Source organism: Sordaria macrospora, chromosome 4 (genome assembly GCF_033870435.1).
Source record: "Sordaria macrospora chromosome 4, complete sequence".
Taxonomy (NCBI): Eukaryota; Fungi; Ascomycota; class Sordariomycetes; order Sordariales; family Sordariaceae; genus Sordaria; species Sordaria macrospora.
In genome coordinates, this window is record NC_089374.1 from 168,325 (window position 1) to 633,321 (window position 464,997).

The 464,997-nt window shown below is 52.2% G+C and overlaps 109 protein-coding genes and 3 non-coding genes across 112 annotated transcripts; 53 read left to right on the forward strand and 59 right to left on the reverse strand.

The window, feature by feature from the left end:
• Positions 1-35,456: 35,456 nt before the first annotated feature.
• SMAC4_04544 (uncharacterized protein) lies at positions 35,457-36,329 on the reverse strand (the record flags this gene model as incomplete). The annotated part of the gene is made up of 1 exon (XM_003345263.1): positions 35,457-36,329. One exon carries the CDS (start codon positions 36,327-36,329, stop codon positions 35,457-35,459), a length of 873 nt encoding a protein of 290 aa, XP_003345311.1.
• A 989-nt stretch (positions 36,330-37,318) lies between these two features.
• SMAC4_04545 (uncharacterized protein) lies at positions 37,319-39,291 on the reverse strand. The gene is made up of 2 exons (XM_066090129.1): positions 37,856-39,291; positions 37,319-37,766 (listed from the first exon to the last, which is right to left on the reverse strand). The coding sequence occupies exons 1-2, from the start codon at positions 39,203-39,205 to the stop codon at positions 37,692-37,694; spliced, it is 1,425 nt and encodes a 474-aa protein (XP_065946702.1). The 5' UTR covers positions 39,206-39,291; the 3' UTR covers positions 37,319-37,691.
• Positions 39,292-40,074: 783 nt separating this feature from the next.
• SMAC4_04546 (uncharacterized protein) lies at positions 40,075-41,643 on the reverse strand. Its single transcript, XM_003345265.2, has 3 exons — positions 41,364-41,643; positions 40,574-41,289; positions 40,075-40,493 (listed from the first exon to the last, which is right to left on the reverse strand). The coding sequence occupies exons 2-3, from the start codon at positions 41,247-41,249 to the stop codon at positions 40,393-40,395; spliced, it is 777 nt and encodes a 258-aa protein (XP_003345313.1). The 5' UTR covers positions 41,250-41,289; positions 41,364-41,643; the 3' UTR covers positions 40,075-40,392.
• A 753-nt stretch (positions 41,644-42,396) lies between these two features.
• Positions 42,397-43,301, reverse strand: SMAC4_04547 (uncharacterized protein; the record flags this gene model as incomplete). The annotated part of the gene is made up of 3 exons (XM_003345266.1): positions 42,397-42,539; positions 42,632-42,941; positions 43,218-43,301. The coding sequence occupies 3 exons, from the start codon at positions 43,299-43,301 to the stop codon at positions 42,397-42,399; spliced, it is 537 nt and encodes a 178-aa protein (XP_003345314.1).
• Positions 43,302-52,328: 9,027 nt separating this feature from the next.
• SMAC4_04548 (uncharacterized protein) lies at positions 52,329-53,801 on the forward strand (the record flags this gene model as incomplete). The annotated part of the gene is made up of 2 exons (XM_003345267.2): positions 52,329-52,762; positions 52,824-53,801. Exons 1-2 carry the CDS (start codon positions 52,685-52,687, stop codon positions 53,799-53,801), a joined length of 1,056 nt encoding a protein of 351 aa, XP_003345315.1. The 5' UTR covers positions 52,329-52,684.
• A 4,685-nt stretch (positions 53,802-58,486) lies between these two features.
• On the forward strand, positions 58,487-60,396 carry SMAC4_04550 (uncharacterized protein). The gene has a single exon (XM_024655652.2). The coding sequence runs from the start codon at positions 58,957-58,959 to the stop codon at positions 60,262-60,264; it is 1,308 nt and encodes a 435-aa protein (XP_024511504.2). The 5' UTR covers positions 58,487-58,956; the 3' UTR covers positions 60,265-60,396.
• Positions 60,397-64,218: 3,822 nt separating this feature from the next.
• On the forward strand, positions 64,219-65,731 carry SMAC4_04551 (uncharacterized protein). The gene is made up of 3 exons (XM_003345270.2): positions 64,219-64,858; positions 64,921-65,161; positions 65,231-65,731. The coding sequence occupies exons 1-3, from the start codon at positions 64,262-64,264 to the stop codon at positions 65,422-65,424; spliced, it is 1,032 nt and encodes a 343-aa protein (XP_003345318.1). The 5' UTR covers positions 64,219-64,261; the 3' UTR covers positions 65,425-65,731.
• A 474-nt stretch (positions 65,732-66,205) lies between these two features.
• Positions 66,206-67,152, forward strand: SMAC4_04552 (uncharacterized protein). Its single transcript, XM_066090130.1, has 2 exons — positions 66,206-66,643; positions 66,728-67,152. Exons 1-2 carry the CDS (start codon positions 66,441-66,443, stop codon positions 67,104-67,106), a joined length of 582 nt encoding a protein of 193 aa, XP_065946703.1. The 5' UTR covers positions 66,206-66,440; the 3' UTR covers positions 67,107-67,152.
• A 968-nt stretch (positions 67,153-68,120) lies between these two features.
• SMAC4_12924 (uncharacterized protein) lies at positions 68,121-68,411 on the forward strand (the record flags this gene model as incomplete). Its single annotated transcript, XM_066091161.1, has 1 exon — positions 68,121-68,411. The coding sequence occupies one exon, from the start codon at positions 68,121-68,123 to the stop codon at positions 68,409-68,411; it is 291 nt and encodes a 96-aa protein (XP_065946704.1).
• A 297-nt stretch (positions 68,412-68,708) lies between these two features.
• SMAC4_13596 lies at positions 68,709-68,790 on the reverse strand. The gene has a single exon. It is a non-coding gene; the product is annotated as a tRNA-Ser (tRNA).
• Positions 68,791-70,478: 1,688 nt separating this feature from the next.
• SMAC4_04553 (uncharacterized protein) lies at positions 70,479-71,741 on the reverse strand. Its single transcript, XM_003345272.2, has 2 exons — positions 70,995-71,741; positions 70,479-70,916 (listed from the first exon to the last, which is right to left on the reverse strand). Exon 1 carries the CDS (start codon positions 71,589-71,591, stop codon positions 70,995-70,997), a length of 597 nt encoding a protein of 198 aa, XP_003345320.1. The 5' UTR covers positions 71,592-71,741; the 3' UTR covers positions 70,479-70,916.
• A 1,287-nt stretch (positions 71,742-73,028) lies between these two features.
• Positions 73,029-75,389, reverse strand: SMAC4_04554 (uncharacterized protein; the record flags this gene model as incomplete). Its single annotated transcript, XM_003345273.2, has 1 exon — positions 73,029-75,389. Exon 1 carries the CDS (start codon positions 75,171-75,173, stop codon positions 73,029-73,031), a length of 2,145 nt encoding a protein of 714 aa, XP_003345321.1. The 5' UTR covers positions 75,174-75,389.
• Positions 75,390-76,436: 1,047 nt separating this feature from the next.
• SMAC4_12606 (uncharacterized protein) lies at positions 76,437-77,455 on the reverse strand (the record flags this gene model as incomplete). Its single annotated transcript, XM_003345274.2, has 2 exons — positions 76,437-77,300; positions 77,380-77,455. The coding sequence occupies 2 exons, from the start codon at positions 77,453-77,455 to the stop codon at positions 76,528-76,530; spliced, it is 849 nt and encodes a 282-aa protein (XP_003345322.2). The 3' UTR covers positions 76,437-76,527.
• Positions 77,456-79,438: 1,983 nt separating this feature from the next.
• On the forward strand, positions 79,439-79,645 carry SMAC4_04555 (uncharacterized protein; the record flags this gene model as incomplete). The annotated part of the gene is made up of 1 exon (XM_003345275.1): positions 79,439-79,645. The coding sequence occupies one exon, from the start codon at positions 79,439-79,441 to the stop codon at positions 79,643-79,645; it is 207 nt and encodes a 68-aa protein (XP_003345323.1).
• Positions 79,646-80,274: 629 nt separating this feature from the next.
• Positions 80,275-84,575, reverse strand: SMAC4_04556 (uncharacterized protein; the record flags this gene model as incomplete). The annotated part of the gene is made up of 4 exons (XM_066090131.1): positions 84,070-84,575; positions 83,178-84,001; positions 82,475-83,116; positions 80,275-81,875 (listed from the first exon to the last, which is right to left on the reverse strand). The coding sequence occupies exons 1-4, from the start codon at positions 84,090-84,092 to the stop codon at positions 80,275-80,277; spliced, it is 3,090 nt and encodes a 1,029-aa protein (XP_065946705.1). The 5' UTR covers positions 84,093-84,575.
• A 566-nt stretch (positions 84,576-85,141) lies between these two features.
• SMAC4_04557 (uncharacterized protein) lies at positions 85,142-88,367 on the reverse strand. The gene is made up of 2 exons (XM_003345277.3): positions 87,573-88,367; positions 85,142-87,511 (listed from the first exon to the last, which is right to left on the reverse strand). The coding sequence occupies exons 1-2, from the start codon at positions 87,888-87,890 to the stop codon at positions 85,532-85,534; spliced, it is 2,298 nt and encodes a 765-aa protein (XP_003345325.2). The 5' UTR covers positions 87,891-88,367; the 3' UTR covers positions 85,142-85,531.
• Positions 88,368-90,377: 2,010 nt separating this feature from the next.
• SMAC4_04558 (uncharacterized protein) lies at positions 90,378-93,541 on the forward strand. The gene is made up of 4 exons (XM_024655653.2): positions 90,378-91,002; positions 91,066-91,149; positions 91,208-91,762; positions 91,816-93,541. Exons 1-4 carry the CDS (start codon positions 90,825-90,827, stop codon positions 93,321-93,323), a joined length of 2,325 nt encoding a protein of 774 aa, XP_024511505.2. The 5' UTR covers positions 90,378-90,824; the 3' UTR covers positions 93,324-93,541.
• Positions 93,542-95,852: 2,311 nt separating this feature from the next.
• Positions 95,853-97,093, reverse strand: SMAC4_04559 (uncharacterized protein; the record flags this gene model as incomplete). Its single annotated transcript, XM_003345279.2, has 1 exon — positions 95,853-97,093. One exon carries the CDS (start codon positions 97,091-97,093, stop codon positions 95,909-95,911), a length of 1,185 nt encoding a protein of 394 aa, XP_003345327.1. The 3' UTR covers positions 95,853-95,908.
• A 5,288-nt stretch (positions 97,094-102,381) lies between these two features.
• Positions 102,382-103,875, forward strand: SMAC4_04561 (uncharacterized protein; the record flags this gene model as incomplete). The annotated part of the gene is made up of 2 exons (XM_024655654.1): positions 102,382-103,618; positions 103,706-103,875. 2 exons carry the CDS (start codon positions 102,382-102,384, stop codon positions 103,873-103,875), a joined length of 1,407 nt encoding a protein of 468 aa, XP_024511506.1.
• A 795-nt stretch (positions 103,876-104,670) lies between these two features.
• On the reverse strand, positions 104,671-105,155 carry SMAC4_04562 (uncharacterized protein; the record flags this gene model as incomplete). The annotated part of the gene is made up of 2 exons (XM_003345282.1): positions 104,671-104,993; positions 105,065-105,155. The coding sequence occupies 2 exons, from the start codon at positions 105,153-105,155 to the stop codon at positions 104,671-104,673; spliced, it is 414 nt and encodes a 137-aa protein (XP_003345330.1).
• Positions 105,156-107,888: 2,733 nt separating this feature from the next.
• SMAC4_04563 (uncharacterized protein) lies at positions 107,889-109,134 on the reverse strand. Its single transcript, XM_003345283.2, has 2 exons — positions 108,606-109,134; positions 107,889-108,538 (listed from the first exon to the last, which is right to left on the reverse strand). The coding sequence occupies exons 1-2, from the start codon at positions 109,050-109,052 to the stop codon at positions 108,200-108,202; spliced, it is 786 nt and encodes a 261-aa protein (XP_003345331.1). The 5' UTR covers positions 109,053-109,134; the 3' UTR covers positions 107,889-108,199.
• Positions 109,135-112,379: 3,245 nt separating this feature from the next.
• Positions 112,380-113,510, forward strand: SMAC4_12607 (uncharacterized protein; the record flags this gene model as incomplete). Its single annotated transcript, XM_066091073.1, has 1 exon — positions 112,380-113,510. The coding sequence occupies one exon, from the start codon at positions 112,380-112,382 to the stop codon at positions 113,211-113,213; it is 834 nt and encodes a 277-aa protein (XP_065946706.1). The 3' UTR covers positions 113,214-113,510.
• A 435-nt stretch (positions 113,511-113,945) lies between these two features.
• Positions 113,946-114,656, reverse strand: SMAC4_09996 (uncharacterized protein; the record flags this gene model as incomplete). The annotated part of the gene is made up of 2 exons (XM_003342703.1): positions 113,946-114,131; positions 114,204-114,656. 2 exons carry the CDS (start codon positions 114,654-114,656, stop codon positions 113,946-113,948), a joined length of 639 nt encoding a protein of 212 aa, XP_003342751.1.
• Positions 114,657-115,832: 1,176 nt separating this feature from the next.
• On the forward strand, positions 115,833-116,393 carry SMAC4_13597 (uncharacterized protein). The gene has a single exon (XM_066091494.1). It carries the CDS (start codon positions 115,837-115,839, stop codon positions 116,362-116,364), a length of 528 nt encoding a protein of 175 aa, XP_065946707.1. The 5' UTR covers positions 115,833-115,836; the 3' UTR covers positions 116,365-116,393.
• Positions 116,394-120,082: 3,689 nt separating this feature from the next.
• On the reverse strand, positions 120,083-123,444 carry SMAC4_09326 (uncharacterized protein). Its single transcript, XM_066090932.1, has 6 exons — positions 122,325-123,444; positions 122,177-122,252; positions 122,088-122,117; positions 121,977-122,028; positions 121,787-121,924; positions 120,083-121,734 (listed from the first exon to the last, which is right to left on the reverse strand). Exons 1-6 carry the CDS (start codon positions 122,652-122,654, stop codon positions 120,393-120,395), a joined length of 1,968 nt encoding a protein of 655 aa, XP_065946708.1. The 5' UTR covers positions 122,655-123,444; the 3' UTR covers positions 120,083-120,392.
• Positions 123,445-125,995: 2,551 nt separating this feature from the next.
• Positions 125,996-129,690, reverse strand: SMAC4_09325 (uncharacterized protein). Its single transcript, XM_003343841.2, has one exon. The coding sequence runs from the start codon at positions 128,885-128,887 to the stop codon at positions 126,800-126,802; it is 2,088 nt and encodes a 695-aa protein (XP_003343889.2). The 5' UTR covers positions 128,888-129,690; the 3' UTR covers positions 125,996-126,799.
• A 418-nt stretch (positions 129,691-130,108) lies between these two features.
• Positions 130,109-131,091, reverse strand: SMAC4_12868 (uncharacterized protein). The gene is made up of 2 exons (XM_066091122.1): positions 130,498-131,091; positions 130,109-130,419 (listed from the first exon to the last, which is right to left on the reverse strand). The coding sequence occupies exons 1-2, from the start codon at positions 131,060-131,062 to the stop codon at positions 130,391-130,393; spliced, it is 594 nt and encodes a 197-aa protein (XP_065946709.1). The 5' UTR covers positions 131,063-131,091; the 3' UTR covers positions 130,109-130,390.
• A 2,563-nt stretch (positions 131,092-133,654) lies between these two features.
• SMAC4_09323 (uncharacterized protein) lies at positions 133,655-135,760 on the forward strand. Its single transcript, XM_003343840.2, has 3 exons — positions 133,655-134,044; positions 134,109-134,473; positions 134,528-135,760. Exons 1-3 carry the CDS (start codon positions 133,861-133,863, stop codon positions 135,608-135,610), a joined length of 1,632 nt encoding a protein of 543 aa, XP_003343888.1. The 5' UTR covers positions 133,655-133,860; the 3' UTR covers positions 135,611-135,760.
• A 995-nt stretch (positions 135,761-136,755) lies between these two features.
• SMAC4_09322 (uncharacterized protein) lies at positions 136,756-138,165 on the forward strand (the record flags this gene model as incomplete). Its single annotated transcript, XM_003343839.2, has 1 exon — positions 136,756-138,165. The coding sequence occupies one exon, from the start codon at positions 136,756-136,758 to the stop codon at positions 138,163-138,165; it is 1,410 nt and encodes a 469-aa protein (XP_003343887.2).
• Positions 138,166-138,302: 137 nt separating this feature from the next.
• Positions 138,303-139,974, reverse strand: SMAC4_09321 (uncharacterized protein; the record flags this gene model as incomplete). Its single annotated transcript, XM_003343838.2, has 1 exon — positions 138,303-139,974. The coding sequence occupies exon 1, from the start codon at positions 139,971-139,973 to the stop codon at positions 138,303-138,305; it is 1,671 nt and encodes a 556-aa protein (XP_003343886.1). The 5' UTR covers position 139,974.
• A 927-nt stretch (positions 139,975-140,901) lies between these two features.
• Positions 140,902-143,097, forward strand: SMAC4_09320 (uncharacterized protein). The gene has a single exon (XM_003343837.2). It carries the CDS (start codon positions 140,928-140,930, stop codon positions 142,977-142,979), a length of 2,052 nt encoding a protein of 683 aa, XP_003343885.1. The 5' UTR covers positions 140,902-140,927; the 3' UTR covers positions 142,980-143,097.
• A 1,384-nt stretch (positions 143,098-144,481) lies between these two features.
• On the forward strand, positions 144,482-146,464 carry SMAC4_13598 (uncharacterized protein; the record flags this gene model as incomplete). Its single annotated transcript, XM_066091495.1, has 1 exon — positions 144,482-146,464. One exon carries the CDS (start codon positions 144,482-144,484, stop codon positions 146,462-146,464), a length of 1,983 nt encoding a protein of 660 aa, XP_065946710.1.
• A 1,605-nt stretch (positions 146,465-148,069) lies between these two features.
• On the forward strand, positions 148,070-150,416 carry SMAC4_09318 (uncharacterized protein). Its single transcript, XM_003343835.2, has 3 exons — positions 148,070-149,078; positions 149,136-149,559; positions 149,615-150,416. Exons 1-3 carry the CDS (start codon positions 148,209-148,211, stop codon positions 150,031-150,033), a joined length of 1,713 nt encoding a protein of 570 aa, XP_003343883.1. The 5' UTR covers positions 148,070-148,208; the 3' UTR covers positions 150,034-150,416.
• A 650-nt stretch (positions 150,417-151,066) lies between these two features.
• SMAC4_09317 (uncharacterized protein) lies at positions 151,067-152,673 on the reverse strand. Its single transcript, XM_003343834.2, has one exon. The coding sequence runs from the start codon at positions 152,309-152,311 to the stop codon at positions 151,355-151,357; it is 957 nt and encodes a 318-aa protein (XP_003343882.1). The 5' UTR covers positions 152,312-152,673; the 3' UTR covers positions 151,067-151,354.
• Positions 152,674-153,388: 715 nt separating this feature from the next.
• SMAC4_09316 (uncharacterized protein) lies at positions 153,389-154,486 on the forward strand (the record flags this gene model as incomplete). The annotated part of the gene is made up of 1 exon (XM_003343833.1): positions 153,389-154,486. One exon carries the CDS (start codon positions 153,389-153,391, stop codon positions 154,484-154,486), a length of 1,098 nt encoding a protein of 365 aa, XP_003343881.1.
• Positions 154,487-159,167: 4,681 nt separating this feature from the next.
• Positions 159,168-162,126, forward strand: SMAC4_09315 (uncharacterized protein; the record flags this gene model as incomplete). Its single annotated transcript, XM_003343832.1, has 4 exons — positions 159,168-159,257; positions 159,528-160,385; positions 160,433-160,905; positions 161,217-162,126. 4 exons carry the CDS (start codon positions 159,168-159,170, stop codon positions 162,124-162,126), a joined length of 2,331 nt encoding a protein of 776 aa, XP_003343880.1.
• A 2,215-nt stretch (positions 162,127-164,341) lies between these two features.
• Positions 164,342-165,497, forward strand: SMAC4_09314 (uncharacterized protein; the record flags this gene model as incomplete). The annotated part of the gene is made up of 2 exons (XM_003343831.1): positions 164,342-164,797; positions 165,075-165,497. The coding sequence occupies 2 exons, from the start codon at positions 164,342-164,344 to the stop codon at positions 165,495-165,497; spliced, it is 879 nt and encodes a 292-aa protein (XP_003343879.1).
• Positions 165,498-166,395: 898 nt separating this feature from the next.
• Positions 166,396-167,997, forward strand: SMAC4_09313 (uncharacterized protein; the record flags this gene model as incomplete). Its single annotated transcript, XM_024656004.1, has 1 exon — positions 166,396-167,997. One exon carries the CDS (start codon positions 166,396-166,398, stop codon positions 167,995-167,997), a length of 1,602 nt encoding a protein of 533 aa, XP_024511777.1.
• Positions 167,998-169,896: 1,899 nt separating this feature from the next.
• SMAC4_09736 (uncharacterized protein) lies at positions 169,897-171,869 on the forward strand (the record flags this gene model as incomplete). The annotated part of the gene is made up of 3 exons (XM_003342910.1): positions 169,897-170,706; positions 170,766-170,933; positions 170,988-171,869. 3 exons carry the CDS (start codon positions 169,897-169,899, stop codon positions 171,867-171,869), a joined length of 1,860 nt encoding a protein of 619 aa, XP_003342958.1.
• A 5,981-nt stretch (positions 171,870-177,850) lies between these two features.
• SMAC4_09568 (uncharacterized protein) lies at positions 177,851-179,658 on the forward strand. Its single transcript, XM_003343974.2, has 3 exons — positions 177,851-178,124; positions 178,346-178,820; positions 178,919-179,658. Exons 1-3 carry the CDS (start codon positions 178,101-178,103, stop codon positions 178,978-178,980), a joined length of 561 nt encoding a protein of 186 aa, XP_003344022.2. The 5' UTR covers positions 177,851-178,100; the 3' UTR covers positions 178,981-179,658.
• A 1,769-nt stretch (positions 179,659-181,427) lies between these two features.
• SMAC4_09567 (uncharacterized protein) lies at positions 181,428-188,764 on the reverse strand (the record flags this gene model as incomplete). Its single annotated transcript, XM_066090975.1, has 3 exons — positions 188,214-188,764; positions 187,885-188,150; positions 181,428-187,827 (listed from the first exon to the last, which is right to left on the reverse strand). Exons 1-3 carry the CDS (start codon positions 188,373-188,375, stop codon positions 181,428-181,430), a joined length of 6,828 nt encoding a protein of 2,275 aa, XP_065946711.1. The 5' UTR covers positions 188,376-188,764.
• A 6,998-nt stretch (positions 188,765-195,762) lies between these two features.
• Positions 195,763-198,961, forward strand: SMAC4_13599 (uncharacterized protein; the record flags this gene model as incomplete). Its single annotated transcript, XM_066091496.1, has 2 exons — positions 195,763-196,869; positions 196,922-198,961. The coding sequence occupies 2 exons, from the start codon at positions 195,763-195,765 to the stop codon at positions 198,959-198,961; spliced, it is 3,147 nt and encodes a 1,048-aa protein (XP_065946712.1).
• Positions 198,962-203,111: 4,150 nt separating this feature from the next.
• SMAC4_13600 (uncharacterized protein) lies at positions 203,112-203,873 on the reverse strand (the record flags this gene model as incomplete). The annotated part of the gene is made up of 1 exon (XM_066091497.1): positions 203,112-203,873. The coding sequence occupies one exon, from the start codon at positions 203,871-203,873 to the stop codon at positions 203,112-203,114; it is 762 nt and encodes a 253-aa protein (XP_065946713.1).
• Positions 203,874-209,260: 5,387 nt separating this feature from the next.
• SMAC4_09576 (uncharacterized protein) lies at positions 209,261-210,886 on the forward strand. Its single transcript, XM_066090977.1, has 2 exons — positions 209,261-210,405; positions 210,464-210,886. The coding sequence occupies exons 1-2, from the start codon at positions 209,907-209,909 to the stop codon at positions 210,751-210,753; spliced, it is 789 nt and encodes a 262-aa protein (XP_065946714.1). The 5' UTR covers positions 209,261-209,906; the 3' UTR covers positions 210,754-210,886.
• Positions 210,887-211,122: 236 nt separating this feature from the next.
• Positions 211,123-213,135, reverse strand: SMAC4_09577 (uncharacterized protein). The gene is made up of 3 exons (XM_003343658.2): positions 212,334-213,135; positions 212,132-212,252; positions 211,123-212,059 (listed from the first exon to the last, which is right to left on the reverse strand). Exons 1-3 carry the CDS (start codon positions 212,734-212,736, stop codon positions 211,198-211,200), a joined length of 1,386 nt encoding a protein of 461 aa, XP_003343706.2. The 5' UTR covers positions 212,737-213,135; the 3' UTR covers positions 211,123-211,197.
• A 1,975-nt stretch (positions 213,136-215,110) lies between these two features.
• SMAC4_09578 (uncharacterized protein) lies at positions 215,111-217,086 on the forward strand (the record flags this gene model as incomplete). The annotated part of the gene is made up of 7 exons (XM_066090978.1): positions 215,111-215,358; positions 215,484-215,578; positions 215,664-216,034; positions 216,105-216,568; positions 216,651-216,696; positions 216,749-216,799; positions 216,999-217,086. 7 exons carry the CDS (start codon positions 215,111-215,113, stop codon positions 217,035-217,037), a joined length of 1,314 nt encoding a protein of 437 aa, XP_065946715.1. The 3' UTR covers positions 217,038-217,086.
• A 1,777-nt stretch (positions 217,087-218,863) lies between these two features.
• Positions 218,864-220,794, forward strand: SMAC4_09830 (uncharacterized protein; the record flags this gene model as incomplete). The annotated part of the gene is made up of 4 exons (XM_003343404.1): positions 218,864-218,895; positions 218,968-219,060; positions 219,137-219,278; positions 219,490-220,794. The coding sequence occupies 4 exons, from the start codon at positions 218,864-218,866 to the stop codon at positions 220,792-220,794; spliced, it is 1,572 nt and encodes a 523-aa protein (XP_003343452.1).
• A 1,788-nt stretch (positions 220,795-222,582) lies between these two features.
• Positions 222,583-224,616, forward strand: SMAC4_08805 (uncharacterized protein; the record flags this gene model as incomplete). Its single annotated transcript, XM_003344105.2, has 2 exons — positions 222,583-223,538; positions 223,964-224,616. The coding sequence occupies 2 exons, from the start codon at positions 222,583-222,585 to the stop codon at positions 224,322-224,324; spliced, it is 1,317 nt and encodes a 438-aa protein (XP_003344153.1). The 3' UTR covers positions 224,325-224,616.
• Positions 224,617-224,921: 305 nt separating this feature from the next.
• SMAC4_08806 (uncharacterized protein) lies at positions 224,922-226,043 on the forward strand (the record flags this gene model as incomplete). Its single annotated transcript, XM_066090855.1, has 1 exon — positions 224,922-226,043. The coding sequence occupies one exon, from the start codon at positions 224,922-224,924 to the stop codon at positions 225,687-225,689; it is 768 nt and encodes a 255-aa protein (XP_065946716.1). The 3' UTR covers positions 225,690-226,043.
• Positions 226,044-228,577: 2,534 nt separating this feature from the next.
• On the forward strand, positions 228,578-229,642 carry SMAC4_08807 (uncharacterized protein; the record flags this gene model as incomplete). The annotated part of the gene is made up of 3 exons (XM_003344107.1): positions 228,578-228,692; positions 228,872-229,189; positions 229,386-229,642. The coding sequence occupies 3 exons, from the start codon at positions 228,578-228,580 to the stop codon at positions 229,640-229,642; spliced, it is 690 nt and encodes a 229-aa protein (XP_003344155.1).
• A 916-nt stretch (positions 229,643-230,558) lies between these two features.
• On the reverse strand, positions 230,559-232,153 carry SMAC4_08808 (uncharacterized protein; the record flags this gene model as incomplete). The annotated part of the gene is made up of 3 exons (XM_003344108.1): positions 230,559-230,780; positions 230,846-231,542; positions 231,603-232,153. 3 exons carry the CDS (start codon positions 232,151-232,153, stop codon positions 230,559-230,561), a joined length of 1,470 nt encoding a protein of 489 aa, XP_003344156.1.
• Positions 232,154-233,803: 1,650 nt separating this feature from the next.
• Positions 233,804-235,287, reverse strand: SMAC4_08809 (uncharacterized protein; the record flags this gene model as incomplete). Its single annotated transcript, XM_003344109.1, has 3 exons — positions 233,804-234,727; positions 234,782-234,844; positions 234,907-235,287. The coding sequence occupies 3 exons, from the start codon at positions 235,285-235,287 to the stop codon at positions 233,804-233,806; spliced, it is 1,368 nt and encodes a 455-aa protein (XP_003344157.1).
• Positions 235,288-235,900: 613 nt separating this feature from the next.
• Positions 235,901-238,498, forward strand: SMAC4_08810 (uncharacterized protein; the record flags this gene model as incomplete). The annotated part of the gene is made up of 4 exons (XM_003344110.1): positions 235,901-236,185; positions 236,376-236,743; positions 236,784-237,231; positions 238,037-238,498. 4 exons carry the CDS (start codon positions 235,901-235,903, stop codon positions 238,496-238,498), a joined length of 1,563 nt encoding a protein of 520 aa, XP_003344158.1.
• Positions 238,499-239,121: 623 nt separating this feature from the next.
• Positions 239,122-240,634, forward strand: SMAC4_08811 (uncharacterized protein; the record flags this gene model as incomplete). Its single annotated transcript, XM_003344111.2, has 2 exons — positions 239,122-239,475; positions 239,663-240,634. The coding sequence occupies 2 exons, from the start codon at positions 239,122-239,124 to the stop codon at positions 239,870-239,872; spliced, it is 564 nt and encodes a 187-aa protein (XP_003344159.2). The 3' UTR covers positions 239,873-240,634.
• A 457-nt stretch (positions 240,635-241,091) lies between these two features.
• SMAC4_08812 (uncharacterized protein) lies at positions 241,092-241,493 on the reverse strand (the record flags this gene model as incomplete). Its single annotated transcript, XM_003344112.1, has 1 exon — positions 241,092-241,493. The coding sequence occupies one exon, from the start codon at positions 241,491-241,493 to the stop codon at positions 241,092-241,094; it is 402 nt and encodes a 133-aa protein (XP_003344160.1).
• A 992-nt stretch (positions 241,494-242,485) lies between these two features.
• On the forward strand, positions 242,486-243,578 carry SMAC4_08813 (uncharacterized protein). The gene has a single exon (XM_003344113.2). The coding sequence runs from the start codon at positions 242,567-242,569 to the stop codon at positions 243,422-243,424; it is 858 nt and encodes a 285-aa protein (XP_003344161.1). The 5' UTR covers positions 242,486-242,566; the 3' UTR covers positions 243,425-243,578.
• A 1,824-nt stretch (positions 243,579-245,402) lies between these two features.
• On the reverse strand, positions 245,403-245,476 carry SMAC4_13602. Its single transcript has one exon. It is a non-coding gene; the product is annotated as a tRNA-Asn (tRNA).
• Positions 245,477-246,189: 713 nt separating this feature from the next.
• Positions 246,190-247,772, reverse strand: SMAC4_08814 (uncharacterized protein). The gene is made up of 3 exons (XM_003344114.2): positions 247,158-247,772; positions 246,656-247,091; positions 246,190-246,587 (listed from the first exon to the last, which is right to left on the reverse strand). The coding sequence occupies exons 1-3, from the start codon at positions 247,485-247,487 to the stop codon at positions 246,487-246,489; spliced, it is 867 nt and encodes a 288-aa protein (XP_003344162.1). The 5' UTR covers positions 247,488-247,772; the 3' UTR covers positions 246,190-246,486.
• A 43-nt stretch (positions 247,773-247,815) lies between these two features.
• SMAC4_08815 (uncharacterized protein) lies at positions 247,816-252,018 on the reverse strand. Its single transcript, XM_003344115.2, has 2 exons — positions 250,792-252,018; positions 247,816-250,705 (listed from the first exon to the last, which is right to left on the reverse strand). Exons 1-2 carry the CDS (start codon positions 250,891-250,893, stop codon positions 248,417-248,419), a joined length of 2,391 nt encoding a protein of 796 aa, XP_003344163.1. The 5' UTR covers positions 250,894-252,018; the 3' UTR covers positions 247,816-248,416.
• Positions 252,019-252,632: 614 nt separating this feature from the next.
• On the forward strand, positions 252,633-253,938 carry SMAC4_08816 (mitochondrial 54S ribosomal protein uL14m). Its single transcript, XM_024655968.2, has 3 exons — positions 252,633-252,893; positions 252,985-253,069; positions 253,518-253,938. Exons 1-3 carry the CDS (start codon positions 252,879-252,881, stop codon positions 253,811-253,813), a joined length of 396 nt encoding a protein of 131 aa, XP_024511750.1. The 5' UTR covers positions 252,633-252,878; the 3' UTR covers positions 253,814-253,938.
• A 623-nt stretch (positions 253,939-254,561) lies between these two features.
• On the reverse strand, positions 254,562-256,712 carry SMAC4_08817 (uncharacterized protein). Its single transcript, XM_024655969.2, has 3 exons — positions 255,852-256,712; positions 254,970-255,059; positions 254,562-254,905 (listed from the first exon to the last, which is right to left on the reverse strand). Exons 1-3 carry the CDS (start codon positions 256,107-256,109, stop codon positions 254,861-254,863), a joined length of 393 nt encoding a protein of 130 aa, XP_024511751.1. The 5' UTR covers positions 256,110-256,712; the 3' UTR covers positions 254,562-254,860.
• A 1,746-nt stretch (positions 256,713-258,458) lies between these two features.
• On the forward strand, positions 258,459-260,024 carry SMAC4_08818 (uncharacterized protein; the record flags this gene model as incomplete). Its single annotated transcript, XM_024655970.2, has 4 exons — positions 258,459-258,494; positions 258,686-258,946; positions 259,106-259,374; positions 259,641-260,024. 4 exons carry the CDS (start codon positions 258,459-258,461, stop codon positions 259,648-259,650), a joined length of 576 nt encoding a protein of 191 aa, XP_024511752.1. The 3' UTR covers positions 259,651-260,024.
• Positions 260,025-261,839: 1,815 nt separating this feature from the next.
• Positions 261,840-265,482, reverse strand: SMAC4_08819 (uncharacterized protein; the record flags this gene model as incomplete). Its single annotated transcript, XM_066090856.1, has 3 exons — positions 263,585-265,482; positions 263,396-263,507; positions 261,840-263,059 (listed from the first exon to the last, which is right to left on the reverse strand). Exons 1-3 carry the CDS (start codon positions 263,924-263,926, stop codon positions 261,840-261,842), a joined length of 1,674 nt encoding a protein of 557 aa, XP_065946717.1. The 5' UTR covers positions 263,927-265,482.
• Positions 265,483-270,817: 5,335 nt separating this feature from the next.
• Positions 270,818-273,567, forward strand: SMAC4_08820 (uncharacterized protein; the record flags this gene model as incomplete). Its single annotated transcript, XM_003344120.2, has 5 exons — positions 270,818-271,662; positions 271,729-272,059; positions 272,239-272,474; positions 272,586-272,871; positions 272,920-273,567. The coding sequence occupies exons 1-5, from the start codon at positions 271,295-271,297 to the stop codon at positions 273,565-273,567; spliced, it is 1,869 nt and encodes a 622-aa protein (XP_003344168.1). The 5' UTR covers positions 270,818-271,294.
• Positions 273,568-274,267: 700 nt separating this feature from the next.
• On the forward strand, positions 274,268-275,152 carry SMAC4_08821 (uncharacterized protein). Its single transcript, XM_003344121.2, has 2 exons — positions 274,268-274,441; positions 274,737-275,152. The coding sequence occupies exons 1-2, from the start codon at positions 274,378-274,380 to the stop codon at positions 274,916-274,918; spliced, it is 246 nt and encodes an 81-aa protein (XP_003344169.1). The 5' UTR covers positions 274,268-274,377; the 3' UTR covers positions 274,919-275,152.
• A 2,213-nt stretch (positions 275,153-277,365) lies between these two features.
• SMAC4_08822 (uncharacterized protein) lies at positions 277,366-279,126 on the forward strand (the record flags this gene model as incomplete). The annotated part of the gene is made up of 1 exon (XM_003344122.1): positions 277,366-279,126. One exon carries the CDS (start codon positions 277,366-277,368, stop codon positions 279,124-279,126), a length of 1,761 nt encoding a protein of 586 aa, XP_003344170.1.
• A 2,153-nt stretch (positions 279,127-281,279) lies between these two features.
• On the reverse strand, positions 281,280-282,926 carry SMAC4_08823 (uncharacterized protein; the record flags this gene model as incomplete). Its single annotated transcript, XM_003344123.1, has 1 exon — positions 281,280-282,926. One exon carries the CDS (start codon positions 282,924-282,926, stop codon positions 281,280-281,282), a length of 1,647 nt encoding a protein of 548 aa, XP_003344171.1.
• Positions 282,927-283,984: 1,058 nt separating this feature from the next.
• SMAC4_08824 (uncharacterized protein) lies at positions 283,985-284,528 on the reverse strand (the record flags this gene model as incomplete). The annotated part of the gene is made up of 2 exons (XM_003344124.1): positions 283,985-284,046; positions 284,102-284,528. The coding sequence occupies 2 exons, from the start codon at positions 284,526-284,528 to the stop codon at positions 283,985-283,987; spliced, it is 489 nt and encodes a 162-aa protein (XP_003344172.1).
• A 1,013-nt stretch (positions 284,529-285,541) lies between these two features.
• Positions 285,542-286,762, forward strand: SMAC4_08825 (uncharacterized protein). Its single transcript, XM_003344125.2, has one exon. It carries the CDS (start codon positions 285,690-285,692, stop codon positions 286,548-286,550), a length of 861 nt encoding a protein of 286 aa, XP_003344173.1. The 5' UTR covers positions 285,542-285,689; the 3' UTR covers positions 286,551-286,762.
• A 2,068-nt stretch (positions 286,763-288,830) lies between these two features.
• SMAC4_08826 (uncharacterized protein) lies at positions 288,831-293,001 on the forward strand. Its single transcript, XM_003344126.2, has 2 exons — positions 288,831-290,006; positions 290,201-293,001. The coding sequence occupies exons 1-2, from the start codon at positions 289,779-289,781 to the stop codon at positions 292,076-292,078; spliced, it is 2,106 nt and encodes a 701-aa protein (XP_003344174.1). The 5' UTR covers positions 288,831-289,778; the 3' UTR covers positions 292,079-293,001.
• A 2,510-nt stretch (positions 293,002-295,511) lies between these two features.
• SMAC4_08827 (uncharacterized protein) lies at positions 295,512-302,026 on the reverse strand. Its single transcript, XM_066090857.1, has 2 exons — positions 301,308-302,026; positions 295,512-301,234 (listed from the first exon to the last, which is right to left on the reverse strand). Exons 1-2 carry the CDS (start codon positions 301,557-301,559, stop codon positions 296,552-296,554), a joined length of 4,935 nt encoding a protein of 1,644 aa, XP_065946718.1. The 5' UTR covers positions 301,560-302,026; the 3' UTR covers positions 295,512-296,551.
• A 4,077-nt stretch (positions 302,027-306,103) lies between these two features.
• Positions 306,104-310,636, forward strand: SMAC4_08828 (uncharacterized protein). The gene is made up of 4 exons (XM_066090858.1): positions 306,104-308,116; positions 308,189-308,909; positions 308,966-309,070; positions 309,127-310,636. The coding sequence occupies exons 1-4, from the start codon at positions 307,616-307,618 to the stop codon at positions 310,017-310,019; spliced, it is 2,220 nt and encodes a 739-aa protein (XP_065946719.1). The 5' UTR covers positions 306,104-307,615; the 3' UTR covers positions 310,020-310,636.
• Positions 310,637-316,084: 5,448 nt separating this feature from the next.
• Positions 316,085-317,459, forward strand: SMAC4_08829 (uncharacterized protein; the record flags this gene model as incomplete). The annotated part of the gene is made up of 4 exons (XM_003344129.2): positions 316,085-316,285; positions 316,403-316,450; positions 316,525-317,233; positions 317,303-317,459. Exons 1-4 carry the CDS (start codon positions 316,225-316,227, stop codon positions 317,457-317,459), a joined length of 975 nt encoding a protein of 324 aa, XP_003344177.1. The 5' UTR covers positions 316,085-316,224.
• A 4,966-nt stretch (positions 317,460-322,425) lies between these two features.
• SMAC4_00066 (uncharacterized protein) lies at positions 322,426-325,297 on the reverse strand. The gene is made up of 3 exons (XM_003351476.2): positions 325,065-325,297; positions 323,983-324,981; positions 322,426-323,952 (listed from the first exon to the last, which is right to left on the reverse strand). Exons 1-3 carry the CDS (start codon positions 325,101-325,103, stop codon positions 323,506-323,508), a joined length of 1,485 nt encoding a protein of 494 aa, XP_003351524.1. The 5' UTR covers positions 325,104-325,297; the 3' UTR covers positions 322,426-323,505.
• A 6,920-nt stretch (positions 325,298-332,217) lies between these two features.
• Positions 332,218-334,086, reverse strand: SMAC4_00065 (uncharacterized protein; the record flags this gene model as incomplete). Its single annotated transcript, XM_003351475.1, has 1 exon — positions 332,218-334,086. One exon carries the CDS (start codon positions 334,084-334,086, stop codon positions 332,218-332,220), a length of 1,869 nt encoding a protein of 622 aa, XP_003351523.1.
• Positions 334,087-335,495: 1,409 nt separating this feature from the next.
• Positions 335,496-337,324, reverse strand: SMAC4_00064 (uncharacterized protein; the record flags this gene model as incomplete). The annotated part of the gene is made up of 2 exons (XM_024655700.2): positions 335,496-336,506; positions 336,533-337,324. 2 exons carry the CDS (start codon positions 337,322-337,324, stop codon positions 336,348-336,350), a joined length of 951 nt encoding a protein of 316 aa, XP_024510973.2. The 3' UTR covers positions 335,496-336,347.
• A 2,026-nt stretch (positions 337,325-339,350) lies between these two features.
• Positions 339,351-341,035, reverse strand: SMAC4_00063 (uncharacterized protein). Its single transcript, XM_003351473.2, has one exon. It carries the CDS (start codon positions 340,820-340,822, stop codon positions 339,686-339,688), a length of 1,137 nt encoding a protein of 378 aa, XP_003351521.1. The 5' UTR covers positions 340,823-341,035; the 3' UTR covers positions 339,351-339,685.
• A 2,229-nt stretch (positions 341,036-343,264) lies between these two features.
• On the reverse strand, positions 343,265-344,136 carry SMAC4_12715 (uncharacterized protein). Its single transcript, XM_024655688.2, has 3 exons — positions 344,038-344,136; positions 343,824-343,981; positions 343,265-343,736 (listed from the first exon to the last, which is right to left on the reverse strand). Exons 1-3 carry the CDS (start codon positions 344,133-344,135, stop codon positions 343,585-343,587), a joined length of 408 nt encoding a protein of 135 aa, XP_024510972.1. The 5' UTR covers position 344,136; the 3' UTR covers positions 343,265-343,584.
• A 748-nt stretch (positions 344,137-344,884) lies between these two features.
• Positions 344,885-345,868, forward strand: SMAC4_00061 (uncharacterized protein; the record flags this gene model as incomplete). The annotated part of the gene is made up of 1 exon (XM_003351472.1): positions 344,885-345,868. The coding sequence occupies one exon, from the start codon at positions 344,885-344,887 to the stop codon at positions 345,866-345,868; it is 984 nt and encodes a 327-aa protein (XP_003351520.1).
• A 5,731-nt stretch (positions 345,869-351,599) lies between these two features.
• On the reverse strand, positions 351,600-352,274 carry SMAC4_00060 (uncharacterized protein; the record flags this gene model as incomplete). The annotated part of the gene is made up of 2 exons (XM_003351471.1): positions 351,600-351,806; positions 351,885-352,274. The coding sequence occupies 2 exons, from the start codon at positions 352,272-352,274 to the stop codon at positions 351,600-351,602; spliced, it is 597 nt and encodes a 198-aa protein (XP_003351519.1).
• Positions 352,275-355,383: 3,109 nt separating this feature from the next.
• Positions 355,384-355,992, reverse strand: SMAC4_00059 (uncharacterized protein; the record flags this gene model as incomplete). Its single annotated transcript, XM_003351470.1, has 1 exon — positions 355,384-355,992. The coding sequence occupies one exon, from the start codon at positions 355,990-355,992 to the stop codon at positions 355,384-355,386; it is 609 nt and encodes a 202-aa protein (XP_003351518.1).
• A 1,393-nt stretch (positions 355,993-357,385) lies between these two features.
• On the forward strand, positions 357,386-358,523 carry SMAC4_00058 (uncharacterized protein; the record flags this gene model as incomplete). The annotated part of the gene is made up of 2 exons (XM_003351469.2): positions 357,386-357,671; positions 358,173-358,523. The coding sequence occupies 2 exons, from the start codon at positions 357,386-357,388 to the stop codon at positions 358,490-358,492; spliced, it is 606 nt and encodes a 201-aa protein (XP_003351517.1). The 3' UTR covers positions 358,493-358,523.
• A 4,085-nt stretch (positions 358,524-362,608) lies between these two features.
• Positions 362,609-363,841, reverse strand: SMAC4_00057 (uncharacterized protein; the record flags this gene model as incomplete). The annotated part of the gene is made up of 3 exons (XM_003351468.2): positions 363,280-363,841; positions 362,996-363,190; positions 362,609-362,938 (listed from the first exon to the last, which is right to left on the reverse strand). The coding sequence occupies exons 1-3, from the start codon at positions 363,505-363,507 to the stop codon at positions 362,609-362,611; spliced, it is 753 nt and encodes a 250-aa protein (XP_003351516.2). The 5' UTR covers positions 363,508-363,841.
• Positions 363,842-364,807: 966 nt separating this feature from the next.
• On the reverse strand, positions 364,808-365,723 carry SMAC4_00056 (uncharacterized protein; the record flags this gene model as incomplete). Its single annotated transcript, XM_003351467.2, has 1 exon — positions 364,808-365,723. The coding sequence occupies one exon, from the start codon at positions 365,721-365,723 to the stop codon at positions 364,830-364,832; it is 894 nt and encodes a 297-aa protein (XP_003351515.1). The 3' UTR covers positions 364,808-364,829.
• Positions 365,724-366,915: 1,192 nt separating this feature from the next.
• Positions 366,916-368,191, forward strand: SMAC4_00055 (uncharacterized protein; the record flags this gene model as incomplete). The annotated part of the gene is made up of 2 exons (XM_003351466.1): positions 366,916-366,999; positions 367,079-368,191. The coding sequence occupies 2 exons, from the start codon at positions 366,916-366,918 to the stop codon at positions 368,189-368,191; spliced, it is 1,197 nt and encodes a 398-aa protein (XP_003351514.1).
• Positions 368,192-368,720: 529 nt separating this feature from the next.
• Positions 368,721-369,411, forward strand: SMAC4_00054 (uncharacterized protein; the record flags this gene model as incomplete). Its single annotated transcript, XM_003351465.1, has 2 exons — positions 368,721-368,789; positions 368,857-369,411. The coding sequence occupies 2 exons, from the start codon at positions 368,721-368,723 to the stop codon at positions 369,409-369,411; spliced, it is 624 nt and encodes a 207-aa protein (XP_003351513.1).
• Positions 369,412-374,123: 4,712 nt separating this feature from the next.
• SMAC4_00053 (uncharacterized protein) lies at positions 374,124-376,622 on the reverse strand (the record flags this gene model as incomplete). The annotated part of the gene is made up of 1 exon (XM_003351464.1): positions 374,124-376,622. The coding sequence occupies one exon, from the start codon at positions 376,620-376,622 to the stop codon at positions 374,124-374,126; it is 2,499 nt and encodes an 832-aa protein (XP_003351512.1).
• Positions 376,623-382,306: 5,684 nt separating this feature from the next.
• On the reverse strand, positions 382,307-383,215 carry SMAC4_13603 (uncharacterized protein; the record flags this gene model as incomplete). The annotated part of the gene is made up of 2 exons (XM_066091498.1): positions 382,307-382,946; positions 383,136-383,215. 2 exons carry the CDS (start codon positions 383,213-383,215, stop codon positions 382,307-382,309), a joined length of 720 nt encoding a protein of 239 aa, XP_065946720.1.
• Positions 383,216-386,212: 2,997 nt separating this feature from the next.
• Positions 386,213-387,034, reverse strand: SMAC4_13604 (uncharacterized protein; the record flags this gene model as incomplete). The annotated part of the gene is made up of 1 exon (XM_066091499.1): positions 386,213-387,034. One exon carries the CDS (start codon positions 387,032-387,034, stop codon positions 386,213-386,215), a length of 822 nt encoding a protein of 273 aa, XP_065946721.1.
• Positions 387,035-387,962: 928 nt separating this feature from the next.
• Positions 387,963-389,402, reverse strand: SMAC4_09653 (uncharacterized protein). Its single transcript, XM_066090993.1, has one exon. The coding sequence runs from the start codon at positions 388,942-388,944 to the stop codon at positions 387,973-387,975; it is 972 nt and encodes a 323-aa protein (XP_065946722.1). The 5' UTR covers positions 388,945-389,402; the 3' UTR covers positions 387,963-387,972.
• Positions 389,403-397,877: 8,475 nt separating this feature from the next.
• On the forward strand, positions 397,878-398,694 carry SMAC4_09458 (uncharacterized protein; the record flags this gene model as incomplete). The annotated part of the gene is made up of 2 exons (XM_003349058.1): positions 397,878-397,935; positions 398,024-398,694. The coding sequence occupies 2 exons, from the start codon at positions 397,878-397,880 to the stop codon at positions 398,692-398,694; spliced, it is 729 nt and encodes a 242-aa protein (XP_003349106.1).
• Positions 398,695-399,673: 979 nt separating this feature from the next.
• Positions 399,674-400,116, forward strand: SMAC4_09457 (uncharacterized protein; the record flags this gene model as incomplete). Its single annotated transcript, XM_003349057.1, has 3 exons — positions 399,674-399,779; positions 399,873-399,979; positions 400,090-400,116. The coding sequence occupies 3 exons, from the start codon at positions 399,674-399,676 to the stop codon at positions 400,114-400,116; spliced, it is 240 nt and encodes a 79-aa protein (XP_003349105.1).
• A 2,227-nt stretch (positions 400,117-402,343) lies between these two features.
• Positions 402,344-402,811, forward strand: SMAC4_09456 (uncharacterized protein; the record flags this gene model as incomplete). The annotated part of the gene is made up of 1 exon (XM_003349056.1): positions 402,344-402,811. The coding sequence occupies one exon, from the start codon at positions 402,344-402,346 to the stop codon at positions 402,809-402,811; it is 468 nt and encodes a 155-aa protein (XP_003349104.1).
• A 1,376-nt stretch (positions 402,812-404,187) lies between these two features.
• On the reverse strand, positions 404,188-404,400 carry SMAC4_09455 (uncharacterized protein; the record flags this gene model as incomplete). Its single annotated transcript, XM_003349055.1, has 1 exon — positions 404,188-404,400. The coding sequence occupies one exon, from the start codon at positions 404,398-404,400 to the stop codon at positions 404,188-404,190; it is 213 nt and encodes a 70-aa protein (XP_003349103.1).
• A 48-nt stretch (positions 404,401-404,448) lies between these two features.
• On the reverse strand, positions 404,449-405,461 carry SMAC4_09454 (uncharacterized protein; the record flags this gene model as incomplete). The annotated part of the gene is made up of 2 exons (XM_003349054.1): positions 404,449-405,294; positions 405,354-405,461. 2 exons carry the CDS (start codon positions 405,459-405,461, stop codon positions 404,449-404,451), a joined length of 954 nt encoding a protein of 317 aa, XP_003349102.1.
• A 1,412-nt stretch (positions 405,462-406,873) lies between these two features.
• SMAC4_09453 (uncharacterized protein) lies at positions 406,874-407,623 on the reverse strand (the record flags this gene model as incomplete). Its single annotated transcript, XM_003349053.1, has 2 exons — positions 406,874-407,122; positions 407,171-407,623. 2 exons carry the CDS (start codon positions 407,621-407,623, stop codon positions 406,874-406,876), a joined length of 702 nt encoding a protein of 233 aa, XP_003349101.1.
• A 4,575-nt stretch (positions 407,624-412,198) lies between these two features.
• On the forward strand, positions 412,199-413,467 carry SMAC4_13605 (uncharacterized protein; the record flags this gene model as incomplete). Its single annotated transcript, XM_066091500.1, has 1 exon — positions 412,199-413,467. One exon carries the CDS (start codon positions 412,199-412,201, stop codon positions 413,465-413,467), a length of 1,269 nt encoding a protein of 422 aa, XP_065946723.1.
• Positions 413,468-416,206: 2,739 nt separating this feature from the next.
• SMAC4_09682 (uncharacterized protein) lies at positions 416,207-417,748 on the reverse strand (the record flags this gene model as incomplete). Its single annotated transcript, XM_003343581.1, has 2 exons — positions 416,207-416,980; positions 417,035-417,748. 2 exons carry the CDS (start codon positions 417,746-417,748, stop codon positions 416,207-416,209), a joined length of 1,488 nt encoding a protein of 495 aa, XP_003343629.1.
• A 1,237-nt stretch (positions 417,749-418,985) lies between these two features.
• Positions 418,986-419,395, reverse strand: SMAC4_09681 (uncharacterized protein; the record flags this gene model as incomplete). The annotated part of the gene is made up of 2 exons (XM_003343580.1): positions 418,986-419,150; positions 419,207-419,395. 2 exons carry the CDS (start codon positions 419,393-419,395, stop codon positions 418,986-418,988), a joined length of 354 nt encoding a protein of 117 aa, XP_003343628.1.
• Positions 419,396-426,078: 6,683 nt separating this feature from the next.
• SMAC4_09452 (uncharacterized protein) lies at positions 426,079-427,204 on the forward strand (the record flags this gene model as incomplete). The annotated part of the gene is made up of 2 exons (XM_003349052.1): positions 426,079-426,324; positions 426,647-427,204. The coding sequence occupies 2 exons, from the start codon at positions 426,079-426,081 to the stop codon at positions 427,202-427,204; spliced, it is 804 nt and encodes a 267-aa protein (XP_003349100.1).
• A 2,594-nt stretch (positions 427,205-429,798) lies between these two features.
• Positions 429,799-430,864, forward strand: SMAC4_09451 (uncharacterized protein; the record flags this gene model as incomplete). Its single annotated transcript, XM_003349051.1, has 3 exons — positions 429,799-429,879; positions 429,942-430,434; positions 430,782-430,864. The coding sequence occupies 3 exons, from the start codon at positions 429,799-429,801 to the stop codon at positions 430,862-430,864; spliced, it is 657 nt and encodes a 218-aa protein (XP_003349099.1).
• An 811-nt stretch (positions 430,865-431,675) lies between these two features.
• Positions 431,676-432,077, forward strand: SMAC4_09450 (uncharacterized protein; the record flags this gene model as incomplete). Its single annotated transcript, XM_003349050.1, has 1 exon — positions 431,676-432,077. The coding sequence occupies one exon, from the start codon at positions 431,676-431,678 to the stop codon at positions 432,075-432,077; it is 402 nt and encodes a 133-aa protein (XP_003349098.1).
• Positions 432,078-432,572: 495 nt separating this feature from the next.
• On the reverse strand, positions 432,573-434,450 carry SMAC4_09449 (uncharacterized protein; the record flags this gene model as incomplete). The annotated part of the gene is made up of 2 exons (XM_003349049.1): positions 432,573-433,262; positions 433,632-434,450. The coding sequence occupies 2 exons, from the start codon at positions 434,448-434,450 to the stop codon at positions 432,573-432,575; spliced, it is 1,509 nt and encodes a 502-aa protein (XP_003349097.1).
• Positions 434,451-435,489: 1,039 nt separating this feature from the next.
• SMAC4_09448 (uncharacterized protein) lies at positions 435,490-436,113 on the reverse strand (the record flags this gene model as incomplete). The annotated part of the gene is made up of 1 exon (XM_003349048.2): positions 435,490-436,113. The coding sequence occupies exon 1, from the start codon at positions 435,940-435,942 to the stop codon at positions 435,490-435,492; it is 453 nt and encodes a 150-aa protein (XP_003349096.1). The 5' UTR covers positions 435,943-436,113.
• Positions 436,114-437,860: 1,747 nt separating this feature from the next.
• Positions 437,861-438,298, reverse strand: SMAC4_09447 (uncharacterized protein; the record flags this gene model as incomplete). Its single annotated transcript, XM_003349047.1, has 1 exon — positions 437,861-438,298. One exon carries the CDS (start codon positions 438,296-438,298, stop codon positions 437,861-437,863), a length of 438 nt encoding a protein of 145 aa, XP_003349095.1.
• Positions 438,299-439,456: 1,158 nt separating this feature from the next.
• Positions 439,457-440,206, reverse strand: SMAC4_09446 (uncharacterized protein; the record flags this gene model as incomplete). Its single annotated transcript, XM_003349046.2, has 1 exon — positions 439,457-440,206. The coding sequence occupies exon 1, from the start codon at positions 440,117-440,119 to the stop codon at positions 439,457-439,459; it is 663 nt and encodes a 220-aa protein (XP_003349094.1). The 5' UTR covers positions 440,120-440,206.
• Positions 440,207-443,466: 3,260 nt separating this feature from the next.
• SMAC4_13606 lies at positions 443,467-443,540 on the reverse strand. Its single transcript has one exon. It is a non-coding gene; the product is annotated as a tRNA-Val (tRNA).
• A 4,704-nt stretch (positions 443,541-448,244) lies between these two features.
• On the forward strand, positions 448,245-449,316 carry SMAC4_09444 (uncharacterized protein; the record flags this gene model as incomplete). Its single annotated transcript, XM_003349045.2, has 2 exons — positions 448,245-448,721; positions 448,822-449,316. Exons 1-2 carry the CDS (start codon positions 448,305-448,307, stop codon positions 449,314-449,316), a joined length of 912 nt encoding a protein of 303 aa, XP_003349093.2. The 5' UTR covers positions 448,245-448,304.
• Positions 449,317-451,040: 1,724 nt separating this feature from the next.
• SMAC4_09812 (uncharacterized protein) lies at positions 451,041-452,935 on the reverse strand. Its single transcript, XM_066091015.1, has 4 exons — positions 452,163-452,935; positions 451,692-452,072; positions 451,573-451,627; positions 451,041-451,464 (listed from the first exon to the last, which is right to left on the reverse strand). Exons 1-4 carry the CDS (start codon positions 452,818-452,820, stop codon positions 451,449-451,451), a joined length of 1,110 nt encoding a protein of 369 aa, XP_065946724.1. The 5' UTR covers positions 452,821-452,935; the 3' UTR covers positions 451,041-451,448.
• Positions 452,936-455,161: 2,226 nt separating this feature from the next.
• Positions 455,162-458,526, reverse strand: SMAC4_09604 (uncharacterized protein). The gene is made up of 4 exons (XM_003343656.2): positions 457,587-458,526; positions 456,372-457,528; positions 456,207-456,319; positions 455,162-456,157 (listed from the first exon to the last, which is right to left on the reverse strand). The coding sequence occupies exons 1-4, from the start codon at positions 457,824-457,826 to the stop codon at positions 455,448-455,450; spliced, it is 2,220 nt and encodes a 739-aa protein (XP_003343704.1). The 5' UTR covers positions 457,827-458,526; the 3' UTR covers positions 455,162-455,447.
• A 618-nt stretch (positions 458,527-459,144) lies between these two features.
• On the forward strand, positions 459,145-460,212 carry SMAC4_09603 (uncharacterized protein; the record flags this gene model as incomplete). Its single annotated transcript, XM_003343655.1, has 1 exon — positions 459,145-460,212. The coding sequence occupies one exon, from the start codon at positions 459,145-459,147 to the stop codon at positions 460,210-460,212; it is 1,068 nt and encodes a 355-aa protein (XP_003343703.1).
• A 788-nt stretch (positions 460,213-461,000) lies between these two features.
• On the reverse strand, positions 461,001-463,159 carry SMAC4_09602 (uncharacterized protein). Its single transcript, XM_003343654.2, has 2 exons — positions 462,671-463,159; positions 461,001-462,601 (listed from the first exon to the last, which is right to left on the reverse strand). Exons 1-2 carry the CDS (start codon positions 462,937-462,939, stop codon positions 461,287-461,289), a joined length of 1,584 nt encoding a protein of 527 aa, XP_003343702.1. The 5' UTR covers positions 462,940-463,159; the 3' UTR covers positions 461,001-461,286.
• Between the last annotated feature and the right edge of the window lie 1,838 nt (positions 463,160-464,997).

The window sequence follows — 464,997 nt, forward strand, 5'->3', positions numbered from 1 at the left end:
GCTGAATGCAACCGAACAATGCACTGCTGAGTGCTGTCTTGTCTGTGTCTGACTGAGACTTGCTGCGGTGCCGGCGCTAACGAATTGATTGACTGGTTGCGTGGATTGGACTGGGCGAAAAAAAACTGGAATGGCGAAAGGGCCGCCCGCTCATTGCCCGATTGACCTGATCTCCAGCGTGGAAACTGCCCAGTGCCCAGAGATGGGGACTCCAGCAACCACGATCCAGGCGGACTGTAGCGCAGAGGTACACTGCAGGGGGAGGTGGGGAATGAGAATTGATGGCGGGTCGTGACTGTCCACACTGGTGAGCCCAGCAACAGGGCACCACCCACAGCAACAGCAGGGCTGGGCGTTGCTGGGACCGCTGGGCTGTGACACAATCATGGCCACACCAGAAGCCAGTATGGGCGGGAAGAGATAACGGAGTGGAGCCCGTCGTCTTGTCTTGGTGTGCAGTGACTGTGGTGCTTGTGGCAAATCCATCCGATGTGCAGTGTGGAAGGAAAAGACGGAGATAGGCGAGAGCGGCGTAGCTAGTAAGGTAGGCGTGGGTGCGTTGTGCTGTGGTGGTTGGCTACTTTTTTTTTCCTTGTTCCCCAGCGGGCAACGACCAGAAACGAGTCCAATCCAGGCAGGGCAGGACAGAGAGGCAGGCCAGTGTGTTAGGAGTTTGGGAGTGCGGTGGTGAAGTGGTCCATGCATTCCGACGCGACCATGGGGCAGCGGTGCAGTCAGTGGTGTCGGGTTGAGGTCTTCCAGGCCCTTTCAGTGGTGCCAGTGGTGCTGGTGCTGGTTGGGAGTGGACAATCGGGTGCAAGTGCAGTGGCAGAGCGGGCAGGGTTAAGCGATTGGGTGCAGAAGGGGGCAAGAGAGAAGGGACTGGAAAAGACTGTTCCTGATTTGCTGAAACTGAACTTGAGAGCGTCGCATCGCACCCGCCCACTTTTGTCGTGTCGCTCGCTCTCTTCTTTTTTTCCCTCTGTTCCATGTTCCATTTCTGTCTTGGTGTCTTGGTGCTTGGTTTGAATGGATGACTAGAGTGTCCACTTACTTGAATGTAGCCGCACGGCTTGGCGGTAAAGCCGGTCGTATTGAGATGTGAAGATCCAACGGGTGGGATTCAAAAAGAAGACAAGGGACAAGAATTGCAAAAGAGAGCAATGACAAACCACGGCAATGTTCCAGCAACGAGGTTTGTAATTGGCTTTTTGCAAAAAAGTGTCAAAGTCTTTTTGTTTTCGAAATCGCACTCGGTTCTACCAGAGAGTCGAATGTTGTCGTCGTCGGCGTCGTTGTCGATCGATGGAGGCGGTGGTGGTGGTGGTGTTGGTGGTTATATCAGTCGATCGGAACCGGCGGATGGCGGGTGGCGGATGACGGCGGACAAAGGAGGAATGATGAAGTGATTGATGGTTGATTGATTGACTGACGGGATGGATGGCGACTGTGACGGGAGGAACGACACTAAAAAGACTGCCGTGGCCGGGGACCCAAGATGGTAGGCGGTGAAGAGGTCGGTGTCCTGTCGGGAGGGGGTATGTCGCTGAGATGGGGGTATGTCGATTTCGAGATATCGCTTATTCGCCCACTTCCTGATGTTTCTCACTTATCGGCGGCTCCTTTTCCAAGCTCTTTCTGTAACTTTTCCAAATGCAATGATGACTCTTTTTTTGCTCTTTTTTCAAAAATGCCTTCCAGTGAAATGCGGAATGATATGCTGATATGCTGATGATGATGTCGATGGAATGTCGAGAGAGGGGGGTATCCCAAATGTATCTCTTTCCTTGAAGCTATGAGTCGGATGCTTCTCTTTCGTGTCAATGGCCAACCTCGGGGACGGGAGGAGGAGGATTTAGGAGAGGGAAGGAACCAGATAAAGATCAATGGTCCTGTAGAGTGAAAAATAGAAAGAAGTAAACACAACTGAGGTGTTGGTTTACAAGACAAAAGAGAGGGAGAGCGAGAGGCACTTTGGTGCTAGAGGAAGCGGAGCGGCTGCTGGTTTTGAATCATGAGCCCCGTCACTTTTCCCACCGTCGAGCAGACCAGAGTGCGAGCCTGGGTGTCCCCGTTCCAGGTCCATGTCCGTTCCTCACTCCAACAAGGAATGCGACAAGCTTGTCTGCGTCCGTTCCTTGGGAGGAGAACGGTTGGACGACGGGACCAGGACCAGGGTACCAGGCCAGGGGGTGGGGAGGGGGGTGAGTTCCAGTAACGAGGGCGTGTGTCTTGTCTTTGGTTCCTTTCTCTCTCTCTGCTTGGAGAGATGCTTGGTGCTGCACCCACACAGAGGGGAGGACCACCGTCTTCGCACCCATCCTTGTGGTTTTCTAAACTAGAACTGAGAAAAAAGGTACCGGCGTCCTTGGATGTTCCCAAGTTCCTGTACAGTCAGACACGGTTCTGATCTGGACGGTGTACAGTAACCGCAGTCACTCGGTCCGTATGGGACCATGAACAGACAGTGACCATCGTGACGGAGACAAGAGAACTCCAAGCAAATGGGGTCATTGGAACACTAGCGTAGTTGTGAGAATGAGCGTTGGGTACCTCTACCTTACCTCCGTCTTCCGTCTTTCTCAGGATCCGTCCAGTTGGAGTTGATGTGCATCTCTTGTCATTTTTGCCGATGTCCGCTGTGCTTCCTCTCCCAACGGGCAGCAACGCTCTGCTCAGACTTGCTCATACCCACAGCTTGCTTTCTCTTCGGTCCTGTAGCAGTTGGGCTTGACGCGACGCGGCAGGTCCAAGGGATGAGAAAAACGTGCCGGACTGAGATCTCTCCTGTCTGCCTGGCAGTTACAGCACGCCGGAAGCATTGAGCGGGCGGGTAAGTCGCAAGTCAAAAGTACGGTAGACAGTGAAAACAAAACGTAAAAATGACTTTCCTCTGTTCCTCTCTCTCCGTTCCGTCTTGCTGTTGAAAAGAATTGTGAGGGCTTGTAGCGAACCAGACCAGACAACATGGCATGCAACTGCGTACAGGTACTTCCCCTGCCTTGCAACTGCTGCTGCTGCATTTTCCTTCAGAATTTCTTGGCTGCATGGCCCTCGCTTGTATCCACATCGGGTTTAGCACCATTGCAAAGTCCGCAGTGGAGCCATACAATAACGAGTGGAGAATCAAGATGCAGAGATGGCTTTGGGGAATTCCATTGGTTGATGAGCACACTCGCCTTCAGTTTTTGACTTTTTGTGAGTGAGAAACGGAACCAACTTCAAGTTCATTCTTGGTGGCTGGGTACTTTCTGTCAGGTACTCCGTGTCAATATGAAAACGGCTGACAGGGCACCAAGGGCGTGTGTAAGCCTCCGTTTTATTTCAAGTAACTGTTGACATGTCTCGGTTCTTGTGTCTCCCACCCTCCAACCTTTTTTTTTTTTCTTACGGTCTCACCATCCATCCATCCATCCATCCACCCACCGTGTACCGTCCGACGGTTCGGGTAGGGTCTCAGGTTCTCTGTGCCCTGGTGTCCCTGGTGTCCCTGGTGGAAGGTTGTGAACGCTTTTTTTTTTTTTTTTTTTTTTTTTTTTTTTTTTTCGGGTGGTTGACCCTCGAAACACCTCCGATATTTGCTCCGGAGGCGGCGCTGTGGTTCGAGGTTGAGGTTGAGGTGGCTGTGAATCTTTTCCAGTTTCCATCTGCCCCCTTTTTGCTTCTTTCGCTGTGATGTGATGCCGCGTGATGTGATGGCCACCACGGGCTGTGGAAGGAGCCAGGAATGCGCAGAAAAGTTAATAACCTTCACGGCGGACACCACGCACGCTTTCATCGAAGCTTGTCTTGTCTTATCTTTTCTTTCTTCTTGATCAGATCTCACTATTAACGTTGATTTTATCCTTTCGATCGCTGCTTAGGGGCAGCCATCCTTCTAGAAAATGCGACGGGAGATGAGTCGTTGCTCTCCCTAACCGCTCAACAAAGAGTTTTCAATCCCTTCCCGAGGCGACACGCATAAGTGTGTGTTTTATCACGACCGATTGTTTTCCCGGGACGACAAAGACTTTTGGGGTTTCGGGTTTCTCATCGATAATGGCACTTCTTCATCGACTTCCATCCCGAGTTTTTCTTACGCGATGACCGACGTGAGACCATGTCTGCACGCGGAGGACTTTCGAACGAAGGATGTGAGATTCAAGCATTGACCATGGAACCTTGCGCCGCCGCCGAGAAAAGTCGAACGTGAGATCTGAGACATTCCGGATTGACTGTTTGCGATAATCTCTCAACGGTTGACTTGAATCTGTGAGTATGAGAAGCAAGTCAGACATCCGGTGAGAAACAGGTTGCGATGTTGTGCTACCATGGCGTCTTTGGGCGTCCATCAATTCATCAGTTCATCATCCGTTCTAGAATTTGCTCGCGTCGCAGTGTCGCAGTCGCAGTGTTGAAATTGATAGTCATTGATGAAGACTACACCAGCTGCTCAGCATCACAGCACAACATATCGTATTTCTTGGCAAAATCTGATCGATATCCTAAACTCACATTTTTCAAACTTTTTATGCTCACCATGTAAATTTGATAATGGGGGGTCAGCGCGGGAGGATTTGTTCGCTGATGGTGGTGGTGGTGAGAAACTGCAAAGTTCAAAGTTCTCGACCTTCTTGCCCCATGTCCGCCAATCCTTTCACCACAAAAACGGTCAATCCTGCAAAATGATTGGTCGCAGCAACTCAGAAAGTGAGAAAGAGCCGCGCACGGTAAGTACACTATCAATAAGCCTCCACCGCATACCGCATGGATGCTCCGGATCAGGGAGCTGGGACCAGGCCTTCCTTGGTGCTGGGAAGTTGTTTTTGATAAGAATGACGTCGGCAGGGAAATTGGCTGTTGTCACCGCAGCGGAACCAGGCATCCCAGACACAAACAAAGACCAGACCTGGAACTCTCAAGCCTCCTCAAGGTGAACACCCACCGAGAACGGAAAGACGTTCAACAACAACAACACCACCACCACCAAAAGCAAAACATTTGAGATTTGGAACAAACCACTTGTGTCTCAGACCAGACCAGCACCACCAGCCCATGAACAATTTCATGCCCAGGGCCATGGAATGTTTCCATTTCTTCTTCTTTCAGGCCCTCTTTTTTTCTGGATTTCCTTCCCCCCAAACCTTCAATTTTAGACGCGGCCGCAGTGCTGCTTTCGTCATTTCGACGCTGGATAGATGCGTCGTTTTTCGAGTTTCATTGGTATGCGCCTTTGATGCTTCAAGACTCCCGCGAAATGCAGCACGCGAGACGAGCGTCAAGCAGCCCCAGCGTCAAGCAGCGTCAAGCAGCGTCAAGCAGCGTCAAGCAGCGTCAAGCGTCAAGCGGCAGCGCTTATTACGAGCCATGACATCCATCCACCTTTCCATTTCATCCCTTGTCTTTTTACCTTGTCTTGTCTCCGTCTTTCCACTGCCATCCCACAATCAACTCACGCGGTTTTCCCCTGTCCCGAAACGTTGGAAAGGGCAAAAGTCTAATTTTTTGACGACTTTGGCGAGAGGCCTTGTCATCCACGTCAGGTCAGGTCAGGTCAGGTCAGATCCGGCTAGGGACTCCCATGTCATTATTGTCTTTCAGCTCTCTCCATCCCCGACGACATGGAACCTTGTACGCGAGACATCAGCCCAGTGGACGTCCGACCCTAGATAAAAGACCGGAATCGGATATAAAAATGAAAGCACGCACCAACCCATCACAGGGATGAGGCTCTTCTGACGAACATCACATCATGCACTGCCGGCTAGAACACTCACCGGGATGCCGAATGGCGGAATGCAATACCGGCATTGGGCCCGATGAAGGTAATCAGTCTACCTTATCTCTACAACCGTACCTCAACGTATGCCTCGCCTTGCCTCACCTTACCTTACCTTACCTTACCTTACCTCCGAAGTTCGAGCAATGCAAATGTCCTCGCTCGCTTCCGAGAATGATGGTTGACTGGTATGAGCAATGCATAAGCTCCGGGCTTATGTACCACTACCCATCTTCCATTCCATCCCAATGCGCAACGCGTGGTTGTCGTGGGAACGTCGTCAATATCGTCAATGTCAGCCGTATGTTGTTGAACTAGGGCACTGTAGAATACCTACAGTGAATGCCCAGCATCCCGTTACGTTTCTACAACGCCAGGCGCAACTCTTGTCGGTCCACCCGACTGGTTCTAGATTTCCGTTTTGTCAAGATCATTGCTCGATATGCAAGCGAGAACAGCAGAGCTTCGGTTCGCTTCGCGGTTTCCCTAATGTTAGCGTGCCGATTGGCGTCGATGAAAGTTCGATTCGAGCCGATTGATGAATTCCCTTCTTTTTTTCCGTCAGCACACGCAAGCGGGACCTGTGTTGTCCCAGCTGTGGAACGTCAACGCAGAAATGCCCGACTGCAACTCTTCAATCCTCATTGTCGAATCGTTAGTAGGAATTGTTCAAAGTTTTTCCTTTTCTCACTGATGAATAATCCCAACATCATGGCATGGCTGCCAACGAAGTCAGCATTGGTGTCAAATTAATGCTGACATCCGCCCGCCAAGCCCAAGCATTCAAATGATGCCCGTAATGCTTACGATAAGCCTAATAGATCCTGCTGGTCCCATCACTATCCTCGGGTCTCTTTTTCGAGATCGATAATCGCTGCATTCGATCTAGAAATTATTGTCAAGATTTCATTTTCTTTCCCCAGATAACCACGGAGATTATTGTTATGATTCGAGTTGCTTGTGTTCCTGTTACCAGCAGGCATCTCGACAATCAATCGTTCAATCAAATCGATAACGGTCGATAGCTACGAAGAAGTTCGGCGATTTTCAGGGGCGTTCACACCACCATGACCAAACTGTTAGTCAAAGAAACCCCCAACGACCAGCAAGATCGAGGTTCGAGGTGTGAGGTGGCGGCAGATCGTCAGGTCAGGTCTCTGGTCTCAACACACCAGGACCTGGAATATGGAGCCCCGGATCTAACGGACAAGCATTCAGTGAGAGATAGATTGTTCCAAGGTTTCCATTTTTGGAGCATTTCCCCTCACCAAGAAGATCGAACAGGGCCGGGCCTCTTTGCGGGGACGGAGACTGAGGCTAGAAGTTGCCTTGTGAAACGGTCGCCGGTTAACGCCGTCAAGAACCGTCGAACAGAGTTGCAACGAAGCAGCAACAGCAACACCGTGGCGGATCCAGTTAAAACTCTGCAAAGTTCCGCTGTTGTTGGTAAGAAATGGCTTTGATGGTGTTGACCAACCACAAACGCTCATTCTGTCCCCAACGTTCGAAGGCTTCGAGGCCGCATCTTGAAGGCCTGGGTGTTTTTGGACCTTCCACTTCCCCTCACCAAGTCTTGTACCGAGTGAGACGATATGAGGGGCACATCCGGACTGCGTACCCTTTCCGCACTCTGAAGGACAGGCCTCCCCGCTATGGCCATGAGGAGCCGTGAGGAGTAAAGAACGGCACTGCGAATATGAAACGGTCCCAAGTTAGACTCCCCGTTCCAAGTTTGAAACTTCGGAACTCGAAATCCGGCTTTTGGTGTTTTTGTTCGTTCTTGGTATTCCGTTGTCTCGTTGATTGTTGATTGTAATGCATTGCATTGTCCATCAATCCATCGTCTCTTTTCTCCGACTTCTGGTTGTCAAATCAACTGGTCCACGTCAGTAAAACATCACACGAGGGACACTGTATGTTCATGCTCAGCCGGGCCGTTTATCCTTTTTGTCCTCTTGTTGTGGGTGATCCAGTTATCCAGTGAGGGGTCCTTGTGGTTCACTTGTGTCTAGTCGTCCAGTTGATACTGCACTGCCCGAGTCTATTATCCTCCGGTGTATGGTCCGCTCGTTATCGTCCAGTTATTCTTCACCAAGAGATTGTCAATCCCTTTTCCTTCCCGTGCCCCTACGGATCTACACACGTACAACGCGGGCAGGACGGGACCGCATACCTTACCCCGTATGTTTACCCCGTACTTTTACCCCAGGAAATTGTGTGCTGCGCTGTGTCGCCGCGTTGACTTACATATTCCTTACGCATACATATCCGCTGGCGCTTCTCGTGGAGATGGGGGGTTTGAAAACATCTGTATCGTCAGTTTTGCTTTCGGTCAGCAGAGACGTAGCTGAACAGCACCTCGCTGTACTTGCTCGTTCGACACGGTGGTTGGCGAGGTTGGTATACCGTACCTATGCCTTGCAGCAACCACCGTGAGATTTGCTCAAGGCCCGTCGTCCAGTGGAGATTCCGGTTTGTCAAAGTCCTTCGTCAACTCGTCAGAGAAACAACAACCAAAGAGCTCGAAAGCTCCAGCAGCTCTACACGTGTTCGTCAGTGCCTCACTGGTACCTACACTGCCTTGAGTGTCTCGAGATGTGGAGATGGCACAGATTCCCGAGCCCATTCAACCTATAGCAAGGGCAGGTCAGTTTTTCTCTGTTGCTAACCTTTTTTGACGAGAGTGTCGTCGTCTCTGCAACTGGTTGCTTGGTGCCCCGGTGACCATTTGGACTTGCGTTGCGGCTGCATGGTGCAGTTTGTTTGAGCCGGAGCGGCTTATTTTTCCCCAGTCGCCGTTGGTGAGAATGTTTCACGCTGGTCCGTGGTTTGCTGGGGCTTACAATCCCTCCCTGCCGTTACAACTGCGACGGTGATCCACTAGCCACCTCATCAGCTCTGGTTGATGCCCAAGGTGCAAAGACACTGCAATGCGACCTCTGACAGATACAAGCTTTGCGCCAGATAGATCGTCGTTATCATTGTTTTTTGGTGCCATGCTGAGAAGGGGCGTGTCGTTTAGTCAATGCCGAGAAATGCGTGATCTTGAAAGCGAACCGTGGTTCTTGATCACAGACGGTGGTCTGGCAGTTGAGGAGAGAAACGGGCATAGGAATGAAACAGTCAGACCCTTTGGGACCTGTTGGGCCTGACAATCCTTTGGATGCGACGATCCATCCGTCCACCGAATAGCGGCTGAACAGAGCCGCCTGCCACAACACCACCCTCCAATTCATTGGTGTGGGCGTTCATCTCAACTTCGTTTGTCTCCACTTTTATTTCCCTGCCACAAATACGAAGAAAGGGGTCGACGACGACGAGGCCGACGATGATGAGAAGGAGTACTAGAGGTTGCGTAAGAAAGGCGGAGTTTTGGCAAAGCATAAAGTTGAGCAGGGAATATCAAGTTGACGTGGAGTTAAAGTCTTGTCGATCTTCCGTTTCAGTTCCACTCCCCTTTTTGTTCCGTGAGAGACTTTTGCCAGAAATAGCCAAAGTGCAGGTCCAACGGCTCCGCAAAACGGCCGCGGCCGCGCGAGAGCAACAACAGTCGGACAAGATATCGAGACTGGGAAAGTGCACAAAACAAAACATGGAAAAGAGACATGTTGAGAGATGGCAGAGTCGTAGAGATTCCCATGTTGGACGTTCGTATTGCCCAACAAAAAGTCTCTGTGTCGCCCTTCTTCGGCCCTATCCTCATCCTTATCACCCATTTCATGGCACCCAGGCAATATCCCAGCTGCCCGTCCTAGGCTGGCGGCATTTCGCCTTGAGCTCCACTGGCTGTAGTCTGTATCACGGAGTGGATCTGTGAATGGAGTCTTCTTTTTCAAGGTGCGGTGTTGATGGGGTTTGTATGGATCCTTTGGAACGTCGAGCCAGTCTCGAAGTGGTGATGACCTCCTTGTTGGATGGATGGGTATCATGGCATTGTTGGAAGTTGGATGGGCGTCGCTGTCGGGCTACACTGCAGTTCAAGGCAACTCTGTGCAAGGTGCGCCTAACAGAATCGTCTACCTCCGTCCACCACCACCTGTTATCTCTTCGCCTGCTGTTTTTCATCGTCGTGATTCGCTACGGAGGGGGAGTGGCTTTGCTCGAGAGATGGCGTCCGTCTATCTTGGCGACTCGCTTCGACGGTCTCGTCCTCGTCCGGTCCGCTCGGCCAGCCGGTGGGGGCTGCAATGGGATGGGTTTGTGGGCTTGGGCTCTGATATCGTGGGATCGGTCATGGTGAAGTCGTTACTTTTTCCTTGGAAGATGCAAGAAATGCCTGCGGTCGCGGGATTCGGGAAGATAACGCCATCGCCGCCGCCGTCAGCATCTGTCAGTCAGACATAGCATTGATGCCCGAAGTGCGACGGGAGCTACTAGGTACGGAACCCGATCGATCGTGCTGGTTTTCTTCTGGACTTTTGCTCGAGTTGTTCTGGATGATATGGAGCTCAGAGAGAGGGGCTTGTTGACGTTGTAGGGTACATCAGTGGTGGGGGTTTGGTGTCTTGTCGCCGGCGCTGGCGTTCGGCTTGGTGCCTCCGTTTTGGATACCATCTTGTTGGCAAACAATTTTGAGATCATAAAGATTCAGGAAGTTGGACCCTCAGACACTGAGAATAATCAAGGTCAGCGAGCCCTGCATGGGATTTGCAAGATGCTGCAACACAAGGTTGCAAACAAGATGAAAATCAACGGCATTGAGAGAGGCGGGAGCTTGGACCAGGAAGGTGAGCTGCCCCGCCATTAATGTTTTGCCGGCCGGAATCCATTCCTCAGGGTTATGAGCTGGTGGGGTAATCGTCAGGGTTAACGGTGGTTCCTCCCTTTGCGTGTGCAGAAAATGCGGGGTTCTTTCCTTCTCTCAGTTCAAGGTTGTGGCCTGTGCGGACCTTGTCGGCAATCGCTACCGTGAACTCCTCCGAAAGCGGAAGTTGTGAACTTTGAGACGGAAAGTGAACTTGTCACCGCCAAGCAGCAAGGGAGATTTCTTACTGCGAACACCACCAAGGAAGATGCATCATGTCTCTTCATCTGGCATTGCAGACCGCATTAGTTTCGACATCAATGCAAGATGCAAGAAGCAACGCCATTTATTTTCGAGTTATTGAGGTCATCCCAACCTCTTGGAACTGTCACAATGTCTTTCTTGTTGTAACCGTGACCAGAAGTTGAGCACACGTTTCTCGTCGCCAACGACAGGATGATGGGAGTGTGCAGTTCATGCATTGTAAAGCACACACCTCATTGCCGTTCACATCAGCAGCCCAGCGAACATCCGTTGCCGTGGGATCATGCCTTCATGCAAAACAACCATCTCCGGGCAACCTGGCACTTTCATGAACTTCCGTTGTTGTGGCTTCCGGGCTGGGTGCTCCTTTCCGTCTCTCACCGTCGGATTCGCTCACCGTGCGCCGTGTTCACCGTTTCTCGCGATGGTACAGGGCTACATGCGAATACGATTTGTTGGGACGTTTTCAGCAGCAAACATTGGCCTCCGGGCCTCACATCGCCGACCTCAAATTACCAAAGAGACGGGACCAATAAGTTTGACAGGTCAACGCCACCAATGTACGACCAAGCATTCGTCTTGCTCAGCCATGATCCCTGCCAGCTATTGATATCAATCCTTTATCAATCAGTATCTGTCTCCTCTACTTCAAACGACAGGAAACTCGTGACTGCTCTTACGTTGCGCCTATAGATATAGTTGACTGTGGATGATCACTCGATTACTCTCAAGACGGCGGTGGCATCTTCTCTTTCGGTGGCCATGTTATGTTTGCAATCCAATACTGGACACTGGGCGCACTAGGACACGAGAGGACTCATCACACGGCCAGCCACGGACGGCCGCGGACACGGCACGGGCGGTGAGGTTTCCAGTTGGTCGAAACGAACAACTCAAAGACATGGAACATCTTGGAACATCGTCATCATGTCAATGCAGTGTTCGATTTCCCCATGGGGAGGGAGATGCTGTGGTAACACGTTGGTCCCGAGATTCGAAATCCCCCTGGCGGCGTGTCCCCCCGAGTTATCGAATCGTTCTTTGATCACTTGATGCGATTCTTGATGTACCTGTTTCAAAAGCGCATCATCGGTGCAAACGTTGACCGTCTTCGTCTGTGAAGGGAAAAGGTAATGAACCAACCAACCACCCGAAATGGGATGCAATCGTCATCGATCACCGGCCGGGTTATTGTCTTCCTCCCTGGGATTTGTATGGAATGCTGGAATGTGGAAAGCTGACCTACTAAATCCAGGAACCAGGCACAAATCATGGTTTACTGGGGTATTGCCGTGCTGTGCCTGGTTGAAACGCGGGAGACACGGGGTCAACACCACAAAAAGGCATCACGAGACCATTTTAATTACGTGCTTGACTTCACTTCCTTGAGTGTCGGTCTCTGCCTAGGTAGCTCCCGCTCCGTAGCCTTTTGTCCATACCGCGCCGTCCCTTCCTTCCCTTCCAACCTTCCCTTCTCGTCTCCGTCCGTATCGTCATCCCCGCTCCCTCCTTTCCAACTTAAGCCTTGTGCTTAAAACAAGCCCTGTCATTATGAAGCCCTGTCACAGTGGAGGTTTAATTGCGGTTACAGGCGAGCTGCTCCTTCCACTTCTCGTCAACTGAAGCTTTTTTGAAAGTGGGGGTCAAGAATGGGGGCCCACCCCGCGTAAGGCGTGCTGAGAGGAGTTTTTGTCACTGCGTCACTGCAATCTTGCTGCATCCGCGCGCGCGTCTCCATCTCGAATTCCATTCCTCTCCGGGTCAACATCTCGGTCTGGAGTCTTGACACCACACTGTCTCCGTCCATGCCGCCGTCTTCACACAATTCCGCGCCCTCCGTTCCAAAGATCACAGACCAAGACCGACTAAATCCGCTCGTACTGTGTACAACCACACACTGTCTGTGCCGTTTTCCCATATTCCCACTTGTCGAGCTCCATTTCGAATTCCACTTTGTTTTCAATACTGTCTCCTCTTCTTGGTGGACTTCCACTTGGGAATCCACACCAACGGCAGATCAGCATCCAGCATTTCGCAACTGGAAACAGTGTCTTTTTCCTTTCGAATTGCAATTCCACTCTCATCGACGATTCGTTCGAGACTCCGGTCCGTCGAGTGCAAATCCGTTATCAGTTGAGCCGCTTCAGTCCACTATTCACCACCTCTATGCGCTGATCTCTTCCTCCCTGGTTTGTTGTCGCTTGCTGCTTTTCTCTATTTTCCCGAAAGGTTTCTGTGTGCCCTACGCTAGAAATTCAGAAACAAGCACCATGCTAACAGAAGAGCGTTCCTCTTTCAAGGTCTCTCGTTGGACAGAAGAAAAAGTCAGAAACATCCCACTATCCCACCATGCTTCTAAGCGACCAAGGCGACCAACAAGCGAGGGGCTGACTGGTTGACCAATGTACCTATACATGTTTGCGAATCCCAGAAATCCTGTCGCTCGGCCTGCAACCCTAGACATTCTGGCCTCCCTGCCCTGGCGCCTCCTTCTCTTGGCGCCGCGATGCCTGCCTTGTCGCGGGCTTGCGGCGGAGTTCGCAGGAGGAGTCCTCCACGCACAAAAGCAGACAAGCGATCTCGAAACCTCAGAAGACAAAGAAGTGACCAAGAGAAGGAAAAGACATCCCAGTCGCACAACCCAGAAGCTGGAAGATTACAAATCACAGTACTCTAGGAGGCACAGATGGGAGTTGCGCAGCGAAAGAAGAACACCAACACCTCGTAACTGGTCACTCTTCTGGCTTTCCTGGCCCCCGCTGGCAGAATTATAATGATGGGCGCATCGAGTCGGAACCGTGCAGCTCACAGCAGATTCGAGGTTGCCTGCCGCCGAGCAGCGAAAACGGACGGCAGGAGAAGCTCAACAACGGCAGCTTGCGCCTTGCCCCTCATGTCTCACCTCTCTGTGGTTGTCAAGAAGAAGGAATTGTCCAATCAGCTCGTCTGGCTGCCTTCTTTCTCAGTTCCTATACTCCGGCATGCAATGATGGTGAAAAGAGTAGAGTTGGCAGATAATTCCTGGGGATGGTAGAGCCTGTCGTACAACTTCGACTCAGCCCACCGTCGACTGCGGTCACCCTATCGGCAAGGCAGTGGTGGCTCATCAACCATGGACCATGCTTTTGCAGTGTCGCCGCAAAGTTATGCGTGCACGATCCGATCCTCCTTGCTCGTTGGGGGGGGGGTGAATTATCCGCCTGTATAAGGTGAGAAGAATATCATCCACATGCTGTTCCACTTTGTTGAAAGTTTGGATTCGAGACGCCGTCTGGCGTTCCCCCTCTTTGATGCTGTTTTCGGTGGGGTGAAAAGACAGATTGTGCAGGCGAGAATCCATCATTCACATTCTGAAAATTATCGTCACTACTACATAATCGACAGCAGGCTCATGAATAGCGCGGATATGCAATGCCGAATGCAGAGTGAGGCTGTGTTCACAGTCATCACCACGTCCTTTAATATAAAGTGGAGTGGACACTCTGCTCAACACCTTTCCTCCCCGCTCGACGACTGCAGTAATCGTGAGTATCAGGAAGGCGCATGATATTGACTCCATACCGCGGGTAAACAATGAGCAGCGATACCACCCAACACCTTGTCAACATGCCCATTACGTCTGATATCATCAACATGCACCAACACCAACACCATGATCCCCTGGGCGCAGTAAGGATTGTGCCCCATTATCATCAAATTATGGGTATGAAACGGAGGGTGGAAATGAGTGATGCAGAAGAACCAGGATGATAAACACCAGGCCCTACCTGGCTCGCACTAGCAGAGCTATCTCCGTCTAGCCTTGAAGGTGGATGGATGGAAGGAGGAAACTCTCCTCCACTCCTCTTCTTTGTAATCACTGCAAATTCGATGCGAGCAATGTGCCCATCAGCCCATCGAAAAGCACGACTGACCAAAAAGGGCAAGTTTTATCACCTTGGCTTTCCTCCTTTTCCTTGGGCCGATAACAGCATCCGTGTCCGATAAGGAATAACACGATAAGAAACGATGCGATAAGACACCGATCAGGAATCCGACCACGAAAAACGATCACAAAAGACAACAAAATCAGGGACTTCAGGGACTCTTCAAATAAGTCCCTCGGGGACCTCATAAACGATAAACGAAAAGCAGGGTCTTGTTTTTTGTCAGATTAAGTTCAGTTGTCTTGCTTCCTCGGCTCGATTGCCGGGTGTCGTTGGTAGGAGCGAGGGGGACGCTGAATCTTGAAAATCTTGGAATGTCGAGATCGCAACCTGGAAGAGCGGGACCGCCCTGGAACGGCGGCAGGAACGAGGAACGGGTGAGGTGTGTGGGAAGGAGCGTTTGGAAGGGGGGGATGGGGGGATGAACTGTCTGCAGTGGTCTCCGACACTGCCAGTGCCCAGGTGCCCAGTGCCTTCCATACCGGAAAAAAGACCAGAAGAGGGAGAAGATTGGCGATGATATCGATAAGACTTCCTCACTTCCTTCCTTTCTCCCATCCTATTGGAGGATGACCTTTGCACAATGCACACACACACACCATCTTTCTGCTCTGCCCCTTTTCCAGCACCAGACCTGCGGACTCTTGAAGGAGGGTCGCGAACAACAATGGTGAGCCAACCAGTTGACAGAGTTCGTCGACGACAAGGCTTGGGATTGGAAGTTGCGTGCCATTGAGAATTGAGAGGAGGTTGTGGATTGCCCCACTCACGATGGATGGACGGTCTTCAAATGTGCAGCCGCATGCCATGAGGAGTGCGCTAACAATGGAATCCTGGCCTGGTGAGACTGGGTCGGCAGGCAGAGTGTTATTCTTCCCTCCTGACAAAAGGCGGTTATTCAACTTGTAATCCTGGTGGGGGGGAACGATGCCAAGCTTACAACTTGTGTGCGAACAACAGTGGTTTTGCAATTGGATTAACCGATGCTCAACACAGTGACGATCCCATCCTCACCATCAGCAACGGAGACCGTCACGACGGAGACTCGACGCCGACAAGGTCGCGACAAAGTCGACAAAGTTTCGTACAGCCAATAGTTTCGTTTTCTTGATCCGTTTTCATGCAAGTTGCAGGAGCTTTCTGTCAAAACTGTGCAAAAATTTTGGTGCTGGCCGTAATGATGGAAGCAGGGGGGTTGGCCAACTTTTTTCTTTGGTCGCGGCCGTGGTCGTAGTCGTGGTGTTGCTATTATTTGCTGGGCTAGCTGGGGCGGGAGAGGGGGCCGAATTGGTGTTAGTGCGGCGACGGAACGCTTGCTAGGACTTTAACGGCTGGTCAATGATATGCCCCAGGAGGTGGGGATTTTGGTTCCGGGGGTTTGGATGCCTTCTTGTCAGACTTTCAACAATTGAGTTCTCGTGGGACGTATCGATGGGATGTTCATCGACGAGCTCGATGCCGATGATGAGAAGAAACCTAGTTCTTGGGCCACTATCTACGGCGCTGGTCAATATCAAGAAAAGAAAGGATCACGCATCAAACAACGATCAAGCAGACTTTGACTCTCAAGCCGTGCCGCCAGTGAGCTCGAAATCAATGGTACCGAAAAAAGATATTGCATGAACCCATCCATCCCATGCCATCCCATCCATCACCTGCGCACAACTCCCCTTGCGCTTTGGATCCGAACAAGGAGAATAATATCCGATATGCCCACACACATCTCACCCACGAGTCCACGATCTTCAGGCCCATCCCACCTAACATTCAAACATCCCACGCTCCTCCCACGTCCCACGTCCATCACGTTAGCTAGAGTTATGTAGGGCCCCGCACTGAAGACTGGAGCTCGGTGTGAGCTGAGTGGCCGGTGAAGACTGGACTGGACTGGCACTGAGAAAGTGAAGGAGCCGCCCGACAGCCGCTGGCCGGACTTTTCACCGGAGATATATGAAGTACCGGTACATATTGACGGGGTTGAAGATAGCTCCGGATTTCACACTACAGGTGAGAGTGGACTGGACTGGGCTGTCTGGCCGTTAGAAACTGCGAACTACTGCATGAAATACCTAGATAGTGGAATCAGAACAGAATTGAGAAGGAGGAGAAGCAGATTACGTTGAACCTGGAAGAGGAGATTGACTACCCTCCGTTTTGACGGCGGTCGCCGTTGCTCACGGTTTGTCATTGTTTCGGTGCTTATGCTGGTACCTCTGCTAACTGTGATTTACTGTGACCGACGCGCCCACAAAGTTCACGATGGTACCGGCGAACGGCCTCAATATCGGCGGGAATACGGATACCGCCAGGCCTTTTTTCTTTTTTTCTTTTTTGTCTTGTTCAACGCGCCGGTGAAAATGTGATTATGCTTGCATATATACACTACTTGCGCACGATGGAGTTCGGTTCTGGATGTTGGTATGTAAGGGGAACGTGAACCGCTTACCGGAATCGTAACCTAACCCCGCCCCGTCCCCCGCCTGGCCGGTCTTACCCCGGACCCCGTAAAACTTCCCCGGAGAGTGGCCCCGTACGGCCCCGCGCTTCCCCGGTCTGCCTCCGGCGTTGTTGGTGGTCTTGGTGCCGGCCTCAAGTCGGCGCAATGATGGATACTGGGTGTGTGCTGAAGAAAGGCCAGAAGTCTGGGGATATCGGAGCAGATATACGTATGCGGTATGGTAGACGGTATTCTCGCCAAATGCATGTCTTGCTATCTCCAGTTGGGTGGCTAACAAAAACCAACAGCCGTGTCCACAGTCTGGCCGACTTGTGGCCGGCGCCAGCATCGCCAACGAGGCCGGGGAGGAGCAGACCGGGGAAGCGCGGGGTCAAACGGGGTAAAAATTCCAAGATCCGGCGGCCTGGCCAAACATAGGACGGGGAAGTGGAGAAATGCAGAAGCCGTGCGCGGGACTACGGGGAAGGGGAGTGCACGGGAAACGGACACCCCCGGCCCCACAAAAACGCCGTGAACAGCTCCGACCCCGCGATTCTACCTAACACCCGGTGTAAAAGGGTCGGGGAAAGGGTACTTGAAAGACAGAAGAAAGATTTCCCCGCAAAATGCAATGCAGTGTCGTTTGACAATGATGCGATGAAGGGTTTTCTTTCTCAGCCATTTTGGTTGGTTCGAGATTCCGGGGTTGAAAATGCGAGCGGCAAAAAGAGTGAGATAACCACCGATCTCAGCACCGATTTGATGATGTTGGCGATTGGTGTTTTTGGTAGGTGGTTCGGGTAAGTTATACGCAGTACTGTGCACGACATCGGATGGAATGGACCGACCGCGTTAGCTTGACTGCATTATCCGCTGCACTGCACTCAGCTCAGCTGCATTTGCGGGACACCCAACAGCTAACATGTAAAATCATCATACGCGAGGACGCTGGAGAGAAGATTCCAAGGGCTTGGAAAGTGGCTGTGTCTACCAATCTTCAGCTCGTTGTTTGCTTTTCCTCTTTCGCTTGGCTTTTTATTTTGAACTTCTTTTCGTAACGGAAGTGGTGCCGTCACAAATGGTCTGATAAATCGGCTGTTTCTTTCAATTGTGGTTGTCTACGATGGATGTGGTGATTCTCAGCCTCGGTTCACATTCCATAAATTCCACCGAGCTGAGAATGAAGGCATATCCACATTAACAAGACGCCAATCTCTTGATCGCCCGTTGTCGATTCAGATTGTACCTGAGAAGACTATGAGCTGAGCTCGGTATTTCCTGTTCCTAGCCTTTTCCACGTCTTCTTTTGCCGGCGTTGGCGCCGGCACTGGGCTCGTTCCTGACGTTCGCGTTCCTGGATTTAGGAACACGTCGTGATCACGAGTTTAGCCAGAATAGGACTTTATGGAGTCGATCTCATAATGGAGTTCTTTGGGCGGTCTTGGAGAAGAGGAGAAGTTCGTTCCCTCCGGTCCCTCCGGTCATCTCTCCGTTGGAGCGTATTGGAGATGTCTCCGAGCCGCTCTTTCCCATCCACTATTTCAGTGGTTTGTTGTCTTTCCGCACTGGTGAGAATCCGATATTGGCAGTCGCTACGAGGCAAAAGCCATTCATCCCCGCTTCGCGTCTCCAACTTTTTTTTTAAGAGGTCGCATTTGGAGTCAATGACGTAGACTGTGTTTCAAAGAAGACCGTTGCAATCGGCGTTTTTGGTGAGAAATCGTGGCACGTCCGGGATGGCTGGTCTTGACCCCTGTTGGTGGGCCACGGGTCAGCCGCTAGCATGGACCGGGATAAGGAAGGAGCGAAAGGGACGAAAGAAGGCTAGCGCAAGGCGGCGGAGATAAGAATGCCTTGACCTGTTATCGGTTGGTTGACGCGAAGGGCAGGTGGGGCTTAAAGAAATGGAGAAAGTGAAAGACCGCTAAGAGCTACCTACCCCACTTTGTCCGCTAGTGCCAAGCAAGCCAAGCGGCCTGGCCCAAGCTCGCAAAAGTGACTGCAGGAAAGCGTTGCTGCCAAAGAGGTTCCCCTCAGACCCGGGTCCCTGCTGTGCATCCTCCTTCAAGATGATTACCTAATGGCGGTGGAGTGTTCAAAGTGGTTGTTCGAACTCCAGCTGTTGAAGCTGCTGATTCTCTCGTGATATTCATCCTGATATTGAACACCGTTAGACGCTTGGCTGTCGGTCAAATCTGACATTCTCTTTCATCTTCAGCTTATTCGGGCTGTCAACCCGTGCCAAGCCCCACGTTCGGGCCGGAGACAAAGTCCCAAAGAGTCGGAAAGGGAACACATGGCCGGGAGAGCAGAGACTGAGAGCAGCAGAGCTTTCTTCCACTTGATTGAGCCTTCGGTTTTTCCTCAACACACCAGATTTCTTTGTGCTGATCGACAGTCAGACAACCAAAATTTTGTGTGGCTTCGACGCTTCGACAGCCAATGAGAAGAAGAGAAGACGCCGGCTGTCCAATCACGTTTTCCTCGCTTGCAATTCCTCCTTTTCTCCTCTTTTTCCATGCATGCTTGGTGCTTGCTGGTTGCTGGTGTCGCAGGGCGAACATCCCCCGTCTTCAACAACTGAACGTCAAAGAATGGAAAGGTCGGCACGGCATGGATTTGGACGAATCCACTCTCATGGTTATCAAGGTGAGAAGAACGGACAGTGTGTTCATGACGAAGGAGGGTGGAATGGTTGTTACGGTGACATGTCGGAGTCGATGATACGTACAGTTTGTGAACACTGTCTCTCTCAGTCTCTCACCGTCTTGAGAATGCGATGGTGAGCGGGAGGGTGTCTGACAGCCGCCAAGCTCTCGGGTCACAGAGGATTGACAGCTGCCGACACTACTGCGGTCTTGGAGGTCTCACACCAGTTGATCTCCCGCTTTTGGATCAACCGACTGCCAAACCTTATCTCAAGGTCAGCGCTTATCACTTATCAGTCTGGATATCGGATGTTGACTCCAAGCAGAGGCATTCAGAACATCGACTGATACCGACGGAATAACCTCCGGGATGAGGGAGATGTCCGATTGATAGTCAAGATTCTCATCTGATGGACAAATTATTCCCCGCGTCGGTTAACAAAAGAGCGTGGGGTCACCCCGCTGTTTGTGATCGCAAATCTTGATCGAGTGCGCATATCAAAAGTTGGAGAAGCGATGGTGATAGTGGTGGCATGGTATAGTGGTCGTGCGGTGTGCCTACGCTGCCGTCCACAGCGCCCACACGCACAGGGCTCGCAGACGTTCGAGACCAGGTGATCTTCACGGAAATGGCAGAAAGGAGAATGCAGCTGGCAGTACGACGAAGCATCTCATCGGAAGACGGAAGGCGGCAACCACCACGGCTATGAACTTCTCCAATTTTCCTCCTCCATCGTTGAATGGTTCGTCGGCGTGGGATTTCTCCAATTTCAAGAAAGCGATCGTCAGGGCGATTGGATGGAAAGCATGTTCCCCCAAGTTTTATTGCCGGAGAGGTCGGAACTGGCCAACAATGCCATGCCCCGTACCAACATTCGAACGAAATGCCAATGTTGGAAATATCGTCAAAGTTCCAAGTTTCAGCAAATTGCCCTGGTCAGATGGTCACGCTTCCAATCCTTCGCCCACGGATTGAGACATTTGGTCGCGGAAGTCTTGTCACCCCACGCCTGTCCTCCCACGCTCTCAAGCTCTCATCCACGTTGTCGCCGTTTTCGAAGACGGCACAGGCACAGCGTCTGTTGGACAACATCGGTCAAGGTCAAGGGAGGTCAGCACTGCCGCAGACTGTGTTACGGCAAGGTGAGCAATTGTTGGCCGAAGTCGCATTGCATCATCCAGCGAATCCTAGCAAGCACACCTTGCAACCGGAAAATACAGTCCAATTGGGAATGGCACAGTTTCGGCTCCTGGCTGGCTGGTTAACTGGCTAGCGTGTCCTGGCCCTGGTCTCTCTTTCGCTACCAGCCGCTCGCTCTTCGACTGTCTCTGGGCTGTTCAACAAACCTTCCACCCCAGCATCCAATGGGACACGGCAGGCCATGCAGAAATCAAGCTGGGCTGGCTGGGCGTCTTCCAACTCGCAAGCTCCCCAAAAAGCCCCTGTAAATACAGGGAGGAAGCTACCCCTACCTCCAGTCAAGCCAGCCTTTCTTTACGACGCATGCCGGACACGGACACTGGTGTTGATGCCGGTAGGTGAGGTAGGTGAGAGGGTGTGAAGCAGGTAGGAAAGCAAAAGGCGGTGAATTACCGTGGTGAAGGTGACGGCATCACATCAAGTTCAGAGGCTGGAAACTCACTCACTCATCACCTGCTCCCTTGAAGAGCAAGTTCATGCGGTCGCCAGCTTCAGTTGGAGCCTCAGGTCAATAGGGAAACGGGCGAACGAAGCGATGGCATGCGAGTCACTTATTCCCCCTCTTTGCCTAACTGGAGGTCTTGGGTTTGACTGGCACGACTGGACTGGGTATACCTACTCAATGCATACGCGCCCATTTTACTGCGACTCGTAATCCTGTGTTTTCTACCAGAAAGAAGCCCATGAGAGAACGACAGAAATGCTATTGATGGACCACCTGCTGACTACCGTTAGATACCATCATGTATTCTCTTGCGAAAGACTCAAAACGGTCATGTTGGCCAGCATACTGTGTTGTGAAGTAGAGGAACTTGATGAACTCTCTGGTAAAATCACACTGTATACATTGAGGTTTGGTTCCGTTTGATGGTGCCGGTGGTACGACATCTCACCTTACCTCTCCCTACCAACGATCTTCAAGCGGCGACTTTTGCCTTCGCCGTATTCTCCCAAAGAGGAAGGAACTGGCTTCGTATATCACCACATCATGCCTCATGGGCAGTGTAACGAGTTGATGAGCGTTTAATGCCTTCGTCAAGAGGTGTTTATCGCCGTCGATTACCACTGAGCCATGTTGGGAACTTGCGATTATCTCTAACATCTCCGACGTCTTCTTCAGTCACAGAAGTGCGCAACATGACTTGTTACTACGTTCCAGCCAAAGTCAAGTCGCCTCCTCCAACATCTTCTATTCTCCGCCTCCGGTTACGTCGGTCGGTCGGCCTCTCATTTCTTACCGGCCTTCAGCGAGTCGGTTCCACGGCATCATGGACACGACACTTCAGTCTTGCTTCAATCTCGCGTGTTTCGAGAAAATTCTCGCCTGGCCTTAGGGAAAACACTCTAAGCATAGGCAGTGTTCTCCCGGCCGGCTATGGACCTGACTATGCATCTCACAGAAACGGATCATGGCAGACGCATCGATGAGATATTATGGGTTTATTGGATCACGACATTCTCGTGGGACGTCAGAGGGCTTTCTCGACAGGAAAGGGGGGCGTATCGCTGATGAGCAGGTGGCGGCTACGACACTGGACGGTGGACATGCTGGCGGGCGAAACGAAACCCAACCATTGAACCGTGGGGTTGAGTGGCCTCGAAGAATTTGAAGCCAGTCCAGTGGACTGAGGCAGTGATCGAGAACGAATCATCAACATTTCAGGTTTCCAGATATTACCTACACTCCAGGCCAGTCAGTCCGAGCCTGGATGCTGGAAGGCGGGAGATTTGCATGTTGATAATGACGACGAGGCGAGCATGAACACCCTGGGGAAGAGTCTGGGGTATGCGGATGATGATGAGGAGAAGGCGGCTGGACTGGAGAGCAACTGCTCAAATGGTCGTCGTGCATGAATACTGAGGCTCCAATGGTCCTACGAAGGCATTGCTGATGTTGTGATGGTGATATTTGGTGGTGGTGGTGGTAGTAGTGGTGGTTGTGGTGTCATCATACGGCGTCGCAGCTGCAGCGACACGCTTTCGTCAAGAACTCTCACACTGACTGAAATTACAGTGAATCTCGTTCCTTCCCCGCGATGAATGCAGATCAGTGGCATCGTCCGCCCATCGGATCGCGGCGTCGGTGTTGTGGTGCTTGCTTGGTCAGTAAAAGAAGGGTAGTCACGATGGTGCCTCTGGTGGTGGTAATGCCCAGACGCGGAAAACACGACCGACCGGTCGGCAACCGATGCGCAGCGGAATAACTGGAAGTAACAGCTCCTGGAGGGCTCAACCCTTTCACCGGTCGCTGCGCAGGACGCAATCCCCCTCACGCACAAATGTGAGAAGCTCAGTTTCTCGGAAGATCTCCCTCCAGATTCAATCAGTTCCCACAACGATAAACCTCAAATATTGATGAGATTGAGGAAACCGCACCACACCCCGCGCACACCAAGTGGAAGAACGCCGCACCCCGACCGACCGACTGACCGATTATGTGACGCGACACCCGACACCCGACACCAGACCCGACCGACACCCTCCTTTTCAACTGAGGCCTAGACAAAAGACCGAGCCGTTACCTCTACCACCAGCCAAGCATCTGGAGTGTCTCGCGAAGCATGTCGAGAACCACAGCGACAGTGACAGAGCAGAAAGAGAAGGTTGTGTCAACACCCGGCGAAGCTCTTTGGGTGGAAATGGGCAGGGAACCACCACCACCTCAAGGGACAATCCACAGTCCACAACAGCCAACGGCCAGCCAATTTCCCCCCAGACAGAGACCGAGACGCCCGAGACAAGAAGCGAAGGGAGCGTTATCCGTCACTATTTGACAGACTGGATAGGTAACGGTCCAGTCCTCGCGACCACCGAAGCGACGCGAATGCTGCCCCGCAAAGTGGCTTTTCACTGCGACTCGTTCATTGCTGCCACTCTGCTGCTCCCCTCGCTTCCTGCTGCACGACGTTACACGGCGCCTGGCTGATATGAGGTCCTGCCAGACAAAAGATGACCCTCAACCTTGGCGAAGCCTGAGGAGTCCGGAGTCTGGAGCAGTGGACAGAGTTGGTTGACACTCGGCATCTGTGTCTGTCTGGTCTGCGCCGTGAACCGAGTCGCTCAACACACACAAAACACACACGACACCACAACACACGACGCCAGTCTTACGTCGGGCGGGACGATCGGTCAACAACGACAGGAGTTACAAGTTTGTGGGGAAAAGCGGAGGGGATAGCTAAACTCAGCCCAACCTTACTCATCTCGACGAACGGGAAACACAAGAGATGGATGGATGGATGGCACAGGGAACACTGCTTGCTCGACATGGATGGATGATGCGGGACCCTCTGTGCATCAGGTCGCCCAGAAAAAACATCAGGGTCAAGGATGGAAACAGGTTTCTCTTGCCGCCAGTCCACCTCCTGTTGCTATGCAAAGGGTCAGCAAGCAGCAGCAGAAATCTGGGGAAGATACGCGGATGGATATGTTCCCACCCCCTTTGTTGGTTGAGTGGAGGAGGGTGAGCTGCTGCTGACTGGTGTTTACCTGACCCATCTCATCTGGTCCCCCGCTTTCTTTTCTTTCAGGTTATCCTGCAGCGGCTGCTTGCGATCTACGGTCCTGCCTGCCCCTTTTCGTCGATGGGTCGACCGTGAGTTTCAAGAATCCCGACTCTGGCCATCTCGGTTGACAATGATGTGATTCGGGTTTGTTGATGAAAACGCCCACCGCGCAGCGCCTCTCTGCATCTCGACCCGCTTATTCTCACATTCCTCAGGGGGCCCTGGGTCGAGGGTTCCAAAGATGATGGCTGTCTGCCTTATCTCAAACTCAAGACCGTTATCGTTCTTTCCGACGGAGGCGGCGGGCGTCGACGGCACACCGCTTGCCGCTATCGCTAGGTCAGGGGTCGTTTTCAGCTTTCAGGATACGGTATCCGATGCTGTTCTTCATCTTGTGCTGAGCGTCATTGTCGCCGCCGTTTCCCTTCTTTTTCTCGTCATTGTCACACACTGACTGTCCGTTCATCAGTGATATCTCAAAGATACCGGTCAATTTCGCAATGCTTGCAATACGGGTGTCGGACCCGTACGCGGCGTTGCAACCAGCATTGCAACATTGCGCGCCCCACTATAAACATCACCACCATCACCAAAAAGACGGACGCTACTAATTGCCCGCGACATGTCAAAAATCGCCCGTCAACAACCCATCCTCCTTCAGCGAATGGCAATGGAGGATGCCACCCACTCACTCGTTGGGGGTCACTTACCAGGGCAGTACAGCGACCCCCTATTTCCGTCAGCGCTTGTCGAAAGATTGCGAGTGAAGAATTTTCTTAACGAGTGCTGCACGTCAGTCTTTTGGGTAAGAGGTAAGGGTCGTTGGCGGCATCGGTGGCGATTTGGGTCAACAAAAGTGACTCGACCATCCACTCATTTTTCTGAATGAATGGTTGCCTTCTTTTTGCCCTTTCCCAACGCAACGTTTTGAGGCCGTGTCTCGCCAAGAGGAAATAGTTTCTACTCGAGAGTCCGGCGTTGCGCCGGTCAACGGAGGCAAGCCCGGTCTCCGTATGTCGCAAGCCGTCTGGACTTTGAGACCACCATCTCCATCACCATTATCACAAGGACCAGAGATTGGGACCTTTTCGTTACCAGCAACGGAGAACGGATCGTTTAGCGACAAGAAGCTATTTTGGGCTGACTTGCAGGTCCACACTGGACGTAACTCCGGCCGCGTAAGGACTTAATAGTGGCCGGTCTGGAAGACCCAGAGAGAACCCCGCACGGCCCGATGCTAAGTCTCCGTCTGGAGCCCCGGTGAATCCATGGAGCTTGCCGCTCGGACGCTTTGTCTGTTTCGAGCGGCTCTGGCATTTTGGTGTCTCCTTCTTCTTTTTTCCCTTCAGACCCAGCAGTTGGGCGCCAACCCACTTCGTAAGAACAACGCTCCCAATGGCCAATCGTTGATAACAGAAGGCCATGCTTGGTGGATGTTATGAGACACGTCAACTGGTCGTTTATTGACTACCAGAACCGCCTACAAGGACATGGCATGTTCGAGAAGTCGAGATGTTCTTGGTGGTGGAGGAGTGAACCCAACAATGACCGTTTCGAAATCCGTTCGAGATGTCTGTATCCCGTCTCATCTCACCATCTGCAACAGAGGCAGGCATGTGCACTGCGAAGAGATTGCCCTGCCTGCCGTATTCTTCTTGGCCTCCCACTACCGTCTAGATGCCGCTGATAATACTGTAGCAGTACATCCGTCAAGGTCTTCAAAACTCAAGCCCAAGCTTCTAAGGCGACACTATCACGCCACTTTCGATCCGCTATTACGAACATCGCTTCCGTCGCTTCCAGCGTCTTGGGTGTGTGCCATGCTCCTGGAGTTGATGAACTTACAGGGCAGTGACGGCCGCTAAGCAGGGCTTGGTGTAGGCTTTGTAGGCGCTATCGCACGCCATGGCATCCCACTGCACGTCAATCGCCGGCTTGGCATCGAATCTGTCTTGATATCGACTTGTCTTTTTTTTTTTCCACTTCGGCAAGTTTCTTGACTCACAGTCACGAACATGACAAACAGTCACGATTTCTAGAACCTTGTACGGCGCGCAGAGCTCGGCTCACCAAAAGCGTTATGACTTGCAGTTGGTATCACAGGTATCAATCATGTCTCACACATGGAGCTGAACGAACCCCTCCCTCTCGCTAGAGGTCGTGGTAGGTAGGTAGGCAGGTAGGTAGCAGGTAGCTACCCCTCCCTGTCCTCCCTTCTTGCTCGCGCGAGAGAGAGCCTCTGTTTCTGATTCTGATCAATCACACAGCTTCCTTTCACTGACAACATGACAGTGGATGGAGGGGTAGCAATCTCGCATCTCACATTGCGAAACGCCATGCCATGCCATGCCCATGCCCATGCTCATGGCCCAAGACGCCCAGCAGCAGCAGCAGCAGCAGCCCAGGATGTCCATCAGGCCCATCACAGAACCCAGAACCCAGTAAGTCCGGAGGGAGTGGGAACTGATAACGACCTGAACATTTGAAGAAAATCCCTTCCTTTCTCGAGACAGACAAGAGATGAGCTAACCAATCACTACTTGGACTTGGAGCTTGGAGAGATAGCCAGTTGATCACATTGAAACTCGAGAAACACCATTCCCGGTCATCTTGGGCAAGCTCAAAAGCCAGCCAGGCATTGATGGCTGACGCCGGTGCTGGTGCTGGTGCTGATGCTGATGCTGATGCTGGGGCTTCTGCATCAACTGCATGGCCAGGCATGGCGTGTTGACATGCCTAACCGCGAACATGGGTGTGGTCATGAGCATGGCTTTTGCAATAGCGAAGAGGAGAAACACCAACAACTGCAGGCAGTGGCCTCCGGGACTCCGCGATGGAAACGCATGGTGATCATGACGATGACCGGGAAGGCTTGTCCTGCGCCATGCGCTATGGTAGACGCCTTTGGTGGAAGAATGCAAGTGTAAGCGAGTCCGGAACGGACGGCGCCAGACAACTGATGAGCTGCATCTTGAGCAAAGCTGGGGGTGAAGCCATTCCGGCTCGTGGACCGGACTGGCCAGCGACTCTCTCCACCATCGATCCGAACTGATATGACATGACATCCACGTAGATCCGAGCGAGTGCTCGCTCTTCGTTGTTCACTTCACCTGTAGAGTGCAGCGGTTCGAGATGAATTCGAATATCATTATCGACATCGACCTCAGCCGCCTTGGCTTGGCTTAGCCTCCTCAACTCGAAGAATCAGTTCATTGGATTCGACAAATCACCAACCAAGCTGCGTTCTACATCTCCGTTTCGTCCCTTCCCCTTTATCTGGTAGTAGATGGTCTGGGCCATATGTATGTCCATGTACGAAGAAGGCGCAAGCAAATTCGGTATGCAGTACTCATATTCGCCTACATGTCGCCCAGGTCTTGGGAGATGGGGAAATCCCATAGCTTTTGGGTTGTTCTGCTACATTGCCGGCGTTTATGGCACTCTGAAGCGCTGACCGGTCGCTGCCAAGTGGATGAAGGTGGTTTACACAGGGTTGCGGTCGTCAGGTCGTGTAACCCCCTTCGAGATGGGTCGGTCAGGGTTCTGTCAGGACCGCTGGCGGCTGGATGCGTGGATGCGTGGATGGAGAGGCAAGTAGGGTGAAAATAGCCAGAACCTCTTGGGGAAACGGGATGGGATGGATTGTGGAGGGTTCGTGCTTTCAACAACACCAAAATATCATCTCTTTCTTGGCTTTGTTTAACATTTCCCTTGCCTTTTCTTGCGCGGACACGGAAGGCCAAACGCTGAACGGCCGGCCATCAAGGTCCATGCTTTTGGTCTCCGTCAGTCGGTAGCACTCGCCTCTTTGCGCTAGACAGCAAAGGGTCCGTCCGGGTCCATCCAACTCTTTAGTCGCATCTCATCTCGTTCATTCCATCCCGTGTTTTCCCCGTGTCCCGTATCCGAGATGCCATGGCAGATACGGCAGCAGCACTAAGTACGAGTGTCCATTTCGGCTCACACCATGCCATCCATCACTCCCGCCGTCACTTGCTGGTCTAGTCAAGCGAGAGGCATAGTGAACGGAGAATAAGTTCAATAAGAGCGTCCTTATCTAGATACCTTGATGGCTCATATTTCACCTTTCATCTACCTAGATAAACGGACACATACACCTTCCATGGTTTCTCACCGTAGCCTGTCGTCCGTCTTTCGTCTTCCGGATACTACCAATATCCCGTATCCCGGGCCTGTATCATATCATATCATCCAAGCGGATATCCTTTGCCAGACTGCCAAACTGCCCCGCTCACACCGTTCCGTTGCACATGTTATTGTCCACGTCCAGCATCCATCTTGCCTGCTCTATAAGAAATCTTTTATATCAAGGATGTTTAGGCAACATAGATCAGCAGCCACAGCAGCAACCCAAAAAAGCCACGGCAGCCGCCACAGCACCATCTTACAGGCCTCTAGACTAGAACTGAAAATCTCTGTTATCTCCGTGTAACACACCCTCTTTCTGTGTCCGGAAGGCGCTAATGCGGGGTGTGCCACACCTAAACATTCCTAAGCACACCTAAACACTGACAGCCCAGAACGCGGCAACCACACAGCAACTGCACGTTCGAGGCACACGTTTCGATGCACGAGCGTATGGGTGGATGTGTGGATATGTGTGGAAGGCGCATCTTGGTCGGGCTGGTCGGTATATCGGAGGAGGGCAGCAGGGCTTGGTGGTGGGTGGGTGGGTGGGTGTTACCCTACGATACTTTGGGTGTGTTTGGTTTTAGTGCGGCAAGTGCTACTTTGCGGTGGAAGAGTTCTTGTCCAGTTGTTCAGTTTGTCTTCACAGATGGTGCATACGCCGGAAGGTGCAGAATTTGGAGGTCGAAACTAATTACTGAGGTAGGTATGATGGAGGGTTCGATATTGGGATGGACCTTGAAAGTGACAGTAGATTGGGAGTGAGAGTGTGAGAGGGAAGGTGAGACTTTGCGATCCGTGCCGGTGCCGTTCCTCGTCCAACACCCAAGTTGATGAAAGAGAGTATTACAATCACGTAAAAAGACCAGCGGCTTAAAGCGGACAAACGGTTTCGAAGCGGCAACAACCATCAATCCCCAAAGACCGAAACGGAGAAAGCGAGCTTTACCATCATCAACCGCCTCACTTCCGCCATTAACAACCATCCACCATCCCATCCGCCCGCCTGACTTACCATCCACACACCCACATCTTTCATGGCCCATATATCAGGGCTTCAGATCATGCACCTCATCACCAAAGCGTATTCCCGCAGAACGCAGGACGCAGGGCAGCGGACGAGATCTTAGACCCTCGAACCACGTTTGTCAGATGAGGTCAGCAGTCTAGACTCGTGACTTTCCCCTCATCGAGACACACCAAAACCATCATGCCGTTGGGGTCAGGTAAAGACAGGGAATGTGCGGTAGTGGTTATCCGGAGGGCTGGTCCCTTGGACCCAGTCCGCGGTCCCTTAGGTGCGGAGGTTTCTCTGGTGAACATTCAACATTATCATCTTCAGACAAGACCCGTGCTGAGACTCGTGATGGATCACTTGACTTTCCCGACATCCCAAGGTCCTTTAACGTGAGAAGAAGGAGGGGAGAGGAGAAGGGAGTTCATGCGGGTTGGAGAGAATCAGGGTCTTGACTCTTGGAGTTGGATGACGGAGGCTGCTTACGCCCCGAAAAGAGAAGATGATAATGAATGCGTGATTTGAGCTTGGCGTCGAGTGGCTTCAGACTCTGGGGTGAGGCCGTTGGTTACGAATTCGTTGAGTGGTGGGGAGAGTCTGGGGAAGATTTGCTTGGCTGAGGGTCATCGAGTGATGACTGTAGCCTTCAATTGGGAGTCTGGGGAAGCAGTGACGGTAGGTTGTGAGGTATAGTCTGGAGGCTCTGAGTTTGACACTGATGCTAATGGATGGTTCAAGCGAAGCAACGAGAGGCTTCCAGTCCTTTACGGACCCTTGTCGTGAGATATCCCCCCTCTTGGCTTGTTTACATCCTATCAAAGCTGTGTTACCCATCATCAACTGAAGTTGGGTGGGAGTTTCGCTATATCATGGTGTTGTGGCGAATTTGACACATCAAGCCCCCAACTGTCAAGACCAACATGGGCGGAAGTACCGTCTGTATGCGGTAGTTATATTGCTCGGGCTTTAAGGGGTTGGATACGATAGACGTGGTGTACCTTCCGGGCAACGATCGACAGTCGTGATAACAGATTGAGGGTCTTTGGGTTGCACGGAACTCTGAACTATCAAAGTTGATAGCCGGCAGATGTTTGTGGTGTATGGGCTGAACCACCTTCACATACCTGATGTTGAGCTTTGTCTCCCAGCACTGAATGTCTCTACAAGATGAGCAGCAGGGCTTTGAGTCGGGAGTCTGACGCTAGATCCATCGATCTAGACGGTTGTAGAGCATTCAATGCTGGTTGACCTGCGCTGAACATGGACGGAAAACTTCCATTCACAGCAGTGAACTTAGTCACCGGGTCTTGGAACTGTGACTCTGTAGGTCAAGATGGCCTCTAGTAGAGATTCCATCGAAGCATTCTAGTTGAGGTCTTGAGTCGATACAGGTCCCGGGAGTCCTATTCCGTTTCCAGCTCCTGTCTCTTGCAACAACTGCACAAAACGGATGTCCTGAAGATCGATCATCAACTTGCGGAAGTAAATCCACTCATGTACACAGTCTTTCACAGTTTGAACTGATACCTGAGGGTCTTTCGGTTGCGATGTATACAGTTTTCCATGCTGGACTATGTTCAATATTGTCCGTAGTATCGAGGTTATGTCTACACCATCTCGAATCATCAAAACTGATGTCAGAACCCTCTGCCGCCTTTGAAAGTCTCTACCATCTTCATCATACCGAACATGATTCTGACGAAGGCCGAACTGTCGTCCGACGTGAGTGGATGCGAGCGAACGTCAACAAGCGAAAATCATCGAATACTTCTTCGCAAAATAGCAGCCATTATGCAAATTACGGACACACCCTCCATGTCCATCCCCAAAACGAAGACAACAGATGGTTTAGAAAGAATTCAAGATCTTGCGGCTCAAACCCACCTCGATGAGAGCCTCAACGTCAACCGGTGTAAAAAGGGATCGTCATTCGCTGAAATCATAGCACGTTAGCCGCAACCCATTCACTGCACTACATGCGTTTGGTTCTGGGACCCCTAGAAGAGCCCTAAAGAGCTTTCTGTGCAACCGAGAGACGATCCGGCGACCGGCAGTGCCGATCGCCCAAAGGCCAAGATATCAGCAACCCACAGAGAACACTTCAATGGTGATTCTAGCCCCTATGATGCAACTATCTGCTTGTTGGGCGACCAATATGCATACCCCCCTTGCCAACACGAGCCGCACTACAGCACTGCTACAGCAACGAGGACGCAGAACGACGCCAGCGAAAAGCCCAGAAGATGCACACCTATCCAATTGCAGAGAATGATAGACGGGATGGGCGCGGCTTAGAAGAGGAGATGGGTTAGTATCATGCAAAAAGGGTTCAATCTTTCTTTGCCTGGGCTTACTTGGCTGCTTGGCTATCTGTCCGGATATCAAATCGGGTTACACAATCCCAGGTTGCCAGACGTTGGCGGGTATGGCAAGCGTGGTGATGATATGAGGGTGTGCAACTGTGAACATCTTCAACAGGGTAGAATGGAAGATGTTCAAGATGAGCATCACGGCTTTCCTCCCCGTCTCGGCCCCCGTCGTGGCCCCGTCGCTATTCCTTTCTCTTTGGTCTTTCTATCCCACCATTCCGGCCACGACGGGGAAGGCATGCATGAGCTGTGCTGCATGCAATTTGGCAATTGACTGCCAGTCCATTGGCATGCGCTTCTATCGTTATCTCTGTACCTTCTTGTTGCTCGCTGCACACCCATCCCCATTGCACAATTCCTCACAGCCACAATACCGGTCTGCCACACAGCAGATGTTCAACAGGATTCCAGACCGGGACAAAAGCACAGTGACGGACCCTGTCAATTATTCCATCACAAATAACACGCAAAGGGTTCTTCCCTGCTTCCCTGTTCTTTCCCGCCGTCTTCCACTTGTCGTTGACGATCTGATCTACAGGTGGGACCGAGACCAAAGATCGACAAAGACCCTGACGACGCCCAGCGGGTGCATTGGTGCAGTGGTGCACAATGATATCAAAAGGATCATCGAATCTTATCTCGACAAGCGGGTGTTTACAGATACAGATCCTACCTGTACAGAGCGGTTTCGGAGATGCACACACGGGATAACGGTGAGAGATGCAGCAGCGTTGGAGCACAGTGTCTTTGCACGTTCCAGCGTTTTATTCTCTAGTCCTTGAAGACTGGAAGGTTGAGAGACGTGACACGTTACTTAACGCCGCAGAGGTAGCTTCGCTCATCGGTAACCGTCTAGGCCTACACCACGAAGGTCCAGGGGAATGAGGGTTATATGCGATCAGCCGTCGGATAACACCTAGCTCGAAAGCTAAAGTGCTATTGCGTACCAATTGCGCAATAAGAGTCCTAGGGGTTTGAGTTCGTCTATCTCACAGTTTGCGGAGTGCACTCCGGTTGTGTAGCTGCTTGTGGTTTGTTCGGTGAGTTCTTTCTGGCTCTGTGCTATGATGTCGGTCTGTTCTTGGGTGACGGAGGTATGGTGAGCAAGTACAGGCAGTAAAGCCAGGTGGACGTGCAAGCAATGAGCCAGTAATGGTTTGCAAGCTTGGAGAAGACTTTATTTCGCATCTAGTCTCGGTGCAAGGGTCTGTCATCCATGCTTCAACCTCAAGACTGGAAGACGAGACGCCATCTGTCTTCTATTGAGGGTTCAATGTTGAAGCTTTGAACACAGGATTATGAAAATATGAACAAGTGTTCCAACCATCCAGGAACCAGATAGAAACAATGAAAGATCTAGACACCATACGTCTGAGATCCAACAATCTTGACAATTAGACTCGCAAAATACCCCGATGCCTTCCAACTCATAAGCCTAAGCTCTCCAAACAAACTTCCAGTCCTCTATTCCTCCTAAGTACAAGTCCCAAAAGGCGGGAATTGCATCGTTCCACACTTATACGGTCCACCACACCACTTGTCGAATCCAACTTGACCCTGCTTGAAGCAAACGTAGAGAGAATCGTAGATATGCGTTGGATCCGTTGGCTGTTTGTATGATTGGAGGACCTTGATCAAGTCTTGTTCGGTTGTACCTGAAAGCCAAAAGACTCGATGTCAGCATCAGAAGAAAGAAAATAGGATTGAACTCCGACATACCGCTTTTGATGAGATCCCAACCGCAGACGCTGTAGCTGTAAGGGCAACCTTTGATTTCAGCCTGGGCAAGCTCAGCGGTTGACAAGAGGATGGCTGAGCTGGCGAGAATGGTTGCTCACCTAAACCCCGTAAGTCTTCAGCGGCTCTGAGAGAATGAGACTACATCGAATCCAGTATCGGCAACGATGATGGTCTGTCCTGCACCGGAAAAGGTATCAGTGGTGGGCTTGTCCGACCTGCCTGGTGCTGGTTGATCTAGGACAGATATATTGTGCCGAGCAATGTTGTTGGCTAGAAGAGTTGATGAGGGCGGATCTCCTCGATCGCTCTAATAGCATCGATATAACTTATACGGACCACCGCGTCAGCGGTAGCACATAGCGTTAAACGGTTCGCACAAACTTCAATCGAGTTTTGTTCAATGCCCGGGATAGCTGCCAACTAATCCAGGATTGAATCCACCATCTTGTCTTCATCTTTGTGTACACCCATATGAAGATGAAGATGTCTTTTGGCACCAGCTTCTTGCATGCCATAGCGTAAGAACAGGTCTATTTTGGCACATGCCGGAAACACATTGACCGTTATGACGAAGTTGAAATTAAGAAGGAGCAAAAGGTCGGTGGGCAAGTATCGGCATAGGTGTATATCCTGAATATAAACGATGTTGTAAGCATTACACTACCGCTACCTTCAAAGGAATGGGCTTGTTACCGTTGCCAAAGCCTCCAAGAAAGTTAGGCCAATGTTGCAAAGTTGATTTTCTTGATCAGTGCTGAGAAGGCCTGTTGTACGGATGTAGATGTAATTGGTGTGTTGAGCATCTAGGGAAGATGGCTGTGACAAAGACATCTTGTTCCCGTTCAGGTAAAAACAGGCCTCCTCGCTAACTAGTCATTGTCTGAACACCTCTAGGGGGAAGAATGCGTCGTATTAAGTTGACAAGTGGTCGGGTTACGCATTAGTAGCATCTAGACATGAGTTCATGGGCTCCTTGGCGTCCTGGGCGGAGTGGGAGCGGCATGGTTCCAAAAGGTGATTGTTGAGGTGTCAAATGCGATCGGAGCGAGACTTGCGATGGCGACCAACTGGAGGTTTGACAGAACGATTGAAGTCAAGGTGAGAGGATGAAAAACAAGCCCAAGTTTAAATTAACATTGAGACACAGAAGCTTGGTTTGAGCAACGTACTAGAAGACACATAAAAAGTGCTGATGAGTTATGTTACAACGGTGAAAGGGAAGGGAAATATCAGATGTAGCAGAACAACCGGGAAGTCCGCTCATATATGTCCACCAGGAAAGGATAACCGTGCCTGTTGCTGTGTCATGGAAAGTTCTACCCAAGTTCCTGCACATTGACGAAATCAGAGGTTGCCGGTGCTTCCTGCAATGTCTTGTATTGTTCTGCAGAAGGCTCTCTCCGACATGCAAGAAAATGAATTACAAATGCTACATGCGTACGGTATGTAGGTATTTCCGCAAGCCGTCCCCAGCCCAGCTAAAATCGCGGAAAAACAATGGCAGATCGGCTGAGGCGCTCCCGCTCGAGAGGGGGAGGGACCGCTTCTTTGCAGAGCTGAGGTGGCCGGAAAGGTTCTCATTGTTTTCAACCCTATCTCCATCTCCAACCCACAACTCCATATCACCACCCCTTTACTCCTTCCGCCTTCCATTCCAGAGCTTCCCCTTTGACCCTTCCCCAAAGATTGAATCTCTACCTCAGTTGAACCTGCTAAAGAACTCCCAAGTGTTCCTCGGCGCAAATGGCGTGTTCGATCCCGGATCCGTCTGGCTAGGATTATGATCACCACCATGAATAACCCACACAACCTCCTTGCCCTGCTGACAGCCCTGATAATCAACCCTAGTCGACTTTCCTCCCTGGCCGGGGTTCGGCTCGCTGACCGCCCTGCAGCCATTATTCCTCACGAACCGATCCCTCAGCTGTCTTCCTCCTGACACATTAAGCACCGAGTCGCTCGTCCCATGCTGCGCGTAGTACGCCACGGGATCATTCCCGCCCGCGCAGCCGCTCAGCAAACTACCCGATAAAACGGCCACAGCGCGGATTTTGTTCGGCCTTGAGCAAGCGAGCGAGTAACTCATTGCGCCGCCGTAGGAGAATCCCGTGCTGAAGACGAGGTTGGTATCAATGCAGAGACCATCGCTGACGCTCTGCAGCATGCTATCAAAGAAGGTGACGTCCTCGCCGTTCTGGTTTCCCCAGCCGGCATTCAACCCCTGCGGGACGACGTAGATGGCGGACTTGTTGGTGTCCAAGGGCGGCAAGCCGTAGTATGGCAAGACGCCGCCCTGGTTCGGGTTTTCGCCCTGGATGATCTTTTGCGCGGAGCCGCCGAGCTGGTGCCAGAGGAAGATCAGCCGGTACGGGTTGGATTGGTTGTAGTTGTCGGGGAGGCGGAGGGTGTATTGTCGGGATTTGCCGTTGACGTTGGTGTTGACTGTTTGGCCGTTGCGGAGGGTTGGGCCTTTGCCGCAGCCGGCGGAGGAGGCGGCGGCGGTGAGGAGGGGGAGGCCAAAGGAGAGGAGGAGGAGGAAGGTGGCCAAGAGGCGGGAGTGGACGCCGGCCATGATGGAGAGTGTCACTGGCTGGAGGATGAGAAGAGGAGGTGAGGTGAGGTGGTTTGATGAGATGTGATGGTTGGATTATGAGTTGAGTAATGGAAGAGAAGAAGGGGCTTTATACCTCTGTGGTCCGCAAGCTCTTGGTCCACATTGTCTTGCCTTTGTTCATGTGTTTGAACTTGATCTCCTCAACAGACAACAAACCCAACACCTTCCTTCGTTTCCACACATCAACGCTCCCATCCCCTTCATTCACGAAAACACAACTGCCGAACTCTCGTCGTCTGACCATGAAACAGCACCAACCGACCATCAACCCTCAACCTCCAATCGAGCCATCAAGCGCACCTATGAGTTTTGGTATCGAGAGGACCTAAGTCACAGGCTCACAGCCAAGAGTCCCTTCCAGCGTGAAACCTGTCGGAATCTGTCGAAATCTGTCGACGGAGGTTGAGGTAGTTGCACATTGCGCGATTGCCGAATCCGGATCACGGAGCCGTTGCCGTCGATCAACACGGCAAAGTGTAGCAGGTTGCCAAGTCCTGAAGACCCGGTAGCAGGTCGTACCAGGAACCGGCAAAAGAGTTGGGTGCAACTTTCCCCAGTTTTCAAGAACAAAAGATCGTCGATGGTACCTTGGAGTCATGATGCGCGCCAATCGGAATGGTGAAGGTGAGAGAGGTTTGGACTTGTGGGAGGTGTTCGGGTTAACTGTTGCTGTTTGAGGTCAACTTGTAGGCGGACAAATGATCGAGCGGATATGTGTTCCGCAGGAGTTATGCTCATATGCTGGGGATGGGCGCCACACTTTCCACTTACAATTGAACTTTGGGCTGCCGTTCTTTCTCTTTTTTCCTCCCTCCTGCCCTCTTGGGCACAATACCTTTTCACATCATACCTATTCTCACATCTCTTTGAAGAAATGATCAATGCTTGTCAATCTCCTCCTTCAGCCTTCCACCCAATTGCGCAAGAAAGACATGCTTTAGCTCATCTCCAAAGACAGGTGCGCAGATCAAGTATCCCAATGCATGTAAACGTCAAATATGTATTGCGGTTTTCTTGGCCAAGCTGATGTACAGGGCAGATAAAGGTAAAAAACCCCGATGAAGTCCCAGGTGGTCGACAACATCTCACAGCTTCCAGCCCTATCAAACTGTTGCACCTGCACGCGATAAATGGGAAGAAAGAAGAAAGAAGAAAGAAGAAAGAAGAGAAGAAATAAACTTTTGATTGTCGAAGGAAGCATGAAGGCATAAAGGGAAGCAAGACCGCCTTGACACGACAGTCAAGACCAAGTGGTCAATATACCTCGTGCAAGCGGTGGCAAAGATGCAACCCAGAGTGGTGGGATCTCCAACACAAACGCTAGAGCTGAGCAGCCCCAATGTTCTTCCAGCCCTGGATCTCGTCCAGAGTGAGGACATAGTCGTGGTGATAGATCTGTAGCGTAAAAAGCCGGTCAGCAAACATCCAACACTTTTCCTTGCCATCTTCTCCATCTTCTTCTTCTTCAGAGAAGCTGTACTCACCTCATTCAAAACAGCCGGACTATTCCAGTCAGCATTATCAATAAAGCTGTCCCCCCAGGTACAAAACCACAACCAGTGCGCCCCATAAGCCACCAACAAATCCGGCCTCGGCGCCGCTCCGACCTCCGCCGCCGCAACCATCTTCCTATCCTTCCCCAGCGCCACCAGCTCATTGTACTGCGCCGACATCGGCCCGTTGCCCTGGGCATACACATCCGTGCTAACAATATCCACCACCTCGTCGCCGGGGTACCAGTCCTGTGCTACCGAGTTCCACACCCAAATGAGGTTATTCAGTCCATGCACCTTGGTCAACCGCTCGTACATGATGTGGTAGAGCTGCTTGGCGGGCGCAGAACCTTTCGCTCCCCACCAGAACCAACCCCCCTCGGCCTCGTGCAAGGGACGCCAAAGGACGGGCACGCCCGCGGACTGCAGACGCTTGAGTTGGTACGCGATGGCGTCGATGTCGCGGATCAGCAAGTTGTAGTTGGTTCCTTGGGGGTTGGCTAACGTGGCGGCGATGTCGAAGTTCGTGGCGCGCGTGTAGAACCCGCTCCACCAGGGGTTTTCGCTCGTGTCGTAGAGACCGGTGGGCGCGTTCCAGTGCCAGAGAATGGAGACGATGCCGCCGCGCTGGTGGTGAGTGATCGCTTCCTCGACGGCGTGGGAGACATCCCCTTGGTGGGCGACGCGGGAGGGGGAGTAATCCATTAGATCGGAAGATACCAAGGCGGGGGTCTTGCCGGTGGTGGAAGAGACGTAGTTGGCGTAGGACAGGTCCTGTTGGCCCGAGAGGATCTTCTTGCCGTAGATGGAGCGGAGGTAAGCGTACAGCTGCTTGGCTTCCGTAGAGGCGGAGGGGTTGACGAGATTGGTGTTGATGTTGTGCGCTCCGCCCTTCGTAGCGGGGGTAATGAGGATGTAATCGATCAGGTACCAGCCCCAGTTGCTGACAATCTCGAGGGTGTTGGTGCCTTCGTTCAGCAAGATCTGGCCGCCGGAGACGGTGGCGAAGGAGTCGGTGGCCGGGAGAGACACTTCGGTGGAGGCGCCGTTGAGGACCACGTTGGTGCGCTTGTCGCCGTAGATGCCCGCGTAGCGGATCGAGAGGTCGTACAGCTTGGCGGAGGAGGAGGGAATCGTGAAGGTGATCTTGTCGGTGCCGGTGTCGAAGCCGCCGACGTATCCCGAGCCGGAAAAGCCGGATTGGGCAGTCAGGATCTGGGTGCCGGAGAGGACGGCGTCTTCGGCTTCGTACTTGGTTGATTCATCGCGGCAGACGGGTTTCGCGGTGGTCAAGTTGGCCAAAGCGGCCAGGCCGTAGAGGAGGCCGATGAGTCTGGCCATTGTTGATGTGCAGCTGGTGATGAGCTGGCTGGTTGATGAGGAGTGTCTGTCCAAAACATGTTCGAGATGAGTGATGGGACAATGATGTTGTTATAGTTCTCCAAGAATTAGAGAGAGAGAAGGTTCCATTCTCAGTTCTCGCGGATCTCAGATCTCCAGGTACCCAGATTCGGTTCCATGGAGCATCACGAGCCGATCTTACCAATTGTTGATGGCGGACATTCGTCACCCTGTTTGCGACTGTTCGCGAAGGCGGAGCGTCGTCCTCCGTGAGTACAGATGTCCGAAAAGGGGATGTAATTGTCACGGGTATTTGTGGGGATTTGCATTCGGGGGTACCTTGGCCGTTGTCTCAGGGGTGTCAGGGGTGTCAACACGACTGTTAGGGGCTGTAAACACGAGAGAACCGCCCGATGGGGAGTTTGACGACAACGGAGGGAGGGGTTCCGTGAGCTGGATTCGGAAGTTTGTTTTGACTGATGGTGTTAACTGAGGTCAGTTATGGTAGATGCTGGAAGCATGTGAATTGGCGGCTTGGAAAGGGGTACATACATTGGCTGTTGTCCTAGGTATGCCAGGGGTGTCAACACGAGAGAGCGGCCTAATGTGGACTCGACGACGATGGGGGGAGGGGTTCCGTGAGCTGAAATGGGAATTCTGTTTTGATGGCATCAGGTGAGTTGTGTTAGATGCTGCAAGCACGTGAAATAGCAAGCTTGGAAGGAAGGATCTGCTATTTGATGCTTCAAATCCAATGTCTCACAAAAGAAGGGTGAGAATAATGCTGCTCAAGCGGACAACTTGGAGGAGCCCCTCAAGCCATCCAAGCCGGCCTCGCGCACGAAATTAGGAGTGTCCGTTGATGAAACCGTTGATAGTACACTGCTATCGAAGGACTAACGTGGCTAAGATAGCCGCAGCGATTAACAGCATGAGTCAAACAACAAGAAATGCTGTTCTTACAAGTTCATAACCATCCATTCTCCGTCTGACCCGGGCTTCTCGAGTAACCAGTACACATATCTGTTTCCATCCAGGCCCGTGTGGTTATCTGTCGACCACTCGTTGGTTTCCCGTTGATCCAAATGCGAAATTCAGAGGAGCTCTGCAAGCATTCTTCGCCGTCCACTCACGTTTGCCACGAATAACATGGACCAGTAGGTAGATTTCTTGGCCTACATGTATTGTTAAGTGTTGGACAAGCCCGCTGCCTGCGACATCTCCCATTCCTCTTGCTGTTCATTGCTTCGCTGCATAGCCGTGTCTATGAAGCTCAGATATAGAGGATCTTTATCAGTGTGGGCAAAGGTCAGTATGTGTCTAGGGCCTAAAAGGCAAGCAGTCATAATGAGATCTCTAGTTACTTACCATGACGCACTGTGTCAATGAGGGCTTGCGCGTCCGGCGCATTCGTAGATATGACCCGGACACCATTGAATCCCGAAGCCAGGCTGTGGTCCTTAAGGAGGACCACTCCAGTAGGTAGGTGCGTCACGTCAACCTTACAGTCAAAATAAACTCCCGCTTGTGTGACCTGGGCGGGTAGAGCGAAAGTGTCCAGCAGGTGAGGAGCAGGGATGCCAAATGGAAGAAGCGCGATTACGGTCTGTTCATGGATCCGTGGGATTGCCTCAAGTCCCACCAAGCTCAAAGCATCGCCCTCCGCAAAAAGTAGGCGGAACTTTGATGTGGGCATTTCTATCCGTGTGTTCATGGTGGTCAACGAATTCCAGATTGAATCCCGAAAGTTGACGTCCGTTCGCCACATGAGCTCATTGATACCAGGGTTGAGCGTCCAGATAATCTCGATCTTGTAGGCTTTTCTGTCCTTGTAAGCAGGGGCCAAACGGGATCCGAGGTGGTCGAAAGCGAAGGCCACAGCCCCTCCCGAGAGGAAAGTACCATAGGCGCCAAAAGGGGAGAAGAAATCTTGCCCCGAAATTATTAAGGGTAAGGGACCGGGAAGAGATGCGTTGATGAGAGAAGCTTGCACAGATGAGTTGACCACAGAAGCTGCCACAGAAGCTTGCACAGAGGTAGACATGGAGCCTGTTCTGATTGCTGTTGTTAAGATGGTTAGGTATCTAGGGCAGGGGCCTGCAGTTAGAGGTAGAGAACCGAAAGTAGATCAGCTGAGATTGGCAGTGTCGGCACTTACGACGTGCGTTGAAGAATGCTGTATTGTATCCAACAAGGATGAATGCCACGTGCGTTGTAGTGATGGAGATGTCAAAATGGGCTTGGGTATGCAACAGAACAGGCCAAAAAAATCGTGTCGAGTTATCGGTGCTGGACAGAACAGGAACACAAAAACAATGCATCTGACCATGGAAGTGCGCCATAAGGGCAATGGCCTTGATTTCAGACTTGGGTCGGGTCCGAAATACGGAACTTTCTTATGATCCCAGGTCCTGCCTTCCCCCAGCATTATACAGCCCCTTTGTCAAGGGAAGGAAGTAAAATCACTGTGAACGATAATTCGGCTCAGGATACATGTCTTTCTGACCTTGGAGCCTTCGTTCTTTCCAGTGACGACTAGTCGTATTATCCGTCATGTGGGATGGCGAAGGCGGAAGAAGGCGCAAATGCCGTCAACTTCACATGTGGTTGGTTCAGACACTCCGAACTCCACGAGACAGGAGCATTCCAGATGTCTGGTACTACCTAGAATTTCACAAAGTATGAACATGTGCAACATTTTACGGATTTCAGTTTCGCTAGGAGCCATGACTACCCCGCGATGAACATCCAGGTAGGTACCTCTACTCATGATGACTGGGTCATCATCCGTACACCAATGAGAACTCTGCTCTTGCCAAAAAAAGTGAGAGATTTGATGGCTCAACTACCTCTATCGAAGGATAGTAGCTACCTACCTAGGTAGCGTACTCAGCACAAAACCAACATAAAGAAACCATTATTCTGACTCCATGTCTTCCATGGTTCTAATCCCCTGGCCCGGGGCCCTCGGGCCATCAATACCATCGGAACCTGCCGACAGTGTACCCGTATCCATGCTCTGGTCCATTTAGGCCTCAATCCGTGCCCAAATGCTTACCGAAGTCTTGTAGCTTACCCCACCAATCAAGCTGAGAAATGACGGGTAAGGTACCTATAGTCCTCAATGATCCTATCTCTCGAGTTGAGAAACACCACGAGTACATGGGATACCTAGAGGTAGGGTGAAGGGGTTACTCCGCGACCTCCTCGACCTCATCATCTCTCGGAGCGTTCAAGTTCGCCTCGTGCTGGGCCAGTGCCTGGGCCAGGCGCTCCGTCCTCTGCGTTCTAGCGACCCTGACCCATATAACCATATTTCCTTGCACAATTTTCGCTGTAGATGGGGAGTCAGTACAAAATATCCGTGAAATAAACTATGATAGAGAACGAAATCAACATGAGTTTCAACTTGGGTAGTAGACTCACTGTGTTCCTCGTTAGCGTTCCCGGCAAGGGGCGAATCCTGCGACACCACCTTGACGCCCCTCTCGGCCTCGACATCTCCCAGTTCCTTGTCATCTGTACCCACCGGTCTCATCTTGACAGTGACTTCGTGGCCGTTGATCCTGTTGCGGATCTTGACGCTGCAATGGAAATAGATTCCGTCCTTCTTGGTCTTGTCGGATAGACCTCTGGGAAGGACCGGGGCAGGAGGTCCAAGTGGCACCACCACCACCACCACAATCGCGACGTGGTTCGCATCTGCAGGAGGATGTAATTGAAGGTTTACCAGTTCCTGGGTTAGGGTGAAGCTTTGGTCTCAGCAGATGAAATTGCCCGTCTTTGAGTTGGAATGCTTGTTCTTTCTCATGGTCGGCCCAGGCATAAGTGCTGCCGTCAGGACAAACGGCCTTTGTCAAAATTCCGATGCATGTCCTCGTTGAATGAATACGTGACAAAAATCCGGTAGTTGGCCTTATCGTGGGGATTAGGGTCCGTCGTTTTGTTTGCCTCATAGGTAAAGGCAAATCCCCCATTTTTTTTGAGTATTTTCGCCGTCGGCTCTGTCGACGGGTTGTTGTCCCGCAACCATGACCTTCCTGGGGCCTGGAAAGGACAGGTCAATCGGTTTGCTCTGCTGGGCAATTGTAGACATGTCTGCTTCTTGCGTTGGAGATGGTGTCCGGAGCAAAGTCTTGTGGGTGGCTGGAGGTGGATTAGGAGACGTGAAAAGTGATGATGTTTGACTGGAAGGATGGAGGTTGAAAGATGCTGTATCGTATTCCACCAGGGGCTGAACGTTTCAGTGAAGATAGAATAAGTCAAACAGGTCGATGATGATGCTATTGGGATAATAAGGAGGAGAATGGTAAAGCCTCCCGTATTTATCTCTCCAAGCCAGCCATATTCACGAGTGTCCATGGAGTATGTCGATGATTCAAAAGGATGCCGTGTCCCAACACCAACCAACTGAACCGAACATGATGGTGAGATGCTGAGATTCATTGTTCTCAAGTTGTGTTTGAACTCCTTGATCGGCTCTATTGGCCCTTTAGGCCATGAATCCAGTGTCTTCAGTCTGTTGGTGTTGGATCCAGGTACATTGCGCAATGGCTTGGAGACGATATCGTTGCGGTAACACTAAAGATTCTTTCGGGATCAGCTCGCACATGTCATTCGTAGTGTCAACAGCAAGGAAACCAAGATTGCTTTAGTGTTGGGTTGGAGGACGTCTGACGAATGTCGTTGAGGGTGACATGACGGTTGGTGCTTCTGCCATGGTTTGTTGAGAATCATTCTGACAAGTTCTTTGAAGTTTCGAGAGTGTGAGCGGTTCGTGCTCCAGCAGGCGTCTTTTGTTGAGTCGCGAATATGTTCTCGCTCAAAGGCGTGAGCTCCAAATAGCCACGGGTCAATACCGTACAAATGAAGGTCTGTTGGCTCATCGTGATACCTTCCATTGCCGTCAAGTAGAAATTCGCAACGGAATCTGAAGGAATGAGACAAAGAACCGAGCGTAGGATATAGCCTAGAAGGTAGTATAAGTATGAATGTTTGTGGCAAGAAGAGTGCAGGCGGCCTGACGGCAGGGAGGATACCAGTGATTGCGGGACCGGTCAAGAGCAGCAAATGTATCATGTTGACCACGGCAGACGGCATGTACCTGGAGGTACCGATCAAGCAGAGCGACGGGGAAAAAACCTGGGATATACGAATAAAGACCACCAAGCATTTGAAAAGGAAGTATGATCCACCAAAGGCGAGAGTCGGTTTCAGAAACGCAGAGCGGGTTCGTCTCCTAGCAGGTCCAACGACGGAATGGTCCAAATGCACCATCAACTGTCGGGTACGTATTCAAACACGCCCCCGAGTTTCATCATATTTCTCCGCGGTTTCAACGGTCAATAAGGAGCCGCCTTCATCACTTCTTTGCCTGGTCCAGGTTACGACACGGGTTTAGTTGGTGGTGATGACCCCCGAGTCCGGACCAACACCGTTACATCAACCAGGGAAAACTTTCGAACGCGAGCGCCAATAAAGGTCCTTGAGATCCCGTCATCACACCCCACGAACCCCACAAGTAGCGGCCGCCGCTGGAAACGCACTTTCTACTTTCCACGGCATGTTCAGAATGTTGAAGCCATCACATTCTTTGGCGTTTCTGTCTAAGTGGATACGATCCACACATAGCTACCCTGTATATAAACCATGTCGGACTCCGTCCTCCTTGTTCTGTTCTCTCTCTCTCTTTTAACCAAAATCAATACACGAAATTCACTCCCACACTCAATGCCACTTGTGGTGTATCATTACGTTACCTCCAACAGGTTATGAGCCCGGATATCGCATATATACAACAAAGCTAAGTCCCTCACCTCTCCTGTATCAACACTTCTACCAAGACTTCAAAATGTTGTTAGATATAAAAGACTTGCGCTTTTCACAAAGCGACAAGAGCCGCTGCCTGCAGCAAACACCACTACTGCCCATCTGCCTTGCCAAGCCGCCCTAGCTAGGTTCACGATCCCTTCATCAGCGCTCAGCCAAGGCCTCTCGTACCCAAAGAAACTCGATGCACGCTCCTCCCATCAACATTCAGCTCTGCTAAGCTGTCTAGCTTGATGCACGCTCCTCCCATCAGCATTCAGCTCTGCTGAGCTGTCTAGCTCGACGCACGCTCCTCCCATCAGCATTCAGCCTTCCTAAGCTGTCTAGCTTGATGCACGCTCCTCCCATCAGCATTCAGCCCTCCTCAGCTGTCTAGCTTGATGCACGCTCCTCCCATCAGCATTCAGCTCTGCTAAGCTGTCTAGCTCGATGCACGCTCCTCCCATCAGCATTCAGCCCTCCTCAGCTGTCTAGCTCGATGCACGCTCCTCCCATCAGCATTCAGCCTTCCTAAGCTGTCTAGCTTGATGCACGCTCCTCCCATCAGAATTCAGCCCTCCTCAGCTGTCTAGCTCGATGCACGCTCCTCCCATCAGCATTCAGCCTTCCTAAGCTGTCTAGCTCGATGCACGCTCCTCCCATCAGCATTCAGCCTTCCTCAGCTGTCTTGCTTGATGCACGCTCCGCCCGTTGACCGCTCGGTCGGCTGTAGTTTAATCATCAGCCATATCCACCCGTATCTTTGGGAGTACTTCCAAGATACACCGCTCCACCGCTCTACCGCCTACAAACTCCTCTCAACCCTCTTCCACTTCCTTCTTAGGCCAAACTCAGAAGTCCGAGACCTCTGTTACCACCAAGTTCCACCGCATCTGGGATTTCCTCATTATCGCTACACCCTCCAATCTTACTCCTTCTCACCAAAGTCCCTACCACTACACATCAGCGTCCAAACTTCTCGGACAGCCAACTCGCAGCCTCTAGAAACTTCCACACCTCGCCAGGCTGCCTCCAGCACGACACCATGGTCAACAAAGACCTCGAAGCTCAAGTTGTCATCCCAATCCTCACTGGGCCCAGCAACTGGACCACCTGGTTTAACCGCATCCGAGACTACATTGATGCCCGTAGCTCTTTTGATCTTCTCAGCACGAATGAATCACCTGAGAAATATGACGGTGAGGAAGACCGCGACCACGCCAAACGCACCCGAGAATGGTCTACGGAACAGCGAAACCTGATGGCTGTCCTCCGCACTCGCCTATCCCCTGGACCTCGGGCTAAGCTCGTCTCTGAAGGGCATAGCACCGTCAAAGCCGCCCTCGAATTTCTCTTCATCCACTCTCGCCCCAAAGGATCCTCCGGCTTCCAAGACCTCATGAAGAGATGGGACAACCTTACACTCGCCAAATGTAAGGACTTTAACGACTTCGCCACCCAGCTCCGCACCATCCATGATGAACTTTACAAGATGGACAAGTCGTGCAAGATGAGGGAACCCTACCTCGTATTGAAGCTCCTCCAAGGCCTTGGACCAGCTTTAACCAGAGCCACCTCCTTGTCCCAGAAAGAGATGTGAACGGGAGAGTAACTCGGAGGGCCATTACCCTAGATGAAGTTCAAGCCGAGGCAGAGACCGGAGAACAGCACCTCAGGAGACATGGCAAACGCTCCGACGAGATTTTGGCTCTCAAGGCTCTCATCGCCAAACCTCGCACCTTCAAAGGAACTAACACCAACAACAAACGCCCCCGCGATAACAGCAAGTCTCCGACTTGGCTTCCCTGCTCGGTGTGCCACACACCAAACCACAGTGACTCTCGTTGCTGGAAGCAACACCCCGACAAATACCACAGCAAGGACAGTGCCTCTGACACCAGAGCCAATGCCGCCTCGGCGGCAGCATTTCTCGCCGCAGGTCTTGAAGACAGCGACACTGACTCCAAAATAGAGGAGCAGCGCCCCAATAGAAGGTCCCGTACTCACTAGGAAAGGGCCGGCCTACAGGTTCCTTCTGCAACAACAATGGAATCTATAGGCGCCACAACACTGGACTTACCATCGCTGGCTCTCACTACCGTCAGCCCTCCAAACCACACAACCGCATCACCAGCTACACACTTATCCTTGTCCTCCACATCCATCTCTACTACTCCCATACCCGCTCCACTGGCCTCTGTCCAAATTGCCGCTGCTTCACTTCCGCCCATTCATCCTCCATCCAACTCCAAACTCGCCGAGCACATCTCCGCCCTCTCTGCCTCCGAATCTAATAGAGGCTTCCTTGCGAATCTCAAACACGTTGTGGTCGTCGATTCCGGCGCCACTAGCCACATTTTCTGCAAACAATCCGGTTTCGTGAACTTGCATCCCTACACCGGTCCACCCATCATTGGCATAGGCAACGTTGAAATAACCCCCAAGGCCACCGGAACCTACAAGCTTCACGTTAGTAGCACTTCTAAAGAAGGGAAGGATTCTTTCATGCTTCTAGAAGGGGCTCACTACTCTCCTCGCACCGCCTGCAATCTCCTTTCTGTATCACAACTCGACCATCGTGGTTACGTCGTTACGTTCGGAAACAGCGCAGTAGTGGGAGTCCACGGTCGACGCCTCCGCTTCAGAGGTTTCAGCGTCAACGGGATATACTTAGTTCGCCAGCCTACCAAAACCAACCCAGTTCATCGCCTTGCCCTCGCCGCTTACGCCCTCGAAAAGAAATCCCTCAAAATCTGGCATGATCGCCTAGCTCATCTCGGCGAAGATAACATCCGTCTGCTGCAGACGATGGCCACCGGCATAGGCCCTGTCCCCGACACCTGTTTTTGCGACAAGTGCGCACTTGGCCGCCTGAAACAGGTACCCCATAAGGGTACCTTGCGCAAAGGGAGTCGGCCCCTTGAGCACGTCCATATGGACATTTGCGGGCCTTTCCGCTTCGAGGGTCTCGGGGGAATCGTACTGGGTCACCATTACAGATGACTTCACGCAGTACGTATGGGTCTATGCCATTAAGATCAGAGACGAGTTTCCTCGTGTAGTCGCCGAATGGCATGCGACAGTTGATAAGCCAGAACATCCCATACGCCACATTCACCTTGATAGGGCTGGTGAAAACACCAGCAAGCGCTTCAAACTCTGGTGCCGGAACCGCCTTATTACGCTAAGCTACTCAGCGGTCAACCAACACGAACAAAATGGGATCTCAGAGCGCCTGAATCGGATCCTTCAGGAGCGCATCACAACCGTCCTAGTGGATAGCCAATTTCCCCGCCGTCTCTGGCCCATCCTACTTCAGACAATTGTCTACCTCAAAAACCGGTGTCCAAGCCGAGTCATTGGGAAGACGCCCTTTGAAGCATGGGAAGGCCGTCAACCTGATCTGTCGCACCTCAGGGTTATTGGTGCCACCGGCTACTACAAATTATCCGACTCAGACTTTCCAGGGAAGCTCACCCCACCGCTGGCAAGTGTCGACTGCTAGGATACGAAGGCGGACGGAATTACATCGTCCTCACAGACAACAACAAGATTATATCTACCAATAACGTGGTGTTCGACGAGGCCTTCACCTGCATCTCACCCAGCCCGCCTGACCTTGCTACGCAAGAAATTACGACCGCACAAATTCTGTCTTCGCCGCCCGCTCCTGAATCAGACACCGCCTTTGACCTCGGTACCTCTGATACAGACTCTATCACCGACTCCGCTGAGTTCACCGCCCATTACCGTCCCGGCCCTCACTCCAAACCCATAAGCCGGGGTAGCTCCCGCGCAGCATCGCCCTCTGATTCAGGGGGAGTTCCCATAGCACAGCCAGGGGGAGACTCTGATACGACTGCACAATCCGAACTCACCACCTCACCAGAATCACAGTCAGAATTATCAGACCTCTCATCCGACTTCACACCGTCACCACCACTGGGTATGCCCCAATATCCACCGTCCTCACCCATACTTGACACCATCGTTGTCGGCGGTGATCCAAGCCTCTACGACTCAGGTCACCAGCACACCGTCACAAGCCACCATCCCGAACTACTGCTTCAAGCTATCAAAAACCCTGACAAGGCCATTCTCGCCCTTATGGGGCTTGCCACACCTCTTGCCCCTGAGCCCGCCAACCTCAACCAAGCCCAAAAACAGCCTAACTGGCTACGATGGAAAGAAGCCATGCAACAAGAGTACCAATCGCTTTTACAAAACAAAACCTGGACATTGGTGCCAAAAATATTGGGCAGAAAGGTATTGTCTGGGAAATGGGTATACAAGCTCAAGACAGGTGCCAACGGCGAGGTCCTACGATACAAGGCGCGATGGGTTGTCCGTGGTTTCGAGCAACAGGAAGGGGTAGACTACAACGAGACCTTTGCCTCGGTGGTCAAACCGATGAGTTACAAGCTCATATTTGCTCTCGCTGCCGCCCTGGATCTCGAGCTGGAACAGATGGACGTACAAACCGCATTCCTGTATGGTGAAGTAGACGAAGAAATCTACGTCGAGCAACCACCTGGTATCCCTAACAGCAACCCCAACCTCGTCTGCCGCCTCAACCGAGCCCTCTATGGCCTCAAACAGAGTCCACGAGTGTGGTACCAAACCCTAGCTACCTTCTTGAATGGCCTGGGCTTCTCACCACTACCATCCGACGCTGCCATCTTCAGCAAAGGAAACACCTATATCGCCATCTACGTTGATGATCTACTAATTGCCGGCCCCAACAAACCCGACGTTCAAGCACTAAAGCACGCACTCAGTCAGCGTTTCAAAATGACAGACCTTGGCCCTTGTTCTTACTACTTGGGCATGGCTGTTACCCGCGATAGATCACGGCACATCATCCGACTCAACCAAAGAGCCTACATCGAAAAGATACTTAAGGGGTTTGGGATGCTCGATTGCAAGCCAGTATCTACCCCAATGGACACCAGCAAGATCCCAGAACCGACCAGCGACCACATCGCCTCCAACTACCTCCGGCACTGGTACGCCAGCGCCATCGGTTCCCTTATGTACGCTATGCTCGGCACTCGTCCAGATACAGCCTTTGCCGTATCCTTCTGCAGCCGGTATCTCGCCAACCCAACGCTCGCCCACGTTACAGCCGTGAAACGCATCTTCAGATACCTCAAGGGAACCATCAACCTCGAACTCACTTATACCGGTGAGCTCAAGGACCTCACTGGTTTTTCAGACGCCGACTGGGCGGGTGACACCTCAACAAGACGCTCCACCGGAGGCTTTGTGTTCCACATCGGTAGCGCAGCTATCAGTTGGCAATCAAAACGCCAGCCCACTGTGTCCTTGTCATCCTGCGAAGCTGAACTTATGGCACAGACCCAGGCCACCAAGGAAGCTATCTGGCTCCGCCGACTGCTCTCGGACTTGCACATCAAGCAAACCCGAGGGGCCACAAGGGTCTACGGGGACAACCAAGATGCACTGGCCCTTGCGAGGAACCCGCAACACCATTCCCGCACTAAACACATTCACGTACAAGAACTCTGGTGCAGAGAACGCCAAGCAGCTGGAGACGTCAATTTCCAGTACATTCCCACAAACGAACAAGTGGCAGACGTCTTCACGAAGCCACTACCCCGCGACGCCTTCCAACGCCACCGACGAGCCCTTGGACTCTTGGAAGCCCCAGAAGGGTCTAATTAGTGTCCTTTCAACACTATAATCACTGGCACCTCTGTACTACACCCACAACGCTCATACAACTCTTCAGGCGGCTGACCCGCCGACACACCTATTTCCATGCTTCAATCCAAATTCCACTCCCGGGCTTGGTCCCGGGATCACAAATCTGTTTTTCAACTTACTTTCACTTTACGATCCACACACGGCAGCAATCCTTTTCCCACTGGGTTTTTACTGGTGCTGACCAACGTGTGTGAGAGAGAGAATCACTGTAAATAACCACTTGTAACCTATGCTTGGATCGAGGGGGAGTGTTGAAGCCATCACATTCTTTGGCGTTTCTGTCTAAGTGGATACGATCCACACATAGCTACCCTGTATATAAACCATGTCGGACTCCGTCCTCCTTGTTCTGTTCTCTCTCTCTCTTTTAACCAAAATCAATACACGAAATTCACTCCCACACTCAATGCCACTTGTGGTGTATCATTCCGTTACCTCCAACACAGAACTGCAGCCTCCAAGCCACAGAAGCAAGAAATACCAGCCGTGGAAAGTTGCGCGCACCCATTGAGAAAGTCCAACGTCTCTCCTCCTCTGCCCTCTCACCTTGTCACCCCTTCCATCAAATCTTTTCTATCCACTCCGACTTCCGCATCTTTCTTCTCACTTTTCTTCTTCCTCCCCGGTCTCCTCCAAAACACACGAAAGGGTCGGTCATGCAGGCATGATGGCATGATGGCATACATATATGGACCCCTTTCCCTCGCTTGACCCCAGTGTCCTTACATCTCTATCTCCTAAATCAACAACCGACCACCCCTTCCTCCCCTCAAACCTCCACCATCTCCCTTCCTAATTGAATTCTCTCTCACCCACTTTACCCAACCCGCAACTTGCTCATACTGCCGACTCCGATATACGCGACCAAGAACCGGGACCCTATTAAAAACCGGCTCACCACTGTCTACTACGTTTCAACCTCTCCACCTGTTCTACGACTGTAAAGAGGGTCATAGAGAGGAGGGCGAAGGCGACACCGGTGTACCCCGCTGTTGTGAAGAAGATACGCGTGAAGGGACGGTGGAGGATTCTGAGGAGTGATATTGTCGGTCGTTGCTTGGAATTTAAGTGATTGATTTATAAAGGTTATGGTATAAAATGTGGTGAGGTTTGGCCTTTGTTGAGTGGTCATCGCGTTGGGTCGGCGTAAGAGGAAGATGGATGACGGCGGCGCGGTGGTTGCTAACCTCGCGTAATGGGTATGGGAGTAGAAAGGATGGATGAGGTGGCTTTGCTGGAGATTGACAATGCCGTGGAAGAAGATTTAAAGAAGGACTTGACTTGGTTCAGGTGACGTTAAGCGAAGTAAGAACACGTCGTGTGTAGCCGAGATACATACGACTAACGTGTTTGGGTGTGATCAAAGGCGCGAAACAGTTAGTGCAATCGTGTGAGTGAACTCATGAAAATAAGCGGTGGGATGTGATTGGCCGGAATCAGGACCGGCGCTTCTTGGTTGTGCTGATACATATTCTGCGTAGAGGTATTCCAGTCTCGGGAAGAGTGTCTGATCGGATTTCGGAATGCTGTTTCTGAAAAAGCATACAGCAATGGAGATTGCGAGACAAGTCGGGGGGGGGAGGGTGACTTGACGACTCGGAAGCTTGTCAGCGCTTGAAGGCAACTAACCAGAGCAAAACTGCCTAAACGGGAAACAGTCAAAGGCATGATTGGTCCAAAGGACGACCCGTATGTTCCAAGGATTAGGGGCAACAACGATCCCAGGACAGAGTCTCAGCCGTCATAGTTTGTTGACATCAGGGTCATGGAGGTGACAGTACCACCCAGTGCTATAAGACCCTTTATAACGCCCATTCGAGAGCATCACCACGGTACTTAAGGTACCTTGGCTACCTCTTGTCACTGACAGTCATCACCACCACAAGACCTACCAAGGGAACAACCGATATCACCTATCATAAGAATACCAAAAACACCGCCACCATGGACAAGATCCTCCAAACCGGCCTCTCGCTAGGCATGTCCACAACCTCGGGTTTCCACACGGGCAAGCCCAAACCCGTCCCGCGCGAATTCGACGGGCAAAACATCCTGCCTCCCACCTTCTGCCCCACTGCCCGAGACTGAATCTCCTTCCCCGCCCTCAACGGCAAGGTCGACGCGTCCTACATCTGCATTGGCGGCTGGCCCTGGGGCGACAAGGGCACGTGGGGCTACAGGGAGGAAGAGTGGCCGGCCGTGCAAGCCGCCTGACGCGAGCTCTACGACGCCGGCATCAACTTTATCGACACGGCCCAGGCCTACGGCAACGGCGAATCCGAACGGCGAATCCGAACGGCGAATCGGCAAGCTGGTCAAGGGTCTGCCTCGAGACAGCTACGTGATCCAGACCAAGTGGCTCGGCAGGGCCATGGACGTCAAGAACTATGTGCATCCCAGCGACGCGCCCTACAAGACGCTCAAGTCCAGCTTGGAGAGACTCGAGCTCGATTACGTCGACATCTACCTCGTGCACGGCCCGACACACCCGCAGAGCATCAAGGCAGTCGCCGAAGGGCTAGCCAAGTGCGCCAAGGAGGGACTGACGCGCACCGTCGGCGTGGCCAACTACCCCAACGAAAAGGTGCTGGAGATGAAGGCGGCGCTGGCCGAGCACGGCATCCCGCTGGCGACGAACCAGGTCGAGTTCAGCATCCTGCGCCGGTGGCCCGAGGTGCAGGGCGAGATCAAGGCGTGCACCGTCAACGGCATGGACTTCCAGGGATACTCGGCCATCGCCAACGGCCGGCTGACGGGCAAGTACACGGTGGAAAACCCGCCGCCCAAGACGTACCGGTTCTCGAGCTACCCCATGGAGGACATCCAGGAGACGTTGGCCGTGCTGGAGAAGATTGCAAAGGCCAGGGGCAAGGCCAGGGCTAGCGTGGCGCTGAACTATAATATTAGCAAGGGAGCGTTGCCTGTTGTGGGCATTCGCAATCCGGAGCAGGCCAGGCAGGCGATTGATGCGCTGGGGTGGAGGTTGTCTGAGGAGGAGATGATTGAGCTGGATCGTGTGAGTGTGGAGGACACCAAGACTGTGTTTTGGCAGCAGGGTTAAATGGACTTGGGAGAGTCATGGTTTTGTTGATGTCGTCGTCGTAATGTTTGGAGGGGACGAATGGTTGGATACCCAGTTGCGAATGTTTTGCTCGTTAGTATATAGTCCGGTAGCAGGATGCAATATCCAGTTTGTTGTTTTTGTTTTGTTTGACACATTCGTTGCTGGAGGGAAATTGAAGAGTGGACCAGGCTGTGCCGAGATCCGTCTCGTGCCGCTGCATGCCGTGACAGATGTGGGGTTGGCGCATCAGTTGCCAATCAGGGACTAGCTTGGCGATAAGAGATTGATAACGACCCCGCCAAGAAGCTGTCATTGCCCCGCATTGTCCGCGTGGGAGCGGGAAGGAGCATTGGCAGAAAGAAGCTTCAATCCCGAAGCAAGGCGCCTTCTGCCTTCTGCCTTCCCGTTTTTTGCTTCTCCCTTCTGTTACTGCCCCTCTTTCAACAAGATTACAGTAACTTTTGTCAGTATCAGACAGTTCCCGTTGTCTGTGCTGTAATTCTTTGGTTTTCCTTCCCTATGCGAAGTCTTTTCTCTTCCCTCAACACCATCTTCCCAAGGATCACCACCACCATCGCGAGATCCTCAACAATCCAGTATCGAACGATGACCACCACCACCAGAATGGATTACGAGACCACCCTCAAGGGCAAATACCCGGCCAAGCGCCATGCCCAGCGCGTCGCCGACTACATCCGCAACAAGGTCCCCGGCGCATCGGGAGTCCTCTATCTCGAGGGCCGCGCCACCAAGCTGCTCGAAGACAACGACGAGGCCGAGCCCTTCCGCCAGCGCCGCTACTTCTACTACCTGACCGGCTGCCCGCTCGCCGACTGCCACTACATGTACGACATTGACGCCGACAAGTCCACCCTCTTCATCCCTCCCATCGACCCCGAGTCGGTCATCTGGTCCGGCCTGCCCGTCTCCGCCGACGAGGCCAAGCAGAACTGGGATGTCGATGAGGTCAAGTACACCAGCGATGTCAACGCCACCCTCGCCCACGTCGGCAGCGAGAAGCCCAAGGGCGCGTCCGTCTTCGCCATCCCCAACCAGGTCTCGGACAAGATCACCTTCCTCGAGTTCGACAACAAGAACTTCTCCATCCTCAAAGAGGCCATCGAAGTCACCCGCGTTGTCAAGGACGAATACGAGCTGGCCATCATGGCCAAGGCCAACGAGATCAGCTCCGACGGACACAAGGCCGTCATGCAAAAAGTCAAGCACGTCCAGAACGAGCGCGAGTTGGAGGCCGTCTTCCTCGGACACTGCATCGCCAAGGGCTCCCGCAACCAGGCCTACCACAGCATCGTGGCCAGCGGTAGGGCGGCTGCCACGCTCCACTACGTTCCCAACAACGCCGACATGGCTGGCAAGCTCAACCTTCTGCTTGACGCCGGAGGCGAGTGGGATTGCTATGCTTCGGATATCACCCGTACCTTCCCCATCAATGGCAAGTTCACCAAGGAGAGCAGGGAGGTTTACGATATCGTCTTGAAGATGCAGAACGACTGTATCGCTGCGCTCAAGGAGGGTGTCCTCTGGGATGACGTCCATCTCCTCGCTCACAAGATCGCCATTGATGGCCTTCTCCAGATCGGCATTCTCCAGGGCGACAAGGACGAGATTCTCGAGAGCAGGACGAGCGTTGCTTTCTTCCCTCACGGTCTTGGCCATTACCTCGGTATGGACACCCACGACACCGGCGGCAACCCCAACTACGCCGATAAGGACACCATGTTCCGCTACCTTCGCGTTCGCGGCCGTCTTCCCGCCGGCAGCGTCATTACCGTTGAGCCTGGTATCTACTTCTGCAACTTCATCATCGAGCCGTTCCTGAAGGATCCCAAGCACAGCAAGTACATCAACGCCGATGTGCTAGAGAAGTACTGGGATGTTGGAGGTGTTAGGTATGTCGACTGTGGTAGTCCGTCTGTATGGAAAGGTCGAATGCTAATCTGTTGTCGCTTCGCAGAATCGAAGACAACCTCGTCATCACCAAGGACGGCACCTACAACCTCACGACAGCGCCCAAGGACCCCGAAGAGATGGAGAAGATCATCCAGCAGAGCTAAACAGGTGGCTGGCTGGACATGAACATACTATTTACACACATCATATACCCAATACATACGCGCCGTTGAACTGTTTACCAGTCTCCATCGTCCACGGGTTGACTAGTAGTTCCCGCCTATGGTAGGGTGTTTGATCCCGGAGACAACGCCGCCCTTTACACTAGGATGATCCCCTTGCTATCGCCGAGACTGCCCCGACAGGTGAAAAGATCGAGGGTCCTGTTGTCCCTTTGCCGTAGCTAGCTCTTGCTACCCGTGGGTGCCGTAGATCTAGGGCCTGTTGGTCTCCGGAACTAGCGCCGGTTTTGGTAACCTTCTCGGCGCCCCCCCTTCCCACAAGCTTGTCCGATTATAGCGATTAGGAGAAGAATCAGGGTCGTTTTTCCCGTTCTGCCTGTTGCCGCTAAGTCGACCTACAGAATGGCTTTGCCAACGACGGCGCCCTTGTCCACGTCTCCCGTAGTACATACCTACTACCCCACTCAACTCCGCTTCCGCGTTGGCCGCTCTAACTCGCCAATGCTTGTCAATCCAACACGATGGGGACGATCCGAAGGGCTCCATGGCGGAATTCCAGCGCGCGCCGTTGAGTTGAGCGGTATGCGGTTGCTGCCGCACTCTCAGACCGCAATTGAAGCTACCATGGGCCGACGTCGATGTGCAAAGCAAGGTTTTGCGGTATCCGATTTGGCGTATGCACATTTTGTCAACCTGAGCATGTCATATCGGCCGACGGTATTCACAATATCGGTTACGCCTCACGCATTGGATTTGTAACACTTTGACCTTTTATTGGATATCCAGCGGTCTTCAACGCCTTTGAATCGCAACTGCTACAAGGGACGCAAAGGTTGCGCGGCAGTCGAGAGAATACAACTGTTACTGTTACACAACAAAAGAGCGACAATCAATTGTCGGCGCTTATTGGCTCATAAAGGCTTGTTGGTAGTTGGTTGGTCCGGCGGAAGTGCCGGTTTTGATGTTACACTACACTACAACACAGCTTGACCGTTGAAACGATGACATGACAGGCCAATCATTACCATTTTTCATTCACTAGACTCTTAGCAGTCAGGAGAAATGAATCCGACGTCATGCTTCCAAAACCACTGTGCCTAGTGTACACTACAGCCGCAGCAGCCAGCAGCCAACAGTCAGCAGCCAGCTCACCGAACCCGCCCCTTCGCACACTTCTCGCACTTTCTCGCACAGCTGTAACTGCGGCTTCGACTGAATGCGCTCAAGGCAAGTGAAGCGAGCTGCACACTTGGCAGTTGGCACCTGACCTCGTGTTTTGACATTTGACACGCGCAGGCTACTGGTAGGTACTGTTCCCTTATCATCATGGGACCCGACATATGATCCTTTATCCTTTGTTGGGATTGACAACGGGGGTAATGGCATGCCATGCGTAGTCGCTTGTGCTGGGCAATCATCTGCTCTGGCCCACTTCAAACGCATCTAAGACCCAAGTATCCTATATCACTCACCACTATTGTTTTTTTTTTGTTTTTTTTTAAAAAAAAAAAAAAGCTTCTTAGCATGCCATGGTTGGAGGGTTCGAGTCTTTCAAGTGACACGTCATCTCTGTCCCTTTTTTGATGGTACGGTATCGAGTGTAGACCGTACATAGACTGCGGACTTGTGAAGGATCGACAATCCCGCCTTGTCCGCCATCCGCTCGTCGTCTCAAAAGATAGGTAGTCTGTCTTATCGACCGCCTTTTCGTCGACTCGACTGGATGGCACACACACACACACTCAATACCAATTGTCCAATCTCTGTTCTTCGGAAGGCGCGGAATCTCACGTCGGGATTAACTCCGGTCTTGCGGTCCATTGGAATATCATGGCAGCAGAGGGCAGCAACAAAAAAAAAAGATTCTCGGTTCTCGTTGTATTGGAGTATCTCTGGTACTTGCCTATATCCTGCAGACCCACGAGCGAGTGAATGACAAATAGAGTTCCACGACCCAACGGCAACGGCAGTTGGGAACTTGGGAACTTGCTTGGGTCCATGCAGCTAGGGTCTCCATTCCTATGAGCCTTCCTTGTCGACGGTCCCGTGAGTTCACTAAGTTGAGGTTTTGGCTGGGAACTGAGGTGGGCCTATCTTATAAGTCTACACTTACAACAACGGGTCGGGTCGGGTTGGTAGGCGTAGTAGGATAGGGTAGGGGCAGGCATTCAGGACGAGCCAGTGAGAGGAAAAGATTGGTGAGAGTCAGAGAGCCGACTGCGCGCACAAAAAGCGGATGGTGGAAGCGGTACTTCTACACTATCCAGAAGGATGGAAGCTATCAATCCTTTGTGGTTTGACCGGCGTCGTCGCCGAGTGGTAATATCCACCAAAAGGGACTGGGCCAAAGGCAACCAATGCGAGTTCATGGTGGCAAACGTGGGGAACGAACCAAAAAAATATGGATCGACCATTTGTCCACTTACACTATCCACTGTCCACCGCGCGCATATCTCCACCCCTACACACCTTTTGAACAACCATGCGTTCTGGTCGAAGTCGGGGATCTGAATGGTCCGGCATACAACCCCAAGACCCCAACAAGACATGGGGGTATCGTGCGGACACCATGATCCATGGCGACGAGCAGACACACCACACCTCTTTCCAGACACAAGAAGTGATGGACATGGACAGGACAATCACCTCCGGAGATGGATCCCCCCCTCGTGGACCTCCGGTGATAGCATTAAACTCGAAAAGTCAAAACCCACTCCTTCTTCTCACCCCATCGACGCTGCACCTTTTTCGGAGAGAGCCACTGAGCGGGATTCATAAGCTTTTCCAGTTCTCCATTATAGAGACGTTTATCCACAAGGGAAACTAGTCTCTCCCGGTCTCTATCTCCACCATCGGGAGCGGAAACTACGATATAAACGACATCAGACACTTTTTTTTCCACTGCTTTTTATCGGTTCCTTCGTTCGTCCCTGGATTATCCCAGCTTTCTGTCAGTCATCACTCATCGGCATCAACGACATACCGTCGTCTTACAGCAACACCACACCTCTGTTTACTTTCTCCCACTTCGGGTAATCAACAACTCACATAATACAACAATGGGCTCAGTCTCCCACATCTTCTCCACCCTGCCCTCAGGCGTCAAGGTGCCCCCAACCCCCTTCCGCATCGACGTCTCCGACTCGGACCTCTCCCAGCTCCGCTCCCTGATCCAGCACGCCGTAATCCCCCCCGAGCAATTCTACAACAAGCACGCAAATGCCGAAACAGGCAAGTTCGGCATCACGCGCGAGTGGCTCGTCAACGCCCGCGACTACTGGCTCAACAAGTACGACTGGCGCGTCCAAGAAGCCTTCATCAACTCGTTCCCGCAATACAAGCAAACCGTCGTCGGCCCCACCTCCAACCAAACCTTCGACCTGCACTTCGCCGCCCTCTTTTCTCGCAGGGAAGATGCCATCCCCGTGATCTTCATGCACGGCTGGCCCGGCTCCTTTTTGGAATTCATCCCCATGCTCGACATTTTGCGGTCTCGCTACACCCCCGAAACGCTTCCTTACCACGTCATCGTCCCTTCCATCCCGGACTACGGCTTCTCCACGCGCCCGCACGACTCCAGCCTGGAAGAACTCACAACCGAGTTCGCAGCCGAGGCCATGAACGAACTCATGCTCTCCCTCGGCTTCGACGAAAACACAGGTTACGTCGCTCAGGGAGGCGACGTAGGCTACGCCCTTGCCCGCACAATGGCTAATAACTTTCCGGCGTGCAAGACTTCGCATCTGAACATGTTCATGTTCACACCGGAGCAGTTCGCTGCGTGTCAGGAGGAACCGCTTTCCGAGCGCGAGGAACGCCTGATGGCGGGCACGACTGCGTGGATTAAGCAGGGCAGCGCATATGCTTACGAGCATGGAACTCGGCCTTCGACTATTGCTCTTACTCTCATGAGTAATCCAGTGTCAATGCTAGCGTGGATGGGAGAGAAGTTCATCGAGTGGAGCGATAACCGCCCTCAAGGCTCCGAGCCGCTGTCACTGGATAAAATCCTCAATGGCGTGTCGCTGTATTGGTTTTCGGGGTGTTTCGGTAGGACAATGTGGTCTTATCGCAGCTTGGTGCCGGAGATTGGCGCCACGGCTGTTGTACAGGAGGATCCGGCCGCTCAAAAGCCGTTTGGGTATGCGGCTTTCCCGGTGGAGATTGGCACGTTGCCCAGGACGTGGGGGAAGAAGTTGTTTGGGGAGAGAATGGTGTGGTATAAGGAACATGAGGTTGGTGGACACTTTGCTGCGATGCAGGAGCCGAGGGCGTTTTTGGATGATTTGGAGGGGTTTTTGGAGTTTGTTGCGGGCAAGGTGGGGATTGCTGGGCGTGGAAAGGGAAGTGGTGAGAAGGGTAACTGAGTTTGGGATAGAGGGAAGGTGGTGCGTGATGAGGTGAGCGGTGGATGATGTGGATGTTCTGAGGGACAGAATTGGGAATGGAACGGATGGGAATGGATGTAATTGCTAATTCGCAATGGGCAGTGCACAGGAAAGAGATGGGTTGATGGGGTTTTTCTTCTACGGTTGTGCTTGGATATACCTCTCATTATTGCGATGTTTTTACACTCCTTTTTGTTTTGCTGCACTTTGCACCTGTGTTTTGGTGTTTTGGCCTTTGTTATGCTTCCCCCTTTTTCTCCCGTCGCAACTCGCAACAGCAGCAAACCTGAAGAGATGGAGACTTCCGCGGGGGGCTTTGGGCTCTAAGTGATGGGCATGCGTTGTTTATCGAAGATTCCAAATCCCTGCCAGCCACTGTCATTTCGTCCGCAGTGAAAGCTCCAAGCCCTCAAAACATGATCGATCATGAAATATGTCGTCGTCTTGGTTGTCGTTAAGCCCCATGCGGCAGTTTGTCCTCGTTCACACATGCCCTCTCACATTCTCTACAGTGCACCCGCCCAGTGTATCGCTGCCGAGCCCGGGTGCAACCCCCAGGGCTCCTCAAAATCCTACCACAGGGCAGGCAATCCCGTTAAAAACAACGGCCTTCACCAAACAAAAACGCCCAGAACACCGAACCCCCAAAAAGGGTAGCAGATCACCACAAGTCCACAAGGTCGCATTAGCGCGTTCAACTATCAAAAAGTTTGTGTGACGGTAGCGATAATCTCATGCGGAAATCGAACGGTGCATTCAGGTGCATCAAGGGCCAAGCCAGGGTAAATCGTGCGGGGAACAACATTGGATTTGATTAAGTTCATGATGTCCACCGTTCTTGGGTTGCCCATGTTCTGAGAAGGCGCCGACTGACCTGTCACCGGTCACCGGTCGCCGGTGATTGAGATGAGGTGACGAACTCTGACGAGAGAGTGACGAGAGAAGTTCTTATGGGAGTCATGGGGAAGGGATGCGCAGCTAGAAGTTTGGACCTTGGGAGCGGTACACTACACTAGAAAAAAGAACGTGTGTGAACGGGTGATGCCGTCCCGGTCCCGAACCGATGGGGGAGAGGGGACATCTCTTATTCAGGATTTTAGCGGGCTGTTTCCACTTTCCTCCAATGGACTTCAATGGAGCTTCTTTCGCCACGACGCAATACTGGAAATGGCGATGATCATTCGGGATTCAACTCAATCAACAACACCGAACATACAGCTCGAGGTGATGTGAAAAGGAAAACATGAAGATCGCCAAATTGGGTGAAAAACATGAGACTCGAAGACGAAAGAAAGGATGTGATTTATATCACGATGGCAGGATGGGTTTACTCAAAGCCCGTTGGCGTCCGACAAGAAAAGAAAATGACAATCCCCAACTCCGGAGCCAAGTATAACTCCGAAAAAGCCAAGCAACATCCATTCAGTCTCTGCTCAAGCCTTAACATCCCCGTCGCTCGTCGTCCCGCTCCAAAAGTATACCAAGTGGAGTTTCGGGCATCTCGCGACTAGCGGCGGATAGTTCCTTTACCCCGAACGGAACGGCACCGGCACGCGCGCATATCGGAATCTCAAGCGGGAACGGGAACAACCCGGTCCAGGTCGGTTGGTCGGTCGGCAATCGCAATTTGCGATGAGCTTGAGGGTCCTCGATACCTCATGGATTTGGATCTGTTGCTTCTTGCTGGCTTGGCTCTTTCAAGCCTGTCCATTGCCTTGTTGACAAACGGAGATGGGAATATCGCAGGCCGGGATGTGAAGAGTTCAACCTAGGATCTTGTATGTAAAGTCCAGTCATTGAACAAAACCGAATCTGACATCTATACAGATGTGACAAGGGCAGAGTTCTGGGCTTGGAACAGTAGTTCAATTCCGCTGATAAACTACTTTGGTCTCGAAGGCCTTGTTGGTCCTTTCAACCTCTAGAGGAAGGCTGGGCTTCAAGGCCTTCTTATGCCAAAGGGAAACGGTACCTATCTAGTACGTACGGGTCCTTGTCACCTGAGGCTCCAAGGCATCTAGCGATCTGCATACATGTAGGTCTTTCTCGTATGACACCAGGAGTGTGGCATATGTCCGTGTGACAACAGATCCAATGGGACAAATACTCCCCCATATCATCCGGAACGAACGCATCCTCCTCTTTCTCCGGACAATTTCATCCCTGGCGCCTCCTTAGCCCCGGACTATGGCTCAACGTCTTCCAATGCATCAAAGCCATGGGCTTCAACGCCGTTTCCTTCTACGTTACTAGGGTCCAGTGAAAGGCAAAAGGGGTGAAGTCCGCCTCGATGGTGTCTTTTTGCCTAGACGAGTTATTCCGCGCCGCCTCCGCAGCCGGCCTCGCATCTACCTCATTGCCCAGCCGCGTCCGGATTGACGTCAACCCCGAAGTAACAGCCAGAGGACTTCCGGGGTGGACATCGAGACCCAAAGACCCTCCTCGAGGAAATGGGAGGGAATGGTCGGAGTCTATCGAGACTTAGACACACAAAGTAGGCAAGATCATCCGCCCACGCACAAATCACACGCGGCGGTCGGCGGACCGGTGGTCATGGTCCAGGTCGAGGACGAGTACGACACCTGGCCGGGCACCAACGGCACGGATTCCCCGCGCAGCTCAACCGCTACACCACCTGGGCGCCGTACCGGCTCTGGAGTCCGGACCGGGCTTGGTTCGATCTCAATATCCCCTCCGCTAGGAGCCTACATCTACGACTGCGGACATCCCAATTTCTGGCTTACTACCTTAGGTATGGGGTTCCGCGCAACTACAGGGCACAAGATGCATGCCGAACACAGTCCGCGTCCGGAGACGAGGGATTCAAAGGTCATCGTCAGGGCACGAATTATGGTGTCGGCAATATCAACCTCCTTTACTGCGCGGCTGATAGCTTTACCTGGCATAAGATAACGAAGGGGGAGCCGGTTAGGTATGAATGGCGGTGCCGGGGAGTCGGATGTCCTTGCTCTCGGGCTTCCGGGAGAAAGAACCCGTGGAGCATTACCGGGCATTCCAAACGCCTTACGCACACGACAGATCGTCCAGATCGATTCGACAACATTAACGTCCTCACTTCTCTGGTGCAACGATGCCTACAACTACCTCTACCTACTAGGTCCTGAAGCTGCCTGCCCCGGAACCAATAGGCAACCACTACACTCCTCCCCTTCGAATTCCTCCGGGATCATCTCAGGCGGATACATGTACCTCCTCTGCACTTCCATGTCATCCTCCGGTTACACCCTCCACGTGACCAACTGACGGGAGATATCAACGGGCCACGCCCCTACCATGCTTGGACTCTTACGATCCTACCAGCGGCCGTCTCACGGTCTCACTCGATTGACACTCAAGTTTTCAACAACCGTCCTTTTCCCAACTTTGGACCGCAACATGAAGCAAATTTCCTGTTCCCGACTGTAGGGGATCCACAAGCATACGGTAGTGGGCTCAATACCGCTGCCAGCATGCAATGGTTCTTTGGACGAGAGGAGAGCTAAGTTAGCGAACTTTACACTAGAGCCGAAGATATCCTTGTGGCCGGAGTAGCGGAAGCCATGGATGGTTGTGCAAAAGGGTTGGGAGGCAAGGGAGGAAGTTTACTGATGTTTGCACTGGTATACGCAAGTTGGATCTAGGTCCTTCCGACGTGGGCATTGGAGACCAAGCGAACTCAGGTTATGGCGTTGGAGTGGGTGTTGATGAAGATCTCGTTGGAGCGATGAAACCGCAATCCACAATCGGAGCTTCCAGGCGGGCCTTGCACAGTAGGGAAGTTTTATTGAGAACTCTAGTACGATGAGTTGGCAACTAGGCCCCTTCCTACCGGCAGCTACGTAACGACGTCAGGTGTTGCGCATGTGTCCGGTACCGTACTCGAGCATGAAATCATTTATTAAGGCAGTATTTCCCCCGCGACCAAACCACTTTCACTCGCATTAACTACATTATTACCACCCGAGGAACCGCGGCCATGTCCTTTTCAACCACTAACGGCTCCGCCAATACCGGCGAGATCCCCCTCATCCTCGGCCTCCCATGGAACACTCCCAATTCCGACTTTACCGTCTCCAATGTCACTCCCACCATGCACACCTCCTCCTACCCAGCCATCAACCCCACCCTGAACCCCCGGATCTCCCAGGCGGGAAGGACTGTTCTCATCACGGGCTCCACAGCAGGCATCGGTTTTGCAATGGCCAAGTCCTTCGTCACCGCTTCTGCTTCGAAGGTTATCATCACAGGTCGGAGGCAAGAAAGGATTGACAAAGCGGTTGATGATCTCCGTCAGCACGCCAAAGAGATTAACAACGAACAGACGGAAGTGGTGGGCGAGAAGTTTGACGCGACCAAGATGGAGGAGATTGATGCCTTCTGGAAGAAGCTGGCAGACGAAGGAGTGGTGGTGGATGTGCTCGTTTTGAACGCTGTGGGGGAGATGGCAATGGGGGGCTTGTGTGAGGAGGGCGGGAGGACGACAATGGAAATTTGGGAAAAGCTTGAAGCGAACCTCCGGGCGCCGATGAGGCATACGGAGATTTATATGAAGCAGGGGAAGGACAGACAGAAGGTCAGTTTGTTTGTGTGACTGAGATGTGTTCTGGGCAAGAGGCTAACAAAAGAAACAAACAGTTCCTCCTCAACATCTCCACCGCGTCTTGCAACATGAGCCACCCCGAGTACTCGCCCGCCCTGGCCGCCGCGGCAGAGTACGGCTTCACCAAGGCCACTGCCGGTCTTTTCTTTGGGTACATCGCCCAGCAGTCCGACCCGGAGAAGTTCCAGGTGGTCAACTTCCACCCCGGAACGATCTACTCGGAATTGTGGGAGTACGGTCTCGGTGTGGAGAAGAGTGCCCTGGCGTTTGATGATAGTGAGTCCCTTTTACAATCATCCCCTGGCTTTGCGTAGAGAAAACTGTTCTGACAAACGACGAATACAGTCTCGTTGCCAGCTGACTTCGCCGTCTGGGCGACCACCAAGGAAGCGAGGTTCATCCATGGCCGCTTTGTTTGGGCTCATTGGGATGTTGATGAGATGAAGGCCGCTTATGCGGAGCGGTTCGTGAAGGATAAGGATCTGTTCAGGTTTGGGGTGTGTGGCTTGGCTGGGAGCAACCTCCATGTCATCCCGTGATGACGCTCTCCGTCGGCAAGGCCAAGCAGCGTTCATACCTAGGCAGGAACGCCCTAAAGGATGTAGAGAGGACTCAAAAAATTGGTGGGGATGGAAGTTGCAAGGATCCATAGCGGAGTCCGCAGTTGGCTCTTATAACGGAAATATCAAGGAATCTGTTCCATCAAATACTACCTCTACGGATAGAGGTACATCTACTCCGGTACCTTTGCCATGGTTCTTCTGTGTGTGTCTGGTGTAAGACATCGGTCACCCTACCACATACCCATACAAGGGCCGATAACCACCAACGGTCTGGGCCCGAGTCAACCGTTCCAGCCGTTCCCGCTCTCGGCCGCATCATTCCGCCATCATCACACCAGCTCCCGATCTTGTGCAACACCAACGTAAAGACGGGAAGAAGTACCAGGCTCAGAGCAACCACAGGTCCCAAGTGGCTTCAGTTACACGTATCCCAAAAGGACGGTTCACTTTTCATCCCCATAGGGCAACGCGAACCAAATTTCAGTTGGTAAGGGAGATGGTGTTGCGAAAATGTTGTCGTCAACTGTGTGAGAGTTGCGACGCAAACCTCAAATCCATGGCACTGGGATCACCGAGGTAGCACTCTCTTTTGAGGCTCAAGCGGTAGCTGTGCCAGACATTCGCAGACATGAAGTACCGTTGATTCATGCTTTGTGACAGAAGTGCATCGTGCAACTATGGTTCATGGAGTTTGCCTCAGTTGGGAACATCCAGTCCGACTCGTCCGACTTGGAAGTTGGAAGTTGGAAGGCTCTTTCCTGCTATAAGATTTGGATTGAACCCCCCACTTCGGGTTGCACAACCCGTCTTTATCATTCCTTCCTTTCTTCCCGTTTTTGCTGTCCTTCTATCTTCCATTCTTCCTATGCCACGCAGCCATTTGGATGATCAAACATCGGATAATACGGCCATAAATCCCATCAAGCCTCACTACATCAGCCCACAGTTGACTATCACCATCTTCCCGCTTTACAGCAAAAGTCCAGCTCATCATGAAGTACAGAACGCTCTTCTCCCTTTTCGTGGCTACTCTCTCGGCCGCGATCGTCTCAGCGGCCCCTTCCCACTTTGGCCTTGGCCTCAAAAGCGGCAACGCTGCTTCCGCGAAAAGGACAACCGCAGAGTTGAACACTCACGATGCAGCAGATAATTCCAACTGCGTGACATGGACCGACGGTCACGGTGATCTGAAATGGTACGTCAATATCAACCCTCTCCCACCCAGTCTCCCCTTCCCATCTCTGGTCATCCTCATTAACCCCTCCCCTTTGGACAACAGCAACCAATTCTCCATAATCCTAGGCCACGCCAACCTCGTCTCTATAATAACAAAAAACTACCTGACCATCTCCATGCTCAACGTTACAAACAAGTACATGTACCTCACGCCCACCATCGTCTTGGTCAACACCACGGACATCCTAGTGATCAAGTCCGCATTGAAGTGCAGCGGCGATCAATGGAAGTCCTTTGCGTCAGTGCTGCCGTGGACGATCGACACGCATGGGGGAAATGCGTGTAATGAGAATGCGTATAATGGCCCGTATGATAATACGTGGGTTAATTATGCTGGTAAACATCTGAATGTGCCGGATGATGAGAGGTGTAAGTGGGATAAGAGGTTGGGGTTTAGGTGTGTTGTTGGGAGGGAGCCGTAGGGTTAGGACTTGTGGGCCACAAGGGGGGGAGGGGTAAGGGGAGTGGGGGGTGGAGGGAATGGAGGGAAAGACAGAGAGGGAGAGCATAAGATGCCCAGGAAACCAGGGACTAGAAGAAATGGGGTAATGGGGGGAAGGAAGTCAAAGAGAGGAACATGTGAACTGGTGGAAGGAATTGCAAAATGTGCTGCTGTGTTAAAGTTTGACAGGAACCAAAGGGTTCAACCGCTATGTGAGACTAGAGACAGTGAGACCCCGTGGGGGGCGCGGAGATGAGGCTCGGAGTTTAAGTGCTGGACGGGGTTCAATGTTTGGGCTTTGAGACATGTTTCTGCTTGGTACTTCTTCTCCACCGAGAGACTGAACAGAAGGAAGAAGTTGAGTTGCGTTGTGAGAGGGAAACTCACGGGTACCACCAGAGGGGGAACACTTTCTGGGTAGGACATAAGGAAGAATGTACAAAGATGCTATGGCCACGATTGCTTCGAGTGATGTTGAACTACAAAAGCAGATGTCGTTCCCGTCTGGTCGGCACATGTTGAAACTCTAGTGATGAATAAGGTAGGTGCCAAGCCACTATAAACCTGTCTCAGCCGGCGAGACAGTTTCTGTCTTCAATCCTCTGAACAGTAACTTGGATCAACCTCGACTTTCAAACCATTGTGCAGTCGTTCGTTCATTTATAATGATTCTCTTCAACGCTTGGGTTTGCCTCCTCTTCATAAAAGCCGCTATAGCAACCCCTCTACTCCAGAGCAATGCCCCCGTATCCAAACTCAACGCCCGCGACGATTCCTGTCAATGGGAAGACCCCTGGGGCGTCTACTCATGGTAAACCTCCTTTCCTTCTTCCGCCGTACACCACTTCCCTATACCACAAACTCCAGTCACCATCTCACACTTCCCTCAATTGCAAACAGCGACACCTACCTCATAACCCTCGGCGCCTACCGGCAAAAACCCGGCACCGACCCATCAGACTGGGACGCCATCGACTGGGTAAAATCGCACGTCATGATTTCGGGCGGCAAGACCAAAAGCTTCCTCCTCTCCAAGAACCTAGACTGCGGCCCTCACCACAAAAAAGGATGGGACGACCACTGGACCGACTTTGAGCACGCCGACATGCCTGCGAAAGTCAGGATTCATGGTGGACATGCGTGCACGACGGGCGGGCGCGATGATAATTGGGATAATGTGTGGATTGAGTGGAATGATCAGCATGTGGACGTGCCGAGTGATAAGAGATGTGGAAGTCTGGGTATGGGTGGGGGGGAGTTTGTTAATTGTTATATTAAGATGTAGTAGCATAGGCCCTGGAGAGGGGGGAAAAGGGGGGAGGGGGCTGATGCGGGAAGCATGGTACCTCTGACAGCATGAGCTGCAGGGTAAAGGGGCAAGTAAACAAGAGCATAGTAGAAAGACAGCACGCCAACAATTGGAGCTGGGGCTTAACTGATGGACCCACTACTCGAAACCTAACCCTTTCCCTTCTGCTCAACGCTTCATGCTCAAAAACAAGTGCAAAAAAGGGAAGATAGCAGAAGAAGGATCGCGATCAAAAAGAAACAAGAAAAAAAGAAGTTATTGGTGCTCATCATGCGACGTGGGCCTGATTCGAACAGACGCTCCCGAAAGAACAAGATTTCTAGTCTTGCGCATTAGACCACTCTGCCACCACGCCATTTCATTGGTTGATATGTTTTTGTTTGCATTCCGCACTTATCAATGGCAGTCATAACGACAGCAAAGAGCACTTGCTCTCATGCGCTGTCTACCGCGGACGGCTTGGTTGACCACCTTCTTTTTTTTCTTTCATGAATGCAATGGATTGTTTTTCTCGAGCTAATATGTAGAACAGCATTCGGAAAATAAGGGGGCTCTGTCAAGGCAAACTCAGATGTGCATCCCGGCTCATACTCCCCGAGTGGCAGCACTGAATTGGGCGCAAATCCGGGGAAGACGGGTAGGTACCGTGACTTCGACTCCGGCTGAATTGACAGCAACAATGGCACTTCATCCTTGGTACGGCATGAAGTGGAGAGAGGATCACTCGGAAGTACTCCATTCCCCCAATGGCATGCCAAGGTCCATTTTACTTTGCTGCCATTCAATCGATTGGACCTATTGCATGCATCATGCCCCAAGCTACCTCCAACGACTCCTTGGACGGTTTTGATCAACATAAGGCTCAACCTATCGCTTGAACGTTTTTTTTTTTTTTCATGAATGCTGAGGTAAAAGCTGAATGTTTCCTACCGAACCGCTTGAAATCACTACAATGCGCCCCCTCTCCCCTCGCCCTTTCTGCCTTCAACTTCACCACCCCCCACCCCGCCGCCGTGCAATGGATAGCCTCCAACCTCCAAAAACCCCATAGACTGCCACGGCAGCTCCATCCTCCTTTTGAACTCAACATTCTACTGAGTAGGCCAATCCGCCTCCCGCGCCGAGACTCCCATGCTCTACTCCTCTGCAGACTTGCTAAACTGGAAGTTTGAGGGGGCCGTGGCTCCTTCTGTGCAGTATTACTGGCGGCCCAAATGAGCACTACCAACAACCTCCGGAGGCTTCGATTGGGCAAAGGAGTTTCGGGTATATGGACAACAAGATCGATATATCTTGTCATTGAAGTCGGGACAAGTGACTGGAGGAAAAGGGGGGGAATGGGACGCAAAGAAAGATCCACTTGCTGCCTAGTATTTAACTACAGTTACTCTTGATACAGGGATTTTCTTCGATAAGAACGCCGATGGAAACGGAGGAGGAGGAGGAGGGGACTTGGTATCCAATCTCTTGACGAGGCGCGGCCGGGGATCATAACACCATACAAATCAACCGTCCCAAAACACAGACAAAGTATTTTGGTCGACATCCAGCAACGGGCCATGGCAAAGATGGAGCAACATTGCGCCGGAAGCGGGGAAGACGTATGGGTCGCAGTATGACAGGCTAGGGTGCACATGCCCAGACGGCCAAACCTACAAAAGATAGGACGATGCTCTGCTTGCAAGGCAGAACTCGGAATGCACACTATATAGCCAATGTCAACCTGTGACACGCAGAATACGTTTGAGCTTACGATTAAGGGGACAAAGACGACTACACATATCTATATGGGGGATGCGTGGGATTCGAAGGGGGAATCGGGGAGTAGGTATGTGTGGTTGCCGATGAAGGTTGATACGAGGTAAGTCGATGATGGGAATTTGGAAAGGAATGTTGGAACTGGGGAAGGTGGATGTGAAGACAGGGGAAGTTACGTATAGGTCATGAGGAGGGGGCAAGGACCGGAGGTGAGGAAGTGACGATTCGAGAAATGAACATCGACTACGACAAAAGAATGCACAGGAAAACCAGGACGAGAAACGACATTGAAACACCAACTGAAGAATTAAATTAACCGCGCATACTGTTCTTGCTCTACCCGTCCTTTTTTGCAGAAACGAGGAGCTAATTAGCAGGCATTAACCTTTAAAGATGCCATGGGGTATCGAAACGGAAGAAAGCGTAAACCAGTAGGTACCTTAGTGGTGGTGCAAAAAAACGACAACAAAATGCAAACTCCGCACCCCCCTTCCGTGCCGCCGTGCGTTGCACGTCCGACGTCGTCCCTCCCGCGGTTAACGAGAGGGGAGGTCCTTCTTTCCAAATCGTACGGTGTATCTTCCACACGCCCACCTCCACCAATGCGAATGTATGTGTAACAACCGAAAGTCCGAAACACCGTCCATGCATCTGTGTCTTTGTATTTCCGAGTATCAACGTCTGACTGGTTCAAATACGTCTATCCTTGAAGCTTTTCAGCATCTGCCTTACATCTCTCGTTAGCATCCCTTCAACCTCTCATACCACACCGTTCCACAAGGATTGAAAAAAAAAACATACCTAAAGAGTAGGAGGCGTAGCACTAATAGTAGTAGTCGTCAACGGCGCATCAACCGGGCTCTTCTCTCCACTGTGATGCTCCTCCTTCTTCTCATCCTCTCCATCCTTATCCCCCTTGCTGCCATCATGATGATGATCCTCCACCGAAGGCGAAACCTCAATCTGTGGCGCGTTCTTCTCCGTAACGACCTTCTTGCTCTCCAACGAGCTCTGGCTCACGGGCCTAGCGTTGGGGGTGTTCTCATCGTCGTCCTCATCGTTCTTCTCGCCGCCATCCTTGTTGCCCTTCTTGTCAAAGTTGGCGGGCTTGCCGGCGCAGTTGAGCGACTTGAGCGAGGCGATGAATTTCTTGAGGGGGTTCTCCTTCTTGGGCTTGTCGGCCTTTTGCTCGCCGTTCTCAGAAGAGGTCTCGGGCTGGTCGTCGGAGAGTTGCTGGTAGGCATCGGCGTTACCACCGGCGGCACCGGCACCTGGGGCAACGGGGCCGTCGTCGGAAAGTTGGTGCCCCCGTTGCTGGTTGTCCTCGGACTTGCGGGTGACGGACTTCTTGGAGGAAGCGGAGGACTTGGGCCTCTGGTCTTGTTGTTCGGCAGACATTCTGGCTGATTTGGTGGGTATTATGGTATTATATGGGTGGTGGTATTAGGTAGGTTGGTAAAGAAGGACCTGATGGAGGAGGGAGAAGCGAATGGCTGGTAGTTTGGTAAAACGAACGGACTGGTTCAAAAGGGACGAAGAGAACAAGAGAGGAAAGAAGAGAAGGAAGGATGAGCTGGGAACCGAAGTAATAAAATAAAACTTGAATATCTGAAAAAGGGGGCTCAAGGGGGGCTCCCGGACTCATCTGAGATTACAGGTCATTTCAGACAAACGACGCCGGCCCAGTTGCGCGGTGTGCTAATTCCAGCAATCGAATTTCCCTTGACTCCATCGAGAGACGCGTGAGACCGTCACAAAAAAAAAAAGCGAGCGCCAAAACAGATGTCGACAGGCGTCAGGCACAAGTCCAGTCCAGGTCCAGGGCAAATAAATCCAGGTACCATGCAGGAGTTGAATAGCGTGTGAGGCGTGGAAAAAAGGGCGCCAAGAGCTGATCAAGTTGATGGTTCGGTGGGCCACCGTGGGCCATCGTGGACATCCGTCAACAAAAACAAGGGGCGGGCCGGGGGTGCATTGCAGCGTGCCTGGCACTAAAAAGTGGAAGTTGTCACCTGAGCGGCCCCAGTGGGAGGGCGGCGAGGGCGAAATGGTGGAATCGAATCCATTCAGAACCCGAAGGGGGAGATCCAATGTTCTAGCGGATAAACCGCCTGCCAAGAACCAAACACCAGCCAGCAAGGGGGAGAAATCATCACCAGGCCAGGGGGAGACAAGCGAATCCAGCACATCCAGGGGGGAACGGGAAATTAGATCCACCACTAGATTAAGATCCGAATGAAGGCTTGTTTGCTAGTGTGTAGAAGAGCCAGTTTCCAGCAAATTGAGCCTCTCCTAATTCCTAGATGGTTTCCCAAAACCATGGTTGATGGAAGGCGCGGATCTGTGATCATTGCGATCTTGTCGGGATCTTCATAATGAATATGTAGCGGTTCGTTTCGCTGTTGCGACGGTCCTTGCGAATCGTTGGCTGCTGATCATGGACGGGAATCAACGTTTGGGTCAATTGCTATTCGTTATCTCATGTTCAAAGTTTCCAAGACCCATGGTATGCGATCTCGCGATCTGGTTAAAAGCGGCTCGCTGCGACTGCCGTGCTCGTCGCCCACTGGCAGTCGCTCCTTTGCTTGGTGTGCGGGCAAGGTACTCATCCCTTGCTTCATTTCATCCAGTCGTTCGTTGTACGATGCGCGGACATCCCAGATGAGGTGTGTCGAGTTTAGTACTTGCTTTTGCTTCCATTCCAGACAAGGGCCGCATATGCCAGGGCCTGATGCTTGCGACTCAGACGGACGGGAGAGGAAGTCCCGATTCCATCATCCATCGCCATCGCCAGCACCACCATCAGATAACCAACCACACCAGACCGCATCGACATCACGACTGCTCCTCTTCCTCATCCATATCCTGCTGCTCCCCTTCGCCATCCTCAGTACCCTTCCTCCCAGGATTCCTCTGTCCCCTCTCCTCCCTCGTCTGCAGTTTCCTTCCAAAACTCTGCTTATCCGCATGCCCAATCCCCTCCCAAGTCTTTGTGTCCGGCAGCCCATAAGTGCTGATTCCTCTTCCCCACGTCGTCCAAGGGCTCGTCCACTTTATCACCTCATCCTGTATCTTCCCGTCCTTGCATTCATCGAACTCAGCAATTAACGCTCTCCAGTCCCTTGGCTTGTCTCTGTGAATCAAATAACCTCCTAGGTGACGGTGCCAGATATCTGGAGGGATGTCGTTGTTGTTTCTGTTGGCGTTGGTGTCGTTGCGATGAGAGTGGGAGTTGTCGTCATCGGCGGGCGCTGTCCAATGGGTGGCTAGCGAGAGGCGGATCTGACGCTCGATGCCGCGATGGCCGGTGATTGTCGTTAGACGCTTCGCCCATCCGTAGAGATAGACGGAGCGGTTCAGCCTTGACAAGTCGTTGGCGACGCCGAGGGCCATGGGCGGCAGTTTGCCCTCTGCTATGAGCGGGGAGACTTGTTCCAGTTCGATGTCGTCGACGATTTCAATCGGGAGGTGGAGATCATCGGGGACAGGAACGGCCGACCACCGCTGCAGTTCTGCTCGGCGTTGTTCGGGGGTCCAAGTGGCTGTCGCGAGCGGTTCCGAGCTACCTTCGGGACTGAGGAGAGCGGGCGGCGCGTCAGGAGGCAAGATAAACGAAGCGCGCACTTCTTCCGAGTGTGTAGATATCGACGCGATCAGTTGCCTGAAGTACCGAGCACCCAGGCGAGTTGTCACCAGCTTCTTTCCCCTCAGCGCCGGGTACCACACCTTGGCAAGAATATCCTCACGCGGCACCAGCTCATTACTGTCCGTCGTGTGGTCCGATACCGACCTGGCAATCACCTTTTGAAGGTAAGTCGGCTGCAAATCGACGAGGCCGTGATGCAAGTCTGACACCAGCGAGACAAGCACACTCGGGTCGAGGTTCGCGGTGGGTGTGATTCGGCCGCAGTCATCGGCTACGAGGGGATCGCGTTCGTCGACGAGGGCGGACAAAGCGATGTCGAGGGGTGGCGGCGCATCGGAGAGAAGAGGGCTGTCGGCGCAACTGACGGTCACAGAAACGTCATCGCCGCCAATTCTTTCGCGAATGTAGCGTAGCATCCTGTCCACGGGCTCGGACTCGCCATTGCGCAGGCCGGGTAACAGAAGGTGTATATGATGGCAATGGTTCCACCTCGCCGCGAGAACGACCTTTTTGATGGACTCGGCAAACTCGGTGTTGCCCAGTGCTTCCGAGACGCCGCTCCTACCCGCGATCCCGTTCCCATTTCCGTTCCCATTTCCGTTCCCATTGTGTTGATCGTCGTTATCGCTGTATGCCGTATCATCATCCTCCTCTTCATCATCGCTCTCCCATCCATCCACCGCGATTTGGTAAGCCAGCGTCTTGGGCGAGATGGAAACAAACTTCAACCACGTCGCTCCGCTATCAATCACACCGTCAACAGCAATCGGCCGTTCCAGCAGGGGTTTATCTTTGTAGGACAACCACCCATGTCCATTAGGCACGGGCTGCTTGGGGCTCCTCGCGAACTCCTTGTTAATAGCCACGAGGCCGCGACACTTTTTGATGACGGACCACCGGTCGTTCCAGCAGCAACTGCGCATGCCGAAATACTGGGCGGGGGTGAAGAGCGGTTTCGGTTCTTCGGTGTCGTCATCTTTGTTCGATTCGCTCGAGGGACGGGAAGGGGGTGAAGGAGGTTGCGACGCTTTCTTTGCTTTGAGCTTGTCGAGGGTTCTTTGCTGGACTTTGAGGAGGGTGTAGAGGCCGCGGATCGGCTTCGAGGCTGACTCGGCCTTTGTATGGAGCTGGGAGAGCTCATCGACGCATGTCGTCCATTCTTCTATGAGGGCTTCGATGCATTCTTCGAGAGCGGGGCCTTCGAGGGGTTCGCCGCGGTGTTCGTGATACGACTTGGTGTTGGTAGGTGACTTGTGGCCGTTGCTGGGGGATTGCGATTGCGATGGCGATACTTGGGTTCGCGCCCCTCCCTCGCTGTCGTTGTGCGCCGTCATGTCCGATCTCGTGCGCCGTAGTCCTGCCGCTACTGGCGGTGTAATGATGCGTAAGTTATGCCCGCAAAAGATGCAATTGAGTCGGGGTAAAGATGGAACGTGGTGCGAGAATGTTTGCCGGAAAATGGAAGACGGAAAATGAACTCAAAGAATCAAAAGCTCCAGCACTGGCAAGCGTAGTGACACATTCGCGACAGCGCGACAGACTGGCGCTGTCTGAGGGGCATTTGGCGGCGGGGTAACAGTCGTTCCCGTGGGGCCAGCTGCGGACAGCTGCAGTCTGCCAGTCGCGAAGCCCGGACCTGGCGGTCCCAAGCATCGTTCGCGCAGGGGTTAGGGTATATTGAAAGGGGCAGGTGTAAATGCTGCCCCTTCGGATAGCATGTTGAAACAAACCTGTAAAAGTCAGCAATGACGAACGTGAAAAAGCAAGAAAGCGGTGGAAGGCAAAGGTCGTGAATGTATTGAATTTGAGTTTACTTGAGATTGTATAGCTGGCTTTGAACCTATGCCTGCGCAGTGTCCCAGCAGTGTTTGAGCTCATGAACGATGTAATCGTTCGGGCTTGGCCTACCCGGAACTGTGATACCTTTCCTCTATTCTGCCCCCCAAAGTCCTCCACGTTCCCACCAGAGCCATCTATTTGCTTCGAAGCACCTCAAGATTCAGTTGCCGGCCCGAGACATTTCACATTGACATATTGCATATCACAGTCAGTGAACACTGTGGCGGTGCATTTCACTTGGTCACTTTAGGTTGGTATGTCACGAACTCGTAATTTAACCCCATTTAAGCAAACCTCTTTCTGTATCTTTAACCGCTGTCTACCTAACCATAGAATTCCATGCTGCCAGCTGCCAATGCCTTGTCACTCGGGAATATCTGAATGCCTTTTTCTCTCACTGAACCGGTACGCCTCGCAATGCTTAGCCCATCATGCCAGTTGACGATAGTATCTCGAAACCCGTTGTTCCCTTCCGTGTTAATGACTTGTCGAATCCGAATCCCAATGCCCATGCTATGCGATGCAATGCCTTCCGTTGCTCCTGAGTCCCATAGCCAGGGGCAGATAATATCTCGTCGTAATCCATCCTCCATCCTCCATTCCTCCATCCTCCATCCTCCATCCTCCATCCTCCATCCTCCATCCTCCATCCTCCATCCTCCATCCTCCATTCCAGACCCGCCAGAATAGTTGATGCCTGTGCCCCAAACCCATTTCATTTCATTTCATTTCATGTCCCTCCCTGTTCCCCTGTTCCTCTATCGCTCAACACCTGCCTGGCATGCACCCATCTGTTTTACCTCCAGACCTCCAGACCTCCAGTCTGATCCCCAAAGCCTCTGCCTCCCGTCAGAAAAAACAACTCTTCCTCCTCATCCTCTTCATATTCATATTCCCACCCTTTTGACCCTCAACATTCTCAACCTTCCTCAACTCCCTAACCTCCCTCTCCCTCTCCACCTGTCCCAAGTTCAGACTCAGCACAAAAACCATGTAGTCCGTCATCACTTCCATGAAATTCTCCAGGCTCATCTCGGGCCACAAGGTTTCCATGTCTTTCAGGGTTTTCTCAACGGCCATGAAGGCGAGCATGTCTTGCCAGCGGGTATCGTGCTTTTTGGCGCGGGCGCGGGCGCGGGTTGCTGCTTTGATGGCTTTGTTGATGTTGAGGTTGGAGTTGTTGGTGGTGGTGAGGATGCTGGGGAAGTTGTTGCTTGGGAGAGTGGGGAGGGTGTTGCTGGATGGGACGGTTGGCACGGTCGGGAGGTTGTTGTCGTTGGTCAAGAAGTTGTTGGGTGGGAAGGTTCGAATGGTCGGGAAGTCCCTGTTGGTCGGGGCTAGATGTCCGCACATTTCGATCTCAATGGCTTCCTCCATAAAGATATCCTCCAAGGACTGGAATGCCTGGCGGAGTTTTAAGATTGCGATACGATGTTCGCTGGCTGGGGAGATGAAGAAATGCGCAAGGAGACGGCGGATGTAATGGCTTTGGACGAGGTCGAGGCTGTTGCGGAGGGCGACTCCTATTTCTCCGGGCGGGAAACCGTAACGCGGGCCGTTGTAGAGGGAATGGAGACTTTCGAAGAAGGGGGTGATGATGGAAGTGAGAGTTGCTTTGGTTCCTGGTTTGAGAAAGAGTATTAGACAGTTGTAACTCGAAGCTTGAGGGCAAGGTGAGAAAAGGGGGGAATAGTGACTTACTCTCTTTAGACCTATGAACCTCCGGCGCGTAGATAAATCTACTCTGACGAGCAGGTTGAGGCAGAGTCGTCGCCATCTTGTCCAGCTTCTTTTTCCTCCTCTTCGTCTTCGTCTTCTTGTTGTTGTTTCTGTTCCTTGGAAAGAACCCGCGACGACACTTTGATCGCAACCACCAAGAACGCAAGCACAAAACCCGCCAGCAAAATGCGCAAGACTTTCTCTCCGTGAAGTCGCCAGAAGCGGCGCAAGAAGAGCGCAGAAGGTCGCCAGCGCCAGGGGATCGTGCAGTTGAGGATGTCTCTGATCCAAGACAAGGCGGCTGGGTTGCTGAAGGAGCCCAGGTTGAGGAGGAGAATAAAAGGTCGAGTTCGAGGTCGGAAGGTGTACTGGAAGGAGGAAGTGGCTGTGAATGCTGAGGGGAATAGTTGATGTGTCGAGGTCGCGAGAGGTGATGGGGAAGATCGCAAGAGGGATTGCAGGGAGGTCGTTGCCAGCCTCGAAAAGGGTGTTGAGGGGGAAAGAAATCTTAGCATGAGGGGGAATTGTCGAGGTTTTTATGTGTTGAATATATTTGAGACGATTATTTGTCGAGGGGTTGAGGCTTCTTGAAATAGAATTGTCGCATTCAGATTGTGTGCGGAGTTTGATGGGATGGGGGAAAGTTGAGGAACGACGGGATGAATGTCAATAGGATTTAAATATGCACAATAGAATGGCAGTGAAGCGACAGGATGAACTGTGAATTGATAGGATGAACAGCCGAACAGTTCTGAACCTGAAACCGCAGTGCGGTGAAGGTTGGGACTGCCATGATGTTGAACCTGTGTTCAGGATCAGATAACAGAGGTTGTGATTTCCGAACAGCATGGCTGACCGAGGTTCTTGTTGTGCATGTTCAATATAAAGTGTATTCCAAGTGAAGGGATTCGGATCTTGGGATGGGGAAGACACAACTTGAAGTCTGACTGTCGCTGACATTTGAACCAAGCTCATGGATATCGTCAAAAGAGAGCCTGATATGTGGGTGTAAACCTCATATTAGTACCCAATAAGTCCAGCTACGACTTTCCCTCTTCTCGCTATTGGTGATACCACAAACTACTCCTCGCTTCCGGTTGTTTTGATTCAGTAGCAGAATGACGAGGAACTGCGTGAGGGTGCCCCTACAAGAGAGACTGAGAAATATGATAACGGATCTGAGCTTTGTAGATCTTGACTGGTACATTACTGTTCACCAACATATCCTGGACACTTGTTCGTTTGCGTCTAGAGACCGAACACGCTGAGACGACTTCGGACGGTACTTGACCATTGGGAAGCCAAAGAAGAGACTGATGAAAGATTGAGCAATGAGCGCGTAGGAGCAGGAGAAGCAAATGAATGATACGCCATGCAATACAATCTAATCAAGAGTGCAGTTGTTGAGAAACCCCGGCGTCCCACCGCAAAATACGGTAATCAAGCGCTTCTTCCTCCTACCCAGTCTCTCCCTCTCTCGAACATGGCGTGCACCACGAGTCCGCAACACTTGTGAGCAAGAGAAAAAAAAACAGAAGAACCCGCAAGGACGGCAATCGCAACGGACCAACTGAGCAAGCGTGTGACTACATGTACCTCAAAAGCGATCAATCAGAAGAACGACCAAGAAAAGCGCGAAAAAGGTAATAAGAGAAAAAAGGCCAAAAAAAGTGTGTGGACTTACAGCTACCGGGTTCAAACGTACGACGTCTATGAGAGCTGGGGGTACATGCGATTGGACGAGGGGAGGGCGGTTTCTGCCATTGTCGCACCTACGCCATCCAACCAGCCTGTCACACAGGAATTGGGGATGGGAGTAAGCGCTCGGGGACTAGTACATATACCCACATCCTCCAACAAAACCCCAAACGATCACCTCGCAAACAACACGGCCATCGATATCTGGTGCTAGGGGTTATCGCTCTAGAACTTGCTACGGAACATGGGCCTGTCGACCACGAAACTACAGTGGGTGAGCAGTGTCCGATGCTGATCAAGAGTCAACAATTCACCAACGGTCTCCTCAACACGCAGAGGCGAGATGGCCAAGCCCCCGGTCGCTGTCGTCACCATCAGCCGGAGCAACTCGAACAAGACTCTCTTCGACGACGACATTGAAGCTGGCCGTGACTGTTGCGACGAGGACGGTTCCGATATGGAATCCGACGACGACCGTTCCACCGGAGAGAAGTTCCTGAAGCGTGTGCATGCTGAGGGGGAGGCTCAAGTTCCAATAGACACCGAGTAACGGACAAGCATCTTCTATTTGTGGGGAATCGTTCTCTTAGCTGCCTCTGAGCCGTGTAGTGCGCCTCTTCCTCGGCTTGGGTGCAAGTTTGCAAGAAAACTGTTAGAGTGAATGATCTAATCAGGGATGAGGTGGAAAAGACACTTCATGTTGGTAAATAGTAGCAGCTGATGATGTATCAAGACAAGTTAGTCGGACGAAAACAAACAAAATGGCGGAACTCTGCAACAACGCATCCACATTATTACACTTTGTCATTGCGACAGAAAGGGTTGAGCCCTAACGCCTCTAGTCTTCATCGCTCGAAGAAAGTCGCGAGGATGTGAAGGTGCGTCCAAGGTTCCCGTCGAGGGGGAATGCCATGGCGTTCAAGTGAGGAGGGTGCAAAGTCTGGATTATTCCCCGCCAAGACCATGATCGCAACAAAACATCAAAACCGACAATTCCATACAAATACGCTAATCTCCCCATCGAGGCCGGAAATATTCTTGATACTTCCCGTCCTCCTCCCAGGCCTTCTTCCTTCCTTCTATCAACACAACCACTCATTTCCCCCCCTTTCCCCCCTTTCCCCCTCTTTCACCCCTTACCCCCATCCCCTTAACCCATCCCCTTCGCCCCTACGCCTTTTAACCCCTCCCCTTACCCTTACTCCTAAACCCAAAACTCCAATGCCCCCTCACATCCCCCGCCATGATTCTCATAGCCACCACATCGTTCGCGTCGCGTCCATATTCGATTCTCGCAGCTTGCACCGCCTTATCCGCATACCTCTTCGCCATCCTGTCCTTGCCCAAATAATTATAGTTTGTAGCCGCCAGCTCGTACGCTTCCGCCAATTTGCTTTCTAGCCCTTCTTCCACCAGCAAGTTCAGGAAGTTTTCGATCATTTCGGGAGTGACCTTGCTGTGAGATTCATGGCCGTTGCGGAGCTCCGATCGGAGATTTTCGAGTTGGCTGAGCCGCGCGTCGGATTTGGATAGCTCGGTGGCGGGCGAGGAGGTATGTGGGTGCCCATGTTGTTTGGATAGGACGCGGGGGGAATGGCCGGTGCAGGCTGGGCAGGGACACCCTGATCCTTCTTTGGAATCGGAGGACGGGGAGGAAGAAGTAGAAGAAGAAGAAGGCCGGGGGCGGTATTTCCCAACCCACTCCTGTCGTTCCTTGCGCGGTTTAATCGGGTCGATATAAGCGATGGTTAACTCCTCGCCGGGACTAACCTTGCGGGCAACAGTCGTCCGCAAAGCCATGTTCCCATCAATGTGGAACGCGACATTCGGTCGACACGAGTGCGTGAAAAGGGCCATGGAAGGGTAGTTGACGTAGTGCTTTGAGTGATCGGCTTGTGAGTTTGCTTGACCTTGGCCTTGGCCTTGGCCGACTGGTTGGTAGGAGTTGCTGCCCAGGTCGATTTCGAAGGGAGATGCTAGCAGGATCTGCTCGATCGACCTTTTTGTCCCTGTCCCTGTCTCCTTTGCTTCATTTCCAGCCTTCCGATCCTTCCCAGAGGCATCCTTCCCATCCTTCCCTTCCTCTCCCTTCTTGCCACCCGGACCGAGCCCAAGACTCCGCTGCCTCTCAACCTCCCCCCTCGTCTTTTCCGGCAAGAACCCAACCGCAACTTCCAACATCTTCTCTCTCTCTTTCCTCCGCCACACATCCGCAAAAAAATCCTTATGAACCATCAACACCGGCGCCGCTTGCATCAGCGGCTTACCCCTCCTTAGCTGCGTCGTGGCCGTAAGACCAGGGCCTTTATCGAGGATATAACTCTCCTCGAACGGCGGTCCACCGTTTTCGGTTGTGGCTTCGATACGGTCCTCGGCTTTGTCGAGGTGTTGATCTAGCCGCTCAATTTTCTGGAATTCGGCGAATTTGGTGAGGAGCACTATGCCGTGACCACGGCCTAGGGCGAGGTTGGTGTAGATGCAGTAGGTTTTTTGGGCGCAGATTTGGGAGGACCACCACCCCGTGGTTGGGGGAACGTTACCACTGTCTGGGGAAGTGGCGTTAGAGGTGTAGATGGTTGATTGGGAGATGGGTTCGTAGGCGAGGTTGTCTTTGGAGCCAGCGACCGGGGCTTCGTCTTTGCTGGGGGTTTTGGCGAGAGTGAGTTGGGCGGATAACCCAAAGAGCAGGGCGCGGGTGAGCCAGATCATCGTGATTGTCTGGTGCACGGCACTGGTAGAAACAGGAGAGGCGAGGAAAGCCTGTAAGGAGAGATCAGACTCTGTGGTCGGGATAGCTCAGGGCAAAGTCAACAGCGGAACGCCAGTTGGGTTGATGATGTTTTTGAGTCTTTTCACATGCTGACATGCCGCCAGAAGGAAACGTGTCCAAGACTCTTCATCACGTCACAGCCACTCAGTCTGCAACATCATAAGCTTCTTGAGGCTATAATGGATCAGAGATACTATAGAACGTGGGAGCTGATTGGTGTTGTGGCACTGCCTAAATGGGGGTTGTGGTGTGCACTTTATCCACGAGTGTCATTGAGGTGTTTGGTTCCGGCACTGGAACAGGGCGGCCGGCCGGCAGGGGAGTGACGGCTAAAGTCCGCTAAAACAGCAGTTGGTTCTGTATGGGAAGATAACAGATGGATCGGGTGTTCTTGTCAAGTCCACCCCTAAAAGTCTTACGCAGTGAGCTTCAATATGGTAGTGTACTGGTGTTCTTGGACAAGATATCGCAATGGTCGTCTCGGTGTCTTGTTCATAACCTCAAGCCAGTCTTGATGATGGATCAATCCTCAGACTTGAACCTTCTTCGCTTCAGCCCCGGAAGACTGCCCCTTTGAATAAACTTTCCGAGGTCTCACCAAAGACTCACTCGCCTTCTCCCGATTATAATCCTCCCTCCAAATCTCCCTATCGAACCTCAACACACTCTCCAACAACACCTGTGCGCCCCTCACACAATCCTCCTCGCTCGTAAACTCTTCCGGGTGATGGCTCAGTCCGCCCTTACTCGGTACAAAGATCATGCTCGTCGGACACCTCTTGGCCGTGTGGACCGAATCATGACCGGCACCACTGACCATATTGTACTTGACCAGTTCCATGGCCTTGACCATATCCCCACCGGCGTCTGCCGCGAGAACGGAAAGAGCTGACTCCCTGACCGCCTTGCAACACCCGTCATCGAACATCTGGGCGGGCGAATCGGTATCCTCCTGCCAGGTGACGGCACAGGGCTGGCTGTTGGCGCCCAAGTTCTGGGCGATGCTGCCGAACTTGCGGCGAAAGTGCTCCGCAAACTGGGCAAGTTTGTCGGTCGACGACGAGCGGATGTCGAGGGAGAACTTGACCCGGCCCGGAATGGTATTGACGCTGCCCGGGAAAACTTGGAAGACACCGACCGAGACGAGGATGTCCTCCTGTTCGCCCCTGGAGCGGGCGTAATGGATCATGGAGTTGGCCGCCATGAAAGCGTCGGCGCGCTGAGGATAAGGGGTGGTTCCTGTGTGAGCCTCTGTTATGGTGCGAGTCAGTTACCTTCATACATCAACGAACAAAACCATCCATCGACTTACCCTTGCCGACAACCTCTACCGTAAACCACTTATACGCCTGACTCCCCTTCACGACACCGACCTTCTTCCCTTTCTCCTCCAATATCGGTCCCTGCTCAATATGCAGCTCAAAGTGCGCCGCCATGGGCATCTCCTCATAGCCACACTTTTTGTCTCCCAGATACCCAGTCCTTTCCAACTCCTCTCTCATCGTCTTTCCTTCTCCAGCAACCTCCTTCAACGTATGCGCTTTCTCCAACGGTATCTCCCCCGCCCACACCCCGCTGCTCACCATACTGATGGGAAACCGCGCGCCCTCCTCGTTCGTCCAGTTCACTACGCCCACGGGTCTCCACGTGCTCACATTCTTCTCCTTCAACACCCTCAAGGCCTCCAGTCCCGCCATCACACCCAGCACGCCATCATACCGCCCTCCCCGCGGCTGGGTATCAAGATGACTACCCATCATCACGGGCGGCAGTCTCTTTCTCTTTCCGCCGTCTTCAATAGGCTTGCAGTCGGAAAGACCTTTCCTCACGGCCCAAATATTCCCCATCTCATCCACCGTGACTTCACACCCCAACCCTTTCGCTTCTTCCACGAACCAGTCCCTGGCAGCTTTATCCGCGTCCGTCAGCGCCAAGCGGTTCATGCCCGTGTCATTTTCGCCGGAACCCCAGCGGTGAGCGGCGCCGAACTGGGAGCATGTCTCGTGGATGTTTTTCGCTAGCTGCTGGTGGTTGTGAGACTTCAAGTAGGTAGAGAGAAAGGAGATGTCCGAGTTGGAAAGAGGCGAATGTGAAGATGCGGATCCTGGGACGGCGTCCGGGGGTGGGATGTGATTGCTAACGGTTGGTTTCGACTTTTGGTGTTTTCGGGGGGCCGCTAGTTTTATGTGTGGTGGGATGATTACTTGTGGTGATTGTTTTGGTCCATCTTGACCGGCGGCGGAGGTGTTGTTGCGCTTGGCGTGATGGCGGGAGGAAAGCGACATGAACCGGTGATGTGGTGGACGGCTTGTCAGTACTAGGTCTAGTGCAGCGCGTGTACCGAGTCCCCGGCTGGTCGACAGGCGCATTGTCTGTGGTATCATGACAGGCTTGCGGCGTTACTGACGTCCAACCCTTTGTACTTGGAGACGCGATGATGTGTTTCTGTGAGGTGTGTTTGGAAAGACTGGACGTCGGTTTGTGTTGGCGACAATCGGCGCCAGCATCTGGCAAACAGCGGGAGCGCGTCTTACCCCGCAGCGGATGTCGGATCGTAGGGTATGCCGACCCTAGGGTGACAATCCAGTCGAGGACGAACTACATCCATTGTGACCAAAATGAGAGGTTAGCTAACTGACAAAATGTTATATGAACATCTCGAGCCACGGATGAGGAAATGCATCAATGAGGAAAATGTAGAGAGTATGTTGAGCAGAGGCGGCAGAAGCACGGGCCAGGAATGAGATATGTCACTATCTTTCCTCCATTCAATCTGGTGGACAGCTGATAGTGCACTAACATAAGCTTGCAACTGCAGCAACTGCAGCGTACCGGTATGTATGCTCATGGCATGAGATAATGGGGGAGAAGGGACGTAGAAGAAAAGCAAATTGACGAACCACAAGTACTTATGAGCGAAGGAAGAAGATGAAGGGCGGTTCTCAATCCATCTAGCTGGTAACCATGGATAGATGAGATGTCGCTGAATCATCTTAGTGTCCAACAGTCCCGTTACGGGTGAGGTCGTGCCCGAGACCCCGTAGACCGGGAATTGACACCACCACGGCTCGGTCGCCGAAATGAGAGCGTGATTGCAAGCTTGTTGAACTCGAGGTCAAACATGTGTAAGCCAAAGGTTTGGATCGTTAGGGTAAGGGAGAGTTACCAACAAACGTGGTACAATCGCTTTGAAAGATGTCGACTTGGGTCTGCGTCGAAGGAAGAAAAGGGGTGCGAAATCCAACCCGCTCCGACAAAACGTGAAGACGAAGACGGCAATTTGGAGAATTAAATAAATCTTGCGGAGCAGCAGGCAACGCAGATGACTTCCTGATTTTTCTTTCCCAAGAAACGCTCCTTGCCAACACGATTCGAGGTGGGAAATTACAGCAGGCGTTGCTTCCTTGCTCCCTTTCTTCCTCCAGTCCGCATGACCAGCGACAGGTCCTGACAGCATGTCCGTTTCGGAGTGGTTGTCGTAGCCGGATAATGCAACTAACAGCAACACTCCAATAGCTCACCGATTCACGCTAATCACACATCACTTAAAGCATCTCAAGCGACAACCTCTTAAAAAAGAACATGAATCATAAACATTAGGTATCATAACTATCGTGAGAAGAAAACACCATAAACTTCCACCACTTCCACCACTTCCCCCATAATTTAGTACGCAATCATGGTGTTAAGACCATCCAACTCTCTATCCCAGTTCCTGTGCTGGGCAATGGCAAAGAAGAACTCGCCCAAGAAGCCAGCAGCACCCTTGGCAATCTTGACCGTATCCGTGAAGCTCTCAGGCTTGACCTGCTTGAGGGTGACAACACCGTAGCTCTCGTTAACCTCGGTCTCGTTGCTGACGGTGACTTGAGGCAGGGCAATCGCCTTGGCCACGAGGTCAACCGCCTCGCCAGTAGCGCCGATGGCCTTCAGGTGACCGAAAGCCTCACGGATCCAGTGCAGAGCACGACCGTTCTTGGAGAGCGCCTCGACGGCCTTGGCGCCGCCGGGAATGAAGATTGCGTCGACCATGGTCGAGCGGAAGCCCTCGAGGTGGTGGTGGGGCTGGACGGTAGAGCCGTTGGCGGCAGTGACCTTGGAGCGGCGAGTGCCGATAACGAGGGGGATGGCCAAGTTGGCGGAGATGGCGGCATAGGCAGCGTCGTAGGCGACGTTGTCGTAGCCATCGGCGATGATGATGGCAACACGGCGAGACTTGATGGTAGGGGCCGCAGGAGGAAACTCGGTCTGGCTGAGCTTGATGGTCTTCTTGCCGTGGTTGGGGTGGTCAGTGGTAGTGGGAGCCTCACCGCCAACCATCTCGGCGACGGTCTGAGCAAGACCGAGATCGATGTCGGCGAGACGCTGGACCATGCGGCCATAGACAACAGGGTCCTCACAGTGGTCGAGCTCGAAGCCCAAGGCGTTGATGATGTGGTTCTTCTCGATCTGCGACATCGAGTTCCAGAAGAGCTGGGCCTGGCTGTAGTGCTCCTTGAACTTGGAGCTGCGGGCACGGGCCTTGATGCCAGCTACCTTCTCGGCGTACTCGAGGTAACCGCCCTCCTTGTGGGAGGCGGGAGGGCAGGCGTCGAAACGGTTGGGGTAGTAGTTGACGGTGCCGCGGGAGATGGTGTGGCGCATGGCACCGTCACGGTTGAAGTTCATGACGGGGCACACAGGGCGGTTGATGGGAAGCTCCTGGAAGTTGACGCCAAGACGGGAGAGCTGGGTGTCGAAGTAGGAGAAGTTGCGGCCCTGGAGAAGAGGGTCGTCGGAGAAGCCAATGCCGGGAACGACGTGGCTGGTGCAGAAAGCGATCTGCTCGGTCTGGGGAAAGAACTCGTCGGGGTTGCGGTTAAGCTCCATCTCACCAATGTAGCGGACGGGGACGAGGTCCTCGGGCCAGATCTTGGTGGCATCGAGAATATCAAAGTCGAACTTGTGCTCGTCCTCCTCGGCAATGGCCTGGATACCAAACTTCCACTTGGGGTAGGCGCCGTTCTCAATGGCCTCCCAGAGATCCTTGCGATGGAAATCAGGGTCCTGACCAGCCAGCTTCAAGGCCTCATCCCAGACGAGGGAGTGGACACCGAGCTCGGGAGTCCAGATGAACTTGACAAAGTGACGCTTGCCCTGGGCGTTGATGAGAGTAAAGGTGTTGACACCGAATCCTTGCATCATGCGGTAGGAACGGGGAATGGCGCGATCACTCATGGCCCAGGTGAACATGTGAGTGGCCTCGGTGTGGTTGAACTGGAAATCCCAGAAGTTGTTGTGAGCGGACTGGGCCTGGGGGACCTCGTTGTGAGGCTCGGGCTTGCCAGCGTGGATGACATCAGGGAACTTGATGGCGTCCTGGATGAAGAAGACGGGGATGTTGTTGCCAACGAGATCCCAGTTACCCTCCTCTGTGTAGAACTTGGTGGCGAAACCACGGACATCACGAACAGTGTCGGCACTGCCCCTGCTGCCGAGGACGGTAGAGAAGCGCACAAAGACGGGGGTCTCGCGCGAGGTATCGGTAAGGACCTTGGCCATTGTGAGGTCTTCGGCGCTCTCGTAGACTCTGAACTTGCCAAAGGCACCGCTGCCACGGGCGTGGACTACTCGCTCGGGGATTCTCTCGTGATCGAAGCGCATGATCTAATGACACAAGGTTAGCAGGCGCATATGGAAGGATAGAATGTGACTAGTAGAGACGTACCCTCTCACGAGCAAAGGGGTCCTCGAGGAGGGAAGGACCAATCTTGTCATCGCTGACGATCCTAAGCCAGTCGTCGGCCGAGGTCTGCTTGACACCATAGTCGGTGGTGAGGCGGGCATCCTTGCCAGTCTCCTTGAACTCGTTCTTGAGATCCTCAATCTTCTTGCTGTCGGGGGCGCTGGTGAGAGCCTCCTTTGCCGACTGGGCGGCCTGGCTGATGATGTTGGACATTGTGGGATTAGACTGCTGGAGAATGTGTTCTGTTGGTGGTTCTGCTGCAGGATCTAGAGTAGGATAATGCAACGCCAGCCGTTGCATAAATTAGGTATGAGGAGGAAGAAAGATGGATGGATGGAATGGAGAATTAGGAATAGAGAGAGTGTCTCTGTTTCTGTAAGATGAAAGAGCGGCTGCTTTTCGGGTGTTATGTATACACATTTACAGACATGACGTCAGAGCATGATGGTGTCAGTGCATCTCCCTTTACCTAACCTCCCACTTCCCGCAAAACCACAAACTAGACAGACATAGGAAGAGACGCGTGTATCAAACAGCTTGGATTCACTACAAATTCCTGGCTTCGAGGCCTGGAACGGGGGAGATCTTGGGCGATCAGGGCAGCCATTGCGGGGTTCGTCCATTCTGTCCATTCCTAGGAGAGAACATTTGGCCAGGAACGGACATGTGTCGGAGACCTCGGTGGTAGCTTGACTTGTTTTCTTGCTGTTGATTCAGTTTGGGAAAGTGTCCGAGATGATCGAGATCTGGAGGAAGAGGAAACATGGGAAAGGGAGAAAGACGAGGCGGGGCGAAGTTGATCGAAAGGGGAATGGCACGAGTTGAAGCTGTGATGTCATTGCTAGGGGATCAAAGTGGGGTCGAGTGTCCAAACATCTGCCATTGGATTTCCAATCACAGCTTTTGTCATTGTTGAAACCGGCATTTGCCAGGGACGAACCGGACATCTGGAGATTGTACCTTGCAAACATAGTTCTTCAAGAACACTGGACGTCGCGGTCCGTGGAGGTGATGATTTTCCGGAGGTTTTGTCCGTCTTCAACGGCGGCGCCATGTTGTGAGGTGGGATGTTAGAGAGCTATGCGGCTGTTAACGCATAAGGTGAAAAGATGCGCACAAATCTGTTAGCGCACTCCTCTTATCCTATCGTGTCTTGTCCATACCAGCTGAGCCCGGGTGGTCATAGCTCGGGTGGTCATAGCTCCTTGCTAGCTTCAGGCAGGCAACGCGAATTCGAACTTTGTGATTGCAGCAATGGCCCCAAGTCCATATATCGAACAATGGCTTTCTCAACCTGTCATTGCTCCTCCTAACGACTTTGTTCCTTTCCGAAAAGTCAACCGATATTCGACCGAGTCGCGGACACTTGTGCAATCAATGGCTCTTACCACGGCACCTTCATTTCAGAGAAACCGACCTCCGGAGCGGCCCGTGTCACAGCCCCGCCAGCACAGCCGACACGGAAGACAATCGAGTACTGACAGCACAGTCCGATTCTGATGTGATGACTTTCTTCACTTCCTTTTGGATTCCGCCACTTCTATCATGAGTGTTTCCATTCGTTGAACGGCCTCTTTCAAATACAGCATGCCACTATTGCCTGGGTTTGCCTGGTGGTTATCGACTGCGCAAACCGTCAGATCGCTTGCTGTGTTTGGCCGTCTTGTTAGCAAGAGAACCTCAAGGGCACAAGGTTGGTGCGCGCCCTGTCAAGGTTTGTATCAGAACTCGGCCTCAAGCTCGCTCAAGCTGCGATATCTCTTCATTCAGTCCCAAAATCATTTACACTTTTAGTCCTGTCCGCATTTCCCTGTTGGTGTGATGCAGTTGGGCCTTTTGTCTTTGAGCTAAGCGAGCTCCGCCTCAAAGCTGCCCTGAGGCTCATCGAGTGCTGTAGCTACAGTGCAGCAGGCTTCCGTCGTCAACGCCAAGCTTCAGCTCCACAACATGACAGTCTAGAACATCAACACCATGCTTCCCTCCCCTTCTACATACACCTTTTCATTCAGCTGGCCGATGAGACAGCCACACTCGAACTTCTGTACTCCATGGCATACCAGAGGGCGTTTTTGGAACTCTTCGATGTCAATATCTCGAGTCATCAGACGACAGCCATCAGAGGCTCACCAACATGGCCATCCCTGTAGCCTTAACAGCGCCAAGCTGACGACCCTTTGAAGTCACCTTACCCTGCGACCAACGACTCCTTCATCTTATTTTCCCTTTCTTCGACCTTACTCGGTTTCAGGCGTTGGCCTTGGGAGTATCTAGAAGTCTAGGACCTCATGTCGTCCCATGTCTTCCGACTTCCTTACCCGCGCGTCTACCCATACCGTGGCTTTGATCCTTCGACCCGGCCGCAGAAGAGTCCCCGCCCGAAGGTGCATCTCAACCGCTTTGGACGGGAAGGCATCTAATTTGCTCGAGGCGGTCCAGCAACTACATGTCCACTCGACAAAGAGTGTTAAAGCCACATCTGCCTGCGGGTGGCTTGATATCATGGGCAGGCTAGATGTGAGGTTGCGGCACAGAAAAAATACTTGATGTCGCAACCCGCATCCGGAGGAGCAAGTGTGCCTCTTTTTCATGTTAGTGTCTCTTGGTTGCCTCTCTGAACGGTGGTCTTCAAGCGCCTTTTGATGTTCCAGAGTTGAGGCCAAGAAGAGGCTCAAATATGGCATCAAAAAAGTCGACTCAAGTGCATCTCTTCACACATCCAAGACATAAATGTCATCACATTTCCCAGACATAAATGGCACAAGGCAACCATTTTTCCCTTTAATGCAAGTCGACCCGCTATCGAGGTTTGCCCGTTCCTGTCCGACACCTATCATTCGCAGACACATGGACGCTACTGCATGGTGGCTCACTGGTTGATGTCCTGCATGTTATCGTCCACTTCCCTGTCGCCAATCCGCCACTCCGCGACCTTATAGAGGCAACAATACGCCATACCCTACCCTCACTGCCCTGTTATACGTTCTGTTGGTATCCAGACCAATAGGATAGCCTTCGCAAACAACCAGCACGCATTTTATAACAAGCTGGACCCCCGACCTCTCTTGCTCTCTGGCCCTGGATCCAAGGCTTGGCCGGATCAACCCCACTCCGCTTGTCCCGCATCACTCCCTTTCTTCAAAGAGTCAACGCCCAACTCCGGCACATCATCCCGGTCAGACACCGAGCCCAAAGGCATCGATCTCTGAGCGCCAGCACTCGCACTACAATTGCATCATGCCTACGGACTCCTTCGATACGAATCGGCGACCCCGAACTAACAGGCAGTCGACGACTGAGAGTCTACGCCGCGGTAGAGGCCCTCCAGTATGCAATGTGCCTCATTGCAATGGCGCAGCACTATTCTTTACCGGGCCTGATGATAAGATTATTCTCTCACGGCACTGTAAACGACGTACGTGAGGTCTTGGACAGCATCTCGAATTGAATCCCTCGACTAACGTGTGAGGATCTATAGACACATGCCAATGGGCACATCCACCCTACGATATGAGCTTCTGCGACAACGCTGTAGAAATAGGAGATGAGTTCTGTGATCAGCGTAGGACTATCACCACACTCGTTCCGTTCCCACCTTCATGTTGACTGACTCTTCCCAGACCGAAAACTTCTAACATGCGCATCCACAACGCAACCGTGTCTGCGGCAGAGGGAATATGACCATGTTGCCGATAGTGTGGATCCAACGGCCTCTTGGTTTTGTTCTACTCATCGATGCGGCCATGACAGGTGCGAAAATGAGGGTAAAGGCAGTGACCAAGATAATCGGCGATGCGACAAACACAAACAATGCAGTGTGCAAGACTGCATGTCACCACCAGACGTTCAAAACTACAGTTTTTACTGCAAGCAACACACTTGCAGAAGCGCCCACTGTGCCGGCGTCGCCAAGAAAAACAACCTGTGCACGGAGCATCAGCTATGTAGTCGCCGATCATGCGACAAGCCTCGATATATACCCGATGAAGGACTCGACGACATGGATGAAGACCCATTATGCGAAGCACACTACAAGCAGAACGTTCGGTGTGCGAACCCAGATTGCAGACGACCAAAGGAGAAGGGAAAGGGCCAATACTGTTCCGAGCATGAGTGCAAAGCTGGAGAGTGTGCAGAGGAGAGAGGCAGCTCTGGAAGTCCTTACTGCCATAAGCGTGAGATATGCTAACAACCACCTCTCATGATCGTGAACTAACCAACTTGATAGATCGCTGCAGGAAAGATGGATGCCCTAACCCTCTCCTAAACACCGGCAACAGCCCTTTCTGCCCGAAACATACCTGCAAAGTCCCATCATGTCAACGAAGTACCGCATCGGCCAGCTCTCCTCACTGTGAGACTCACACCTGCAGCAAGCCAGACTGCAATAATCCCGTCGACAACGCCGCCAGCTCGATAACCCCCGGGAAACCATTGCCTCCCCTCTGCAAGGTACACAAATGCAAGTTTGCTTCCTGCTCCGAAGAAGCGACTCCCATATCCGAAACCACTGCAGGTTACTGCCTCACCAAGCACGGGTGTGTCGAGGCCGACTGTCCGAAAGGCCGACTATACGATGATCAAGGGACTCCCTTCGAACGATGCGCTGATCATGAACGGCAGCGATGGAAAGACGCGGGAAGGAAAGATGCTGAAGAGGCGCAAGAGGCGAAGGAAGATGTCAGGAAGAGAAATGAGTTGAAGAAGGAAAGACAGCACAATGACGAGAAAGAGGGATTGAAGAAGGAGATCAAGGAGTTGAGGGATATAATCAACGGGCCACACGGGTTCGAGGCCTTCAGGGAAGAGCTGGAGGACTTGAGAAAGAGAAACGCAGAGCTGGAGGACATTAGGCTAGAGAACGCAGATCTACGAGCCGAGCTCGAAGGTCTACGGGCAGCTCATGAGACACACCAAGCGAGGTTACGAAAAGGAAGAAGACCCTCGATGGCAGCTCCCGGACCGGGGGGATACGCTGCGTTCGGGCTACCGGGGGGTCACCAATTCCCAGGGCCCGGTCCCATGCTGATCCCCACCATGAATGGCAGTAAAATCGGCAGAGAATCTCCCACTGGCCGGAGCTTCCGTGGCAGTAGTGCTTGGGACACATCCCGCGACTCCCTCCTTTCACAACAGTACGATGATCACGACCATCCTTACTACTCCGAAGAAGACCGCGGCGGAACACCAACAGACATCTCGTTCGACCACAGCAGCGAGCATGACCCTTCCCAACCCCAACGGGGTCGCATCCGTGACGTATCCAGGGACTGGCGAGAGCCACCTACGCCCGGGCGTGAAGCGCGTGGTAGAGATGCCAGAGAGCTAAGGGATAAGTCAAGAGGAAGAGTCGGAGGCGGGACCACCGAGACAATCAAGGATGCAGGAGCGGTAGCACGAAGTCCAAGGGATAAGAGCAAGCCAAGGCGAACGAAGAGTAAACATCGGGGCACAGCAACCGGGGGATACGGGGCTTTTGATACTATGAGGAGACGGAACGGTGCGGGATTGAGCCAGTGGCAAGGGGATGCTGCCGCGCAAGCACAGGCACCGCCATTGTCGTCGAGGAGGTCAAAGACTTTTGGAACTGGGACGGCAGGGAAGCCGAGACCGGTTAGTATGATGGCGGGGAGTGTTCCTGATGCGTATGCTGGAGGCTATGGACATCCGATACCTGGGCATACGGGGTATTGGGGGCAACGGGGGCACGGGGAGTTTTATGAGAGTGAGGAATGAGCTGGGGGATGAGACCAACGGTTGGTATTGGATATCTGACACGCCTGTAAGACTGGCTTTCGTCCCCAATATTGTGCTTTATTTGAAGTCCTGTTCCGTCGCCAGTCGTTCATTCCCCATGATCATGATGGGTTCTATGGTAGCCACTTTCAGTCCTGCAGTACCAACCGCCCTTTCCTCGTTGGGATGCAGTCAATTCTGATTTCGGATGCTGAACACACCTTCCATGCTCTGGCAACGATTGTGACAAGGGCAGTGTTCTGGGCTTGGAACAGTAGTTCAATTCAGCTAATAAACTACTTTGGTCTCGAAGGCCTTGTTGACCCTTTGAACCTTCAACCAAAGGCTGGGTTTCAAGGCCTTCTTATGCCAAAGAGGTGTGGTACGTACTGAGGTGCGTACCGAGCCTTGTTGCCTAATGCCTCGAGGTATCTATCTAGCGGTCTTCATGTGGATCTTCCTGAGTGCTTTTCACCCATTCTCCTTTTTTCCTCTAGCCTAGGCCTCTGTCCGGTCGTCATTATGGCCCAGCAGTCACTGGAGCTGCACGTACGCATGCACGGGCTGACCTGTCTTTCATGCACATTGTATAATAGTGCATATCCCACCATGCCCCTAACGGTGCCCTCTCGTCCCGTGATGAAAGGGGAACCTCAGGATGATGCTCAGCGCCATCGGCAGTCAAGGCTAATGCAAAGTGTTGAGGTTCTGTTAAGCCTCGGGAACATCTAACCCAGAACTGTGGGCAAATGTCCGTGTGACAACGATCAGGAATCAAGCCCTCTGAGAACCGGTTGGCCAGTGGATGTTTGCACGGTAAGTTTCATACCACATTGACACGTTTCTCCCAAAACATCACGCAACTGTTTTCGCGACATCCTACTGGTACATTCAACCTCACGCATCTTGGCCGAAAGGCCTAGCTCCGCGACTGGAGGACCTACCACAACCCAGCCTCGACCGGATCACGAGCTACGTCTTTGCCGATGACCTTCCGCATGTTGCCGACACGAGCGAATATAACCAGACTCGCACCAAGCTGTCCCACTTCGCCACGGTCTCGAAGACATGGTAACTGGCCGTCGAACGCCTGCTATGGACAGAGGCAATGCTGGCGATGCCAAAGCTGGACGTGATCGAGATCTATCTGGGCCGCCGAGGGCCAGAGTCCGGCGCAAAGCCCTTTATCCGGTTCAACAACAAGGAGATGCTTGCGCAAAGAAGGTTCTCCTTGCTCGGTGAGGGATTCGAGCGCACGAACCCCTGACCATAAGGGTCTGACGGTGGGAAGCAGGTTTACGGCACGGGGAGTGGCGCCGCTTATCGACTTTGGGTGCCAGTATCCAGAGCGTTCTGTTTACCGCATTTCGTTGGCCGGGTCTGGTCGTGCACAAGCCGTGGTATTGAAATGGGCCAAGTTCCTGTGGCAGAATGTTGGGGAAGTTTGGATGGAGGAGGAGAGGAAGGCCAGGAAGAATGGCGAAGGCAAAGAGATCTCGGATATTGGAACATGGGTCGTCGACGAACCCAGGATTCCGTGCTGGCTGATCACGTTCCTCACCGCGGACCTCAACCCAGAGCTCATCAAAGATCCTTGGTCTGATGAGTGTGAGTTCAGACAGGAGGTTGTTTGGTGCGGAATGGACTGGGAGAAGTCCGTGTGTGGAACTTTGAGTCGGGATAAGGATCTGTAAAAGGGGGGCAAGAAGGCTTATCATGACGATTGGAGCATGGATGATGAGCAGCTTTTAGGCGAGTTAGAGAGGAAGTATGTTGTGACGAACCGTTACAAGCACAGGAGTATTATCGCTGGGATAGAACAATAGAGTAACGGAGTAGTAGCCGAAAGGTACTGGTAGATTGTGATAGCTATTGCTTGCTGAAGAACCGGTAACAAGAGGCCGGGGAAGGCCTTCTTTTATACCGGTCTTCAGGGACCCGATATACTGGACCCGTGGACCCGAGCCTTCGTCTCGGGTCCCCGGGACTTCGGGTCCGATCTGATTGGTCGGCTAGTCTAGTCTCCATGATTGGATCGTAACATATGTTCCGAGATTGAAGAGCCGGTTGTTGGAGTATGAGCAGAAGAAGGGGGAGAAGAGAGCAAGGGAGATGGATGAGGGGGTGGATGAGGAGGAAGACCGGGGTTCGAAGAAGCGCTTGCTGTGAGGGAGTCGTAGATGAATTGGAAGGCGGACGAGATAATCATAGGTTGAGAGTGAGGGGAAAGTGGTTGAGGGAGAAGACGATTATCACTCGGAGCTGGGGAGGACCTGAAGGAAGCCACGTAAATCTGTTGACGAATTGGCGTTTAAACGGAACATTTGTTACCCTGGTGGGATGGAGTGGAAGATAGTTATATTTGAGACCGGTTGTTTTGGTTCTTCTGAAGAGGCGGAGAAAGAAGACGGTTGATGGAGTAAACGAGGGTGGTGATGAAGAGTGGCAGATGACGCTGGAGCTGAGGCCGGTGAAGAGGAAGCAGTTGGGATAGGCAGTAAAGCTGTAAGGGAAACTGATGTATGACGAATGACATTAATCTCTAGTGTATGAATTGAAGCCCATCGTTTCGCTGGTAATGTTCGTCACTGACCGTAACTGACATCCAGCTGTTGCAAGTTTGTGGCCGAATACTCTCGAGACCGTCCATTCGAGTCCCCATTCCCTTCTTCCGCCATTGTACTCCCCCTATTCGTATCTCCATCACTCCTCGGAAGCTCAACTTCCACTAACCAAGGCACCAACCCCGGAGCATACGGAACCGCCGCATTCACAAACAGTGTCTGCTCAGCACCCCCCTCCTTTTCCGGGTACTCCAAAGGATAATACCCATCCCGAACAATCTTTTCCACCTTATCCTGCTTCCGCTTCCTCTCCTCTTTCGAATCCTTCCACCCCTCTTCCACATCCCTCCGATCCACCAACACGGTCATCTCCGCTTCTTCCTTCCCCTTCTTTTCCTTCCCGTCCTTCCCATTAAGACCTTGCCCTTCGTCTGACAGGGGCCACCTAACAACAGCAGCCCCCCACGCCTCATGAATATGTCCAAAAACATGCAATTTCGGCGTCACCTCCCTAACCCGCTCCCACAACTCGACACTCCCGCACGACTGTCTCGTCAACCGACTAACATCCAACACCCCCCTCGGTGGTCCATGACTAACCACCAGATCCGCCTCCTCCGGAATCTCAAAAACGTGTCCTTCCTCAGCAGTGTACTGAAACCCCTGACTTCCAAACGCTGGTGTAGCCGGACTTGCATATACCACTAATCGTGCCCCGTTGGCGAGGTCAAAGGTGTGGGTTCCCTCCTCAAGATAAAAGATGCCGTCTTTTCTAGCTTCCTCAAGCAATCGTTTCGCTTCACCTACTTCTCCCAATCCCTTTCTCCTGGTCAAATTCCCCAGCGCAGAGTTTGATCGGGTGGCGACGTATTGGCTGTAAACAGACAAGTCCAAAGTAAAATCGTGGTTGCCGGCTATTATTAGTTTCAGTTGGGCGGGGAGTTGGCGCAGGTAGGAGAGGCAGAGACTGAATTCGGAAAGGGCCGAGGAGTTGGTTATGTCGCCTGCGTGGATTACTATGTCTGCGCCGCCAGGGATGGAAGGGACCGGGAAGGGAAGGGGGGTTTTGGAACGGGAGCGGATGTGCGTGTCGGAGAGGAGGAGGAGGCGGGTTGGGATTGTTGATGGTGGTTTTGTCATTGACGATGAGGTTGAAACTGACGTCGATGCCGTTGGGTCGGGTAGGCTGGTGGTTGATGTGGTCATGTTCGTCGTTGATTGGTTGTGGCTTCTGTATGAGGGCGTCTTGTGAAGGATCAGGTCGGGCTCGTGGCCTCTCCTGAAATGGTATACTGGATGGACGTGGGAATCTATAGTTGAGTGCTGATGGTGAACTGACAGTTTGAAGGGGTGTTGTTGACGTCGTGACACAGATGGTCGTTGTCGTGTGAATCGGTCACACCCGGGACGTGCTGGATGACGTAAGGTTCCACTGTTTTTGGTGCTTGTGGTCCACTGTAACTGTTGTATTTGGACCCCTGAGATGTGCCTGAAGCCCCTGAAGCGTTGTTAGGACAACGGACAGTTTGATAAACAATGTTGCTGTAACCGGTCGATTTCTGAAATCCAATGGTGCTCATGGTGAAAATTTGACAAACTTTTGAGCTTTCAGCTGAGCTAAGCTCTGCGTCGCTTTCAGTTGTTTCAGGCACGTTGGGGCTGACACCTTCAGGGGCAGTGGCGAGGGTTGAGAACGTTGTCAATGTCGGAACGTCCCCATGTGAGTCCGGGACTAAGGGTTAGGGTCTGTGATGCTGTACAACCCTTGAATGCTTGCAGATGGTCGTGCATTGCAGTCGCTGTGCCCGTCTGACCACGCGGCGTTGCGGCTCAACAATGGAAATCCGCCGAGTTGGAGGATTGTTTCCATTGAACAATTGACACTTGTTCCATTCCTCTCAGCTTTCGTGGATGTTTGTTTCACTGGGCGAGCAAACACATTGCTTGAGCGAAACAGCCCCATCACGCGGCTGACCGGGCCGCCAAAAGACCCGTCAAGGATGATGGCTGACAGTCTATGGCGGCTGGCAAGCTCGCACGGAAAATCCCCCAACAAAACCAAGCTGGGACCCCACAATTGACATCTCGAATCTCCAACTCTTGGTGCCCGCAGAACAAGGACAGCAGCCAAAGCACAGCTCCGAATTCAGGCCCCGACACCGTCAGCGCAGTTCACCGACCAACCGACCACCACCCGTCACCCTCACCTTCCCAATACCGTCAAAATGGCTGCCGTCGTCAAGGCCCTCAACGCCAAGATCAGGAGCAATCCTGTGGCCAACTACTTCTGCTCGACCCGTACGTTGTTGACTCTCCTTTGGTCGCATGCCCTGTGTTTACCCGCAAGTTGGGCGAGTCCCGTTGCCCATGGTTTCCCCGGCAAAAATTGGCCCGATGCCCGATCATCGGACGAACTCTTTTTCTGTCCACCACCACCACCAGACCGCACCGCTCACTCACCTGCATTTCACCCACTCATTCCCTACATCCTCACCATATTACTCGAATATCATGAAGCCTTGAATGGGATCAGACTTCATATCTCTTCACCGGTCTCATTTGCTTTCATATCAGTTGGTCTCGGAAAATAAACAAATCCCACTGGCGATCCATGGTCCGCAGCCATGACGTACAGACATATGGGGGCCGTCACATCACATCTCCTCCAACTGCTCTACCAACCGCGGTGCTATGCCACTGCTATCTTGCATTCGGGATCATATGCAGGACCCATAAACTTTGTGTCACCATTCATTCAACCACTGACTGACTGATGTTTCTTTCCTAGACTTCTGGGGTCCTGCCTCCAACTTCGGCATCCCCATTGCCGCCGTTCTCGATACCCAGAAGAGCCCTGAGCTGTAAGCAATCATCTTCTAACAAGCTCATCGGCCATGGACACTAACTAACCACTGCCCAACAGCATCTCTGGCCAAATGACCGGTGCCCTCACCATCTATGCCTTCACCTTCATGCGCTACTCCCTCGCCGTCACCCCCCGCAACTACCTCCTGTTCGCCTGCCACTTCGTCAACGCCGGCGCCCAGCTCACCCAGGGTTACCGCTACCTCGACTGGCACTACTGGGGTGGCAAGGACAAGGCTGTCGAGAAGGCCCTCACTGCCCCGGTTGCCGCCGCTGCCGTTGCCAAGTAATGCAGGCCGCCTGCATATTGGACGGATGCTGCCAACAGTGGTCAGTGAACCGGGATCATGAAGGCTAGGACGAACTGGAGATTAGCCGTTGGTGGTTGGTCTGTCTGTTGGGTGAGCATTTACCTTGCGCGTGTCCTTTGACGACGACAGCCAGCCAGCGTGTAATCTAGAACTTTCCCCTGCTCCTTCTCGTTCTTCTTTCGATCTATATCCATGATGAGGTGATAGACAACGCACTTGACGAGACTTGACAAATACCTCTACAGACACACCACCTTCACTGCCAAGCCCCCTTTCATCAACTGCTTCTGATATTGATCCAAGACTGGACCAAAAGAACCAACAAGATGAGCCACACTCGGCATATGATACAAATATTGGCGCATGTACGAGATATCACGCGCTTCCACTCTCGAACCAGACCAGACACATGCTTTTTTCCGTCTTCTCACATTTGATCTTCACACTCATTCCTTGGCCAGAGCCAGAGCTTGACACCTCCAAAAAGCACGATCTGTTCTTTTTCTTCCCTTCCTCATCCCCAACTGCTCCCAGCTCTCTCGTACTCCACGACACGACAAGGGTTACATCGGTTGGACCCACATGTTTCGCTCCTTCGACTCTTGACGAATGTCAAATCATCCAGTCAACTGTTGATTTTGCCCAATTTCCCAATGTCCGGTGTCCGGTGTGTCTCACCTGCGCTATCCGCCAGGAACCAACAGCTCCAGCCTCCAGAAGCCCCAGTGGCCCAGCCGCCCAGCCGCCCCAGCGCTACTCATTCCCGTGTCCTGTCCATCTCACGACCTCCCTAAAATGCCCCAACCGGTCGATGCAGTGAGCGGTGGTGCGGATACCATCCATCCACACATCCACCGTTGTTCCGCCATTCCCCTGTTCCGCCGTTGGAGATATACTAGCAAACTCTACCTATTTGGTACTAACCATGGCACTAACTACTGCCGAGGCAATGCGGTACGGGCAATAACGCACAACACGATATGCACGGGCGATGAACGTCAACCGTCAACCGTGAACGGAGTGGGTGAGTTGAGATGTTGGCCGGCGTATCTCCGTGCACCTCCGACCCTTACTAGCTGCCCATCAATTCGTTCAAGGGGTGCTTGGGTCGGGCCATTCCGTCCGCTTCCGCGGACCCGCGAGAGGCGCGCGATTAGGGTAAAGGGGGGCCACCGGCCGTGGACCGTGGAGCGCCCGGCCGCCCCCATGCAATGCATGCAAGCCCTGACGACTGGACTCCAGTCTGGGGTTTTGTGTAACTTCAGGAGGGCTGGCCTGTTCCACCTGTCAGGAAGTATGGAAAGCCGGCGGTTCTATCGACGGTGGTTGTGGATGTGGATTGAGCGTTCCTTCCCGGTTTCAACACGAACAGTGAAATGCACAGACTCGACATTGACAAGGAAATGGAGAATACCGAGAAATACCAGCAGCCCCATCGCTCCAGTCGGAAGTGTGAACTGTCAGATTCAAGGAGACAAAAGTGGAGGTGGATGGAGGATTGCTGAATTCTGGAGACGAGGAGCCGGCGGCGTAGTGGGCTCATATGGGGTCTGACCGGTTAGCGGATCAAGAAGGTGATAAACCCCTACAGTCACTTTCACTGTCACCGTACTCTGGCCATTGTGCAGTTTCTAACGGTAAACGTGGATAGGCGAAATAGGCGAGCCAGGCCGAGAAACGCATATGCCCGGGAGCACTGACGTTCACTGGATGGACCGCCCAGAACGAACTTTCAGATGCCAAAAAAGCCAGGGAAATTAAAAAGCCAGCTGTCGAGCCTCGCAGTCATGCAGTTGGCTTCCTTCCCTGGCGTAGCATCCGCCATTCACATATCCACACTGCTGCACACCAGACAGACTATCATCCGCAGCCACCGTACCGTTCGTTCATCTCACTTGCGCAAGTGTGCAGGTATCTTCTAACACCACACTAGTTCGGTTCTCCATTCCATGTCACCGGGGGTTTCATCCCGGCGGCCCTTGCATCGAATCAGAACATCCAAACGGACCCGACAGTTTGGAGACGAATCCAACGAGTGGAACACCGTACACGGAGCTAACACGGGCTAATACGGGTGACGGGGACTCCTCCTTTTCTTTCCCTTTTCTTTCCACTTCTCTGTTTTGCTGAAGAACGAACGAAACGGCTCGACACCACACTGGAAGACAAAAAAAGGACCCGCACCGCAGAACGGCGTTGGTTACGAATTTGGCGCCTTTCCGACCGGCCCGCTGCTTTTCATGTCTCCACTGTTATGAGCGCTACAAATGTCGACCGGTTCGTCTCCATGCACATCGACCATCCACCCATCAACGGAAGTTCCATGTGATGTGACGTTAACCGGTTGACCCGTTCTCGAGCCGTTAAATGGGGCATATCCGAGCTTTTGGCAGGTCTTTGACAGGGCTTAACAGGGCTTGTTAAGAACTAAGATGTCGGGCTGAAACCCTACAACCAGATGGACCAGGGCCCAGGGGGACAAGGCAAAGAAGGCAAAAAAAGGAAAAGGAGAATATCGGCGTTTGGGATGCCTCCTCAATCGTGCCTTACGCAAGATTGACTGGGGTCCATCTCCACGTCCCGGCCCCATTTCGATAACCCCGAGATGAACTAATCCTTCCCGGCTTGCGGGCTTGCGGGCTCGGTGGGCTTGAGGCAAAGCAACATGGATGGGGACTGGGACTGGACCGCATCGACATGGATGATGAACCGGACCCGAGATGTCTGTGAGCCGGCCCCCAAGTTGCATCTTTAATCTGCATTCTGCATGTTCTCCATGGATGGGAAGGGCCATGTTGAATGACTAATGCTGGACGGGTAGAGGTAGGCTCTCTCTCCCGTGATCCAGGATTGCGATCAATGTTGCTTGTTGTAACCGTGTTTTTTTCCTTTCCCTGCTTTTTGTGGACCTGGACTTGATGCAACTAGGGGTAAATTCTCCAAGGCTTGAGAAAGGGAAGGGAAGATCCGGTTCTTAATATCCTTTTATCCCGGCCTACTTACGGGTCTTCATTGATGGCGCACTTGTCAAGGTACTCAAACTGCATCGAAGTTTCTCAGAAACACATTCTAGTTCTGAGTTGTCATTACCTTCAACTGCATAGAACACAAGAAATCAGGCAAATTCCCATCTGCTTCCATATCACCCTCATGACCTGAAACTAACATTTCGTCCTTCAGTCTTCCAACCACATCACTCGATTCACAACTCCACCAAACAACAACCACAACCACATCATCGACCTCGAAACCACATCATCGACCTCGAAACCACATCATCGACCTCGAAACCACATCATCGACCTCGAAACCACAACAATGTCCCGCCACCCACAAGGCCACGGCCACGGCGACCCCAACCACCCAAACTACCCGCACCCGGGCTACCCCGATCCCAACGCGTCCAACTCCAGCCCCGGTACTCCTTCGGGCGGCCTACCCTCACCCTCCTTTCCGCCTCCGAACATGACCACAAACCAGAACCAGTCCAACACAGCCACCGCCGGCCCCTCCAACGCAAATCACCCCATCAACCAAGCCCAACAACAACAGTCACAACAATCCTCCGACCGCACAGCAACAGCCCAAGCAGCCTCAACCCTCCTCTCCACCTTCCCCCCTTACGCCCACACCACCTCCGCCATAACCTCTTTATCGGCAAAACTCGACTCGCTCAAAGCGCGCCAGCGCATCTTCCGCCGTCTTGCGCACGCCGCCGTGTTATTCAGCTCCGACCACGAACTGCGCTATTCTCTGCTAGACAAATGCAACGACCTAGCGGAATGCATGAAGACGAATCGAAGACTGAGAAAGGAGGTGGCAAAGATGAATGAAGTTGAGCTGCAGCTTTTTAGTATTTCCAGTACTGTGAAGCAATTGGTTCAGGACATGGAGTGGGTTAGGGCGGAGGATGTGCGGGGGTTTGTGGAGGGTGTTAGGGCTCAGATGGTGCCTCAGCGGGGTATAATACTGAATGGGAATAGGAATGGGAATGGGAATGAGGAGGGGACGCAAACGCAGATACAGACACAAGGAGGGCAAGCGGCGGGAACGGTGCAGATCCGCTTGGACAGAGGGAGGGGGGATGTCGGGAGGAGGTTGAATTATTTGATGGTTACTACTTGTCAGAGCCATACTCAACAGACGCAAGGAGGTGGACAGGCGGTGGGAGGAGGAGGACAAGCTGGGCAAGCTGGGCAAGGAGAGACATCAATGACTGAGGTAAGTTCAAGACGAAGTTCAACGACAGCAACTGCAAGAACAACAAGAGGACAAGCATACCCCCAACACCAACACCAACAACAACAACAACAACACCAAACACAACAACAACAAAGTCAACAGGCACAAAGTTACATCGCCGCGCAAGTAGCAGCAATGGGCGCTGCACATGGTCAGCCAATACAGCCACAAGGCCAAACGGAAGACACAACAACAACAACAACAACAACAACAACATCAACAACATCAACAACATCAACAACATCAGCATGGAGTCCAGCAAACGCCAGTGCAGCATCAAGTGCCGGGCGAGCGAGTCCAGGGCCAAGTGAGGGTAAGTTTCAGTTCGACGCCTCTCTTAGATTCTTCTTTCCAATGTCTACCGCTTTATAGGCACGGTACTAATGACGTCTGAAAACAGGTAGTTCAACAGGCCTCGGAGGACATGGCCCAAACCGAGCGAGATGGTGGGACACAGTCATCATGGACTCGGATACTGATCAACGGAGGACGTCAAGGTCGGAAAGCAGTAGGAATGTTCGAGGGCGAGGTGACGCAGGGACAGGGTCAGATTGTGAGATGGAGATGTAGTGTCGCTGTATTATAAGAGTGTAGGTTGCTTTTGATTGTGTTGCGGCCTGTTATTCACTTCGATTCTTGTATTCTCTACGCATTCTCTGTTAAGGCAGTGTTCGGCTTGCTGTTGATGGTGTTTCCTTGGCGACGAAGGACATGGAAATTTCCAATATGTGTTGCAACTTTTCGCTTCATCACCCATGGGTACCCATTGAGTGGGCTTCTACCCCAAACTTCTCTATCGCCTGCTTCACTCTTTGCTCTACCATTTCATCGGACAAAGGCTTCATCCCCCTTCTCCATCTCTCTCTTCCTCCACGATGTCCTCCTGCTCCTGCTCCTGCTTCCCTTCACCCTCTGCTCAACCGTGTTATAATCATTCCTCCATCTTCCTCAAACTGCGGTTCCAGGCTCTTCGCAATTCAGTCAGATTCTTTGCTAGTTCTTCCCCATGCCAGGGGGCCGGAGAGGCCCGGGATCTGATCACAAAGGTTACCTCAAGATCCGAGCAGTTTCCAACTGAATGGCCTAATGTGTGTCTGATAACCGGAGTCGTCTTCCTGATTACATGTTTTGTCTCTTTTTCGATATATTCTATAGTGGTGTTAGCTCTAGAGCCATGCTCCCGCGGCCGATAAAACGCCAATTTGGCCGGGTCCGCAGGAAGCCGAGTTCCAATCTTGCCAATTTCGTCATCCTTAACATGCCTCGCGAGAGGCAAGTCACCAAGTCGTTAAAGGCCGGTGTGGCCGGGTTGATGATGTTATTCACATCGAGAGGTCGATTGGCAAGGTTGCCCTGCTGAAAGTACTACTTCCCAGATAGTGAGAAGAGGGCGGAGTCAATCCACAACTTCTCCAAGTAGGGCCAGCTATGCTGGTCGTCATTCTCCAGGTTAAAACAATACCGGTCGAGAGAATAGACCCGGGAAATGGTGAGGGCTTGGAGGTTTCTGGAAACAGCCCGCAGGCGCGCGCACAAGCCATCTCCAGAGCCTTCCGCTACCCCCTCCAACAGGTAGCCGTGGATACGGGCTTCCAGGTCGAGCGACCGGGGGGTTGTGCGGAACGCTCTCAGCCCGTTTGGAACGTAGTGCAGGTTGAGAACCTGCAAGTTTCCTACCTCCATGAATGCTAAAACCTCTTGTTAGTACATATCCGTCTACCTCAACTTCTGCTGTAGCTAAACAGGGTAAGGCACATACCAGTCGGGGAGGTGTTGACGATGGTGTTGCCAATCATCGTCGGAGAGAACTCGAACCCGCAGCTTGTTGCCGATGGGAAGTACATGACCATGCTCGGTAACCATCCTGATGGTGTCCAAAATATACCCGAAACGGGTCTTGTCATAGCCCTGGGTGGATCTCAATCCAGGGGCCACTTGGTGGATGTGCACTCACGGACAGGGTCGTCGGTGAGCATTGAACCTCGCTCCCAGCAAAACATTGAATCCAAGGTGATTTCCACCTCGGTTACTCGTTTACACCGTGGTATATACAAAGGGGTCGGCGGTGTAGTGTACGCTGATTTTACACTCTGTACAATCACGTGCAATGACAACGGCCTGCCTCTTCTTTCAGTGGGAGGCTATGCAAGTACGTTCGCGTTAGCTCATCGGTGGGCCGAGTTGAGAAGGCCGGAAGGCTACCTCTAGCTACCTGGAGTACCAACATCCGATGCATATATCGAAGGGATGCCCGATGACTTTTCCATCTCGGCCGAGGATGGAGGGTAGGAGGTGAAGCTGGAAATAAACGCGGATGTCAATGTCGTAACAGGTGATGTCGGTCTGTAAGACGTGTCTGTCGGATGTTTGAGAGGTGATATCGAGGCCGTTGGTAGAGACGCTGGTGGAGAGGTTGGTAGGAGAACAGAAGTGCAAAGTGGAAGAAAGCGGTGCAAGGAAGAAGATCCATATTTGGGGGATTGACTCAAGCCTGGGACTCAACGGCCTCTGGAGGATGGAGTCGGCGAGGGAAGCAACGCTGACTTTTCTCTTGGAGGGCAAGGAGGAAGAAATGACTTCTCAGCACTTTCCCCCCACAATCACATTATCAGGTGCATATCGCGATCTGGGCCACAGTGATTCGTTTCTTCCGAAGTAGCTTATCAGTTGTAACTCTTCCTTGGGCGGAGAATAAATGAGAAGCAGCGACAGTGGCCCTTGTTTATCACCCCAATCCCAACAGGAAACCGCAACTATTGCTTTTATTGTCAACTCATCGCAAGTTTGCAAGACCAACCCAACTCGCATTCTCCATTCCAGGACACTTTGTGAACAAACAATCATGTCGTGGTAAGAACAGTCGAGTTGCTCCGTACCTGGCTGGATCTTCGTACGCCAATAACTGTACAACGTTTTCATTCCCTTCATATATGCGAAATCCGTTTCCGCTTATCTCCCAGTACCCTTCAGGTGAGAGCCCCATAGCCTTTTGTGTGTCCGACTTTCAGCCAACATCTCACAAGCTCGCCCGGCCCGAGCTGATGCCCCTGTGAGCAAGTTGACTTCCTTCCTCCAAAAGTCATTGTCAGGAGTCACCGATGGAACCACCCCTCGAAGAATGGCAAGATGCGGCATGGAGAGAGCATTCTTGACTTTCGGGAAAGTGTTGATGCATAAGAACTGCAAGTGCGGACGCCGGTTGCCGCGAGTCTGAGCGGTGATTTCCATATGGCCATATTCAGGGGCGCTCGATGCCGTACTTGAGCCCCTTGCCCCATACCCCCAGTCGCACCTTTTCACTGCAAAGTCCTGCATGATCATTTGCGTTCCGGCTGCAGGAGAGTCCCAGGTTCAGCACCAAGAGTCGCGGTCAACTTCATGAAGAAGGACAAAGCTCCGCACATCCCCTTGGCGCTTTTCAAGACTCTCTGGTGTCGAAAGTCCTGTCGACAAGCATCGGCGACACAGCAAGTCAAGAATCGGTCATCGTTCTTGTAATTCCTTGAGCTCCGGCCAGCACTGCCCCAGACACAGTCCTTTAGAGGTACCGCCTGGGGTTCGGATTTCTCCTTCTTCCACTCTTGTCTCTCCTTGACCTCGTCCTCTTTTGTCTCATCGCCTCGATTCTCCTTTGTCTGTCGCAATTGTCTCCAGGTCTTCTCTTCTTCATGTGGCGCAAGTGCCCTGTTGTTCGATAACATCGCCTCCATGTCGGTCGCTACGTAGTCGTCGGTATTCTTCTAGGCAAAAACTGTCTCTTGTGTCTCTTTCATTTAAAGATGATGCCCTCGACCTTTGGCGTCATCCATGTTTCCGATTCCAACGTTTGGTGCTAGCCTCGGTTTGGCAACGAAGCCAGCTTTGTCTATGGACATCTCAACACCATTGTCGTCCCCCCTTAAGCTCCTTCTTGCGTTGGCGTGACGGCGTCCGACTCGGAGTCAGGAATGCGGTCGATTTTTGCAGCTGTGTATTCAATGATTGCTTTCCCTTCTCAGTGCGCCCCTTCTCGTTTCCGTGGCTCGTGGCTTCGTCTTCTGGCCATCATCGACACTCGCCAGGAGCAAGTCATCCGCCGTGCGGTTCGTAGCTCTTTGAAGCGGTCGGACGGGCTCGTGTTAGACGGGCTTCTGGCCCGAGCTTCTGGTGTCCGAATAAAAGCCTCGTATCAGGCTTCGGAAGGGGTTGCCGACGAGATTATTGGATGGTTTCCTGGGTCAATTGTCCATCTGTTAGCAACTTTCCTGACGAGAACGGAGACGGCGGGGATAAGACATGGTGAACATGACGTAGGGGACTGCTTGCAAGTGCTGGAACGATGAGGGAAACCGAAGTCGGTGGTAGAACCTGGGAAAGATATTGCTTAGTTGAAGTTTCGAACAGCTGGACCGGTATGTACCGGCAAAGGCTTTCTAGGTTTGGCGGGCAATGGGAACCGACCCTCAGCCGTGCCATATCACGAAACCTTGTTCCCGCGGGTGGGGGCAGATATGGTCGAGTGAATGCCCGCTCCAATCTGCAGGTACCAGCATGCTTCTGCACAGCAATCATGTATCTGCTAGTGTGGACATAACACATGCACTCAGAGAGTGACAGATCAAGCATGGCATATGCGTCAGGAAACATGTGATTTGCGGATAACTGTGGCTTTATGCAACCTGATGTGAATCAATAGCAAGCTTCCTGAGTCACCATTGTAATTCTCCTCGCAAGAATTCCTTCAAATATCGCTATGCGCCCCCTTACACCTTCTGATCTTCATACCGTCACCACTTTCTCACTGTCTCTGAAAACGCCCATTTTTCTTCAGTTGCGTCTTTCTCGTTCCATCACCACGAATGTCCTCACCATATCCCCCCTCATGTCTGTTCTCGTCCTGTCCTGTGAACCTTCTTCAGGTCTGAGTGTCCGACAACCCGCCTTTCTTGTGGACAGAAGGGAACTTGGCTCCAAACTCCAGGAGCCACGTAGGCCGAACGCGCGTTGAGGTTGAGCATGGCGGACTACAAACACATGGGCTCCACAGCCCTACGGTGTTTGCATTTTGGGGGTACCAAATTTCGAGAGCCGTCACTGCCGGGCACACGGGCAGCTCCCTCAAGTTGGATGGTGCTTCCGTGGGACAGTGTTCCAGGTTTCTATCCCAGCTGGTTTGGATATCGACGAAGTAGATGAGTAAGCTCAGAGGACGGGCTGGGACTGACGACATAGAGTCGGTGCCGGTGGTAGGTGGCTGATGTGTGTTAGCCACCCCGAGCCTGGTCTCAAAAGCGCAGGCTCTATGATGGACCGGAACTTACCCAAAAGAGGTTGATGAACTCAACCATCCTGCGAAGCTCATGAACAATCTGCTGGTCTCTCCAGGTATACAGCTTCCCGCGGATAGTTTCCGCCGTGTAGCTCACCCACAGGGCCTCGCGCTCCACGATTGTCGACCGGTCGATGTTGATGTCGACTCTGAGATGGAACACGCAGTTCCTGCGATGGTCGTTGCGCCTCAGATGCTGCTCAGCGTCGGAGACGTCTTGGTGGTTGAAGAGCGTCAGCGAGTGAAAGGTCAGGGCCTCAACCGCGCGCTGCCACGGCGCCGAGATGGTGGCGTAGGGTGCTGCGCTGAGCACATTGTGGCCTGTCTGGTTGTCGTCGTCGTTGGAGAAGAACCAGTGCCTGTGGGGTTCACGGTTCACCAGCGGGGGGAACAGGTGAGCCGCGATGGCGTCGACTACCTCTTGTGGGAGTTTATCCATCTTTGGGTTGAGAGGAAGGTTCGAAAGGCGGCAAGGTGTGGTGACGCCACAAGTGAGAGATGTTTGCTGGTTGTGGCTGCCTTTGGTGAGCGAGAAGGTTGTGAGTGGTGGTTGGAGGAGGCATGAGGCAGCACCTAGTGAAGGAGGAGTGAGGGAAGGAGCATGGGCGAGGAGAACGGTGACGGTTGGGTGGGGCAGCCTGGTGGCACCGTGACCCCGTGCCTTGTGGCAGGTGGTGGCCTGGAGATGAAGTGGTAGAGCAAATAGCGTGAATGGGACTTAAGATCACCCGCCACACGATGCCGCCACTGCGCTCGGGGCAGAACCTTCCGCACCCTACTACTTACCTTAATCCTCTTCGTACTGTGGCCTAGAATACGGTTTTCTATAACTTAGTACTAGTACTCTGATTTCCTTGCTTTTATCCGATCATTGCCTTCCCAAAAGCCCATATCCTCTCCCCAACAGGCCTGCCTAAACTCCCAAAAGCTCATATTTATCCCCCAGAAGGCTATTTCGAGCTCCCAAAAAGCCTTTGGGCCTGACTTTTGGAGTTTCTGAATAAATCATCTTGAGAGAAAGAAACTAGGTTCAGAATGGTGAAAATGAAGAATGGGTTTGAAATACAGCCTTTGGGAATTTTGAAGCCTTCTTCTTAATTGGGTTCTTACTCAAAGGGGATAAGAAGGAAAAAAGAAAAAAGCTGACGAGATTAAAAAGTATTGTTTTCAACATCTTTAAAGAGTTGTGCATTTTTTTGCTTCTGGTGTCTTAAATTACTTGGCCTTCTGTATCCAGCGCTTGGATACCTATTCCGCTTGCTGCCGTTTGAGGAAATCGGCTTTGCGCTTGGCTTCTGCTCGAAGCTTGGATTCCTATTCCGCTTGCTACTTTTTGAGAAGGTTGGCTTTACGCTTAGCTTTGCTTGGGCTTTGGCTTCTGCTAGGGTTTTAGCTTCCTACTTGGGAGTGTCACGACGTAACCAGAGGGCACGTTGTGTACGATTTGATTAACTTGGACTAAGAATAAGAAGCTGAAGAGGGAAGAAATCTCAAAAGGGAAGGCTCGATGCCAGAGCTGGGTTTTATACCCAGACCACAGGCGACAACTAGTGACAGCTGTGACGGCTGGTACCATCTGGGCTGTCACATGCCTGCCATCAAGGCTCCCATTGACATGTGTGATGGCAGCCTTGCAGTTGTGCCTCTCGACTGCTATCACAACTATATAAGACCACTTGAGCGACCGAATTGCCAGCTTCGGTTACTTGTATCCTTTCGGAACATAGCCTAGTGATGTAGTGGTCCGCCAGCGACCCACATGTGGGTCCCGCTGTCGCTGGTGCGACCAGGGTATTTATTTGGGTTTGAACGCTTGTACCTAGTTCTCTTCCTTTTTTCTTCTCCCCATCTGAAATCTTCTGTCATAGATGGAATCTTAGCTTTGCCTTCGACTCCTCCATACTGTGCCCTTGAAATTAGCCTGTGATGGGTGCAGCATGTGATCACAGTCAGACCATGTTTGACTGGCGTACGCACGTGACCACGTGCCACGTACGTTGTGCGTGCCCAGCCATGCCCTCTATATAAGGCTTGGCTGGCACACCACTTCCTTCCTCCTCTCCTCGTACAACTACACATATCCATATCCATACCCAACGTCGAGTCCACCCGTGATACTGGGAGGTCAGGAAGGCCTTTTGGGGAGAAGATATGGGCTTTTGGGAGAGCCTAGATCGGACGGACTGAACGGAGAAATAAGACGAAATTGGAAAGTATTATTATTTATATACTGATAATAAAATTAGGGAGGCAAAAGGCATGACCCATGAAGGTGAGCAAGGGTGGCGGTGTGCGAAGTTCTGCGCTCTACCTCCCTCTTGAGAGCACGAGGCGCCACACGGCTGTGGCCCCACCTTCAGGTTCTCTCCCTCCTTTTGGTCTCAAGTCCTGGCTAGGCTCACTTCTCGTTTGCTCTCCCAAGCCGCTCTTTCAACCCTGTGGCTGTGTCTCGCAGTCCCACCCACCCTCCCAAGGCACCCACCCAGTCTCATCTCCCAGCCTTACTCTCTCAACCTTCACCACCACCACAGCCTAGCGCCTTGTCACAGGATTACCTGTGACTAGCACATCACGTGCATGGGCACGTGCGCTGGTCCCAGCTCTGGGCATGCCTTCGTGCCTTGCCCCATATCGCCAGACCGGCGCACACCTCTCTCTTTCCGTCCTCGTACAACTACGCATATCCAATCTACCCCCTAACCTTGGCCTTGCCCCGTGATACCCCTTTGACTATCTCCCTGCCATCACCCAGGCCGCCATCGAGAACACTCTTCATTTGGAGGGTCCTTCTAATCAGCCATTTCACCACCAGCCACCACCAAGGCCGCCATCGAGAACACCCTGCATTGCGAAAAAGTTGAGTTGTTAGCCGAGCCGTTTGAAATTGCAAGTGCAACAATACTTGAAGATACTTCCTGGGGTTGGTCCCCGTACCTGCCAAGGTTGCAGAGGCTGTAGGCCCGCTTGGGAGCCGGGCGTTTTGCTGCAGGGGCAGATTTCAATGGTTGCGGAGCCCTGGGATGAACCATCCCGCCTCCACCGCAAAGTTGTGGGATACGTACATTAAGGGTCTACCCGGGTTTCTTGACGACCACTGCACTGACTGCAGACTTGCCTTTCAAGTTTCAACTAGGCGTCATAAGGCAGGTACCCTCACTCCACTGCGACAGTGCCCGCAAACTACAACTCCGGCTAGGACCGGCGGCGCGCTAGAAGAATGGAAGGCAACAGTCGGGTGGGCGACCAATCCTTCACCGATATCTTGCTACGTATCTCGACAGAAAATCCTTCACGTTTTGCTTGTAGGCCAGACCTAGACTGTGGTAGTTAACGTCACATCGGACTTCGAAGGGGTTGTCGCCTCGGCTACACGACATACCTCTAACTATGTAAAAAGATACTAGGGAACCCTAGGGACTTACTAGACCAGGACACCAGGCAGGTAGACCTTCCCGACTCTGGCGACCTCGACTATTTAATCTGCCTGCCTGCTTCACCTTTAAATCCTGCCCCGCTGGCCTCATCACCATCACACTCCGTTACCACCGGGGTAAACCCAAACCAGAAGACAGAACCAACCATCTCAGAACCCTTCATCGTTTCAGTCGTCGCTACCAAACGGCAAATTCCTTTTCTACTATTCACCTTCTCGATTCAGCAGCAGAGTCCGTCTGTGTCGCCAACCATCCTCATCCTTTGGCTCACCTTTTTGACGGCAAGCCTACCACGGACTCCGGCAGCTACACCCGAGGCCTCAGCACAAGCCATGACAGCGTTCCATCCTTTTCCCCGTCTCCCATGGGAAGTCCGAGCGCGGATATGGGAGCTGACTATCGAGCCTCGAACGGTCGAGGTCAATATCGAATACGAACGCACGGCAATCACCGATGATATGAGAGCTAGATTCAACTTGGCTCTAGATACGCCTACGTGCATTTCCGTCCTCCGTTTGCGGTCATCCACCGCAGTGCCAGCCCCTCTCCAAACCTGTCGAGAAGCGCGGATTCACCTTACGGAAATTGTGGGTAGCTTTGGGTTCTACAGGAAGGCCTTCCACCAACTGCCAGCTACACCGAATAACGGGAAAGAGATGCCGCCACAGCGCGGATTGCGGTTGGAGATCGGCCTTGGCCTAGAGCCGCGCTACGTTTGGGTGAATTTCGAGATTGATATGATCTCCATCGACCAGAGTATGTTCACGTTTTTTGAGCCGTATTACCAGGACATCAAGCGGCTCAAATTTGCGCGCGAATGTGACGAGTGGTTTGTCCGCTGCGAGTCCAGGGATTTGCGGAACTTTGCCAATGTCCGAGAAGTCCACGTGGTCTGTCTAGACGATTTAGATTGCTGGCAAGGAGCGGAGGAGTACTGTTTCCCTTCGAGTTGCAGTATGGAAAATGTCTTGCTAATCGATGGGAAAACTGGCAAGACGGAGACGCACTCCAAGAACAATGCCAGATGGGACGAGATACGAGGTGTGAGCTATAGACAAGACGGAGCACGCATCCACTTTGACACTGGTGTGCCTTTCGTACCATGGCTTCCACCAGGCTGGTTTGAGGGACAGGAGGAGTGGGATGATTACTACGGCGATTGGTGAGGGTGTGAAGAATCCGCACTCTACGCCCAGGCGGTTTATGTTGACGAGGAATTGGGAGCAAGGGCTGGCAGCTAAATTTGGATTTGAACGGTCCTCCCTTTTCTCTACTACCACTAGATACCTACCCAAAAGCTCCTTCCAACAGACCTTAACCTTCTACCCCATATAGTCCAAAACCACCAAGTCCGTTACCTATAGTAGAATTGTGTTGTGGTGGGGTCTGTCCCACCTCCATTTACTGACATTGTCATGTGGGCCCACCAGCCCGCACCACCATGTATTTAGCCCTCCACATTTTCTTTTCCTTTCTTGTCTTCCTAGTTTAACACAATCAACACACTTCTTGTGCCCACAAACCCCAAGAAATTGTGAAGTTGGATGATGGTTAGATATCGCACTTTAGGCTTTGAATTGAAGCTCACATTTCATTTCGCCCTCCCTTTCTCTCTCTTTTCGCTTTTTGCATTAGTTGTCCCATTCTAAACCACGACCTATGGTACTGCTCTCGAGTCAAGTGTTTGTTTGTACCCCATTGGCCTCAAACAATTATGCTGAATTGAATAGGTAGTCATTCTCTTTGCCGCGGTTCAGAGTTGTGTATTGCCATCAGTCAACTATTTTCCCGCGATATAAACAGGTGCTGCCAGCCCCATCAACGTATTCGATACCGTTATAAATACAAACACTCCTTTAAACTGAGCACTAACGTCTTCGTACATGGCCTAACTACCCCTAAGTACATGTGGAAAGCTTGGCCTGCACCTGCTTGTACGAATTGATAACATCGTTATGATCTTTAGCCTTTTTCTCATTCTTCGGATCCTTACTCACTTCGCCTGTGCCGTACATCCTGTTATAATATCTCGATATCTTACCGTAGAGATCATCGTTACCGATGGCTCGGAGTTTGGTCTCCGGCTAATCTACCGCAAACTAGTGCTCAGGTGGAACTTTCGTACTCAGCGGATCAACACTTAAGTCCTTCTTTACCACATTGTGGGCTTGAAAGTCCGCTTCCGCCAACGGTATGGCATACTTGCCATGATCTCCGGCACGGGCAGTAAGGATGTTCTCCGGGGTGGCGTCAAAGTGTTCGAATAGCTTTTTGTTCGCGTCGGTCTTTTTCGACTGCGCGGTCTTGGCGACTGCATCTCCGAGCTTCTTGACGAAGTCGTTCCATTCTCCGCTTGAGCCCTTAAGGGCAGTGTAGCCCGGAAAGTTAAAGACGGTGCCGTAACAGTTATGATACTTTGTTTTATCCGTATACCTGGAAACGCATTCCTTTGCAGTTTCTTCGACATTGATCGAGCAATCGGCGTGTTTGACTTCCCGGTCCGGATTTTTGCCTTGAAGTTTCCCAGTGTTGAAGATGAGGTCAATAAACCGGCAACGTTTATCCGTTTTGTCTTGCTTGCACGCCTCCCAGTTGTTACTTGTAGCCATGGATGTCAAAGGCGCCTTTGATGCCGTCCTAGTGAATAGGCTGGTCTTACGTTTGCGGGAGCAAGGGTGGCCGGACTGCGTGGTCCGCTGGGTCGAGTCTTTTATGACAGACCGCATGGCCTGCGTTCGATACCCAGAGGTGACCACTCCTATGCGCCGTCTCAGATGCGGGCTCCCTCAGGGCTCACCTGCATCGCCAATCATCTACCTGCTCTACACAGAGCCGGTCCACCGCCTCGGGGAGAGCGAAGCGCAGCATTTTGGATATGCAGACGACTGTGCAGTCCTTGTCACTGGCTCCTCAAACAAAGAGGTTGCTGAGAAGGCTCAACGAGAGCTGGACACCATGGTCCGGTGGGGAGTAGACAACGCTGTTGACTTCTCCCCGGACAAGACCGAAATTCAGCTTTTCTCCAGGAAGAGACAAACTGCGCCTTTCCCGACCATTACGCACAGAGGAGTCGAGGTGGCTGCACAGCCGGCAATGCGTTGGCTGGGGATTTGGCTCCACAGCAAGCTGAACTGGAAGCACCACATTGAGAACAGGCTCGCCTCCGCCAAGCAGGTAGTCCGCCACATACGCGGTCTCAACAGAGTCTACCACGGCGCCCCTCCAGGTTACATGGTGAAGGCTATGAAGGCTGTCGTCCTGCCAAAGGCCCTATTTGGCTCTAAAATCTGGTGGCCAGGCCATAAGAAGCACGCCCTTCATCGTAAACAAGGAGAGTTTCCGCTTGTTAGCAATGGACTGGCGGACCTCGTCCATAAAGTCCAGACTGCGGTTAACATTGCCATCCGCGACAGCTTACCGGTGTGGAGAACGACGTGCCTTGCCATTCTCTACCGCGAAGCTAGCCTGCCTCCCGTCCCACTTCTTCTAGAAGCGGCCCGGCGGCGGCACGCTGTGCGCCTCCTGACCTAAGATCCCGCCCACCCGCTCGTCCCGCGTCTTTCGGAACCCCGAAGGACGCCGCACGGCCTGCCTCGCCGCCCTACAACGCTACAGACGGCTGCACAGCTCGCCTTGCCTTTTCCGCGGCCGGTTCTACAGCCGCCCATCTATAACGGAGACACTCACAAAGATCCAGCGCCCACGTCTAAGGACAGGGCTGCCAAGGATTTCAAAGAATGGCTTCTCCAACTAGATCCCTCGGAGATCATCGTTTACACCGACGGCTCTATGATAACTAAGCAGATGGGCCCCCCAGTGCACGCGGAGGACCCCGACGCCGAAGAAAGACCAGAGGGCGAGTGCGTAGGCTTTGGCTACGTAGTCTTCCAAGGACAAACAGAACTCGGCCGCGGATGCGGTCAGTTAGAACAAGCGGAAGTTTTCGATGCGGAGGCGGAAGGGGCGCGGCATGGTCTTAAGGCCGCTGTGGCGCTCTTCCCGGAGACACAAGCCCGTCCACGCATTACGATATGCCTTGATAACACGTCCGTCATTAGAGGACTCCGAGGAACCCCAGTTGCGTCGTCACAAGCGGCTTTCCTCAATTTCCACGCTATCCGAAAGGGCTATGGCCCCCGTCTGGTGGACGTCCGCTGGGTTCCTGGCCACAAGGGCATCACGGGCAACGAGATTGCTGACGAGCTCGCTAAGGGGGGCGCCGAAGGAGGAGAGGTAGTCAATGAAAGCTTGGCTACCCTTGCGCACTCAAGGCGGCTTGCTAAGAGGGCGGCGCGTACGGATTTCAAGGCATGGTGAGCCATGAACAAGCCAGAGTCTTATGCAGACAGGCTAGTTCACCGTGCAAGGAGACGGGAGGAGACCTTGCGGGAGGAGGAGAGCGAGAGCGAGAGCGGAGAGGAGTGATTTTGTCATTTCTTTTATCTTTTCCTTTGTGCTACAGGTTCCGTCATATACTGGCGGGTCGCTCACTGGGCGATTCGATTATACGTGTTGGGCCGCGTTTACGCTATGGGCAACACATGATTTACACTGGCAATAGGCCTCGGTTTGCCCTCGGATTAATGGTTTTGGTGGACAGTTAGGGCATTGCTCTTAATTTTGTATGTTAGACTCACCGGTGCGGCACGTCTCATGCCCTACGGGAGGCGGAAGTAGACGTTAAAAATAACAACAACAAAAAAAAAAAGGACCAAAAGGCGGGAAGGTTACCGAGAGTACAAGCCAGCCCCCCCCCCCCCCCGTTTCAACCTTTCCCACCGCGCTTCAAAGTAAGAGTCCCCTAATTATCGACCTAAAATGCTACTAGCCCGGGATAAAGTAAATCCTAGCCTGATCTTCCCAAATTATATCATGTCCTAAATGTCACAGGTTGGCATTGGCTATATAGTGTGCATATCGAGTTCTGCCTTGCTAGCAGAACATCGTCCTATCTTTTGTAGGTTTTTTTTTTGAGGACAGATTCACCGCCCTTATCGACCCCTGCGACCTCAATGACTCCAGAATAACCTGTGCAAGCGCTGCGCTAAACTAGGCCACTGGGCGATCGATTGCCGCAACAGCATCAACACCGGTATCCCCAAAGCCGAGAGGGACCGTAACCGCCGCAACAACCGCCGCGGTGGCGGCAACGGAGGTGGCAGGCCCGCCATGGGTCAGTCCGGCTACGGCAACGGCGCTCGCGTCAACGCCATAGGCATTGGTAACGCCGCTCCTGCCGTTCCGCCCGCTCCCCCAGCTCCGCCCGCCGCTGGCGAGTACGGCGCAGGAAATGCGCAGCCTCCCCACTAAGTCGTGTGGAGAGGCCATCGTCTATAACAATCATGACGGAAAAGGAGGATTTGGATTTGGCAGAATTCGGAATGCACACTATATAGGCAATGCCAACCTCTGACACGAAAACCTCTTCCCTGCTTCCCAAAAGCCCATATCGAGCCTCCAAAAGGCCATATCAATCCCCCAACAGGCCTCTCGTTTCTCCCAAAAGGCCATATTTCAGTCGAAATAGCTAGTACCTGGTTATGCTAGGTAGTTCAAGGTTTTTGGAACTATCTCTAGGCTTTACTTCGAGATTCTTCCAAATAATAAAATGCTTGGAAATATTGAAGTTCAAGTAGCGAAATCGAGTTTTCAAGACTCAAAGCCTAAAGCCCAAAGCCCAAAGCCCCAAATGCTAAAAGCCTACCTTAAGAAAAGCCTCTCCAGCGCTATCGTAGATGGAGCTAGCACTATAGAAGAAATGCTTTATTCATTAGCTTTCGTTCTTCGCCTCTTCAAACTTGAATCTGGCTTCTTAGGACCTATTGTCACAGGGTTAGACCTCTGTGACTGTCGCACGCTGTTGCAGGCTGCAGCCGCTTCTGAGACTGCTGCAGCGTGATTGGCCAAGTTTTCCCAGCACCACGCGGCTGGGACCCTACTTAAGCCAGTCCTCTGCGCACAGCTTGCGACTGTTCTCTTTTCTCCTTCGTGCAATTACGCATATTTACATCTACACTCTACCCTTTGCCCATGATAGTTAATTGCACCTTTTAAACTACTGCGTTCACAGCGCAAACCCCAAGATCCGTGGAGTCGTCGCGCGCTCAGTCAGCTGCGCAATCCACCCGTGCAGGAATCGCCTCGTCGAGTCGCAGATTCCAGCACCACCAGTCAAGCTAGGTCGCGCCCTCGTGTCGCAGCGATCTAGTCCTCACACCTCCGCGCGTGTCAAGCCGCAGTGGTCGTGCCCGTCTCTTCATTCAGTGAATAAGAGACTGTTTTCTTCATCCAGTGGATAAGAGACCTCCCCTTTGTTCTACGTCGACAAGTTGTCGCCGTTTCCCTATAACATTCGTCAACTTCAACGCCGACGACGATAGCGATCATGCCTCTCACTCCGGCAGCAACGACAACGACACCGACAACGGTCTGTCCGACTCCACCACGGCACCTGAGCTGCTCGAGTTTGACGACGAGCTTCACGATCCCTTCGATCTCGGCGACCTTTTCGACGTTTTCACCGAAGACTACGTCGCTGACTCTGACGTTAGTCGTGCTGCTCTGGTCGAGGTCGACCTCACTCGCGGCATCGAGCAGCTTCTGAGTAGTCTCAACAACGACGAGAAACCTCGTTTCGTTCCCCGCGACTACCTTGTCACCGTTGGCGAGATCGCTGGCGAGCCCGCCTTCAAATCCATCGTCGACCCTCTCGGTCGTATCTTTCTCTCCGTCATCGAGGACAACGACGATCTCGCAACTGACCTTAAGCGCTCCGAACACAATCTTGGGGTCGCCCGCCGTATCGCCGACGACCGCCAAGCCGATTTCGATATTCTCAACCTCGAACACATTGCGCTCAAGCAGGAACTCGAGGACCTCAAAGTAACTATGTTCGCGGCCCCTACCGGCATTGTGGCTTGCGCCCCTCTGGCCAGACGTGTCATCGAGGACCCTCCCGCGTTCGATGGCAAGGAGAAGGACCCCGCTCGCCGCTGCGAGGCTTTCCGTGCTTGGAAGTTCCGCATTGTCACCGCCTGGCGCGTCGACGCCCCCCATTATCAGGCCGAGAATGTCAAGATCCTTCGTGCCGCCATGCTGCTGGGCCCGGAATTTCTCTCCAGCATCCAGGCGGACCTCGACGCCATGATGATGGAACCCGACAAGGACAAATGGCGCTGGAAGACCGGCGTCGACTTCATGAAGCACCTTAGCGATCGCTTCGACAACGTCGATCTCAAGCTCAACGCCTCTCGTCGCCTGGCGGATCTTTTTTGTTGTTGTTGTTGTTGTTGTTGTTGTTGTTGTTGTTGTTGTTGTTGTTGTTGTTGTTGTTGTTGTTGTTGTTGTTGTTGTTGTTGTTGTTGTTGTTGTTGTTGTTGTTGTTGTTGTTGTTGTTATTATTTTTAACGTCTACTTCCGCCTCCCGTAGGGCATGAGACGTGCCGCACCGGTGAGTCGAGCATTCAAAATTAAGAGCAATCCCCTAACTGTCCACCAAACCCATTAATCCGAGGGCAAACCGAGGCCTATTGCCAGTATAAATCATGTGTTGCCCATAGCGTAAACGCGGCCCAACACGTATGATCGAATCGCCCAGTGAGCGGGGGAAACTGCATATGCTTTCCTGCAGAAGAAGGGACGGAAGGAATTCTTCCAGCTTCCACAGGAGCATATTAGCAGGGCGTCCTCGTGCTCGAAGCGCTCGTGGTAGTCCTTGAAATCACCGTGGTCAGACCTGGCCGGGGGTAAAACAGGCACTCAGGTGAAGACCGTGACGGCAGCAAGACACGTAACGGGGGGGAAACATTGAGTAAGGCACTAGAAAGTCAACGTGCAAAGCCTGTGAACCCGCACCGGCAACATTCATCCCAGGTTTGACGGCTGGCAGCAAGTGCCATGTGCTGTTACAGCTCACACGAACGGCTGGCTCGGGTCCTGGTTCCGTGAGAGGCACCTCATCCACGTCAAGGTCTTCATAGAGGAGAACGCAGGCAAACACGTATATAGAGGGGTATAACAACCAGCAGAGTGGCTTGACGGACACTCAAGGATGGAGGTGATGAGTGGTTGACGAAGGCAATGGTTCCGTGGCGGAAGGAACAGTCATGATAAAGTAAAGGATGATCAGGCGTAAATGCATAACTCTGTTGTGCAACTTTTCTTTGCCCGGCCGACTCGTCACTTCAATATGCGAAACCACTTCCCACCTCCGATTAGGGGTATGAAGTCGTAAACAAAAAGAAAGAAAGACACACCAAGCCAAAACGAAACAACAACACTTAAACGCAAACTCGAATCCCCCACCATCCTCTCACAGGCTCCCGTGGTCCAACCTACCTAAGCGACTACCAAAGCCTCCTAACAGCAGGCTCCCTAGCCTCCAAATCCACCTCCCGGAAGTTAAACCCATCCCTCACCAGCCGCACCCCCTCACCATCTCCCAAACCTCTCTTAAGCCCCGAATCAACCTTGGGCAAATAAGGACTCTTAGGCTGATAAGTTCTCCAAGCCTTACAATTAGGCACCATCTGATCGAGCTTCATCAACTGCTTAATCTCATTCTTCCTCTCCAAGAACTGGATCCCCAGTCCCATAGCGACATGCCACCCAATATGGCAATGCATCAACCACACGCCCGGGTTATCCGTCTTATACGCCATGACGAGCCATCCGCCGCCGGGGATCTGCACGACGTCGCGACGGATAGGGTTGTTGAAGTTGAGTTGGTTCATCATTGTGCTTGCGGAGAAGGTGCCGGTGCCGATGCCGAGGGTGAGGAAGTCGTGTCCGTGCAGATGGATGGGGTGGGGGAGGGCAAAGTCATTTTGCAAGACCCAGAAGGTCCATGTGTCGGCAGCGGGGACTTCGACGAGATTTATGGCTGCTGGGAAGGAGTTGTTGCCCTCGAGGATGTACTCGAGTACAGGGTGGTCCCACTCGACAACGATTGGGGTGTTACGGATACGCCACTCGAAGACTTGGCCTTGGGGCTTGGTGGGGGTGTTAAGTGAGATGGGAAGGGTGGAAGGGGCAAAGAGGGAGGAGGAGATGGTTCGCTTGACGATGGGAGCGAAACCGGATTCGCCCGCGCAGCCGGCGGTGACGGGTGTGCCTTTGTTGGTGGGTAGAGCGGTGCTGCTGGCGCCTGAGTACTGGATGATGGCCGCGGGGAACTTGTTCAGGGTTGTGCCGCAGTTGCCGTTGGTCTCGAGCGTGGCGTTGAGCCAGTAGTTGCCTACAGCTTGATTGGCTTCAACGATAACATCGTAACGCTGCCCAACGGCCATGAAGAGCTTGCTGCGGACCACGGGGGTGACAGGGACAAGATCAGTGGCGATGACAGTGAAGTTGTGGCCGACGAGAGAAATGGTAAAGGAGTTGTCCACGCTGGCGTTGATGAGACGCAGTAGATGCTTCTTTCCCGGGGTGAGAACTAGGCGGTCGTACGAACCGCCAGAGCCGGTTGGGTTGATGCTCTTTCCGCGGAAGGTTATAGTGCTGCTGTCGGGGGGAGGACCGTTCTGGACAAGCTCGGCAACATAATGAAGACGATCCGCAGTCTGCCGGTAGTAATCCTGAATCATGTAAGGGCCGAGGTCAATATCATAGTTGGCCGAAGCAGGGCCTTTAACGATGAGTGCTCCTACAACTCCATTACCGTACTGGTTGGAGTAGTGGCTATGGTACCTGTTGGGATGTCAGAAAGCTGGTCGTCATTTGTAGAAGAACGTTGGCTTACCAGGAAGTGCCATATTGTGTGACATGGAAAGTGTAGCTCTTCATGGAGCCCGGTGGAATGGGACATTCTGTGACTCCATTTGCTCCGTCCTGGTTGCTCTCTCCAAACTGTCTGATACCGTGCCAGTGGATCGATGTTCTGGGTGATTATTAGCCAAGTTCCTGCAACTGACTCAAGTGGACAAACTTACCCGTTGTGTTGCAGATCGTTATACACGTTCACTTGGACATAGTCTCCCCAATCTTTCAAAACTCGTCAGTCTCCCTTCCCCATAGGCCGTTACCATTGTCTCATTACTCACCCGCTGTAATTGTTGGTCCAGGGAATGTGTCTGCAGAAAGTTGTTAGTCTACGCCTGTCTGGCTAACATTCCAACAGCGTGCGACTCACTGTTGATGAGCATAGCAGGCTTGACAACCCCATCTGGGCCAACCCAGTTGGTAATGTTTGTAATACGGAGAGTAACCTAGGGAGAGACGGGAGTCATGATAGTTAGAGGACAGCTTGCGGGGCAGAATATCTTGAAAGCCAGACTCACGTTGACTGTGTTGAAGGCAGGCGGATTTGTGACTTCATAGTCAGTGCTGATGTTCCAGCTATTCTTCCAACACGCCCTGTTGGTCGCATTGTTCTGTCCGCACGGTGCCCCTCCAGGTGTAATCACCTGCCTTGGCAACAGGTTTGGTACACTCCGTTGATGAGGTTGAGCGTCAAGGGGCTTGGCCGAGACTAACTGGGATACTCCCAAGAGCAAAACAGCACAAGCGGCTGTGAACAATGAGAGTTGAGGGCGAAGGTCGCGCATCTTAATCTGCTGGCTACAGGTATGATCTGCTGGAGCTCGCCAGTCCTGCTTGGTGGCCTCCATCACTCACATTGTCGACGAGGTGGGTGATACTTATACTTCTACCGCTCCGATAGAGGCGACAGTCCCAAGGCCCCTCACATGGCCGGCTTGCCATCAGGATGAGTCGGAAAAGTCCTCGCACACTGCAGCTCTCTCATCTCCATGAGACGGAATGTGGGTATCGTGGTATGTATCTCGGCATGTGCGTCTGGGTTTCCTGGAAATCTGAAGAGTGGTTGCCGTCTTCGTGCTCGCTGCTGACATCCTCTTCTGGTGAAGCCTGATATTGGGTCCGGGATGCAAAGACGGGATAACAGTATAGGCCGGCCGCAGATCCTTGCCTACATGGCCAACATACATGAGAACCAATATTTCGGAAACCTGGATGATGATTTGCTCGCTCTTCTAGAAGATTTGTGTGTAACTTGGCTAGAGTCTGCAAGTCAGAGGTTAGCATGCGCCGCAGCAAGGTGAAGTTAGGTTAAGGGCAATAGACGCCTGGGCTCACCTCATTTGAGCCTATGAGAGTGCTGGGCAGCCGAATACCAGCCGTGTCTTAAGCCACGATCCAGACTTTGACTCCTCGCTAACGTTCAGAGCTGAGGCTGACTTGATCCTGGTTACGCAACGACGTGCCATTTGAGGCTTGCAGTTGCTCACGCGGGGTGCGCCTTCTCTTGCATAAGTTTCTCGTCAGGACCATGGTTTGTTGTAAATAGCAGCACAGGATACAAGACTCGACGGTTCAAACCGGTGTTGGGAAGATATCAGGTCAAAGGACATTGGCACCCATGACCGAGTCGTGAGATGTCTTGCGGTGACACTAACACGTAGAATGGTTGGGTGTCGGGATACTCTGGACGCGGGACGGGCCCGAAGCAAGTGATATATTGCCCGTTCTATTTTTGAACGTCGTCGTTCAACCTGTCAGAGTTAGCACTTGAAGCAGAACTGCGCTGGACGAGAAGGACCTACTGTCAGCCCATTGAGATGTGGGATGGTGGTGACTACTACTGTTTCAGTGTTCGCTAACGCCCGTCTGGAGCTAAGGGACGGCACGTATATTAACTCGACATCTGCTCACCCAATTCAAGCAGGTCAGTACAACCCTAGAATGTGAGAATACAACCATGTTGCCTCGCACTAGTCGCGCGGTCTCGTTGCCGGCATACTAGCGTGAGATGACTTGGAGAATACGTCGTGTTGAGCTGTACGTTCGGAACCGACGACATTGGCCCTCTTTTCTCGTAAAGCAAAGTTGGTGTTGACGAAGTTGTCAAGCTTGTTCATGAAGAATACTTGCCATTGCAAGCTGATGAGCGGGAAGGTTCTGGATGCAGCGCTGAGGAGCCAAATGCGACTCTGACCGCTGCGAATCGGAGGCCATTCCCGATTTAACCGGGGACCAAAGACTGGTTGATCATTGGATTGGTTCACAGAAAGGCCTTGATGCCTGCTGGTCTGAATATGTGCTTTTGCGGACGGAAGGCGCGGTTGGTCTACCCGTATTATGGTTCTGCTTTGCTAGATGGAAAGGTGAGGGTGTTCACACCGAGGACCTCACCTGAAGGTGTTTTGCGATGCCCGAGGATAGCGATCCGTAACATAAACGCTACCGTGTCTCTGTCCCGCAAAGCGCGTGGTCGTGCATATTCTCATCTATCCACCCAAGGCCTTGGGTTCGATTCGATGTTCCTTAATAACACTTCATTTGCAATAAAGTGGTAAGCAGCAGAAAACGGTATCATGACGTCGGAGGCGCCCACTTACCCTGATGTCGGGTGGAGTTCACCTTTGGCCTGAGGTGAAGCGGCCACGAGCGACATCGGCCAGACAACTAGCTTTATTTCGGCGAGTTTCCTTTCGTCCATAGATTCGGAGACGACATGTTCCCGTTGTGACGTTACACACACACCAGTGCAGGAACATGTTGGTGACGAAGAGCGGCAAAGCATGGTGCTAGCCTAGTACTCCGCAACAGCCGTCGTCAAAGGTGCTAGTCAAGGTTTTGATGTGGTTCATTGCACCCCTAGTTGGTCCTGGCTCTCATGTTGAATGGCAGTTGTGCTGGCTCGTCTGGTGATGACAGGGGAGGTGGTGTGTTAATAAGTCCATGTCGGTATACATGTTTGGAACGATTCTTCCTGAGCAGTAAGAGAAGAGTCTGCTTTGTGATTGAAGGACTTAGTGGTCTTTATAATTCTCATCGCCCCGCTGATCTCATCAGTCCTGCCTAACTTCTGTTGTGCCATCTTGGCATCATTCCCCTGGCATTGATGGGTAAGTATAAGCTGCGCATCGTCTTACCTGGAGGAGGTGGTCGAGTCTTCAATAGTGGCTACGGCAAGGAGAATTGGGGTGCCTTAGAGACAATTGAACCGAAGAAGGAGATGAAATTGTGGCGCAAGCGTGCCCTGGTCTTCAGCACTTTCCCTTCTACCCTTTTGCGCCGGTATGGAGGTTGAACATACCTGCCCGCATGACAAATACAGCGTCGTTATCTGCATGCCCACCTCGATCCTCGACCGTGCAAGCCCGGGCAGCTTCTTCTTTCTCAACCCCGCTTTTAGATTCTAGCATCAGCTTATGGATGCTCCTTCCTTCCTCTTTGCACGCCATGTGAATTGGAAGGACTTTAATTCCAAGAAACGCTCCTCTTCTTTCGTCAATATCTCTTCTTTCCCCACTTACCTCAGCTGTTCCGCCAAGGTTCGATTGCGCCATGATCGCCATGGGTACCAACTAGAACAAGAGTCTCCATATTCAGCAAGCTCACAATATTACCTACTCATTCCATAACTCTTTCGATATTACAATTGTATAAAGAAGGAAAAGGACAAGAAACAAGAAATCGGGAAGAACAGAAGAGCCAAGTCCAGGGTGGGGAATATATTGTCGGTGCCTAGGCAATCAAAATTCGTCGACTTCGTCCCCGACATCTCTCTTCCTCGCTATATCTAGCATCAAGGCTGTAAACAAATGCAAACTTAATAATGGCGCGTTAAGAATAACAGAACGGAAGATCCGAGGCCGCGTATAAGAGGTAGTGCAAATGAAACGGCACCGTCGATGCGGCTATTTGAGTCTAGGCCTCCGGTGTCGATATCCCCAGAAGCACGGAGGAACCGGCCTGTCAAGACGGCGGTGGTTGCGGGTCTTGGAATCGGTCTTTCTGCCTGATTTCGCTTTTCGGTCCCGACATGTCTCCGCGATATAAACATGGAAGTCAGTCGTGTACAAAACATTGGTTCTCGAAAAATAAGAATGGGCAATAACATCCTAGCTTCAGTATAGGTGTACACGTAACTAGGTATCAGGGACATGGGATATTTCCCAGAAGAATCAATTGATAAAGTGTGTTTCGGCGAGACTGGATGACGAAATCAACGATGGGCAACTGGCATATATAGATCCGCGCCAGGCGGGTGGTTTCTGTTGTTGTCTTCTTGTTATTGATAAGTCTACCTATCTGCAAAGGTGCATCCCTAGCTAGAACGCTGGAAAACCAGGCATCATAACACAATCAGTTGTTTGTCGCGAGTATACCTACTCGTAACATCGTCAGACCATGGCCAGCGCCTTCACCTTTCCCATGTTCATTCGTTGCTCCTGTTTTCTTGCCCGGAGACAGGACCTTCCTCTCGCTCCTTCCTCTCGCTCCTCTTGCCTTTATTCCATTCTATCGTGACCGCTGGATACCCAAAACCCGGACAACCAAACGCCAGCCCCTAATTGTGTAAGAGAAAAAAAAGACAATCAGGTTCGTAATGTCGTGAGAACTGAAAACCGGACGACACCAGTATTAGCCTGAGCAAAAAAGAGAAAAAAGAACAAGGAAGAAAAGAGAACAAGGAAGAAAAAAAGAACAAGGAAGAAAAAAAGAACAAGGAAGAAAAAAAGAAAAAGGGCATTCACGATCGTGAGTTCGTGAAAAAAGGTGGTAGAACCATGAAAAGGAGAAGAGCAGGCAGCAAAACGCCAATTCTGGAATGGAACGAAATCGTGGAAAATACGGTGCCACCATTTCCCGTTTGGTACAGTGCTTTTCTCGTGACGATATTACTAGGGCGTCTAGGGTTCCGTTCTATCCTTTCCCATACTCTCAGCAAAGGCCTCTTTCGACGCGCGATGACTCGCCGTAGCAATGAACGGATTCCCTAACTAGATCATGAAAAGCTCGGCAGGAACCGGGTCCAGCTGGTGACCTCGTAAACGCCCTTTGGCACCTCGCGGAGACTGGAGAACATGATGCCAATAAGAATGAGACGAGAGATTGCATAGACGATGCCGAAGAAGATGTTGGTAGGTTTCGCATATCTGCGTATTCTCGACTGTAGCTGCTCTTTGGAGCCCACGTATTGCCAGCGGTGAGTCCATCTGGGAGCAGACAGGCAACAATCGTGGAGCGTCTTGAGAAGTCTAGGTTCGTAGTAGTTCTCCAGGCCTACCACGGTCCCCACACTCCGGGCAACGAGTGTAACCTCTTCTTCGTATCTGTCCCATTTTTCACCAAGCAGGTTGTGCAGCTCCCAGTACATGTCCTTCTGTTGCGCTAGACCTTTCCATATGTTTTCTAGAACATTTGCCTGGCGGCCCCTCTCGAGCTTTCCTGCTAAGGCTGACCGGTGGCCTTTGAGCTCAAGCAAGCACTTCGAATATGCAACAATCTTGTTCCGAGCGATTTCGTAACGCCCCTCTCCGAACTCACGTCCCCAGGTCTGCTGGTCGTCCACACTGGTCTTCAAAAGCTGTACCCAAGCTTCGGGCAGCCTTCGGAGCAGCCGGAGCTTGGTCAAAGCTTCTTTCGCGGCTTCGCTTTGATGATGGACAAGAGCGTGAGTCCCACGGAGAATGAGAAAGTAGGTGAAGGCGAGTGGAACGAGGGGTGACACTGTTGACACCACCGAAGAGATTTGCCACAGGAGCTGCTCAAGATGGGTCGGAAACTGCCATCCCCAGGCAATGCAGTGGAAAGCTCCAAATACCACACAGGATGCTGCCATCAAAGGCCAGACTACTGGGTAATCTCCATCCATCCATAGCTCATCGTTCCTAATTCGGTAATACTGAGAGGCGATCTTGCGGTAATGAAATGTGCGTGGCATAGGCGATAATAATCGGTTGAAGAAGGGTTCGGCAGACCGTTCAATGGCCTCATCCGGCCGCCTTTCATCCACCACCTCATGTAGCGATGTCGGATGTGAAATGTCCTTTGGCTTCCACCAGTTGACCAGATACGTGATTATGGCGAAAACAGCGAACGCTGCAGTCCCAAGCTCGAACTGTGTTATAGGTCGGTGAATCGCAGCTCGATTGATAAGATCCAGAATAAGTCGGCTGATTTGGACCATGGAGAATAATTTCACCAACCAATCGGCTTTACTTTTGTCGTCAATATCGGCTGCTGAGAGCTGGAGCTTCTTGAGAGGATGTCCGAACCGCCATTCTTCCAATTCCCAGCCGGCAAGATGATCGCCGCGTAATACCGAATACTGCAACGCATCAGTATTACAGTCGGTTTCGCACTTAAGCGCAACCAGGCCCCCCATGTTGGCGTAGTAAGCATGAGAAATAGTCCAGACTTGCGAAACTTGGGACTCCTGTCTTCCGGTCCGCTCAGACATGGGGATGCCGGCATCCAGAGGGGCGTTTCCGAGTTCTGGATCTTCTACCCTGGTCACACTCGAGGTCGAGGATCTTCTCGCGGGCGGATCGTTACTCTCTTCGTCGCCGAGTTGGTTGGCCATGATGTGTTGAGGCCAAAGCGGTAGAACAATCCACCTGTGAAGCAGTTGCATCCACGGGCCGTAGGCGGCCTCCCACTTCCTTGTAACTGTGAACGGTGGCGACGTCGATGGTTTATGGATTGAATCGGACTGGAAGGCGGCCGGACTTTTGTTCATTTTCTCTGCCATCAAATGAAGTGTATGAAGCGCGAATCGAAGCTCGCATACACCTTTGGCGAAGATGAACTCCGGGAAGAGGATAGTAATGGACATCCACTTGACTTTCCTCAATACCCGAGCCGTCTTTGAGTCCGTAAGGGCAGGGACATTGAGATGTAGGACCGTCCATGTGCAAGCAAAAATAGTGGTTGCACACTCAAGGAGCAGCATCAATGTGCCTCTTTGTGACGGATTGTTCACCCAGCCGACTGCTTCCTGTAACCCAGTGGAAACAGTACTGTTTTGGGACACGACAGCTATTGCGCTCGTGATCACAGAAAGCCTAACGGTAAACTTGATCGGACGCATGGTTGCCCTATTAGAATGCTTTGAAAGATTTGTTGTGACCGTTATCGACTACAACCAGGGCGTGGCTCTGGTATGGAATCGGCCTGATGACGGAGCACACGGTATGTTGAACTCGATTGGTGATGGGGCCCGGTCGTACTGCCGAGTATACTGGTGTTGTGAACGTATGGAATAGTAGCAATTAGAATGGGTATAGATCAACAAACATAACGATGGAAGGGGTGAACAAGTAGCAGTACGCACAAATTGAGTGTAATGCTGAGGTCCCGTTGACTTGCTTGACGAAGGCTATGACGAGCGAGAAAGGAGAAAAGACGGGAGAGCGAGGACCAATGACATGAAGAGTGGCTGGACTGAGATTGTTGGCAAGGCTCTATTATCGACCCCACTTATGTGCTGTCAATGAGCTTCAGCACCACCAAAACGGATGCCCCTATTGCAGAGCCCTTTATGAAGGGTACCGGAATCAACAACCCTTTGTCTCCGTGCGTCGTGCTTGGTGGTACCAGTATCCTATCAAATCACGAGCTTGAGGTGAAAGCTAAAAGCCTGCGCGATTTCGTAGAGGCAAAGGGGATGCTTTCGCTTGAAGCCTCAAGCCATCCACTGCACCCGGGAATAGAATGCGGTGAATGTGAAATGGTGGAGGGCACCAAGACCGCCCGACAGCTTGGGTGAAGGTACTGTGGCGCGGGAAGATGGGCAGAGGAGCCCCGTTCAGTTATGGACACATTGCGCACAGGAGATGCAGTTCGGTGAGTCAGGTAACTCTCCCCAAAACCCAACAAAAATCCACGATGGTGTGGTGGGAAGTTTCACCAACTAGCATGACAGCGGACTTGTAGGAGTGAAACAAGTTGAAGCAGAGGAAGTCGGCAACTTTTCACCTCGCACCTGATCGAGGCGGCTACTAGAAGGAAAGAGCATCTGCAAAGTCGTCAAATATCAACTTGTGTTTAGTTGTGCTTCTGGCTTTGTATGCCACAAGGTTGACGGTTAGGCGTAGGTGATGTCTGGTCCAGCACACGGCCGATGGAAGACAGCAAGAGGGGCACCGTTGACGATTCCCAACAAACGTGAAAGAAGGCAACGAGTGTCACAGTGGGGTAGACGTGCAAAGTGGCGGGAGGGTGTTGACGGGGACGAAGCGGAAGGGCATTGGAAGAGACAAATGTGGCGTCGGAGCCAGCTGAACAGAGCCCGCATAAGGTGGAAGGGGAGGCAGAATTGTGACAACAATGTCAGCTGAAACGAGGTGTATATTATTGTTTTCATTGCGCCAGAAAGCCCAACTAACCTTGGCACACTCAGATCCCCCTTATTCCACCATGTGTCGTGCCTGTGGGAAATGCCACGTTTTTGCTCCGGTACAGGATCGTGGCTGAACTGTTCGAGTACAAATGGGCCCTGATCACGCCGGGCGAGGAGTCTGCCGGACCTGCAACTCTTAGGGTACTTCTCCAAACGTCGCTCTTCGGGCCTCGAAGCTTCCTTTCTTTGCACTTAATAGGCACGACGTCCTCGGCATCTACCTGTAACCAAGACCGTCTAGTTAGCTGTCTGCTTCATCCATTCAGAACCAAGCGTTTACAGTACGCGGGGGAACCTACCACGAGAAGCAAGTTGAAGGACCTGAACAGGACGGAAGTCCGCTTGCCCATTTACCAGACGGGCTCTGTACGAAACGGTGGGGGTTTGTCGGACATACTGGTCGATCTGGATGTCGGTCGGCCAATCTTGCGGGAGGCCAGCAGGGGAAGGGTTGAAAAGGAGCATGTCGATCTTGATGGTGAGCGATGGAAGGCCCGATGTGGCTCGACCCATCTCGCGGTCCCAAATATCTTGCGGGACGAAGTCGGGGCGCTGAGGGGGAGCGTACATAGTGGAGGACGATGGTTGATGGTTGAGGGTTTGGTGAGCGGGTTTGTTGTTGCCCGTGTAGGGGAGATGAGAAGTGGATGATGAAAGGAAGAGAAGGAAGGATGAAGATGGAAAGGACACTTTGTCGGCGGAACGAGGATACACCACTGCACTCAGCGTTTGGTTGAGAGCAAAAGCCCCGAAAGGAAGGCGCTGATAAACAGCAAGTGCCCTGATGCTGTCAGTTGGCAACTGCGACTTCCTGTCCCTTCCGTCCTTGGGAGAGGAGGCTGCACCTGCTGCATCAACATGCATATATTTGCAGAGACACTCTTTCCTTCCAACATCCTTTTCCACTTTTGGTCTCCTTCCTTCCCCTTTTTCCTTCTCTCTGACTCTTTCTTGCCTCAGTCGGTCCCGAACCTCTCCTCGCGCTTTGCATCCGTCACAGAATGTTCACACAACTGAGATGTTCAGACCCTACGGTCCCCGCCCTGCGCGATCCCTCTCTCCCGTCGCCATACCGCGATCGAGATATTTAAGCACGAACATCATATCTCCACGAAGCTGACTCACCTGTGTGTTTATTCGATCCGCCCATCTCCGTTCACCGGTTCCCTGTCGCCATTCTACCGCAACGCCCTCGACCATACGGACTGTTGCACTCTTCCTCTCGACACAGACTCGTGAAGTCGAGTAGTATGACCGCGAGGGCTGCTAGAAACCCGTCGACTCGGGTGAACCACGTCTGTCCCAACAAGCAAGCAAGTTTGCGGCGTGTCAACAAACCGTCGAGTCTTCGACACTCCATCCCACTGTCATCTTGCTCGAGGCAACAGTTAGCGCTGAGCACGAATGATCCTCCGACCGACACTTCTCCGGGTCAACCGACGCTCGAAGACCACTCGAGTTCAATACCTGAAAGAAACCGCAAACGTTGAGCGTGTGAGATGAACATTGGCGGATTCTCACGGCACAATAGAGTGTCGGAGTGGCCTGCCGGGCTGACAATGTCGTCAAAATAGACTCTGGTGTCGAACTCGAGCCAAAATGGGTCCCGTCGGCGCCAAGGCCTGTAATTGGGCAAGCGGAGCTTTGTCTCCCCAGGACTCCCCCGCATTCTCAATCCTGAATCCATTACAGCGCCCAACTTCAATCGACACCGACACCCACATGCTGACCACAAAACACAAAGAACATGCGACTCCGAGAATGACAAGTTGAAAGATTTCTCAAGTTTAACGCTAAGCCCTCAACATGAACGTCGATCAACAACTCGTGTCGCATTCTTGTTACCAATGTTTTCCAGGTTCACAGCGGCTTCCGTCGGTGCGGCGAAACCCCGATTGTGCCTGTGGATGCTTCAGGGTGTCCAGGTCAAAATATCTGCACCTTCCTCATTCTGCAATGTTGGTCCTACACTAGCAGGCTTGGCACTTCCACGGGCGGGCATTGACGGCGGCTGGGCGTTGGCGCCTGTTCACACCCGCCAAGAAGACGACAAGAGCTGGGCGTTTCTTATTCTCCTGCCTTATCTTGAAATCAAGCCGTCTGGGCAAGCCACGGGCTGGCTGGGCACATGTCAATCCCGTCTTGACTTTTGCCTTCCACGGCCCTGCCCGGCTTGGGGCTTGTTTGTTCAAGTTCCTGGTTTTGGTCGTTGGTTGTTGTGATGTTTGTTGCGGTGTTTTTGGTGTTGGTATTTGAGTGAGGAACCGAGTTTGGGGCTCGGTCCAATCTGGCATGTCATTCAGGGCCAGGGCTGTGCCAGTATTTATGGCTGTCAAATCTGCCTTGGACACAACATGAACCGAGCCATGCTTGTGGTGACCGATCTTGCGAGACATTGTTCGTCGCTGTGTTGCGCTGTCTCGCCTTGCTCAGCCTTTCACTTCAGTTTTCGAACACCGAGAGATTTCTCAAGCTGGATGATTCTGTGTCGCTGATCCCGTTCCTTCTCCGCACTCCCCAGTATGCCCCGTCTTTGGCCCATGTCGTGCCCCTGGTGTAAAACATTAGCGGCCTCTGTCAATCCCTCAATCCCGATTTTAGTGTCGGGTCTGCTTATGACATCCACAGATAACCGCAAGAATCCACAGCCAGGCCCGATTGATGTCGAAGAATAAGTTATCAGGATATATATCGCTATCGTTATCAGTCAACATCTCGGTGTTATTCCTACGGAGCCACGATAAGAACAACAAAGATACGATATCCCCAAGCTCGTTGGAATGGATGAACATTCACACGCAGACACACAGTGGCAAGTTGAGGTTACAGTGGCTGGCTACCCTTTCACTGCCTTCGGTCGCTGGAAGAAGCTAGTGGGGCCGCCGTTATGCATGATGGCATTCCAGCTTTTGGTCATTCTGACCACTCAGTATCGAGCAGTGCCAATCCCTCGCGTGCTCACGGTTGGTGTTCTTCCCTTTCCAGCTGTTTGGCCCATGATTTGGGGTCCAGGGTTGGGGTTGGCTATGTGAAGGGAGTTCGTCCCTTGTTCATCTCCCCCGCACGGGACTTGGGACGATGCAACGTTCTTCTCGCAAGGAATTGGAGATTCCGCATGTCAGCCACCCGCACTCGTGTCTCCCATTCGTTCACCGAGTTGGTCTCTCTTTTCTCACCCTTTCGAATCCGGTGCAGTGTAACCAGTGCAACACAAACCGGGACAGGAAAAGAGAGCCGCCTTCAGCTAACCCACTCCATCACCCCAGTTCCCCCCATCTTCCATGCTACGATATGGACAAATGGAGGTCGTCTTATCTGCCTGGATAACGCTCAGCGGCGGCCCAGGTCGGTACATGGATTGGGACACAGGGACCCGGGCTTCGTTCCTTCCCCATGTGAGCTTCTCGGCCGAAGATTATAAGTTCCAATCTCCTGCGTTCCCTTGGTCGTCATTTCCTCGGTCTAGACTTGCGTCTCATATTTTTCTGTCACACGCTTCTGTTTCCTGACCGTCCCGTCTCTTGTTCTTCCCGGTTCCTTCAACGGACGGACCTGAACTTGGTCGGATCCCCTCTTACTTGACATATACTCCCTCATTTCCAAACTACCTAGATCAACTGTCACGACAACGTCAGGAACAGCACCGATAGAGTTGGCCCATCATGGCCTCCAAATTCAACTTCCTCAAAGGGAGGAGCGACGAAAAGACTACACCAGCCTACGGCCAAGACGAGGGTATTGAACGCGACATTAGTTACAGTAGCGATAACAATGGTCGAGTCGACGAGGATGGCGAGAGCGAGGGTCCCGATGATCTCCATCGTGGCATGAAGCCGCGCCAGTTGAGTAAGTCTTTTCGTTCCCCAGTTCCAACTGGTCACAACCAATGGCTAACATGGGTCTTGTCCAGACATGATGGCTATCGCTGGCGCCATTGGCACCGGTCTCATCATCGGCACCGGCACTTCGCTCAAATTCGGACCCGCCTCGTTGCTCATCGGCTACATCATCATGGGATTCATCGTTTACATCGTCATGGTTGCGCTCGGCGAGATGGGCGCATGGCTGCCGCACAAAAAGTCCTTCTCCGGTTACGCTTCGCGCTTCGTCGATCCTGCCTTCGGTTTCGCTACGGGCTGGAACTACTTTTTTAAATACGTGATTGTGCTGCCCAATAACCTGACGGCTACGGGCATCATTCTGCAATACTGGAAACCGGACATCAATGTCTCAGTATGGATTACAGTGTTTGGTGTGGCAATCATCGCTGTCAACGTACGTTTCCCTTCCCCGGTGTTGGTTGGTGGGCGCAAAGCTAACAAGTAACAGCTCATCCATGTCGCATTCTTCGGCGAAGCAGAATTCTGGATGTCCCTCATCAAGGCCCTCGTCATCGTCATGCTCATCCTCCTCTGCTTCATCATCGCCCTCGGCGGCGGTCCTAACCACGTGCGCACCGGCTTCAAATACTGGCGTGACCCTGGCGCCATTGCCCAGTATTCGGCTTCGGCAGGCGACGACAAGGTTGTCATCCAGGGCGCCACCGGCCGTTTCTTGAGCGTCTGGGCTTGCATGGTCCAGGCCACCTTTGCCTACCTCGGCACCGAGCTCGTCGGCGTCGCTTTCGGCGAGACCCCCAACCCCCGCAAGAACGTTCCCCGCGCCGTCAACCAGACGCTCATGCGTATCGTGTTCTTTTACATTGGCGGTATCATCGTACTGGGCATGGCCGTCAAGTACACCGACCCCTTGCTCGGCGCTGTTAAGAAAACCAGTGGTCTGGCTTCCCCCTTTGTCGTGGCGGCCAAGAACGCTGGTATCAACAAGCTCGACGACGCCGTCAATGGAATGTTGCTCATCTTCACCGTGTCGGCCGCCAACTCGGATATCTACCTCGCTTCCCGAACCGTTTGGGCTCTGGCCAAGGACAGACAAGCGCCAGCGATCATGATGAAGACCAATAAGCGCGGTGTGCCCATCCCAGCCGTCATCCTTTCATCGCTGTTTATTCTTCTGGGCTACATGAACGCCACCAAGGGATCCGCGCAGGTCTTTGGCTACTTCGTGTCTCTTGTCACCGTCTTTGGTGCCCTGAACTGGGTCGCCATTCTCGTCTCGTACCTCTTCATGATCAAGGCCATGAAGGTGCAGGGCGTTCCTCGCGAAGCCATGCCGTACAGGAATATTTTGTTGCCATGGGGTGCTCCGATTGCGCTGTTCCTGACGATCTTGATCATCGTTTTTAACGGATATGGCGCCTTCTTCCCGCATTTCCAGGTGGACAAGTTCGTGACGAGCTATATTGGCATTCCCGTGTTTTTGATCAATATCTTGTGGTGGAAGCTGTTTAAGAAGACTAAGAGGGTCAGGCCTGAGGATGCGGATTTGGTGAGCGGGAGGAGGTCGTTTTAAGATCCGATAGGAAGAGTTGATGGGATAGAGGGGAGGAGAAGGATACGCTATGGATGCATTGAGCGTTGCGATGTTTTTTTTCGCGAAGGGAAACCTGGAAGAGAGGAGACGTTGTAGATACCCCTGAATGAAGATGTGATGATCGCTATTCCAAACTCAAATCGTGCCAATTGCGTATACTGTATAAGCATCTTGGTCCCAAGATCTCCACGACTTGTATCCTGCCGTGAAAGTTGGCTTGCATTCTCAACAAAGTGGCAAACGTTGCTGCGAGCCTGCCCCCTAACATTTGATTGCTTTCAAGCTGATGCTGCGTAAGGAAAATCTGTGTTTTCAAATGAATCACACATGAGTCGGAATGAGACTCTCAATGATCTTCACCTGCTGATGTTGCTGCTTGGTGTTCAAACGAGTTCATGTTGAATGCCAAAATTGGGGTGTCAATCCGAGTTCCACAAACCACAGCACCGAAAATCATTGAGGGATTTTCCCTGCTATAACCCTGACCCTTATCCACCTTCCCCGCATGAGCTCCAGTCTTGGGAATGGAGTCGCAACTTTTTTTCGACGTCGTGCAACACTTCCTCGCACCTCTTATGATTTTGTCAAGCCCGACCTCTCTTGAATCCAACTCACCTCTCATTTCAACGACTCATTGAGCTGGAAGAATCAAACAGTTTTGCATGAGCAACTCACCTCACCGGTCCTCGAACAATCAGCGTATCTGGGCGTTATCTTATCTCCCGCATCCCGCATCCCACATTGCGTCATCCGTCTTTTTTGAGCTTCCGTTCGGCGCTGCCCAATTGACCGGTCACGCCCGATCACGATCTCATCCCCGCACCCGCTCCCGCTCCAGGCTCAACATTGCCGCCCCTTTTAAGCCCCCGTTACTTCCTAGCTATCCACGACTCGGTCTTTCGTAACCTACCTTAGCCTTCAATAAGGTAATCGTTACTCAAATTCAACTTCATCAAAGCCAGCACCAGCTAAGCACCTTAGCACCTCGTCAGCTCATCAACTTACAACCTCACCATCTCACGAGCTCACCAACCGGAACGCATCAACCCCGTCGCCCACCAAACACCTTTACAAACTCATACCCTAGAAAGAAAGCGAATAACCCCCAAACCAAACCCCTCAAAATGCCTCGTCCTCACTATACGACCTTTTCCGCCTCCGACGGCGCCCTCCTAACCTTCATATCCTCCCTCCCCATCACCTCCCCAGATCCAAACTTCATCCCTACTTCCCCCATCCTGACCTTTTCCGGTCCGACGGGTACCAAGACTAGCGGCGCAGCTCCAACGGGCACCGTCGACAACAGCGCGAGCGGCAAAGCAGGTAATCGTGCACGCAGCGCATCCAAAGCCTCAGTCATTGCCGGGGAGGGACCGAATTATTCGCGCTTGATTTTGCTGTTGCATGGGTTCTCTGGGTCAAGTGAGTACTTTGATCGCAACTGGGAGGAGTTGAGTAAGAATCATTGGGTGGTGGCTTGGGATATGAGAGGGCATGGGAGGAGTGGGTTGAGGAAGAGGAGACCCGGGGTTGAGTATGACGCTGAGGAGGGGGGTGATGATGGGGAGGAGGAGGGTGATGAGGAGGGGGATGCTGAGAAGGCCAATGAAAGAGAAAGAGATCTAAACGCCGAACGAAATGCGGGCAAGAGAGATGAAGGAACTGAAGGCCAACCTAAAACAACGAAGGGTTCGGAAGGAGTCAAAGGAGGGAAGACTGGCCGCAACAACAACGACAAAAGATACGACACTTACTCAGGCGGGTATCACGTCGCCCGCCTTGCCACAGACCTTCACAACCTCCTCTCCTTCCTCAAAACCTCCCGCCTCTCCTCCTCGCCCTACAACCCCAACAACTCCATCACCTCCCCGCAACCCCCCCTCGAAACCGTCGCCATTGGGTGTTCCATAGGCGCCGCAATCCTCCAAAGCTACATCGAACTCTTCACTGATTCCGCCTTCAGCGGTCTAATCTTCGTCGACCAAGCCCCCCTCCAAGACCGTTCCCCCTTCGGTCTCGACGGTCCCTGGGACGCTAGCAAAGCTCATAAAGGCTGCTATGACGAGCGCACAATGCTGGGCGCGCAGGCGGCATGGAACCACCTCCCTTACTCAAAGGAACGGCACGATACCCATCTTGCGCTTGTCGACGAGTGCTTGGGTTACAGATACCGCCCTCTCCCTACCGACAGAATCACCGACGAACAAAAACAGCAGGACGAAGACTTTTTTACAAGAATCTCAGCGCAGTGTCCCTCGGGGGAATGGCTAGCTAAGCTGATAGCTGATCACACGCGTTATGACCATAGGGAGGCATGTGAGGGGATTAAAGTGCCGGTGCTTGTAATGGGTGGACGGAGGAGCGGATGTTTTAGTTTGGAGGGGATGGAGGAGGTTGTGAAAAGGGTCAGAAAGGGGGGGAATAAAAAGGCAGAGGTGAGCTGGTTTGAGAGTGGGCATTGGTTGTTTTGGGAGGAAGCGGTGAGGTTTAATGGCGAGGTTTTGGATTTTGTTAGGAGGTGTTGGAGTGAGTAGGAAGGGGAGTTGGTTGGGAAGGCGGGAGAAGAGAGAGTGAGGGCAGGATGGATATATAAGCGATGAGTTGATACAACTGGCCGTCATAAGCCAGAGAAGAGATTTGTTAGTATTACAATCCCTTCAACCCCTTCAGTTCAATAACACTCCCCATCCCAATCCCCCGCACAAGTAGCAGCACCCTCAATAGCCAACCTCTTAGCCTCCCCAATCACCTTCCCCATCTCACTCGAAATCGACGAAGCACCACCACCAGTCCTCAACTCCAAAACCCCCTGTCTCGTCTCCTCCATGCCCATGCCTGGAAACGACATGACAATCTGCCTAATACCCACAATCTCCATGGTCACATCCCTCGCCTTTTTCCGTATCGCCTCCTTCGCTTCCCTCCCAAAGGCCGGATACTGCAGATCATCCACCTCCACCCCACCAAGTTCGTCATGTCTCCATAACCCCAGAACCTCCTGCAACTGATCAAACAGATTACTAGCCATCATCATCACCATGAACATGTGCAACGTAACAGCCTTGTCTGTTGGCGGCGCATACACCCCCGCTACTCTGAATGGTGGCAGTCTCACTGGCTTCAGCCCCTCGTCAAAGTGCGGAAGGGAGTTCCTCTTCATGCACTTGCGCATGTGACTGAGCATCAGGTCGTAGACGTCACATACCCTTTGCGCGCAAGACAGCAGTAAGAGGACAGTGGCTTGGTCTTGCGCCAAGGGCACTCCTGTTCCGGTGCGATGAACGGTTGGGGCGTTACCTGAGAGGGGAGCGGAGCGTGGGTAGAGTTTTCCGACGATATCGATCAGTTCTTGGGTTAACTGGAAGGTGCGGTCGATTGCTAGCAGCCGCTTCTCTAGCACGTCGATGCGCAAGACTGGCGTGAGGGTTGGCAGGCCGCGGTTGCTGTAGAGTTGTGGAACCAGGCAGAGGTGTTCGTACAAGGAGACGTTGAGGTTGGCTAGTTGGCGGACGGGGGAGTAGGGCGTCAGGGCTTGAGGGCTGGAGAAGTCGACCGAAAGGTTGGAGGAGGGAAGGAAGCGGACGGGGTCGATGTCGTTGTTATTCGATGAGTTGGTCGTGAGGTCGAAGGAAAGCTGAGGACCATGTGGAGGGAAGAGTGGGTCGGGAGCGGGACCTGGAAGGAGAGATTTGTCGAAGTCTAGAAGAGACCAGCCCTGGGATGGCGGAGGAAGAGGGTCTGGGAGGAGGAGGAGGCTGTCCCAGTCTATGCTTGTGGTGGTGTCAAGCGAGAGAGGGCAAATGTCGGTACAGGTGGTTGATGGATCGGAGGATGAATCCGTCGAGGACTGTTGCAACTGGAGGTTGCTGCCATCAAAGTATGAGGAGCCATAGAAGTCCTGGCGTAGATCGGTGGCATCAAAGGGTTGTTGGGTATCTGTTGGTGTGGCAGTTGTGCTGGGTGCCTCTAGGGGGTTGTCCAGTCTACACGACGAAATCTCCCCCTCCACGAAGGAACCAAAGTTGACTTCCGAATTCTCCGGCACCGTTTGAGCTGTCCTCGTTAACGCCGGGCCAGTGGAGGCAGGCGTAGCATCGGCACTATCGACAATGTCGCGATTTGGAGGTGTATGCTTTTTGGGAACCTTGGCGGACTTTGGAATCACGGTTCGGCGCTGGCGTGGGCTAAAGACGCAGGGCACCTTGGCGCGCTCGCAGCGGACACATGGCTTCGATGATCCATCTGTATCTTTTGTGGTCTTGTCTTGTCGTGGACATCGCAGTTTCTGGGAATGACATCGATCGCATGCCAGTCGACTTTGGAGGACTGTTTTGCGAGGCATCGTCAATAATGTGCTTGATGCTGACAACGATAGAATCATAAAGGCGAAGACGATGGGACAGAAGCTGGGGCCTTGTGTGTCGGAGTTAGCTGTACTTCTGTACCTGTCTTTCACTGTGGCCGTATCAGGCAACCGTCAGTGGAGTTGCAGTGCTGTCAGCATTAGCGATCGAGGCGCTGGCGATTAGCGAGTATTGGTGAGCAGGGGACAAAACGCCGAATGGTCGTTAACGCCGAACGTGGTCAACCAATTGTGAGGTGGAGAAAAGCCATTGCGAGCCAACGCGGAAAGTCAGCTTATAAATGAGGAATCTTGGCTGGGGAATTGTCACACAAACGGCGCATTGCAAAGAGAAGGAAGGAAGAGGCCGTCTGCATTGCGATTGACAGAAAGAGGAAGGAATGGAAAGAGAGAAGGACGAATTGTGACCATCAAGGTACCCGTACCCCGCCGTTATCGTTATCGTCTGGGGAAAGTGGAGCCCTTTGTACTGCTCAAGGCGCTGAAGCTCGGACCGTCCTTTCGCTGCTTTCCATGCATCTGCCCCTCATCCGACAGGAACACTTCGGAGCTTCCTTCTGAACTTCAACTTTTCGCAACATCTCCATCATCACCAATGGCTTCAGGAAATCCCTCGAATCACAAGCAACCGCAAACATAGCTCACCGCTGAGCTGGAAACAACACCAAAGGCGATATTCCCACGAAACGATGGCCGATATGAGATACGCGACGCGATGAGCTAGCCAATCCCATCTGCTGGAGGCGCAGCTACAGACGCCAGACGCGGCCGCCCTCGGCGCTACCAATGATCAAGACCTGCCCCACGACGCCGTCAGCTTCACGTGCATATCAACAACCATCATGATTGCAGAAGCCAAATTATGGATTTATCCATGATCCCAAGACATCCCATCTCCCTTGCCGGTCATCGACATCCATCAACGACAACACAATGGCGCCCGCCCTTTGCTCCAAGTGCTCGACCCTGCGCTTCTACGACGTCTTCAACGACGATGTGGTCTTCCACCCGGACCTAAACTCCCTCGTCCAATCGGCCAAAAAGTGCGAGAGCTGTAACTTGTGGTGGACTCAGCTTCAACGGGACTGCAGCACAGAGGACATCGCAGCTTGTCTCGCCCGCAAACTTCCCACCCATGTTGCAAAATCAAGCAACAACGGCGACTTCAAGATCTACCTTCGCGGCGAATGGCACCCTGCAGGCACGGCCAGTGTTCCCGACCAGATCTGGCTCTCCTGCGGCGTCCTTGTGTCAGCCGCTGGCCACGATGCGCCAACCAAATTGCAAACCCATCTGGCCGTTTTTGCTGACCCTGCTACCCCCGCCGGCGCCTTGTTTGCGGGAAGATACAGCACTAATGCTCACAACCGTGAATACTACGCGACGTTTGCCAAGGGGACGTTGAACGCTTGTCGCAAAACACACGGAGTTTGCAACCAGGCTTCCCCTCCTACACCAAGACAGATGCCTACGAGGGTTATCGACGTTGGAGATCAGACCTTGCCTGCCGCCAAAAGGGTGACTCGAATCGTCTTGACCAAGGATCTGAAGCAGCCGCAGCCTTATACGGCCCTGTCTTATTGCTGGGGCAGAGGCACTCAAGCGATGCTCAACGCCAAGAACTTTGCCGACTTCACCAAGCTCCTCCCCGAATCCAAGCTCAGCAAGACCCATATCGAAGCCATCGATCTCACTCGCCTCCTTGGTATCCGATATCTCTGGATCGACGCCCTCTGCATTATTCAGCGAAACCAAGAAGATTGGGAGTTCGAGTCCAAGCGCATGGCGTCGGTCTATGGCAATGCCGAACTGACTATCATCGCCGGCCGGTCTGCCGATAGCGGTCTCGGCTTTGTGACAAACGATTACCTGACCAGCAAGAATCTTCCAAAACCGGTTCCAATGAAAACCGGTCCTCATCCACATACTGGCGAGGGCCCAGATCTTGGAACTGTCTACCTGACAATCCAACGCTCCAAGACTGTCGGTCCGGTAGATATGAGAGGCTGGTGCTTCCAAGAAGCCCTTCTTTCCAACCGCTCCCTCATTTTCGGGAAAGATCAGGTATCCTACCAATGTCGCCTCCACACGCGATACGAAGACGGATGTGTAGATACTGATGTCTCCAAGCGAGAACAATCTCTCACCTCTCTCAATCCCGGCACCAAACCCGAAGTTTTGAGGAGATGGTATCAGATGCTTGGGAGCTTTACACCCCGAGCCTTGACAGAGCCGCATGATATCTTTGCTTGTATTGTTTCTGTAGCCATGATTACGCACGGCATCCTGAAGGCGAGATACTTGGCTGGATTGTGGGAGTGTGACATGCCGAGGGCGCTGCTCTGGAAATCACGCTGGAGTTATGTCAGTCGCAGACACTTTTTACCCATTGAGAAGCCGCTTGCATCTCCGTTCACCGAGCGCAAAGGCGAGATCCCAGGCAAGCCCGTCATCCGCGCTCCTTCCTGGAGCTGGGCCAATGTTGCTGGTGAGGTATTCTGGGATACCAACCCTCGCATCGAGTCCAAATGGATGGATCCCAAGAACATCCACATTAAACCGCGCGATCCAAAGGGGTCGTGGACCAACCAGCGGGGGGCAGGGAGTCCGGATGTGCTGTACATGCCCTCACTGGAATTGCAACTATTCGTTAAAGCCGTCGAAGTTCGCTGCACCAATGTCCTCAAGAAAAAGACGCCGTTGACGCCAGAGGGAATCATGATGGAGTCGATCAAATCTGCACCGAGCGCAAAACCTGCAACGGCACCAAGTGGACCGGCAAAACCTAGTTACCTCGCCCTTGGCTACTTTGACTTTCCCAGCGATCCAAGACCGGCCAACATCTGGTGCTCACTCGTTGTCGCGCATGAGGGTCTGTTGCTTACCCGCGATGGAAAGGGCAAGTTTCAACGTGTTGGGTGGTTTGTGGTGCAGGATGGGAAGCAGTTCGATGGCGTCAAGGAGATGGCCGTGGACTTGGTGTAGAGTGCCGACTTCAGGGTCTGTTGGCCGATTGTCGCCCACTCCGGCGCCCTTGCCGTGGTGGATGGCCGAATCAACCATGGCCCCAGTCTGTATTTAGTCGAATTTCACGTGTGTTTTCATCTGCTTTGCCAGTCAATCCGTGTTCACCGTCGATGACCTTGATCATGTGTTCTTTCCCTTCCAGAGTCGGCATCCCGAAAAATCTCAAAGTCGAGTGTCAAGTGTCGATGGCGCCGTGATGCTTGGCTGTTAGTGATTGCCCGCAGTACCCATCTCTCCACTAACATCAGTACATGCAGATCAGGGTATCATCGCTTCCTCCACTGCTGCAGAGTAAAATTACCCTTGGGATGCCAACTGTCATGCTGCCACGGTGCGGTGCATGTCACAAATCTCACGATGCAGTAGCGTTATTGATCGAGTTGATTAGCTCCAGTTCCGGGGTCGTTGTCGTTGCTACGAACGAAACACTTTCCATCAACATCACAGGCTGATATCTTCTCAAATTGGGAACATGTACAACAAATGCAACCCCTTATGCCACCTGTATGCGGTGTACCCACCCGAGCCAGAGGACCCTGGGGTTGCTCGCATGTGCGTGGGAGGTGCATCTGCGTCCACATTGCAGTGCAGTCCACATGGCGGTTGCCTCACAGGGTCTTTTGGGGACGGACCAATCTTGACCTCGATCGAGTTTGGGATATCGTAGCTTGTCCCAAGCAGAATCCCGGGACCGACCTGTAGATTTTGGGTTGCGGCTTATTTTCTGAAACACTTTGCAATTTCCCTTGGCGTGTTTTGGGGGTCCATTTCCTTTGCCGCCAAGCGGTGGACATTGGACCATGGAGTCGGGTCGGCATGGTGTTGTTGTCTGGTTGCCTCACCATGTCCATGACATCTGCTGACGCTTTCTTTTATCTGATGAGAGTAAGAGTAAACAACCCCTGTGCTTTTCCCGTCTTCTTCCTCCCCGGATCTTCGGGGTTCTACCTCTTGACCCAAGCTTATATCGTTTCCTTCAACATCGACCGGGAACATCCTCAAACCTCAAAGGGTCTCAACCCTGGCCGCCGTTGACCCGTACGAAAGTGTTTGATCCTCCAGTCGCCAAGTTGGTCGCATATCTCAGGACCCTTCTTGAAGGACACAACAGTCAAACTCAAAAGTCTGGACAGAAAGGTCACAGCAGGGATGCTTCCATCCCAGACAAACGTTTATTATCCGACTGGCGAATCGGAATATTGAGACGGCTTGGAAACTCATCACCATCCATCACAGTCCCACCCCGTTGTGTTGTGCTTGCACCACCTGGACCTGGAACCACCCTTCTCGCACTGCTGCCGATGTGATCATCACACTGCACTACACTACAGCAAGCATCAGCACCAAGCACACCGGCATAGCGCAGCATAGCATAGCATCACCATACAGCAGTCCATCCAGATTCAGCATACAGCATCCCGACACAGACAGACTCGAAACAGGAAAGAACAACCAGTGCTATGCCAAAGCCACAATCACACCCTCGATACCAAGCCGTGGTGAGGTCGGAACCATATCCGAGCAATACTAGCAGGACCCGTGGCGGTAGTAACCATGGCGGAGGTCGTGGGAGTATGGGTACGGGGAGCATGTACCAACCCGCGGGGCCCGGGTCAGTGAGCACAGCTGCGGGAGTGACACCCGGGGTTTCACCGGCGCAACAACAATCAGCGGCCCCACAGCCGAATTTCGGGTACGGCCCGAACACCGGGATTGGGATCGGCGCCGGGTCTGGGATCGGACCTTCGGGAATGATAAATCTTCAATATAGGTCCGAGTTTCCTGCGATGACAACAACATCCTCGCCACAAACAATACCTCGGAATTTTGGTCAACAATCGTCACCGTTGTCGGCGTCGTCGACTTACTCGTTGCAGGGGCCGAATCAGAACAACAGCAGCCCCTCTTCAGCGCCAAACTTTCAGCTTACAGGGTATCAGCACCACCAGCCGCTGCAACAACCGCTACAACAACCGCTGCAGCATGAATCCTTACAGCATCATCCTCAACACCAACGACACCAACAACAACCTCAACACCAAAACCCCACTATCGCGAACCAAAACGTCGCCCACCACCAACCAAACCATTTCCGACCGCAATCGCAACAACACCAAAATCAACCACCACAACAAAATCAACAACACCAAGTCCATCAACCACCAAACCAACCGCACCCACACCACCCACACCACTCACAGCCCTCAAACCCCCATCCCCACTCCCCTTCCCTCCAAGTACACAACATAAACCCCACAACGCCCTGGACCCCGCAAGAAGACGCCCTCCTCCTCTCCTCCCGCTCTTCCCACCTCCCCTGGTCCGAGCTCCAAAGACTGCATTTTCCCGGCAAGACAGCCAACGCGTGCCGCAAGCGCCACGAACGTTTGATAGAAAAACAGCAAGCAGAGGAGGAAGTCGATGAGGATCGACTGGCGAGGATTGCGGGCGAGTATGTAGCTATGAGAGAGGAGATGTGGAGGGGACTTGCGGAACGGATGCGTCTGGCTGGGGTGGATATGGGGATTAAAGAGGTGGAGGAAAATTGTTTGGGGTTGGGGGTGGGGAGGTTGAGGGTTGGTAGTAGACAGGGGGGACGGAGGAGGGAGGGGAGGAGGCAGAGCTCTTACCCTATTGCGGCTGGGTTGGGGATGGGAACTGCATCGGGGATGGGAGCTGCGGCGGGAATGACTGGGACGGGGGCGGTGTCGACGACGATGCCGATGATGCTGGGAGCAGGCCAAGGACAAGGACGTGGTGAGGGACCAAGTCAGGGACAGAGTCAGGGTAATGCAGAAGAAGGGAGGAATTATACGCATAGTCCTGTGCAGATGGGTTCTACAGGGACGGGAACGGGGCAGTCGCCGACTGGACCAGGACCGGCATCGGCACCAGCTCCGGGAATGATGGGGATGGGACACGGCATGACAGTCGGAATGGGAATGCTACCACCGCAAACTGCACCACCACTTACGACACTAGTGCCGATATCTTCTTCCACAACCGGACATGGATTTACATCTACTTTACCCACGCCATCAGCGCCGGGGATGGCTGCGGGTATTCCACCGCCACCGCTTTCTCTGATGCAACAGCAACACCAACCCAGGGTGGCTTTTGGAGGGTATCTTAACGGGCGATCAAGTTCGACTGCGAGGAGACAGACTGCACAGTCAATGGGCGGGTCATCTACTTCTGCGTCACCGACCAATATCATCAACCCAGCCGGGGCAAATGCGAGCTATCCCCAAGTTAATGTCCAATGGCACCAGCACCACGCCACGAATCAGGATCAAGGGGTAACAGGTTCACGAACAGGGACGGGGGCGGGGATAGGAGGTTTTGGGCATGGGCAAGGTTATGCCCAGGCAGCGCCGGTGACGGGAGCAACGAGAGCGTCGTGGTCTAATGTTGGGACGTATCCTCCTTCATCGTTTGGCTAAGATGGAACGAGAGGGTCCATGGGTTCGGTTGGATAGTTTTGATGCGAAGGGATAATGACTGATTAGGTATCATCATGATACTGCATGACATATAACTAGAAGTTCTGTACACGACGTTGAACAAAATCCAGAAGGAACGCTTGAATATAATCTGGGTATCTGCTATCCGCAGTAAGGAATGTCCGAATGCTCTTCAAATTATCATCACATACCGTTCCATCCCGCTAAGCAGGGGCTCAAAAATGATAATATGATGGGATGAATTGAGTGCACGGATGGGTTGGGGGGGGGGGGGGGGTGTCAATTGGGCTGGAACTACATGAAACGATTTGAGGTATGTATCACAGAACGCTGACAGGAGCGATCTCTGGCTTTTTGGAGTGGTGGTTATTGTTGAATCACCTCAAAACGTGTGCCGAGATCTCTTAAAGGCTTGGTCTGGAGTCAATCGCGTGTCAAAACTGTCAGCTTTTAGCTTTGTGATGATCGAGTCCCAATCGAGTGGTTGAGAGAGCGCAATCGGAAGTCTGAACTTAACTGGCTTTTGGGAAGCCATCATGAAAAGTTAAGCAGGTTAAGAATGGAACAAAAGAAGGCTAGGGAGGGACGGGGGAGGTCGACTCCGGGGAAGGAGTCCGCGGACGGCGGTAAGCTAACTGGATGTTCACTGGCAGCCCAGGGATTAGCAATGGCTAATTTAGTTGGTTGGTTGGGGGATCGTTGTGGTGAGGTGGGATAGAGGTCAACGATCTCGCTGTTTGTTGCGAAGTCTACTAGAATCAGGTAAGCTCTTGGGGTTCTCTTGCGTTCATTGAATTTCTTTTTTAGATCGAAACATTGAGACATGATGCGCGTCGGACAAGCTTGAAGTTTTTTATTGTTGTTTATTACGACTTCAACCGTTGGTGTGTGGTGAAGGATGAAGGTGACCTACAAAAGCTGGCTGATGTCAGTGGGGACGAGTTACAGCGCACGGATGGAGATTACAGGGAACATATCGGCGGCTAACAGGCCTGAAAGGGCTGAGCTTATTATTTTCCACTCTCCATGGAACACCGTGATATTTCGGGGTTTTTGAGTATCAATCCAGTTGTTGTTCTTGTCAAGATCCGTTTGTTCTGCTGTCTACTCAGCGGCTGGCGGTTCACCTGGCCGCCACCTGTGCCGCAACGCACAGCCCCTACATGACACCTGCCCAGGAACCGTCTTACCGTCCTTCCCGTCGCTCCAATGTCTTGCCGATTTCATCCCCTTTTCTCCCAATTCCTGTCCAAACATCCCCCTTGACATGACGGAACCAACAACCTCCATTCCAGACGGCGCCTCGGCTCTGCACTCCTGCGGCACACACATCAACGACAACAACCAAGATCTGCCATCATATCGACCGACTGGTCGTCAATTGGGACAAGTGCTTACGGGGGCCGGCCGCCCAAAAGACGCTAACATAAAGCTAATCTGGCGAACCCCAGTCCCAACACCACCATAACATAACACCCATTGGATTGGAAAGTCCCGGTGTGCCTGGCTGGCGTAGACTTGAACAAATGTCACCCCCAGTACCCCCGTCTCCGAGACCGCGGTAGCAACCCTTAAGATGGCGTCTATCCTTAAGATGGCGTCTCCCCACAAGACCTTCGCGCGCGCTCCTGTTACCAGATGATCTCTTTTTTCCTCGGTTCTCCATTTTGACAGTTTCACCGTGCTCTGGCCTAAGACACTGGCCTCTAGTCGGCCCATCACCATGGCCCATCAAATACCACCTCCTGGCGAGGGCTACTACGTCCCGAATTATGCTACCGATCATCAGGCGTACCAATACGGTCAGGGGCAACAATATCAGCAGGGACAACAATATCAGCAGGGACAACAATATCACCAGCAGCAACAACAACAACAGTCATACCCCGATGGACAACAACCACATGCGCAGGAGCAGCCCGAGGCAGATCAGCGCCCAAACTGGGCCGAGGGTCTAGAGGTCGTACCACAGGAACACCTCAAGAACACACAACACTGGCCGGAAGTTCGACAAGAGGAAATTGGCAAGGAACTGAGTCCGATGACTGCTGCGGTTAATGAGTGGAAATGGAAAGATGAACGCGATCAGTACAATGCCGGCCAAGCACCCGAAGTCGTCGGCGGTCCTACGACCGTTAAGCGGAACCGAAAGCGATTATGGATTATCCTGGGGAGTGTACTTGCGGTTATCATCATAGTCGCGGCTGTGGTCGGCGGTGTGGTTGGGAGCAAGGCGGCTCGGGACTCGAAAGCAAGCACGGCTCCGGTTCTTGATAGCGGTGGTGATGGTGGCTCTTCAAGCACGATACCGAGTCCATCACAGACAACGACGGGAGGAGGGGCTGCTTCAACATCTTCTGCTGCTGTTGCTGGTGCTATAAAGTCAGGTTCACCGTTGACCGTTACCAGTTGGAGGAACGACAAGGGTAAAGTCGGGCTTTATCTCTTCTACCAGGACAAAACCAACGACGTCTACTACGTCAAGTACGACGGATCTTCATGGGGAAAGCCTGTTAGCACCATTACCGGTCTCAGGAGAGATACCAAGCTCACGGCTACTATCATTCTCAATGGTCTTGGGAATAACGTCAGGGTATGTTAAGCACCACAAACGGGACAATACCCAGTCCAGTCGCTAACGAGTTATCAGCCCCATATCATCCTGACCTACATCGGTCCCGGCCCGACAGTCCTAGCCAAAGACATCAACGAGAACAACATCCCCGCCATCAGCAACGACGATGAATTCAGCGAAAACATGGGGCCACTGGATGCCCTCGCTAATTCTAGCACAGCCAGCTACTTTCCCGCCATGGTCTACCAGACCCCGAGCGGCGAGCTGGGCCAGGCGCGCATCATCATGCTGAGATGGTTCGCCAAGCTGACGGGGATAACGGCGCTTCCCGGTACGAACCTTGCAATGGTGCCTATTTCTTCTCGCTGGGCGAATTATTCAGCATCGGGGGGATACGGCCTGATTTACCAGAATCCAGACGGTCGTCTTGCAGCTGCTGTCCCGCATCTTGGTCCTGACGAGAGAGTTGACGCCACTGCTCCGTGGTTTAATAGCTCCAGTACGTTTCCTTCTTCTTCTCCCCCATTTCAGGTGTACTAACAAACCTTACGTAGTTTTCCCCTCCGACATCACCCCTCCCGACGGCGCCCCCTTATCCGCATGGGTCACCGCCCGCTCCTCATCTTCTAAGCACTCACCAAACACGTACATCCTTTACCTCGACTCGAACTCCAACATCCAGATGGTCTACACCTCCTTCTCCGGATCTGGTGATAACTCCGTAACATGGAAGACGTCCGAGTCAAAAGCTCTAAAGGGGCTAGACAAGGATACGCAAATCGGGTGTGTGTTGATGGCGAGTATCGACGCAGACAATGATAAGAATGAAGTCCCGATTGAGGAAGATTCGGAGGAGGTTAATAGGTGTTTCTTCCAGAAGGGAGGAAAACTTGTTGAGGCGAGGATGAGTGGAGGTGCAGAAAATGGGGATTTGGAGTGGAAGGTTGTGGGTGAGGTTCCGTTGCCGACGTGATGAGACTGGCAGACGTGGGGTGATGAGATGGGGAGAGTGCGAGAGGAGAAGAGTGGGAGGATGGGAGAGGGAGAGGAGGCAGAGGAGGGATGAACTTATGATACCATTAGAATCTTGGCGTGCTTAATATTGATGAATTCTACCTTGGCCGGATGCCTTCGTGTGTCTTGCGTCTCAGACCTCCAGTACAACGAAACCGAGGTCGGGCAGAACTCGAGCGAAGTCTTCCCAGGGAGCAATGCGCTCAAAGCCCGCATCAAAGACATGTCACCAGTCAAAGTTGTCGCCCACCGAAGTTACCGTCATTAAGTCATTCAGCGGAGGGTTTATGGCGCTCCTCTTCCTATTCCTTTTCTTTTACCAAGCCAATCATTATCTACCACATCAAAAATACGAACGGCATCTGGCATAGAGGAGGTCGGCTGTTTGGTGCAGATGAATCGGCAAGCCCGTGTCGAAAGTCAGGGCCAGAGGATTGATGGTGACGTCTGACGGGTCGCTAAATTCCGCTGCGGTCGGGTAAGTTACCTAGTACCTACCATCAGCTCTCCCGGTTGGTGTTCACTTCTCAGACACCCCCGACCGACAGGCTCTCTTTATGCGGTCAGCACCGGCCCCTTACTTCTCTCCGTAACTAAGGGGAAGTACGGGTAGATTAGTATGGAATGAGCTCACGGGAGGCTGTCGTTGATGGGTAAGAGCAAGGGTCTTTGGGAAGAGACCGGCCTTCTTACCCAGGCTTTGGGAGCTGTGTTCTTTTCTACATGGACATCACATTCTTCCATCAGTTCTGTCCTTTCACTCGGTCCCGAGCAGCCAGATTGCGCTTGGTAGTTCCTGGCTTCGTGATCGCTGTCGGCCTGATCATGATCTTGCCAAATATCGTTTTCCTCTTGCCCAGTCTCCTTTTCTGTTATCAACAATTGTCAGTCAGTCCTGTCCGTAATCGCCGACACCCGCCCCATCCTCAGTTTTATTGCACTCACCGCGCTCTCAACCTGCTCCCATTGCATCAACCCATCGACCTCAGCTCAGTCCCAATCCTTTTCGCAAGAGGACATCAATTTCCAATTGTCAACAGCCGTTTCCTCGGTCTACAACCACCCCATCTAGGATGCCGGTCTCCTCCGACAGATTTCGCCAGGAGGAGGGAAGGAGACGCTGGAGCCAAAGAAGGCGAGATACAATCACATCAGCTTCACAAGATAGAGAAGACTGATTCTCAAGGTGATAAGCCTGACGCTCCACATCCATGTCGTCAACTTGGCCATCCATCAAATTATTTCTCCGATGCTCTACCACTAAATCCTCTCCTAACATTTCAAGCAGTCGAAGTAGCCGCCACACTAGTCGCCGTCGTGGAGCTCGCCGGCTTCGTGCTCGTCGGCGCCGCCGTTCCTGAGCTAGTCGAGCTTCCACCTCCTCCCCCGCCACCGCCAGCACCAACAACAACAGCCTGCACCACCTGTCCCAATGCATTCGTAACCACATTAACCAGACTCCCCAACGCATCATACTTGTACGTCTTCTGCGTCAACCCATTTCCCAAATCCTTGATCGTTCCCGTAAACGTCATGTTCTTCAGATAACTGCCGACAATGGTGCTTGTCGCTTCACCAGCAACACCCACTACCTCTTGAACGATGTTGCCCAAGTTGTCAATTAGAAAGTTGACCTTGTTCCCGTCTGAGCCTAGCACAGTCCCCAAAAGACCGTCAACGGCGCCGATCACTCCATCGACGGCATCAACCACGCCATCGAGGAGGTTAACCAGGGCGGGGTTCAAGTCCAAGGTTGAGAGGGTGCGGTTGACGACTTTAACAAGATTGCCAAGCCGGATGACGAGGTCCAGCTGGGCATCAACGTCAGCAATGGTGATATTCACCTTGTCAATTCCGACTTGAACGCCCGCATTGAGCGTCACGAGACTAGCGACTTCGGCGGCCAAGTTGATTTCCGCACGGAGGTTATCGACGTCTAGCTCAATGCGGCCGACGTGTAACTCGGGGACGCGGAGCAAAACATCGGGAGGGCCTTTGGGCCCATAGTTGGTTCCTGAAGGGCCGGGGACGGTGGCTGTTGCTGAGGGCTTGGAGGAGGATGTGCCCGACGGGGGTACAGAGCGGGAGGTGGGTGGTGAGGAAGAGGTGGGTGGGATAGAGGCCGAGGTGGCGGCTGCTGTTGAGGTTGGTTCGGCGGCGCTGGCAGCACTGGACTCTTGGGCTGCTGAGAGGGTGACGAGCAGCCCTAGAGGGAGGAAGAGAGAGGTGAGTCTCATGGTGTTCGAATGTCGAACGTCGGATGCCCGCAACGGGTGTGGGACTGTGGGCTTGAGAGAGAGAGAGAGTTGAGCGAGTCGAATGAGGTTTGTTGTTTTAGGAGCGGAGGGAGTTAGTCTCGTGATGATCAACTCAGCGAGCACGAGGATTGAGGTTATTCAAGGAAGAGTAAGCCAACCTCTCCAACCGAGTGTCCCACTTGAGAAAAAGAGAGAGCTGACGAGCTGGGGAAAGGGTTCGTCAATGATCGAGGACTCAAAGGAGCTGACGCGAGATTTTCACAGGACGGATAACATATAGCACGGACCCACGAACGCCATGCTCCCAAATCACCAAGAAGGTGATGGAACACGATCAACCTTGAAGAAATCATCTTCGCGTCTTGACGTTTGGTACTATGATGCAGGGATCAGCTATATCCGCCCCTGGTTTCCACTGGCCGAGAACTGGTTGCATGATCGTCAACCCCGGTCACTTCCCGATTAGGCAGATCATCTAGTGGACCAATGCTACTATGACGGCTTGATTCCAAGGCATTCAGGGCATTTCGGCATTTTGGTGTGGCCTGTGGAGCACCGACTCTACCGACGTTAGCGGATTAGTGGAACGACCATGCTGTAACTGCCTTGGAAGTGACCTCGTCGATATTGAAGCAGTGATATCGATCGAAAAATGGTTCGCGTTGTTTATGCGTTTTTCCCGCAGGTAAGGGGACGCGGTACTGACTGGTGGAACTGGAGAGATCGGTGCGAATCATGATGTGCGTGTGGGATTGGTGCTGGGGTTGAAGAGTGATTGATGCAAGTGATCTCCCATCTTCCTTTCTCTCTGTTTTGACGACTTCAACTCCATCGCTTCTTCCTGTCTTTGCTTTGGGCCTGGAAGTTCTTGGATCCTTTTCCCTTTCACCTCCATCACTTCCGGTCAACTGAAGTCCACCTACAACGCACCTGGCATCACTTAATGCCGGAGCTCTGTCTTCCACTTGGTTTTGACCTTCTTCTCTTGTCCACGACCTTAATCATCCATCAACGCCAGCCACAGGGACCGCATTGCGGCCCCAAACCCCATACACCATGCCTATTTCCCTCCTCCGAGCCGCCACCCTCCTCCTTTCTCTTTCCCGTCTCCCTGCCCTCTCCTTCGCCCAAGACACGGAGGACGACAAGGAAACAGACGACGGTTACATAGGATACCGCCTCACCCACCGCGGTGACCCCGAATCAGCCGTCTATGAGACTGCCAACACTGACAACGACCTCATCCTCCCCGAAGACCCAGACGTCTACCTCAACGCTTCGGTGTCTGTCGGCTTGATCGACATCGAGGTGGACAATATCACTGCCAAAGTCAACCTGGACGCCAAGGTCCTTTCTCTCTTGCACTTCAGCGCGGGCGTGGACGCGAGCATCGATCGCGTCAAGCTCAGGATTGAGAATGTCTCTGCTAAAGTGGAGCTAGAGGCGAGACTGGAGAATGTGGTGGCCATGGTTGATAGTGTTTTGCAGAGTATCGATGTGAATCCGCTTCTTGCTACCCTCGGTCAAGGGGTGGGCAAGGTTTTGGATGGGGTGGGGGATATTGTTGGTGATACCGTCAACGACGTGGTGGACACGGTGGGGAAGGTGGTCAGGGATGTGCCGCTTGGTGATGCCCTCAACAACGTCGCCGACGCGGCCGGGAATGTGCTCAAGGACGTCCCCCTCAATGACCTCGGTTCTGAGCCCCTCGAAGTAGCAGCCAACCTAGCCAAGCGCGTCCCCTCCGCCGTCGGCCACGGGTCCGGAGCAGACAAGGACCCGTTTAACTACAACATCCAGCACAACATCCTGTACTCCGTCAACGACTACCAGGGCAACAGACACCGCAACCGCCGATTGGATCAGAATGGCGATATTTTTGATGAGTTTCTTGACAACGACGGAAACGAGCAATCGAGGCAGGTGGTTGGATACTACAAGGATGATATGACGTTTACGGGCCATAATAGGACTGTGGAGGTGGATGGCAAGACGGAGTTCGAGTTGCAATATGAGTATAAGCCGTTCCCGGGAATTGAGGCAATTAGCTGGATTTATGTGGATGCTGAGGAGGGCGAGGTGGTTAGGACAAAGGTCATTTCGGAAGCACAGGGGGGTGGGACGAGTACTGTTAGTAATGACTCGGAGGAGTAGACGGGGTTGATAAGGTAGAGATGTTTATGTCTTGGATGGTGATTGTCTGGAACTGAAGCTGTTCTGTCGAGGAATGATGAGTGCATGTATTTTAGGGAAAAGGGAAGAGTTGTTCGTCTTTGCAAGGCAGACATACATAAAGGCTGTCATATCACAAACTCTGATTTCCTCCGCCACTGGCTCCTGTGCACATTCACTTTTTCGTCCAAAATTTAAAAGACAAGCTTCAATAATTCAATCCTGCAGCCATCCTTCGCTCCCCCAGCCTGCCTCCTGCCTCTTTCCTGAACGCAAACCCAACCCCTGCTGGCAGCCTGGCCCGCTTCACGAGAAACTCGACACAAAGCGGGTCCAGTCAGGAGTGTCATATATCCCATCTGGGGCTGCCCAGAGACTGGAGAACATGATCGCAAGGAGCAAAGCCCGAGCAATTGTGTAGAAAAACGCGCTTATGGTGTTGAGGAGTCGTGAGAGTACCTGCGCCAGATGGTCATGTTTCCTCCTCTTTTCCCGGTAAAACCATTCCGCCTCGGATGACTTGAGCTTATAACAACGTGCGAACACCCAATCGAACAGCCCTTCATCGCCTTGATACTCATAATAAGGTTGCACGGCGAATTTCAATTTCTTTTCCCTCAACGTGTCTGTCAGTCTCCCGTTACGAAATGCGTCCTGGCTCTTGATCCATATTTCGTAACGAGATCTAAGGTCAAAGTCTGTACCCCGGAAGGACACCACGTTGTTTCCAATCCTCCAGATGGTGTTGATCAGCCTTTCCTCGTCCCTTTTTCTACCTCGAAGTCGACTTTGCCATAGGCTTCGTAGCGAACTTCGGAGCTTGCCCATCGTTTGAAGTTCCGTCTTTAGTCTCTCCTCGTCATCTTTGTTGACTCCGGAAAGGGTTTTCACCAACTCTTCCCAGACCGGTGAGCTCACTTCAGTTGTGAAAATGTTCCACCAATCCTCTTCAGCTTCCAACAACTTGACATCATAAAACTCAAGTATGGCGTTGACTGCTTCCGTTACCGCCTGTACGAATCCTGGAGGTCGAAGGCGCGTGATTGCAGAGCTTCCCGCCAACGACAGAACGGGTAAAGCTGTTGAGACCAAGGCAGCCGTGCGCCAGGCAAGTTGCTCTGCCCGCGTGGGAAACTGGAACCTCCAAGCTGCACAATGAACGCCTCCGAAGACAACATAAGATGCGGATAGAAGTAACCAGGCTAGATTTGTACGTTTGCTTGTGCCCATCCACAACTCGTCATTTCTTATCCGAATGCGTAGGGACATGGTATCCGCATAGGCATCCTGAGGAAGCCGATGGGGTGTAGTTCTAGGAAACCACAAATCTTTGAAGAATGAATGAGTTGTGCGCTCGGCCCGCTCTGTCACCTTCTCAGTGCCCTGATCTATGACAGTATGGAGTTTTGTCGGCTGTGAAACGTCTTTGGGTTTCCACCAGTTGGCAAAATGGGTGAATATGGCAAACCCCGAAAAGGACACTGTCGCGATTTCAAGTTGCGTGACTGATTGACCTCCTATACCGCGTGTGATAAGGTCAAAGATAAGGCGTGTAATCTGGATCACAGCAATAGTCTTGACGATCCAGTCCGCTTTACTCTTATCCTTGATGTCGTTGGCAGACAGCCGAAGTACCTGGAGGGGATGACCCATGTTTTTAACTTCGGATCTGCAAGATGGTCGCCTCGTACAATTGAGTACGAGTGGGCGACAGATCGATGGCTGTGTATAGATGAAGAGGAATTCCATTGTTCGATCCGCTTCCGTGCGACTAGTCCACCCATATTAACGTAATAAGCGTGTGTGAGCGTCCATGTTTGAACTCTCGCAATTGCACCCGCGCTTTCGGAAAGGACCATGTCTGGGTCTGAGAAGCTCTTTCCATGGAACCTTTTCGAAGTTGTCGTCTTCTGCCCATTTTTGACCAGTTCAACCGTTCTTGACAATGATGCATAGCGCTGTTGCTGTGTCACTGAAGACACCAGGTGTTGGCTGGAATTACCGCAACTGAAAATGAGTGACGGCATCTTCGAAAGCCAGGATTTGATCATCGATCCCGGCGAGGGTGCAAGAATTCCGCGAAGGGTGGGCGCCTCAGTAATAATAGGTGAAGCATTCTCTGGGTCCACCCAAACTCAACTGTCCATGTCCAAAGAACCCAAGAGGAAGGGCCATCCGATGTTTCGATGTGGTCGATCATTTCGAACTCCTTGTGGGAGTGAAAAATGGCTCAGTAAATTTGATCAAGTGTGTACAAAGCAAGCCGTAGCTCACATACAGCTTTGGTGAATACGAACTCAGAGAAAATGATTGTAAAGACCATTCATCTGGCCTTGCGTCTAAATCGTGCCATAGGAGAATCCGTTATGGCTGGTACATTGAGGTGTAAGACGGTACAGGTGCAGGCGAAGATTGTCGTCAAACAATCGATAAGGATGGTTAGAGTGCCTCTCCTCCTGGAATTATTCACCCACCCCACGATAACCTGTTTCTGGTCAGCAGGTTTGGGGGTTGATGTCGGCGGTGGCTCGGCCGTTTCTTAGGCTGCGATGAGGACACAGGACCAAAGAATGAGATAAAGTGTGAAAGAGAACGTTGACGGCCGGGACGCCATTGCTGCCACTCAACTTAACTTGCGTTATACTTATACTTACTTATAATTACTTACCGTACTTGAGTTATTTCTAACGCTAGTCATCCACTTGATCTTCCGAAGAACTCAAGTTTTGATAGTATAATTGGGAAAGGGCAAGTTCAGGTGTAAGACCGTCCAAGTGCAGGCAAAGATGGTTGTCAGGCACTCGATGAGAAGCGCTAGGGTTCTCCTCTGCTTAGGGTTACCAACCCGTCCAATGAGCTCTTGCGATTTATCCTTGCTGGTATTTGACTGAGCGAAGACAGTTGGCAGAGTATCGGAGGCATTTCGGCCCGCAGCGACGCGAGGGGAAGCCAAGAAGCACAAGACAAAGAATGCGAAGAAGACCATGGTGGGCCACAAGTCATCGAGTGCTGGGGGAACAATAATGCCCCTGTCACGCGAGGTGACCTGATCCTCGAGAAAATGGAGACCAGAGGCTGTTGGGGGATAGATCGAATGGCAGCTTGGACGTCGAACGTATGATATTAATCTTGGTGGGAAGAAGGTATGCGGAAGAAATTGAATACCAGCAGGTGACAACGAAGGAGAAAAGGAAGATGGGGGGATGGCTGGATGGGTCAAGAGGGTACTCATTGGCATTACCCCATGGGCGATTTGTTGGGCATCAGCGACATGTGTCTGCGTTAATGCTTGCCATCACTGTATGCTTCCAGGTAATGGAGCCGGTTCGACATCAGGCAGCCAAGGCCGTGGTAAAATCGTCCATTGAATGATGTTCTTCCTGTCCCCCAATCCCACTGACATTGAGAGAGGGAGGATCCAGACCTCGACAGAGAGTCCTTGAGATCTTATCGTCTGATTATTGTTGATCTACTCCACATCCATGTCTTGGCACTTTTCTTTTTCCCGATTTCTTTCATCTGCTTCAATCGTGCATGGTTGTGGTTCCAGAAAGGGGGTTGAGGGACAAAAAATCTCGTTAAAACAAACTACCCTATCATCAAGCCCATCAGCTCACCTTAGAGTATGTGTGTCTAACACTGAATCAAGCGATGAAAAAAATCAATCCCTATTCCCTTCACTGATTTGGTGGCAAATGGAACAATGCTCTCTCCTGACCCGCACTAAACAAGCGCCAGAACTTCCTATCACCTTGGTACATGAACTCTCTTTGGAGCCCTCTCAAAACCCTGCCTCGCCTACACTAGAATTGAGTGTCTTACATGATTAATGAGGCGAGAAAGTGGGACAGAAATTCGTGCATCATAGGTTTTATTATACATCATCTTTCCCCGGGCGCCTTCGGCCCCCTAGCCCGGCATCGATTGAGGAAGGGCTCAGGTTCAGTGTTCATTATATTTCAATTTCCATAGCTGTGATCTCCAATAGATCGCCTTATGCATAGGACCCCCTTACTGTCTCCAGCGTATTTCCACAGTCGCACTGCTCATGGTATCCAACCTGGTTCTGTTGCTTGAACACCACGCGGACCGGCAACCTAGTACGAACAACACCGCTATCCATAGTACAGAGTGACGATATCTTGGATGGTAATGGCGGCAATGGAAACAACAGACCAAGCAGGTGTGCCACACAGGTGACTGTTGATATAGTACCTCTATATCCCTTGAGCTTGCGGTAAACTTGGAACTGTCTTCCTCTTCCGACATCATCACTGTTGAAGCCATCACATTCTTTGGCGTTTCTGTCTAAGTGGATACGATCCACACATAGCTACCCTGTATAGAAACCACGTCGGACTCCGTCCTCCCTGTTCTGCTCTCTCTCTCTCTTTTAACCTAATTAATACACGAAATTCACTCCCACACTCAATGCCACTTGTGGTGTATCATTCCGTTACCTCCAACAATCACAACGACAAACCCACCGAATCAAACCTGTTGATCGCTGACCGTTTGACACAAAGTTGTACACACATTGTGACAACCACATTGAGACAACGATACTGGTTGTAAAAAACTCTCCGATCCCCCTAACCACCTCATACCTCACCAGGCATGCGCTAATCTCATCGCAGCAGAAATCGTCACCAACACCGGCGCCATGTGCCATAAACTGCAGCAGCTGCACTCAGTATGCGGCCATGTCACGAAGCGAGAACTCCCCTGCGATATCGCCGCTTACACTCCTAAGGTACGCCCACAGCCATGGCCTCCCGCCATCGAGACAGGGAGCAGAGTCAAAGACGCCTTTTTGACCTGGTGTCTTAAATCCCTGAAGCCTGTCGGCAACAAAAACCGCCCATTCTCGACAAATTGCCGCCCACCTCTCACTCTTATTCACAAGGTCGAGTACGGCTTTTGCCCCAAGTGTAGAGAGTATTACGAGGAGTACGCCAGCAAAGAGCTCGGAAAGGACTTGAAAGATGCGACTAGATCCACCAATGCTGTTCTCTCGTACTAGAGGTACAAGAACAGACTGCGGTGGAGTCTCCCCGTTCAGGCGGGCAGAGTGCCGGCGGATTATGTGTTCCGCCATCGCGATTCGAAGGACGACCGAGCGGCAGGATCTGGGCTTCCAAGACAAGAGTTGGCCGTGCTTCAACAAGTTATGAAGATTGCTGGCATAGACATGGGCAGCAGTGGTGCTGCCTCCAGACTAGGGAATGCTAAAGAGATGAGGCGGAAAACGCTGGAGTGGGCGGAGGAAGGGGACAGCGCGAGACGGAGGAACGAGATGGAGCAGGAAGTCGAGGCAAGGAAGAGGACAGAGGAGGAGAAACAGCGGCAGAAGGGAAGACTCGAACAGGAGAGAATCCGACAAGAGAGGCGGCAACAAGGGAGAGTCCAGCAGCAGATGCAGGAGAGGCTCGAGAAACAAAGACTCAAAGAGCAAAAGGTTGAGAGCCAAAGAAAAAGACTTGAGGAGCAAAGATTCGACGAGGAAGAATTTGAGGAGAGGAGAGCCAGGAAGGAGAGAAGGCTCAAAGTCAAGAGGTGGCTTGAGCAACAGAGAAGCCTCGAGGAGAATAACGCCTTCAAAAAGAACATCATCAAGGAGGAGACAAGGGAGAAGATACGGAAGAGCGGTAAGAACAAAAAGAACACCACCGTCGAGATCAAAGGCATAGAAGGCAAGACGCTGATCAAATGCGAACATGGGAAAAGCAAGATGGGTGTGAAAGTTAGCATAACCCCTCGCAGCACACAACACCACGGTTCTCACTCGAGCGCCAGACATCGTCGCGAGGAAGACTCTGGTGATGTGGACTCCCTGGAGGGCAAGCCAGATGTATATAGATCACGCGCCTTTTCGGACCTCGTACGTTTCTATGAGTCCCGAGCTCGAGAGACGATGGCCAAGAAAAGCCAGTCCACCCACCGGCTTCCACGCCCATTTCGAAGAAGAGAAAGACTGAGAAGCAAGAGGCGGGGAAGGTCGAAGAAAAAGAGCCTGAAGAAAAGTCAACATTTCAACGCAGATACCAACAACCACACATCCAAGACATTAGTTTCCCCGATTTCTCTGAACCTGCTATCCGACAGCAGTCCAACCCTGTCGCACACAGATATCCCAAGCTCTTATCAAGCAAGCTTGGCCCAAATCTTGAGATACCACCGTCCGGATCCGAAGCCAAGGCGCCCACACCACTCGGTACATCCGCTGACGTGACCTCGAAGCGCAGCTTGGGGCGCCCAGAAGATTCGACAAGAGAAGCGAATGTCGTTTACCAGTCGGACACTGACAAGAAAGCACCAACCACAGACACCAAGAGGCAAGAAACGCCTTCAAAGCCCAATCACAACCAAGATCTAGTACAGGTCCAAAACAACAACCAGAAGTAGCAGTTGGATAAACCTGTGACGAACCGTTACAAGCACAGGAGTATTATTGCTGGAATGGAACAATAGAGTAACGGAGTAGTAGCCGAAAGGTACTGGTAGGTTGTGATGGCTATTGCTTGCTGAAGATCCGGTAACAAGAGGCCTGGGGAGGCCTTCTTTTATACCGGCCTTCCTGGACCCAATATACTGGACCCGTGGACCCGATCCTCCGTCTCGGGTTCTCCCTTTGGGTCCTACCTAATTGGTCATCTAGTCTAGCCTACATAGGATTCTCTGGTTGGATCATAACAAAACCAAAGATTATCAGCATCAGCACTGTTCAAGCTAAAAGAAACAGCACACAGAAGCTGTCGGCTCCCAAGCCTTTGAAGGAGGTCTTCCCAACTCAGCCACCTACGGCCCCTCCCGTCCATCCAACCGTCGTGAAGAATGGCAATAGTGCTAGTACACCAGATCACAGCATCAAGGCGCCACTCCCGGATCCCCATCCGAGAAATAATATCCCAAAGGCGACAAATCCCGAGCGCAACCCTGCTCCTCAACAGACTTCCCATTTGCCTCGATCCCCTCAGGCATTGAGGTTGAACCCCTCTCCGTTCGTTCCCAATGCGGCCAAACATAGCGAAACGTTGGTAGGAAGGCCCTTTCTGTCGATTCCCAGCTTGCCGGTCCAGGCACCGAGACCAAAGCCCTTTCAGCCAACACCGGATCCGCCCGGAAGTGACAAGAAGCCGACACAAGGCCCCTCTCGACAAGACTCCAGCTTGCTGATTCAGGTGCGGAGATTGAAACCCACTCGATCGATCCTCAGTCTGTCCGGTGATAAGGCTCGGGACAGCAACCGCCCCCAAAGACGCAAGAGCGTAACCTGGGCGGAGTCCCCGGTATTAAACATCATCAAATGGATCGAGCCGAGAGAGGACTTGAGGAAGGCTGAAGAGCAGGCCAAGAGAGTGTACAGGTCCCCGTTCATATCTGAAGATGATACTTCAGAGAGCGGCGTGGGCTGTACCCGTTCCCAAGGGACTAAAGAGGAGCCATCCAAACCAGTCCCGGAAACGTCAAGCCTCCAAGTACCTCAGTGTCCGCCAACTTCACCGGTACAGACGCCGGCTTGCTTGGAAAAGCCCGGTTCTGGTTCGACCATTGTTGAGTCCAGCTCGTCAATCTCTAGCAACAAACCCGAGCACTCCTGCAGCAGCAACTCGGACATATGAGAGCAGTTTCTGGAGACTGGCAAACCGGATCTTGCCTTGGCGTCCGCAGCTCCAGGGAGTGGACACCAGTATTGCGCGTGCTCAAACTGCGTTTGGGCGTCGACAACCCGTGTCGGTGGTAGTAGATGAGCGGAGAGTGAATAGGTCGTCGCAAGGAATCGAATGTCTTGTCCTTTGTCGCGTGCCGGTCATTTTACGGCGATGGGCTAGAGCCGCGAGTTTGACAAGTTCACCAAACGAGTTTGGTCATCTGTCTGTAGTTGGTCAGCTTGAGTTCATGGTGATGTGAATGGAGGAGGTAAGCTGGGTTCGGTTTGGGGAGGAGGAGTTGGGAAGTGTTGTGGAGATGGTGCCTGGACCAGTACTGGTAGACTGGCAGAAGCGAAGGAGACGGGATCACGGGAGAGTTTGGGGTGCGGTTGGAACAGAGAGGAAAGTCTGACTAGTAGTAGGAGATTGTGCGCCTGAAATGGAGGAGATTCATCGTCAACCAAAAAGAACCGAATCGGTGTGTGCAAAGTAACCTGAAACCATGAAGTGATTTCTCTTGAGGTGCCAGTGACGGTGTTGTTTGGGTTCAAGGCGAGGGCCGGCGGGTTGCGATAGCGGGGTGTGATAGCGACAGCCCTGCGAGTTAGTGTACTAACAGACTACGCACAGAATTGGCTACGTTTCTGATATGATACGATAGCGTTATGCAGCCACTGAATTCCTAGTTGGAAGGCCCGAGTTCTGGCTAGCACGATGGGGCACGATAAGGTAATTTCGATCTTAAATGCATTCGTTCTCCGTCATTTACTTTGCATTTCCTGCTATTGCGCTTTTGGGAAGGTACGAGATGATGATGGCGGCGTTATGCAGCTCATTGTAAGGTATGCCCATGGGTCGATGGGACGGGCAAGGTACAGTTTCGACTCTGGGACAGCTACTCCACTAACAGGGTGCTCCTATGATTTGCATTGCTTGTGATAGCTTCGCATCTGTATCAGCAATTTCGATGGTAAGGACCCGCAATCTCACAGTTGTTGTTTATGTCCTCCCAATTTACAACGCTCTCTTGTTATTATTTTCTTCATTGAATGTATGATTGTCTACAGGGACATACACTACCTCCTGGGCAGATATCAGGTATTTGTGAATCGTGGTTTAGACCTCGCTTGCCATATGGCACGCATTCACATGTATGCTTGTTTGGACAAATGCTTTGTTATCACTGCCCGCGCCAAATGCACATTTTGACGTCTTCACGTTGTCCATCCACAGAAGCTACAAACAAATAAATATTGGAAGCAAACACAATGGCCTGCGCATAACATATCCAGAGGTCTTATAACCTACACCGGTATCTCCGTCATGTTCTTCGTCGAGTGTCTCCAGTGGCTTCCCTTAACTGCATATTCATCCGTAACACCCTCCTTCCCTGGAGTCAGGCTATACGGTATGAGATACTTTATAGGCAACTACTCTCCTCGCTACCACAAATAAAACCTGAAATCTTGTCGTTGAGTGTCTCGCTTGACTGTCTCGCTTGAGTTCAACATGGAAACATGATCACCGCGTCGTCCGTCATGTTCTGCCTTTTACAAATCGGCTACCTCTCCCTTCGTAGCCTTATATACTTAATGCTAAGAGCTGGTTACATAATTCGCTCTCATTCTGTTTACTCTACTTGGTGGTTAATCGGTTCCTATGAAGCAGTGATTCTATGATCGCTCATGTTCTCAACCCGCACGGGAAATATCATGATCCATGTTATATGGCCTATACACCTATAAGACCCATAAGCCAGGCGGTTACATTTCCCTCTTCGTTGAACATATCACTTTATCCATTATGTTTGACCATAACCCGAGAAGGTACCGAACTGTGAACATCCCGAAACCCATCTCCTGCCTCGCTGCCTACAGCCATTATGTCCGTGAACAATGAACTTGTTCCAAACCTAAGCAGTGATACTGTTCGGTGTTCACGAAGATTCTCATGCAAATACCAGCACCATGGCCATAGCAACAACTCATGGCGACCATCGACCTTGGGCAGTATATCCCATAGATTTCGTGGTGGGAGGGGTGGTGAGAATTCTCTTCTTGCATCACCGTCACGAAACGACAGAACTCAAATTGTGCCAAACTGGAACACCGCAGTACATCACCACGGCCAACCCATATTTCCCCATATTGTTTAACTCAAATTTAATTGATATCAAGATTCGAACATGTCCCACTACGTGGCACTTTCCCAGACTCGGGCAGAGGTCAACTTCGTTCTCCAACCGAACACCGAGAAGACAATGAAGGAAACAAAGGAACCACAAGGTAGCAAGTCTCGACACCGCAAACTATCTCCACATACCATCGAGCGCTACCGCTGTGAGGGAGTGATCAACTCAACAGACGACAAGCGGCTGCCCGAGCAGGCTCCGAGAGGAAGAAGGCATCGATCTTCTCTTCCCTCTCTAGCTCGGCCGCAAACCCCGTACCGCCCACATGTCGACGAAAGGGTGGACGGAAAGAAGGGGGTTCGTTTCACCGATCCTTTGGAGCAACCGGCCACGGAGAACCGACATCCGTCATTGCGCAAGATGAAATCGGCCTTGAAGAAGCCAGATCCAGACAGGCAGAACAGAAAGCAAGTTAAGGACGAGGAAGAAGAGAAGGAAAAACCACTGGTCGTACGTCGGTCCGACATCCTCAGACCGAAGGTCGTTCCCAATTCAGAGTCATCGTCCGAGTTAAGTCTTCTCCGGACACGTCCCACTCCCATTCCCATCGCTTCCACTCCCCGTCTCCCGAGTCCTCCCACCTCCACCTCTCAAGACGCAGCCGAGAAGTGCTCCCGTCGGCATCAAAGTTGAACCATTTCCTCATCCCTGTCGGCACCTAAAGTTGCCGTAAGTTATTGATCCTCGGACCTTATAACCCATGAACCAAGCTAACTCCTAACATTAGCAGAACAACGCGGTGATTAGTCCATCAAAGAAGAGTGATAGTAAGGGTGTTGCTCATGATCCTGGATTCAAATCCATGTCCGCCTCTCCGAACTATGAGCGCACAACCAAACTTACAACTGCCGTTGCATCTTCCCTCGCCTCAAATGGCAGCAATGTAAACGTACAAAACAGCCGCAGCCGCACCCGCACCAGTAGCAGCCTCCCCAGTGCCGAGCTCAAGCCCAAGCTCAAGCCCAAGCCCAAGCCCAAGATCAATCCAAACGTGACCTCCGAATGTAGTACCGCCACATTTGGATCCAACAACAGCTCAGCATCCTTCCAAACCGCCAAGTCCCATCTCAGCGAAGCCAGGTTTGGCTCATCAGGGACGTCGTCGTCATTTTCGTGCCCTCGGTTTTGCGATTGGGCCGATTGTGCTTGAGGCGAGCTACTTGATGAGGTCGGTTGGGGTCCCGTGGCGCGTGTCGGAGGTGGAAATTGTTCGGCTCGGAAGAAGTAGACCGTAAGAGAAGGTTAAGAACCCAGAGCGCATGGAGAAGAACGGTTGAAGGAGGAGGAATAAGAAGATTTTGAGGAGGGTCGGGTGGATTGCTGGGGGAATTGGGCCGTGGTTCGTCCCGTCCTGATACGGCCGTGCAGGAGGGGAAGGAGCGGACGATGGATGCAGTATCAGGCCTTTCTTTTTTTTTGTTGTTGTTGTTATTTTTAACGTCTACTTCCGCCTCCCGTAGGGCATGAGACGTGCCGCACCGGTGAGTCTAGCATACAAAATTATGAGCAGTGCCCTAGTTGTCCACCAAAACCATTAATCCGAGGGCAAACCGAGGCCTACTGCCAATGTAAATCATGTGTTGCCCATAGCGTAAACGCGGCCCAACACTTATAATCGAATCGCCTAGTGGGCGAGCCGCCAGTATATGACGGATATTCATCAAAGTGATTGTCAATGGGACAATGGCATTGTTCAGAGAACCTTGGATCTATACCCATCTTCCATTTTGTTCGAATGGTATCTGACCATGGACAGTAATGTTGTTCACGGTTTTACCGGTGTTCTGGCCTTAAGACCAACAAAACAACAGTCACCACGGCGACGACCATAGTGACCGTCAGCGACCGTGGACCTTGAGTGCCGAGTATATCTCATGGAATCTGGAGGCGTACACTCTTGCACACATTCTCCTCTGCATCATCATCCCGAAACCTCATCATACGAGGAAGTCGTCTTACGGAACCACGCTGTCACAACAACCCCCAACCCACCAACAGCCTTTTCACCATCACCACTTGCACGCTAGCCTTGAAAGCGAAGCGACAAAATGCCCGCTCACAAGGGTAAGAAGCACTCCCTACGGGGAGCCATAGTCGGGCTACTCAAGAGGACTCCGATTCGAAAGCGGCAAGTCGAAGTCGAAGAACCCACGTCAAGCGCCCAAGCCACATGCCCGCCACTTGATGAAGCCCACGGCCTGGAGCAATCTCCTCGCCCTAAGAACGACGAGCTTAAGCACGACGACCCTCAATCCAACAGCGATGAACAGCCCCCTTGCCCTAAAGACGACGAGGTGGAAGACGACAGCTCGAGAGGAAGACCCAGCTCATTCACGCCTACCAGAGAACGGGCACCAACCCCTCACCCAAGTGCCTCCAAGCCTCAAAGCCCTACTGAGAAGACAGTCCAGTGGGCGAGCCAGCTGGAGGAGTCGACACCTCGGAAGAAAGCGTCGCCGATCCTGAAGAGAGAAAAGACCGCGAAAGGAGGAGAAGATTGTGACACGGAGGAGAAGAATGAAGAAGGTGAGAATTTCCAAGAGGAGGAGGCAATCCCGAAGGAAGTCCCGACAACCGACGCGCGTCAACAACAACACTCAAACATTCCCCGACCAAAGCCCAGGGGTTTGGAGTCGAGCACCTCGACATCGTATCTCTCTAGGCTACGCTCTCAAACCATGATCAGGGCAAGAGCATCGACGAATCCAATCCGACAGGCTCCCGAACGTCCGCTCAGCTCGTTGCGCATCCCAAAGGACAAGGACTCCCTCTTCCTTGACAAGACCACAACCATCCCTTCATCAGTGAGTGTTCCTCATAGACTTCCAACATGTAATCAGAACATAACTAACCACGATCAGGTATCAGGTGACGACAAGGATCAAACCAAAGCAGACCAACAGGTCAAGGCCAACATTTCCCGTAGGAGAGAGACCGCTCAGACCGAGTCTGCCCAGCAAAAGCCCCAACCAAGCCGCGGTAAAACATCACAGAAGTATTCGCGCAACTTTTCATACCCCACGTGCATCACAACAGGCCCGCGTAGCGCTGCTCGCCAACACGACCAGTCCAACATCACCAATGAAAAGCCTTTGCCACCCCCAACAACATCATTCCTGAAAGCTAAACCGAGACGCTTTGCGTCCTCCTCTTCCGCTAAATCCAAGCCAGCTTCAACTGACGACAATTCGGCTTCTACCAAGGCATCGGCTCCCTCCTCCCTCACAGCAACCTCAACTCCGCCACAAGCCGAGCCTGGTACTTCCGAGGCCAGATCAGCTCCCGCCAACCCGTCAACCACCCCTTCAGCCTCAATTCCTTCTTTTGAAAGTGCAAAGACCTTTTGGAACAAAATCGACAGCGGTAACAGCGGTAGTAAAAAGCGCATTGCTCCTGTATCCGTCCCCAAACCTGACGTGGCCTCCATTTCCTCCAAGGGCACCACGGCTCCCAAAGCCCCAAAGACGTCTCAGATTCCAAAAGCTTCATTCAACGCAATCAAGACCTTTTGGGCTCAATTGGAGATGAGTGATGACGGTAGCTGTGCAGCTCAGACACCAAAGAGGCAGAGCCAGAAAAGCTGCCACCTTGTCGATATCGACAGTAGTCCTTTTATCTCGACCCCGGCCTCCAACCTCGGAAGAGAGTGAGATTGAGCGATACGTCGCTATTGCTTGCGCTAATCCAGGGAACGTTGGAGCGAATAGGTGAGCTACCGAGGGCGGGAGGATGGGTTTGAGATGACGTGGGAAGGTGGATCGAGGAGCGCATGATGAAGGAAGAAATGGATTTGCTCTGTCGGAAATTGGGAGAGAGCTGAAGTGGAAGGAAGGGAGTGTACGAGTAAAAGGAGAAGGAGCAGATTGAAGCATGGGACTGTATGCAAGCCGGATAGAAGCCGAGAACGGCGGGGAAATGTGGAGTGGCTATCATGGAGGAAGGGAGCATGTTCGGCGGGTGTCACACGGACATATGCCACACTCCTGGTAACATACGGGCATACGCTACATTCCTGGTGGCATACGGGCATATGCCACACTTTCAAACGGGCATATGCCACACTCCTGGTGTCACACGGACATATGCTACACTCCTGGTAGCATACGGGCATATGCTACACTCTTGGTGGCATACGGGCATATGCCACACTGTCAAACGGGCATATGCCACACTCCTGGTGTCATACGAGAAAGACCTACATGTATGCAGATCGCTAGATGCCTTGGAGCCTCAGGTGACAAGGACCCGTACGTACTAGATAGGTACCGTTTCCCTTTGGCATAAGAAGGCCTTGAAGCCCAGCCTTCCTCTAGAGGTTGAAAGGACCAACAAGGCCTTCGAGACCAAAGTAGTTTATCAGCGGAATTGAACTACTGTTCCAAGCCCAGAACACTGCCCTTGTCACAGCGGGAATATCCGAAGGAGATCTCAGGCAGCGCAGTTAATAAAGTTTGGGATCAAATAGCACTTCGCGCCTGATTATGATTTCATGTGTGACTTCAGTGATGATGCTATTCGTGAAACTACACACTTCTGTGAGCCCAGCAGTTGTCTCAACGAATGAGCAAACTTCCTTGAAGCGCAGTGTAAGCGTTGCAGCAGGTGGATGGAGGTGAACTTCCCACTAACACGGGCCATTGACACCTGATATGACACTAACAGAACTTGGCCAAGTGAAAACGAGATTCAGTTAGCACCGTATCTCATTCCAAGCATACAGACTGGTGCTTGACACGAACGAGATAGCCTCACTCGTTGCTGTCGATGAATACGAATCATGAAAGCCAGGTGTATTAAAACGCTTCTCGGCCATCATTTATTCTACGATGCCGTCGTGCTGTCCTCAAAAGCAAATACTTCCTTGCTGCGACAAATGCTTTATTCTCGACCAACCCTCCATACCATCTTGCAGGTCCTCTCTCCGTCAAGATCACGTTGACAGTGTCCTTTATTATTGCGCAAAGAAGCCCCGTCATGATGTATCAGAAGACATCTCCAGCGTATTATGTTATCACATCTTCAGCTGCAATACGTTTGCAGTGACCATATAATCGACCTCTCTCAGAGACTCATCTGGAGTTATCTGTAGCCCGGTCTCGCAATCGGCTGTGCCCCGTGTGCTGGAACAGCTGCCTATCTAGTGATCATATATGAACTTGGACCATGAACACCACTTCTATTCTTCTGAGTTTCCCCAGGCTGTGGTGGGTACCACAGGTAACCCCCAAAAACTCGACCACAGCACCATGAACAGGCATGCTGTTCCAGGTTATTAGGCCCTCACGCGAACAATACCACCAGTCGCCACGGCGACGACGATGGTGACCGTCGACTACCATGGACCTTGAGCACCGAGTATATCTCGTCGTTTTGGGTCGCTGTGCAGGCTTCTCACTTCCTCTTTCTACATCATCATTACAACTTCGAATGGTCAAGCTGATCAACCACATCGCTCACTAACCTCACCCTACCACCCCAACACCGCAACCAGCCTCCTTGCTTATTGCATCACCAACATCGCTCAATATCGGCGGAGTTGATCCGACAAGATGTTCAACCGTTTGCTGAGGGCCTTCAGCCCACGCAACAAGAAGTCAAAGAGCCAACCTCTACTTCGGTTCGCCGTGCGGAAAAGCCATGAAGACAACCGTACCGCCAGGAATCGGCTAAGAAAGCGACAAGGGCCGGCACCTACCCCGGCCCCAAGCCCTGCACTCGAAAGAAGCCAAGATGACAGCATTCTCGCCAGCTATCAAACCAGACCTTGGCCTTCAGTCGACATCGACCGCCATGGCGAGGAGCGTTACCCCAGGAGAGACAGCCCACTAGTCGACGCCCTCAGAGGACGGTCGAAATTCTCTCCGCCTCCCAGGACACGAGCACCGACGCCTTACCCGAGTGCTTCAAAGTCACAAAATCTGAAGAGGGAGAAGACGGTACGCTGGGGATCACCTCTCGAAACCCGCCTCGGAACACCGGCTGAAGAGGAGGGAAAGACAAAGACAGAGAGGGACGACTTGACCACTCCAACAAAAGAGCCGGCCACCCGGACAACTCCAAGCAATGGGGATGCGCCGAACGGTCATTCAGCCATGAAAGAGGAGGATGTGAGAGTATCAGCCAACGAAGCCCGACCGTTGCAACCATTGCGCCGAAACAGGCGCTCAAGCATCCCGAGACCAAAGCGTCAAGTCTCGACCCAGGACTCATCAAAGCCCACTGCTTTTGTTGCCGACATGCAAGAGCGTCCATTCAGTTCCTTAATACCACAGGCCATGCCGGCGCCCTTGCGCATCCCGACCAAGCGCCATAGCCTGGCTCAGTCCATGGCCTCATCGGCTACTGTTCCCGTCATCGCTGTAAGTAATCACCGATGATATATCTTGAAAGATCAACCACACTAACATCTTACCTCCAGGCAAAGCCTAAAGACAAGTCTTCCACCACAGATTCCTCCAGGAAGAAGAGGTCGACGACCACAGCACCCAACTACAGCCGTCCGACTAGATCATCTCGGGATTATTCCTTCGAGAATAAGCCCGAGGTGCTCGCCATCAGCTCTCGTTCTTCCCACCAACGCGACATTGTCAGCAAGACCGACGGAAACTCGGTGATGCCAAGGCCAACTTCACATCTGAAGTGCGAGCCAAGACGTCCTGATTTTGCCAATGCCGTAAGGACCCAGACTGCCACCGTTGCATTGGCAAAGTCTTGCACAACTCTGCCATCCGAAGAAGCCGAAGATCTGTGGAATGAGGTTGGTAGCATGGGCAATGGCAACAGTGATGCTCCCAAATCCATGCCCAAATCAAGTACTACTCCGGTTATGAAGACTTACCAGCATGATGTCCCATCTAAGCCTCCAGCGTCCGCAATCCCAGTGTCGCCTTCCAGATCGTCATTCCAGGCGGTCAAGAGCTTTTGGGACGAGCTTAGCACCACTAGCAGTTGCCATGCTGTTGTATCGGGTTCCGGCGGTGGATCTCCAGTTGTTCTTGGTACTTGTAAGACTTCGAAGGTCGCGGAGTTGTCGACGTACACTGTAAACAGTCAGCCCAAGGGACTTGTTGTAGATGTTGGCGGTAGTCGTGGTGTTGCTGGTGCTCCTCCAACCGGCCGTTCTAGAACTCTTGTTGTTCCCGATCACCGTTTCTCCAGGATTACCAAGCCCAGCTCAGCAACCGTCGCTTCCTGCAAGACAGAGAGTGATCTCTCCAAGGCCTCTTCCAGTTCCGGGGCATCGTACCACACAGCCAAAACCCATCTTACTCCCAGCAACGCCGGCAGTTTGGCCCCCAGCGCTACCGGTTCCGTCGCCACTTCCAGCTCGAGGCAAGCTCAGTACACTCCTTCGATCCAGTCCCAGTTATGGAACGACCTCATGGAGTTCTGCACCCCAAACCGAGATCACAAGTCAAAGTCGTCTTTCTCTGCGCCATACTGCGCTTGCGACGACTGCCTCTGGCGAAACGAGAGCGAGATTGATTTGTCCAGCAACGTTGCTCGTATTGGCAGATGCTAGAAGCCAGCTCGAAGGTGGAAGATTGGAGGCCCGAGAAGATGGAATCGTGGGAGCTCGACTCAATCGACCGATGGAACAGAAGAAAGAAGTTGGTCAATAGGGACAGAATTGTTTTGCGCATCGATGCTCGTTGGGGCGGGTAAACGGTTGGAACTTGGGACAATGGTTGGGTCGCTCGGGAAAAGGAAAGCTCCGCTTGTTGATGGATGGGAAGTCGGAAGAAGCCATGGTTTGGTCGAACTGTCTGTATGGAAGAAAAAAAGAAACTGAATGCGACGGACCGAGCGAGTACGAGAGATTGAAGGAAAGAAGGAAGAGATCAGGGAAGGGATCAGTGCATGCGTGCCGGATGGTGGATAACGCAGGTGGGGCAGGGGCAGTCATTCTACAGGAACGGGACATCGGTGGGAAGGACATTAGACCGAAGGAGCTGTAGATAGTACTGAGGCAGCTGCAGTTGAAACAATGCCTTTGCGGTGATGCCCTGCAATCTGTGTCAGTAAGGTACCAAAGTAATTTGAGACGTGATATCCCTTGTCGAATCTCAACAGTCAGTGATTTGGTGACCTTGCTGTGCTGCTTACCCCTAGACATGAATGTCACTCTTTGTGGGAGAAATGGTGTTCACGATGGAGTGAAGCGGCAACTCGCTGACGACTGACTTTGAGAGTGATATGCACTAGACGACGAGTGCTTTTTTCCGTAGTTCTCGGACTACTGTTCCTCTTTGCGTCGCTGCCTTTCTCCAGCTTTCAATGTTATTAGGTCCGTTCCTGATGAGTTCAGGTTGTTGACTGTCTTGTCGAGTCCCTAACCGGTAACAAAAAGTCACAAAAGGTACGGAAGCAAAAAAAAAGAGGAATGGACATGATTCGAACGCAGGACGTGCCTAAAAAACTGGAAAGGAGCAGAAGAGCCTTATTTGCGTAACAGGAAGACGCCAGCTGTCAATCACTAGCTGTCAGACAAACTCTCAGGCCCACTCGCGTCTGGTCCAGGCATACTCGTTACTCTGGATGGCTGGCTGCTGTCACCTCGCAGGTGCCAACAGCTTACTCCCAAGGGGAAGGGGTAGGCCTTTGTCTGACAGACCCCTCGATTCGAGTTGAGCGACGCAGTGCACCACGCCGCTCGACCACAAGCCGACTGAATTTGGTGACAGTCTGGTCCCAACTCTCTACTTATCAACCGAACACCTCAACCTCGGGGATGAAGATCAGATGAGCAGGGCGTCAATGATGCTCCCCAGGAACATGTTTGTACCAGGGATCGTAATTTCTCGATGGTTCTTGGAACTGGTTATCTCACAGCTCAGTGAGACGTGCCTTCTACATGAAGATGCATCTCTGCAACCCCATCTGCAGCTGCTCCTACTTCTCGATAACAGTCCCTGCTTTCCGTCCAAGACCGACACGCAGTTGCACCTTCTCGTGCATCACGTCATGCCTTCGCAATCTTTGGCGAGGGAGGAACGCTGCGGGGTGCTTAACCCATTCACCTCAATCTAAACACGTCCGTACCTAGCTTTTCCACTTTCTGCCTCTTTCAACCATCGCATCTTCCCCCTTCGCCTTCCCCCGATCAGAAATGTTAGCATCTTATCTGAACTCCACATTGAAAAGGCACCTTCAAGATGGATTTCCATCTCATTCAACCTGATTCTCTCCACGACATGGTACTCTCCGACGCTAACCACTTTGTCCATCGGCTTGGCGGCTTGCTAAGAGGGAGGCGCGTACGGATTTCAAGGCATGGTGGGCCACGAACAAGCCAGAGTCATATGCAGACTACCGGTTGGGGGTCTCTATCAAGCCTAACGACGAACTAAAAGAGCTGGACAGACGCTCTTTACACCACCTCCTCGCGGCCAGGTCTGGCCACAGGGATTTCAAGGACTACCACGAGCGCTTCGAGCACGAGGACGCCCTGCTGACATGTTTCTGTGGAAGCTGGAAGAATCCCTTCCATCCCTTTTTCTGCAGGAAGGCATATGCAGTTTCCCCCGTCACGGGCGAAGCGGCTACGCGGGAGAATCTCTCCCTTGCTATTGGAATTTACTGGCAGCGCTTCATCGCTAGGATCCAGACCTCGCACTTCTTTTCGTGGACTTGCACGAGAAAGGCATGGCGCCAGACCCTCTGGCAACAGCACACTGACGGCGGTGGCGCCGCTGACAACCTTACGGGGTTTTTACGGAGTAGAGGGGTGGAGGTTGGCCATGGCCACGACATTGAGAGGGTTACGGTGGACTTGGACAGGCTGGTTCACCGTGCAAGGAGACGGGAGGAGGCCTTGCGGGAGGAGGAGAGCGAGAGTGAGAGCGGAGAGGAGTGATTTTGTCATTTCTTTTATCTTTTCCTTTGTGCTACAGGTTCCGTCATGCACTGGCGGCTCGCCCACTGGGCGATTCGATTACAAGTGTTGGGCCGCGTTTACGCTATGGGCAACACATGATTTACACTGGCAATAGGCCTCGGTTTGCCCTCGGATTAATGGTTTTGGTGGACAGTTAGGGCATTGCTCATAATTTTGTATGCTAGACTCACCGGTGCGGCACGTCTCATGCCCTACGGGAGGCGGAAGTAGACGTTAAAAATAACAACAACAACAACAACAACAACTTTGTCCATCGCCGACATCACCAAGACTACGGCATACATCATCACCGCTTCCACCTGCTGCGTTATCAACCGTTCAGATTGGCATGGTCCATGTGACCTTTTACTAATTGCCGGGTTTGCAAACAGTGTCACAACCTCACCACCTGACGGTAGCCCGACACGCCACACGATAACCGCTCTCGACGGCATCCTACTCGCATCATCGCATTCCCACTCTGTGCAGCCAAGAACCACGATGCATCGGCTTGACGGCTCGATCGGCCGAAAAATTAGGTCTGCCGTAATGGACGAACGGGGCCCAGGTGCGGAGGAGTACACGGCTACAATACAGTACGAGGTCGGCCATGGTTGCGCAAGAAAGCAGCATCCATATGAGCCAGTGGCTAGGAGATGGGCCAGATCCGAGACGGACATCCGAAAATCAGGAACACCTTTGGAAGCACGATCGCAGCGGTCATGGATCAAGCCAAGCAACACACCCATCGGGATGCAACTCTATCAACGAGTGGAATCCCATGTCTGATACATCCAAATACCATCGACCAATCTGCGAGATGATGGCAATGTCGCAATGGGGTTCTCAGTCTTCGTTTCCTTTATTCGCATGCTTGCCCGTTGCCCATCCTCGTAGACCCGGTTACGATGTCTGCGATACTGCTGCGTCCGATGGTGGGAGTCAACACCGAGTGTGGATGGGCTATCTAATTTATCTTCTTTTCTTTTTCTGTGTGGTGTTTCTCCATATCTCCTCAGAACCAAGCGGTTCCGCCCTCGTCGGCTTCAGCAAGATGGATTAGACAGGGGTTTACCGAAACAAGGCGATGAGTGCTGACGGCCCGGGGAAGGCTGATGGAGACTTTTGATCCTCGGCATGATTATTCTGTGGAGGCCGCCTTTCAGAGGGACAATGAGCTCGAAACATGGTTGCAATGGCAAGAGTGAAGAGGTAGATGTCTTCCTTCCGAAGAGTTTTGGACTGGAGATAGACTGTCTTGCCGTGGTTTGACTGGGAAACATGTTTCAACATCCCATGGAACGATGGTGCCATCACGATGCGAACAGGTAACACCCGACGGATGATAACAGCGGATTTGTTAGTGTCATTGGAGGCTATTGACTCAACTGAGACGAACGACCCGATCGAAAATCCGAGACAGCCAATGTACGCTGCAGTGTTACGGGAAGACACTAGATATAAGCAGCTTCGAATTCGATGACATATGAGGGAGCTTCCAACCACTTGACATCTTTCCGCTTGCTGGGCCGATGCACTTTCTCCTCCTGGTACAGTGATTGGTGATCGGAGGGTGTGCTTGAGATGAGCACGTGGGGATGTCGGGGGTGTCGACAGGGGTGGCCCGAAAGGGCAATCAAACCCTTGACTTCGATTTCCATGTGGCAAACAACTTCTGGAAATCCTCGATTTAAGGGTCCAGTGCCCCCTTCCTCCTCATACCTCGCGATCATAATCTCTGGACACCCGTCGGAAGTCAAGCGATTGGTCGGGGGAGAATTATTCTTATACTTAACCCCAATCTTGGAGTGTGAGCTCTAGAGAGGTCCCTTTCGGGCTTCAGTCACATTTTGCGATCTGAGGTGGTAGCGCCTTGGATCTGGATCGATTTTGCCGCCAAACCCAAAAGTATGGAAGCAAGATCGGATATCTTGCTTGCGGTTCCGGTGTTGTGGTGCTAACGTACATGATTAGCTCGTGGCGCCGAGAAGGTGTGCATCGTGCTCGTCGAATCAGATGCGTGAACGCATTCCTGTCAGCTGGTGAAACGGCATCTCGTGGATCTAGAACACTGCGTCGCACGAGTAGAAGCAAGCCAGTAACCATAGTATTACGCTCTCCATGGTGCACTACATGAGTGAGGATTTCTTCGAATGCACATAGCTTTTCACGGATGACCTACAAGGAGTTCGGCCCATTTTGCCCACTGGGCGATTCGATTACAAGTGTTGGGCCGCGTTTACGCTATGGGCAACACATGATCTACACTGGCAATAGGCCTCGGTTTGCCCTCGGATCAATGGTTTTGGTGGACAGTTAGGGCATTGCTCTTAATTTGTATGCTAGACTCACCGGTGCGGCACGTCTCATGCCCTACGGGAGGCGGAAGTAGACGTTAAAAATAACAACAACAACAACAACAACAACAACCTACAAGGAGTTCGACAACCGGCGAGCAGACAGGCAGATCATTACCACTTTGTTGTTAGTTCTCGCCCACCCTGGACACAAAGCACAAGGGTTGTGAGTACCGGCAGGTTGGATCCCAAGCAGATTCGACAACAGCATTATCACTGCACCACTGCATGTGACGCGGCATTTTTCGACCCTTTCCGAGTAGGCAGAAACACCGTGCTCTTCGTTTGATCCACGTGGCTCAGAATGCCCCCTCTAATCGCAGGACGCAGAACGTTAACGACTCGGAAACAAATGTGATGAGCATCTCAAGCCGCCTCACCCTTGTATCCCAGCGCGAAGCAGATGGGTGTTGGCGATGGTATCTGGTTTCAGCGTATCCGTTTGATGCTGTTGGCAGAAGTTTTCCACGAAAACGTCTAGAAAATCAAAGACATCCAAGTTCATGATGGCCTTCTGCCTATTATAAAGAGCGTGGCTTTTGTGAGCGCATCCAACTTGGAGTGCTCATCTCGGACCTCATTGGTCCCTGCATCATAACCGAGCGCCACAAACGATCTGTCACGTTCCTTCCCATCTGGCAGCGAACGGGTGGGATTTTGCTAACACACAACCGGATCTTGGTCCGAGACTTCCCAGAAAGAGCCCTGTCGACGATCAGCACCAACTGTTTCATAGGGACGTGGATCGAGCTTGGACATCCACGCCAACAATCGAATTGCATCACGAGTCGAGGAACCCTGAGGCTAACGACTCGGGCCCGGATGAAGATGACGCCAAGGGGACCAACGAGACAAGTCGAAATCAAGGAGCTCACAAAGGCCATTTGATACTGTTGGATCATTTCTTCAATGATGGAAGCCGACCCCCTGGTTCTGATGGACGACTGAATATTTCCGGTGTACTGTAGGCAAACCTTTTACCCGAGAGACCTAACCTGAATCCGAATCCTACAAAACGTTGGTTGGGGTTGATTTTGCTTAGCCCCATCCATTTCGGTCCTGCCGGATATGACAGTCACTCAAATTTGGCTCATGAAGGCAGTCCATACCACATCAGTGCAGGATCTCCCATGAGCCCGGTACCATGATTTACGGAACGATCTCCGGCTCCAGATATGGTGGAGAAAGCCTCAGCCCGATTAATCTCAAGTGGATCAAAAAGAATGAAAAGTCCAAAAGCTCATAAGTATTGTCATCAAGCCCCCCCCCCCCCGGACCGATAACCTCTCCCCGGACAGCTCTGTTATTGGTATCACCAACATCGGAAAAACAGTTCTTTGTCAACTTGATATCCCTTCATCAACTTGGACTTCCAACATCCAGTCACAAACTAGAATCATCTGACGGCTCAGGGCTACCTCTTGTCAGGCCCCAGCCTTAGACGCCCATCCTCGTCATTATTAGACAAAGAGCACTGTATCGTCGGAACCAACCCGGACCAAACGATTGGGTTGAAACGATGTGGTCGTCAGTATCAAGCAAGGTACCGCACCCATCTGCTACCATCTGCTACCAACTCCAATTTCCCCTTCCCCGTTCTTTATCACCATTGCATCGTGAACCAACATGATGTTGGTGTGATGGCATAGTCAACTCGGGCTTCTTGTTGAGGTATAAATCCAAGGACGAAGCTCTAGATTCGATACTCCCGTTCTACATCAGTCACCAGGACATTCACTGACTCATTATATCCGATATCAACAGTATTCAGCAGCCCATCACATCTTCAAAATGTCGGCCTCTACCGGTTCCACCTTGAACAACGTCCCTCTCTCGGTCATTGTTAAGCCTCCTCCCCACATCCTGGCTGGGAACAGCGTCAAGATTCCAGCCGTGGTTCAATACGGGCCTATGCCCGCCAGCCAGGCTCCCCCCGAGGTCCACGGTCTGCTGCAACTCGTGGACGCAGCTACAGACGCACCCATCAACGATGATCGGTCGCCGATCGCGAAGCAGCAAGGCCATCTCAAAACAGCCGTAACCGTACATGGGGACGGAAATACCTCTTTCTTGATACTCTTCCATGATATCACCTTCCCGAAGTCCGGCACATACAAAATTGCCATTTCTGTTTTGTCGTCCACTGAGGATGAAAATGGAATTCCACAGGCGATTAAGCTAGGCGATGTCAAGACGGGCGTGGTCAATGTTGGGCAAGTGGGTGGCAACGAGACTCATAGTAAGTTTTCACGATCCACATCAGTTCCACTTTCCCATGGAAGAATAGGTACCATCTAGAGTGAAAGAAGGACACTAACACAACAGTTTTTTCTCCAGCGGCCGAGGAGCAAGGCGTTATCAACATGTTGGCAAGCATGGGAGTCAAGGGCGCTAGATAAGGCCGGTTAACGGATGCCTGACCTCCGCTCATAGCGGAGGAGCAATCTCGGTCCTGACAGGACTGGATGCTCACTACCTTCTTTGGGGTGGCTTGGTTTTTTTTCTCCGTCTCGAGCTAGCGTTTGTGTTTTCGGTTGCGAGGGCTGAGGATTTTAGACCAATGGCTTTCACAGGCATGCTTTTGGACTTGGACTTGGATGGCATCCACTGGGGTTTGGAACTTGGGATTTATTTTGTTCTGGGCAATGCCGGCTGGCCGGCTGGATTGACTTTGCGGGGGCAATGGGTATGGGATTCTCTCGTCGTTTTTCTCGGTAGCGTCGTAGACACTCGGTCTCGATGGGATAATAAATCGAAGGTTCAGCACCGTTTGCTTCTTAATCTTACCTGCTGGCCTCATATAAATACTTTCCAAGATCGTGTGTTTGTCTTCCCTTGAAGGTGAGTTGTGCGATACTGGTCGGAGAAGGAAGAAAGAAAAGGAAATCGGGAAAAAGGAAAGTGCCAAGCCTGTAATGTGGAGTAACAGCAGCGCTGCCCAACCAATCAAAATTCGGAAATGGATCCCGACCTCCGGAGGAGCAACAATCACTCAGTACATCACTTTTTCCCACGTAAGGTAATTACACAACATACCCAATGATTTGAAACAACACTCATCTCATCGACGTTTGAAGGTGCCTAGGAATACGTTATATAAAAGTGCCTTCCCTTCGCCAATACAATCAATCCTTAGTCCTGCCGCAAGTGCCAACGCCAACTTCATACATCCGATCTATTCTCCCACCTTGAGTGCGTTTCGTCCACGCGCTTGCAGCTCACATTCCTCCCTCTCTGCCTGAATTCACCTAACGTACCAACCAGTTTTAGTTTCTCCTTCCTTCCTTTTTTCTTAGGTACCTCCCCTTCCGTCCAGCCCCGAAAATGGCTTCCTCCGTCTTCCGTCCTCCGTCCTCGCACCGGAACCGGCCGTCTTCTGTAGGTACACTACCAGACAGAGCGCGCATCTGTGTATGTCCCTGCCCTAAATCTCCGGCTGGCAGGATGGTTTCTTCTCATCACACTGGAACTCCCTCTCCAGGCAACCATCGTCCCGCGCTCGGTTCCAATCCCACCTTTCACCCCCAAACGTCTGTCTGCCAGCCGCCCTTCCTCCTGCGCACTTTCATAGCACTGGGACGCGGAGTTGCGGGTTGACTTCGGGTCGGCGTGAAAGACGATGATCGTGGCCGTCCCATCTGCGAGCCAACGGGAACATCGTCGCTGTCGGGGTCAGGTTGGGACACTCCCTCGTGACGAAAACACTTCATGTCGAAGGCATAGGGTGTCGGTTGACGGCATCGAGACTGGTTGGCTTGTGACTGCATTGCATGATTGTTGTCTTTGTTCTCCTGGGGTTTGGAGATGTGAAGTGGGCCATCCAGCTTCTCACCGAAGTCGAGGATGACACATTCGCTTTCTGTGAGGGAACAAACGGACATGTTGGAGAGCTTGATGAAGGTTAGGTTAGCTTACACGCCATTAGAACGATTTGGAGGTTGATGATGATGGACAACTTACGGGCTTGCGTGGGTTGGTTCTTGATGATGGTTCAGTGATTCACGTCTTGTAGTCACTGTTGCGATAATGATGATAATGGAAAAAGAGAACCCTTACCACCCTTCCCATTGTTACGATCCAATCGTTGAGCCTCATGTATCTAGATAGAATTGACCAATCAGATAGGACCCGTGGTCCCGTAAACTCGGGACCACGGGACGGGGCTGAAGACCAGTATATAAGAAGGCCTCCCGGCCTTTGTTAGTATGGTTCTTCAGTGTCACAGGTTGACATTGGCTATATAGTGTGCATTCCGAGTTCTGCCTTGCAAGCAGAACATCGTCCTATCTTTTGTAGGTTTGGCCGTCTGGACATATGCACCCCAATTTATCACTCAGGTATGCCCTTGGCGTGATACTTGACTACCTCAATCACCGCAAAGTGCTATGCAGGCTTGTTAGCAGAGCAATACTGCTGGATCGTCTTCTGCTTCACCCGACGCATCCCCATCGTAGCGCTTAGCATTCTGATTTCTAGCACCGGATGAGATCACGATAAAACAAGATGTAAAGTTGGTTAAGCGATATATGTTGATAGCAATAACTACACAAGTACCGATATGCAAATAACAATAACTATTGCCGTCCTATTCCATCCGCTTGTTCGCCCAAGTGAGATACCAGGTAAGATTGGGCGCCCTCCAACGCTCAACCCACCGTGACATCTACCATAATCGTATTCTCGTAACTCCTTTTATATCCGCTCGATAACAAAAATGCCCATAAGAAATATCAAAGTGTATAAAATAATAAAAGGTCTCTTCCACAACTCCGACCATGCTCTCGACAAAAAGATGCCACCTTTGATCTTGTACAGACCTGCTCACTTCCTCCATTCTTCAACATACTTAGAGAGTAGTAAGATACTTGATAACCTTCTCCCTTTCCTCAACAGGCATAACGCTCAGCACATCACGGACACCCTTCCAGGCGGCGTCATCGGATCCCCTAGAAGCGGTGCGGATAAGGTCGCGCATCTCCGAGGTGATCTGCTCAGCCTTGAGGGCATCAATCTTGGTGCCGACCTCGTGGCGGTTCTCCTCGTACCAGACGGCAACCTCACGGTCAGCAGTATCGAACTGCTCAATGCCGCTCCAGGCCTGAAGAAGCTGCAAGTGGCGAGCGCGCTCCTTGGTCGAGTTAGCAGTGAGAGCCTTGCTGAGGGCACCGCCGGGGGTAGTGGCGGAGATGATACGACGGAGGATGTACTCCTCGTTGAGTCTTCTGCGCACACGCCAGTAAAAGAAGCGGCGGGCGTTCTTCCACTCAAGGATCTCGCGAATGACACCCTTGGCCTTCATGCGACCAGCACGATCGTGGAGATCAGCGAACTGCAAGCTGATCTGAGCATAAACGGGCAGAAGCTGCTGCTCGCGCTCAGTCATCTTCTTCTTGATCGCATCAGACTCCTCCTTGGGGAGGTTAGCGTCGGTGCTCTGCCTCTTGAGTTCGGCATAAACGGGGTCGAGACGGGCCATGGTCTCAAGCTGCTTGTCCTTGCGATACTTGATACCAATGATACCTTCAGGCTCGAGAACACCACCGCGAGCATCAACATCAGCATACATCTCCATGGCGACAGGGTTGATGGTGGGATCGACGACGACCCACGAACCACCACGAAGCTCGCCGAAGGGAGGAATGTAGATGAAGACGGGCTGCTCGAACTTGACGAGGGCGTCGACGATGAAGGAGCCGTACTTGAGAACCTCGTTGTACATGTCGCGCTGACCACCAGAGAAACCACGCCAGTTGGCGAGGATCATGAGCGGAAGCTGCTCGCCGTTGTTGAAATCGTTAATGGCCTGGGCCGTCTTGAAGGCAGAGTTGGGGTACCAGACACCACCAGCCTCGTTAGCAACCTGCTCGATCGAGTCAGGGTTAGCGGGGTCGGCAGGAGTGATGTTCTCAACAGAGCGGGTCTCGACAGCGATAACACCCATGGGAATACCGCCGAGGCGAGCGCGACCGACGACGACAGTGCGGGCCCATCCGCCGAGAGTCTCGACGAAGGAGTCCTTGTCAAAAAGACCAGGCTGGAAGCCATTCTCGTCCTCCCTGCCGCCAATCATCCACCTGACGTCGTAAGGCTGCTTCTGGGGCGGGGTGTAGACAATGTCACGATCCCAAGTGTCAACGCTGATGCTGATAGGCACGGGGTTGTTGCGCTTGTCAGGAACGAACGACATCCACTCGACGATCTTGGAGACACCAGCGAAGTCATCGTTGGCAGTCAAGTGAGAGACACCGTTGCGGTACATGATCTGAGTGCCACCAAGCTGCAGGTTGGAGGTGTAGACCTCGCGACCCAAGAGGTTGTTGAGGGCAGGGGCACCAGTGAGAATGATGGGCTGGCCCTCAATCTGGACAGCACGCTGACCAAGACGCACAAGGTAAGCACCGATACCAACGGAGCGGCAGGTGACGAGCGTGCAAGTGAAGATGTCGTTGTAGGCCCTGCTGGTAGCACCGGCAATGAGACCAGAGCCACGCAAGCACTCAACACCAAGACCATCCTCAGCACCGACGATCGTGACAATCCTGTGGCGCTTCTCATCGCCTTCAGTGATCTCCTCGGTGATAACGCTGTTCTCGAAGCGCTTCTTGGCCGCATCGTCAAGGTAGAGGTACTCGAAGCCAGCCTCAGGCTTGCTGGCGTCCTTCCAGGCAACGTTGAAGTGAGGCATAAGCTCGGTGGCAAGACCCAAGCGGGCACCCGAGTTGGCGGACAGGTAGATGCGAGGAATGCCCAGCTTACGGGCAAGCTCAGTGCACTTGTAGAAGAAGTTGTCCTCCTTGGGACCGAAAGAGCCAATGTTGAAGGTGATGTCGTTGGCAACAACAATGAACTTGCGACCGCTAGGGTACTCGGGGGTTCTAGCACGGATGAGCCAGCCGACCATGCCGCAAGTGTTGGTACCAGGCTCACGGGAGACCTCGGTCAAGTTGTCGTGGTCATCGAGCACAAGCTCGCCGAATTCGATACACTCGCCAACAGGGGGCTGCTTCTCGGCAAGAGCGGGGTTCTTTTGGACAGCCTTGGCCCAGCTGTTCTGGATGGCCTGACGGAAGAGCTCAGGGAAGTCATAGACGTACTGAGTGCCCATGAGATGAGCCTTGTAACGCTTAGGCTGGAGCCAGTTCTTGGTGGGGTAAGGAGTGTTGACCGGCAGCAAGTGCATGGAGCCAATCTTGGTGGTGCCACCGATGGAGTGGAACACCCACTCGCCCTTCTCGGACTTGCGCTCGGCGTAAAGCTCGACCTGGATGACATATCCGGAGGTGTTGGTGATGATGACACGCAGGGGATAAGGCATGCCAGTGTTAGGGTCGGTGCAGATGATGCGAATCTCGACCTGGGCAACACGGAGGCGCCAGCCACGAGGGCCGAAGCGGTCAAGGAAGCCCTGGAGAGAGTGCTCAACCTCCTCAGGCTGAAGCTGGAAGACCGGGGTGAAGTTCAAGAACATGTGGTTGAGATCGGAGTTGTTATTACCGATGATCTCAAGAGCATCGAAAATGTCGTTGATGACACGATCGGCCTCAGAGATGAGGTACTCGGCAGTAGGAATCTCATCCCTCAGACGGCCGGGACGAATGACAGCGCGAGTGAAGTAGCGCTTGTCAGTCTCGACACCCTTGCCAATCGCCTCGTACACATGAATGTTCTTGTTCTCAGTGAAGACAGGCTTGATCTTGAACTTGGAGAGACGTCCGAGCTCGAGCTGGAACGCAAGAGCTGGCTCGCTGTGACGGATGCTATCGTCCTCAACGTACTCGGGGCCACGGAAGGTGAAGTAACCAGGGTATGAGCCATCGTTGCGACCACAGACAAACGTGATGCGACGGACCCGACGGGCAACCAAATCTTCCCTGTGCTGTTGGACAAGAGGAAGAATCTCCTTAAGAATCTCCTCATCGCTGCGACCCTCGGCGTCGCGAACGGCAACATTGACGACGGCGGAAAGCTCGTCAAAGGTCTCCAGGCGCTGGAGAGCAGGTCTGCGCTTCTCGTTGAGATCAGGGATCACGCTGCTCTTCTTGCGGGCACCGAGAACAGGGAGCTTCTCAAGAGCCCTGCTGAGGAGCTCATCCGCATCATCCAAGAATTTGCAGGGAATGATCACGCCCTTGCGGGTTGGCTCATCCTGAGTCTTGTGGGAGAGGTAAGACATATCGCTGATGGAGCTGATGCGCTTGAAGGAACTCTCCACAGGGGTGCCCGGGGTGGAGGGAGCGGCGGACAGGATAGGCAGGCCAAACTCAGAGTGGCCAAGCTTGCGCAGGGAGAAGTCCCAGGACAAGAACGAAGGAGAATCAGTATCGTCGGCGTGGTACTCAATCTTCTTGAGGACGTAAGCACGGTAAGCGCGGCGAACATAGACCTCAAGGGCAGCGAGGGACACCCAAGGATCCTCATGGGCGAAGAAGAGGGTCAGGACATCGAAGACGGTGTACTTGGAGTCCACAACCTCCTTGATGATGTCCAAGCTGGGCTCACGGTGATCCCAGCCAGTCTCACCGTAGCGAGACTCGACAACAGAGGAGCGAAGAATGTGCTCCATCTGAGCGGTTCTCTCCTCGAGAGAGGGCAGGGCGCACTGGATCAAGATCTCGCGGGCCTTGAGGGAGACCTTGGCAGTCTGACGAGACTCGAGCTCGGCAAGCTTGCGAAGGACGGGGCGAAGGTACTTGCTGACATTGCCGACATTAGGCTTGTTGGGGCGGTACTCGTCCAGAATGGCGAGAATGAGCGAGTTCTTGGCGGCAACTCTGCTATGGGAGAGAACGGTCTGGGTGACCTTCTTGATGTCCTCCTTGTTCTCGTCACGCAGCTTGAGGATGACCTCCTCGTCCTGCAGACGACGGCCGGAGAAGAGGCGCTCGACCTCGACGTAAGAAGTAAGGAGATCACGGATGACATTGAGCTCATGGACCTTCTGGCCCTCGGAGTACTGGTCGATGACAGTAGTGAGAGGCGCGAGAGTGGTCTTCAGCAACTCAGCGTCAGACTTGGAGACGAGGTTCTCGTCCAGGAACTTCTGGAAGACCTTGCTGAGATTGCGGGCAGGGAACTCGGCGGAGCGCGAAGAAGCCTTCTCGAGGACCTGAGTGAGCTGGGCATCGAGCTTCTGGGGCATGCGAGCATGAAGGGCCGAGAACTGAGCGGTGAACTCGCTGTAGGGGAGCTTGGGATCACGAAGAACCTCAACCAGGTCCTTCAGTGTCTGCTGCATGATGATCTGGTTATCGTAACCCATGAGGATGTTCTGGAGAGTGTCATAGAGAAGACGGAACTTCTGAGCGGGCTTCTGACCCACGATAACAGGAGCACCGAACTCGGGAAGCTGGCCGAGGAAAGGCTGAGCCTGCTTGACACGGCTAGGATCATCGAGAGCAAGGATACCGAGGATGTCACCGGCCTCGAGGGTAGCTCCGGGCTGCTTGATGAGCTGAACGATACCGTCCTCCTGGGCAATCAGAGGCATATACATCTTCATGACCTCAACCTCAGCGAAGGTCTGACCGGCGCTGACGTGCTCGCCGTTCTCGACGGTGTACTTGACGAGCTTACCGGGAGAGGGGGTGCGCAACTGAGTGGGATCGTTCTCCTGCTCGAGCAGACAGGTCTTGCTATCGACCGACATGCGGGTAGCAGCAACCTCTTCCTTCCAGTAGACGTTGTGACTGCGACCGTTGAGAAGGATGAGGAGTCCACCGTCGCTCAGAGCACGGACGCCGACGGTGCACTTGGAGCCGTTGATGAAGAGATGGTAGCTATCAGCGCTCGACCTGGTGACAGTGAACTTGTAGCGGTAACCCTCGTAAATGAAGTCAACGGGGAAGACAGTCCTGAGAATATCCTTGGAGGGGACCTGACCCTTCTCGAGACCGGCACGGTACTCGGCCATGCAGGCTTCACTGGCAATGTGGGCCTTGGTGACGGCACCGCAAACGACGGCCAGGATGGGATCGGGACGCTCAGCAGTGAGCTTGTTGGAGATGAGCTCATCGAGCCAGCCGGTAGTGATGGTGTTGTCCTCGAAAGCCTCAGTCTCCAAAAGCTTGATGAGGTATTCGACGGTGGTACGGAAGTCACCGCGAATGCTCAATTCCTTGAGGGCGACAACCATGTGCTTGCGCGAAGCGGCACGGTTCTCACCATAAGCGAAAATGTGACCGAACTGGGAGTCGGAGAAACTGTGAATACCACCGGCGGAACCGACGGAGAAGTAACCCCAGACGTTGGAGCTCGAACGGAAGTTGAGATCGTGCAACACACCGTTGGAGGGCTTGAAGCCCTCACCAGGATCCTCAGAGGTGATACGGCAGGCAGTGGTATGGCCCTTGGGGGTGGGCCTGCGCTGGGTCTTTTCAGACTCGGGGTTCTTGAACTCGAAGTCGATCTCGGTGGCGGTCTTGGGGTCGACTCCGTAGAGAAGTCTGATGTCGCGGATGCGGTGGAGGGGAATACCCATGGCAACCTGGAGCTGAGCAGCCGGAAGGTTGACACCACTGACCATTTCCGTGGTAGGATGCTCGACCTGCAGACGGGGGTTCAACTCAAGGAAGTAGAACTTGTCATCGGCGTGAGAGTAGAGGTACTCGACGGTACCGGCCGAGACGTAACCGACGAGACGACCAAGACGGACAGCAGCATCCTCCATGGCCTTAAAGGTAGTGGGCTTGGCGATGGTTACGGGGGCCTCTTCGATAATCTTCTGGTGTCTGCGCTGAACAGAGCAATCTCTGCCGAAGAGCGAGATGTTGTTGCCATACTGATCGGCAAGAAGCTGGACCTCCAAATGCCTGGCGCTGTCGGCGAGCTTCATGATGAAGATGGGCGAGCCGGGAATTTCGCTAGCGGCAGCATTGTAAAGCGACTCGAAGTTGTCCTCGCTGAGGACCTTGCGGATACCCTTGCCACCACCACCCTCGGAGGCCTTGATCATTACTGGGAAACCAATCTCCCTGGCCTTCTCGAGACCCTCCTGCCACGAGTTGACACAGCCCTTGAGGTAAATGTCATCGGGAACCGTAACAATGCCGTTGTCGTCGACCGTGACCTCGTTGACACCGGTACCAGACCAAGGGATACAAGGAACGTCGGCGTGCTGGGCGACAATCGTCGAGGAAATCTTGTCACCGAGAGAGCGCATGGCAGAACCCGGGGGACCGATGAAGACGATCTTCTTGGGGGAAGCCGCAAGGGACTCGGGAAGCTTGGGGTTCTCGGAGGCGTGGCCCCTATTCGCAGTCAGTATCATCCCATCAACGCCAGAAGCACGACTCTCTTCTACTCACCAACCAGCCCACACAGCGTGGACATCCATACGCTCGGCAATATCAACGATAAGCTCGACATTGGCGTAGTTGTGGTTATTTGTGCCGCCGGGGACTTCGACGTAGTGATCAGCCATCCTGATGTAGTCGGCATTGGCCTGCAAATCTTCGGGGGTGGCCATAACGGTGAACTTGATGGCGCGCTCGTCGCCGAATGTCTCGTAGGCCCATTTCCTTACTGAGCGGATCTCCTTGACGGCAGCAATACCGTTGTTGGCAATAAGGACCTAGAGAACAGATAGACGTCAGCAAATTGTGTGTTGGACTGCCGGAAGAGCAAAGAAACGTACGTTGGTAATGACAGTGTGGCCGTCGTGGGAAGCCACAAAATCCTTGACCTTGGAGGGAGGGGCATTTTCAAGCCTGTTACCGCCAATGAAATGGGGGGCCAGGTTGTGCTTCGCGGCGTACGAAGCCTTGACGACGGCGTCGCTGCTGGTCGTGTCCGCCATTTTGTCTGTAAATATGTGGCGTTTCGTCGAGTCGAAGGAGTCGTCGATGCGGATCGAATGCGGTGTGGAGGAAGCCGCTCTCGATTTTACACTCGGTCGCCGTAAATTTCCCGAAACAGCCGAATTCAAGTATCGGTCAGTGGATTGTCTCGGTTCTTCAGCTCAGTTCAGCTAGCAAATTGCCTGCAAAAGAGTGTGCTGCTGTCAGTTTCCAGCTCCTCGGAAAAACAATGGTCGTCAGGTATGCTGGTTGGATGTCGTGAGGGAAGGGAGGGAAGCTGGTGGTGATTAAAGTTTATGGTAGTGGAAAGAAGAAGATGGAGGGTTGGTGGGTGCGATGGTCGCATCAACTTTTGTTGGTTTTGGGTTTGGGATTGGGGTAGGGCGAGTCGAATTGTGACGAGACCAGGCACGAGCAGGAGGGGAGACACTGGGAACCGGGGCAGTGATGGGCCATGTACCAAGTGAAGGGGCGCCGCTTGCAGGTCTGCAGTGGATTGGGGTGGAGGGCATGCAAACTCACCGAGTCAAGTTGTCGTGGAGAAGTGGAAAGTGGTTGGAAAATTACGAAACAAGTCGCACGGGATATCTCTGCAGGGATGTAGGGGGAAGTGCGTGTCGTGCGATTGCTCGATCAATTTCGACGTCAACAATAAACAATGAAAGTCGACTTTGCGCAAGCTCTGTTTTTCGACTTTTCGGTCTTAGCGAGCAAGGTGCAGCAAGAAAAGATCTTGAGCTAGGATGGAGGGATGCTGGCTGGAGGAGGGAGGATTGCCGCAAACGCGATTGCCTTGGTCAGAAGGTCTTGGTGGGAGATACGGTGGGAGGAAGGAGGAGGAAGACGACGCGGAGGGACGGCGAGATTCCTGAAGCAATAATGGACGAGGACGGCAAGACCAGACCACAAGACCAGAAGGATGATTGAGGGAAGGAACGAAGACGGGAGGGCAGCAACCTGGAAGGAAGGAGGGGACCGGAAGAGGGCACGGGAACCTTAAGATACTCGGAGGTGAAGGGGCAAGAGCGAGCGGACGCCGTGAAAGATTCGTCGTAATGCCGGGGTATTGCATCCGAACTTTCGAAACGAGACCGCAAGGTTCTAGGAAGACGATACATTGGGCGACATCGAGACACAACTTTACGGGTTTGATGGGAAATCGGAGCCACAAGTGGGGCAGTCGGGTACAGGTACTTCCCACTCGAACCTCAACTCCAAAACAATAAAATGGCCCCCCCACAACGGAAGACAACGATGAACTCGGACAACAAGTTAGCCCGTCTCGTTCAAAAATGCATAAATACCTGAAAGCGACGCCATGTTCATTGATTAAGTGCACGTGAGATGTCAGTTCATACTTTATCTTTTTTGTTCCTTTGATGCTTAAGCTTTCTGATGTCCTGTCCAATGTGACATCTCAACCCCGCCAAATGGTATCGCTATGGAGGTCAATCTTGCCATCCGCTCCCGCCTATCGAAGGCGGTGAAAGGCATCAAGGTGGGATTCGCCCTTCAAATTCGGCAAGATCTGGGAACCTTTGGGGTTCGTCAATTGGAGAAGCCAGGGGCAAGTGCCAAGCCCTGTCACCAAAAAGGGCGGAAGTGAGGGGTGGATTTAGCCAAGCAATGCCATTTGTGGGTCCCCTTTGAGAACTGTTGGCCACGATCCAATCACAGAAGGAGATTCTCATTGAGACGGGATCGTTGGGGAAGGTCCATTGCTCCAATCACAATGCCAGGAACCGAACCGACTGCCCAACCACACTCTTGACAATCGTCAGCTTCGTACACCGAATACACGACGTTCTTACAGCGATATGCTGTGTCCACAAGTCCTCATGGCAATTCATTCAATCGACATCTTCTCCCATATTGGACCAAAGACATTTTGTTGCTCAAACTGTTCCAAGAATCCCCGTTGTCTCACGAGCCACGGCCCAAGTCCGGATGCAGTCATTACCACGCCGCATACGGACGTGTTTTGGAGCAACCATGACATATGTGGCCCGTCTTCTTTTTTACATCATTAAATCCCCTTCTTCTGTCGTCCTTTCTTCTAGTTTCAGTCTTCGATCATAGCGGCATGATTTCCCGCCTGTTTGTTATCTCGCACCTCATCGCAGCTCGGATGGTATCTCCGTCACAACCATTACGTTGAAGCTATCTCAGGCTTCCCAGCCCGGCCTCTAGCCAACATTTAGTTCCCTTTCTCAGGTCTCATTCCAACCACGGATTCAGTAACAACAACCGAATCTGGGGTCAGTGGATCTTTGACTTCCCAGCTCATCTTTACCATCTACACTAGCTTGTCCGCGGGGTTCCGGCATCCGAATGGCCGGCCGGCGCTGGGAGCTGACGTCTGGTGCGACATGGACGCATGTAACCTCCGTCCAATACCCTGGTGGAACGTGGGGCAACTGGAAAGACAATGACTTGAAGATGCCAACACAAGGACAACATCGGCGATGGCAGCCATCCAAAACGAACATTGGCGGCTGACTGAACGATAAGCTCGTCATCCCCATGAGGCTGACCGAGGCTCTTACATACGGCTCACAAAGGTCAAATGTCCGATGATGAAAAGGCACCGAAAGTCACATAGTGTAGACTTCACAGCGCGGCGCCGCATCAAAGCACCGATGGCACTAACAGCCGGGCCGTCAGGGTGCACCACCACCACTTCCAAAGTGGCGTCGGGTGGGTCACACCGTAACGGCATGTATGAAAATTACGATGAGATCTCCGGTACGTACCCCCAGATTTGTTGGGTTCGCAAAACCTCCTACGGAAACCCCCCGACAAGGCCGAACCTCCGTCCGTGAGAAGGAGGGTTGAACACGGCATTGAATCGAGCCTTGCCCTGAAAAGTGAAAACAACCCAAACATCATCAATGGAGGGGTTGAACCGGCCAAGGATGTCCGCTGCCGGGTTTCAGCGCCTTTTCAGGGGATCGGCACAGCAGCAAACGAAAATGTTAGTGCTGGTGCTGGGCCCCGCAGATCCCCAACATGTTGTCCGCGCCCGCGGGAACAGCACCCTTAATTCGCCCTAACAAGTCTGCTTTTGCTGCCTTAAAATCAACCCTTTGGCCCGAGCGCATTTTTGCTTCTTTTGTTGACGGCGAAGAGATCAATTTTTCCTTGATATCGAAACGGTTCTGACTCGCCAAAATTAGGACTTGACAACTCACTATATTGGACCCCCACAGCCATGCGAAGCTCCTCCGCAAAAGGGGGCGGCTTTTGCTCGATTTGCGGCTTTCTTTCTGATCGGTGAACCGTGCGCAATGCCAAAAATGCCATGCGCCAGGGGCTTTCAGGCGCGATATCCTCGTCGACTGTGCAGCATAGCCGACGGTTTCCTGATCCGGGGATATCATTAAACCCCGCAGAATCCGAGCAGGAGACGAGCAGTGTTTTCACAAGGCCTCGAGACGTGAGCAAAATGCTCATTATCCTCCGAGGTCGATGTTCACTTGACGGTTGTGCTTCGGTACTTGCCAAATTGCCTCAACAACCAGGCTGCTGGCAACATCCGAAGAAGATAACATATCCGTGCAACAACTACATCGGCGGCTTTTCTGAGATTCGTGCACCTAACAAAATGCCCAAACACACTGTGCATGGAAGACCCCATGTCGGGCCGCCCCGTCATTCCATCCCTTGCATATTTGTATCTTTTGCTGCCATCGTGCTCTCTTACACGGGGCAACGAGAATCTCTCATTATGACCCGCTGAGGTCTCGGTAAGCTTGGAGCTTCTCGTCAATCTTCGTCACAGACAACGAATGCTCCAAAACAACGATCATCAACCAAGAACTGGAAGACATCAATCAAAGCCCCCAAAGAGTAAAAGTTCCAGATCTTCCCACGCAAAGGCCCGTCCCGACTTTGATGTCGTTCATCCCCTGCCTGGTTCCCCGGATTTTAGGTTCGTGGTGACCCACTTTGCGCCTCTCAGTTTGACATCAAAATCGTACGATTTTCTCCCTCTGGTCCAGCCCTACCAACTACCGTCTCTACCGCCCTCCCGGAACGGGACAATCACATGCTGTTGATTGACTGTGCAACACGCGCGGGTCGCGGGATGATGAGCGACCGAATGACAAAATCACGGTGAGAGTGTGGTTAGTTCAGCCCTATGAAGCTTAAAGGTCGGATGATTCGGAGTCGTCTTGTAACGGGCAATAACGGCGATTGAAGGCCACAAAGCCATGGGCCTGGACAGTGGACTTGAGCATTGTCGTGGAATGTGATAGAGGAAACGTTGGTCGCTCTCGACCTTCTACCGGCGCCTACGGACCATGGCATTGTCAACGCTTGATGCAATGGTCCCAAGCCCTTTGCTCGTGAATTCATTTGTTTACGGTTATGATTCGTTCTGCCTGTTCTTCTATGGGCAAATCATTGACTACATTCATGCCATACAAAACATCTACGTATCTGGAATATTGCCATGTGTGCCAACTGTGGATTGAATTGATAAAAATAATCACAATTGAGTATCCTGTTTCCGAGTGTAAAACTCCTGAAAACGTGTGGACCTTTGCCATCATCGGATTGTTCTGGGATCGTGTGGTAACTAGACACATTTATTATGATATTGGACAAACTTCACTTCAAACCGCTTGCGTTGATCAATTTGTTTGTGTGTGTAATATAAGCAGCAAATTGTCTGTTTACAATCACATACGACCATACCCACTGGAAATCTCGGGATCCCGTCCGCTCTCCCATAGATAAGCCAGTGAGGGGCAGCTTATGTATGGGAGTTGGAAGGATATGGACCGGGTCTTTTAATCACGTGGTAGGGTCAAAAACTGAACAACCACCTCCCATATCCATATCGCTCGGACGGAGGCAAGACAGTGAGTGGGGAGCCGGCGCTAGAATGATTGATATAATTGGGCGGATTATGAGCAAAGTAGACCGTCCTGACACTGCGGCTAGATCTTTTACACGGGTAACATCAAGATTGCATTCGGTCAGAAGACCATTCCTGATTGGTTCTTTGTACTCCTCGGCCCAGTTATGTGTATGCAGATGAGAGCGTGGCAAGGGAATCTCTCGCTCTTATCTTGTTGGATCATGGTTCAGTAATCCACTACGACAAACTAATCACAATAACCTCCTTCATATACCTGCCTTAACCTACCTTCTTCATCTGCTTTCATTAGCCTACCTCTTCCCTTCCATCCTGACATATCATAACCATAGCGGTTGGCTTGCAACACACTGCCGGCGCAGCCGCCAACACCTTTGTAGACGAATCGATTGGCTGAGAGAGCTGCATGCCAGGGCTGCGAAACAAGGTGACGGCGGTGCTCGCCGGTAACCCTAATCCGCTGTGTTAATATTGAGATTTCATTTTGAGGCTTCAAATTCGGAAAGTTCGTCTACGCTCACACCTTCCTTTCCTCACCTTACCGTTCCTGAATGTACCTTCTTCCCTGAAGCTCACCGTGACTTTCAACCACGTGATGTGGAGGGCATCAGAGCGAGCAAGCATCCAATCAAGACCATCTTCCCAGAGCAGGTCTCCATTACAGTAAAGGCTGACCAACGCCTTTCCTTTCCGGGATTGGCGCCCTGGGCCTCTCAATCATCTATGCCCAACCATGTACCTAACGCGATATTGGCGAGTCTTCTGCTTACAAGACAGCTGTGTCGAAGAGGTTGTGCTGAAGAGGCTGTGCCCGATACCTCTACTCAGTTCGCGTCGGGTATGTGCAAGGGCACAGTATGGGAGAGTCGAAGGCAAAGCTAAGATTCCATCTATGACAGAAGATTTCAGATGGGGAGAAGAAGAAAAGGAAGAGAACTAGATACAAGCGTGCAAACCCAAATAAAAATACCCTGGTCGCACAAGCGATGGCGGGACCCATATGTGGGTCGCTGGCTGCCAGCGCCGTCACAGTATAGTGGAAGTCTGAGTCCTGCGGGATTGGTGAGCCAAGCAAAGGCAGCGCCTTGAAACAAAGACAACAACAGCAAACACCTTCAAGGCTCCCAATCAAACCCACCGAGATATATGCTACGAATTTTGCCAGTTATTTATAGTAAGTAGTTCTCGTCTGTCGAGCAAATCCCATAGTTTCAACTGCTGATTTACTGTACCTACAGTCCCGCCAACATAAGCCATCCGCTCGCAAAGCCTGCGAGCCTTTTCCCATCATCGAACATTTGTATGATTAGCTGCTGAGGGAGCTGAGGCTGGCGAACTCTGCAATGCGACTCCTGGAGCGTGACGATACCGGCGGGGTCCGTCTGACGGAGGACCTCCCCAACAACAAGATTCCACCGTATGCGATACTTTCCCACACATGGGGTCCCGAAGAGGTCCTCTTCAAAGACATGACGGACGGTACAGGCAAGAACAAAGCAGGCTACGCTAAGATTCGTTTTTGCGGAGACCAAGCCTGGCGCGATGGGCTGAAATTCTTCTGGGTCGACACATGCTGCATCGACAAGTCTGACAGCGCCGAGCTTCAGCACGCTCTCAACTCCATGTTCTATTGGTACCGCAGCGCGGTGAAATGTTACGTGTACTTGGCAGACGTCTCAACCCATCAACACGGTGACGGCCCCGGTTGGCAACCGGCCTTTCGAAAGAGTAGATGGTTTTCCCGAGGATGGACCCTCCAAGAGCTCATTGCCCCAACAATCGTCGAATTCTTCTCTAAAGAGGGCGAGCGCCTGGGAGATAAAAAGTCTCTGGAACAAGAAATCCACAGTATAACCGGAATTCCGCGAAAAGCCTTCCAAGGTGTCCCTCTATCTGATTTCAGCGTCGCCGAACGGATGCGATGGATCGAGAAGCGTGACACAACACGCGAGGAAGACAAGGTGTACTCTCTGTTCGGCATCTTCGATATGCATATACCGATCATCTACGGCGAAGGAAGGCAGAAAGCATTGAAGCGGCTGCAGGGCAAGGTTCACGAGGATTACCTCTGTCTGGCAAAATTGTGGCCTACAGACCCGCGTGACCCGCACGTCGAAAAGGAGCGGATCGAGCTAGCGAAGGGTGGTCTGCTGGCTGATGCTTACCGCTGGGTCTTCGACAACCCCGACTTCAACCGATGGCGCCAGCTGGGGGAGAGTCGCCTACTCTGGGTCAAGGGAGATCCAGGTAAGGGCAAGACCATGTTGCTATGCGGTATCATTGACGAGCTAGAGCGGCGTGTTATCGCTGACGGCGGCAATTTGGCGTATTTCTTCTGCCAAGCTACCGACTTGCGCATTAATAACGCAATTGCCGTATTACGAGGCTTAATCTACCTACTTGCCCACCAGCAACCACGCCTGCTTTCATATCTACCGGAGAACACATACCCCTCCGATGATACAATGGCATGGATCGTCCTATCTAAGGTTTTATGCGAGATGCTAAAAGACCCAAACTTGAAGATCACCTATCTGGTAATTGATGCTCTGGACGAATGTGTGACAGACCAACCGCAGCTTCTCAAGTTGATCGTCCAGATATCATCTATGTCTGCTCGTGTCAAGTGCCTTGTATCTAGTCGCAACGAGGTGCAGATTGAAGAACAGTTGGCGATCATCGCGCAGCAGTCCAGACTCAGCCTTGAGCTAAACGCCGAATCTGTCAACACTGCCGTCAGTGCATATATCCGCCACAAAGTCCTTCACTTGTCGCGGCGGAAACGGTACAACAGCATAATGCAGACGGAGGTACATGACTATCTCTCTTCTAACGCGAATGGGACTTTTCTCTGGGTGGCCTTGGTCTGCCAAGGACTTGGGGATCCGAGCGTTCGGAAGTGGGAGACACTAAAGAAGTTACGGGCATTCCCCCCCGGGTTGGATTCCCTATATGCGCGGATGATGGAGCAGATTATTCAGTCCAATCATGCGGATCTGTGCAGGCAAATTCTTGCCGTTTCCTCTATCGTTCGCCGACCCATCAGCCTTCAAGAACTGACCACTCTCGTGGAGATGTCAGGCGATATTTCAGACGATCCGCAGTCCCTGGAAGAGCTTATAGGGCTTTGCGGCTCGTTTTTGACTCTTCGAGACCAGATTGTTTATTTTGTCCACCAATCAGCCAAGGACTTTCTATTGGGCAATGCTTCTGATAAAGCTAGTAACCAAGCTTCTCAGGAGAACTGGATCTTTCCTTCTGGGAAAGAAGAGGTAAACTATACCATCTTCTCAAGGTCACTTGATGCCATGTCTGCAATACTGCGACGCGACATATACGGCTTAAGGGCAGCGGGATTTCCGAGCGACAAGGTCCAAGTACCGGATCTGGACCCGCTAGCGACGGTGCGGTACTCGTGCGTCTACTGGGTTGATCACTTGTGTGACTCAGTTTCTGACATGAACACAAAACGGCACGATCGTTTACAGGATAACGAGGTTGTCTATACATTCCTCAAGACTAAGTACCTTTACTGGCTGGAAGCTCTAAGTCTACTTCAAGTTATGGCTGTGGGCGTTGTTGCCATTAGAAAGCTCGAGGGCCTGCTAGTAAGTACAAGTTTAACTCCGCATTAGGAACTTGGTCTAACTAAAGACATAGGGAGGTAATGACCAGTCGCAGTTATCAAAGCTTGTTTGGGATGCTTACCGGTTTGCTCTGTCTTATAAGTCAATAATAGAGCAAGCTCCACTTCAAGCATACATCTCAGCGCTTGTATTTGCTCCAAGCGGTAGCTTGATAAAGAGGAATTTCAGGACAGAAGAACCTGAATGGATTCGAACTAAGCCGGCTGTAGAATTGGATTGGAGTGCATGCCTCCAGACCCTAGAAGGCCATAGCCAGTACGTTCACTCAGTAGCATTCTCGCCTGATGGCCAGCGGCTTGCATCCGGTTCGTGGGACAAGACCATCAAGATCTGGGATCCGGCGTCGGGGAGCTGCCTCCAGACCCTAGAAGGCCATAGCAAGTACGTTGACTCCGTGGCATTCTCGCCTGATGGCCAGCGGCTTGCGTCCAGTTCGGTGGACCAAACGATCAAGATCTGGGATCCGGCGTCGGGGAGCTGCCTCCAGACCCTAGAAGGCCATAGCGACTCCGTTGGTTCCGTGGCATTCTCGCCTGATGGCCAGCGGCTTGCGTCCGGTTCGTGGGACAAAACCATCAAGATCTGGGATCCGGCGTCGGGGAGCTGCCTCCAGACCCTAGAAGGTCATAGCGGCTCCGTTTGCTCCGTGGCATTCTCGCCTGATGGCCAGCGGCTTGCGTCTAGTTCAGTGGACCAAACGATCAAGATCTGGAATCCGGCGTCGGGGAGCTGCCTCCAGACCCTAGAAGGCCACAGCGAGTCCGTTGGTTCCGTGGCATTCTCGCCTGATGGCCAGCGGCTTGCGTCCGGTTCGGGAGACAAGACCATCAAGATCTGGGATCCGGTGTCGGGGAGCTGCCTCCAGACCCTAGAAGGCCATAGCCGCTCCATTGGCTCCGTGGCATTTTCGCCTGATGGTCAGCGGCTTGCGTCCGGTTCGGTGGACGAAATGATCAAGATCTGGGATCCGGCGTCGGGGAGCTGCCTCCAGACCCTAAAAGGCCATAACCAGTACGTTGACTCCGTGGCATTCTCGCCTGATGGCCAGCGGCTTGCGTCCGGTTCGTGGGACAAGACCATCAAGATCTGGGATCCGGCGTCGGGGAGCTGCCTCCAGACCCTAGAAGGCCATAGCGACTCCGTTGACTCAGTGGCATTTTCGCCTGATGGCCAGCGGCTTGCGTCCGGTTCGTGGGACAAAACCATCAAGATCTGGGATCCGGCGTCGGGGAGCTGCCTCCAGACCCTAGAAGGCCATAGCAGCTCCGTTTACTCCGTGGCATTCTCGCCTGATGGCCAGCGGCTTGCGTCCAGTTCGGTGGACCAAACGATCAAGATCTGGGATCCGGCATCGGGGAGCTGCCTCCAGACCCTAGAAGGCCATAGCCGCTCCGTTGACTCAGTGGCATTCTCGCCTGATGGCCAGCGGCTTGCGTCCGGTTCGTGGGACAAGACCATCAAGATCTGGGATCCGGCGTCGGGGAGCTGCCTCCAGACCCTAGAAGGCCATAGCGGCTCCGTTTACTCAGTGGTATTCTCGCCTGATGGCCAGCGGCTTGCGTCCGGTTCGGTGGACCAAATGATCAAGATCTGGAATCCGGCGTCGGGGAGCTGCCTCCAGACCCTAGAAGGCCATAGCCAGTACGTTGTCTCTGTAGCATTCTCGCCTGATAGTCAGCGGCTTGCGTCCAGTTCGGTGGACCAAACGCTCAAGATCTGGAATCTGGCGTCGGGGAGCTGCCTCCAGACGATTCCTACTAGTACTATGATCACCGATATCTCGTTTGACCCTACCAATCGATACTTACATACCAACGTTGGACGTATGAAAATAGTTACAGAAACTACCGAAAGCCAAGTTGTACTAGATAATTCAGAGAGCCATGGCTATGGCTTGGGACAGAATTGGTCTTGGATTACTTGCAACGGCCAGAACGTACTTTGGCTACCACCGAATTACCGATCGTTTAGTTGTAATGTCCAGGGACGGATGATATCCATCGGCTGCGCATCGGGACTGGTTTGGGTTATTGGCTTCTCGCAAGACATATAATGTATTCCATGTCGTCCTCAATTCCTTTCTCTTTATTTCTTTTTTCTAGCGTGCTGTCACGGCGGTGGCAGACCACTACACTGTTACGATCCAATCAGAGAATCCTATGTAGGCTAGACTAGACGACCAATCAGGTAGAACCCGAAGGGAGGACTCGAAGGGAGGACTCGAAGGGAGGACCTGAAGGGAGGGCCCGAGACGAAGGATCGGGTCCACGGGTCCAGTATATCGGGTCCAGGAAGGCCGGTATAAAAGAAGCCTTCCCAGGCCTCTTGTTACCGGATCTTCAGCAAGCAATAGCTATCACAACCTACCAGTACCTTTTGGCTACTACTCCGTTACTCTATTGTTCTATCCCAGCGATAATACTCCTGTGCTTGTAACGGTTCGTCACTGTGACAAGGGCAGTGTTCTGGGCTTGGAACAGTAGTTCAATTCCGCTGATAAACTACTTTGGTCTCGAAGGCTTTGTTGGTCCTTTCAACCTCTAGGTCTAGAGGAAGGCTGGGCTTCAAGGCCTTCTTATGCCAAAGGGAAACGGTACCTATCTAGTACGTACGGGTCCTTGTCACCTGAGGCTCCAAGGCATCTAGCGATCTGCATACATGTAGGTCTTTCTCGTATGACACCAGGAGTGTGGCATATGCCCGTTTGACAATGTGGCATATGCCCGTATGCCACCAGGAGTGTAGCATATGCCCGTGTGTTACCAGGAGTGTGGCATATGTCCGTGTGACAGTCACAAACACTAACCAGACCATGTCCTTGCAAAAGGATACAAGTAACCAAAGCTGGCAGTTCGGTCGCTCAAGTGGTCTTATATGGTTGCGACGGATGACCAGGCCGTCACACGTGCCACCAGAAGGGTCTGGGAGGACAGGCAAATTTATAGGAATTTTGTAAATTCTGGTACCTTCTACTGTTGTCAAGATGACCTATTAATTTGGGGCATTTTCCCCAAGTTTTTGTTGTAGAAAAGGGGTTATTAGAAGCAGGGTGGTCCAGTTAGACAGGGGCAGATCGGCCGGACTTGTCTCCGGGATCCGATGAAGGTGGCCAGGACAAGGACATTCGGAGGATAAAAGGAAGGCACTTCTTCCTCGTTGGAGAGGAAGGAGGGCAGGCAACCTAGACCAGACATTCTTTGCTAGCTGGAACACACTTGAGCTTTGCCCCAGAAAGAAATGGTTAAGTTCCCCTCGTGAATCCCTTTGTCTTGTGAACTAACCAGCAGATCTGCTCCTCGCTGTGAGGAAAACTAACTTAGAGGGCGAAGCTTCGCTTCCTCTTTCCCTTGGTGGTTGAATGGCTGTTGTTTGGTGACGAAGTCTCTCCTTCATTGGAAGTCTTAACAAACTACCACGAACAGTTCTGCTCCTCACTACAAGTTTTATGGTGGGCTGCACTGATGTGTTTTTGTGGTGTTATTTTGCTACATTTCATCGGCTTCAGAAGCGAACGTTCGAGTTGTTGAAGTTGGATTTGTTCTAATAGAAGGCGACCACAACCAAGTATATCTTGGGTATTTTTTCGTTACGCGATTCCATAGATCAATTGCGTTCACAATGGTGTTTATGACACCTATCGTACAAGATTCGCAGTGCTGATTTGCGTGTTCGGGATCCGAGTCCCGCTATCTGTACCACGGGAGACTTGATTAAGAACAAAAATCGGCAGAAAATAATAATAATACAGCTACGGTTAATACTGCTTATTTTGAACGCAATGTCCAGCCTTATGAGACTACCCTATATACCATCCCCGTGCTGAATGGGTGTCAGAAAGTTAATGAGGTCTTCGTTGGGCAGGCTTTGCAGTTAGCCAAGCTGTCTCCTTTGGAACAATCTTTGAATGAACTCTCCTTCACTCCAAACAATGAGTAGAAACTGATTGCCCACCTCACCCACCCTGTTTCTGTGACAAGGGTAGAGTCCTGGGCTTAGAACAAAGAGTTCAATTCAACTAATAGACTTTCTTGGTCTGAAAGGCCTTGTTGATCTTCTCAACCTCCAAGAGAAGTTTGGGCTTCAAGGCCTTCTTATGCCAAAGGGAATCGGTACGTACTTGAGGTACGTTTCAAGCCTTGTCACCTGAGTCTTCAAGGCATCTATCTAGCTGTCTGTATACGTGTGTCACACGGACATCTGCCTACACTCCTGGGTTTGAAGTTCAATAGAGCCTCAATGCTTGACATCAACCCAACCTCGCCATACAATGCCAGCCTTGCCTCGGCCAGACTATTCGGCCAATAGGCACGGCTTACCCGAACCCCTCAACGCCACCAGGCTAAACGAGCCAACCCCAGAACTGCTGACGGCGCTAAACATCATCACAAAGCCACCTTATCATCACAGGAGCAATCACGGCCAACCAAGCAGAATCAGAGCGCCCGGGCAAAGGCCGGCGCCAGAAGGAAGAAGGAGAATAGATGAAGGCATTCAGAAAGATCCACATGTATACAGGTCGCTAGATAAATGCCTTGGAGCCTCAGGCGACAAGGACCGGTACGTACCCCAGTACGTACCGTTTCTCTTTGGCATAAGAAGACCTTGAAGCCCAGCCTTCCCCTGGAGGTTGAGAGGATCAACAAGGCCTTCGAGACCAAAGTAGTTTATCAGCTGAATTGAACTACTGTTCCAAGCCCAGAATACTGCCCTTGTCACAACGTGTAGATCTTTTTGAATGTCTTCATCCATTCTCCATCTTCCTTCTGGCGTTGTCCTTCATCTGGGCGCAAAACCAGGATGTGTTATTAGCCGTCTGTTTTCCTCTAGAGCCTGAACAGGGCATTGAACAGGGCATCTGGACGCCTCATCGCGCTTCTCCAGGAGGAGCGTCGGGAGAGACATGAAGTCGGCTGAACAAGTTGCATTGGCGTCAACACAACTTGGGATAGGGATCTGATGACAAGCATCTTGCTGCCTTCTCTACGTAATCTGGGTTTCTCTCTCCTTTCTTTTTATTTGAAAACATCTTCTCTGGCGACTTACCATCCTCGACAATCACCCGTAACCATCTTGGGGAAGGCTCCGAAATTTCCATACTTCGCTAAGCACACGTTCACATCACCACTGGTGGCTGTTACTGTGACAAGGGCAGTGTTCTGGGCTTGGAACAGTAGTTCAATTCAGCTATTAAACTACTTTGGTCTCGAAGGCCTGGTTGAATCCTTTTAAGCCTTTCATCCAGGCTGGGCTTCCTGGCCTTCTTATGCCAAAGCCTTCCTTCCTTCAGATAGGTACGTACATCTTCCTATCGGCCTAATCTGGCCGCAAGGCCACAAGGCATCTATCTAGTGCACACTATTGTGCTTACATGTGGATCTTCCTAAATAGTTTCCTCCAACGCTCTTCCTTCCTAGTCTGGCTAGCGCGGCCTAGCGTGGAGGCAGTGCAGGCGGCAGTTGTGTAGTTGGCTGGAATACGCCGAAGGCGCTGAGGGTGCTGAGGGGATTCCGGGTAAGTGTGACGAACCGTTACAAGCACAGGAGTATTATCGCTGGGATAGAACAATTGAGTAACGGAGTAGTAGCCGAAAGGTACTGGTAGATTGTGATAGCTATTGCTTGCTGAAGAACCGGTAACAAGAGGCCGGGGAAGGCCTTCTTTTATACCTGTCTTCATGGACCCGATATACTGGACCCGTGGACCCGAGCCTTCATCTCGGGTCCCCGGGACTTCGGGTCCGATGTGATTGGTCGGCCAGTCTAGTCTCCATGATTGGATCGTAACAGTAAGTCATGCCGTTGGGAGAATAGACTTCCCGAAGGTGAGTGTGGCTTGGTTGCCCAGACATCCAGCCGTGTAGCAAGGCTTGGGGTTCAGCCGTGCGGCTCTTGGGGAGATTAGTGGTGTTGTCGGATGTCCGTTGTTGTTGTTGTTGTTGTTATTTTTAACGTCTACTTCCGCCTCCCGTAGGGCATGAGACGTGCCGCACCGGTGAGTCTAGCATACAAAATTAAGAGCAATGCCCTAACTGTCCACCAAAACCATTGATCCGAGGGCAAACCGAGGCCTACTGCCAGTGTAAATCATGTGTTGCCCATAGCGTAAACGCGGCCCAACACTTATAATCGAATCGCCCAGTGGGCGAGCCGCCAGTATATGACGGAACCTGTAGCACAAAGGAAAAGATAAAAGAAATGACAAAATCACTCCTCTCCACTCTCACTCCCGCTCTCCTCCTCCCGCAAGGCCTCCTCCCGTCTCCTTGCACGGTGAACCAGCCTGTCCAAGTCCACCGTAACCCTCTCAATATCGTGGCCATGGCCAACCTCCACCCCTCTACTCCGTAAGAACCCCGTAAGGTTGTCAGCGGCGCCACCGCCGTCAGTGTGCTGTTGCCAGAGGGTCTGGCGCCATGCCTTTCTCGTGCAAGTCCACGAAAAGAAGTGCGAGGTCTGGATCCTAGCGATGAAGCGCTGCCAGTAAACTCCAATAGCAAGGGAGAGATTCTCCCGCGTAGCCGCTTCGCCCGTGACCGGGGAAACTGCATATGCCTTCCTGCAGAAAAAGGGATGGAAGGGCTTCTTCCAGCTTCCACAGAAGCATGTCAGCAGGGCGTCCTCGTGCTCGAAGCGCTCGTGGTAGTCCTTGAAATCCCCGTGGCCAGACCTGGCCGCGAGGAGGTGGTGTAAAGAGCGTCTGTCCAGCTCTTTTAGTTCGTCGTTAGGCTTGATAGAGACCCCCAACCGGTAGTCTGCATAAGACTCTTTGTGCGGACAGGTGTGTAAAGAGCGTAAAGGGAGTGCCCGGGAATACCAAAGCGGCCCTCGTGGAACCACACTCGTGGCCTCACTAGCAGCATGGAGGGTAATTTCGTGCGTGTCGCGTGCTCGTGCTATAATAGCCTGAAGGACACGTAGTCTGGAATTGTTCAGGCTATCACGAGAGGGGGTTGAGTGTCTACTCATTGGCCATCGGCCCTCTTGGAGGGCGTTTTGTGGCGGCTAGAACGACGGACTGCGTTATCCGAGGACGCGTACTCGCTCAACTGGACTACTATCATGTCCTCATCAGCTGGGGGCTGGCTTTGGTCAGAGCTGTTGGATTTAGACAGCTCGTTGGGAGACGTGGGGGTATTTTCCTGGTTGTTGGAGGGGGCGGCGCGGTTGTATTTCTCGGTGAAGAGAATGCCACCTTTCTGGCGAATCTCTCGCTGCTGATGAGGTGTTGGGCGGATGATGGTATCTCTTTGGCGTCTCGGGCGCATAGGACACTCGACGTGGGTGGACTCAAAAGGGCCACAGCAGTTGGCGCATTGAGTGTGACGGTCACATTCTCCGTGAGCAGTACGTCCGCATTGTGGGCATTTAGCAGCGCGAGCGCACCCTCTACGTCCATGCCACCCAAAGCATTCGGTGCATTGGTCCAGTGGGCGGCGTTTCTGGACGAGGCGGCTGACGTTGCTAACGTCGAAAAGGCGGAAGGGAGAGACAGGCCTATCAAAGGAGATAAGCCAGGTAGCATAGGCCTCGCCAGGGTGGTAGGACTGGGAGGGACGGAGGGCGACAGGCTCTTGGCCGGTTTGGACGAGAACCTCGTCCTTAATGGCGATGGTTGTGTCTACAGGGACCATACCGAATCGCATGGTCATAGGCACATTCTGGACGGCATAGGTGACCCATTTCTTGGGCACTTCGACTTGGACGCAACCAAAACGGGCACTAATCTCGTCCTTATGGGCCATGAGGGTCTGTCGGACAGCGTCATCCTTGGGCACGTGGGCAAAACCAGTAGGGACCTTATGGCAGCCAGGGATGTCGGCGGGGGCGAGGCGGAGGGATGTTTGCACTTCTTTGCGAATAGCAAAGGCATCTGTGTTGACGAAAGGGGAGTCCCTATCAAGTCGAAGAAAGACGCGGCCGTCACTTTGGGGTACGGCAGCCTTACGGGTGAGGCTGGATTGGGAGTTCAAAGCGGAGCGGGAGGCGGAGGTGGAATCTGTGCCGCGGGCGGCAGCTTCTGCGTAGGAGATGGGTCCCTTTCCCTTGCTGGCAGAGGGAGTGGAGGCCTTTTTGCCGGCTGGGGCAGACGTAACCGGGGTGGGCGAGGGAGGTGAGGCAGAGGTTTTCTCCGCTTTGGCGAGAGCTTCAGAGATGAGGGTCTCCGCGAAAGACGTGATGGGGCCGGAAGCAGCAGAGGTGGCGGTGGTGGCGTGGGCAGGACGGGCTTCCTCGTCCGCAGTTCGGGCTCTCTTGGCCGACTGCGCCGTCGTGGAGGGCGGGGGCAGGACGAAAATGGAGTCCGGCAGAGGTGTAACCGGTATTATAGGCGGCAGCGGTGGTTAGAGGACCCCAGAGGGCGAAGGCATAGACATTTTGATGTTGTGAATGTTTGGATATCGACCGTGAAAACGGCGATTTAGGTGGTGTTAGTGATTTTGCGGGCAACCAAGAGTTAGCACTAACACTTGGCGCCAAGGGTTTTTGTTGTAGGAGGAAAATGAAAATACCAAAGAGAGTCCAGTCCTAACATGTCCTAACATGTCCCAACACATTGTCTCCAGGCCCCACCTCCATTCGTCACTATTAGAAGACATTTAGATAATCCAGGTCAACTTCCCCCATATGTCCGTCACATTGGCGTTGGGTCCTCGCCTTAACCCTCGAATGTCCAGTCCTCAGAGCCGTTCATATTAGCTCCCGTATTATCGATGACTTGGATAGATGGGCAGGAGGGAACAGTGCGGAGGTTCGTCAAGGTTGCATGATATCTCGACCCAAGTCCTGTCACGACCATAACCGTACCTCTCTGGTGCTGTCACATCTTCCAAACTAAATCTGTACCAAGCCTTAACACTTAGTGACTTAATAAATTAACAAGTCGTCATCCCCGGGCCGATCCCGTCGTCTGTACATACTATATACTCTGTCCCTACATTTCATAATCACAGTCCTTATCTTATCACTGTTATCGATATTCTCACGTGATACCCTTCAGCATCACCACCTAATATCGTTCTGACGGAGGCATTAAAATTATTTAGTAAATTTTACCTTTTTAAGCAACTTCTTCGTAGAGTTATTATGAATCTGGATTTTTAAATATTTCTATACTTTTTCTTATAGAACTAGAAGAAACAACTATATATATATAATTTTTAAGAGCGCTTAGCAGGATAAATTATATAGTTTTCGCTTTTGCATCCTTATTATTAGGTTTATTTTAATCTTGGTGAAATAGAGTATTAAAATTAACAGCATGCGACGGTGCCGGTCCGGCCATGCCCAGAAAGGGTGTCGAAATGAGCGACGTGGAGGTCTGGCGCACGGTCTTTGCTAAGGCGGGAACCAAGCCTATTGAGGTTGTTTACCTAGGTTTATCATGCAGGTGAATGGGATATAGGTGAATGGGATGCAGGTGAATGGGATGCAGGTGAAGGGATTGGCGGACAGCGACCAGAGTATTTATTCGGGTCTACACGCATGTATCTAGTTCTCTTCCTCTTTTTTCCTCCTCACCTTAAATCTTCTGTCATAGATAATATCTTAGCTTTGCCTTCGACTTATCTATACTAGCGCCTTTGCAGCAAATATTGTCACAGGTTGACATTGGCTATAAAGTGTGCATTCCGAGTTCTGCCTTGCAAGCAGAACATTGTCCTATCTTTTGTAGGTTTGGCCGTCTGGGCATATGCACCCTAGCCTGTCATAGTATGTTCTGCTTGTAAGGCAGAACTCGGAATGCACACTATATAGCCAATGTCAACCTGTGACACTACTATCACGGGACAAGGCGAAGGGTTGGGGGTAGATTGGATATGCGTAGTTGTACGAGGAGAGGAGAAGAGAAGTGTACGCAGGTCTGGCGATATAGGGCAAGGCACGAAGGCCATGCCCAGAGCCGGGACCAGCGCACGTGCACTTGCACGTGATGTGCCAGGCATAGTCACAGGTAATCCTGTGACACTTGTAGGCAGATGAACTAGATAGACTCATGCCAATGCCTGGCACATGTGACGGCGCTGGCAGGCAGCGACCCACATGTGGGTCCCGCTGTCGCTTGTACGACCATAGGATTTATTTGGGTTTGCACGCTTATATCTAGTTTTCTCCCTCTTTTCTTCTCCCTGTCTGAAATCTTCTGTCATAGATGGAATCTTAGCTTTGCCTTCGACTCTCCCATACTGTGCCCTTGCATCACACAAGGCTCGGTACGTACCAACCTTTTTTGGTATAAGGCCTTTAAAGCCTGACCTTCTCATAGAGGTTGAAGGGATTAACAAGGCCTTCGAGACCAAAGTAGTTTATTAGCTGAAATGAACTACTGTTCCAAGCCTTGAACACAGCTCTTGTTACAAATATATTTTTATGATATATTTTTATAATTTAATTAGTTTATATAACTAGAAAATATTTATACGACGCTATTAAAAGGAAAAATACTTTTAAATATGAATAAATTCTTTACTACACATATTTATAATTGTAAAATACTTTCTTAGCAGTATTATAAAGAAAAGGGTTTAAAAAGTAAGTAGTGCAGTAGGAGAAAACTTTTACGGCCGGAAAACAGTTTTACAAAACTTTTATATGATTAAAAATTTTCCGCTAATATATTTTTATTCTATTGTTAACGTGTGGCTAGTACTGTGCCTTGTAACTGCCTTGTACTACCTTGTAGTATAGAAGGCTGATTGCTGAGAACACTATTCCTTCTACGGAATCAGTTGACTCAGTCTCCACAGAATGTACTAGAATACAAGAGGCTTTGCTACTTTATTCTGGGTTCTTATGGATTAGTCAGCATTTCTTCCAGACTGATTTGTCATCACAGGATTCCACAGAAGCTTCTAGACGCTTAACATTCATAAACTGATTTGTTATCACAGGATTCAATAGAAGCTTCTAGATGCTTAACTAGAGACCTCTCCTCTTCTTCAGTTAGTCACTCCTTAAGCAAGCAAGGATAAGTCAAGCAATACAATACAGTCTTTTCTTATAGTGTAGAGTTCACTATAACCTTCTGTCTTGAGAGCAGAGTCCTCTTTAAGACCTCTTTTACAACATCCCTTTTCTATTGTATTTGCGTCTACGCTGCTTCCTTTAGCACTGCTGTCGTACATTCTACTACTTCCGCTCCGCTCTGCTATAAGTGCAAAGTTCACTGTAGCAACCCTGTACTGGTACTATCATTATAGGCTAGTCAGGGAATTGCAGCAAACATCTATATAATATTGTTTTACCCAACTATGCAGCTTTTATGTGACGAACGGCAGTCTGATCTGCCTAAATGAGATAGCTGAAGGTAGTAACTATCAGAATCGTGTTACGATTCAACCAGAGTTATGTAAGCTAGCTAGATAGACGGACCAATCAGATTGGACCCGAAAGGCTCGGGTCCACGGGTCCAGTATATCGGGTCCATGAAGACTGGTATAAAAGAAGGCCTTCCCCGGCCTCTTGTTACCGGTTCTTCAGCAAGCAATAGCTATCACAATCTACCAGTACCTTTCGGCTACTACTCCGTTACTCTATTGTTCTATCCCAGTGATATTACTCCTGTGCTTGTAACGGTTCGTCACAAGTCGTTCGGTGAAGCCAATGGGTTCACAACAAGTATGCTCGTAATACTGGTCTCGGTGATAATGATCTATTGACTACTGTCGAACTATCTGACAATCTGAGTTCTCCCGTAGTCCCTTTATACCTGCTCGCCCTCTGCGAGATATCTGTCTCCGGATGCTCTTGTTGAGCTCCATAGGTCTGTCTAATGCGTGCCTGCTCACTGGTGATGCTTCACTCACTTGCTCACTTGCTCACTTCGTGAGCACCTGCTCACCCCGTGAGCGTCTGCTCGCCGTAAGCACTTCGTTCACCGTGAGCGTTCTACATGCGTTCTCTGGTCCGTCCTGGCTTGGTGTGTGACACGGCCTGGCACGGCCTAACCCGTTTAGGCCGGTTGTGTTACCAAAGCCATGGTTGGTCCGTGTATCCTCATAAGTTCGTAACAGAAAGCGTGATCCTACAAGTGATAAGACAACAAGACTAGAAGCCACAAATCAGAGTAATATTAAGTGTAAGGAGGAAAAGGAAGCTGTCAAACGAAGGTATCACGGTTCTGGACATATAAGTCAGAACTGCCACTCGTTCCCGCCTTCCCTTTTCGTACGGTCTCCTCGATAAGAACATGAGCCTCATTCCATCCGATGTGTCGTGGTGCTGTCATGGGGCTGGCGCCCAGTACTGGCATCTGGCACATTGTTAGCCAGACGACTAGCGCTGAGACCTCTGGCATCCCAATGACCATGGCTCGCCCAGACTGGGTGACTGCCCCAGGCAGCCAGGCACCCATGGAGTCACGTGCACACGCGCAACCTCTTAAGGATAGGTGGCTGGGTCTGCCCTGCGGGCCTCTCTCTTTCTCCCTTTTTCTCTTCGTAGAACCTTAATAGATTCCTATGGCCAGCACCCGCGTACAGCCCTGCTGTCCCCTTACAGGTGCCCTGTACCCGGCACCCCATTGCCCAGTGGCCAGTGCTCTGGTAACCTGTCCAGCCATGCCATGACACCCTGCCCGGCGCTCAATGAGGAGATTAGCTATAGCGAATTTCGCAAGTTTCTACGGTATTCATTCGGGAATCATTTTTGCGATATTCGAGCGCGCCTTCGGGTAATAGTATTTGGTGCTAATTGTACGGCACGCGCAATCTGGTGTCTTGATTCGTCTTGGCTCCCTATTGATATAGCCCCACACAGTCGGATGGGAATGGGGGTCGGCGCTAACAACTTTCAAGGGTTTGTTAATGTACACTGCATGTGTACTATGCAGCCTGCGTCACCTACTACTACCTTGCCGTACAGGCCACAATTCTAGCCTTGACATTGACACCTCTCAAGTATTTAATTACCTATCCGCTCTGTCTTACCTTGCACACAAAGTTTTTCCATTCCAAATCCGCTTGCACACCAAACCAATCGCAACCTCAATCATCCTACATCACAATGGGGCTCTCCAAATTATTGGAAGAGCCTCCCTTCCTCTCTTTCAAAGAACTTAAAAACGCAGGAGTTCGACGTGTCATTTACACTCCCGCCGCCGAGCGACTCTATTGGGAGTTCGATGGTGTCTTCCCTACCTCTACCGCCATTTCCGTCATGAAGAACGAGAAGGGTGCAAAAGACGATTTGGAACCATTCTTCAATCCAGACACTGGCACGTGGCACGAGATCTCGCAGCTGCCCCTCACCGAACCAAAGACCTCGTCTTTTGAGGTTTCGGTTTTTGACCTCGAAGGACGACGATGGGAACGCGATTGGGACGAGTGGCATAAATATCATCAAGATAGCCAAAGATATGAGTCCACGGAGGACTCGGGCGCGGAGGTTCTCATCAAGTGCTGTGGAGAGGATAGACCGTTTCGGAAGCCACTACCTGTAGACGTGAAATTGGTGGTTACGGCTGGCAGCGAAGGTTTTATCACAGTGCGTGACTTTGTTAGCGGTAAGCAGTTCGTATCTCTTCCAATTGTTGGCTTTAACTTTGCTAACTCGGACTTCAGCCGTTCATCCCTGGCTTATGAGCTTGCGCGGTGATCTTTTCAAAGCAAAAGATGTCTCACGTGAGAGGCCGTATTATGGTAGTTCGCCGGAGCAAGATAAATGGATGGTGGGCTTGCCCATAAACGGCCATTGTTCGCAGCCACTCGAGATAGAGGAAAAGAGGGAGTGGGTTCGGCGCCATAGCCCGTACGAGCGTCGTCCTGGTGATCCGCCTATGAAACCCGCACTGAGGGCGCACCTCGAGCGAAAACGTGCAATGAGGGAGGCGGGCCTTGATACTACTTGGTAACTTGGGGGTCCATATCACCTCTATCGAGTGCGTTCAGTGCTATGAGACGGGTTTCAATTAGAGAGTATGTAATCATGGAGATACTTGAGGGTTCATTACTTGGAACATTCTAACAAGAAATTCACGTTGTTTGACCCCCTCAACACCATAAGAGTATCACCAGATTGTGACTGTCAAATTTGCTTGCCCGCTGACCAAGATTTACAAGGCATTTACAGGGGAAGAATTACTGGGCTAGCCATGTTCAGAATATTGAAAATCACGACTTTTACGGACAAAACGAGACATTTCATTTAACAACTGCCAAATGTGGGGAGGTGCGTACCTACCTAGGTACCTTACGTGGATGGTTTTGGTGCGCGCGGGTTAGGTAAGCTCTTTCAAAAAGAGCGCAATCCTCCATTCTCCTTGGCTACACTACACTATCTACCGAGCACAAGTGAACTAATGAGCCGCCGTGGCAGACGCACAATACGAGCTTCCATAAGCCATAACACTGGAAGCAGCAGCCGTCCCACAAGCGCCATTCGAGCAATCCCTCAAACCGTATCCAAAGTTGGCATTCTTGCAGAGACAAGACGGCTCCGGGCTAGCGCAACCCAGAGCCGAATACTGAGCCACCATGTTGTTGAAGCACGTCTGACCGCAAGAGGGCAGAGCAGCCACGCCCGTGGTGGCCGTGGCGGTGTGCGTAGCAAAAGCCGTGGAGCAGTATGCATCTCCGAAAGCGATCACAGTACTGCCCACAGCAGTTCCACAGGCCCCGTTTGAACAATCGCGAATGCCATTCTTAAAGTCGACGTTGTTGCATAGACAGTATCCGTCTCGAGCGGCACATCCCAGGGCGGAATACTGAGCAAGCATGTTGTTGAAGCACGTCTGGCCACATGAGGGCAAAGCAGCTAGACCGGGGATTGTAGTGCTAGGAGGTTTCGTGCTCGTAGTGATTGCCGCGGTGCTCGATTTGGATGTCGTGGAGGAACTCGTTTTGGTAGCGGGCGCGGAGGTGGTGGTTTTAGGGCTGCTGGTGGTCGTGGTGGTTGAGGTCGAGGTTGAGGGTTTTGACGTGGTGGTGGTGGTGGTTGTCGAAGAAGAAGATGGATCAAGGGAACAATTTCCCAGTTGGCATTGGCCGTATCCGCAAAATGAAGGGCCTGTACCACATCTTCCGGCTGCGTTGCAGCAATCACCCCATACACCAGCACACTGCTTGTAGCCATGCTGCTTGCCGCAATTGCCGTCTGTGGTGTAGACAGAATCTCCTGCACATGCGCCTTCGTAGCAGGTCCCGGGTGCACAGTCTTCTCTAAATTTCGAGTTTGGCATTAGTTTGGGACCAACAAAATCGACCCTTTATGACCAGGGACATAGGACTTACTCAGAGTCGCCGCATTTCCAAGTGTTTGCGTTACAGCACTGGCCGAATTTCACGCCGAGACAGGTAGCATTGTTGTTTGGGGGGCCGCAGAGACCGTCATAAGCTCTTAGAGGCTCGATGACTATGCAACGGGTGGTGGTCATTAGTCTATTATCAAAAAAAAAAAAAAAAAGCACTCGTCCAACATGTGTGGGTGTCTTACAGCCTCTCACGCAATACTCGGTATCGGCTTCAATGTTCCCGCAGTCAGAATGCACTGTCGGATTCAACTTGAAGAAGGCTTCGACAGAGATGCCGTATCTGTTGGCTAGATAGGTACAAGTATAGTAGTTGATGTCCATATCTTCCGTCGAGGCGGTATACCGACAGTTAACTTGACCGGGGGGGACATATCCGCTGCTGGTGAGGTTGCTGATGGGGACCGGCACGGGGACAGCAGTAGACGTTGCGGCCGGGGAGCCGGAGATGGTGGTGTTGTCCAAGGTCCGTTTCTCAAATTGACCGGGGTTCCAGTATATAGGTTGGCACTCATTCTTTGCACGAACTGTGCTTGCAAGGTGAAAGAGGGCAAGAGCATACCATGCTGTTCCCTGGCGTAGATGCATGGCAGGCAGTGGTTGGATGAACGAGATGCGAGGAGAATCAAGTCCGAGAATTGGTGGCAATGACAGAGCAGTTATTGATGCCAACAGCTGAGAGATTGCCTCCAGTCTCTGCCTTCAGGATATTTCCCAAAGGGCAAGAGCGTGGTTGTTTCGGGCAATTCCATCCAAGTCCCTGGTGGCGATCGTTCATTCCTTTGTTCCCGTGAAGTGGTCTGATTAACCCTTGTATTGCAATGCTACCTAGCTTTGCGACCTTGAACCAACTGACGGACGAGCATGAGGTTTACAAGCTCAAGGAGGCAGGCTTTGCGAGTTTTCAACCAACAGACAGACTAGCATGCGGTTTACAAGCCCAAGTAAGCAGGAGTTCTGGCTTTGCGGGTTCTAGCCTTGTCGGGACACCTACCTTAGCTTGCCGCCAAGCTTTCGGTACCTGATAATGCTCCGAGCCCGGAGTTCCCGTGCTGGCCTGCCGGCAACCTAGTTCTAGCCCAGCAAATTGTAGTGTAGTGTTTTAGTGACATCTCGGTGGAGTAGCGGCTGAGCGGCAAGCTTTGTACACTAAGGTATCTACTAGTGGATCCTTCAGTCGCCTCTGGCCAACGGCGGCGCACCCTATGTGAATTAAGGTACATGTAAGCGCTCGCGAGCCGCAGAATGTTCTCGGATCCAAACTGTCGGATCTGGCTAATGGTTTGGTTCCTTCGTTCTTCGTGCTTCGCTTCCCGATGGAACACTCCAAGTTCTTACATGTAGGTACGTACATCCTTCTCATCATCGACATATTCATTGCCATCCCAAAGGTACCTCTACATCACCCCCATTACTCACTCCATCCTTGTAGTGTATCGTCCCCAATCTAGGTAACATTCGTCATTCCACTTCCCATATTGTAGTGTAGCCAAATGAACAACGATGAACCATGAACCATGACCAAAAACGACAACGGTAAACAAAAAAACAGCCTTGTAACCAAGGAAGCGATGTGAAAAGTTGTGTAGTCCGGACACGCTTAAACCAAACCAGACCCGGTGAGTGTCCGGACTTTTTTTCACACCACCTGCCAAGTAGTGATGGATCTAATAGAATTGCATTTGGTACGTATCTAATTCAAGTGTATCAAGCTCTCTTCTTCGTATCCATTCCTTGGTTCTTTTCTCATCCATGGCTCCTTCGTGGTAGGATAATTCTGCCATGTCATCCTGAACACTTATCCTTTTAAAGTCCGTATGGGATATTAACAAACGGCGGCTACTCGGAGTGAATGTTTCTTCAGATGGGCAAACGTAGTATTGTCTATTCTACCTAAAGAAAGCGGTGGCGAGTAAGCTCGGCCTTCTCCAGCAGCATTCCCATAGTCAACAAGCATCCATCTGCACTTTAGGATATGTCCTCTTCCCGACCAGGGCTTGATATGCGTCCAAGCCCGCAAATTTCAGTCATGGGCACCAGAGACGATCCAGGCTTTCCTCCGTCCGCAGGTTAATGCCGTTCTTCCGTATTTTCGAGTCTGAACACCATGAGAAGGATGGCAACCAATCTCCGCGCGCGCTCCGAGTCCTACCTCGCCTGTTGGACGGAGTGTACACCTTCCCAGTGAAAAAACGACTCAAGCTGTTTTCCGTCTCCAATACGAGGTGTCTGGAAGTATGATTCCCTGTCACGCATGGATTCTAATCCAATCTTAGCTCTATGGGAGGAATGATACCCTCCTATCGCACAGCGGTCAATTCCACGCGCCGGTTCTGGATTCTACTTCACCGTTGTCCGTTTCTAGCTGCTTTGGAGGATCCTTGGTGGATCTGGTAAAGTCAATGAGACTTGATACATGAGATATTGTATGAGTATAAACCATCACTTGGTGCCGTTCCTCCAGAACCTCTTGCTCTTTGCATGTTCTCTACCTGCCTTGTTGCTGACTGTGCCGCACTCGCGAGATGGGAGTCTTGCGGTTTCTTGCGCTTTTTGCGCAACTCTTCTATCTATTCTTTTCTCAAGTGGCAGAGGCTCAGTACCTCCAAGACTACATTAAGGATACTACTACAACCGGAAAATACACTTTGTCAGTCACCCCGTTTCCCTTTGCCCCCCACAATCTTCTCTATCGCCAAGGCAAAGCTGCCTGCTCAAACCCCCTATCTTATTGGTTGGGAAGTTACCATTCAAGTTGCTGATTTTGTACGGTTAAAGCAAGTCTAAGACAGCAGAAACTCCATGGGCTGTTATCAACCTCCATCCCACAACTGTGCACCTGCAATACAACTGTCACTACATGAGGGAAATATGCAAGAATGCCGAGAAATTTTTGAAGACCGACCGAGGGAAGAAGCCACATCCAGCCAGCGGTCTTCCAAATTGGATATTCGGCTATGATATGAATACAGGCGACCACTCTCGCCAGGAGGCTCGTCGCAGTTCATCATGTCCGAGTAGCTGGCGAAATAGACACCCCTGTCCGGAACCTGATCAGCAGAAGCCTATGCGGAATGATGGCGAGTGGTTCACGACCGCAAAAGAGCAACCAGGGGACAATCTCATTAAGCACGAGCGGGATGCAAACGGAAATGTGATCCGTCGCAGCAATATCCGATACAGTTGTGATGAGTTTCCACCGGCCACATGGTAAGTAGATTTTTGCCCTTTCCAAACCGGATTTTAAATGTCTGGTCTTGGTCCTTTGGTTGCCGAGAGCAGAGATCGAGAAAGTACCTTCTTAAATGTCGATACTGACTGGACATGTTCATTAGGGTTGAGGGTGGAAGCGGCGAGACGTTCCTTAACGCGTCCGAAACCCGGTGTGCCGCGATTCGCTGTGGAAAAGGGGTCAAAGCAGAACAAGATTGTAGGGCCCATCGCGAACCGTTTAAGGTTCCGTCATACCTTAAATTCGATGAGTTCCATTTTTCGCTGACCCTTACGTCCGATAGGGCAAGCAACCGCTCACGGACGTCTTCGTGTTGAGCTTGACGCTGCAGCCAAAGCCGATCCGGCGTATATCCCCAACCAATCGATCGTTCTTTTCACTCTGCTGCGCGAAGACAATGGAGCTGATCACACAGCTGCTACCATCACTGTTTTGAAGGAGAGTGCAGATGGGAAGACTGCAGACCCGGAGAAAGAGGTATACGTCTACAACGACGAGCCGGACCTGAAAAAGCGCTCAGCAGGAGAAAACCGTACAACATTTGCTGGCAGGCTCCGGGGGCCCATCACGGCCGCAGAGCTTAGGGCCCGCGTCGAGGCGGGCGAAGGGTATGCACATCGGGTACACGCTAATCTGACTGAGACTCTACACCAGGTAAGTTGAACGAGCTCCAACGTTCCATTTTATAGCTACATGATCCAGGAACTGACGCACGTACGTCCAGGTTCTCCAGTCAGACCTGTTGGGTGAAACGATTCCTATGCTTCGCAGTAACGCGACGCTTCCCAGGACCCTACCAGATAACGTCGTTCCTCAGCCACGGAGCATGCCCGAGCATAATGTTACGCCGCTGCTCAAAAGATCGACAGCCAAAGACCTTGAAGCCGCACGGAATATCGTGAAGAAAGCGCTTGCCGACTCGGCAAGACTGAACAAGGCCCGAGTGGCTCGGCCCCTCCGCAACAAATACAGCCTGAAGCCCGGGACTATTGTCGGCGGAAGTGGCGTTGCAGGTAAGCAAAACATGGCAGCTAGAGGTATTGACCAGGATGTACCGCCGCTTCTGGATATCACGGATGAAATCGCGGCAGCTGCAGCCCTGGTAGCCGAGGCCGACTCGCAGGGCGGATGGAAGAATGTCACGAAGCGTGCGGCTACGGCAAGCGCGGGGACGTATTGGATGCAAAGGTAAGTCACGGTCTTCTTGTTTGAATCATTCCTTCCCGTCGTTTAATGCAAATTGCCTGCTCACATCGTCGCCGTGTCACAGTCTTGCTCGTAAAGGCACTGTGCCTTGGGGAGATGAACCCGACTATGTGAGTTGTTCTCAGGACTGCACGGCATGCTTTATCTGTTAACCAAATGCAGGCTATCTTCAGAAATGTGCTCGATTATGGAGCGGTGGGAGACGGTATCACGGTGAGTTCGATGCGCAGAAAGAGAAGCCCAACCCATAAAATCCCACACACTCCAACTCCCCACGATCACATACACACCCAGCTTTGTTGTGTTACCTGCCCCTGGTTTGTCTGTGCTTATACTGACTTACGACGGGACTCTCCCTCCTCGGTGCACAGGATGACACAAAAGCTATCAACATGGCCATGGGGACAAACAGCACCCGATGTGGCAAAGGATGCAACGGGTCTACGACTAAGAACGCCATCGTGTATTTCCCCCCCGGGACTTACCTAGTATCCTCGACCATAGCCTTGCCCTTCGGAACACAGGTCATTGGTGATACTAACAACCGGCCGGCCATTATTGCTGCTCCAAGCTTTGTTGGTCTAGGTGTCTTATCCACGGATGAGTATACCGGGGACGGAGGCCAAGGTGTTGATGGCGGGGACCCTGAGTACGTAATAAATTCGGACCCCAACACCTGCAGGACATTGATACCTACATTATGCATCCGTCTCAACCCTTATAACCACATTGTCTAGGCAGAAGTATTCCAGGACATGCGAGACTGACTCCCCACCTACTTATCTTCTAGGTACTACGTCAATACGGCCAATTTCTACCGTCAAATTCGAAACATTGTCATTGACATCCGAAAGGTCACTTCCGGAACCACGGTCACCTGTCTCCACTACCAAGTCGCTCAAGCCACAAGCCTTCAAAACGTCGAGTTGATAGCAGCAGCTGGCTCGTCCCAGATAGGCTTGTTCGCAGAGAATGGCTCCGGCGGAGGCATTTCCGACGTCACGTTTACCGGGGGTGGAATCGGGCTCAAAGGTGGCGAGCAGCAGTTCACTGCGCAACGCCTCAAGTTCAACGGATGCACAGTGGGAATCCAGGTTATCTGGGACTGGGGATGGGTATGGAAGTCCATCACCATGAACAACGTCAAGACGGGATTTCAGCTTGTCGGTGATGGTGGCGTTGGCAACAGTGAGTGTCCTCCCAGCAGCTCTTTTTCTCCCGCCTCTTGTCCATACAGCATCAAAGGCTCTGCGAGACGCTTCCCACTTCTCTCTACCTACCTACCTACCTTCCATCTGTTGCAGCTCAGAGGTATCATGCTAACCCCTCATTTCCTACAGTCGGCTCCGTCTCAATCATGGACTCTTCCTTTACCAACGTCGGCACTGTCGTCATTGTCAATCCTATAACAGCAACTCCTGGAAATGGCAGCACCGGGATTTCCCTTGATAACATTGTCATGTCAGGCGTCTCGGTTGCTGTAGCCGATACCACTGGCGCCACCCTTCTGGCTTCGTCGCCTGTAATAGACCAATGGGTCGTTGGACCTGTCTATGAAGGATCGACGACGGCTCGTACTTTCTCTATGGGTGGGAAGATCGGAAACTATCGAAGGCATTCGACACTTCTGGACCCCCAAGGAAACTACTTTGAACGCCCCAGGCCTCAGTACGAAGATCAAGCTACTTCCATGTTTGTGCATACAAAGGATTTCGGGTGTAAAGGAGACGGGTCGACCGACGACACAAAAGCGTTCCAGGCGGCGCTATACGCAAGTTTGGGCAAAATTCTCTTCGTCGACGCCGGATCATACATTCTCACCTCGACCGTCACTATCCCCTCTGGGGCCAAGATTGTGGGCGAAGCATGGTCCCAGTTGGTTGCGTCAGGCTCGTATTTCTCGGATGCCAGGTTCGTTACAGCTCTTTGTCTCTTTATCTACCCACTGTCCCAACGCTAATTCATATCTACTGTAGCAACCCCAAGGTCATGATCAAGGTTGGAAATGCCGGGGACGTTGGTAATGTGGAGATGCAGGACCTCCTTTTCACGACACGCGGTGCGACAGCCGGTCTGATTGTCATCGAATGGAATATCCAAGCTGAGACACAAGGCTCCGCCGGGCTTTGGGATTGCCACGTACGCATAGGAGGCGCGACGGGAACAAAGTTGACACCTGCAGAGTGCCCTCCCGTCACTAGCGGTATCAATTCCGGCTGCTCTGCTGCTAGTCTGATGATGCACCTTACTCCATCGGCGTCGGGTTACTTCGAAAACATGTGGCTTTGGGGAGCCGACCACATGCTTGAGTAAGTTGTGCTCTACTGTTCCCTACCACCTCTTGTGACTGGCTGAACTAACCACTCCCTACCTGCCACCAGTGACCCTGATCTGGTCAGCGGAAACAATCCCATGGTGCAGACCTCCATCTATGTTGCTCGTGGCTTTTTGATTGAAAGCACGAAACCCACTTGGTAAGCTTCCACATCTTCAATGTCTTCCTCCCATCACAGCTCTAGAGTCCAAGAGACTAACCTCATGACTACAAAGGCTTTACGGCACTGCGTCGGAGCACGCCGTGTTCTACCAGTACAACTTCCACAGGGCAGCAAACATATACGCTGGCATGTTGCAAACCGAATCGCCCTACTTCCAACCGACTCCGCCACCACCAGCTCCTTTTGCTGCCGTCGTTGGCCTTTTGCCGGGGGACCCCGATTATACATGTGCTGCTGGAAATGAATTCAGTGGCTGTGACCAATCCTGGTCTGTGGTCATAACAGGTTCGGCAAACATATTTGTCGCTGGTGCAGGCATCTACACTGTAAGTGATGACCCACACAGACACAGCCATTGCATCCATATCTACTTCCAAGGTACTAATGACCATCCGATTTACCCAGTGGTTCTCAACATATGCGCAGACGTGCATCGATAAGCAGTTATGTCAAAAGGCGCTGATGCTTCTCCAAAACAACCTCGCCAACGTCCGCTTCCAGAATCTTGTCACCATCGGGGCCAAGTATATGGCTGTTATGGACGGCAAAGGCATCCCGGCCATCGATAACCTCAACGTCGACACGCACCCCAGCTGGTCCCAAATCAGCATTCTCGACGTGGGTAGTAACGGCAAGACCAACTTTAATGAAGCTATTTGGATCAACCCCGCGATCTGGGAGATGGATCAACCCAAGTTCACTTGCTCTCCTCCTTGCAATATCCAGCTACCACCGTGGAAAGGTGCAACCAGTACGGTCAACTACCCGCTGATCACTGTCAGCCAAGGAACCTGGACGAGTACCATCACGCAGGCGCCATTGACCGTCACCGAATGGGTGTTTCAGCCAGTAACTATAACCCAGGGTGGCGCGGCCAAGAACAAACGTGCAGACGCCGCCGTTACTATATGGCCCGTTCCAGCAACGACTCCTGTCTGGCCTGCTGTTGTCTACACCGGCAACGACGGAAGGGCAACAACCACATCTCCCACTGATGCCTTCCCCAAGCCTCCGGCATCCATCGATCCCAACGCGCCTGCGCCCCCCTCCGGAAGCTGGCCCAAGCAACCTGTCCGGGCATATTTCGGCTACCCTGAAAACCCATTGGTTGATGAATGTTCTTTCCTCGACTTCAACAATCCATGGTGTTACACTCAGCCATGGTTTGGGAATATGACCAGGCCAGGAGTTCCAGACAGTGGTGATTATTTCAATGAGAACAGTGCGGAACTGCGGACGACGTGCCCTCCCGACTCTTCTACAACAACATCAACCACCGTCCAGCCCAAACCTACCCAAACCGTGAAGGAGCCGGTGCCCGAGCCCTCGCCCTATGAGCAAGGCGACGCGCGGACCAACACCCTGAAATGTTATAACGGCGGAGAAGACACCGAGAGGGTGCGGATGGTAGACGCCATGAACAGATTTTGTGACCTGGTCGAGCACTCGGACCTTGGGCCTGGGTTCTTTAGGTCCGAAAAATGGGACTATCCGTATAACCGTGGCGTTGGTTTTGTTTCCATCCACGTCGCGCTTGAGATCAAGGCCAACTCCAAGTGTGGCTTCAAATACGACAAAAACCTATGCCTCCACTACCTGTCCGTGCCAACGGACAGCTGTGATTGCCATGGAGTCAATGGCAAGCACGGAGGCATAGTGAAGAACAATTGCTATAAATGGACCATTGACCCTAATCGTCATTTTTCATGAGGGCAAGGACAAGTAAGGTAGACTTAACTTGCCCACACCTGTGACAAGGGCAGTGTTCTGGGCTTGGAACAGTAGTTCAATTCCGCTGATAATTTACTTTGGTCTCGAAGGCCTTGTTGAACTCTTTCAACCCTCATAAGAGGGCTGAGCTCCCTGGCCTTCTTATACCGCGTCTGCCTAGGTCTTATGGTACGTACCAGGTCTTGTAGCCTGAGGCCGCAGGGCTTCCTTCTGTTGATCTACATACATGTGGGTTTCTTGTGAATAGCTTCATCCAGTCTCTTTCATCCTCCTAGCGCTAGCCAGGTGTCACACGGACATTCGACCTCGACCCTAACCCAGCAGCACGAGGCTCGCAGAGCCGCACGGCTGAGCCTCTCGAACCCTTCAAAATGCTTCAGGCAACCAGGCCAACTCGGTCGGAGAGTCTATTCGACCGATAGCACAACCTACCCGAATCCCCTCAATAATCCCTGGCGTATTCCAGCCAACAATACGTACGCCGGCTGCACTGCCCCTCATATCGGGCTGTGCTAGCCAGGCCAAGAAGGGAACCCTGCTGTCACAAGAACGATCCCTAACCAACCAAGGCACTCCGGCGGCGATAGGGCGGTACCCGTGACGACGCCGGCGTCATAGGAAGGAAGGATATTGGAGGAAGATACTCGGGAAGGATCATATGTAAGCGCAGCGGTACACACCGCTAGATAGATGCCTTATGGCCTCATGACCCAGATCAGGCCAGCAGAAGGAAGGAAGGCTTTGGCATAAGAAGGTCGGGAACCCCAGCCTGGATGGAAAGGCTTGAAAGGATTCAACAAGGCCTTCGAGACCAAAGTAGTTTATCAGCTGAATTGAACTACTGTTCCAAGCCCAGAATACTGCCCTTGTCACACCAGGGTCCTGAGGCCTCCTTCTGATCGGCTGGCCATGAATGCTCCCTTTCCTGCCAGGGTTCTCCTCACGAGAGGGCCTGGCCTCTTCGGTAGATGCGTGGTTGTTTGGCAACGGCTCGGATATCCGGGTGACAAGACCCACCAAAAACTCCTGTTGCACCTACCTCATTTTTCATTCTACTAGATAGTATGTATTTTAGGTCGTTTATCTAAAACAAAAAAAAAAAAGAAACCCGTGATTTTCTATATTCTGCACAGAGCAACATTAGCCTAGTAAAGCACTGTGACAGCGACAATCTGGTGATACTTTCTTAGTGTTGAGGGGTTCATGGCAGCGTATATTGGGTACTTTATTTTGAATCCTAACATCTGACAGCTTTTCCGACAGCTCTTTCGACAGCTCTGTGAATTCAAAGTGTTCGTCAGAGAACTTGAAAAGAAGGGTGGAAGTTAACGATATCTCGATAGGTAGATAGGTACCTAGAAAACGAAAGCGACTGAGACGGTGTCTCACTCCCCGTGCTGTCAATGTTCACTTTTTCTTGATCTTACAAAATCGGCGGCAGTGGCTGTGAACATTCTTTGTTTGACCGCGTTGAGCACTTGAGCCAGATATCGATGTGATGCGCGGAACAAAGCCAGCGAGATGCCGAAACGGCTCTAGCGCAAGAAGGTCCATGTAGAAACAAAGAAGCTAACCCTCTTACAAATGATTTACCGAGACGGATTCAATTTTCCCAGGGAAAACACCAGCGAAATATTTTTCATGGTCGGTATCTTTCACCGTCTCATCAATTCCAGTCTCTTTGCAATTTCCTTCACCTTATTAAAGCCCTTGTTGGCCATGGAAATTAACATGCAAACCACCACTTGAAAGCCCCCGATCACCATCATGTCCAGATCCAGATCCAACAGTAACGGTGACTTTGCCTCCTCCCTCTTCCCCGGCGGCATTCCACCACCGCCACCGCCGCCGATTCCACACCCGACAGGACGACTTCGCCGCCACAGAAAGGGAAAGAAGAAACTCGTAGCGGATAAACGGTTCGGGCACACGAATCCACCCAAGCCAACGACCACGACCCACGCGCTTAACGCTGCTCCCAGTCCCAAGCCCACAACCACTTGGAGCGCGGCCAGGCGCACTGCCAAAGCGCCCCTAATCCATGACCAAGCAGCGGAAGCGCCTAAAGACGAGCGATTTGACCTTGACCGGAAAGACCTTGAAGCCAGACTACGCAAACTGCTAGTCGCGGATGATGATGAAGATGAAGAAGTGGAAGAAGATCTCCCGCCTCGGCTGAATGCATTCGCCGTGGTGAAGAAGACAGCAGGCAGCAAGGCCGCGAACAAACAAAGAACACAAGATACCTCGTATCGTCCGCCATCCAAATTGGACGAACCCGAGTCCGAGTCCGAGGAGGGTGGTTCAGAATGGGACGTTGTGCCGGGTGATTTACCCGCGTTCAGTCATAGTCAAATCTCACCTGTTACGAAAGTACTACCACCACGACCACCACTACAACCCCTACATGTACCACAGCCGCCGCCTCCGCCTCCAATTCCCAACAAGCCCAACCCCAAGTCCAAGCTCAAACGCAAACGCACAGAAGATCCCACTTATTGGCCTTCCAAGGATAACCAGGAGGAATCAAGTTTCGACGACTCCGACTCCGACGACGAGTCAGACAAAAAAGGCGTAAAAGAAGCGCTAAAACAAAAAGAAATCAAACTGGGCAATATTAAGACCGATAAAAACGTCGGCAAGAGGGTGCTGGCGGAAAGACAACAGCCACAGCCACAGGAAAAGTCACCGGAGCACGATACGAGGACATGGAAGAACATGATGTTATTATTGACTCCAAAAGAAGGACATAGTAGTGGGGAGGACGAAAAGAAGCGAAAGAAGCGAGAAAAAAAGCCCCTCCTCAATAAAAAAAGGGGGAAGGGGAGGAATGTCTGGACTTCTTTACGGATGGCGAAGGCGTCTGTATTGGCGAAAGGGGAGTCCCTATCAAGTCGTAGGAAGACACGGCCGTCACTTTGAAGCGTTGTAGGAGGCGGAGCAGCCTTGCGGGTAGGTCCGAAGGTATGGATGGTAGAGCTGGAGCGGGAGCGGGAGGAGCGGGAGGTAGAGGCCGAGCTTGCGTCTTCGGCGGCTATTTCCGCGAACGTGACATATCCTTTTCCCTTGCCTGCTGGGACGGTTTTGTCCAGGGCAGGCAATGGTGAGTCCAGGGTAGGCGGTGAGGATGCAGAACTTATCTTTAGAGCGGCGGTGATGGTCCGTGCGAGGCTGTCAGCTTCACGTGCGTGAGCGGGCGAGACGGTGGAGCAACGGGGGAGTTCGGTGTCGAGGAAGGCGGCGAAGGAGCGGTAGACCTCCGCTTTGGCGTGGGCTTCAGAAATGAGGGTCTCAGCGTAGGACTTAATGGGGTCGGAAGCAGCAGGGGTGGCGGTGGTTGCGTGGGCGGGACGGGCTTCCTCGTCCGCAGTCCGGGCTCTCTTGGCCGACTGCGAAGGGTGTCCGGCAGAGGGATAACCGGTATTATGGCCGGCGGCGGTGGTTTGGGGGCCCCAGAGGGCAAAGGCGTAGACATTTCGTCGCTGCGGTTGTTGGGGTATCGACCGTGAAAACGGCGATTTTGGTGATGTTAAGGGTTTTGCAGGCAGCCTAGCGTTAACACTAGCACTTGGCGCCAGGACTTTTCGTTGTAGGAGGAAGATGCTGAAGCAAGAAGCAAGGCGCCCGGATGAAGGACGGTGCCAAAAGGAAGATGGGGAATGGATGAAGGAATTCAGGAAGTTCCACATGCATAATAGATGCCTTGAAGCCTCAGGCGACAAGGCTCGATACGTATCTCAAGTACGTACCGATTACCTTTGGCACAAGAAGGTCTTGGAGCCCGACCTTCTCCTGGAGGTTGAGAGGATCAACAAGGCCTTTGAGACCAAAGAAGATTATTAGCTGAATTGAACTCCTTTGTTCCAAGCACAGGAAACACTGCCCTTGTCACAGATAATCTTCTTCCCTCTCGAACCACCCTTTCTACCCCCTCTTTGCCAACCATGGCCTCCGACCCAGACAACCCCATCCCCTCAGTCGAGGCTTCCACCAATATGACCCTAGCGCTCTATCAACCCGCCGGATTCGACGTCGTTGTGAGTAACAGCGACGATATCCCTACTGGATCTGTCACGGTCAACGACCCCCCGTCCTGGCTCATCGCTATGCATGAACAGATTGCTAGAGCCCACAACCAGATCCGGGAGATTCCCTCGTCTATCGACCAGGAGCGGACCCAAGAGCTCGCAACCCTCCGAGAGCAATATGAGAACCTGCGGGACAACTACACCCTCGTTACCAGCATGTTCCGAAGAGGCATTGAGGCCTCTCAGAACCAAATCACCCAGTTCCAACAGCAAGTCCAACAGGCCAGCGACAGATTCGCCTCTGAAGTCTGGACTGTTATCGCGCAATACGGCAAACAGGATGCTGAGCACCAGAAGGCAATTGACCACCTCCACGAGATTTCCCTACGCCATCAGAAGGCCCTCGAGACTCTCGATGAAAGAGGCGTCCGTCAGCAATCCGTCCTGGGCCGAATCGACACTTGGGCATCCACCAAAGAATCCCAGATCAACGATATCCTCACCAAATTCGTGGACCAAGACAGTTTGAGGAAATTCGAGGAACAAATCACAATCATCCAACAGAGCACCCAGGAGGCCATTCAGAAAGCTCTTGAACAAAGTGGCCAACCCGGTCAAGCTCCCGACATCGCCTCAGTAATGAGGGTCCTGGAACAACGCGCCGCCACGAAGGCTCCCAGCACCGTTCCACGCTCCTCGCTCTATGGGCCACCTGCCAGCCCAAGCCTAATCGACGACAACGTACTCCAGGCGGCCCAGGCAAAAAGACAGGCCAGCCAGGCCAGGATGCAACACAAGGCCACGTACGCCGGCACCTATGGCGCTGGATCCCTACGCTTTGGTTAGTCCGCAGGAGGAGGCCAAGAACCTCCTGGGCCGCCACAGCTACCCCGGCACGTCCCCGGCCCTGCCGACGACAACAGTCGTAACCAGGCCAACAACTTCCTTCAAGCCCTAGGTTACCCCATGATCCAGACTACGCCCATCCACCTCAACAAGCCTGCTACCTACGATGGTAAGAGGCTCGATGCCTTTAGGCCTTGGTGGGCTAGGATCAACGCCTACCTCCACGCCTATGCCGCCAGCTTCCCGACAGACAGCCCGGAACCCTTTGCGCCCCCTACAAATGCCCCTCATACACTTCGAAAACCTTTGGATGCTACCTGTGACAAGGGCAGTGTTCTGGGCTTGGAACAGTAGTTCAATTCAGCTAATAAACTACTTTGGTCTCAAAGGCCTTGTTGATCCTTTCAACCTCCATGAGAAGGTCGGGCCTTAAGGCCTTCTTATACCAAAGAAGGTTGGTACGTACCGAGCCCTGTGTGCCAGGCATCGGCGCGAGTCTATCTAGTTCATCTGCCTGCAAGTAGATCTTTTGAATGCCAGCCTTCGTCCAGTTGCCCGTCGGTAATTCCGGTCGGTGGTTTAATTGATGAAAGTCGCCGGTGAATGTCCGTGTGGCATTCTGTCGGTAATTGCGGTCGGCAGTTTGACTGATGAATGTCACCGGCGAATGTCCGTGTGACACTGGCCGAGGCAAGGCTGGCATTGTATGGCGAGGTTGGGTTGATGTCAAGCATTGAGGCTCTATTGAACTTCAAATCCAGGAGTGTGGGCAATGTCCGTGTGACATCAGGAAACACCCAAAGTTCTCATTCATTCCTGTCGAACCTCCCACGAGCCCGCGTAGTCCTCTGCCTCCCGGAGGAGTTGAATACCCCCGAAGTTCTCATTCATTCCCGTCGAACCTCCCATGAGCCCGCGAAGCCCTGTAATCGTCCAGCGAGAGCCCTCGAAGTTTCCTTCAGTAACTGTCGAACCCCCTTTGACTCGGCGGGGCACTCCTTTGTTAGTATGGGGTCTTTCTCGCCGTTTTTGGCTTCTTCCGCCCCAAAGGACGGTCCAAATCACCATCGTACGCAGAACCACGCCATCGGAGGAGACCCTTCGCCGTCGTTAAAGCGTCAAGGGGCAATCAAGGCTCGGACCACGCCTTACGGGAAGATCTCTATTCCCAGAAAGGATCAAACATTTGGCCGCGAGACCCTCAAGCATAACTCGCAACCAAACCCCCTGACAGATTCGCCTGAACTGGCCCAGCCTAAACCTGTTCGGCCGCGGACGAACTTTTTCAAGGAGCGACTGGCATTCTTCGACGGTAAGTTGGCTCCGGAAGGCCCGTTGTCGCACAGCATGTCGGGTACTCCGAACTCAGCAGCCTCTTCCTTAGCCAGCACGAAAGCGCAGTACGCGCGGAGTGCAGGCTCTGAAAGGTGGGACGAGTATCTCGCGCGCCGTTCCTTGGGGTTGCCTGCCAAGTACAACGCTCCGGGAATGAGCTATCGTTTTTGCGGATGCTCGGACTGCGTATGGGCTAAGACAAGCGAATGTAGCAGCGTTCGTTAGGCGGTACCAGGATGCCGAGCTCGTTCGACTGGAGAATGAGGGTCGGTTGTTTGGAAAATTGAGCACCGACTGAGAAAGAGGCTGCTCTTGATAATGGGCCGAGTTCGACTCGGCTGCGAAGTCAATCAGCCCTGCGCGACAACAAAGGAAGTGGGAGAGGAAAGTTCGAATTTGGAAGACGTGGAGGAAGCGGAGGGGAGCAGGGAAAGTTGCGACTTGGTAGTGTTAGATCGTATCGCCAAATGGAGTAGGATCGTCGCAAATGGATTGGAAGGAGAAATTGAGGTAGTGATCGTGACCACAGGATCATTCCTTCTTGACGTGCCCGTGACGGGATTGTTCGTTTCTTGGCGCTGCTGGTCTAAAGCTCCGACGTCGCTTTTCTTTGCATACAGATACTGGGCTAACAGCATCTCACCCAAGTACGCACGAGATAAGATAAGGTCAGATCTTAGTGCTGGCGGCCATCAACCGTTTTGTTCTTCCGTTGTCAATTACCACCGCATTGCGACACGCATCGCTCACTTCGTTCAATTCGACAGAGAGCGCTTGACTTGTAAATATTGTAGGCAATGGGACTTATGAGATGGATGACCAATCCTATATACCTTCCATTAATGATTAAATCGTCGTTGTCTTCTAGTGTCTTCCGCTTCTCCAGGGCAATGAACTTGGCCCCATCATCACATTTCACCATACTTTATGTACGTTCCCTTCGTTATCCTATATGCTTCAGTTCTTCAGGATCACTTGTACGGGACTGGATCCACTCATTGCTACTCTACTGTTTAATTTGGCAATGTCTAAACCACTGTGAGTTTCATCAAATTGTCTCAAATGACTACCATGGATGCGTTAAGAGTCAGCGGTCACTGGTATCGATTTGATATCGGCGCCCCTCCTTCTGTGAAGTTTGAGAGATATAAAGCCTTGAATATAATTGGCTCATTCCTACCATGCTGTCCAACTGTTATACTACTGTTCATCAGCTAAGCCCCTATTCATGAACAGTCATGGTGTTCCAGGTTCTCAGTTGAAGAACAACAACAGTCGCAATGACCACGACTACTGTTCGGAGAAAATGACCGCCGTCAACGTTGGCGACAGTCAACCTGGACCATGGGGTATATTCCATGAATTTCTTCAGTGGGAGGGGAGGTTATGCTTCTCTTCTTGCATCTTCATCACAAAAGTGACAACACGATCTACCTCGACGAACTACCGCCCATAGCCAAGCAAATACTATTGCACAAGAACAAGGTATCCCTCCTCACCCAGAGCGTCAAAACTACCTATGCAAACTTCACGAGATGCTAAAAATCCATCAGATGTCCGATCCATTCCACGAGCTGCGCACCGCGCGCAAGGGAGGAGTCCAACCCCTTCATCGGCAAACCACCTCGCTCCAGATCCCTGATCGTTTTAACGAGCTGCGTACTGGGCGTAGGGAAGGTCGCTCCCCGCCCCGACCAAACATCTCGAAGAAAAGAGACGACGCGACGAAACAGCCAAATCATGTCGAGACTAATTGCGATGAGAGAGCCACCGAGCTGTACCCCAAAGGCGACAGCCCGCTCATCGACGCCTTGAGACGGAGGTCCATATCGTCTCCGCCTCCACAGACCCTGCCGCCAACCCCCGATGCTCGTTTCTCTGGGACCGGCATGACAAAGAAGACGGTGCGCTGGGCCGACCCGCTCGAACAACCGACCCGGAGAAGATAGCATGCGAGGGAAAGAGCAGGGATTCCAAGACACCGAAGGAAGATGAGGAGAAAGCCACGGAGGAAAAGCATAAGCCTCGTGGATCGCGTGTAAACAAGGCTTTGAGCATTCTGCGACTCAAGCGCAGCAGTTCAGAGCCTCCAGCATCCAAGTCCCCCTGCTTGAGCCGTCGCCCAACGCCGATCTTCACCGCCAGGGTTAACTTGACGACACAAGGTCGCCAATATCCTCAGCGCCCACTTAGCCCCCCAATACCTCAAGCAATGCCTGCGCCACTGAGAATTTCTCCCACCAAGACGCCTACTCACAGCACCCCAAACATTATGCCATCATCGGCGTCCGCGCCAAAATTCCAGGTATGACAGTCCCGATAGGCTAAGAAAGTGACCTCGCTAATCTCTTCAAATCCCAGGTGCAACCTCAGTCAAAGCCATTGATTCTTCCCTTGTCATGGCGACAACAGAAAGCCAGTCCCGGAAGTTCTCCTTTGAAGATCAAACCGAGGTCATCAGCCTCAGCCCATATCACCATCCTCTCAACCAGCGCTCTCTTCCCCAGGCCACGCCAAAGAAACAGACCCCGTTCAAGCCGACCACTTCCTCCTATTTGAAGGAAACCCCAAGACGTCGGGTGTCACACGGACATTCGCCGGCAATTTTCATCAATTAAACCACCGACCGGAATTACCGACGGACAAATGGACGACGGCTGGCATTCAAAAGATCTACTTGCAGGCAGATGAACTAGATAGACTCGCGCCGATGCCTGGCACACAGGGCTCGGTACGTACCAACCTTCTTTGGTATAAGAAGGCCTTAAGGCCTGACCTTCTCATGGAGGTTGAAAGGATCAACAAGGCCTTCGAGACCAAAGTAGTTTATTATCTGAATTTAACTACTGTTCCAAGCCCAGAACACTGCCCTTGTCACAGGTAGCATCCAAAGGTTTTCGAAGTGTATGAAGGGCATTTGTAGGGGGCGCAAAGGGTTCCGGGCAAGCTAGAACAGGTGAGGTTGTACGGCGTGGGCCTGTTTTCAAGGAGTAGAGGGCTTTGGCATTTGATGGGTGGTTTCTCGGCATGGCATCCATGGTATGACATAGCGTGTTGTGCTTTCGTAACGATCATTATGGGCGGAGGAGCAGTTAGGTAGCCGAATAAAAATAATGATAAAAGAATGGACTTGTGGTAGTTATTGACATTCCAAGTGCTATTCTGTTGCTTTCGGTGTACAAGAACTACAATGATGCCTCCAAAATCCCGAGTGTCCCTCCCAGTCCCACCTGCATGTTCGGCCCCGTGCCCCGTTCCCCACCCCGTCTGAGGCCCATCTGCCTGCCTGCATGCCCTCCAACCAGACCTAGACAGCCCCCATGGCTCTTTCCCAACACCCTAATCCACCGAAACCCCTTCAAGCCCTTGCCCTCCCCGGACGACTTCCCTCAATTCGTTCTACACCTCTCAAAGCCCCTTCCCGGCCCAGTTCCCGACCCCGGTCTACCACTACCACCACCACCACCCTCCCCATATGCAGAGTATCCACACTCCCCCGAAGTAGAAACCCTCCTCAAACTACTACATCCAGCGCTACTCCTCGACATCCTCCTCGTCCTCACGACCCTCGGCCTTCTCTTCAACGAGCACGGCTCCTCGGGGATTGGTGTAAGTGGGCGAATTCTTTGCAGTTTCTTGAAGATGGATACGGATCTTGGTGGGGGTCTGGGGCGGACGCAGATGCTTGCCGTGGGTGTTGCTTGCGCTTGTCCATGGGAATGTCCTTGTCCTTGGCCTTGGGGATGTGTCCCTGGTCTAGAGATAGCGCGAGCGTCGGTAGGAAGGAGGGGGAGGGGTTTATGCTTCCTTGCAGCAGCTACATGTGGGATGTTGATTGCACATGTTGGGGTGTTGGGCTTGAGGTTCAAGATTGTGGCTGGGGTGTTGGTGTTGATGACTCGGAGTTTTCGGTAGGTATGACTGCGAGGAGCGTCGTTGACGATTGGATCAAGCTGTTGGACACACGGAGCTGGAGATCTTGGCTGCTCTTGCTGCTCTTGCTGCTTTTCCGTGGCGTCGACCTCTATAGGGCTAGGCGTCCGGCTGTTGTCGCTTATCTCGCCGGTGCTACCCTCCAGTTCGTGGTGGTGGTTTACTTCGTCGACGGTGCAAAGCTGCGGTTTGCTGCTGTTGACGGTCAAAACCCGATAATGCGGTTCATCACGGGAGAAGGGGAGCGGACCTTTTGTTGTTGCAGACATGGAGGTTGAGATCTCTCCCACAAGGGTTCTAAAGTGCGGCCCTGCTTCGCGCCCGCCGGCAGCGATCGAGTCGTTTTCGGTGACCTCAGATGATGATGTCTTGCTTTGCGTGTCATCTGACTCGGGGGTGGAGGTAGCAAAGCCGGTCGCAAGTTGTCTCTCCAAATCACGGATCCGGTCAAGCGCCGCTTGGATCTTTTGTTCTTGTTGGCGGAAAATCTTTTCGGTGTTGGCGAGACGGAGGGCGAGTTCGGCGTCGGATTCTCCTTGCTTGGGGTCTGATTGTGTTGACCAGTGGGAGCGGGAATCCTGGGCTCTAGCGGTCTCTTCTTGCAGTGTCCGTGATGATTGCGCCTTGCGTTCGTCCAGTGCCAACTTCAACTTGTTGGAGTGGAGGTCTTCAGCATTCCTCCGTTCGATAAGAGGGCGTGCTGACTGTGTCTCGGCGCTCGCCTTCTTCAGGGGCAAAGCTTCGAATTTGGTGGTGCTGCCGAATTTTGTGGCGAGTCCAGCAACAAAGCCCTCCTTCTTGTCATCCTGAGTTGAAGTGTTGAAGCAGACTTTACTATCGCTGGTCTTCTCCGTCCGCAAGATCTCCTTCTCTTCTGTCTTGAAGCTGAAAGCGCGGGTAGGTCTTGCCTCGACCTTCAGTTCCTTTGCTTTCCACTCCACGACATCAGTGGCACGTCGCTTGCTGACTCGGACACTGGACTCTTTTTTGTAGTCGATCCAACTGGGTCTCTCAAGGACTTGCTTCTCGGTTTGGGTACCCTTCTCCTCCTTGTTGGAATTGACAGTTGATGTAGGTTGCGCCTCTTGCCAAGTCACCGACCCATCGGGATTGACGACCTTTGCCCATCGAATGATTCCGGTTCCGAGTACCTCTCTCCTCCGCGGCATGCCGGTGAAGACCAAGCCGCCGCCCATCTCAAAATGGACGTTGTTGGTGGTGGTAGCCCGAATGCGTGTGGGTTGTCGGGATTGATGTTCTCAATGGTCTTTTTGTGTTGATGATGTATTATTGGTGTTGTTGATATGTCGTAGTGTATGTTCTCGACTCTCTTCATGGTGGCAAACAAAGTAGTATGGTCGCCGGTATGACTGCCTCTATGACCGTTGTTCCCGTCTCTATCATGTTCTCGTTGTCGTTGTCGTGCTTGGCTGTGGTGATAGAAGCATTACTGTTGTCTGACGACTGTGGTACTATGGTTGTTGAAGCAATTCTTGTTGTTGTTCTCTGCATTGCAACCGCTCGGCGAGTGCTGATCAGCAGGAATATGTAGGGCTGCTCTGGCTGGGGCCGGACCGGAGATAACGGGGAAAGCAATTCAAGCATAGGGGTTCGACACACTTTGCAGGGCGAGATCATGAAAATGGGGTTTGTGTCCAGCTTATTATAACGACAGCCGAGATATTTTTGGGAGGCTGAGGGACCTCTACCGAGTTACCGAGATCACGATATGGGATAAGCGAGGCGGGAAGCCGGGAGCTAAAAATAGAGAAGCCCTCTGTTCCGGAAATCTCTCCTGTCGATCCGGACAATTTGCCCTGGTCAATAATACGGGGAACTTCGGCATAGTCCACACCTCTCCAGGTCTTGACCTGTGGGGGGAACCCTTTTTCGGGGTGTGGAAAGTTCCATTATCCGTGTGGGGAGGGGAATGTTGAGCTGTCGATCGAGCCCCTTGGCGAAGTAAGCCGTCGAGGAAATCACAACTTCAACACGAACTTTAACCGAAAAAGGGAACTGAACAAAAATGATTGATCGTACGAAAAACGCATTGATGCAGGTTGAAGCCCGCAAAATGTCATGAAGTGTTCGAAGGGGTTGAGTGTCTCTTGTTGAAGGTGGTCGCTACCTTAGTCAGGGGGAGCACAGTGCGAAGCCGGCCCCGCTATGCAATTTCCGCAACCTCAGCAAGCAGAGAACATAAGAAAGAACATGATTTCCCAAAATGGAATAGAACACATGGGGAAGAACCCGTCCCGACTCCATACCACGGGGAATTACGACATTGTGGACCACTTTTGCACTTTTGGGTTGCCCGATTTAACATGGTCTCATGGGGATCGATGCACAGTGCCTCTTCAGTTTGCACTTATCCTCGCTCATTTGCACGCCCGGAAAAACACGGTGGTGGACTACGATTCCTTGGATACATGATGAAGAGCGCCTTCAAAATACCCTACTTCTCTTTTCTTGTGACAACCCATCTTCGAAATCCGTGAACTGATGTACTTCTACTCCAACACCTCTAAAGGGCATATAACCCTTTCCCGGATGCCTCCCCTGCTGCCCGTCATCCCATGCATGATGCTTTCCGTCTCTCAAATCCCACCGCATATTCCGTCCTCCGTATTCATTGGCTCACCACCCGTCGCACTCCCTCGCCTTAACGGCTCTTTAAATTCTGATCCTGCGATCCTTCCACGACTCTATTACGTCCAGTGCCGCCGTCAATCCCCGTGGAGGCGCAAAGACACTCTCACTCTTCACCTCAATCCTTTCATGGGCTCTTAGCAAGCGAAAACGCCGACCTGGTCATTGATCTAAGAGCTTGACAATAAGTACTTCGTCTATGGCTGATACTCCAAGAAGGAGCTAACAACAGTCTCACACCGAGGTGGCTGCCAGCCGGAATGCACCATTTCTCGGCCGAAATAGGTGCCTACGGGGGCCTCCGGGGCTGCCAAGTACCGCACGAGGTCCGAGCCAGGGTCGTCGCTCATGGGCATGCCAATAACTTTCCTCCGAGGTAGCACCAAGTGCGGCGGCACCGGAGGTGGTTGGCAGTTCATAGCTTGCTCGGGGTAGGCTTCGTCTGGGATTGGCGGTAGGGCGCGATGGAGGGGGTGTCGGCCAGCAAGGACCGGTTTGTAGGACACTGGTAGGTTAGGTACTGTATCTGGACCGATGAGTTGCTGGTTTTCCCGGACGGATGAATGGATTGGGAGGTGCACTTCCTGCCTGATGAGAGGCTCGGAGTTGAAGGCCTTGCGGTGGCGAGCCCCAAAGCTGATGGCAGCTGGGTCCGGTCTCGGGATTGGGTTTGGCTTCGGGGTCGGTGTCAGGCTCGTGATGGGCTGCGGCCCACGCAAGTGTAACCTTCCTCCGTTGGCTCTTCTGACGGGATTCGTAGCAGTCATCAAATTCCAGTCCTTCCTGATGATGCGATGAGGAGTTGGCATGGTCCTCGGCCCATGCAATCTCGCTTTTCCCCCATGATCTTCTCTGGATACAGGCTTAGTGACCTCAATGAGATTCCAGTTTCCTCTTGGGGGTAGTTGGGGCTCTTGCAAGGCCCTCGGGCCACGCAATGCCATCTTTTGCTCGTCATGTCTGCCTCCAGCACCGGTGGCAGTCTTGATGTTGTCATGGGGCAGGCTCAGTCTAGGCCGCCTTTTGTCGCATTTACTGAGCGCTGGGTTTGCGCTGCCTCTCAACTGGAATAAGGCTCTTACTCCCTCATGTGCAGCAGGTTTAGCACTTGTGGTCTTGTGCTGCTTTACCTTATTAGCATGAAATTCGCCGTCCACAGCTGTAGGTGTACTAACATAGTGAGGAGGCTGGTAAATCTGATCCGTTGCCCGTATACACGGTTCGGTGTGGCTGAGACCCTGGTTAAGGTTACTGAGGTTATAGATTGGGATTCTCTCCAAGCATTCACGGTTTCACTTACTATCCGGCATCGGAAATGGTCCAATCCAATATGACGCACAGGTGTGGCGGATGTGTTTTTGGCGGCTCCTTCCTCATTCTGAGCTCCCTTGTACAGCTCCTCGCTGCTCGCCTGGATATGAGAGCAAGTGGTGGGTTTCCTGCTTTTTGAGGCGACGATCAAGCCGGAGCGAATCTCCTTTAGACGATGTTGCTCCTCCGCATGCCCTTTATTACTTCTGGCCATACTCGCCTCTAGCCTTCTCGTCCTGCATTGCGTGCAGATCTCGTCCTTTGTGCTCTGTAGATATACAGGCTGCTTCTTGCAGAGCTTATGCTTCCCGTTCCAGTGAAAAATTGGCGGACTGCATCGAGCCTCTCGGAACTTTGTATGCCCGCACATTTTGAACCCCGTTCTGGTAAATGTGCACATGTTGATTGCGAGGCGCAAACCGAAGCTCAAACTACGAGAATTGCTTGTTGATGTTTGGTGTAATGGGACCGACAAGTTTTGCTGCGTTGAAAGCTTGTGCAAGATGCATGAATGTGTTGGTGGCTGAAGCTCTGGCTGCAATGTTGTGATGCTCGATAAAAGGTCGATGAGCTTGATGGCCCCAGTACTTTGATACTTATAATCACCTGTTGCTATCGATGTTCACTGAACACCGACGCTCCCCTGGCATATTCGACTGCCAGTTGTCGTTGCCATGTTGACGCTGGTGTTCATCCAGGTTAGGAACAGTGATACTGTTCATCGTGGTGAACAGCAATAACACCGTAACAATAGCAACCATGCGTATGCCGTCATGGAATAGTTGACGGTCGCCCTCGGGGAACAGCCAACCTGGAGCACCTTGGATATATTGGATTGAACAGTGTAATAGACCTGCCGTTCCTCTCATCTTCCATCATCATCACAACTCATCATCAGAGTTGGACTCAGCCACGTACGTCGAGAGTGATATCCCACAACCGAACCGTGCGTGCCGTTCAAGATGTGCTTTTATCGCACGAAGATGTACAAGGCCTGCGGGCATACTGAATTCCGCCGGTTCATGTGCAACCCAGTGCCCCTGAGCATCAACGATGACAAGTCGGATCTTGACCCCAGCAGGCAGGCCAATACCAAGAGCGGTTTTGCTTGCGGAAAGCAGCCCGAACATGTCAATGACCTGGAGCTCGGTCATTGTGGACATTGCCCCCGCAACAAGAGAGAGCCAGACAAAGGAGCGGGACGAGGGAGGACGAGCTTTGGTAAAGAACAAAGCCGTAAGGGAGCCGGAGTCCAAGTCTTCGTTTCGGTAAGTGAAAGGGACAGCAACTTGGCTGATGTTCCAGCGTTACTGACGGCCGATGGTTAGAAATTGGATGCCGACGAGCCTAGGCAGAATGAAAAGACCATTGATAATCTAACGGCCCAAGCTTGTTTTCTTTTAAGTAAATCCATGATAGTTAAGCTAAGATTTGGGGTTGCTGACCATGAATTTCCAGCAGTACGATGCCGAAAGGCCTGAAAATGACGACAAGACCGACAATGTTCAAATGCTACCTGGTGATGTAGTGGAAGAGCGGCGTCTCTTCAAGCAAAGGATCGCGGAGGCGGCTGAAGAACGTGGACAGTTTCGTGAAGAGATTGGTAAGGGCCAGGCCAAGACCAGTTCTTTGCTCGACGCCGTCAGGAGCCTGAGCGACCATTCCGCCGAGCTGGACAAGGGCAGCACCCCAGCTGTCATCACTACCGATTGTCCGACCACGCCAAAGGCAGTCAACACAGACTCAACTCCACGTCCACCACGCCATGCCCATCAACATCATCTGTCGCATTCGGTGACCAAAGTTCGTCGGGATCTCTTTTGCTGGTAAGGGTAGGGTGCGGTCCATGGTCAACGCCTTCAACAGCAAGCGCCATGTCAGCCCCGTGATCAGCTCTATGAACCACAAGAGTATGGTCAGCACCCTGGTAAGCACCACCAGCCGGCAAAGCGAGCCTCAGGAGCCAACGAAGCCACAGCCTCCCGTTTCTGTCAAGAACAAGCAGTCGAATGGCCCGTCTCGCCGGCCTCTGCCGCCTGGGCTCTGCTCCGACCCCCAGACTCTTCCCAAGGCCGCAAATCTTCAGGTCCTTGCGAAGCACCGGTTCCATAGACTGGTGGTGTGCGTTCCTGAAGAGTCCACTTGCCAATCTCTCGTAGTTGCGAATTCGACCGCCAACAACATCGTCCTCCGCCGTGCAAAGGCCATCAAAGTGTGCAACCTTAATGCTTTCCACTGCCCAGTCCTGAAGCCACGCTTTGGGCTCAAGAGGAAGGTGTTGGCTCCCCCGGTTCCCAAACATTCGACGCCACCGGTAGCTGTACCAGGGTCGAAGTATGTGGATCTTGGACGGCGCAGGGTATCAAAGATGGAGTGGTATTTTGTCGTTTGATCGGCGAATCTGTCGTCGCTCATCGTCGCTCAGCCGTGTCAGGGCCTATGGATGGATTGTTTTGAAGCAACGGCTTGGGCGTGATTGCATTGTGTACTCGAGTAAGGCACGAGATGAAAGATGGGATGACTTCCCTACAAATATCGATAAGAAGGGAAGGTGCGATCGGACGGCAAATTCAGGCAGCGGGGATGCATGACGCAGCACCTGCAGAGTTTAGGCCTCCATCTTTTCCACTTAACCACATCCTCCATAATCATCCCATCTTGCTACAGGTAATCAGATCGACGAAGAGCTCTGCCGTTTGAAGGCAGAAACTGCCGCTGTATTTACCGGACGAAAAAGGGCAGTCCATCATCTAACTCATAAGCAATCTTTTCTCCACCTCCAAACGCTTTCTCACCCTGCCGCCTGACAGGAAACAGTTAAAAGGACACTCACCCCTAGTAAGCCTTCCTTTATCCATCACCAACAACTCTCAGTTACTCCAAGTTACTGACAATTGCTCAAAACTACCTCACAATCACCTCATAGCCCTCCACAAGCACGCACGCTGAACAACTCTCAGTTAATCCCAATCACTGAACAAGCACTCACCAAACACCCACAAACTCCCGCAAGCGCACTTGCTAATACCCAAACAACTTGACAAACCCAAAACCCATCAACATCCATAAAAGGCACATACACCATCCAAGATGTCTCCCCAAGCTCACACCAACAACAGCGACGCCTCATCCTCCTCTCGTCATCCACCAACACAAACAACCCCAACAACCCCAGCGGAAACACCCCCAACAGCAACCCAACCTACGGCAAACAATTCATAGCAGCCATGACCCACGTCCAAGCCCAAGTCCACGGGCGAGTCCAGTCCGAGATGCAGGAGTGGCGTCACCAGCCCGCGGACCCGACTCGGGACCAAGTCCTGGCGTATCTGCACGAGCACGTTGCGGAGCGCGGTCAGGAGTTGATTTGGGAGCACATGTTGGCCGAGACTCAGGAGGTATTCTGGGAGGGAGTGCGGGCTCGGGCTCAGGCGCAGGGTCGGGAGGAGGAACAGGTTGCGGCGAGGGAGCAGGTTGAGCATTGGAAGCAAATGCAGGCGCAGGCTAGTGAGAAGATTAGGGAGATGATGAGGGAGTTTAGGGAGAGTGTTGCGAGGGAGCAGGAGGGGGCGAGGAAGTAGAGTCCTAGAACTCTTGCACCACACTTGGTCCATGTTTACGCTACACAGCACCTTGAGTCCGGAGGATTCTTAGAGGGAATGAACAGGCGCTCATCTGATCTTTGAGATAAGCAGTGTATCTCTTTCTTGGAAGTTGCTCGCAGACTGTTCTTCGGACAGTAATCACGGTCACTACCTGTAGGTTTGCGAAATGGAAAGGAGAAAGAACTGGAAGGTGAAGAAGTGGTTCAAGATGGATGAACATTTGGAAGTGGGATATAACGGTTAGCTATCTAAGAGTATTTGCTCTCCCTAGCTGACTCTAGAAACTCTAGAAAGATCATGCCCCGCAGCCGCAATACAAACCACTGCATGCCTTGACTTGACTTGACTCACACGTACACGTACCGCGTCCATAATGACTCCTCCGTCGCCAGACATCATGACAATGACAGTTCATGACAGTGAAATGTATGAGTGAGTGTGAGTGAAGACTTAATAGGACAGCTACTTTACGTTACCTCTATCAACATGAACTCCAGCCGTCTCGCGATTTGCCCTTTGATCCTCAACATCTACCTCCCCCTCCGTACCCTAACCAGCACCTTAAACTACCATCACAAAACCTCCAGAAGCTTAAGAAGATGACACCCCTAAAAGCCTACACATCCGCCACCTCCCCCGACGTCGACCAGCACTCCTCCTCCTCCTTCGTCGCCCGCCGCCGTAGTCAGCATGCCACATCAACCAATGGCACAATCAACAACACCAACGGCACAAACAGTACTTCTTCCCCCTCATCCAATGGCAGCCCATCTACCCCCAACAACCCCTCCGCCGCGTCCACCTCCTCTTCCGCCTCCCTAGACTCTTCCACGTCCAACAGCAGCGGCACAGACGTAGGAGACCTCGGAGGAATTATAGTAACCACCACCATCACCACGACAACAACTACTCATAACGCTGGCTCGCCTTTGACGCCGATCATGACTGGTTCTGTGATCACGGCGGGACATGGTAGTCTGCCTTTGTTGAATTCGGGATCACCTGGACCTGGTTTGGGTGTGTCTCGAGGCCAAGGCCAAGGGGGAGGGAGGGGGACAGGAAATGGTAGAGAAGCCAGTAGAGGTGGAGGAGGGGGCGGGGTTTTTACAAATGGTAGAAACCAAAGTTACACTGTCGTAGGGCAATCTATCCCTGATGGTGGTGGAAGAGGAAGAAGAAGAGGAGGAGGAAGAGGTGGAAGAGGAGGGAACTACCCACTGGCAGTTTATGATGGCCCACCCGGAGCGCCGCCTTCATTACCTTACCAAAACCATACAACTTATACCAACAGTGCGCCTGGTAGAGGTGGCGGGACTTTTGGCGCTGCATATTACCAGAACCGCAATGTAAATCCAAGCAACGGTTCTCCTAATGGTTCTCCCAACCGTGGCGGCAGTGGAAGAGGAGGAATTGGAGCCCCGGTTTACTCAGCCTTTACTCAACGGGGTATGGCCGCCGCTGCCGCCGCTGCAGGTCGTGGTCGTGGAAGTAGAGGTAGAGGGGGTCACAACGGAGCGGCAGCGCCGCCTGTGCCGGTAGGATTACCTGATAGTTATTGGACGGCAAATGGTAATAGTGCAATGACTACGGGTGCAAGTCCGAGTTCCAATTCCAGTTCGAGTTTGGGTCTGAGTTTGGGTCTGAGTTTGGGTTCCGATGGTAGTAACTCTGGGGTTGTACATGGGGCTAGTGGTGGCGGTGGAAGAGGAGGATCTGGGGGAGGCAGAGGAGGGACTGGAGCTGGGTCTGGAGGTAGAGGTGGACCAGTGACGAGAACTGAAGGGGGGACAGTGGGAGGAGAATGAAGCCATGAACATGTATAGAATTCTGAACCAGAATGGAGAATAATACAGTTCTTCGTACCTCTTTTGCGGTAATGGACATGCCCTCTCCTAAGTTTCAATCGCTGCCTGGACTAACGAGTTACTGTGTTGTGTATCAGCCAGTGTTCACCTACCAGTGTTCACCAACACTGCTCAGCCTTTCTCGACTTAAATGTACTTCGCTAGGTCCTCATGCTCCATAGCTCCTCGTGTTCCGTGCAATCTGATCCCCTCAAAACATGCGGCATCACACCACATCAAATCACCATTTTTTCATCGACTGCTCCTGTCTTTTTCTCGGGCATCGGGAGCGATAGATATTGATATGCTTGAAAAGTCCGTTTCTCAATTTGAAGAGCTGACGGCACCTACGACAGGTTCTTCGGGAGAGTGAGGCTGGCCCTGGTGGCGGCGGCTTGCATTTGGGAGGTTGTTCTTGAGTAGAGCTTGTCGGTTGTTACTTCAGCTGATCTCATTCAACGTTGACCGGACAAGGAATGGGACATCTCTTAAAGGTCACCAAAACTATTGGTTTCGGAGCTACTGGCTTCAGAGCTACTGGCTTCATAGCTATTGGCTTCATAGCCATTGGCTTCAGATGGGTGTTCCGCCAAGTGCCTTTCTCTGAAACCCCGGCTGAGATTGAGGTGCCTAAAAAGCTCGTTTCTCGATCCAAAGACTTGATAGCACTTCCAGCAGGTTCGGCGGGAGGGCGATTGGGACAACTTGGGCTTGGGAGCCTCTTGCTAAACGGGGCTTGCCGGAATACTCGGTGTCTTCTTATGCTTTTGTCGTTTTCTCTTTTTGGTAATGTTGACGATGGGGTCGGTGGAGAAAACCGTGTAGACCGAGGAGATGGTAAGAGATGCCGTGGGATTTGGGCGTCTGTACAAGTTTTCGACTACTCGCTTGGCAAAGTGGTAGCCTGGAATCCAATCGTGGACGTAGTCAAGCAGGTTTTCGAGTGTGTTAATCACCCACGGTACTTCGGTCTTGTTGACTTCTGCCGTGGCTGCTTTGTCCTGGGACTTATTCTTGTTGTTCTTCTTCTCCATCGTGGGAGCGTCTTCCACCGGTGGAACGAGATCCAGAAGGGGAGCTTTGACCTTGCCGCAGCGCTGGCCGCATGCGTGACAGTTCGGTGACATGTTGGTCGTTGGTCTGTGGACGCTACGGTCGCGGTCGTGATCGATGCTTGTTAGAACGTGCTACATTGGCTTCTCGGCAACATGACGAGATTAGCAAATAATCTGTGCTCAGATTATGGGAGGACGTACCGAAGAAAATCGGGAAAATCGGCCAACCGTTCTATGCAGATGTGTTAGAATCAAGAGGTAGGCATTTGCCGGACACATTTGACCCTGTAGAAGCGGTTGGCTACTACCGCCATCGGAGCGGTCGCTGTTATAAGTCGAGGAATCGGGAAGTCGCATGCTTCACGAGTTGAAAGGCCAGGAAACCACCGCAGAGTTCGTTGACGGAGCTCGCCATTGCCAATAATGTGCTACGTGCTTGCTTCAGTAAGGCGGTTTCCGCCTCCATCGTGACCTCCCAATACTAATAGGTCGAGAGTTTGCGCTTTCCAATTGTTCGCGTTTGGAGTTCGAGGATTGAGAACCTTGATGGCCCTGGCGTTGGAGGGCTCGGAACATTGTTAGGAAGGAACACCCATCTGCCCTTCAAATTAGCAGCCCCTTCAATCGAGCTGTAAAAGGCCAAAAGCTCTTTCAAAGAAACCTTCAATTGAGCACCCAAGAAGCGCAAAGGCTCAATTCCATGCGATGTTGAAGGACCCAAGTGTTCTGTCGCTAACACCTAGGGGTTAGGGTTATTCATGCTACTTTGCAGCTACTGGTCACTCTTGGCAGTCTTTGGCACCACAGGGGCCCGTCCAACATCGATGATGTCACCAATGTTTCTCCTTCCCCTTCCGTTTCGCTTTCGAGCCATTCTTGCCCAATTCAAACGTCCATTGCATCTCGACAGGAACATTTCCTTCTACAAAACGTTTGTCCGAATCTCGATGAGCCCCACGTAAACGTCATTCTCTTTCCCGGTACAAATTCGCCCATAAAGCGCTCCCTTTTACGATTCTAGACCTCCTGATCTTCCATCAACACCAACACCACAACCCAAATCAACCACCACAACAAGACCAAACCCGCAATCACCAACCCAATTAAATACATGCACATAACCTCCCGCCTCTTCTCCCTCCGCCATGAAGATCGCCATCACAGGAGCCCGCGGCACCGTCGGCAAGGAAGTCGTCAAGCTCTGCGCTTCCCAAGGCCACGCCACAGTGCAAATCGACCGCACCCACCAAGACCCCGACACCTCGACGCCCAACACCGAAATGCGCACCGCCGACTCAGCCAACGACTACGACGCCTTGCTTAAAGCCTTCAAGGGCTGCGACGCCGTCATCCACCTAGCCGCCATCCCCAACCCCGTCGACAAGGACGACCACCTCGTGCACTCCAATAACGTGTGCGCGGCCTTCAATGGCATGCGCGCCGCTGCCGAGCTGGGCATCCACAAGTTCTGCTATGCCTCCTCGGTCAACGCCATTGGACTCGTGTACTCCAACCAGCCGCTCAAGTTCGATTACTTCCCCATCGACGAGGAAATCAACCAGGATCCTACCGATGCATACGCCCTGGCTAAGCAAGAGGCCGAGACGCAGGCGCGGTCCGTGGCGCGCTGGTTTCCCGGCATGAAGATTGCTTGCTTGAGGATTCACCAGGTGGCGCCCAAGAAGGATGTCGAGAAGGACTATCAGGATGATAACGAGGTGGCGGTTAAGCAGCTTTGGGGGTGGGTGCATCCACAGGCGACAGCCAGGGCGTGTCTGGCGGCTGTGGAGAATAGTGATAAGTTTGAGGGCGCAGAGGTGTTTAATGTGGTTAGTCCTGAGAGGTGTGTCGTTGGAGAGGATGCCAAGTTGAGCAATGAAGAGCTGGTCAAGAAGTATTGGCCTGATACCAAGATTAAGGGGGATATTTCGGGGAATAAGGGGTTCTGGGATGTGGAAAAGATTGAGAGGGTGTTGGGGTGGAAGCATGAGGAGAAGGAGTGACTGCGCTTGGGGAGTAAGTTGTGATGAGGTGGTACACTTTAGCATGCGGTTATGAATAATGAATTACACGTTTCACGTTAGTTGGCTCTGAGCCATGCGATCAGTCCTGTGATGTCCACATGTGTGATCGTTGTGGCCGATACTGTCACCCGAGATGAAGATGTCATGACCATTGCTGAATGTAGGCAACGAATCCATTCCATCGCGGACTTAACGTCCTCGCTTATCTTCTAAATATATTCGACCGGCGAATCTATGATTGCCGTAGACATTTCTCGACTGTTGTTGAAAGCAGGCAATTGATGCGAACTTTCAGGCTCTTGTCCCTTTATCCTTTTCACATTCTCCAGCAGCTTATTCGTCCCTACGATCTCTTAGACTTACGTCTTGCCGTTTCCAACACCCAATCATGCTCTAAAAGCTTGAGCAACATGAGCATCACTACCTTTTCTCCCCACTTTATCACCCTAGAGTCGTCGCCGGCCAACTTGTGCGTTGACGGTCCGAGTAATGAGTGACGCTGACACTACTTTGAAAGTCAAGCAAAGTGACTTTGGGGCCAAAGTTTGGAATGATTGGGCGCTCAGCTTCCGTATCTGCCTTAAAGCCTTGTACGACTCTGCAAAGATGTTGTGCACAGTTACGCATGGAGGATGAAGATGGGGTCGAGGACCAAGGAGACGGCGTCTTGACAAGTGGCTGAATTTCCTTCTACATTTGAGACAGAAAGATACTCGGATGAGAAAGGCTCGAGTGAGGGTACCGAGTATCTGTGTGACCAATCCCGCTTCTGCAGTTCATCTTCATAAGTGGGATAATGGAAGCCAGCAACCATACGTTACGACGTACATGTAGTTGGTGTAAAGAGACGAGTATCTCTGGTCCTATGGGTCGGATGGATGGTGTTCAAAGATGGCGTTTCTTTACGTATTCCCCCCTAAAAGGAACGAGACCAAGTATCTAAAGCTTTTGCCCGCTGTTTCTCTCCTTCTCTTTTCCATTCTAGTCCAGTCCCCCTTTCATCATCGCCCAAACCTCTGCTTAGGTGCTCAGGCTACCCATACCAACCAAGCCCCAGACAGCGACACTCCGACCAAATTCATCGAATCCGCCAGACAGTCCATCGACTCATCGACTCATCAACATGAAGCTTACTACTGCCGCCGCCCTTTTTCTTCATAAGCCTGCCTCTAGCTACCACACCGCCCCTGTCCTCGTTCCCGCTCCAGCGGCCCCTGATGAAGCATCGGGATACCGCATCGCCCTCCCTCCCCGACCTCGGAAGTTCTCCACCGTCTCTTTTGAAGCCGCCAAAGCCGACTGCCAATTCGATTCCGGGCACGGTCTAATTGATGGGTGCGAATTTGGGTTGCGAAAGGGGTATGCCATACCTCCCAAATACAGAGAACATATAATCGTAGGTAGTATAGAATGTACGCTGTGTTTCTGTTCCTCTAATTACAAGAAGTGTTGATTTGTAGGCACAGGTACTGACAACGATGATTGAGACAGCAACTGGGAAGGGCGAGTCGGGGCTTGAGACTTGGGTCTCTTTACGATTTAGGATTTGGGATGGGATTTTTTTGGAGTCGAAGGGACGAGCGGTGACACTTGATTTCGTTCTGATATATCGTAAATGGTGATAGCGAGGAGTTGAGCATTTATTTTCGGAACAAACTTCTTCGTGATCATATATAAGGTACCTAGCGGTATAGTGTCTTTTTCGTTTATGTCTGTCTGGTCTGCCAATTTTGTTCAACTACCCCAGGACCAACGATACTTCCTATAATCATCAAGAAAGGAAAAATGATCTGCAATACAGAGTTGATGATTTCGATAAGATGCATCGTGTACGTTGAATGATTATATATACAAAGAGAACAAGAAAGAAAACAGATGGCGCCCGAACAAAAAGCAAAAGGATTCACAGAAACCTGTAAGTTTAAAAAAAAAAACAGTCCAAAAAGGATGTTGAACCCTCCCTCGGTAAGGATCGAACTTACAGCCTCCAGATTAACAGTCTGACGCGCTAGCCAATTGCGCCACGAGGGATGGGATTATATTATCAGTTGTTGTAACGGTCGCGCTGGTGGTGGGTTTATTAACCCCTTCCCCGGTGAAGTCTACTACCCACTTGTTGTATTGAACAAATCAATCACCATGATGTCGCCGGAAGGAAGTTTGATGCTAGCTACCTACATTTGTCTGGCTTCTTGTGTTGTCCCTGGCTGTTGGCGCATGTTGGGACTTGTTTTAGTTGCTTGTTGGTTGGTGCAGGTGATAGCGCTTGTTGGACTGCGCCGCCGCTATCACAAACAGCCAGTGATTGAGGCTTCACACGCCGAGGTCTCGACAGCTAGCTTTAAGATATTACGGCACCACCCATATTCTACTTTAAAAGTTATATGAAGCAGGTGAAGAGTAAAGCTTGAATGGTATGATCGATCCTTGTGCTTTTGGTAAGTAGAGACTAGTGTACAGAATTACGAGTGTGAAGCGAAACGAGAAGAGCAGAGAAAGAGACGAGACGCGCTTAACGACAAGTGACCAGAAGTAACGACAAGCATTTGCATTGTTCCCTTCGCAACGTGAAGAAAGTTCAGATAACGATGACCAAGTGGTTGAACGAAAAAGCTGATGGTTGATTGATTGATTGATTGATGTGATGACATACTTCCCCTTTCTGATATTATTCCCTTTTCTAATATAATTCCCCTTTCCGATATAATTCCCCTTTCCGATATAATTCCCCTTTCTGATATAATTCCCCTTTCTGATATTGGTTTGTTTCCGGTCTGCGCCAACGCCAGCCAACGCCTGAGAACTTTTTTAATGTGTCTCTTCAGCCAAGCAGAGCAAGCAAAAACAACTCCCTTTGTGTGTTGCGTGTGTGTGATATAAACCCATCCAAACCTTCACTTTTAGTCGTCCTCCTACCGGCCCTCCTGTGCATCCTCCTACGTGTCGTCCTCCCACCACTTGACCATTCAACGGCTGATGATGATGTTGGTGATATCGATAGATTCCACACTCCAGATAATGATACGCGTCGTCGTGGCCGCTTAAGCCTGGCTGCTGTGCCTGGGGCGCTTGCGAGCGCTGCCGGTACCAGGGTGCATCTTCTCGTTGCGCTCGCGCTTGAGCTTCTCGTCGAGGACGCGGGCTGTTTTTTCTTGTCAGCGACCTTCTTTACTTTCCTCACCACCAAAGCCACGGCACAAAAATACGTACTAAGCACATCGTAACCGAACTGGGGAAACTCCAAGCACAAGCTCCTGAACTCGTCCTCGGCCTCGGCGCGCAGGGTGTGGGAGCGGGTAGCCCAGAAGTTGGCGACGGGGGCACGGATGGTGGTGTCGTCCTTGGCGGTGAACTCGTAGACGTAGCGGGCGTAGGCGATCTCGCCCTTGGCGGTCGAGTTGACGCAGTGGATCTTGTTGGACGCGAGGTTCTTGAGGTTGGTGAGGCCGAACTTCTCGGCGATGGTGTACACGCGCGCGTGCTTGAGAAGCTGCTCGCCCGTGAGGTCGACCTCGGGAATCGAGGGGTCCTTCTCCAGCGAGCGCTGGCCGGGAACCTTCTTGGGAAAGTAATCGCCTGTGTACAGGAACTCGAGGAAGCAGCCCATGGCGTCGATGTCTTCGGAGGGGAGCTCGATTTGGCGGGGCTTTTTGGGAAGGGATCAATTAGCTTTCTGTTCGGGCGGGTTGGGGATAAAGTGACGGAAACGTACAGTGCCATCATCAGTAAAGTCGGCGCAAGCCTCAGCGAACCAGGAGCTCTGGATGAGGAGCGACTGATGGGCAGTAAGGACGGCCTCCTGGTCGCCGGTACCGACGATCAAGGTGACGATGGGGCTCGACAGGTACTGGAGGAAGGTGACACGAGGAGGGGGAGGAGAGTCGGCGGACTCCTCAGCGAAGGGGAGCTCGTCCTTGTTGGCGGGCGCGTCGCCGCCCTCAGCAGCGGTCTCAGCAGCGGCACCACCCTCAGTCATCTCGACGTCGCCGGAGGGAGGGGCGGGAGAGTCCTCGATGATATCCTCGTTGTAGCTTTCCGACATGGTGGGCTAACGACAACGGGTGATGTTTAGACTAAAAAGCGAGGAAAACGGAGTCAGTTGTTGGGACTGCGGTTGACCTTGCGCTGCGCGTCGAGGAGTGTTGGGTGTGTGGATATTTTGTTGCTAGCTGCGGCGGCGCGCAACACAACTGAATGGTAAACATACTGGGGAGAGACAGCTGGGTGGTTGGACGCGGAGACAGAAGCTCTCTAACGCCTGACGGCGGGTTCGCGCGGCTCCTTCGTGTTGCGGAGTCCCCAATTGTACAGCTGCAGGTCCACGAAGCTTTCCAAGTTTCCAAGCTTGTGATTGGCTATTTTTGTGTACAAGAAGTATTACGCGACCAATACCGTACAACCATTTTCGTGACAGTTGGGAAAACCGAGAACGGGAACAGGAACATGTTGGTTACCAAAAGAGAACCCTGAAAGTGAGATTATAACGGTTGCGGGAGCTCGAGCTGAGCTTGATAGAGCTTCGATTGGGATGAGACAAGTCTCAATTCCATGCTCCGCAAGCGTCGATGTTCCAAGCTGTTTTCGAAAGCTTCAGACCACGAGAACGGATAACGTGGTATGTGCGTCAAGCCCAGAGGTGCTCTTGAGATGCTCACTGGAAAGACACCGGCGATAACATATTCACAGCCCGTATCACGACGTTGTTGAAAATATAACGAGAAAGCTTCGATGTCCAAGGACAGCTCAATTGACGCCCACGCTAATATGCTATTTGTTACCCATGTACCTAATCCATCACAATTCATTGCACTACGATTAAAATCAGCGCTGGCTTTGATCCGCCGTGTCCTACTGCCTCACGTTGCTTTGCAGTCCGCCCAAAAACCATTAACTCATCTCTCATATCCATATTCCCATGCTTGCTCCCCCCCCACCCCCAATACCCGGGCCGTCATTGCTACTGTCATCAGATCAAAAGTCCAGCTCACAATCTGCAAGCTTAGCACTGATTCTTCTCGCCCTCCCACTCCTCCTCAATCCCAACGCAGCCGCCTCCGCCGCCTCGTCTTTCTTAGTCACTATCAACGGCGTGGGCACCGTGCTTCTAACCTGGACCTTGACCTTTTTGCGGACAGCAAACCGTTCCTGGACGTATTGTTGTCCTTGTCCCTGGCCTTGTTCCTGACTCTGCTCTTTCTTAACCTGCTGCTGCTGCTCCTTCTTTTCCCCCGCAGGCGTCCCGCCCTTCTTCTCCGGCGCCGCCGACTTCCCTTTACTCTTACTCCCCATTCTCTCTCGCCAATAAACCCTCCCCCGCGCTCTCGCTTCCTCCTCAGCTGTCAAAAACCGATTAATCATTCTATGATCCAGAATACGCTCTTCCTTATCGTTCGGCCCGTATTTCTCCGTCTTGGGCCACATGTAGCCGTACAACTTCGAGTGTCGCTCACAGCGCGGGCAATGGGACTTGGTCAGGTAGGCGTTCTTCTGGACAAAGGCGGATGCGCAGTGGGTGCACATGATCCAGGCCGTTTCGGGCTCGGAAAGCAGGAGGGGCGTGAGGGTGTAGTCGCGTGGAACGCGGCCGGTGGGTGCTGCTGGTACTGGAATTAGGTGTTGTGGCAAGGCAGTGGGTTTCGCCGCCTTGGACTTGGAGGGGGTGGATTTTGTCGTGGTTTGGATTTGTGTGATTTGCTCGACTTGGCTGACAATGGACTTGACCGGGCTCTCGGTCTTGACAACCGGGGCGTCATTCTGGGCTGGAGGCTCTAGAGACACCGTTGTAGCCGTCTGCGAAACGCTGATCGTAGTCGTCTGCTCCGTCTTCTGCACCTGCTGAGTCCGAGGCTTTGGCCTATGCGTTGTGACCTGTGCTATCGAGACAACAATAGGCGGAGGAACAGGACTTGAAGGCCCCGAAATAAGGTTAGCTATGCTCATCCTATCTCGCACAGCCAAACGCTCAATTGTAGGGCGCACCACCGGCGGCTGTTCCTCTGTCGGCTGGCTAGACGGCGGAGTGAAAGCTTCCGGGACCTGCTGAACGGCAACCTCGTTGACGCCCTCTTCCTGCTTCAACACACCAATCGCTTGCTTAATAGGAGTCGGTTCTGGCGAGAGAATGATAGGCCCCGGGCTTTCGCTGCCCTGGGACGTCGCGTCCGTAATGTTGTCATTCGTCGTGCTAAACGAAAGAGGGCTTCTGCTCGTTTCGTTATCCGAACTTCCTCTGGAAGGCGCTGTCGAAAGAGCAATCGGGATAATCGGGTACTGCGTTGTGGTTCTCTGCTTTTTCGTAGGTGTGAAAGGGGGCGTACCCATTTCCAGCGCTCGTTTACGGCCCTCTGTCCCTGGTCCCTGCGCACCAGAATCCGTGGTAGACATTCTCTCCCCCAACATCATCTGGCTCTGCGACTTGCGCAAAACCCGCGGGCGCATATCGGGCGTCACTGAAGGAGTGCGCGAACCTGCCTGAAGAGCGGCACTTCCATATCGCCTCTTCCTCCGAAACGAATAAGGTGTTGATGAATCGGTCGACTGCTGCTGTTCTCCGTCCTCGATACTCTTCTGGACCACCGCCTCCCCGTCCACCGGCCTCCAGCCGTTCCTCAAGTTGCTCTCGCACGTCGCACACAAGCAGTCGCAATTGTTCTCGCCAAAGTAACTCTCGCTGTACGTAACGGTGATCTCCTCGCCGACCTCGATGTTCCTGCACGCAATGATCTCAATGCCTGCTTGCCCCCTCGTAATGAGCCTGGCATTCGCATTGCAGTCATGGTTGGCAAACCGCGCCGGGCCCATGAACAAGCTGGTGGACTTGCTCCTGCTGCTGACAATCAGACTAAAGTCCTTCTTGCGCAAGGACATTTCCAGTTCCTCCTCGGGCGTGATTACCACCTGAATGCCAGCCAAGTACTTGATTGTCTCGTTGCGCTTGATGAAGCGGCGGGCCGTGATGCTGGCCTCGTATGTAACGATCGTGTAGCGGTTTGTCGCATTGACCTCGAAGGGGCAGTCCGGGAGGTAGATGGACATGTAGCGACGCAGGTGGGCTTTAAAGTCATTTTGTTCTCGGGGGGTCTTGAGCGTGTTGGCGAATCTCTTGAGCCCGTCGGTCGCAAGCAGTTTCTCTTCGGCGGTCGAGATGTCGGGATCGACAATTAGGTGATTTTGGATGATTTTCGTGATCTCCTCCTCCTTGATGCCTCTAGATGGGTGGTAGGATGTGCGGTTCTTGGGGATGGTTGTCCAGTAGTACGCCTGCATGGGGCAGACAGGTTAGCGATCAATTCGTATGTCCAACCGCCAGAAGTCCGACCACAACACTGAGACGAGAAAGTACTCACATGATCAACGAGCGCATCCGTTAGGATATCATCGTAAGCCGCCAGTTGAGCAAGCGTCAACTGGTTCTTCTTCTTCCCACCAGTACCCGAGGGCTTCGTCATGGTGCAAGGTCGGCCACCGACAGGTGTTGCGACAAGGAGAGAATTGGTAGAAGTGAATGATTGTATAGGATAACGTCGTTGTTTAAGTCCTCTGTTGGTCGGTTGATCTGTGTGTTGGTAAAGTTGTGAGGGGAAAGGACAGTGCCAGGTCCACCTCTGCAAACAGAGAAAGAGCGGATTGCGATATGCGCCAAAGTGGTCAGATCGGGTATATCGAGTCGATTCGGTGGATCGGATCGCAGAAGGAGCGGAGCGGACAAAGGCGCAACCCTCTCTCTCGTCGTTTCCGTCAGCAACAATTGAGAGGAGGCTGATCCCAAAGTGAATAATGCACTCTCTCTTCCACCTCAGGTTGCACGATTTGTCTGCAACGACAGCCAATTGCAGCCAATGCGACTATGGCAGTGGCTGACAATATGACAGGCGCAGTTGTGTTGGTAAGATGGTGGTGATAGCCAAGGTCAGAGTATATTGATGCAGCTTTGATCGAAAGGGACAGACTTGTTGCAGTTGTGGTTGACGGGAGGTCAAGAAACGGGAGGACAAGGGACGTGGTGGTCGCAAATGAGGTTGCAAAGAAGGGCGAGCGGCCGAAACCTTGGGGAAGCTGAGAAAAGACCTGGGGATGGGGGAGATGGGGGAGGTCAAGGTTGTTGGGTGAGTTGGTGGTTGGTCAGACTGTGTCAAGGAAATGGAGTGGTCCGGCGAGACGGGTTGCTGTCCTATGTTGGTTGTATTCTTGTATTTGGATGGGGGAATTGGGTTCGGCCGAGCTGTGCGAGTCCTGCTGCGAGTGTGTGACTGCATGCAAAGTGCAGTGGTGTGGGCTTTGCGGGCTTCTTGCTTTTTGGCTGCAGAGATGAGGCAATAGCCTTGTTTGTTGAGGACCTTTTGTGATAAGCAACCGGTGAGCAAGTGTTTGAAGATAAACTGCTCACTCCGATGGAGAGATAGAGATGATGTTCACAAAAAGGGGAGAAACAAAACAAAAGGGGCCCGTTATTGGGTCGCAAATCTTCCACTCTTTACTCCTCTTTTCACATTCCCACTCGTTGCCGTGGTAGCGGTGGTCTAGGCAAATCCCAAGAACACAATCGGAGAGACAGCCGACAAGAGAAGCGGGGAGAGACGCCGTGAGACGGCCGGCCATCCTGGCTTTTTGGAAGCTCTGTTGCGCTGAGAATGTCATTGGTTGTTTGAATCCATCGCCTCACGTCTGGAATGTCTTCTAACCAGATGGGGATCATGGTTTGGGTCTGTGCCAAAAGTCCAAAGAGACCAATCTCACTGTTTGCAGGTTGGCTCAGTTGGTACAAGGGCGTCCTCTTCGCAGCCGGCTTCCAGAAAGCCACCACAAAGTCACAATTCCGTAATCCAGATCAGTCTCAACGTCCAAGTTTAACGCACTATTGTCTCCTGTTCTTGTCTTTTCTTTTAGTTACCCGATTTCCCTTCGAAGCATCGACTCTGTCTCAACTCTCTGATTTTCCGAAGACCAAAGACAAGTCCACATGTCTTCCATCTCAACTTCGCACTCCAAAAGTACTTCCCCATTGGGTTAGTCTTTACCAATTTCCTTGTCCAAAAAGCAGCCAAAGAGCATGCATGAGTCTCCGCCCTCCCGATTGGCTCCGCAGTCCGCACGCCAGTCTTCTGTCTCTTTCGCTGCATTTTGGCGCAGAGGCGCGTCTCCAGTCCCCTTCACGCGCGTTGCTTACCTAATACGGGTACGTACCTCTCGAGTCCAATCGGGCCCGCAAACAATTTTCAATGGGGTCCCCGCCAGCGGGCACGACCGACGACAGCAGCCGGCCGGCCAGCCGGTCAATCAATCGATACGATACGGACGGACGCGGCACTGGTCCGTGATACCTTGACAGCCCCGATAGCCTTCCGCCGTCCGTGAATCCCCATTCAGTTGCCGGGTTTCGGTCTTCTCGACAGCCCAACCTACTACAGTCACAGAGTAACGGTTGTTGCCCAAGATGATTCAACTAAAGGTCTGCTTATTTCGTTCCCTTGTGCAGCTGTTATTGCAGCTAAAATGTTTTTGGGATCGTGAGTGCTGACCATGCGACTGACTGTAAACAGACGATGCTCAACTGCATCGACAACTCGGGCGCTGCCCTTGTTGAATGCGCCATGGTTGTCGGCCAGAAGAGGCATGCTTCTATCGGTATGCGCATTTCGATATTCCCTCACATACGATCGTCGACGTCGAGCATTTCCACACGAACCACCCGATCCCTCATTCTCGAACACATCTTCAACATTGTCGTCGCCGTCCCCATATTCGTTCTTATACCCGACCTCATACCCGTCCTGGTCCTGTCCTGGTTCTGCTTGTGCGGCGCGAGGGAACCTCTGATCCTATACACCCGTCATGTCATGCCCAACCCTTCCGACCCCGACGAGTGTCAACCCGCCTTACGATCCCATCCTATACATCTACACACTCGCCCTACGCCCTGCTCGTCTTCCTCCCCGTCCCCTCACCCTCTCCTCGCCTCTTCTCTCACTTGACCAACCACCACCTGCCCACCTGCCCACCTCTCTCCGTCCTCCTCCTCCCTTCCTTCCCTCTGCCCCCTCCTACACCAAACCCACATACTTACAAAAAACAGGCGACAGAATAGTAGTAGTAGTCCAAAAACAGCGCGGCGCCGACTCCGCCGGTATGGCCGCCTCCTCCGCCGCCACCAAAGTCAAGCGCGGCGACATCCGGCACGCCGTAGTCGTGCGGACCAAGCAAAAAGTTTCTCGGCGCGACGGCTCTGTCGTCCGTTTCGATGACAACGCTTGCGTGCTGATCAACAAGGCCGGCGACCCGATCGGCTCGAGAATCAACGGAGTTGTGGGCCAGGAACTACGCAAAAAGAAGTGGAGCAAGATATTGAGTATGGCGCCTATGCAGGCTTAGATGCTTGGGTCTGGGCACATAGAAAAAAGGGGGAAACATACGGAAGGGAATGGGGAAAGGATGGGATGTACGATGGAATGTACGATGGATGGATGGGATGAAGCAAAAATAAGAATACCCATGAAGACATGAGCCTGCTGGAGCGTTTGTGAGCCGGTGAGCTGGTGAGCTGCTGCTGTGCTAGTGACATGCTGGCCTCGTGGATGAGTCGCAGTGAGGATGTGCGTTGGCTTGGCTCTTGTTGGTTATGACGTGACATACGAGGAGGACAACGGCACATCGCCTTGCTGGGAGTCTGATGGAGCCATGGTCTGAGTGGACGGGTTTGTACGGATGGGCTCAGGATGGCCAGGCGAAAAGAGACTACGAGTATGACAGTACGACACTGTTCTCTAGACTAGATACGACGGCTTCTTCACCAGGCAACGAAAAACATCTCATCTACGACGATGCTTGGGATCATTTTGGGCACCGGCCACCTAGCAGCAGCAGCAGCAACAGCAGCAACAGCAGCAGCAGCCAGATAGCAACAACTACCATAGCCCACGTCACAGCAGTCGATCGAGTCTTACGGGTCACTTCAGTTCAAGACATATCATCCAAGCGTTGCCGTCTCAAACTGTGTATACTATTGTACTGTACTTTTACATGTCAAGTCAAGCAAAACAAGATCACCCGTTTTCTACATGTCAAATCGAGTCGAGCAAAGAAAAAAAAATCACAATGTCCATGTCACAAGTTCGTTGAGTCGTTGGCTGCACCCGTGTATATTGAAGTTATCCATCGAAATTCGTTACGAGGACCCTCTCAGACCTAGTGCCTAGCGAAAACATGAGAAAAAAAAACCAAACACCCTGAACCGCGGTCCTTTTAACCGTGTACTACAAACGCCGTTATAATGCAGTTTCCTTATGATCCCTTATGTTCGTGGTTATTACCATTTCCTTCCCCCTACCGCCTGTCCATCGCGTATCCTATGATAAGGATAAAGATCGACTAGACTGTGCCATTATTCCATTCCTCCTCCTGAGTGTCAAAATCCCCCTTCTACTGGTAAATGTTACCGCAATCGCAGCAGACGTAGAAGAGTTTCTGAAGTTGTTAACACTTGATTCTGCTGAGACCCCCATTCGTCTTCTCCCAGGGTAAGTCTTACCATGCCGGTTTCCGAAGTACGCTGCTGGGACTGGAAAAAGACGGCTTCCGGGTGGTGGCAGGCAGGGCATTCGTTGATGGCTCTTGGGAGCTAGATAGCAAACGAAAAAAGAAAAGAAGAGATTAGTCTCGATACAATGCAAGCCAAAGTAAAATGACAAGAGAAAGCCAAGTCAGTCCAGGCTATCGCCTCGCCTCTCGACCAAGCCCCGTCACCGGACGGATGCGCTGTGCTGTGCTGTGTGCCAGTCGTATGTGTGCTAGCGGTATCAAGGATGAATGAACCGTGTCGCCGTGATTATATATGCATTATAATCCTGTTGTTGTAATGTAGGGTATGCCGTAACCGTAACCGTAATCGCTATGATGTGACCGTAAAGCAAAAAGTCGTAACGTCGTGAGAGCGGGAGGAGATGCGTCGGTCGGTCAGTTCCTAGGCTGCCGAGACTTGAGCGGGCAACTGGGTTGACGCCGTCATCTCCATGTCTTTGTCGTCGAGCTCCATGTCGTCAAAGTCCATGGAGTCCTCCTCTTCCTCGTAGCTCTCGAAGGCGACCAGGTTGTAAAAGTACTCTTCGGCACGGAGCCTGCCCATGGCCTCCCGTTCGTTGTCGTTGGAAGCCCAAACATCGCTGTGGTCGTTCATGTCGATAGTGGTAGCGGCCATCTGGTCGTACAGGGACTCGCAGTCGCTTCCGGCCGACGATTCGGAGTCGGAGTGAGGGGCGGCGAAATGGTTGGAGCACTTCTCAATTTTGCCACAGCACTGGCAGTAGATGTAGGTCGATCCGTCCGCGGCGTGTCGGGGCAAGGTCGAGGTCGACGAAGAGCCGGCACCATCACCAACAGCAGCAGAAGAGACAACAGAAGAGACAACACCCACCGTGGGATCAGAGCCGACATCCTGCGTGACACCAGCGGTCTCGCCGGCAGCGTTGTTCAAAATGTTGCGGTAGATGCAAGTCGACGTGGCGGGCTCGGAAAAGTTGCAGGTGCGGCAGGTGAAGAGCAGCTTGTTCTCGTCTTCGGCCTCGCGGGGGTACAACATGTTGCTGCATTCCGAGCAGAAGCGGAATGTGATCTGCTCGAGGGGCTTCTTCTCCTTGGCGCCACCGGTGCTGGAGGGGGCGGGCGACGACATTTTGGTTGATGTGTGTCGTGTTGTGGTTGTGTGTGGTTGTGTGTGTGTGAGGTTGGAGAGTTGAAAGGATGTTTTGTGGAAGAGCGGGATGAAGCGAGGATGTTGTGCTCGGTTCGTTGTTGAGGTGGTGGTTGTTGGTTGTTAGGTGAATGGATGGATGGGTGGATGGATCGTTAGTTGAATGATTGACGATCAGGCTTCGAAGACAGGCTTTGTTCGCTGGGGTGGCGGAAGGATGCAAAAACTGCTAATCAAGTTGGAAGTTGAAAGTAAGCTAGTGACAGCAATTGGATACTTCTCAGCAGTTCGTGTAGTTTGTGAAGAGGAAGAGATTTGCCGGTAGGAAAGTGATCGTAGGAGAACGGTTTAAAAAAGAGAGCAGAAGGATGAGAAACGGAAATTGGAAAAGGAAAGCAGAGGGCAGGTGAAGGCACAGGAAGACCAAGACAGGGCGTGAGGCATCACTGCACTGCTGTAGTCACGTTCGGGGATCCAAGCGTGCCAACTGCCCACTGCAAGTTGCCCTGCAGTTGCCGGCCGGAACAGTCCTGGAACCTTGAAAATTGGGGCTCATGGCAGGGTGACAGGGATGTCCGCCACTGCCAAACCCTCACCGCCTTACCGCTTCAGGTTTGGGGTCGGTCAGGGGCAGAACGCTGCGTCTAACAGCCCAGTCAGACCGAAGTGTGTCTGCAGTCCATTATCTTGAGCTTTGCTGCCCGGCTGTGCATGAGCAATTGTTGCCTTCAGGTTCTCATGTCCGAAGGAAATTCGATATCAAACAGTTCGAAGCCGGACCCTGAAGTTCCATGAAATCATTAGAACATGATGTGTGCATAAGTGAGCGCACGATTCGGTCCTTTGGACAATATCTCTACAGTACCGTATAATTCCCGGGGATAGATTTTCAGGCATAATTTGTAGACTCGAGGCACCTCTGGAATTGCATGTGCTCGAATTCCCCTCTTAAATCCAACCCGTGAGGCATCCCGTACATAGATCATGTCTGTTAGGGCTTGGAAGTTGAAAATCTAACCCCCGGAATTATTGTACGGTAAGTATCTTCTTCGGAAGTGTCTGGTTCTGCAGGGTGTCATGTCTCATGTAAACGGGGCCATATCTTTTAGGTTTGCGTCTCCCGAAGACAGGAACAGTCAACAGTGACCGATACATCATCACAGCGCATCAGGGGCTTTTACACCAGTGACTCTGGAATCCACAACGACGTCATTGGGTTGACCACAGGCAGTTGTCAAATATCATGCCGGTCAGAATGATGTTACTCGGAATATTTTGAAATTTCATATTCTTTCCATATTATGGTTCAATCTTCCGCTATAGACATCCATCTCGATTTCCCTTATTTCTGCCCACCCGTGACCCAAGCCACAAGGGACAACAAAATCAGTGTGGCACCCACTTTATGCATGGAGAATCACGAGGCCCCAAGGGACTGTTGCGTGGGGTGTCCTGATGCAGCAACTGACGACGGATCGAGAAAGTGTGGATGGCTCAAAACCACAGCTGAGAGGTATTTGAAGAGGGGCGACGGGGATCATCGTGCCCATCCGATGCTACACGGCACAATGGGCCACAGGACCGGGCTGCAAGTTCGCATTCTCGGTTCCTGTCCTGTTGTCGAGAACCAACGGGACGGTACTTGCTCAGTTTCTGTCTTTGGAGTTTAGTCTTTGTTCGTTTGTGAGCTGTGACCTTTTGGATGAAAGCAAAGAGGGGAAAGCCAGAATTAATTGCTAGTGCAACTTGTATCAAGAGTCCCTCTTCCTAGGCCTCACTTCCATAACTCAACCCCAATTCCAAGTAGAAGACAAATATCCGACTCGGAGGAGTGGCACATGAGGACATCTCGACAAGGACAAGAACCTGTTGAGCTGCCACACCATCACACTAACAAGATGGTGCCCCTGACATGACAGCTTCCCCGGCGAATCCCCAATCATGGAACAGAAGGCGGGCGGTATCTTGATCCCGCTCCCCAGTCCCCGCCCGGCCGTCGTCCCCGCTTTTTGTGCCTTGTGAGATGTGGATCCTATCCGCCGCGGTCGTGACTGACGTCCCTGACGAAGAGAGTTCCATTGCCTTCGTTGCCTCGAGTCTTGGCTTGGAGTGCTGGATGTTTCTTCCTCTGTTCCTCCTTTCCCCAAAAGTAATCTAAAAAGTTGCATTCTCCCACTGCCAATTTCTCCTCTCTTCAATCTCAATCTCTTGATCGCAATCCGTTTTCACTTGAAGCCCTATTGCGCAAGCAAGTGTAGGTACGTCGTGATCCCAGTCGCTCGCTGGTTGATTCACTCGGGCTACGATCGCAATTCGCAAAGCGCACCTCGTATGCCCTACTTCAACCTCCTTGTTCTCCCTGTCAACGTCGCGATCGCAACAAGGCTGTCTACTTGACAACCAACCAGCTTACTGACCGCGAACCATATTCTTCTCCATTCAGAACCGACTCACAAACCAATTACCACCACCGAAACAGTCAAGATGTCCAACGCCAGTCACTCCCGTTACCACCTACTCCTCCTGCTCGAAGAACCACTGAACTAACACCCCTCCAGACCATCGAAACCGGTCTCCCCAAAGACTGGGAAGTCCGCCACTCCCAGTCCAAGAACCTCCCTTATTATTTCAACAGCGCGACCAAGACTTCCTGCTGGGAGCCCCCCTCCGGCACCGACGTTGACAAGCTCAAGATCTACATGGCCAAGTTTCACTCGTCTCCGGCTCAAAAACAGCAACAACAACCACAAGGAAAGATCAGGTGTGCGCATTTGCTGGTTAAGCATAACCAGAGCAGGAGGCCGAGTTCTTGGCGCTCGGTTCGTCTTCTCCCTCTAACTCTTCTCTCCCCTTACCCTTTTGGTTTGCCGATAGGGCTGCGTGTTGCTGCATGTTGCCTCCGGCGACCCTTCCAGGGAGGCTCCTGCGGAGTGCTGCTCGCTGCGCTCGATTTCAGTACTAACATTATATCAACACAGTCCAACATAACCCGCACCAAAGAAGAAGCCCGCCAAATCCTCGAGGGTATCAAAAAGAGCATGGAGCTCGAGTCTGAATCCGAGCCTATCTCCCTCGGCAAGCTAGCCCGGACTGAATCCGACTGCTCTTCTGCCCGCACGGAGGGAGACTTGGGTTACTTTGGGCGCGGAGAGATGCAGAAGGAGTTTGAGGATGCGGCGTTCGCGCTCAAGCCCGGTGAGATCAGCGGGATCGTGGATACGGCTAGTGGGTTGCATTTGATTGAACGGTTAGTCGACATTCCTTTTACTACCCGTAGAAGGAGGAGAAGAAGAGGAAGAAGGTGTGGTGGGGATTGTTTGGGGCGTTGGTTGCTGTTGTTTGGTGGTGCACTGTTCTGGCCGCCGCTGGCGATACCGAGTGACAATACCAGCAGCGACAAGAGACACAGGGAGAAGCCAAAGAGGAGGCCGAGGACATGAGACTGGGGAAACGACGGAATCTGACCAAGAACGAACACATTGCTGACAACGACACTGGGAACGGTACATATAGGCTCGAGTAGGATCCCGATACGCTGAAAAAACAACTAATGAGGACTACCACTGGGAGGGAACTGGCGGCAAAAGCGAGGATGCCAGTGTATGGAAGGCTATGAGATGACTTTTGCTTCTAGCGCGGCGCTTGTGGAGGGGAGGTACGAAGGGACGTAAGGACGAAGCGGAAGAGCAATCGAGAGAAGAGACAGACAAGACAGTATTGGAGTACGACTTTTACATCTAACCCAAAAAGTGGCGCAAAGGATACACTACGAAGCCTGAAATATTCAAGTTTTCCTGGTTGAACGAGATCGGAAAAATAGCCGGATAGGAAAAGCAGACAAAATAAGACATTTTCACAGGTTGAGACACAAACATTTCACCATGACATGGCTTGGCGCACAAGGGAAAGAAACAAGCGACGATATGATATGATATGCAGTTTACGTGATTCTTCAAGTACTTCCACCAGAGGCGATGATATTTCTTGTTCCATATAGGTATGCGTCGCTCTACGGCCACCCAACAACGAACCATGACAGCCATGTCGGATTCTATATAAAGTTGCCAACCTACGCTAAAATTCAAGTGATCTCTTTGCGATGTACCTCTAGGACTTGATAAGATTGGATTACAAAGGATTGGTACAAGTGAAGAAAATAACAGTGGATGTAAGTGAGCCGGTGGTCTTTACCTAGATAATGTTACAAGTCCCACTTTCTCTCTTCTCTTGCAGAGCTCTATGGTACCATGGTGGGCAAAAGAAAATGAAGAATACCTAGGTGGCCAGAATTTGGGACATATCAGACAAATATATATGGGAATATTCCGAAAAGTGTTAGTGACAACCTTAATGAGACACCACAAAGTAAGCGAAAGCAGTACCTGTAAAAAGAAAGGTGGAAGTGAAAGCTTGTAGAGGTAGTCTGGTAGTTCGAATGAGTCGAGGAAAAAAGGATATTTGGAGACTGTTGTTTGTGGAAAGCTCAGGATTGAGCCATTGAGCCATTGTGAAGCCTGGGTAGAGGTTGACATGATCAAGCTTGCTTGCTTGTCTATACATGCATGGTATTATGCGATAGGATATGGCCATGGGATGTTGATTATGTACTACTGTTTATTTCTACTCTAATAAGCTGAAATATTCTTTTTGTCTTTCTCTCCGCGGCGAAGTTCTCTTGACAGAGATTCAAGATCAATGGTCTGTGTGAATCCCCAGATCCAGGCTGCGAAATGGGTACTGTTGCCCTCCACAAAGCCAGACTGCGCACCAGATTTTGCCAACCGGCCCAAATGAACCGGTCCGTGATGGTTGACCCAGCAGATCCCCAAAGTAGATAGGGATAGAGGAAAACGACAATAAGAAAATGACCCGAACAGAAAACCGCGGGAGCCAGTGCTCGACCGCCAAAGTTTAGGAAATGGGTATAAGATATGATATAATGCGCACACAGGGAAACCGTACCGTACCAAACCGCCTAGGAAAACCGTGGCCGAAGCCAGTGACCGTGCCGTACCGACTTGAAAGTGAACCAAACGCCATTCCAGTCCTGGTACCACCAGAGGATAGAAAAGAGAAAACCTGACCTGGCTCGTGAAATCGTGAACATCAAGCATAATTCATAACCATGAATTCGTTCTGTTCATTCCGTTGTCCGTTGTCCCTTGCTAGTTGTGAATATGTTCTTCTTGGCTTGTGCCGAATGGTCTTTTGTACAGCCTTAAGCTAGCCAATGCTGCAGGCTGCGTTCCTTTCCCTTTTCCGATGAGCCTTTTGAGAAGTTTTTGTTCCTTTTGTTTTGAGATGCGTGGAAGACTGTCCTGTAAACCAGTGCTGCCACTCCTGTATGCCGTTATCCTTATCCTTTGACTGACCGACTGACCGACCGAGATATGCAAGTAGTGTAGTGTTGGTATGTACAACAAGGAAATCGTGATTAAAATGCGGAGAAAGAAAAGATGAGTAGGTAGGTGCTCAACCCCCCCAAGGAGGAGCATGTGTATGTAGGGTGGGTATATGAGGTATATCGATGGAATTCTGTTTGTTCTTCCAAAACGGTGTACCTCTAGGTAGGTTGTCGTAATTTTTGCTGGTATCTTCATAGGATCGTAAGTGTCCATATCTATCGTAGGTAAATTTAGGCATCATATGCCATAGGTAGGCATCGTATAAGTATCGTCATCGCCGGCGACGTCTGTCGTACGCTGTGTATCCTCAGGCCATACTCCCTCCGACACTCCCAACCACCCACTCAGCCAACGGCTTTATGCTTGCAAACCCTACTGTCATGACTCCCAACGCCATCATGGACAATGCCGAGTACGGAGCCGCATCGCTGCCGACCTCGTATAGATATGCGGTGCCCATGGCTGCCGAGTTGATACCAATCGTCAGACCAGCCGCTACCGTATGAGGGTCGTTCATCCCTTCTCCTTGTTCTTGTACCGGTGTGGCGGTGGCAGGTGCTACCGTAGGGGCCTGTTGAGCCTCGAGATCGAATGACCGTTGTCGAACGGAAGGAGGGACACTGAGTAACTCGGTCTGACTCGCCTTGGGTTCGGCCTTAGTTCCTTTTGGCTTGTCTTCGGTTGTCTCAGGGGTGGTATTGTCGGTAGATTGGTGCTGCTTGACCTTGACAAAGCACGAGAAGATCGTTCGTTCCAGCCAGTTGCCCAGCCCGAATCCCAGCCCCATCTGGAAGACAATCCCGCTTATGACTACCATAGTGGCGTTAAGGCTAGCGTCGCCTCCCATGGTAGCCATGACTGGAGCTCCCATTGCGATGGTGACACTGCGAGCTGTGAACGCGATGTTTCTGTTGGCGGGGGCGAGGCCGATGGCGCGAGTAAAAAGAGGACCCAAGGCAACGTTTCCCATGGCGAGGATGGACGAGACGATAAGAACGGTTAAACCGGCGCGGGAGAGTAATTGGCGGCGGTACTCGTATAGCTTTAAGCCCCAGACCACCAGACCGGCGTTGAGAATAGACTGGGCAATGTCTCCGGCAGCCATGGACACGTTCAACTTGTTCCCTTCCGCATCGACTCCGCCATTGACGCTATGCAGGAGGAGGTGGGAGAGGGTCGTCTTGGTTTGCAAAGTGTCTAGCATCTTCCCCAAAGCTCGATCACTAATCGCAGCGTCGAGGTATATGTAGGCCATCATAACGAACGAAGTCCAGAGCACGGCATTCAGGGAGCCAGTCAAGATGATGCGAACCCAGGGAGCGAGGCCTTCGGAGCGTTTGACAGATGCTTGAATCTCCAGCATGGTGAACCAGGTGGCAAACAGGAGGAAAGTCGCCAGCGAGGCATCGTGGTGTACCGCATATCGGAGGGGAATCCCGACAGTAAAAGTAAGGAACCAGCACAAGACCAGCATCGGGTTTCGGTTGAGCCATCTTAGGAGTCCGCACTCTAATGTCTCCTGTTGTGCTTCCGTAGGTTGAGTCTTTTCGAGCGAAGTCGGGGGTCTGGTTCCTTCACAACCGCTCTCTTCACCAGAGCATGACACGCCGAAGCTGAAGCTGCTGGCCATCGAATCGCGCTCGAAGATGATCTTGCTTGAGATCCAACTCCATCGTTCCCTGCGGCCTTCGACCACTTCGATGTTTTCCGGTTCTTGGGTGGGAGGAGCGCGTGGTTGCCATCGGACCATCAATGAGTGGATCGGCAAGGCCAGGAAGTAGGTCGATGCCGTATTGAGGACGCCCGTTAGTACTTGTCTGTGTTAGCATATCTCCCATGTAGCCTTCAATACGAGCGTCTTACCAAAGCAAGCGATGACAAGCCCCACGGTACGGGCATCAGCAAGTGGTCCTCGGCAGATCATGACGAAAGGAATGGTGAAGCCGATGGACATGTGTCGGTTAAGGAGGTTCGTCTGCGACATGTCAGTCAGTATGATGGGAGGAGGCCAAAGCGTTCTCGGCAAGTTCATGCCGGGGTAAGACAACGTACCGCGCGGCTCAGACGCCTCTGGTATATCCCCTCGAGTCCCGGAACGACACATCCAATTGCTAAGGTGACCACAAATAGGGCACCCATTGCCAAAATCGAAGGGGGGAAGTCCACGCTATGGTCGTCTAACATCAGGTCGATGCCGGCAATTAGAAGTTGGGCAACCAGTACGAGCACAGTTGCCACGATGCCGTCCCATATCGTGGTTTGCCCTTTCACGTAGTCCCGCAGCCTAGCGTAACGCTGCCTCGTCTTGGTCGAGAGGGGTGGTATGTACATGGCGGTTATAGGAGGTAAGGTCGGAGATGCCGTGACAGACGACGGTGGTAGAGTAGGGGCCATGTTGATCGACCCTGGGTGTCGAGTCGTAGTCGTCGTGTGAGAGAAGTAATAATGCACTTTTTAGGGAAAGTCTGAACCTGAGCATACATATGTCAAGTAGGTGGTGAGACACATGAGCCGAAAAGAGGTAGATAGATGGAAGTGACAGGCGGGGCGTTGGAGTTGATAAAGGGCCGGCTGAGCTTTAGGTTGGCTTTTTTTCAGATGGGGGTTCGATTCGCTCTTGACACATTTGCAGACAACCTCGTGGTGTCTAGGACAACGACTGCAAGAAGCAGGCCTGGAACAGCAGTAGGGTTCTCCCATGGACAATAAACATGAAGTACATGGGGGAGATAATAGGGGACGGGTTTTATCGTTTGTCCTCCCCCACGCCATGTGGTTCGGCGGCGGCGGTCAAGAAAAAGCCACTTTTTGCACGGATGGTGTTTGGTAGTAGGTATCCCTTGGTTATGGATCTCTTGCTTTCCCGCGAAGAGTTTCCGTGGGTATGGTCCGGGTTTGCAGGGGGGCTGTGTGAATGGTTTGAACGGACTGAGGGTTCTTAGGTTCGGGATAGGAATATGCTAGGGTGTAGTGACGTCGTGCCAGACAGTGAGAATCACAAAGGGGGAGAAAAGTGAACAAGCCGGCGGAGATCCAACAACCAAGAACCTTGACGACGATCCGGATCCCTGGATATGGGATCGGAGGGGAAATGGGAGAAGTATGAAGAGGGAAAGAAGGAAGGGATCCCTGTGGTTGAACGAAAGAAGGGAAAGGGTAGACGAGTAGACGAGATAATCCTCGCCGCGAATAGTCGCACGGCAGGATCCACGAGAGCCCATCCCCCTTTGAGATCGAACGAATACTAGGCCATGGTGAATGGAGGGGAACGTTAGTATGGGATGCGATGTGATGTGCCAGGAGTGAAGGGTGAAGTGAATGTGTGTGATAGGAGCGAGTTTGTCCACCGACTTGATACTTCAGGCCCTGCCTGGCCCGTTCTTCCTTCCAGTGAATGGAATCCTTAGAAGGTTCTCATGACTGGATGAAACGCCCAAAACAGGCAGGTACGGGAACCTTGACGACGCTGATAACATAACGACGACGACAAAGCGAGGACAAGGACGAAGGAGCCTCACAAAGTTCCGAATAGAAAGAGCGGCGGGACAACCAGGAGGTACCCGTGGCCCGTGGTCCGTGTTGCCACCGTCGTCGTCGTCGTTGTCTGTCCAAAGTCACAGCCATTCCCGTTCCAGTCCCGCCCGTCCAATTCCCATGTTCCATGACCATGTCCATGACCATTACGGTACGCACCGTGTATAATATGGCTGACACCTTGTCACCGTGGTGACCCTACAACTATTACTCCCATGCTTGCTTGCTTGCAGTCCGCGGGAGTCCAGTTGCTGTAGGTGGTGATGTGATGCAAAGGAGTGGGACACGTCAACATGTCGGTGTGAAGTTTTTTTATTACGGACACTCGTATGGCAGTTGTTGACAGCAGATAGTACTTAAAGAGACTTGTACCATGTTCAACGGTAGTTCCTGGTTCCTGGCTTCCTGGCTCTCCCTGACTAAAAGGACGAGCATGTAGCCGCTGCCCGGCCGCGATGGCCTGCAGATTGAGGTCAAACGACGGAGGACAAAAATACGCCATGGCCAGTAGATTTTGGAGACTCAAAGTCCAGGGCGTCTTGAGGCGTTCTCCTCTGCCGTTGTCGTTGTTGTCAGTCAGTCACTCTCGGTATCTTTTTTTTTTTTTTCTTTTCTATTTTCTTTTCGTCTGCTCATCGGAAATATTGTCCCAATTCCCGTCACCTTTTGGTAGGTAACGGACGGGAGCGGGAGGCAGGGGAGGGAAAAGTCAGATCCGCGGATGTGTGGCGTCTTTGGGCTGAGTGATGGAACGGCATCTTCCATTTGGTGAATGGGCTGGCTCATCGATTGAACTTCCCTTGTGGCTGTTGACTGTTGTTGTGCGTAGATGTTGCTCTGGAGAAGTTGTTCGTTGTTTCTTGTTTTCTTCTTCTTGGTCAAAGCGTTTGAGGAGATTAAAGATTAACTTGCTCGCGGAAATTGTTAGTGTAAGAGACTAAACATACGTCCCTTCCTGTTTGATCCGAGTTGCCCTGAGTCCTATTCCCGTGCCTTCCGCCGTTGAATCGGTTCCTGGATCGTGTTGGAGGCGTCATGAGGCGCTTCTTCTCTTCCTCAATGTGGGAGATGTAGGAGCATTGGGGGTCACAGTGCGGTCTCAATCGGGTTTAGGGCCGCAAGGAAGTGGCAGCCACCACTCCACTGGCGGCCGATCATCTCTGGGCTTATAGAGAAGAGAGCGGGAAGGAGACATGGATCGCGTTGTGCTAACAGATTGCTCTGTGTTTTGTCAGTCTTTTCTGAAGCATGTCTGTTAGTGCGGGGAAGATGGCCCCTGTCATCCGCCAAACAGTGCACCGTCTTTACGGGAGGATATTCTGGAACGCAAACAAGTAAAACATGGTCGATTTCCTGCATTTCCTCATCTCGCTCATCTCCATCTCTCTCTCTTGTCGTTCTTCTCACATCAGCAACAATGAACTCAGCTTCTGCAGTGTTTCCTCCACCGCGTCAATAGCCAGAACCCCCTCCCAACCGGGTTTCCTAAAGAGTGTTCGGGGTCCCTCCCCCACGAACTCCTCAATCAGGATGGCAATATATTCATCTCATGCATTCAACCAAATACAGACGGCCAGGTTTATCATCTTCCTGCTTGTTTCAAATCTAGGCCATATTTCCAGGCCCTTTCTCAACGGACTGCATGGAAACGAGTTGGTCTCCCGATGCCGGTCTCAGGTCTGTTCATGTGCCTTGCATTGCCACCTTCTCCCCGTTGAACTTGGATGAGGGTGCTGGATCCCATCACCACTTTCATCTTTTTCAACGGGAGCGACGCTCTAGATCGTGAAGACTACGGAACCCTTCCCAATATCAGGCATACAATGTTTGCTCTGAGGTTGGGCTGTGTGGGGGCCCAACCGGATATTCGGAGTCTCGGAGACAAAGTGATGGGAAGCTTAAAACTGACAGCAAGCTGGAAGCCGTCCGCGTCTCCATATCATCCTTTCCCCTCCGCCGTCTACCGTAGTCTTCGTATGGCGCCAAGATGGTACGGAAATAGCAGCAGACGGGATGCCTAAGCCAGCATCAGCCATGATGAAAAGGCCCGTCTTATTGCCCGTTATCCACTTCTCCCCGTCCCTTTCATTCTCTCCGCCTCCCCGTCTTGCCTGTTTTCTCGGCTCCCCGGCCTCCCAGTTCTCCACAACCTCCCCCGTCTCTCCGTGTTGCCGTCTGATGACCGACCAGGGGATTCGTCAAGGACGAAGAGACCTATGCAGTTCCCGAGGCCCAGGTCTTGGGACACGGCACAACGCAGTTTACATAACCACTCATTTGCCAGGTCTCCAGTTGTTTCTGTCGTGGTCCAACCGGAACGGGCCTCTGCTCTACGGTAGGGGCAAAAGCGATCGGACGGTATTAAAGTGTCCGAAAGCAGTGGAAAGAGAGAAGAGTTGGACACACAGTCACAACCTAAAATTGTCGTCTTCCGAGTTGTACACCGTCCGACTGTCCGACTGTCCGACTTGAGCGGGGTATCTCAAGACCTGGAAAGAGTAGCTCAGTTACTCAAGAGGGAACCCAAGGGGTAAGGTGTTATTACCCTCTGGACCACAGATTTTCCTTCAAAGGGGTGTTTTGATGAGAAGGACCCGAGGTCCATGATCCTGTGATCTCGTGATGGGTTGAGGCAAGTGCTGCTTGGACGAGCCGCGAGGGCTGAAGTTTCAAACTTTGTGCTTGTGCTCGTCACTTCAACAAGAAGACGTCACGGTAGATTCAAAGGTAGTATTGCGGCTCAGCGTTCGTCGTTCGTAACGGGAGGGACACACACAGATGACTGACGGGGCTCAAGCCAACAGTTGCAACAACCGGCAAGCCCACCTCATTCAAACGACGCCGCCACGCCGCCGCCGTGGCCATGGCCGTGAACTGGCGACACAGGTTTCGAACCCTCGAACTCGAAAAACTCATGGTCAGTGATCACTTGTTTCGTTTCAAGATACTAAGCCATAAGCTGACATGAGTGAGGTATGAGTGCGCCACCTGCACTAGAATGACCTAAAACCTCAGGGTCCAACACACTCAGCCCAAATCGGGGAAAGAGGCTTGAAAAGGCAATATCGATCAATTTACCACGCAGCCCCATCCATCCAGACTTCATCCAGCCAAACCCTTCATATTAACCACTTGCATTGCCATTGCAGTCGGTCGGTATGTACTATGCACATAATGCAGCTCTAGACTGTGATGTGCATCAGCATTATACCCGCCAGTCAACATGCTTGAAAGTAAAACATCATCGGCATCCACTGACAAGCCAACAACAAGCAACAGCAAAAGCGGAAACGGAAAAACGAAACAAAATCTACCTACCGTGATAACAGCCCAGGTTAGCACGCAATTTGCAAAAAGGCATGGATATCCCCAGAAAACGAGCAGTGAGTCTTCAACCTGTGGCAAAAAGGTATGCATGTGCCCGCTGGCCGCTGCGCCGGGCAGCCGAAACAAGCGGTTGCTTGCGGATCGAGCCGCCGCGCCATTGCCAGCTGGTCAAAGCTGCCCCCTCTGACCACTTCCGATAGAAAGATCGAGTTGTTCTTCTTTTATTTCGTTGATAACCTGAAGTGTTTGGCGATGAATGGCTGTCTGGCGATAGTCCCTCAACTGGAATCACGGAACCATCTGCGCCGCTTCAACGTGTAGTTGTTATCACAACTGCTTCATGTTCACGGGTCACAGATCTTCTTTCGTTCATAACTTCGTCCACCCGGACATTCAGGTACCGAGGTTTGTCCCTCGTTGCGCACTCGCAAGAGAGGAGGACGGAGGACGGGGAGTCGTGAACTTGGCCTTGGCATGGGGTTTAGAGAAACGTTTCACATCGTTTTCTTGTGTACTTGTGTTTCCCGGGGATTGTCCAAAGCTACGAGCTAGACGATCGATGCTAACCTTCATCTCCCCATCACCACGCCATCTCCACCAACGGTGAGTGAGCTTCTGGACTTGTGACAGGACAAGAAAGGCAGCCAAGCAAGAAGAGCAGGCAGCAGTCTAACCACATTCGCTCGAGAGTTATCTTCACGGCCGAGTTGAGCTTCAGCGCACATCACCTTTATCCAATGAAGGCAAGAAGGAAGCGAATCCAATCTCAGGAGCCCCGGTTCATGCTTCAAAAGCGCTGCGAGAGTGCTGCGTAAGCGCCATGTTGTGTACGCCTTTCATCGTCCATGGTTCGCATTGCCAACGAACAGTTTCGAGACATTCACCAGACTGAAAAGAATGGATGGTTGGATGGATGGATAGATGGGTGTCCTCATTCGGCTGCATGGTCTTGGCTCCGGATGTGAGGACCAGGACCGTGGTGGACGAGGACCGAGGTAGCGACTTTGGACAAAAGTCATATGTGAATCGGTGATCGATGGAACAGGGGGAACAGAAGTCGAATTCGAGATCGAAGAAAGTGAGCCATGCTAAACCTGGGGAAGAGAACGAGGAGAACAAGAGCAGAGGAACATGGAGAGGGGCAGGCCGGAAATGGTCTACATTCTACGTTGCTCGGGCTACGGGCGTACGGGCGTAAAGAACGCCACAATGCCGGGCCCCTCCCCGGCACATTCTCCGCGGTTGTGCGGAGAAAGGTAAGGTATGTACTTGGTAGACTTTGGGGAAGAAGGGGAAAAGGAAGCAGGGGAAAGGGAGGAGGATGAAGAGGAAGAATATTTGAGGGAGTACCTACAACTTGCACAAAACGTGGTAGCTGTGGATGTCTACACGTCTGCGAAGATAATGATTGTTAGTGCGGCGCCACCGGCTGATAAGAAACACTAACAGTTCCCATTCAAGCCAAGGGGTACACAAACTGCACACGGTTGCAAATAACATGCGATGTATCCCAGCCACCCGTCAACCGTCACCTCACCCGTTTCATTTGCAATTCACAATGTCATCCAGCTGTCAATCAAGTGTCTGCCGTGAACTGTCTGCCGCATTGTGCCTTTGTAGATATGCAAATGGAAGCTCGCTAGCTGTGCAGGATTGACTCTCAACGGCCCTGCCGGGCATTCATTCAATACCGGCCTCCAAGTTTCCAACTGCCGTATCCCCGTCTCCCCGTGCCCTTCCCACGTTTCCGTCTTCGTATGCCGCTTCCTACCGCTGTGAGCCGCTCGTCTCTTGCCCCAGTCTGCCGAACCGGCGCCGTAGCTTACCCTTTTGAAGCAATCGAAGGATCTCGTGGCTCAGGGCTGCATATCAAAGATAAACTTTTAGATAACAAAACTACATAATGACGAGCATCATGACTCGCGTGCAATCAAGTCGAGAACTATCCACTTAACATCGGTAAATATGGGGTTGTGGTGGGTTTTCAGTGGTGAGAGTGGGTTTTAAAACGGGCGAGACAAAGGCGAGACAAGGCTGGTGTTCCCTGTTGGTCCCTTGTGTGGTGGGGTGCTTCCCTAATCTGTCAGGGCTTGTCATGTGGAAGCACTGGAAGGGGGAGGAGCCCTACAAAATATTTGGAGATGGGTGCGAAACTGTAAATGGTGAGATCTTGATTGCGGCAGGACGGGACAAAATTTGACAACCAAATAACCAAACAACAAACTATAACAACAAGCGGTTGAGACAGCAAAATGCGTATGATTGGGGACCGAGGAGATGGCAGAAGACCTATGGAACTAGATTAAGGATAAATAAAAATCAATAACGGAATTTGCAATCATTGATGCAACACTTTTGCTGCACCTCCAAACATTAGACATCGACGGTTGTTGGAGAAACGATGTTGGAGTCGCTTGTTCCATCGCTTAAATATTTTCTGTAGCGTGTAAGCGGGGGAAGAGTCCACAGTAAGAGGTGGGGTCAAAACATAGAGGCCGTTCCTGGCCAGCTTCTGTTTTTGGAGCAAGTGTGAACTCTTGTTCCCCCAAATCCACAAACCACTTTCATGACCAACAGCAACTCCCAGTCTTCCAGTCCCATACCACAGATGAATCGTCTCATGATCAAAACCTCGACGACCACTACCACCAAGATGGTAATGGGAGAAAACACTTGACATTTTCGATAGTCTTCTTTGTCAGCACAGCAATCCCGATGGTTTGGCATCCTGTCACACCTCCATGATCACCTTCAACACTTCCATCCACAAAGTCAAAAACACGATTCAGACCCTGGACGCCGATCAGCCTTTTATATAACACCAGGCTTCCCTGACTTCCATCCAAGCCTCCCTCGTTTACACCATACACCATACATACTCCATCCTTCCCGATCAACACCATGGCCTCACAAAGGGATCCAACAACATCCTCGTTCCCGGCCACTGTCAACGTGGACGACGTGGTTTCGGACCCTGAGTCTCTCATCCGCCTCCTGCGTGCCTACGACCCTGCCTTTGATGGCGCACAGGCGGTGAGAGCCGCTTACGAGGATGCTATTCGACATCGTCAAGGGCAAGGGCGAGGACAGAATCACGATGAGATGATGATGGATATGGATATGGATATTGACAGCGAGGAAGACCATGACCACCAAAGTCAAGCCACCGCCTTCGGTCGCCGCGGCGGGCTCACGGGGAATGCCCTCGTCGACTGGGTTACCGCCCATGTCAACTCAGACACTTTGCTCTCTGTTGACGAGATGAACCAGTAAGGCGCCTGGTCCTGGAACGCCACACTTTCTCTGGTCCCCAAGAAACTGACACCAACACATAGGTACGCCGCCCTCGAACGGGCCGGGCTTCTGCCACACTTGGAAGCCACCCTTTCCCAGCCTTCTGTTCCCGGCCCCATGTCCGATCTCAAACCACCACCCAGCGATCCGTCAAAAGTCCCTCCCTTCAGCGATCAGGAGATCAGAGCGGCCACCCAGGAACTCATCCGATCAACCAGTCTCATCACCCGCCAGACCGAGGCCCTGCGGGAACAGCAAGAACACCTTGACCGGCTCGTTGCTGAACACAAGCGGGATGTCCAAGCCAGGGCCGCCTTGGAGGTTCAGCAGCTCAAGGGGCTGGGGGAGCAACAGAGGGAGTTGGTACAGTCGGTACGTCTTTTGGAGTTGTGATGTCATTGACTCCCTTTTCCCAAGAAAAATCACGATCCATCTGAGATCTTAAGGGTCCTCGATGTCTTTTAATCATCATCTGTCCATCGAGTTTGACACTGGCCCCGGGGTTCACGTTGACCGCTGACCGCTGAACAACTGGCTAACTGAGTTGACAGGTAGTAGAACTAGCCCTGTTCCTAGGCGACAAGGTTGATGAACTAGAGGCTCAGAATGAAGACCGGAAAGCCGACGTCGAAACGCTTGTCGATGGCATGTTTCACTCGGATGACCATGTTTTGTCTAGTCTCCAGAAATTAGGGGACCAGTTGAGCAGTAGGTCTTGTTCTTCTGGGGAGGAGGCCAACAAGGCGGAGGAGGAGATGGTCAGGAGTTTGCGTGACGTTTGCGCTAGGTGAGTACTTACCTCACTTGTCCTTGACCTTGTCCTTGACCTTGACTTTGACCTGGTACATCAGGGTCTGGTTCACAACATGCATAGAAGCTAATCTGTTTTGTGAGATAGAATGATCAAGTTCCATGTGGAAGGGATTAGAACGAGGTTGGATAGGATCTATCTCGAGACCCTTCATGCGGCGATAGAGTCTGGGGCTGGGGTTGATGGTGATGGTGGTACCGTCGTCACCGTGGAGGATGTTGCTACTGTTCAGAGGGAACTGGAGGAACTCTACACTGAGATCCTTCCAGTCGGTCAGATGGCTATCGAACATCAGTTCTTGAGGCCTGCTCTAGATGATCTAGCGGCCAAGAATGGTCGCAGTTTGGAGCAGTCGACGCAAGCAGCTCACTATGTAGGTTGCCCGCACTCACCATTCATGGGGTCAAGCTAACACATCCAGATCGACGAATGCCTCGACTACCTCCTCGACCGCATCACCACCATCCGCGCCTGTATCGAAGAATATCTCTCGCACCAACAAGCCGTCGCTGAGTTCGCCCAACTCACACGGCCAGAACTCAACACCAATGGACTTCTTCCCAAAGATCCAACGGACTCATCACGGCCCGGTGCATCTCACCACCGGCGACATTCCTCCTTCCCCCGGCAACTCCCAGCAGACTCACTATCCCCCGAGCTCAAATCTATCCTCCAAACCCTCGGCGTCCCCATCCCCTCGTCTGATCCATCAACACAATCCCATCTCTCCACCCTTCAATCAGCCCTCGACTCCGTCCTAACAGATTGCCAACAGAAGCGCGACGACCTTTTCTCGGCAGCGCAATCAACCTTTGAAGATGCAGTAACAAGACACATAGGCGATGCGAAAGCAGCGCTTACCATGCTTAGAGATTCGGTGTTGGCGGAAAGTCCGTGGGGAGCGGTGAGGCTGGTTGATGAGGAGTTGGAGGAGAGTGTGGATGTTATTAGGCAGGAGTTGGGGGACGTTGAGGAGTGGAGGGCGAGTGTTGAGGGCGATATCAAGAAGGCGACGAATGGGAATGAGAAAAAGGAGGCGATTTTGAAGCGATGGGGGGAGCGGTTGTAAGTGTTGACGGTCAGAGTGAGTAGAAGATTCATGCTGGAAACGAACGATGGACATGATGGGCATGATGAACAAACATGCTGCTATGATAATGAGTACGAGTATGAATGTTCATGATAATGACGCCTGTCCGCAATGCGCGGAAATAGGCCTAGGCCTGTGTATAGTACAACTTGACTGATAGGTTAATAAAAACAATACTAGACATCGTCCCGTTGGTATCCATCAAGGGTTCGGAACTACATGTCTTGCACCGTCTATGATGACGCTAACATGGCACGTCAAAAGAAGGTTATTTGCCCGAGCCGCCGCAAATTCCGACACCTGCCTGGGCTTCCGTAGGCCAAGACGATCATATTCTTCCTTTATGCGAATCAAGGCACCCGAATGCTCCGAATGGTTGCATGTTTCGCCATCATTGTTAGGGGCCTCGGGGGCTTTCGAGGGGCTGTGCTTGTCAATCATGGTCATGGGCCAGGGCCATTCAGATGGTGGTCTAGGTGAACGAGCCAGGCCTTGGTGCTGTGGAGCCACACCCGCCAAGTGCCGAGGACGATGATATCACCGTTGCTTCATTATCCACTGCATCATCATTTGGAGATCCAATGCTGTTCCTGCTTTTCGATGTCGTATTATTGGGTAAGTGATGGGGAACTGTTCCTGCGTATATATATTGGGGTCCGGGAGGGAATGGGTTTGGCATTAGATAAGTCTTACATACTACATCGATCATCATCCACGGCGATTTGATACACCTGCACTATCAAAAACACAACCACAATAACAACATCTACACACACAAAATCAGACAACATGGATTCCGTCAAGAAGGCACTCAACAAGGGCTTTGATAAGGCTACTAACGTTAACAACGAGCGTATGTCTCCTCTTCTCTTTTCCCCTCGCTTTCCCTCGTATCCGTGCCCTTCTTCCCCTCGCAACCTCCCCCATCATCGTGATGCATCCCATCACACTCGCATCATTTACATCTCCCACCCAACCCTTCCTTCTTTCACCTTTCCCCATTTTGCTTCCCACACCAACCACCATACCTCTACACAATCTCCACCACTAGCACAAAACCAAGCATCAACCGATCATCCACATCCATCCATTCAACGAGAACCAAACGAAACCCAAGCAACGAAGACTAACACAAATGGACGCAATAGCCCAAGTCCTCAACAAGTCCTCCCACGCCCTCAACACAACCTCCATCTCAGACCGCCATTCCTCCCTGACGGGTGGCATCGATCACCACCTGGAGAAGCCGCAAGATCCCAGCCGAAGCGCGGGTGCTTTGGGCACGACGGCGACGGGTGTGAGCACTGGTACGCATCCTAGGCAGCATTAAGCGTTGCGTTTGAGCGTTGAGCGTTGAGCATTTGCTTGGAGGAAGAAATAATTGGGGAGGAATGAATGAATGAATGGATGAACGAACGAACGATACCTAAATTTTTGGGGGGTTGGGAATGAATGAAACGGCATGGTTTTCACGACTCTTTTTGTTTCGTTTGGTGATTTGGTGCGATTCCTTTTTCGCTTGATTGTATGACTGGATTCATGTTCTTCCCTGCATATCTGCAACTGCGACTTCATTGCGAGCGAGCGAGCGATGTGATTTCCTGCATATACTTACCTAGTTGCTGCTTGCTACATAGCGAGCGACTGCTTCCCACTTCCGCCTTGCAGCACTCTGCTTTCACCAGCATCAGGAACGGTACTAACAAACACCAAAACACAAAAAACCTTTCAACCACGACAAGACCGTCGCACATCAAATCAATACGCCCACGACATGGGCTACGGCCCCTCTTCCGGCCCATGCTACGGCGGCACGGCTGGTGGTCCTCAACTTGGTCTTCACAGAGGAAGCGTTGGATCGATTGGATCAGCCGGGTCTACCGACCGGGAGTCTATGGAAGGAGTAGGGATTGGTATGCAGTCGCATGGTCGATACCGTGAACATCGTCAGCCGAGCTTGCAGGAGCAGAGAAGGGGAGAGAGAATGGGGTGGGATATTGGGGAGCATTTTGATGTTTGATCAATGAAGCCAGGTCTACAGTAGGATACACAAGGTACCTCTAGGTGGTTTCTGGGTTGGGTTTTTATTGATAATTGGGGATGGGTACCTATGTAATGAATGACGAATTCGTGGGATACATGATGCTAGGAAACCAAAAGACAAAGAATGGAGACAGGGTATGTCGAAATACCGAGAGGTACCTATAGGTACTTCTAGATATCACTGGTAGTTCATATCATGTCACTTCGCGACAGGCCTGTGATGCTAAAGTAGCTAAACATGACGAATCCCGTGATATCTTCCCGCTTTCAGGCTCTCTTGCCTTACTAATCTTTGCGACAGAAGTGTCACTTCGTAATCACCATACAACCAAGCAACGCAAAAGGTAGGAGGAAAGTTGCGAAACGGGAGCTTTTCGATGAAGATGAAATGCACAATACCATGAGATGGCTGGAATCAAGGACCAAACACTCATCTGGAAGGATATCCGCTAAGGTAGGTCTATTGTCTGTTCGTCGGGCACCATTCACTCCCTCTGTTTCATTTCATCCCATCTTGTTTGAACCGCGCCCGTCTTCGTTCTATCCACTTGTGACTGTTGCCTAAGTGCTATTGTCTTTTCCGTTCAAGGTGCAATCACCTGGAACTGTCCAAGACTTTCCGATCAGGACCAAAGGACATCAATTATTCCCTTCTCGTCAGCGACCATTCATTCCCCTCTCATCCATTTCATCCCATCCATTTTTCATGCCACCCGTCTTCCTTCACGTCAGTTGTGACTGTTGCCTGCTAATGGCATTTCGTCGCTTCCATGCAGTTGGATGGCGTTTGTTTTCTATCCGTCTTCTTCTGGTTGCGACACCATCATCAAGGACAAGTCTTTTTCGACCTTCTGCCTAGGATTGGCTATCAAGGCAAGTAGTTGCATTCCATATGTCGAGTTTTGATGAAGACTTGTGAAGGTGTACACAAGACTCCTTCATTCGCAGGGTGTGATTTCTCCTTGGGAGTACATGCAAAGTGCGTGGTTGAGAAAAGTCTTCTACGAGCCCGGACTTAGGGTGCGCGTAGGTTTTCCTTGTAGTGTGCCAGGCAGGTACCTAGGTTTTCTCATCCTCAAATACTAACCAGACCTGTTGCCAAAAGGAGGCTTTCTATAAAATAGGTTGACTCCCACGGGGTTGCTGTCTGTCGGCAGGGACCAAAGGCTGATCCGGAGGGACGTTACAGGTAAGGTATTGATTTCCCGGCAAGCACCATTCACTCGCTTTTTCCCATTTCATCTTGTCTTATTTACCCCACTCGTCTTTTTCCCTTCACTGTCGCTTTTGCCTGCAAGTGCTATTGTTATTCATTATTTTGCTTCGGTTGGGTTCTGTTGGGTGCCCTGGACTTTCCACCCGCTTGTTTTCCTCTGGATTCGATACAATCGTCGAGTGCAACTTTTTTTTTGACTTTCTTTTCACGCGTATCACTTCGAAATACTTTCCGACCACAATCTCGGGTGCCTCGCGGCCTCAACCTTCTAGAAACCTCGAACTGAAGCACCGGAAACTAAACTCCAAAGCGTCGAAAAGCTCATCAGCGCACCGGCGCATCGTATCTCGAGACTCGAACCGCAATCCGCTGCTCCTCTGAGGGAAGGACTCTCACTTCTGACTTCTTCATCACCACAAAAGGAAAAGAGAAACGAAAGAGATCGATATCAACCCTCGACAAGCAAATTACCGATTATCAGAAAGTCAACCACCGCCCAGCTCGTTAAAAGTCTCACCATGTGCATAATCTGGTGGTCCCACGGCTGTCCACACTGCCGCCGGCTAATCCCCGTCCGGCCCAACAACTCCCCTCAACCCGGAGCTCGAGCTGGATCCTCCAAGCTTCCTCAAACCTTCGTCGACGTCGACAAAGTCAACCCACAATTGCCTCTATACCGCCTCGCCCTCCCGCAACCAGAGACTCACGAAGTACACAGTATTTGGAGATGCTACGAGGTCGATACCGGCATGTCGTTGCGGGAGTCGTTGAGTAAGCGCATGGAGGCGGATATGGCGAATGGTTTGCACCTGTGTAGGGGTGACGATTCTGTTGGGCCGGTGCCGGGCTCGATTCTGGACGGCGGAGCTGGAGCTGAAGCTGGACCCGGCGCTGGAGTTGCGGCAGCATTTGAAGCCGGACTTGGAGCCCGTCTTGGTCCCGGTCTTGGTCCCGGATCTCTAGGAGTCGCGCCTGAAAATCCTTACCTCAGCCTCAACCTTTCTTCACACTTGAATCAGAATCACAACATCCTCAACCTCAATCTGCCGAGTACAGGCCCCAACAATCCCGCCATTCTTGTTACTTCCGATCCCGTTCTCCCTCCCGCTCCTCTTCCCTCTCCGGTGCCTTTGCTCTCCAGCATCGACAACAGCAACAGCGTCAACAATAACAGCAACGACACCAGCAATAACACCTCCTCCAGCGCCTCTCAAGTTTCCCTTCAAGGACAAGGTCTTCCTCGCGCCGCTCAGTCTCGCGGTCTGCCTCGTGGTGACCTATCTCCTGGCCTTCCTCCCGGTTTTCCTCCACCTGTTCTCCATCCTGTTCTCCCTCCCGGGCCTAGCTCTTATGCCTTCCGTTCACATGGACCCCTCCTCCTCTCTCCTGTACTCCCTCTTTTTCCACTTCCATCTCCCAGTCTTAGTGGCTTCCCTATAGGTATGGATAGTCTCCTCCCCAATCCTCTCTTTACTCCCCTTTCCGGCTCTTTTCCCAGACACTTCTACGGACCCCTCTTCTCTCCTGGTCACGGTCTTGATACCTTCTCCGGACCCAACTTCCTCCCTGGACAAGGTCCAAAGAAGGGAGGTCTAGAATCCTTCCGCCATTGTCCCTACCTACAGCATCGCGACGCTAGCAACCCCGAAAAGAGCCATCCACCCGAAAGTTGTTGGTTGACGAGAGACAGAAAGGGAAAGGTTGGGATTGTTGATGGGATGTTGATGTCGCCGAGGCCGATGCCGAGTGGTGCTGGTGCTGGTGCTGGTGCTGGTTATGGGCAGGGACGTCAGGGACAAGGAGGTCATGCTGGACCGAACACCCGGGCCGTACAAGGCGCTAAAGCCGGCGGATATGGAGCGATGCATACTGGACAAGTGTCAGGCCATGCTGCAAGGGGGCAGATACATGCTGGACAAGTGTCGGTACAAACCAAACGTGGACATCATGCCGGGGTTGGGGGTCATGCTACCTCTACACACGGACGTTCTGCCGCACCCCAGACCGCACCGCACGCACCGCCCCATCGGGAAACCCACGCTACACCCAATACCACACCTCATCTTTACAACAGCAACGATGGGGATAGGATGTCTTCAGGAGGGAACGGCGTGATCCCAAACGCGAATCCACCCCCGGACCAAAACCAGCCTCCCAGTCAGCATCAAGCAAACATGCGCGTACAATGGTGGAAAATGGGCTGGTCCAGACTGCTACAGTTCTACCTCCCAGTCGGCGGTAGAGGCTCGAGGTTGATGATGAGCGATATCGATGGCTAAAGAGGTAGTTGAAGTGGCTGTTGGGACCACAAAAGGAGGAAAGGAGGAAATTGCGATGGACGGGCAACCTCCAAGTTTCTCCAAAAATTGCCCCTGGGTTTCTTCTCCAGCTAAGGTACCGACAGTTGAGATCTGTCGGCTGTCGGCTTCAGCCTCCAAGCACCACCACCACCTGGACATCACACAGTTACACAGTAGTCAGACGCCTGCCTGCCTGTGTGGCTCCGTCGGGATCGGGCATTACTCGGTGAATCGTACTAGATAGGTAGTTGCATAGGTAGCCCTACGCACCTAACCTGCAGGTACCCCGTACATCGCCGAGTTATAATTGTTCAGCCCAGATATTGGAGTCCAGTGTGCACACCTTGCGAGCGGGCATCTTTGCGGTAGAAGAAAGAGACTGAACTGAATCGGAACGTCCAACTTTTGAGGGTGAAATATCGTAAAAGGCATGTATCGTACTAGTGACTCAGTCCCGAACTCGAAACTAACATCGTATGTCGTCGGGGTACACTCTGCGCACGCCCAAAGACCCTACAAACACGCCCAAATAAGTATATACTTTAGGGCTACTCAAAATAGAAGTAACTACCGAACTTCAAATATTAATTTTTTCCCGTTACCCTGAGTTCTTAAGTTATTCGAAAGTAATTTAAATGTTTTTAAATTGTTAACTTTGTAGATTTGGAGTGGTAGATATCAACTAACTGAAAGGTTAGTACTTGCTTCTTACTTTCTTCAACGCAACTGTAAAAGCTAGCTAGTTATATTCAATTTTAGGTGAAGAAACGAGAAGAATCTTTTAAAGAGGCCTAAGATTTAAATACAAAGCCTTTCTCAGATTGGTTTATAGGAGGAATCGCTAGTATAGCCACTTCGCCTTCTAACATAGGCATGTTTGTAGAGTTTTTAGGCGTGCGTGGAGTGCACCCTATGTTGTCTCAGGTATAAATAGAGAGAGGGAGGTAGCAAAATGCAAGCGATAACCGCGTACGACAACTGCTATAATCCTACCCTACTTAGCTTACTTGACCTACCTGGCCTACTTACGAATAGAGTGCATCTCCATCTTCATGATGGCTATTGTCACAGGTTGACATTGGCTATATAGTGTGCATTCCGAGTTCTGCCTTGCAAGCAGAACATCGTCCTATCTTTTGTAGGTTTGGCCGTCTGGGCATATGCACCCCAGCCTGTCACAGTATGTTCTGCTTAAAACGGTGGGTTCGATTCCCGACCGTGGCAATTTCGAGGGCGATTTTGGGATACTCTTGTCGGCACTTAGTCGAGCACAGCTCCTAAGAATGCAATGACAATTGAGGACCATGTATGCAAATCGAAGAGTACCGAAATGCCACGTATCGGCCCATTGGAAAATGTCCAACTTAGCGGGAAGTTGCATTTTCAGGTAGTGCTATATAAGCTGTCGTATTGCGATAAATCCTCCGCGACATTGTCGCCCTCGGAAATGGGGCCGGGGCCGAGGCCTTATCTTGAAGATTATTGAAAGATAACTTCGCTTTAAGGGGAGGTAGTGTCACAGGTTGACATTGGCTATATAGTGTGCATTCCGAGTTCTGCCTTGCAAGCAGAACATCGTCCTATCTTTTGTAGGTTTGGCCGTCTGGGCATATGCACCCCAGCCTGTCACAGCTATAGTCTATCCTTCAGTTCACAAATAGTCGCTTTCTTAAAGTATACTACTATATACTTATTCCCTACTATTACTTAGAAGTACGTTTGCTACCCTTGTTGTTTACAAGCCTTCTACCAGTTTCGTATACTATAGGCTAAGGTACTTATTTAATAAAACTACTAGTTAACCTGTTATACTGTGGGTGTAGGCTATAGTCCAAAGCTATTCCCTTTTATAACTAAAATACTATATGTGCTTATTATTGTCTACTCTAGTTCTAGGCCTTCCTTATAAAGTACATGTAGTATCCAATTTCCATGCGTAATGCTGGCTTCGTTTGCCTGCTAGTGAGCCAGTTATTGCTCATAAACGCTCTTTGCTTTGCCATATATCCAACCCAGAGTAAACGTATAGTGAACATTCCGCCGTGATGTGCTGTTTCCCTTTGTTTCATGTCAAGCACCATTCTGATCGTCATTCGCTTCCTCGCCTTTCCCACCAATTCTTGTTGCCTCCACTATGCGGTCCCATTCTTTCGGAATTCCGCAATCCTCTTATGTTGTGCTCCTTCGGTAGCCTTTGACTCTCTGGCACTCGGTGATCCTCCGGTACTCTGTGATCCTCCGGCTTTCTGCGATCCTCCCGCGTTTCGTGACTCTTCGGCCTTCTGTGACTCCCCGACACTCTGTGATCCTCCGGCCTTCGTGGCATCTCCAGATTTCTGTGGTCCTCCAGCTTCCTTCACAGGCTTCAGGACACTAGCCGCTCCCGTCCCGGTGTTCACCTCCATCCTAGACCTCTTCTCCGGCCTAGTTCCTGTCCCTGCCTCGGCCTTCCGCTTGTCAGATCCGTTATTCCCCCCATTCAAACGAGGATCAACACCAACTCCAGCCGCCTGTGCTGCTGGCATTGCTGCCGGTATTGATGCCACCACTCTTGCTCTCATGGCAGCGGCTGGGGCTCCCGTCTTTGTCCCACTGCTATTGGGATGGGCACTCCCACTTCCTCCTGGCATTGCTGTCGCCATTCTTGCTCTCATGGCAGCGGCTGGAGCTCCCATCTTTTTCCCACTGCCACTGGCATGACCAGTCCCACTACCACCAGCAACCCTTCTACCTCCCGACTGAACCCCATAAATATGATCCAGCGCCATACGCATCTCCTCTAACCTCTTCTTATTCAGCAGCTCCTCGTTCTTCTTCTGTATCTCCCTCTCGGCCTGCCACTCGTACATGTTCGATGGAGCCTTCTGCACCTCCCTCATGCTGACAAACTGCTTGGGAGGTCTGTTATTGGGGAGCAGGCTTTGGAGTTCGAGCCGGGTCATGAATTTATCTTGGAGTAACAAGGCGAGGTGAGGGTCCTTCCTCAAAACCTGCTGGTAATGCAGGTTGTGTTGGATGAGGCGCTTACTGTCGTGAGTCTCGAGGCTCTGCTTGCGGTGCATGGGAAAGTGGGGGACATGGGATGAGGGATCTGGTACGGCGGTGGGTTTGGAGCTGGAGGCTTGGTCTTGAGTCCTTGGCTGGTTTGAGACGAAGGAGGAGGGTGGGTGCATGACTTGGGGTTGTAGCTTTTGTCGAAATTTCTCAAGCTGTTGTTGAATTGGGAGTGGCAGTTGTTCCCTCCGCTGATACAGGGCCATAAACGCCTGCAGTTGATGCATGTGGTACAAATGTTTCTGTCTTCTGTGATGTTCTTGTGATTGAAGCTGTTCTTGCTGTTGTTGCTCTCCTGGCCGTTCTGACTGTTGTACCTCTTCTTCTTGCTGTTGGCTATGTACGTGTGGTGTAAGTTGCGATGGTGATATTAGGTCAGCCGGTGGAGTAGGCAGGAAGTTGGACTCTACGGGGAGAGCGGTATTGGATGTTCCGCCCACGGGGTTGGCATCAGCGGGGAGAATGGGCTGGAGGGGTTTCGGAGAGACAGTCGAGTCGTCATTGCATAGAGGCACTAGTGTGCTGACTGGGGTTGGATATGAAGCCGCGTTCAATGTGGCCCCGTTAGGTGTCATGTTGATGCTCGTCGAAGGCCCCATTGGTGAAGGAATCTTGGGTGTCTTGCTGGCGTTGCTGTGAGCCTTGGAGTGGGAGGAGTTGAGAGCAGTGGTTGGGCAAGGGGCTACTCCCGGTCCGTTGACGTCTCTGTTTGCCGGTGCATCCATCTTGTCATGTTGTCTGTGGGTGGGCAGAAGCGGTTTTGACGGCCTGTCGGGTACTCGATTGAGTTTCAGATAGAAGGTGAGCGGGATTGATCAAGTTGGTGGGCTGACGTAGAAGAAGGTCAAGGCATTGAGTAGGTTTGAGGTTCTGATTGACGCTGTTGGAAGCCAGTTGTGGCTAGGTCAAGGGAATGCGGCGACGAGGAACTGGAAGTCTGAGGGGGTGGTCGGGTTGAAGAATGCCAAAGCAGCTCAAGCAATGAGTGCTGCGTGAGTAGGCGCAAGTATATGTTAGTCGCATGTACTGTGCATGTACACGTTCTGGGTGCAGGAAGTACCGTAGACTGCGGATGGTGGCAGTTCTCTGTTGAGTTGAGTTTGATGAGAGCAGGCTTGCGGGTTACCAGATGCGTTCGTGGCCTGGAGTGTGAGCGGGATACCGAAGCGTCAAGACAATAGAATGTTTGGGACGGGTTATCAGATACTGCTCTGCTGTTGTAGCTTTGGTATCAGTGTTGTGATTCCGGTTGTTGAGTGTTGTGTGAATACATGTATGTCCAGACGCTGATCTTCTCTGTGTTGATGCCAGGCCTCTCGGAAATCGCAATGGCTATGTTCGTCGGTGCATTCGAGGATGCGATGGAGGAACGAAAGAAGCTGTTCGTGGTCCAAGTCTCAAGGTGCGTCGACCGAATGGTATTTGGTTAAGGCGGTGTATTGCTGTTCATAAGATATGGCAATGGGCCGGACCTTAAGACGTCACCTTATGTTCTAGCACCAGACAATGTAGACAATATTGTTGTTCTCCAGACCATAGCAGCGCGGGCAGTAAATGAAGTACACAAGGCACCTGCTGGGCTGACCCAGAGAGGAGAAGTTTATTTGAGAGTATGAAGCAATCGATGGTGTCTAGCAAGATAATATCCAGTACGTTGAATAAATTGTGGTCCAAATGATATGATGCTTGTGGATGACCAAGTTCACCCGTGGGCGGAATCACCTCAGCTTTATACCATTACCACTCAAGTCTCAACCTGCTGTTGCCGGTGAACCCAACCTAACTACTCCTTTGCTTTGAACTGCTTCCACCCTTTCTCCGGTACCTCCTTCCTCTCCATTTGGACTAATACCCGGTGTAGTAAGCGCTGTTCCCTCGCACCCGGCTGTACTTCCCTGACTTCCGGCTCCATGTCCACCGCCACCATCATCGGTAGTGCCTTCCGCACTACTCTCCTCCCATCCCCTAGCCCTAGCAGCAGCCATAAAATGTTCCTGCACCCAGCTCGCAGTAGTGGTGAATCTCCGTCTCGCTGGCGGTAGCTCTTCCAGCGCGAATGTGATCACCGAACCATAGTAATACCACTCCCTGGTGCGCTCGATCTCGACGTTGTCGTAGTACGGGCATTGGTGGGCGAGAATGAGATGGGCGAGGATGTGCTCGTGGCTTGTGTCGCGGCCGAATTCGATTTGGGCGTGGCCGGTTCCTTGGTCTCCGGGAAACTGGGCGGCGCACCATGTAATGGAGACGAGGTGGCAACTTTCCCGGCTGCTTATGTGCGTATGATAGGCATTCCAGGGCGTGAGGACGTACTTCAGTTGGCACATCGTATATAGTGAGATGGGGGTGAGATTCTTGAGTGGTGTCGTGGGTTTGGCTGTGAAGGCTGGGAGTTATGAAAGTGAGCTGAAGGTGAGAGCGTCGCGAGTGTTGAAGAGTCCAAGGGTTTTCAAAACGAGGAAATGGTGTTTATTGATGATTCATCTAACAATGGGTCATTATGGATGACTGTAACAGTTGAATAGAGACCTGTTTTGTGATCGCAAATTTGTTGACGAAGAGAGTTTGAAGATGTTGGTGAATATTGATGTCCCTCCACTTGGGCTTCCAAACTGTGGTTCGATAATGAATGGCTCGTCCGATGTAGCTGATCCACAGAAGGTCGGCCGGTCTTGTAGAATTTGGCCAGAGACTGACGGCACGTCTTGGGATGACAGTGGTCGCAATGCGATGTATTGTTCTTGACTCTTTGAATACGTTGAGAGTTGAGATAAAGGATATCGCTGGTTAGTAGCAGGAGAGCAGAATAGGTAGGTAGGAACGGGGGCACAACGTCGACGATGGGAGTCACCACTGCAATGACACTCGTCAATGTTCCACCCCCCAACTGTGCTTATGAACGGTAGGGAAATTCTGGATGATGGCACCATGGTCATTCAACCAGTGGGTTGAACACTCATCTGATATGAACTCTTGGCCAGCAGAGGGCATCGTGAGCAACGCAAGGTCAACACTGCATTGACACTCTTCGATGTTTGAACCCCAACGAGCTTTCTGCAGTAGTGGACTGTAAAAAAGCTGTTAGAAACAACCAACATATGCCTTCCATTGTTCCTGGCATCCAACATCGCCGACATGACCTGAGCATGTCGGTGATACTTCGCATTGTTGACATGGCGCCATCAACACCGCGCCAAGCATCACCGGCAACCCTAACCCTTGCAATGCGCAGATCCCAGCAGCGACAACAGGGAGTCCTGTGCGTCATCAGCCAAGACCCTCTTGTGCCCCGCGCGTCCCTCGCCCGCTCTCGCCTTCGTCTCGTTTCGTCTCGTCTCGCCGGCGTCGTTGCCCGAGCTCATCTCATATTCTGCAGCCTCTATTCCCAACCATGCAACTGAGCTTTCAATTGCTCAGACATCCAACATCCGAAAAATCCAATCCAAGTCACTTGACTTGACCAACAACAACAAGTCTCCAAGAAGCCGATGCGGAATATCCTCACCCGATACCCCGCACTCACCTCCTTCGCATCCGCATCTGCATCACGCACTCGCGCTCTTGCTGCTTGCAATAACAACAACAACACCAAGAACCTGTTCAACTCGAACACACATTTCAACCTCACCACCAACCACCAACCCATCACCCCCAAGCGCACCTTCAAAATGACGTTCCCCAACCCCAAAACCCAAGAACCAACCATAACCTCCATAACCGAACTCACCCCTCAAACCTCCAAATGGCTCACCCTCCAACAAATCTCCTACGTCGACCAAACCGGCAAGTCCCGCCTCTGGGAAGTCGCCGCGCGCAAGACCCGCTCCTCCTCCTCCTCCTCGGGGGTGGCAGGCGGTGTCGACGCAGTAGCCATGTGCAACATCCTGCTTCACCCATCCCGCCCGCCCTCCACGCTTTTGGTCATTCAATACCGTCCCCCGCTCGACGCCTACACAATCGAGTGGCCCGCTGGTCTCATTGATAAAGGGGAGACGCCGGAGCAAGCGGCTGTCAGAGAGTTCAAGGAGGAGACGGGGTATGAATGTACGGTTAAGAGGGTGAGTCCCGTGCAGGCGGCGGATCCGGGGATGAGTAGTGCCAATATGGTGATGGCGACGGTGGAGGTAAATCTGAAGGAGGAGGATACGGAGGAGGCACTGCCTGAGCAGAGACTTGAGGATGGCGAACATATCCAGAGAGTGGTGGTGCCGATGGCAGAGCTCTATCAGAGGCTGGTGGAGTATAGTAAGATGGAGAGACATATTGTTGCGGCGAAGCTGTTTCATTTTGCGGAGGGCATGGAGTTTGCGAGGACGGAGGGGTATGGCGTTTTCGGGAAGAGGGAGTAGATGCACGTGGTTGATGGGCTATGGTAGGGCAGAGGCAGTGGGCAACGGAGAGTCACGGTAGAGATCGAACTGATCGTGAACGGAGGGTTAGAAGGACATGATGACGATGATGCGTTTACCGAGACATCCGATTTAATAGAAAGCGATGAGTTTGGAGTTGGTGTTCTATCACAGACAATTGGGAGGCGCAAATAGAGTAACACAGAGAGATTGATGACTGTGCACGACCAAGGTTGAGAACCTCATTGTTTGTTCCTTTGATCTCGCAAACGGCCGGCCCGTCCCGTTCATAACGATGATGTGCCTTGCTCACTTGGGTTTTCAGTTGCGGCCCAACAATGATTCCATATCAGATACAAAGCATAAAGTAGAAGCCAAGCATATTGGCAATCAAAGATGTACCCGTGTGTGTGAATGAACCTTATGGATAACCATGTGTCGTGAATCTCCAAAACCTCCCGAATCTCTCGCGAACACGCACCGATTGTCACAAGGAATTACGCGATTGCCGTGACATAAAAACAAGGGGGAGATCACCATTGCAGCTCAAGTTTCATGTCAAAGAGGTGCCAATGCCATCCATCATCAATGACTGGCTCCGTTGTTCGGTGTCAAGTGTTAACTGTCAGGGAAAGCACATGAAGGATGACAATGCCCCTCATGACGCAATACCTTTGGGTTTGTGTCGCCAAAGAGTTGGAAATGTGGAAGTTCAGTGACCCAAACGGCCGTCGACGTGCAGTCAGCGCAGTGGGACGTCAGGGAAAATTGCGGGGACCTGCAGCTGCTGGGCGGGCGGGAATGGATGCAAGGCGGGGCGGGGACGTGGACCGTGGACCGGGGGCCGGGGCCAGCCGGGGGTAGAGCCAAGGGGGGATCTGATGGTGCTCTCCCGGTCTTGCATCGTGAATTCGGATGGAAGCACCTTACGTACCACATTTGTGTGTAGAGATGCGATGATAGGTACATGTTAAGGACGTTGTTCTCCGTGAGAAGAAATAGAAGCGCGAACGAACAAACCGGCCGGGAGAAGAAGAACATCAATGGTTCCATTGTCCGGTCCGGTCGCGTCACCGCCGTGCTTGTCGTGCAAAAGCCCCAGGCCAAAGGAGGCGGTAAACAGCTGAAGCCCTGAAGCCCTGCGCCTTGAGGGACATTCCAGTCCCAGAGTGGATGATTTGGCAACCAAAAGTGGATGAAATAGGGAAAGCTGATATGGAGAAAGCTCCCCCTCTGTTTAGCGGTTTCGGGAGAGGACCCCATGAATGGAAAAGGGGTTACCTTCTTAAACATGTTCCAGCGAGTTCGTGAGTCGTGGCGGAATGCAGATGGTTGCTTTGCATTTAAACTTTTACAGCAGTCTAAAACAATACGTAAGGCTGATGATGATGAAGGATGATGAGGTGTTCATCTCAAACGTGGACTTGCAGGATCCATCATCCCAAACACACACATGGGGAGTTTAACCAAGTCCGAGCTGGAATAGAAACGAAACCGCCCCTTGGTGAGGATCTCACGGAAGTCCAGTCTCTTGGATCGACGGGGAAACAAACGAGCGAGAGAAAAAGGAAGGGGACTTCTGCTCACTACCACCAGGAACAAGAGACAGAGACAGGCACCCGTAGACCGTAGTGGCGGTGACCCACTTGGTTAGCTTATTTCTACCACTAGCACTCTGGAGATATGGAGAGCGATGGAAAGAGCAAATATCGAATGTGATTCAAATGTGATTGAGTGACCCGAAAGATGGAATGAAAGGAGGAAGGCTTTGAACATGCATGAACTGAACTGTCTTGTCAGTGCCGATTGACCAAACAAGGACAAGAAAATGTCACCCTTTCCATTACTGAATGAATGTTTCAACTTGCCAATGCGGGAATGGACAAGAGCGAACAAGAGAATCAAGACAACGAAAGAACCATCCTGCACTTGCTGTTGCACCACCCGCCTGCAGGGTTGACGAGGTGCGCACGGGTGCCATGGTGCCCATACCCACGGTGGGTCATGTCCATCCATATCCACGCTGTTAGTGCGAGCATGCGACGGTTGGCCGGCAGAGACTGTTTGGTTCAGAACTGTTAGAGCCACTACTGAGAAACATGTAATAGCACTAACAGAACCGCAAACGCCAAGCCGTCTCCCCCAGCGGGCCTCGACCTGGGGAACAGGTGCTGCCCCCGTCCTCTGCCGTGCCATCTTCCAACCCACCGACACCGCCCGACCGACTCGGACGACATTCCTGGTTCATTCCCTTCTCTGGTTCCTCTTGTCCTGCGACAACAACAACAACAACAACAACAACAACAACAACATCGACTTGATCATAGCCAACCGCCGACGACGACCACCACGATACCTCGACGAGCAGACCGAGACGGCGTCGTGTAATCTAGGTAGGTTACGACTTTGCGACTGTCGCAGCCTGCCTTTACCTACCTCTATACTGCCCTCTGCACCCGGCTGGCAGCCAACCCCAACCGAGCGCCGCTGCAGCCAAAAGAAGCAAACCAGCCCCCCAGACAAGCAAGTCCTGCGTTTTACCACCAGACCACCGACCCTCAGCTTGCGACGCCAACCCAACAAATCAATCAATCAATCAAAACCGCATAACAGGAAGAGGGCCCCGTCGTCGCCTTTCCCCCCGATCTCACCTCGCCCGGTCGCGCAGGTCCACTCCCGGCCTCTCCATCCAGCTCGCTTCGGTTCGCTGTGTGTGCTCTTCGACGACGTCGGCGACAACACGCCTCTTTTTCTCCCCTGCGTGGTTCGAGGCTCCTTCTGCTGTCCGGGTAATGCGTCACCCTCATCCTCCATCGCCATGACCCAAACTGCTTCTACCGAGAACACCGCAATCTAACGCTTGTCCAAACCTGTTTCCAAAGAAAGACGACGCGAAGGAAACGACGACAACCACAACCATCCATCCGTACATCAAATCAGTCTTTTACGGCCTTTTTTCCATTTCCATTTTTCACGCTCGCAACTCGCCTTTCAACTCTACGATATACCCTCATTTCTACGTCACGCACGCCCGCATTTCCTTTGCATTCAACCTTTTTCGCATCCCGCATATCGCATCTCGATTTTCTTCACGACAGCGACGACCGACGAAGTCTTTTTTCCTTTGTTTTTCATCAACTACCAACAACCAACTAAATCAACACCAGAATCATCACATGAAAGCCTGCAGACCACCATACCAGATCGTACGACGATAAAACTTGCGAAATGGCGGCCGACGTCCCCGCATCACCCCCCAAAAATGCCACAACTCAGGAGACCTTGGACTGGTACAAGCGACAGTACGAACAGCTTGAGCAGGAACTCAGGGAATTCCAGGAGTCGTCCAAGGAACTCGAGGCCGAGCTGGAAAAGGACCTGGACGCCGCCGATAAGAGAGAGCGCGCCCTACAGCAAAAGGCCGAGGGATTATCCTACGAGGTAGAGGAGTGGAAGGTATGTTTGGCTCTCCCGTTAGGCTCCGATGATGGTGATGATCCTGTGACTGGATTGTGATGGATGCGACCCCCCCAACACACCATTCATTTCGATTAGCGCCACACCCGCCAATTGCTCCCACCACCCATCTGACCTTTTCCCCTCCTACGCTAAAAACACGAACATCTGCTGACCCGTTTCTTCGCCTACAGAGAAAATACAAAGAATCAAAATCAGAGGCAAATGCTGCGCAAAGTGCGCTTGAGAAGGAAATCACGGCTCTGCGCGAGACCAACAGAACCCTCCAGCTAAAGCTACGCGATATCGAAGTGGCCAACGATGACTTTGAGCGCCAAGCCCGAAACACGTCCTCCTCGCTTGAGGACCTCGAATCCAAGTACAATGTCGCCATCGAGCGCGCCGTCATGATGGAGGAGGAGATCAAGATCGGAGAGCAGGAAAGAGAACGGCTACGCGTCGAGGCCCAACGATTGCGCGAAGAATTGTCCGACCTCAAGATTGAGGCAGAGATCCTGCAGTCCAAGCTTAGGAAGCACCAAGCCCGTGGCCATCTTACCCAGATCACCACCACAATCGCCCCCGCGCCTGCTTCACCGCTGTCCGCCGCCAGCTCGCCTTTGGTCAGCACTCCACCCGATACCAAGTCCCTGTCCACGATCGACACCTTGTCCGAAGTGCAAGACCCACCATCACCGCCCATGTCGGATGCCTCGCTCGGCAAGGGTCTTAGGGCCTCTAGGAACACCCCCGTCAAGCAGACGGCTTCTAGGCCTGGAGGGTGCAGGACACCCAAGTCATCCATCTCCAAGTCGGCGGCGGCCAAGTCGTCAGCACAGGCAACCCACAAGGCCAACCGGTCCATCAGCGAGAACAACCTCACGCCGAAGCCGAAGCCACTCAGCTCGTCCACCTCCTCGCTAACGAACCGTCCTTCCAAGGGCCGCTTCGACAACAACAGCTATCCTATGGTGCGCACGCCCTCATCGCGGCCCTCTGCCGCTAGAGCCGCTGAGAGGCCACGGGCGCCTGTGCACAGGGTCCCTCCATCCAACTCCCTCACCCACATCCGCACCCTTACCGCCCAGATGCAGAAACTCGAAGCCCGTGTTCAGTCTGCTCGCTCTAAGCTCCCAGCTGGTCCAGCGCAGCCGTCACCTAAGCAGTCGCCGCGCTTCAACGGAGGCATTGGAGGCATTGCTGCCTCGGTAGCCATGCGCGGGAAGAAGCAGCGGGGGCCTGGGGCCTCTACCCCTAATCTGCTAGATGATGACAACGCGTCCGACATCTCCAACTCGCACAGCAACCCTGACTTTCGCAGTAGCACTTCGAACCTCAGCAAGCACATTCCTCGACTTAGTACGTCAGGACTTAGCAGCACTTCAGGAGTGTCACGCATAGCATTCGGCCCCTTACCGATCCGCCACCCCGCCTCTGCCGCCGCCTCGACAACATCCACAAGCACAGCAACCGCCACCAACGTCGACTCGGAAGTTTCGCGGCCCAGCAGCCGGGCTAGTTCCACGAGCTACCCGCGACCTATCAGCCGAGCCGAGTCCCACAGCACAGCAGCGTCAGGGTACATGCCCTCGTCCGCCTCGCGACCTATTAGCCGTACGAGTCTACCTGGACATGGGACACGAACCCCCGTTGGGTCATGGCCACGGAGCTCCGGGACACTGAGCGCGTACGGCCACGGTCCGGCCCACAGTCAAGCGAGCATCAGCTATAGCACAGCGGAGGAGGACGAGTTGACAGATGATGGGCAGCGGGAGCTGAGGCCAAAGACCACGCCAGTGAGGAGGAGGACAGGGACACTGAGTGCGCGCGATGCTCCTGATCATCACCATACTGGCATTCCGATTCCAGGGTCAGGGGGGAACAGGAGGCAAAGTGGCAGCTCGAGCGCAAGTAGGTCGAGTGTAACGGGCAGTTTGAGTCTAAGGAGGCCGAGTAATGCGGCGGCTCTAGGGCATGGACATGGACATAACACAGGGTATGGACATGGACATGGGTCAGTAGGAGGGAGCACGACAGTGAGGAAGGTGGTGGATTTGGGGGAGACCTATTGAGGGTTATGAGGATGTGAGGAAAGGGAATTTTTGGAAGGGTGGAGCGGAGGAAACATGGATATCAACGATATGGATATGGCATGGATATGAATATTTTGGAAGGCTCTCAAGGGGAGAGGGGGAGGAGGAGGAGAGGGAAGCAAGAGGAAGAGAATGGACAGGCAGAAAGAGAGAGAAAGAAACAGAATGGGAAATGGAAATTCTGACGGACAGGAGTATTGGCTTGCTTGCTTGCTTGCTTGTATTGGCTTGACTTGCGCGGTTTTGGCTGGTTTCAATCTCGCCCCCCCTCTGCTCTTCTGCTTTTCTCAAGTCAACTTCCTGCTTTGTTGCTGCGCGACGCGAAGGACGCACACACTACTATGGTACTACACTACAATAACATACACAACAGTTACTACATCGTTTTTTTATTAGTTTTGCTAGGTGGCTGCTACAGTCTATACTTTTATGGAATAACTACCCATCACATCACATTACGGCTCTTTTTCTATTTGTGCATTTTTTTGTGAGGTTGAGGGTGAGATTGGGGTTCTTTGGGACTTGGGGCTTGGGAGGCAGGTACCTCTACAGATATATGGAAATGGAACTGTATCTGGCACACAGACTGCTTCCTTTCTATGCACTTTACAAGAGGATCGTAACGATGATCATGACTGGCAATGGACGCTAGCGGAGGAAGGCGCTGTTGAAGTTTTCGTTTACCCTCCTTTTTTGCTTGTACTTGTATACCTAGTTTATGTACCAGAACCTTATATCCCCACATTTTCATTGATATTGATGCCCCGGTTTGATGCTATATATGTACTTTCATTCCTTTCCCGGCTACTTGTTGTAATGCGAATTGCGCGACTTTGGTGAAGATGAGAGAAGAAACAACTGGAATAGAAGAAAGTGATAGATACCTTAACGTTGAGAGAGATGGAGAGTGGAATATACCTATCTCTGGAGGTAGGTAGTCTCTACCTTACACATACAGCATATACCGGATAAAAGCCGCAGTGCCGCGGTGAATGATGAAAGTTGAGCAGAGCAGGTAAGGTATCTGAAGCCCAGGGACGGTTGTGAATACCTACGTCTCGATGCCTTACCGATTCTCTTGCCCGTTTCAGGTATATACATTCCGTCCATCGATCCATTTCGCCCATCGATCCATCCCGCCCTCCCCCCCCGTCCACCCAGATCCCTCGACGTACTTGTACTTGTACTTGTACTGGCCCCAGAAGCAGGATGCTAATTCGACCCGAGTAAGCTCGATCCATACCCCGAGTGATGTATTCGATCCGCCACATGCAGACGAAGTACTCGCCGCAAGAAACTCCGAAGTGGAAATATGGATAGTCTATGCGTAGATAACCTCACTGCAAAAGATGATCGCGGCGCGGCGCATATGAGAATCAAGCGGATAAGAAATAGATGGTTGGCAAGCGGAAACAAGGGTTGTTGGCAAACATGGATGGTTCAGTCACTAATGTGCACGTACCAGCCTGTGGAGTAATTATGTTAGGGCACTAATCTCCCCGTTATGCGGATACTTTGACCTACCTACTTAAGTGGTGATCCCGAATTTCTCTCCTGAAAAGTTCACCAGACCACCCACCCACTCTTCCATCTAAATTCTCTGTATGTCGTTCCGCAAACAGTATCACTTATTCCTCATATCCGTTCCTTTTGCTACTATTTTTTCTTCTCTCCCTGCGCTTCCGTGTCCGTGTTCCATCCTACCACGGGCGTTGATTGTATTGTCTTTATAAGGTATTGCGCATTCCGGCTTTCATTTCCTGAGTCCCAACTTCCAGGTTCCTGTCACTCGTATTATCCTCACAATATCACAGCCCAGGGCATTATCAGATAAGGTACTTATATACATGAAGCCAAATGTTTGACAGATCTATGCATCCTACGGTCTTACCTACCAGACCCTTAAGGTACCTCTATTTCTCCCCCGACTACGTCTAGAGGTACCTTTCCTCATATGTATAGGTACCTCTCCCTCCCTGTCCTTTCCCCTTCCATCTTCCACGTACTACGGTCGGTTTCCCATTCCTCCCGTCCCCTCCATTCTTCCCTAGAGGTAAGCTACCTACAACTACAACCTACAACTACAGCCTACCTACAACCTATGGTACCTACCTCAACGACTTTCCAAATGACTTCACTGCGGAGGCGTCGGCGCCTCGGGCGGTATACCCGCCGATCCACTCACCCCCAAATCTGGATATGGACTACTTCCGCCTCCCGGTGTCGGTGCGGGTCCGGTGTGGGTAAATCTCAATGGGCTTGGTTCTCTCAGACTCACACCTGTACTGGGGACATGAAGACCCGGGTTTGGGCTTGGGGATGAGTGATACGAGGGGGGTGTAGGCGCTGTGTAAAGCGGGTAGAGTGATGGTGCTCCATTTCCAGTGGTGGTGGTGGATGATGATGCTAGATAGATGGATAGATAAGATGGTATTGAGTAAGAGGTGTAGTACTAGCGGGTGGGAGGTAAGATGAAGTGGTGCCGGGGCCAAGATAACTAGATGTATTAGCAGAAGTGGAAGTGCTCGAGGTGCTCAAGCCAAGGTAGGAGGAGCTGGTTGATGTGCTTGAGTCTGGATTCAAGCTTGACCCGCTCGTTCCATACCCCGACGTACTCGATCCGCCATATGAACCACTACTTCCCCCCAGATGCCCCGAAGAACCCGCAGAAGTCGCAGCAGGGGAGTAAGAACTATCTCCACCACTACCACTACTCACTGCTCCGCTCGAAGTATAAGTAGAAGTAGGGAAGTAAGGCGGCGCCCGTTCATTCTTTACGAAGTTCGATATCTCCCCCAGGGGAAGTATAACTCCAAGGAAACTCGCAAGTGGTTCGTGCCAACCCCCATATACCGAACCAGTCTCCCTTCAGGTCTTCCACCAGGTCTCCCACCAGGTCTCCCACCAGGTTCCTACAACCCACATACTTTACCCAAGCAAACCCTCAACTTGGAAATCACAACCCAAAATCATCACCTACCCTCCAGTCTCCATCCACCACCACCCCCGGTCCCCAACGATGTCCTCCTCCTCCTCGAAACCTTCCTCCCCATCCCGCTTTATTCGTTCATCAGCACACAGCCCCAGCACCATTGGGTATTCCACCCCTTACACATCCACTTCTGGTACTTCTACTTCCCTTTTCAGCCACAATACTTGTCCACTACTGGGGTTACACCCGCTTGCAGCTCTAGCTTTTCTGCCGCAAGTAACAGTGGCAGTGGCAGTGGGAGTAGTTCGGGTTATACACCGTATTTGACATGAACAGCGTCAACCTGGTATGCGTCGAGTTATTGCCATCGATGATACAGTCGCCCATGTTTGTCCCAACCCAGTCAACCCAGTCAACTCTCAGGAACCAGAAGGTCAAGGACACACATTGGGACGGGACCAGACCAACCAACAAAGTAAACCAAGAAAGACATTCCGGGTATAAACACTACCAGTACCCTATCTCTGAGATAACTACCTTACCTATCTACCGCATATACCATAACCAGAAAAAAAAACATAGCCTCATGTACACACTCGGGGCCATGGGCCAGGGGCAGGCAACGTGGCGTTCCTGATAGAATCGACGCCCACCCCCACCGCCCCCATTCGCCCCTAACCTCGTCATCTTTCAACCTAGAAGCCCGGATCCCGTTATAATCATCATCGTTCAAAATGCAACCCGTGTAACCAAAACCAATCTTGTTAAACGCTTTTCCAAACCGTTCGGTGACCCAGTGACCAAGGAAATGGTAAACATTGAACATCCTGTGAGCCAAAGAATTGAGCCAAAGAAAGCCCTAGTTGCTCGCCCATACTTTTCGTATCCATCAATTTCTTATCCTTTCTTGCCATCCACACATCCTTCGTATCGGTCAGCTGTTAGACCCTCTGGCTGTTCTGTTGGTGTGCTTCGCAGCTTTATACCTACTCTCTCTTCGTCGGTGTCGTATCCTCCAAACTGCTGCACCCTCCACCCTCCCTCCGGTCTCCGGTCATCCCCAACGGCAGGGGACTTCCCCTTCTCATATTTTCCTCCACAATTCCTACCCTCAGGGCTCGAAGCGCCTCCCGTCCTGCCAGGTGATTCTACCCTGTGCGCCTTCCAGTCTCTGCGGGCCATGAAAGGATACCTAGTCCAGACAGACAGGTGATCGATTCGAGCGAGCGTAGCGAGCCCTGACGAGTAGCCTCTAGGGAGGCCTACCATCTCAGCATTTGGTCGCTTCAACCACCTTTCCTTATCCCTTTGACCTTCCCCTTTGTTTTCTTAACCTTGACCTTCGCAAAGGAGGAAAAGGCAGGCAAAGTAAGACAGGCAGGCAAAGTAAAGCAGGCAGGCAAGGCAGATAAGGTAGTTGCAGCGCGTCCATCAGCATCAACAGGAGTCCCATCTATCACCCCCACCCACACGAGCATGAGTGAAAAAGACGGACTACTACCCCCCTAGAACCACACCCCCTACCAGCGAATCTTGACAACCCACGAACACCGTCCATAAGCCCTTTTGCACCAATCTCCCACCCAAAACGCCAAGTTAAAAAGCTTCTGCGGCACAACCGCCGCAGCCTTCGCGCCCGTTTGTCCCAAGTATTTCGCGTACCCTTGCTTCCCCGCCTTCGGCTCCGGCAGTTTCCTCGCAGCGCGACTAGCCTCCCTCTCCCTCCGTTCCTTATCCTCTTTTTCTTCTCTGCGCTTCATCTCCCTCGCCTCGCGGTGGCGGTTACCCGTTGTCGTGCTCGTCGTAGACGTGGTATTTGTTGTCGAGGTGGTAGACGTGGTAGCGGTAGTCATTGTATTCGATCTGTCGCGGCCACGGCGGCCGCGCACCGTCTCCTGGTCGGAGTCTTCCCCGGATAACTGGCCGCGTTGCATCGCGAGCTCGAGCGGATGGACGGGTCTCTCCAAGTCGGGTTTCTTGCCGAGGGATTCGCGCGTGTAGTGCGGGGCTTTGAGATCGACGAGGGTTTCGGTTGATGAGCGGCGGGACAAAGAGGGGGAAGGCGCGCGGGCGATGTCCGGGTAGAGATCTTCGACGTCATCGGAGTTGGGGTCCACGAGCGTCGCTTGCGATGGGTTGATTCCCAAGCCGGGGAAGGCCTCGGTTTGGCGCCGGTGGTGGGCGACGGCGCGGAAGGCCGCTGGGAAGAGGAAGTCGGCGGGGGAAGGGGCGACCATGTGCCCGCCGTACCCGGGCGTTCGTGGCGAGAGCGGGGAGAGGGGCATGCGCGGGGATACCGGTGACAAGGGGAAGCGTTGGGATAGTGGCGAGAGCGGGAAGCGTTGCGACAACGGTGAAAGTGGCATGCGAGGAGAGAAGTCGGGGAAGCGGGGTGTGTGTTGCATTTCGGGAGTCGGTTCATGTGGGCGCGGTGGAGGGGTCGGTGCCATGGGTTCGGCCTCGAGTTGGGGCAAAATCGGCGAGATGGTTTCCGTCGGGCTAGGAGGTGTCGAGTTTGGTAATTCGACAAACGATGCCGTCGGAAGAAAGAAAATCTCATCGGGAGCCGATGGCGGCGGGGTATCAGGTAATGCCTGGTGATGCATAACCGGCGTCTTCGCCATGTTGTAATCCTCATCGAAAATCTCGGGCATACCCGCCTGGGTGCTGAGCATCGAGGTCTCGCTCTCCCGGGGAATCGGCGGCAGCGGTTTGTCCACATCGTCCATCATCAACAACGTGTCTCCGGACCCAGCTCTCCGTAGCGGCTTCCTGAGGATAATCTGCTCGCCTCGATCCCCCCTACTGGCCGGCATAATAACCGATCGCCCATCGTCGTCGCTGTCATCATCATAATCATCATCGTCTTCGCTTCCGTAATCATCGCTATCCTCGTCGAATTCGTCGCCTCCCTCTCCATTCGGCCTGCGACTCTTCCTCCTCCTCCACCCCTTGGTTTTATGCACGCCCTTCAACACCCGATGCGTCCTGCGCATGATCATACCCAACTTCTTACCCACCTCATTTGTCGCGGGTCCCTTGGCGTACGGCTCCAACCACTCCAGCAGCGTCGCCTCCTCGTCCTTTGCCCGTCCAGGGCATTCCAACACCAGATTCTTCATCCCCGCACCGTGCAGCACCACGCTCGGCACCTTGCTACCCCTATCTGCGCCGTTCTTGACGAAAAAGTTGGTGATCCACAATACCGCTCTCACCTTCTGATTCGGCAACAGTTCCGTCGGATTGGGCAGCTTCTTCCTCAGCGCGGGGTGCACCAACACCAGAATCGCCTGGCAGGTCAGCTCCCACGCGTTCCTATGCGCAGACATCTTCCCCGAGACGCTCAAACTGAACTCGCACATCGGATTCGCGCCAAATTCTAACAACGTCCGACACACCCGTGCATGCGGCTTCGTCCACGGCACGATACAAAAGTTACTGCTAGCGGCCGTGAGCTGCGCCCAGAGGAACAGCAGCCGCGTAGCCGTGTGCGCGACCTTGGGCGGGACGTACGTCTGTTTCCCGCCCTTGATCTTGTCGATCTTGTTGATTAGTGCCTTGCGCGTTGACTTGCGCTTCATGCTCGCTTCGATCTCCTCTTCGGCTTCCTTGAGACGGTGCAAGCAGGTGCGCAGGTACGTCGGTAAGGAGTACATGATGGCTACTACCAGGAAACCGAGGTCGATTTCGCGGAGAAGACGCTGGTTTTCTTCATCGAGGGAGGTGGACGTGGACGACGTCAGGCCGTTGTTGACATAAAGCGAGGGGTAGCAGAACTGGTTAAACTCCGCTTGGACGCGAGCCATATCGACGTCCTTCGGCCCCGTCCAGAACCAAGAGGCCTTTTGCGACCAGTGGTGCAGACGATGGATATCCGTCGAGGAGTTATACGGCGTGCTGGATGCAAGTGCGGCGAACCAGTGCCTGCTCATGGCTTGGTCGAGTCGGTCTAGGTAACCGTCGAAGACAGGCCGTTTCTTGTACTCGGCTATGCGCGCATACTCGAGACAGGTGCGCATGCTGTCCCAGACCACGTCACCGTCGAAGCGAGTGGTGGTGGGCATGACTCTGGCCACAGTCAGGCAGGATCGGACGAGGTAGGCTTGCGGGTTGAAGTCGGAGCTCAAGGTACCGTACAAAAGGTCGATGGCGATTTGCGAGTCGCGGAGGAAGTCGACCGCGGTACGGTGCGTGAAGTCAATGTAGGGCTTGTGGGTCAAGTCGTCCTTACGTGTATGTACTTCCAACAGTCCCAGGCATCGGCTGCTCACCTTCGCTTCGATATCTCGCACTCGCACCTCTTCCAGGTCCCAGGTGAGAGACCCCTCAGGTATCAGCTTGACCTCGTCCCATACCCCTTCGGCCAACGACAGCTGGATCGCGAGGATCGGTTGTTCCCGGATCTGCTGCTCAATGTCCATGCTCGCCATGACGATCCGGAACAGCTTAGCCGCGTTCTTCTTGTAATCTGGCGGTATCTTCTTCAGCATATGCCCATACAGCTTCTCGACATCGCCGCTCGGCAGCTGATCCAGCCTCTTGCGCATCTCCTTCAGATTATCATGGTTCTGCAGCCCCTTCTGCATCAGCAGCGACCGTATCACCAGCGTCACCCACAGAAAGACGCCCTCGGAGCGCTTGACGATCTCGTTCACCAGCCTGAACCAGTCCTCTCCGCCCCTGTCACGCACATGCAGCTGCTCGCCCAGAACCGCCTCCGTGTACCGCCGGATATCATCCTCCGTCAAGTCCTGCAGCTTTAAACTCGGGTACGACCCAAACGCCTTGGCGCACGATTGCATCGGCCTGCTTGAGACGAGGTACTTGACCCTGTCACCTTTCGTGTTGCGGATTAAGTAGATCAACTCCTCCGGATCGCCCTGGAACTCATCAATCCCGTCGATGGCGATGAACAATTTGAAATTCCCCACGTTCGTCGCCGTGGCATGCAGCAGCCGCTCGAACCACATCCTCAGCTCCGCAGCCGACGGGGTTTCCAGCTGGCCGGTGCGGCTCCTGGCAGCCTCGAGACACATCTCCGGCATGATAGTCGGTATCAGATCCGGTCTAGCACAGAGCACCCGGTAGAGAAGCGACCGAAAGAGACCCGAGACAAGTCGTTGATCGTCGGCCCCCAAGTGCCAAGAGAAGAAGTTGGCGTAGATCAGATCGTCCGATGGCCCCGCCCATCGTTGCAGGTGTTGTCGGAGGCGCCGGTCGCTAACGATATATTTCATGAGCGTTGACTTCCCCGAGCCGGCTTTGCCTTTGATCCAGTAGCACTTGTCGTTTTGGTCTTTGCTTTCAAGGAAGGCTGACAGATTCGACCACGGCCGGCAAATGTTGTCAAACGTGCTGGGGTCCTTGGGGTTGGCGAACACCCAGGAAAAGGTGCTCTCGTAGGGCATCTTGACAGACTCGAACCGGTCGGTGATCTGTCGGAAGTGAAGCATGTCCAGGACGGCCTTGTTGATGATCGCGAAGTCTTTCGGAGGGACATATTCCAGTTCTGCGGCTGCTGGTTGCCCCATGAGTCCCGGGTCGGATGAGAGACGCAATACGGTGTCGAATTTGGCGTCTTGGACAGAAGATCCCGATCCTGAGCCCTTGTTGAAGTGGCCGTTTTGCTGGTACTGGTTGCCGTTGCCGTTTATACCTAAGCCATTTCCTATGGGCTTGCTGCTTCCGCTAGGATGGATGTACCTCGTCTCGCCGCTTGCCAGTGTGATCATAGCAGCCACGATCCCCGTACTCGGACCCTGCTTTGCCTCGGCCGCCACCCTCGCGTGCTGGTCAAAGATTGGCGTGCTACTACTACTACTTCCCGACCTGACCCCGCTCTGGTTGAAGGCCACAATCTTGACGACATTCTCGTTCACACGGTGGAAGTCCTGCCGTAGCTGGACGATCTCCTCTCGTTGCCCATGGGCTAGGTCGTAGTCGTAGTGGTGCTGCATGCCGCCGTAACGGTCCACTACTTTGGCGTTCACCAAAGCAAGGACATGGACCCCCAAATCCCGCCTGGACCCGTCGAGCTTCTCCTTGAACTGGTCGAGTTCGCCTTCCGTCCTGACTGAGTTGATGGCCTCCGCTGTGGTGTTCCACCTGGAGCTGGGGCGGTTCGGGCCGTCGCACTGAAATACTAATAGGTTCAAAAAGTCCTCGGCCATATCAGTGGCTTCGTCGAGGAGAGAGTTGATAGCCTGTTTAGGTGTCAGCAAAGAGGAGGTGTCAGCAAAGAGGAGGCGTCAGCTCATGAGATGAAAGGGCACTAACATCTTCATGCTGTATTAGGAGATGTTCTGTTTCTGATGCGTTGTGAAGCCTTGGCGTGGATTTGAGGACGCGATTTATGTGTGTGAGATCGTTGAGTGCCGCTTCGAACGATTTAGGAAGGGCCGCCGCCCGAGGAGAAGTGTTGCCGCCGCCGTTGCGGAGCCTTTTGTACTCCCCGTACACGGTAGATCCAAAGTCAATGAACTGAAGAACGGCCGACGCCAGGCCTAGGGCCGGAAAAGGGTCGATCATATTGTTGAAGATAGTTGTTGTGAAAGGTGGGTGAGATTGAATGAGATTGAGATGAAGAAGAGAGACTGAATGAGAAGAGAGCTTATCGTCAACTCGCTGGGACTCTTCAAAAGCGGGGTCGTCACACTCGTCAGTCGCAGTCGTGTGTGAAAAATGACAGGCCAGCCAGCCAGAAAAAGAAAACTATGAGGGTATCATGCAAAACACATCTGTCAGCAGCAGCAGCGGAGCGAACTGCCTGAGAAGAGAGGTCAACAGCGGACGAAAACGACGACAACGAGATGAGGTTGAACTGGAGCGTGGTAAGCCTCATCTGGTGGAGCCATCCATCCGCCGTAGTGTCGTAGGGGGCCAGGCACAGCTGACGGAGCGCTACGTGTTGGACTGCCGTGGATCGGTATCGTGTATGTTTGGCTCAACGTCGACGTGAGTCGTCGTGTGTGTGTGTGTGTGTGTGTGTGTGTGTGTGTGTGTGTGGACTGATTTTCCTTCTGTATTGATGAAACTGAAAAAAAAGGTACAACACCGGGGGCGGGCAGGCAAGACAGGCAGGCAAAGTTACCAGGCAAAAGGAGACCAGACAGAGTGAGAAGTCTTGAATGGAATGGCCTCTCTAAAGATCCGATGGCCGAAAATCCCAGCCCACTTCCACGGTCACCACCACACACACTGTCTGTCGCCCTCTCTCTCTCCAGTCTCCAGTCTCCATCCAGTCTCATCTCTCGCAGCTCAGCGCTTCTTCTTGTCGCCTTCTGACCTCACGTGAGGCCCAGCTAACGACCCGGCCAAAACTGTGCCCAGCTGCCCAACACGTGTATCCAGCATGGTATCGCGGGCCATGATTGGTGGTTGGCGGGCGACGGCGGGCTAATCGATGCGCATTCTGCAGCGACTCGCAGCGCCCATATGCGCGATATCAGGTAAAACTAGTAAAGATCCGGCGTTTATGCGCCTCTGGCACTGGCGCCGGAGACTAGCACAGTGAAATGGTGGGGCTTCACGGAATCGTATAAGAATCTTCAATTCCATCTCCCTCACAGTTTTCTGACCCCTCACTCCTTGGCTTGGCCTGGTCGGTCGGCGGCGGTCGCGAGCAGGGCTTGGAGCTCATCTTTTTACTGGACAATCGATTCTTACTGGAAGACGGGCGACGAGCAGCAAAACGAATGAATGAACGAGGCCACTGGTGAGACTGGTAGGATTGAAAATGGCCTGCCAGGTGAGAGGGCCAGACCAGAATGGAGACAACCGGAAAACCGTTGTCAAGCTTCCAACGGGAAAATGCGCGCCACAACTCATTCAAGTTTTTCGCCGCCCGGGGTCGCTCCAGGTGAGGCGTCGAGAGGAGGCGTGTGTGTGTGGCTGTGATTAATGGCTGAACTCTCTGGCCGTTGGAGCCACGAAGGGGCCTCGCTTTTGCCAATTGTCCACCACACTCTCTAACACGGTAAGCTTGCATGCAGCAAAGCATCATCGTGAAACAAGTACAACGAGATGGTTCCCTTCCTTTTGGGCGTTTTGGACGTTTTGAATCGCGCATTCAGGGGCTTCTGGACCGATTGAGATTATGCTAATTTGGACGGGCAGGGTGGCGGTCAGTTTGATCTTCTGCAACACCAACATGGCGATATCATGAAGTCAGGAATTCGTCGAAATCCGGAACCTGTAGCGAAATGGAATTGACGTGCGCTTCCGGGTATTCAAGGAGTCCTTTTTGGCCTGCTGTCATTCGCTTTTGCTGCGATTCGGCCCAGATAACGAACAACTTATTGGAGCTTGAACCTTCCAGTTTGTGGTACAAGTCGTCGACGTCGTCAACCCAAGACGCTTTATCAACTGCCACCCGTTTAGTCAAGCGCGGTGGGTATCTTCAACCTGGTCCTCTCTTCTTCTTTTGAGACTTGATAATCTCATGGGCTGAGCCTTCTTGCTACTGGCATCGGCATCAACTGGATGGTGGCAGCCAGCTCTGCCATGTGTGTGCCCCATTACAATGGCGCTGCTCGTCCCGTTATCATCCTCGCAGCCTAGCGGTAGGCAAACCCTTGTGGAATCAATCCAGCCACCTGGTATCATGAGGGAATATCCTGTTCTTGACGGCGAGAGTCTGCGTTGGTGTATGTACTACGTGAAGGGTTGAAGATTGTCATGGGGCCATGGTTGATTCGCATCGTCAATCTGCCAGTCACATTTGGGCGGTCCATGATGAGGCTGTATGGGAGATCAACTGTTGCCAGTGAGGGTCGTCTGAGGACGATATCCACGAGTCCATGCTGGCCAGAACTGAATCGGCCAGTCGGATGCGGCATGGAAAGACGGCACGTATGCTTCCTGGTGGCGGGGTTGGTGATGTACAGGCAGAAACCAGAGCCGACTGGATATCCAGAATGTCCTTCGTTGACAAAATTAGATGGAGTTGGCCATTGAGAATGGTTTGCAAGACGATGAATTGATGCTATGTTGCGTCGTCAGCATATGGACTGCCGTGTAACACACTGTTGAGATTCATGCCCAATCGGTTTGCCTCTTGCTTTTTGCCGTGTTAGCTGAAAAGGACCGGTTGCCGTTGTCATGATCCCTATGTTATTATTGGCGATAGGTTATCATGGCCATATCGTTGGGGGTCAGCCTGACGCTAGTAAAAAAAAGTAAGAGTCACATGAGCTACCGGCTACGGTTCAAGCAGACATGGATATCATCGGCAACCTTGTAGGAAGCTTCTTGACACCAGGCAGAGTTGGCGAGTTGAAGTGGTCATGTCGAAATTAAGACAGCGATCCATGGATGTCATGTAACCCTATCGGTCAGCCTATGATGAGATATCGGCCTCATACGCCTCATCTTGAGACTCTGTAACCGAGTGCGAGTGACCGGAGTCACTCAAGCGGGCCCCAGCGAGGATCACGGATGGAAAACGGCATGAAAACGAACATCGGACTCGAAGCTGACGGTCAATCTGACCTCATCAGGCCTCATCATCATCATCATCATCTGAGCTCTTCTGGCGGCTGTCGAGAGGGGCAGCTTTGAAAACATATTGATGAAAAATGTTGACAGGTCCAGAGCTTTCGACGCCCACGATACTCTCCATATCGAGGATCCAAGCGAGGGAAGCGAAGTCTAAGGTCCGGGGCGCACAAAATGTGAGAAGGGAAGGTCGAAATAAGCTTAAGGTATGGTGCCATAGAAGGTTCGATGCAAGACATGTTCGATCCAAGAAGCTCCCTGGAACCTTCCGTACCTGAAGTCGTCCAGGCGATATCGGATTGTTGGCCGCAAAGTGGTATTTCCCAGGGGTGCCGAGATAGCCATCGTAACCATGGCTGAAAATGGACCTGAAGTTGGGTTGCATTGGACAATTTGAAGGATAAGGTACCGGCTCCGGAGTAAGGCGATTGGGCCGAAACTCATTTGTTCGGGATATGTCTCCAGTCGCGAAAGTGGTAAAGTCTACACTGTTGTGATGCGATATTTATCAGTGATATTTATCAGTGAGTGTTTCTACACGAACGAGAAGTTCATAGTAAGTGATAATGGTCATGACATCCAGGAAAGTGTATCGTATTTAAGAACAAGCGTGTAGAGATTTGATATCTTGATGGGACGTGGAATGTGAGGCTGAACCTTTTTGGAGTAGCTCGACGTGCGTTAATCTTGATTAAGAGAAACCACCACTAACAAAAGTTGTTTGCATCACCGGGAGAATCAAAGTACACTCTGAACTTAAAGTGCTTATCAGGCATGGCCACCTCTTCAGAGATTACTACCCCTGAAGCTCCGTCAGCTTGTTTCGACATCCACTAACAAGCATGGGCTTGAGCTTCTCCGATGAACCTGGAGTGTCTGGAGAGCTTCCATCATGATGAAAAGGGAAGTCAACCTCCCTCACCCCGCAAAATTCCCCAGGAAAATGGCCTTTAAGATGCGGACCTTGGCATGGGTCGACATGTTGGAAAGAGGAAGGAGATCCAATTCCAAGAATGCTGGGATCGAGATTGAAGCCGGAATGGGAATGTCAATGTTGTCTCCAAGGGGAGTCTGGAACTGTCTGACGATGTTTATCGGGTGGATATCACGACATGCCGCCGCCTGGATGTTGACAGTGACATGCACGGGGAGACGGGCAGGACGGGATAGCGTCCATTAAAGTTGGGCTAAATGGGGGAAGCACTCCACATGGTCGCCGTCGACAGTGCGGTTGGGAACGTGTGGTCCCCGCGGACTGCAGTCGCAGTGACGTTGATGTCCGTTTTCGGGGTCCTGTCGTCGAGATCAGTCGAGACCATCACGACGAGGCCATATGTCAGGCTGAGGCAGGAAAGGTCAAATTTGAAAACTTCAATGTTGTCATCCTGGAAATCAATGTCAATTGTGGCAAAAGCTTGCGTCTTTAACCATCGTGAAGCATGTGTCGTGGTGTTGATGGCAGAATTCGCAATGTAGACATGGTGATGTTGACTCTCCAAATGGGAACCTTGATGGAAGAGTTGCCTGATCTGGCTGCGATTCGAGATGTACTTGCACGTGACCGGAACCCGGCATCACAGAGCTGCTAGTCTCATATGTTAGACAACCGCTGTACAGGATGATGCAATACATAACAGCAAGTACATCCCCGCCTTTTACAGTGGGTCGAGTGATGTCGCAATTCTGGCGACAAAGCAACAAAGCGAAAAAAGAGGATGGGTGACTCCACCTTGTACCTGGGAGCTTCCCGCGCCCCACCCCAGCGATTTCGCCATTTTGCCCTCGTCTTGCAAGAGCGACGGCCAATCTTGTCTCCTTCTGTCGCAACACGCACACACAAGTCACAGCCAGAGAAGGAGCAAGTCCAGCACGCGTCCGATTTCAGGAGGTGAAGCAAGAGGTTCAACACCCCATTGCGTTGCGAGACATTGACCTACACTCAATTGCCGTCTTGGAAGGAGTATTCCCCATCCCACACTCACCACCGAGAGCCGTCCCCAGAGCCGTTATCCGGTTACGCTAAAGACAACATCAACAACCTACAACCAGACAAGACACACCGAAAGTCGGAGAGACTTCTCTTTCAAGCAGCCACAGTCTCGATCAACTCAGACAACGGAACCTGAACAGCCCTGTGTAACACACACTTTAGCTGTTGGAGTATCACAGTACGTACAGCACCGAAAAGGACCCTTTAAACACTCTCCCCCAGTCCCTCTCCTCCCCGGTCTCCATTCCGTTGGCTCGGATTGCGACCAAGGTGCTGTGCATTGCGTGCCATCCTTCCACTTGTTGCTTCCCCGTCTTTCATGCTCCCTCCCTGGAACTGGAACTTGATACCTGCCTATACCTGCTACAACTGCGCTAGACAAGAGGACAAGAGTGCACTAACACTTACACTGCACCAATAACAGAAGGTCCAACGTGCCCATCCAGTCCTTTGTGTCCAGTCCTTCAACGGTCCCTCTTCCACAAGACATCACCGGGTCATCTCAGTACTCTTGATCGCCTCCTCCTCCCCGGGGCCCCATCTCCCATCCTCCGCCAACAACAAAACAGACCGACCCCATCGAGAGAGAGATCGCCAGTCGGGCTGTTCTCCTCTTTTCAGCTTAATCCAGACCTGCCAACTGTGGAGCGAGTCCGGATTCCCGATCAAGGAGATTGGACCTCTTAGACGGCAGACCGCCCACGACTCTCGCACAAGGACCATAGACAACAGGGACCCCAAGACATCGTCCAGATCACGCAAGATTAGAGACCTCCTGTACCTTCCCGTCCCAGCCTGGCCGAGTACCGACCTGTACCGTACCGTACGTACATACCTTGGACAGCACAGGATAGGACAAACACTCTGCGGCACTCGCGCATAGCTATCTAGGATACATCAATCTCGCTCCCCTGGTCAGCACGCCATCGCCCTCCAGCCTGACAACTATCGCTCGCAAGCGAGGGCCCAATGCTCGGTGCTGCCTCTGCCGCCATCCAAGGACAAGACCACGCAACCGCAAACGCACTCTAATCTCCCTCCCCCAGACGCATAATCGCAGCGTAATCTGGGCCCGGCGGTCCTCAACTCCCTGCCCCCAATGAATTCCTACCACCTCGCCCCGTCTCGTCCTACGGCGAGCTTCGGACATGATAATGACGCCCAGCTCCAACGTGGGACTCTAGACTCCTACTCTCAGCATCATCATAACAAACACTCGCGCGACACCGACTGCTCCTCCAACCCCGACCTCGATATCGATCTCGAATCTGACCTCACCATCTCCACCGACCCGACCGATATCACAGACCAGAACTGCGACCGCAAACGTCCAGAGCAACAGGGAAGGTTGCGCTCCCGGAACAGCGTCACCAACATGTCGTCCGTGCTTATGAGCAAGACTGTCACGCCTTTCCTCAGGGAACACATCCCCAGCCTCTACGCCCCCATTGGCAAGCCTGGAAACCACGAGACAGCCAGGGCACAGAACCCCAACTCCAAGTACTGCTACAGACATCACCCAGACTCAAAGTGCCGGAGGGCTGCCGACAACGCCAAGATGGTTATGATTCAGAGCGAGCTGGACAAGCTCACATCAGCGGTAGGTCTACAACATGAACTTTGCTGGTTGTTCATAAGCTTTGGTGGCTGACCTGTACCTTGCTTGGAATAGGATCAGCAAGCCGTTACCCACGTGTGGTCCCTGTTCTCCGCCGCCCCTGCCCGACACCGCGACCTGATGCTTCAGGGTATCCTCTCCCAGCTCTGCTTCCCACAGCTCTCGTTCGTCTCTAGAGAAGTCAACGAAGCCCTCAAGATCGACTTCATCTCCGCCCTCCCCGTCGAGCTCGCCCAAAAGGTCTTGTGCTACCTCGACACCATCAGCTTGACCAAGGCCGCCCAGGTCAGCCAAAGGTGGCGAACCTTGGCCGACTCCGACGCCGTCTGGGTCCGCATGTGCGAGCAACACGTCAACAGGAAATGCACAAAGTGTGGATGGGGATTGCCTTTGCTGGAACGCAAGAAGCTTCGCAACTACACAAGACAAAGACAGTTGGCCAAGGGTGGGCCGCAAGGGAGGATCACGGAACTGGCCGACTCCCACGAAAGCCAGGATCAGTCAGTCAACCAACACGGAAAGCGGCCGGCAGAGACGGAGGAAGAGGATCCCATAAAGAAGCGCCAGTGCATAGCTGAAGCCTCCAGAGCGGTAACGCAACCCAAGACACGAAGCTGGAAGGCCGTCTACCGGGATCGCTGGCAGGTCAGCTACAACTGGAAGAACAGCCGTTACAAGCTGTCGGTTCTCAAGGGTCATGAGAATGGAGTCACCTGTCTCCAGCTCGACGATAACATCCTTGCGACTGGATCATATGACGCCACCATTAAGATTTGTATGTGGACTTTCTCCTTTGGACGTTGAAGCCCCAGACTAACACACTTCTGACAGGGAACATTGAGACTGAGGAGTGCATCCGGACCCTTGTTGGTCACACAGCTGGCATTCGTGCGCTGCAGTTTGACGATTCAAAGCTCATCAGTGGCAGTCTTGACCGTATGTTGCAACCCGCCTTCAATCCTAGCATGTCAATGATACTAACTGATTTGTAGACACTATCAAGGTCTGGAACTGGCATACCGGCGAGTGCCTCTCTACGTTCGCTGCGCATACCGATTCCGTGATCAGCGTTCACTTCGATGGCCACCTACTCGCCAGTGGGTCGAGTGACAAGACAGTCAAGATTTTCGACTTCAACTCCAAGGAGACATACTGCCTTAAGGGCCATAGTGATTGGGTCAACTCAACCCATGTCGACATCAAGAGCCGAACCGTCTTCTCCGCCTCGGATGACACGACGATCAAGCTGTGGGACCTGGACACGCGCCAGGTTATTCGGACATACGAAGGACATGTCGGCCATGTGCAGCAGGTCCTCATCCTCCCGCCCGAGTACGAGCCCGAGGACGAGGTGCTCAACGGTGCTTCACACGACAACCAAGACGCCATGTCGGTGTCGTCGATGGGAAGCGGAAGCCCAACCATGTCGCACGCACAAATCGAGCGCGCCGGCAGCCCTGGCAGCCACAGCCCCAGCTACAACCCGCTACCGAGCAGCCTGCCGAGTGGAGACGATGACGTGCGCCAGCTGTATGGATCCGCTTTCGCAGCTGACGAGTCACGGCCCCTCCCACCGCGCTATTTCATGACGGGCGGACTTGATAGCACCATCCGCCTCTGGGACAGCGCGACCGGCAGGTGTCTGAGGACACTGTTCGGCCACCTCGAGGGCGTTTGGTCTTTGGCAGGCGATACTATTCGCGTTATCAGTGGAGCCAACGACGGTATGGTAAAGACGTGGGAGCCGCGCAGCGGAAAGTGCGATGCGACGTATACGGGCCACTGCGGACCCGTTACTTGTGTCGGGCTGAGCGATAGTCTGATGGCGAGCGGCAGTGAGGATGGAACTATTCGGTTACATTCTTTCAAGCCTTGTCAACAGTGAGGTGGCGGCCGAGACTTCCGTGACTTTGGGAGAATGAGAGCATGTCGGGTTTCAACTACCCACCTTGACTGCTCTTGCATCTCCCTCCAGTTTTTGGATGTTTCGGATACGCCATCTTCTTTTTTTTCCTTCTTTCTTCATCATCCTCCATTGCGGATTCTCGAGCAACTTTTCTTTTGTGTTTTTTTGCTTTCAACAAAACGGTTACAGGCAATCGTTTTGGGTCAACTTGGCAAGCATAGGTATAGCGTCATCATGTTTCACAAGTTAGGCATCCGGGATGGGATCTCAAAAGCAGGGCACTTACAGCAGTGATATAGAAAAGGAGGCAAGGGGCGTCATTTGCATGCATGGTTCTGGAAGGCCATTTCCGGGGTTGGATGGAGTTTATGATTTTGGCTTTTTTTGGGTGGTTGTTGTTGTTGTTGTTTTATACCCTCTTTCCTTGGTGGTGTGCTAGGTAGCGTGGGTTGAGATAATGAAGATGGTACTTTGGATGTTGACAGTGTTTCCGATATGTCGTCCTTGGTGAGTGGAGTGTTCAATATCGGTGACAGATCGAGAATTGAGCAATGTTCTTGTGTTATTAAAATGACTATGGGTAGAGAAAAGAGTATTGTTCCTATCACATTGACATACGATAGACCCAAGTGAACGTCTCTCGTGCTTGTTTCCCATCCATAGGTTTTATTCCTCAATTTTTCGTCCCACGTACTCGTTCGGTCCACAAACCCGACCATCTGACGAGACCTGACGAGTACTTCATCTCATGATGTGGCGACAATTGAATCGGAAGGAAGGAAATCAATCAAGAACCGGATTGGTGGTAATAAAGAGGAAGTCACAATTCATTCACTCTCTGTTTTTTCTCGGCCGACCCTTCCGTGACAAAAGCGATAAGCTCGCAAACGTGGTCGAATGGCGGTCATGACGGGACCAATTGATGTAAATGAAAACGTACACAAAATAAGGAGGAACACTTGAAGAGGACCCCCCTTCCGGTACAGGTACCTGACCTCCTTAATTGTTGACTTTGCAATTATACGAGATTCACTGCCAATCCATTCTCCAATCACCGTGACATCTGCTACTGAACTTTGTGCAAAGACTGCTCAACAACATCGGCTAAGAGTGACTGATGCCCTGTGCTATGTTTACTTCATCAACATGATCTTTAACCGAAGACTTCAGATGTCCAGATGTACTGTCAGAAGAACGGTAATATGGGAGATGGCAACCGAATCAGATCTTCACGCCTGGGACGACATCTTCCTTTTTTTCTCTTTCTTTTCTTTTTCTCAACCGCGGTTGTGAGTAAGTAAGGTACGTTCTACCTAGTTTTAACGTCACTGTTGGCCCTTCCCTCCTTCCCTCCGCTCGCTTGTGCGAACTTAAGAGCGGGGTGAACCTCACAAATTGCGAAGCAGAGGCAGGAACGAGCGTCGTGCGATGGTGGAGGTCACAGAAGTCAAATGGAAAGTGCCATTGCCGGAGTGAGTCGTGACTGATGGGATGGAGAAGATGAAGGGGCATTTCGATATTCACTGAAGATCGAACAGTTGGTATGATGCGTATTGAATGCAGACGGCGGACAGTCCTAATTTCCGTTATGAAGGATGTGGATGGTTGGGAGACGTCTGTGACTTCCCCTTCCCCCTTCTTCTCCTTCATCTCCATCCTTTCCTTGATGCTTGGCCGCAGAGGAATGACCAGAGGCGCGCTACCTGTCGAGAGGATGTTTCCTTCCTATTTTACCGTGACCTTCAAAAGCAGATGTACCTTCCGCGTAACTTACATGTCGGTTGGTTCCTTCCTGCCTTCGTTGTTGAAAAGTCGTGAGGACGGGAAAGTGCAGTTCCCGGAACGCACCCGAGACCCCGAAAGCATAATACGAGGGAAGGAGCAACAAATGCTGGTTTGGTGTTGGGTGCCATGGGAAAAAAAAAAAGCGGTTGTTTGGCGGGACGACCGTTAATTTCTTCCTCTTCCCGTCTTCTCAACGAGCCTTGAACTCTCATCAATCGACCAAGACACATCTCAAAACTCTTTTGTCTGAAACCATCGTCCTCCCGCGCGTCCGTGACTTCGATAAGCTGTTGGGAAGGCGCGTTTGGCGCACTGACCAGCACAGTATAAAACAGTAGTTGGCCCCGCAGTTAGATAGGTTTCTTAGCTCTTACAATACAACCCACCATTGTTGATCAGTCAATCCCTTTCCTTTGTCGCGCGCCGCTGTGCCGCACTGTCAACGACAAGAACCTGAACCTGTCGCATACCTTATCGATTCACGATAAGACCAGTAATGAGTGAGTACCTCTACGGATACGGCGAGTCGGCGACCATACGAAGCATCGACGACCATCGCCGCGTGTTCGTTTTGTGTCTTGTCTCATCACGACATCAAACAACAAAGTTCGCCTCACAGCACGCAATAGGGACAATGACACGATCCAACGATCAATGACCGGATTCGGGTGAATCTCGGCCGAGATCCGAGAGTGCCGGGCTCCGGAGCGCGGGAACGACGGCTGTCGGCGGGTATTGATGAGTTTTATTGACTCTCACCGTCGTTCACCTCAAAGCTCACTGACCTCCTCATTCACTATCAGAGGCAGCGAGATGTCTCCGGCACCATGCCGAAGAACGCACTAGCAGAGAAGTTCGCAAGCGCCATGGTCGCCGTTGTCGGCGGTGACATTGAGTCTGACTCTACCAAAGAGGATGACTGATATTGGCCAAGAGCGGTAGAATTCAACCTCGGCATTGGCACTCGGAGGGTCCAGGGCGCCGTCACCGGTGAGCTCTGTCAGTGTCACCCTCGAGGAAGCGCGCACGGAAAAGAAAGAAGCCAAAAGTCAAAACAGCGAATTGGAAATTGATGAGGCCGGGGAGGGAAAGCTGGCACGTGGGTGGGCACCTGGAAGGCTCGGCTCCTCCCGGAAGACGGAAGTATTTCGGGAAAGACATCAGAACCACACCGGATCAGCCAGAGTCCACCAAAACACGAAACGCGCGACACGGCATCCTTCAGTTCACGGCTGCGACGGGTCGTTATCACGGTAATGATCCACGATTCTTCTGTCTCCCTGGGCCGTGTCAGATCAGTTCGGTCTGCTCGGATCTGATAAGAAGCTGTCACCTCAGCACCTGGGCGGTGGACGGATGGTTCGAACTTTTGAACTTGTCGGCTGGATGGTTCGGACGCTGCGGTGTGGAGAACCCTTGTTCGCCAATTGACCTTCTCCAACTTCTCCATGGTGTTGCGACGCTGCGACGCTGGCACGCAGCACGCTGGACACGATCGCTGGCGGTGACATTCCGCTCGTCCTTGGCGGGCTGGCGGCTGGCAGCTATCAGCGACTGCCCGTTACCGGCCGGCAACGGTGCCGCACAGGCAACAAGACGGCTCGTGCACCCCTTTTCCTCTCTGTTCTCCAAGTTTCATCTCCGTCGGCCCTCACCTCTCCCCTGACAGCTTCATCGTGCCAAATCCCCGGCCCCCGCAAAATCACAAGCTCCGTCGGCCTTCCGCTCTTCGAATCGGCTTTTAGCTACGTCACATAACCATCACAAGCCAGTCGACATCGCCAATTGTTCGTCCTGACACCAGACTGGACGAGACTTGTCGAATGCGGTGACACTAGAAGACCCTTGAAGCGAATTTCCCATGAATGCCCGTCTCGCATCTGACAGGCAAGGCATGAGAGTCACGAGGACAGTTCCATTCTCCGACGGCCTGGCAGATTGGCCACGAGGATGCCTGACTCTTGTCGTCTCTCAACTCTCGAACAGCAGGTGTATGTCCCTGTTGTCAATTTGAATGCCTGGGAAGAGGTAAAGCCGTGTGCAAGCGCCGTCCCAGTCCCCTTTTCATGGAGTTCTCCAGCGTCTTCACGCAATTCCGCTTCTTCTCTTGGCATTCCATTTTTCTCTTTGTTTGACTTTCCAAGAACATGGAATTGCTTGTCATGCTTTGATCACCCCGGGCTCGGCGCTGGCCAGAAAAGAAGCTTTTGTGTACCAAAGTTGGTCGTTGGTATGCGATCAACATGGTGGTTGTGCCAGGGGTGCAGCTGTTGAGCGTGGCAGGTGACAAGTTGCCAAATGCCATGTCAATGTCGCTGTACAACGGACCACCGAACGGCCTGACGGGCAACCGGGCGCAGAGGCGGGAGGGAGCGTGCGTGTAAGTGCCGCGTCTTCTATCCAGTCATTTGGCTTCTCCGCCGATTTTGTTCCCTCCGCTGCTCCGAATGACGGGGCTTGGGGCTCATCCCATATGTCCGGACTTGTGACAGCTTGTCATACTCATTCATCGCAGTTGATTCAACTTGAATCGCCAACGCCACTCTCACAGAAGAGTGAGATGGTCGCAAAGATCAATGGTTACTGGCACTCTCGCTGGGGGCTTAATGTCGTCCCTTTCTGTCATGTCTGGTCCTATTCTTGGTCCCATGCTCTCTGACCCTTTGCACTGCTTGCACGCACCATGCACGTTCTCCGTCACAACTTGTCATTGGCCAATGCACCACATTTTAAAAGAAAAGGAACAAAATCTGTGTCCATCGTTGGGCGTCTCGTCGTCCATGTCGTCCACCAAGATATTCTTTTTAACCATCCAGCAACGTCGCCCTCGTCCAACTGTCACGCCAAGTATTCCGGGGTTGCGGATATATGGAAAGCCACCAAGTCACCTCAATTCTGCCAGGAACCACTGTGACCACCACGGACGAATCATAACCGCCAAATTCCCCAAAAGGGCCACTAGAATCCAGGAATTCTTGCGTGTCCCTGGCCTCACCACCGCCTGCAGTGAGCTCTGGTCCCTGTGGTTACTGCGACGTCGTTATCCACAACAGTGGACCAGTCCTTCTCGTGTCTTCTCTGTCCGGGCCCCAAGTCCCAGTTCAACCACTGCCACAGGTACCAACGAGGCTCAACAAAGAGCAACGGTACCTCCATCTCCAGCTTCGGCCATCCCTGGCCCATCGTCATGCAGCCGCGGGAGTTCTAGCGCTCGCTGGCAATTCCAGGCCACACCTCACGACCTCTGTGGCTCTGTCAATCCGGGACGGTACACACGGGGCACCACCGCTTCTTCCTTTTCCTGGAGACGCTGTTACAGGTCGCCGGGCCACCGCGGTGCTCGGCTCGGCTCTGTCCTGAGATCTGCGTCATATGGAAGATTCCGAGTTGTCCGACCTGACTGTATCGAGCAAAGTCACGGCCAGAGAACAAAGACGCTTAATGGGCAAGGCTTGGCATCTCAAACCTTCTTTTTTTTTTTGTACATGTTGAGAAGAGATGGCACATGCCCTCGTTATAAGTCGTCGTGATAGTTACACTGCTACGATAGCTTGCCGTCGTCGTTGACACCCAGCTCCATATTCTCCGCCTGCCTCCCCTTACCCGACTCCAACTCCCTTTTTTACCATTCTTTTTAACCGCTGCTAGCAGGTCCTCTGCTGTCTCCATCGCCGTGAGCACGGGAGTGGGGTCCGATCTACCAAGTCCTACGTTTCCGGTGTTAACAATCCTCCTTACCACTGACTCGCGCCCAAACCGGTCTCGTCCTTGGCAAGTCCGGGTGTCATCCTGTCTCGCCGCGACTCTATTCTGGTCGGATATTTGCCGGGAACTCACGTTGTACTGCGAAATCACATATATCTGGAAGGGTTCATCTGCTGTCTTTTTTACGCTTTGTGATCCTGTATCGCCTATCCTCTTCGTGGTTCACGGCAACAACGTTCATCCATCCAAGCCAGCTCATCCCAGCCTTGTCTCTGTCCTTCTCCAGACACGGCTAACTAAAATTCCCCCACACCGAGCTACGTCCCGTACCAAGTTACAGGGGTTGTCAACTTTAGCAGCCATCCCGAGACTTTTTCGGTGATTTCCCTGGAGTGCCGAACTTCGCGAAGCGGACTCTCTTGTCTCAAGACTAGCCCACACCAACCCACCTCCATTCCTCGGTCCATACCCCCTGTGGATACACCATTGATATATCCAACAAGGCCACCCAGATCATTTCTCCCTTTTCGCTCCTACTTCTTCTCTTTTACGGGGGAATTACCACTTGAACACTACATACACGGACCTATACCGACGACTTTGTCACCGTTGCGCCGAACCGGTTTAACACCACTTACATCGAACACCACCATCCTTCAACACCACACACCACACACATACACAAACCGCAGCAATGGCGACCAAGGTCAACCAGGATCCTAAGAAGCGGACTTCCGCTGCCACCAACCTCGTCGGTGAGCTTCACACAGCTGGAGAAGAGATGAGACGGAAGGCTACTCGCGCGCAATGCGCTGGGCAGTCTGCTCGTGGTGTATTAAGAACAAGCTGCTAACATTCCTATGCGACTACAGCTGGTGGTGGTGCCGGTATGATGGAGGCTCTCGTCTGCCACCCTCTCGGTAAGCAATCCCTTATTGCATGGCCTCGCTGCGCCTTAAACCCCGGACTGCGGCTAACCTCGGCATTCCCGCAGATACCATCAAGGTCCGCATGCAGCTTTCTAAGCGCGGCCGCGTGCCTGGCCAAGCCAAGCGCGGCTTCATCAAGACCGGTGTCGAGATTGTCAAGAAGGAGACCGCTCTCGGTCTCTACAAGGGTCTCGGTGCCGTCCTGACCGGTATCGTCCCCAAGATGGCCATCCGCTTTACCTCGTTCGAGTGGTACAAGCAGCTCCTTGCCGATAAGCAGACCGGTATTGTCTCCGGCCAGGCTACCTTCTTCGCCGGTCTTGCTGCCGGTGTTACCGAGGCCGTTGCCGTCGTCACCCCCATGGAGGTCATCAAGATTCGTCTCCAGGCCCAGCACCACTCCATGGCTGATCCTTTGGACGTTCCCAAGTACCGCAACGCCGCCCATGCGCTCTACACTGTCGTCAAGGAGGAGGGTTTCGGTGCGCTCTACCGTGGTGTTTCCCTGACCGCTCTCCGCCAGGGTTCCAACCAGGCTGTCAACTTCACTGCTTACAGCTACTTCAAGAAGTGGCTCTATGAGTGGCAGCCCGAGTACGTCGGCCAGAACCTGCCCTCTTACCAGACCACCCTCATCGGTCTCGTTTCCGGTGCCATGGGTCCTCTCTCCAACGCCCCTATCGATACCATCAAGACCAGACTCCAGAAGAGCGTTGCTCAGCCCGGCGAGTCGGCGCTCCAGAGAATTACCAAGATCTCTGGTGAGATGTTCAAGTGAGTAGCATCCCGTACCTTTCTCTGTATCATAGCGGTGGTCGGCTACTAACCTAAATGCGACAACAGGCAAGAAGGTTTCCACGCCTTCTACAAGGGCATCACCCCCCGTATCATGCGTGTCGCGCCCGGCCAGGCCGTCACCTTCACCGTCTACGAGTTCCTTAAGCAGAAGATCGAGCGGACTGGCCCTGCTAGCCTGACTGGCGAGAGGTACGAGGAGTGATTGTGTGTGAATTGAAAAAAAAGTGTGATGATCGCGATGACGTTGATGAACGATGATGGGTTGAGGCGATTGGAACATTAGCCGAGGATCCCTGTCGATGTTGTCTTGGTGCGCTGTCACATGCACGGATTGGACACGCCCTCTTGTTTTCCCCCACACCCCCTGTTACGTTTTCCCCTTGTTGTCTTTTGCATGTGGTTTTTCTTGTCTTGGACTGTTGGGTTGGTTCTGTCAAAAGACGTCGGTCATGGTGTCGGTGATGGCGGGGAAAAGTCTCTGGTCACGGCGATTGATTGTATATACCCTTCTTCTTTGTTGGGGCGTACCGCATTGATGCATTTGGTGGTATCTAGTGGATTCTACTTTGACGTTTTGGCTTATTGCGTTCTGCTTTGAGTCAACTATTTGCATCGCGAGAAGTCACACTCTTGTATCATGATGGAAGAGAATATGGGCTAAAACTGGTTGATTTTACAGCAAAGCTGAGGCTAAGCTCTAAGCTCTGATTTCACACGACATTGACGAGCGTTTTTCAACTTTTTTTTTTTTACACAACACATCATTGCATCATTTCAGCGGCGCATGCACACAACTAGAGTTCGATCGTCATACATCACCACCTTGCATATACGCAATTCACAACGCACATACACGATACGGGGTTCATAGCACACAGCACAAAGGACGAGCACAGCAAAGCGGCATAGCGATCAGCAGGATGGGAGGCAACGCATCATTGTCAACCACATTACGGGACCTCAAGACACGAGACGCGACGCTCAGATGAGCAAAACGATCGTTGTCTTGTCCCAGTGTTCCAGCCCAACATCAGCTTCAGCACCCCGGCGATATCATCGACGCCGCATTCCTTAATTCGGTTGTATTCGGAGTTTGCGGCGCGGCGATACGGCGACTTGGGTACGGCCTGCTGTTGGGGTTTTTCCATGTTCATGTACATATGAGGTTTAAGATGACGAGCGGAGACCTGGAAAGGCGGTACGGATGGAGGAGGGCTTTTAAAAGGCATGGGTAGATGGATGGGAATAGAGAAAACGAACGGCTTTGGATATATGTTGGTTTTTCTCCTAACCTCACATTTTCTTTTTTTGTCTTTTGCATCATGGCATGGCATGGCATTAGCATTCATTGCATGTATGGAATGGGTGGAAGGTCTTGAATATCACTTTTTTTTGAAGAACTTACACTGGCATTTCTTATGATGGCGTTTCTCCCAATGGCATTCACGATGGTGGAAGGGACTTGTGCGAAGAGGAACGAGGAACACGGCACGGGGATGATCTACGCAATCTTCAAATGCGGTTCCTGACGTCGAAGTCCCTGCGAGCGACATATGCAGGTACATCTCATGACCAACATCCCCTGTCCGAACGTGGGTTTTGGGTTGGGTAACTCCCGTCCTAAATAAAGCCTCGGTCGGGTCGGACATTGACTTGTCCGTCCGTGGTATCTCTGATGGCAATATGTACATAGAGGTACATCTGCTCCAAGTCCGACTGACTGACTGACGACCTCGGGTTGCCCATTATCCCGATTCCTGGCTTCCGCCAACAATCTTACGGGAACACCACAAGCAGTCGCATGCCGGGTTGCCGACACTTCCAGAGCTCAGGTCGTCTCTTGTCTCAGCACTCGAGTCTCGAATATTCCAGCATGTGTGCTTAACAGTCGACACTAGTCCATAACACCCTGTCATTATAACAGGCTGTGAGACACTTGAGATTCACGGTTGATCGAAAAGTACCAGCAGAGTACCTCTACAAATATGTGGAGGAGTAACCGATGGGAACGCCAATCCTGTGGTTCAGGTCGAAGTTGATTGCCCACCTAGAGATAGGTAGCTTTTTCATCCTTCTTCTTTTCCTCTCTCTTTCTTTCCCACTATTTTCCCCTCTTGTTGCTCCATGACTTCCTTCCAAGCGCCGAGGAGGGGAGTTGTGGGTTGCGGACTGGGCAGGACGAGAGGGGTAGAATCGGAATGAGGAAAAGAGGAAAAAGGAAATATCGGGAAAGAGCGAACAAAAGCAGGCGTAGCCGAGAATGGGAAGTCAAATCAAACGAGTCGATAAAGGGGACGACAAAAAAGGCAAAGGGACAAGGAAGACTCCAGAGAAGGAGACACAGGAGAAAGATGAGAGATTACGGGAATAAATGGATTCCGCAATGGATACCAATGGAATGATTGGAACCGAATGATCGACCGGACCGGACCGTCCTGAGGAACCGAGAGGGATAGATCTACGTACTTCTTAGGTATGTCCCATACCCAGACAGTGTCCCCGACTTCATCTACTCCTTACTCCTTCAAATATCTCTACCGGTCTCCCATGCAGGTGTATTGCCACGAGATTATCATCCTAGACGTACTGAAGCTGCAAAAGTTTAACAGACCCCAGCCCAACGTCTTGACAGGCTCCGTGGCCTCTACCAGGAGAAAACATGAATACATCTACCTACCACCCTCGTTCGCTTCAAAGAAAAGTGGAAGAAGCCAACAGTCCTCGACCCATCTGTGGACTGCGGACCACTCTCCTGGCATGAACGATGCTCGATCGGTCGGTCCGCAAATGATAGTTAACCTAAGGTACAGTGAGGCAGCTCATGCTCACCAATTCGGGAATTCCATGCCGTCCAGACACTCCAGACACTCCAGACACTTCAGACACTCCAGACACTCCAGACACTACAGGTCTCGGACAAGCCTACACCTTGTCAATCCCAATCCCTACCTATGCGCATTTTAATAGGAGCGGGACGCTCAGATGATCATGTTCGGTCATGACTTGATCAAAGTAGCGCGTGGCGAATGACGTTGAGTAGTCAATGGGAGAGTGGGAGGGGAGAAGATAGAAGATAGAAGAAGAAGAAGAAGAAGAAGAAGAAGAAGAAGAAGAAGAAGAAGAAGAAGAAGAAGAAGAAGAAGAAGAAGAAGAAGAAGAAGAAGAAATAACATTACGAGGAAAAGGGAGAAGAAGAGTGAAAAGCTAAGGAGAAGCTGTTTAAATATGGAGACGATGATGTGGATGCAGATGCAGAGATGAATAGGGAGGCGGACGCGAGGACGGACATGGAAGCGGACACGATGCTGACACGGAAGTCGACACGGAAAGATAAAACCCGATCAAAAGATTGGAGCAGAAACCCGGAGCAGAAACGCAGAGCTGACCAAGAAGGAGAAATCAGAGCAAACACGGGGCTGACAGCGAGGCAAGCGGTACATCTATCTGCCTTACCTCCGAGATCTCGGCAAACCAGGTCCTGATCTTCTTTTATCCCGATGTAGCGAGTCTCTTGATACCCGCGGGTCCAAGTCGTCGTGGTTTATTCCTATCATCGGTTGATGTGTGGTAAGTCATGTCTGACACTTACTTCATCAAGCCACCCACCCCCGTATTGCGTTGAAGGGAATACGAATCGATATATAGAGGTTATCGAACTCATTGGGAGCTTACATGTACCGTGAGGTGAGTTGTTTGTGCAAAGCGAAAAGTTGCCGTGGGTATGGGGGAAGTGGGAATACTAACAGGTTAGAGCGATTATTCAGCTAAGGATTGTAGTGCACCAACTATCTTCTGATCCGATTGCCTATAAAACCGATCAATCATTACAATTCACAATATTATTCGGCCCAAAGGCATGATCTTCTAGAACTATATCATGGAGACCAGACGTTGAACGCACGATGCAATGGGAGCTTGTTCACGGTAAACAAGTTAGGCCCAACGGGGCTTGTCATCGTAAATGTGTAAGAGAAAGAAGTGTGTTATGAACCCTCAACCTCAAGTTTCTCCATCGTCCCTTGTCTCTTCGTCACCTCGCTTAGCCAACCCACCATCAATCTGAGCATTCCAATCACGAACCAGGCCGGTTATGACGGCACTTGAAACCTCCCTTCTTCCAAGAGACCAAGACACCAAGACATCCAAGAGCCTCCAAGACGGCCCGCTGCGTTTATTTCCCCGTCTTCTCCGTTACGCGGGTATGCAAGTCTCGACTTTTCAAGACAGTATCCAGCGCTGTGTCCAGCGTTGTGTAACCCGTTTCCTGCATTCCTGCATGTCATGCCCGTTCGTCTCGTGGAACCAACCGAGTGGAAGGGACTGCTTCGCTGTTTTGCCCTTTTTGTTAGGGCAACTTCACCAGTCTCCTACTGTACAAATAAAGCAAGAGAAGGAAAGAGTCATGTATTGTATCCATCTTCCCGCTCTTCTATCTTCTGCTAACAACACCAGCTTAATAACCCTTCAACTTCCGCCTTGCCTACCTCCAGCCTTTAACCCTAGAGTATCGTCGTCGGAGCACATCTATCTAGGTATCTATCATGTTCATCACGCCCGTCGTGGTTATGGACATTCATCTTCCACCCACCCGTCACTGCCTCTGGAAAGCTTCCATCTCCTTCTTTGTGCAGCTCGCTTTCTGTCTCTCAATAGTCGATGCCGACGCCAATCACGGCTTTCGAACTTTTGTCTTCGGGGGTTGTGTGTGTCTAGAACAAGGTAGAGTAGATAGATGCCTCTTCTGGCGGTTGTAGGTAGTTCCACTTCAACGTGACTCCCGTAGACTCCCTCCGTGTTCGGCATCCGGCATCCTCCGCTATCCTCCCGAACCCGGCCCGCCCTTTTTGATGTGGTGTCACATATCAATGAATGTCAACGAGTTGCTTGTAACAGGCAAACACCTTCAAACTAGATCTAGCACTAGGATCCGACCAACAATTATCCTCGCAGTCAACGGTTTGCGTTTGACGATGAGATGGCGCACTCCCTTCCTTCCACACCCCCAGGCCACTCGGTCAGTGATACTAGCTAGGACCGCCCGGCGTTGACATTGACATTGACAGGTTTCCCGTACACAAGAAGTGAGGTCAGCGCAGGATGAGAACAAAATCCTCCATCAAGCCCTGGAAGCTCGAAAGCATGGAGGTAGGCAGCAACATTCTGATCCCAAGTTTCTTAGGTACCTTAGCTACGGTATGATACGACTTTTCAAGAAGGCACGGGTGGGCCGATGCTTTATGAGGCTCGCGAAGACAAGTATTGCAAGATTTTAGCATCTCTCAACATGAAACCCTCACTCATCTTTTCGGACCGTTCTTTCCTACGCAAGTTCGAGGCAGGCTAGTAGGCAGTTCCCCATCTCAAGTTCCACAACATCAACGACCATGCAGGCTGGCGATCCTTGGCGGGAGTGAGAAAACGCCATCTTATCTCTATCCGGGAGCGGGAAGCGGCAGAGCATCGTCATCGGTGAGGTCTGCATCTACCCATCGATCTCTCGATTTGTTGGCCGTTTCGTTCTGAAACTGACAGCGTTGCGGCATTGAGGCGATTATCCATTCGGCCTTCAATGATTTGACCCTTCAAGTTCTCGATAGGTAGCCGACTTCAGAAAAGACTTGCTCACAGGGGTCACCATAGCGGACGAGGATGATCGACACGGAATCGGTTTCGAAAAGCTTCAGTTAGTATCTCCTCCATGTTTCCCCATGCTCTCTGCTTCTCTTGAATATCCAAGATCCTTCCCTCTCTAGCTGCCCTGGATCTCCTGGCGGTGGATGAGCTAGTACATGATATGCACCTCCGTCCTTGACATAGGAATTATGTTTTATGTGTAAACAACAAAAGGGAAACAAAAATTGAGTTTAAAAAGAAGAACCAAATGATACATGATTGGCGGGCTCTCATGTCGGCCATGCTCTCTATATCGTGGTATGACGATGCGTGCGATGGAGAGCCGCTGGCTGCGTGGGCGTGTGGCCGCGGTGGTTCGGGCCATGATGATCTTCTTTGATCTACTCCGCGCAGTGCCGAATGGTGTTGCCTTTGTCGACGATCCGCTCCGGCTTGCTCTCTAAGCCCGCAGACCGCAAGGGCTTATGTCCGCCAGCTCACCAGCTCGCCAGCTAACCATGAACCTCCGTATCAAATGTGGTACAACATCCAGAATATGCCCTTCGACTTCCTCCCTCTCTACATGCATCCGCATCCACCTCTAAATGCGTCAACCCATTTCTCGAACGGCTGACTTAAGGAGGAGGCACTCTCGCCTCACCCCCGTTCAACAACGGCTGCGCATGCTCCCTGGTGCTGGCACCTCCATTCGCATATCCCTTTTCCGCGACTCCAGCCTTTCCTCCCTCAATTCCCTCATCATCATCAAACACCTTCTTCTCCAACCACTGCGTAGCCCTGGCGCACGCGGTATCGACCCACTTCATCCACGCCCACGCAGCAATGTACGTGACGGTAGTGAAGATAATAATGGAAGCAATCTTGTGGCCCGTGGACTTGGGGTGCAACCACTTGGGCTCCTTGGGCGATCCGTCCTCGTTCTTTCCGGGGTCCTCCCACGGCTGACCGGTAATACCATAGACGATCCACATGCCCAAAGTCCTAAGAATGGTGCCGTGGGTGAGGTAGACGGCGAAGGAGTGGTGACCGAGCCAGAGGAGAAGGCGGTGCGAGAGCAGGTTCTGCAGGCCGGGGGAGAGGAAGATGGAGACGGCGACGCATTGGATCATGAAGGCGCTGGTGCGGCGACCGGCATTGGACCCCTTAGGAACAATGAACGAGCCGCGCGAACCGTCACCGGCAGGATCGACGAGGAACTTATGCAGACGCAGAGACCAGGGCGCCCAGTCCTCATGCTCGTGCGGGTAGGAGCCGACGTAGCCACCGATGAGGAGGATGATGGGCACAATGATGTAAGAGAGGATGCGTTGGTACTTGGCGATGAAGTTTTGGGTGGGACGGTGCTGGGAGAGCTCGGCAAGAAGGGTACCGAGGGCGAGGTTGGCACCGAAGGTTTCTGCAAGGGACGGTTGGTTAGCGCATGCGGGTGGAGTGCATTTGGGGAATAGGGGCGATGACGTACCGGTCAGAGCTCCAGTGTTCAACAACCAGTAGGCAACCAACAGGACGTGAACGAGGATGCGGTAACGGAAGCGCATGCCAATGGTGGCGGCGAGGACAATGTAGACCTGGAAGGCTCCAATCAGCAAGGGGCGCATAGCCCACTGATGTCTGTCGTAAACATTCTCAGTGGTGGTCCAAGTCGCAAGCAGGGCTCTAAACAGCCTGCGAAAGTTCTCGCCGAGAGGTTTGGGGTCGGGGGCGTCGAAGCGGACCCAGAAGCTGTCGCAACGGTTGGAGGCAGTGTAGGCGCCGAAGATGGACAGCACGAAGCTGATGAGGGTGGCGATGACGGCCGGGAGGACCAGCCTAGGGGGTCGTCGGAAGGCAGACCGGGCGACGGTCTTGAGGGAGGCCGAGTGGTTCCCTTGGATGTATGCGAGCTTCAAGGGCTTGGCCGCGCAGACGAAGCCTGTGAGGAAGGCGAAGATCGGAACGCCGAGACGACCCTGCCAGGGAATTCGAAGGTATGGAATTTGTAGCAACCTCGGGGCGCCGTCCTTAACATCGGCAGGCCAGAAGAGCGGAAAGTCCAACGCTCGGGCAAGATGTGTCGCGATAACGAGGGCGGAGGTGATGCCACGGAGGCCCTGCCCGAAGAAGGGTGGTCAGCAAGGTACTTGGACGGAAGTACAGAAGGGGGGGGTTCGGAACGGGAACGGCAAAGGCTTACCTCAACCCATTTGATGTTCTTTTTGCTCTGAGCGCTCATCGTGTGGGATGAACGTCCAGAGACGCAAATAGCTAATTGTGTAGTAAGTATTAAGGGAGTTTGGCGGCTAGACAATAGAAGTGACCAGCTCCGGAGTAGGTTCGGAAGCACAAGACAGGGCGGCGTCAAGCTGTCTCTGATTCCTTGGTTTTGTGTCCGATGCCGTCGGCCGAATCAGCAAAACGTGAGGCGAGACAAAAAAAAAAAAAGGGTGTATGCGGCCGGATATTAAAAGAGGTGAGACCGTAAAGTAGAAGTCGGGAGTTGTTGACCGGGAAGACGGGGCCGGCAAAGCATAAAAAGATGCGGAATCCAGGTACACGCGGCCGGGCGGAGCTAGAGACGGGCTAGCGATAGGGGGTGGTAAAGATGGCGGGCAGGGCGCTATCGAGGATGGCGTTGTAGGCGTAGGCGGGGCATCGAAAGGGGGCCTCTCTTGTGTGTGTCTCTTCCGTCCGTACTAGTCGGCGTCGGCGTCGGTCTTGTATGGATTAAACTAATTCAGTGTCGAAAGGAGTGGCCGACTCGAAATAGTCAAAAGTGGTTGGCAAAAGTGGTTGGCAAAAGTGGGAATGCCCAATGCAAAAGGGAAGCGTGGTCGCGTCACAAGAATGACTGAGAAAGTTGGACAGGAACAGGAACCGGAAATCGAGATGAAATGCAAAGCCGACTGCAGTGGAAGTGGAAGGGGGGAAAAGAGGGATGGATGGTGGAGGGTGTTTAGTGCAGTAGTGTCCACAAGGAGGGTCCTGGAGATGGACTGTGGAGGATTTGTGGACCGGGACCGACCGCCGTTGGACTTTTTGGGGATTTCGGTTTTTGGGGGCCGCCGTACGGGGGTCGGGGGGACGGTGGACGGGGGTTTCAAGCCCAGGTTGACGACGTCGCTCCGTGACCGTGCGGGTGTTCCTTTCCAGTGTTCCCTTCCCCTTGTTATAGTGGACTTGTTGTCAGAACTTGATGTCGTACGAGCTCGTTGTTGTTGCTGTTGTTGTGTAACAAAAAAGTCAACAAGCTGCCCAAGACTGTAGAAAAGGGATAGATATCAACCGCAATCTTAGACTTAGGGCAATGTCATGGACTGGCCGATATATCGTCTCGATATTTCTGTCAAGCGAGAAACGGTGGCGGATCCAGGAGAAGACATTTCGAGGCCTGTAACCTTTGGTGTGAGATGCGCTGAAGAAGTCCGAGGGATGAGGGGTGCAGTGCTGTAACTTGGCACACAATCGCACACTGTATCTTCCCGCCAAGAGAGGGACTTCAATCTGCCGTCGAATTTCTTTGGTCCGGGCAATGCGAGCCAAGACGGCCGCCAAGAGTCCAAGCATGTGCCAACTCTTGGCCACCACGGTTGCCGGCCAAGGTCGGTTGCACTTTGCCAGGGAAGGGGAATCGCGAAATGGCGGGCAGCATTGGATCGCAAGCTGACGATGCTGTGGTGTTGGGGTTGGTTTTCTTCATTGACTGGAATGGTCTTCTTATTTTTGGAGGAAGAAAAAATGATGGAATGAGACTGTTGAAAGGTAGTAGAAGTGATGGACCCGGCAGGCAAGAACGACTTTGTGTGCCTTGCAGTAGCACAGGTACAAATCCAGCAGGTACGGGGATGCAGCTGTCCTGAGATTGCAAATTGATTCAGCAATTGCGACAATTGAAACCACCACAGTGCTTTTGGGGAAGTGGCGGTCTAGGCTCACACAGTGTCGCACCCGCTTCAACTTTTGGGGTGTTCTGTCGAATGCTTCTCGTCCATTTCCATTTTCTATCATGAATGCTTGCCATGGGGATTCGTCAGCTTTTACCTCTTCCATCAATCACAAGTTCACAACCCTCATGAGAGGATGCCGTCCTTGCCGGTCACCTCACTCGCATAACTCCCAGTAACTGTTATCGCCGGTCTCCGAGATTACCACTGATGCTGATGCTAAACATTGGATACCTCGGACATAACAACTTCAAGCTACCTGGTAACGAACACGGTCCCAAAATGAACCAGAATCATGCGACAGTAGCGACACCTCTCTCCCGGCTGCAACGCTCCTGTTCCTATTTGTGGGGTTCCATTGCCCTACCGCTAGGGCCTGTGCTTGTTTCATCGTCGGGATATCATCATCCATCAACACAGCCAGTCTCCAGTGTTCCTATATCTTGACAGGAGATCGCTCACCCTCAATCACATGCTTTCAGGAAAGGTAACCAACAAACAGCCACAAACGACAGCACCGTACCGACAATGGCAATTGGATCGATCGTCAACCGGCCAAAACCTGGATAATCTTAGGGGTCCCCTTCTTCTTAATTCTGTGGCTGTCAACCCTTGCCAACATCAACCAGCCGCTACCCATTTCCAGAAGGCTTTCCAGCAAATCTATCAGTATCCAACATCTCAAGGAGATGATCCAAGAGAAACCAAGACCTTTCATCCACCCCCTATCTTCTGCATATCACCTTTTCTGTCTTTCTTCAAAACCACTCTGCAGTCTGCTGTTCATCATCTTCCAGTTTCTGGCTTGTGTCCTTCCGTTTGGGGAGACCAAGCCCCGTCTTCCGTCTTGTCAGAGAAGCCAAACTGAAGAAATATTTCAGGATCGACGATCAGTCCTCACAAACAGCTGACCGCTTCTAACCGCTGACATCTTGGTCGATCTTTACATTCTGAAGAGATGTTGTCTCCAAAAAAAAGACTCCATTAAAACCCCAAATTCCCAATCCAAGACCCCCGGCCGTCCCCGAATAACCCCCACCCCGGGCCGTGTAACCGATCCCACTAGCTTTCCCATTCAGCGCTCAGGTCACTTCCCCGAACACAGCGAATCTTCCAATTCAGGAACAAGTGATTTTCTACCCCCTTTCTTCTTCTTGTCTTGTCGCCCGTCGGGGTTTTTTTTTTTTTTTTTTTTTCATCTTTGTGAGGTTTCAACCACCGATGGAGGAAAAGGTCCGTGCTATTTCTCCAGACTTCTTGGTCCGGGTCTCGACAAGTCCGGTGCCTTGCAGACAGATTCGGTTTCCAGAATCCAGTGATGTGCGGTGGAAGCCTCAAAGTTGCAGTTCTCCAACAACATGAAACCTTCCCGCCCCGGTCCCGGTCCGGAGATTTCGATATTCGTCCGTGCAGCATCTTTCATCTCAGCCTCTGCTACTCCGCGTTTCGCACACCCAAAGATGGCAAGCTGCGCTTATCGTCATTCAACATCGACGAACGACCAACAGATGCGATACCCGTAAGCGCAACATGAGGCATGTCACCAAACAGCTCCAAGAGCACCAACGGCCCTAACAGGCAATTAGGCACGCGACCACATGCCGGATTGATCTCACGCTTACCATTCCATGCTTCCCATGCTATGCCTCCCCATGTCTCCCATGCTTCGCCTCCTTTCTTACGTGCGTACCTAGGTGACCAGTGCGCCAGTGCGCCAGTAAACTAACGATGCCCCATGGGCAAGCAACAATACAGTACCATCGTGAGATCCATATGCGGGAAGGTTTCTCGAACCTTTCTTTCGAATCCTTCCCGGAGAGCCCGGGCCATCACGATCCCGTCCGCGAGCCGCTAGGCTGACTGTGCCCTAAACGGGATGTGGACGGGTTCAGGAAATAAGGATATGACATCAGCACTTGCCTGTTCTGTTTCGTAAGCCTCATAAATCAATGGCCTCTGAAACACCAGGTCCGTATGGTACCAATTACCGCACTTGCGGAGCCTCGGACTTTTCAGGTGAGTCTGAAATAAGTGGTGATCGTTTGGGTCCTGCCATAGACTGAATGAGGGTCAGGTACCGCCGCCAGGCGGTCTTCGGCAGTGATCCCACTGAGCCGGAGGTTTGAGGTCTGAAGATCTCGAAGATAACTAACAAGTGAAACGAAGAACCTCATTGCCTACTTTACAACGACCACAGAAAGATTCAAGGGGAGATCAAACGGTTGACTGGCAAGCAAGGGTGGGCTAATCACTAACATGCACATACCACTCTTCGCAGTGGTTCTGTTAGAGTATGGCATATGTCTGTTAGCACGATATATTGGGTTGTAAAAGTTTTTTAAATCTTTTTTGGTATAGATACCGACTCACTTCTTCATCCTCTACGGTTACCATAGCATCCGAAGAAGGTTCGTTAGGCCACCTGCTCTTTCTTTATTTATTTTCTTTTATATTTTGTTGCCTAAGCCACTGCACTTTCGTTACCATCCTGATTCCTTTTCCATAGCATCTTCCTATACTTCCATCCTTTCTGGTTATCCATCGTCGTTCATATTGCGCGTCCGGATTTTCCAGGTTTCAGGTTCCAGGTTCTGGACTTCTAGTCATCTTCAACCACTCTCTTTTGTGCGCACAGGTTAAGAAGTCTAGAGCGAACCTTGAGCGGAAAGGCAAATTTAGACTCACTGATCCATATCAACCGAAAGACACCAAGGCCAATGGCATGGAAAGATCTGGTTATTGCTCGTTCTTTTTTTGTTGTTGTTGTTGTTGTTGTTGTTGTTGTTGTTGTTGTTATTTTTAACGTCTACTTCCGCCTCCCGTAGGGCATGAGACGTGCCGCACCGGTGAGTCTAGCATACAAAATTAAGAGCAATGCCCTAACTGTCCACCAAAACCATTAATCCGAGGGCAAACCGAGGCCTATTGCCAGTATAAATCATGTGTTGCCCATAGCGTAAACGCGGCCCAACACTTATAATCGAATCGCCCAGTGGGCGAGGGTTATTGCTCGTTCTACACGCGGATAGAGAGAGAGAGAGAGAGAGAGAGATAAAGGTACACGATATGTGACACAGGTTACTGTAAGCTTGCATGTATCCTGTGAGTTCTACCTAAGGTCCTATGTATAGACCCCTACGCTACCTTCCAGTGAGGCTAATTCGTCGTTCGTCATTCACCGGCCAGCCTGTATGCCGTGGTGTTGATGTTGGTGGTGATGTTGATGTTGATGTTGATGTTTACGTTATGGAACGCTAGAATGAGATCGGGAACTACCTACCTACCTGCTGCCTGACATGTCTGCTTGTCCTGTCTGCGTAGAACCAAACGGGGTTCTTACCTAGGTTGACAATAACCGTCTGGTTAACAACAAACCGTTAATCATTTACAGACATGGAAGGGGACTTTTGGTCCATGGGAGTTGAGCATTGGGGATATTGGAGTTTGTCGTTGTCTTCGTCGTTGTCGATGCGGATATGCTTCACTTTCAGCGAGGCCCGGTTAGTTTTGTCCGATCCGGTCCGGCCTGCCGCCATGTCCACAAAAAGTCCACGAAAAAGTTCATGGGACATGTGCGCCCTGGTACATGAACCGAGAGAGTGTGAGCCAAATTACTTGCTTGTTCAGATACGCCAGCTCGGCTGCCATGACTTGTGTGATCTCGGATAGGTACCTTCCTATTGAAAGGCTTTCGAGCAAAAAAGAAATAGAAGTACAAACCCAAAAATTGCGAGCGCAACAACCTTCAACGCCAACACACGAAGTCCGTCTTTTTGTCCGCTCATAAATGGCCTGGACAGCAACGCACAGTGAACCGTATATTGGGGGCACTGAAAAGAAGAAGAGCGGCTACTCTTTGATTTCGCGGATGAATGAATGCCCTTGCAGTCAGATGATCGTGGGACGAAGAAGGGAACAGATTGTTCCCGACGAATGGAAAAAAAAAAAGGAAAGTAAAAAAAAAAAAAAGAGAGCGCGCTGGGACGAGTGCCCGGGGAGAAGAATACAACTGGAAGGTACGACCGAGGCGGAGTGGCGTGAGTGCCTGGAAAGTGTAAGCTTCCATCACCATGTGAGAGGGAAAGCGCGATGCTGTCACAGCCCACAGTCCACAGCCCACAGCCCACGGTGGTCGGGTGCGGTTGAAGAAAGAGCTACCTACCTCTAGGTAGGTAGTACGCATGCCCCCCGCTTCTTTTCAACACAGAACTTAGAAGACAAGAGACTTGGGACCGAGCCTCGTCATTGTCAAAGCCAAACCACCGGCTCGTTGTTCATTCAGCTCAGTTCGTCACGAACAGCATGATGGGCATGACGGGCGTGACAGATAGCAAAGAAACGGAATGGGTTACAATAGCACCGTACGCCGTATAACGTAAACGACCTTGAGTGGGTATTGATTAGATTTTGCATACCCACGTAACGGCGAGAACGGGAAAACAAAGCAGTGAGCCGTCTTGGTTATCTTGGGCGCCTTGGGTACGGAAGTGCGGAAGGGTTTCAAGTGCCGGTATAACCGGCCTGTCTGTCTGTCTACTTCCCTCTCCGAGACTGTTTTATCGATGAAGGCGGCTGAGGGTTGTCAATCACGAGAAACCACCTAGTCTACGTTTCCGGTACTGACGTCGGAGGATATGTATGCTAGTGCACTAACTCGTTATGGTGAAGTAGATTGCCATACTTGTTAGTGGTACCGTATATCCTTTCTCGGACCGTTCATTAACTTCGCTCTTCACATACGTAGACAGCTCGGACCTCATACACGGCCGAACGTTGATGAAAGGGTTCATCCTCATCTTTCTTCCTCGCCTGGCTATCCCGTTCTTACTTACCACCCTCGTTTTCACGTCTCTTCTTGAAAGGAAGTGAGTGGGAGTGGAGGGAGGAGTAGCCGGTAGTAGAAGGCTATGATACCCTGCCTATCTCGTCAGAATGGACCTGGATGGCCAGGTCAGCCAGTGATAGACATTGCTTCCCTGCCATACCTCTAAGTATCGACCAACCGGAGGTTCTTACCTACCTCTATCTCCTGACGCTGCAAATCCTGTCACGCCATGTCTACGAGATATCGCTGAACACCGACCGTTGTTCCAAAAAAAAAAAAAAAAAAAAAAAAAAAAAAAAAAAAAAAAGGAAAAATTGCCGACGAGACGGTCCTTTGATTACCTTATGTGAGATACATCAACAAAACACTAAACGTCCACGGGGCAAGTACATGAGCTGATGTGATAAAATCGTGATGTCGAACGCCAACAACGTAGATGATGCTAATGCCTAAACCCATAACATTCCCAATACCCAAGTTCCTAACAGCAGACCAATGCTATTCCACACCTTTTATTCTTCTCGACGTCGGTAGTAGAGTAGGAGGCGTTCCGAACAACCAGAACCACCTGCAGGGTGCAACTACTGCATCATCTCTTCTTCCATCTCCAACGGCTGATCAACTTCAAAAACAAACTCGACGCCGGCCTTCTCGAATAGCTCCCCCACATTTTTGAACATCTCCTCCACACACGGGTTGCCCTTGTCTTCAACCGGTATCCAAGTAGGTAAAGTTTTGATAAAGAACCTCACCCGTTTCAGCCTATGCATCTTGTTCTCGTCGTGCCGACCGGGCTTAGCGTTCCTTCCCGCTACAGAAGCAAGTGCTTTGAACATATCCAGCACCGTCTCCCTGTATTCCTTCTTTTCCGCGTAATGCTTTTCCTTTTGCTCGTCGGACCAGCGATAGAACGTGTCGAAATCGTCGAGGCCCTCCCACCACCAATCTTCTAGTGTTAGTTCGACCAGGTTGGGCGGTAACAAGTCCACTACTGGCCGTTGCTGCATCATCGTTTCGCCGGCTGGTAGGTCTCCGTACAGCATGACGAGTTGGAGGCATAGCTTTTCGACCTCTTTTAGTTGTGGGAGGGTGGAGAGCCGTCCGCCGACGCCGATGCTGGCTTCGGAGCCTTGGCAGTCGAACCAGTTGAGATCCAGATGCTTCAGCTTGTTGCCGTATTTTTCGAGAGCTTGGTCTAGGCAATCGTGGTCTGCTTGGGTGGCGTCCTGCGGCGGTATCCTGTGGAAGCTGTCCACACGTCGGGGGAGCATGTAGAGCGTCTCAAGGTCTGGCGCATGTCTGAGTAACCTGCCAATGTTGCGCGGGTCGGCGACGGAGGAGTGGAGGTAGACGTGCTTGGTGTGGCTCAAAGGAGAGGAGGTGGGTCTGGTTATGGCGATGATATCCGTTAGGTCTTCCTCGTTCTCTAGGAAGGTAAACAGGCCGTCGTCGGTGGATACTTCGAGGGTGGTAAGAGCGGGGAGAAGCTCGAACATAGGGTGATAGTGGCGGATTTGGACACCAAAGACCTCGGGAGGGTCACCATCCAAGTCGTCTTCGCCGTCGAGTGTGGTAGGGTCCTCGACTGATGGGTCACCCTGGAGGAGCAGAGTGGTGAGGTGCTGGAAGGGGGTGAGAGCCTTGTTTTCGACCCGGTCGGGGATCATAGTCTTGATATCTTCTGGCAGGATGTCGAGGTAGCGACGGCACTTTTCACCCTCAGCTGTGTCAAAGTAGGACATTGTGATTCTCAAACAGCTCAGCAGTTCGAAATAATCGCGATCATCCTCAATCGCAGGTAGCTGAAGCAGCAGTGTCTCGAGTGAAGGCAGGGCGGAGATGGTCATGCCGAATATTCCCTGGGGCATCTCATAGTAGTCTTCTGGGTTGGTGCTAGCAAGCCGCATTTGTAGACTCTCGAGATAGCCAGTGACAAAAGCCAGCCCTTTGCCTTCCCGCCATGTTGGTAGCAGCTTGTTGAGACAGCGCTTTGTCTTGCGAACTACTCGCCTGTTGGTCAAGGTGATGTGACAACTGAGGGAGCGGGTCCAACCACAGTACTTTGGAGTCTCGGTGATGGTGCGAAAGAGCAGCACCAGGACCTCTTCACTAGTGATAGCGATGGTGTGATAGAGATATGGGCGAGCAAGGTCGGCGAAGGAGTGGGAGACGAGACAGAGGTTGCGCAAGGCGCTGCGACGGCGGGTGTAGTCGTACCATGGGTCTTCGCGGACAAGCTTGTCGTATGCTTCTGGAGCTGGCTCGCCTATCTCAGGCAGGATGGGTATGAGATGATCGAGAATCTGGTTGACTAGTTCGGACGGAAGATGATCCATGATGGATTTCGTCTTGGGTGAGGCAGGGTTTTCCAGCCGCCGGTGAGGATCAGATTCTGTGTCGGCCATGTCGGATGCCTTGCGCTTCTTGACTGAGCCGGGTGATGTTGACATGACTGGTTCGGGTAATGGGTTGTTGGTCTCGAGTGAATAGCTGGTAATGAAGAAGGCTGAATGTGGCCGCGAAAGTTCAAGTGTTATTGTTGAGTTGTGCAAGACGTCAAGTCCAAAGTTGCCCGATATTTGTGACAGCGATATCGATAAGGACCCGCCGGATGAGAGGGTGCCGTTCAACGGGTGACCGAAAAGTGTAAAGAAGGGTGTCGGTGGAGTGAGCGAAGAAGCCGAGCTCAAAAAAGAGGTGGTCCACCAAGAGCGCACGAAAGGGAGGAGGATGTTGATATGTACAGCGATGGTGAGAATGATGATGATGATGATGGTGATGGCGATGGGTGTGAAAGTAAACACAAGAATTCATGCAATGAATGGCGGGGCAGCAAACAAAAAGTGGAGATTGACAAGGTACGTACCTCTAGCCCACGGTGCTTGCCTGCCGGGAGTGTCACTGATGCCACAGCACAAGTATCACAGTCATGGCTTTGCCGGTAGGCAAATCCCCAATCGTGGCCCGTGCTGCAGCACTCGCTCCTTCATCGGTGACAATCAGGCAGCGACCGTCCGCGATATTTGACCACATTTGACATGAAGGAGCGACCGTAGGAGGAGAGATTTTATTTGGCCACTTCCGCCGTTTGAAAATCCTGTGCTCGTTTTCTCTCTAGACATCACATTTTCCCTCTCATCAGCTCCCCGCAGTCGCATTTCCGGACGAGTGCAGTTTCTGGACAAGCCCGACAAGTCCATCATCTTTAATTGATTGGCCAACCTATCTCATTTCCACGGTCTTTGCAAAACTACCCCGGAAAGACGCAGTGTCTGACAGCCTGGAGCGTCGTGCCAGTGAGGTCTTGACGCTTTTATCTGTTCGAACCTCCTGTGTGATGGACATGTTGAAGCCGTCAGTTACAGTACACGGATTTGCTCTTCTTCTCGTACATTGTCTAAGAAGGGACATGATTGCTGACATTAATGCTGCAGTCCTGTCACCAAGGCGGCAGCCATGGGGACGCTTTCACGGCAGCTCGTTGAACAATGGCTTGCATCCATAACAAAGCGAAAGGGAGACCCAAGTGGGTTTGATGAACAGGGCATCCAATCAGGGGCTTTGTGTACATCTCCATCTCAACAATCCAACTCAGAGCCTCCAGACTTCACGTACGCTCACCGAAATTGACATCACATCACCTGGCGGTCAATTCTTGGGATATGAGAATTATATTCTTCAGGGATATCTCATCTTACGAACACAAACCACATACCTACCTTTGTCTAAACCATACCATCATCACATCTTATGTTCCCCTTCTCTTCATATTCGCCTTCCTTCCGCTGCCTGTGTTTGACCATCTCCCTGCTCACCTCCTCCACCATCACCTTGGCTCTCCTAGCTCCCCCTCCTCCTCTTAGCATCTCGTTGCCGCTGCTGTTTTTTCCTGCATCGCTCACACCATGCAAAAACTGGTCCACTGGGCTTCCGAGGCCGGGGAAATCCCACGTGTCCATCACATCCCTCGGCCGTACACCAGCCGCGCTCAAAGTTGAGTTCACGGATGGCGATATGGAGAGCTGAGCATCTCTCACATTTGTTCTTGTTCTTTGCGGCTGGCGGCCTTCTAGGGTTTTTGCAAGTACCGCAGTATTGCCCTTTCGGAAGATCTCCTGGCGACTCGGGGAACGTTCTATTCTGCACAGCCCAAATTGCAAGGACTTCCGCAACCGTGGCTCTGGGTGGGAGATTCCCGGGGCCGAAATTTTTCGCTGCAATTTGTGCACGAATTTGCGCAATCGCTGCGGGTGGGATGCCCCCGGCGGGTGGATTGATGCTCTGGGGTTGCTGGGGAGCCTGCATGTTGTTGTGGACGGTTCCGTTGTTGGCGGTGCCGACGTGAGGAGCATTTTGAGGAGCAGCGGGAGCAGCGGAAGGACCGACATCTTCATCATTACCCAGCATCATATGATCCCCAGCATCGCTGGAAGGATCACGAGCAGGAAGAGGAACACTAGCCGACGGACCATCCACAAAGGGATCATGAAGAGACGAAGGCCCATCAGGAAGATGACGACGCTTCTCCAAAATCACACGTGGACGTTTGCTCATCTCGCCGGCTTCATCCACTTCCTCGTCACCACGTCGGCGCTTGGATTTTCTCGTAGGAGACATGGCCGTGGACCCTGGAAGCCGGCTGTCAATGTCCCAAAGCACGGCTTGTGAATTGACGGTGTAGTCAATCCCATCCTGACCTTCCAGCTCCGGGTCAGGCCCGTTCGGCGTTAATGGTCCAGGACCATCCCCCGCTTGTTGGAGCTGTTCGGTTTGCGTCCAAGCCCTCATAATCTTCACAATATCGCCCCCGGGAGGAACCACGAAACTGAACCACCTCGCCAGATAGTCCAGCACCCTTACCTCCACACTCCTGTCACCTCGACACCCATTGCATACCGGCGCCCAAGGCGTCCTGAACCCGACGTCCAAAGCAGCAGTTTCACTCCCACCCCGCGTCACAAACCTATTCTTCTTATCGTCATACCGGCAAGTGCACCACTGACCTTGGTCGTACAGGATCCAGCCTTGCACAAATCCGCACCCATCAGTCAGGTACGAGGTCAAGTAGTCCGGATTTTCGAGGTAGACTCCCACAAGGTTGGCCACACCCTTTGGATTTGCGTGTAGTGTCACATAATCCTGCTGAGTAGGTCTGTACCAGATCTGTCTCTCCGAGTTGGGGATGACGAATCCTACCGTGGGAGGAGTGGCACGAAGGAAGTGGAAGAGCTTATGGACCGTCAGGACACCGGGTGTTGGGTTTGGAAGCTCGTCAGGAAGATAATCGGGGAGGTCGTCGGGCAGGTTGTCGAGAGTATTTTTGAGACTTTTCAACAGGGCGTCAACGTCAACCGGGCTGGGTTGGACGTTGTTATCTTGTCCGGGAGCAACGGACTGGTTGGGAGGCGTAGAAGGGGGCTCTTGGGCACCTTGGACCCCTTCCGGGAGCTTAAGCGCTTTCTCCACCTCTTTGATGTTGGCTGCAACACGCTGCAGGACCTCACGGGGTATACGGGGTTGAGATGGCGGTGGTTTCGGACGGGAGGGAGTGATGTTGTACAGGTTGTTCAACGCCAGGGCGAACGCCGGATCTACCGGGTCTAAGTCCATCGCGTCGTCATTGTTCGAGTAATATGAGCCGATTTGTTTGGTCGCGCCGAGGATGGAACGGACGTCATCGGGCTTCATAGTGCTTGTTTGGGGTTCAACGGGTAGGACTTGCTAGGGTTTTCAGTTGCTGTCACTGACCAAGACGAGGCTGGGGACGTTGGTTTCCAGACTGCTTGCTTGCTGGTTTCTTTCCGGGGTTCTTGCTCTCTCGTTCTGGGTTTGTCGTTCAGAACAGTCTTCTTCTTTCTGAGTTCACGCCCAAAAGCTCTGCTAATATTCACTGAACAGAAACAGAAACAAAACAGGAGTCGCATCATATTGCGGTTGGCCCATGGTCGCTAGCCCAGGTACTTATCCCAGCCCGTCTTCACGATGAAGAGAATGGATCCAAAGATAGTACAGTCAACCTGTGAAAGCGATCCTGCCAAAGGGAACAATGGATTCCGTTGAGTGTTCACCCTCCGCCCGCTCGGCAATCGCCTCTTTGTCCTCGACTCCCAGGCAAGCTTGCATACCTCTAGCAAGTACAATCTCATTGTCTGCTATACCCCGTCCTCATTGTCTTCCTTTGTTTCCATGACCTTCCTAATTTCTGCCTCCATTATGCTTGGGGCCGAAGAGATTGACCGAAGAAGTACAATGTTCTTTGTTCAAGTAGGTGATCAAAGACGTGAGACTCTTGAAGTCGAGGTACGGAGAGGGCCAGCACGCGTGTTGTTACAGCTTCGGGCTGCTTACGGAGGTGCTGGGTCTTCCACTTGTGCTATGCTGAAGTAGGTAGCTGTGCTCTACTGGCTAGGTAGATGCTCTATGTGGCTGGACTGAGCCGTGGAGGGTAACAGCGAGTGGATGACAAGAGATAGGATATTTGGATGGCACATCGTGACGGACTGACGGGGAGAGAGTAATGGTCGGACTTGCAGAGCGACTGTGAGTGGTGAGGGGACTCGAATTAGTCAGAGACTCGGGAGTGGCAGACCTAGACCGGAAGGAGGATATCTGGATATCTAGAGTGGGACATCGAAATTCAGGAATTCAGGAGTGACCGACCGGGATTGGGAGACTGGGAGACCTGGAAGGAAACCTAACATCGGGGGTGATGTATCGGAATCTGCCGTCAATCTGGCAGACTACTTTATAACTAAACGCCGGAAGTAGGAGATCGGGAAGTGCCCGGTACACCGGGACTGGGTACACTCCGCGAGGGGACGGGAAGGAGCATGGAAATTATTCATTTGATCATCGGAAGGATAACACCTTGGATCTTTGACTGTTCAAAAATATCACGGGTTTATCCATTTCTCACTAGCTAGCAAGACAGACTGCCATCTCTAGATTTTCTCCTTCGCGTTTGTTTGCCCAGACTACAGACCAGCTCTCCTTTTCGTCGAGAATGACATGGACTAATAAGATCATGAAAACGCATGGAGGTAGAAAAGGTAGATAATATGGCGGAAGAAGCTACGCGCGCATGATATTTGTCTTGGAAGGAAATCTCTGCGGCTCTGGTGAAGACAGGGACTCTGACTCTGACTCTGGTGGGGCGGACGAGAGACAGATGATGGATGATGGATGAACCGGGCGGTAGGTACTAATTCTCTTCTGTTAAGAATAAGAGCTTGTTGCAATTGCCGTGACGCTGTCTAGAAGACACTCCCTCCGTCCTTCCCCCTTCTTCAATTTCTACAGCCCCTTCCCCTTCCCCTTAGCATACCTCACCCTCCCCTTTGCTCTACACTCCACACACGTCAACTTGTCATCGTTATCCCTCTCTCTTCCACAAGTTGTACACAGTCCTTCTTCTTCTCGTTGCTGGCGGAGAGACTTTCGCCGGAAAGAGCAGCCGACACAAGTCATCTTGCCGGGAAGGCAGGGTTGCGGGTTGTTTTTGTTGTGGCAGCGGGTGCAGGATGCTGCTGTTGGTTTTTGGGTTGGAGCCAATTTAGAAAGTGGAGGAGGAAGAGGAGGAGGAGGAGGAGGAGAAGCAGGTGATGGTGATGGAAGAGGATCGGGGATGAGAGCGGGAATGGGATTGGGGGTTGGAGCGTGGATTGGCGGAAAGGGGGAGGTAGCGGGCGGAAGTACAGGGGTTAGATCAAAAGTCGGTGACGCTGGTGTTGCGGTTTGAGGACATGGTTGACTGGGTTGTCGACGCGATCGCGTGGGACGTGGCGGGATAGGAGGAACGCGATTCTTGAAAGATGAAGCTGGAAGAGCCTGTGCCGAGAATGGTACTGGAAGTGCGGCAGGCTGTAATGAAAAGCCTAGCTGAGAAGCTATCAAATCCAAGCGGTCGCGAGCTGGAAGCTCTGGGTGGAACCGAAGATCCCGTGAGTTACCTTCAGCAACATCGACTTGGTTTCCGATGCGCAACGGGTCCTCGGCCTTTTCGATGCTGGTGGATGCTGGTGCCGGGACGGGACACGGGAAAGAAGAATCCTATTCCTTGACTTGGGTTTCGTCTCCGTCCTGGGCAGCAGAGGACTCCAAGTGTTCAAACGGGTAGTTACTTGCTGGTTTGTCATCGTGAAGCTCACCAGTCCCTACTTTGTTGGGCGCCGCTGCTAACTGCCAAAGGTCTGGCTCGAATACGGCATTAGAGTAGCCTGTCTGGCCAAATATTTGCTCTGGCGGCGGAGGGTGACAATCCCCAAGACCATGAGCTGCACAATCAGGAGATGATAGGAAAGTAGGTTCCGTTGTTTGGCCCCCCGTAAACAAAGAGTCAGAAGTTGTATCTGGGCTGAACAGATTCTCGTCCAACACCTCCAAGCCGTTGGTGTGTTCTATCTGCCCCACGTTCTCCACGTTCACCTCGAAAGTCACATCTGAATTGCAGAGATGCTCATCCAACAAGTCCAGGCCTCCGGTATGTTCTGTCTGTTGCGCGTCCTCTATTCTTGCTTCAGAAGTCCCATTTGGATTGAGAAACTGCTCACCGAACCCCTTCACGACACCGATGTCTTCTGCCTGAAGCTCCACAGTTGGCGCATCAGGCTCGGAGGATATCGGCAGATTTTCATCAAGCAACCACGGCGCAGGATCATAAGGCTGTAGTCCGAGCAAGGGATCTTGAGGGTAATCCCACGCGGGGTTGGCGAAAAGATCTTCGAATGACATGCTCATCCAGTCCTGGTACTCCCATTCCCCTATATGGTTTGGGTCTGCGGGGTTGGTATACTCGGTAGCTGGGTCTAGAGGCACAGCGGTAGGGTTCGCTTCTCCATCGTAGCTCTCGCTGTTTGGAACATTTGTCTCGGGACCAGGGTCATCATCCAGTTGGAACCCGAGTGCAAGAAGCATTTCCCTCTCCTCATTGATGAGCGTACGATGGTCCCTATTCGGCTCGGCGGTGTCGAGATTAGCCGTGAAGAAATTGGCTGGATCGTCAAGGTTATTCAGGCCCCAGATACCGACAATGGTAGTCTCGTCATTGATGCGCTGTCGCTTGTAGATTTGACTATCGTCGATCGCGTTATCCTGGTCAGAGTCGTCATGTTGGCGCTTCGTGCCTCTGACAGGACCAGTCGACAACGCTGTCTCTGTTGCGCCCGGCTCGTCGTTGGATATGTCCATGATCAGTTATGCGTCGCGTTCGGTGTAAGTCTGGCCCGTCGAGGATGAGCTCGCGGAGAAGTAAAAACTGCATTGCGGGTAAACGTAGAGAGATCTGCTTGGGCAAGGGTTGTTAGCTGCGCGTCCAAGAGAAGGCGAAAAGGGCAGGCAATCTCTCGAACTATCCATCGCCTGGACTCTCAAGTTTTTGCAGAGATAGACAATGAGAGAGATATGGCTTCGAGTGTTCGCGATTCGTCGCGCTGGGCAGGTGCGTGTGTCGGCGAGTTGCTGGATGTGTGTGGAATCACCGGGTGTCATCGAGAGTCATGTCGTGAAGATTAAGGACGAAGACGCACCTTTGAGTGTGCGGTTCTTATACTTCTTGGCCATCGCGGCCGTATCTTCAGCATCGAATGGTTGCGCTCGTTTGGACTGCGAAGTCTTGGTTCGGGGAGAAGGCCGATTCATTGCGAAGTTCCAACGGCCAAAAGAATCGCTCAATAACGCGCTGAGCAAAAGCGGATTGCTTGCACATCTGCTCAAGCTGTTCAGGGCAAAATAAACGGCCCTTTTGTTAGCACAATGGCCGTCATCCATGTACCGTTCATGACGCGGGTAATCTCGCTGCCACCATTGCCGTCGTCGAAAGGGGAAGTGGAACAGCAAGAAATCGGGGGAAGACTTGACGTGCCAGACCGATTTGGAAACAAATGCTCATGGAAGAGCGAGAAAGGGAAAGACTTTTCAAGATCTTCTATTGGCAGCGAGGAGTCAAGTGCATCCGAACTGCATCTGAGATGCGTATGCGTCATGCGAGGGGCACTGCAGTTGAGGAGAGTTCTGACCTCCCCCTCCCGTGACGCGTCGCGTCTAGATGTGGTCGCGTTCAACCCACCGTTTTTGCCAAAAGTATAAACTCGCTGGTCATCTTCTTCCAGTCTTTTCTCGCGTCGGCGGAAAGATGCCGGAGGACATATGTGTTGGAATGGTTGCGCTGGTTCTGGAGGATGCAAGAGGGCTACCGATGCTGGGGGGAGAATTTGAACTTTGTCCCAACAAAGAAAATGAAAGAGACAAAATACTCCATCAACAAGCGAAAGCTTTGCAGAAATCAAGTGACCTACATGTTCTTTGGAGGATGGCGGACGAAATTTCTCTGGGTGTCCGAGGTACATCTGAGCGACATCTAAGCGACATCTGAGCGGGAGCTGATACGATACTGACTGGCTTGGGAGTCGCGACTGGTCAACGTGCCCGATCAAGCGTGTCTCAAGTGAACTTCCATTTTTCAAATTGTTGGTAGTATCTTGCCTACTACCCGCGCATTCTATCGTTCCCGTGGTAGATGCCCTCGTGAAACCGAGAGAAACTAGAATGCCGTTAGCGTAGGTTTTTTGAATCGAAGCTTAGCGTGATGAACCGCGAAGGAAGCTTCGGGTGGGAGAACGCGGAGGCGTTGCACCGAAACAGAGAGCGAGGTGGAACATGCCTTTTCACAAGATACTCCCTCCGTGAGCAGTCCGGTTCCTACGCAGTTCTTGTTGTCGTCGGCCCGCTCGCTGCCTGTTCGAGAAATACACGTCCCCATCCTCATCTGTAATCTTTGCGTGAGTGTATCTTACCGCGACAGGTACAGTACGATGCAAGGCCAGTTGTTTGTGAGTGTCCGACATCAGAATTCGTACAAAGCCGGTACCGGCCATCCCGGCCGCAAGAGCAAAGAACAAGGCAAGGGCGATCGAAAGAAGGACTGCCCTCATGGATTGACTCAATGTGCGAACGCGGCAGGAAAAAACGTCTGCAGTCGCCGATCGACATTGCGATGCAGTTCCTTCCCATAATCGACAGGCGGAAACAGGACGGGAACCAGCAATGAAAGATCCTCGCCATCGTAGCTTCTCGCTCTCCACTACATATCTCCGCAGTATGGTGATGTTGGCAAGAGGTGGGTTAGGCCCCTCCTTCCCCGTTAACTCTTGCGCTTTCACCATCTGGGTTTCCTTTCCCCTTTCCTTCCGCCTTTTATCGGTCATCATGTCTATTATGACTGGCCCCAATCCCCACCTTGCCCACGGACCCGGATCCCGTTTCTCGGTCCCGGTCCCGGTCCTGGTCCCGACTGGACGGAGTCACACCATCGCCTCCCGGCGTCACCGAGGCTTTTGCTCTTTCCCAATCTACACCAAAAACATCGGTTTCAGGTGCCGGTCGAGATACCTATCGCGCTGTTGGGTTGCATGATCCAAGCCAGAACCGATCTTCAGACGTAAAACATTTGCTTGCTGCCGTAGGCTCGTTGTAACATCCTGTCGCCTAACTGCCATTGTCACTTCTCACGCCAAACGGTTGAAGCAAGCCGGCTCTGTTTTCGTTTGTTTAGGCGCAAGGTGAGACGAACAATGAAAGGCAAACATACAATGCGCCGCAGACAAAGAAGGTTTGTGTCCAGCATGACTCTTTTGCTGGATTGGATGGCTGGGCGCGTTCTGATGCTTTTGAGCTACGAAAAAGATGCCATAAACAGCGGATGAGGTGTTTAAAGGCGGGAACACAACAAAAAAACGAGAGAGTAAGAGGACTCTTTTGTTGGAAGAGAAACTAGCGAGGAGCAAAGAGATTCCCCCCCAAGCGAGGCATATCACATCTTCCATGCAGCCAGTAAAAGCTTCTTTCGACCCCGTCACAGTTCCCAGGCAACGCCTGCACTTGCTCCAAACCGTTTATGGACAATCAGAACAGCCTTTCCCCGACAACGTGAAGAAGAAATTGCTCGGCTCTGATCAAGGAGTCGCAGTAGCCTCACAAGGTGCCGTATACGTAAAAGTTCCCCAACCAGTGGTGCACTGCATGCACGGCGTGCTCGTCGGGCAAAGGGTGACGGTCGTCACCGTGATCGGCACAGATGAGCAGCCGCAAGACTTAGTTACGGCAGCTAAAGGCGAGGAAGTCAAAGTTAGTCAGCCGATACAGAGATAAGCTTGCCAGAATGGGACGTTTTGTCGCCGAGAACACGGCTCACCGTCGTAAATGCAGAAAGCGCTCGTGTCGCAAGAGAGATCACATCCGCTGGTGGCCCATTTTGTCTGGGTGCCCGTAAAAGTGCAGGACGGCGCGATGGTTGTGATTGACGGAGCGGTGGTGGTTGTAGCAGCTTGACAGGGACCGGCGGAGACGGTGCTGTTCAAAAGTGTTAGCTCATCGGCGAAGCAGTCAAAGAAGAAGGAGAAACACACCTCAAGACCGTTAGGAGAAAGGCGAGTTGGACCTTCATGGTGATTGCCGTAAGAGTTTGAATAGTGATGATATTCACGGAGAGGAGAGTGAGTGTCATGAGCACAAGCCTGATGACAACATCCGGGGCGGGTTTGTGTGCTCTTAAGTCTTAACCATTCCCCTCGCGCATACGAAGGATTGCCCCTTCCATCCTTCCCGGTTAACTGAAGTGGAAGGTCCAACACAAGTTGGTGCCTGGAGGCCATCCAGTGCATGTGAACCCCTCAGCTGAAAGTGTGATCGAGCAGATCGGGAGATGCGAGAGGACGGATACGGATACGACGGGAATGGGATGGCAACGCCGAGCCGTAAAGGGAATCACATTTTCTCCGACGGTGTATGTGGCCAATGTTTCGACGGACGGAATACAACGCTGGCTTACGGGTAGCATCTGATAGTCTCGTATTCTGTAAGCAGCTGTTTGGATATGGACAAGCGCCAAGATTGTGGGCAAAGTGTGGTACATACAACCAACCAACACACACTGTGTTTACCGTAACACAGCGGTAACTGGCAATGTCATGCAAATGCCAACAATAGGGATTCCTACTTTGTGTGGTAAAGTACCTTCAACAAAGCACATTGGTCTTGATATTGCAAACAGCGACGTGGATCGACATTTGCGGTTTGACAACTGTCTGCTGTTCAAGATCGAAAGGGTGATGTAGTTGGCAATAAAAGGAACGTTGTGTACTATGGGGCAGTCATCCGTTCATGCCAGTTACTCATTCATGACTCTTTTCTGCGACAAGAAGCGAAGGTAAGGGAGCAAAACCTACCAGCTTGCAACAATTGAACCCTGTCAAGATGTCTAAACGGGCCTCTACTCAGACCCCCCAAGCTGGTGGCCTGGGTAAAGGCAAGGGCAGCAAAGGCCTATCAAATGTTGAACACTACACTCGTCCACCCGGTTGGCGGAAGCCGCAATGTCCTCGATGCGCATACCGGGCTGCCATGGTGGGAAGGATTTTCCGGAAATGTCTTCCCTCGGGCGATGCTGCCCTTATAAGAGCCTTCGAAATCATCGGAGAGCTTGCATGTACAGCCCCGGTCGGACAGGAACAAAGCGGGACCCAGTGTGACTGCTGTCGTACCCAAGATCGCGGTGTCGAGTTCCACTACCCGCCTGGGAGAGGCTTTGAAGAATCGAGCCACAGAGTATGGAAGAGTATGGTTGAATTCGCTGGCCACTGTATCACTTTGGATGCGAAGCCCGGCTTGTGGGAAACTGGACTCATAGAAGTTGAGGAAGCATCCAGAGACTTCTTGGATCGATGGAATGATGTCCATAAGCAATACGGCAAAGATCTGTTGCAGATGAGCCCTCAAGAGTTGAAGGATATGGGATGCACATCCGTTGTATCCTACAACAGCGCCGGGAACCCCGTGGAAGCAACTGCAACATCATCAGCCGGACCCCGTGTTGGTCTGGATGGTGTCCTGGACGAAGTTAAAAACATGGAAAACGGCCTCAAACAGCTTATTATCGAATTTCGGAAACATGCCGAGAACACGAAGACGGAAGTCGAGGTCATCAACGACACTATGGGAGTGCTGGAAGCTGACTTTGCGAAACTACAAATTCAGGACAGGGAGGCCGCCAGTATGTCGGATGGTCAATCGGAGAAACTCATGAAGGAGATCAAGGAGTTGGCGCAGTTTGTCCACGCCCAGGGTAAAGTGCTCTCGGCGGTGAAGATTCAGGTAGACCGGCTTGCTATCAAATTCAGCCAAGTACTGTCTGCGGCGGCCCCGAACACGGCGAGTACTAGCGAGGAAGAGAGCGAGTAGGTTGGCGATGTTCAATCGGAGGAGGGAGAGCAGCTTCATGTCTACCGCAGGATCCACGCGCGGAGTTCGTGGAATGCGGTGTCGTCGTCGAAGATGGATGGTCAACGCGAAAGACTAGGGAGGAAATGGTCAACAAGCACCAGAAGAAACAATGGGGCGTTGAACTTGAGTCGTGGAAAAGGAACACGACGGAGTTCAATGGAGGGTTCTTGACGCCATGTAGATAGCTGATCGGCAAATGAAAACATGATGAACATTGGATTCCGTAGACACGTAAGACGGGGTGTGAAGGTGCAACTGTTGAAAGTAAGGAGAAAATGTCCGTCGAGCCACGCACCAAGCCGGTTGGCGGGGGATAAGAGATTCCCCGCCGACATCGGGAAAGTCTCGGTCGCGCCTTCGCTCACATGACCGTTGATAGATGCAGCTTCCCGTAGAAGTCGCGTCATTTCAGCGTCTGGCATATGCACCTTCCCGTCAACTGCGGAATGTAGAGAGAACGGAGGGAAGATACCACAGCGCGTCGGAAAGTACCTCGCAGGTAGTGTTGTGCTCCTTTTGCTAAACTTTCTTCTGTAAACATCTTCAAACCTTTCTGCTTTCTTCTTGCTCGAAGCCTCAAGTGCTCCGCAGCTCTCATGGTTAAGACCATCAAGACGAGGAACTGTGAATCCGGAATTTACGGTACTGGACACGTCTGCCGCCATACTCATCGCGTTTCATTTGGCATAATTCGATCACACAGACAGCAGGGAAGAACGACTATATATGCCCTGCAGCAGCCATCACGCAATTGCATCGAAGACGGGAAGAAGGAGCGAGTTGTTTAAGGTACCGGATCGCGGCTGGGATTGGACAAAGCACAGTTCGAAACAAGCAGGCAAGTTGGACCCATATTGAAAACCATTCTTGGGCGCTTTCATCGTATCCTTCATACAAGACTTTAACATAACAGCCCGCAGCGGGGCAAGCCGATGGTGAACATCTCCCTTACCCAAAGATCATCAGCTTTTGACCGCTCATCGGCATGATCACAAACGCGAATCACCATCTAGTCATATCTTTCTCCACGGCAACTCGTCACGCCACGACCGTTATCAAACATGCGAATGTGGCAGTTCATACCAAGAACCATCCCGGAGATCAGTTTTTGACGTCATGGGTTTGATCAATAGGGCCATCAATACAGTATTGCCTCAAACAATGTGTCTCCTGGCCCTGTTCTCTTCTCTTGTGAAGACATCAACCGATTCTTGCTACCTTGCCTTGACAAGCTTGCTTACAGATTTCCCTCGCTCCGCCTAGGAAACCCGTTATTACTCAACCTGGGGTACCCTATACCGCAACAACGAGATGAACGCACCGGCAAGTACATGTATCAAATATTGCAGTCTCCCAACTCGCGACTACAAGCCAGCCCACACTTGCTTTACCCACCTTCCTCAACAATAGACCAACTCTCGAAAGAGAACTGACCCGTGACCCATGGATCGAGGTGCTTGGGGATTGAATAAGAGCAGCACATGTGGAGAACATAGCAGGGTAACGAAACTGTACCAAACCGTATCTCCAATTTCCTGAGATGTGCCAAGCCATCGTCGCTAACACTTCTTCAACGTCATTGCAGCTGCCGAGTTAACCCTACCCCAAACCGGCCAAGCCAAGAAATCAGCATCATGACATTTCACCATATACCCAAGATGTCTTGTGCACAACCCGACGAGCGAACTATCCGCATCTTTGAGCAAGAATAACATTGAAATGCCCTCGCCGAAACAATGTTGAATCTGACATGAGATGCCATCAGATCGGTTCTACAAGCTATACATCACCTTCGAAGCTGATGATGGCTGGACAGGTCTTCCATTTCGATCAACCGTTATTAGCTTCCTTTACACAATGTGTAGCACGTGTAAGATCGCACCAGCTCGAGTTGATAATACAAGGAGACTGGATGTGGCAGAGATGGAAGAAGCTCAAGTCTTGGAAACAGAAAGCTACGCCAAAGAAGAGCAGAGGGCGGTGTTCATTCAAGGCGACCACCCCGGCCAAGTGTGACTTGGCTCGGTCTACGAGGAAGACGGCAAGTCTGCCAATTAATGAATTCCTCGACCTCCCCCCCGAGCTCCTGGTTGCCAGGGAATTACCATCTGAGATTCCAACATTGGGAGACTTGGTTTCCGCCCTGTCAACCTTCTCCTCCAACATTGCTACATTGGCGCCGAAGTCTATGGGCCCACCCACGAGCGCGAGCAAGTGCTTAATTCTCCAGTATAGGGGTTCTTGGCAACGCTGCGAAGAGCAATACCGCTACTGGTCTTTGACACACACGAGATCATCCGGCGGACCAGCACCGGGTAATCAGTTCTCGTTTTCACATCACGGTAACTTTGGTGGTCAAGCGATTTCAGTTCGTGGTCTTCCTTTTCCTCGTCCTCCTTGCTCTTATGATGGCCCATTAGGTCTCGTGCCAGTCAGGTTCCGTTTGCCATTCAATATTTTCTCCCATACCAGATGTCAATTGAAGTCTCCATCCACGCAGCCGTGGTACGTGGATGCGGAACGGTATTTCGGTGACGGTGACGACACCAGTGCAATGCCGAAGATACAGTCGAATCTCAATCATATGGCTTGGCACACGTTCACAGTCAAAGAAAAGAGAACAAAGAATGACGACCAGGAACTGGATTGGGGTTATGCAACTAGTGTCTTAATGACCTTTGTTCAATAAGCCGGGCTTTCTGCGAGGCTTTCTTGGTACCCCCTCGACGCTTATGTCCAGCTTCAATGGTTACGCCTGTTCTTGAGTTGCTCGACCCAAGCGGCAGTCCAAGTCCGCTTCAAGTAACACCCGCCTTCACGTCGAGCCGCGAAGCCTGATGTTTCACAGCATTTCCTTGCGTTTGAAAACTGGTCGTGTTGATAAAATCTGTCCACCAAACGGCTAGGTGTCGGCACAACTGCGGAGGCGACAGTGTTGGTCTTAGGCTCTATGACAAGTGTAGTGACCGGAACGCCGACTGAAGCAATTATGGTGATGGTTTGGCTTGCACAGGATGGGATGGAAACGCACAACTTAGGTTTTCCGGCATGAACGTGGAAGCCTCAGAAGCGGTCTGCGGTTGAAGCTAGTCGAGATGTGCCATGATGTTATCGGCAACGGTCAGCGTGGTGTTGAGGTACCACGATATGTTTTACGTGACAAAAAAGCATTTGATTGCTTCCTAAAGGCTATAATTAATGGTCGATGTTGGATATCTTAGGTGGATACCCTCGCCGGATCATATCACGATTGACACAACACATCATCACGATGATTTGGAACTACAATCACAAATGGTGATACACATTGGAACGACAGGTTTATTAACTGTTTATTCTAGTATGGATAAATAGCTGCATTTATCTAGGGGGGAAGTTAGAGTGTACGATGAAGAGCCCCGGTCCACGGTCCAAATGTCGATTCGTGTCAGCTATCAAGTTCTTTCCCTAACCCATCTCAACCTTCAATCCCCTGACACGAAGCCCCCTACTTCTTCTGGGGTTTCTTCTGGACTCTGCCACCCAAGGTGCCACCAGTCGCAGCCTGGCCCTTCTTAGACAGACGGTAGTCCTTGGACGCCTGTCTGCAATTAGCGTACACGGTGTTCGCAGCCGGAACAACGCGGCAGTACTTGCCTGAGCAAGTATACTCGCCCCTGGCGAGGCGTTCCGCGACCAAGGCCCGGGTGGCCATGCTCATGTAAAAGGCGAGGTGGGCGGAACAACGGCGGGCCTCGGGTTGCTAGCCCAAAGCACCACACGCAAGACCGTTTCCAAGAACTTTGTCGCAAGTGGAAATGACAATGAGGGGGGGGGTCTAGCAGCGGGAATGGGGCCCGCCGTAGAAGCCAGGGTCGGGACGGGAACCGGGCCGGTGTTGGTAGTAGGGGAAGTGCGAAAAGCGTTAGCAGCAACCGGGGCTGCGATGGGAGCCTGTGCTGTAGCCAAACCGGGGACTGGAATGGGCAGAGAAGTGAAAGAGCCGTTGGTGGCGTCAGCAGCCGCAACCAGGGTGGAAATGTTGGAGGCGTTACGAGCCGAAGCCGCGATGGAAATGTTGAAGGCGTTACCATCCGGGGCCGCGATGGGAGCCGGAGCTAAAACCTGGTCGGGGACCAGATTGCGCAGGGCATGGAATGAAAAGGCCTGCTCGAATGGATTCATCTCCTCCAAGCCGATGTTAACGGGGACGACGTCGAAGTAGGCACCGTCGGTGATGGAAAGAGTAGCGTCGTGGAATTCTGAGAATTCGTCGGCATCAGAACTGGCAGACTGGATGAAGGCGGTCCAGGTCGCCTGATTATCCAAGGCTACCTCGGTACGCTGCAACATGCGCTCAACGGCGGTGTAGATAGCAATGTTGTAGTCGGCGATCAGATGATGGTTGGAGTTGCGATCAGCTTTGCCGCTGCTCAGGTGGTTGGCGCTATCAGCTTGGGAGCTCAGAAGCTGCGATGATTGTGTTAGGTCCTCTTACCGCGTGGGTTCGTTACTCGTGGTGAGTTTCCTGGAGGAAATCACACAGATGCGGACTTGAGGTAGAGAAAAAAGAAAGAAAAAAAAGAGAAGAGAGAAAAAGAAGGCAGAGGGCGGTTTGTGCGATTTATGCGTGTTCCGTGCGGCTCGGATCAACAGATTCAGGGTCAGTGAATCCTCCTCGGTCTTTTCTTGCAACAATAACTCTTCGCTATTCAATTCCTATTGTTTCATTCTGTGGTCGCTAGCGTCCCAGTTCCTACCTGAGATCGGATGGAAGTTCGTTACCCACTTCTGCCGGTGAAATGGCGACCCTGTTATGGAAGCTTTCGGCGACTTGGGGGTGCACAGCTTGTTCTATAACAGCGCTGGCATTTGGGCGCGTGCAACACCATGGACTCAGGACTTTTTTTCTGCCTCCTACTGTCGTTACCATCCTCCGCGTCTTGTTCTCGAAAGACCATAATTCTTCAAACTCCAGGGGCGATGGTGCCCTGCGCGCCGGCGGCGCCGCTTGCCTGAAGCTAGAGGCGGGCCTCCCTCTGCGCCTGGCGACAGTCGCGGCTCCTCTATCTGCAGTCGTCACAGGCAGTGTTGGGCGTGGCAACCACGCGGCAGAAGCGACCTGAGCAGGTCCACTTGGCTCGCAAGAGACTAACTGGCATGAGTGTCTCGCTTTGGCTGATCAGACATCCCTGACCGCCATCGCCGGAAGCCTGCTCGGGTGCAAGACGACAACGCTTGTTGACGCCTTTGGCTTTGGCCTAGCGCCTGTCTCGGCTGGCATCCAGGCGTAGCAGTCGCTGTGTGTACCTTCGCCATGGTAATTGTTGTCTGTTCAGTTTGTTATGTGACGGTAAGTTGGGTATCTTACGGTACAGGATGTAGGTATATAGAAGTAGTACGCTTGACATGTTAACAGGGTGTCGCTTTCCCAAGGGCTGGTGGTCACAGAGTAAAAGGGAGTATAATAACTGCAGCAAGTGAAAAGACGAATGGGATTCAGTGTAGGTAGGATAGGTAAAGGTTCCCTAGCCAGAGGAGCATCTATTTGGGAAGGTCAAACAGATGGGAGCTATCTACTATGAAGGATCTCGAGATGAAGGTTAGCCACCCATATTCCCGTCACCGTATCCGGCCGTCTTTCCATTATCGATATCCCTCTCTCTAGTACCACCTCGTAACCGAAGGCCCAGTTCATCTTTCCACCCTTCTAGACTGCACCAGACATCGCACCGCCCGCAGGGAGGGCGCCCTGGGCGCCGCTGGCCTGCAGAAGGGCCTCCCTCTGCGCCTGGCGGTATTCACGGCTCCGCTGTCTGCACTCGGCGCAAACAGTGTTGGGAGTTGCAACTATGCGGCAGAAGCGACCGGAGCAGGTCCACTCGCCTCTCATGAGGCGCTCCTGGACCAAGGCGCGCTTGGCAAAGCTCATGTATGGAAGGACATGGTCGAAGCAGCGGCGCATGCCGGGCTGCTAGGCCGGCAGGCCACAGACTTCACCATGGATCATCTTCTTACATGTCGAGATGTCGATGAATCCAGCGTTGGCAACGGCAGTTGCGATGGGGTTGATGTTCGCAACCGGAACCGGGCCATGGATGGCCGGAGCAGCAAGAGGCTGCATAGCAGGCTCAGGGTGCGGGTCGGCATGATTGAAGTTGATGTTAGGGTGGTCCTGGGCGTGATTGACGTGATGATGGTTATCGCCGACGTCCAGGTTGGCCGGGTCGTCAAATGATGCGTTGTCGTTGACGGCCATGTTGGCTTGGTTGATGAGGTGGTTGTTATCGCTGAGGTCCAAGTTGGCCTGGTTGATGTGATGATGATTTTCGCCCTGGTCGCTAGCACCAGCGACGAACATGGTAGGATGGTGATTGCTAGCCATGGTTGTTTGGTCGGGTCAACTCCTACAGAGATAATTGCCATCAATACACCTGAGGGGCCTTTGGGGAGTTAAATCGCTCCAAGAAAGGTACCTACTGGTGCCTAAGGGGGTGGCTACAAAAATGTGTGACGGCGAGCGTGACGGAGGAAAGAGTCAAGATGTGTTCCAGGGCAAGGAGCATGCCAGTTATATGTGTGCCGTACGGCGCAAATGAAAAGCATCAGGCGGAGTGAAGGTAATTAACATTTTGTACTATTTATTATCTCCCCATTCAACTCCTACTCTTCTGTTGTGTGGTCGGCGCGTCGTTAGCGTCCCCGTCTGTGATGAGATGGAAGCTCAAAACACCACTTTTTCAGAACAACTCGTCAACAAGCTGGATGACCGGCCAAGTCCGAATTGCTGGGAATTGCCAGGCAGTTGATGTGTAGCTATGGGACGTTATGATTGTAGAAGAGCTGGGAACGATTCCACGTAACAAGAAGTTCCTCACTCACAGGATGATGACCAAAGAAACCCGAGTCCTTCTTTATATACGCTAGACTCGCAAATGAGATACTATGACCCGTCAATTCGGCGTGACAATTTCCTCGATGTATGCTATGTGTCCAGCACCATTCGTTGTTTTGAGCCTTCTGTATACGGGAATCCCTCCGGGTACCATGCCTTCACCTTTTGTCACACGGACATTTGCCCATAGTTCTGGGTTAGGGTTGCCGAGGCTTAGCAGAGTCTCAATGCCTGACATCAGCCTCATGAATGCCCGGTGGCCGCAGGCCGCGAGGCTCAACCTCGCTTTGGCCAGACTCTCAGCTACCAGCATCGCTCACCCAAGCCCCTCTCGACGCCTTCAGGCTAGCGAGCCAACCACCGAACTGCCGACGACGCTAGTAAGCGAGATGAGGCAATCCCCAGTCATCACAGAAGCGATCACAGCAACCAAGCAAGGATTAGAGCGACCGAACGAGGATCGGCGCCAGAAGAAGGAAGTAGAATGGTTGAAGGCACTCAGGAAGACCCACATGTATGAAGATCGCTAGATAGATACCCTGAGGCCTCAAGCAACAAGGCTTGGTACGTACCTTAGTACGCACCAAACCTCTTTGGCATAAGAAGGCCTTGAAGCCCGGCCTGGATGGAAAAGCTTCAGAGGATTCAACAAGGCCTTCGGGACCAAAGTAGTTTATCAGCGGAATTGAACTACTGTTCCAAGCCCAGAACACTGCCCTTGTCACACCTTTCCTCGTCTTTGACAACGCCCATTGTTGGGTGGTACGGCGATGGAGGTATCGAGACGACAGTCCATCGGGGTTGCACGTAATTGGCTGCTGCTGTTGGTGAATATTGAGGAGCTGCTGGAAGAGGTGTGAAGCGGTCATTGTTCTTGAGCAATTAGCGCGACGGTGATGCCGGTACATGGAGATATCATGTTAGGAAGTGTGTAGGGTGGAGTCGGCCATCAACGTGGCGCGATGCATTCTCGACGGGAGAGTGGCGGAGGCCCTTGCGGAGAACGTGTTGAAGGCCAACGAGTACTCTTTGTTCCAACTTCTGTTTTGTGAGTCCGGCGAGGAGAGTTCAAATTGATGAGCTCCCAATTGCTTGGCGACGGAAGACGGTACGAGGTTAGCAACGGAAACAACTTTGCAGTAGCGGCCAGGGCTGATCGGACCTGGAATGGGACATGGACTTGTCGAAGTGAAAGAGTACCTAGGGAAGGACAGAACAGAAACAAGGAAAGAAAAACATATCTTTGAACGTCTCCAAAGACACTGGTCCAAATCTCAAGTCTCAGGCCGCAGCCGAAAGCATTTTAGTGACGTGAAGGGAGCTTGGAGCAAGAAGCTTGAGGCCACAGCTGAGGATCGCCCCGAGCCGGACCTGGGTCTTGACGGTGGCTCTATTTGCTCAACCAAGGACTCCATGGTTCAGAGACATCATTTACCGACCAAAGTTACTTTATTCTGTGAAGCAAATGCGAAGAATAGGGTAAAAAAAACTGGAGTGTCCTGTCAGTCTTATAGGAGGTGCGACCAGGCAACATTGGGGCGATGAGAGGGAGAACGGAAATCGTTGGATTCCTTTTCGTCGCCTAGCGAACTGCATGACGTGAATTACCTCCCTGACATGGAAGCAAGTGCGCAGGCAAGTACATTTGGCAGCAATCCGGGTGGACTTGCTGGAACATTTCATGAGCGGAAGGTAGGTACGCACGCGGACCATCCCACAAGCAGCTGCCGCGAGATTGCATCAGGTCATGGTGCCTACTTGCATCTTAGCTGCAGACTGGACTGTTTGAGTAGACAGGAGTCAAGGACCCAACCGGCAAGTGATGTTGGTAATGGAAACAAAACATACATAACAAAGGAGGAAGTCACCATTGTTGTCACCTTCCTTTGTTGACATCCCCTGATCTTCTTGTTTGTGAAGCCGCCGGGATCCCCTTTTGCGGAGGCTTGCCGTGAAACAGGATATTGAGCGGACACCCGCTATATTACAGCGCACCATACGTCCTACAGTGAGCCCCAAGACTCCATCGCCCGAGGGGACTTACGCTGGCCAACAGAGAAGGGAACTGTGACGAACCGTTACAAGCACAGGAGTATTATCGCTGGGATAGAACAATAGAGTAACGGAGTAGTAGCCGAAAGGTACTGGTAGATTGTGATAGCTATTGCTTGCTGAAGAACCCGGATATTAGAAGGCCTGGAGAGGCCTTCTTTATATACTGGTCCTTCAATGAGCGCCGTTGAGCCGGGTGAAGCTATCCCCGGCCACTCGGCCACCTGCGCCGTAGGTTACGGCGCCCGGCGCCCGGCGCGGCTCTGATTGGTCTAATCTATCTGCTTACATAAGTGATTCCTTATTGGATCGTAACAGGAACCCAAACTGCCCACTGGTACATCTACGACTCAATTGAATGTCCATGCTGTTTCATCCAGGATAATTTCCCATGTCCTTCTTGAAAAGAATGGTGTAAAAGTTCCCGCCTTCCAGTTGACTGACCACACATTGCTACCGGTAAGTGCGATGCTGTCTCTTATGTCACTGTCGTGGAGACGAACCGGGAAAGAAAGGTGGGGCCAAGGGTTAGGAGAGACGGGCGGAGTCAAGCCGTGCTCAGTGATGGCAGGTTTCTTCTGGGCGGCATCGGCGGCGTTGACGACGGCCGGGGCAGCTGTCGAGAGGTTTTCTTCGAGAGCCAAAGGGTCATTCGCTGGGCGTGATCACCGGAGATAGAGGTAGCTTGCTCTAGAGCCTGGTCCCACTCGAGAGTAGAAGAGGTGGCAACATGAGATTCGAGAAAAATAAAAGCTTCGGAGGGAGACAAAGTAGGAGACTCATGATCCAAGTGGGTGCCATAATTGAAATCGTCAGGGATGTTGTCTTCCTCAATGGGTGTATCGTGGCCGAAATCAAGCCAGCAGTCATCCGCATGGATCTTGTCGTGGATGGAAGATGGGAGACTCGGGTCGGGAATGGAGCTCGACGGCACAGTTTTGTTGTTCTTCAAGTGGCGGGATGACGCGTCGATGCTACTAAAGGTAGCCTTAATGTAGTCGATGCAAATCGGCGTCAGACGATCCTCACTGTCTCGGAGTACAGGAAGGCAGAGCTGCTCACAGTACTTGGCCGACCCGAGCCTGACCCGCAGAGAAAGGGATTGGTGGAACGGGTCATCGGATGATCTCCCGATCTCATGGGTGGAAGATGACATATCGACAACTGTTCCGGACTTCTTGGGGTGTCGGGAATGTTGACGACTCCCTGTGTGCAAGGCAGTAGCGATGCTCTGAAAGATGTTGTTTTTTCTTGGTGATTTAGGAATATGAAAGGCGACGGGCTATGCTGGGGTTTATGTTACCCTCACAAAGCAATATTCGCGATCCAGTGTTAGCAAAAGGACACGACGTGAACGATCCAGGCAACCTAACTGCCGGAGGATCAATGACTGAAAAGCGACCTGGAACTTCCTACAGAATATTCTTGGGTAATAACAGATATGCAACAAAAGCAGAGTTCCTACCTTGTGGGACCTAGCAAGTTCCTGGTCTGGGCATCTGCGGCTTATGGTTTACTTGGGAAATCAAAGGTTCCCATCGACGGCTCTGCCAGGTCGGTCTATCCACACAACGATGGAGAGGATGATTCTCGGTCCTCTTGGTCTCTACATTTCGTTCAACCGCAGGCTTTCTTTCCGTAACCATAAGCCCTAGGTAACCATGAACCCAATACGGACAGTCCAACACACTGCCCTTGTCCCAGGAAAGGCCGCCGCGAGAAGGTCATAAGAATGAGAAATACAGGGTAAAGAGTCTGCGTCTTGAGACTTTCTACAGGTTAGGTTAAAGGGATTTACCGACACGGTTAGTTGTCCAATTTACCTGTATTCACCGTAACGTGCTCGCTTTCTTCTTGCGACCGTTCGGGACCAAGCCACTCCAGAAGCACGGGACACTGGGGATCAAGAACAAGAAGAAAGGTGTACTATGGAAACGGAACCCGGGCAGGTGAAAAGGACATGGCGAAGAATTTGGATTTGGTTAAGAAAGAGCGCTCCGATGAGTGGGGTTTATTTCAATGGGAAGGTACCTGCATGCCAAATACACAAGTCCCTCTAATGGAGGCAAGGGCATCTGTCACCCGCTCGGAGACCAAGCAAGATAGATACAAGGAGCCCAATCTTATACTTTCTCTTCCTCTCCTCTTCTTCTTCTTCACCTCTTCATTGTCGCACATAACCGTATCCTTTTCGGACGTTTCTTTTTAGCTTTTTTGAACAGAAGTATCACGTTTGCAATCACGACTACAGTATCAGCAGCATATCAAGATCCACAACACCACGAATACACGGTAAACAGACAAAACATTGCGTGATCAGGGACCTGACGAGAGTCCAGACAACAATCCTGGAGGAGTAAACAAGGTAAGAGGGTCCTACATTTGTTGTAGATGCATTCGGATGGACTCAGGCTAATACATGCTGCTCTCTTTTCACACAGCAAACGACTGGAGGCCCTGACGCCAGAGATCAACACCCTTGTAGGGCTCCAAGTCCTGAGTTGCCTGAAGCATTCAGAGTCCCGATAGTCGAGCCAAGCTTTACCAGCATGGTGGCGCATCACCAACCAGTCTCCAACCCCAACGGATCTGCCACCCCCTTCCACAATAACATCAACGTTCCCGCCATTTCCTCTCCTCCTCAACAATCTGGCGACCTCCACGCGTACGTTGACCCGGCCTTGCCTAGTATTGACAATTACCATCAAATCGTCTCTCTTAATAATCGATCTCTCGCTGGAAGCAGCACCAGCAACCCCAACTCCACTCCCGCTATCTTGCGGTCCGCTTCCCGAAAACCGGTGGGGTCCCCCATCATTCCCACGGAACCTTGCGGTATGCCTCTACCGAATCAAGCAGGCGTTTGCAAATCCCTTGTCTGGCAACCACACAGCAAATGGTGTTTTGATCATATCAAGGATCCACATTTCCCACGCCGGAAGAAAGAGCAAATCATCAACAAGGTCAGAGAACGTCACGCGTTAGGATCTGGACCTGCACCCGTTGTTATCAGGAGGAGGTTGACATAAGCAACACGAATTGTTTAAAATGCCGCACGTTGGAGAGAGAGGGGTATCGTAAGAGAAGAGCCAAGTCCAGGAAAGATGGTGGTGAGGGCAGCCAGGACCGTCCGGATGGGAATATCTATGGTCCCATCATTTCCAAAAAGATTTGCTTGGGACCGGGAGGCAAGGGCGGCTGCAACGCCCTCGTCTGGCAACCGGGCGTGAAACGTTTTTCAACATTACCAGTGCAACCCCATAGGCAAGAACACAATTCTTGTTGTTAAGTAGCGCCATTCTCGGGGAATTTGGTGCTGCACTTCTTGTATCACAGGGGACTCTGATCGCGGGCGCAAGCGCTGCTCAAAATGCCATTGCAAGCATAAGGAATGGAATGGGTCGTATAAGACAAAAAAAGACTCGGCTGGCAATGGTAGTGGTGATGGAACGCAAAACTCCGAAAATTCCGAATACGATGAGGACGGTGAGAACGATGAGATTGATGAGATCGATGAGATCAACGGGGAGGATGAGAACGACGAGGATAATAAGAACAACAGGAATGGGAGGAATGAGGAGAACGGGGAGGATGCTGCAAAGTATCCTCAGCAGGGATCAGACCCCGAGATGCCTATGTCTTTCGACTTCGAGTGATACATCTGGTATCCGTGGGGTATAATTTTTGTTGTTGTTATTTTTAACGTTTACTTCCGCCTCCCATGGGGCATGAGACGTGCCACATCGGTGAATCTAGCATACAAAAATAGTCCGTGGGGTATAAGTGCGAATGTCCAAGTGCAAATTAGGAACTTATTGACGGAATTCAACAGTTGTATCAACGTTCATAGATGTGTACACAGGGTATAGTGACGCTTTGATTATAGAAACAGATAATTTAGAAGTAGATGGCGGAATGCCGCCTAGATCAACCGGTGATCACATGCTAATACGGTGAGAGCCCGGAGACATGGCAAGAAACTAGGTGGACGTTCTGGGGTTGCCTCGGTGTATTGGTCACGCTGTGTAACCTTAATTGATCGATCGATTGCCTCCATCACTGACCTTGGGGAGTAATAGTGCGTGTCTACCTAGATACAGTGTACAGTATGACTCTCACACTGTACCGATGGTGATGACGAAAAGAGCAGGCGGGGGTGTCTGGACTTTGAAGACGGGAGTTGCTGGTTTGGCTTCAATGTTGGCTTGGCTCACTATAATGCGTGTGCTTGTCGCTTGCGGTGAGGGATGTTGATGAACTGGCGCCGGAGGAGCGCCCCTTTCCCTGCACCGACATTGAAGTTCTTTGGACGTTGTTTCCGCTCTGATTTGGCCCCCACCTACCTAAGTCTCGTTTTCAAGGTATTTAGCTTGAGGAGTGGCAGTCCTTGGGATTTTCCTCTTTTTCCTCCAAGCCAAATCAACACTACCTATCAAATTCCCCTCCATTGGTTTCAAGAGCTTGTTACCCTGGTGTAATGAAGGCTGGGAAGGAAGAGCGACATGGGGGCTGGCTTGACATTTAAGTACATCGTAGATCACACGCGAGTTATCAACAACAATGAGGGAAAGAGTGCATGGGGTTCACGTTCCATATTGAACTGCCGATGTTGCGACAAGAGTTTATACAGGAACTAGGAAGTCTGGCACTGGCAGGAGAGTACCGTACCGCGCATATCGGATGCTTTTGCCTGCAGCTGCGATGAGTTGATCCGAGACGCCTCCGCCCCAATTTGCGCTCAACTTGTTTTTCCCCTTGGCAACTCTCTCAATCATGGATGATACTACCAAAAATGCCTTTTACGGTATGAGTAATCTACATTTGCAAACTTTAAGTTGATGTCACTGTCGATGGTGCTGACACTGGAAGCAGCCGATATTGGTCCGCCTTACTTTGTTCCGAGAAAGGCAACCACCACAACGTCACCTTGGACAATTAATCTGTGAGCATCTGACATTAAACGCTCGAGAACCCCACGAATTCTACCCATACTCACATCCTCAATCTCCATCAAACAAGTTGACATCTTCCACTCGCTGATGGGAAATCCTTTTCCTTCCCCACTGATTTGGGATCTCCTTTGACCAGTCGGTAACAGAAACTCCATGGACACTTCTTACGATCTCGGCGATGACACTAAAGTCACGTTTATGGGGTTTCAAATGTCAGAGTTGGATAACAAGCGAATCGCGTTAGGAACTCCAAAGTTTGATTGGCAGTAACGTCCAAAGCAGAACGCGCGTCATTGGGTGGGCCATGTCATGTCACGTCTGGGACTGAAACAGCAACTCGAGAAGAAGGCCTTTGAAGTAAGGAAGGTACGAGCAAGTAGAGGCATTGATGATGATACTTGCCTCGTAACTACGGTATTGACCCCGGATTGTTCTGCACTATCTGCTACTATGAAGATTTGACTGTTCGGTGAGTCCAGTCATCCCTCGATCCAGTGCAATTCCTCCACCATTTATAACCGTTCAGTATTAATTGGCCTCTTCCCTTTTGCGACATACAGTCTCCTCCGGGTATCTTCGAGACGTAGACCTTCGCTTTCTCATCTTCCCTCGCGCAACCGTTGCTCCGGACGATGTCTGCTATTTTGCTTGATGTTTGGAGAAGTATTGTCGCGCGGAAAGACAACTTAAGGGGCTCTCTGGCCGGCATCTCCGTCGGTCTGCTGAGAAGAGAGATTCGCCTACATGACAGAATCGTCCATACCCCCGCCTTGATCGCCATTGTTCTGATCAGAATCATGGACCGATGCGGCGATTTAACCATCATCAACTCCGGCCTCCAACTCCTCGGCTATCTGGTCATGCATCAATCCCAGGGTTCCCACCCACTGTGGATAGACGTCTTGCTCGTGCCTCTGGGTTTCGGCAACCCAAGCAACAACCGCTGCCCACTTGGTGTTCCACTTCCTTGCGGCCCTGGCTCTCGCCTTAGTGTCCCTACCGCGCTGGATGCAGGCGGGACACAAGGTGTTTTGGGTAGCCACACCTGCACAGAAGCGACCAGTGCACAAATAAATGCCCTGAGCATGCATTGATCGAATCCAGCCTTGCTTCGCCAAGCCCAGTGCGTTGCCGCGGTGCGCGAAGCACTTGCCGGCTCCGGGTTGCTAGACCAGAGCCGCGCAGCCTTCGTGACGGCAGATGTTCGCCGCGATGTGAGATACGACGATCGGGGGCCCCGGGACGATGGGGGCAGCCGGAGGGACATCAGCGGCATTGGAAGCAATTGACGACTCCGAAAATGTCTGGGCACCCAGCATATGGAGAGTCGGGGGAGAGGCCGCATCGATGATTGCCAAAGCCTCGGCAGTTAAAGGCGGACCAACTGTAACGGAGTTCTGAGCGTGCTCAGGCACAACTGAATGGCCCCCAACATCAGACAAGGGCGGATTGTTGATTACGGCGGCCGGCTCGGACTCAGAGATGGAAACAGAGTCTGATGTGCTAAGTTGCTGTTGCGATGAAGGTTCCATCGGAGAGGCAGGGGTCGACTGATGTGCTCCAAGTGACTGGTTGGCGCTGATGATGACTTGGTTGGCTGAGTGGTTGTCGCTGGTTGAGTGGTTGTCGCTCGCTGAGTGGTTGTCGTTCATGTTGGCTGGGTGGTTGTCATCGTCTGACTGATCGTTGTTAACTAACTGATCGTTGTTGACTGAGTGCAACACACTGGGATCTTGCGCCGGGGACGAGGCATAGGATATGTCTTGCTCGTCGATGATAGGAGCGGCTGGCATGGGTTCAACCAGGGGCATGGAAAGACCCGGAGCAGAAACAACTTCCTCCATGACCCCCATGGCGGCTTGGTGATCACGCTCGTAAGCGTCGAAGTCGAAGAACTGGGTCATCTCCTCGTTCGTGATGGTGGGAACCGGAGGAGTGGCATGACCAGGCGCAACAATTGAGAGGTCCATGTGCATAAGGAGAGAAGTATGCTCCTGGGCTCTGGAAGGCAGGAGCTCATCGCGGAGGCGATGTCGGAAAAGAGCCTGGCGTCTGGCCGCGATGATCCTGGCCATATCAAGAGGAAGATTGGGGCGCTCAACACGGTAGTGGGCTGCGCGAAGGCCCGAAGCCAGGGGACGCTGGCGAGTGCCGGCAGCTGTCTGGAAGGGTGCCATTGGTGGTATTTTCAGCAAGAATGACAAAATACCTTTGGTTCTAGCATGGAGGAGAAAAGCCGAGTTCCTCGAGTTGTGCAAAAGGGCGGTGCATTTATAGGGTGCATTGATGGGTGAGATATTTTGGCTTGGGGAGAGTGTACTGGCACGTCTCCCATTCACTGACAGTGTCCAGCCACTGGTCCGTTTTGGAGCAACCTGGAAGTTGCGCCACATTATACTTGAGCCCTCAATACACAGAGACTCAGAGGTACGTACATATTGTTCATTAATCATCTTTTTATCCCATCTATACCATCCCGGCCAGCTCAGGTTTATGTTCCAAGCATGGACCATCTCACTCGACCGATGAGTAGGTCCGGAGCTGCGAGTCTCAACGATAAATGCAACAGCTAACAATGGGCGATGTTGGATCTAGTAGGATATGAGATGTCCAGTCAGTCAGGGTTGGAGTATATAAGGGGATGCATTATGTCAAGCGGGTAGTAGAGCTTCTGCTTAGGCTCCTAGCTGGGGTTGACGTTTGAGAAAGAGATTCCGAGGTAGGGAAATCACGATTTAGGGATTCAGAATGTTCAGTCGGTCAAGATGTATGAGGTATCGTTAAGAAAGACTGCGAGTTGCTACAACACAGGTATGTCCTTCAAATAGAAGCGTCCGCGTCTACGTCCAACGTTCCAACCCACTGAGGATGAGCCACCATCTTGTCGTTGTCAATCCCGTTGACCCAGGTCAACACGGAGGCAGAGTAAATTTTCCAGTCCTCCTCGGCATTCTTAGGAAGATGAACACACCTGGGGCAAAGGGTGTTGGGACGGGTGACAGCCGCGTCGTAGCGACTGATGCACAAGTACAACCCCTTCCTGTGAAGTTCCGTCGCAATCCACTCCCGTTTTGCGCGGCTGAACTTCTTGCCCTTGTTCTTGGCACTGGAAAGGTCCATGTGCTCGAAGCACCTGCCAGCCTCGGGCTGCTAGGCCAAGGTGTGGCAGCCTTCAAGCTCACAGACGTCGTCGCGGGTCCAACAGACCGGCGATCCCCGAACAAGATGATTCGAGTAATTGTAGGAATTGACGGTGTCCGAATCAGGAGTGACGATTGAGTCGAGATCAGAGTTGAGAGAGGCCTCTTGAGGATAGGCAGATGAGTCCTCGTACATGGACAAAAGAGGTGAGACCTTCGGGGGGTTGGCGGGGTCAAGCATGGCGAGAGCTTCCCCGGTTAACTTGGGGAGAGGGGGATTGACCGCTTCGAGGGTTGCCTTGGGACTGACGGGATTGGCAGACTCAAAAAGGGAAGCTGTGTCCGAAATACCCTCGTAAAAGAGAACCGGAGCCTCCAGCTCAGAAGGTGTCGAATAGAACGGATTGAACTGAGCGCTGATAGGAATAACCGACTGAGTGGAATCCGGATGAACTGGCCAGGAAATATCAGGAAAGGCCGCCTCAACGTGGTTGAAAGGAATGGGATGATGAAGGACCGGAGGATTGCTGATGCGAGAGTGGGCCAAAGAGGCGCCCAAACGGACAGGGTGATGCCCATCGTTCTTGGCCAGATGCTGGTCGCGACGTTGGGTGACCAGGTCGAAGGTGCGATCGTTCTCGTTGTACATGACAGGAAAAAGGATCTGACCGAACTGGATGTTCAGATCAAGGCTTGGGAGGGTGTTCATTAGGGGATTGACGTTCTCCTGGACTCTGGCAGCCAGCAACTCGTTGGGAAGCTGGTGGTTCATGATGGCTTGTTTCTTTGCAGCGCCGGACTTGATAATGTCTAAGCGGGCAGGGCGCGCAATCCGGTGATGGGATGGGCGGGAGTGGATGCCGTGGTCTGTGGTGTCCGTGCGAAAGCCAGCGGCCCTCTGGTACGGTGACATGGCTGAGGTAGGTGGATGCTGGTATGTTCTTGGTTTAAGTGGGTTGGAAGAGAGACTGCTCCAGTTGCTGTTGTGAGGTGACGGCCGTGGTGCTGTCGCAAAATTCGGAGATGCACTTGTGACTTTGCATAAGGGAAGAAATAGTCAAGTGGCTCGAGGTTGGTGGAGAATCCCAGACTTGTGAATTCACATCCACAGGTGCATCTACTCATCCAGCTAGGAGGTGGAAAGTGAGAAGAATGAGGTCAAGATAGAATGCGAGACGTCTAGTTGATTCAGGATTTAGTCTATAAGAGGAAGGATGATGTCGGCCTGGTTGTTTGAAATGGACGGAGGTGATGTTAGAGTAGTATTGGTAGGACCGATACGGAAGTTACGGGATAGGTAATATGTTATCGTCTAGTGTCTCAAGCTTTATATCGTTGCGAGAAAATGCTAATGGCTATGATATAGGCATAACGTTTCTACGAGCTTATGCCTCCGTCCTCAATCCGGTTACTCTCCTTTGCTACGTCTCCATATTCCAGGATTTGATTCCACCTCGTGTTTCCCGAAGACAGACCCTCTTCCTTTTCTTACTTGTTGAAACGCTTTGTCCTAGGTCTCTTGAGGAGGATGGCCGAACTAGTGAAGTACGGGTGACCACCACCGCTATCGCCATGGCTGCCGCCGGTAACCTTTTTGCTGGCTTAGGTTTCAATGTTGTTGTTGTTGTTGTTGTTATTATTTTTAACGTCTACTTCCGCCTCCCGTAGGGCATAAGACGTGCCGCACCGGTGAGTCTAGCATAAAAAATTAAGAGCAGTGCCCTAACTGTCCACCAAAACCATTAATCCGAGGGCAAACCGAGGCCTATTGCCAATGTAAATCATGTGTTGTCCATAGCGTAAACGCGGCCCAACACTTATAATCGAATCGCCCAGTAAGTGTGCTGCCAGTATATGGCGGGATCTGTAGAACAAAGGAAAAGATAAAAGAAAGGACAAAATCACTCCTCTCCGCTCTCGCTACCGCTCTCCTCCTCCCGCAAGGCCTCCTCCCGTCTCCTTTTACGGTGAACTAGCCTGTCCAAGTCCACCGTAACCCTCTCAATGTCGTGGCCATGACCAACCTCCACCCCTCTACCCCGTAGAAATCCCGTAAGATTGTCAGCGGCGCCACCGCTGTCAGTGTGCTGTTCCCAGAGTGTCTGGCGCCAGGCCTTCCTCGTGCAAGTCCATGAAAAGAAGTGCGAGGTCTGAATCCTAGCGATGAAGCGCTGCCAGTATATTCCAATAGCAAGGGAGAGATTCTCCCGCGTAGCCCCTCCGCCCGTGACGGGGGAAACCGCATATGCCTTCCTGCAGTGGAAAGGGTGGAAGGGGGTCTTCCAGGTGCCACAATAGCATGTTAGCAGGGCGTCCTCGTGCTCGAAGCGCTCGTGGTAGTCCTTGAAATCACCGTGGCCAGACCTCGCCGCGAGGAGGTAGTGTAAAGACCATCTATCCGACTCTTTTAATTCGTCGTTAAGCTTGATAGAAGCCCCCAGTCGGTAGTCTGCGTAAGACTCTGGCTTGTTCGTGGCCCACCATGCCTTGAAATCCGTACGCGCCTCCCTCTTAGCAAGCCGTTTTGAGTGCGCAAGGGTAGCCAAGCCTTCATTGACTACCTCTCCTCCTTTGGCGCCCGCCTTAGCGAGCTCGTCAGAAATCTCGTTGCCCGTGATGCCCTTGGGGCCAGGAACCCAACGGACGTCCACGACATTATATGAAGGCGGTGGAGCGGAGTACGAAGAACCTGTTCGAAAACCGGTATGGCCATGAATGTTCTTAGATGGAGTGTTACTCTCACAATGAGCTCGAACATCCTTATCAGGTGGCACTTCTCGCGTGTTCAGGGACATAGTGTTACTCTAGATAACAATCTTCGACCTCATCATCAAAGAAGTCCCATTCATTGCTTTATCCATTCGGTGATGTAGTTGCCACCCATACCCCTAAGGCCCAGAGTGACTTTGAGAGTATAACTCGCTTCTGTTGAAACAAATTGTCCACCGTGAGGCCGTTGACGAAGAGAAAGCCTGATGCAATTCCCTTGCTACATTTAAGGATGGGCTATGGCGTACATAAAGCAGGAATTAACGTTGAAGAAGAACACAAGTTGTACAGGTAATAACCCGATGTTATATGACTGTAGAGAACGGATGAGTCTATGCAGTTTGCTTCATGCCCTGTACCATTCATGCTGCTCACACCTCAAACATTGACTTTTTGAGTTTGGTCCGTGAAAATCAAGCCAACCGTCAGAGGCCAGTGACTCCCCATAAAGCTCGGTAACTTCACATCAAGTGTCCCGGAGTTAGGTAGAGGTACAGTGTGCAAATTAAGACACTCCCAAAGTCGCAGCTGAAGCCGTAGGCTCGCAAAAATTAAAATATTTAAGATGGGGATCGCGCTGCGTACAATCCTTGGACTCAAGGAACCGTCTCTCAACTAGTGTTTTAACCAGTTTCTTGCCTTTGCTTCTACATGGTTTTGTTACAACAGCAGTGGTTGGCCTCTGGTGGGCTCAGTAAAAGCAAGAACCGGCACAAGAGACAGCATCCTGCTGGTCGTGACACACGTAGGACGGAAAGTGTTGCCAACCGAAGCAGCCCATTTGAAAGCTTCTTCACACGATCCTGTCATACCATACATACAAATGGAATTAACAGTGTTATAACGGACAAAATCCCAGCGTTGAACAACCGGACAATTAGACACAACTTCCAGATGGCGAGAAACCTTCAGCATCTTACGGCACATCGTCGAGATGGATTCCGTTTGTGCTCTGCTTCACCTGGAGCTCCGGAGCTGTTCCATTCAGACACCAGACTCACACAAGCTTCGTGGACTCCTATCCTGTCATCTTGGAATGCTTCGGTGGAGGCGCTGTTGATCGGATATGGCAATCAGTCGCTGGCCTAGTTGTGAGATATAAACCCTGAGAATATTCGTTCTTTCTAGTCCTAAAGACACCAAGTGGTAGCTGAAACCAAGTCTGCGTCGTTATACTAAGAGATCGCATCCGATTCGCCGCTGGCTTAAAAAGATACCATGTCGAACCTTGACGGTTTTGGGGGTTTCTTTTCGTCTTCGAACGAGAATCAGCATGATGACGACCAGTCAAGGCAGAGCGTGGTAAGTGCATGAAGTGCCCCGTGCAGTGGTGTGGGCATATCTTCCAAGGAAAGCTGATGCTGACGAACCTTGATCTTAGACTGGCATCTACCGTGCCTGGGAAAGTGACGACGTGGATATGTCGGAGTTCTTCGACTTTGACGCCTACGAACGCGATATGAACGAAGTGGAAACCATGACAGCAGCTATAGAGTCAAGAGTCAAACGAACCACACCGGAAAGAAGATTGCATACATCTGGAGATGCTTCAGGTTCGCCGTCATATGGATTCACAATCTTTCCACAGACCCCGTTTACTTCTTCCGCTCCTTCCCCCATGCTGTCTCTCTCTCTTTCCGGCAGCGACATGGATGTGGATTTGGAACTAACCGCTCATTCCCCCGTTAATGAGGCCAATACCCGGAGTGCTTCTACCTTTCCCGCGGTCGGTGCCGAAGGAAATATCCCATCGGGCAAGGAAGGTGATGGTGCCAATGGCAGCAGAGTAACCGGTTCAAAGCGAAAGAGCAAGAGCACGCACTATGAGGACCAAACTGGAGAGGACCTCTTCGTTAATATGTACAACTACTTGCCGTTCTTCTCCGACCCACGGGAGATCCAAACCCCCCCTGAGCTGCACGTGGCCCAAGCTCAAGTGGAAGCCACAACCCCTGAAGCTGATGCCCACTATCCTTCCATGAACACAAACACGAAAACAGAAAGCAGCATCGCGGAGTTGGCTCCGTCGCAAGTTCAAGCGGAAGAGGATTTATCTACAAGTCCTCCAAGTACCCCCTTGAACTGGAAGGAGGGACACTACGAGCCGCCAATGACACGTATGAGGGCCAGAGGACGATCTCAAACTACCTCCGCCGCTTCGAAACCGGAGCCGAAGGCAAAAAGCAACAAAGCCAAAGTCCGAGCTAAGCAGAAGGAGCAGTTACCTCAATATGAGGTCCACCGTATCCTGGCATCTGTCATCATCGAGGGACTGCTCTACTACCGGGCGGCTTGGAAGGGATGGGGAGCTCCGGATCCCAACTTCTACGCGGCACGGAACTTCAAGACCTCACCCGACCGCCTGATGGCATTCCACGACAGGTATCCCAAGCTGCCGGGTCCGTCAAAGCGACTGGATGTTTGGAAAGAAGCGTTCGACAACGGTGAGGTAGCGGAGGCTCACGATGATGATGATTTTCCAGTTGAGAAGTAAGGGTCAAGGTGAAAGAGAGTTTTGAAGGAACAAGGGATTGGAAAGCAGAGGTATTAACCTCTGACGCTTGCAAAAGCCAAGGATTGGGAATCAGGAGGCAGGGGGTAGAGGATGGCAGGGAGTTTCGCAAGAGACTTCGTGCTTCATGGTACCGGTAAAGCAGGAAGCAAGGGGTGTGGCTAATACAGCATAGGTACAGGTAACTTCAACGACGATTGGAAAGAAATCGAGCCTGACGATGAGAGCAGAAGTTTCACTGACCACGCAAACTCCAGTCTCTACGTGAACCAAACTCAAACGAGCAGCTTGTGAGTAACCCGTCTCCCGGTTTCCCGCTCCGGCGAGGATTTAAAGTCATCACTCTCCCCTCCTCCCTCCAACCCAGAAACTTAACCCACAAGGGCGTCAAACTTCTATGGAGGAAAACAATTGACAGTGAAGGGTCAAGCTTCCCGCAAGCCTTTGCGCAATAGAAGAAAAAGCATTTTCCAAGCTGTTTCTACCAAGACCAAGACCAGCAACGACCACAATGCCACCCAAACCAACAAGCAAGAAAGGGACTGCCAACACAAAGAAAGGAACGGCAACCAAGATACAGGTAAAGCCTCAATACTTTTCCACTCCACAGTTATGAGCAGCAGCTGACACTACCTCTGCCCACATAGGCCAAGGAAAAAATCACCAAAGCCAAACCCAAGCCAAAACCCAAGAAAGCACCCGCACCCGCACCCGCCCCACAACATGAACCAAAACCCCTTTCCCCAAAGCCCTTCCAACCCCACAACATGCACCCCAACCAAACCACTCCCGACGGCGACTCACTCTGGGAACTAGAAGAAGTGGTCGCCTCACAGCTCATGTACGGCAACAAGCTCTACTACCAAGTTTCCTGGAAAGGCTGGACAAAAGACGAGTACTGGTACCCGGCCAACGACCTCAAGCGGGCGCCGCACTTGCTTGTCCAGTTTCACTGGGAGAACCCGGAAGAGGTTGGGCCGTCACAGAGGGTGGACTTTTGGATGGATGCGTATGAAGATAACACCGAGGAGGGGCTGGAGGAGACGGGTGCGGATGATTGCCCTATGAGGAAGAGGGAGAAGGAGATGTGGTTGAAGAATTGGGCGAGGGAGTATGCTACTGATTCAGAGGGAGAGGAGGAGGAAGACGGGGAAGGGAACGATGAGAATGAGGAAGATGAGAATGAGGACGAGGGGGAGTAGGTACGGAGAAAGGAGGGTGGTAGAGAGATGGGAGCATTGGAAGGGGTGGGAGGAGAAGGCCTTTGTCTTTTATTAGACCAGATTCGGCAAACAAAGAGGATGACGCCCGTTCTTCGTGACTGTTCCATGAATCCCATTTTGATAAATCCGAGTTCACCCAGTCCACAACGTCAAAGCAGTCCTTTGTTTTCAGCCATCGTAGTCCGCAGTACAAGCAATGCGATGGGTAATTCTATGGCCACACATGGCTCCATAGATGGCAGCTGTTATAAGATACGGTCGTTTTAGCTGGTAAAATCCCGTTTTCTCGTGTTATCTGACATCCCTGCTCCATCTGACAAGTGCGCTAAGACCGCTGTAAGTTCGCTAGTTGGGACCACCAATGTCGTGATACTTCCGTGGTGTTGTAAATCCCCAACCTTGATATCATCAATCTCACATACACAAAGAGTTTACTTTGTTGATGGCTGAAATCTCGTTTCGTTTATTTACTTGGTGATATTTACGCTGGCGTTTTACTCCTCATCGTCGCGCTGACCACGATAGGGTTATCTCTCCCGCCTTCTCTTGCCCTCCGTCCTGAAAATGGGTATGCACGAAAATCGCTAAGTTCTAGTGATATCTATATAGCGATCTTCATACATGTGGATCTTCCTGAGTGCCTTCAACCATTTTATTTCCTTCTTCTGGCGCCGATCCTCGTTCGGTAGCTCTGATCCTTGCTTGGTTGCTGTGATCGCTTCTGTGATGACTGGGGATTGCCTCATCTCGCTTACTAGCGTCGTCGGCAGTTTGATGGTTGGCTCGCTAGCCTGAAGGCGTCGAGAGGGGCTTGGGTGAGCAATGCTGGTAGCTGAGAGTCTGGCCAAAGTGAGGTTGAGCCTCACGGCCTGCGGCCGCCGGGCATTCATGAGGCTGATGTCAGGCATTGAGACTCTGCTAAGCCTCGGCAACCCTAACCCAGAACTATGAGCAAATGTTCGTGTGACAAAGAGTGAGAAAAAAGGCGCGGCGCAATTGTGGAGAATGGCGAGTTATGTGCGTGAGGAATCGAGGTGGGAAAAAGGAAAGAGCCAATTTACCCCGCCGCCATAATTTTCCTATAGGGAAGGGATAAGATGCAATCGCATTCTAGCATGGGGATGGGGCTGGTACAAATGGATCGCATATACTACGCTTTGGTTGAGAACTTGAGCTGTCGGTGCTGAGTGAGCTTGGATCGAGAGGCAGCGCGCGCATTTACCCCACCTAATAGTTGGTAGTTCCTTGCACGGCTTCGGTTTGAGAGGAAGATATCATGGCCGAGTTGTCATTCCACGTCCAGACTGTGCCTGTTGGGAAAACTGCTGTTAGCACTGGAAGATATCACAATCCATAGCCCAATCTCAACTATCAAAGTCACACTCGTGAACATCCTGATCAATAAGTCTGTGCTGTTTTTATAACCGATTCTACTGCTGCTCCAGTTATGATGTAAAGCTGGGGCAGACCGCCATGTAAGGCAGATGATGAGTATAGTGTGTTGCGTTATCTACCTGCAGTCGTTTTTCCCATGAACTCCCAGGGAGCCTTCCGTAATCATTTGTCTATTAAACGGTAGATGAACCGTGGGCCAAGTTCTGATGTGCTCCAGGGAAGTTTGAATAATCCCTGACCACCAGACGTATGCTGACATCGCCGGTAGTAGGTACCGTAGTCTCCGCTTCCTAGCCCTCGTGAATCCCTCGTATGGCCCAACTGATGGCCTGATAACAACTGCTTTCCTTTTGAACGGTTGGTTCCCAAATAACTTGAACGTTAACCGTATTTAGTGTGACAAGGGCAGAGTTCTGGGCTTGGAACAAAGAGTTCATTCAGCTGATGAACTACTTTGGTCTCGAAGGCCTTGTTGATCCTTTCAACCTCCATGAGAAGGTCGGGCCTTAAGGCCTTCTTATACCAAAGAAGGTTGGTACGTACCGAGTCCTGTGTGCCAGGCATCGGCGCGAGTCCATCTAGTTTATCTGCCTACAAGTAGATCTTCTGAATGCCAGCCGTCGTCCAGTTGCCCGTCGGTAATTCCAGTCGGTGATTTAATTGATGAAAGTCGCCGGCGAATGTCTGTGTGGCATTCTGTCGGTAATTCCGGTCGGCAGTTTGACTGATGAATGTCATCTGCGAATGTCCGTGTGACATTTAGATACCCCATGGCCATCGGTCAGACATAGAAAGCGTCTCATCCCCATATCTGGGGGCACTCTGGCGTGGACTTCTTCCGTTCTTTCCCTTCCCACTTCGCTCTCAAAGGTTTCAAACTGGCTCCTTATCTGCTCCGTTGAGACTCCGAAGGCAGTCCGTAGAGTGTCTTTCTCCAACAAAGATACCAAGTCATCCTTTGTGCTGTACGACAACTTGCCCGAGTCGTCAACCAGTAAAGCCTGCCACAGAAACTACTCGCTAGCCGGAGGCTTTCGCGGACCGTTCGTTTTCCGCAAAGGATTTGCAGGTCTCTTGATTGGGTCCTCGCTTGCCTCCTTGGCCACGCGGGCCTTCTTGTTGACTCTTCTTGCATCGTTACCAGTAGCCGAAGCGCCCCTCTTGAGCGGAGAGGACGTAATGAAACCCGCCAAACCTTCTGGTTAAGTTTGCACTTCGGCTTGACGACGTCTGCGTTGGCCTCATGGTTCAGCTGCGCCGCAGCCCATCCTGCGTTCCTCCTCGCGGCCAGCATTGCGCGCCTTTCCCTCTGCTTGCCGCGGCAAAGCTTATCGAGCACGTTGGGGACGACCCCAGAACAATGATAACAGCCCGAACAGGAGTAGAAGCCCAGCTTCAAACGACACAAGACCTTTTCCTCTGTATCCTCACTCACCCCGCTGTTGCCCGGTGGGTGATGGATAGTTCGCTTCGTTGTGCTGACGTAGGGTGGGTTGTGGATAGTTCGCTTCGTTGCCCCAAGGCCCGCTGGGTGGCAGATAGTTCGTTTCGTTGTGTCACCGGGCGATTGGTGGTGGCTAGTTCGCTGCGTCGTGCCAACGTGGACTGGGTGATAGATAGTTCGCTTCGCTGTGTCGACGCTGGCTGGGAGATAAATTGTTCGCTTCGTTGGGCCAGCGTGGGGCTGGTGGTAACCGTCGTTGATGGTGTTGTGAGCACCGATGACATGAGAGTTGCTCGGCTCATCTGCTCCATAGCGGTGGGAGTTGGTGCCCTCGTGGAAACCATATTGGGTGCCATTGACGGCCAGAGTATCTCCATCCCTGTGGCCCTGATTTCCTTTGTCAACTTGTTGATCAAGGCAGCTCCAATCAACCCCGTCAACGATTCTGGAGCTCGGTAAGCCGTCAGAATCTGTGTGAAAGGCGGCCGAAGCGTTGGAAACCGCGGCAAACGCCTCCTCGAAGAAGCTTATCGCGAGCCTGGCAGTAACTTGCCCGTTGCAAGCCGGAAGGCGTGATAACCCTCAAGGTAGCTCAATTATGTGCTTCAACTTGGCAACCCTCGGTCTCGTAGCCTGCTATCACCTTGGCGTTAGCTTGGAATCGCATTCTCTTGGTGGGCTTCTTACCTACCTGTGCAATACTTGGCTGGGCAGTTGAAGTCCGCAAACAAACAAAAAGGAAGAAAGAAACAATTAATAAAAGGGCCTTAACCGGGCTTTTGCGCCACGACGTCCTCGGTGGCCGGTAGGTACCTTATGCGCTGCCCGCTGGCCAAGTTGTTTCGATTTTCGTTGTTGACCTTCCCAGCAAGCGAAGACCCAAAACTGCACGTACTGTTCTTTTGGCAATTATATAGTGGAAAAGGCCCCGTGACAGGCTTTCGGGGGGCGTGAGGCCCGGCGTGGCGGTTAGGCGCCGCTCATCAAATTGCGTACCGCTAGACTTTCTGAATTCGGCAAGCAGGAATCGTGAGAGAGCTAATGGGCGTACTTCACCTTGCGCAATTCTGACGACGCTTACCTACGCCTGAGTGTGCCTTCCACGTTCGATCAACTCCAGAGACAAGGGCGAAGATCGTGAACGAACGTTCCAAAGTCAGGTGGTGAGCAAAGCAGACGGAGCGACGAGGCGAGAGGACATTGATTTTGTGCGTGGGGATTCGAGGGGGTAAAAAGAAAAGAAGCAATCGACTCCTACCAAGACTTTCGTAGAGGGAAACAACAAGATAAAGTCGCACTCCAGCCTGGGGTTGGCAGTGGTACAAACGCATCGCAACGCGCTCCTTCCGTTTTCACTTCGCAGTTGATGATATCGCATTCCAGTTTCCAGTCACTAAAACTCGTCAATTCGTTGGACGGAAAATCCAATGCGAAGCCAAATGTGGTCAATAGGATGTCGCAGGTGTTGCGCTCCAAAGGGAATCCCTGCCGGTACTCGTTTGCTGTAAGATCCGTAAGGGAGTTTACCATCTATACTTCTATAACGCTGGGATGATCACTGGCGAATCATCGCTTCCTGAAACAAGCTTCAGAATACGGTAATAGTGAGACGGCAGCGCTCATGTGCCCATCATCTCACTTCCCTGTAGTCAACCAACTGGTTGTATCCAAAAGTCTTCCTCTTCCTTCCACGCCGCTGCCCTCGCTATCCAACTCCGGCCGGGCCTGTTGAGGACTGTTGACTGCATTTGCCGACTGGTACCGCAGAATTCTGCGGCGTTGGGTTTCAGGGTTTGTTCTTACAAAACATACCAACAACCCTACAGGTAGTCTTGAGGTACCCGATCGAGGGTTAATCGCGGAGATTCGACCCAACCGTCAAACCCAACGCTGCGGGATCTTGTGGTAGGTATACTAAACCCCCTACCATAACTGGAGCAGCAGTCACAGCAGCACCATCTTGATATCCTCCATATCCCCTGTATCCTCCTCCGTATCCCTCTCCTCCCATCGACATCCCACCTCCCGACATCCCAGTTCCTGACATCCCACCTCCCGAAATCCCGGGCCCCAGCCCCGGCCCTGGCTTCGGTCCCGGTCCAGGCTCTGGCTTCGGCCTCGGCCCTGACCCTGACCCTGACCCTGACCCTGACCCTGACCCTGACCCTGACCCTGGCCCTGGCCCTGGGTTTGGCCCTGGCACCGACTTCTTCCTCGGCTTGGCGGGGGTCTTCTTTGGCTTGGTGGGAGTGTTCTTCGCCCTTGAAACTCTCGCCCTTTTGATCTTTCTACCTCCAGCAGACCCCTCCCCATTCTCGTCGACACCAGCCGTAGAAGAGGCGGCGGCGGCACCACGAGCGCGACGCTTTCTATGGTTGGCGTTGGCGTTGGCAGCGTTGGCAGGGGCAGGAATGACATCCTCGGGTTTGGGGATCTCGGATTTCGGATCAAGGTTAGGAGGATAAGAAGGGGCGATGTTGCCGTTGCCAGCGGGAATTCCAGAGTTAGTGAGGTTGATGAGACTGTAGGGGTTTATGTCTTGAGGAGGAAGGGCGAAGGGCGGATAATAGCTAGTCACCAGAAGCGAAGAGGTACCGCCGTTCATGTTCATGTTGCCATAGCCATGGCCATGGCCAGCATCGGGAATCATGGCGTTGCCGTTGGCGTTGAAGAAGATCTTATACTGCGAGTTGTATTCCTGAGAGTACACAGGTGCAGAAACATCCAGGACTTTTAGGGGAACTTTCTGGCCGGGGACAAACCGCCCACGTCTACTGACAGGCCATCTGTCGATGATGTGGTGAGGGCGAGGGACATCAAACGCGAAACCAGGAGGGTTGGCGAGGACAGGTGCCGGTGCCGATGCCGGTGCCGGTGCCGGCGCCGTACGACGCTGGCGCTTGGTAGACTGAGGAGGGACATTGGAAACCCCGTGGACTGCTGCCTCGCTCCGGCTGGTAGACGCGGTGGTGCTGGTGCTGGTCTCTCCGCCACCAGTGGTGTTCTTACCGTCCTTCTTCTCCTCGATTTGTGCAGAGTTACAGGGCAAGGAAAGTGGAAAGCCCCCCTGTGTGGCGGTGCCTAACATGGCGTTTTTGCCACCATGCATAAAACTGTCCTCGAACTCAGTTGCCTGCTCCTTGTCCGAATTTACCCCATTGTTGCCAAATTTGGACGTGATGGGATTGGGGTCCTTCGGAACATTGGAGGCCATCCCCAGGTTACGCTGCCGTTCATGCGCAGAAACATGCTGAGACTCCAGACTGTGGGGGACGTAGCTAAGAGAGAAGTTACTATCCCCCCCAAAGTTCTTATTGCGCACGGGCAACTTCACGTTAAAATCGTTAGGGCAATGCATGGTACCAGTACGGCCCAACTTGTTGGGCTTGGCCTGGACCAGAGTCCAGCCGGGATTTCCATGTTCCGGGTTGGGATTGTGGCTCTTATCGGGGGAAGAATAGAGGACGGAGTGGAACGAATCGAAGTTCCAGGGACGATTCTCATCGTTGACCAACTGACCTGCTCCAGGCTGCTGCATGTTATATGTACCCTCTGTCTGTGACGCAAAGAAGTAAATGCCAGTTTGAGCAGGCGCATGCTTTCCATGGGATTTATTGGTCTGGTCGTCATGGGCTTCATCCATGATGGTGTCGTTGGGCGGAATGTCCTTTGTAGCAACGACTTTGGATGTCGAAAGATCAAAGGCGCTGACAACAATTTGATGAGTGCTGCTAGACCTCGCCATGCCGCTGGCATAATCATCGTGGTGCACATGAAGGCGTTTCGGGATTCCATTGACCGGAGCACGAGCCTCGAGGACATTCGCATGATGGAATCCACTTAAAGTGCCATTTTCCTGCCTCAAGGGACTGACGACTTTATCCTCTCCGAGACCATTCTTAGCGTCGACATGTTCAATATTGGGGGAGATTCTAAGGTGCGAGACTTCGTGGGAAGAGAGGCCGTCGGCCTGTGTCCCATATCCCGATGCAGTTCTCGCAGGGGCAGATGTGCCAATGAAGGCCGTGGCGTCGAGCGAGATGCCCTGGGTAACAATGCCTTGTGTGACGTTGTCTTGACGAGATGTTACCCGGGAAGAGTCGTTAAGCGGCGCGGTCGAATGTGTAGAGGTACCAATTACCTCTACAGATGGCTCTTCGCGGCTAGGTTGAATCGGCTCCGAGGTGACGGCATTATCGGCTTTATCATCAGCGTCTGTGTAATAAAAATCCAAAAAGCCACTGTCGGCTTCTTGGGCACACCGGCGTAGAGACCATCCAGAGTGGCCAGAAACAGGTGGCTCTGGAGCGACGGCCGAGTCGACACCAAATGTCTCTTCGTACCAGTTCATGTTTGTGGTCCGTAGGGGTAGGCTGACGAACGATGCACAAACTAGTAGCTTGCCTATTGGATAATTTTGTCTGCCTTCCTGCGTGTCAACTTGGGTTTTCCTGGTTTTCGGATGGCTTTGCTGCAGCTTCTTACCTGAAAAAAAGGGAATCACAAGCCTAAACTGGGCCAACAGTTAGGAAGATGTGTAAGATTGTTCCCTCTGGGTGTGTGCATCCACGTGATGCTGACGGGAGCGTTATTGCTGTCGCTAGTTAATGATTCTGGTTATCCCGCTTTAGGTTCCGAGGAAAGGACTTCCTCAGGAAAAGTTTGTAGGGCAAAATTGGTCTCGTGTGGTCTCGACTAGTAAACGGCTGCTCAACTTGATGCTGCGTGTAACCGGTAAAATGTTGGTGGTCCTCGGGTTCGTTGACCGTGTGAAGTCGGGAAGGCAAAGGATCAACTGAAAGCTCGACCAAGCTCAAGGCGGCGGGAGTAATGGACTGTCAGTGCGAACGACTATCCGGATACTGGGCCGCCCCGACGAAGGTTGGTAGTAACGATTGATGCAGCTTGGTTGTTGAGCAAGAGGTGTGACGTGGCAGGAAGTCGAGGCAGGAGACGAGGAGTTGCTGAATGGAAAAGATGAAAAAGATGTTTGCGGGTAGAGCGATGGGGAAGAGGCGAAGAAGGAAACCGTGCCGAATAACCTCAAACGTTGGTAAACGGTCTTGGGGTCCGGCTATGTACGGTTGGAAGTCTGGCAGTTGGGTTTGTCTGCAAATGCGTGATTGTCGTCTGTCGATAGAAAGGATGAGTTGTCCTTTATAACTGCGTGCCAGGCCTCTCGATTATCAATTTTCCGGGTTTCCTTTTTATGTGCGAAAGCCCTAGGAAGCAATGGAACCATATGCTATGCAATGCAAGCACGGTCGTTTTTGCTTTCGAATTCCCAAGTTTCCAACACTGCAGTGACATGCATAGCAGCTCCGTTGGTAAGCCATGTCCGTGACCTCAGCACACTCGTGAGCATGCCCAATGTCAGTCGATGCATGATTGTTCTCTAGAGCTCTGTTTGCTGGAATCCTATGGATGAAGCCGATGTCGAGATCCTCAATCGGATGGTCATGTAATCTGTCGATGTCACCGGGAGGTGTGTCCCTTCAATTCAGGCCGGTGTTACGATCTAACCAAAGTTATGTAAGCTAGCTAGATAGATAGACCAATCAGGTTGGACCCAAAGGCCCGAAGGCTTCGGGTCCCCGGGTCCGGTACACCGGGTCCAGGGAAGAGCAGTATAAAAGAAGGCCTCTCGGCCTTCTTTCATACTGCTCTTCAGCAAGCAATAGCTATCACAATCTACCAGTACCTTTCGGCTACTATTCTGTTACTCTATTGTTCTATCCCAGCGATAATACTCCTGTGCTTGTAACGGTTCGTCACAGCCGGATCCCTCAATTGGACCTGCTGCAGCCTTCCAAGCCTCGTCGAAGCAACTCTGGTTCCATTCATGAAGCAGAGCTTTACTAGGGATACCCAGCTGGCCGTTCGACGTCGCCATGTTGGCGTTCCTGTGCCTGTCATCAGGGATCGATGATGCGTGGCTAGAGCCAGCAGCAGGGGTGACAGTGTAATCAGTGTTGTAGACTTCGCCACAAGCAAAAAGAGCCATAGCGTTTTCGTTGAGCATGATGATGCAGCGGTTGGTGTTAACGCCTGTAGGCTGATGAGGCGGGCTCGCTTGGAGAGCAGCAGAACGACCTTCAGGGCGCCCCATGGCATGCCTTTGCAAAGGAGAAATGGGAATGTTACGGCCATAGTCGTGGCGGTGATAGAAACGACGCCTGCGCTGTGCGAGTTGCCGAGAGAGTTCGAAGCATTCTCTGTGTGACTACGTAATCTGCCATCACCTTCCAATTAGCATGGATTGACACACGCGCACTTCTCGATTGTACGCGCTACTTGAGACCTACCTGGTTGGACAGAGAATGAATGCCTGTGGCGATGAACATGTTTCTAGGGTAAATGTGTTCCCGGACTTCAGTGCGATAGCAACTGGGCCTTGTTGAACCAACTTCTTGTTGAGCTGCGCTGATGAGCGACAGTTGGGGTGAGGGCCAGTGCGTCGGTAACCCGCCCCGGATATCTCGCTTCCCCCCGCCTGATAAGCCGAAGCAGAACAGGGATGCTCCTCTCTGAGTAGGTACAAGCCTGAATTGCCTTGTTGCTTTACGATGTTTGTGAGAGGACGATTGAATCTGAGCATGCGCATCATGGCTTTCTCGGTTTGGCGGCCAAGTCGGTGGAAGATGATGCAAAGTGGGAAAGAGAAGAAGGTGAAACCGAGCGCGGGCGAATTTCCCGGGGTGAGCCCCTAACCCTACTGAACGGTGGTAAGTTTCAGCGCTCCGCTTTACGGCCAGTACGATACGATGAAACGCAGGCTCACCTCCCCCAACGCCATCCCAATGCCAGGGAATTGTGAGCTGGTGAAGAATAGTAAAAATGCAGTATGAGATGGCGGCAATCTGTATGACTCGGTCAAGGTAACTGGACTTGTTTGCTCAGCCGCTATTGTGGTAACCAGGCGCCGATATGGAGGGCCCGACAAGTAACTCCGTCCCGTCTTCCGGCGTTGTCCCGGTGTCCGATCGGAATCCTGAGACCCAGATCGGAAGACCCACTCCGAATGGCCCCGTGGCAAATCATAAGGGACGTCACTGATGAGACCCTTGATGGCCTGTTTCAATCTGCAAACCGCCCCCAGTGTGTTGACATTGTACTTGTACATACCTTACGGATGACGAGCGCATCCCGCCATATACTAGCGGCTCGCTCACTGGGCGATTCGATTATAAGTGTTGGGCCGCGTTTACGCTACGGGCAACACATGATTTACACTGGCAATAGGCCTCGGTTTGCCCTCAGATTAAAGGGTTTGGTGGACAGTTAGGGCATTGCTCCTGTTTTTGTATGCTAGATTCACCGATGTGGCACGTCTCATGCCCTACGGGAGGCGGAAGTAGACGTTAAAAATAACAACAACAACAACAACAACAACAACAACAACAACAACAACAACAACAACAACAACAACAACAAAAAAAGGATGACGAGCGCAACTAAACGGGAAGGCACGACACAACTCCGTTCGTTCTCGCCTGGCTGAAAACGAATCGCTGTGGCTGCCGACTATGCTATGCAGACTCACTGGTATTGAGCCCTACCCCTAGTGCTTGTTTGGTTGGTTGTGAGAAGGAGCAGCAGCGCTCGCTGTGGCAGTCGTCGCTGACCAAGACGCAGACCAGACGGGGTCGGTCCCGACACCCTTCCCAATCCCGCCTCTGCATGCAATTTTGCCCAAGAGAGACGGTCCGATGATTATCCCTTTTCGCCCCTTCCCTTCTGCTTCAAAGGCAATGTAGAAAGGCGGAATGGCAGCATGCACCGGCCCCCAGCTGAGACGTACCCAGATAATGTACTGATAGATGATGTGGTTGGCAGTGCGCCTCGCAACGTGCCTTCCAGTTCCATCAACATGTGACAAGTTTTGCCTTACTGAAAGATTTTCGGCTCCGAGCTCGGAAGCCCGATGACGCCCCTCATCTCTGTTGCGATCACCTCTTTCTTCACTTGTGAACATGCCACCGTTCCATTCGTCTTTGTCTCTACGTCATCCATTCTCGGTAGTATGAAGTTCCGGCCTGCCAGCGACTGCTCTCTTAGCTAGGGCGCTGTGTCAAGGTAATAGCAACAAGGCTCCAGGCCAGTCAACCAACGCCTTCCAGTACTTTCTTCCCTTTCCCATCCAGCTTCATGTCTTCGAATGATGACCATCCACTGATATTCGATACTCGTCAGCGCTTGTTGTTTGACCGAGCTTGAGAACCGCGCGAAGCCAAGGAATGACCCCGTGGATGGTCCTAAGGATATCAGGTCCAGTCGTCTCCGACCAACGACTGTGGCAAGATCTCATACAGCCATCCGAGAGTCTCCTGATTTGGTATTCCTGGTTCTTCCGCTCTGGTTTCCAGTCCGGTCTCCGGAGTCGTATCTCATATGTCGTTCCATCTCTGTGGGTATCTTTCACCCATCTTTTCTCATAAACCCGTGCTGGAATAGGATCAGCTTACGTCCCTCGTGGCCAAACAGATGGTAGAGCTTTGGGATTCAAGTCATGACATGAAGCCATGACATGCTCATAAGATCCTCTCAAATCCGAGTATACTCGTACACTATTCTCCAAAACCATCCTACAACCTCCCTCCTTCCAAGTTACGACGATGCTCTGCAGGTTTCGCATATCCCTCAGGCTCTTCTACGTTATCAGACCGTGAGTTTCCCTGCTCGCAGTATCGATTCATGAGCCTGAGCTCTGGTTTTTCTCGAAGGTCCTCTCAGAGCCCTCTTTCGTGGTTGGCAGATCTCATCTTCCACGTCACTTCCAATGGATTCCCGCGCTCGATAGCCCAACATACCACTTCTTGGGTCCATTCTTAGCTTTTCTCACTCTACCGTCCACAACCTTGTGACTGTCATCAAGGATATCACACTGTAACGTCGTCAATTTAGTAGTCAACGTTGAGGACTTCGAGTCCTTGGTGGACGTCTGGGTCTTTGTGGAGCTTGACGGCGGCAAGGATCCGCCATCTCCAACCTTTTTTCTACCACCACCCTTCGCCGCGCGATCCTTGCGATTCTGGCGCTTGTCATCGCACTTCTGGCACAGAGGGTTCTGGCGGGGTGCGCGTTGCCAAATACAACCGCTACAGCACCAAATTCCTCTGGCGTGAGGCCAGGTAATGCCTCATGACGGCGAAGTGTATTCCTTGGGTAAGCATTCAAGGGGCTCATACACTTGCAGGCACCGGGCTTCTCTACGAGAGGCTTCAGATTGTAAACGGCAATCTTCTTCGTCGTTTTATCCTCATTACCCTTGCAGGCATCAGTCAGAAGAGCGACAATCGGCTCAGGCTGAGAGGGACGTTTACGCTCGATTTCGGCGTAACTGTCGTGGAAACTGATTTTGTTTGCCTTCGAGACTTGGGATGTGTTCATGAAAGCTTGCACCAGGCATTGCAACGTGATGTAGGTTCGCACGGGAGACGTGGTGATGTTTATATACAACGATTCCGCTACCCTAGATGGGCACTATGTCATTCTCAGAAGTTGCCTGAGCTCTAATTTGTCAACGTCGCCTTATTTTTATCCTTTTTTTGTTCTTTCCTCTCTATGTTATCTACCTAGTCCATTTTTTTCCCATGAGCCGGTACCAAAAGTTGGTCTACCTTTGTAAGTCCTTGACTCGAGGCTAATCTGCTCGTTGAAGGAACGGACTGTTAAACCCTCCCCCACAATATTCATACACTATTCTTCAATGCTAACGTGCAACTCTCCAGTAGTTGCCGAGTCCCGACGAGGCCTTCATTGGGTTTTGTTGCTTTTGTCGGGTTCGCTTACTCCCGTTCGATTACTCCCGTTCGATTACTCCCGTCGGGCGGTCCAGGCACCCCTCCTGCCCCTCCATCAAACCAGACCATATGGTCCCGGCCATGCTGTCTTGGTTCCGAAAGCTATATGCATGCTTTGGTTGTCTTCGATGGATTCTGTTGGGGCGCTCCTCCGTAAGGGGTGATCTCAAAAACTCATCGTTTTTGTGGCCGGCTTGCAGAAATCCTCAACCTTGATGCCAGCGTCGACGCCCTACTTCTTTGACTTCCAGTAGATTGGGCCGCCGGCAATGAATACGATATGCCCGCCAGTGCTGTGACGAGTCATGGGGTCATCAGCATGGGAAGCATCCCCGAATGCGTTCATGTCCATGTTTGATGGTGACAGCTTTCCTCTCAGTACGATTCCCACATCGGTATTTTTGATCAAGTACCGAAACAGGTGCTTCATCACTGTCAGCGAACCCGCTGTCGGCTTCGCATTGGCCTCGCATAACTTGTTGACGGTAAACGTAATATCGGGACGGGTACCCATCGAAAGATAGTTCAAGCTGCCCGTCTTCTTGATGTGAGACTTCTGTTGGTCTGGCAGCTCATCACCCGTCTTGTGGTCGCCAACCTTGACATCTTGAGGCCATGGGGTGTTGACTCCATACAAATCGTCGTATTCGACCTTCGTAATCAACGCTCTGGTGTATCTGGCTTGAGAGACAAAGACAGTTCGTTCTGGCCGATTTCTAACAACATCGAATCCCAGGAAGGTCTTCACTTCGCCCATATGCTTGAGTTTAAATTGTTGAAGGAGCTGGTCCCTGATCTCGAAGATTGCCGTTATTGATGGTGCCGCAATCAGAAAGTCGTCCACATATAATACCAGAAGTGCTCCCTTTTCCCTATTGCTGAACAGGCAAGTATCCGAGCTCACTGGTTCAAAGCCCAATCCTCTCAAGATGGGCAATAAGGTATTAAACCAGTAAAGAGGACTGGCTTTCAATCCATACAGAGCTCTTCTCAGTAGGCAAACCAAGCGATTTACACCCCTTGGTCCTTTTTCCAAGCCAGTCGGTTGCTCCACGTAATACCGCTTTTCTGCAGGTATGGGGGCGTTTAAAAACGCCGTATTGAAGTCAAACTGATGGCACTCGAGTTCCAGGACTGCCATGAGTGCAAGGAAGATCTTTACGCTCGCTGCGTTTGCCACAGCCGCGTAGACATCTTCAATATCCCATGAGCCTTGCTCAAAGTTGCCACAAGCCATCCATCGTGCGCTTGGGTCCACTGTCTTCAAGTCCAGATTTTCTTTCTCATCATAAACCCATTTCCCAGGGAGGACTTCCATGCCTGGTTCAAAAGGAACCAGATCATAAACACCCCTCTCCTCCAATGCTGTCAACTGCTTCTCCATAGCCGGCTTCCAGTATATCTCGAAGTTTTCGCGTTTCTTCGCTTGGCGGTAGTTCTTTGGAATGGAGGATAAATGAGTCTTAAGATCATGCTTCACCTTACCCGCCGTCAAACACAGGGTCTCCACTTTGTCAAGAATCAATCCTCTCTCTGGAAGAACATGGTAAAAGATAGGGAGTTCACTAGTGGGTTTGTTGTTGCTGTCGACGACGATTTGCTTTCCGGTTAGCGTACCCGGTTGCGGTGCCGCCTGGCGTCTCGGTCTCCTCGTTCTTGTCACCTCCGCCCCCGCGGATGCGGTAGATTGGTCCGTTGTCGGTTCTTTCTCTGCTGACAGCGCCCCCTCTGACTCCGGCAACGCCTTCTCCGACTCCGTTGTCGCCTGTTCCAGCTCCGTGGTTGCTGATTCTCGGTCCGTTGTTACTTTCGGGTTTTCCGTGATTTTTGGTGGTTTCGAAGGAGTATCCTGGAGTGGATCTGGGGATGAGGATGCTGATCTGATCTGGTTTCGCCTCGGTGGGATAGGGTCTTCTTCGTCAGGATCATGAGGGTTAATATAGGGTAAGTTATCGAATGGCTCAAACTCGTCATCGTCATCGAAAGACTGGAAGTCATCCTCTTGGTCTTGCTCAATTGAGGTCATCACATCTTGGTTCGCATACTGCGGGGTTGCTTTCCAGGACACTCGGGGTTGTGTTCCGGGTTCTTGTAGTTCCAACCTCGGAACGCTCTGTTGTTCCCTCGGACCCTGGATTTGTCTCGACGATCCCAGAGGAATTGATGTCGGGCCTAGAGTTGAAGCCCGCGAACCTAGAGGGGTTCGGTCTGGACCTAGAGGTTGTTTAGTTGGGCCTGGTGACGGGGTTGACTCCTCGGAGGAAGTTGTTTCTGTTGATGTTTTTGATGGGGCCGAGGATGGTGATTTGGGTTTTTCTTGTATCGTAGGTAGTGTTGTTATTGTTGGAGGTGGTTGTTGAGCTAATTCTGGCGCTGGCGTTACACTTGGTGATGGTGTTGGAAGTGTTGAGATATCTTTTGTCGGGTTAAGGCCTAAGATTGAATCAATCGTGGGTTCCTCCTGTTGTTGATCCGTCATGGTAACCTTTTTCTCTTTTCCCTGACTCCTCTGTGTCACCCCCCCCATGTCGCTCAGATGTAACACTTGGTCCATTTATCAGCTCCTCGGGTTTGGGACGTTTTGCTGTAATCCAGACTTCCTTTTTGCTCTGCAGAACCTTATCCACCTCCTCCATCGACTGGTCTGAGAAGAATACACTATGCTTGACGGCCCTCTCCTCTTCTGACTGACTAGATGAATCTTGAAGGAACCTTACGGCACTCGCTTTGACCAGCTGTTGATATTCTGGGTCCCAGATGTAGAAGATCCTCCCATTCAAGTCTGCATAACCAACGAAGTGGCCTCGTCTCGAATGCTCCGCCTATTTGTCGCCTTGTATCCTTCTTTCTTTCTTGATATGGTAATATGCCGTGCAATAATACGTTCGGAAATGATGGATATTGGGCTTCGGATTCGGGATGCCTGCTGCTCTGCTGAGAACTTCATGAGGACTGATGTACTCTTTGTTGGATTTTGTTGGAAGTATGTTCATGACCCTGACTACCGCATCGACGACCAAAGGCCATAGTACGATAGGGATGTCGTGCTCGATTATTGTCGCTCTTGATTTTTCCATCATCGCTCTTCCTGCTCTTTCTGGTGCGCCGTTCATCCACGGGGTGTGTGCTGGTGTCTTCATGACTTCAAGCCCTTCTTGTCGTCCCCAAGCCATGATTTCACTGTTCTGGAACTCCTTCGTACCAAAGCCAAACTCTGTGCCTCCATCCATCCCCAGAACCTTTACCTTTAGGCCGGTCTGGAGTTCAACCCATCTCTTCCATTCCTTAATGGCTATCAACCCCTCGCTCTTCTGTCTTATCATCTTTACCCAGTGAAAACCGGATACCATGCAGACAAAGTGCACAACGTGCCTAATCCCCATGTGACCTGCAACGTTGTGGCTCCACGTATCGATCCTTACGAACTCAAGTGGTCTCGTCGCAACTGGATTTGACACCTTGTAGACAATGTCGGTTCCCTTACTTCGAAGGCACGCATCACAATTCGTTTTTCCGATATTTGACAGGGTAATATCCGTGTCACGGCAAGCCTTTATGACTTGTTCTTTTCCTGCATGCATTAGTCGTTTATGCATTGTATCGTAGTTGATAGACGCTAATAAGGCAAGCCTTGGTGCTTGGGCCTGATATCTCTCGTCGATATCTCTCGGTGCCATTGTCGGTAAGATTGGAAGGTTGGCTATCCAGTTGCATTGTATCTCTTCTCCCATGTATTTTCCCTTACTAAATTTGATCTTGTTCGTCTCCATAGACCAAAACATTCCACCATCCAGTGACCCGGTTGTCGTGAGAAGGTTGACTGGTGTTGATGGGGATAAAATCGCATCTCTGATCTCGACCGTAATCTGTTTGCCTGATATAGTGGGAAGACTCAGTTCCACGACACCCATATGATATGATTTAGTTATCTGGCCGTTACCGACTTGGTGACTGATTGGTCTTGGGAGTGGCTGTAACTCTGTAAACCATTTCACATCGTTGAAGATATTGGATCCACATCCGCTATCGAATAGCACGGTATCTCTATTCACATTTGTTGCCTCGGGAGCTTGTTGGACTTTGACGAAGTTACATTGAACGCTATCTGTCTGAATAGGTTCTACACCTGTCAGGAGCTCTAGTGAAAATCCTCCTCAAGATCGTCGTCAAACGACAGTCCTCCCAGGCCAAAGATCAGGTTGGAGTTGACGCCAGCGATCGTAGGGGGGTTGTTGATGTTGCTGTTGTTGCCCGCGATGGCGGCCGTGGTTCCGGTGTTCTTGAGCCAACCGATCGCCTTCTTCTTGTTGATCCAGGTATCAGGAGCCTTGTAGGGATCGCACCACCAGCAGTCGGGAGTGCCGGGAACGCGATGATGGCCACATGGAAAATGTTTCAAATTCTTGTAGATCTTCTTGCCGCAGATGTCACAGGCGACACGCTCATCTCCGTTGGTCTCAGTCTTAACCTCCTTCGTGGTATCCTTCGTCTTAACCTCGACCTTCGCGGCAACCATATTGGTATAGTTTTTCTGAGTGTTGGCCAGAGTAGAGAGCCTCGCCAGGAAGGTTATGGTAGTCAATTCGTTCTTGTTCATGTCGGCGGCCCACAATAAAGCCTCGTTGGGAAAGGAGTGTTTCATCGCATTGAAAAGGTTGGTAAGCTCGACAGTGTCGTCGATCTTGTAGGCGATGTCCTTGACACGCTTGCGAAGAGACTGCCAGCGCATGAGAAAGGCCTCCAAGGTAGCGAAGGAGGCACACTTGATGATCTGGTACTCGTCGAGAACATCGCTCTTGGCCTCATTGGTGACACTGGAAATGCTGTTCTTGATGAAATCGAATAGATACTTTGGATCGTCATTATCCTCGTCCCAGCCGTTGATAGACAGAACGTTCTGGACCTTCTCGTCGCGAATGGTAGAGTGAATAACAGACATCGCCTTAGCGCGATCCATCATCCACTAGTGAAGGCGCTTCTTGTCTTTATCCTTGATTTTGTCGTTAACTTTGGGCTCCGGAATACTCTTGGTGACGTAAGGTTTCAGGCCTTGGGAGGCAAGCTCAACCTTCAGTGCGCGCGCCCAGGCGTCAAGGTTGGATTCGCCCTTCAAGGGAATCAAAGTGGCGGCGTTGAAAGACATGGCGCCGGAATTCTCGTTGTTTTGAATAAAGAGGTAGTTGTTTGTAGTTGTGTAGGTTGTTTTCTCTGTTTCTGATTCGATAGGAATCTCAGGGACTGTGGTGTGCAAGTAGACGTGTCTCGAATTACCGACAATCTTCATTGAAGTCGTATAACGGTTTCTGTTCTCTAGATCTCGTTGTCGCTTGACAATCTCTGGTCTTGAATGAAATCTCTGGTCTCTGGTCGCTGAAGCAATGCGCACTCGGTGTTGCGACAACGCGGGGTTCTCTGGGGTTCTCTGGGGTTCTCTGGGGGACTCGCGCTCGGTGTCGCTCGTTGTTTATCTCTTCTCTGGGTTCTCAATACTAGCGATAGCTGCGCGCAGCGATGCGATACGATTCGATCGCATGCAGAGGGCTCATAACCTCTTGGGTTCGTGGGCACAAGAAGTGTGTTGACTCTGCTAAGCACAGGAGACAAGAAAGGAAAAGAAATGTGGAGGGCTAAATACAATGGTGGTGTGAGCTCATGGACCCACATAACAAAGGCCAGTGAATGTGTTGGAGGCACGTGCACGGGTGCCATTCACGCACACCACGCCACGCACGGCCTCTCTTCCTGGCATTTTAGCCCTCCAGACCTCTCCACAGATTCTTTCTCCTTCTAGCAACAAAAATACAACCATCAACTGCTTCATTTTCGTTGCCTTGTGCGTCGCACAGAATGGCAGAGGTGGGACAGGCCCCACCACAACAACATGCGTGCACCCGGTTGCTAGACGGGGGCATCGTGCGGCATTCGGACACCTGTATCTTTGTCCTTCGCGCCCTGGCAGGTTGTTGTCGGACGAGGGATGGGCGTGGATTGAGACAGGTCCTCGCCTGCGGACTCGGACGCTAGCACAAGCTCATCGTCGGGATGAGGGACTGCGCTGTTGGTGCTTTGCGTACTGATGGTGCTGGTATGGCCATGCGAGGAGGGTGTGGGGAATGAAATGGGTTCAATGACATCCTCAGTGCCGACGGTGATATCCTCGCTGGGGGGCATGGGCTTGGCGGACTGCCTGCCGGTTGGGCTGAGAACTGGGTTTAATCCCAAGGAGCTGATATTAGGCGCGCTGTCCAGGACACCAGTGCCATTGTCGGCAGTGACTTCGTGGTGGGGTTGATAGAGACGGTTCGAAGTTGCGATGACGTCGGTCGGGTTCAAGCTTCCGCTAGGCTGTTGGCCATGGACGGTTGAGTGTCTTCCAGCTGCCGTCGGAATCACACGTCGGGCGGGCAAAGTGTTTCCAATGGCTTCCTTTGTGTGGCATCCCGTGCGGCTTGTTCTCGTAGAATGGTGAGTTTGGTGATGGCTCTGGGATCTTACGGCGGGGGAATTGTTGATGTAGGGAGTGGAGGTGACACCTTTGTCAGGAACCCATTTTTCGATCAGGGGCCGAAGAGGGTAGTCGGAATTGTCGGTAGCGGGCTGGAAAGCTTCGTCGTCGGAATGAAAAGATGTTCCGGCGAGGGACGGGGGAAGGTCGACGTATGAGTGGGATAAAGTATCCTCGGGCGAGCTAGTGCTGCTGCGTGTCTTTTGGGAAGGTATAGAAGGGGCGTGGTCGTCGCATGCACAGATTGAAGTATCCTTGATGCAGCCCTGGCTGTTGGGGACCTCTTGAGTAAGAGGCGCAGGAGAGGCATCACTCAAATTGGGCTTGTGTTGAGACTGGGCGTGGCGCTCCAGCTCAGTCACCATCTGGAGAAAACAAGGGTGTCAGCGAGCGCCACAAGTGGGCGTTATTAGGCGAACAAAGCGTTTCCTACCTTGACTGGGATGGGGTCAACCCCGTCATTGAGTTCAAAGAGTCGCGGATAGCTGTGACAAACCGTTACAAGCACAGGAGTATTCTCGCTGGGATAGAACAATAGAGTAACGGAGTAGTAGCTAAAAGGTACTGGTAGATTGTGATAGCTATTGCTTGCTGAAGAGCCTTATAAACGAAGGCCGGGAGGCCTTCTTTTATACTGCTCTTCCCTGGACCCGGTGTACTGGACCCGGGGACCCGAAGGCCCAAAGACTTCGGGTCCAACCTGATTGGTCTATTTATCTAGCTAGCTTACAAAACTTTGGTTGGATCGTAACAGGTTACTGTGTAGAAGAAGGTATCGTACGTCTGGACTTTGCGCTGATGAGCGGCTATGAGACTGATTCATGATGGATCTGGATTGAATAGACTGGAGGACAAGTGAGGAGAGCAGACAAGGCAAACAAGCGCGCTCGGCGTCGAAGAGAACAAGAAATCCAGGCGATATATGTCACACGGACATTCGACTACATCACTAATCTCCCCAAGAGCCGCACGGCTGAACCCCAAGCCTTGCCACACCGTTGGATGCCTCAGGCAACCACGCCACACTCACGTTCGGGAAGTCTATTCCCCCAACGGCACGACTTACCCGGAATCCCCTCAGCACCCTCAGCGCCTTCGGCGTATTCCAGCCAACAACACAACTGCCGCCTGCACTGCCTCCACGCTAAGCCGCGCTAGCAAGACTAGGAAGGAAGAACACTGAAGGAAACTATTTAGGAAGATCCACATGTGAGCAAAATAGTGTACACTAGATAGATGCCTTGTGGCCCTGCGGCCAGATTAGGCCGATAGGAAAATGTACGTACCTATCAAAAGGAAGAAGGCTTAGGCATAAGAAGGCCAGGAAGCCCAGCCTGGATGAAAGGCTTGAAAGGATTGAATAAGGCCTTCGAGACCAAAGTAGTTTAATAGTTGAATTGAACTACTGTTCCAAGCCCAGAAAATTGCTCTTGTCACAATATATGATACCCAAAGGGAATCTACCGGATCCTCGTATCAGTTCCTGGCTAGGCCTATGCGTATTGATTCAAATCTTCAACGCTACCTCGTCGTATTCTATGTGTCTTTCTCTTATGCATAAAGCAGTGATGGAGGATGAAGAGCACACGCTACTCAATTCACTCTATGCCTTATTATACCGGTCTACATTGCCTTCTTCGAGTCTTCACCGCCAGCACGGCTGGCGGGCTTGCCGTCTTCTTTGCACCGCTTCTGCTGGTCATCGCCTTTGTCCCTGCATTCGTCACATCGTCCTCCCTTAACGTCCATCTCTGTCCGAACACAGCCAGTGGTAGTGTATGGCCTCTGGCATATCTCTCCTCTACCATAGCCCAAATCAAGTCATTTGGCGAGACCTCCCAATGCTCCTAACACCAGTGGCACGTGAACCAGGCGCCCACATCCCTGCAGAAGTTGCAAGTAGCTGTAATAATGACTCGAGGACGGGCTGGCTTAGCCTAGGTAGACGACGTGGCCGGCGCAGACTAAGTAGAAATGATATGGGTGGGCTTAGCCGCCTTGCACGCAGCAGGCTTGACTGAAGCAGGCTAGACTTGAGCTGGCCTGACCGGAACTGGAACAGTAGAAGCGGCCTCCTGGGAAAGTGTGATATTTTGTGAAACTTGAGAAGGCTCTGAGGGATTGAGCGGACCGGGCTGAGGGTTAAGAGGACCTTGATCTTGGAGCTGGATGTCCTCATCCTCCTCAGCATCCGAAAAAGCAGGTTCCAGATTGAAGTGATGAATGCGGTCCTGTTCCATGAAAATGGGGTTGGGAAGATATTTTTGAGGAACGGGAAGTGATGGGTTGTCTGGAGACTCAGACATTGACGGGGCATGTTGTTGAAGGACCGGTAGTACGCCAAATACTTCCATTTGGGTTGACTCGCGTCCGTCACTTGTGCATCGATATATCCAACCAACGGAAACAAGGCCGGGGGGCGCGACGCAACCATCGAGCGAACGGTGCGAGAAGTGAGGACGGGGAGGGTAGTTTTTGTCCGTGATGGCCGTGGAATAGTCAGTTTGGGTTATGCCATACGAATCAGGGGACTGAGGCTGGTCGGTGGCTGAAGATATGGTCGGGCCGCAAGTGTAGGATGTGTATGTCTTGTTACTGTTACTTGAGCTTGCAATTCTTTCTTGCGCCAACTGTTGTCACGCCATGTCAGCTGTCTTCGTCTGTGTGTTGAGCATTCAACTGGAGAAGGTCATACCCGAAGCTGATGCGACGCCAGGAACGCCATCTTTTCGGATCTCCTGTACCGGCCAGAGAAGGTAACAAGATGGGCAGTTGACTTTTGGATGCGTATTTGTACTCTAATATTATGAGGCCCATATGAGAAGAGAGGTTGATTGAGACAAAAGCCGGGCGTCGTTACGTGCTCGTTTGCGGATCGAGTAGTTTGTTGTGACAATTGGTGGGCGCCGTGGAGGTATGTTGATCCGGCTGGCCACTGCACCGTCGCGGAAATGGCTCTTAAGGCTTCTGTTCCTCCAACCGTGTTGACGAAGTACCGAGGCACGGGTAGGGAGCTAGGCGGTACCGATTAGGGGCAGGAATGTGCTGTTAAGGGAACCCTGGGGCTCTTTGTTCACGAAGTCTTGGTAGCTGCGTTCGAGGCTTGAGGATGGTCGGATGCGCAGCTGCGTGCTTTGTTCGACAAACGAAATGCTCAGGATGTCTCGGGGAAATGACCGGCGGATGGCCCAGGTACCAGATGAGTGGCTTCGGGTAAGCAGCTTTTTGTTGTTGTTGTTGTTGTTATTTTTAACGTCTACTTCCGCCTCCCGTAGGGCATGAGACGTGCCGCACCGGTGAGTCTAGCATACAAAATTAAGAGCAATGCCCTAACTGTCCACCAAAACCATTGATCCGAGGGCAAACCGAGGCCTATTGCCAGTGTAAATCATGTGTTGCCCATAGCGTAAACGCGGCCCAACACTTGTAATCGAATCGCCCAGTGGGCGAGCCGCCAGTATATGACGGAACCTGTAGCAATTTTTCGGGTAAGCAGCGACAGAGCGGGAAACAAGTTGCAAGGCGAAAAGGGCAGGCAGGGACGGGGACGTGTGTACTTTCAACAGTTCACAGCGCCAAGCATGTGAAACCGAGGGGGGAAACTGCAGCCGAACCACCGAACACTCGGGTACGATACCCCGATATCCCCGAGCCGCTTACGTCACTCGCACTTTCCCATTCCAGCTGCTGCGCTTACCGCGCTTACAGGGGGCCTGCCACTGTCGGGTCACATAGGTCCTCCGTGAAACACAGGCGGCAGAATCCGGTACCGCTTTTGACCCCCAGAAGCTCCCTTCTTCCGATCCTGTACCCCGCCCTCGCTTGCTTTGCAGCGTTGCCTGCGCCATACCGGTCCCACACTCATGGCGACAGCAGGCAAAAAAGAACTACAGCGCGCTCCACGCAGCCTGTGTTCCCAAGCAACGTAACGGAGATACTTGACGTCCACAACACCCGAAAGCTTAGCTCCCATGGAACACCGCACGTGCTCTAGCGAAGATATCAAGAGCAGCCGATCCAAGGATGCCTCGATCGCGCACTGAAAGAGTCATGCAGCACACTGGGGACGTGACTTCCTGAGCTTGAGCGCAGCAAGTATATACGGAACAACGCTAGTATCCATGTTGGCCAGACTGCGGCGGTAATGTATATATCTGATTGACTGGAATCCTCTGTGATGTCTCTTTCACACCTAGGCCCGGATGTGTTTTCGTATCTTTCGGATTTGAGTGCTAACCACTCTCTCTACAGCCAAGAATGCCAAACCGCCACACGATTAAACTATCCCCCAATCACGAAACGAGAGACCACAAACACCTTCCTCCTCTACTAGCTCTACCCTTCCATCCACGCTTACCGTTATAACCTAGCGATTCGCCGAACGGGCCTACACAAAGCCCTATACCCCCCATCGCCGACCGCCGTTATCCCTCTCGACGAGGATGTTCGAATACGTATCCATCTCGACAATGGAGCAGTGGGTGCAACGCTGTTGCGAAGAATTGCCCGTTGCCTCAACGGCCAGCAAGGATGGACTGACAATCACGAAGGAGGGGGACGGCCGACTGCCAATCGATCCAAAACAGTCGCCCTCGTCAGGGCCTCTCCTGGCCACAGTTGCTTCGAAGCTTTCGATGTCAACTCGTGCACCGCCGTGAAGAAGGGACCAACAAACTGAGGGAAGGGCCCTTGAAGCCATGAAGAGTACAAGTCCGTGTACGATCAAGTGAACGTTAGCGAGTGGTGGTGTTGGGAAGGCGGCCTAGTCAGGCTGAAAGACGGCCTCTCAGCTGGGAACAAGACTAACAAAGCAGAAGGGAGCTGCTGGCGCCTGGACAGGAACTGCCGGTTTATACAATGGGGATGAGGGCGGCAGGGTACAAAGGGCAGGAGTTGGCATCTGGATTGGGGAGGAATCAGGCTGTCTACGGCTACTGCATCTGGCGCGGTTAACAACGTGAACAAAAAAGCGTGGAAATACCACAAAGAGACTTGCAACGACGGAAGACCGCAGCGGGGAGCTGCTCCTAACGTAATATAATGGCTTCGCAAAGGTGTTCATCCATGTCGACGGCATTGAAGGAGTCACCAATCTACACGATGAAACGAGTCACAGGAAGGAAAGGCTTGGAGGAGTCAAGGAGGAGGATGTTCAGAGGCGAGTAATGCAATGACTAGAATAGAGAAACAACCACGATCAAGGCGACACAGTTATGAGTCCACCAGGCAAACCCCCGTTTGGTGATTGTTTGCGTGTTAAGTCTGTCAACCGGATTTCGCAGTTTGCCAGAATGGTCGGCCGCCAAAAAACGTAGGACAGTCAAGGGGTCTTGGTCAAATATTTTGGCCGGAATCAACCGAGTTGTAGGCCAGGAAAGGACGATGAATGATGATGCGCTTGCTTTCCAATGGGGAGGAGATTGGGGGTGGGGGAAGAACAAAACATACAGGTCTTCTGGCGTGCCTGCTCTGTGCCCGCCTCTGCATGTGTCCTGGATACCTGCAGCGATGGCTGTGGGAAGCAATTGCAGTTGCACCGGCAAGAATCAAAGAAGAAACGAGTCATGGACCACTATGACTGAAACTGAAGGGATTACACGAAAGGAGGGCGGCGGGCAATTGAACCAAAGAGCCAATGACTTCCAGCCTCATAGGGTTTTTAGATGTTGTCTGCTGGTCTCGAGTGACGTTTGGTGGAAGACGACGGCCCAATGTTTGCATGCAAATGACTTCTTAACGTCCTTGGACCCATTATGACGCGGAAAACGCCCTAAAAGGTTGTTATGCTCTTAGACCTCCAAAACTGACGTGAATCCTCAATTTCTTCTATCCCCCTTTTTCACCCTGACCAGCTCTACATACAACACATTTCTGCCGCATATCCCTGTTGAACGAGATGGTTATCTCTCTTCTTATCGATCCTCACATGTATTTATATCGAAGGTCTCCTCCCCTCTCTCGTCCTCCTTCTCTCCTCCTTCAATCAACAAGTTCACCACCACTCCTGACTGTTACAATCCAATCAGCGGACTTAGATAGATTGACCAATTAGATAGGACCCGGTCTCGGTGTCCCGAGTTTACGGGACCACGGGACAAGGCTGAAGACCAGTATACAAGAAGGCCTCCCGGCCTTCTATATTAGGGTTCTTCAGCAAGCAATAGCTATCACAATCTACCAGTACCTTTTAGCTACTACTCCGTCACTCTATTGTTCTATCCCAGCGATAATACTCCTGTGCTTTTACGGTTCGTCACACTGACCTCGTGATGCCTTCGTCTTCGTTCACTCCGTTCACTTCGACAATTCGACCCTCACCCAGTCAATGCAGTGGCTGCAGGACGCCTGGATCGAGCGAACGTGCTCGCTGAGGTCACCAGCTGTTGTGCTGACGCAGGACGGCGTATCGTCACAATATTCCAGGGGCGGTCTCCCCATAATTTTATTGAGTTAACGGCCCCTTTCGTAACGTTCACAAATCGGCCGCTCAACCCCTGAATCCCCAAAGGACCCATTTTAGCCCTTTATCCTGGCACCGGTGATCTCAGCCGTACCTCCCTCTTCCTTCCCATTACTATTGTCAGTGAGAACTGCATTTAGCAGCCTTGTATCCAGGCAGTTGAGCCCAGGGGCTCAAAAATAACCGTAGACTTCCTGGTTCCTGCTCTCCGAACCTACCATTGTGTATCTGCCCTTGGTCTGTCCTGTAGGTGATGACGCCCTCCGCCTTCGTCGTTAAAACCAGCCACCACATGACGCTGAGGGACACAGGATCGACCACGCGATTACCGTGAAAGGCGGGTCGGGCTTTCTCGGTGCTGGATGCGACGGCTTGTGCTGGACGTCAGTCATCATCGCAGCCACCGCTTCGCGTTGAAAGTACCACCCTTGGAGGTCGATACAACCTTCTTCAATGTACCAGCAAGAGTTTCCGAACCTAGCATCGTCTGTCTGGCCTTCTTGTAGCTGTTTCAACCGTGAGGTATCGTTTAGACGTTGCGGCAGTTACGACCCACAGCGGGTATTATTTTGCCACCCGTACCCTTCTCTCGGGCTCGGACAGCTTGGCCACCGCTTGACCAAGTCGTCAACGGAACCACGGCTCCTGACTGGGAACACTACCGATTGGGTCCATATAACCATTGATTCAGGTTCAAGCAAGCCTTTCCAAGCCTGGTGTCGTTTCCCCGGCCTTCCTGCAGCTTTTGCAACCATGATCTATTGTCTTGGCGGAGGGAGTTACGATCCATAGCGGGAACTATGTGGAAGGTCGTACGCATTCTCTCGGGGTAGGATCGGACGCCAGTGCTGGACCTCAGTCCTCCACGAAATCACCGCTTCCTGGCCCAATCACCATCCCTTGAGGGCAATAGAACCATCTCTTCAGGTTCAAGCAGTGTTTTCCAACCTTCGCATGGTCATTCTAGCTCTGATGGAGGCTATTCGACAATGAGACGTTGTTGCTCCAAGAGCGAGGCGCAGTTGGAATAGATAGGCAACGCGGCAGCAGCCGCGAAGTGATGCCGATCCCCCGGGTTTACCCGATAGCTGCAAGGCCGGTCTCCCTGGCCAGTACTCCAAGCTCAAGTACCTCTTCCCTCCGACATGTTCCGAACTCACCAGGGAGTCTCCCGCTGTCCCCAGACATCGAAGGCCGAGGGCTCAGCGGGGTGCAACAGTTCGCGCATGGGTTGGTGTGCGGCGCGCGCAGCGGCAGGCGGCAGAAGGAAACAAGCAACGGTCAACGATACTCATCAGTCAACACGGAAGGAGCAGATACTTGGGCTGCCAGGAGACGGTCTCCAGTCTCAGCTGAGATGAGGCGCCCAGAATTACAAAGTCATTCTTCAATGACAGCGGTGAGGGAGGCAACAAGGCGACGAAGCAGACAGGAGAAACAAAGGAAGAATAAGGAAGAGCCGGTGTCATTCACTGTCACACGGACATTGCCCACAGTCCAAGGGTTAGGGTTGCAAGGCTCAGCAGAACCTCAATGAGCCTCGAGATGCCCGGTGACCCCAGGGCTACGATCCTCACCCCGGCCGGACTCTCGGCCACGGGTACTACTTACCCGAGCCCCTTCCGACACTACCGGGCTAGCGAGCCAACTAGGGAAGTGCTGAAACACTGTTGAAACATCATGAGACAATCCCCAGAAGTAACACAGCCAAACCAAGCAAGAAGCACGGCGCCCAGACGAATGACAGCGCCAGAAGGAAGATGGAGAATAGATGAAGGCATAAAGATCCACATGTATGCAGACTGCTAGATAGAGGCTTTGAAGCCTCAGGCAACAAGGCTTGATACGTACCTCAAGTACGTACCGATTCCCTTTGGCATAAGAAGGCCTGGAAGCCCAACCTTCTCCTGGAGGTTGAGAAGATCAACAAGGCCTTCGAGACCAAAGTAGTTTATCAGCGGAATTGAACTACTGTTCCAAGCCCAGAACACTGCCCTTGTCACATTCACCGCCCAAGACAAGGAAAGTAGCAGTGGTAGCACAAGAAAAATCAGGTTAAGTCCCAAAAGGGGATAGTGCCTTCCCCCATTGTTTGTCAACAAACATCTGGGAAGGTGCAATGCACAGGCTCCTTCCTATTCAACATCGCTCGTTGCTATTGTGCAATTTTGGACGTTGAGCAAAGACCCACTTAGCGTAGCCTTAACCCTTGCTAGTGGATCTTAGGATCCCTGATACCTTCCCGATTGAGATCCTGTGGCGACCATGATTGGCTACCGCAAGTATATCTCCATTGCGGCTCCTTCGTCGCAACTTAAACCCAACGTCGGTCATCCGATGTGTCTCTGGCGGTGCGTGGTATGCGAAAATTGCCGACAAATTTTTTTTTTTTTTTCAGACTAACCGTACAAGATAGTGTGTAATTGCTAGAATCTCCTTTTTATATTACTTAGCTGTTCGTCTTCAGGTCCTTTGTCATATCTCGGCCAGGCATTTAAGTCCTTCTCTTTAGGTGGGCCATGCGATCGAACATCTTGGTTTCAAGTTGCGATGCCATCACGACATCAGACGAAAGAATGAAAAAGAAGTGGTTGGGACGGATTTGCTGTTCAAGGTCTTTATGTTTCGGTGGATTGACTGTTTTATGAACAGCCCCTCTGAACTGGCACTTTGGCTGATTCGGAAAGCGGCTGTCGAATAGCTTGGTGCTGTTAAGAGCCATTCTAATGCCTTTGATGCTGCTTCATTGTTTTCCTTTCACCAAACCCGAAATTTGCATCGAGCATTGAACGTGAACAGCTTTTGAGAAGTCCATGGAAAACCTGGCCCAGTACTACGATGCCGGACATCTGTTATCCGCAAGCCTTCCGAAGCAAGGGCGGTCAACCCGGCAAAGGTACGTCATACATTAACATGCATGTACGCAAAAGAGGAGATTGGTTTGACATCATGCAAAGGCTGACCTTTTGCATGTTTGAATCCAGACCATATGCCTTGTGAGACGTGCATTGGCGGCTACCATGAGCAGTACCCGATCGAGTTACTCAAGAACAACACTACTCCATCTCCCTCTGTTGGACAAACCCACGACACCATACTTCTGAGCGCCGACATCGTCTACGACAAGGACAACAGCACCTTTGATGATATCATCCACAAATCCCACGGTCATGGCTTCTACAATAAGGAAATCGGTCATTATCACATCGTGCCTGATGAACTTATCGATCCCGTTCTCCTCCACTGGGAGGTTGATCACAAGACGTCGACCAATGGCCCTTCTATCCCGAAGTTTGATCCCATTTTTCCCCAGGGCAACACCAAAACCGCTATTGGCTTTGTCCTGAATGACGCCACGATCAACAACGCTCATCCCTTATTCGGTTCTCCCAATTTTTTCAATGCTGGTAACATCAACAACACAACTCTCACCACGGTGACTTTTGCCGCCTGTGAGAATCCCGCTTTCACAGCTTCAGTCGCTACTTCTGGCCATCATCCCGTCACTAAACCGGGCAGTGCTCACTGCAGCAACGCAAAGACTTCGAAAAAGACTATCTCCAAGAGTAACAAAAAGCGTAAGACTGGCGCCAAGCAAGCGGGCTTCCCGAGGGTCCCCGGCATGTGCTACGACTGCAGCGTTCGTCCATTCTAGCAGAACGGCACGAGGAAGTGTTTCAAGTGCGTTGCCAACAGACTAACTGAGCAGATGATGATCAAGATCAAGGCCTGGGCTGCTGTGGGCATCTTGACTTGCACGGATTGCATAAAGCGGCCACAGCGCGCCCCCGGAAAACTTTGTACTCATTGTTATAATGGGGATGATCAGTAGTCCAGGACAGCTTTAGTGTTATCGGTATTTGGAGGAGTGTAATTCGAGGTGCAATGAAAGGTGAAAATGGGGAATGGAATGGGAGCATGAGATGGAGGAGTGTATGGATACATTATATACATGTATTTCTTTCACCGTCGTACCTTCACTATCACCACGTCGTGCCTTCATTCTACCTTAACGTTGATCCGTCCGTTTTTTTCATTACTGTTGCCGATGCAGTGTGACGAACCGTTACAAGCACAGGAGTATTATCGCTGGGATAGAACAATAGAGTAACGGAGTAGTAGCCGAAAGGTACTGGTAGATTGTGATAGCTATTGCTTGCTGAAGAACCGGTAACAAGAGGCCGGGGAAGGCCTTCTTTTATACCGGTCTTCATGGACCCGATATACTGGACCCGTGGACCCGAACCTTCGTCTCGGGTCCGATCTGATTGGTCGGCTAGTCTAGTCTCCATGATTGGATCGTAACATGCAGATGGCTGCGACCTGTGTTTTGTGGAGCTGCTAATTCATGCCATGTCCCCACCCATGCCAACAGCATCCGTGATAACATCGGACGATCCTCAGATGAGAGTACTCTGAAAATGTTACATCTTAACCTTGATGACACAACCCCAATCTCCACTTATTCTCTTTACCTTTACCCTCTAAAGACATTCCAGCCAAGCTGTGGGTGATTCCCGAAAATTTGACGTATTTGATGCCAATGTAATTCCCGTGCTAGGACACCAGATCGTCCACCAAACATCGAAAGCCACTTCCAATCGCTCTTCTTTCGGATAAAGCGATCAGTTGAAATGGCCGTCGGAATGCACCACAGCTCCGAAGCCGGCACCATGTCGGTTTCCAGCAAGACGCAGGACACAGAGGGTCCCATGGGCCATCGCGACCCGCATGCAATCGGTACGTAACGGCATGCAATGAACCAATATGCACCTTCCCGACGCAAGAAAGTGTGCACCTTCCAGCATGCATGTCCTGACATACTTGTGGCAGGCGACGTCCTCGGCCGTAGCGTTGACGAATTATACCCCATCGGACCTCTTCTCGCCGACGATGGCGACAACAGCCAACCCTATTCTTACTACCGGCTTGTCCACCAGGTAAGACATCTTCGTGAGAACACAGTCTTGGATCCTATCCGACATCGTGTCTGACCATATTCATCATCAGGTTTTCCGTTCTAGTCTGTCACACGGACATTTGCCCATAGTTCTGGGTTAGGGTTGCCGAGGCTTAGCAGAGCCTCAATGCCTGAAATCAGCCTTATAATGCCCAGCGGCCGTAGGTTGCGAGGCTCAACCTTACTTTGACCAGACCCTCAGCCACCGGCATCGTTTACCTAAGCCCCTCTCGACGCCATCAGGCTAGCGAGCCAACGATCAAACTGCCGACGACGCTAGTAAGCGAGATGAGGCAATCCCCAGTCATCACAAAACCGATTACGGCAACCGAGCAGGAAGCAGGGCGACCAAACAAGGACGGGCGCCAGAAGAAGGAAGTAGAATGGTTGAAGGCACTCAGGAAGATCCACATGTATGAAGATCGCTATATAGATACCCTGAGGCCTCAAGCAACAAGTCTTGGGGTTTGTGGGCACAAGAAGTGTGTTGATTGTGTTAAACTAGGAAGACAAGAAAGGAAAAGAAAATGTGGAGGGCTAAATACATGGTGGTGCGGGCTGGTGGGCCAACATGACAATGTCAGTGAATGGAGGTGGGACAGACCCCACCACAACAACAAGGCTTGATACGTACCTTAGTACGCACCAAACCTCTTTGGCATAAGAAGGCCTTGAAGCCCAGCCTGAATGGAAAGGCTTCAAAGGATTCAACAAGGCTTTCGGGACCAAAGTAGTTTATCAGCGGAATTGAACTACTGTTCCAAGCCCAGAACACTGCCCTTGTCACACAGGGATAGTCGTGGTGATGTATGGTTTAAGGCCAAGTGAAGCCAGTTGGACCTTCAAGGCGCGGGCCCAAGCATCAAGATTGGATTCACCCTTGAGGGGAACCAACGTTGCCGTCGTGTTGTACTCCATAGTGGACGTGTCGTAATTGTAGTCAAGGTCAACAGGTAAGGTCACCAGATTAACGGACTGGATCGTTTGTCGGTCGAAGTCGTAGTGTGCAGGTAGGAGGTTGTACAAACGCCGAGAATCTTCATTCCTCGTGGCGAGTTGTGGTTATGTCGTAAGCCAACGTCGATAAGATTTGTCGGCGGGCGGGGTTTGATTCTTAGATGCGCGCGACGGCAGCGATGCGATACGGCGATACGATCGCGAGTAGAGGGCTCATAACCTCTTGGATTTAGAGGGTAAAACGATGTGTAGATGTGTGTTTGCTCTGGAGAGAAGGCTAGAGTAGAAACGGAAAAGAAGTGTGGAGTGCTAAAATACAGGAAGGATGTGAGGGCATGGACCCACACGACAAGACAAGGGAGGGGTGGGGATATGAACCCACCCGACAACATATACTGTGCACTGCCAAGAACCATGCAGCCATAAGAGCAATGCTGACCAGCGGTTGAGCTGCGCCGTCACAATGGTGGGAACTTGGGCTGGCAGGTCTGGGAGGGTAAGGGTTATGTATGAACACATGTGTGTATCTAGAATACCCATGTGTGACGGTAGAAATCCCCCAAAAAAGACCGCGTGCTTGAGTATCTTCTAAAAGACTGGGGTGGTGGAGCCCGGACTTCGGGCTCCCCGATGCCACCGATACTTTGAGCGTCCCCCGCATGTGATACCGATCGTCGACGGCAGGACCTTATCGTAACCTTGATGCTTCATAAGCCTTGTACTTTCGTCTCGAATCGGAGAGTTATGATCTCCCGGTCTAATGTCCTGAAAGTCATATCATACAGACAAGAAGTGTGGGCTGGCCGACAGTCTCCATTCTCCAACGAGTACATCTGGTCCAAATCAAGTATGTCCCAGTGGGATCGAAGGCCCAATGCACTCCAGTCCCTGGTCGAAGAAATAGTTATCACACAGACATATGGCGCACTTCTGGTGTCATACGAGAAAGACCTACATGTATGCAGATCGCTATCTGACACTACACCTAAAAGTACCGGAACTGATTGATATTCGTTGTTGTACCCATTAAGCTGTGAGCTACCTCTAATTTTCGGGTGAATCCCATCGGTCATCGACCTCAAAAGTTACCTGCTGTCCAATTGCCACGAAACTGTTGTCACAATACCCGATCCATTGCGTTTGGGGTGATTTGTTGGGTATGATTCGCTGTAGAGGCCTTGTGGCTCACATCACACTTCCCTTGCTTCACTTCTACTTCTTCAATTCAAAGTTCCCTCCCCTGATATACCCGTCATAACGGCTAGCCATAACCACAGCGCTTCCCGTCATCGTGAAATGCGTCCAAGCGTAGCAGTCCGAGCCAAGTTCAAGTTCCCTCACCACGAGACTTGCGGATCAAATTGCCGACTTGTTTCCACTTTCAAACATGGAGCTTGTTCGCAAGATGGGGAAGGAAAGAGCGCCCGCAAGGCGCCTTCTAGACGCGCGCGCTACTGCGAGCTTGCACGCCACCATCGTACATGAAGACCTTTTGGCATTGAGGGTTGCCCACGTAAAGGACCTTACCCGCGGCCCTGATCATCTCTCTGATTTCTTCCTCATTTATGTCAGGTTCAACGTCATGGAGGGCCAGAACGGCATGTTTGTTGGCATCAGGATGGGGTTTAGGCGGACCATAGTCACCCTCGGGACCCGCTTCGGCGGGAACAACGAGAGGAGGCAGAGGCGTCTGCTGGACTTGATGTTCCTGGATGAGGGTGATGGGTTCCTCCCCTCTAAGAACTTGAAGATAAGCAGGAATATGTGGGTTGTCGAGTTCCTGGGCACCAACAGAATTTTAAGGGTGCTGGTAAAGACTGCCCTGGTCGTTCATCATACCGTAGACGGGAAGTGATGTTGGAGCTTATTGTCACACGGACATTCGACCTCGACCCTAACTCAGCAGCACGAGGCTCGCAGAGCCGCACGGCTGAGCCTCTCGAACCCTTCAAAATGCTTCAGGCAACCAGGCCAACTCGGTCGGAGAGTCTATTCGACCAATAGCACAACCTACCCGAATCCCCTCAATAATCCCTGGCGTATTCCAGCCAACAATACGCACGCCGGCTGCACTGCCCCTCATATTGGGCTGTGCTAGCCAGGCCAAGAAGGGAAACCCTGCTATCACAAGAACGATCCCTAACCAACCAAGGCACTCCGGCGGCGATAGGGCGGTACCCGTGACGACGCCGGCGTCATAGGAAGGAAGGATATTGGAGGAAGATACTCGGGAAGGATCATATGTAAGCACAGCGGTGCACACCGCTAGATAGATGCCTTATGGCCTCATGACCCAGATCAGGCCAGCAGAAGGAAGGAAGGCTTTGGCATAAGAAGGTCGGGAACCCCAGCCTGGATGGAAAGGCTTGAAAGGATTCAACAAGGCCTTCGAGACCAAAGTAGTTTATCAGCTGAATTGAACTACTGTTCCAAGCCCAGAATACTGCCCTTGTCACACTTATTGACAAGAACAAAGGAAAGACGTTCCGGTCCTGGCTATAAGCATAAGTCACCTCACTCCCGTCTGGAGAGCTTCATTTTGTTCGTCATCTTAAGACACCATTATTCCCTTGAGACTGACAACGGCACTGTGCAAAGAAGGCTGGAGTGTAAGGTATCAGACGTGTTGATATAGTTGACTTGAAGCTACCTCTAGGAGGCTGTAAGCTTTCAACTGGGCTATACTACACATCCTTGTCCTCAAGGGCTGTCCCGGCTTTAGAAAGACCGGCATGCTTTCTTTTTGTCGGTTTTCTCTTTTCATTTTTCTTTGTCTTTTAGGTTCCCTTCATTCCTCCCTCTTCCCGTAACTTGATTCCATTCTGATTGTTCCTTCCGGTAACGTGTTCCGTTGAAGAGTCCTGGGCGGTTCTTTGGTTGTGTTCGGATCCCGCCTCACAGTTGTTGGAGGTAACGGAATGATACACCACAAGTGGCATTGAGTGTGGGAGTGAATTTCGTGTATTAATTTTTTGGTTAAAAGAGAGAGAGAGAACAGAACAGGGAGGACGGAGTCCGACGTGGTTTATATACAGGGTAGCTATGTGTGGATCGTATCCACTTAGACAGAAACGCCAAAGAATGTGATGGCTTCAACAACAGTGACATTCCATTTGAAGCCATTGAACCCGTGGTCCACCGAAAAGTCCGGCTACTCCTGTCTTTAGAACGATGGTACTCATTCCGTTATTCCACCATGTTCCCCTGGCTCAACACTCTAATAACACTCGCTTACTGCTGGGCATTGTTGCCCTCAACCCCGCCACCTTGGCCATCCTCACTCCCAGCCGCCGCAGCAGCTGGGGTCTTTCTAGCATCATACCTGGCTTTGCACACCGGGCAAAGCCTTGCCGTCTCGCGTTCCATGATCCGGTAATCACCGGAACAGGTGCCGCGGCCCCGGGCAAGACGCTTTAGAATTTCAATCTTCATGGCCGCGGTCATCTTGTTCTTCACATGATCCAGACAGAATCTAGTACGAAGCCCCGCCTTCTAGGCGTGGGCTGTGCACCGGTACTCAAACTGTCCATCAGACCACGTGTGCTTGCAACGCTGGTGTGAGGCATGAAGGACCCTGGCTGCGCTGGCGATGAAGGCCTCGACTTTGGGGTCATCCGGGCTGATGTGGTTCAGCCCCAGAACGTCGGGGTGGTTGGCCTGTGGATGAGGCACAACGGGTGTGTCAAAATATGGATGGGAAACACCGACGCTGGGATGATGAGCAACCGGATTGGCTTGCACAAACCTGACGGACGGGGGGTGGTCTAGAAAACCGCCCGGCTGAGCTGGGCCGCCCTGGAAGCTATTCATAATTGGGGCCGGGACAACTTGCTGGACCGGAATGGGCTGGGCCAATGGCGCTTGATAGTGTTGCTGACTTTGAAACTGGTTGTACTCCTGAGCATGAACCTGCTGAGCGACTCGGTGGTGTTGATGATCCGAATACTGGTTGTACGGCTTAACTTGAACTTGCTGAGCAATATGGTGGTGTTGCTGAGCAAAATACGGGATGTACTGCTGAGCGTGATATTGCTGTGGGCCTTGGTGGTATTGCTGACCTTGATACTGGTTGTACTGGGGTTGAGCATAAACTTGCTGATGAGCCTGATGGTAATTCTCAGCCGGGACACCTGCAGAATTGTTTTGGACGCCTACGTTCACAGGAACGGAATCAAGAGCCATATGCTGGGTGGGTCTTTGGTCGGCTTGCTGATGGCCAGGCGCTCCCGGGATAGTGGGAACTCCATTCTGGCCATATGAATGGTGGTTCTGATGAGCGGGATGAGGATTGTGCGCAGCGACATTGGCATAGCCTTGCTGAGAAGAATGAGTGGAATTCTACATAGAATGTCAGCGGGTGGTACATCTCCTCTCGTCGTCGCTTTGGGGCTACACACCACTTCGCCGAAGTTCAAAGGGACATAGACCGAGCCGTCACCACCGTGGTTCTGCTCTTTGTTCACAGCCATGGGCTGCGTGGGCTGCTTGCGATTATCCTCAGCCATTTTGTGATATTTGGCTTAGGATGTGGTGCTTGTGCTGGATTCCCCTTGTGGTTCACCCCAGAAGGCTGTTTACCCTCCACGGTAGGAGCTCGAATGACCAAAGTCTGCGAACACCGATGGATTTAACTTTTTCAGTGATGTGTGGAAGGAGGGAGAGCTTTGGCGGGGTGTATGCGAGCGAAAATATAAAAAAAATATAAAAAAAAATATAAAAAATCAGATGAGTTGGGGCGTACACCTGAAATTAACGCAGTCGAAAATCCATCCACAGATGGTGGCAGGAGGAAGGAGTGGCTGCCTGGCGGCCGAGGGAAAATGAAAGTTGGTGCTTTGTGCACGGACGCGTTGGGCATCCAGAAATCGAAAGTTTCAAGGTCGCTCCCGCCACGCTCCACCGTTACCGTAGCAGGTACCTGCCTTGTTTAGTCCCGTCTAAAGGGGCCGTGCTCCTATGAGTCTCCATGGCTTCCGTGTTGCCGTCTCCGAGTGTCCTAGACAGGGCAACCGAACCCGCAGACACTATCACTTCTCGCATGGATAACGATATATCCCACCACCACAGACAATCATGGCAGTGACATGAGCAGCTTATTGCAATGAAGGTGAGTGCTGAGCACCCCAGAGTGTAAAGCACTTTTAAGGAATGGCTTAAGAGCGACAGGTGGAAGAAAGAACGCCGTGCGTGCTAAGGGAGGAGAAAGAGTTTGAAGCACGACCGGTACTTATCTCGCATTATACAACCCAAAGATTCAGACAATGATGTAGAGAATGATAACAAAGACCCTATCTTGCTGTTGTCCATCGAACTGGAGCTACCTATCTCTAGAGTTGTGCAAAGTTCAAACAATGGCTTCGAGTCAAACAAAGAAAATCAATGTAGAAGAACCAAGACTAAGAGATTGTCAAGAACTCCGACATGGACATCTACTTATATCAAAGACACAAGAACCACAATACTGCAAAAGAAAAGCATTTGTTCATAGAATGAAACGAGAGTGTGCCGAAGGACCTACGAGACATTATTTGCGTTTTATCACATGTCAGAGAATGATTTGAGAGCGATGGTGACCAAATATGAATTCACAAGAGCGGAGTGGGAGCAGCAAAAATATATCAAGCGAGTTGGGTCATTGTCAAACAACTATCTGTGATGAAGTTCTATCTGTATCTGGGCTACCATTTCCTTTACCCATAAACCCCTTTTCCTCGCGTTTTCTGTCGATCTTCCATCATATCAAGACCTGCAATGGTTGAGTGGTGGCCTAGTGTCTGGTGTTAAGATCCCTAGCACACAAGTTAGCGTATATCGAAGGCATTGAGGACAGATCAGGGAGTAACTTACAATTTATGATATCTTTGGAGGGCCGGATTCTCCAGTCCGGATGCAACAGAGTCGTCAGCGGACTCGGAGGTCATGATCGAGCTTTCCTCCTGTTCGGATTGCTGGCCAGCTCCCTGGGTGGCGCGGCCGAAGCGCGGTTCTCTTTGCGGACCCTGGCACGCTCATCGCGGATTTCAGCGCATCGGTCGCAGCGTTTTCCAGTTTCCTTGGGCATCCAGGCAAAGTCGGTGGAGCATGTACCGGTACCGAGGGCCTTGCGGCGTAGGATCTCAAGTTCCAACTCCACACCAACCCGGCTCTTCAGGTGGCGGATGCAGAACTTCGCATTCCGCTTCTAGCGGAAGCGATCGCACTGCACGCCATGAACCCTGTGAGTGCAACGGGCATGGCTGCTGTTAAGGAAAGCGGAGGCCGCGTCGAGGGCTTGGCGGAGGTTGTTGATGGTGTGTACAGGCTTGAAGATGTTGGCGACGGCGGGGTGAGTCAAGGCCTCGACGTTTAAAGTCGTGTCCAACTTGACGGGATGACCGAAGACCTCCTCGGCAGTCCTGCCCTGGGCGACATCCTCGTAGTGGATTGGGTCAAAGGGGTCGACGCAATAGGCGGGGGGCGCAATCTCGTTGTCCTGGGGTTGCTGGTGCATGGTATTGTCCTGGGTGCTTCTGTCGATGGGGGTGTTGAAGTCGAACTCGGCCGGGGAGGGGATGGAAGATTGGTTAATGTCGAAGTCGAAGTCGTGATGACCGTTCTCGGCGTCGGAAGTGAAGTGGATGTATCCCTGGATGTAGTTGGGCATGTTGTTGGATGTATTTTCGGACATTGTGATGAAGTCTCAAAGTGGTTTGGTTGAGGTTGGTGATGTGTGGTGGTGTGGTTCGGTGCTTGTGCTTGGTTGACGTTGAGTCGAGGTTGTGGTTTGATGATGGAAGAGGGAAAGAATTTGGTCCGGATGGGGGAGTCCTAGAAGTCTTCTTATGCTATGGGAATGGCGACACTCTGCACCATTAGTCCCCAGGTTCACTGCCTTGCGAACCGAGGGTGAACAGCGATGAACAAATAGATTAGACAACACATAGCCCATCCAGCTCTGAGCCAGCTGCGCCTGTTCACAACCGCACTTCGATACTGTTCAGAAAACTCAAGTATCGGGAGGAACCGACACGCCTACTATACGTCATTCTTTACTCAAGAATCTCCATCAAACTTCTTCGTTTATATGCGCTGTTCATCGGAGTTGAGAAGTGCAGTGAGCTGTGTAAAACGTAGTAGAGTCGGTGGATGAATAGCAAGCCGAGTGACACTCAAGAGCCAGCACACATTCAAGTGTAAGGATATATGTCCAAACTTGATGAGTGAACATGACAGAGGTAGTGAGAAATATGAACAGGGTAGAGGTACCTATGAGAGACATGTCGTTAGCTAACTTGCGGAGGGCTTGTGCCATTTCGCTCAACTGAACGAGTCCATGGATGGTTAACCCCTTCTCAAACCCTGGACGTTTAATTTCCGTGTCGCTCGCTGCTTCATGTTCATCTTTTGCGATTTTGCAACACGTTGAGGTATGGCTATGCTCCCGGTCACTTGGAGACTGTTTGTCAGGGTCGTCTTCCGTGAGCTCCATATACGGTGGTAGGAATCCTTGCCGAGTTCTAGGCGAATTGTCGACTTTGTTGAACGGGCCCTATCGTCATCTCCCAAGTGTTGCATCTTACAAATCGGCGATGAGAAGCGCGTTCCGATAGACGACTAGGCCAGGCCTGGGGAAATCGGAGAGTCAATGAGAAGCTGTGACTATCGCAAAGAGTTGATGAACGGGACGGGGGAAACGGAGAGTAAAAGCAGCGAAAGAACTGGTCATGATCCGATGGACTTGGGCACCGGACTGTGAATGTGTTGCGATTAACCTGTGGTTGCCGAAAAAGAGGAAATATCACCAATTGACCGCTCTGAGGAAAGCGCTATGGCCATGCATGCCCCTGACAGGGGCAGATTGACCGAGCCTCACCACGGACACTCGTCAAAATGGTAATGATTGAATCCCGTAAAATTTCTATCAACTTGATGAGGTAGTGCCCATAGGTCTCGCTCTCACCCCTGAGCCTAGCATTGACTCTTTTCATCATATCGTGTTCCAGCCTTGATGGGAACTTGGAGGTGATATTCTCTACAGTGGTCTGTGCGAGGACACTCCACTGCGTTAACAGCGGGTCTCATAAGGATTGCCCGTGATGTCGCTAAAGGATGTTAGCGTATGGCCACTTATGCACTGTTTAAGGGGGAGTAAACAATCCAGCTGACAGGCTTTCATTTCGTTTTCAGACAGTGCACCCCTAAAAAAAAGAATTTTTATTAACCAAACAGTATCTGCGCAGCTATGAAATTACTGGAACGCATCTCCGAAGACGAAGTCGAATGGTGGGAGCCACCGCAAGAGCCCTACGGTCAGTGAAGAAGATATCACAGGGGATGGTGGTGGGCGCGGAGACTGCGTGCGCTAACAGCGCTTACAGCGTGCGCTAACGATGTTTACACCCAGCGTAGCCCCGTAAGCCCGCTATATGACATGATCCTTGCTAGCTCCAACTTGATGGGCTTTGGTCCAGTTTTCTTCCAACCTATATCGCCGCGAGACACTTCTTTATTAAAAGACCTGCAACGGAATTGGCACTCTACGACGCTCATTTTACGGATCCGAAATATTTGGAGAAGAGATGAACAAAGAGATCACAATTTAACCCAAAGTCCAGCCTTTCACTGAGACACCTGAGCAAAGGACTGTGTGCTTGGAGAACAATGGCCTTGGCGGCGTTGCATCAATCAAAAAAGATGCCACTAGTTGAACATGAACGGAACAATGTTTATAGCTTAGAGTAGCATCGTATCAAGAAGCTTCTGCCTCGTGATCTTTATCTCTCTCAAAGGGTTCGGGCTGGTCAACTGGTGTCAACGATGACGATGTTCTGGGGAAGGGCGCTGGAATGAATGGTAACAACTTCATATTGGTTCTTACTGTGTTTCGATTGTAGACATCATGCTGCTGTTGGACGACGTCGGAGACATCCTGTACGACACTGCTGTGGTACGCTTTGACCAATGATCATGTTACGATATTGATAGATGGCGGTGTTGTGCTGCACTTGGTTGCTGGGCTTGGTGTTGGCCCCTGGATACGGTGTTAGAAGTACGTCGAGGGGACAATACCTCTACGCAGCGACATCATTGTCCTCTTTGAGTGCGGATGTGTTTTGAATTCTTTTGAGAATGAGGGGATGTCTTTGAAGTAGGAAGAGAAGCCAATTAGTCCTATGTTATTTAAATGATTCTCTACCTACCTAAGGTAGCATTCTAAAAACATTTGTCTCCCGCATCACCACATGCGTTCAAATTTTCAGGCGTTGACTCCGGCATGACTCCGCTGGGCACAAAATTAAGTTGGGTAGGTACATCAGCCTGGACGGCAGCGCTCACCACAATTCAATCATGTCAATCAAGGTAACCAATCAACCAAGCAATTACGTGCTCTCGAGAGCTCAATCAAGCAAGTTCGCGAAGGTGGAAAGTTGACTCCCTGATTGATTGATTGACTTATAGTCACATGACCTTTCACGCGACCTTCCAACAATTAGATCAGAGATTTAGCAGTTGTGTCGATTCCCTCGAGACAGGGGGATAGGCTACGCGACTTCCGACGCGACGACAGCCCATCCTCGCACGTAATCCCCAGCTTTGGTTCTACGGTCGGAAAGCCTTCCAATCCATCCAGTTCAATTGCCTAGACTTTATGGCCCTTAGTGTATTTGGCGGGCGTTCTCCGGCCTCCACTATCGCACAGCTGTCCGAGTCATGGTCCTCAAGCGATTCTGGCTGCTTCGACGGCTTCCCGATCGGGAAATGGCGAGGGCGTTGTTTTATCGAGGACGAGCGCCTTTGGAAGGGATCTGTCACAGAATGCACTCGGGCGCCTCTTCCGGGACAAACTATATAAGACCACTTGAGCGACCGAACTGCCAGCTTGGGTTACTTGTATGCTTTTGGAATATAGCCTAGTGGTGTAGTGGTCCGCCAGCGCCGTGACAGTTGTGAAGGAGTGGGAGATCCAAGACCGTATCGGGACGCTTGTTTCCGGTAACGCATCGAGCAACGACACCCGCACTACTGCCTTCTTCCGCCAGATCAACCCCGTCTTTACTAAGACCAATATGATAGAGCTGCCTATGCGCTGCTACGGCCACATCCTTAATCTAGTGGGCAAGGCCTTCCTTCACGGCGAGGACTACGAGACATTAGAGGAGGAATCTCAACGGCAGAACTCCTCTGATACTCTCCCGGCTGATCTACGATTATGGAGGCAGCAAGGCCCTGTTAGCAAACTCTGGAAGATCATCAAGTTCATCAGATCATCGCCCCAGCGCAGCGAATCTTTCAAAATCCTAGCCCAGGAAACTGACAATCAAGACGACTGGCTGCTCCATGAAGAATCAACAGCCGAGTTACAGTTCACTCTCAGCAACGACACGCGATGGAACTCCACGTACCTTATGATCGACAGAGCTATCAAGCAGAAGAATCACATCCAGTCTTTCCTTGTACAACTCCAACTCTCTGAAGGCGAGGGATAGGGAATTTCTACCGAAAACTTTCTTACTGCCGAGGACTGGCGACTGCTTGCTGAGCTGAAGGCGGTAATCGAGCCTCTTTACTTTCAAACCATGAGATGCCAAGGCTGAGGCGAGAAGGGCTCTTTCGGCTATCTCTGGGAGGTCCTTTCTGGGATGGAGTTTCTCCTGGAAAAGCTAGAGGACTGGAAGCTCTTCTTCGATGAGCCAGGAGACGATGCTATTAGCCAGAGCCAGGTTCATCTACCTTGTCGAGCTCTACGCAATGGACGCATACGAGGAAATCAGTCCACTCGTGTACGATCTCCCGAGTTGAATACGCAGGCCTTGCCTCTCCACGTTCAAGAATAATTCTCCCTCGGCCCTCCAAGCGTAGCGGCGCGCCTGAACGTTCTCTCTAGCGACTCGCGAGGCTACCTTTGTCTCTCTATCACAAACGCGTGGCAGAAGCTCGACGAGTACTACACAAAGCTTGGAGAGTCTCCCCTCTTTGCAGCAGCAGTCATTTTACATCCAGGGCGTAGTCTGCGTTGGCTTGAGACTCGCTGGAATACGGGCGATCAGCTTGCGTGGCTTTGAGATGCCAAGGAAGGTCTCGAGGGATACTGGACAGCGTGGTATCACGATCAAGCGAACAACCAGTCTCCTCCTCATCTTCCTCCTACAACAAAAACCCTTGGCGCCAAGTGTTAGTGCTAACTCTTGGTTGCCCGCAAAACCACTAACACCACCTAAATCGCCGTTTTCACGGTCGATATCCAAACATTCACAACATCAAAATGTCTACGCCTTCGCCCTCTGGGCCCCCCCAACCACCGCCGCCGGCTATAATACCGGTTACACCTCTGCCGGACTCTGTTTTCGTCCTACCCCCGCCCTCCACGACGGCGCAGTCGGCCAAGAGAGCCCGAACTGCTGACGAGGAAGCCCGTCCTGCCCACGCCACCACCGCCACCTCTGCTGCTTCCGGCCCCATCACGTCTTTCGCTGAGACCCTCATCTCTGAAGCTCTCGCCAAAGCGGAGGTCTATCGCTCCTTCGCCGCCTTTCTTGACACCGAACTCGCCCGCTTCTCCGCCGTCTCGCCCGCTCACGCACGTGAAGCTGACCACCTCGCACGGACCATCACCGCCGCTCTACAGAAAAACTCTGCCTCACCTCCCTCGCCCACCCCGGTTACGTCTGCCCCAGCCGCCAAAAAGGCCTCCACTTCCTCTGCCAGCAAGGGAAAGGGACCCATCTCCTACGCAGAAGCTGCCGCCCGCGGCACAGATTTCACCTCCGCCTCCCGCTCCGCTTTGAACTCCCAATCCAACTTCACCCGTAAGGCTGCCGTACCCCAAAGTGACGGCCGCGTCTTTCTTCGACTTGATAGGGACTCCCCTTACGTCAACACAGATGCCTTTGCTATTTGCAAAGAAGTGCAAACATCCCTCCGCCTCGCCCCCGCCGACATCCCTGGCTGCCACAAGGTCCCTACTGGTTTTGCCCTCGTGCCCAAGGATGACGCTGTCCGACAGACCCTCATGGCCCATAAGGACGAGATTAGTGCCCGTTTTGGTTGCGTCCAAGTCGAAGTGCCCAAGAAATGGGTCACCTATGCCGTCCAGAATGTGCCTATGACGATGCGATTCGGTATGGTCCCTGTAGACACAACCACCGCCATTAAGGACGAGGTTCTCGTCCAAACCGGCCAAGAGCCTGTCGCCCTCCGTCCCTCCCAGTCCTACCACCCTGGCGAGGCCTATGCAACCTGGCTTATCTCCTTTGATAGGCCTGTCTCTCCCTTCCGCCTTTTCGACGTTAGCAACGTCAGCCGCCTCGTCCAGAAACGGCGCCCACTGGACCAATGCACCGAATGCTTTGGGTGGCATGGCCGTAGAGGGTGCGCTCGCGCTGCAAAATGCCCACAATGTGGACAATACTCAATGTGGACAATACTGCCCACGGTGAGCATTGAGCAGCACGAGCGCACCCTCTACGGCCATGCCACCCAAAGCATTCGGTGCATTGGTCCAGTGGGCGCCGTTTCTGGACAAGGCGGCTGACGTTGCTAACGTCAAAGAGGCGGAAGGGAGAAGCAGGCCTATCAAAGGAGATAAGCCAGGTTGCATAGGCCTCGCCAGGGTGGTAGGACTGGGAGGGACGGAGGGCGACAGGCTCTTGGCCGGTTTGGACGAGAACCTCGTCCTTGATAGCGGTGGTTGTGTCTACAGGGACCATACCGAATCGCATCGTCATAGGCACATTCTGGACGGCATAGGTGACCCATTTCTTGGGCACTTCGACTTGGACGCAGCCAAAAAGAGAACTAATCTCATCGTTGTGGGCCATGAGGGTCTGGCGGGCAGCGTCATCCTTGGGCGGCAAAACCAGTAGGGACCTTATGGCAGCCAGGGATGTCGGTGGGGGCGAGGCGGAGGAACGTTTGCACTTCTTTGCAAATAGCAAAGGCATCTGTGTTGGCGAAAGGGGAGTCCCTATCGAGTCGGAGAAAGACGCGGCCGTCACTCTGGGGTACGGCAGCCTTACGGGTGAGGCTGGATTGGGAGTTGAAAGCGGAGCGGGAGGTGGAGGTGGAATCTGTATCGCGGGCGGCAGCTTCGGCGAAGGAAATGGGCCCTTTTCCCTTTTTGGTAGAGGAAGTAGGAACCTCCTTGCTTGCTGGGGCAGTAGGGTCCGGGGTAGGCGAGGGAGGTGAGGCAGATTTTTTCTGCAGGGTGGCCATGTATCACGGGCGAGAGGGCACCGTTGGGGGTAGGGTAAAATATGCGTTGTTGTACAAAGGAGAGAAAAAGAAGTGTGCGTGGAGGACTGGCTATATAGGCGAGAGCCCGGCAGGCCAGTCCGTGCGCTCGCACGTGGGATCGCACGTGACTGCATAACATGTGGCTAGTGCGTTGGTGTCCACCGTAACCCTGTCAATATCGTGGCCCCACCCCTCTACTCCGTAAAAACCCTGTAAGGTTGTCAACAGCGCCACCGCCGTCAGCGTGCTGTTGCCAGGCCTTTCTCGTGCAAGTCCATGAAAAGAAGTGCGAGGTCTGGATCCTAGCGATGAAGCGCTGTCAGTAAATTCCAATAGCAAGGGAGAGATTGTGCCGCGTAGCCGCTTCCCCCGTGACGGGGGAAACTGCATATGCCTTCCTGCAGAAAAAGGGATGGAAGGGATTCTTCCAGCTTCCACAGAAACATGTCAGCAGGGCGTCCTCGTGCTCGAAGCGCTCGTGGTAGTCCTTGAAATCCCCGTGGCCAGACCTGGCCGCGAGGAGGTGGTGTAAAGAGCGTCTGTCCAGCTCTTTTAGTTCGTCGTTAGGCTTGATAGAGACCCCGAACCGGTAGTCTGCATATGACTCTGGCTTGTTCGCGGCCCACCATGCCTTGAAATCCGTACGCGCCTCCCTCTTAGCAAGTCGCCTTGAGTGCGCAAGGGTAGCCAAGCCTTCATTGACTACCTCTCCTCCTTCAGCGCCCGCCTTAGCGAGCTCGTCAGCAATCTCGTTGCCCGTGATGCCCTTGTGGCCAGGAACCCAGCGGACGTCCACCAGACTGGGGCCATAGCCCTTTCGGATGGCGCGGAAATCGAGGAAAGCCGCTTGTGACGACGCAGCTGGGGTTCCTCGGAGTCCTCTAATGACGGACGTGTTATCAAGGCATATCGTAATGCGTGGTCGGGCCTGTGCCTCCGGGAAGAGCGCCACAGCGGCCTTGAGACCATGCCGCGCGCCTTCGGCCTCCGCATCAAAAACTTCCGCTTGTTCTAACTGACCGCATCCGCGGCCGAGTTCTGTCTGTCCTTGGAAGATTACGTAGCCAAAGCCTACGCACTCGCCCTCTGGTCTTATGTTACGATCCAATCATGGAGACTAGACTAGCCGACCAATCAGATCGGACCCGAAGTCCCGGGGACCCGAGACGAAGGCTCGGGTCCACGGGTCCAGTATATCGGGTCCATGAAGACCGGTATAAAAGAAGGCCTTCCCCGGCCTCTTGTTACCGGTTCTTCAGCAAGCAATAGCTATCACAATCTACCAGTACCTTTTGGCTACTACACTGTTACTCTATTGTTCTATCCCAGCGATAATACTCCTGTGCTTGTAACGGTTCGTCACATCTTACTTCGGCGTCAGGGTCCTCCGCGTGCGCAGTACAGATAATGGAAGGAATAAGGGAATTGATAATGCTACGAAAGGAAATAAACTAGAAAATAATGGTGGTCGACCAGGGATGAGAACATATGGCTGTGAGTGATGCAGCGAAAACAGAATAGCAACTCTGCCATCCATGAGACTTTGTCGCAATATGCTTGATGCAAAGACAATCAGTCTCCTAAAAGACTGCACCCCGGTCAAGATTACTGCAAGGACGATGCCCGGGTAGCCCCGTGCATTGTCATCATGCGCAAGCTTCATGTCCTTTATCTCTCCCATTGCGTTTGCTATCGCATATTGGTGTCGCCGCTCGGTGTCGCCATACATAGAGAAGCTTGCGACCAGCTCGGCCCAGAGGAGAATCGCAACCCGTTCCGTAATAGCTGCATTGAGAACTGTCTGGTAAGTTATCCTTTCTCTCTGTCCCGTTTTTATGCGATGCTGTGCAACTGCGGTGCACAACTTCGACTTTCTTCCGCCTCATCGCAAGGCCGACCATGAAAGTCTTCCTGGCATTTTGTTGTTCCTGAGAGATCAACCCGTCCTATTGGAACACCTGCTGTCGAATTGGCTCCCCTCTCCCATCTTCCATCGCTGTGCCAGGCTGGCTTTGATGACTGGAAATGTGCCGACAGCTTACTTCCTGTTCAATCCCTTCTTAATGGCCTCGGTCTTTGCGTCGCGGCTCGCTTTGGATGACCGTTTGGGTCTGTTAGACTTGGGCTTCTGGACGCCACCATTCTGGACGTAACGAGGCACCCAAGTCACGCCCGCCTCCCTCCTGAGTCTGGCGCGGTTGTTTTTCTCGACCTGGCGCTGGTGGCAACTGTGGCAGTGCTTTCCAGCACCATTGTCGGCCTCGTGGAAGCACTGAGTGCAGGACCAGATGCCACGCATTTGGCGAGCGATGATCTCTTGCTGAAGTCTCTCGCTGGGCGGGGCACTCATGCATCCAAAGCAGAAAGCCGTACCAGGCTGCCAGATTGATTTCTGGTTGCAACGTTGGCACAGGACACCGTGATCGAGGGGCTCCAGGAGCGGCGCCTTAGAAGCGGGGGCATTCAACTTAGCGGCTGGAATAGCGGCAGATGTCCGGTCCTGGTGGCCTTGAACAGAAGTGAGGATGTTCAACTGGGCGTGGCTCATGTTGGAATGGCCGGTCAGTAAAGTGGCCGGACGGACAATGTGCGCATCGGCATGGATTGTAGGGGGAACAGGAGCATAGTCGCCGGGCAAAGCGGCCTTCGGGACGATACCCTGATGGGCTTGAGCGACAGTGATAGCAATACCATGGTTAAGCTCGGCTCGGTAGTCGTGGTAATTGGTAGAATGAGCAACTTGGATGATGTTGCTGGTGCCATCGGGTTGGGTAGGTTCCTGTTCGGCCTTCTTCTTGTTAGTCAGACTGACCTGGAGCGCTTGCAGGTTGATTGCGATGGCTACAACTCAGATCAGATTACTTACGGTGGAAATCTCCGACAAAGGGTGGGTAGCTTGATTGGTGTTCTTCACCCCGGTCGCGTTGGCTGGCTCGTTGGTAGTAATGCTCGCCTTTTCGGCCGTGTCGCTCGGCTCGTATGATGTATTGCTCTGCTTGTGGCCTTTGTCGCTAGGGTTGTAGGTCGCGTGAGGTGCCGGATAAGTAGTAGTATTCGGATCGTAGGCTCCGTTGGTCTGGTGGTAGGTAGTAGTCTTTGGATTGTACGATGGATGGCTCGGCTGGTGGGTTTTGTCGCTAGGATAGTTGGTCGTTTCAGGCGCCGGGTAAGTTGTAAAGTTTGGATTGTAGGCCGCGTTGGTTTGCTGGTAGGTTGAAATGTTTCGATTGTAGGCCGCATTGTTCGGTCTGTAAGTAGACTTGTTGGACTCGTGAGGCGCATCGTTCGGCTTGTAAGATGTATCGTCCGCCTTTTGGGCAGCGTTTTTGGGCTGGTAGATACTATAGATCACGTCGTCGGCCGTGTTGTCGGCCGTATTGTTGGTTGCGGTGGCTAAACTTCCTGTCTCGGTGGCCAAGGACTCTTCGAACATGAAGCCATCCTCTGTCTCGGGATCGTCGTTGTGGTCTTCGGCGTCCTCATCATAGTCGTCCTTGCCGTAGGCGGGGATGGGAGGCAAGTCAAAGTTGGCGTGCTCACGCAAAAATGCGTCGAAGTCAAACGAGTCGTCTTCCTCCATGATGAATAGCACGGATTGCCATTTTCCTGCTTTGGTTTGTTTAGGCTTCGCAAAATATGCCTACCTTTGTCCGCGATCAATCGCGTTGTTGCGCTTGTTGCAAGACAGCTCACCTTTGGCTGTCGGGTGATTGTTGATTGCACAAGTGCTGGAGATCGCAAAGGTGAGGAATTTGTACAACGGAAAGAGTGATGTGGGCAGGATCATAGAATGGCGACGCGCAAAAGGCGGCAACCAATTAAAATTCGCAGCGCACCTTCCCTCTCGGCTTCGAATTTGGACAGCAATTGAAATGGACGAAATGTCATTCAGGGTCGCTCCTGCCACAACTGAATCCAAATTGAGCCGATTGGGGAGCGGGGACTGGACCCGTTTGTCACCTCCATCCATCCCAGGTTGGAAGCTTGGCGACACCATTTGCACCTAAACACTGAAAGGTGCGGTTGATCAGCATCGAGGAGTTTCAGAATTGTCAGAGTGTTTCTTTGTCGAGCTGGTAGTGAGATTTGGGGCGTATATACTGGACAAGATGTTAGTTTAGACGTTCCGTACCTAATTCGCGTGATGTCTTTCTTTTCTTTTTTCTCTGTCACGAACTTTATTCGCTGTCGCTAGGCCTCTCGGATGAGATCGTGAACTTTGACGCCAAGACCAGAGCATGGCCTCCATCTGAAGAACCTGAACGACGGAAAGCCTGAAGTCCTAGACTCTCAACTGTTTTCGCCAGACGGGCACAAAAATCACTTTGACACTTGGATATCCCCGTGTCCGTTGAGAAGTAGGACGAAACGAATGAGAATGAGAAGATAAACATGAAGACCATTTGAAGGTACCTTACTATGGAAGAAGAAGATAAGGATCTTTCGACTAGAAGGATCGGAGTGGGAGAAAATGAGGTTCGGGCAGTAGCAAAAAGAGAAACTATAAGCTCAGAGGTAGCAAACCGTGCCCAAAGATACCCCGCTAGAGGTGGCTAAACACTTGTTCCCTTGCGCAAGAGCCCTGAAACCGACCCTCCGCGATGGATAGAGAGGTGGTACTAACACCAAGAACGTTAGGACGTACGGCGATGAGGAGTCGGCAGTGCCAAGGGAAACATGGATAACTTCCACCCTTTCCACTACGTTCCTCTCCCTGGCCACTTTGGTTTCGACTTCTTCGTAGCTTACTGTCCTCAGCGTCCTCTCCATATTTTCCACATGACACAGATACCTTGTTTAGTATGAAGTAGTCCGTTTCACTCGTTGGAGCCTTTCTCACAATCCTCGGGTCCAGTAGTCTGCTGACGGTTGCCCTGTTGAGGGTTGCCCTGTTGAGGGTTGCCCTGTTGAGGGTTGCCCTGTTGAGGGTTACCTTGCTGATGGCTGATAGGCTGAGGGATGATATACTGATGGCTGTGATGCTGAGGGTTGGTCGCCTGAGGGGTGATATACGGATGGCTGCGATGCTGAGCGTTACCTGCTGAGGGTTGACCTGCTGATGGCCGATATTCTGCTGGCCGACGAAAAACATCACAAGCTTCTGGTTAGCCGTTGCAAGACCCAGATCAGTTTTATCAAACTGGTATCGATGGGTGGCGGCGTCGATGCGGGAACAGTCCTCGTTGGTGAGTGCGTCGATGGCACTTCTCCGCCTTGCGTCCTCCATTTTCGAGTGCGGTACAAGATTTAGCTACGCAGCTGGCGCGCTCTGGGTAATGCGATCTGCTGCTCGTGATGATGCGGTGCGCAGAAGGGACGATGGTAGTCGCGCTAGTTTTCTGACCCTTCTTGAAGCCAAACCACTCGGCACGAAAAAGATCACTCTTTTGTAATCGTGCGGGGTTGGAATTCTTCTTTTCGGGATATGATGTGATGCGAAGAAGGTGTGATGATTTGCTTGAGACCGGAGAGGTGTGCGGGAAAGGGAAGGGAGGATGCAGTACGCAGTAAAGATCTGGAAGGAGGGATGGATCTCTGCGTGATGAGCGGTTTTGAATTTTGGGGAGGAAGCCGCAGAAAACGCGGGTGTCTATGTGCTGCCTGAAAACGATGAAAGTTAAGGATTACCGTACCCGTAGGACCTGCTCAAAAACACTAGGGAAAATTGTGGGGACTGGGAAGCAATGCCAAGGCCGCAGCACTTGCGGAACGTACCCCAGACTCCCAAACAACGAGATTGTCCTCGGAATAAACCCTACCTAGCTATTGCCCTGTAGCTTCGTCGTCAACGGCGCCAATTCGGTCAGTTATTGTCTGATCTTGAACAAGGCCCGTCAGATAATTGTCGACACGTCGACTTGATGCTTCATGATTGTACGTATACCTAAATTCACTCGACCCCGGGGCGTCTACTGACCATACCACACCATGGTTGTGGAGATCGTGAGGCGTATAGGGGCTTTATCCAGCCGCTATCGATTGGTTTGAACGAGAAATGTCAGGAGACCCCCTCATTGTAGGCGACGAAGGGGAACGCAAGAGATGGGATATGAAAAGTTCATACGAAACGTAAGCAAAAGGCAACGACAGTGGACGCTGACCTCGGGACAAGCAGCGAATTCGAACATCACAAGCGAGCACCCGTTGATGCGGAAGGCTGCTGGCCGCCAGATACTTGTACCATAACAGATGGGCAAGTTAAAAGGCAGTCTGTTTCAACGATTCTTTCCTTGAGAACGCCATCAAGACATGTAGCTCCCAAGTGGTCGACATTGCGAGGATGGCAGTTAGGGCTGGCAACGCGACTAGGGAAGAAAGCCGAGCTGGCAGAGAATACATCTGTCGAAAGCGCCAACTGTCACACGGACATATGCCACACTCCTGGTATCACACGGACATATGCTACACTCCTGGTGTCATACGGACATATGCCACACTTCTAGTGTCATACGAGGAAGACCTACATGTATGCAGATTTCTAGATACCTTGGAGCCTCAGGTGACAAGGACCCGTACGTACTAGATAGGTACCGTTTCCCTTTGGCATAAGAAGGCCTTGAAGCCCAGCCTTCCCCTAGAGGTTGAAAGGTTCAACAAGGCCTTCGAGACCAAAGTAGTTTATCAGCGGAATTGAACTACTGTTCCAAGCCCAGAACACTGCCCTTGTCACACCAACAGCCTACTTCGAGTCTCAGGGATTACATGTCGGGTTTTTGTCTCAACGCAGAAGCGCTGTCTGCTTTCAACGGCCTGGTCGACCAAAGTGTTTATGGGAATTGCTGATCGTCTTGCGTCACAAGCTTCATTCGTTTCATTATCAACGGCGGTGTCATTCGCTGACTATTTCGGGCTTCTCTGCTCTAGCTCGCTACACTATGTCCATTGTAATTGCTCTACTGCTTGAGGAAAAGCTGTCAATCTGCGTTGACCAGGATGACTGCGACCTGTGTGTCATATGGGATCAAGATTCACATGTTTTGCCTCCCGTTACTGGTCGTCAGAGAGGTATACTTGCAATCATAACCAACCAGGTGCCGGACACGTCACCACGAACAGGTTCCAAAACAGCAGAAAGTGATATAAGCTTGGTAAGTCAGGCCTCATGTGTCCCTACTGGCCCAGGAAGGCAAGTCAAGGACACGGACAGGTTTCCAGAGCGAAGTATTCCCACATTAGTACTTCACCCGCGTAACTTTCGGAAAGCAGTATGGCAGACGGCCAGCCCTCGACGAACAGAGCTTCGTGCGAGTGGCCTTTGGGCTTTGAAAGGGAATTGATGGACATCAATTGTGTTGGTCAGTGTGACAAGGGCAGTGTTCTGGGCTCGGAACAGTAGTTCAATTCAGCTAATAAACTACTTTGGTCTCGAAGGCCTTGTTGATCCTTTCAACCTCCATGAGAAAGTCGGGCCTTAAGGCCTTCTTATACCAAAGAAGGTTGGTACGTACCGAGCCCTGTGCGCCAGGCATCGGCGCGAGTCTATCTAGTTCATCTGCCTACAAGTAGATCTTCTGAATGCCAGCCTTCGTCCAGTTGCCCGTCGGTAATTCCGGTCGCTGGTTTAATTGATGAAAGTCGCCGGCGAATGTCCGTGTGGCATTCTGTCGGTAATTCCGGTCGGCAGTTTGACTGATGAATGTCACCGGCGAATGTCTGTGTGACACTGGCCGAGGCAAGGCTGGTATTGTATGGCGAGGTTGGGTTGATGTCAAGCATTGAGGCTCTATTGAACTTCAAACCCAGGAGTGTGGGCAATGTCCGTGTGAGTGTGACAGTCAATGAGGATGGCATCCTGGGAACCGTCGGGTGAGCAGCGCGGAGAGGTTGGCTTGTCCGCTATCATCGTCGTTGTAGGTTCACAAGAGGTCCGTCGGGAAAAGATTGTGGTAACGCAGACGGAAAGGGACGAGATGTCACACGGACATTGTTACACGGGCATTTGCCCACAGTTCTGGGTTAGATGTTCCGAGGCTTAACAGAACCCCAACACTTTGCATTAGCCTTAACTGCCGATGGCGCTGAGCATCATCCTGAGGTTCCCGTTTCATCACGGGGCGAGAGGGCACCGTTAGGGGCATGATGAGATATGCATTGTTATACAATGTGCATGAAAGACAGGTCAGCCCGTGCATGCGTACGTGCAGCTCCAGTAACTGCTGGGCCACAATGACGACCGGGCAGAGGCCGATGCTAGAGGGAAGAAGGAGAATGGGTGAAAAGCACTCAGGAAGTGTGACAAGGGCAGTGTTCTGGGCTTGGAACAGTAGTTCAATTCCGCTGATAAACTACTTTGGTCTCGAAGGCCTTGTTGATCTTCCCAACCTCCAGAAGAAGGCTGGGCTTTCAGGCCTTCTTATGCCAAAGGGAATCGGTACGTACTTGAGGTACGTATCAAGCCTTGTTGCCTGGGGCTTCAAGGCCTCTATCTAGCAGTCTGCATACATGTTGATCTGAATGCCTTCATCCATTCTCCATCTTCCTTCTGGCGCTGTCATTCGTCTGGGCGCCGTGCTTCTTGCTTGGTTTGGCTGTGTTACGTCTGGGGATTGTCTCATGATGTTTCAACAGTGTTTCAGCACTTCCCTAGTTGACTCGCTAGCCTGGTAGTGTCGGAAGGGGCTCGAGTCAGTAGTGCCCGTGACCGAGAGTCCGGCCGAGGTGAGTGTCGTAGCCCTGGGGTCACCGGGCATCTCGAGGCTCATTTCAGGTGTTGAGGCTCTGCCTTGCAACCCTTAACCCTTGGACTGTGGCCAATGTCCGTGTGACAGCAAGATCCATATGAAGACCGCTAGATAGATACCTCGACGCATTAAGCAACAAGGCTTGGCACGCACCTCAATACGTACCTCATCATGCCCCTAACGGTACCCTCTCGCCCCGTGATGAAACGGGAACCTCAGGATGATGCTCAGCGCCATCGGCAGTTAAGGCTAATGTAAAGTGTTGAGGTTCTGTTAAGCCTCGGAACATCTAACCCAGAACTGTGGGCAAATGTCCGTGTGACAGTTATATAGAAACTCGAGGAGTTACTCATTCTGACTGAACAATAGTCTGAGATGCAATTCTGTGCGCCGGCCGTCGAAATTTGGTGTTTTCAACGATCAATGTGCGGCCAAGGGACCTGGCATCATCCCCACCGGGTATCCTTCGGAGCTGCTATCCTATTGCAGTGCAGGGTTACCAAGGCTTGGCTTGATCAGGCTCCAGTGAAGAGGCCTCTGCTGTGTTGAGATCTCAAAAAGCTGGCGTAGATGTTTGTCGATTCCTTCATCTTGTATCACATCAGAGTGATGTGTCTCGGGATGAGAACATAAGGTGGGTTTTGACCCCCAAAGGTTTGCGTGGTATTCGGTCGAAGAGCGATGGCCTACCAGGCAAGGTCAGTGATTGAACGAAGGATAACGAACCACTGCTAGCATTTGGCGACTGAGCGTTCAAAAATGTCAAACGAAAAGATGGACATACGTCAGTCGAGATACAACGTCTTCTGAGCTGCTCGTGAAACCTTCGAACACTGCCGGATGGAAATGTGCTCCATAACAGTGTCATCCGAAGCCATGTTCGAAACAGCGCCTGAGTTGAATAAAAGGTCACATCGGAACAATTGGAACCACCCTCACTGAATTGGAGGGAAAAGCGGGAAACTCCAAAAACACCAACGAAAAATGCCACAGCGGACTTGCTTCGGTCCCGAAAATGCATTTGCTGCATCCTGAGTGCCTGCATGTGAATGCGAAATTGCGCACCTGCCAAGACTTGCCAAGTCTCTGGCAGCGCAGCCAATGAAAAAAGACCAACTTGACAAAAAGGGAAAGTGCGACATGGATACTGACAGCGCGCGAAGCGTTCTTGGCGCCTTCCCCCCCGTAAACGACATGCCACGATGGACAGCAAAAATGAGGCCCGAGGGATGAGAAGCTGTGGTTTACGGTCCAAAGAAGATCGCATCAGTGATCGAAGCAAGTCGCAACAAGGGCCGTGTGGGAGGATGGCTTCTGCTTCGGTATAATCCAGGATTGACGAGTCGTGCGGAACTGGGTGTGACGCACCGTTACAAGCACAGGAGTATTATCGCTAAAATAGAACAATAGAGTAACGGAGTAGTAGCCGAAAGGTACTGGTAGATTATGATAGCTATTGCTTGCTGAAGAACCCGAATATCAGAAGGCCTGGGGAGGCCTTCTTTATATACTGGTCCTTCAATGAGCGCCGTTGTGTGACAAGGGCAGTGTTCTGGGCTTGGAACAGTAGTTCAATTCAGCTAATAAACTACTTTGGTCCCGAAGGCCTTGTTGATCCTCTCAACCCCCAGGAGAAGACTGGACTTCAGGGCCTTCTTATGCCAAAGGGAAACGGTACGTACCCAGTACGTACCGGTCCTTGTCGCTTGAGGCTCCAAGGCCTCTATCTAGCGATCTGTATACATGTGGGTCTTTTCTGAATGCCTTCATCCATTTTCCTTCCTCTTGGCGCCGGCATTTGCCCGGGCGCCCCGCTTCTGCTCGGTTAGGCGTGATTGCTCCTGTGATGACTGTGATGGCTTTGTGATGATGTTTAGCGCCGTCAGAAGTTCTGGGGTTGGCTCGCTTAGCCTGAAACTGGACCAGGGTGTCGATGTCCGTGTGACACGTTGAGCCCGGTGAAGCTATCCCCGGCCACTCGGCCACCTGTGCCGTGAGCCGGGGCGCCGTAGGTTAGGACGCCCGGCGGCCGGCGCGGCTCTGATTAGTCTAATCTATCTGCTTACATGAGTGATCCCTTATTGGATCGTAACACTGAGCCGCTTGCTCTGCCACCTGCGCCGGCCGCTAGTCAAAACGCACAGCTGATAATCTGTGACGAACAGGGCTGTGGCCAGCCTACTCGTGCCCAGACGAAGAGGTCCCGCAAGTGCCGGGCTCACTTGGAAACCCGCCTCTCCAGTCCCGGGAGGCCGCTCTGGATGAGGCTATTTGTTACGATCCAATCATGGAGATTAGACTAGCCGACCAATCAGATCGGACCCGAAGGGAGGACCCGAGACGAAGGTTCGGGTCCACGGGTCCAGTATATCGGGTCCATGAAGACCGGTATAAAAGAAGGCCTTCCCCGGCCTCTTGTTACCGGTTCTTCAGCAAGCGGTAGCTATCACAACCTACCAGTACCTTTTGGCTACTACTCCGTTACTCTATTGTTCTATCCCAGCGATAATACTCCTGTGCTTGTAACGGTTCGTCACACTATTGTAGCCGGACACGGCTATTGTACCGGCTGCAACGGGCGCTATCCTCGTGGCGCACCCGGTAGGAACTGCGAGGAGTGCTATTGCAAGCTCCGTTGCCACAAGTTGAACGTGTGTCGCCAGTCACTCTGGCAACAGCACATCAACGACGGGGGCACCGCTGACAACCTTACAGGGTTTCTACGGGGTGAAGGGGTGGAGATTGGGCGCAGCCACGACATCGAGAAGGTTACGGTAGACTTGGACAGGCTAGTCTACCGCGTAAGGAGACGGGAGGAGGCCTTGCGGGAGGGGGAGAGCGAGAGCGAGAGCGAGAGCGGGGAGGAGTGGTTTGGCCCTTTTCTTTTTTCTTTTCCTTTGTTCTACGGGTTCCGCCATATACTGGCGGCTCGCCCACTGGGCGATTCGATTGGAGGTGTTGGGCCGCGTTTACGCTACGGGCAACACATGATTTATCCTGGCAATAGGCCTCGGGTTGCCCTCGGGTTAATGGTCTTTTGGTGGACATTTAGGGTACTGCTCTTATCTTTGTACGCGAGATTCACCGATGTGGCACGTCTCATGCCCTACGGGAGGCGGAAGTAGACGTTAAAAATAACAACAACAACAACAACAACAACAACAACAATTCAACTCAAGGTTCCCGTCTTCAACAGCAGAACATTAACTTGTCTCCGAATCTGTCGCCCATGGCCTCGATGCCACAACAGCCACTCGGTCTTGCCCAACACGAAAACACGAATATCAATCCATATCGGCCCTCTTCAACTTATATACCACCACATCCATTCAATTTCAGCCAATATAACAACGACGATATCCTTTCAGACCAGAACCTCCTGGGCCCGAAGCAACCACTGCTATTCAACGTCGCCCAACAGCACATCCTCCTCGAGTTCAATCCACGGCCCTTGGCTTATGCACCATTGCAGCCGGTGGGTCATCTCGGTATTCTTCGCCAACAAAGCTACAATACCCCTTCCGGTCCCTCGGGTGCCATCAAAAATGCCCACACCGCATAGCAACCTACAGAAAGTGCACGAACACCAGATGCATGCACTGTCTTCCAACGTACTGCCAAATAACCATATCCCGGCCGTCCAAGACCAACAAACGCGCGTTTAAGACAACCGTCACTGGGCAATGAACAACGGCTATATTGCGGACTGGAATATCCCGCAGGATTTTAGACACCTACAACAAGGCCAAAATCTCAACAACGACCTTGACCTCAATGATCTCTTCAATCAGGACTAGGAGCTTCCCTGGTTGCCGGATGGCGGAGCCCCACAGCAACAGTCGCAGGAAGAGCTCTTACTCGGCGGCTTTCACGCTCAGGGGCCTCCTGGCTCTAACAGTGACGAAGCAAACGGTAACATATCTGGCGAGGAGCGACCAGACGAGGAGCAGTTGGACGAGGACCAGTCCGACGAGGAGCTCTTCCAGGACAGTCACCTTGAATCTCCCAAGCGGGAAGAACCTCATCCGCTTGGCATGCCTCAGCAACCCGCCGCAATTCAGAATGCACATCTAAGGATGTGCAACATGCCCGGCTGTGACCAGCCTACGATGACCCAAACCAGGCGGTCTTACCGTTGTCGTGACCACTTGGATAATCCGCCTCCGCGGTCGTGGGAGACAGCTCTGAACGAGGCCGTTGCAGCCGGCCACGGATATTGCACCGGTTGCAATAGGTTGCGACCACGCCGCGCTCCCGGCAGGAACTGCTGGGAGTGCCTTTGCAAGAACCGACGCCAGAGATTTGGCGTGTGCGGCGGGTGTCCGGCTTCGTGGTGCCCGAATCGGGTCGTCTAAGAGGCATGCGTTGGCACAGGTAGGGTCATTCTTCCCTAGAGGTATGCTGGCTCATCGAGGACATGCTGAAGAAAGGGGTACTTGGAGAAGAATTAGTTCGAGTCTGGGCATAAGATCCGCATTCGAAATTCTTAAGCAGGATTGCTCTCACAACCAAGCAATCCTTACTCATTCCTGGTTGGAAGGGGAAGGATCAGAAGTTACGGGATCTTCAGGAGCGAGGTGTTCATCATGATGACACCTCACGAAGTAATCCGGTCAGTTAGTACGCCACGGTTATGGCTGTTTATTATCGGCGGATGGATAAGGTTGCACCCATACGAGCTCAGCTCGTTCTCGACAATGGGGTAGTGGACAAGCTCCTCATCGAAAAGAATGGATGGCTTTTCTACGGCGACGCAACAGGACACACCCAACCAACAGTGCGAAAGAGGACGAAAATCGGCAGGAAAGTTCGTTACAGCGGGCTCACAACTCGAAGGAGAGAGTTGTATACAGTAGCCAGTGTGGCTAGCGGGTCAAGTCTTTCAGCACGGCAGAACGACTGTCACTGCAACCGCCACGGTCGCGAATGAAGGGTTATGGATGGGACATGAGGATCTGGTAAGGTACTCAGTAGGAATATTGATTAAGGGTTTGCAGTTTCTTTTCTTTTCATCGTCCCTTTTTGTGTCTTCTCCTCCTTGTTTTGGTTCTCACTCCCTTCGTGTTTCAATCCATGATTACGATCTCTCGTCAACTTCCTTCGTCTGGAAATAAAGACCATCATGCCCCTGAGGTCCAAGACCGTACTGAGTGGTCCATCCCGTTGAGAAGTCGCTCGGGTTGCAGTTTCGCAAGATCCATTGCTCCCTCCTATCTTCTTCCTTTTATTGATGCCCAGTCTTAAGAAGGCAAGGCCTTAAACACTGCCAGGTTGAGGTGCCGAGTGTCTGAGAAACCACTTCATAACCGAATGCTTGTTGGCATCATCGATGTACACATGGACTATCACTCATTTACACATATTAAAGGTTTGGCCCTCACTTTCGCCCCTCCCTCTTCTCGCTCAACGATCAACATAAAGTCCACCCCCAGTGTGGCAGTCGTATTCACGTCCACTGCGCTCACCTCGGCACAAGAAGAGAGCATGCCTTTCCCATTCGGAATCAGCATGATGGCATCAAACATTTTCACATTCCAGGTCAGTCACCTACATATATAACTACGACGCTATTAGTACATGTCATTCTACATCAAATCGGCGGGCCTTGAGATTATCTTGACCATACAGTGGACGAAGGACTAGGTTGGCCCGATCAACGGATGACACGGGTCAAACAAGTGGGATAATAGAATGGAGGTGGAGGTATAACCTTGGAAAATGTCATTTGGGCCTTCATTCAACATTCACCGAAAATATTGCAACTGGGAACCTGAAGCCAAATGTTGCCATGGGGACACATTCATTGAGCATGCTGCACCATTTACTTAATACCGTATTTCCTTTTTCTCCAGCAACCGAAAAATTGGCCAATTCTGTTTTCAGAAGGGTTTAAAACCTGACATCACATTCCATTCCCCCCCCCCCCCCCTCTCTTTTTATCCTTTTATACCAACACTTCAAAACCAAGCTTCTTTACGAACAGGAAGGTAAAGGTACCTCCTTCGTCAAGAGTCGAGGAGGTCCGTTGGCACACTTTCCCCTCTCATCCTCCGACATAGTTCAACATGGAACTCACGCGCCCCGACAACGACGGCGTGTACCAGGCCCCCAAAAGGCGGAGGGTCAAAAACCCGGTAGAGGAAGGATTCCATCACCAAGAGAGTCCTCATCACCGTCATCTTTCAAGTCATCCCCCTGCACACTGTGGTCCCCCTTACAATGGTGTGACGAACCGTTACAAGCACAGGAGTATTATCGCTGGGATAGAACAATAGAGTAACGGAGTAGTAGCCGAAAGGTACTGGTAGATTGTGATAGCTATTGCTTGCAGGCCACAGGTAAGCAGGTTAGCTTCTACTCTGGCTTGCATGCTGGCAAGCACGTACCTATCGTCCTGTCGCATATATATATCCCTCAGTCTGCATCCACACCACCTCACATGTACACATAGCTCGCAAGTAAAGTGTGCTACATTTTGGTTCTTCAAAGTTGGGCTTCCGATAAACGTCTCTAACAGGACTGATAACGGTTCATGTCCAACCTGATCCTTCATCGAGGGCTAGTGACCACCAATCCCCAGATACATGCAAAGAAAACCTGAGGGCCAGATGGTGAAGTATTTAACTTTGTGTAAACCTGAAGCTATACCAACCCTTCACTATGCCTTGGACGCAAATTGAACCTTGGGATTTGGTCGCTCTGTCCTATAAATTCTGTCTTTTGACCAGCCATAACCCTCTCCTCCTTCTACCAGCATCAACAATATTTCCACAGTATTGTATCAAAACAGCAAGGACTTGCGGCCTTGCACAACAAACAACTTCCATCCAGACGCACATCCCTTTTCGTAAGTCCATTTTGACGGAACTGTAAGCGCACCGCAGTGATAAGCACTGACAGCGATTCATCGATACCTCAGCTTCGGCGATGAGAAAACAGTCCCGTGACAATGGATGAGGATTATTACCGGTACTGGTACCAAGTCTTGGCCGGCCAGGTGCCCTGGCCGGACCCAAATCATCCGGATCCGGTAAGCCTTTATGTCCCACTTCCACGCGCAAATCACTTTACTAACACATGTCCGCAAACCAGGCCAACGTGGGCGCAAATGTCGTGCCCTTTCCTCCCGAACAGCACGCGCCCGTCGAGAACCCGCAAGTTGAGATCCCGCCCATCCAGAACCCGTCCGTCGAGAATCCACCCGGCCAGCACGCACCCGAGCAAGCTGCTGCTCACAACAGCCCAAACCCCAACGGGGTTCCCCTTGCCCCGCCTGCGCCTTCTGCAGTCATTAACAATATTTACAACTTTAATGCTCCGGTGCAGCTTGGGGATCAGGGACTTCCTCGACCCATGCCGCTCCACTTCAACATTCACGGCGGCGGTTACGTGAACGGTGGCAACGCACACGGCGGAAATGTCCAGCACAACCAGCTAAGCGGCGGCAACCACAACGACGACTTGAACTGTACGAATGTCCAGAACAATCACTTGAGCAGCGGCAAGCATCAGAACAACGAATTCGGTGGCAATAACGTTGGAGTTGACGCGGTCCCCGCTCCGAACCCGGCTCTGGCCCCGGCCCGTAAGATCTGTGAAGATCCAACTTGCGACCTTCCGGTCGAAGACCCTGGTTCCCGGGTCAGAAAATGCCAACGTCATCTGTTGAGCAAAGTGGGTCCCGGCCGGGCTGCAAGGATGGCCGCCTGCCGCGCCGCAGGCTTCGTCCCCTGCCGTGGCTGCACCACGGGTCGGTCCCAGAGGGCCCGGGGAAAGTCGTGCTGGTACTGTGAGCACAAGCGCCAGAACAGAAACCCTGATGGATGTCCCGGCTGTCTTTTTGAGGATTGTCCTCGCAAACCGGGACCGTATATGGCTTGAACCAACAAAGTGTTTTCGGTTCCTTTGGATGATCACTTTATCTGTCTCCAGGTGTTATCAAGACGGGAGTTTATGGTGTTATGAGGAGTTTGTTGCTACGAAGCATCCTGGAGGAGGAGATCGGGTTTGTTTAAATAGCTTTACCTCTGTATCATCATTTTCCATCTTTACACTCCTTCATATTTGGCGTTACAATAAACATACATTTATCTAAGAAGAAACACACTTTATTGTCAGAGTTCCACTTTCAATAGTTCTTGCAAGACTGTCGAAGTGCGTTGTTCGTTCAACCCGACGCCTTGGAAGAAGGAAAACGAAGGGCCGTTGTGTGGCATACGCTTCAGGGTCTAGGTAATCCGTTATTGCATGTCATTGTATCCGTGTATACGATGTACATGGGTTGCGCTTCCAATGTTCTGTCATCGAGGGGGAAGAATCTCTCGAGATTGTAAAAGACTTGGGGCGGCCTGATGTTAGAGTTTCTTTACCACATTCTTCTGCTTCTTTTGTGATAGCTTCGGGTGGTGATATATGTCGTTGAGCTCGGATCAATGGAGGATTCAAAATAGAAATCCGTGTTTCCAGTCCCTGTGCCATAGCTCCAAGAAAAAAAAGTGATCACAAAACCGATATCCACATCATGAAACGTGTGTAACCGGTAGCTGTACCAAGAAATGGAATGTCAGAGCTTCGGACAATGAGCATTTTCGTGTAACATCATTTCATTACATTCATCGTACAAATATCTGGACTTCCTCGGTTTGAATGTTGATCTCAAAATCCAATCGGACAAGATCACCTCAACAACCTCTCAGTCCCTACAATTCAGCTTTGTGCACCCCGCCTACTTACACTCACCTCACAACTGGACACATCATTCTATCTGGAGCTGCTCTCAGTCGTACCTCCCCTACCAAACCCTCACCCCTCACTCCCAAAGTCACAATGCCGCCAACCCCCCGCTACCGCTCAGGTCTCAACACCGCCTACCACGCCCAAATCCGACCCCCGAAGAAGACCAAGACCCCACCCTCAAACCCCATGACATCCAACTACAAGCCGCCCAAGATCAAGACCAAGAAGGAGTACACGCACGAAAAGTGCCCAGGCCCCGGTATCAAACTGAGCACCCTGTTTGGTCTTCGGACCTGGTACATCCACCAAAAGATCAGAAAGACTGGAAAAGGATATGCCAAGAAGGGAATGCCGTGTTATAAGTGCGAACATTTTCGGCGAGATAAGGAGGCGAAGAAAAGACATCCGAGGAAGGAGTGTGATGGGACTTGTTTATGGCCGCATTGTCCGAGGTATCATATTGGGCTTTATCGGGAGCAGGTTATATCGTAGAAGTAAGGCGGGTGTGAGATGGTGGCGTGGTGGCTTGCTAGCGTGCTGATGATGGGTAGAGGGAGTTTGAGTTGGAGTGTTGAAGTCGGCATCGACAAGGGATGGGAGGTTGGAATATGAAACTGTAAACACTGGGACACAAAGGAGATGGAACAAAGGAAGGCGTTTTGGAGATTTATGATAGTTGAAAGGTGGTAGCAGTGATTGTTTGGAAATGTCTTTGAATGCGCTTTGTTCTCCAAATCTTCCCGTTTGCATTGTGCGAATGTTACCGCCCGTCTGGCGGACTGAGTGTGGTGGCTTTGTCGCCCACTTTTCTTACAACTTCTTGGTGATTCCCATGAAGATGGATCTTGTCTTCCATCCAAGAGATTACCCGTTCTGGATGCATTTGACCCCAGGTAGATTATACGCATGCGATAGCTTTCCTTCGGAGAAGAATTCTTCTCCTTCACTCTGTTATTGCCCCCCTTGCATGCTCTGCAAGTTCGTCCCCTACTCCCTTAGCTGTAGGTTGGCTATCAACATCCCGTCTGACAGGTCTCCAGAGCCGGATCCAAACCCAGATCCACTTGCACTTTCAGCGGGAGGTTTATACAAACCCCATTCGTCATCCTCGTCACCCCTGGCGTCGCCGTTGTCTTCATCTTCGTCCTCAGCAGAGTCGTCGCCAAAGTCGTAATCCCCTCCTATAACTCCAGGATGGAAGTAGTGAGCAAAATGCCTATTCTCACATCCCTCGTAATAACAACCAGAGCAGTAGTCTCCCTCCCCCTTTCCTCTCCAATATCGACACATGTACTCGTGCCAACGTCGCCAATCGTAGGGCTCGTGGGCACCGTTGTCAGTGGTACTATTGTTGTTATTGTGACCGTTGTTTTTGTCGTGATCATTCTTTTCTGCGTGACCCTCATCAACGTGGCTCTCATCAACGTGTCCCTCGTCAATTTCGTCGTTGTCCTCGTCGATGTCGTCTTCCAGGCTCTCACATACATTCTCATCATCTACATTACTGTCTTCCTCCTTGTTGCTTTCCTCCTTGTCTCCCTCCTCCTCGTCTCTCTCCTCGTGGTTGTTCTTCGTGTATGTGACGTATTCCAAAACTTCGTTGTTGCTTTCCTCGTCAGCGTCCTCTTCTCCATGTTTCTCTGCCTCCTCCTCCTTGTCATCCTTCTCCTCCTCCTCCTACTCATCATCATCATCATCGTTATCCTCCTCACCACTAACAGGGTAAAGCACCTCCCCACGAGGATTCTGATACCCCAAGTGTCTATTCGGGCAGTTTTCCCACAGACACCCAGGACAGGTACCGTCCAACCCCTTCCTTCTTAGCCTTGCACACAATTTCTTGTGGAAACACTTCCAACAATGCAATTCGTGGCCGCGTCCCGCCGCACCGGAGTTACAACCTGTGCAAGGCCATTTGCCAGCGGCCTTGGTCTCCAGCATCCTCTTTTCCGCATCGGAGCCTGGTCTGTACATCGCCTTGTTCTTCAAGTGATCTCGGCATCTTCGCCCACCACGTATGTGGACTTGGGCGTTACATCCGTTTACCCCACAGATCCCTGCGGCTACCGGAGTGTAGGTAGTGGTAGTCGGCGGAGTGGGTGAAGCGGGCGCGCTGGGTAAGATGGGCGCACTAGGTTCGAGAGAAAGATCGGGTCGATTGGGCGGCCTGAGAGGAGCAGCTGGAGGGGTCGTGGTGCGCATACGGACATGGTTCGGGCTGGGCTGTCTCGATGATGAAGCCGCAAATGTCTGGGATTGATGAGGACCAGGTTTATGAGACCTCAAGGACTCAGGAAGCATGGCCGAAGATGTTGGCGCGTAATTAGGAGTCAGAGCTGATTGTTGGAAGTTGGATGTCGAGGGCGGCGGGACAAGCCAGGCAGCGAGTTGAGGGTTGCTTGATTGAATCGCAACTGGAGCAGACGGTGGCAAGCGAAGGTTCGGGTTGGGCTGTCCAGAAGAGGGCGTTGAAGAAGCCTGAGAAGGCTTAGGAGCAAGTTGACGTGATCTTGATGACTCAGGGACGATGGCCTTCGATGCTTGCGCGTGACCTGTTGACAGAGGGACTTGCTGGGAAACTGATGTTGAAGAAGGCCGGACAAGCAAGTTGGTAAATTCAGGGTAACTCGCTTGAATCGCAGCTCGAGCGGACGGAGGCAATTGGAATTCCTCTATGGTGAGCAGCTCCGCAAACAATGATTGCGCGCGCGATAATTGCCCAGAGGTCTGAGAGTTGGAGCTCGCCTGAGCCGTTGGCCTTGGGTTCGGGGGTTCTGTGGCAGAGGTGTCGGTATCTCGCTGTGTCTGTCCGAGGGAATGTCGTGATACTTGTGCGCCTTCTTCTTGGGATGTCGGTGTATTCATGGAATGAGATGGTTGTAAGCGTGAGGAGCGTCGCAGGCGGGAAGGGCTCTCGCTTGGTGACGCTTGGTCTTGTGATTGTGAACGGCTTGACTTCGGTGGCATCTTGATCGCTGGTAAGTGGTAACATACAAGCGAAAGCTTCACCGTGCAGTTTCGTATTGGGCAGTTGTTCGTTGAGTGGGTCTCGCGCACAGTCTTCTGGTTGGAACATACAACGTATTAGTACAACGTTGGCCGCTGTGATAGATTTGTAGAAGAGGAGAGAGGTTTCAACGCAGTTCTAGACGGCACTTGACAGTCCACGAACTGAAACTGTGGGGCACGAGGGCAAGACAATATTTGAGCAAACATATAGGTGTTAAGGGACACAACACAACTTGCATGGGCGGAATAGTTCTTGGGGGATCCTGCAAATCATTGTTTATGTCATCAACCGACTCGTTGAAGCATGGGAGCTGTAGATCATAAGAACCCAATAGTCACGGGCAAGGATGCAAAGGAAGAAGCAGAATAGCAGGCCCATCCAGCATGAACTAGAACAACTATGTTCTTTGTGTTGTGAAGACTAATGAAAGAAAGCATACCAAACTTCAGGGGGATCTCCAGACTTTACAGTCTCCAAAGCCAGTGTTGTTTGACCACCAAGTTCCATCCCCGAGTATCAACACTGAACTTTGAATCTCTCCTCCCCTTACAGTGCCTAGCCGCTGTTAAGTCTCCCCTTGTACTTCCTCCGATTCAAATACCCGTCCTTGAGTTCGTCTCCTGTTTCTCATTCATATTCCATCGCTCACGGTAGGCTCGTTGTCGTGATTGGTCGACGGTAGTGGTAGTCTTGGGGGAAGGAGATTTCCGCGTGCTGTCAACCGCTTTGTCTTCTTCGATTAAATAGGATTGTCCCATGATGGCGGCATGGAGCGACTGGTTGTAACTTGATGTTAGATTTGCGCCGTTGGATCACCTGGCTCCTGTAGAAGTAGTGAGCATCAAAGTACATGTACGCTTTATGTTGACTGACTGGTCAGTGATAAGCTTACCTTCAAGCTCTAATGCGAGCCTTAACGGCGGCAAAGCCACTCCTCACAACCTCGACGACGTCGGCAGCCCTGTCAAAAGCCTGGATAAGCTCCGCTGTAGCGGCAACCAAGGTGCCCGTACGAACAAGAATCTTCTCCATTCTGAGTACAAGCTCCTCAGCCTCCTGAACAATGGTCCAGGCTCGCTTCAGAGCCGCATCCGCCTTTCTAACCTCGCGAAGTGAGGCTTCGGCGTTCTTCTCGTCCATGCTGGTGTAGGCAGCCTCGGTTGCGGCCCAGTAGTGGACCGCAGCTTGCCTAAACAGTTTTTGGATCCGTTTTCCAAGCTTTTCCACTCCCTCGTCAGGGCAGGGAATGGACATCATGTTGCCATGCTGGGCCTCGCGCATGTAGCAAAAGCCGCAGGTAGTGATGGCTGTGGCGGCGTTGGTGGTAGTGAGCTGGAAAGGCGCCATTTTGCTGTGTTCTCAGCTGCTGAACGCTCAGCAAAAGATGCACAAGGAGGAAGTGCGGGGCAGTCTTTCGGTGGATTGTGTCGCTGGCCGGTAATGACGAAAGGAGAGGAGGAAAGAGAGCGAGGAGGTACCGAAAAAAACGGGTCGAAATGCGCTACAGTTTGCGATAGAAAGCGGGTGGTAACGGCGATGTGCTCGTGCTATATTGATCGCTGTACTCGGGGTAATAACTGACCACTACCAGACTGTGATCGAGTTGCGAAGTTGGAAGAAGGAAGGAAGAGTTTCCCCTCGGGTTGAAATGACAAACAACGGTTGCCCAGTGCCCATTCACTCGTAAACAACATGGGGCGGAATCGATGCCCTTGTCTGTTGAACGTGCCCGGGATGCCCGTGCGCTGCCGGGCGGAAGCAAACAGTTTCTTGACCTTCATCCGGCCGAAGAGGGGTAGAGACTAGAGGGCGGTGTTGTCTGAGGACTCTGAACTGGTACACGAGCTCTAGCTAGTACCTCTATATATGGGGTATGAGCTGGTTCGCTGGTATTCTTGTATGAATAATGACTGGTACGGTACACAGTAGGTGCGCCAGGACCGACGGTTGTTGTTGTTGTTGTTATTTTTAACGTCTACTTCCGCCTCCCGTAGGTCATGAGACGTGCCGCACCGGTGGGTCTAGCATACAAAATTAAGAGCAATGCCCTGACTGTCCACCAAAACCTTTAATCCGAGGGCAAACCGAGGCCTATTGCCAGTGTAAATCATGTGTTGCCCATAGTGTAAACGCGGCCCAACACTTATAATCGAATCGCCCAGTGAGCGAGCCAGGACCGACGGTGTTAGCGAACGGCGATCGGTAGTGTCTATGGGAGACTTGGGTCGATAGGGTAATGTGTGTGTGGTTACATGTAGCACCTACACTGTGTGTGCCAAATCACATCATGATGCTCCTTCAGTAAGTATACGCATGTCATCTGTAGAGGTAGGTAGAGGTAGAGAAGGCTCGTTCAACATTATCACGTTCACACAGCCATGAATTGCCCGGTTGCCCACTTGGGGTCTTGTCAAGTTCTCGGTGATACTTGCTGGTCGAAGGACATGGGGTCTTGGGAACCAATTAACACGAGTCATAGGAGCTTGAAGAAACCCAACAAAGGAGCAAAGGAAGAGCAGAGCACGACAACCAATTCGGAGCAAGAACAACTGTGTTCTTGATGTGAAAGAAGAAATGTGATATCATGTAGCGAACAAATGAAAACTGTAGAACTGAACTCGTACATAACTCCCCCAAAACACTGGGTATCTCGAGCAGCTTGCAGCGATGGATGGCGTACCCGAGACCTCAAACTCCTCCAAGCCAGTGGCGACTAACCACTTGACACAGCCATGAAGATCCTACTCCTATTCCTTCCTCCACCTCAAACCGTGCTCACCGAGGAGCCGCTGTAGCCATAACGGCCGGGAGTGCGGTTTGGAAAGCGATATGTTGACCGGATAGACGGCTTGGTATTCCCGAGTCTCGACGTGGTGAGCAACTATTCCGCCCATTCGGCGATCCGTCGGTTTCGGTTCATAGTCTTCCGGCCCCGCGACTCGGAGTCACGCTTCAACCGCTTTCACCTTCTATCTTCATCCTCCCACATTCCTTTCCCAACTTTCTGAAGACGCGAGGTGTCGGGGATTGGCCGCTCATAGTCTCCGGCGAAGGGGTTGCCGTCCTGGTTGCGAGTATCGTGCTCTTGGACTCTTGGAATGATGAGGTACTGTGCTCGGCGTTGATTGCGTTGAACAGCTGCTCGACCCGACAATTTGTGCCGTTGTCTCGTCGTGGTTGACGTCATTGATTTGTTTGCCTGCTTCATAGAGGTGAGGATGCATGGAACAGATGCCTCGACCCTCTGTTGGGAACCCATCAATTCTTAACCCAGCCCAGCCTGACGAGGAACGACCGCGAGTAAGGCGTCTGCCACGAGGTTGGTTACCTCTTCGGTCCTGGTAAGGGCCGCAATGAGCACACCCTCAGCCTCCACTGCTTTCTCCACATGGATGCCGTGCATACGGGCCAAAATCTCGAATGCAGCCTCCAAAATGGGCGAGGATTGGATACAAGCCAAATGCGCGTTGTCAACCGCCTGAGCAGCAGCTTCGGCGTCCTGCTCTTGGTTTTCGACGGGAACTACGTCAATCGTGGCTTGCAAGTTGATCTTGGCCCGTCGGATCAAGGCCTCCATCCTTCTCCTCAGCGTGTCAGCGGTCCTCATGGCGTAGCAGTGCGGGCAAGACCTCCCAGGCGCCGGAGACGGGCGAACAAGACATCTACCGCAATAGACGCCACCAGCGTGCAGGATTCCATACATGGTTCTCCTGCGGACTGGGCCAGGGCTGTCGCTACGGCACTCTAGACATGCCTTGGCTCCGGGAACGTGAACCGGCCTCTCCTCATACTGTCCGCAGTGAGGCTAAGTCGCCTCGAGGTAAGCGACCCAGGCGGCGGGCGGGTGGTCGTGTGGGTGCTGGCCAAAGGGTACGTTTTCGGCCATCATAATGGATTAGTGGATATGGAGTGCGGTCGAGGTACCTGAAACTCCGGTGGTCTTTGGTTGTTGAGAGTTCTTTGTCCTGGATGGTGCGGACTGCGTTGCTGGAAGTCCACGAGTAGCGAGTGCTGATCAGCGTCGTGGAAATATATCTATAGGCCATAGCAGATGCTGCAGATTGTCCGGTGGGAAGGTGACCCGGAGTGGCAGATATGGTGTTGACCCTGGCAGCTTGCGACCTTGTGCCGCTCTGTACAATGTGGTAGTGTTGACCTTGGCCCAGGGACTCCAGGATCCGTGAGCGCCACCAACGCAGTTGTGGAGAACAGGTCGATGCCATTTGGTTGTTGCGGTGGGAATTGAAATACAGTGTCCCAGGATGGCCGGCGACGAAAAGCAATGTTTGTCTAGTGGCGCGAACGTGCACGGGCAGAATGTTAGAGGTATGCAATCTTACTGAGCGGTTGAGATGTTGAAAATAGATTGATATTGACTCGGGAGAATAGGTGTTGGTAGATGCGGGATAGAGATGATTTTGCAAGGAGATAATGATGGCGGTTCAGGCGTGCTGGCTCGATGTTTGTGCGGGCGGCAACAATTGACCACGATGGAGCGATGATCGAGTTTTGAAGCTAAGAAGGGCGAAAAAGCCATCTACCCACTGAGTGAAGGGTACGAACGATGCTTACCTCGCTGTGTTCACTCGCTGGTTGGGTAAGAAGTGGGACTGGAGGAAAGTGGGAAATGGCAGGATTAATACCGACTGAACGAAATACACGGGCTCGATCTCCGCCGATATCGTCGCAACAACTCCTAACTATTCCGATTACTGTTTCCACAACATCTACACGATCGCCTCCGATGCGTTTTGCCTCTCCTCCATCAGCAAGCCCGACGCCTCTTGTCCTCCTTGACATCATCCTCCTCGCCACTGTCTCCTCGACACTTCTTCCCAAGAGCCTCCGACACCACGACCGATCATATCCCATTATAGATTCTCGCCGCCATCGCCGCCAGCTTCCTATTGAACCCATCATCCATCGGCATATGATGTCCGCCCTCGATCCTAAACACCTTCCTTGCCGACAGCTCGAAGAACTCGATCATCGACTCGCTCTCGTAGTTATACGGATCGCCGCTCGCCAACACGTGGATGCTCTCCGCCTGCACCTTGCCCAGTTCCAAACATGCCTTCGCATACGGACTCCTTCGATCCTTGGGGTCCTTAATCCCTTGAAACGGACAGGTCGGACACACCGTGATGACAAAGTCAACCGCTCTATCTCCTCCCCTCTCCCGCTCAAGATGTCGCAGAAGATGGAGCGCCGCTTTGGCGCCCTGCGAAAAGGCGACGATGCCGTCGAAAGGACCTTCGGTGTGGAATACCTGGAGCATATCGTCAAGAGCTGGGAACGTGTCGAGGTCCTCGAGATCGGGCGGCTGGTCGTGCATCCACTTCAGGAAGGGGTCCATGCCGGCGAAGAAGGGCAGGACGCCGGGGCCGGCCGGGCACTCGATGGGAGCTGTGACGTAGTGGAGGTCGAAGAACTGGGAGAGAGCGGCATCGAGCTTGCGGGCTTGGATGCGGAAGATATCGGGCGTGGTGCCGCCGCCGTGGATCATGAGGATTTTGGGTCGCATGGTTGCCGCTCGCAGCTGTTGTGCTGTCGTTGAAAAAGATTGGATGTGTGTAGTCGTACACTGTCGCGCGCTGATCTTGACGAAGAGTTTGACCGTGTGTCAAGGTATGTCTGGATTCGTTTGGTGAACGTCAGAAGCGGCATCAGAGACTAACGATAACGGTGCTCAAAAAGTCAACCAGAAGAGAAAAAGGACGAGTTCCATACGGGGACTTTTGAGCATATGAAGTCCATATCTCGCCGACGTCTCCGATGTCGCCATGGTCGTACACTCGAGGTCGCGTTACGACAGAGCCACAAAGGGTCCTTGCAGCTTACACCTCCCAAAGCGGCCAGAAGTCTCGTTGTTACACACGCGATCGGAGTGGCTTGGCATGGTGGAATGTCAGACTTTGGCCGGTACGACGATAACACAAGGACCGCTTCATCAAGGGCACGAGATAACGAGGTTTGGAAACAGGACGGTTCAACCAAGCGATTGCATCGCGCTTTTTATGGGTCTCCCGTGTCGCAATCTTTGGCGACATCATCTCCTCTCGACAACGGGCGCCGCTGAGCCCAACACAATCCACGAACAACGCTCACAAACTTTTGATATCTCGATGTCTCTTTATTCTCCTCGTACCATATTCTCACTTGCTAGAGGTACAGTTAAGACCATTCCCCTTGTGGACTGCATTGCCGGAGCAACGCCTTCTCGCTCTTAAACGAATGAGCGGCCGATGTTCTTCATAAACCTTCTCGGCAGCCGTAGCATCTCGCCCCATACAAGTGGTTGAAGATGTTACAGCACGGGCCCGGCGTCCAACAAGGCCGAGTTCCCGCTGCGGATACCCTCATCGAGGGCAATGAGGTTGGCCAACTCTGGACCGAATTTTCGCTACTTAAACGTCAGCCACTTTCGCGACCGATAGAGCGTCCTGCAAATGCGAAGCAATGAAGGGAGGAAGCGCTTGTTCTTCCCACACCTATGGCAATGGCAAGACTCCTTGCTGGTTGTACACCCTCGACGACCGTGTCGGAGCCGCCCAGGTGATGGGGGTTTTCGAGTTTAGAACGACGGAAGCACGACAGCCTATTCTCTCATGCGGTAACTCTAACGGCAGATCCAACAGTTTGTATGCTTCCAGTACTGACGAAAAAGTGTATGTCAGGTATCACCGAGGAGTACCAATCACCCAATCGGCACGCGAAGCAGGAAAGAACCAACCCGCGACCCAACTGCCAAATAAGTGCACCGCCCTCAGCCAAACCGTCCATCGAACCGCATTCGAATGAGCTGTCGACGAAGTAACTTGTCCCGGACTGAGCGTTCTTGAGCGAACATCCCCGAGAGACTCCTTTATGAGCAAACCATCTCGGAGAGAGCCCCCAACGAATGAGCTCCCGACTGCCCACAGCCCACAAGCGTACTGCCCACATAAGAACCGTCTTACGAGCTAATCATCCTCGATCAGAAATTTCCTATCAGTCTACGCTTGGTGCTTATATGGCGACTCTATTCCTACATCCGGGATTGCGCAAGACTTATCCACCTCCGCGATGAGAGATTCCCTCAGACAGGACAACATCTGCTCTCATGGGAATGCCAAGCGCATAACCACCGACACCGAGAGCTACAGGAGAGAAGACTAGTGCTCAGCGACGAGAGCGACGAGAGAGGGTCGAAGCATAGAGCAGCCTACGGCGTAGACCGCATAAGCACATACATACCCAGGGCTTATGAGCCATTTGTGACGAACCGTTACAAGCACAGGAGTATTATCGCTGGGATAGAACAATAGAGTAACGGAGTAGTAGCCAAAAGGTACTGGTAGGTTGTGATAGCTATTGCTTGCTGAAGAACCGGTAACAAGAGGCCGGGGAAGGCCTTCTTTTATACCGGTCTTCATGGACCCGATATACTGGACCCGTGGACCCGAACCTTCGTCTCGGGTCCCCGGGACCCGGGCTTAGGACCCGGGGCTTCGGGTCCTCCCTTCGGGTCCGATCTGATTGGTCGGCTAGTCTAATCTCCATGATTGGATCGTAACACCATTTAGTTGACACTCCGTTGTCCAGCGCATTGTCTCGCGGTTCGGAGCCACTGTCGCTGGAATAGGTCGACGAAAGATTGACCGCATGTTATACGTCTGTCACAACCTGTCTCAAGGTACTAGTGCGGTGGCTTTCCGTTAAGTTTATCCCTCTGCTCTACGAAGCAGCTCATCGCTGCATCTCTCCCGACTCCCTAACACCGGCGTTCGTCACTCTTGCTGTATCACGCAAAGGGGCAATCCAAGAGCCTATCAGGCAGTCTTGCAACCACCGCTGATCAGTGATAACCCATTACTGTCGAAAGCCACGCACAACACAGCCAGACCGACCACAGCAAGTTGACCAGAACGGTAAGATCGGTGATCAGTGTTGAACGAGTCTTATCTCTTATCTTATCGATCCTTACATGGATTCATATCTTGTACATAAACAGACTCGCCTCCTCTCGTCCTTTTCTTTCTCTTCCTTCTCCAATCAATAAGTTTGCCACTACTCTAGATCTCGTGATGCCTTCGTCTTCGTTCACTCCGTTTACTTCGATAACCAGCCCGGCCATATCGTGATCCAAAAGAGAGATCTGGCGCCGGCTTGCCCGGGTGACAGCAAACAAACGCTTGGACAACGTCTTTGGTCATGAAGACAGGATTATGAGCCGGGCTTGTGGTGACGGCGAGGAGTGACTCACCTGGCTGAGCTTGAAGCGGAGAGAGCACAGTCGCGCTAGAGCAACCAGAGGGCAGAATGAAGAGCGATGGAGTAACAATGAAGGCGAGAAGAAGAGGAACAGAGTGCTAACGAGTGCACAGGAACAGGACAGGAACGAACGCGGACGGGTTGGTACACAAAGGCAAGAGCTCCCCCTCATCGATATCTACTCTAGGACAGATCAAGGTCATTCAGGAGGAGACCAACCAGTCACCGTGCTTCTCGCTTCAGCTGAGCCTATGGAAAGTTGTCGGAGGACTGCGGTGATCATTTCATCTGCGCCGCAGGGCTATCGACTTCATCATGGGTAGCTTTGAGCGTCGGAACTGGTTGATTTCCTGAAGGGTTTGTGCAAGTTGCTTACTGAGGCCCGCAGACCGTCCGTCAGCACTAGTGGTGAGTGAAACAAATATCACCACTAGCGGGAACTGAACTTCAAGATGAAAGACCTTTGTTTCTGCAAGTAATTGAGCGGCAAGGGTCTTCCCGCCTGACGTCAAAGGAGGAAACCTTCGAAGCCAACTGCAAAAAAGGAAGCAGCGGTTTGACAAGTCCACAAGCGCCAGAGTGGAGACGGCATCCACACCAAAAAAATTCAAAAGAAGATGATCCGACCCAGGCTCGATCTGGGGACCTTCAGTGTGTTAGACTGACGTGATAACCAACTACACCATCGGACCGTGGTATTTGATGGAAGCTAAGCTCTAGAACAGGACTTACAAAGTCAAAGAGGCAAAAATGTCAATGGCGCCATTCAACCACGCATCTGCGACACCCCGAAGTCTCGACGTTCGTGACGACGTTTGTGGTATAAGAAAATCGACAAAGAAGAAAACGGATGAGGGCGACAAACATGGAGACTTCTTGAATTCCGTCTACAAAGCCATTGATGAATATCCCAAAGATGTGGCGCAAACAGGAATCGACGAGTGTCTCTTGTGCGCATGGCCAAATCTGCAGGTGGTCTAGACTGCGTGAAGCGTCGCTGCATGTCAGTTTCCAGTTGAAAAAAAAAAAAGATAGTGCATTCGAGACGAAGCACAATACGGTCGTAATTGTCAATCTTGACGGTCTCGATGATTTGTATGATCGAACATGATTCACGCCACGGCCAGAGCTATCGGCAGTTCTCTTTTAAGGCTCAGTGATATACCCACTCGAGGCCAAGTCTATCAGCTAACATGTCCTTTGAAGTACTGACTGGTTGACACTGAGATTATCAAGCTCGAGGCTCCCGCTGGGATGAGTAAGTCCACGGACGCCTCAGCAGCGCTATGTTGTTATCCGGCGATCATTGGTTGAGGAGTCCCAATGGCGCCTCGACGGCGGCCACCTTGGCGCGTTGGGGGCTGAGAGGGAAAGGTAGCCTTGCCTTGTTCGAGCAAGTTCGGTTGGTCTTGATTACTGGCTCTGATTGAGTGTTCTATGCTGTACATTCGTCTTTGGGGACTGCGGCTGGGACTCTTGGTTATCCAGAGGCGCGAGGAGTTGGGCGTCGTGGTGTCGTGGCGACGGCGATGAGAGAAGAAGGATGTGGTGAGCTGAAAACGATGGCGGCTCGACTCGTCTCGAAAGACCGCGGGCGGTGGGCATGGAGATGAAGAGGCATTGAGATGAGTAGCCGGGTGAAGAACAAGGGCGAGAAGTATATAAACCTCTTTTCTTTCCACCTTCTCGGATTACAGAATCACCATCACCATTACCATCACCATCAACTCCACTTTCAACTGCCCAACAGCACCAGACTCCAGCTAGCTCAAACAGCTCGCTTGTACATCCACCAACTTACAATCAACGTTAAATAAAGCCCACCGCCATTCTCGCTTCTCTCTTCATTGCCATCGCGGCCGCTGCCCCAGCCAGTGAGTTCTTCAATGATCTCCCACTATTTCCCACTACCTTCCGCCATATTCTTTTAGGGTCTCCTCCCAATATCACCCACCGTCTCTCCATCTAACCCCCCGATCCTATAGTCGCGGCTGAGAAGCGTACCGACGTCATTGCCCCAGAGGCCCGCGACATCTCCGCCAAGGCCGCGGAAGAAGACGTCAAGAAGCGCGAGGCGGATCCCTACTGCCAGATCTTGAAGACGTGCTACTAGATTATAGCTCACTCGGTTGGCGACTCGGGGGCCATCATCAGGCTACCTGGACTGTTCCGTCGAGCTGGAAAGGCAAAGCGGAGGTAAGGGAGGTGGTCTGGTGGATAAGTGGAGATGTCGACCGTGCCCAAATTGGGCAGGATAGGGTGGAATGGCTTGTACGGCCAATGGAAGGGGTGACGGGGAAGGATTGAGAGAGGAGTGACGGAGGATGAGGAATGAAGAAGGAGCGATCGGTGACACACAAGGAAGGAGAGCGATTAGAGAGAAACCGTAGATACCTTAACCGAGAGGAAATAGTTTCATTTCATTGTCCTGTATTCAGTACCTCTCCATCGTCTCCTTGTCTGGTGATGGTTTGTTGCGTGCTGCCCCTCGACTCGAGTGCTTCCATTGTCTCCAACCCAAGTCCGATTGCAGCCTGCAGCACGCCAGAACTTTTCATGGTCAGACAGCCCACAAGATGGTGAACTGTAGAGAACGTCTTGCCGAGCGATTACCTAGACAACACGGGGAGTTTCTTGCTAGCGGCTAGTAGGTAGTAGGTAGGAGGGGTGAGGGAGGTATGACTTCCGTGAAGTGGGCGCTAGCAAAGAGGTTGGCTGTTAGGGGCGTTCCAGTGTTGGTGTTGGGACGGGACGTTGGAAGTGGACGTTGGCAGTTGGTGTTAGTGATAAGCTGGCCGGGAAGGCGCTTAAACGGTGTCATCCGGACCCTTTGAGCCCGACTCTTGAGCAAAGCGGTAACAGCATCTGACGGCCTTGGAGGCATCAGATTGGCCGGGGCCATTATTGTGTACTGTGGTCTCGGGATCAATTTTTGACATCAACTGCTTACCGTAGGTTGCCTAGGTATATATCGCTTCTGAAGTGTACCTCCGGTGTTCATGCCATCAAGCTGAAACGCCAGTGAGAAATGGGTTGAAGCAGGATTCTTTGTTTTCTCAACATGACATCTGTTGGTTCAGATTTTTACCTCTAATGTCCGGTGGCATTCTGCGCGCTTTTGTGCACTGGCTGCCCTATACTGCCAGGCAAGACAATTGCGGATGGCAGGGAACGGGTATAAAGCCTTGAAGGACACCGGGGCTAAGGAGTCTGAACAAGCCATTGGAGCGACGACAACCAAAAGACAACAAGCACCACGAAAGGCCGCTCGGAACTCGGGAAAGCACTGCAACAATCGTCCAATCTTGCACATCCACAACTTAAACGCCCAGTGAAAAGCCTACATCCCTCCGGCCTCGAATATGTCCTCACGACATCAAGACTACAACTACCTTATCCGTCGTACACAAAACTCCGAGCCCTGAGCGACCTTCAGTATTTCCACTGGGCCCGCGGCCAGAGCAATAGCTATGCCTGTAGAGCTATACGGGCATTCCAAGAGCGCGAAACGGCCATACTCAATGAGCTCCCCTTCTGGTACACCTACGTCTTTCCCTACCCTATGCCACACAGCACAGACCCTGTTCCACAGTACTACCACGATTTAAAGCTCTCCATACCCACCACCATCCGCCTTCTCCAAGACCCAGTCTGGGGGCATCGTATAGGGTATGCTCTAGCTGTACTTCGGTACTCGGACCAAACTTTATCAAGAAGTTGTTCAAGGCGGATGAGCATTTGGAACAATGGATAGTGAACTGGCTGGAGGAGTTTAAGCTAGTCTTCCGCATACATGGGCTGGAGGAGCATCCCCTCACTTTGGGATATTGTACTGACACACTCAAAGAGCTTCAGCGGAAGAACCTGGCGCCGATCAGGGAATATGATTACGGATGATCTGGAGGATTTGTTGAAAGAGCTGCCAGAACCTGTCTACAGGAACACAGTTAGAAAAGTTTCTGTGACACGGGACGGCCTGAGCCCCTTCTGCAGGGGTATTACGGACCTTTCGAACAGTCTGTGGGCCACGGTTATCTGGTCTCTGCAAATCCACAAGAGGTTCCCCCCCCCGATACCTTAAAAATCACGCCGTGGATAGACCTGATTTCCCCCTCTCCTCTAACGACGAAAAATTGCCTCCTGTATCTCCAGGATAATGCCCAAGGCTTCCAAATCGGCTACGCAATTATGGTGCTCAGGAAGACCATGACAAATCGGGAGTCTGTACCAGGAGCCAACAGGAACAATAACTGTGGAGAGGATGATCCCGAAGACCCGTACGCGTATCTCTTGAACCAAGTCGGCGAGAACCAAACCATTCTTGATTGCATAACGGCTACATATTTCTTTGAGCTGTTTTATCCGAATAAGGATGATCCATTCGCCGAGACCGATGCCTCGCAGATCTGCAAGGACGTCATGAAAATCTTCTTTGACGGGAAACCCAGTGAAAATTACAAACTAATAGGAGACCTAAAGGAGGAACTGTAAATACTGGGCAAGGAGGATGAAGGGCAGATGATGGTGGCGTTACGAGACAGAAGGAGGTGGGCGGAATGGCTTTACAGAGTAATGCGGGTGGCCAAGGATCATGACCATATCGATAGCAAGTCAAGAGAAAAAGGAGGAGTAAGATGGAAAATTCTGAGTTCCGATGATTGGGTGGAAAGATGGACTGGAAGGGCTTGGGATGACTGGATGGAACAGACTTGAGGGAAGGAACAACACCCACGATCACGGACACCAAGACGAGCATACTACTAGGTAGAGGTACTTAGCCAGCTTCTGGTCCTGGAGAAGGGTTGTTTGCGAGCATGTGGTGGAAAGCATGGATTGGCATAGCGACGATAGGTACATTTCCCGAGCCAGCCAGGGTCTAAGAAGTGAAGGCTAAGTGAAGCCAGAAATCGGGTGGGGAAGGAAGTTGCGAGAGGGCAATAAGTCAGTTCCGCTCATCGTCTCATGGGTAAGGAATACGGAACAAGATGGGATTGGATGGTTACATTAGTAGGTAGCTTGGGGCACACTTATCGAAGGAAGGAAGGTCTTTTGGATGGGGAAGCAATCAGTTTACCTAGTGGCAGTCAGTTGTTACCGTAGCTGTCAGAAACTCCCAACTTAGTCGCTTGCTTGTTTATGACGATAGTTCAACCCTTTCCCAACCGTCAACGGTTCTTTCCGCCTCCGGTGTTTTCATTAGCCGGTTGGTGACGAGTGCTGACCAGGGTACCAGACGGGCCGTTGGTGCTGAAGCGCAAACAACTGTGCCATTGGGCGGCGCTTGCCCGCTTTGTGAACTCGAGACTCCACCAGATGACAGAGTGACGCACGGTATTGCTTTGTCTTCCCCCCAGGGCAGAAGATACCTAAGCTTTCCCTCTATAACTGCCTAGAGGTATAGAAGCGGTCGACAGACTGCGATATGCAAGAATGTCACTCGAGATAATGACCCTTGTATGAAGCCTTCAACGGCACACAACATGAGCACTCCAGACGCTTCTCCTCCTACTGGCACTGGCCTTGAAGTCGATAAAGATTGGGACGACAGCCCCTATGTAATGGCGCGCATTGCGATCACCAAGCCCAGCGCGGAACAGAACCCTGACGCATTCGCCCTCCTCAAACGGCTTCACAACCAGATGTTCGGGTTCAACGATACTTGGCCAGATGCCATCAAGATGCTGTATGAAAAGCCCTCGTTAGCCTCGATGGTCCGCGAGTGGCCCGCCTTCCTCGTCTTCCCCTGTCTGCGCGGTCCGAGCGGCGAGAAATTCAACATCGACCTCGCGCGCAGAATCCTGCGTGACGACCAGATGAGATTTCGACTTGGGTATGCGGTGTCGGTCCTGGGCAAAATCTTTGAGGGCCGCGGAGTGGGAAACGCACGAATGGTCCAATTTCAGTCTGGGAGAGAATTTCAGAGAGTTTTGGAGGTTTCTTACGCTTTTCGACTTTCTGGTGTTTCCTTCGCAGAATAAGGAGTCCAAGGAGCGATTTTCTGAGCGCTTGTGCAACAACATACTGTGGAAGATATGGAAGCGGAGGGAGCCCGAGGTGAGAATGTTTTGGCGAAAGCTGGAAGAGGAGGGAAAGATTCCGGAGGAAGAAGAGGCTGGAGTGGGAAAAGCGCGAGAAGAGCAGCCTGAAGAGGGATCCCCGAATTCTGGGAAGAAGTGGAGAGTGAGCGGAACTCCCTTTGATAGGGGCGTCTCCAGGGCGAATTCGGACTTGCATGCGCTCGGAAATAAGCCAGAGTTGGAGTTTGACGCTGACGCATGGCAAGATCCGGAGCCCGAATCACCCTCGGCCGACACGCCGATGAGCGATGAGGAGATGGATCGAAACTTAACCACAGTTGGCCATGGCTGGGATGGAGAGCGCATCTTCTATCGGCGTGGAACTGATGGCCAGTGCGACCATTGTCAGGGTTCGCTTCCACACGGCCCAGGGAGAGAGGAGTTAGTTTAGCTCGTCAATTCGAGGTACTCACAGTGAGAGAATACAGTCCGAAATAGGATGGGGTATTTTCACTGGGTCTCGTATAGGTACACATTGTATTTGGAAGGGACAGATTTGGGTTTGGGTTGAAACGCGTTGGATCAGTTTGTCATCACCTCTAAAGGTAGCCATTAGCAATCTCAATCGTAGATGTTCGTTCCATCTTTTTGCAAGTTGCAACTTACCTAGAGGTACTGTACTTCACAATTTACACATACCCTCCCTCTCATCCCCTTGACCTTTACCCTCATCAGACTGCCTAGGTACCCTCTCTATCTCACTCTCCTCCCACCCCTCTCACTCCTCTCACCTCTCGCCTTTCACATTCATCCCAAATACATCCGCTTACCGATCTGCTCCCCTCACACTTATCACACATGCATCGCCTCACCACCCATAACCCGCCCGCCGGCCCCAGCTGTCCGCCTTCGCCTCTTTCTAACCCGCGACAAATAGGACGACCAACGCGATGATGAGGAGGGTAGATCCGATAATTTCTTTGGGGTTGTCGTGGTTGAGGTTTTTCGCTGGGTCTGTTATGTTGGCGTTACTAGAGGTAGTGTTGTTGCTAGTAGTAGTGTCTGGTGTAAGACTAGGGACGGGGGATGGGGAAGTTGAGAGTTGCTGCGGGGTGTGATTCCTGTTGGTAACGGGGACTTGGGTCTTGGGACCTTTTTATATAGAAACGGCGTGGGTACTTCTACTGTAGTGCCTATGTGCTTAGATACCTCTACCTACTATAGCAGCCCTGTCTGTCATGGACTCTGGTGCACTAACTCCTATCCCCGTTAATGTATGTACTTACCTTGACCCTTGCATCGAGTCGTTGTGTGTTGGAGGCACGTGCACAGGTGCCATTCACGCACACCACGCCGCGCACGGCCTCTCTTCCTGGCATTTTAGCCCTCCAGACCTCTCCACAGATTCTTTCTCCTTCTAGGAACTCAATACAACCATCAACTGTTTCATTTTCGTTGCCTTGTGCGTCGCACATTGTGACTGTAACGGCGTGGATAAGGTAGCCGCGGGAGAAGAGCCAAGGCTGGTTAGCTCCAAAACTTTGGAAGCCACGTCTGGCCCGTCCAGCCTGACATATGCAGGCTGCTCGCTCACTGGGCGATTTGATTGGAGGTGTTGGGCCGCGTTTACGCTATGGGCAACACGTAATATTTACTGGCAATAAGCCTCGGTTTGCCCTCGGATCGATGGTTTTGGTGGACAGTTGGGGCATTGCTCTTAATTTTGTACGCTAGAGTCATCGATGCGGCACGTCTCATGCCCTACGGGAGGCGGAAGTAGACGTTAAAAATAACAACAACAACAACAACAACAACAACAACAACAACAAAAGCTATGGGCAACACATGATTTACATTGGCAATAGGCCTCGGTTTGCCCTCGGATTAAGGGTTTTGGTGGACAATTAGGGCATTGCTCTTAATTTTGTATGCTAGACTCACCGGTGCGGCACGTCTCATGCCCTACGGGAGGCGGAAGTAGACGTTAAAAATAACAACAACAACAACAACAACAACAACAACAACAACAACAACAACAACAACAACATATGCAGGCTTGCCGCTTCTTCAGGGGCAGGGCAGGTTCCGAACGTCTTTTGGTCTTTCCATTTTTCTTCTTTTTTGTGCAACATGTGATTGTACATCACACCTCCGATTTCGCTATTCTAACTACCGTATACACTATTACCATAACCCCTTGAGTCTCCAACTCGCCACTCACTCTTGTCAATATCCTCCAGAATACCTTATTTTTGTACTGTACAGCCCATGACAATGCAATCCAGCTTCAATCTTCTAATATTACCCCTAGAGGTAGTTTCCCCCTCCCGTCCTCAGCAATATTTACACGCTCCTTCGGGACAGTAGCCCCGGCTGCAAATAAACTCGCACAAATCAACATAGTACGCATAGTCCGAGTTGGTCGGCTTCTGATTGTCTGCTGGGCACCCGTGTTTTCCTGCCAGCTGGGATGGCGCCGGAACCGCCGCCGCCGCGGACCGGGTGCAGACACAAGCAGGGCTGAGGCAGTGGTCGAAGTCACAGCTGTAGGAACAAAGGCCGAGGAGATTGCCCGAAATCCCTTCAGCCGTGGTACCACCTGGTGAAAGCAAAAAAAAAAAAAAAGAAAAAAGGTTAGTTTGGAAATTCTTTGCAGCAAGGGAAAAGACGGTAATCTGGTGTGTGGTTATGGTAGTAAATGACATACCTGTTCAGTGCATAGTGGAGGAGGGCAATGCAGGCGTAGTGGACGTAGTAGTGATCTTGCTCAGAGTCAGTGACGACGATGAGGCCGGAGCAGTTTGGAAAACAGGGAAATAGCCGTACTGGACCCAGAGGACGTGGAAGAGGCCGCCGACGTTGTCTTTGACGAAGATGCTGAGCCTGATGACAAGGTCGAGGTAGAAGATGGAGCAAAGGACGAAGAGGAAGTGGTGGTCTCAGTCGGCTCTGCGTGCTCCTCTGGAGGTGCGATCCACTTTGGTCGAAGACATGAAAGTTCCACCCTCGGCTGGACTGAACTTTTATATCCTTCACTGTACCCAAACACAGTAGCAACCAGATAGGTCCTGTTGGCTGCAGTATAGTACGTCGTCTCGTCGCTTGGTTCCTGGAAACCGTCGCCAACCATCCACGTATAGCGTCCGACTTCATCCACAGTCGCATCTCTGGCCCCGACTTCATCTTGAAGATAGGCCGCATTAAACCCTACAGACCAAAAGAGTTAAAGACACGTCAACCTTGAGCACAAAGTATAGGTATTCAGGAGCAAGAATCAATATGTGAGATCGCACTTACCCAGCACATCTTGTGTCACAAATCCCAGGGCATCTATGCAGCTTGGTACGATGGTGTCAAAGGTCCATCCGCCGCACATGGAACCGTTTGTCTCGTCTGCGTAGGCTCCCCAGTTCGCAACCATGTCGGCCTTCAAGTCCTTCAGACATTGGCTCGGCAAAAAGGAACAGTCGTGCGCAACGTCCGAGGCTGCAGCGTCAGGCAGGTCGCTGACATAGTAGTGCTGGCAGATGAACCACGAGGGATGCATGGCCTTGGGGAGGATGCCATCTGCCTTTCTCATGGACTGCGGGATGCCGTTGTTGAGAGCCGCCACGTCAATCACGGCGTTCTCCTCCGTCACAACGGCCGGGAAAGGCAGATGGTCCGCGATCCGCAAATGGGTGGTGAAGCCTGGCACCGGGCTACCCGGGTAGGGCTTTGTCCAGTCTAGCCCGGTGAAGTTGGTAATGTCCTCGCGGATGGGGTTTGCAAAGCCGGCTTCCACTGCGGACCAGGACATGGGGATGATGTTGGAGGCATTGGCAATATACGGGATGTTGTCAAAGTAAATGTACCTGGTGTCCGGGTCCTTCGCTGCCTTGGTGAGGTGGCCATGGCCGAAGAGCAATAGCGCCAGTGACAGAGCGCCAGAGCTGATGGCAAACTTGACGGACATGATGAAGAAGAAGAAGAAAAACACCCAGGCGGCTCGAGGTCCGGTAAAGAGATGGGTTGTATGTGTGTAGAGGTAATGGTGGAAGAATATCTTGGTTGTTCAACTTGGGAGCATGGCAACAGTTGGTTTTGAGAGAAGCATCCATACCTCTACCTAGATAAGGTAGGTGGCCATTGACCTTGAAGGCCTGGCCAAAATCATGTCCCCTTGGTTGTTGTACTTTTGCCTGACACTGGAGGTCTGGTACCTTGACTACCTACCTACCTCTAGACATGGATAGAGATACCTAAGGTAGGTAGGTACCTAGCTGCCGAAACCGGCCTGGATCATGCAGTTGTTTTCTGTCGAGGCCTGGATCCAGCACAAAGGGACCCGGGAGACGGAGATGATCCCCTTCAAGGGGTTAAGGCGGCACAACAGTGTGATGTGGACTGCGGCGTGCCTGCGTAACGAAGGGTAGAGGGTATCAATCAGCCTTGCACATGGCAATCAGTTGATGTTGTGAGCGTACATAGAGGTAGAGTGGCGTGGGAGACGACGTAGGAACGGGGAGTCTGAACCAAACTAGGAAGGTGAAGGACCAACAGAACCTCAGTATGACATCGCCTAGGTGCAAAGCTTTTGGCTCTCGCTACACCTTGCACTAAGAAAAAGTAGGGGGTTCATGTTGTCGGCCCGCAAAAGCTTGTTGGTAATCAATTGTCCCCTGGGTCCTGGGGAAAAAAAATAGAAAAACACTGTGTCGACTGCAGTCTGGTGTTGGTTGTTGGTTCCTGAATGAAAAGCGCTTTTTCAACCCTGCTGGCCGACAATCAAGACTCCATCGCCGTCTGGTCCGAGATTGTCGTTGAAGATTGCAGAACACCTATGTAACCTTCCTCATGCAGGATCGCCCGGCAAAACGGGCCCTTCTAGCGCGCGTACTACACTGCATAAGTACATGTAGTAGGTACATCTAGGCGAGGTAGGTACCTTGCATGCCTAGGTATGCGCTCTAGGTACCCAAACTGACAGTCGGGTCTGGGTGTGAGTAGCCCTTTCCTGGTTCATTGGGACCTAACCTGATGCGATAGTTGAGTCCGTGATTTCCATGCCGCTCTTCCGCGCCTTGAAGCCAAAAGACGAGCACACGACGGGAACATGCATCGTCTATAATGCAATACCGATAAACGTTCTTGGTACCTAGCTATGTTTTTTTTTCGCATTGCGAGACTACCTACATAAATGTAGGGAGAATTGATGCATTTTGCGGGGGGGGGGGGGGGGGGGGGGGGGGGGGGGGAAGGACCGGGATGGCAAAGTCGGAGCTGGTGACTACAGCGCCCGGAACGTTGTAGAGGAAGGTTGTTACGATCCAATCAGCGGACTTAGATAGATTGACCAATTGGATAGGACCCGGGGTTCCGAGTCTACGGGACTACGGGTCAGACACGGTCCCGGGTTCACGGGACCACGGGACAAGGCTGAAGACCAGTATATAAGAAGACCTCCCGGCCTTCGTTATTAGCGTTCTTCAGCAAGCAATAGCTATCACAATCTACCAGTACCTTTCGGCTACTACTCTATCACTCTATTGTTCTATCCCAGCGATAATACTCCTGTGCTTGTAACGGTTCGTCACAAAGGTGAGGATGAGGAGCACAAGAGCCATGTTTATGTTGGCGTTGGGGTGAGACATCTTGAGGGTTGAAAGCTGACCGAATGCGCTGGGGTGTTACTTAAGCGATATGAACGATGTGATTTACGAATGGTCGAATGCTGGTGAAGTTGCTTTATATTGGTGATATCTGTTACCTGACTTGGAGAACAGGGGGCGGAGGAACGAGAATTCGAGCCATCTTATGTGAATTGACATGGTGGCCGAAGATTGGATACCATGTGATCATCCTATTGGCGAGGAATATTGGAATATGATAACAATACCGTTATTCAGCGTTGAGCAGTTCCGGTAGACAATGAAAGAAAGAACTTTGCTCAAGCCACTCGGGATACGAGAAGCGCCTTCCGCTCTTTGTTCTTTCTTTGTAAGATCGATTTCGCACTCCTCGGACATTGAAGGGTCTCGATGTCTTTCTTGTAACCTTAGAAGCCGAAGCATTGCCGCGAGCTTGGGTGTTGTGTATGCAAAACCCATCTGGACGCAAGTCAGTTGTCTGAGCGTTCAAGCTTCTGTAAAACATTGACTTGTTTACTTACCCCTGAGATTAGCGGGGCTCGACGGAGCAGTTAAATGCAGGTGTCCTCACAAAGGAAATTCCGAATGGCCGCGCTGTGGCTGATGTCCACAGCATTTCATTGGTCCAAGTTTGCTTCGGGTCCCGCACTCAAAATCCAGCCTTGGCTGTCTAACCCAGACTCGGAGTTCCGGATTGCCTCTCTCCGAGTCCCGAAGTCGCAGTCATGAAAGGCGGAAACAGTTCGGTACCGACATGGCTACTTTAACTGTAGGACCTCGTACAGTCATCACGAGCCATATTGAACCTCCGCTCCAACTAAAGATACTCATCATCATTAGTCTACGAGTCAGTTCAGTTCAGTTATGTCATTACCCAACGTACACTCCCGATCCATCTGGACCATTCCATCACTCTTCTCCCCTTTATCACCCTTTCCCCCGTGGCTGGCAATTACACCTCCTCCCCAGCAATACTCTCATAACCACCACCTCTTCTCCTCCCTCCGCCACTCGCAGTCATAACCGTCGGACTCTCATACATATCCGTATAATTCACCGGCACGCCACCCAGCACGGCCGCGCCATTCTCATGCTTTCCAAACATCGGATTGGGATCGCACCAGAAATCTTTACAATTCGTGACACACCCTCTGCTATAGGGATTGCCGCGCTTGTTTCTCTTAGATCCCTTGCCCGTAGCCGCACCCCGGCCAGCGGCGGTTTCAATGAAGGCGTCGACACCCAGGAGACGAGACCATTGCTTGATGAAGCCGCCTTGCTTTCCATGACCGTGTTTTCCGTGTCCGTGGCGACCGCCGTGAGCGTGACCGTGGGCGTGGCCGTGACGAGCGCCGCCCGCAGCTGCAGGAGATGGGCCGGGAGCGGGAAGAGAAGGCGGGTTGAGAGGAGCGCCAGTGGAGGTGAAGGCGCTGTTGAGAGAGGTGGCGGAATAGTTGTCGATCCCGTGGATGTTCTCGTAGGTGGTCATCGCGCTAGAGACTTGGACGAACTGGACAAAGAGGAGCATGGAGACCCAGGTGAGTTGGAGGGTGGCCCAGATGGCGGTTAGGAGACTGTATGTGTCGGCATTGACAATTCGGCAAAGCGATGGAGAGAGGATGTTGCATTCGTCGGAGGCGGTCTCAGAGAGAACGGAGAGGTCTGTTTACGTTAGCAGCTTGTCTGTAAGGGGGTGGTTGGACAAACTCACATCTGTAGGTCAACCAGTCATAAGTGATGATTCCCAGCGTCATGTTGATGAGGTACATGAAGAAATGACGATGGTTGTTGACACCAATGCAGTTGTACACCCACGGGCAGTGACTATTCCCAGTTAGCTTCCAACCATTTGCCAGTATTGACTCAATGTACTCACTGATCATGCCTCGCCACGCAGCGTTGACACCTACGGCAATGCTTGCTCCTCAATGGCGTGCGGATCATGCAGGTAACGCAAAAGTTGGACTCGTCAAACTTCCACACGCTGATAAGCTCATCGATGGCGGCCTTTTGCTCAGCAACACCGCCCATCTTGGGGACAAACCCAGGGTCATCAACCATGCACCTGATGTAGAACCAAGTAGTCAAGGAGATGAAGAAGGCAAAGAGCAAGTTGGAGAGGACTGCTCCATCCTCTCCAAACATTGTGCTACCAAAGATGCGCAGGAACCAGTTTAGGGTGCACAAGAACAGTGATCCAGCAAAGATACCGGCCATCCAAGGTGTCTTTTGCAGTTGCCTCATGTTTGGCGGGGCATAAGCGATGACCTGCTGTGCCACCCATTGAACAGCATAACCAGTCAAGACGCCCAATGGTATCCCGACAAAGACGGGCATGCCAGCCATGACAACCATGGTTGCCCACACCATGACGAACGGCCACAGAAACGTAAACTTGGTCATGAACGATCTCCTATCCTGAAGGAGATACGATGCGCCAGGCCAGCTGGGGACAATCGCGTTGCCATCCTCGTCGTAACCGCACTCGTTAAGCGCCTTCTGCCACGCGGCAACCGTGTTGAGCTCTTGAGCCGTAATCGAGGGGGTCTTGCCAGTGGCCGTCTTCGCAAACCGGTCGGCGCCGTACTCGATCAGCTTCTGGATGCAACCCGGGTTTCCTTTGACCAACGCCCAGTGTAGTGCCGTGAACCCTTGCTCGTCCGTGGCGTGGACACTAGCTCCCCACCGCAGAAAGACGTCGACGCAGGCGGGGAAACCCTTGTATGCTGACCACATGAGGGCGGTATGGCCGTAGGCATCTTCGACATCGACGGGGATGCCTTGGTGTAGGAGGAGGACGATCAGCAGAACGTTGCCGTTGAAGGTGCTGATGTGTAGTGTGTTGTACCCCTGAGAATCGGTGATCAAGGGATCGGCGCCGTGCTGGAGGAGTAGGTGGACGGTATAGTAGTGGCATCTTTGGGCGGCCCATTGTAGGGGTGTTGCGACGCTCTCTCCTCCCTTTTTGTTTATCTCGGCGCCCTTGTCGATGAGGAACTTGCACATGGCATATTGGTTGTTGATGGCGGCCCACTATAGGGAAGGGTTAGTACGGTGTCGGACGAGAGGTGTAAGGAAGTATTCGGCCTACATGTAGGGGCGTGATGCCCTCGTCATCCGAGTAGGTCGCATCGTATTCGCCGGCCTCAAAGAGCTTCTCCATCCCTGCAATGTCGCCTATCCTTGCCATCTGCATGATATCCTTCTGCGCTTCGCTGGGAAGGCTACCGAGCTCGACTTCGCTGTTGAGCTTGGGAGTAGCAGTGCCGGATTTCATAGGCGGCTGGGAGGGGGCAGCTTGGCCGGCGTCGGCCCCGTCGGGTTGCGCCATCTTGGAATCGTGGTGGAATGTAATCGGCACAGAGAAGTCGGGGTTCGATCGGTCGGCGGGGAAGGTTTAGGATATTCGGAGGTCGTGGATTAGGATCGGGGAAGTCGTCGGAATCTATCGAGTTGTCGTGTCTATCATTCGGAGCGTGTGGAAGACGACACGGCTAATCGGCATGGAGGGGGAAGACCACCGGGGCTCAGCAACTTGAGACGATTCGAAGATGGAATTGCGACAAGGAAAAAGAGACGGATAAAATATTTGGTCAATGCGCAAGCTCGCACAACGGGCAGTCTAGGGACAATGAAGGCCAAGAGTGGAAATATACAGTAATGAAGAGCAAACAGCAAAAGGAATGTGTTTGGTCGTTGGTGGTGGGCTGATGATTCCTCTATTGTCCGAGTCGCCAACTTGGAAGACTCAAGAGACCGCAGCCGGAAGTTGACAATGGGAAGAACTTTGGTGTTGGACTTTGACTTGTGGTTGGAACTGAACCGATTGATGCTGGACTTTCGTCAGCACCCCCTGGCCTGTTAGTGTCGACACCCAGTTTCGCTGTGCTTGCGGCGGCTGGTTGATGTCCCCACTAACATGCAGCTTCTCCAACTCCCTCCCACGATTGTGTACTGCAAGGGTCTTTCCGCCGGGGGAACAGAGACACCGTGGACGGAGAGACAGTTCCGGGGACAACTCGGGTTTATCGGTTGGTCCCTGTGGCTTGTCTGTCTCACACTGCCACAACAATGTGATGTCGACATCGATGAGGCAAAAGAATCCTCGAAAAAGGGTCTTCACAACTTTGCCCTTGGCACATGCAACAGAAAGGGGCTTTAACGATTGGATCTTCGCTCTTTCCACGCATTGTTCTCCGAGCCTTCTTTCTCCGGCGGCGGGCGTTGCAGTGTTCCGTTCGGTGACAGCTGTGGACACTCTGCCAAGCCCACTGATTCGTCCCCAACCACCCCGGGCCCCCACTGCGAACGGGCCACAGAGCCGCTGTGGAGCATTGCACTTCAGGCCCCAAAATTATGTGGAGAGCAGTCTTGACCGGGACCGGGAACTTGGCCGTTTCTCTCGAATGACGATGGTGTCATTTTCGGCACCAGAACACCCCGAGAGCTCTTCTTCCCCTGTAACGCGCATCTCAACAACCGTCGACGCGCCTCAACAAAACGTGGCGATAGAAAAGGGGATGCTCCTATAACATCTCCGAGTCTCCTCGACGCATTCCGACCGAACACAAAGCGACCAAGCTATCCATCGAACCCCGTACAACACGTCCGAATCAGCGCGCAAGCTCCCATCGAGCTCGACCGCAACAATGTCAACAACAATAGAAACCATAGCCACCACGGCGACAGTGGTCGCTACAACAGCAGCCGCAGGCGCATCATCTAACACCTCTTCATACTCAACAGAGCACATCAAAGAACTCGTCAAAGACCTGCTCATCGCCTCCCTCCAACCCAACAAGACAGTCATCATCACCGGCCTCCTAATTGTCTTGCTCGTCCCTGTTATTCTCCACCAATACCTCCACGGGGACGAGTCCGGCTCTTCCTCCTCTTCCTCCTCTCTCCCGTCAATCATACTCGCCGGTCCTTCAGGCGCAGGCAAGACCGCCCTTTTGACTCTCTTTGAGAAGCGCGCCGGCCGCAAGACCTCCCCTTCTTCAACCGATGAAAAGACCGCGAGCGGCGCCGAGCCAGCATTAACACACACCTCCCAAACGCCCGTCTCCGTTGAACTCAACGCCGCCTCCTTCTCCTCCTCCGACGAAGACAGGAAGCCCAGAAAATTCCTCCTAATCGACACACCAGGCCACCCCAAGCTGCGCTCCACGGCGCTCAACCACTTGCTCCCTCTCGACCCTAAGACCGGCCGTCCTCTTCCTCCTAGCAAGACCAGCCACATAAAAGGCGTTTTGTTCCTCCTCGACGCATCCACCTTGTCCCCATCCTCGCCCGACTCTTCCTTGTCACAAACAGCCACTTACCTGTACGACCTCCTCCTGGCGCTACAACACCGTTATTCAAGGCACAGCAAGGGGAGCAAACACCCCCCTTCCATTCCCGTGCTCATTGCGGCGAACAAGCTGGATCTGTTTACTGCGTTGCCTGCGACGCTGGTGAAGAAGGAGTTGGAGGCTGAGATTGGAAGGATTCGTGTTAGCAGAAGCAAGGGACTTTTGGATTCGGGAGTGAAGGAAGATGTGGTAGATGAGAAGGAGGAAGGGGATGATTGGTTGGGGGAGTACGGGAGTGAGAAATTTGAGTTTAGGCAGATGCAAGAGTTTGATATCGAGGTGGAGGTTGTGGGTGGGAGCGTCGCTGGAACGGAAGGGCCGGGGGTGGAGGGGTGGTGGAGGTGGGTTGTTGAGAGGGTTTAAGTTGGGGTTGAGAGTGGATGTGGGATGTGATGATGATGATGGAAGCGACAGCTGTGGATGGTAATTGGATGGGTATGGTATGCAAAGAAAGGTTCCTAGGATGGTGGATGGCAAGGAATGGGGTTATGACTTTCATGCATATGAATAACAAACTAATATCACTTGACTTGAAGTACCATGCAGAGCCGCTGATCACGCCGTGACAGGGTGACGGAAGGAAGAGGTCTATAGCCGGTGTGACTGTGAGTAGGACACCTCGAGAAGTTTCCAACAGACGAGGTTTTTCCCAAGATCGTTATTGTCTATGAAAGGTGGGGGTTATGGATATGGGCACATTACTCTTAACAGCGAGAAGAGACATCATGGGGGAAGGAGAGAAGCTATCGTGGTGGGCTTGTATATATACCCCATGACCACACGTCGTGAAGCGCGAGCAACAAGCAGGGATCGAGCTTATAAAGAGAAAGTCAGGATGCGAGCCGATGAAGAGAGCCAGGAGAGCCACGGGGTCCAAGTATAGGACCCGCGATCGCTTGACAACTTTTGAAAAGGGGACTAAGCTGTGGTGGATGGTAACAAGGGACCTAGATGGGTTCAAGTAGGGACAGAAAGAAACGAAAGCCAACTATAGTCTATAGGCTTGTAGGCATACGATAACACCGCCCTGCCACCATGGTCAATCCAGAGGACAATCACATGCAAGACATCGCGCATCACGCAGCACCAAATCAAACATCTTTCTGAGAAATGAACAATAAAAATAAAACGTCCCATTTGCACGGGTTGAACCCTTTTCTACGCCGGACCAAATGCTAGCTACCCAGAAATTCTATGCGAAAGCAATACGCCCAAGGCTCCCAGAGCTAAGTACCCAAGTATTAGCAGACAGAAAAGAAAAGCAAAAAGAGAAAGAAGCCGCCCATAGATGTTGAGTCTAGGTATCATCTTTTGAAGGAAAGATCCCCGTTTAATCCATCCCACGTCTCACGGAGGCGGCTGTTGTTGTTGATTGTTGTTGTTGTTGGTATTGGTAATGGTATCCTCCACTCTATTCGCCATCTAACATATTGGCGTTTAAGACTGCTGACGAACCATGTAGGTCAAGAGATCAACCTTGGTGACAACAGCGACAGGCTTGGAACCATCATCCTGCTTCTCAGTGACAATCGCAGCAGCGTTCCACTCGAGGAACTTGCTGAGAGCAGCCAGGGGGGTGTCCATGGTGATCTCGACAAACTTGCGCTGCTTGTCCTTGAGGTCGTTGCCGAACTTACGGGGGTCGGTGACGACCTCGTCAATGCGGCTGAAATTGAACATGACCTCGGAGACAGGGCTGGCAGGGGTGGCGCGGCCGCGCTGGATGAAGCTGAGCATGTTGCCGAGGGTGACGAGACCGACGAGCTTGCCACCAGTAGGGGCAAGGACGGGGAGCTGGTCGAAGCCCTTCTCGCGCATGGTCTCGATGGCCTCAGAGCAGGGCGAGTCGGCGAGAACGGAGGTAACGGGCTTGAGGCGAAGGGCGCGGACGGTGGCGCCGGCGTAAGCGTCATCGGTCTTCTTCTGCTCGGTCTCCTGCTGCTCCTTGACGGTAGCGGTGCCGTTGGTGCCGTTGGCCTTCTTGACATCGTCCTCGGTAGAGAGGAGGCCGTTGGCGGCGAGCCAGTCGTCGTCGGCGAACTTGGAAAGATAGGAGCGGATGCTGTCGGGGAGGACAACGACGACAACGTCACCCTTGCCGAGGTTGAACTCCTTGACGGCGCGGACCATGGCGGCCATGGCGCTGCCGGAAGAACCACCAACGAGGAGACCTTCCTCGGCGATGAGGCGGCGGGCGAGGTGGAAGGACTCGCGATCCTCGGTCTTGTACCACTTGTCGACGAACTCGCGGTCGAGGACGTCAGGGATGAAGTCATAACCGATACCCTCAACCTTGTAGGGAGCGGTGGCGTTGGGGTCGTTAAGGCTCTCGGGAAGAGCGAGGATGGAACCGACGGGATCGGCGGCAATGACCTTGACGTCCTTGTTGTGCTTGCGGAGGCCGCGAGCAATACCAGTGATGGTACCACCAGTACCGGCGCCAGCAACGACGGCGGTGACCTTGCCGCCGGTCTGCTTCCAGATCTCCTCGGCGGTGCCGAATTCGTGGGCAAGCGGGTTGTTGGGGTTGGTGTACTGGTCGAGAATGTGGGAGTTGGGGATCTCCTTGAGGAGACGGCGGGCGACACCGATATGGGACTCGGGGCTGTCCCAGGCGGCCTGGGTAGGGGTACGGATGATGGTGGCACCGAGGGCACGGAGGACGGAGACCTTCTCGGCGGACATCTTCTCGGGGAGGGTGATGATGGTCTTGTAGCCCTTGATGGCGCCAACGAGGGCGAGACCGATACCACTGTGGGGAAGCATGTTAGCTAGAGTCACGAGCAAGCGCAACAGAGAGAGGAACACTCTATAAACGTACGTGTTACCACTGGTGGGCTCGATGAGGGTGTCACCGGGCTTGATGCGGCCCTCCTTCTCGGCCTCCTCGATCATGCGAAGGGCTATCCTGTCCTTGACACTGCCGCCGGCGTTGAAGAGCTCGACCTTGGCGTAGACCTCGCACTCGATGCCCAGCGATTGGGGGATCTTGTTGAGGCGGACGAGGGGAGTGTTGCCGATCAGCTCGGTGGCCGACATGGTAAGGCCAGGGTTGCGCTCAACGGCGCCGTTAGTAGTACCGCCGCACATGTTTGCGATTGATTGATTGTTTTGTCGGGGAAGAGGGCAGGGAGGATTGCTGAACGGGTTGTCGAGGGGAGAACAGGGAAATTTCTGTCTTTTATCGAACGAGGATTATTGTGGGGGCTTTGTCCTGTTGGGTAGGCTTGGACATCCACTCGCTCGACCGGGACAATGGCTTCGGGAAACGCGCGGGGGCGGGGTTGTTTTTTTTGACAGGGAGGATCTGGGAAAGAATTTCACGATATGGAAGAGTTGGCGGTTGACAGGAAATGCGGTGATACAATTTGATATTTATCCTGCTTGTCTAGGTAATCGTCGGTGTAAGTGATTGTCACAATCCACGCCCTGTTGGTTACAAATAAGACGGATACGGGAGGCGATAACGCAGGGCGGGTCTGTGAATCAGGAACGGCAAAGAAAGCGGCGGTCAGCTCTCAGGTGACGGATTGACGGAATTGGTGAATCAACTTCCGCCATTTCAACAAATTGTGTCCCTCTCCTGCCCTCCCGCCCGCCGCTTGGCTCACCTGCCTCTCATGAACGCTCAAAACCGATGATATGCGCCACCTTCCCTTTCCCGCCGTAGGGCCTAGCTCGGCCTAGACCAGCGCAGTTGCTCTTTTTGACACCTTCGTAGCGCGACTGGTCTTGGCTTCCAAAGATCCACAGAAAGTTTCTAACGCCAAGCGCTACTGCGGCGAGTGTTGAGGAGCACAGACCATTCCTGCTTTTTTACTTGCACGTGCCTGAACACATCGTTTGAACGGCAGAAGACAGTTCGTGATGTTTTGTCCGCTTTGTCACAAAGACAGGGATGGGCAGTCCGCTAACGGCCCTCGTAATGGAGACTTGGCATTAGCTTGACATTGAAATCCGGGGAACAGAAGTCACCAGCATCAGTGGTTCCATTTGTCTTTGGTTTGCGGTTTTCTAAGTGAGCATGAAAATGTTCATGTGTTGATTCTTTCATGGAAGGTTGCAGGCGGGAAACCTGAGGATATCTCTGGAAATATATCTCTGGAAACCATATCTCTGGAAACTGTTAAGAAAGCAGTCCCATGACTGTGCATTTAAGTCTTTGGTGAGTGCTTGCCGTTCGAGGAACGAAGAAAAACCGACTAATAAAGATGCCGGTGCAAACTCCAAGAACGATCTCCAAATCGAATTTCCAAAATCCAAAATGCGAATGTCAGACGGCAGGCGTTGTCATGCAGCAGAAGCTGACAGACCAAACAGACCGGCAGCAGCTGTCCCAAATTTCCTGGAATTTGCACTCGTGCACAGACCATCCAAACCCTCTATTTAAGAGCAGCTCCCCTCCCCAATTCTTCCTCCTCTTCTTTTCCTCTTTTTTTCTTCATACTTACCTTGACTGACTGCGCGGAGATCAATAAAACTGCGTAGTACGGTGGAGAGCCTGCATTGCACATCGTGGTGCTAGCCGCCGTGAATTGTCCTTCGGGGCCGTTCTGGTCGGAATTTTTGATGTCAAACCAACGCAATTCATTGCACCCCTTTTTCAATATGTGCTCGGCCTGCGTGGTCGTGCCATAGGGAAGAAGATGACAATCCTTTCGTTGTTGATGCTGAGCTTGTGCGATGCGCGCTGAGATGCTGCCCGGCGGCGGTTCCGATTACGTCACTCCGATGCGTCCAAAGACGCCGACATCGGCGGTTGCTGCCAGTTCGCCCGCTATGGTACACGCTCGACTTGGCGTGTCATCTCCAATGAGAACGTCAATTCAAAACATTTTTCCAACTTATCGCACACAAACTGCCAGCTCGATCATCATCTTCGATATCATCTCCGATTTCTTGTCCAACCTATCAGTTCGTTCGATGTCCGGATGGGAATGAACCAATTGAAGCAAACGGCCCACAGCCTTCCTTTCAGCATACTTCAGACGAACCAACCGGCAGGGCACAGTTCCCCATACTCCCTTTTGCCTTCGTGTTTCCATCTTCAATTGGAACCCTTCCTGGCCGTCGGTACAATGGACAACGGGACTGCACGATAGCAGACCAAGAGACAAAGGAATCACAATATCGGGTCGGAGAGAGACA

Excerpts from the sequence above, each read along its gene's own strand:
- SMAC4_04545 (XM_066090129.1), bottom strand. The coding sequence starts at position 39,205 with ATGGCCAGACTCATCGGCCTCCTCTACGGCCTGGCCGCTTTGGCCAAC. Across the intron at positions 37,767-37,855 it reads GTCCGGCTGTTTTGAATGAG|ATCTATCACCACGACTATGT; the intron begins GTGAGTACAGCT and ends TTTACGCTACAG.
- SMAC4_04546 (XM_003345265.2), bottom strand. The coding sequence starts at position 41,249 with ATGTCTACCTCTGTGCAAGCTTCTGTGGCAGCTTCTGTGGTCAACTCA. Across the intron at positions 40,494-40,573 it reads CATTGACACAGTGCGTCATG|ATCCTCTATATCTGAGCTTC; the intron begins GTAAGTAACTAG and ends ACACTGATAAAG.
- SMAC4_04550 (XM_024655652.2), top strand. The coding sequence starts at position 58,957 with ATGGGCTCAGTCTCCCACATCTTCTCCACCCTGCCCTCAGGCGTCAAG.
- SMAC4_04551 (XM_003345270.2), top strand. The coding sequence starts at position 64,262 with ATGTCCTTTTCAACCACTAACGGCTCCGCCAATACCGGCGAGATCCCC. Across the intron at positions 64,859-64,920 it reads AGGGGAAGGACAGACAGAAG|TTCCTCCTCAACATCTCCAC; the intron begins GTCAGTTTGTTT and ends AGAAACAAACAG. Across the intron at positions 65,162-65,230 it reads TGCCCTGGCGTTTGATGATA|TCTCGTTGCCAGCTGACTTC; the intron begins GTGAGTCCCTTT and ends CGACGAATACAG.
- SMAC4_04552 (XM_066090130.1), top strand. The coding sequence starts at position 66,441 with ATGAAGTACAGAACGCTCTTCTCCCTTTTCGTGGCTACTCTCTCGGCC. Across the intron at positions 66,644-66,727 it reads GGTCACGGTGATCTGAAATG|CAACCAATTCTCCATAATCC; the intron begins GTACGTCAATAT and ends TTTGGACAACAG.
- SMAC4_04553 (XM_003345272.2), bottom strand. The coding sequence starts at position 71,591 with ATGTCTGCCGAACAACAAGACCAGAGGCCCAAGTCCTCCGCTTCCTCC.
- SMAC4_04557 (XM_003345277.3), bottom strand. The coding sequence starts at position 87,890 with ATGCAACGGCTGGCGTTGCATTATCCTACTCTAGATCCTGCAGCAGAA. Across the intron at positions 87,512-87,572 it reads ACCCCTTTGCTCGTGAGAGG|ATCATGCGCTTCGATCACGA; the intron begins GTACGTCTCTAC and ends TTGTGTCATTAG.
- SMAC4_04558 (XM_024655653.2), top strand. The coding sequence starts at position 90,825 with ATGCCTACGGACTCCTTCGATACGAATCGGCGACCCCGAACTAACAGG. Across the intron at positions 91,150-91,207 it reads AGATGAGTTCTGTGATCAGC|ACCGAAAACTTCTAACATGC; the intron begins GTAGGACTATCA and ends GACTCTTCCCAG. Across the intron at positions 91,763-91,815 it reads AAGTCCTTACTGCCATAAGC|ATCGCTGCAGGAAAGATGGA; the intron begins GTGAGATATGCT and ends CCAACTTGATAG.
- SMAC4_04563 (XM_003345283.2), bottom strand. The coding sequence starts at position 109,052 with ATGGATAAACTCCCACAAGAGGTAGTCGACGCCATCGCGGCTCACCTG. Across the intron at positions 108,539-108,605 it reads AGTTCATCAACCTCTTTTGG|CCACCTACCACCGGCACCGA; the intron begins GTAAGTTCCGGT and ends AACACACATCAG.
- SMAC4_13597 (XM_066091494.1), top strand. The coding sequence starts at position 115,837 with ATGATAACTAAGCAGATGGGCCCCCCAGTGCACGCGGAGGACCCCGAC.
- SMAC4_09326 (XM_066090932.1), bottom strand. The coding sequence starts at position 122,654 with ATGGAGGCCACCAAGCAGGACTGGCGAGCTCCAGCAGATCATACCTGT. Across the intron at positions 122,029-122,087 it reads TGGACCAACAATTACAGCGG|ATTGGGGAGACTATGTCCAA; the intron begins GTGAGTAATGAG and ends GAGTTTTGAAAG. Across the intron at positions 121,735-121,786 it reads ACACAATATGGCACTTCCTG|GTACCATAGCCACTACTCCA; the intron begins GTAAGCCAACGT and ends ACATCCCAACAG.
- SMAC4_09325 (XM_003343841.2), bottom strand. The coding sequence starts at position 128,887 with ATGCGTCCGATCAAGTTTACCGTTAGGCTTTCTGTGATCACGAGCGCA.
- SMAC4_12868 (XM_066091122.1), bottom strand. The coding sequence starts at position 131,062 with ATGCATGTTGATGCAGCAGGTGCAGCCTCCTCTCCCAAGGACGGAAGG. Across the intron at positions 130,420-130,497 it reads CCTTCAACTTGCTTCTCGTG|GTAGATGCCGAGGACGTCGT; the intron begins GTAGGTTCCCCC and ends TCTTGGTTACAG.
- SMAC4_09323 (XM_003343840.2), top strand. The coding sequence starts at position 133,861 with ATGGCCTCCAAATTCAACTTCCTCAAAGGGAGGAGCGACGAAAAGACT. Across the intron at positions 134,045-134,108 it reads CATGAAGCCGCGCCAGTTGA|ACATGATGGCTATCGCTGGC; the intron begins GTAAGTCTTTTC and ends GGTCTTGTCCAG. Across the intron at positions 134,474-134,527 it reads TGGCAATCATCGCTGTCAAC|CTCATCCATGTCGCATTCTT; the intron begins GTACGTTTCCCT and ends AACAAGTAACAG.
- SMAC4_09320 (XM_003343837.2), top strand. The coding sequence starts at position 140,928 with ATGGCGCCCGCCCTTTGCTCCAAGTGCTCGACCCTGCGCTTCTACGAC.
- SMAC4_09318 (XM_003343835.2), top strand. The coding sequence starts at position 148,209 with ATGGCCCATCAAATACCACCTCCTGGCGAGGGCTACTACGTCCCGAAT. Across the intron at positions 149,079-149,135 it reads GTCTTGGGAATAACGTCAGG|CCCCATATCATCCTGACCTA; the intron begins GTATGTTAAGCA and ends ACGAGTTATCAG. Across the intron at positions 149,560-149,614 it reads TCCGTGGTTTAATAGCTCCA|TTTTCCCCTCCGACATCACC; the intron begins GTACGTTTCCTT and ends AACCTTACGTAG.
- SMAC4_09317 (XM_003343834.2), bottom strand. The coding sequence starts at position 152,311 with ATGAGACTCACCTCTCTCTTCCTCCCTCTAGGGCTGCTCGTCACCCTC.
- SMAC4_09568 (XM_003343974.2), top strand. The coding sequence starts at position 178,101 with ATGTGGTCGTCAGTATCAAGCAAG. Across the intron at positions 178,125-178,345 it reads GGTCGTCAGTATCAAGCAAG|TATTCAGCAGCCCATCACAT; the intron begins GTACCGCACCCA and ends CGATATCAACAG. Across the intron at positions 178,821-178,918 it reads GGGTGGCAACGAGACTCATA|CGGCCGAGGAGCAAGGCGTT; the intron begins GTAAGTTTTCAC and ends TTTTTTCTCCAG.
- SMAC4_09576 (XM_066090977.1), top strand. The coding sequence starts at position 209,907 with ATGGGGCTCTCCAAATTATTGGAAGAGCCTCCCTTCCTCTCTTTCAAA. Across the intron at positions 210,406-210,463 it reads AGTGCGTGACTTTGTTAGCG|CCGTTCATCCCTGGCTTATG; the intron begins GTAAGCAGTTCG and ends CTCGGACTTCAG.
- SMAC4_09577 (XM_003343658.2), bottom strand. The coding sequence starts at position 212,736 with ATGCATCTACGCCAGGGAACAGCATGGTATGCTCTTGCCCTCTTTCAC. Across the intron at positions 212,253-212,333 it reads CGAGTATTGCGTGAGAGGCT|TCATCGAGCCTCTAAGAGCT; the intron begins GTAAGACACCCA and ends CCCGTTGCATAG. Across the intron at positions 212,060-212,131 it reads TGGAAATGCGGCGACTCTGA|AGAAGACTGTGCACCCGGGA; the intron begins GTAAGTCCTATG and ends CTCGAAATTTAG.
- SMAC4_08813 (XM_003344113.2), top strand. The coding sequence starts at position 242,567 with ATGAAGATCGCCATCACAGGAGCCCGCGGCACCGTCGGCAAGGAAGTC.
- SMAC4_08814 (XM_003344114.2), bottom strand. The coding sequence starts at position 247,487 with ATGTCGGAAAGCTACAACGAGGATATCATCGAGGACTCTCCCGCCCCT. Across the intron at positions 247,092-247,157 it reads ACTTTACTGATGATGGCACT|CCCCGCCAAATCGAGCTCCC; the intron begins GTACGTTTCCGT and ends CTTCCCAAAAAG. Across the intron at positions 246,588-246,655 it reads GTTCGGTTACGATGTGCTTA|CCCGCGTCCTCGACGAGAAG; the intron begins GTACGTATTTTT and ends AAGAAAAAACAG.
- SMAC4_08815 (XM_003344115.2), bottom strand. The coding sequence starts at position 250,893 with ATGACGAAGCCCTCGGGTACTGGTGGGAAGAAGAAGAACCAGTTGACG. Across the intron at positions 250,706-250,791 it reads CGGATGCGCTCGTTGATCAT|GCGTACTACTGGACAACCAT; the intron begins GTGAGTACTTTC and ends TGCCCCATGCAG.
- SMAC4_08816 (XM_024655968.2), top strand. Across the intron at positions 253,070-253,517 it reads GAAGAGGCATGCTTCTATCG|GCGACAGAATAGTAGTAGTA; the intron begins GTATGCGCATTT and ends TACAAAAAACAG.
- SMAC4_08817 (XM_024655969.2), bottom strand. The coding sequence starts at position 256,109 with ATGTCGTCGCCCGCCCCCTCCAGCACCGGTGGCGCCAAGGAGAAGAAG. Across the intron at positions 255,060-255,851 it reads ATGTCGGCTCTGATCCCACG|CTCCCAAGAGCCATCAACGA; the intron begins GTGGGTGTTGTC and ends TTTGCTATCTAG. Across the intron at positions 254,906-254,969 it reads GTACTTCGGAAACCGGCATG|AAACTCTTCTACGTCTGCTG; the intron begins GTAAGACTTACC and ends TAACAACTTCAG.
- SMAC4_08821 (XM_003344121.2), top strand. The coding sequence starts at position 274,378 with ATGGATTCCGTCAAGAAGGCACTCAACAAGGGCTTTGATAAGGCTACT. Across the intron at positions 274,442-274,736 it reads TACTAACGTTAACAACGAGC|CCCAAGTCCTCAACAAGTCC; the intron begins GTATGTCTCCTC and ends TGGACGCAATAG.
- SMAC4_08825 (XM_003344125.2), top strand. The coding sequence starts at position 285,690 with ATGCGGAATATCCTCACCCGATACCCCGCACTCACCTCCTTCGCATCC.
- SMAC4_08826 (XM_003344126.2), top strand. The coding sequence starts at position 289,779 with ATGGCGGCCGACGTCCCCGCATCACCCCCCAAAAATGCCACAACTCAG. Across the intron at positions 290,007-290,200 it reads ACGAGGTAGAGGAGTGGAAG|AGAAAATACAAAGAATCAAA; the intron begins GTATGTTTGGCT and ends CTTCGCCTACAG.
- SMAC4_08827 (XM_066090857.1), bottom strand. The coding sequence starts at position 301,559 with ATGATCGACCCTTTTCCGGCCCTAGGCCTGGCGTCGGCCGTTCTTCAG. Across the intron at positions 301,235-301,307 it reads TCCTAATACAGCATGAAGAT|GCTATCAACTCTCTCCTCGA; the intron begins GTTAGTGCCCTT and ends ACACCTAAACAG.
- SMAC4_08828 (XM_066090858.1), top strand. The coding sequence starts at position 307,616 with ATGAATTCCTACCACCTCGCCCCGTCTCGTCCTACGGCGAGCTTCGGA. Across the intron at positions 308,117-308,188 it reads TGGACAAGCTCACATCAGCG|GATCAGCAAGCCGTTACCCA; the intron begins GTAGGTCTACAA and ends TGCTTGGAATAG. Across the intron at positions 308,910-308,965 it reads TGACGCCACCATTAAGATTT|GGAACATTGAGACTGAGGAG; the intron begins GTATGTGGACTT and ends CACTTCTGACAG.
- SMAC4_00066 (XM_003351476.2), bottom strand. The coding sequence starts at position 325,103 with ATGAGCGCTCAGAGCAAAAAGAACATCAAATGGGTTGAG. Across the intron at positions 324,982-325,064 it reads AGAACATCAAATGGGTTGAG|GGCCTCCGTGGCATCACCTC; the intron begins GTAAGCCTTTGC and ends TTCTTCGGGCAG. Across the intron at positions 323,953-323,982 it reads TCATGATCCAATGCGTCGCC|AACCTGCTCTCGCACCGCCT; the intron begins GTCTCCATCTTC and ends CCCGGCCTGCAG.
- SMAC4_00063 (XM_003351473.2), bottom strand. The coding sequence starts at position 340,822 with ATGGACATATCCAACGACGAGCCGGGCGCAACAGAGACAGCGTTGTCG.
- SMAC4_12715 (XM_024655688.2), bottom strand. The coding sequence starts at position 344,135 with ATGACACTCACTCTCCTCTCCGTGAATATCATCACTATTCAAACTCTT. Across the intron at positions 343,982-344,037 it reads TTTCTCCTAACGGTCTTGAG|CACCGTCTCCGCCGGTCCCT; the intron begins GTGTGTTTCTCC and ends ACTTTTGAACAG. Across the intron at positions 343,737-343,823 it reads CGCTTTCTGCATTTACGACG|CTGCCGTAACTAAGTCTTGC; the intron begins GTGAGCCGTGTT and ends CCTCGCCTTTAG.
- SMAC4_09653 (XM_066090993.1), bottom strand. The coding sequence starts at position 388,944 with ATGGTGACTGAGCTGGAGCGCCACGCCCAGTCTCAACACAAGCCCAAT.
- SMAC4_09812 (XM_066091015.1), bottom strand. The coding sequence starts at position 452,820 with ATGTCCGTCAAGTTTGCCATCAGCTCTGGCGCTCTGTCACTGGCGCTA. Across the intron at positions 452,073-452,162 it reads TGTGACACAAGATGTGCTGG|GGTTTAATGCGGCCTATCTT; the intron begins GTAAGTGCGATC and ends TTTGGTCTGTAG. Across the intron at positions 451,628-451,691 it reads TTCCACGTCCTCTGGGTCCA|ATCACTACTACGTCCACTAC; the intron begins GTACGGCTATTT and ends ACTCTGAGCAAG.
- SMAC4_09604 (XM_003343656.2), bottom strand. The coding sequence starts at position 457,826 with ATGGCGCAACCCGACGGGGCCGACGCCGGCCAAGCTGCCCCCTCCCAG. Across the intron at positions 456,320-456,371 it reads TGCGTGGCGAGGCATGATCA|TCACTGCCCGTGGGTGTACA; the intron begins GTGAGTACATTG and ends AACTGGGAATAG. Across the intron at positions 456,158-456,206 it reads TGACTGGTTGACCTACAGAT|ACCTCTCCGTTCTCTCTGAG; the intron begins GTGAGTTTGTCC and ends TAACGTAAACAG.
- SMAC4_09602 (XM_003343654.2), bottom strand. The coding sequence starts at position 462,939 with ATGTGCGGCGGTACTACTAACGGCGCCGTTGAGCGCAACCCTGGCCTT. Across the intron at positions 462,602-462,670 it reads GAGCCCACCAGTGGTAACAC|TGGTATCGGTCTCGCCCTCG; the intron begins GTACGTTTATAG and ends GCTTCCCCACAG.